The sequence below is a fragment of the Penicillium expansum genome (genome assembly GCF_000769745.1).
Source record: "Penicillium expansum strain MD-8 chromosome Unknown contig268, whole genome shotgun sequence".
Classification (NCBI taxonomy): Eukaryota; Fungi; Ascomycota; class Eurotiomycetes; order Eurotiales; family Aspergillaceae; genus Penicillium; species Penicillium expansum.
This window is the reverse complement of record NW_015971324.1, coordinates 1,268-540,608: the sequence shown is the minus strand read 5'-3', so window position 1 is coordinate 540,608 and position 539,341 is coordinate 1,268. Positions and strand designations below refer to the sequence as shown.

Here is a 539,341-nt window from a genome sequence, read left to right as displayed (position 1 = left end):
AAGGTCGACGAAAGAGACCCCACAAAACGAAGACACTTCGAAATCTCCATAGACTCGCCATTCCACATCCTCTCCTGCAAGGCCACCCAGGCCAATATCTACCTACCAGCCTACACAACCCCAACCGAAGAGCTAGTCCCCCCAACCCAAGAATTCGAGTGCGGATGTCCCGGTGCACCCCTCGCACCCCGAGAGCAAGTCATCGCCCCAGCGACGTCTGATCGTGAAGACAGCAACCCTACACTAGGACCCATCGCCCGCCGCGGCTCAACAGGCCACACCTTCTCCCGCAGCTTCACAAACGACTCTGGCGGCCTCGCCCGGCCCCCACAAGCACACCTCGCAACACCACCAAACGACCGCGACACACCCATTCCACCTCGCCCAATGCATCTGCTCCGTGCGCCGTCCTACGCGCCCCCCGCTTTCGAGGACGTCCCTCCCGCGCCACCGCTTGTCACCCCACCTCCAGAATATAATACCATCGTTGGGGACGACCGAGAGGCCGTTCTCGAGGATTACTTCTCCCGTTTATCGTTTTACGAAGAAAACGAGGACGATGACCGCGGTCGTGGCCGCGTCGATGTACCCCTCACTCCGGGTGGACGCGTCAACCGCAGCATGGACGTGCCCCGCGAATGGGTGCGACTAGAAGACTATTTCCAATAATACCGCCTATCCTTATTTTTTTTTTTTTTTAAAAAAAAAACACGAAAATACAGCTGCTACGAGCTCCGAATCATGAATTTACGCTATTTTTCATATTGGATGGAATTGGTGTCGGGCATGTTTTCCAGCGACGCTATCTATCCTTTAGATCCGGGTCTGAATCTGAGTCCGGCTTTTCTTCCTCTTCTTCTTCTTCTTCTTCTTCTTCTTCTTCTTTTCTGGGATTATATTTGGAATTACTTTCTTTGCGTTCAACAGCACTTTGTGATTAATGCACCGGCTATACTTTTTTGGTTGTTGATACTGGACCTTGTTTTTTCTACGTTGGGGGACAAAAGGCGAAATGGGTAATTTAGTCAGATATCTTATATGGATACATGTAGCACACTGAACTATGATCAATTATGAGAACCTGAACAGTATCATAAACACCTACAACATACCATGTAGTTACCTAGGTACATATAACTACATGTATGGTTGGAAGGTTAGGAGATAAGAACTGATGTGTCAACGATAAGGCAACCTCGGAACCTTCTTCAGGTTCGAACGCATCCAACTGCCTTCCCCGGTTTAGCTCTCTCCACACTCAAGTCGTCTGGATATCGAACTGTCAAGGCTTTTTCTTTTTCTTTTTCTTTCTCCCCTTCACCTCTCCCATCAAAGTACTTGTGGCCTTGCCCAAATTGTCACCCGAAGAACCATCGAGCTAGGTCATACAGGGTCCCTTGGTGTACTTCGGGACTTTTGAGACGGACTACGCCGATTGGCTCAACATAGGTGAGTTCGCATATGTAATATACTTGGACTAAACCAAGCAAAGAACAATTCTGACTACTCTCAGTAAACAAAAAGCGGCTCTGCTACATCCTCAACAACCACATTCTTCAATTCTCCGACATAGATTTATCCAACATACAGACTCCTCAAGCTGCCAATATGGCTGTTGAGGTCGTACCCCTTACTGAGGCAGATATCCCCGGTGCTATTGAAGTAATTCAGCAGGCATTTGCAGACGATCCATATTTCAAGTGGGCCTTCGATTCATCCAAGGTACGTTGCATGTTGAGATACAGCTACCAGAAAGAAAGAAACAAAGCACCCATCTACTCTAAATCACCAGACTAACATACATCTCTCTCGTGACGCGGTCAATTTGGCCGGCAGTTACGTTTTCTGAGAGATAACTCCACTTACAGTTCAACAAGCAAAGAAATTATGATTCCCTCGCAGCACGTTGCCATTGGGGAATTAATAATGCACTATTCCACGTCGCAAAAGAAACGCAAGACACCGACTCCAAATCTCACAGCACCCCACTAACCCCAACCCCAATCCTCGGCGTCTCCTGCTGGCTAGCACCCCACTCGCCCACACAACCAGAGAGCTGGTACTCCTGGTTCCAATCATGGACCCTATCCTTCAACCAGATGCTCAACAATATCCGGTACTTTGGCCGCGGCGGGTTACGTACAAATAGGTACTGGATTTGGAAACAGCGACAGGCCGAGGCACAGGCTGCTATCTGGGACGATCCGCGCGGGTACTATTTCTGTAATATCGTTGCTGTTAGCCCTGAGGCGCAGGGGAAGGGTATTGGGAGGTTGTTGTTTGAGGCTGTTACGAAAAGGGCGGATGATGAGGGGGTCAAGTGTTATCTTGAGAGCTCGAAGAGTGTGCCCAACGTGGCGATCTATGAGCGCATGGGCTTTCACATGAGTAAGGAGATGGAGTGTCGGGATGGGGTGGATGCTTGCATGGTATGTACATTGTACTTGTTTTGGAGTGTTTAGTCCTGTCCTGGGGCTGGAATTCGTTTGGGCTGTTGCTGACTCTGATTGTTGGTAGTTGTACTGCATGGTCCGGGATCCGAGGAAGCAATGATCCTGTTGCTTCTGCTTCTGATTTTGCTTTTATGACTTGGAAGTTTGGGTCATATTATGATTTTAGCTCGTAGCCGAATTAGCAGTATGTTTATGGATCCGTCTGCAACGAGATTCGACGAAATATGAACCAATGTCCTTTAATTTAAGGGTTTCACCTATCTGGAAACGAACTAAATCTTTCCTAGTAATCCTCAATCCAGCCCCGTTGTAAACCAGCCCCAACAATCCGAACCACCCATGTCCCAATCCACAAACGGGGCAAGATAGCTCGAAACTGATCGAATATAATGTTTACGACAATGCAGTGCCATAATGATCTCCGCGGGATACACTTCCACACTAGTCCATCCGTTTGCAACGATTCAACCCGGGGAATGATCCATCAACCCTTGAATTAGATCTTCTTCTACGCTAGGATACTTGCATGTGGATCTGTTTACATTGCTGCACCTAGATGAGAGGGGCAGTAGCCTCTGAATCCACTTTTTAAGCTTATCCAGTCATATTTATGCTCATATGTCGAAGTCCCAACGGTCTGGTTTTCCGGGAAATATCTGATCATCCCCGATTCTGGATGATGTTTCAGATCCAGTCTAGTTTCAACATTGCACAGACTGGTCGGACTCTCACTCGTCGGAGATCCCCTCGTTGTATCAAGGCTCGTGCGCTGATCGAGGACATATATATCTGAGATTTGGAAGGGACCCCTAGATTCGATGAACATTGATCTCCAGCTAAAGATTCGGGGACGACGCCTTTGAAAAATTCGGATAAAGTCATTATCGTGACTATCTATTTCAGCTGTGCGTACTCCTCGTAGTGCATACCAAGACACTGGACAAACTGCCTTTCTTTCTTTAGCGTGCATTGTTTTAATCGTTACCATGTTTCTCCTTCTGCTACGAAAGCTATGGACCCGAAGACGAAGATCAGACATGGAGAAAGCTTCTAATTTTTCAATGGCGTCGCAAGAGCTCAAATCCCAAGAGGGTGAACCGCGTACACCTGATATAATCATGACTATCACACCGCATCACGATGAAACAGACCAGATCGTCAATCAATTAGCCGTCCTTGCAGCTACCATGAGCCGCACATCAAGCGACAACGCCCCATCATCTCTTGCTCCCCCCGTATCAGAGCCCCAATCAGCGGCATCCAACCCTCAACCAGAGCAAACAGAAGAAGAAGAATCATTCCACCATCTCTGCAGTTTGATAACGGTATCTTGCTTGCCACAGCATACATCAAGCCATACATCAACCCCCTCAGCCTCAACAATAGGATCTAAACCAGGGAAACGCAAAAGTCAAATCTTTGATCGGAAGAGAGCCTCATCGATTCTGAGTTTACATCTTGGTGATCTACCGAGTTTGCCGTTTTCATCGAAAGGAAAAGTCTCGTGCAAGCCTTGCCCAAGGTATAGTCCTCTTCCTCCGCCATTCGTGCAGAAGAAGCTTGCTATCCGGCCTGAAGTACGTTTCTAGAAGCTTGGAATTGGTTAGAGGGTGGATGATTGAGCTGTTTCGCATCCGGGTTGGGATTTTGTTTGATTTGTGCTCTTGTTCTATATTGAGGTGGGGATGTTGTCTATTGTCTATATCATGTTCATGTACTACTATTGACTTGTTTAGTTTCATGTTGTTATCAGTCCCTGGTTATAGGGGGAAAGTCGTCTCTGTGTGTGTTTTATGCTTCCCATTTCTAGCCGTACTACTATGGCTCATTACTATCCTCATAGCTATAACAACGAGAAGAACATGTCCTAAAAAGTATGTAAAAGAACATCTAAAATATCCGCACGTATTCTAGATTTGATAAGTATTTTTAATTGTATCTATTCTTCTACGAAGAAGCTAAAATGCTAAGAATAGGAGGAAACATCTAAAAAGAACATCCAAAGACACCACTTTGCTCTCTTCAATATAATATGACATTTTTAATATCATCTTGAGCCAAATATATCATGCGATTGAACCACGTTGTTAAGGACAGAGACCGGACAAGTGGCTGGCTATTCTTGTTACTATAAACCTCGATATCGATGATGATCTATAGCCCACAGTAGGAGTATTTATGCGACTTATGATGTATAGTTCAGCGACATATATTCTTCGCAGTGCAGCTCTAGTCTCTATTTACTCACCGAGGTTTACCAAAGAAGCGGTAACATCATCTCTAAGTGGGTCATCAGGTCATCCCGGCAGCCGCTAACCTTGGAAACTTGTTCATCCACGCTAACACATAACACACAACACACTTGACATGATGTCCACGCACACCTTAAATCCCTGCATGAAGATAAAGTGAACCCCACTCTCACGGAACTACATAACTCGCGAAAAGGAAGCAGATCGTCGGGCTGTAAAGGCTAACGGCTCGGTGTTCATATCCAAGCAATGGTGTCCCGGATTTTTATATTGGGTCATGGGATCTTTTTATGTTAAATTTGACGTAGTAGTGGACGAGCGTAGAAAATGATATAGGTAGTTGTATCCTTGGTCGTTTAGGAAGCTTATCGTATAGGAACCAGCCGTGGCCTTTTTTTAAAAAAGTATCCCCTGGGACTTGGGTGCCTACATATGTACTAGACTTGTGTAAATCGTTCACATTGCATCGGAAAGGATAGATGCGAACGTGAGATGTGGCGGGGGAAAATGACCTCAAGGTTCACACCATGGATGGATGTACAATATGCGTAATGTCGATCGGTTTTTGATATAAGAGACTAATCTACAGATTTCACGTTCCCTGTCGGTTTATGTATGTGACGTACGGAGTACTCCAGATGTAGGAGTGGATAACGTTTAGACGGGCTCATGGTTCTAGATGAGACAATAATTGATGTTCATTGATATTCCGGCCCGGCAGCGGCAAAACCTGAAACGAGATGTTTCAGCTAGTTCAGATTGGTAGAAATGCCGGGATTTGTCTCCACTACCAACAAATCCATTTGTTCTATTATTTATTAACGATCTCGAGGTTACGTATCTCGAGCACGACCCTCCTGGGATGAGTGGGTATGCAACCGGTTGTGGCTTCGGAACTCCACTCTAAAACTCGATTAATGCACAAACTGTTATCAATGCCGCTAAAGATTTTTTGGGGGTATATTTTATCTGTTGTTAGTAAGCTATGTTTCCTGTATTGAAGTTGATTTTATATCTAACAAGGTTTATATCGGTAGGTCTCTTGTCCATGGTGTCAAACGTGGAGTCGCGGATGACCGAAAACCCGTGGCGCGTGGATTAGGGCTGGTGGCATAGGCTGGAGATGTTGGGTTTCTAGAAACCAACCACAAATTGTTAGCTACTTGACCCTTTTTGAGGATCCCCTCGTTAAATTTCGCTTGCCAAGACACTATCTACCTTTAATATATGCACTAGACCTAGTCTCATTGAAGAGAACAATACGATTCTACAAGGTAAAAATATCAGATCAACAGCCCCCACCGGAGGAAATTAGATTGATGCTTTGTTGTAAAGAAACGTTCCAATTAAAACTATTCAGAGATAACGTATGACCTGACATATCAACGAATCGCATGGTTTCCGACCAAACTGAGTTCGTCGCTATTTCCGGCAAACCGAGAACAAATGAAATAAGAACAAGTGTCACAGCCTGTTATGATATTTTAATTGGATACTAATGCTCGGGTATACCAAATTGACGGGTTTTCTAGAGGCCACTGAGCCATATAGGTCTAGATGCGCGGTTTTTCTCCCAAAGGATGAGACCCCTGTCGGTGGCTCAATCGTGGAAATGATAGATATGTCGCCAGCGTCACAATCATGGGTATCAAGTTCCCTGTCCGTTATCATCCGCGTGGCTGTCATTGAACTATTAGGCTATGGCAATCAGTTGATGTTTAGTATTTATTAACATGTGAAAACACATTGAAACAAGCCACGTTAGCTCAGCAAAAAGTCTTTGAGCATGAGAGTTTGGACATCAGTCTATACATGGACCGTGTGCCACATACCTTTAATTTGTAATTTGAGACAGAGCCAGAATATGAAAACAAATAGGAAATATATTGTGTACTGGCCTAGCTTCCATATATCATTATCCGTGTCAATTACCCGATTCAGCCGTCGGCATGGTTTCCATAATCTTCAGGATTGGTATAAAAGATTTGGCTTTCGGTAATTGTATGAAGGATTTTGTACTTCGTACTCGTCCTGATATGTACAGTGGTATTAATATCACAGCCTATTATTGCACGGATTCTTCGATACAGTTTCCAATAAGCGCCCGACACGGCACACAAGCTCTTTTACAACCAACGCCTAAGCTATTATTCGTGATAATTGACGAAAGCCAAGCAAACAATTAATATGCACAGAGCAACGCAGTGGCCTAGCATTATATTGAATACAGTCCAAATGGAGAAACCCGCAGTCTTGGCGTTGAAGAAGAGAGAAAAAAAAAAAGGGAAACGGAAACTCTAATAGTCGGTTCATTTCCGGAAAATCCTCGAACTAGCGCAAATAAAAAAGAGAAACTGGGAATTATGCATGTGTGAAACGGACTGAGCACACTTCCACCTCATACTCCCGGGGGTTGTCGATGACCCCAATTGTACTCCGTACTATTGTAATATCCATGGATTGTGTTATTGTAAATTGTACTAATCCGCTACTCCGAACTTGCATAGTTCGACCAGGAATTAGTCTTCCAAATAATTGTAGCAGGCGTGCCATGGAACCATACATCCTAGTGAGGGAGCCCTTTAGGGCTACTCTGCTGATTCAACTCGGACGCGTGGGCCGCCGGTCCCCTCCAACGCTGTTTCGGAAGGCCATCTATCAGCCGTGGATCCACTACCTCGGGTTCCTCGGGTACCAAAGCCCCAAGTTCTTATGTATCAATGGATATATTTTCCAGGAAAAGGAGCCAATAACTTCCTCCAAGGTATATTTGACCATTGCCATTCCAAGGTCCCTCACAAAAGTTATACGTGGCATCGTGCATGTACTTGTAGTATAATTCCAAGGGGAAATAGAACAGGGAAGTTGCAACGTAAAGAGGTAGGGTGAAATTGACACATAGATAAAACAGAGTGAGCTAATTTGGGTAAAGGACTCAAATAGCTAGAACGAGACTGTGTGGCATCCCTGTAGGGGAAGGGTGTAAACTACAACATATATCCAATCTCTACTTCTTCAATCGGCGACCCCGGAGATTGCGTTGTCTTCGCTTTGTGTTGGGAATTCGTGGTTCCATGAATTATACCCTGTATTTCGCCCAACAGACGGCACAACTTGATTCCAATCCTTCATATTTCCGTGTGCCCTATCATGAAAAAGCACGGACTCGATCGGGGAGAACATCCAACCGTTGTGGGCGGACCTGCCGAAGCTGCACGAGGGGACATTCCGTAGGTAGTCTGCTGCGGGAACTACATGAGTCCTGCATTCAATACTCATAATAGGACATTGGTTCCTAAATATCTCTCAATCTACTTGGTTGAGTCATAGGGTTTTTGTATTTTCATTTTGGGGCGGTTTCTTTCCGCATTGTGTTGGGGCAACCCCCCTTTTCCCCCTGGCCTAGGCATGGCGGGATGTGATGGCAGAGTGGGTAACCACGTTGCGCATGTGGCCCCTGGAGAGTTAAAGTGAATGGATTGGATTGCCTATCTGTAAGAAGTTGGGTCTAAACATTATTGGGAACCAGTCAGAGAAGTCGAAGAAAATATACCCGTTCTGTTTGCATGAGCCTTTTAACACGCATGTGATTCAGGGACTATATTGAGAATTGGGTGAGAAGTACTTGTACAATGTATTTTTTTTACCTTATCCTTGGAAAGTAAAGAGCTCGCAGGTCATCTCCAAATGAACCAAAACAAATAGATCCAAGGCTTTGAAGTGAACCCTAGGGAAAAACCTCCGAATTGAGGCCAACAAGTGAGAAGGTTCACTCGTCTAAGTCTCATATATGAAAACCACCGGACGCCCAAACAAGGTACCAGACGCTAGAAAAGACAATAGAATAATAATTATAAAAAATACAATGAGACTGGAAAACATAAAACATAAACGCTTTCAAAGCCAATAGACAAAGCAGCCAATAATCCGAAGTATTGGAAAACGCGTCCACCGCGAAGCAAAGTTTAAACCAGCACGGTTTGCCCCACAAATTCAAATAAAAGAGGTGGGATTTTAGAAATTTGTCGATCATGGTCACGTAAAAATGGGTTGAAATGGGGGGGTTTTTTTTCTTCTTTTTTCAGAGAGCCGCGTTTCTCGGTGGAGGGTCGGCTCTCCCCGAATAGTTCCTGGAATGTTCCTGGCGGATGGAGTCTTCCACGCCAAGAAGTACCCGACGGATAGGAGAAAGCGGGATGGAAAACTTTCGAAAATGTCGTTGATCGAGTTTCAGATTTGAAAATTTTATTTTGAGTACCCGGGAGGCCCGAATTATCGAAAACGGTAGGCAATCATCGAGCAGATGAGCAAAGTACACATTTGCCAACTACCACAATGAAGCGGTCGTGTGGGCTGTCGTTGCAAGAGCTATTGTCTTTTGTCCCCTCCATTTCGGTGCGGAGAAAATGAGCAGCGGGATTGGAGCAGGTGGAATATATGTAAAAGTTCTTGAAAAAGTTGCACATTTCGATCCCATCGGGGGGTGAATTGGGGAGAGTTGTGAAATTGGCTGCGATGGCGAGAGGGAAGTATAACAGGGGAATGATAGTCAAATAGAGTCGAACCCGTATGATAGATTGGATTATGACGGATAAGGTATCGATATTTATGAAGGTGTACGGAGTAAAGAATAGAAAAATATAGATGGAGGCTTGACTAGATATAAGAGCGGTTTGCTTTGGAGAGTGGATGTCATGACGCCTAATGGCATGGGAATAGATAAAACAAAATAAAATAAAATAAAAAGATAAAACACCAAAAAATAATTAAATTAAAGGAAATCCCAGAAAATTTAAGAAAATTCAAGACATTCAGAAGAAATTTACTTATCCTTTAAGGATGGGTAAAGATGCAGTATACAGTACTGCACGGCATCCTCCCCCACCATCTCCACCCCCCCTAAAAACCCTTGTCAAGAAAGCGGATCCTGCATAAAGAATGGCTTTAATTTGTATGACCGTTGAGAGGGATTTCTTTTAGGTTTATTTTAGTTTTTTATTCCATTTTTATGCCATTTTTATATTAATTTTTAAGGGAAAGCTTTGTCGGGAAATGAGGAGACTACCTCGGGAGCATCACAAAACATCGGGTAGATGGGAGATCGACACGGTTCCTCGCAGCCGTTGATGCTTCTAAATTCACACGTGGCGCTAGTCGGGATCTTCATGCATGAGACAAATACCTTCGGCAGTCTCTTAAATCTCGTGTGAGAACTTAAGCCAAATAGTCACAACCTTGGCACTGCTTGTTCCTTCTTCTTTTTCTTTTTTTTTTCCTTGTCCAAGAGTCAAGCGAATACGGAGGATTTCTCTCGTTGGTAGAGAGTCTGGTGACGATAGTTGTAACATTGTGCAAGATTGGGCCTGGTGAAAAACCGGAGAAAGGATGAGTTGGGCAGTCGGAGCCGGTGAAAGGGTCTAGTAATTAAGCCGAAGGGGTTTTCTTTATTTTTTAATTTATTTTTGTAGATTAAAAAAAAACATGGAGCTTCGTGTCTGAGCCTCTGTGCTACATAGCAATCGACCTTGATGGATAAATCCTACTAAGTCAACTCCGTAGACCTATCCTGATTTGACAAATTAGGGTCGTTCAAGGTAGTAGCGTTGATGGCATGAGACTAAACATCGGAGAGCTTGTCTCCAATCTGTTGTATACGGGAGACGGAAAATTCAATAGAAAAGGGGGGATGTATACTCCGTAATCCGTACGGTGTGAGAGCTTTTTGTTTTTACTTTAGGATCAAAGACCTCAGAAGTCATGCTCCATAGATGAAACCTGATATAATGGACACCTTCCACTTTTTCCCCTTTGGTTGACTCCGTACTTGGAAGCCGACTATCAGGCAATCTGGATTACACATACTCAATATCTGTCCATGCCAAGTTGGGCCATTCACTAGGGAAACGGTTCCATTAAGATCAAGCCATCCCTTCTGCAGGGTTGCGTCGTTGTATCCGTTAGTAGAGACAATTTGCCTAACTGGGCAGCTGGTCTGGCGAACAGATGGTTGAGAGGACCAGATCTACGGGCAGTAGATTGTGTGTCACGAGGTTCTAAGTTGGCAAAACCCCAGTCGTAAAACAGGCAATGGTGCGACAATGCCCCAGTTGCAGGGTCTTGTGGGGACAAGAGGTCAGTCCACATACTCCGTACAGAAGTCTAATTCAATGGACGATACATCCCTGGTACAATATACAACTGTGATGATACATACTTGGGGTAGTCGGGATTACGGAAGCAAAGGAAACAAGGAAAAAACAAAAAGACAGAAACAAAGATAAATTGCAGCCTAAAATAGCTAACCTCACCTAACCCCCCAAATCTTTAGACCATAGTCCAATAATAATCGCCAGCACGGCACCATATGGGGCGTTACCCTAGTCTTTATCGCAACTCCATCTGGTTGTGGAGACCGAAAAAGTAGACATAATAGCTTGCCGCAGCATCCGGTATAGCCTCAATGGTGTCGAGTAATATTTCTAAATTGGGGTTGAACAGGCTGAATGGTATGTTATTGTGCCTTGACCCCTTAATGTACTCCGTACCATTGACGTAGCGTGTTCTGATAGTTCGGCTTGGACCGAGTTCGGACCCGAGTCACATGAGATCTTTTGAGCCATTCCCTTTTTGATCTAGCGTTTCCGATCGATATCCGAATGACTAATAGCGGGCCCATCCCCAGCCAGGGCTGGACCTCGGGAGGTACCTAGCAACAACGCTAAACCTACAAAGGCGATTCCAATCCCGTGATCTTGAAAACGAAAACTGAGACACTTCCCCCTCGCATCAACGACTCACACAGGAGTGATCCGACCTTCGATATTCGCTATCAAGGGCTATCAGCCAATTGAAACAGTGTAGCCGGGGTGCAGAAAGAGCCACGCTGTCATCGGGGATCGAAATACATACCGTCATCTCCTCCACCATCCTACTCCGTCGTTGTGGAGACCAGCCGTCCACTCTCGACATTTGCGACCCGCCACCGCGACTGGAACTCCAACTGTTTGTTGTCACACTTCTCAATATCCTAGTGACCAGACATCATGGGGTTCGGTCAATTTGACACGATATGCGAGAAGGTGCCTGTGCCTTTGTGCTCCTTGGTGGGCCCGGCGTCGACGATCTCCGGGTCAACGGGCATCATATCCAACTGCTATGCGCGGAATATTGAGGTTGCGAATACCATCATCTTCGAGGGTGCCGCGTCCTTCATGCATATCATGGCGCTTAGCATGACAGTGATCATGATCTTGCACGTTCGGTCCAAGTTTACTGCCGTCGGTTCGTCTGACTCCCTATTTACACACTCGGCGCAAACTAGCTAACTTTTTCACTACCAATAGGCCGTAAAGAGATCATCACCTTCTTTTATATCTACCTAGCTCTGACCCTTTTCTCTCTTCTCATTGATGCAGGTGTCGTTCCCCCAGGGAGTGACCCGTTCCCGTACTTCGTGGCTGTTCAGAACGGCTTGATATCCGCACTATGCACCTGTCTTCTCGTCAACGGGTTCGTCGGCTTCCAATTGTACGAAGATGGCACAGCCCTCTCAGTGTGGTTGGTACGAGTCCCCTCCGCAGCGATGTTCGCTCTTTCGTTTGTGATATCGCTTGCGACTTTCAAGTCGTGGGGTTCGATGGGTCCCCAGAATACCACGGGCCTGTTCGTGGTGCTGTACCTTCTGAACGCCATCTCTATCGCTGTGTACTTGGCCATGCAATTGCTTCTAGTTGCGAACACATTGGATGACCGCTGGCCGCTGGGCCATATCTCCTTTGGTGTGATCGTCTTCATCATTGGCCAGGTTCTCTTGTATCAATTCAGCGATGTTATCTGCAACAACGTGCAGCATTACTTGGACGGCCTTTTCTTCGCTACATTCTGCAATCTCCTCGCTGTCATGATGGTATACAAGGCAAGTTCATGTTTCAAGCCTATGGCGTTGATCTTGCTAACTTTCTTTAGTTTTGGGATTCGATCACCAAGGAGGATCTGGAATTCTCCGTCGGTGTCAAGCCAAACACTTGGGAGGTTAAGGAACACCTATCTGAGGAAGAGCGCCGAACTACTGTCTACCCTGACAATAACTCCGAGTATGCAGGCAGCCTGTACCACCATCGCTCTTCCACTTATGGTCATCATAATTATTGACCCGTCTTATCTCTTTATTTTTCTTGCTTATATTTTATTTAATTCCAGCGCTGTATATGTGGCTATTGACTTCATGATATCTCATTTATCTCTTTTTCCGTAGATATTCAAATGCTTTCACCATACTGGGGCGCCAAAGCATCCTCGAGGGCATGGATATAAGTTGCATCATCATATCAAAGGTTATATATTGAAAAGCTGTCTGCACATTTTAAACCTTTTCCGGCTTTTTCCTGCCATCTGCCCAGAGAAGTTGAGAGGGGAGAGCAAAATACCTTTAAAAAAGTACGGAGTATATCTAAAAAGACTACTCCGTACTTCCCAAAAGGATATGTCAAGGCCGCATAAGCGGCCAACTATTCTTGTGATAATTACATGGATCATCAATTATCCATACATAGGAATACAATACCTGGGAGATATTTTCGCTTTTTGCTCTTCCGAACCCTCCCGGTCAAGGTTTGGCGTATTTTATAGAGAGGCTACATGAGTGGTGACATTTATCACGAAGGTTTTTATGCATTATACAAGATTCGAAAGGATTCCATTTTGAACTCAATTTGCATTGTTAATATTTCGACCACACATAAGAGGTTCTCTCTGTTGTATGTCTCGGACTTCGCCTGCTCCGTTCCGACCCAGCGCTAACTTCCTCTGGGGAGAAGTTGGCGTCCATCATCCCTCTGCAAACCGTTCGTCGATCCGCTAGACCCTCAGAGATAGACTACGCAACAAGAAACTGCACCCATAATGTAAAAGAAACGCAAGAAAACCTATAAGTGTTACTATGCATTATAATGCATCCTTCCGTGGCATTTGGCGGCAGTGCAAAACGGCTGAATCAAATCCCGAACATCTCAGGGCCGCGTCACACCAGTTCAAGGGTGTGATCAATAGGCAGACGATCGTTGATTGAGTGAAACAAGTGCTAGACATCGGCACTGCCATGTTCCACAATGAAGAAAAAGCCCACTGGGGCAACCTCGGGCACCACTGCTGAGAAAGGCAAAGTGGAGCGAATACGGCGGCGACGCCTCGTTCTGGACGTTGCGGGACGATCAAGACCCTTTGGAATTTTCTTGCCTGCGGAGAGTAAATATTGATACCGTAGTAATCAGGATTTTTGTGTATACTATTCGCTGTGCTCTATGGTGTAGTGCACACGACCGAAGTCTAATAAGTGGTCTGCCGATCAGGGGAGGGGTCCCATGGGTAGAGTTCTTGTAAAACGTTCTAAAGCGGCAATGAAAACAAGGAGGAATTGTGGAACTGCATGTTCGCATCGGGGGTTATGATTCAGTCAACGACAACAACGTCATCACCATCCATAAAGTCCCCGTCTGGTTTTGTTTTTGTGTCTCGTGTTCCACGTGGTTGCTTGATATCATCTTTCTTGGCCAGATCGGTGGACGAATCATACCAGCCCTTGTCTATCGACTTGACCAAGGCCGCGCACGCTTCAGTAAGCATTTCGAAAAATGCAGGATTCTCTTTGGACAAAAACATAGTAACATGTGCGTTGGTTTCGTCAGTAGCCTGGTCGTTGACTGCCCTGGTCCACATAAGTCCAGGACTTTGAGATTCCTCCCCTCGTTCCACCTCTGCTGGCAATGCACAGAACGTCCTGTTCCTCGACCTGATAATTTTTTGACTAAAGGACGTTTTGTTTGCTGATGTGTTTTCTACCAGACTCGTCGCACCTTTTCCGAGACATGTGTAGAAGTTCACACACCCGATTCCACGTTCCTCTTTAACATTCGACAATTGCACGAGACGCTGGTGCAGTTCCTCCGTGCGCGCGAGACAACCGACAAACTCAAGGTGTGATGATACCCATCCAAGCCCATCAGTGAGCTTCTGGCGCTGCGTATACATGGCTGCACCGCCGGCGGCAACAGCACCAGCTGCGCCAGCGAACATAGCATACTTACCCCATCGTTGCCAGGAAGGTGTTGCAGCGGCATCGGGTGTGGAAGGCAACACTTTGGGTGGCTCTTGCAGGGGCGCATGGGTGGTGCCCTGGTTTGATACATTGCCCTTCCCGCCGTAACCGAATAATCCTGCAACTTCGGAGAAGGCGTTGTAGGCGGTTGCAGCATTGCGGTAGTGTCCTTCTGCACCATATGAGACGACTCCTGGTGCTATTCCCAAAAATGGGGTATCAAATGCAAGCACTCCTTGTATATGAGGGAACATGAAAGTACCCGGCTCCACGATAGATTCGGTGCCATCTGTAAACCCGGGTTGTGTATTTGAAGTCGGATTTCGAGGGATCGGTTGTTCCGCCGCCAATAGAAGGAGAGCCTCTGCTCCTACTATTCCTCCCATTGAGTGACCGATGAGAACGACATGGACCGAGGGATCGACAGTGGGCGATGCGGTATGGTTGGCGACTTCAAGATCAATCACGGTATCTTGTAACCTGCAAAGAAGAAGTGCCATCAGTCAGCAAAGATTATGTCTGTTTGCATGAGAGAATGGGCCAATTCTTACCAATTTCGCAATCTCGCCACGCATTCTTTCAAATCACCTTTAGTCTCATACTTAGGGTAGACAGCGGTGGCGACCTCAACCGCAGGAAGTGCTCTGCTCGCGAGGACACGCAAATGCTCAGGGAACGTGCCAAAAGTATCATCGCCGCCCTTGAATTGGAGTTAGTCAATCAATGTAGGTTCGAGGCTAAAAACAAATATCCTTGAGCTGAAATCTGTAATCTTTTGCGGGGGTCCACGTCTTCAGCAAACAGGCATTTAGCATACCTTAAAGCCGTGAATAAAGACGAGTAGCAGGGTCTTCCGCATTTTGAAATTCTCAGAAATTCATGTTCATAAGATAAACATAGGGAGTGATTTGACCAAGCGGAGAATAAGAGGAAGCTAAGACCAGACTCTCCTCCGGGCTGTTGATGGAATTACGTCATGATATATAACCACGTGACTGCTAATACAGTACACAAATGTTTGAAACCATTCGAGGATTCCGATTCTATGAACATTTTTGTGGATTTTATGTAGCTGAAGAGTATTTGAGTATTTCCTATACAGGCTAAATTTGTATTCATTGGATTTTTGTATGCTGCAAACTATAAATCCCGAAAGACCACACGGACCCAAACGCTTCCATTCCAACTCATAAACTCCAATTTGACAGATATCCGGCATATCTCATTCCCAACGCCATATTAAGACAAGGCTTTCAAGTTCGTGGCTGAACCTTAGATTTGACCCCAAGAATGACCGGCTCGATGTCGAATTTAGTGTGACACGGCACATGCGGTGACATGACCAGACCGCAAGCTTTCTATACCACTGTTTGGTTTTCCAATGGCATTGCTAGTTGCTGAAGAGGCGCAAGGTTCCTTTGTATTCGGTGGTGGGATAGTTGTCCCCGGAGCGGTGCTAACAAGTCCCTTGGATACAGCAAAGCAGGAAGAGCGGTCGTGATTGAGATTCTCGCCGTAGAATTCATCAAGAATTGGGTGAAGCATAACAGTCTGCTTGTGAATGGTGACAACTGAGTTAGTTGGGACTGACACCCAATTGTCTGTGTATAAAATTAGCATATTTCCATAGGTATGGAGAGGGGGAAAGGTTCTCACGTCGTTCAAAGGTGATGGGCTCACTAGCCACGAGGACAATGTCGGCACCTTTATCGTGTCGCTCCATCTTGAAGTGTCCTTTCGTTTCACCTTCCTTCCACTTAGTACCAGAAGAGAAATACAAGCTAGCAGGCTCATCTGTTTTGCTGCTGATGTACCGAGTGCAAACAACAGTATGGCCATCTGTCACAGCAAAGTTCAACAAACTCCGAGTCTCAACTCCGGTGACATTATATCTCTCTGGAATTTCCTTGACCATTTCATTGATTCTAGCAATGGTCTTCATCAAAACACGACGTAGAAGAGCCTGTCCGAATCCCTCAGGACCGGGGTCAGAGCTTGGATCAACCCCTTCTTTTTCTAGCAAGTCAAGGAACAGGGCGAATGCCCACTCACTGTCGGTGCCACCTTTCACACCTAGGTACCACTTGTCGGCGAGTGAGCTTCCCAGCGTACGCTTGATGTAGTTCCACCCGCCGATACCTCCATTGTGCATCCACATCAGGGACTGGTGCTGAAATGGGTGGCAATTGTTCTCGGCAAGAGCGCCCTCAGTTGTTGCGCGCACATGCGCAAAAATCAGGTCTGAGCATGTCTTTGCAGCGAGTCGCTCTAGATTTTCACAATTCCAGGCAGGCAGTGTTGAAGTAAAGATGCAAGGTTCTGGTCCAAGTTTGGGATCTGTGTAGAAGCCCACGCCAAAGCCGTCACCGTTGACAGGACGGCGATTATCCTTGATTTTACATGTCAGTGGGTTGCGATATGATAGCCACGTGGGTCTGACCCAGCGAGATGGGATTACTCACCAGTCTCAGACGCGAGTCATATGATTGAGTGAGAATTGAATGACTTGGCTCAGTTATCAGCTTACTGAGACGGATCTCATTTCGCCCTTTGTATATCTGATCGAGACATTAGCTTTGAACCCAATGCTTGGAGGGATGAACCTTACCAGGAATCGACACATGTTTGGTCTGGATCAAATGTAATTGGAATGATGCTGTATCAAATCCCACCTTCGACTTTACTAACAACTTCAAGATGTACACCAAACTTGTAGTTCGAACAAAGCGGTCAAAGGATATATGGGGGTCGGGGCGGATGAAGAGTCACCGACTGTTGGGAACCGGTGAGATGCCCAAATGTCAACCGCGATCTTACAGCCCAACAATAGTATATTCGAGCTGTAATTATGTGACGGATCACAAGGAGAGAAGATTGTTTTAAACGAAATCAACACAAAAGAATAGTCACTTCCCTTGCACAGCACGTCATGTTTCACGTGACTGTGCTATTACGGGAGGCTACGCGGCTACTTGCGCAAGTCACGGGGACTGTTAGTTGTGGTTGATGTCACATGTGCAGTGATCCGTAATCTACAAGGTCATCACTCTTATTTCCATTGTCTATTGAATGCTATCACAACAATAATGAGTGGGAGGATACTCTCCCATCGACTAGGACCGCTATTGCGGAACGGTCACCTAGCTCGCCATATCCATAATGCAGGCTCAAGGACCGGCGGCCTGCTACGCGCAGATGGTGGCGCTGCTCTCAGAGGACGCGCATGGCCAGTGGGCGCAAATGCCATCCACAACGTCCCTGCTGTTCGATCAATCTCATTTGCTCGAATGCTTCCGAAGCTGGCACTGAAGCTTGTCAGGGTTCCGGCCATGTTCGGCGGTGCAACAATCGCGGGTCTAGCTTATTTCCAATACCAAGCAACTCGTATGTCTCTCGTGGATGAAGCTCGCTACAAGTGGAATCTCAAGCTGATTTAATCTCACAGAGGCCGGTAACTATGCGATGGATGTCTTCAGACAAGCCTCGGAGACTGCGGGGAACACAGCTTCGACCTTGTTCCAGGGACTACAGGACATGGCGGATCAGACACAACGCGGGTGGAATAAGACAACGGAAGATATTGACATACCCGATTGGCTGCAGAAGATCATACGTCCCGACGAGGAGTCTGAGTCTGGAAAGGGCGATTCATCTGGTGGAGGCAAGAAGCCGAAACAATCCCGGGCTGGTACTGCTGCTGCCGCTGCCGCTACTACTACGGCGTTTGGATACAATAAATCCGGAGAGGAAGATTTACGGCCGGGTAGAGATGCTGCGGAAGATGATCAAATGATGCTGCTCACACGCAAAATGATCGAAATCCGAAATATTCTTCAGACCATCGGCCAGTCCGGCACACTCAGTCTTCCGTCGATCGTTGTGATTGGATCCCAGTCGTCGGGCAAAAGCTCAGTTCTTGAGGCTATCGTCGGCCATGAGTTCTTGCCCAAGGGCTCGAACATGGTCACTCGGCGCCCAATCGAGCTTACATTAGTCAACACCCCCAACGCTCAGGCAGAATACGGTGAATTCCCGGCGCTAGGTCTCGGGAAGATCACAGATTTTTCTCAGGTTCAGCGCACTCTCACAGATCTGAACCTTGCCGTTCCTGAGAAGGATTGTGTCACAGACGATCCCATTCAGCTTACGATATATTCTCCCAACGTTCCGGATCTATCTTTGATCGACCTGCCAGGATATATCCAGGTTGCGGGCCGGGATCAGCCCCCGGAGCTCAAACAAAAGATTGCTGATCTTTGCGATAAATATATTCAGCCACCAAATGTCATTTTAGCGATCTCGGCCGCCGATGTTGACTTGGCAAACTCGACAGCACTTCGAGCCAGTCGCCGAGTAGACCCGCGGGGTGAACGGACTATCGGTGTGATTACAAAGATGGACCTTGTCAGCCCCGAACGTGGCCACGACGTCCTTTCCGATAAAAAATACCCTCTTCGGCTAGGTTATGTGGGTGTTGTTACCCGTATTCCTCAGACAACAGCTCTCTTTTCTAGAGGCTCGGGAAATATTACCAGCGCCATTCTCAAGAACGAACATGCCTACTTCACTGCGCATCAAAATGAATTCGGTCCCCACTCTGACGTCTCAGTTGGTGTTTCGACGCTGCGGAAAACGCTGATGCAAGTTCTTGAGCAGACCATGTCATCTAGCCTGTCTGGGACCAGAGATGCTATCAGCCAGGAGCTTGAAGAGGCAACCTATGAGTTCAAGGTTCAATATAATGACCGACCTTTGAGCGCGGAGTCCCACTTGGCTGAGAGTCTCGATGCATTCAAGCACTCCTTCAAGGCATTCGCGGAAAGCTTTGGGCGGCCGCAGGTTCGGGAGATGCTCAAAGCAGAATTGGACCAGCGGGTCATGGACATTCTGGCGCAGCGCTATTGGAACAAGCCAGTCGAGGACTTAGATCCTCCACCGCTGGAATTAGATCCCCTCAAGGATCTTCCCAAGGCCGATGCTGAGTCGCTATATTGGCACCGGAAGCTTGATGCTTCTACCTCGTCATTAACGAAGCTTGGAATTGGTCGGTTGGCTACGACGGTTGTCGCCAATTCTCTCAACAACCATGTGGACTCGCTCCTAGCCTCATCTACGTTCGCCTCCCACCCTGGTGCCCGCAAACAGATCACCGATGCATGCACCAGTATCCTGAATGACAAGTTCTTCAGCACCAGCGATCAAGTCGAAAATTGCATCAAGCCATATAAGTTTGAGATCGAGATCGAAGATCCTGAATGGGCTAAAGGCAGAGACAACGTGGGCAAAGTTCTAAAGGAAGAGCTTAGGTCGTGCGAGTCCGCCATGAAGCATGTGGAAGACAGTGTTGGAAAGCGAAAACTCAAAGACGTTGTCTCGTTTATCGACAGAGTGCGAAAGGGCGAAGTAGTACTAGAGGGCAATGGCGAGGGCGGCGCGGGTGGCTTCAGTGCCGCCTTGTTGGAGAGAGGTTGGTATTTCGTTCTTTCTTCTAGTGACATACACTGACATATTATCTAGGACGAGAAGGCCTCTTCCTTCGGGACCGAGCGGATCTTATCAAGATGAGACTTCTCGCCGTCCGGTCCAAGCAATGCGCAACGCAAAAGAACAAGTACTACTGTCCAGAGGTCTTCTTGGATGTTGTCGCCGATAAACTCACCTCCACCGCCGTCCTATTCCTCAACGTCGAGCTCTTATCTGAGTTCTACTATAATTTCCCACGTGAGCTTGATTCAAGACTTGGACGACACCTTTCAGACGCCGAGGTCGAAATGTTTGCCCGCGAAGATCCCCGCATCCGCCGTCATTTGGACGTCATCCGCAAGAAGGAGCTGCTGGAGCTTGCTCTGCAGAAGATCGAAGGCATTCGACAGCTTGACGGCCGCACCCGGAAATCAGAGCGTGCGCCTCCTGGAAAAGAAACGCGGAGCCGTTGGAACCTTTTCTAGAAGATACGATGTTTAGGCTTTCTGACTCTTCCCCCTTACTGCCTGCGCGATGCACTCGTTTTCTCTTCTCAGTCTGGAGTTTTGATACCTCTGCTGGTGTTCTGATCACCCTCTTTATCCTGTTTAGCCAGCTTCTCCTCTTACACCCCCCTCCTGAGATAGCATGTATCTCTAAATGTTTAGAAGTCAATGTACATAGCTCTAGGTCGTTCATCACAAACTCGATAATCTATTCCTCTAATTATCCTTTCTCCGTCCTTGATCTATAGAAACCCTAGGTACCCCGGAGTTTGGCCAGCAAGTCAAGGCCAACATAATGAACGTGTGAGGCTTCCTATCAAAGGGCCAACTTACACAGGCCCCATGTATTCCATGGACAGTGCTCCTGGTCCCCAATCGTTGATTATTTGCTTGATCTCCTCCAGATCATGAAGGATGCGCACCATGGTGTTACCATAGCGACACTAAAGATAGTATCTGCCATTTGATTCAAAGAAGGTGTCAGTCCAATCTTGAGACATAAACACCGGCACGCAATTGGTGAGGCCATAAGTATCAGTCATGACCTTCTGAGCACCGTATTCTCCCTTCCATTCATCGTAGTTAAGTAGCGCTGGATCACTCGAGAATCCAAGAGGGTCAGTTGGGGCCCACTGTTGGTCATCAGCCAGAATTTTGATCGAAATGGAACAATATATATTACTTACCCGCGTCGGTTTCGTGAGATTCAAAGGCTCTACCCGCCAACGTGGACTACCTGGTGGAGGCTCGGCTTTGTCGAGGAATATAGTCTGAGGCTGTAGACCAGCAAGTCTCCTGGACCGGCGAGTAGGCTTCCTATTAGGTTAGCTTCGTTCATATCAATATATTCGGGTCAGCTCACCGGATAATTGACTCTTTTGGGGTTGGGTAGTTTTGATTTTTTTGAAGCCATTTCCCTAGACTGCCGAGAATGGAGAATATACCTAGGCAGACTTCTTATGGCGGAAGCACAACCGTAGATGGAGATATTTTGGGCCATATAAGAAAGGCTCATGATACTTCTGAAACAAAGAAATCATACAAGTTTATTAAATGACATGGAAAGTGACATGGAATGATTTGTGCTTTGTTTATTCTTTTCTTTCATAGTGCCGCTGCCATTGTTTGACTATTTATATTTACGGTAGTTAGGGAGTTCTATAATTATATGCCTTGTATCTTCACGTTTCCAAGATATTCGAAGATTTTGGTCTTTGGTGATCTACGTTATTTTGGTGCACAATTGACAGGTCTTTCATGACAACTAATAGCATGTCCTCGACAAAGGAACGAATCTCCAATGTGGATGATCATTTAAACAGTTACTTGCCCACAAGGCAAGGCTACCTAGGACAATATAACAATCACAATGTCAACAGCCCCGATGACCCCTTCCGCCGAGGCATATTTGCCGGCTTGCAATGGCCGAGTGAACTTGAAAAATGCATATAATTGGAGCCTAATACGAGTAAGCTCCTACAACTATAGAATGTTTCATATCCTCGAAGATAACCAAGACTAACTATGCGCAGATTAAAATTTTCATGATCGAAATTATAGACAACCCTTCTACTTATGGGGTGGAGACGAGGGCCGTATCAGAATTGAAAAGATTGCGCACCGATATTCTCGATCTTATGTGAGCTGGATGTCCTCTAACTAAACCTTGTGTTTCTGTCAACTAATCGGATTCTTGCAGCGAAAACGGGAGCAGATATCAGTCTGAAGCCTCCTGCCCCCAAGCGGTTTCGAGGATGATTAACCCAGCAGCAGCTAGCGAGGAGGAATCATACTTCTTGCTAGATATAATGAAATATGGAGGTATTCCATATTGGAGCCCCTTTGATCTTCTAGGTAGGTTCTTTTCTCTTACTGGGCCAGCACCCCTAGGTGCCACACACGACAATTTCTACTTACCTCTAACCATGATGTACGCCAATTGGTCTCGCAAGATAGCTCCGATGGCCCCATGGGTGTATTCGTGCGTCTGGGCAGAGGAAAATGACAAGCAGAGCCGCTTTCACCTGGGAGCATCGCTCGGGGGTTATCGAAATCCAGAGGGGCAGGGCAGTCGCTGGGTCAAAATTCTGCAGCGAGCCCGTTTCGATGTCCTTCGCGATGAGAGAATTGACACGGCAGGGATAACATTTGAGTCTACAACTTTAATGGGTCGAGGAGGCCGTCCTATTCCTTTTGGAAACTGCGCAGAAACCTATCCTCTTGTGATCATTCTACAGTGAGTCCATACCTTTGAGATCCTATACGTTTCATGCTAACGAACTAGGAACCGTGCCCCTAGTGAGGAGGTGTATGGTCTTGCAGTGATGCTTACTAGACTACCTGAAGATACATACGACCACCAACAGGCATTGAGTACATTGACTATACCTTGCGCTAATTGTCAAAGTGTGATAACCACCTGGGGCGGAAATGTAGATAACTTCATCTCAGACAGTACTCCGAACACTGCATTACCAATTCTTGAGAGAGCATCTGGATTGAATATCAATTTGCCGACCGGTGCTAAACGGCCTTCTCCAGCGGACAACATCGCTGAACCTGCGGCGAAAAGGGCTAAAGGCTGGAAACCCGAGATTCCTCAAAAGCCATCTCATTCGGCAAAAGGAAAAGGTGAACAGCAATGAAGATGTAAATCTGTAAGGTTTGAAAAGCACCCTTGTATTATATATACACAAGAATAGTTGGCCGCATTCGCGGCCTTGTGATGTATTTCTAGCTAGTCTTTTAGGTGTCTTTTCTGTGTATAACTACGGATATATATATATATATATATAAGTTATATAAATATGTATTTATATAGCCCTATGAAACTCTCATAGTAGAGCGAAACAAATGTAATAGTTCGAATGACTCTGGAATGCTCTTGATACTCTTAGTAGAGTTTAATTATCGAGCTCTCATAGTACTATATCACCTCTTTTTCTCTTCACTATCTACAACGCCCTCCAAAGGAACAATAGTTCCCCCAGAGATAGCTCCACATACAGTTCTATGGAGTTAGATTGTTTCACCTACACGAGATTACCCTGCTGAGTTAGAAATCACTAATTGACCTAACTTATTGTCTTTCCTCCAAGACACTACACGCACTTGGTGCCCGGAAATGGGGCTAGACAACTTTCCCGAAGAACTCAGAGATCATTCTGATATCGGTAAATGACGAACAGATACTCCTACTCGCCCAACGAGTCTGTCGACGCTGGTCTCGTTGTATCTGAGACTCTCAAATACTCCAGCAAGCCGTGTTCTTCTAGCCTATACAACTTACCCTCCCAAAGACAACCATACCGCGACAAACCCCCTTACTAGCAGTAAAGTTTCCATATTGGTTTTCCGGAGTTTATCAATCATCCCGCAATTTTGCATCTGGGGCTGGGGACATGCAAAAATTTCTAGACAAACACACCGCATGGCTCCATCCAAGCGTAAGTTGGCGCCAAATGCTAGCCCAACAGCCCCCGGCAATGTCGTTAGGTTGGGTAGAGCGCCAAAAGACCTCGCCCTACCAGATGCCTTTGCGCCGGTGGGAAATCTCACTGGAAGGGTACGGTGGGCTTCGTATGAACATGATTTACGACCTGGTTGTCAACTCCTCGGATGAGGCTGCAGCGTTCTCTGATTGGAGGGTGTATTGGAGCCATTCTAGCCCGAAAAGGTACTCTATCAGGTGTCATCCGGATATCCAGATGAACCGGGGATCCTACTACGTCGAGGCGATGATGTCAGTCAGCCAATCCACAGACGGATGTCGTGCTTGATACGTGGAATTCGCCGTATCTTGAAGATCGTCTTTGGCCTCAATTCAGTGAGGACACTTGGACGTGGGACTTGGTACGAGGACTTCAATCGTCGATGGGAGATGTGGATCATGATGTGGTTTATAGAACGAGAAAAGATAGGGCGGCACAAAGCTGGGATGTGCGCGTGCAGAGCGTGAGACCACCGGACGGACATGAATACGCTGCTTTCCATGACTCTGACTCAGATCTGTGATATTCAGCCACAAAATAAAGTAAGGAATATCATTTAGAGAGCAAGAGGCACGCAGTGTGATGATCACACTGCCCAAAGAAGAAAGATGATTCACAGATTGAAATGGCAAATTCAATACAACAATCCCAAACCCAGTCTATAAATTCCTGTTGCGTACAGTACAGTCTTAAAAGAAGCCGAAAGCGAAACAAAGAAGACGCGAATTAATGCTTTTGTCTCTTGGAGGAACCAATCGCCGCACCAACAGTGTGTCATGAGAAAAAGACGGAAAATGGATATGTCTATCACGGTCACAGGTGCAAAAAGAAATAAAGACAAGGATAGTGGGGGTGGCATAAGGGGGGCATAGCGGGACACATCCATTTACACAGTCAATGTGTCAGGAAAGGCATTTAATAACCAAAAGGAAAATGTAGTGCAGCTGGCAATATTACAGAAGATCATCGAGGCCGGGTGGAGATGTTTACTCCCGGGAGACATCACGACCGAAGAGACGAGCCTTGACCCAGTCAACGCAGACAAGGACACGGTTGCGAGCTGGATTATATGTTAATGATGAATCTCAATCAATGTAGGGGATAGAACTTGGAACTTACTGCTGAAGCACATGCTCAGGTAGGCGCTGCGCCAGAACAGGTAGGTCATAGTACCACCGCTGGCGATGTTGCCGCTCAGCCAGCTGATATCGGCCACGGCACGCTCCTTGCCGATGTAGGCCAAGGAGCCCTGGTGCGAGTACTGGAAGGGACCGATCTGCTTGTTGCGGCGGAGCTGCTTCTGGCGCTCACGGATCTCATCGAAAATCTGGTTACGCTCCTCGTCGCCCTTGGCCTGGGCCTGACGCTCTGAGAGGGTCTCTAGCTCCTGCTCGAGAGCCTCGGTCTTGGCCATGGTGTTGAAGAGGCGGCCCAAGAAGGCACCCTCCTGGCCAGCAACCTGGGCGGTCGGGGCGTAGTTGGCAATGGCGCAGTCGCCGACGGCCCAGACGTTCTCGGTACCGTTCACGACGAGGTATTCATTGACAGCGAGACCGCGGCGGGACTCGGCCTGAGCGGGGATCTGGGACATGAGGTCGCGGACGACGCCGCGGATGGCGTTACCGGTGGCCCAGACAAGAAGACCGTAGGGGATAGTCTCCAGCTCCTTGGATCCATCGGGCTTGGTCACCTCGGCCTGAATGTACTTGTCGGTAACCTTCTTGACCATGGTCTTGGTGCGGATGGAGATCTCCTCCTCCTTGAAGGTCGATTCGGTGTATTCAATCAGTTGCTTGGAGAACATGGGCAGAACGTTGGGCAGAGCCTCGACGAGAGTAACGTGGAAATTGTCCTTGATTTCAGGAATCCATTTCTTCAAGTCATCGTTGAAGAAGTCCTTCAGTTCACCGGCGAATTCGACACCAGTGGGGCCACCACCCACCACAACCATGTGCAGCAGACGCTTGACCTCATCCTCGGTCTGATCCTTGAAACAGGCGGTCTCGATACAGTCCATAATACGCTTACGGATGTTCTGGGCGTCACCGACTTCCTTCAGGAAGCAGGAGTTCTCACGAACACCGGGAATACCTATACGTCACAAAATTAGTCCAAAATGCATAGTTTCAGATGCGAGAGAGTATCTCACCAAAAGTCGCGTTCTCGGCACCAACACCGATCACAAGCATGTCAAAGGGAACCTCGGTGTGCGAGATATCACCCTTGATTTCGGAATCATCACTGATATACACAACCCGCTTCTCGTAGTCAATCTTGGTGGCCTCGGCTTCGTAGAACTGGACGCTAGCCTTCTTGTGGCGCAGGATATTTCGGATAGGCTCCATGATCGAGCGGTGCTCGATCAAACCGGTGGTACATGAGGGCAGCAAGGGAGTGAAAAGGAAGTAGTTACGGGGGGAGACGACGATAACGTTGTAGTTCTCGGTGTCAAGCTTCTTGAGGAGGGAAACGGAGCCCCAGCCAGTTCCTGAACGAACATGGTCGCGTTAGCGACACTTCGGCCGTAAGGGATCAACCATTGCGACACATACCGAGGATAACCAGAGTCTTCTTTGATGGGTCAGGCGGGGCCTGGTCCGGGGGTTGACGGAGATCGAAGATGCTGTATGCGACAGTACCGGTCAGACCGATGGCAGAGAGCCAGGTCAACCGCCAGGCCCAACGCAGAGCTCTGAAGCGCTTCTTAGGCTTCGGAGCGGGCGAAGGAGCAGCATCAGCGTAGCCGCGACGAGCGATACGCGACACAGACTGGGAAGACCGCATCGGCTTTGCGCGAAGGGCCTGCGAGGTCGACATCGATCTACGCGTCATCGACGACAGCTGCATGATGGACGGAGCCATCTTGCGAATTGCTAGCGTGCTGCCAGCCATTGTGAAAGGGCGCACCAAAGGTAGCTAAGGGAATGCAAATGGGATGAATTATCAAGGGTGACTCAATAAATTTATGAAGGAAAAAAAAGGATTTGATAAGCTCCATCATTACGTTGCTGCTTTGGGCGAATCGGTGTACCCGGACCAAAGGGGGTAGCCGTGTATCTAGTACTTGGCTGATTGCGTGCTAATTGCAGTAAATCCAAGTACTGTCTACATTGTCCTCTTTTTCTGCCAATTTTCTTACATGTGTGTATTCAAAATACTATTTGCAAGTATACAACATTCTGAGCTCATAACATAATATCATAGTGAAAATGGTAATTATTTCTTAGCGAGGCTATATAATAACCGTCTACGGAGTAATTTGCTCAATATCACAAGCTAAAAAAAAACAGGAAAAAAAAAGGAAAAAAAGGGAAAATAAAATTGGAGAACTGAGGGGACAAGCAATCTACCGGTGAGGAGAAAATTAACCGGGGAACTTCAAACTCGGTCTATCGGTCAATGTTTTGGGGTAAAACTATGCAATATCTTTCACATTCAATCATCTTTGAATTGGAGTTCAAATATCTGACATAGAACACCCCCCATCGCTACTCTGTGCCAATATTCCCCCTTTCCTCCCCGCCCCCAATCCCCAACCCCTACGACATTCTCCGACCCGAAACCGGTATTACCCGCATATCTATTCCGCATAATTTTGCGCTCTATATAGGCACTCCCAGACATATCTGGTACATCTCTGACGTTACCCGTTAGAGCTATCTACTGGCAAAATCCGGGGAAGTTCGAAGCTCCACTTTCATTGTCCGGTTTCTTCCATCTAACCTTAGAAATCCCGACGGGCCTGACTACACATAGCAAACGTCGGCAAAAATCGGCCTGTCATCGCCTGTTGGAGATTAATTGTACTCGTGATGTGCTCAATGGGCAGGACTCCCGGTCTTTCTCGTGTCAATTATGACTTTTACTCTGTGACCGACATTTGCTCGCCGTCTATGACCCGCTGATCCTTGTTTCTTGTGGAGATTTGATACCAGCTTCGATATGACGCATCACAGAAAGGAAATCTGCTAGAGGAGTAGCTAGCAGTCTCGACGCTTCAGATATAAGTATAAGTGAGACCAAGGAAGGTATAAGGTGATATCAACATCAAATGTCCTTTTCATAGTGCAAGCCAATATGAGAAGTTAATACATTTACACGTGAGCTCCCGTTTCATTGGTCAATCCAATGTTTCCAGCAATCAATATGCTTTGTTTCTGCTCACATCATATAGAGACAAACGAGGGCCGTCCCTACATTTCGAGGCAAACCAAAGGCTGCCATATGACCTCAGATCTCCAGAGCGTCGGCGAAACATGTACTATGTGTAAGGCAGGATGTCAACCGAGACATCATGTTTAGATATAACAGACACTCGAACATCAAGAGCAATGCTAGCTTTGTGATCCGTGAGATCTGATGTCAGCACGAACACAAAGCCAACAATCATAATGACCAAAGTCTGACTGGGTATGATATGATATGGATAGCACAATATATAATTCAACGGGGATCCCAAGCTCTCTGATAGGCGGCAAAGATGGACAGTCCACGGCCCTCGATCCCAAACCGGGAGCAGAACATACCCAACCCCAAGAACTACGCTAGAGGCCCTGGCAGCAACAGTAGAGCCTAGATACGACAGATTCCACACGTATCTACGAGAGACAGCCTGGACGGATTTCGAACACGACGGCGCTAGTGAATGCCTATCCGCTCACAGAGTATGCAAGTAAGCAGTGCTGGGAGCCTGTAACTGGTGAGTCTTGTCTATTGAGTAGGCTGAAACCCTGCTTGATGAGTGTACAAGTGTGATTATATGCGGGTACGAGCATAATATCGCCCTTCTGCTCATTCATTGCCCTGCCTTTGCTTGTCTACGCGTCCATCTGGATTGCACCTGGGTTAGTTGGTTATATCGGAGTCTCCGTGTCGGACAAGGTATCATATCTGCATTAGAGAGTGTTGAAGGCATGGGTATGCAGGATGCAGCTTGGATTGGTGTAATATGGAATGTCTTGAGTTGTACTTCCTTTTTCTTCCATCGGCCCTGTCTGGTCGGATTCGACATCGCTTATGCTTCGGGTCTTCATGGGGCCCGTTTGCCTGTGTTACGGGGGAAATATACATATAGCCGCACTGCGAGATGAGAATGTGGCCAGTCGGTTCATGGGATATTTCGGATCCGGGAAATGTGTGGTTCCATTATGGCTATGGCGAGGCCGAATTATGATATTGGAGGTGCTTCTGTGGCTTCGTGTCTGTATCTCTGAGTAACATCTGGATGTAAAACCCGGTGGTATTCCATTGGGATTTCACCTTGTCTGTCAAATTATTTGGTTGATTCAGTGGACGTATTAGATGCATTGGATGCATTTGTTCGACAGGGAAATATTGTTGACTTGAGTCTATCGACAGGGAGCCGTCATTGGCTCGAAGTAACAAGACATCAGATTAGGATGTCAATTGAGATCAGAATTGATGTCAACGGGGATGGTCAATTATTCCATTCCACAGACCAGTGACCTGCAATGTCTGACAAGAGGATTGCTTGAGTTATCAAAAGCGACAAGGCAGGCTTACTTCGCCAGGCTTTCCGAGCCAATAATGGTCATATCAACCGCATAGCCAAACTAGCCGAAAATTCTCACCCATGAAGCCCTAATTAGTCTCTTGCTTGATTCTTCTTGAGTCAACTGGAAGACCCAATTTGTGTTGTGGCGTTGTGAGTCAAACAATAATCTAGAACATAAGTCCCAGGCCAGAATTGCGTGTCTTAGTTAAGGCGCCTCGAAGAAATCGGTCTCCACGTGCTGTCAATGGAGAGACACGCATATTCAAGGACGAATGCATCGGCTAGGCCGGCGTTCATCAGACTCGCATTTTCGAAGCAAGGCCAGACCGATATGCAACTTGCATGAGAATAGTCGGCTTGTATTAGTTAGTCGTTGGTGTCTTGTGGTTGAAAACTTAAAATCGAGGAATCAATCGACGGTATACAATGGTGTGCACCCCAGCCAGATCAGTCGACTCCGATCTAGGCAAACGAAAATAACCCCCAAGCAAAGCTGTGAGTCGCCTGTCACCAGCAGCCAACAACCCCGCTAAAGTCCAAGGAATGATCGAACCAACAAAACCCTGGTCGGTTTCAGAAATAACACGACTGAATAAACCCTCGACGGCCAACAAAGAAACCTTGAAGGTTTGATCGGATTTGTGCCCCAACCCGTGATTACTGAAGAGAAGAGTTGAAAAGAATACGAAGGGTGAGAGGGCGGTTACGCTAAAAGCACAAACCCGCCACTGGTCTGTGTTCCCTGGGTATGGCCATGACCATGTCTCAATAATGGCATCTGCCTCGAGGACCTTGAAAGGACAAAGGCGTCGTCAGCCACCAACTCCGGGAGGTCAAAGATCTAGTTGCGACTGGTATACATTTGGAAACGCAATGAATGATCATGAAGGAGGGAATTCAAATGTGATTGGGTCTAGGTCTTTGGATCTTCACGGCTAATTCTCGTCGTTTACCTCGGAATGTGAATCTGCAAAGGATATTCGAACGATGATTCGATCTGTAAGATGTCGATGACTGTGACATATGTGCTGTTCACCCACGGTGCTGTGCAGGCGAGGGTAGTCCGCTGATCCACATAAAATCAAAAAGTGACATTCTGAAGTTTCCCAAGGTTTCTTTTGCCGCATATCCTTCTTTTTTTTTTAATCTTTTGAATTTCATCCTGGCATCAGTATTATTGGATATTTCCATTTCACATCTACAACATACAAGAGAGTAAAGTGCTACTGGCTGGAGATTAAGAACATGGCCAGCTCGCCTCGGGACTGTACCTGGCATTGCAACACGTCTTAGACCGGGGAAGAGGAGCCATTTCCCATAGGACGGCTCACCGAGTTGAAACACTTCTGCTATTTATTTTGGTTAAAGTCAAATAATCCTTAAAAAAAAGGTGAAAACAAGAAGTGGCCCCCGGATGTAGACGGAATATGTGATCTTGTGTACACTTTGTGGTATACTCCGTAGTAAGAAATGGTGTAGTCGAATTTTTTTGTACGCGTTGACTGCTCCACCATTCACAGCAACAAAGCCAAGTAAAATGTTTCTAAGGCAGAATAATTTATTCCCTGTTGGCACCGGATACCGGGAGTGCAGCGCGGTCTAGGATCGTCGAGTCGTGACCACTACGCATATTTTATTATTTATTATCGGAGCTCTAGACTCTCGAGACCGATGCCCCCTCCATGTACGGAGTACTCCGTACCTGGTATTATTAAGCCTCAAAAAAACTAATCTTGGACGTTCAAAACCCCCGAGACAAAGGCTACGTAATAGATCCTATGCTCCCCCACAATTTATATTGGCCGTGTGTCCCGAGTACATTGTATGGATTCTAGAATCCGACTACACTATATACAACATATGTTGCAGTCTACATTGTAGACAATAGCAGAGCATATGCAAGTACCCTCAGCTGGAATAGACAACAGATTTCAGTTTCTACACCGTCAAAACCTCATTGATCGTTGATCACTCATAAGCCACCGAGCGGGGGGCAAAAAGAGTATCGATTACCCCGAGCAAGGCTCCATTGAGTCAACGCGCGGTAGATTATCGAATTTGCCGAAGTCAAATGATGGGAGCAAACAGTCTTTGATGTACTTCCAAAAAGTCAAGATTCAAGACCCTGTTAGTCTCAGCGCCAGCGCTAGAGCCTGAAACCACCGCTTTGCGCTTTGCTTTGTGATGTGCTCGGGGCGCTTTACACAATCCAGACAAATTCCGAGATAAGTCCTTGTTAAGCAAAAAGTCAAAAAGCTAAAAAATAATAATACATAATGCTAGCTGATTATTGCCCCTCGCCCTGCTCTGTCTTTGAAACCTTTCGAGCATGTGGGTTGTGTGGGCTCATCCACCCCCTCTACGGAGTACCTCTGCCTTTTGACCCCTCTACGCTGGGGGCTGAAGCACAAAGTCTGGAACCAGAGATCAGCCTCAAAGACGTCAACTGATGGCTTGAGATGACCCCGTTCTGTCACACGGTCCTGTGTGCCCGAGCCCATTTGCATTTGCCCTTGATGAAGTATGCACCTCCGAGGGTCGAGGTAAAGGTCAGGTTGCTGCAATCTGTCGATGACTGCTTGGGAGAGACTAAAGAGAGACTAAAGAGAGAGGGCCACCCTATACGGAGTAGGTGGCGTGCAGTTGGATAAAATGGATCTGATCATTGTGAGACTGCAGCACTAGAAATATCCATGGATCTGGGTGCCAAGCAGTCTCACCCAACAACTTCAGGGTATGTTGTATATCACATACAATATACTCCGTATAGAACGTTGTACTCCGGACTCCGACGTCATAGAGAAACTATCTACTCCGTAAGTAAAATTAACATTTACTGACAATCTATACGATGTAATTGACACTGTAATTGACACCCAAAGGACCGGATCTGCAATTTCGAGTCTCCAATTTAATTTCACTAACTTCCTGGGTGTTGGGGTCGAATGAAAATTACTCTCAGGCTTAAAGAAAGTATCCCTCTTCGACCAAAGCGGCTATCCCCCTTTAGGTATGTTTGCATGCCGTCTCCTTCATCCCGGGAGTGGATCGAATGACGCCAGGAAGAGAAGATTAATTGCAGCAGCCTTATGCTATTGAAATTGAAAACAGAATATATAGCCTCGGGCGCATCAAATCACAGATAATCCGCAATGATAGACTCCGTACGGAGTAGATAATTGTAACCTGTGTATTACAAGGTTGCGCGGAGAAAATCCCAGATAGTGCATGCCCCGATAGCGAAACCACAATACTACGTGTGATGTTATGTGATATCGAGGAAATGACTAGGGTTTCTACAATGTTCATAATATTTACGTTGCCCTTAGTACTTTGTAGAGACCCGCAAGGATGAGAACATGCAAGGAGCCGTGCTGGGTAAGAGGCACAGCAAGGTGGTTGAACACGGCATTGAGATCCTGAGTGTGTTCGCAAGTGTAGACTGCTCTTTTTTTTGGGCCTTGCAACTGACGCATAATATATGTTACCTGAAAGGAATCAAAACGAAGGGGAAAAAATACCGAAATTCAAATGTCACAATATTCCAAGCAATTTAAAATTCCAGAGGAAGTAGATGCCGGGCGCAGAGGGCTAGTACCGGAACCCAAGCCCCGCCGTGTAATGAATGAAGGTGTTAGTATAACGTGTAATTAATATTGAGAGCCACAAAAAATATATGGTAGTTGAGACTGAGTACGGAGTAAGCGGGACATCTGTTAGTTTTACCATTATACTATAGAAGAAGCTACTCTATATAGGGTAGAGAATGTACTCCGTACAATCCCTAGGTATAGGAGCAAATACAACATCAGTCAGTGATTGACTTCAGCTTTGCTAACTTAGATCAGCCACCTGGGTACCCCAACCATTATTAACCAGGGTTAGATTCCAGATTTCGTGGGTTTCTCGTACGGAGCATACTACCCGCAACCCAAGGTGTGTAGCGGAAACTTTGGATATTTAGTCCCAATCAAGAGGCAAAATTGAAGTGTGGTTCTACGCAAAGTGCGTACAGTGCTGCGGAGGTGTTCCCAAGTGCCCCGTGACTGTGCATAGTAGGGTTGGTACATGATGGAGGTACTTCAGATACAAGGTCAAAGATGTGAGCTCTGATAATTTCTTTCCATGATAGGATGAGGTTCCGCGTGCATCGAGTCGACACACATATGTCAGTAGACGATGCACCTTCGAATTTATGACTTTGCGGGAATATCACGATCATAGCGGTCGCAGTCAACTGCATGCGCCAATGGTCGAAGGTACAACCTATCTGAGCGTGACCATCGGTGGGATCCTGGCTATAACACAAGGGATGATAGCTTCCAGACCTGATCCTTTCCAAGCGAGGTCTTTTTTTTTTCATAAAAAAAAAGCAAATTAATATATATCTTTTTTTGTTTCCACTCTTCCTGTACTCCATACAATAATTAGAGACAAAAATGGTCAGGAATAGCCTGATTGTGCCCAGGTGAACTTTGCAGGTAGTACTGTGCCGAGGAATCTCACCCGCCAAAGGCGATAGGTAAGTTGTGGAGCTGTCGGGAATTGTGCACAGTGCCGCAACCGGGATGGCAATGTAAAGACTATCCATTTCAGAAGACTCCTTTTTTTTCTATTTCCGACCCACCAAAGAGAAGAGAAGACGAAGCGAATGTAGATCAAGGGGGAAACAAAAGGGCAAAGCTCCGAGTCAAACACCTCCCAACCTTTGAAGGTGACTCCCAAGGCTTCTCTTTTTGTCTTTGTATGACTGTGACGAGTGAACACACCCTTGGCCCAAAATAGTAAAAGACGGGGGTCACTCTAGTAAGTCACCAATCATGAGTCTCTTTTAGCCCAAAGCGACTTTGAAAAAAAAAAAGAAAAAAAGAAAATTGAAAAAAGAATAAAAATTGAAACCATCGACAACAGCATGGATCGTCTAACAAGATGGAGCACTATGACACAGTGGACTTTTCCTTGTTCAAATCCACCTTCTCTGTCTGGGGTTCTAGAAACGAAACATCTTCCGTGGCGGTGGCTCAGAAACCAAAGAAAGTGGAGAGAGAGAGAGAGAGCAATTTCTTTTATTAAATTTCGCCCGATCGTTAATGAAGGTCCACGATTTGCTAACCCAACACCTGGTTCTCAGCTTGACCGTGGGTTTGCCACCAAAATAGCACACTTGGATCGTCCCTAGGGAAGTTTGGAGGTTACCCAAGTTGCCTGGTTTCGGATGTGAACTGGTGGTGTGATAAACCCAAGTGTCTTTGGTGTCCACCCGATGATCTTTCGGGGATGAAGGTTTCTTGAGATTCAAGTGGTTCAATACTTCGTATGTTGTATGCCTTTTGCATGCGTCTAGGGGGAGACATCTGGAGTCTACTAAATGGATGTGTGCTCCGTGCGTGCTTACTGTGAAAGAGACCACACCCACTTTGTACCTAAGTAGACAGACTAGACTACTTCCATGTCATGGTACCAGGATGTCAATACTCCGTAATAATTTGCGAGTGAGCACATTTCACATTTCACATTTCTGGGCACAATCATCTCGGCTTTTTCTCGAAGGGATGACCGTTGGGACGCCACGAGTGGCCGATGGATTCCAATTCCACCAGCCGATCTGGGCCCGTTGCACCCTTTCGGCTTTTCTAGCCTACTGCACTAGATCACAAGTTCATAGGTGCAACTACATGCCACCTTACGTGAGGGTTGTCACGTCTACAAAGTATAGATAGGTCAAACAGTGTTTTGAGTGAAACAGCCAATTGTTCCCACTGGGGGCAACAGTCCCGGTATATGCCACTCCAGGCTCGGCTTAACGCAGGGTTTAGACGGCACATAAATACCGACAGAGGTACCATTAGTACTTCGTAGTTTGTAGTAAAGTACAGAGTACCAAGTACTTCGTAGGTATGTGGTGACCAACCTGTGGGAGGTACGGAGTACGGAGTAGTAAAAAATACCTTGGGGAAGTCCAGTGCATAAGAGCCGGACGAATCAGACAACGGGATTCCGGCCCTCCCCCGAGGCTCCTGAACTATCAAATTGGTCCATCACTGGGATAGTATCCTGTAATTATGATGAATTCCCCCTGAATCATAAACAGGAAAGTCGTCCGGAACAGTGGGCTGCAGGGGAGACGCGGGATGAGCCCAAGACTTTAGAACACGAAAAGACACGAACATGTCCAAATAATTAGTTATTAGTTATCTCCGAACCCGTCCATAAACCCATAATATGGGAATGAACCAATGGCTGATAGTAAGAAGTCGGGGAGTACGCGAGCACAGGTGTGATAGAACTGGAAGCAAGCAGATGAAAGTATGAAAGCCCATGGACCGTGGTCCGGTCGTACACGGGATAAATTAGCAAAAAAAAGAAAAAGAAAAGAAAAAGAAAAGAGAAATGAGAAAAGGGAAATTTGGTCTGAGACTTTTTAGTGGACCATTCTTGGTACTGTGGTATACTGTATTATACGTGTATTTTATAAAATTGTCCTATTTGATTGGTCAGATTATTAGTAATTTTTGCCTTCTTACATAAGAATGCACCATTCTTACCGAGACTCCCGATCTTCTCTCTCTTTGGTCTCTTGGTCTCTGTCCTCAACCAAGTAATTGATCTTCCATTCTCTTATTATTGGTTTCTTTTTTTTTGGTTCATTCCTTTGCCTTCCCACAGTACTCCGTACTCCGTACTATGTACATCCAACTACCCAGCCACCGTGCTCAAACCTCCCTAGGCCCCGCGCTTCCCGGCAACCCCCCCCCTTTAGCCCTTTTCTCTTTGCAGGACGGAGGCGTACCTACATGCTTGCGCACCCTCACAGCCCTTCACCTCGCATAACACGGTTTGGTAATTTATTAACGCTAAACCCGACTTATTATTGGATCTGATATGGGTCTCAGGATTGAACCTCCCTTCTCTCTTTTGATTTCAACTTGATTCCCAACTTGATTTGGGNTTTTTTTTTTTTTTTTTTTTTGCTTTCACTAGTCCCACGCTCAGTCAACTTTGGTCATTTTACTGCAAATGTGAGGCCGGGACCAGGTAAACATTCTGTGACCTACCCTTTTTAGTTACATCCACTTGTTGACCACCCCGTGGCTCTGACATCAACCGGTATTTTCACTTGATTATTTTGTTACCTTCGTTACCTTGTTACTTTTATTGCCTTGTTACCCTGTTACCCTATTGGATATAATTTGGATTATTATTTTCCAAATCTAGATTGACCAAACCCGGAACCCAAACGAGCCCAGAAAGGAGGATCAACCTGGACCTGCGTCCGGGTCAAACTCTGTGTATGGCCACTATCGCTTTCTCCGGATGGGGTCTGTGGACTTGGTTAATGGAGATGATGCCTTGACTACAAATTTATTATTTTATTTTTGTGATTATTTTCGATTATTTTTTGCATTTTCCTGTATTTTTTTTTCTTTCCTCATCTCTGAGTGGAGCAGCCGGATCTCTCTGGTTTATCACTACTTTCCTTATATGGGCCTATCGTGGCTACTCTATATACATCATTCAAACTCCCTGTCAAAGGTCTATATTCACTTTTCCCTCACTTTGAAGTATCTCTGTTCGCCCTGTTCTCCTTGATTGCATTCCAATTGAGCAATTCATCATTTATTGTCTATTGCTTGGCTCTATTCTCACCTTTTAAGAACTAAGAACATGGGTCACTGAAACTCCTCGGTTCTCTCCGCCGACGCCTTTATTTGCTTTGATCAAAAAAAAAAAAAGAAATAAAACTCCATGTGTCGACCTCTCTGTTCATCACTCACTCTTTCCCTATGTCTTCCACTGTGGACTTCCATTCCTCCTTTTCGACACTGGGAGTTCCAACCATCGACCTGACTGAGGATCACCCGTTGAAGGCCCTTGAGAGCCAAACCTCGGGATCCTCTCGGACTGTTCCCATTCGGAACGGTCTACCCACCCCTCCGCACGATATGACAGGCCTCACATACAATGCCATGCCGCCGATCGCATATGGGGGGAAACCAAACGGGGTGCCATCTCACCTCTATAGCCATTCGCGCCCCCAGTTCGATTCCATTTCCTCATCCATGATGGCCATGAAACCACAAAGCCACGCCGCGGCTAAAGAAGACTGCGCAACGGAACCAACTGCTCAGAAGAAGTCAACTGGTGGCACTGGGTCGCAGCTCCGCATTCCTTCATCTATCAACAACAGCAAGGGCAGTCTGGCTGAGTTTGCAGCTCAGGTGAGAATTCCCGGGTCTACAGAAGTGATTTCATGACTTGAACTAACGTTTCTGTTCCGTTTTAGATGACTTGTCTGTTCTGGTTCGAAAAGACCTCGAAACTGCAAGCCATCGAAGACCGCCAACATCCCGTTCCTTCCCTGGTCGCTGAGGCCGTACCCACCGTCGGATTTCAGAAATGGGTTGCCACGATTCTCTCCACTACCCAAGTCAGCCAAAACGTCATTCTACTTGCCCTTCTATTTATCTACCGCTTGAAGAAGTTCAATTCTGGGGTCAAGGGTAAGAAAGGCAGCGAGTTCCGGTTGATGACGGTTGCGTTGATGCTCGGCAATAAATGTGAGTATTCTTATCGGGCTCACCGCCTTGACTTTAATTGGAAAAAATAGCTGACTCATCCACAGACCTCGACGATAACACTTACACCAATAAGACGTGGGCTGAGGTATCGGGTATTGCGGTGCACGAGATTCACATCATGGAGGTCGAGTTTTTGAGCAACATTCGCTATGATCTGTTCTCCTCTGAGACCGAATGGTCCCGGTGGCACACCAAGCTAGGACTCTTCGGGGACTACTTTAACCAGGCCTCGATGCTACCCGTCGAATCAGCCGCCATGCTCCGTGTCTCGCCTCCCCGCGTGCAGTCGCAGTCGCCATCGGCCAAGTTGCCGTCGCCTAGCACCGATGCTTTCCGATCCCAGCCGCCGCCCAATTGGTATATGCCACCTAATGGATTGCCATACTCACTGCCACCACAACACCTAGGCGGCGAGGCTGCGCTGGGGGGCTCTCGGAAACGAAGCCGCGATGAGAATGATGAGCTTCATCCGACCAAACGGCTTGCGCTTTCTTCCGCCACATCTGCTCCTTCGATGACGGTCCCGGTGACTGCCATGAATGCGATGCCCACCCTGCCACCCGTCTTGACTCCCACCCCTGCCCCAGTGGCACCGATGAACGTTTCTCGTCTTCCGCCTCCACTTCCGACTTCTTATCCCGCGCCCCAGACGCTTCCTCCCACAGCACCTTCCCACCTTCCCGCTATTATGCCTCCTATCTACAATCGACCGGCGAATTGGCAACAGATGCCTCCTCTCTCCGTGCCCCCGATGCCATCTAGCATGTACACCACCCCTTCATTGCCAGAACTAGGCCGGCACCACCAAAGCCCGTTTGGTGTGTCTTCTGCTACCGTCTCGCCGGCTGGTTCAGCCTATTCCGTCCACACTCCGCAGACTCACCTCTCTCCTTCCTTCTTCCTCGCCAACCGCAATTCACCTTACCGGCCAGTGCGTTCCGTCAACACCCTGTTGATTCCACCCCCGTCAAGCTCTCTGCAGCAGCAGCGCAATGTTCCGTTTGATCATATGCACTACCAGTCGCTTGGAAAGGGTAATACGTCTCGCAAGACCGGCCTGCTGCCCTACATCCAACCTGATGCCTGGAATCAAGCCCCTTACCTGCACCCTATCTACCCACCTACCGGTTACTCTAGTTGACGCATTCTGTACCCCTGTTCTTACCACTCTCATCTCCTGAGTTTATGACTTCACCGCGCCACGACCCGTCACACGAGAGAAAAAAATCATCTCATTCATTGTACACCTTACTATCCCCTTCTCTTGCTTGTCTTCCTATTTCGACTGCACAGACTTCTTTTTTTTTTTTTTCACGATTTTATCTGGCATATCTTCGGCGCTCCATTTTAGAAGGAAATCGGGTTTCGCCTCCCTGCAGACGAGATTAACCTCGGGGATGGCATCTACGGCGTTCTTATTGACTTTAATTTCGCCCATCTCCGTCGAGTGTGCTTCAAAGCACATCGGCATTGTACTGCCCCTATCGCATTTTGCATACATACGGCGTTTTACTTCAGCAGACTTAGCTTTAGCTCAGCAGCATATGAATCTAGATTTACCAAATGGTAATTTTTTTATTCTCTCGAAACGTCCGATGTTTTCAATGTATAATATTACTTGATGTTGTAGTGGAGGTAGCTACATACATACATAGTAAAGGGCTCGAGTTGAAGATATACAGTGACCCAGTTACCTGACTGCTTGAATCCACACCGATAAATGTATTAGAAATGGGATATAACAAACACATGTTTGAGTCATCCATCAAAATGGCTTATATCGTTAAAGAAATAATTCGAATGAGCAACACAGTCCCCAGTGTCTAGGTCAACCTCTGTACGAAGTACTGTGTAGCATGCTGTACGGAGTACGGAGTAGTTAGGGCCATTCCGGAGTCGGATCAAACATAATCCGTCCCGACAGAGATCTCGAAACTCACTACCAAACCAGCGAATCCAACACCAGACAGTCCATAACCACAATCACACACCATGTCTCCCCGGCTGATGGGGCTGCCTACGCAGCTGGCACAATTTTCTGCCCGGTCCTTCCAACAGGCTTCCCCACTCGCCTTCCTCCTCCCACAATCCCAGCAAACCCGCAACACTTCCATCCTAGCCTCCCTCTCCGACAACCCGACTGCCTACAACAAGCGCATCCGTCGAGGCCGTGGTCCCGCCTCAGGCAAGGGTAAGACCTCGGGTCGTGGCCACAAGGGTCAAGGCCAGCACGGCAAAGTCCCAGCAGGCTTCAATGGCGGTCAGACAAAGGATATCATCGTGCACGGCGAGCGCGGCGGCGTCAACATGTAAGTGGACCTCGTGAAAACCCCCCTAATTCCCAAAATCACCTCTCTAATCAATCCTTTTCTTCGGATCCAGCTTCTCTGTCGACATGGCAACCGTCAACCTCGACCGACTCCAATACTGGATCGACCAAGGCCGCATCAACCCCAAACTCCCGATCACAATGAAAGAGCTCTACAAGAGCGGGTGCATCAGCCGACCCATCGACGGCCTCAAGATCCTCGGCGACGGCGCCGAAACCCTGAAACAGCCAATTCACGTCGTTGCCTCGCGCGTCTCCGCCTCCGCCATCACCGCCATCGAAGGCGCCGGCGGCTCAGTGACTACCCGCTACTACACGCGGCCATCGATCCGTCGTATCCTGGATGGCGAGACACATAGCTTCCTGTCCACTGCGTGGGCGCGCGAAAGTGGATCCGAGCAGCTCTACAAACTCGCTGGCGTTCGACCTACGGCGGCATGGATGAAGTGGAGTACTGTGGTCAACAACCGGCAATTGAAGTTCCGGCTGCCGGATCCCACGAAACGTAAGGATATTGAGTACTACCGTGATCCTGCGCACCGGGGATACCTTGCACATCTGCTTAAGCCCCTTGAGGGACCTAGTTTGTTCTTCCGCTCTTCCGAGGAGAGGAAGTCTACTGCTGGTGTTAAGAAGGAGAAGGTTCTGCCCGAGAACAGGCTTTGGTAGGCTTGAGAGGGTTTGGGGAGCATCTCATACTTGATCTCCTGTTGTTCGTCTGTTTGGCACTGTTCTTTTAGGGCTGGTTTAGACTGGTCTGCTGTATATGTATAAATATGTTCTGTTGGATATGTTAGGCTTTTCAATTAGATGCTTCTCGGCCTTTTTCTTCTGTTCTATGACCCTAAAGATCTTTCATTCTACCAAATGACCTATAACCACCTCGAAGTTTACGTATTCATTGAATATATCCCTGGTTTGACATGGAGAAGTTGTTAGGAATTCTATATATCAACCAGGATTCTTCTACAGGGTAACTAAAACACTAAGAATGAAAGAAACTTATGAAAAGTACATTCAAAGACAATATCAGAATGTTGTCTTGAATAAGATGTCGCTAGTATCACATTGAGCTAGATGATATATCAGATTACCAAAGTCCCAGGTCGTCAAGGATAAGAGGCCGCATGAGCGGGCGATTATTCTTGCGAATTGCAATGGAATACACATGGGCATAGCTTAATTTGTACTAAAAAAGAGGCCAGCTACCTGGACAGATATCTCATCAAATTGAGTAGAGAAGACAAAGCGAGATCAGAGTAGAGGAATCAAAGATCCGTAGATATAAAAGTACACTAGTAGAAGCAAATGACCAAGCTAAGTTGACACACAAAGCAAAAAACTGAAGCGATGAATGCTCATGCAACGCGACCAAATGGCAATAAAAAGATGAAACGCCACGTCTGCTATAAGAGTAAGTCATAATCGTCCGTCTCGTGATACCAAAGCCTAAGCCAGAACCAAACCAAACCCAAAATGAAAAAGCAAGAATCAGGAATGCGCTGCGAGGGGAATATCGAGAATAGATTGTGGTAAAACACAAAAAGAAAAGGCACATGCTGGCAGTCTTGAGCCACAGCAGAGCAAAAAATCAATAAGGTAAAGTAAAGCAAAACGGAGGGGTATCATAGTGATTTTAAAGGCTCCCCAAAGCATCGGCGCTTGTTGATTTTTCAGCGCCGGGAAAGAGAGCCATCACATCGTAGGACGTTAAAATGTTGAAACAATCTCATCTGCCTTGGAGTCCAAGTGTAAAGGCAGGATATGTGATTCCTAATCATTGAATGGAAGAAGAAAAGACGAGCAAAGCTCATAGTCTCCATACAGCGTCGGGCGAAGGTTCATCTGTCTCATGAACCTCTCGTAGCCAGGACGAAGCTAGGATACCACGGATAGTCAAACGCCTGTTGGGGTCCATCTCGAGGCACCCGCGGATCAGGTCGAGAGCACACTGGCGATCTTGGCGAAGGTGGCCGTCCATAGTATCACCAAATACGGCATTGGAATTCCAGGTGCCGCTGAGAATATTTGCTTGGATGCGAGGAGCGAAAGAGTCTTGGAAAGGCCGTGAGCCGACGATGATGGTATAAACGATAACGCCAAAGGCCCAGATGTCAACGGAAGGGTGAACGACACCGGCTACTGATTGAAGCAGTTCAGGCGATGCGTATTCTAGGCTACCCGCAACGCTGGTACTGGATCCTGCAGGGCCCATTTGCTGAGGCGGGGGCCGGTCAGCAGCATCCTCGTAGGGATCGGGAGAGTCGCCACCGTTGTCAATGGACATCCATTCTGCCATTCCGAAATCACACAGTACCAAGTTCGAAGACGTCGTGCCGTCAGCAGACTCAATAGGATCAAGCAAGCAGTTCTCTAGCTTGATGTCTCGGTGAACCACGCGGGCATCTTCGTGCAGGTAACGGATCGCACAGGCTAATTGGTATACATATTTCTTTGCTGATTGCGTATCTAGACCGGACCGATTTTGCCGGACTAGGTCGAAGAGAGTGCCACCAATAGCAAGCTTGGTGAAGCAAAACGTGGCGTACTCTGTTTCGTACACGGCATCGAGCGTTAATACATGCGGGTGGCTGAGGTACCGCCAGACTCGCACTTCGTGGTCAAACTCGGCTTGCACTTCGTCGTTTTCATGTTCGCTTCGCCCTGTAATCTGCTTTTTTACGATCTTCACGGCAAGTCTTTTGGTTTCACCGTGTCTTTCGGCCTTGTACGCCTCTTTAACCACACTGAAACCCCCAAAGCCAATTTGCTTTCCGAGAACATAGTCATCTCCAACCATCTGGCCTTCGTCATCAGGCTGGGGAGCAGGCTCTTCAACGTTGTTCCACATGGAAAGAAACATACTGGCGGGCGACTTGCCACTCGAGTTGGTCGATCGTCGAGAACTGTGTCGGGTGGGGTTCCGAAGACTGCTGCTGCGATCGAGGGTAGAGCTGCGTTTGCTTCCAAAAGGTGTTGCGATCCCTCCAGACCAAGAGCTGCTGCGGTCTTCAGGTGATGCAAAGGATTGAGTTGGGGATGGTACGCAAAATGGCGACAGCAAAGTGTGACTGGAATAATCAGGAGGGGTTCGTACCTCGTCCGTGACCGGAGATACCGTCGACTGCGATGTCAGGGATGTCGGACGATCGAGCTCTGAGCCCGCGGTCGAGCCATTCTCAAATCTCGTAAAGGGCCGGGCTCGGGATTCCCCGGTCGGGAGACTCCGATCCAGAGATCGTTTGGGACTCCAGCTCGGGGACTCGTTCCGTTCGACATGCTCATCATCTTGTGAAAGAGCATTTCGGAGTCCAGAGCTACGAGACTCAAATCTTTGCGGTGGACGGTTCTTCACATCTCCCATCGACAGTGGCTCTTCCAGTGAGATTTGGTTACCTGAGTCCACAGAGACCTTCGGGTTGAAAGAGATCGAAGGTCGACGGGTGTGTAGATAGCTGTCGTAGTTGTCGAGAGGGGACCCCTGCACGTCATCGGGCTTGTGCGGGAAGTTGTCGGCATCGTCTGGGTGATGCTGCTCATCGTGTCGAGGGACGGAGATAGGAGGGGTCGCTGAGTGTAGATCACTTATCAAACTGCGGTCTTCATCAGTATCGTGGCGACGCGCATAATCATGAGATTGATTGGTGTGATCGCTCTCGATACCATCGCCCACTGTTGTCGCTTTCCTCCCAGAATTTTCATTCGCCCATTTATGCTTATTCCGCTCATGAAACTTCGTTTCAATCCTTAAACCTGCCAACCCACTTGCCAATCCGGCCCTCTCGCTATGTGCCATGCCCTAACGAGGAACACGTGGTGGAAATTGTTGTATTGTCAGCCCGTGATAGGCTTGCAGTAGGGTTATATAACCCTCTGCTTGGCTTTGTTCGATATGCTTCCCGATGGCTGTTGAAGATGTTATAATTGTGGGGGTGATAGCGTCAAAAGTGGGGACAGAACGTTTGATATGGTGAAAGTAAAGGAACTCGTAATTGAGAAGGGGTTGAACTTGAAGATTGAAAGGGACAGTCGAGATGAAACACGGTGGGTACCAACAAAGGTAGTCAGAGATGAATAGAAAGTGAGGTATTGGTCAAGTAGTTCGGTACTGAGAGGGGAAGAAAAACCGGGGAAACCCGGATGATGACGAGAATACCGAATCACATGACTAAAGGGCAGCCCTGGCCCTAATTTCCCCATATGGTCATACAGTGAGAAATAGGGGCCCATTGGGTAATTAATACATTACATATGTATGTATCACTTTGATTGTTTCTCCACAGTATCGTGTAGTCTGTATAGAGTGCCAAAAGAGATATTATTTATAACTTAGCTGCCTAGAAAAATCCCAATACATTTATAATAACATAGTAGACATACAAAGGCCACTACAAACACAGAAGCTCTAGCTAGTCGGCCATTATTGCGTGCCCGCATATGGGTTCAGGGGTCAAGCCATAGTTTTAACCGCGCGCAAGGGGCGCTTGTTTGGGAATACCTCCTTTTGGCTTTTGGAGATGTGAAAGGAGTTACTAACTATTCAGACTCGACGTCGCCTCGGCAGACATCTCCTTATTCCTTTTTTTTTTTTCTAATTCTTGTTCTCTTTTTCTCATTGTCGCTCTGGCAGTAATTTCTTTCTCCTTGTGTCGACCTCCGTGCTGGACCGAAGTGCAGACCAGCCCCCACCATTCTCATTCAAGGCGCTGTCTCTCATTCAAATCAATTCACCAAGTGCCCGTGACTCTCAGTCGAGTTTGTTTTACTGTCTAGTATTCGTGTTTCTATCTTGATACAGGAAATTTGGAGGCTCGCGCATTGCTTTCGTCCTGCGCTTGTCTTCTAACTTCCATATTCCTGAATCGCTAGTCACTCCTTGCGCTCACGAATTGTTTCAATCCCATTGCTCTCGATAACACACTCATTTACCCTGCAACATGACTAGGCCTCAGATGATCCGAGCTGGTAAGTCAAATGCTTCTGGGGCGCGAGGGCAATTGGCTTGAAGTTGAAGGTGTTGACCGCCACCTCTAGACACCTTGGACCTCCAAGATCACGATACCCCTTCCGCCAAAGATCACACAAAACAACCCGAACATCCAGATCCTCTTGGGAGCGGCCGGCCTGCTCCCCATCAAGAACTCTCTATTCGCCATGCTGAACAAGATTCGCAGGCGGAGACAAAGGGCGGACCAGACAAAAATAACGATTACCGCGGCGACAAGGAGGTGTATCGAGAACCAGATGATGAGGAAGACGATGAGGATGAAAATCACTACGACCATGAAGATGGCGACCTGGCAGACGGTGAAAGCGACGATATGATGGACGATGACATGATGGACAAAATCTCCAGTTCGCCCTCTATCGATGACGGTACGGACTCTCGGGAATTATAGGCATTACCCGGGCATTGGCTGATGTTATACAGAGGATATCGATTTTGAGTTTGTATATGCGCTTCATAACTTTGTCGCAACGGTCGATGGGCAAGCAAATGCCGCAAAGGGTGATACTATGGTTCTTCTTGATGACAGCAACAGCTACTGGTGGCTTGTGCGCGTGGTGAAGGATGGCAGCATTGGTTACCTCCCTGCAGAACACATCGAAACGCCAACCGAAAGGCTTGCCAGATTGAATAAACACAGAAACGTGGATCTGTCTGCGACCATGTTGGGTGACAATAACGAAAAGTCGAAGAATCCCCTGAAGAAGGCCATGCGCCGTCGGAATGCGAAGACCGTCAACTTCGGGCCGCCAACGTACATCGACGCCTCCGACGTCGACTACTCAACGGACGAGGATTCCGAACACGGCGACTTTTTCAACGATGACGAGGACGGAGAAGAGGAAGATGTGCAAGAGCAAGCTGAAGATATTGTTGTGGAACCTCTTAGGCCCAAATCCCAGAAAGAAGGCTCCACAGAGCATGCCGATGGCAACGGTTCAGAGAAACAAGATTTGCAGCGTTCAAGTTCTGATCGACGCCCGTCTAGTGAAGAGTTCTTTGAGGCCGAAGGTAAACACACTCAATTCAACTGCTCTCGGGTCGTATTTGGAACTCACTTTTACGAAGCAGAACCCACCGTCAGTAGATCCAGAAATGGCACTGTACGGAACACCGATTCCTTCTTCAAAGACGACACAGCCGAGCCTAAGAAGATTTCCCTCACACCAAATCTCCTGCGCGATATTCGCGATGAAAACAGCACAAACACCTTGGCTGAGTGGAAAGAGGTATGTTTCCCACCGTGTGTTTATCCAAAGATTAGTTAGCTGACGTTTTGGTAAAGCCTCGTGGAAGCTTTGAGTCCATTGAAAAGGGCTCTAACTCACAGGACAAAATCAAAGAGAAAGAGGAGAAGAAGCGAAAAGAAAAGAAACCTGGGATGCTCAGCGGGCTATTCAAGCGCAAGAAGAGTAAAGATGACATTGACGACCCAGAGAGGTCTTCTGCAGATTCAGGATTCCGCACATCACCCCAGCCCAAGACCTCGATGGACTCAATCTCGTCAAAGTCTGTGTCCCCCGAACAACAGCGGCCATCCAAGCCCCAGAAAGCCTCGAACAACAAGCTACACAAGCAGCCCCCAGGAATCATGAAGGTTGATCCAGTCCTTGACCCTACGATGGCCGAGTTTGCTAGGGCCAACGAGGCCATAAACCAGAGTCAGGGCAACAAGAGCATTCGACAGGTGCCACTGCAAGAAGAACGAGAAAGCAGCTACGAAGACTGCGAAATTGTGTTACAATCGCCTATTAGCCAATCGAGTGCTTCCAAGGACCCCTTTGCTAATCCGCTCGAATCTATCGACTCCCTGGAGTCGCCTGTTGATCGACCATCCAGTGAAGCTCAATGGAGAGAACCCAATGATACAGGCCGCACGACAACTAGATCCACGTCCGTTACATCTCCACCCCAGAAATTCGTTCCTCCGCTGGTAGCTAGAGATGAGTCGGAGTCCCCTGTCAATATTTCTCCCGTGGAGGCTTACTCCCCCGTGAGCGCGCGCGGCTCAACAAATAATGTCTCTCATCGAGAAGTACGCTCTCTCTCGCCACCGTCTCCACCATCGTCCCCCGGACAGGACGTCAATAACCTCAAGGGTAGCACGACTGCTCCCGCCTCGTTCGACACCCTTTCTGTGGATACCCCGACGTGGAGCGACTCCAGTCTACGATCATACATGGACGAAGAAAACGACATTCGCGACTTGTTTATAATTGTCCACGACAAATCAAATGTACCTCCCGCTGGCCCTGACCATCCCATCACCGGTCGTCTCTTCAAGGAAGAAAGCAAGAGACTCAAGGAGATGAACAATCAGCTTGACGATATGCTTGTGAACTGGATGTCACAGCGAGCTAACAGCTCGACCTCGACTCGTGGCATTCGAAGTCCACCAGTGTAACCGAGTGTGTATGAATCTTTTGAAACCAAACCCATGTGTTGATAGGCGGTTCGCCTTGCATGGTGATGAAGGCCAGGATGCTTTTGGATGTGCTGGGCGCATCACTTTTGGCCCTTATTCTTTCCTTTCACCTTTGATTTTTTTTTTCCCTTTCCGTATTGTGTCTTGATGCCACTGCTTGGCGCAAATTCTTGTTCTGCATTTTTCCATCGCTCTAGGGAGCGATGTGACCCTGAACGTCTAACGGCCAGCTCTATTTACACCATGCTTTCCATCTTTTTCTTCGATTTTCACCGGAATACCCCGACTCATCCATATTCAGTTTTGTTTCTTTCACATCTTGTCATCCAAGGTTAAACTGGCGTATCTCAATCCAATATCAGTTGCCGAACATATTTTTCTAGAAAAATAAACAAACCATTAGAAGGCACACCCCTCCACTGTATGCAGAGAAGCAAGTGATCAGTGTCTGATTGGAGAGCAGGTGCATCCCGGAAGCGTGCGGGCAGGTCAGCCGCACAAGTCATCTGTCTTAAGACATACATAGGTACATAAAACCCTTTTCGTGTTCCCCAGGAGTTCTTGATATGACAGGTTTTCTTTGACTTATTTGTCGCATCACCATGGCAGATCCATACAACACTTACTCACACTCAACGCCTGCGCCGAGCGGGGTTGGCTACTACCCACCAGAGGATCAGCCGCAGTACCCGGAATATGGCCACCAGCAGCCATATGGGAACCAAGAGACATATCATAACTCTGGATCAGAGCAATACAACCCCGGATCAGAGCCTTATGAGCCCACTCCAAACCCAAACCAAACCTATGCTCCACAGCAAAGTTCATATCACCTCGCGCCCGAGCCATATGGATCCTCCATGGAGAGAAGCTATACGCCGACAGGGCAGCCAGACTACCTTGGGCCAGTGACTCCGACAGGATACGAACATGTGCAAGACAAAATCCCCGAGAACGCAGGATACTAGTGAGTGGACAATACATACCCAGCTGTGAGAATGGGCACTAACACAGAGCCCTAGCAATGACCATCCAGCAGACCAACCACGGTACACACCCTCAGGTAGTCCCCACCCTCCCGCCGTTCATGTATCGGAGCCAGAGGATTCCCAACGCAATGGCGAACAGCGCTCCGATACTGACACCGATACTGACCGGGGTATGGACCGTGGGATTGGGGGTTCGCTCGCTGGCGGCGTGGCGGGCTATTACCTCGGTCATAAGAAGGAACATGGCTTGCTGGGTGCGATTGGTGGTGCTCTACTCGGGAACTTTCTGGAGGACAAAGTGAAGGATCACAAGAAAAATGACGATGATAGCGAACATGAGCATGATCACGATGATCATCATCGCCGTCGTCGTCATCACCATCACCACCACCACCATGGCCATGGCCATGGCCATCGCAGCCATTCGAGGGACAGTAGTCATAGCGGTCATAGCGGGCACTCTCATAGTTCTCGTCACACCAGCTACTCAAGGCACCGCCATGAGGATGAATACTGAGCAGATCTCGACATCAGACAGTGTTCTTTTGCCTAGGGTTTCTTTTCTTCCACTCTTTCCTTTATGGTGTTTCAATTTTAGCCTTATGCCATGTAATATGGGTTATTTGATTTCCTTTGCTCGGGACTTGGTATCTATCTAGAGACAGTATTCTTGTCTTGATACTTTTCTTTTCTTTTCTTTTTTTCTTCTTGGCTCGAGAAGTCTCTGGTTGATCAGCACCTTCTGTACTCTCCCACGAAGACTCCATTTCAGCATGTGCAACATGAATTCAAACCTTCCTGAAAACCGAATCGATGATTATGCATAATGAGAGAATAATTCTTTGATCATATTGGCTTGCAAACGAAATACCCATGTGATCAACCCATGTACCAGTCCTCCTGGTCACGAACTCGTAAGCTCACTGGTCAGCGGGAAGCGACAAGAGCTTTGATTTGCAGTCACCTGGTTCATTATGTAGGAGATTTCCTGAAATTGACATAATAACCTGTACATGCTCCTTGCTCTCTTATGAGTACGGCTAAGGTCTTCCATCTAGTATCGTGATCAAGGTCTGTACAATCACGTGTGATGATTAATTCCCTGTATGCTTGGAAGCTTTCCATGGAAGGTTCTAAGGTTCCAAGGTTCAGCCCTGGAGGCTCTGCCCAGGGCTTAGTGTGTATGTTGTACCTATGTTGTACGGAGTACCCCCGAGAGCTTTGCCAGAACTCACAGGGTCTGATCTCTCAGTAGGATGCGTTGGACAATGCTCAGGGGCGTGCCCCTAGTTTGCCCTTATAGCAACACTTTTTGTTTTTAAAATGTAGCTGCCTAAGTAAATATGAGAAATCCTTGCTTCATTCTAGTGCAAGCACTATCTTTCTCAAAATGCCAAGTCCGCTACTCTGTACGGAGTACGAAGTACTCAGGTATGTAATCTATCAGTCTTACTCCACATACTCCACATACAGAGGTTGTTGATGGATATAAATTATTAATAGATTAACGTAGCCCTGGAGTCATTAAGCGTATTTTCTATACAGCATACAATAAATGTATACCTTGGAAGAGTTGAAGATGTATAGACTTTATAGGACTCTTGTCCTTTCAGTTTCACTAGTACGGGCGACTAAGTATGCCACCGGTTCATAACTCTCCTATTGGATACTACCTCACCACCTCTTTCATCGCCGCCTTCTTGAAGCATACCCTTCTTTGTAATTAATTTCAATCTGTATACTAAAGTCAACTTCTCTTTTATTTTTTACAAGAATAGTCGGCCTGGTTAACGGCCTTAAGATATCTTTTAGCTGATCTTTTTAGCTGGTCTTTTTAGATATATGTAAAGGCGGTACAAAAGCATACTCTTATAAAGTATCAATTAAATGCTCTTATAAAGTATAAATTAAATACTCCTCGAGAGTATATATACAGCAGGTAGGTCAGTGCAATTAGAGAGATAAAAAGAGTGTATACTATACTTTGAAATTAGTACCTTCTTAAGGTTGAGTGGATCTACCTAGTATCAAGAAATATTATCTTAAGCAAACATTGAGTATTTAGTTATTTTAGATCAATGATCTGCGATTCTATAGTAGGCCTGGCGGTATATACCTAGGCACAATACTACAACATATATTTTTAGTAATTTACGAAGAATTAGTCCGTGGATTCTCCGGAGGAATTAGCCAAATATTCGTATGCGCCAAGAATATAGAGCGGACCTTGAAATTCTTCTGCCTTGATGCAAAAAAAGGGCACGCTAGTCTATATTAGGCGCTATATCTTGCGGGTAATTCCGAAGCGTGAATTTTTCCTTGAATGTCTCTACTGTCTTTATTAAGTGACTTGTACTCCATAAACGTCTCTATTAATGAAACGCCACTATACTCATGTGATAGCATGTGATGTATGCAGATCATGACAAAAAGGATTAGTCTGAAAATCGACTTTAATCATGTTGTAGCTTCGCTGGTACGGAGCACACGGGACGTAAATTGGTTCGTTTCCTAGCTAAGGTTTGGCTACATGTTGCAACGATGTAATTAGGATCTTGCCGTTAAAGAAGCTGGACTTTTTCGTAGGAGATTGTCTATGGAATTATCAAGCTACCACAATACCGGCCCTCGCCCGTGAAACATGATCATTCTAAGATGCTCAATCTTGTCGTTTATACCGTGGAAACGCTGCAATTCTAGTATCCGGAATCTCTCTTAAAGAAAATACTACCATGAAGGGTCTCGTATCCAGTCTCAGTGTTCTTTTAAGCTTCACCTCGTTGAAAAGATCATCGATATAGAGGAAAATGAAGGAAATTCCACTTCTTTCTGCCTTTTGCAAAGGTTCTTGGTACCTTAAATCCTATGTAAAATGCGCGAAAGAGCTTATTGTACATAACAAATCTTCTCACAATATCAAGAGTCCAATATGTGCTGCATTTTGCCCCCTCGAATCCATGAATGCGGACTTCGTTCATACGGACTTCCCAAACAGGGTTCCGGCGCTCCCGTTACTCCTAAGTGGATTGGATACAGAGAACTCTAGCTTTATGCATGTGCTATTACCCAGATTTGTCCAAGAAGCTGTAGAAGAGAGACCCTACGGCAAAGCCAAAACATGGCGTGATGGATAAGACGATACTACATGACATGGCTATCCTCGCAAGGGGACTTGGTTTTGAATCTCACTAATTGAGAAGCTCATATAACAGTCGCCAGATCGCCAAATCGCGTGAGTTGTACTGTTGAGTGCCTATCTATTGGACTGATATAAGTATAATGAACCAGAGGTTGAGTCTGTTATTGAATTAGTCACTGAATGCTCCTCGAGAGCCACCCCTCTTGACCACCAACCTCCAGCGCAATGCGGTAGTGGAAGGGAAACTAGGAAAGAGTCTCGGTGCGGATATCTGCAAATTAAGACCCAATCATAAGATCGTCCGTTTTTTCTTGTCGATCAAATTCATGGCGACCCTTTTTCAAATGCCCCATGGGTCTCGACTTCCTTTGTGAGACACAATAATATCTAGGCCCCCTTTTCAACAAGCATTATTATGTGCAACAAATTGTGTTACGTACAAGCCTCTGTATTAAGGCTTTCTAATGTCTCTGATTGTTCCCAGCGAGCTCTGATAGTCTTGTGGTGGAAATGCTGACTCTTAAGGTACATTACTGACTATCCCATCTCGATTTGATCACAAACATGACTCTCAACAATCTCTACAATCGTACTGTACGAAAACAACTGACTGAAGCTTCATAATAAAAACGTTGCTCTTTTCTTGAGGCTTGATATTCCTATAGGTTTCCTTTTACGGCTCGGGAAGGTTCCGGTGAAATCCTATGAAACAGCCGGATAACATTTGACCATGGCATCTTGTGCTGCATTTTCTATCCAACCAATAGAGATATAGTGTTAGCGAAAATTAGTGTCTTTTGTCTTAGATATGCTTTTTCTAAACTAATACGTCCAAATATAGAAATGATCAACTTCGCAGAGCAATATAAAACCTATGTTTCTTCACTCGGAGGAATTCTAAAGATCGGATAAAAATTCCATCGGCGATCTTCCAAAATGTTTATGAAAGAGATTTTGTCTTTCGCACTAGCGATAAGCAGTGCGCTTGCTACAGCTGTCGTACCGTGTCGGGAACCAGCCCTTCGCAAAGAGTGGCGACAACTCTCTGTCCAGGAGCGGAACGGTTATGTGAAAGCTGTCCAATGTCTAGCTACCACGCCTTCACGTTTGGGTCTGAACACAACACTTTACGATGACTTTGCCTATGTTCACAACAAGCTGAATAGTCGAAGTATGTACATCTACCGTTCTTATCTTTCTCCTGATTACTGACGTCTGAATTTAGTTCATTTCGTCGCATCTTTTCTCCCATGGCATCGTTACTATGTACACGTATACGAAGAAGCCCTCAAGCAATGCGGTTATGAGGGTAGCATGGCGTGAGTGGTGCATTTCTCCCTTTATACCATATTTGTCATTGACCATTCTCATCTGCAGGTATTGGGACTGGACACTGGATGCCCGTGACCCTGCGCATTCTACCATATGGGATGCCAAAGTGGGCGTGGGAGGTAATGGCGACCCAAAATATACGAACCCGGTAGGAAAGGACGAATATGAGTGTGTGTCAGATGGTCCTTTCCGAAACTTGCGCCCGGCATATCTTCAGGACGATCGCATCCCTCATTGTCTATCTCGCAACTTTAACAATGGCACTGAATATATCGGCAACATGTTGGCCTCTGAATATACCCCCAACGTTATCAACAAGATCTCCAAGCTGCGGGACTACAATTCATACCGAATCTCTCTTGAATCAGGTCCTCATGGTGCAGTCCATTCTGCCATTGGGGGAGACATGTCCCCCGCGACATCACCGAATGGTAAGACTCAAACTTCACAATTTTCCAGCAATTGCTCCCCGCTGACCTGACTTTTTCCTTGCTTGTTTAGACCCGATTTTCTTTCTGCATCATACACAAATAGATCGTCTTTGGTGGCTTTGGCAGCAAGAAATGCCATCTAACCGCACCTACGACTATAGCGGTATCAGAACTCAGGACAATTTCGACGGCAAAACCCCGCCTGCCGCCACTTTGAATGATCTTCTTCCGATGCTTGGGATGGCAAAGGACCTCCCTGTCAAACAGGTTATGAAGACGCAGACTTCACTTCTCTGTTATCGGTATTGAAAGCAGACGGCGCGCGATAAGTCTTAGCAGATCTATCTCTGATAGATCCGAGTGTATTGACTACCAAAGAGATACCGGGGAAAAGAAGAGAGAGGGAGATGGAGAACGAGTAAACTACCTGTGGACCTCCGGGATTTAGGGCTAGTAAATATGGTCACATGATCACGGTCTCACTGGATAAACTATTAATAGATTGTCGTGGGGTCTGAACATCTCCACTGTAAATGCGGGGACCGTATATGTACTAGCGCGTTTTAGGCCTAGAGGGGAAACACTCGAACAATCCTTAATCCATTTTACAACCTTCACCTCAAAAAAAGTCATACAACATGGCCGCACAAATAAACGACCTGGATGAAACGCGGGATAAAATTTCGCAGCAACTTTCTCCCACTCCATTTGCATGCACCTCGCTCACACGCCTCTCTGGAGGCACAGCAAACTTTGTCTATCGAGGCACTCTTTCCTCAACTGGACAATCCATCATCATCAAACACACCAAAGATCACTCGGCCTCTAACCCAGATTTTAAAATCGATGTTACAAGATGCGTCAGTTACACTCCATTGAATGACCATGCTTCGAACTATACTGATCTCAATTTAGCATTTTGAGGAAGCCATTCTTCAAGCTCTCGATGGCTTGACAAGGTATACAAATGGTAAAATAAGTGTCAAAACACCGCGCTTATTGGACTTCAATCGGGAGACAAATACCCAAGTGTTCGAAGATCTTCCAGATTCAATCGACTTGAAGAACTTTCTGCTCTCAAAGGTTTCTCATGACTTGTCCGAATCCTCAGGGCGAGCCTTGGGTAGTGCCCTTGGATCCTGGCTGAAATCTTTCCACCATTGGACGACCGAGGAACAGCAAACAGAAATTACAAAGCTTCTTGGGGAGAACAAAATCATGAAAGATTTGAAATTCTGGGTGAACTACACTATGCTGCTTGATACTATCGAAAATTTCCCCAGTATTCTAGAGGGGGATCGTGATATCTTTGAGAAGATTCGTGACCTGGCTGCGGCAGAGCTTGAGCGACAGAGCCATGATGATGGATATGGGGTTATTCACGGTGACTTCTGGACTGGAAAGTATGCTCTTTTCGATCTAGACTCCATGAACTGAGCCAGGTTACTGACATGATTTCTAGTGTTCTTCTTCCAAACGTTCCTCTCACCCATCAATCCGACACAAAGGTGTTCATTGTCGATTGGGAACTGTCACAGATTGGAAGCCGCGCATTAGACTTGGGTCAAATGATTGCTGAGCTGTACGAAACAAAGCTGTTCAAGAATCTGGACGGTGGAGTGTGGATTATTCAAGGGTTCTTGGAGGGATACGGGGCCCTTAACGATGAAATGGCATTCCGAACTGCGATCCACGTTGGTGTGCATCTAATTTGCTGGGGAAGTAGGGTCCCTGGATGGGGCACTCAAAAGCAAATTGAGGATGTGGTGAAGTCTGGAAGAGATTTGATCGTCCACGCCTGGAGAAAAGATAAGGCCTGGTTTGCGCAAGGCACTCTTAGTTGCCTTTTCAAGGGTTGATTCTTTATATTCGATGTTGCAAAATCCAGCCATACAACTGGTTCCTCGGCTATCAGTTGCTCGTGTTCAGCATCAATAAATTCTTCTTCCCAGAAAACGCCGTGTGGCTCGAAAGGCAGCTCTTTCAAATTGCTTCGCTGCATCATAAAATAAAGTGCTTGAGTATTGATATGAGAATAGGGATGACTGGTTTTCAAAGTTTTGCATTGTTTTTGGTATTTTTGGGTTTGTTTACGGTATTGATGATACATCCAACTTTCCCCGCCAAATATTGCCACTTGTGCTCCACGGACCGCAACGCTGTTCGCTCTCCAACACCCAAGTAGGGAGTTGGTGCAGCCTGTGGAGCGTAACTATTTCTTCTTCTCCATAACATCGACAAAGACATGTCCCAGGGGACCGTCCTCGGCACTCCATCCTCCATGCTGGATGGTGTACTTGTCACTCTTGTCCAACACCTCGACCAAGTTGGGATACTCTCCACCCCGGTTCTCCCAGTGGAGCTCGCAAATCTTGTCATTGTCATGAAACAAGTCCAGGCGGCCCTCGCTACCGCGACGGCTGCTAGCTCCGATCTCGCCAACGCCATCGGGGGAGATCTTGATCTCGTCGATCTCCTCTTCAGTGAGCGACTTGCGGCGGTTGGTGGGGTCGGCGAATTCGCCGCTGCCGGGTGTTAGTAGAAATCTAGTAAATCCCTGGAAGCATAGATACCCTTCAATGACAGTGTTCTGCACTAGGATCTCGCCATCCTTGATGTGGTCCCGAATGTGAAACGAGACCCACTTAGAATTGTACTTGTCCATATTGTCCATGTTGAAAATCTTTGAAGTAATTGTGATTGATGAATTGTAGAAGTGAAACTCCCGGAGATCAATTCAAAATGTTCTGCATGTATATATATTACCCCGGAATGCGGGGAACGCTTGTGGTGATGTAATTCATTTTACGTACGTCGACGGGTCATCCACGAATGGTACGACCGCGCCGACACCATTGTCCAATGACCTATCCAAACCAGAGACCTTCTTGGTCTTTGCGGGGTTTGCGCGCCTATCAACTCGTCTTATTGCATCACTCGAGGCCGCGTGATCTGAATAGTGTGGAGTGGCATGATAATTGGACAATGGAACGCATGACATTGTTGGTTCGAACTTACATGACTGACCCGAGTGGTCGTACCACCTGGACATGTTAGGGTAGCTCGTTGGCAATAATAACAGCAAAACAACAAGACTGTAACAAAATAAGAGAGATCGGACCACGGACTCTGTCAGGTGTACAAAATCAACTGGAATGAAACACGATACTTGGAGGTAAATTAAACCCAAAGCGCGAGCTAATCTGTGCTATGAGAACCGCCTTTGTCTATTTTCTCAAATAGACTAACCCAAATAGGCCAAGAAAGCACTCACAGAACAATGGCCGCCGATGGGGTCAAACCCCCAATACAACATAATTGCCTTAACATCACTTGGTCATATAGACTTGTGGCTCGAGGGTGTTTGTTATTTCATCGTGGTACCACAAGCATACGCAGACATCTGGGCTGACACTTTATGCCCGTCTTACTCTTGACGGGTCGTTCTGGGAATAAGACTATAAGGCATTTCATATAAGCATTGAAGCTCCATAGATGTGATATTTGATGAAAATACCTAGCTTTAATATGTTGCCGGCTATGTCTAAGCACCCGGGAGCTAAATCATCAATCCCCGTGCCAATGGTCAGCAGGAAGATCAACGTGTGATATTTAGGGACTCTATAGTATATAGTGACTTCACTCAACGGCTAGAGTTTATAGCCATATCCTAGTGAATCTTAGTGAATCTAGTATTGGTTCCGCTTGTGCGCGACATTCTTCGTCTACGAATCGGAATACATTCCTATTATCTTTGTCATTTTGTTCTCTAAAAGCACCATATTGCTAATCCCTCTATGAGGTGAAAGGCCATCTCATTAAGTGATTGGGGTACCATCAGTCCGTTAAGACTGAAGCGCTCTCTAGCATGCACGGTATTATATGTCTATGCATGTCCTGCAACCATCGAGCCATGTATCATCACCCTAGTCGTGTTTGGTGGGATGTAAGCGCAGTTCAGACACGTAGACTTGTCATTAACCCATCATATATGCGATGAAATACACAATTAGTCCGGTGAATCGCTGCACTAGTAAATTGATGGACGCCAAGTATAAATCCGGGGTCGGTCGGGCCGTGGATAGTGTGAACGGCGAGCCTTTTTTTTTGGGCAATTACCGATGAGCACATTACCATTCATCATCAAACGTTATACATGGAGAAATAAATTTCACTCATAAAGCCTTTCCTCTACCTTATTCTGTGGTCTATCTATGAAACTGGGAAGAAAGCCAAAACATCTGTGGGAAAAAGACATTTAAGAAGAACAGCTAAAAAGACCGCATAAGCGGGCAACTATCCTTGTTTCCCTTAGATAGTAAAACTATTGATTAATTTTTTTTCTATTACTGTGAAAGATGCCAGAAGGCGAAGAGGGGCATTGGGTGAAACAATATGGGGGCTATGAGAACTATGGGGGCCATGGGGGGCCATAGGGGCCAGGGGCAGTGTTGAGTGCTATAGGAAGGTTATAGGAACACACCTCTGCCAAATTATAATACCCAGATTCGCTCTTCCAGACTCATTCAGTTTCCAACCAAATCTTCTGTCTATTTCCTTCATTCTTGGTCTTTCCACAATGCCTATCCATTTTCCTACGCAATTTGACGACGAATATTGGACAATATCAAAATGGCTGCGAGTGGCGTGTATAGCCGCCAGCTCCCCCTCACCCCTCTACTTGGTGAGTGTGGGAGCATCGTGGGGGCTATTCATGATTGTGGTAATGACCTCTTTTCGAGCTGGGTGGAATTCTGAGCAGCTAACATTATCTAGAATTTCCTGCCATTAGTTTGGGCCTCAATTCATCTTGTCCTGCTGTGCAGAGAAGTCATTTTTCACCCGCTATTTAACGCCTCTCTTGATCTTCTTTCAATCACAATCTATTTGCATAATCTTACCTCTTTGGGTCCCGGATTGGGCGAATATGTCTACAAGATCATCACGGGTCCTTTTATGCTGGCAGCTATGTACAGTCGCAACACACACTTCTGATTTAATTACCTCTCTGCTCACTCATTATATGCAGATACTGTTTTGGCGTATCATGCCTCCGCGAAGTAATGCGATTCCGGCGATCTGTGCGCCGGTATGTCCAGGGTGGTGTTGTTCTTGCCTAGTCAAGCGGGGTGACAGATGGTTGAGTGGGAATTACTATCATGAAATGATTGTTGTTGAAGTCGATCCTCGGATTGATTCTTGAAATGCTTTGTTAATTATGGTACATATATCATGCTACTATGGTTGCTAAAACCAGTCTTGTATAAATCATTAAAAGAAATGTAAAATTTAAGATGGAGTCAGCTGTCTAGCACCAAGAGAAATATAATTGTCAACGGTAGCCCAAAACCACTAGGAAATTTACAAATAGCCACTAACAAGTTTTGCTATCACGGGTATCTTGATAAGCTGAAAGTGTCGCTTAGATCTGTAGAGCAGCAACAACGATGGCGCCAAGAATAACTGTAACCCCGGAGACGGTGGAACGTCCAGCAGCGTTGAAGGGAACAGAGCTGGGAGTAGCAGTGGTCCAAGCACCGGTGGGGGAAGGACCAGCGGCAGTGATAGGTGTGACACGGCGCAGGGAAGAAGCTTTAGCACCAACGGAGGTAGCAGCGGCACAGGCCGAGGTAGCGGCACAGACAGTTTGGGTGTGAGTGACAGTCACGGTGGTAGCAGAGGAAGCTCTAGCGGAGGAGGAGCGTCCAACAGCGATACCGGAAGGACGAGGGCTGCCAGAAGCAGAAGAGATAGGGGACACAGGGGAGGCACCAACAGCAGAGGACGAAGGAGCGCTGATGACAGAAGGGGCGGCCCAGGAAGGAGTGGTGACAGCCACCAAGGTGGGAATGGAAAGTCCAGTCACAGAGGTGACGGGGGTAGCAGAAGAGGAAGACGAGGTGGATCCATCCTTGCAATCAGCCTCACCTAGAACAGCCAAGCACAGTTTGATAGGAATGTTGATCAGGCCGCCGTTAGAGTCAGAACTCTGCTTGCAGTGGACCTCGCCCAGGACAGCTAGGCAGACGTTGATCGGCACGTTGATTAAGGACTCGCTGTCGCTGCTGGAGGAAGTGGCCTGGTCACACTTCGCCTGGCCAAGAGCAGCCACACAGGCATTAACCGGGACGTTGATGAGGCCGTTGGTGGTGCTCTGCTGCTTGCACTCAGCATCTCCAAGGATTCCAGCACAGAGGCCGACGGGAAGGCTGATCAAGCTCTCAGTGGCCTGGACACCCTATGCATAGACATAGATCATTAGTTTCATATCCAATTGCAATCCGAAATAGTGGATGTTCCACTTACGGAGCAAGAAGCGGCAAGGGCCACAAGGGACGTGATAATAGATTGTTTCATATTGTCGAAATAAATGTAGAAATTATACGTTAAGTATTAAGAGAGAGTGGTGTGATTGATATTGATGAAAGTGATAAAAGAATGGACGCTGATAACAGCAAAAAAGAGTGGACGTGAGACGACTCACGAAAAGGATAGCAGCTTGAGTAGATGAAGGTATGAGAAAAAGAAGATCATCCGGAGGTGGGCAAGGGGCCTTATACATGCTGAACTCCCAGCCAGAGCACCCTCATCCCGGTCAGGGGGAAAAGTGTCGATCTGCACAGCAAAGCATTGGCAACAAAGAAAATGGTCCTCAACCAAGACTAGGTGCGGCCATTAGTTTTCTCGTAGGTCTCTCATTGGCGTGCCCCTATTTTATGAGCCGTTGTATAAAGCTAACCTGTTACTAACCTTATAACAACTTGCCCTAGCCTGATACTACCCCGATGATCAAACTTTACATGTACTAGCTCCACTATAGTTCCTTTTTCGAGCCGCTACCTGTTGGCATTCCCTCTGTTCTTTCGTTTGCACCAGACTCGACTAGTATCATGTTAGGCATTGACTGTACCTAGTTAGGGGGTTGAAAAGAGATAGAGCTAGAATACGGATGGGAGCTAGCCTTATAAGCAGCCTTCATGAGATCTTGGGACGAAATGTTTGAGCTTTACATATCTCGCTCTAGGAGTATAGATTAATGTATCTTTTATATATATTGACTCCTAGCATTGGTAGTCACAGTTCTTGCGGATAGCCCTGCAGGTACTAGCGCTCGAGCGCCTAATATCTATTTTCGTCTTATCAATCACTCCACGGTAGCAATAGAGGTCCGAAGGCTTTTAAGAAGACCTATCAGGCTTCATTGGTTAATATAAGGCATTTTCTAAGTGCTAGCTAGAATATCTTAGGGTACTAATATAGGGCCACAGGATTCGCTAATAGGTGGATCAACTGACAGCAGCACTAGTCCCTACGTCATGCCCACACTTGCCCTTCTTTACAACATTGTATACTCCGTACTCCGTATGGATTTCTTTGTTGAACTCATGGCTTCTTAGTCTTCTTCTATTACTACTTCTTTTTTTATTTTTTTCTTCTGATGCTCATTTTGGCTTATAGATAGGTCATTGAGATGTGTCATTTTGACTTCCAAACTATTTATGGGTGATGTAAAATCCTGGAAGTGTCTGGGGTGGTACCAACATAGATATAAAAGATTTGACTAATTAATCCTTATGATAACCATCATGGTCTACTTTATACATCGTACAGCATAATGCTTGTGTCAGATAAATGCAGAACCCTGCATTTCTAAGCCCCGAAAAGCCCTGATACGCCCATTTATGCTTATCGCATGAGTCATCCGATCTGCCCCGATGAACTCGATAAGGCGATTCAGCTCTCGTGACACTTCAGAATGACCCCCAGGGCTGTTCTCTCAAGTTCTTGCTTTTGTTCACTTACTTATTACTTTCTCTTTCCAAATCTACTCTTCTACTCTCTCTATTAGCTCTATTAGACTTAGAGTATACATCCTCTCTTATCCATCTCGTTCACCTCGAATTCGCTTATCGCCCTTACCCCATACTTTGATGCCCACGGCCCTACACGCACTACTCGAGGCTGTACCAAGCCACTATATCTATTAAAGACACCCTCATCGAAAGGCCATGTCTCCTCCGTTACTACAGTACCTTATTTCTGGGACCCTTCCTGATCATTGTGAACCGACCTCGCCCTTCCTGACCGCCGTCTCCTCGCATCTCCACATCTGCATCCCCACTCCTCTTGCCGCGGTCTCTTCCGTTCTTGGGACCCTCAGCATAGTCTCATGGCTCTTCGCACAACTACCCCAGATTTATAAGAACTTCCAAGTGCAATCGACGTCAGGGTTATCGATATTTTTCTTGGTAATCTGGTGTCTTGGTGATGCGAGCAACCTCGTTGGAGCGCTATACACCCGGCAGGCAGGGTGGCAGGTCGTGATTGCCAGTTATTACGTCTTCGTTGACATCGCTCTGGTATTCCAGTTCTTCTGGTATACCCACTACAAAGCTCGTCAAGACGATTCGTATAACAGCCTATCACACTCGCATGGCTCGGCCCCCCAAGACATTATTCAAGGCGTGCCTCCCCCAGGCGATGATTTAGACCATCAGACCCCAACTCCCGTCAACATGGACAACAAGCACTCCGATGCCAAAGATGTGGGCTTCCATGCCGGGTCAGTACTCAACTCGACCCTTGGGCAAGCAGCCTCATACTCAAATGAGAAACTGAGTTCATCGCGTCGATCTGTGAGGATGGGCAGCAGCGCGCAGAGCCCCCCATTTGCCCTGCCCCGGACGATGCTCATGGCATCGCTCCTCTGTGCCGTCATGGCCAATGCTGCCCCCACCGATAAGCCTCATCCGCCCATTTCTGAGGTACCGCGAGAGGCCATCTTCGAAATCATCGGCCGCGTCTTCTCCTGGATGTCAACAATCCTGTATCTCGGCTCGCGCCCTCCACAGTTATACAAGAACTACCAGCGCAAGAGCACCGAAGGTCTCTCCCCACTGCTCTTCATGGCTGCCTTCTGTGGGAACCTGTTCTACTCCAGCTCGCTGCTCACCAACCCCAATGCTTGGTCCGATTTCTCCCCATACGGTGGTGGCGGCTGGGCCGATAGCCACGGTAATGACCGATTGGAATGGATCGGACGCGCTACCCCGTTCTTCCTAGGTGCCTTCGGTGTATTGGGACTAGACGGGTTCATGGGAATTCAATTTCTCATGTATGGCGATGGTCCAGAGCACGAGGATGACGAAAGTTTCATCAGTGGCGATGGGGATGACCCAAAGCGCGGTCGCGGTCGCTGGAGGCATGTTCACGGCTGGATGCGCGGCTGGATCCCCTCTTCTTCGCCTCGGAGGGAGTCAAGGGAGTCTTCGGTCCCGCAAGAGGGACAAGCTCTGTTGGGCGCAGAACGTGGCCGATACGGCACTGTTTGATTGTGGCCTTTCATGTGCGTCTCTGTTATTCTGTTATTCTTTTTTTGTTTCTTGCCCACATCTCTTGCGTAGGGTAGGTATGATATATATGATGTGATGACTTCGGACCTTTATTTTCCTCTAGCATTTCTTTTCTCTTCCTTTGTCATTCGGGTGCATTGTGTGTCATTAAGCACATCAAGCGTTGTTGTCTTTCGCTCTCTATCCGACCTGTTTTTTTACCTAGGCGTTTTAGAACTGGGTAGCATATATAGGGACAATCAGGCTGTCATCGAGCCTCTAACTCCGAGATGTCGCATTTCCCTTTTTTCTTCCGCATTGTATTGTCTATGAAAATTCTTGGCATGTCTTGGATTTCTCGGTTACCGATGGGCCATAGCGCACATTTACAAGAATAGACCAGGCTATTGAAAGACCCATCCCAGTTTACAACATAGGAAACACAAAGTATGGCGCCGATCAGAAGGGACATCAAAACGTGGCCGGACAGCCCCAGTGGCCCCCTGATCGCTTCATTCAATTTCCTGTGATTTGAGGAATGTGAATTGAGCAATGAGGGCACCCCAAGCCCTAAATGGAAGAACAACACGAACCTCCAATCTCCCCATTCTAGGCGATCATTTGATGTGTACTCCGTACCTGATCCATCAATGCAGGAACCAATTGCCTTGTCTTAAACGAGACAATCCTCGCTTCAAATTGCCAGCTCTTTTCCCCTGAGTGGAGTGCTAACGCCACATGTCATAGCAACAAAGGTTTCAACCACATCGCATCTTATTTTCCAACACTAGGAGTCTTGGGAGTCTTGGGGTAGACTGCCATGTACAACATAGAAAGACCCAGGCTAAAAGCCTGCGATATTCTCGTTTTTGGTTAATTCACTTGCTCATTCAAAATTACGTTTTTTCTTTGACCCTTCGTGGTGTTTACTCACCCGTCCATTCGTTTAAATTCGCTAGATTCTATATAGCAATGATGGTCCAAAGCCATTTGATGTGGCTTGCCCACGTTCTTCCGGCCGTTGCACTCACTTTCGCCACGCCTTCTCAGGCGACTCCCTCTTCGGCTCCGCTCTCGGGCTGTGGCTCTGAGAACTTGATTGAGGATGTGGCTTTTGAGACTATTGATCTCGATGACAGTGTGTGGACTGTATTGCCGCCCAATGGCGGTGCCGCTGTTGATGGATACTTGTTCGTGTTTACCTAACTAAAGGTCCCTTGCAGAGTATGAACTGACTCGAGTTTCGTGATAGGCATCTGAGTGCCGAAGCTATCCAATCGCAGACCCTGTTGGCCCAAACAGTTACCGGCGCTGTTGCAGAAGAGAGTTATACTGTCTCTTTGGATTTCCGCCAGACAGCTGGGTCAGGCGTTGGTAGTACAACTTGTGCCATAAATCTCCTGGTCAATGGTGCAGATATCGGTACTAGCACTCTCACAGCCGGCTCCTGGAAGACCATCACCAAGCAATGGACAGCTGCCAGCTCGGAAGTCGACATATTCATCCTAATTGATTGCCCTGATGCAGCGATATCGGGTGCAACAGTGGATGTGAACAGCATCTCGTTCAAGAAGAGCTGTGGTTCATCCACCTTGACCAGCGTTTCGATCCCTATCAAGACGCCATCAGATTCACCTGTGACTACCAGCGCTCCGCTCACTTCTTCTGTTTCCCCATCTGGCAATTCCAGCTCCGAGGGATCAGGATCTTCATCGCACGTCTCCTCAGCCTCACCAAGTAGCACTGTAGGACCTATCACCTTGACTACCACTATCACCGGACCCGTAAACCCCGCCTCCAGCAGTGCCATCGCGCCCTCAGCCTCAATCCCTAGAGCACCAACATCTTCTGAGCCCACCGCGCTGACAACCCCTGCCTCTGTGGACCCCGTGAGTTCCTCCATGGGGGGAACTGCTACGCCGGATATGACAACATCTACTGTTTTCACCACCCGCACTGCGACTATCACAGCCTGTCCCTCGACTGTCACCAACTGCCCAGCCACTGACAAGACAACTCACATTACAACCGAAACTATCGTTGTCTCGACTACCGTCTGCCCTGTTGAAGACGCAATCACCACTGCCGAGGGATCTACCCATACCAGCCTGTCTGGCACTGGCAACGACTACACAATCTCAACAATCCTCTCAACCAGAACTGTAACCCTAACTCAGTGCCCAGCAACAGTGACTGACTGCCCAGCCCGCGACCAGACAACACACGTCACGACTGAGACCCTCGTTGCCGGTATCACTTCGATTCCCATTAGCCCTACCGTGACCACCACGGCACCTGCCGCAGTGCACACATCGCCTGTTCCTGGGCAGACCACGACTATTGTTGTTGGCAATGAGACGAACACCTCGACTGCGTACTCTGTGAGCACCGTCACAGGCACCGCTACTACCGAGGGAGGTGTTGTTAATGAGACTGGTGTTTCTCACATTGGTGGAAATGGGTCAGAATCCGGAGTGTCGGCGGGCGAGGGCGAAGGTGAAGGTTCGACCAGCTCTGGCTCTAGCGTCTCCATTGGTAACAATGCCGGTTACCTCTCTAACCTGCCCAGCATCACACGCACACGTGTCGGCTCAGCTACACCTTCAAGCTTCACCGACATTCACTCAGCTACGGCTAAGGTTTCCCCCGTCGCAGCCTCCACTCCTACTGCCGCGGGTGCAGATGCAGTCGCGGGCACAAGTTCGGGATCTACTACCGAAATCAGTAGCTCAGCAAGTGCATCACCTGTGTTCAATAGTGCTTCGCCCTTGACTGTTTCCAACGTTCTGTCTGCGCTTGGTGCTATCGCCGCTCTCGCGCTTTTCCTTTGAGTACATATCTCTTCTCTGTATAATCTTTCTCTGAATTATAATGAATTTTGGCATTTTCTCAAGGCTCAAGTCTCAAGCCGTGTTATACATTCAGTCAATCTTATATGTTTGCTTTCACGAAGGCTTGATTGAACTCTCAAAGTCCCAAACAAAGGCATGAAAAATCCTTCAAGCCGGTTCATATAGTCCCATACAATAGAAGTACAATAGTTTTTTTTTTGCAACATGTTCATAATCTTTCAAGATAAGTTATATTCCTCTGCTCTTGCTAAAAGCTCAAAGGCCTTTGTGTGCGCCTATCTAATTGGTTGCCTCTCAATATTCTCTTCATTGGCGGGCTTGTCATAGCCCATTTAGAGGCAGTGTATTGAATCCTCCAACTTGTGACTCCTAATTATTGATCCAGGTATGACCCGGACACCTGATGTAAAAGCACAAACGCTCAGCTGGGGGTGGAATACCAATCACATTGGCAGACCGGTCACCTATATTTGAGCTATATACAATATCGGCATATGTAAGAACAACCTAAAACAGAAATAGTGAAAAACAATAAATTATAGACTACGCTCATGACGAATGTTGTAGCGCTCCCGAGGTCATTAACCTATCAATCTTGTACAACATACAACATGTGTACTTGTGATGTCTTATTCGCCGCCTCCCCCGCCCCCAGAGAGAAAGAGGGGTGTTTTGCCGCCCGGGTTTTCCGTTTTTTTTCCCTTAGCTTATGGGGGTAGGAGGGAATTACAGTTTGGGGGTTTCCCTATGTTGTACTCGAATCATATAGTGCAGCTAGGAAATATGGAGATGTGTGTTTCAGGGAATAAGCTGCCGAATGTAGCCGGTCGGGCATCGTTGGTCATGTTATCCGGTTTTTTTTTTGTTTTTTATTTTCCCTTTCCCTTTTTGTTTCTGTAGGTTGAGTTTTTGGTGCATTTATTATCTACGTATGTATATTGGTTGTAAACATCCCATCAATAGTGTGAGTAATGTAGGCAGGTACTATATGTACATTTAGGTCGTGGTACCTTGAAAGAGTCGGATGAACTGCACCGAAGATAGAGCATGGCAAGGCACGAGGTCCGAGTGACTTTATCTTTTCTAGAATTTATGAGTACGCACGGTCTTCGGTGCTTGTTGTATTTAAGTATTTTAAGTATTTAAAGATTAATAATGTAGTTCTATACCCCTCTTAGAGAAACAAGTTCAATATAAATGTGGGACTTTTTTTTTCGGCACGTAAAAAATGTATGCGCCTTTTAAGCAGATAGGCACATGAATATAGAAGGGCTGTTAGCGGCTCAGATAAATACTTGTCAAGGCACTTGCCTTTGCCTCCAGGAGTAAGTACATGTATGGAGTACCTACACCTAGCCATGCATCATGACGCTACTCCGTATTAGGATGCAGACTGCAGGGATCAACATCGAAGTCCTTCGTTGAGGGCGGAGTTGTTTACGGTGAGTCAGAGCCCCCTCCCCCTCCCTAGGTGGCCAGTTAAACTGTGTCTGACATGTCAGAGAGACCAGATAGAAGAGGCAGGGAGAGTGGTAGATGGAGTGCTTGTCAGATGCATGGTCTCGGCTGCCCTTGCTTGGTTGTACGGGGTAATGGGCGCGTGTGATTGCATATCGAGGGATAGTAGAGAGTAAATGACCCGACGACAGCTGTAAGGATGTTAGTTTGTTAGTTTGTTGACTATATTGCCTACTTTGTATGTACTCCATACTCCATAGTGGTACATATTTGGAGGGAAGTGGGTATGGAAGAGTCCGGATGAACACTGCCGCAGGTAGCACTACGTAGGGGGGTGTTTTGTAGACTGAGCAACGGAGGAATGCGACATTTGATGTTTACGGGTATTTTTTTCATAGATATATTTCATTTCATGTTCACCATTTTCTATTTACTTTTCCCTATTTACTTTTCAATTTTCAATGTTCAATGTTCAATATTTTCAAATAGAATTGAAATTATAACTGAGCTTACTAAGAGTCCCCGAAGAGTATTCGAAGTGGAGCAGCCTTTTTTTAGTTTTTTAGTTTTTTTTAGTTTTTTTTTTCTGCCAACTCATTACAGTACCAAGTGAGTACCAAGTGGGAACCAGTGAGAATCAGTGAGAACCAGTGACACGGGCGTTGCATCACCGGATTTGCCTTAAGGGTCTAGGGCCCTTTTTCTTTACTATGAGAGACCTACCTTACAATACAATTACACTATATCTGGTCCACGTTCCAATCTCTTGTGGGAAACACCGGATGATTTTTATAGTATTTAAAAAAAGAAAAAAGAAAAAAGAAAGAAAAAGGTGAGAATCAAGAAAGCCCAGTAAGAACTAGATATAATCCCAGATAAGTATCCAATCATTAATACTATATTGTACATAGTTAGCCTAATTTATTTGATACTTAGTAGAGACACAATGTGCGAAACACTGTCCTTTAAATTTAGAATTTCCATATGTGGGCCAAGTGACTCCTTCCCTGTATCTTAAATACATGTAAAATTACGGGGCAACCCAACGGCCTTTTCCCACACAACGCCCCTATACACTTTTCTTCTCTTCATCCTTCTTCTCAACCTCTTTTCTGTATCAACCTTCTCCCGTGTCAACGAGCTTTTCACTAAGTGTCGTTGATCACCTCATTCTGTGAGGTTTGCTCTACGCGTGGGGAATTTTTTTTTCTTCCACCGGTGCTCTTCGTTCTCCCAGCGCGTTCAGTTCACTCTACGTGGGCTCTTCCGCTTCGCTTCGACCTGGTTATTCGCCTCTCAAAGCACTTTGAATTGACTGGATTGTGATCTACCACCTTCCCTCCCAGGCTGCGTCATTTCGACACTCCAACCGAGGACTGTGTCTCGTTCACCCGTTCACCACGCTCTTTCCAATTCTCATTTACCCATTTGTCCGTTGGATCATTGAACGCACCTCAATGTCATTCAACTAGAGACTGCCTCCTAGGAAAACGACAGAGCGATCCGCTCGCCGAGCACCGCTCTTCTCCTCTTCCTCTCCCCCCAGGATCAGGATCTGGTGGAGTAGACGGTTCGTCCCCTTGTTTCTTTAACTCTTGTCTCTCGGTCCATCTGGCTTTTGCCTACCCCGGAGGCCTTTTGTGCTGATTCCTCGCCTTCCCTGGCAACAGAATACGTCTAGCTCCCCGTCCTGAACTGGTTACCGCCCCTCCCCTTCTCAAGATGCCGTCCTTCTTCGTCCCAGGCCACCATGGCCTGCCTACGCCTCCCCATGTCAACGGTGGTGGTCGTATGGAAGACCCGTCATTCTACCCGGTTGGTCATGCAGGATTTCCTCCTCGCTACCACCAAAGCGGTAATGAGTTCATCGAACAGTACTCGCAATCTCTGTGCTACGCCAAACCCAATTCGATGAATCTTCACCCCCAGTCCGCCCATCCGATGAACACTGCTCGCGATCATCATATGATGAACCAGCAGCCCATGTTCAACCCCATGGTTGGCGCTGGATTGCCCTCGATCCGCAGCAACGTCCAACTTCCGCCCATGGACGCTTCGATGCCGCCTCAATACCGTCGACAGGAAGTTGCCCCGATGCAACAGCAGCCCGAACAACCCCGCAAGGAGGAAAAGGCAACTGGAGGTGTTGCGGCTCACCTGGATTATGAGATGGATCGCATGTCCGACTTTGTGGCAGAGATGGCTCAGGGAATGTATGATTTGTTCGAGACCAACATCACCATTGCAGATATTGACCTCGTCCGAAGCATCTACCCAGGATCTTCGGTTCCCCCCCAGTTTCGGAAATACGTCTTCCAGATTTTGTCCTCGACACGCCTCCCAAGTTCTACCATTCTACTCGGTCTCTTCTATTTGGCCAGCCGTGTGCGCCTGTTATCAGCCCAACGCGCCTTCACCAAGACAGACAGTAGCCAGGTCTATCGCATGTTGACTGTGGCTCTTCTGTTGGGCAGCAAGTTCCTTGATGACAACACCTTCCAGAACAAATCCTGGGCTGAGGTTAGCAACATCCCCGTTGCCGAGTTGAATCACATGGAATTGGAATGGCTTTTCGCTTTCGACTGGAAGATTCACGACCGCATCTACGACAAGCAGGATGGTTTCGCCTCGTGGCGCGCGCACTGGGATACCTGGCGGACCAAGGCTACGGCTCGGGCTCAGGAGTCTCGCCAAACTCTAGCGCCTCTCGAGACCAAGGTTATCCGTGGTCAGGCTGTCACCAAGCCCCTTATGTCCCCCGAAGGCCCCATCCCGCCGCAGTACCAGCGCAGCTCGCAAATCGAGAACTCTTGGCTCAACCCGACCGCGTCCGAATACTCGCCTCCCTCTGCCCTTTCCAGCGGCCCCACTACCCCCGACTACTACTCGGTTGGCCCTTGGGGTTACGCTAACCCGCCTCCGCCTCCGCCTTACTCGCGAGGCTGGAACGCACCCTCACAGTACATGGCTCACCCCGCACCTCGATCCCAGCCCCCATCCTACCACCACACTCCGGCGTACGGCTTGCCATTCGCACAGAGTCTTTGGACGGGCCACGGTTCATCGTGCGGCTGCACCTACTGTGCTAAGCATCTCGAGCACTACATGTGCAACAATGCATTTACCTCCATGCAGCAGCCGATGATCGCAACCTAGTTGACGATACTTGACATATTCTGTCCATGGCCCCGGGGGGAACAGACGGTGTCAACGGCTCGAGACCACCCGTTTTGCTGCCCCTTTGAATTTCTTCTTACTGCAACTCTAGACTTCTTTCAACGTTTGTTTGGGCGATTCGCGTGGGATTTATTTCAATACCGTTTCTCCTTCTGCCTGAATTGTTTCAGCCTTGCGCCTTTCGACCTTTTTTGCCTCCTATAGCTTTCACCTGCTTCTGAGCAATTGGCCTACCGCGTCTCCAAAAAGTACTTCTGTTCTGCGTCCGCTGGTTCTCGTTTGGCAAAGCGAAAAAATCTCAAAAAATGGAAAAAAAAAGAGGAAAAAACGCTCCCACAGCGGACATTGGCATGCTCCCGGCAAGCCCACGATGCAAAATCTCGACTCAAATTGCTATATTGATATCGCTTTGATTTCATCGAGTCTTACTTTCGATCTCATTGTGAGGTCTTTATATCTTTTGACTCCAAAGGTTGCCGGGGCCGCAGTCACGACTATCACGAATCCCCAAAATCTGACTTCTTTGTTTATTACCCACGACTTCGGTTTATATCCTTGGTCCTTTTGTTTTATGCTTGGCATTTGTGTCTCGCGGTGATTACCCATAGAGTGCTTCCTTTTTTCTTTTCACTTCCATCTCATCTCGGTACATTATTCCCATTCGCCACGCTACGTGCAGTGCCCGACGTTAATTTTTTTTTTCGCTTCTCATCTCAAATCTTCAATTGTTCATTCACTTTTTTTTTTTTTTCTTCTCTCAATTCCTTCAATTTTTTATTATCTTCCTCTGATGAGACTTTCTTCTCCAATCAATGAGATCAACAATCCAAGGATCCTTTCCAACCCTTCTAAGCTGCATGATGTATTCCATCACCCCCATCTCTCTTTCTCCTCACTCGTGAAACGGATGACAAACGATTGATCTTGGGATCTCTTCTCTCTGCGACATCTTCGCATGTATCCGGGTTTATCAGTACCCTCGGTGCATCTTCCGTCTGATCTGTTGAGTTCAGTCAGTCCTCGCGACTGACCCCCTATGTAGTCTACTTGAATTTGTCTTCTCTTTTGACTTGCTTCCATCTACTGGCCATTTGCCATTCGGCGCTGCTGGCGAGCCAGGGACGTCACATTTCCCGTCTCCATTGGTCATGTCTTGGCTCGGCTACTGGCATCCGGCTATGGCTGTTGACGGTCAGTTCTTTGAAGATATCTCATTTAATTAGCGGCAAACTATTGTCTTTGTCGGGACTGCAAACTTTTGGTGTTTGTCCCAGGACTTGTATCAATATCTCCCTCGTATCTTCCGTATGAGTAGTGTCTTCTGTTTTAATAGTGAGCCTCTACTCTCTATCTACTGCTAGTTTTAGCAACGTCTTGGGTTATATGGCAGTTTCCTTTTGGGTATTTAAATACAAGCCGGGTCTCGTTATCAATTTTGTAATAGACTTCGATTCTAGCCTAACTCCAAAAATGGCCATCAGGCTGAAATAAGATATAGGTAAAAATGCAGTTATACTAGTGGGTAATCACAATTCATCCAGACAGTCGTCGCGGGTCGTAAGAGTAGGTGCAGATAAGAAAGAAACAAGAACCAGTAAGAAATAAGGATAATTATGCAGACGTATAAAGCAGTCAAGGCATCAACGAAGGCAACCGGAATAGTATTAGTAGACGCTCCCTTGGATGCTCTGATCTTGCTTTTGTTGCTCTTCTAAGGATAATTCCTCGATGTGGAGATGAGATGGAGAATCTGTTGACGAACTTTCTTGTCCTCGCGTCTGTGATTCTGAGTGGTTGGATGACTCGTCTCCGTCGCCTAGGATATTGGCCATGCGGTGCTCGGATTGGTCAGTAGAAGAAGAAACATGGTGATGATGATGGTGGTGGTGATGATGGGGATGATGCAGGCGAGCCTTCTTCATTTTCTCGGTGCGATTGCCACTCATCTCGTCATCGCCGTCATCTTCGAGCTCCTGAGAGGGACCTGAATGTTGGGTTTGCTCGCTGGACGGGAATTCGAAGTGTTGCTGGTTCGCATGGGACAAATTGCTAGGGGTGAGGCTGGGAGAGGTTGGTGCAAGATGACGGTGATGAGCGTGATCGTCTCCCTCGTCGTCGGATGGGGCGAGGCTATTTGCTCCGCTCATGGAGCCTCCACCGTCACGGCCACCAAGGTGGAGGAGGGCGTACTTTAGGTGCGCTGATGATGAAGATGTAGCTGTTGGCAGGTGGGGCAGATGGTCTTCGCTATTTCGGTTCAGTCCATGGAAGTTCGGGCGTTTTGGATGCAATGGATTCACGTTTGGCCGGGCTTCTGAGCTAGAATCGTATTGCTTGGTGTCTCCGTTGTCATCGTCGCGAAGTGTGTGCTGCGGGTTGGAGACGTGACGAGCGCTGGGTTTGCGGCTGGTCTCATTCTGGGCCGAACTGTCTTCCGAGGACGATACTACCTCATCGATGGATATAGACTTGTGAAGCTTGGAGCCAAAACTGCCTGCATAGTCATCGGTATGCTTTGGTTGAGCGTAGCTATGCTCGTGACGCATAGAATTCAAAAGATTCGCTCGCACCGATTGTTTTCCCTCTGCAGTCATACCATGAGTGCAGCCGTCGGGGCAACCGCCCCACTTGCGCCGAATTGGGATGTGATCAGTGAGGCCGACATGACCAGCAGGCGGAACGGGCGCAGGGACCTGCTCTTTGGATGCATTTTCACGCTCTCGATCTTTTCGTAGATCTGACCAGGTGCGAAGCTTGTTCTGTAGTGTGTACTTGCCGTTTTCTGGGTTGTGGGTCAAGACCAGGAACTCGCAATGGTTGATGTTACGAAGGTCCTCAAAGTATTCCACGCTCCAGTGATACCACTTCATGAGAAATACGCGTGCCATGAGGCCGTGTGTAACAAGCACACAGACATTTGCAAAGTCGTCCTCACCAAACTGGCGCCAGAGGGACTCGTTAAACCCACTCACTCGATCATAGGCATCCGCTGCGGATTCACCATTGGGAATCCGGTAGAAGAAATGACCATAGTCTGCTCGCTCCATCCACATGCGCTCCATCTCCGTTGAACATGGCTGGAAATTACCAAAATCTTGTTCTCGCAGCCGGGGTTCTTCATAAACTTTGATTGTGTGTCTCTGGAAAGGCGAAGGAGCGGGTGTATCGGCTGTTAGGGATTCAATAATTCCCTCGGTAGTCTCTCTTGTCCGCCGATAAGGGGAGGTAAAGAAGTGAAGTTTATCGTCGGGTTGCAGGAGGTCACGTAGTCGTCGGCCTGCATCCTGGGCTTGTCGATGTCCTTCAGCAGTGAGTTTCACACGGTGGTCTGGAATAGTCTGATGAATGTCTCGGTTTTTGTTGCCTTCTGACTGTGCATGGCGCACTAGAATGATCATCTATAAGTAGGAAAGAGGTCATTTTAAGACAAAATACATCTCAATCACTCAGAAATGGAGACTTACCCGTGGCTTCCCCATGGTGGAAGGATCATGGGGAATGTAATGGATTGCGAATGCGGGGGAGGGGCTAGCAGAAGTATCTAATTTGCTGCAAGAAGGACGCCGATAGGGGGAAACGAAAATAAAAGAACAACGATCACCGAGATATTCGTCTATATCAAGCGGATAACAGTTTGGAAGAGAGAGGAGTCAAAAAAGCAAAGAAAAAGTTCATTCCAGTCGGAGATACAACTGACCCGCACGGGCCAACGGGCGGGTGGTCCATTCAGCGCGCCTCTTTTACGCAACTTCCGAACAGCATCAACCCGCCATGGCCGACTTGCTGGAGCTACTCGCTCCACATCTAGATCCAACTCAATCGCATGATGTAACTACCGACAAATATCTCACTCGCCTCTCAACCTTGTCGCTCGAAGCTCTCCAGACCACAGAACCCCCATCGCTTGCCCAATCCTCCCACTCGACCCTTCTCTCCCTTCAAGCCCTATCGAACCGTTCGCACCGGGCATTTGTGACCTCTGCCGATAATTTGTCTACACTATGTACATCTGTCCCACAGTTGACCCGTGAGGCGCAACAGCTACGCGATGCTATCCCCAAACTCGACGAGGAGGCCGTTGGGTTCTCCACCAAATACAGTAAAATCACAGACAATGCCGCCCTAGAACGACGGAAGAAAGCGATGCAACTATCTCGAAATGTCGATAGATTGTCAGATATCTTGGAACTACCAAGTCTGCTGTCCAAAGCCGTCTCCGCGGCCTCAGTAAACTCCGGTACAGGTGTCTCCTCTACAACCTACTCCTCTGCCCTCGACCTGCATGCACATATCAAGCGACTACAAACATTATACCCCGAATCACCATTGATTCTAGATGTTGCATCTCAGGCGGAGGATGCTATGAAGGACATGACAAGCAATCTGATCACGGGGCTCCGAACCCAGAACCTGCGGCTAGCAGCTGGTATCCGAACTGTGGGTTGGCTGCGGCGAGTAGCCCCGGATCTAGACATGATACAAAGTGATGGGGTCGTTGGGACAGGAGAAGGCGCTCTTGGGGCCATCTTCCTGGTCTGCAGACTAGCGCATTTGGTGTCGACCCTTGAAGCTCTGGATCCCCTCCGCGAGCTTGCGGACCAAGAAACCCAACGGAGACTCGGTGGCAGGGACAAATCAGACACAGCCTCGTGGTCTGGCGGTCAGCAGACTGACCGCTACTTGAAAAGATACATTGAGATCTTCCGTGAGCAGAGCTTTGCAATTGTCTCGCTATACAAGAATATTTTTAACTCTGAGCAATCCGAATCCGAGTTTGCCATCTCAGGTTTACGAGGTGCAGACGCCCACTCCAAGGCCAAGTCAAAGCCAGCACACTCAGATGACCCCTTGCAACGTCTCCCCCCGGCTTTGGCTACTTTCCCCATGCATCTCGTTCAATTGCTCACGGATACAATGCGCTCCTATCTTCCCAACGTCCGAGATCGGAGTTCGAGGGAAAGTCTTCTCACCCAGCTTTTGTACTGTGCCGCAAGTCTTGGTCGTCTTGGTGGTGACTTTGGCATGATTTTAACCGAGCTGGGCGAGGAGGAAGATACCGACGATATGGCCTACGAATGGGAGGAGGTCATGCGCAAACATCGAGCCTTGGCAGGGCGTCTAGAACAATTGACCAGTCGGGTGCCAGTAAATTAACATTCATATACCCAAGCGAAAGTACAATTTCATTTCTAGATGGCGGTGGCACCTGGCAGGGTCTGTGTATAATAAAACATAATGAAACGCTCTCATTTTCTCAGTCTTTTCAGCGGACTGTCTAATTAACTAGAACTACCCACATACAAATGCATCCTGATAATTTATACCTCGTTTGCCCTAAAGGCTCTAGCTATGCTAGCAATACTTCATCGCCCACTTACCTACACATGCTACGGTGCTTCAGTCTAATGCATACGCAGAGATTAGAGTGATAGATCGATGAGCCCCCTTTTCTTCGAACGATTGGTTCTGATATTTCACAGCATACCCATAAAAATCCAAGAAGTAGTGATTCGAGCACCATTGAAACATTCGACAATGGACGGCAATTAACCATAGCAAAGAATTGTATGCCGGAACCCACAGCGATCTGTGACGTTCTGTGCTTTGCTATTTGGATGATAGCGCATTCCTATGCTCTGCTGCTTGTATTTGCCTTCCTGATAGCTACTTCCCGTGGGATGTTGCCGGTCATTATCACGTCTGTGATGGTAGAGGTGGCCTTAACTGGCTACCTTCAAACCTTGTGCCGATTTGTCTTGCTCTGGATATACCCACCACTGTTGCCGAAACTATCGCTCAGTCTAGCTGCCACCTCCAGATAGGTAAGCACACAGGTGTATGTGGCATGCTCATTCATCTGTAGCGGGCTTATTTTGCTGTTGGAACGTGAGCACGGCAGTGTTTCTAGTCATGCTTTGCATGCCGTTCTGAGTCACATCGTGTGGGTTCGGGCAAGATATCTTTGCACGGACCAGTGAAACACTAGAGGGACAGTAACTAGCAAGAGGCTGAGGGAACCAAAATATCTACTCCGTCCAGGGTATCATCGGGCTAACTGTAGTCTTCCCCACAATTGGTTAGCCTTCATTTACCGAGTGACTCACAAAGATATTAAGGAGCCTTGCGCAGCTATAATCCAAGGCTATATAAAGTGAACCTTTGGAATTACTATAGACATCCCACTTGAGACTCTTACAAATTTGTGTGGCTTTTGTCAAAATGGTCGTCCACTATAACCCGCTCACCAAAGAGCCCTATCTCCAACTCCCAGCACCATGTGCAAACATCATCATGACCCCACACCGTGAACACCAGATCGAGGAGGTATCTGCTGCAATGACCGAATTTCTCAATGATTCACGGGTGTACTCCTGGCTGCAAGGGCCACCCTACCCGTTTCTGCCGGAGCACGGTGTGGAATGGGTCAAAATGAAAATAGCAGAGCAGGAGGAAGTCGTGTCTACTCTGCAAAAAGAATTCGAAACACCGAAAAGTCAGCAGGGCGACAGTCTAAATATCCAAGAGGAACCAGTGTTCTTTGATAAATTCCCCTTCCTTTGCATACGCGAAGTAACAGAAAGAGATCCTGCGACCGGCGCTCCGCTTCAAGATGTCTGGATTGGAGATTTTAATCTCACGCGGTATGCTTTCTATGAGTTGCAACCCAATAGCCCGGAGCTTGCGCTGGCACAGAAGCAAAATAAAGATTTGCCTGCAGGGCACAAGGATATCGTCTGGGGTATAGGATGTATGAGCACCCCAATGAGACTCGAGCTCAATTGCTAACAACTTTGACAGATTATCTTTCTCCTACTCAACAAAGCCGAGGAGTTATGAGTGCTGCTGTTCGAACTGTCGTTCAAGATTGGGCTATCCCTCGGATGAACCTTCATCATCTTAAAAGCAGCTATTTTGTTGGGAATACAGGGAGCTCGAGGGTACTTGAGAAGAACAACTTTGAGGAGATTGGTACATTCAAAGACTGGGCTCCAGCAAGCCCAGCGAAGGGACTAGGCCCGATGTCGATTGTTGTGATGGAGTGGAAAGGACTTTTATAGGCTATCAAGCAATGTCAGGGCCTAGAAAACGTTCAAAACTCGCTTGGGCAATTGTTCCATGTTGTAATTACTAGATTGTACTTCGTACTCTATAAAGTTACCACTTGGTACATATATATTATAGGTACGGAGTACGGCGAGTATTATTGAAGTCTCGGTCGATTTGTACAACAGATAACATAGTTGGATGATCTTGCTTGTCTTAATACCACGTAGTCAGTCTACCGATCTCAGTGGAGAAAATACTTTGTGAGGGGTACAAGTCAGGGACAGAACGGGGCCATAATCGCCGGGGGAGAAGGGGCATTCATCGCAATCAATCTGAGATAGTGAAATTGATATATCAAGTTGGTGCATGAGCGATCACATTGTTTAGCGTTGAGCTGAGAGCAAAGTGACCAAACCTGTAAAAGCCGAATCTATTCCACTCCGTAGATATTTGGAATTGATCATGCGATTACTGCCGGATCCACTCTACAATCATTGCCGAAGTTCCTATGGGGTACTTCGTACTTTGTAGTCGATCTCAGGTTTCAGCCTTTCAGCATTTGTAAAGGAAATCGGGTGGGTCTCAGATCTCAACCAGATTCATGCTCATGCCCGATCTATCACCTATGTTGTAGATGTGTGATGCACCTACAATGCATCTACGGGCTCACAAAATATTGATTGCTTTATATTACTCTTTTAGCTCCTTACTCGGTTCAAATCCAAATGCAAATAAAGACAAGTGAATCACAAGTCGGGTTGGAAGAAATGGAATAAGCAAATTAACCAAAATCCAATAACGCGACCAGGGAGACTTTTTAGGCGTCGGGAAGATCATTGAGCGAATCAATGCCATCAATGCCGGATGTGAAGTATGGGGTCGTTTCTCTTTTTCCTAAATAGGAATGCGCATCTTGCATTTATGTGGCCGATACGAGCTCAGCTAACACAGCTGACTTCTTCCGACGCCCCATATTTCTCGTATTCTGTTCAATGGATATCTTGTACACGAAGAAATTACTCCTAGAATTAATTGAAATTTCCTCTCAAAAAAGCAATTATTAGAGACCGTGTCTAGAGCATTTCCAGCTCAAATAGTCAATAAATTCGACGTTTCATCACACATCAGTTATTTCCATCTTACTCGGTACGTGCGAATACTCCGTCAGGGTGACAGAAAAAGAATAGCTGTGATCCTTTCGGCGACGGATGAGTTGCGCGAGGGATGAAGAGGAATTGCGAAACATTCAACATATTGTAGGCCATTCCATTCGACCCTGTATGTGCTACCCTGTACGGAGTACTACTCTGTGAGTCTGATATGCTGGAGTTTTCAGAAATGTCAGCCTACAAATCGGGTAATGATACCTGGGTTGAGTACGGAGTAGCAAGGGGAGAAATGCCGGATGCCGATTGGAATGAAGCGAGCTCAAAAAAGCGGGTGATTAACCCTGGAGGGAGACCAGACCCATCAGCTTGCATAGCTTATTAGGTGCATGATTTGAATAGCGCTGTAGATCGCGAGATCGAAAATTTAGTTCACCTTGGCACTTTCAGGTATATTATTGACTCCGTCTCCTTTCCTCGGCCAACACATAGACAAAGAGTATCAGGATCCATTTTCTTCATCATGCATCTTTCAACTATAAGTGTGCTTCTTTCAGTTGCTCTAGCAGAAGCCGCATCCTTCGTCACTCCTATCAGGCACAAGACAAAGAAGGTTAGCCCTAATATCCATTTTGCGATGCCCCAGGTCATTCAAGTTTCGATACTAATCCATGGATACTTCTTAGGAGCCAGATTACCCGAAAAGATGCTACCCCGACCCCTGTAAAGGAGTGACCTACGTGAACTCTACTGCTGTTTGCGGTGACCCACGACTTGGTCCGAAGCACCTCCCTAAATTTTTCCCTCTCTCCAATGAGCTCGAGACATACTCGCGCTTCGGCGAGCTCTGCCCAATCGAGTTCTTGGAGAAATGGACCGTGAATGCTTCCGACCCCAAGGGTTACTGGATCTATCCAGACAGCGACGGATTTGCTGCAACATCCAAGAATGAGTCTATTCTAGGGAATTTCACACTCCGCGTGGGCCAGAAGCTTGATAGATTCGGGTCTGAATATGGAAAGTTCCTGGCACCTCTTGGAGCTCCATATATCGAGCGGTCCCTGCCACCATCCAATCTTTTCGCGCCACCCAACAGCAGCTTCCCGTACAACTACCATGTCTACGAGGTGACCAAATCATTTGATATTATCTTGGGACCCATTGCGGCTTGGTTTGAGCAGCCCGGGTTTGGATCGCAGCTTTTGGCTCAATCCAGTGTCGCGGATTTGGTGGAAGGGGGTTTCTTGAAGAGACTGGAATTGAAGGATTATGATGAAGCTGAAGAATACTCTGCCGGTTATCTGGCGGCTCCCGAGAAACCTTCCACCTAAGTATGTCTTGGGTACGGAGATACATGTCACTAAGCAAGATGGGGATATTATTTTCGGGACATTGAGTTCTCTTTCTTGCAGTTAATGCTGATTATATTTTAATGACCAAATCAAATGTCACTAATAGCTTTTAAATATTCATACCCTGCGATTCTACCAAGAAACCTTGTACGAAAAAGCCAAAAAAAAAAAAAAAAGAACTTGGCTTTATTAAGGGCAAATTAACGAAACAATATTATGAGAGCATGATTAGATACAACCTTGGAATGAAAAGTCTTTCAAATATATTATATTCCAAGCGTCTACCTCCCAATCTCAAATCGGAATGGCATTACTGACTTTCCGATTTAGTTTGACAGGGTACCCCAGCATGCTATTATTTGTTAGTCTGGAAATCAAGGAGTACAAGTACAGCAGGACATACTCCTTTCCGGTTTGAGTGCAGCCGCAACCACAGAAGATCGATAGGGGGTAGCAGACGACCTAAAGAATAGTTTGTCATGAGCCTGGAGTCAATCAAGAGTGTCTTCAAGCTGCCCCCCCGAGAAGATACTATATTTACTTACCGCTGCTACAATGGTAGTGAAAAACCCTGTTCGTTTCATCAGGCATGGGCTCAATTTCCAGCAATTTACACCGCAGAAGAACCGAACTTACCGAGTGTCGGGCCAACCACCTTGCAATTACATGGGTTCTGATCAGTGCCACATTGGAAGCAGATAGGGAAGATCGGAAAGAAAGGGACGTCACACATCGCGTCGGATTTGGCTGAGTTGCTAGGTCTTCAACTAAAATATGTAGAGAGATGTCCCGGCCTTCATCCAGACAGAAGAAAGGAGCTTCCCCGGACGGAAGATTCACCGCCCAGTTACGTTGTAGTCGTGAGTTCGGGATTCTATCATGATGACGCAGATGAGATCAAGATCCATCGATCATCCTGTTTAGGTAGTAGTGGGGAGCTTTAGTTCATGTTGGGGTATTAGAGATGATATTGATAGCGATAACAGGCAAATATACCAGCGTGTATTATATATCAAACCGACCAGATCAAAGTAGATTAATTTGGATTATACATATCTTCAGATATCTTCGGGGCTAAATTTAACCTCAAAAATGCCCCCCGGGACGGGGCCGGGGCCTCCCGATAAAAACTCAGCAAGTGGCTATGTACCATGGAAGCCACAACACAGCCACGATCCGCGCCATTTCCCCTCGAATCAAACGTCACTCTTGACTCTAAAGCGGGATCGTTAAAATACAAAGGGTCTCAAAGCCCCTGCGTCTTAGGTTCTTATATTCAGCCTTTCCCGTTGGAATTTAAACAGCATTCCAGTTGTGCAAGAAACATCCAGATCCACTCCAGGCAGCAACCGTGCCTAGAAAAGACCCAAGGCTACAACAATTTACAACAAGACACCTATTCTTGGCATATAGTCCTTTGTTTTTTTGTCCGCCCCGTTTTCCTCCCCTGATTCCACCCGCACGAATCTTCAGATCTTCGCCTCGTTTTCCCCAAATTCAAAAATCCCGACTCACTAGACTACCCTCCGGTACCCCGATAAACAAACCCCCCCACTATGGGCGCCCGCACTCTCCTTCCCCTCATCCTGCTCCTCGTCTTCGTTGGCATTGTTGCCGCGGTCGGGTTCGTCGTCTACAGCATCGTGCAGGATGTAGGCAAAAACACGCGCGCAAAGATGGAGCGCAAGAATATTGCTCTCACCAGGGATGGCATGAAAGTGCAAGTAAGGGAGGTCAAAGATGAGGCCTACAAGGACCGGACCCAGAGGTGCGTTGTCTTGCTGTTTAGTTTTCCCGCCCTTGCTTGTTCGTATCGACTGACCCGATATTTCCCCCATAGTGTCCTCTTCAACATGTGGAACCACACTTCCTTCCCCGCTTACAAGAGCCGACTTTGGGATATGACTGGCTCATCTTCGACGGAGCAGACGAAGGATGCTGAGAAACGCAAGTAGTATGTCGGACCCACATTAATTTTGATTATTTTCCTAGTTCGATAGGACTGACTCGTTCTGCACCAGGTTTCGCAGTAACACCACTTCTCTGCTCGCGATTTACCCTGGACATATTTTCTGCCTCTATTTCCATTTCATCTACAAGTTTCATCGCATGCTCTAGTCCCTGGGAAAGGGCTGGTTCCCGAAAATTGCGGGCACTCCTGCTTCGAGGGGTGAACTTCTTCGACATTTTCACATTCTTGTTCATACCCATTTCTTTATGGCCCAAGTTAAAGCCTCATGAATGATGGCCGACCCTGATACATGATTATACTTTCCATCCCACTTCTCTTTCCTAAATTAATATTCCAAACTCGACTTTGCTTTGAGATCGCGTCTAGTTCAAGTTGTTCAGTATACTACATACCGACAGATGAAGTTTTGAGGTGATGTCAATTGATAGGATAGGGTTGGATTCTCATGGCCCGGTAAATAACTATGCTAGGCATAGTTCCAATCCATTGAACTGATATTGATACCATAAAACGGGAGATCAGCATTTCTAGCCGGAAATATCAAGGATCATACCTCAGTATTCCACCATAGTTGCATCATCAATATGAATATGGCGATTCCCCATTTCCATCCCTTATGCCTTAGCCTTAGCCTTAGCCTCGGCCTGGCGACGTGCATAGTAACTCTCATCCTGGTTCAAAAGGAAGAACGGTTCCGGTTCCGGCTGCCCACTACCACCATACCAGGTCGGCTGAACCAACGCCTTGGGTGTATCGTCTCGTCGCTTGTTCGTGAAAGCCGTTTCGAAGGTCTTGGCCCACTGGACCCTGTTGTTCAAGCCCTCAAGCCCCCACAGCTCCTGCAAGAAATGCAGAATTGAGCTATGGGTGTAGGCCGAATTGTCGGCATACATGGTGCCTTGATCGTGGATGAGGAGGTTGGCGGGTACCCAGGGCGAGATTATGAAGGCAGGGACACTATGATAAAAAGATTAGCCGATTACTCATGGAGCCAAACCTAAACTGATATTGAGATGCATACCGGACTCCCAGGCGAGTAAAGTCATACGTAAAATTGTGGTTTGATGACTTGCCCTTGAAGATGATACCGTCTTCGGGCTGAGGCACGTTGACTGGAGTAGGGACATGGTCCGCAAACCCACCATGCTCATCAAAGTTGATGATCAAAACACTGTATCCGTATATTAGTATTTCCGCACCCAGCATGAGGATAACGGAACTGACGCATTGTCCCAGTACTTGGAGCGACGCAGGGCGTCGTACAAGTGCTTGACCATCTGCTCCCCTGCTGCCATACTGCTGGTAGGATGCATCGAGTCAACTGTACAGCACTCCGGGTTCAGGTACGAGAATGAAGGCAGTGTGCCGACTTCCAGGTCATGGTAGAGCTCCGTTGCATGGACGAGACGGTCCATTGCATTGTCTTGTACCCACTTGATATTATCGTTAGTCAACGAGCTGGCATTTGAATAGGTATAAGGAGTGACTGACTTTATACATGAATCCATCGATTATGTCGGTCTCGTAGTACTATGTAGAAACGTTTAGCTAGTGGTCAGTATAAAGAAGAGAGACCTATCTCACATTCTTCCAGCTGATATTTTTCTTGCTGAGCGATTCAAAGATCGAGACCGCACAAGTAGTTCCAGTCACATTGTTCCAGAACCCAGCGGACTGATCAGTGTTATCGACAAAACCACAGGATGAGCCCGAGGTTGCGAATTGGCGGTTGGGATTAGTGGGACCCGGGTGCTCGGCGAACTACAAAGTAGGGTCAACAGTCAGTCATCTGAAACAATATGTTGTACTCCGTAGTAAAGTACAAATCAAAGGATGACCCACATATGAATCAAAGAAGGCGAAATTGCTTGCCAGCTCCACCAGAGTGCTAGTCTTCCTCTGGTTCAAGGCCTTGATCACGAATGCTGAATCTCCAGGGGTAGCATTGTACTTCTCCGATTGGCGCTCGACGAAACCTCCCATATTGGGGGCATCCTCTTTTGTCGGGTTCCACCCGCGGAAGATTTCGTAGGTGACTCCGCCAAAGTTGTGATCCGGGTCTTTTAGTGGCACCTCGGTCGCATACGGCTCAGCGCAGATTGCTAGCGGCTCCCCATAAACTGTCCAATTAGGGTTGGTGTAGTCATTGCAAAAGGTGAGATTGCGCAAATTGTCAATTTCTGGATGAAAGTCCCAATAGCCAGCGATGTTGTCAAACGAGTGGTTCTCAAGAGTCAGATAGATGACATGCTTAATCTGGGAGTGCTCTTATCAGCCATCTGGTCCTTCGAGGTCCTAGTACGGTCCACTCACATTTTCTCGCAGCTGGCCCCACACCTGAGCACCCCCAGTTGGGTAAGTGGATGCAAGTCCGGCTAGGGCCGTCAGAACGACGAAGCCCCAGTAGATAATCATAGTTACTTTCGTTCAACGCAAGACTGTGGGCTCTTTCGTGAACAAGTGCGAAGAAACAAAGAGGAAGGAAAATGGGAAAAGTGAAAAAGTTAAGAATAGAAAGAAAGCATGTTTGCAACTACCTTCATGCCATATAATCTTCTACATATACCTATACCGTGGGTACCTGCCGCAGAGGGTCCTAGAGATGAAGGTCATGCTCAGCAGCTTTTGATATCAATGTGCTCGTGTATCCAACATCCACACAGCTAGAAAATTCATCGTCATACTGGGTAATCTCAATACCTGTTTGTTGAGCATAGTCAGTCGCGTTTGCGGCCTTGTGACGCCTTATTAAACGTCTTTTTAGCTGGTCCTTTGAGATTTATGGTAAGGCGGTAAAATTAGATTGCTTTGTGCAAGAGACTTTTCAATGTATAATCAGGGATGATCTTTAAGAGGGGTTGTGATCTGATATATCTTTAGGTCATTAGATTATTAGAGGGAAAGAAATACCCCCATAGCCCACGTGGTAACGGTTAGAAAATTCCTTCCAGACGGATGTGAACAACCTTGAAGCCTTGGGAGTCTACGAAATAAGCGATATTGCAATTAAAATGTCTAGGAATATCGAGATTAACCCCCTCTTAGGGCAATGGGTATAGTTGATATTGGCACGTGAGCTGTGCGGAGTCCGTGGGCAAAAGAGTCTGGATTGGAAATAACAATTTTTGATTGGTCCCAGACCCCAAGTTAAGCAGCGGGAGTCCCTCTCAAGGACCCACACAAACCCACACCGAAGCTGGTCCTTCTCCAATCAGCGTTGCACGTGCCCTGTCGCCAAGCACGTTGTCTTCTTGGGTCACTCGATAGGCTGTGGTCAGCAGGAGCTGATTACTTCTTTATCAAATATGCAAGGTTGTAAACATGGGAAGAGCTCATGACTGCACCGCGTGCTTTAACTGGCTAAGTTTCGTATCCCTCGTTTTCACTTAAACATTCCCAAGTCCCATTCAAGGGATACTGCAAGCCCTCCTTTCAATTCTCAATCCCTCCGATCTCACCTTATGTCAATCAGTTCCCTAACTGGCCTGATGTCGAGTTATATGCCCCTCTCCGATCGCAGTCCTTCTTCGGATGATGAAAAGGACCCTCGTTCTCAACTTCGACCGGATGTCGAGACGGGGAACAACACAAACCGTCGCGATGACTCGGACCGAAAGTCTTCCCGCTTCATTGACGGGCGCACCGTGTCCGATGCCATTATCGGTCTTTCCGACGGCATGACTGTGCCTTTCGCCCTAACTGCTGGACTGTCTGCATTGGGCGATACCAAAATCGTTGTTTTCGGTGGACTCGCAGAACTCATCGCAGGAGCTATATCGATGGGACTCGGTGGGTATCTGGGTGCCAAAAGCGAGGAGTATGTCTACTCAGATCATGAAACCTATCTCTTATGAAAATATGCTAGAAGAGGTTCTGGAGATTCGACAGCTGACATGTTTGTAGGGAGTCATACAAAGCTACACTAAAAGAGACTAAAACGCAGACTATGACGGATCCCGCCTCAGTGTCTGACACCATCTCCGACATTTTTGAGCCTTACGAGTTGCCCTTTGAACTGGTCGCACAACTCAAGAATCATCTGTCTGACTCTCCTATGCTTCCATCCTTTCTCATGAACTTCCACCACACTATGCCCGAACCCTCCGGCTCGAGAGCTATCATTTGTGCTTTTACAATTGCTCTGGGATACTTTATCGGTGGATTCATTCCTCTCATACCATACTTTTTCGTCGGACCCCATGAAGCCTTCATCGCCCTGCGGTGGTCCATTGCTACCATGGTCATTGCGCTGTTTATCTTCGGATATGTAAAAACATGCTTTGTCAGTGGCTGGCGTGGTCGTCGAAATATCCGCAAGGGTGTCATTGGCGGTATACAGATGGTACTGGTGGGTGGTATCGCCGCTGGTTCTGCAATGGGGCTGGTGAAGGGCTTCCAGATGCTGGCGGATGCTCACGAGAAGCATCAGCATGACTGAATGGCCACCAAAATCTCTTTACTGTTTCACGGCGTCGGCGCTGAGCGGCTTTTCACTTTTCTCGGTTTCCGGTGATAGATTGGATGGCGTTATGGTTTACTTCCTCTCGATTTGCAAACTGCCGAACTATGATCAAATGAGGACTTTGATTTGCTCACTTAATGGCTGTTTTCCTCTCAGTCAATGTTTCTATCAACAATCTAGCAGTCATTAATACTGAAATCTTGTTTCACCATGATATTCTTAGTTCTGACATCATCAAGAGCGTTGAACAAGGATGATCAACCACCAGAAGAGAGAGAATGAGCTTCATATGTGTCGCTGCTATGGTAAGGTGCCGAAAAGGTCAACTTGCCAAGCTCTTTTGCTGTGGTCATGCCTTTTGACAAGGCGTATTCATCAACGTGATACTCTTTGGCATCTTCTCCACAGACTTCTCCGAGCGCTTTGGCATTATCGGCCAACAGAGGAATAACAAGGCAGAATATATACTGCCACAGTGCCTATCAAGGTTTGATATTTTCTATGACTTGCGGACAAGTGCACTCAGACACCTAGCGTAATAACCTAAAACGATTCATTGTTTCAAATTAGAAAGCACGAGACCTCAATAAGCAACTTTGTAGCCCCTAGATATTTATGTAAATGACTATGTCACACATAAGAAAGAAAAACACTCTATGCCAGCCCTTCCTGCTTCCCATGAAGCAAATCCTTCTGCCTCTTATACCTCGCGTCTTTGCTGTTCACTATCGATTCTTTTTCTAGTACCTCCAGAAGATCAAGCACGTAGTCTTGGCAGTTCCAACCCCGAACTTCATTGTGAATGGTGACTTGGCTAGCGACAGTCTTAATGGAGTCGATCTCCGCGACGTTCACATCATATAGGGGAAGCAACTCCACCAATCTTTCTGATTGTCGAACATCTCTTGTTTCCAACTCATAGCGGAATCGACCATCCGAGCCCGCCACCTGGAGGAAAATTTTGTCTTTTTCTCGGGGTCCATCGATGAAAACACCCCAGTGTTTGTAAACACCCTCGCTGGCGCTAATGGCGACATAAATTGACACCGCCAACGACATTGGACGTAAAAGATGGGAAGTAGGTCTGTGAGCTTTTAGGAATTTGCATGAAAGCAGTATTCTCTGATAGTGCTTACTCTGATGCGTGGGTGGTTAGTCGCTATGAGGCTTTGAACTGAAGTGAAAAAAAGAGACAATGATTGCAGTCACAATGTATATATCAAATCTTTCCTTGGTCAGCAGACGCTCAAAATAAGCGCCAAACATGATGTATAAGCCTCTACGAAGTTTTTGGTGGTCGCAGCATATCCAGCATATCCAATGAATGACGAGAGGGGCGCTTAAAGTGCCAGCGCATGTAGCGAGCCTATACTTCGCATAGCACACGACTACGAGAATGTAGACTCTCTAGACCTTTGCAACTTCTTTTTATCTTGAGGAATGGTGTAAAATGCAAAATGTACTCCGTGCCATGTAATCATATTCCCCACTGACCGCATTGGGTTTGCGGGGATGTGGTATGATAGCCTGGTAGGATCGACGACGCAGAAACGTCGATCATGGTATTGCGTATCAAATGAGCACGGGCATGTCCAATGAAAAGCAACTATGAAAGGGCATTATAATATGTGTGAAATGTAAGCCTGAGCAATGCCAAGGGCTACGCAGTATGAGTTGCTGGCATCCGCATATTTTGACAACGAAGCAATAAGTTAGTGACCTCACCGAGTATTCATCTAGAATTAGCATGATAGGGATATTGTGCATTCTTGGCCTGCACCTAAATCGACAAGGCTCAGTAGCAAGGCGAGCAAAACTTGAAACTTCCAAGGTAACAATATTACAGCTTGACTTCATATCTGTGGCGCAGCTCTACACATCAGCCTTGCATCACTTCTAAGCTTAAGAACCCACTCTAGGCAGCCGCCCCCAAATACGAATACGAACGTGCGCAGTTGGAAAGATGAATACATATGTTGTACGGAGTAGTCAACAATAATATTGTAATAACAAGCCTCAGGATACCTACAATTTACAGAGTAACAAATGCCTATATTAAAATGTCTAGGGAGCTTTGACGCTGAATTGGAGATGAAGTCAAGGTGTGATTGGCTGCGGTCGCGCGACACTTGGATCCTGAAACGCATGTGTACCGGATTCGAGGGGAAAGTATATTCAACCATAGCTGTGCCGTCTTTGGATGAGCAATTTCTTTTTATGGCAGAGATGTTGTACACTGGTTGTTGTCTAAATCAGGAGGCTGGTATCCCCTCGAGGGGTTATCCATTATCCCCTGAGAGTAGGGCATTATTATGTGATAGGCCCATCCTCATATACGCGCTGGGCCCATGTCAAATTGCCCTACGGAGTAATAGTGTCAGACTTGGTCAAACATGGACTCTCGAGTGTTGATCTTGTATGTGGCTCAGCCGCGTAACTGAGGCTGAGTCTCCTTGATGCCAATGCATACTACTACAACATACAGAGTACGGAGTACGGATCACGGAGTATAGCATCGACGGAGTAGACGTTGGGCCGTTGCCGATAGCTTTTAATATGAGGTAGCTAGTGCTGTTTTGAATCACCAGGACGACAGTTGAGCTGATGTTACAAGCCGTGCATAAGCGAAATTAAATAGTTCTGATGGGGTTTAATACCGGAACTGAACGATGGGGGCAAAGGGAAAGCAGCCAATCAGACTCCGACGATGGATCTTATATGGAAATTTTGCGAAAATTTGCGTCCCAGCGGTAATTTTGAAACCCCGGGACCATATTAAGCATATGTACGGAGTACTAAGTACTACATATTTAATTTAATTGAAGATGGCAAAGTCGATAGGTCATAGCGGTCGATATTGCTATATTAATATACAATATATATATATGGAGTATACGGAGTATATAATATTAGTTATACGAACTGTGGACAAAGATGTTCTCGGGAGTCCCGGAGGCATCTGCATAAAAAGGCTAACATGTCGGAGCATTGGCATAACAAAGTCCGAGATATGCCCAGAAATGTGTGATCTCCGTTGCTTCCGTGCCTTCCGAGTCAAATTCGCAGACCGGATATCCAGGTATTGTTTAATACTGCCGAGGGCTCCGGTCAGAATTGCAATAGAAATGAGATGGATAGGTAGAAATAGTTATATCAAATAATATGTACTCTGTACTCCGTATCTGAAAAAGGAAAAAGACAAAAAGACAAAAAGACAAAACGTGCTACTAAACCAAAACCGACCAGTGACGCCATAGACACATAAAGCAGCTCCAAATAATTAACGGGGTACTACTCCGTACAGATGTAATCATACCGGGAAAAATTACAGCTAAAACTTAGATATTGGTAAATACGAATACGCCAATTTTCAAGTTCCCATGGGTGAATTCCAGCTCTTTTCTTCCCCTTCCTCCGTCTCTCTTCTTTAATTCCTTAATATCTCCGTTTCAGGGCTTTAAGTGGTCTCCTTGGTTTTCTCGAGTTCTGTTTATCTTGGGTTTCATCGGTTGCGCCCTTTTCTCCTTGCATCCCGACCCTTGTCAACGTGACCTCCTGAGTTCCCTGGGACTCACGCCCCTCGGCCTTATCCTTCGCCTTCCTATCGGCCCAACTCAACCTTTCATGAGCCTCTCTTCTGGCCAACGATAAACCTCTTTTCCGTTACGCGACCTCCTTCCGTCTCGTCCCGCGGAATTCCTTGAAGTCTCCACCCCTATTCCCAAGTGATCCGGAATCTCCTGGAGGAGAGCCGCTGCGAATATGAGCGCCTCTTATTCGTCATGGAAAGATCGCACGCAGAATCAGCTCGGAAAGCTTCAGATCCAAGTGCCATGGCGCTCATTCCAGCTCCTGGTGCCACATCGCATGCGTCGCAAGCTTCGGTCCAAACTCCGCAGCCGCCTCTCGCCCACCTCATCCATATCGAGGTTGCAAACTTCCTTCTCGCCTGTGGACACCCTCAGATCCTTACAGTCCCACCGATGGACGTTGTATGACTTCCAATACTTGTTGCTCCTCATCATCGGCATTTTCTCCTTGACAATTATCCAGTCTCCTGGTCCACTGGGGAAGACAGCGATCGCCACTGGGCTTTTGTGCTCCCTCCTCATGCCAATCACCCGGCAATTCTTCTTACCTTTCCTCCCAGTTGCTGGATGGCTTATCTTCTTCTATGGATGCCAGTAAGTTTTGATTTCTGTTGGGTTTCTTGCAGATGCGCCTGCCATGGCCTTGTGTGGCATGATCAGGATGTGCGGGGATCTGGACATTGCTAACATGTGTTTCTCTAGGTTTGTTCCAAGCGATTGGCGACCTGCAATTTGGGTCCGAGTGTTGCCAGCCATGGAAAATATCTTGTACGGTGCCAACATCAGCAACATTCTATCCGCCCACCAAAATGTGGTGCTTGACATTCTGGCATGGATCCCTTACGGACTCTGCCATTACGGAGCGCCATTCGTCGTTTCCCTGATCCTTTTCTTCTTCGGTCCCCCGGGAACCACTCCTCTGTACGCCCGGACTCTCGGATACATCAGCATGATCGCCGTCTTCATCCAGTTGGCTTTCCCCTGCTCGCCACCCTGGTATGAAAATCTGTATGGTTTAGCACCAGCCGACTACTCTATGCAGGGAAACCCAGCTGGTCTTGCTCGCATTGACAAGCTGCTGGGCATTGATCTCTACACGTCGGGCTTCAAGCAGTCCCCTGTTGTTTTCGGTGCATTCCCCTCGCTCCATGCTGCCGACTCCACCCTGGCAGCATTGTTCATGAGCCATGTCTTCCCGCGGTTGAAGCCCCTCTGGGTTACCTACACTCTGTGGATGTGGTGGGCTACCATGTATCTTTCTCACCACTACGCTGTTGATCTGGTCTGCGGTGGTCTACTAGCCACAGTTGCCTTCTATTTTGCCAAGACCCGGTTCCTGCCCCGAGTGCAGGCCGAAAAGATGTTCCGCTGGGATTACGACTACGTCGAGATCGGTGACTCTTCTCACGACCACGGGTATGATCTTGCTAGCTTAGATGGAGATCTCAACTTGGATAGCGACGAGTGGACCGTGGGATCTTCTTCGTCCGTTTCATCGGGCTCTCTGAGCCCGGTGGACGATCATTACACCTGGGAAAGCGAAACTCTCACCTCGAATCACGACATCGAGGCGGGACGGTAATCCTCGAGCCTCACTTGCACATGTCGCTCGGCGAAATCCATTCTTGCATCTTCTACTTTTGAATCGGCGTTATGTTTGACGACAATGTTTGGGAACATTATCCGCATCGAGCAATCTTCAACACCCTAAGGTTTTTAATAAAACCTCCAGTTCGCGCGGTACTCCCGCCTTGAGCTGAAGGTACTCTTCACCTTCTGGCTGTACATGCCTCGTCACCTCACTTTGGGCTGGCAACTCCGTCTATAATATTAATACCGGCGGCGGAAGGGATCGGGCCTTGTTCACCTGCCTGCATTTGCCAATCCCCCGCACCGCCACCGTTGGCAACCTTCGCTTGTACACATTCTCGGACGCCTTCGGGCGATCCTCTTTATTTTTCTGACCCATGTCATTCGCTACGACTTTATGAACTGGGCGAGCCACATTTGTTTTTTTTGCTTTCGGCTCGTCCAGATGAACAAATATTTTTACCATTCGTGTCGCTCGCTCATCATAGGCGCCTGGGAACTTCAACCTGGTTTTTTTGGGAGAGATGAAAAGTTTCGGCGCTTTTTGCTGCACTACCACTCGCTGTGCACTAGAAGGATTTTTGAATATTGGCTGTTTTACGACATTTTGCATCGGCACATGAAAGGGGGGTTTTCAAAAAGATCGTCTCGGTCTACCCTCTGTTTGTGTCTACTTCGCCTGGCAGGTGCTTGACGGCGTCGATATCGTGTGGATTCTTTCCGTGTGGATTCAACACGCAAAGGTCCGAGGAAACGAAAGGGGGACACTGAACGCTGGGGCTCTTGTTTCCAGAGCTCGAGTGACCATGGCAGCTAGGGTGAACGGGGTTTTGGTACTTTTGACGGAGGCCATTTCCCCACCCTCGAGCTTCGCCCATTCTCTTCGCTTCTAGCTATCAAAGTTGAAGCTGATCCGATAACCTAATGTATCTACGACTCCCGTGACACCCTCTCGATTACCCGAGTTGGGTCATGTGCATGCCTCTTATCATTACTTTTGGGGGTGGGATCCTGTTGGGTATTGCTAGCATTATTTTTAATCACTAGCGTATGAATGAATCATTGTACATTATTTACATTTCTGGGTTTTGTCATTGTACATAATAAACGAGTTTTCCAGTATACAGCATTCAACTTAGCACATGGCAGCTATTCGAATCTTCAACCCCCCGCCTCTCCCATCGGTTCAGCGTGAAGAGAAATGGCAACCCCGCCAGTGTGATAAGGACTATCCACACAGCGGACGGGACATGTTATGGTCCTTGCTTCTCACATGTGCCAAGAGTTCAGCTCCGTCGATCACACGGGATCAGTTGCTAGTAGCTTGCATAAGTCACTAGTCTCCTATAGTATGTAGCACTATGTAATTTTAGGGGTAAGAACCTGTATCCGCGCCTATCCGTGATACAAGAGGTGGCTGGAATTCATGTACGGACTTGGTGGCATGTTTTGTTTTAAGTATTCCAGTATTATAAGCCATGATTGAATAATACGTGCTGCACACTCCGTAAAAAAGGAGTATAATGAGTTCATATAAGGGTCTGTCATAACGAAATGTACAAAAATTTTAGGTCATAAGCAAAAAACCCCATCTGTCTAGAAAAAACCCCAGATATCTAAAAAGACGTATGTGTGTGTGTGTGTATCAAAACGCGAGCCAAGTAAAAGAACCAAATATTCAGAACAGTCATAAGGGACCTCATTCGATCTATTCTTCGTCAAAGATTTGTACACGATCCGCATACTCGCGGATTTTGGAAACAAAGGTCTCTTCGATTAAATCGCCTTTGCCGCCAGCGACACGAAGAAGAAGGTCATTGAGTGAGGCACGGCCTAGTATATCCACATGGTCACCTATGTGAAGTTAGTCGCCTGTCATGTATCGTAGGAAAGAGTAGGTAAGGGAGCAAAGAACATACCAGTGTTGGGACCACCACGGGGCGAGAAGCGATCAGGCTCATGGGGCATCTCAAAGACCTTGATCTTTGTGCCAGCTGGGTTATAACGCTTCATGCGCCAGCCTTTGGCGCACATGTAGCCCGTGCTGAGCAGGTTCACGGTGCCGTCGCCCTCGCCCATTAAAACGCCGTGGTCGACGCCCTCGTTGTTCGTGATGGTGGTGTCCATGCTGACCTTGAGGTTGACCAGTGGGTCGGGCTCTTCCTGGTAGAAGTAGCTGCGCTCTGTGGGTTTGCCCACGCCATAGAAGCAATATATCTTCATGTCTGGGGCGAGGGGCAGGCGCGACTCCAGAGGGTTGAGCCAGGTGCGCGGGTCCTTCTCGTTGGCTTCGACCTCGCGTTTTGTGTGCGCGACACCGTGAGAGTAGCTATTCAGAACCTGGTTCCGGTACCAATCCTCGCTCTGGTCCATGAGGTACTGAAGACTCTCTGGCGTAGTGAGATTGTGTTGGGTCAAGGATGAGTTGGTCTCGTGGAAGCGGAGCAGGTTGCCAAAGGTCAATTGCTGACCTGGTTGGTCATCCGGTGCCCAGGTCGAGTTTCCCCATACGGCCTCTCCACCCTTTGGTAGCATGCTGGAGATACCGGGCATCGCGCGAAAGATCTCCGCGCGCTCCCCTTTCGATAGGAATTTCTCCAATCCATACACGGCAAAAGCGTTCAGTTGCGCTGTATCCCGCATTTCTCCGGACAGAACGGCAGTCAATCCCTTGACGGCGCCCAGCATGCAACCGCTGATGTTGACCCACGAGTCGATATGTTTGTTAACCCAGTCTTTGCCGCCATTTCCGTGTTCCTCGCTCTCCACCCACTTGAAGAAATACAACACCACCTGAGATCCCATGCTGTGCGATGCCAATGTGATCTTCTCACCCTGTACCTGCACCGCGGTCTCGATATAGGATTTGAGTCGAGTAAAATATTTATCACGAACTTCGAGGTTCAGATATGAGAGTCGCCAGTCGTACGCAGCCGTGAACGCATTGGTCGGGTCATAGCCAATGGTAGCCAGATTCTCCAGGATCTTATTCCATATCCAATACCCTGTGATAAAGAAATCCGTGGCATCGAATCCTTGCGCCGCACGGAGCTTAATGCCAGGCGGGTCGAGGCCGGTATCCCGATCGAGCATGACATGGTTCTTCCACTCAGCCTTATCCATGACTAAAGCTCTCATCATGCTCCAGCTGCCCCATAATCGTCGACGGAAGTATTGTCGCGAACTTTCCCCCGTGCCCCAGCTCTCTAAGCCAGTCGAGATGACTCCGGGGATCATCACGACGGGATGTTTAGCTTCTATACCCATGGCGCGAAGTTGTAGCCCAACGGCAAACGAATCATAACTGACGGTATCGCGTTCGTGTTGCTATATCCCCGTTGGAAGTTAGTTAAATGGTAACCAGTAGTACAGATAAGAGCACTCCCTTAAAAAGCACATACCGAGAATTCTTTCACGTCACTCACAATTCCTTGTGGAATAGCCTCAATCCATGAGTCGAGATTCAGGTCCATGAGCGAATCCAGGCTTATGACCTCCTGCTGGTTTGCGAAGAACAAGGCGATAAAGATGCCGAAGATCCCGCCCAGCATGAAGATGAACCCATTGCGACGTTTACTCCGGGGCTTGATAACAAGCTGCGTGACTTTTGTATCAACGAACTCCGCATGAAGCTGTTCTTTCTCGGGTTTTGTACCGCTAGCTGTCTTAGAGGGCGGGACCTCGTCCTTGCCCGTTCGGCGGCGGAGCATAGCGACCAACCGCGAGGGAGGTAGAAGAAGGAGAGGACCTGATCGATCTCCCTAAAATATTGATACAAAGAACAAAACCAACAATTTTGAAGAAAAAGAAAGAAACAAGAAAGTGAAGGGGATAAGAAAACACGGAAGTGCATAAAGTCCGCGAACGGGCGGATCGGAATCACATGGCAGAGAGTAACTTTCCCTCCGCGACACATCCCCTGCCCCTCCGTCACCTCCAATTCATCAGCCCACTTCAATGACATCGCTGTGATGAGCAATGCTCCAGATCTTCGCTACGTGCGATATGAAAACTCGCGCGAAAATGAGTATGTCGCCGCAATGCGCCAGCTGATCTCCAAAGATCTGTCTGAACCTTACAGCATCTACGTCTACCGCTACTTCCTATACCAATGGGGTGACCTGTGCTTCCTCGCGATGGACGATAAGGACGAGATGGTTGGGGTCGTGGTATCGAAGCTAGAGCCACACCGTGGAGGCCCACTAAGAGGATATATCGCCATGCTGGCCGTGCGCGAAGAGTACCGCGGGCGGGGAATTGCAACCAAGCTAGTGCGCATGGCCATCGATGCTATGATTGAGCGAGATGCAGATGAGGTATGTCTATACGGCGGAGCTAGCTGTTGGACCCCAAATTGGGAGGTCTCGAGGGTATAGTGGCTGACTTGTACGTGTTTGGGCAGATCGTCCTCGAAACCGAAATCACCAATACCGGCGCAATGAAACTGTACGAGCGGCTGGGCTTCCTTCGTAGCAAACAGCTCCACCGATACTATTTGAATGGCAACTCGGCCTACCGACTTGTGCTCTATCTCAAAGAAGGTGTGGGTGCGATTCGGACGGCACTTGTTGATCCCTATGGTCTTCCACCACCAGTACCTGGTCTACCTGACGCGTGTGGGGGACATTCCCATGCGAACATGGGGTCATTGATTTGATTTTTTTTGGTTGTTAGCAGCATTTTGAAGTTTCCTCGCTACTCTGTCAAGCTGTGCTGACATGACATGTCATGATAATTTATGGGAACTGACCAGAATAGTTATACTTCACAGGAGCTGGCGTCCTTGTGGAACTGTATTGTATAGAAAGAATTTCCTGAGAAGTTTGCCAAATAACTAATCTGCTCTGATCGAGGATATGTCATGGCCTTGTAGCGCATCTTATAGTTGTCTTTGTAGATGTCTTTTTGGATATCCATGGAGGCTCTCCCCTTATTAGCGTTATAGCTAGACGAAGGCACTAAATAATGTGTCCATTCTATAAATATCATGCCATATCATATTGTAAACAAATATTATTTAGCCTGATTCTAACTCAGATATAAAAGATTTGCTTTGCTAGCTTAAGCCATACCGCTGCCTTAGTATTGTGACCATTTTGTGATCTCTCTCCGAATATCTTCATCGGCGCATTGTAAAGCAGTTCGGTTCCTGACATCTTTGACATTAAGTTCCGCTCCTTCCCCAAGAAGATAGTGAATGACATCGACTTTGCGAAGGAACACTGCCTTGTGAAGAGGAGTTTCTCCCATAAAGAGATACATGTCCCAAGAAGGCTGGTGATCTCGATACATGATACCGTTAATCGGAGCGCCCTGGGCAATGAGAAGCTTCAGGACCTCTACTGCGTCCGACTCGCGAGCAACTGCGTGGTGCAAAACCTGTCCTTTTGTAACATCGCCCCCACGATTGAGCAGAAGATTGACGATTGGCAAAGAGGCATGTTCAATAGCGTAGGAGAGTGGTGTAAAATCAATATTACATCGACGGTTAGGATCGGCTCCGTGATCAAGAAGCCAGGTCGTCATCTCAAGATCGTCTAACGCATCACTATAAACATCAGGCGTCACAAGGAGGTAACTTTGGAAATTGACAGCTTGACTCACCTAAGAATCGGGGGATGCATTGCGCCCATCGGCTGGTTGATATCCCACCCATTTTCTAGAAGGCTTTCCAGAATATCTTTTGCATTTTCTTTCGCGTTAATGGCCTCAGAGATATATATTGGAAATAAAGGCACTTCATGGCGGAGCAACTCTTTCACAAAACAGGTTCTTCCCAGCTTGATGGCTTGGGTCATAACCCCTGACAGATCGACTATGTTGTTATCATGTAAGATACTGGCAATAGAGCTGCTATTTAGAGTCCTTGTAAAACTTTCAATGTCGCCTTGGATACAAAACTGCCCCAACTCTTGCAGTGCTTGGATAGGCGCATGTGATGGGACTGGTGGAGGTGTGATACTGGCTTGAGGGTAGGTTTCACTGGCAGAATATGCGATCATGATAGTCTTGGTGTATTATTCACAATGGGTAAAAGCTATTAGAACAATCAATTGGGGGGAAAGAAAGTCGATGTCGACTATATATGCACACTACACCGCTATAATGACTATACGGAGCAGCACAAGCTAAAATCAAAACATCATTCGAAAGAGAAATAAGTCTCAAGTCACATTTCCACTTGCATTTGCATCATAAACCTCGGATCTACATGTAGCCACATCTTTCGAGTCGGGAATCCCGGTGGAGTTACGGAGATCTGATTGTGGAAATGTGGATCCCGTGTCTTTCTTATATATAGTTAAGATGCCGAGGTCCCCCGTGCATTTTTATATTTCGAAATTTCTCACTCCCCATGGATCCAACAGCACTCAGACACCTCCAAGGCCCATCTGGTATAATAAAGGCAAACAAACAAGGTCGCCGACCCGGGAAAATAGCCTGTACGGCCTGCCACGCCCGAAAAAAGCGATGTGACATCTCTCCGCCATACCACCAGTGCACGCACTGTCGCAAAGAAGACCAATGCTGCATTCCGCGAGACTCAATTGACAGGTATGCAAAACGAAGAAAGACAGATACTAGCAAGACTTACAAAACTGTTGGAAGACCTACCCGGCGACGAATGCCTAGTCGCAATCACAACGGCCAGAAAGCTAGTCATAACCACGAAAACCGATTCCATGTCAACGGCTTTCTGCCAAAGGGAATCGATCACGAAATACCTCGTTGGAGTGCAGTGTATTCTTCTTACACGGAAATGTGCCGCCTACTACCTCCTCTCACTTCTACCTCCCCGTCTCCTTCGCTTGAGATGGAAGAGGACATTGCACATGTGCAAACTACACCAATTGAGAGAAATCAGGATGTGTCTTCGTCAGGGTTGGGGTCTAAGTCTGGTGTCTTATATAGGGATTGTGCGGAGCCGACTTCTTCTTCTATAAAGGGGATCAGCATACCTGCTTCTCGGTCTCTGTCTCGGTCTTTGTCCCCGGCGCCTGTAAATGAAAGGGTTGGGTTGGAGAAGGCGTTAGCTCGCGAAGTTGAGATGCATGGGAACCTCGCCTCGGCGAGGGAAGAGAGAGTTCCAAGTGGTGGACACTCCGGTTCTGCCTATGATGTGTTTATGAATGATCTCGATGCGTTGCTTAGATTTTGATGGTGCTGATATACAAAGAGGAAATGTATTCGCTCACGATTAGATGAAGTATATATTTAGAAAATGTTATTCTAGACATTGCAGCTCTATGATTTTATATTCTGAGATAATGTACAAGTATAAGATACAAGGTGACGGGCAAGTAGGCAGACTAGAGTACATAAAACAAACACCAGCCAAAACAAGCCCGCCAGATGGGATATTCATGCAACACGCTAGCGTCAAAAAGGAAGTAGAAGGATCGAAGAATGTGCGAATGATGCAAAAGGGGGGAAGGGGGAGAGATTATTGGGCTTTGTCTTGGACTCGGTCTTTGTCTTTGCGGACAATGGGGACTTGAATGGCGTTTTGCATCTTCCAAGTGAGAGGCCGCGGTACACCGCGCCATTCATTATCCACGATAGACGCTGCATCCAGCATGATCGGTGAAGGATGCCGGGGAACATAGCGGGTTGCACCAAGGATAAGGTCACGCTTGATGAGGGCATTGGCAAGGCGGATTTGGAGATTACGTTGTTCCCCCCTGGGCTTCCATCCGATGAGGTAGAGAATAGGATTGTGACGGAACTCGGAGGGGATATCATCCAGAATTGAGTCTGGAAGCCTGTAGCTTTCATGGTGTAGGTCGATACCGATAATGACCTTGCCAGCATCAGAACTCCACAAATCTTTGTTGAGTTTCGTGGGTTTACCAAAAGATGCGTTGCGACATAAGGAAGTCAAGACAGCCTGTTTCATCTTGTAGGTCACGCTTCTTTTCATGCAAGAATACCGCCATATAACCAGGCAGATATTGTACTGGCGGTGCCTGAATGCGGCCAAAAACAGATCCTCCCAATTTTGCGAGGTTACCTCGAACAAAGGATGCTCGAAAAATCGGAGGGTATACTGCAAAGCGACGTGGATATTCGCGCCCAGCGCTTGCACAATATGGCTGAGCGGATAACTGTCAACAGTGAGGTTGTTATCGATGCAGATTTCCATGAGCCGGTCTATGGAATCAAAATTCTTTAATCGAGCGAGCACACTGAACATCTGGCCAACCACCGAAGGGCTGAACCAATTGGCGCCCCATGTATTGGTCATGAGGCCAATGAAGGAGTCTATATCTTTTCCACTGTCCAAATGCACTAAAAGCGAATCTTGAATTGTCTCCTGGAGCGCGCTGTGGATGGTGGAAAGGTTGGACATTTGACCACGCTGGACCATATGTTCAATGAGTTGGGCTTTTTCGCTGGGGTCAACCAGGGCGCTGAGCAATGCAAGCCATGTTTCTGGGTTTGGACGCATGTGTAATCGAGGCATCGTCCGCAGGAAGTGACGGAAGACACTGACATCCTGACGTCGCGCAGCAGCCCGCAACAGGATATTATATGTATCAGTGGTAGCCACATGCTCTGTGCATGAACACAAGGCTCGGGCAGTATCAAGGAACTCATGTCGACAAAGGAATTCCAGTGCGTTATTTAAGGCCGCAGTCGAGATGTAATTGGAGTATGTTTCTTCCATGAATAGCGCCTTCAGATGTAGTTTAATCCTGATCACATGCGGAAGCTTTGATAGAGACATGGCCTTCTCATCGAGCGTCGGTTGCCTCGAAGATGTGACATCCTCGACGTGCTCGTTGAACTCCTTCACGGTGGCGATAACCGGACGAGGTAGCAGGATCTCGTCCAAATTCGAGCTGCTATCCGACGTTTCACCGAAATGCCAATTTCCACGAATCAACGGTACAGGGAGGTTCGAACGCTGCATCGCGCCCCGAGAAACGCACATTGGAACCGGTGGTTTGTGGATATCAACAAGGGGATCTCCCATAGCTTGCAGGTTCTGTGCGCGGGTAAAATGCCCTTCCACCAGCGCCATGATATGGTCCGTGGCACTCAGAACGACTCGACGGAGTAGTCCCTTGCTCTGACTTGCAGGAAGGATGTGCACACGACATCCATTATGGAGCGGGACGTACCAAATATTCTCCTTCAAGGTATAACGAGTCACACCAGAAAATAGGGCGAGGGTCTCCTCTGGTACAAGTATCTCCTTCTTGTTCCAACTCTTCTTTGGGTTCTTCCGGATATCGCGGTGCACTTGGTCCAGAATATCCTTAGTGTCAAACCAAGCATTGTCGAAGAGCTTTGCTGAACGAGATTGGTATTTTTTCTTCATATGTTCGCGAAACCGCAACTTCTTCCGATCTCGAATCGATGTATTTCGTAAGAAAAGTTGTCTTTGCGTAGGAGACGAAGGTTTGGCGTTCAGGGGTTTGTTGTGCAGCCGACCTTTCTGTATTCTTTTCGCTCTCGTCAATGCGAAGCCACGTAGTGGTTGCGAAGAAGTGGCGTCTTCGGCATCTGCAAGTGAATTGACAGATTGCTTCTGACCTGTGGAGAGCCGACTTCCGCCACTTTCTTTCATACCATCGGGACCAGTTTCCTCGCCCTCCCCTAGTTTAGAATTCTCTCCAACTACCACAGGGGACGATTGCAGATTTGAATCATCGGAAGGCCGGGAGAAAGACGCAGAGGAGATCCATTGGCGCGAGCGTCGGGAAAGCGAAGGAGAGGGGCGGACTGCTGCGCGAAGTTGGGCACCGGAAGTATGACCTACCCCAGCTGGAGCATCAATCGGCTTCAGGGAAGATATCCGTCGACGTTGCAAAGCAGGCGCAGCCCAGCGGGGATAGAGAAACAGAAGAGGCTCATCGGGGCCAGTCGCGACAGTGTCCAAGACGGCAGATAGACGCCTCCTTAGACACGGGCAGCCACGCAAGAGCATAAGGGACGATGCTCTAATGGCACCGGAGACATGAATGGAAAAGAGACAAGAATTGGGCGCGTTGCTGTTTGAGGTGTTTTTCGATGGGCCTTTTTGCCCCGAAAATTGCTGGCCGCCGAACGGGTAGGCGGTGGCCGGAGCTTGGCTCTGCCGGATGAGCTGCTATACTTCGCTATATTCTCCCATATTCTCCCAATAATAATATCTATTTCACCTACATAGGGTAGTTTTAATACATTAATAAATGTGACCTTCATGGTCAATCTCAGCAGCCTTGGGAATACCCCTGAAAATCCGTCTCATCGACCTCGCACGCTCCTCCAAGACCGGTCGCTTAGCCATTAATGTGTCATGCTTGGCCACCGGAGTCAAGTCTAATAATTCCGTTCCCGACTCTCCATGATCACCTTTAAAGACATCCGGTCCGGTAACATGATTCTTGCAAGATTCTGCGGCACGAGTGAGGTTGTCTTTCTTGCGTTGGACTGCATCGGCGTCTTTATCAGAATCCGTGGGAGTTTTCGACAGCTCACGAATGACACCGGAAAGATATGTCACAAACTGCCAGCGGGAGGTTTGGAATAGGAACATGGGCATTATGTCTGGTATCTGGTATCCGCCAAAATAGAGTTAGCCCGGTCTTATCATATAGATTAGGGGGAAACGTGAGCTCACCTTGTCGTTCAGATAATAGAGCTCCTCGCCTCCTTCCTCAATAAATTTCTTTAGTGCATCAATCTTCTCTCGATCAATGGAAGCTAATTTCAAAGCATGCATCAAACTGGGTATATCCCCGATCTCATCGACATGTGGCTCCTCATCAACCGTCATGCTCGCATGATTCAAGAACCCAGATTCCACCCGGGACAGCCCCGCAGTGCTCTGCTCCCGACTTCTGGGCTTGGAAGAATGAATGGTAAAATAGTCCTCAGTAAGCATATGGGACTTCTCAAAGTTGGAGCGACCAAAGTTCCGCCGCGCATGGGCCTTGGTCCGTAGTCTCACCCACCGTCTCCTGCGAACGAAAGAATGAAACCACGGCTGGGTACCATGCCACGCAGACGAGGAAAATGAAAAAGAGTACTGCCAGCCTTGCTCGTCGGTATCACCAGACATGTCAACATACCAAGTCTTCCACGTCCATTCCCAGCTCGGATCAGGTAGCTGGGCATTCGTGATATCAACAGGACTGGCTCTGCGGTCCTGGGTCATCCAGGGACTGGGATCAAAGTTCAACAGCGAGCTGTGCGAGTAACGTGGGACACCAAAAACGAACCAGCCCCGCTGGTTCTCATAGAGAATGTCCATTTCCGAGCGCGATTTACTGTCCTCGCGGTTGTTGATTTGCTCCCCTGTTCCGTTCACCTGGCCGCTGCTGCTGCCATTAATAGTTGAGACTCGCGATGGCGCAAACTCAGCTGTCTCGACATCTCTGCCTCCGCTGCCTTCTCCGGCGGAGCTTGCTGAGATTGAGCCTCCTCGCACCTGAGACGATTCTCGGCTGAGCGAGTCGTTTGTGTCGGGCGCGATACCGAGTCTTTCGGGTTGCCACTTTGCGTATTTCCGCTTTGTGAGCTGGCTTTGGACGGATGCACGGCTCAGGTGCTTCGTTAGGTTGCCTTGCTGATTGAGGGTGGATGTGCGCCGTGTAGCTCCTTCGCCGGTAGATTGTTGTGGGACGGTATTATCCACGAGGGAAATGGATGGTGAGTTCTCCATGGCTTGTATTTGGGTATATAAAGGAATGTTTCAGATAGTGTTGAAGAATCTTAATGGGCTCCTCGAGCCCTGTAGAATATTACTGAGTATGCTTCACTCGCATTGTCTCAAGGGGTCGTATCGCAGTAGAAGGAGGGACAGAGGGATATAAGATAGAAATGTAGAGCTGTAGAATACCCTAACAAAAGAAATAGACATAAGAAATCAAGAAACAATAGAGAGCGAAAAGAGTTAAAAAAAACAACCTTTTGGAAATCAAGTCGATGCAACATCGATGACATCGTTTGCGGGGATCAACGCCAAGGCCATTTCTCCTGCAAATCGCGGGAAAAGGAAAAAACATCAACAACCACAATAGCCCGCCATGGCAGCACCACACTATCGAAAAGTCGAGCTTCAATCTCCAGCAGACTTCACCTACCTCTATGCCAACACAGTCGCGCTATCGCGCCGAAAACTCGACCTCTACTTCCCCCCTTCCGCAACAGACAATGACACCCCCGATCCGATGCGCGAACGCGTCCGGGAGCTAATCGACGAGGTGAGACTAGCACAACATGCACATCTACATACCTCCAGAGTCTAACCTCAAACAGTACATTAATAAAACCTTCGAATCAGCCTCAAGCTCAATCAGCATCAACGGCATAGACTCCACCTCACCACAATTCCCATTCCCGGCAGCATTCACCGCGCCAACAGAACAAGTCGAGTACGAAGCATTCGATACAGATCTTGCGTCGCGTGTGACGTCGCTGTACGCGCAGCTGGAATCGCTCAATACGACTGTTGCACAGCAGAGACGGGATGCGCCGAGGCGTGCGGCGAAGGAATATGCCGCGCAGTTGAGAAAGATGATTGAAGAGGAGGAAGAGGAGTATGAAAATGAGGATGAGATTGAAAATGGAGGGAAAGACGCCGATAATGATACGGAAATGGGCGAATCTGCGGATATGCAACCCCGATCCAATAATGAAAACAAGAACACAATACCCGGCCAAGAGACGGATGGTATGGATGTTGATTCTACTCCGAATGGAACTGGTTCGGCGCGCTCACGGCGCCCCCGTGGAAATCACGACCCAGCGTGGACATTGCAGGTTGCGCTTGGGACAGAGGAGGAGCAGGAGCGGTGGAAGAGTGGAGATATTGCGAGTGTCTATGAGGATGCTTTACGGATGCTGCAGCGGCTGCAGGGCGAGGCCAATACCAATACGGAGGCTGGTGTGGAGGGCAATGCGTTGGCAACAACGGTGGGCAAGGCTGAAAGAGCAGGCCGTGCTGCTGAAGTGGTGGAGAATATGAACAAGTGAAGGGTTTGAGGACTTGGGGGTTGATTGACTAGCGTTATCTTCTCTGCTGTGTTATATTTTTTTTTGTTTGGGTGCTATTGTAATGTTGGGGGCGTTTCGGGGCCCTGGGCTTGTCCTGGGGATCATGATACCATGTCTTGTTTATTCTTGATGGCTCTATTGAGTCAAGATCCTATCATCTTTCATTTCTTTAGACTGAACTATGTCTGCTATCTCTATAGCAAAGGCAAATATTGTTACTTTTCTACTCTTGCTCCTTCTCTTACTGCTACTCACACATAGTGCAATATAAGCAACATAGACCCAACTTATATCCTAGACATGACAGCTACTATTTCAATATGTGCTTCTTCGTGTATACACATTACCAACAAACAACCAAGCTAAACACCAACTTCACACCAACACGCTTTTAAATTTCATCACGTCCTGTCCCTTCTATACTGAGAGCAGTGGCAGCACACGCTGCTTATCTTGATAGGCAAAAGCAAAAACAGAAGCAAGCTCTCCATGATATCTAGATCGGAACAAAAAAGCAAAACCGCAAATAGCGAATGTAGAGTAAGGAATCCACAGGTTGTGGATGGATCGGCGAAGAGGTGTTGAAACTACCGGAGGAGGAAGATTCCGGTATGCCTGGGCGGATTGGGACTATGTTGGGAGTTATCGGACCCCCAGGTAATATTTTTTGAAGTTTTCGGGTTGATCGGGGTTGAAAAGAGTCCTCCAACATCCCTATCTGGGTGTCTGTTTTTCAGTCGCCATATAACAGGAGATCGTCGATCAGCTTGTTGGAGCCCCAACACAAAAGACAAGGAAAAGTTCTCAGCAAGCTTAAGCGCTAGTCTGAGCAACCTCCTGACCCTCAACATCCTTCTTCTCCTCATTCTGAACAACAGGCTCAGCAGCCGCCTTAGGGGCCTCCTCCTTGGGGGTAGCCCACTTAGCGGGACGAGCCCACTCAGACTCCTGCCAAGGGCCCATATCGGAGAGCTCACAGCCACCGGCACATTTGCAAGAGCCGCCGAATTCAACGGGCAAGTTCTCAGCGGGGACCTGGGCCAGAAGCTCCTTCTGGTATCCGCTACCGAGGACATGGATCTTGCTGACGGTAACGGGGTCAAGGAAGCCCTTGATGGCACCGAAGACGGTGCTGAAGCCCCACGGCGCGTTGATCAGGTAAAGCTTGCCCAGACGCTCGGGGTAGTGGTTCTGCGAGATTTCTGAGGCCCGGCTGACGTATCCGTAGACGGATGGCACACTGGTGATGCCGACGCCCTTCAGGTCCATGACAGTGCAGCAGGTCTCGAGCAGCTTGCCGGCCTTGCGCGAGCAAGCGGGCAGACGGGGGTCGGACAGCTTCTCGTACTCGCACACCAGGTTCTGAAGCATGCGGTCGGCAGTAGTGATCTTGTACATCTGGTTCAGGTCGATCTTGCCCAGCTTCTCGATGTAGACGGGGCGGCCATCCTGTTTGTTGCGGGATCATATCAGTATTGCATCTTGAGAGAAAGAGAGGCGTAGAAGCCACGGGAAAACAAACCTTGTCGGTCTTGTGGTAGTACTGAGGGTAGAACTTGAAGACCTCCTCCTTCTCGGGGTAGTCGAAGGTGCGAGCTAGATCATCGGTGCCGAACTCCTTGCGCCACTTCTCGCTGGCAGTGAACCTGGGATATCAAATTAGATCATTAGGCCTCAAAAAAGCAAAAAGCAAAAAGCCCGGAGTAGAAAGCTTTCTGCCAGCTTTCAAAAAAGAACATCCATGCACTCTGGAGAATCGAGGGACATACATAGTCTTGGCAGCCTCGACATCAAACTTGCGGGCACGCAGGAATCGCAGGAGGGTCAGCGTATCCAAACGCTCAGTGTAGCCGAGCTTCTCAAGCTCAGCGCGGAGCTGGTGCACCTTGGCATCCTGTTCGGGGGTGGTGTGGCCGGGGTGGCCAGGCTGCGCTTCCGGAGCGGTGGTGGGGAAGTCGTACTGGTCGTACTTGGGGTCGGTAGGCAACTGGGATTCTGTGGCCGCCATTGTGATGGATGGGAGGTATATGGTCGAGGGGGAAGAGGAGAGTTGTTGTTCTGGAAAAAGGGCGGGAGACGGAGGGGGAGACTGGCGTAAGTGGCCACTTTAAGATAAAAAACCAGCCTGGAGCATCCTTGGGGATCGTCCAATGATATTGCTTATTATCGAACAACCACAATTAAGCCATTCTATCAAAATGAAATTTTAAGATTTACAGGGGTTAGGCTACCGTCATTTTGCGTTGACTGCTTGACTGGTTTGGTGTGTTACTGGGTTTTGTTACTTGGGCCCGAAGGATCGACTATATTGTATGTGGCATATATGTTGTATACAACATAGAATAGCACTTCCTGTCTGAGTTCCCGACTCCAGATCGGTACTATGCTTTTACTGTATTATTCCAACTACACCAGGCATACTCAGAAAGAAGATTTTACTCGAGAAAAAGGGGCAAGCGAGGGGCAAACGTGGCGGTGTCGAGGTGTCAGTGACGAATCCACTCTGCATGTCAGTGGACACCAGCATTTGACATATTTGACCTACGAGAGAAGACAACAGAGATATCAGAGTAGCTCACAAGTCCCGAAATGAATTGTAATATGCCTAGGCACTCTGTAGAGGAAAAAAAAAATCATTCACAACATAACATACGGGTATTCAATTGAAAACAGTTCAACATTCAGCACACATCGCAAACAGGCATTATTATACACAGCGCACGAAGACCGGAGAGGTCTGGGCGGTGATGGAAACACAAAGCAGAAAGACATGCCGGGGGATTATAGGACTCGGGGCCCCAATGAAACCGGGGGGGAAAAACAAATGGCAACAACTATGCGCTGGGTATAGACATTGAAAGGACGGGGAAAAACGTAGGAAAAGACAAAGCATAATAAGAAAGACGGGGTAAACGACACAAAGGGATATACCAAAAATCACAGGATCATCGACATCCCCCCGTACCAGCGGGGAGACGGTCTTGATCATTCTCCATTAAGAGTATGTTCGTGTGTCAACAACATTCACAAAGGCCATGTGCCCGAACTGCATGGGCAGATTGCAGTCCTTGTATAGAGCAGTCATCTAATCCATTAGGTGGGATGGAAAGGCATGACATATATTGGCGTCCATCATCATCGCAAGATTAAGCGCCCAGGGCACTGTCGATGGTCCGGTAGAAAAGAAGACCTTAACCGGGCAGAGTAATTGGGGAGGCTATTCGACCTCTGCTCGAGCTCATCATTCATCAAAGGGTGGCAGACTTTAGGAAGCCTGGGGCATATAGCACCTTTACCACCCCTTCTTTCGTGCAAATCGTTTGTTTAGAAGTGTAAGCACCTTGGTGACATTGAACTGGACATACTCCAGATCGAGGTCCTCAAGATTGTCCTTTTGCATCTCTAGGAGATCGTCCAGCTTGAGATCAAGCTCCAGTAATCCACGGGCTCGTCCTAAATAATGGGTTAGTAATAATATTCCTTTTTTTTCCCACGTGATTAAATCCGAGAGCTCTCACCTTTATAGTGCAGACTAATGACGAAGGTTCCTGGCAAGGGACTCTTGAACATAAAGTAGATGTTCGCCCGTCGGTTTTCTGGCACATTGCTGCGCCGGATGACACCCTCCTTCTCCAGCTGCTGATGGGTGAACTTGTACGGGCCAAGTTCCTGATTCTTGGGCGTCTTGCCGCCGCGGATTTTACCCTCGGACTGACTACGCACGTTGTGGAGGTAAGACTTGTACGTCTCGAGCTGGCCGACCAAGTAAGCATTGTGATCGCGGATAGTCGCGAAAACTTCCTCGAGCTTCCGCGTCTCTTCCAGGACCTTCTCTTTGAGGGAGCCTAGATGCACTAGCTCCTGCTCCACTTCGTCACGAAGGAGACTGAACTCATCGGAGCGGTCAATCACGCCCATGTCTTGCAGTTGGCTGAGTAGTTCCATGGTTCGGATGCCCTTGCGCACCATCACGGCATCATTTTTCAAGGTTGCCGCGGCCTCGGCAATGCGGTCGAGGCGTAAAGGTCGGCGCGCAACTGAGGTGTTCTGAGGCAGGGATCGCAGGATTTGGACAAAGGTTGACTTGGCCTCCATGAAGAATACTTCTTCCTGGGTGATATCGAGAGCGGCTGTCAAATCATCAAGTGCAGTCTCCCATTTGCTGAACAAAGGTACGGTGATGGTTCGATTTTCCTTGCGAGGAACCTGAGGGGGAGCACCACCCAATTCTTGGAGCAGCACAGACAGGTGCGAGTATTGGTCTTGAGCAAGCGCTGAACTGTGTTTCTCTAGAAGACCGTGCATGACATACATTTCATTGAGAGTGATCTGGAGCTCAAGATCGCGTTTCGACAAGGCCACATAGTTGTCCATTTCAAGACTCTCATAGAAATCCTGGACTTCACACAGATCCAGCAGGAACTTGTTGACACGCTCTTTGTTTTGCTGAATGAAGGGCTGCAGGCTGGCCATGTAAGGTTCCTTGGCGTAAGAAGGTTTGTTTGCGAGGTTCTGAATCATCTTGGCGATCAGCGTTAGGGTACGGCGAGGCTTATCCGTTGGCGTAGCATCGATCAGCATGTAAGAGCGAGGTGTAACGATTGCCGGGTTTATGAAGCGCAGGAAGAAGAAACCACCAATAAGAGTGCAGATGGTTTGGTCCTGGGCATCGGGATACTTTCTGCGTGACAGACTGCGAATCTGCTTACAGATCCATCTAATGCCATACGGAGCCTCGTCTACCGACTCAATGATGGTTGTGATGAATCCGTTCGCGATCTCCGTCAACATTGTCAAACGTGGGGCAATGATGGCTTGCACCTGCGCATTTTCGGCAGCAGCTTCAGCAGTCACAGATCGAGCCAAGTAATCCGGAAGAGAGCCGGTTTCTTCTTCGATCTGTTTAATCATGCTTTCATAAACCTTCAAGGGGTTGATCTCCAGATCCACGTCCCGCAACTCGATCAGAGCGTTGATCTGGTCTGCTAGTACCTGCTTCAAATAACTCTGGCCGGGACCACGGCGCGTGTAGGTCGTCATCATGCGAGAAACTGGGGTGTTTTGACGCAACAGGGACGAGTACTCCGGTGTGTTATCGAACTGGTAGGTGAGGACGGACTGGAACATAGTAAGTAGAAGATGCTCTTCGCGACTCTCGTACTGGTTTCCGTAGATAGTGAACATGACGGTCTGGAGGAGGGAATCGATCTCGGCCATGGAAACGAGTCGGCAGAGGTGGGCGATGTGGCGGGGTTCTGATTGTAGGAGGAAAAGGAGATTTCCGTATTTCTGGGTTCGTTCATCGTTGGGGAAGAACCCTTCCTGCGGGTCTGCGGTATCGTCGAGATGGCTAGCGACTTCATTTTGCTGGACAGAAAAATAACAGGTTAGCGAATGTGTCGTTTTCCGCGGTGATAGAATCCTTACTTCTTCCAACGCCATCCGATTCTGGATTAGCAATGCGATTCGTGAGTCCAGGTATCGCACATCCTTTTCCAACACGAAGTTCTTTTTCGATTGTGATGAAATCCTCGACTTCAGATCCCGCAGGTGCTTTTGTGCTGTCGGAGGATTAGCGCGACCATTGGGGGGGATCAACCAGAATTAAACATACCTCGTGCCAAGTCATCGGAAATCTCTAAGTCTCGATCTTTGGCGGACATGGACAGGTACAGGGCCGTGACCGACATCCGCTTGGATTGGCGGAGCGACCGAGTATCGTGCGACGACATTGTGTTCTGTCGTGCCACGGGCTGAAACGAGGAGGAAGAGGAGGAGGATGCCCGCGACTGTCTGGATGCAGGTTGTAGCATCGTCGCAACGGACATTGTGAAATTCGGGGGGGTCGTCAAGGGTTGGCTACGGATGCCAATGGCGTAGGGACCAGGAAACGGGAGGACCCTAAGGGGGAAAACACCCGTACCAAGGATTGGAGGGGTTTTCGAGAGTGACGGTACTCCGTACTCCGAATCAGTAAAAGTAAAAAGGAAGATTCAAATGAAAGAGGGGGAGGTTAAGGGTAAAATAAAGTCAAGCAGAGTCAAGTAAAGTAAAGAGGGGAGAGATTATTTATTTCGTTAGTTCGCTGTTAGGGCGGTTCTGGGGAACAATGATGTTGGAAGTGGATTTTCGATTTTGTTTTTTTTTTGTTTTTTTTTTTTTCTCTTTTCTTTTCTCTTTCTTTTCTCTTTTTATATATTATTATTTTATTATATTCTTTTTCACTAAACAAGTACAATATTCTCTCTTTCTCTGTTATATAAAAAAAGAAAAATGGGAATGATACGTATCTTGTTATGCAAGGGGACAGCCTTTTTTTTACCCCTGGCCCAATGCACTTCGCCACTATTAGGAACCACCCTCCTTTCTACGGAGTACTCGGTAAAAATTATGGATTATGGACTGGTAGGAAGATCTCGATCAACATCCTTGTCTTCCAAAGGATTTGGTCAATGCGTACTAGCTCCAAATCCTCGGACTGTGCACTATATTATACTCGTACATCGTACATATATAAGAGAACTTCTTGACGTCAGATCTCTCTTCTTGTTTTTTTTTTTTCCATCTAACGGTTTTCATGTGAGAAAAAGCAAAAAGAAAACCAAAAACACAAACACAAACAAGTAAAAACGTATTACAGGAAGGTGACACGGTTTCATGTCTGCAGGGGGCTAATCGGTACCTGCGTCTATATACCTACGGAGTAGTAGGTAAAAGACTTGGACCCGTTCAGGCTAAGCCCACGAGACCTCCATGTGGATGTCTCGGGAATGTTATTTTGTATATTAGGTGCTGTATACGGAGTATAATATAGTATTTTATATATTATATCAATTGGAATGGGAATCATATATATGAACACGGATACAATCTTCGTGTTGAACTACTCGGCACAGTACCCTGGTTTCAGGTTGATTCGGATTTGGGGACTCCGTACGCAGAAGGTTAATCAAAAGGTGATTTCCCATACCAAGTATGTTGCCTTATCAATTAATTACGCGTATTCAATCTTCTACCGTTGGTATATTTAGTATATTTAATAAGTACTTATGTACATATTAGTACTTCTGGTCCGATGCTTCCAAGAGTCATACCACTCGAGTACAGATGTACAATATAGTCCCCGTGCAGGAATCGGCACGGATTGTCTCAGACTATAGCGGAGTCTCCCTCGGCTCCATCCGACATGCTTGGAAGTGCTCCGTTATGTTGTATATATATTTATATATTTATGTATATATATAATTTTTTTATAGTTTTCTATTATTAAAGGTCTATTTCATATTCTCCTATCTCTCTCCATAGACGTGTCCCGAATTGAACCAGTGGGTTAGTCTTACAGTACCAGTGGACTGGGACATCCCCTGGGACCAAACTTTGAATCCATTTTCCAACTCTCATGATTATGATATTAAATGATTATAATTAATATGTTGGATGTAATTTTAATACTAGAACCCTGAAAGCAAACTATGCGGGGGTGCACTGAATCCACCTCTTTGCTTTTTTTTTTTCCCACCTCGACACAGACGTTAAAAGTTCAAGAGACAGTGCATTCTTGGTCTATGCTTTTTTTCGCTCAGGGGTAATTGNGGGGGGGGGGGGGGGGGGGGGAGAGAGTTTGATTCTCTCCGCGAACTTCCCCTTATCAATACATTACAGCATGTATGTACATGTAGTTTGCACAGTACGCATATGCAGATGTAGACATGCATTTTAAGATTACAGAAACATGGCTACATGGCTACATGGCTACATAGCTACTCGACTCCCTCGAATTATCATTTCCATTCGATCATTCACACGGGCCAGTATGCATCTCATCCCGTCCGTTCTGAAACACGCCAAAGCTCCGTAGATCACTTGCCAACCCCTGATATGGAGTCCGTACCACGACCCATACCCCCATGGTTACTTGCATATAAATCAAAGCGTAATGTACGGAGTACGGAGTACTTATAAGTACTAGACACCCGTGGCCCGCTTGGGCGATCCGGGCTTCCGCTAATTCGCGCTTGGGAATCCTTCCGCTTATGTTGGAACCTTGGAATCCTTGTTCATCACCTGCTATCATTGCGATATAGTAAGGATCGGCAATGGGTGTACTCCGTACAAAATATGTGTTCGTACTATAACTATGTTGTAGTGTACGGGGTGCATACTATGATGTTGTATGTAATTAATTTATGAACCTCCATACTCCATACATACGTAATTACTCCGTATTCAATTCACAACTATCTTATGTTGTACTCTCCGATCAGAAAATCGGATATGATAGTCGCACCATCATACCTCTTTGGGACCCGTTGAAGAAGATCCCACTAAAGTGTACAAAGTACTCCGTACATGACGTACCCATGTTGCGATCCGTTGAACTTTGCTTTTATTGATGTTTCTTTTCTTTTTATAGCGGGGAATGGTCAATGCGGAGGGGGCGATGATGTCGTTGACTCTTACCCCATACGGAGTACAACATGCCTATCTACATACTTTGTATGTTGTACCTACATATGTAGGCCATTTGTCATTAGATCATGAGGACACTACAATTATTGATGCATCTCAACATCCTTGACCATTAATATTATGCTTATTGTTTATATGAAGATCTGTGGATTTGGCTCAGCGAACTCGTGGGCTCAGTGAAACATTGTCTTATTTTTATTTTTACTATCGCAGCTGAGGTCCTCGATGAGATCAAAGACACTGGCCGCACGAAATTTTCTTTTGATCACTAAGTAGAAAGAGAGTTGAAAAAAGAAGAATACAAAGAATGAACATTAATCTAGTCTACGAGAATATGCACACTTCATATCTCATTGCCGAGAAGAACCTGATATTCTATACATGTACATACAAGAAGTAGAATCCCAGAGCCCCAACTGACGCACGGGTATCGCTATGCTAACTAGACAGATAAACTAAACAATAACAGGAAAGAAGAAAACCAACCAGAACCCCATTCGTAAATGCTTTTTTGACTCCGGACCAGCCGTCTATTGGCGGAACGTAAGAGACTTGCCGGGGGTTTCCCGCTTGGTCTTCCGTGCGCCTGAAGGGGCTTCCATCGCTTTGGTGTACGGGTTGAAAGCCTTCTTGCGAGGGTGCGCGGCTGTGGCAGCGGACGGTGCGTTGAGGACGGCGTCGGCGGTGCCATAGTCGAAGGGTGCCTCGCTCTCGGGCTTAGAGTCGGATTTCGCTTTCTTGGCTTTCTTCTCCTTGCGGGACTTTTTGCTTTTCTTTTGCGTGGCGTCGGCGTCGTTGCTTGTGTCGTCGAGGTCGGCTGTGATGGAGAGAGCTTGCTCTGGGTTGTTGATTGGGGTGACCTTTCGTTTGCGGGGACCGCCGAGGTCTTTGACGGTGAAGTACTTCTTCTCCTCTGGCTCCTGGGGAGCTGGAGTAGGTGTGGGCTTGGGGGCAGGAGCGGGTTGGTTCGCGGTGCCAAGTTGGTCACGGGTTTCGGAGACGGTCATCGGCATCTGTGGCAGGGGAAGAGAAAGGCGTAGAGCTTCAGCGCCGGCGGCAACCGCATACGCTAGAGGAGGGGGTGATTCCCTGGCTTCCAAGACGTTGCCCCAAAACTGAGACGTTTCGTAGCGTTCAGCAATGGGAAAATTGACAGATTCCATGATGGCAGCCTCTAGAACCTTTGCGAGGTGTTTCGGGGGTGCCACATCGCGCCATTCTGGGCCATCAATACCGGCAAGCTTGGCTTGCTTGATAACCTCCAAAAGATCGTGTGACCGTTCCTTCGTTATGGGAGTCATGGGTGATAGGGTTCGGAATAGAGACCCCATATCAAGCGGCATAATCGTGGCAAGCTTGAAGAGCATGTGCTTGGGGAAAACGCACTGCCAACCCTCGTCCTCAGCGCGAGCTACTTCATCGCGCCATTGGTGAACAGCCTTGAAGACGGCGAATTGCTCCTTGGGAAGATTGCCCGAGTTACGCCACAACAGATCGTACCAGCCTCCAGGGCCGTGTCCATTGACGACATCGTAAACAGGACGTTCATAGCGTTGCAGGGCTTCGTGTTTAGACCTCTCGTTAACGTAATCAATGTGGCTCGCTTCTTCAGTGGAGCTGTCGATCAGATCGTTTCGTAGGCGGTCGTAGATGTAAAGAAGGTAGTGCGTATCGGATCGTGCATAGTCGAACATGGCCGGTGGAAGTGGGCGAGCCCGCCAATCGGCCGTCTGATACCGCTTATCAGCTTCGAAGTTGACGAACTTGCTTAGCAGGAACTTCAAGCTTCGCTTTGGGAAGCCCAGTGCAGATGCAGCGTGGAAAGTGTCGAACATCCCAACCACATACAGGCCTAAGTCACGTTGCAGCCAGATGATATCCATGGTGGAACCGTGCAGGACCTTCAAGATCTTTGGATCCGTAAAAACCTCGTTCAGCATCTGCAAATCTTCTCTCCAGGGTTGCAAGGTATCGATAACCCAATCCTTATCCCGGGTGCTGATTTGCATCAAAGAAACAAGACCGTGGTAGGAGTGCACGTCGTGGTGCTCCAAATCGATGGCGATTTCCTTCGCTTTCTTGAGCTCCTTCAGCATTTCCTTCACTCCATCCAAAGTGTCGACAAAAGTAGCCGTGGTGCTCTCGAAAGGCAGATACTCAACCGGAGGGGAGATCTGGTAGACCGGCTTTGGGTACTCTGAAGCAAGAATCTCCGCCTCGTAGGGGTGAGGATAACCAATTGCACCTTCCATCTTTTTCGTCTTCAAGCACTTCTCCAGCGGCACAATCGCATGAGGCTTAGACTTGAGGAGAGGCTTGAACGGGCCCATATCAGTGTTATCCGGTTTGCGATCGAACGCCAATTGCGGCTTGGGGATCTTGGAGGGGCCGTAGTCGTAGATAGTCGGAAAGTTGGGCGCTTTTTTGATTGGTGCCTGTTCTTCCTGCGAAGGGGTGAGCTTCTTGATCACGCCAGTGAATTCATCCAAGCAAGCATCGGCCTTTTCCAGAAGCGAGTCAATCACATCCACCACACCACGCCAATTGTCCTCGACGGATTCCTCATCGTGGAGGGTTGGTCCCGTCACATCGGTGCCGGCGGTGGCAGCTTTGATAACGGCGGAGGTCAGCGCAATGATGCGCGCGCTTTGTTCATCTAGCGACTCGGAAAACTCGGCGCTGGAAGTGCGATGGAAGTTTAGGTCTTCCGATGAGAGCTGTCCGACAGTTCGAGTCACTTGCACCAGAGCGGAGGTTAACTTGTCCTGGAACGGGGCAAATTCTGCAGAGTCCATGGTGACTAGCAGAGCTCCAGTTCACTGGATCTGGCGAAAGGAGGAATGAGGAAAAGAAACGCGGAATAGCAGTGACATGAAGATTCAAGGTCCCGAAAAAAAAGTCGCGGCGAGAAAATGACAATGGAGAAATGGTAGGCCCGCTCTGACCGCCTTCCCAGAGTGGCGATATTTGTATGAACTTCCGCCGATCTTCGAGTCGTCACCGCATTCTTTCCTCTCATTTCTCTAAAATACCCAAGTTTCGACTAGCAAGAAGAGTACAAGATCTGTGGGATATTATCTGATAAATAATCCCTCATCACGCACAATATGGCAGCTTCTATCGCCCCCGAATGTAACGATATCAAAGAGTGAGTTCTAGTGAACATACCTAGCTTCTACGTGTTGACCAAAAGCTAATATATCTACCAGAAAATATGATACTTGCTTCCTCAAGTGGTATAGCGAGAGTACGCATTTATGCCCTTCGATCATAGGCCTCAACAACAGCAACTAATCTCAGAACAGAATATCTGCGTGGCAACACTTCATCCAATGACTGCGAAGCATTATTTAAGAACTATAAGGGGTGTTTGAATGTGAGTCCTGCCTTGTACTATGTCCTCTATAATCTCCATATATCTCGAGTCGTTCAATATGTCTGACAAAGGTATCGTAATGCTTGCAGAAAGTTCTCAAGGAACGGGGCATTGACGCCATGGTGGATGATGCCCGAAAAAGCGGCAGCAGTGAAACAGACGCAGAGTTCCTCAAGAAATCTTGAAGAGGGACACCTTTGAATCCTTCTTCCTCGCGGAGGATTGTAGGAGCAGCCTGGCTCTGGCGCCATTTGTTCTTTTCAGCGATACCATGCATTTTCCATGTATACTATGTAATTTCCTGGACAGGAGTTCAACGGTGTGGCCTTTTGGAAATCGTTCTGTGTAAATAGCATATCTCATCTCTTAACTAAATATACTGATATTTCTATTCTACCCCAAGAGTGTTTTTATCCATCCTACTTTATTCTGGTAAGGCAATATTAAGAAATGATATTTTAGGATAAAAACATTATCGGCATTATATACAAGAGGAGGTGGTGGATTCATATCAGCGATGACCCCGTCTCCGAAGATCACCTTGACCGTAATTCGCCGGGACTTTGGCTACCGGGTGACTCAAGGATCCAATGCCTCCACCCATAGAGCTAGAGCCACTGCTTCCACTATTTCCTTTCTTGGGTTGGGTGAGCAATGTCCACACCTCTACCATACCAGCTCGACGGGCAGGTAGCATACTGTACTGCATGCTATAGAGGTTGCGGCGGTGGATGGGTGGCACAAAGCGGCCAGTCATAAGGCAGAAGATAACGCGAGGCGCGAGGTAATGTTTCCGGAGTCGGTGACCCAGCTGGAAGTACTGGTCGAACATTGCACGCAGAGGGAGGGGAATAGACTAGATTCTGTGTCAGCTTTTCTGAGGCGAGCTTTTGGTTAAATATGGAGACAAACCTCGAGGTGGATGTAAGAAACCAGAGCGGACGAGTCCGTTTCCGCTGGGTTCTTGTCTGGTTCATTCCGAAGCTCGAATCGAATACCTCCTGGTAGACGTCGCGAGTCTTTCACGCGGAGCATCAATGCGAAAAGCGGGAAATGATTCAAGAATGCGAGGCAGGTGTCAAGCGCTGCCTTCATTGAAATAATTAACATTCGGGCCGAGGCAAAGGTCAGGTAGAATACCACAACTGTAGGTAGTAGGAAGAATAGGACTGTGAAGAGAATAGTGCCAAGGAGGAGTTGGTCGAGGTCGTAGTCACATGAATCGATTCGGTTGCGGAGGACGTTGCGTTTCTTTCCACGGAAAAGATGGAAAAGGGAAATGATAATGGTGAGTTGCCAGTTGAAGATACGAGCGGAGGCAATGTAGAAGGAGTAAATGTGGACCGTTAGGATCGAAAGAAGGTCAGAGAAGAGAGCGATGGGCATGCTAGCTCCCGCAAAGCTTGAACATCCAACAATATAGATAACAGCAGGAAGGTAAGGCTGAAGGTTGGCAATACAAGCTGCCCAGTTTTCAATGACCCATAGGAACAAGTCACCGAGGAATGCCGCAAGCTCATTGTTGAGTTTCAAGCCGGCTGGCCAATCCATCAGCCACGAAATGGTACGCTGTAACCCCTCCACTGTCCAGCCGGTCAAGACAGTGTTGATTTGCGAAGCGACCCAGTTTGCGTTGTCTATAATGTAGGAACCCAACGCAATCCCAATGATCACATCATTGGCAACAAGCCACAGACTGTTATAGAACCGAATGTAGTCTGGATGACTGGTCGTAACACTCTCCCAGTTATCCTTTCTTTGCCGAAGCTTGACATATTGAATCGGCCAATAACAAAATTGCTGTAACCTTATATCAACCTGTTGGGCTGTTGCCGATATATCCTTGAGAGCAGCAGCATCAGGCCGAGCACGCCACTCAAGAACCCGCAAGACAATTTCCGCAACAGACCGGTGGCATACAAGCCCAACAACAAAGATGCGGGTGACGACGGGCCAAAGCCATTGCCAGAAAACGTGAGCAATGCAGAGGACAATGAACCCCCACAAGGTTGTCGCTGATTCCACGACACGTTCTCCGACGCTCATACTTCTCTTAGCACGAATTCCAATCAAATGACTGTTTTTGTGCATGAGCTGGCCCATCTCATAGGCACAGTTGACTTGGTTGATAATGAGCGGGAGAGCTTGCTCCTTCTGTGATGGGATGTGCTTGACGACGGTGTGAAGCTTGAGCTTCTCGACCAACAACTTGGGCCCGGCCTTGTCCCCATCTTCCTCCAATTCGATCTTATCTGATGATGGACCCCATCCTTCTGTCTTTGTCGCTTTATCACCCAAGGCTAGCGAAATCGGGTCGAGTGACATATATTCCATGCGTGTTGGGTGCGGGCGGTGGTACATGATAACCTGGACAGACAAATTTGCCTCCGGTGGACAGAAGATACGAGGAGCTTTCGGGGATGAGATTGTAGTCACATCAAGGTGGGAAGGGTTGAAACACGTGGGAGACTCGCGAGAGTTGGTCGAGCCGAGGACATGCATCTGAGAGCGTCCACATAGAGTGAAGATGCGCACAATCGGGTGAGGGCTATTTCGAAAGAGAATGCCCGCCCGAAGAGCATTGTCAACATTTTTAGACTATTCAACCACAGACACGGTCAGCTTATATCGAACGAGAAGACAAGGCAATTGCAGCCACCTACCTCGACATCTTCCAGCACCGTGAGCACAAACAAATCAAGCTCTGAGTTTCGCCATCCGACAATCACACCCGGGGACGAGGATCGTGGGAGGTCATATGGCCAAAATACCCGCAATAGTCCATCGCTCATGAGCATATTGTCATCCTCCACCTGAGTCTCAGAACGAACCTCGACGGCGCAATTGTTCGCGCGCGGAGACGCCGAGATTCACGTGGCGCGGATGCTATACCCCCCCCCAAAGCCGTCAGTAATTACTCTTATCCCAGCATCGAGCGCTTTATCTTTCGATCGCTGCCCAAAGCTTTGGTTGTATCGGTGTTGCTCACCAATTGGCCCTCCTTAGACGCGAGGTGATTAATCGGTAGGACGAGGAGGAAAAAGAAGACGGAAAGAAACAAAAATCCCTTTGCAGTTCGTGTCTAAATAGAACAAATTAGCAACGTTGCAAATAGAATGTGCGCTGGCATTAAGCTGATAAAGTCGCAAGCGGAGGGGGAAGCCAAGAACCGATGGCCGATGGCCGATGGAAGACATACCACGACACCGTGATCCCAGGCGAAGATGGCCAATTCGTATAGACGGGTAACAAGGTCCCACCTGGCGGTAATATAGCCCGCGACGAAGATCCCAAGAGTGAGGACGGAAAAGGGGTGCATGAATCGAGGTGGTTCAGGCCGTCCGCTTTTAGCTTGCGCGCATAGTTGGATGAGGTAGTTGAGGGTGGTTTAGAGGCACAGCGATAGCATAGGTCTAGGATTAGAAGTTTTGCTGTAAGTGTAATCTTCAAAGGAATGAATTGAGAAATAAAAAGAACGATCACTCGGATTTTGGAATAAAGTTGCGTCGTCACAATCCCGCGTTGATCATCTAGACCGACCTACACGTGACTGGCATATATATTAACGGAGTATACCGTCGACAACCTGTTGGTCACTTTATTAAAGAGAAAACTATAAGGAAAATCCAGAAGAGATTATGATAGGAAATATAATTCTAGTTCATCTTTACATGTGAAAAGATGAGTACACAACAATGCCAGTTCAAACCCATGCCTTCCATGAACGCCAATCCCATGAACAGCCCACATCCTTAGAGAGCCTTGATACCCTGGAACACCTTATTTGCTTGTAATTTTTCATCAGCCTGTGCCAGATCACGCATGACCTGTCGCTTCTGCTCCGCCGTCATCTCTTTGCCCTCAGTAGCCGCCTTCCATTTCAGCAGCATTCCCTTGAGGAGTGCACTGCCCTCTTCCACCTCTTCCTGGGAGTATTTGTCAAGCGAGGGCGCAGGAAGCTGTGCCTGCCCATCTTCGGTTGTCGCCGAGGTGAAATCTTCAAGCTCCTCAGCCTTCTGACGGGCCATGTTGACAACCTTATCCGGGAAGCGCACGAGCTCGGCGACATGAATACCGAAAGATTGATCACAGATTCCTGGCTCCACACGGTAGAGAAGAGTGACTTGGCGCTTTTTCTTTTCCTCGGTCTCAGCTTCACTCTCGCCCTCATTGCCATTTCCAATGAATGCCACGACGTGCAGGTTCTTGACGGCCTTTTGATACCGGTCTGCCAAAGCAGTGAGCTCGTGGAAGTGAGTTGCGAACAGACCAAAGCAGCGGATCTCGGTGACAATGTGTTCTGAAATAGCCCAGGCCAGGCCAAAACCGTCGTACGTGCTAGTTCCGCGGCCGAGTTCGTCGATGATAATCAGGGACTCCGAGGTGGCGGACTTGAGGATGTTGGATGTTTCAAGCATTTCCGCCATGAAGGTCGATACACCCTTGAGCTGCGAGTCGCTGGCGCCTACTCGAGCAAGAATACAGTCGAAAATGGTCAGCTCGGCCTCGGTACAAGGGACGAAGCAGCCAGTCTGTGCCATGAGTGCAATCACACCAATCTGTCGGATGTATGTGGATTTACCGCCCATGTTGGGACCGGTGATGATGAGGAAGGATGATTCATCGCGAATTAAGGAAACATCATTCGTAATAAAGGAGATGTCGTCCTGCATCTCCATGCAAGGATGCCGAGCTTCCTTCAGAACGGTGTTTCCAGTTCCCCGGGGGTGCATCTTTGGGCGAACATACCCGGAAGGTGCATGCATCGAAGCATGGGCAAAGCTCACAATGACATCGAGGTGTGCCAGTACACCAGCGAGTTGCTCCAACACCGGGCAATACGAAGCGGCAACGTTGACGACCTCGTTGACCAGACCGGTTTGGGTTCGGTTGTAGTTGGAGGACAGTTGGTCATGCTCTCGGCGAAGGGACTGCATGTTGGATGTGGTGAAGTATACGCCGTTCTTTTGCGTCGAACACTCCTGGTACTCTTTCTTATTGCGAATACAGCCCGCCTCATTTCGAGTGAGACGGAAGCACCAGCCGTGCACACGGTGATTCTCCATAAAGAGCTTTTTCTCCATGTCTTGATTCAAATCCTTCGAAACTCGGCGGTGTTCCATATCCATGTCGTATCGTAGCTTGTCCAGCTTCTTTCTGATGACGCGCAAGCCGTCATCGAACTCGGGCTTGATAATGAATTCGTGATTCTCCAGAGCAGCAAGATCCACGGTTGTTTCAACCATCTCCTCAAGCATGGCCAGGCTATCAGAATAACCACGCAGCTTGGACGTGTATTCTGTCTCCAGGGGGGTCTGATACTGCTCGTCCATTACATCACCCAGCGCGCTCACAAATCCAGGCAGACGAATGGCAACCTGGTATGCTCGGACAACATCTTCCAAGTTGGCCTGCTTCCGCTGGAAACGCTTAGCCAATCGGTAAAGATCAGGAATAGAACGCAAATGCTCCTCTTGCATAGTCTGACGCAGCTCAGTGTTAACAACAAACGCCTCGACCAGCTGCTGCCGTTGCTCAATCGCAGCCAGATCCATCAAAGGCTGCTTCAACCATTGGGCCAACAGGCGACTCCCCACAGGCGTCTTGCAGTGATTCAACAAACCGAACAAGCTCATACTCTTAGCCCCGTCCCGTGGACCAGGCATAAGATTCAGTGCCCGAAGCGCCGAGGCATCAAGCTTCATGTACTGCGACAGATCATGCTGGTAGAGCTGGTACTGGCCGAAGTTTGTAGGATCAGTCAAGACATTGAGATACTTGATCAGCGCCGACGCAGACCCCATAGCCAGTTTCAGCTCCGTCTGAGGCAGCGTACCGGCAGACCGCTCATCCCTCAACAATCTCGTAAGATCTTGCTCGATATCCTTAACACCAAAGTCGGCAACGGGTCTCTCGGAGATGGCAATCCCACAGCTATCGGCGATAGCCCGGATCTTCGCCAGTTCGACATCCTTGCGAGCCACATCCATGGTCACAAGACACTCTTTCACACCTAGTTGAATAACCAACGACTCGAGATTGGAGTAGATGTCGTTGTCGAGGAATTCACTCACGCCCAGCTCGCGCACGCTTGCATCAGCGAAACAAACGCCAACATTCCGGGCCTCGGCTGCACGAGCGGAGATCTTCACGGCAAGGATAATAGGTGCAGAATCCATTGACAGCGCGCCCACGTTACCGAGCTCTTCTTCCACGTCTTGTAGGTTACCGGGACTGGCTTGTTTTGCTAGTTTCCAGTTGCTCTTGCCCGAGCCGGCCGAGGCGAAAATCTCGATGCGCTTGTTCAATCGGAAGAGGGCTTCGCGGAGGAAGTTTCGGAAGACTGTGACGCTCATTGTGACCGAGGGGAGGCCCCCCGTCTCGCTGCGGCCTAGGTTGCGTAGCACGGAGGTTGTTTTGTAGACGGTGCGTGCGATAAATTCGGCATCGGCGCCGTGCGAGGAGTACCAGTCACCTCGGTCAAATACGCGGATTGTCTCATTATTGTCGGGGGTAGGGAGGCCACGGTAGAAGCCAATGAAGCCGACTTCGTCGTCGACCTGTGTCGATTCAGTGTCTGAGTTAGTGGATGCTGTGTTGGTAGGGTTAGGGAGAATTCGATAGCTCAATTCATACCTTTAAGTCAGGTCGGGAAGACATGGTGTCGGTTGATGTGAAAAGAAACGCAGCAAAGGATAGTGCAAATACTGGTATGAAGGTGGTTTGGACGAGTCCAATTCGACGCGCTGCTTGAACTCGCGTGGTCCGTGCACGCGTCGCGCGTTAAGTGGGTGGGATCTGCCAGGGGATTATTTAGAGACCTCAGGTTTCTTGAGGAATCAATTACAGTGGTTAATCTTTGGTTATACATAGAGAATTAAGCTGTGCGTTTCCTGCTTTTTACCACATTTTTATCGTTCTAGCTATAATATTAATAAGGGAGAAAACATATCGAAAAGTGCCAAAATATTAGACATGACGAGGTCATCTAAGTGTTTGAGTTTTCTTGTGGTAATGGTATTATGATTGGGTGTCCGAGGACCTAATTGCTAAGTACTACCTAAGGTAGTTTTAATGCTAAAAGACACATGGTAAATAAAGTACAGGGTATCGAGCGCTGATGCAAGACCGCGAGCAGACCAGCTCTCCGGATGCGAGGTATCCAACAATGAAAAACAAATGAACAAACCAAAAAAAAAAACGTAAATCACAAGAAAGTAGTCTGCACACAAGAAGCAGACTTCTCCCAGTCAACCTCAAGCTGGGCGGCTCTCGCCCCGATATCTTTGGCAGAGACATCTTTGCAAGACTTCAACACAACAGACTTCATCTGTCCAACAGTAACCATACTGATCCAGTCACCAGCCACCTTTGTATTCGACAGAATCTCAAGACACATCTCCACCTCCTCACGGGGAATCTCGCTGCGGACCGAGTCCCGGACATGCTCGACCATCACATCGAGCTTGAAGGGCTTGCGTTGGGCTGCAAGCATGGCTTTGATGCCATTACCCACATACCCAGCGGGGCGCAACAGGGCCAGGATCCCAGCTACCTCCTCCACTCGATCGGCGGCTGCACGTCGCACGAGTTCTTTCTTGGCAGGTGGAGGAGGGAGCTTGGACTGACGTAGCTCCTTATTCTTAATGCGATCCAGCAGGCCCTGGCGGCGGCTGACTGTTGCCGTCCGCTCCAGGGGAGTCGTCTCTGCTGACTCTGAGCGCATTCTCTCGGCCTTCAAGCGGAGTAGACCGCCCTTCAGATCCTGGAGTCGTTGTTGGCCTTTCTGGAAAACCGTGAAAGGGGTGAGTGACTCGTGGATTGTGGAGAGACCGAGAGACTCGATGAACAGAGTTGCTTGGTCTTCCTCACTGGCATTCCGAAGGGCCTCTGGGGCCTTTTCCCACAGCAAGTCCAAGGTTTCTTCGAAAGAGTCTTGCAAAGCTGGACCCTGAACGTTGACTTGCACGGTGCGCTCCATGCAAATTTTGCCGAGTCCATAATTTGCCAAGCGATATGAGATGTGTCTCGCTTTCGAACTCTGTTCCCAGACCCACACAAGACGCTGCAAGTCCTTCATCTGCACCTTGCGCTTATTCCAGAGACGGGTCACGCTGCCAAGGAATTCTCGGAGGTCCGCGGGGGTATTTGCGCCATTGTGTGCCATGTGAATGGAGAAAGCCTGTACAAAGGAGGAGTGAAGGTTCAGAATATCATTGAAGAACGCAGGCCGCTCGATAGCTGGGGCTTCCTCGTGGACTGGAATAACCTTCTCAAAGTTCAAGGTTCGTTGCTTCGAAGGGGTCGCGGGTGTCGAGGGCGCTTTCTTGACAGGGGCAACCCGTCGACTCGGTGTACGACTCGGGGTCTTTGTGGGCGAAGCTTTCTTGGGAGAGACATAGTGGCCACTGCGTGGTGAGGAAACGGACAATTCATCAAGTCGCAAAGTTTTCGAAGGCGTGCCTTCCTCCTCAATTGGCGCCTGTCTGCTACCGTTGTCGAAGTTTTCGAGTTCCTGCAGTTTGCGTTTCTTGGAAGGAGAGACCGGAAGAGATGTAATCTTCTTTGCAGGTAGTTGCGGAGTAATGCCGGCTTTGGTTGCCCGAGTGAATGCTTGAATGGCTGGCTGGGCAACGCAGCTTGATCGGGAGGTGCGCGGCATCGCGACTTGAAAATTTTTTGCGGTCGAGGGATAAATAAATGAAGAAAGGGCGATGGATACAACTGTATTATAATAGCCAAGGTAAGAGATACCGAAATATTAGAGCAAACAAGAAGCGGGAAAGTGCAGAAAGTGGAAAGTGGGAAGTGGGAGGAGATGTCTGAGAAGGTGCAAAGGAGAGACGCGTTCGAGAGCGCGTGGAAAAAACCACACTAGCCTTTTCGGGTTAAATGGAAACGCGTGAGCCAGAACGATATGAACTTCAATTTAAGTATAGAACATAAGTAGACTCGTTTGAAAAGAGAGAGAGAGGAGACTTAATATAATAAATCCCAGAAAAAAAGGTTGAGTATAAAATATCAGAGAGCTCCAAGTCCAGGCATTCTCGTCACTACGGTAATACTCCGGCATTGGAATGTCAGTGTGTCCAAGCTCAGCGCCTAGACATTTCTGCACTCCGACGCATGGCAGAAAATCAATTCCAAATTGGTCTTTACTATCGAAAAAGGACTGGATGACAGTACTACTCTGTTTCATGACGCGCCCTAGGCAGACCAGTACCAGGCACATTGAATACTGAATACTCAGCATACATGAACTCCTACTACGACATTTACAACAGGAAACACGTGAAAGTTTCATAGACATGGAATTATTCGTGATATTCTCGAACCGACCAGGGCCGTAATAAAATAATAACATTAAATCGTCGAGGCTCAATGGCGAAAAGAGCTTATTTCTTGCCACTCAACCAGCCAGAGACAGCCCCCTTGGCTTCGGCAGCTTTTTTCTCGACGTCGCGATCGATCTCGTCAACACGGCTGTTGATCTTATCCCGGTTGGCGTTGAACTTGTTCTTTGCTTCGTCGCGGAGCTCATCAAGCTTTTCCTTGCCCTCCTGAGCTAACTCGGGGACGCGCTTGCCCTCAGCGCGAGCTCTGGCGATCTAGAATTGGATGGTTAGTATGATGTATCACATTATCTCCAGTTGTGGATGGTGGGGCGAGGATCGAGCATTAAGGACGGATGCTGGGGTGACACCATGCATAGAATAGGACTTACAGCATCATCAATATTGGCACCGGCTTCCTTGCCGACGTCCGTGCCAAACTTCTCAGCGTTCTTTGTACCTGGGAGCTTCTCGCGTGCCTTTTCAGCGTCGACTGGAGTTGAGGAGGAGAGTCAGCCCAACGTCCCGAGGCAGTTCAATGGTATTGGAGGAATTCGTCAGACGGAGCACGTACTTTTCATTTGATGCTTTGCTGCTGAGGGATTGCCGCCGGCAGAGTACAAGTAGTAACCGCCTGCACCCGCCGCAGCGAGACCCAGATACAATGGAACCCGGCTCTTCGACATGATGTGTAGTGTGGCGTAGTGTTGGGAGGGGAAGATGTAGAGGGTAAAATTGAAGTAAATGCCGGGGTTGACAGGTCGAAGTATCCCTGGTTTTATAGGTAGTTCTCAAGACCGGGGAAACGAGTCGACTATGACGTCTTGTTCCCAGTCCTTGTCCGCATGTACTAGAACTTGCCTCTGCCCTGTATTTTCTTTCTTGTCTTTTACCCTCCTCTCGGGTGCTGTTTCACTTTTTACATATTCATTGGCCACTGGATTCTGTTCAATTATTATTCCAATCCCCCAATTCCTCTTGAATGTCGACAATATTTTCAACACCGTTCATAAAAGCGTGCAGGGTTACAAGTGGAGACGAACCAAGACCCAGTCCCGGAGAGCTAAACTTCCCGTCGACGTCACCTGCAAGTCATTGATGCCTCATTCCTATCCGGTTCTGGGGCTTTCTTACCAGCCACATCTAATGTTGTGGAGCAGAACTTCTACAGTACTACCTAGGTATGCATCCATACAATACAGGGTTTACTGTAGAATGGTTCCAGTCGATCTTATACCCCGCATCCTTACTCGAGCTCACCGCCCCAATGCTCTATTCCCAAGCCTCTTAGTCTATGCTTGCGTGGATCTTTTACGTTTTCCCATGAAGAGATTTTTACTGGGCTTGTGAGTAGGAGAAGGCAGCATGAAGGCATTCCAGTCATATTCAGATCATAAAAGATATCCAAAGCCCTCATAGTTGTAGTCCGTTAAAGCATCATATACGATCCACCCCAAAAAGAATATAGTAAGACACAAAACGAAACGAGAAGGCGAGATGAGGGGGTAGAGAGAGCGAAGTGACTCAAGATGGGAGAGATGAAGAGGTCACGGAGTAGGAGAGCGAAATGCAACACTCGGTCACACCGTGGACCACGACCAAAAATGAAAAGAGGTATCAAATGATCGATAGACAGGAGGAACCAAGATCGATAGACAGGGTATCGTCATGCAAACGACTCCATCCACACAGAACTTCCCATGCGAACACCAGGACATGCAGCTCAGGACTAAGAACTCATCTGGAAAAGATTGCCATCCGGAACCGTCCGAAAAAAAGAATCATAAAACACAAAGATAAGACTCCCGAACACAAGTAAAAGAAAGATGGGCTATGTTCCCTGGCCGTGTATCAGTCGTCGTCAAAGTCGTCAGTTCATCAAGGGTCTCGCTATCATAAAATGGCAAGTATGAGAAGAGAATCCCCGAAATATATAGAGAGAAATAAGAAAGAATTGGAAAATCCGAGTAAAGGTCAATGGGTTTCAGTTAGAAGTAGGGTGGGCGGAAAGAGTGGCTGATATGGTTCATGTGTTTGGGGTGTGAGATAGACGGGACGGTGGGATGCCAAGTATATGATGATCACTCTCCAGCTAGTTGCAGGAAGCGAAGATGATTTTTCATATGTAGAACGATGTGGAATGGTATAGAATAGGAGGGCTTTGTCCAGACAATTTACAGAAATAGCTTGGCTGCTCCTTTGTTCTCGCTTGTAGCGACGGCGACAAGAGCCTCCAGGCGACCCATGCCCGAATTTCGGGCAGGAGAGTCCGAGAAGACATCAGGCCTGGGCTCCCGGTCGTTGTGGGCTTCGTAGCCGCGCGCGTGGGAGGACTCACGGCCACAGATCTATCACCGCGTTAGTAACCCGGGCGATAGCCGTCCGCTCGAACAGGAGTTCCTACCGGTGGAGGGTGATCGGAAGGCAGTGAGGAATCATGAGATTCGATATATCCGCTGCTGTGCACAATCGCGGGATGATACTCGAGTGATGCAGTGGATGGGGTATGTACACCCTCGCTGCTACTGGAATCCTCGGGGGAAGTTCGCGTGCGGCTGCCCGTGGAAAGGCTTGGGCGATGTCCCCGATACTCTTCAGGGCTTCTTTCGGCAGTTGGGCCAAATGCAGGCTGGTAAGAGGTCGATGGGCGGGAGGAGACGTTTTGGAGGTCCGCAAGTGTTTGTTGACTCCATTGAGAAGCGGATGCAGTGGATGGACGTCGGTCTCGGATATCCAGTCCGGTCAAGTTATGATGCAAAGACATATCCCAGGATACATGGCCTCGTCGGTGACCAGGGCCGGAGATGGGAGGTGGTGGACGGTGGGCTGGCTGTGTGTAATTGAACCCAGATCCAAAGCCTGGGTTGGGTGGTGGACGATGGTGGCCATCAAGCTGCATTGGGCTGGCTTTCCTGGTGGGTGGGGTCATCGGCCGTTGGACTACTTTGTCGAAACTCTCAATCCCGGGGAGTCGGGGCGGATGCTCGGCCGTACCGTTCGCGCCGAATGAGGCCGGGACATTGTCGGGTGTATGATATTGATTCAAGCCACTAGTCCCAGGACGTGGAAACCCTGTGTACGACGAAGGGTGCCATGTTCTCCTTCGCATCTCCGCCTCAGCCGCGCTTAAGGTGCCCTCATCACGGGATACAGAGTAATGTGTGCTAGTGGGGCTTGCAAACACGCCAGCGGCATTTGGATAAGGTGCGCCGGCGGGAGTGTGATATGCCGGAGGATATGTGTTGCCGTGCTGTGCGAGGAAAGGGTTGCTGCTGGTGGGCACTGAAAGACGACGGGCGGCTGTCTTTCCTTCCCAGAACCCATGTGTTGTGCCAGACATCGGCGAAGCATATTGGGGACTTCCACCAGTAGCAGCAAACATATTGGAGGGGGTGTATGGTGATCCAGCTGTCGAGGGACCAGGGGCGCCACGGATCTGGGCTGGGGGTGTACTCGGAGGCTCTCCCATGGAATCCATTGCCAGTCGGGATCGAGCTGCGGGGTCATTGGCCATGATCAAAGGCGGAGGGCGCCGCCGAAGCTCCGGAGGTTGGCTGAATGTCGAAGTGGTGGACGCAATACTCGAAGTTGACAAGTTCCTGCTGTGACCTCGGCTATGGCCGCCAATACTGCCTGCGGTGCCTGCCCGCGCCCGGCCTGGTGGCCGCACTCGATCTGTACGGACCTGACGCTGGAACCGTGTGCCCGTGGCCGCCAGCGAATCCCCGGGAATTTCCTCGTTGACATGGACCGTTTGAGCATGCTGGCGGAGGTTGTCGAGTCGGGAAAACCGCCGAGAGCAGTGGCACTGGAAGGGACGTTCACCGGTGTGTTTCCGAATATGGCGAGCCAGATGTTCACTCCGGGTAAAGCTCAAATTGCAAGGAGGGAAGGAAGTGCAGAAGAATCGTTGGCCTTTCTTCTTTTTCGAGGGGGGTCCGTTACTCCCTATGTTCTGATCGTGATCGTGATCGTGATCGGAATCGTCTTGTTCTCCCTCGGAATCGTGCATCTGTTCGTCAGACGTTGACGGGGTTCGAGCGTGGGTCAAGGTTGTGCGGGATGAAGCGTCGCTACCGCGGCTGTGGTGTGAAACTCCGTCTGGAAACTGCTCCGTCGAAGATACGTCCTGTGTGACCGGCACGCCATTTGGGATCGCACGGGGTGTAGCTTCTCCATCCATCGCGTGGTCTTCAGGGGCCGAGTTGTTGACAGGGAGAAAGGAAGCCATAGCGACGTAAGAGGGTGGGAGGCGGGAGTGATGTCAGGTCTTCGGAGAACCAAATGCGAATGTTCCTGACCACCAGTCGCAAAGCCGACAATCCGATCGGAATAATCACCCCAGCGCCAGTTGGAGTTCTATGTGTCTCTATGTCAAGTCGTAAAAACCGCAGCGCTACGGATAAATCGGAGGGGATCAAGACGCGGAGTCTGGTCGGATTGACTGTAAACATTTGCGCAAATTCAGTAACCTGGACACTACTAGAGTGGGCCAAAAAAAAAGAGAGAGAGAGAAAAGACCAAAAGAGATTCGGAGAAGTTTCCACACGTACGATTTGAAAGTGCGCTTACTCTGGAAGAGAAAGAAGAGAAAGAGGGGCGGAAATAGAATGTGTACTAGGATCTCAAACGCAAGGGCGGGGAGAAGTCAAGAATGTAAGAAATAAGAGAAAAGGGAAGGTCGTTAGCTGATCGCGATCATCTCTGAAATATTTCCAGAAAAGAAAAATAGAGCGACCAGCCGGGTAAGAAACAAAAAAGAACCAAAAGGGAAAAAAAAGGGTGAGTATATATGCAGGGTATATACTAATAGAGAAGGTTATAAAAAAGAAACAGAGAAAATGGTGACGATGAGAAGAAGAAGAGGCTTATCGGGGAAGCGAGGGGCAAAAGAAAAGAGTAAAAGAGCAAAAGAGCATAAGAGTAAAAAGAGTAAAAAAGAGTAAAGAGGACAGGAACTCAAGAACTCAAAAGACCTTCCGGGGCTACCGATGCGAATCATTAAGTGTTTCACCAGATATCCGCGTGTCTCCATTTTATTCAAAAGGCACCAGGCACCTCCATGATTCATTAGTGACTTGAACTACTTGAACTTTTAGCTACTTTGGAGCTACTTGGAACTTGGGTGACTTGAACATCTAAGTCTAGACCTTGTTTCTCTCGAACTATATAGGAATCTATTATACAAAAGTAAGTTAAACCCTCGAAACTGGGGTTCTTGACGTTAACCATCTTTCCCAGACCCTGGAAATAGGCACTGCCAAGCCTCGATAAGTTTGGTCCTTGGGAGAAAAAAAAGGTCGAGACTCTTTGGTGGATTTGGTGGAGATCTTAGGGTTAACCTCGAATATACTCCGTACAATCCCCTCAACCATCCCCCCTTGCATCGCGTGGATGTATCGCACCTCGTCATACTCTTAGAAAGAATGGTTACGCGGTAGGGGGGAAAGAGTTCCGAATGGTCCGCCCCGATACGAAGTCTTCATATAATATTATCCTATGCTCGAGCCCTCTTTTGGAGGATCTCACATTGGTCCGAGCCCATGATAATTTTAGATTATACCATGTTAAGACTGCGGGGGTGTTGATAAGAGATAGATCTCATTTTCATCTTTGTATACATTCTACAATATACATGTGTACACATTCTAGACATTCTAGACATTCTAAACCATTCTAGAACATACCTCTTTCGATACTTATTCCTCCGAACTCAAAAGAAGCCAGAACTAATATTCAAAAAGAACTCGTCACCTAGATGATCCGGCAGCTCCGTTGAAACCGCATTCAGGCAACTCATCTGAAACTTTCACCCCCTGGGACTAAGCCCGTTGGCCCATCGTGCCTGCGTCGCTGCTAAACTTTCCCCCCACTTCCCTCGACTCTGCAAACGGCAACTCCCAACCTTGGGAGTCAATGCTGTACAACATCCTCAGATCCTTGGTTCTCATGTACTTTAATGTACTCTATTCCTTTGACTTGGACCTGGGGGTCAAATACCACATCGGAAACAGATCGAGATGTGACGCCACGGCCGATGTGGATGATGTGCTTATTCCCCCTTGGATTTGACCTCCATTGTAGCAAATCAAAAATTACTGACCATGTACTGTACCGCATTGGCCCCAGATCGGCCCCATGGAGGTTTGGTTATGATCCAGCAAACACGATTGGCGGGGACAAAAGAGGCGATATACATTACTCTTCCATGGAAGACATGGTTCCCCTCATTGACCAAGAGTGGCATATTAATCTACATTACGTATATATAGTTTGCGAAATATGATTCGAGGATGTGAACAGGTGCTATAGGTGAAATGGATGAAGATGGGGCTCCTGCCGTTAGTCCGAATGATCGACATTTTAGTTGACTGACATTGTCTCCCACAGGAAATGTCCTGGACGGAATACAACGGAGAAATAAATTATACAAGCCGTGTACTCCGTATATTGTACAATTATGGCGTACAGAAATACTCCGTACTCCGAAAGAGCAGAGATAGATCGTCGCTACAAAGATCAGAAGAGGGGAAAATCCCCGGGTACCTGTAGGTACATCTGCAGGGCGACACTAAGGCTGGCCAGAAGGCGCACGGCCAAGTAGAAACAGGTACCAAGCTGCAGGGCTTATCGATAAACCTGAACCATAGGAGCCCCGGGGGCCTGTCTGGATCGGTGAATATGCTGACGTCTTTGACTTGAGAGAGATCTCCAGGCTAAAACTGCCACATCTTCCACGCCTTCCAGGGATCATCGATATTTTCTTTGTGTATTATGCCGTCCGCACATTTCCACCCGTTTTTTTCGCCCCTGGGGAGGCGATCCGTTTGCCTTTCCAGCGGTCTGCTTATCTGACTGGTCATTGACCATTTACTGATCAGTCCAATCATAGGCCATGCTCTGCCTCTCATACCAGGTCCATCCATGTAAAGTGTACCTGATTATGTGTCGGGATGCGTACCTGGGTGGCCACGTAGGAGCCGCCTTATGTTGTATATTGTGACCATATGAATTAAAGGAATAAAATAATATCACTATATTAATAGATTATATTAATCTTTATCTCATATTATTTAGCAGTCCTCCGCACGGAGTACTCCGTACCTAGTGAGATAGATAGTAATGCATCGACAACACATCCAAAGCATCAATAAACCTTATCGCCCTCGACATCAATCGATACATACAAATAGTACATACAAATAGTACATACAATAAGTACTAGGAGGCTGAGAGTCCAATTCACATGTGAATTCCAGACCGGACGAAACGGACAAAGCGCACTACCTCTGTATTCTCTAATCCATACCTATGCAATTACCCCAATCTTATTGGACCCCAACCCCCCTCCTCAGCAACTGAGATGCATCTGTCCACCTCTGCATCCAGGGCATTGAGTCAACATGCAGTGCACACACCAGCTCCCAGCCACTTTCAGAACTGCCTGGAGATCCCCACCACCGTGGTGCACTGTATGGGAGTCATCTGACTCCTCTGGAACATCCACTGTGTTCAGGTACTCGTACAACGTACTTGCAGATGTAGATCTACCTGCTTATCTGCGGCACATCCTAAGGTGTATGTATATGCATTTACAAGAAAGGTATGCATGGGGACTATTTTCCGATGTTCGGAGGTTTTCGCTTTGGATTTTGTGCAAGCTGACGGATTGGGTTCCGATAACCTGGTGTTAAGATAGCCGTGCCAAGGTACATACGGGGCTCTTTGTTCCTGGTCAGGTACGCTAGTTGTTCGCACCTTGGCTTTGGGCATGGCTGGTTGTTGGTACCTGGGACTTGCGTGCCTAGGTGTTGGGTGCTTGTTGCTTCCAAGGATCTGTTGCCCATGGTGCGACAGCAAGGTTTAGAAATTCATAGTGGTAAAATTTAACAGCGGAGTGAATATCAAATAACTGGCATTATTTGAAGGTTGAATATTAAATGCGTAATGTCATTCAGTACGGAAAGCAAATCAAATCCTCAAAAGGTTTCCTAGGTTGGTGTATAGGAATGATCACAAATTCCATTCGTAGCAACTATTATCAGTGGGAAAGCGAAGTCCGAAAATATGATATTAACCGTTTGTTTACGTAGAGTAGAGCTTGTACCGAGAGAGTTTCTATTAGTTCATTTCCCACAGATAACCCGTCCACATTCAAACGTTGGAGGCTCAAATAAGCATATCCATCTGGATGCAAGGACAAGTGAGGGACTAGAAGCTTGCACCTTTTCCCTTGCCCTGTTCCTTCCTCTCCATTTTCTGCTCTCCAACTCTCTTTCATTCCCCCGCTATCTCTACTCTACTTCCTCTCCCCTCTTCTCCCTCTTCTCCCTCTTCTCCCCATCCTCCCCCTCATCTCCCCTGTCTTGCTTTGTTCTTGCCTAACACTTTCCCTCTCCCAAAAGCTTACCACATCCTATACCCATTTATAATGTGTACACATAAATTTCTAGCACATCCTGAGTGTGGCTCTAAGCAACAAAACACTCTAAGGCACGGGGCACCTACTATGCTGAACACCTTATTTATGGCAATCACAACGTGGGGATCGACATGAAGGCCAGTATCCTGAAGTCAATGTCGAATGTCGAATGTCCAAACAGAAATTCCTTTAGCAGCTTCGTCACGGGTGTTCAATCCATAGGGGAGACGAGCCAAGACACAGGCGGATAGGCACATGGACAGTGAGTTGTATCCTTTTTTCAATCGCGATTGCAGTCATTTTAACCTTCTAACCCCCAATTAGATCCACCGTTTGTAGATCACAACATCAACAAAAAATCCTTCGACCTTGGTTGCCTCAACCATGAACCACACTGGCTATTCACCTTCTCCTGTCTCATATTCTGTTCTGTTACCTTCACACTCCTTTGTCCAGACTTTCGACAGGACCTTTGAACCACGAGGAAAACCAGTGGTTGAGGTGGATAAAAGATTTTGCATTTCAGCAAGTCCAGCAGCTCATGTCGATCTTCTGTGCAAGGTTGGCAATTGGCAACCATTCCTCGAGTAACCTGAAGGCTCTGACACCTGCCCAACGAGACTATGTCTCCGATATGAGCTTTGTCACTATCCACCGCGGCATACATTGAGTTTCGCTGGATAAAGCCGTTCTCGACCTTCGAATTTTCGTCTATCCGAATAGTTCCATCATTTCAAACCCGAAAGTCTTCAGTACGCAGTACAGGATCGAGCCTAGACTAGGTCTGGCATGTCGAAAAACCATCTCCTGCTTCGAGGAGCCGAATGATATTCAAAAAGACAATCCACAATCGCGGCAGTATCGAGCCTACAAAACAATCATTACTTGGCAGGAAGACGACAATATAGATGCCGAGCATACGTTGGAACCCCAGAACAGAGAAGCATACCGCGGCTGATTGCACAATTCTTATCCATCGCCACATGTACGGCTCTATGACACACCATGGTTCCTCGGGGGAGAATGGTGATCAACTGGACTAGGTTCTGCGGACTCGTGGTGTGCGGAGTATAAGCATCGGATTGCAGCTTTCAAAATCTGTCTACCAACTGTCATCATCGTCACCATGGAGTTCATCGACGACTTTCACATCATGACCAACGCCAGCAAGGCAATTCTTCAATGCCCACTGACACCATGTACAACGCCTTCGACCAACCATCCGCGAGAGCTCGAATTAGAGACACTGCTGTTAATCTTGCCTCGTGTCAGTAAGTGCATAGCAGAGAAGGCTCATGGATACACAAAGAGCCATGGGCATTTGTGCTAGTCTCAATATCTCAAGCACTGGTTCGGTGGCAGTATCCTGGACAGCGATGCTGTTATTCAAGTTCGCCATGCAACCCGTGATCCCTTCAATTGATACGACGTATTATACAGACCCGAGACTGTGACATAATAGAGCTTTGCGATAACCGACGTCGAAATCGAATCTCAAACTGTCTGATTTTGTTTCCCCCGCAGCCGAATCTGGAGATGTGAGATCATCTCTTGTACGAAGCTCCAGCCTGTCACTCAATCACCCAACACAGAATTGGAGTTATATTCTTCGACACCATTCTATTAAGTGCTTTGCCGCCTGGAATGGAAATTCTCAGATGCATTATGAATGGTTGCAGGACGTGTCCATTTGCGGAAATCACCGCTGGCCCTGACACTGTTATTAAAGTGCAGCGAGTGGGAAAAAGAAAACCGAAAGCCAAAGATAGCCACAAACCTACAAGTACCAAAATAAGCCGAACCAAGCTGGAAGGACTTCCACAAGAAGCAAAAAGCCGGAAAGGGGTTTCTGATAAAGCCCCCAAGAGCTGGGAAGGGCTGAAAAGAAAAACCAAGAGCTGGAGAAGCTTAAAAAAGAAGCCTAGAGCCAGAAGAGCTCGAAAACAAAACCAAGAGCCGGCCAGATTCAAAGACGCCCCAAAAAGCCAAAAGGGTCTTAGCTGGCGAGGATTTACGATACTGAGATTCAACTGCGGGTCATGCCATGTTTAGTTACAGCTTTAGTCCCAGTGAAACTGTTTATGGGGAGTATGTGCAATGAAGTATGGCAAAGTGGATTCTCGGAGTACACTACTGCAACCGGACGAGTAAGCTTCATCTGTATCACTTTGGAAGACTTTTCTAACATAAAGTTCTACAGATTACCTGCTTTGAACCCACTGCCTTGTGTGATTTGAACCGATCATCAAAAACTCCTAGGTGGTCTATGTAGTCACTCAGGTGTTGATATATATTATTATCAAACGCTGCACTCCCCCCTCCCCCCCCCCAAATTTCTCTTGCTGGTGTCAGAGGGCTCCATTCAGGGATATGCAAATTCAAAGGCATCCTGACACGGCCAAAGATGAGGAACTATTTGGATGCCTGATGTCTGGTTATTCAGTTCCCCTGGCTGATACTATACCTCATTTGATATGCCAAAGAAAGCATGTTCCTTTGTTTTCTCTTCCTAATTCTTTGGTAGCAGCCCAAAAAAGGTTGCTCTCGAAGATTGGCACTGTGGCCTGCAGTACACAGGCTCACCTTCCCATGACTTGTTGTCCCCAAGCGGCAAAGACCACTGGAAGAACGCCTGTCGTACCATCGCTGCAACCGTGGGTGTCTCGGAGCCTCAGCTCTGCCGGTCTATGCTGTGGGACAATAGAATCCGACTCCCACACGAGCGTCACACTGCAATCCACATTGAATAATTGTGCCGTCTCCAGATACGTGTTCAAGCTAGGTGCCCTATGTTGCCGCAGGAAACATGATTCATACGCATTGACAACCGCCGAGCCGCACCTCGCCTTGAACTTGCGGGCCTCTTGCATAATCGTTTCCAAATTGAATTTCACCCCCATATCTCACATGCAGGGCTGCGTTGGGCCAGAGATATCATAGAGTCTGTTGGTTTTCGCGGCACTGCTAAAGACCCCCAAAAGTCGGGGGATAATGAAATCCATTTTCAAATCCGATGATGCAAATCGTCTCATGGGTGCTTCCACAAACCAAAGCGGGAAACTCTGCTTGCTGGGAAATCATCGAAAAAGAAGGGTTTCTGTCGGTATATATAAGGTGAGGTGTATACCTGAATCGACTGTCGAAAACCGTTAGTCGGTCTCTATAGTCACCAAAATCCCTATTTTGCCCCACCTGAGATCATATTGATCAAAAACGTGAATTATTGCATCGCGTGGGCAAAGTTGACATTGCCGGGGTGGGGGTGATGTTCCTATCGTTTCACCTCATCCCCGATATACCTATGATTGGGCAGCGCTATCTCATATTCTTTCTGCTGGGACAGCGTTGGCCAAACATGCATGATTTGGTTTGGGAGCTACTATTTCAGAAAGCCTGCTGACATCCGAAGACATTTTCGAACCCGATGATTTGGAACTGCCTTGTTATAGAGGACCTCTTTGAGCGATGAAATTCACAGAGATCAATCAACATGTCTGCCAAGCACGGGTCTTCGTTCATCGAAAACTGGGATGTGCTGGCCTACTCCGTGGTGATTAGGTCGATAAACTTTGTGAAACCACGAGTGGATGCTGATGGGATTCTCATCTTATCTACTTCTGCAACTGAGATGAATCGTTGGAAGATGGACAATACTCAAGCCCATCATGCCTTAAGGGGAACCGATAGTCCTCACTGGATGACAGCAGTATCTCTTAGCCAACAGGGAATATTGCTTGGGCATGACATATTCTATGGAATGAAGAAAGTCAACAAATGGTAAAAATGACTCGCCTGCGTTGATTCTCTGCTGCATTTGCTGCTTGGAATGTTGCGCCTTTTGGCATTCAGTGCTCTTGGTTTGCTGTTAGCTAGTGATAGCTTGTCGAACTCCTCGAGTTCCTCAAATATCTTCTCCTCATATAACCTCTTCCATTCTCGGGAGCAGCAGTGGAATTAGGAAGAGGTACCTGATTACACCGAGAAGAGCGGGGTGACCACGAGGGATCTGACTTTGAACGAGTGCCATTCGTTGCATGGTACTCCCATGCTGGATTTGGTGCAGCAAACAGAAATCAGCGAGTGCTTAAGCATTGCAATCAGTATGTTATGTTTCAACGAAATTCGTCCATATCGATGGAAACATGAAATTGTGGAAGTCCAGGTAAGAATAACACAGAAACCCAGGTGCAGGGAAGGCCATCCGACTGACATGAAGAGCCTATAACAAGAGGAAGAACAAACGTACAGGCAGTTCAGATCTTTGGTACCCATTTTGAGTGAGTTGTTTGGTGATGAGACGCAGCATGTCAAGACTATCTCTTTGCATCAATACAGATATGCCTATTAGGGCTGAAAATATTATGACATGGCTTGGACTGGCCCTCCAAATAACTAGAGATGATCCAACCATTACTCTACGTGATATATCTAGCTTGCGAGGAGGGATATACAAGTATCTATTTCTATGAGATAGTGTCATAACCCAAATCAGAGGTGGGAAGTGAGGTTCCCTCAAGTGATTATTTCATCGGTTGGCTGGCTACATGTATATATATATCATCTAATTTCATCACATATACGGAGTACCTTGCATTTGATTATTCTAAAAGATGGAAAAAAGACAATACAGTAGTATTTGATGTCTCTAATATCAGCTTGAATTAACTAGATATCTAGACCATACGTCCTACATCACTAAGATATAGAAGCCGTACAAACGGCCGACTGTTCTTAGTATATATATGAACTGGAAGAACTGACTCCAGATCTCTATTTACCATCTGCAGACTAGAGCAGATCAAGTTATGGTATTGTATCCCACTCTAGATAGATGATGCCATACAATTATATTTCTCATTAGAGCTGTAGCAAGTCCTTGTGACCGACCTCATCTATCTCGTACCGAATCTCGACCCCCCTTGTAAAGACTCGGTAGAATGTACACCATGATTGCAGTAGCCAGAGGATCACCGCCCCAGAGGACCAACAACTGAGCTCACCATCACGGCAGCTTCTCGCTCCCAGTTTCCAACCACCACTGTGTCGGTTCCTGGTCGACCCTTCTCAGCCAGCAGGCTAGTAGCAGACACCTGCGATGCACGGAGCACACACTCCTTAATCTCGATTCTGAGTCGATCACGGTTTGATCGCAATGTACGGGAAGAAACACCGCCTCGGCTGACGATTTCCTGGACACGCGGGGCGAGAGAAGAGGCGAGGGAGCGCCAGTAGTAGGAAGGAAGTGATGAGGTGTCTAGAGCCTGGAGAAGAGGCTGCAGGAGATTAGATTTGTTTGAAGCCGCTGTTTGGGGTTCGTTGGCGGGTTCGTCGGTTGTAGTGGTGGAGGCCAAGAGAGGGTGTGGTGGTGGGCGGAGGTTTTTGAGAATGTTCTCCAAGGCGACTATATCTTGGCATCGTGCGGAGGTGTCGATGAGGGTTCGGTCCATGGTTGGGAGTTGGGTAAGAGCTCGGGCGAGAGAATTTACAGACGTCATGATCGCTGTGTGCATGAACCCTTGTAACGTTGACAATAGGAGTTCGGGCTTGTAGTTGGCTGCAGCGGTTTCGCCCTTTGGCGGAGGCGAAAGAAGATATAAAGTTGTGGCGGCGGTTGCTAGTCGTGCTCGCGCATCGCGGGCTTGCTTATAGCCAGATGGCATAGATGACTGGCCATTGGCGCTTGCCGAGTTCGAGGATAAAGAGAATCTGTTGATGGTCTGTTGCGCTCTCGACTTGACCATATTCTCTGCGGGGATGACGAATTCTCCGCGTAGAGTGCGGATGACCTTCACCCGATCCAAACCATAGCCTTCCTCGCCCTGTGTCGTGGCTGAGAACATTTCTCGCAGATTCAAAATTGTGTACGCTACTCGTTCCAGTGCGCGGAAGCCATCCTTTCCAGTTGACGGCGATGCTGCTCCATCTGGTCCTGATGAGGGTGTTGGCCCTGTTGCGCCTCGGCCTGTAATTTCAGAAACCTGGCTCTCCAGCTGTCTGCCCAGGGTTAAGCAGCGCGCGACGGCCCTTGCTAGGCGGACAGTTGCAAGTGAGTTTTCAGCAGCAACACGAGCTTCGTCGGCTACTTCCCATTTTTGTATAACCTCCTTTTGGAGGCGCTCGTACCCTTGAGTCACAGAGGCAATCTGCGTCCCTGCTTCTTGCAAGATATTATCGGCAGCAGCAGTTTGGCTTTGGGTGTGTGAAAGCAATGGCAGTGCTGATTTAGTTGTCAATGCATGGATGTGTGTGTCGATCTCCTGAAGATCAAAGAGCACCCGTGACAATGGCGTTGACAAATCCAATGGGGTATCTGTTGCATTGTTTGTGCTCGTCACCAATGTATTGGCGAATGAAGATGGCGAGAAGTCTGGGTCTAAGAAGGCCTCATAGTCTATGTATGACGGATCTCCTTCCGCCATGATGGGTCTAGACGCGTCCAATATCTATCTCAATGGGGCCACATAGAAGAAAGGAGCAATGAAGTAACTAGAGAACACCTTTTGAGCCAGCCAATCAGGGGCATGTGGAGTTCTGAAATAATATGTCTTCAATGCGGCTCTCAATGTTTTGACATCAGACGACTTGGTCATTGGAGGAGAGAGGGATATTGGCCTTGAGATAGGAAGCCCACATGGCTGATAACAGGTCACGTGTGATTGCTTAGTCACTCTATAGATTCGCCGGAGATATAGGCGATGACACCCTTAGTGACTCGTGGATGATAATATAAATCGCAAAGTACGAGTGACCAAAGATAATTCGTTATATCCAGCTCATATTACAGCACATACAATGGGATGATGTGGGCAAATTTAGGGATTTGGACGGAGAGAACCAACCCGTGGGCTTCGGAAAGCTTGACCAATCTTATAGTCTTTATAATCTTATCACAATGGCATGATATACACATGGATCTCTGGAGCCAATAGATATTCAGTTTCAAATCCAAATCTAAATCCATTCAAACTTTGAATGCATTGGCATTCTCTGTCCTTTGCTCCCAGCGCCTTCCAGCGACAGAGCGGGGTTCCACCCATAGATAAGAGTTCGGAGTTAACTCCGAACACGGAGTACGGAGTACCAGACCTCATGAACATCAACTCTCAATATATAAAGGCCCAATTCCTGATATAGTGCTATAAATCAACCTTGAAAGGCAATTCTCCGTTATGTCGACCTCTACAATAACACAGCAAGAGCACTCCGTTCGTGTGATCAACGAAGATCAACTACCTCCACTGCCACCAGCGGCAAACGATGCATCGTTCCAGGGTCTGGCTCGTGGAGGCCGAAATGGCACCCTGAAACTCCGTGGCATCCCCACATTCTCGGATCTGACTGAGAAGCGCAAGTGGATGAAGGAGCACATGGCTGCTGCATTCCGGTACTTTGGCAAGCTAGGGTATGGAGAAGGTGTCTCCGGACACATTTCGATGCGAGGTAAGTGTGCAGCTCTCTTTTCAATGATATATGTGCTATGGGTAAGCAAGAGTATTCTGACGGCTTGCAGACCCGATCCTCAAAGACCATTTCTGGATGAACCCGTTCGCCAAGCATTTCTCGACTATCAAGGCTTCGGATCTCGTTCTTCTGGATGCTGATGGATTCGTCGTTGACGGTGGAGCCCAGCTGCCTGTTAATGAAGCTGGGTTCTTGATTCATTCAGAGATCCATAAGGCACGCCCAGATGTTGTGGCTGCGGCGCACACCCATGGTATTCATGGAAAGACGTGGAGTTCATTTGGAAAGCCAATTGAGATGCTTACACAAGGTTAGTACCTTTTTAGTCTTTCTTGGAGTGGAATTATGGTTTAAAATTGTGCTAACGAGCTATATAAAGATGCATGCAACTTCTTCGGCAGAGTGGGTGTTTACGAAGACCATGGCGGCATCGTTTTGTCGGCAGAGGAAGGAAAGGCGATTGCAAAGGCATTGGGCAAGGAGAACATTGCATGTATCTTGCAAAACCATGGGTGAGTCGGGTTTTTGCCCTTGCGTTTTCTATATGCGTTTAGTTCTATCTGGCTAATTTAACCTCACTCATGCACAGCCTCCTGACTGTCGGCCGTACCGTCGATGAAGCAGCGATTCTCTACTCCATGCTGGAGAACGCTTGCCAGTCACAGCTTCTTGCTGAGGCAGCAGCAGCCAATGGTCTTCCAAAGAAGATCATCAAGGATGATGCGGCCAAGTTCACCGCTGAAGCTGCCCAGAATCCTGTAAGTTGATTGAACGCATGCCCAAGTGCTTGAGAATATGTATGCTGACAATTTATAGCACAACTTCTATACTGAGTTCCAGCCTGAATTTGATTTGCTCGTTGAAGAGACAAACGGAAGGTTCCTCCAGTAAAGCATGAACAATATATATGAAAATTTCCGATTTGATCCAAAGCCCTCTTTAATATGTAGCCTATTCAGGCTCTAAGGATCAAGACAATAAGGACTTAAAATGAAAGATGATATTCAAAATTCCTTTTCACTTTGCGAGGCTGCCCGCAAACGAGACGATCATAAAGGCAGTAGTGCAGTGCAAGCTGGCCATTATCCGATAATCATATAGATGCACACCGCGGCGGCTGAATGCGTTTCAGGCGCCTTCCAGGCGTGTATCTAAACAATCCCCGAGCCGGCCAGAGAGATGGCAAGGCAGAAAGGCCGTATAGGAAGTCGAGAGAGCAAATCATCAACCACAATGTTTGTCTAGGGAAGCTTTGAAGGAAGGGCCCTGGAGAATTATTCTAGATAGCACGTAAATACTTCCTTCATGATAGGTAGCACAAGTTCTCACTCAGTTGCATTTGAGCTTCGTTGGGATAGATGCCAGTATTGGGTACAATGAGAGACAATGTATCTTTTCAAGAAGTAAAGATTGTACACGAACTTTTTCCATATAGCTCATCAGAGTTTCTGACTGAGAAGAATAGTACAAAACCAGCAAATATTAATGTAAACAGGTATCGAACAAATGAATATGGAAATCAATTCCTTCAGAACAAACGCCATCTATACAGATGCAACTGCCGCAAGGGTATACAAAATGGAAAAGATACATCAAACAGTCCATGGCAGGCCGAAGCGTGAGAAGGGGAGGGGAAAAAAGGATATAACATTGCAGCAAAAAGACGTTCATAGCCCCAACGGGGAACATCAACGATGGGGCGGGGAGCGAGCAGGCGCGGATTCATACAGCATGCTCGCCCGTGTGCTTCATATCATCCAATTCATATTCTTGCACGCTGCGTTCTCGACCACGGCCGCGGCCAAAGCTCGACTCCTGCTGCTCATCACCTGCAGATGCCTGTGACGACGAGGCGACTTGGGTGCGGACACCATGCCCACCAAATTTGATAGGCTCCAGTTCCCGTCTTTGGCATGCCCACATGCCAAGGAAGGTCATCATAGCTGCACTGGCGAATTGAAGTCCCCACCAAAGTAGGTTTGAAGGGAGAGAGTGCGAGTACAAAGTAGTGGCGATAAGGTGGAGGAAGTGGATCGTTAGAGCGAAATCCGGGACCAGCTTTGAGCGGGATACGAAAACAAGTAGGAATATGACACTGATTATCCCCGAGGGGGAATCATAGTTAGCCAGCTGATCATAATACTGCTCACAATGTCGAGCCAATGGACAACTCACCTAATAAAGCAATTCAACAACCACACCAACCCCAACATCCATCCAATGGTCGTATCACCGCGTAGGGAGTCCCAGCCGAAGACCAGGTCTAGCGAGAACGGTGCACCATAGACAACTGTTGTGAACAAGATGAGCACCGTGGCGCAGGCATAGTATGCGAGCTGCAGCAAGAGGATCTTGCGGACGATCTTCAGCGGAGGGAGTTCGGTGCGCGACCCCGCTGGCGGACGCCGGCGCGCGGACATCAACTAATAGACAATGGGGGGTATTGTCACCCTCGTGAATTTCGTTTAGGGTCGAGGTGTCAAGGTGGTCGGATTGAGCTCGGTATTCGGAGTGAGGGTAAGATGGTGGAGGTGAAGGGAAGGGAGCATGCAATGCTATTCGGGAAGGCGTTCCAAGTGAAATTCACGGACGAGAAGTATCCGATGCCAAAGGCTTCAAAATTATATGTAATTCCAGAACGTGGCGTGCGAAAGAGAAAAAGGGTCTGGAGATGAAGATCGCCTGCCTGGGATCAACAGTCTTGGCGGTCACAGGCCCGACCCGCCAACAACTGGGTATCTGCCGTCACTGACACCTTTTGGCTGCACAACTCGCTGCAAACCGCAAGATTCCCTACTGATTTGTACTTGACAAGTCAATTCCTCACCCGCCTCCTCTCCGACATAATCATCTATTCAAAATGGGCTGGCTACCTTGGTCTTCCGGCGATTCAAACAAGAACGCAGCCTCCGACGGCGGCCGCATTGCCCCGGACCGAACGAGTCGCGCGCGCTGCTGGGAGGGCCGTGATCTATTTTTCGCTTGCCTTGACAAGAATGATATCCTGGATGGCATTAAAGACGATAAGAAGGCGCGACAGAAGTGCGCGAACGAGGTCGCGGAGTTTGAGGCGGCATGTTCACAAAGCTGGGTACGTACGGTTGGATCTCTGACATGCTGCTCGGAATTGCCAGCTTTTGGTGTTTTATGGCTTGCTATACGTTACATCTATTCACTCGCAGCTTGCTGACTCGAGGTTCTTGGCGTTTACTAGGTGAAATACTTCAAGGAGAAGCGTGTGATGGAGTTCAACCGGGACAAGACGATTGAGCGCATTCAAAAGGAGGATGCGGCCAAGGTGAAAGAATTGAAGGAGAAAGGTTGGAATTCGAAATAAGAAGCCAGGGTGACTTTGTCGGCGGCTTTTGTACAATATGTAGCATATCCTCTCTTATCATGTACCTTGATGACCACTCCATTTCAAAGGTACATTGCTGGAAGCTGCAGGTCTGGGATGGCTTGCTTGCTCATCTTACTAGATATGCCCTGTATAACCTAAGCTCTAAGATCGAGAGCTCGTCACTGTCTACAGCACTGCAATGGGTTGCGTAAGACTATGTGCACCTCGTATGACTTCCGGACACATTCTGCCATACCTTGCAGTGATCTACTAGGATATATGAAACAAGACTTGGAAATCAATAAACGCCGTCTTGAGATTATCACCGATAACATCCACGGTGGAAAACATCGCTGTTCGGCCCTAGAAAGCCCGTGGCAGAGGGAAAATGTGGTGGGGTGACTTAAGTACACACTTTGAAGCCAAAAGAAAAGATGTCCAGCAATATTATAACCCAAAATATGTATCTAGGGAACACCCGTATTATGTCCAAAAGGGGAAATCAGTAATCACAATGAGCAATAGTCCAATGGTTGAAAAGACATGTCAACTCCATCCTAGACACCGCCTTGCCCCGATATCTTCCTAATAATCTTACTGCATTTGTGACACATGAGAAGCAAAGAGCAAAAAGAAAAGAGAATGAAACGCCTAGTGTTGCGAGAACTGGTTTTTGGCCAGCCAGAAAAAAGGAACCGAAGCAGAGCACTGAAATCCACCAAGTAGGGATGCAAGAACGCCAAGCTCCGAAAATGAACAATGACAAGATGAACCTTAAGTTCGAATGAAAAAAATGATAGGTAGTAAGAGAGTCGTGAAATCATTGCTTCCATTTAGCCAGGTGCTGCATCAGGTTCTGTACCTGGGGACCGACGGGTCCCTGGCTCTGCTGCTGTTGTCCACCTAGTCCTTTGGCCAGGAGCGATAGCAGGGTTGGATCCGTGATGACGGGGGCATTTACAGGCTGTAGATTGAAGGGTGGGTGGGGGAGGGGTTGCTGTGCGGTGGTTTGCATAGGTGGCGCCCTATGCGCGTTGGTCAGGAGACTGGCGAGGTCGGCGGGAGGTGGGTTTGGTGAGGAAAAGGGCGACTGAGTAGCAGAAACAGGCTGCGAATGGGGAGGTCGCTGGAGCGCCGACAAGAGAGTTGAAAGGCTAGGACCGTCAAGTGAACCAATGAGGTTCGCAATGTTGGGTGGGTTTGAAAGCGCAGGCAAGCCAGGCGGAGGGACCGCCATAGGCTGTGCAGGAGGAAGGATGAAACCAGGATTGGGTGCAAATGCGGCTGGCGCTGCTCCTCGCTGCATCGCTTGGGACTGGTGGCTCAGGAGCTCAGCAGACATATTAGGTTCGAGCTCGGGGTAATCTGTAAGTGGAAAAAAAAGAGTAATTAGCAAGTGGTCCACCAAAAAGCGGACACAGAATGCGCTTACCAAGGAAGCGAACATTATCCAATCCAGCGGTTCGATCAAATAGCTGCAGAGGAATCTTCCGAGAGACTTGGTTCGGACGGGCGAGGCGAACAACCGCAAGAACACCTTCAATAAACTGACGATGCACGGCCGCGCCAAGAGGGATCCGCGGACCAAGCACCAGGACATCTACTCGCAGCCCACGGTTGCGGAACGCGTTCTCTACATGAAGCACGAAGTTTCTTCGAAATGTTAGTGATTTTTTCCAAAAAGACATCGAGGTATTCAACCCACCTGTCGAGTTCCTCCAGCACAAGGATCTGCACATCTGGTACATCTCGCTGAGCTCGTCGAGGCACAGGTAAATCTGCTTCGCCTTCATAGATACCACGGGGTCTTGGGCTGTGGCTGCGGTAACGTCGGTCTCTGGAATAAGGAGAGCGAGGAGAACGTGGAGAACGGGAGCGCCTTCGCTCGCGGCGATCAAATCTTTCCGGGCTTCTGTCGCGCGACCGATACCCATCTCTAGATCCCCGAAAAGGTCGTGGGGAAGGCGATCGTGGCGGGCGATAATCGTCGCGTCTGCTGCGATGAGAAGGTTCATCCCGGAAATCGCTGAATGGAAGCCGACTTGCTTCATAGGGCTTAGACCGGTCGTATCGGTCGACTGGGGCTCGGACGTTAGTTCGGCCAGGACCGGCACGGCTGAACTCCGGTGACCGGGAACGACGTGGCGGCGGTGCACGGGAAGCTTCGGGTGCTTGAGTGGGTCGGGTAGATCGTTGAGGCTTTGAAATTTCAAGATCTGATGACGGTTAGGTCTTTCTTTGAGAGAAATATTGCTCTATGGCTTCAGGCACTCACGTATCTTCCTGCCTCGCACGACGGCTCCCTGTTCGACGCCGAGAGCCGCATGGCAGGAACTCGCCTCCAGAAACTGGATGAAGCCGTATGCCTGCTTGATCGATATCTGAGCCAATTTACCGTACTTGTGGAAGATATGGAACATGTCTCGCTTGGTGACTCTTTCAGTGGGAAGGTTGCCTGCAGATAATAAAATTGTTAGATCAACGAAGAGTAGATGTAACCGGGAACAAAACTGACCAACAAACAACCTGGAGCCCATCGGGAACCGATCCCAAAGACCTTCTGTCACATAGATCCGCTCATCGTGCAGAAACTCGTCATATTTCTTTTGAACCTCTGGGCCCCAGGGCATATCATCGTCAGAAAGCTTGATAGGCCGACCCTGCTTATCAACACGGCCTTTCTTGGAGGCTAAAAGCGGCTCTTGCAAGGAGCCCTGAGATTCGGCACCGGTAGATGGGGGTTTCGGGTAAGTGGAAATAGGAGGAAGTAGATTGTTGACGGCCGAGACCTCTCCCGAAGCAATGTTAAATGGCTGAGACTGGGTTTGGGGTTGGATATTACTAGGTTGGGCTGAGTAGGCAGGCGATGCAGTAGCAGCAGCATCATGGGCAGACGGAAGTTGGTGATATGCCACCTCGACATTTGGAGTATAATGGGCCTGGATAGAATCGTGGCTTTGGGCTTGAAGGTGGGCAGGGATGCCCTGGGATTTGAGCGACTCGCCAGCGGGTGCTTGGTGGAGAGACGAGTTCTCAGCGGAAGAGACGGCGGGAATGGTTGCACCGGGGTTGGGGTGAGAAAGATTGTCGAGGAGTTGCTGGAAATTGACACCTCCTGTGGTATGTCCCCCGCGCTCCTCAGCAATTAGGCGGTCCGGCATCCTTGACTGCTCCGGGTTGTGGGCATGATCTACTTCGCTCCCAGTGGCAAAGGCTTGGGATACCGGAGCGTCCGGAGCAGCGAGGGAATAAGTGGAATCGGGGTGAGAGAAACCCGAGCTCTGATGGCTGGGATTTTCGGACCCCGACGCTGGGTTAGGAGGGTAGTATGCAGAAGCAATCATTTCATTCTGCATCCCACGATTTGGTTGCGAGCCATGAAAACTACCAGCATCTTGGGTCTGACTCTGTCCCCCCCCATCCTTCAACCCTCCGTGCAACCATCCATCGTGTATTTGCGGGACCTGCTTATACACCGAGCGTTCATAGGTGGAGGTATCGTTGAAGACGGGGTCCATTTGGTTCTCTAAGACTGGGATATTGGATGGCTCTGGGATATGTAGGGGCCGAGGGCTTTCCGGAGTCAGAGTCTTTCCACGAAAGTGAAGCGCTTCATCGGGGGGACTGGGCGTCATGTAGACTTCGAGGAGGAGGTGGTTTCATCTACGGAGAAAAAGTCTCGGGGTGAAGAGAAGGGTCACCCTAGGAATTTTCGCAATCGCAAGCTAAGGTGGGGCGGGAAAAGATGGGTCGGATTTCTCAAACCTCGCCCAAGAGGGAAAGGGGACGAGTAGAAAGAAGAAAAATAGGCGATGAAGATGGAAATAGGGAATTAGGTGGGGGGTTCTAGTGAGAAGTGGGAATAAGGAAAAAAAAAGTTTGTCAGGTGAGCAGTTGGAGGCGTTGAGATGGATTTGGGGATGTCCACTGCATCACGAGGATAAGGTATTGGCTTGTATTATTATTTTTATTATTTTTTTTTTTTTTTTTTAGATCAATTTACAGAGAAGAAAGAGTATACTTCAAGTTGGTATATAATAGTGTACAAAGTAGAGCAATGATTGATGATTATAGTGGTTACTATAATCACTATAAAATCACTACTCCGTACAGAGTACATCACTACATCATTCTAACCACTCTAAACCACTCCAATTTACTCTAATCACTCTAAATCACCCTAGATCCCTATCCCAGTCCAAATAAAAGCTTCTGTTACGTACGCTAAGCGGGGCTAGACCACGCGAGGAACGGCCTTACTTTTTTAGAAGTTTTAATTAGTCACACTCCACCTCTCCAGGGTTTCTTCTCGTATACAAAGTACTGCTCTCATGTATTGCCAATGGCGTATACAATGCCTTCGGGTACTACCTTTGAGAAGATTTACATCTCAAGCTGATCAAGATGTACAAATAGCCAGGGATTGGCTCAAAACCCTCAATTCCAAGACCATCCCCCGCAACATCTGCGAGGTCTCCTTCAGTCGATCTAGCGGTCCGGGCGGGCAAAATGTGAACAAGTCAGTGTCCCCACTTGAAGATCAATACTGAATGTTGCAATGTTAATCCGGAGATGAGGGAAATAGGGTCAACTCCAAGGCCACCTTGAAAGTCCCATTGGATGCCTTGCTCCCCTTGGTGCCTCGTCTGATACACCATCCACTACGCGCTTCCCGATATGCCGCTGAAAGAACCCAATGTCTAGTTATCCAGTCGGATGAGGAGCGGAAACAGTCTAACAATGTGGAATCCTGCTATGACAAGCTCTATCAGCTATTGCAGAGCTCAGCCAAGGAAGCGATCCCTGGGGAAACATCCCAAGCGCAAAGGAATCGCGTGCAAAAATTGTATGTTTACCCCTTTCCGTGTGAAGCAATCGAGCAAATCTAACGAGGAAAAAAAAAACACAGACAAAGGGCTCAAAATGAGGGCCGGATTAAAGACAAGAAACAGCACAGCGACAAGAAAAGTAGTCGCCGGGGAAGCAAATATGATGATTGATAATAAACATGCAAACCACCTGATGATAGCATAGGGACAAGTTCGCCAGTGGACCCTGAATTTTGATAATATCCGATCAACGCCTAAGTGCTAAGTACAAATACTTGGGTATGCTATATGTATGCTACTCCTGTGCCGCGCGCTCCGCATTGCGGACGGTTGCCGCAATAACCTTCTGCAATGAAGGATCGAGGTCCTCTGTTGCCTGAACAGGTTGAAGCCAGTTGATCACTTGGCGTGCGAGATCCTTGCCCATGGGATACTCTCTGAGGCGGGCAAGCGAGCTACCAAGCGCCCGCGGGAAGTCGGCCGAAGTGACAGGGATTCCAGCGGTTGGGAACTTGATGTAGCAAATCTGCGTCCGTGGGCTGGAAGGCTTGTTGGCGCGCATCGTCTCAATCACATGTTCCAAAATCTTGCGAAGACAAGGCGCATCCTGGAATTCCCAAGCCATATCGAAGTACTCCTGACCGAACCGATCATCATTGTTGAAGTGCTTTGTGGCGGTATCAAAGATAGCGAGCGGGATAGCACCGCTCAGAGCAGGCGTGGAGTTCAGGTTTTGCAGCGCAACCTGGTCTACTTCTCCGTCCGCTCCTGTGCTCGGGTTGATATCTTCCGCTGTGAGTGATGGAAGCGCAATCATGTCGGCATCGGTGTCGTCGAGTGTGGCTTCTTGAATCGGCTTGGGCTTCTGGCTCTCCTCATCCAGACCAAGAATCCGTTGACGAGCGACCAGCTTTGCGATGTAAATCAATTCCAGCTTTGCGTATTGAATCCAAATTGTCCTCGCGCTCTTGCAGAACCGTAGACCGCGCTGCATGTAACTCCGAGCCTGTGTCATATCTCCGTGGTCATCGAGGACGTGCTTAGCGGCATAAACCCATAAGTCGGCGCTGGTAGGGTGTAGTCGCAGAGCATCGGTGAAAATCATGAGGAGTTTTTTGTGTGCCTTCTGTTTGCGAGCGTATTCGATGTACTGAACCCAGAGATTTATATCGCCGTGGAACTTGCGTGTAGCTCGGTCGAGAACGAAGAAAATGCGTCGCTGGCCATTGAATCCTGCCGACCGAATCCCAAGTCGCTTCACCCGCTTCTTTCGCAGCACATCGAGGTTCATTTCGTATTCAGCATAGCGCACAAAATCCACCGGTTGCGCACCACGCGCGTTGAGCTTGTGCTCGAAATCAGATCGCTTTTTGACGATGGAGGAAATTTCATCCTAGTTATCTTGATCAGCTGTGATTCTGATGGAATAACTCTGCTTGGCGGCTTACCTTTGTGAAAATCTTCTTGCGCTCATATTCCTTGAGCTCAGGCACTGACTTCTCGAGGAAGAATCGAGCCTTATCTGTTGCGGCGGACATGATTGCTGTTCACTGAAGAGGTTAAAAAAAAAGTCGGCATCCCGCATTGAAAAAACACCGATCAGCCCCAGGGTACGCTTAGCCGCATCGGGTTAGCGTACAGGGTACTCAGAATCACCGAGGGATCCGGACGTTGTTTTCATTTCCCTCAGGGGCCGTTTGCTCGTGACATCTTGTTTAAGTCGTATTTCTTTTCGTTCTTTTTCTTGACGCTCTTTTCATCCTCAATTTTTGCTTTTTTTTATCATATAGGTGCAGAGATTGCCTTTACCTCTGCGCCGCCATGGCTCCCCGATACAAGGACGGAGATGCCGTGGTTGCCGTAAGTTCTAAAGCGCAATGCGATGCGGATCTCGAAACGCCACTGACTTGACATCTTTTGCAGATCAACGGCAAATGGGTCGCATGGACTCACACGGCTTTCGCATACGCAGCGTTCATCAGTGCGTTGATTGTCGGCGTTGCTTTGCACTACCACAAGATCGTTCAAAATGAACATTACGGCTACCCCATTGAATGGTTCCCCTCCGTCTCAGCGACCATCGGTGACCGATATCCCGAACGATCCTTCTTCCAGGTCTTCATTGCTATTACTTCCGGTCCTCGTTTTGCCCTCGTTTTCCTGTGGTATATCCTCACTTCGCGTCCGAACTCGACCCTACCCAAGTTGGTTGCCGGCGTGGGTATTTTCCGGACATTGACATGTGGTGGTTGGACCTATGTCACATCTACCGATGACCACGACTGGCATGATATCTTCATGATCTCGTACTTGGTGGCCACCTTGCCGTGGACCCTGGGTTGCCTTGCGCTCAGCCCGAACAACCACCGTGCCGTCAAGTACCGCAAAATCATGGCCAGCTTGTTCTTCGGAACTTTGGTTCCGTTGATCTACTATTTCATTCAGCACAAGGTCCACAAGGTTCCTGGTGGTGAGTACTTGCCCTTGTGAGCATCCAATTGGGGGTTACCGCATGCTAATCTGTCAAACCTTTAGCCTACACCAAATATGCCTTCTTTGAATGGTCCCTAATCCTGTTCGATGTCGGCTTTGATGCTATCACGGCTCTTGACTTTGAGAGCTTCGAATTGGTGGTGAGGGATGTTAAGGGTGTTAGCAGAGGGTATGTACCGTGGCTTCCAAAATGACACTGCCCGCATCAAATGTATAGTGCCAAAGGCTATATTGGTTTTGAACAAAGAAAACATTTTCTAAGTTCGTGCTCATTAGGCAATTGAAAACGACTGCAGATGCTGTCTTGGAGAAAGAGTGTGTACAATCCCATAACCAACTACAACCATCCCGGAAATTAACCACATGCGTAGGAAGGGCAAGCCAGTTGGCAACACCTTTGGCGAGGGCTTCTTCTGGGCTGAGATCATTGATGCCGCTTCGGATGTCTACAATGGGGTAAATTATACCAGTCGATCATTGGTCTCCTGCGTTACTGACAATGGACTGTAGTTTGTTTTCTGGACCATTGTGACTGCTCTGCCTGTCCTTGTTTGGTGTAAGTGATATATATTCCCTAGTACGGATGGACCTGTCTAATATTGATAGACTTCCCTCTCTGGCACATGGGTATCTCCGGTTACGAGGTTGCCATTGTTTGTTGCACATCCCCGTTGCTCTACATTATCCCATCACTGCGATCTGCAGCGGTGAAGAATCTTCGCCTTCTTCACCTGCTTTCACTCGTTGGTCTTCTCGGATATAAGTTCCAGGATCCTGCCAACCGTCTCTTTGTGACTGGGTTCGCTCTTTCTACTACTTGTGCAGCATGGACCGCTAGCTTCTTTGCCGAAAGGGCCAACACTCCTCGTCTTGAAGCCCGTATCATGGCTTGGGGCATCGGACTGATCATGTCCGTAGTTGCCAAGTTCGCATGCAAGACCAACAACCCCCTTTGGCCAATTGTTCACGCTGAGAATGGTGGCTGGAACAAACTCGGGATCTTCCTTGCTCTGTTTGCTGTTTTGAGGTCCCAGAGAGGTTCAAACACGAGCGGCGGTGATTACTTGCCAGCAGGTGGCAAGAAGGGCTCGTCAATTCTTGCTGGTGTTGGATTTGGTGCTCTGATGTTCGCCATCGTATCGCTTTTGACTGACTCCAGTACCATGATTTCGTGGGTCTGGGATGGATACCCAGTGCGTGGACCGCTCGCAGCTCCTCACGGTGCTCTGACGATCTTCGCAATGGGAGCCGGCCTTGTGTACGGCATCTTCCACCCTAGAATCGCTGGAAGCTGGACTGCCTTCGGTGTCGGTTCCATTGGTGCTGCTCTCCTTACTTGCTACCACCACTGGACTGGATTCTACGGAGCCCTCATTCTTGCATTCTATATCATGGCCGTTGCTCCCGTTCTGATCCTGTCCAGCGTTCGTCACTCCCCCGCGAGTACGTTCGGAATCGGCTTCATCGTTTATGTTGCACTTTTGCTCTTCCACGTTTGGGTTGTCGCCTATGCCTTCGTGCCAGGTGGTCCGTTCCTTCGTGAGCACACTGACTGGCTCATGACCACTACGATGCTGTCCATTGGTGCGGGTGTCTTCTCTGCGGCGACCTCGAACTCGACTCGCTCCCGCAAGGCTCACAAGCCCGTCAATCCCAATAGCAGGAAACAGCGATCGTACTATATCTACGTTCTTGCTGTGCTGCAATTGCTTTCCGTGTCCATCGCCTACCTCCGCTTCCCGACCAATGACTACACCCCTCATCACAAGGAGGACAAGGTTGTGACTGCTGGTATCTGGACTGTCCACTTTGGCCTCGATAACAACATGTGGTCATCTGAGCGCCGCATGCGCGACGTTATTAGTGAGCTTGAGCTGGATGTCATTGGTTTCCTTGAATCCGACAACCAGCGTATCATCATGGGCAACAGGGACGTCACCCAGTACATTGCCGAGGACCTTGGTTACTACACCGACTTCGGTCCTGGTCCTAACAAGCATACCTGGGGCTCCGCCTTACTTTCCAAGTTCCCCATCGTCAACTCTACGCACCACCTCCTCCCCTCGCCTGTGGGTGAGCTGGCACCTGCAATCCACGCCACACTCGACATGTATGGCGAGATGATTGATGTTGTTGTGTTCCACTCCGGACAGGAAGAGGACCCCGAGGACCGCCGCTTGCAGAGCGAGTATCTGTCAAAGCTGATGGGCGACTCCCCGCGTCCTCTGATCCTGTTGAGTTACCTCGTCACCAAGCCGCTCGAGGGTAACTACAACACCTACGTGAGCGAGCGTAGCCAAATGAAGGATATTGATCCTACCGATTGGGATAGATGGTGCGAGTACCTTCTCTTCAAGAAGCTGCACCGCACTGGCTACGCCAGAATCAGTCGTGATACTATCACGGATACGGAGATCCAGGTACGTAATAATGTTTCTTTATTTCTTCTCCCACGCGGGCTTAGTTTCTGACTGTTTCGTGATCTAGGTTGGAAAGTTCGTCATTGGCGAGCCCGAACCCGAAAATGAGATGCGTATCCCAGAGGAGATGGTCCCCGTTGGTCGCCGCTTCCCTGCCCTATTCCGTGGCCAGGGAGTTCGTGGACACCGCTACCATGTCTTCGACGAGCCCAGGTACTGGCAATAGACAGTCTTCCTGAGCGAGAAGCGTGAATCCGCTTCATTGCGCAAAACTTTGCATGATGAAGATTGCAATTGATGGGTCTGGAATATCATGACATAATTAAGGACCGAACAAGGCAGACATCCCACTACCTTTGGGATTGCCAATATACCTAGCGTAACTGAATTATGAGAGTATTTTCTGTATTTTCTGTTGATCGTCTTCCTATCCTACTAGTGTTCACTTCTGACTTCGTGCACCCCGTCCTCCTTCTACATACTCGTACATTGCATGACCCGAGAGACGGAAAGTCAACGAATTCCATCTCACTTGGTATACAGGACAGGAGATCCTCTGAATGCGTAGTCCTGTATCATCGTAAAGGCTAGCCGGACATCTGTACATTATCCCCAATCCTTTTTCGGGAGTGGCGGGGCATTTTCTTTTAGTTTTCTTGGATCATTTTATCAGACTTGGAAACCAAGAATTAGGTGAGAACAAAATATGAACTCTTGACAGCGGTTTCAACTCCCATGTGGGAGTCCTAGCAGCAACCATATCGACAGGTTCATGAGACATAATCTCCCCCAACGCCAGCATGATCCTCTTTGTGTCATGGTGCTTTCCAAACTGAAAGGATCCTAAGACGGCTCTTTCGTATCGTTCTGGATGTAAACTTCGAGGTATTCTTTGTCCTGTGCTGACAGGCATCCGCTAATAATAGCCCTAACCACGATCAAAGACGATTTGAATTTCACCTGGTCGACCACATGGATCCTACCTGATAGAAGTTACCACCGCTATTTTCCCTCTCCGGGTCTATATTGCCCTTCCGGATTTAACATAGAGCCATCGAGTATTCAGCACAGGGCAATGACAGCAGAGTAGCATGTCTGTCCAGGTGCATTCCAGTGGCCATGCTGATTCCTCGATATGAACAACAGGCTCTTCATGGACGCACGGACTCATCAAATCTCAAAGGTCTTTGTCTCGTTCGAGTCAAATTCTGGTACCAGATCCAGATAACGGGAAAATGCACTTCGCTTTGTTTTAGTGAAACTATCGTAATAGGAAATGAGGGGGACCATTGCCAAATCTGGATACGAACCAGGTTTATCCCACCTGGTCAGCTTTTGCCTCTCGGTGCAAATGGCTGGTTGATATCCCTCCCCACTTGGAAGCAAGCCCTAACCCGCCCCTTTGCAATTCCCCATTTCCCAGTTTGTCCGGGAAATCATATCGAACTTCCTAGGATGCGATAAGCTTGATTAGATTTGAAAATTAAAAATTTGGACCTCTCATCTAGGGTAAGGAAGGTGGGTGCGAATTTCTTCAGATGGTCAAGAATACCGGCTCAAACTTCGTCGTGTAGGCTCGAAAACGAGGTATTATCTTCTTCCGACTGATATCCTAGAAATTATTATAATTTCCTTTGATGCGGTTATGCTCAAATTCAACATCAATTTTGGGCACTGCTTTTCTTCCTGTGGTTCCTGTCCTTGTTCATTGCTTTTCATGCGCTTTTCGAAGTCTGATGATACTCTTGTTTCTTTTCTTTCAGCTGCCTGGGTTCAGTAGTTTGGATTAATTGGTCTATCCTATTGGCTTCCTTTCGGTATATGCTCATGAGCCAGAGTTGATATTTTGCGGTCCCTCAAGACTTTGGATCAAAGTCAACAAATGTCCACAGCGTACAAAGGGCCGATAATATTATAAACCTGCTGCATTACAGCTGTTAGAAACTCTGATTGGTTTAAGCCAGAGCTACCTCCGGTTGCACGAAGTGGAACTTTGTATCAAGATTGACCTGAAACGCTCTTTGTCAAGGCCTTCGATATATCTGCAATAAGCTGGGCGCGGTCAACAAAGAAGAGGGCTCGAAAAGATATTTTTAACTCTCTTTGTGTCGGTAAGTATCCGCATGGTTCTTCGTCGGTCTCTGCTTGTGCTTTGTATACTGTCACGAATAGGTGACCCGTCTCTGTCATCTATTAATATGGAGCTAACATGTCCTAATTTATCCTCAACCACGAACACCACTCCGACTTTCTTGACTTGAATCTCCTGTCACTAGATCAATCATCATCATTGTAATAGTACCAGCTGATAGTAGGTATGGCCCTCGTCTTATAATTTTACTTAATCTCTATTTAACAAATCAAAACAGACCGGAAAACCATCGATCAATTCGAAAAGATGGTTATAACACGAGCAATGGCCGCGGGAACTCGCCCAAAGGCCCAGCCTCTTCCACCTAAGCCTTCCAAGGCCGAAAAAGCCGCTAAAGCCGCTAGACTTAAAAGGGACAAGGAGGAAAAGAAGGCCGAGAGGGAGGCAGCGAAGCGGCTAAAAGATGCGAACAAGGCCGCAGCGAAGCGGGTAAAAGATGCAGAGAAGGCCGCAGCGAAGGCCGAAAAGGACGAAATTAAGGCTGCAGCAAATGCTGCAGCAAAGGCCGCGAAGGTTACCAATACCAAAAACAGCAAGGGCACAAAGTGCGCAACCGCTGCGAAGGCCAAAGTCATCAAAGTCACCAAAACCATCAAAACTACTAAGAAGGCGAAGGCCACAAAAGGCAGGGTTATCGCAGCTACCGTGAAAGCTTCAGCAAATCAATATGATGAAGACGAGGACGAAGAGGACGAAGATGAAGAAAGCGAGGAAGATCACTATGAAACACAACCCAAAAGGCGCAAGCTCGAGACTGTGACTCCTCCCAATCTTTATGTGGAAATGGGCCCCCCCAAAGAAAAGCGTCCAGCTTTACGAATTGGGGAATGGGAGTACATGAGGAAAGCTGATGTCCCAGCAGGCGTGGAGAACGAAGACAACAGACCTCTACCTCACATCTATATTGGAGGCACTGCACCGCAGCCTCGTTGGGTGATCACCCAGAGCGAAAGCATAAAGGCCCCCAGGAGGATTGGTAGCACAAGTAACTTTGGAGACTTACAATGGACCTTCGAAGAAGGCGACTTCAAGAAATGGACCGGGCTGGAATACCCAGCTCTTTACGAACTTGCGTACTTGTGCCTCGAACATACGCTCACTGATACGGAGATTCGAGAGCAGATCTACGAATCCCTAGCTGAGGGCCCCTTGCCAACGACTGTGACTGTCGGGGGCCAATGGCACCCAGCTCTGCCGCCAATCCCCATCACAAGGCACTTTGCGACAGGATCATCCCAGCAAACTAGTCGAAAGTCAAGTGATGCGGCCTTCTACTTCCGGGACTATGAACGTCCAAACATGGCAGTCCGAGCACGCGGTGATCACATGGCGCAGCCCTATCCGCACGCCTTGGATAGCAACATCTCTAATCGACCGAGATTGGAGGAATGGCCGACTGCCTCGCGCTCTGCAAGTCCGGACCCGGAGAGCGAACGGGGCAGCGAGCAGGGCAGCGAAGAAAGCCAGTCAGACGAGTCCACAAAGTCCTCTGTGTCAGAAGAGGCTCACCTGGAACAAAATACAGAGGCCACCTTGGAATCTACAGTCACCATATCTCTTGGGAACGAGCGGAACAGCAAGAAAGACAGCGAGCAGGACAGCGAGCATGACAGCGAAGAAAGTCAGTCAGTCGATTCCAGGAGGTCGTCGGTGACCGGGGGGTCTGACCTGGAACTAAATCCAGAGGGCACGTATTCGGAACCGACAACCCCTCCGCCTCTTGGGAACGATGGGAAAACTGCACAGATTGGTAAGTACAGATGTGCTTAGTTTGACGTGATTTTCTGCATGTTCCTATGTCTTTTATTGTATATATCCAAGGTGATCATATGGTTCAATTATGGGTATGCCAAAGGACCCTTCGAATGGTGTGCGAGTGTGCCAATTACACAGTGAGATAAATATAGAAGCAGTCCGAACCAAAGCGTCCAGGATGACTCTTTGGATTTGGTTGTCACTTGGGCAAAAGAGGACGAAATCACTTTGACATTACATGTTGCATACTGGAGACCTATTCGAGCAATACGCTGACTAGTGGGCTCTAGACTCGATCTCGGAAGAAGGTTCAATCTTTGGCGATGCCGATGACGTTCATGTTGAGCCCAACTTAGCTCGAGACTCTCGAGAACAATCACCTAATAGCCTTTTCTCTGGCTCTGGCTCTGGCTCTGGCAGCGAGGTCAGCGCTTCTTCCAAGACCAGTGAGCCTAGCAAGTTCAACGCCGCTGACGATAATAGCGCCCAATCGACGGATAGCCTGTCCCCAGTATCCCACGATGGGCTCTTTAGCCCTGAGCAGATCGAGAGGTATTATAAAAAGAAGCAAAAGGATTGTGAGTGAATCCGTTTATATGTCGCCCCAGTCAATGATGCTAATGTTTGGTTCAAGTTGAAAGATTAGGCGGGGTCGAACATCACGAAGTGTCAGAACGAACGCGCCAAGCACAGCCATCACCAAGTCCCTTTCGGGAGGCGCTAGAGGCATTGGAAGACGGACAGAAAGAGTTGGAGATAGAAGAACTCGAAACGAGAGGGGTTACAGAGCCAAGTAAACGAATGCGGATGGAGTCTCCATCAACACCATCACCACCTGCGGCTAGAAGGAAGACAGCGGCTGAGATCATGGTGGAAAAAGTCATGTCATTCGCACGAGCAGGACGAGAAAAACGGGACGAAATGCGAGCAGCTGCAGCGGAGAAAATATCAGACAAACCGCCGGTGGCACTGTTGAAAAAGACTACAGGAAACCGGCCGGGTGCAAGATCACAGGCGGATGCACCCAGTCCTGAGATTCCGCCTAATCTGCAAGATGCGTTCTTGGAACAGATCAAGGCATATCTCAAGGATCCATTTCAGAGGGCGAGACATTTCCCTGACCCTCTTGCTGTTCGCCGAACCAGAGTGTGGGCAGGGGAGGAATTGGTGGACCATAAGATCAAATCCACAGTCGACGCTGCGCTACCACCTTCGGCTGAAAGGCATCGGCCTTTTAGCCAATGGCAGGATCCAGTAAGTGCCTCATTTATTGAGCTTTTTGATAATCATGCTGATCATGCTCGATTAGACTGGAATAACACCTGCACCTGCACCGTGCACCAAGGTCTCGAGATCGAAAAGACGGAGCAAGGGGCAAGGCAAGAGAAGGCCAAGACCAGCATCTGCAAAAGAGCAGTCAGTCAGTTCAGCCCGGTGGTCATCATTCAGATAAGCCTGTTGTATCTTTATAGCTTCGTGGTGGAGTTTGGGTTGTTTTTGTTCCCATGGTTGGTTTAATCGGAGTTATATAGATTCGGAGTTTGAGATTTCTATGCTTTTTGATTTGAATTTATTGGGTGTTTTTTTCTTATATTTTCATTTGACCGTCATCGTCCTTCTGATGAGCATTGCATTCTTACAACACTGGGTTGGAGCGAAACATGTGTGTTGTCCGACGTAGTTGTATCTCCCGTTGTAGAATATGGTATTATCGTAAGGCAATGATTGCCGGCACAATGCCCCAGGAGAAAATATAGAAGACAAAATATATCTACTCCGTATAGCTAGGTGTAATGGTCAGTAAAAAAATACCTTGAAGGTGTTGAGTGGAGGACTTGATCTACACAATAGGCTCCACAGCATTTATATTGCTAGACGTCACGTGCAAACCGAACAAACAGCTCACCCGCCGCCTGGTATCTCTCGTCTTTGTTCGCGAAAGTCGGATCAATTTGACACGCTAGGATAATGGATCAATCTTGGAATTGACCAAATATCTCGAGGCATACAGCTGCATTGACCGTGACCGATCTGTCGCCGCATCGCTGGTCCAGAACAATCGCGGCTGCTAGGTTTGCCGTGAGTAACGGTAGACTCTCAAGATGTTCACTTTCACTCCCCTCCTTGGCGCTCAGTCGTCATCTTCGAGGGCATCGCAGTCTATCCTGGAACTTGATGGAGGCATCAAGATCCTAGTGGATGTTGGCTGGGATGATACGTTTAATACCCTTGATTTAGCGGAACTTGAGAAGTGAGCATGCGATCACCGCGTTTCCTTGTTTGAATTCAGATGAGCTAATATTACTATCAGGCATATTCCTACACTTTCTCTCATTCTCTTGACACACGCGACGCCTGCCCATATTGGCGCTCTAGTCCATTGCTGCCGAACATTCCCCCTCTTCACGCAAATCCCAATCTATGCAACGAATCCCGTCATCGCTTTCGGCCGTACGCTCCTACAAGACCTCTACGCCTCCGCTCCGCTTGCTGCCACATTTCTACCGAAGGCTTCTGTTTCAGAGCCGGGAGCATCGTCAGCAGGATCTGCGACTGTGTCAGGCGGAGATGCCGAAGCCGCTGGCAGCACAAGCCGAATCCTGCTTCAATCGCCAACAGCGGAGGAAATTTCTCGATACTTCTCTCTCATTCAACCACTCAAATATTCCCAACCGCACCAACCTCTCCCATCGCCTTTCTCCCCGCCATTGAACGGGCTTACTCTCACGGCCTACAATGCCGGTCACACCGTCGGTGGAACGATATGGCATATTCAGCATGGGTTGGAATCTATTGTCTATGCAATGGATTGGAACCAAGCTCGTGAGAGCGTAGTCGCGGGCGCTGCCTGGTTCGGTGGCTCTGGTGCCAGTGGAACCGAAGTTATTGAACAGTTGCGGAAACCCACAGCCTTGATTTGCAGTACAACAGGAGGCGATAAGCTGGCACCTTCGGGGGGTCGGAAAAAGCGAGATGATCTCCTTCTCGACATGATCCGAAGTAGCCTTGCAAAAGGTGGAACAGTTCTCATCCCAACAGACACAAGTGCGCGAGTTCTTGAGCTAGCCTACTCACTAGAACATTCTTGGCGCGATGCCGCGAATGGCGACAAAGAGGATGTTCTTCAAGGAGCCGGATTGTATCTGGCTGGCAAGAAGGTTACCAACACTATCCGACTCGCCCGAAGCATGCTGGAGTGGATGGACGAGAACATTGTCCGTGAATTTGAAGCGGCGGAAAGCACGGATGTCACAAACGGGCAAAGGACAGGTGCACAGGAAAAGAGTTCTAACAAGGGTGGGGGCCCATTCACCTTCAAACATCTCAAGATTATTGAGCGCAAGAAGCGACTCGAGAAGCTCCTAGCAGAACCCGGACCTAAAGTAATTCTCGCCTCTGATACATCAATGGACTGGGGCTTCTCAAAGGATGCGCTTCGACAAGTGGCCGAAGGACCGAACAATCTGCTGTTGCTCACAGAGTCCTTCCACAAGGACATGAAGGCCCAAGAATCGAAACCATCACAAAATTCGGCCACAATTGGAAGCATGATTTGGCAGTGGTACGAGGAAAGAAGAGATGGTGTGGCTCTAGAGAAAGGATCGGATGGCGAACACATCGAACAAGTCCACAGCGGTGGACGAGAATTGTCTTGGACAGATGTGCAGCGAGCCCCTCTTGATACCGGGGAGCAGTTAATATACCAGCAGTATCTCGCGACCAAGCGCCAACTTCAGGACACCTCTCAAACACTTGGCCAAGAAGCTCTTGAAACCGCCGCGGATGCACTCGATGACGGATCGAGCTCTACCTCTTCCGAAGACTCGGATCCTGAACAGCAGGGTCGCGCGCTGAACTTTTCAGCGTCACTTGCACATGCTACTCGAAGCAAACTTGCCGTCAGCGACGAAGACCTGGGCATCAACATTCTTCTTCGTCGAAAGAACGTTTTTGATTACGACGTGCGTGGCAAGAAGGGCCGCGAGCGCATGTTCCCTTACGTGGCACCAAGAAAGAAGGGAGATGAATATGGAGAATTTATTCGCCCAGAGGAGTATCTTCGAGCCGAAGAACGCGAAGAGATTGATATGCAACAACGGCGCACCGATGCCGAGACTAAACTGGGACAAAAGCGACGATGGGATGAGACCGCCGGCCCTAATGGACGCAAGCTGTCTGGCGGCGCAGCAGGACGGAAGCGTCCTCACATTGATGGCAAGAAGATTGAAGATGATGATCTCAGCCTTGCCTCCGATGGTGAAGACGCCGATATAGCTGCGGAGTCCGAAGACGAAGCAGAAGGCCAGTCATTCGAAGGTCCTGCGAAGGTTGTTTACCATACTCAGACCATTACTATCAACGCCAGGATTGCGTTTATCGACTTCATGGGCTTGCACGACAAGCGCAGTTTGGAGATGTTAATCCCACTGATCCAACCTCAAAAATTGATCCTGGTTGGTGGCATGAAGGAAGAAACCTCAGCATTAGCAGCCGAATGCCAGAAACTGCTGACAGTCAAGGTCGGCGCTACGGTTTCTGACCCTGCGTTTGACTCGGCTGCCATTATCTTCACTCCGACAAACGGCGAAGTCATCGATGCAAGTGTCGATACAAATGCCTGGATGGTCAAGCTGAGCAACACGCTCGTTCGACGCTTGAATTGGCAGCACGTCCGCAGCCTCGGCGTCGTTGCTCTCACGGCACAGTTGCGAGGACCAGAGCCTGCCGACATCGGGGAAATAGAAACATCGGGCAAGAAGGTCAAGCAGTTGAAAGACGAGGCAGCATCTTCCGCTGTTGCCCCGACATTAGAACAACCTGACACCAAAATAATCGACAAGGTGGAGGTATATCCTTTACTCGACACTCTCCCAGCTAGCATGGCTGCAGGAACCAGGTCTATGGCGCGCCCTCTTCATGTCGGTGACTTGCGATTAGCTGATCTTCGCAAGCTGATGCAATCCGCTGGTCACTCTGCCGAATTCCGAGGCGAGGGAACACTTCTCATTGACAAGTCCGTAGCTGTGCGCAAATCTGGAACGGGCAAGATCGAGGTTGAAGCAACGGCGCAGTCTTCACTGGCTCGGCCAGGTGGCCGTGGAATAGGGAGCTTCCTTGCTGTTAAAAGGAAAATTTACGAGGGCCTGGCTGTTGTTGCAGGCAGCTAATGCTATACACGTGACATGTATTTCTATCTTTTCCCGGTGTATAACTTCATGATCAACAAAGCATTCATAGCCACTTATTTCTCCCAAACACCAAGAGATTTATAATCAAACAAGTTTTCTTCTAATCATTTGTCTCGGTTAATGCCACAGATACTATTCTATCAAAAACTGCATTATCTATCATTAACACACAATTTTAACCCGAAACTAATATGACCCATTTCTTTAAATGCTCAAAACTTCAACAAGCATGAGTAAAGTCTATATCTAATGCATAACCTAGAGAATCAAACCACGAGCCGTCGTGGTGTAAGAGACAATCTACCATCTAAACAGTGATCTCGCCTGACTCTTCGGATTCGTTGCCATCGTTGCCATCGTCCTCAGTGGGAACTTCTCGTATGATATCGTTGGTTCGAGGGCCGGTGTACTTTCTGCAGAAAGAAATTAGGACATGTCAGTATCCACTTGAAAGGGGTTAGAAGTATAGGTTAATCGTAGACGTCTCTTACCCTCGAGCTGCAACCCACCACCATATCAAAGCAAAAGCGGCAATGAAGCCGCCAACACAGACGGCGTAGTTCCTGGGTAGGGCATGTTAGTATGCTTTTTTCATATCATAGCATAAACCGGGCTCAAGCGCCTTACATATTCGCGGGCGTCACAGGAAGTTGTGGCGGGAAGAAAAGAATGGTACTGATGAACAAGACCCAAACAACAGCAATGTAGTTAATAGAAGTACCCCATTTTCCGAGCGTAAAGGGGCCCTCGATGAATTTGACTTTCGATTTGTAGATTTGATGGGCGATAATGACAGACACGTAAGACAGGTCTAGTGCCGGAGCAGTGATATTGAAGATTGCGGTTGCTGTTTGCGTGGAGCCAATAGCGATGCAGTTCAACCCTACGCTAAAGATAACCACAAACCACACTGCATTGACAGGGGTATGGGTGCGAGGATTGACCTTGGAAAGGAACCTATAATGTATCAGTGCAGAACTTGAAGCGGGTGCAAAGGTCAGAAGCATCCTACTTTGAGAATGGAAGCGCATCGTCTCGGGCAAAGGCATAGGCCATTCTTGTATCTGCCAGCATGGCTGAACAGCCTGTGAAGAATTGGACCAAAATGGCAAATGCCCACATAACTGTGCCACCTCGCTTGCCACCGGCATTGAGGAAAATTTGGGCTGCAGGGAGACCGGTAGGGGAGGCTAGAATTCCCTCAAAATCGGTTAGACAGAAGCACATTGAGACGGTTAGAAGCCATCCAAGTGCCCCAGATACTAGGACGGCTGTTTGGATAGCAACTGGTCCTCGCACTGCGGCATCATGTGTTTCTTCAGACATACTACAATAAAGGTGGAAGGTTAGAATAGAACTTGGTAGCAATTTATTTCAGGGTCACGTACTGTGTTGTCCCATCGTAGTCGGTCATTGTCCAGGCAACAGATAAAAAGCCCAGGAAAAACGAAAAGACTTTTGAGCCCCATCCTGAGCCATCAGTGAAATGGCCAAAGACCCAGGACGCTGGCTGTAGGTTAGGGGTAAGGGTAATCAACACAATGCAGATGCAGATAGTCGCCCCAACTGTAAACTCATTAGTACAAGTTCAACAACTAAGTTCTCTTGATACACACTGTTTATGGGAGCAAACCAAAGGATGATTCGATGCAAGGATTTCGTGGTCAATGAACAAATCACGCCAAGAATGCATAGAATTGCGATTGATACTAGAACGGTCTCCAGCGCCGTCCTTGAATAATATTAGCTTGGACCATTGCAATTGGGACTGGCTAACGTACGGTGCATACGAATACTTGCCATCGACAAGCTCTGAATTCATACTAACACAGGCCAGCAACATCTGACTGACCGTGTATGCCACACTGGAGACTCCCGCTGTCTGCCCAAGGAGGTTACACCAACCTTGGATCCAAGAGAAAATAGGGACCTGATCAGGAGGTACGACGTGCTTTGTAACAAAGTACATCCCTCCGGCCGTAGGATATGCCGATACTAGCTCTGCCACGGAGCTTCCAATGCACATAGCCATGCATGAGCCGATGAACCAGCACCATACCGCCGTTGCTGGGCCGCCAGCCGATAAAGGCGAACCAAATGTCGCCGGCACGGAGCCGAGGACTCCCAGGATAGAGATGGCATATGAGACGGTTGACCATTTGGAGAACTCTCGTCGTAACTCCTAATCCGAGTAGATCGTTATCAGATTGTGCCCCGCTATAATCGTCCCAAAGCATTGGGCATCAATACCTGCTTATAGCCGATGCGAGCAAGCAACAGCTCATCATCATCGTGAATAGTCGCCATTGTAGGTTGAAGTGGAGCTGGGGTATCTACTCTTTCTCTCCCGAGCTTGCGATCCGGGTCTGGTTTTACGGTCAGGCCCATGATAAGGAGTATGTGACCAATGTATATGCAAGGAGCTTTAGGGGTGGGGGGGAAGATAAGGGGGAAAAAGAAAAGAGAAATCTCCGAACTTACAGAATTCCTGTATTATATCTACGTTGTACGGAGTAGGGGAGTCGGCTCAGGAAACCGGGTTATACGGGAGCCATCAAAGCCGAAAAAGAGACGGTGAGGGTAAACACGCCAGAAAAAAAAGATATACCCTAAGGAGCATGAGCCGGAGCTAGGGTTGGAAATCTGACGTGATTGGAGAGAATATGATAAGTGTAAAATTGGACTTGGAAATTGGTGGCCGAAGGCCATGCAAAGACGAATTGCTTTGCCTAAGGTGCTGACATGCTGACACGGGGACAAAGCCCTGGAGGGAAGGGAATGTTGACATGTGTGCCAACCATGCATGGCTTCGGAGCCATCAAAGAGTGGGATGGTCTTCGGCTAGTCTGTCTCTAACACGGAGTTATGCAGAGTGATTGACGAATAGCGAGCCGTACTACATTTTATTAAGAAAGGACAGGTCGGTAATTTTGGAAATTTCAAACTCATTTGAGGATGCTGTCTGCTTTAATAGTAACATTCAAGGATGAGGAAGAGAAAAAGGAAGAGAAACAGGAAGAGCAAGTACAAAGTGTAAGCGCAACGAAGACAACAGGCCCACGTGAAGAACCTCGGAAGTACGTAAATCCGAGTGAGTTTAGGTGGTCAATCCGGTATATCATCAACATAAGGGTCTCTTGTTATTCATTATTCCCTAATTCGGCTCCGTGATGATTTGTTGAGACTTTGTATACTTTCTCTCCATTTCTCAATCCCACCCTTGTGTGAACTCTCTCGCATTTTCACACCCCGCGGCATGATCCACCATGGCCGACCCTTCAATGTATAACACAATGGGCCAGGGATCCGGCGAAGACCCCTCCAATCCACAATACATGGCTCAGGCTCCCTCTCAGCAATACCCAGCTGGGTATCCTCCCAGCGCCGCCCCTCCACAGCCAGGAGCGCCTTACGCCAACCCCGCGCCGAATCAGTGGCCTGCCTATGGCTCACCACAACAACCGGGTTTGGCGAGTCCCGGCATCGCATACAATGCCCCACAACAACCAATGGGTGCAGCAGGAGCTCCTGGTATGGCAGGCCTAGCCTCTCAGATGAGCGGGTTGGGGATTGCAGCAGATGCGGGGGCCAGGACACACCGGAAGAAGCACCGACATGCTCACCACGATATCGGGGGTGGTGCAGCAGCCCCCGCACCAGGATTCAACGCCGGCATGGACCAGGCAGGCTTGCAACAACCGCAGCAGCAACAGCAACAATCGCAGTTCTTGAACACGGGCTTGAACCAACATGCTGACCGACCAGTTTCCCCGGCGGTAGGGTTGGTGTCTGGGCAGTCTGTCGCCGACATACCTGGAATGCCGAGTGGTGCAGGTTCTGTCCCTACTTCAGGCCGAATTGACCCAGAGCATATTCCCAGCATCCCGCGATCGCGCGACCTGCCCGCTCAGTACTACTTCAACCATGTCTACCCGACAATGGACCAACACCTCCCCCCACCAGCGGCAATCCCGTTCGTGGCCCAGGACCAAGGCAACTCCTCTCCTAAATACGCTCGTTTAACGCTCAACAATATCCCCTCCGCCTCTGACTTCCTTACCTCGACCGGCTTGCCATTGGGCATGATCCTGCAGCCCCTCGCGCCTCTAGATCCCGGCGAACAACCGATCCCCGTGCTGGACTTCGGGGATGTCGGTCCCCCGCGATGCCGACGATGCCGAACATATATCAACCCATTTATGTCCTTCCGATCTGGCGGCAGCAAGTTCGTCTGTAATATGTGCACGTTCCCGAACGATACACCTCCCGAATACTTTGCGCCGCTGGACCCATCCGGTGCGCGTGTGGATCGCATGCAGCGTCCTGAATTGCTTATGGGAACTGTGGAGTTTACGGTCCCGAAGGAATACTGGAACAAGGAGCCGGTGGGCCTTCAAACTCTCTTTTTGATCGATGTTAGCCGGGAGTCGGTTCATCGGGGTTTCCTCAAGGGCGTTTGTGCAGGTATCAAGGATGCTCTGTATGGCGATGATCAACCATCAGAGGGCGCAGAAGGCGATGAACCATCACGGAAATTGCCCGTTGGGGCGAAGGTCGGCATTATTACATATGATAAGGAGGTGCACTTTTACAACCTAAGCGTATGTGTTCCCCACTATGTGATGCTTTCGTATATTAACACGTTCACAGGCGGCATTGGATCAAGCACAAATGATGGTTATGACCGATTTGGATGAGCCATTTGTGCCGTTGAGCGAAGGTCTCTTTGTGGACCCGTATGAATCGAAGTATGAGACCCCCTATTCCTAGTCTCATACGGATCACTAACTATATTTAGGTCTGTAATCACTTCTCTTCTAAGCCGGATACCCAAAATCTTCTCTTCTATCAAAAACCCCGAGTCGGCTTTGCTACCGACATTGAACTCGGCGCTTTCTGCTCTACAGGCTACAGGTGGCAAGATCGTCTGCGCGGTGGCTAGCTTACCTACCTGCGGTCCGGGACACTTGGCTGTCAGAGAAGATCCTAAAGTTCATGGAACGGATGCGGAACGGAAACTTTTCACCACTGAAAACCCAGCTTGGAAGAAGACGGCAAGCAAGTTGGCTGAAGCTGGTGTGGGCTTGGATCTGTTCATGGCAGCCCCTGGTGGCACATACCTCGATGTGGCAACAATTGGTATGTTGAAAGCGTCATTGTGCCTCATACAAAGTACCAGCTAACTTGGTTCATAGGACATGTCTCTAGTCTCACCGGAGGCGAAACCTTCTTTTACCCTAATTTCCATGCCCCGCGCGATCTCCTCAAGCTGCGGCATGAAATCACTCATGCCGTCACTCGTGAGACAGGATACCAGACCTTAATGAAAGTCCGATGCTCCAATGGACTCCAAGTGTCCGCCTACCATGGAAACTTTGTCCAGCACACACTCGGCGCTGATCTGGAGATTGCCGGTGTCGATGCCGACAAGGCTATCGGCGTGCTCTTCAGCTACGACGGTAAACTCGATCCCAAGCTGGATGCGCACTTCCAGGCCGCTTTGCTTTACACCTCCGCAGACGGTCAACGCCGTGTCCGATGTATCAACGTTGTGGCAGCGGTGAATGAAGGAGGCATGGAGACGATGAAGTTTGTCGACCAGGATGCTGTGGTCTCGGTCATTGCCAAAGAGGGTAAGTTAAATAATCTATCAAACGACGTTGACTATGTGTACTGATATCATTATAGCCGCCTCGAAAACTCTGGATAAGAACCTCAAGGACATCCGAGCCAGCATCTCAGAGAAAACAGTCGACATCTTCAGCGGATACCGCAAAATCTTCTCCGGCTCACACCCACCCGGCCAGTTGGTTCTACCCGAAAACCTGAAGGAGTTCTCGATGTACATGCTCAGTTTGGTTAAATCGAGAGCATTCAAGGCTGGCCCCGAGTCATCGGACCGACGGGCGCATGACATGCGCATGATCCGGTCAATGGGCTGCACGGAAATGGCCTTGTACCTCTACCCTCGCATTATCCCCGTGCACAACATGCAGCCGCAAGATGGATTTGCGAACGAGCACGGACAGCTCCAAATCCCGCCTTCCCAGCGAGCCAGCTTTTCCCGTACTGAAGATGGTGGTGTCTACATCGTGGATAACGGCCAGGCAGTTCTACTCTGGCTGCACGCACAGGTCTCGCCCAATTTACTGGAAGACCTATTCGGGCCGGGCCACGACTCCCTCCAGGCCCTGAACCCCAACATTTCGTCCCTGCCTGTGCTCGAGACGCATCTGAACGCACAGGTGCGTAATCTGCTGCAGTACTTGTCGACGGTGCGCGGGTCCAAGTCCGTAACGATCCAACTGGCCCGGCAAGGCATGGATGGGGCAGAATACGAGTTCGCCCGACTCCTGCTGGAGGACCGGAATAACGAGGCCCAGAGCTACGTGGACTGGTTGGTGCACATCCACCGTCAGATTAACTTGGAACTGGCTGGCCACCGCAAGAAAGAGGAGAGCAGCGAGGGCGCATTGGCTAGTTTGTCGGCCATGCGCGCTCCGTATTGGTAGATGCCCGATCCGGGATCCTCCGTCCAACCCCTCCCTTTCAGGCACCGTTTCCTACCGGTTGGTTCCCCTGGCGATCTAGACTGCAAGTAAGCTGCAAAGAATGAAAGCGGAGGGGGGCTAATTGGTGGGGGGTTTGATGGGGGGTCGGGGTCCAGCCTGTCCCAGACTGAGAAGGTCCACCGGTGACTATGACGCTGACTTCAGTGGCTTACAGAGGCAGTGGGAGTGGAGCAGCATCCCAACCTCAACGGAGTGTGAAGTTAAGAAAAACCACCGAATAATTGTGAGACACAGGAGAAATCATTTGTGTATACCAGGGGTAGTTTCTTTTATTATTGAGTGTTCTTAGTGTCACAATCTCCGTGCACATGGTAAATGCATGGTCATACATTCCACAGCTACTTGCCCAGAAGCTATCTAAGGACCGCGGGTGGTTTTAGTTGGGCTTTGTTAGTTCAAACCCGATGATCTCGAATACTGTTTACTGTATGGACGATCGGAGCCCTAATTTAGGACCACTTAGGATAAAATGATTTCGCTGTGTATGTATAATGTAGAACGTGCTTTTCGTCAGAAAGAATCCAGACTCGATCGCCAGGTACAGTCAGTTGTGCAGGGTGCAGATCAACGTCAGAGGCGTCTAGTGGGGTGTTGCTAAATATGTTATTGGCTCAGGGCCTTTTGACACCTAGTCCAGGACTATTCTAGGTAATATTGTACGCCGTACTCCGTACATGTTGTACATAGTATTTTTTTTCTTGTAAGAGGGTCTGAGCTGTGGAGTGTCAGCTCCCACCTACTACCTAGTAAGGATAAGCTTGTATAAGAATTATCGACATACATGGAGCCAGACCGGTCGGATTGGTAATTTGCAGTTATTGACATTCTTTTAGAATACTGCGTATATTGTATAATATAATTGTCGCTTGGTAATGCCCTACTTGCCTCATTATGATGTTAAAGTACAGCATGTACCTTGATTTCTTTTCGACATCCATTAGTCGCTCATATTATTTGCCTCAACCCTGAACAGACTTTAATTCTAGATTCTGTGTTTTTTTCTATTCTGCGATAATTTCCCCGAATGTAATCCGAGGAATGGGATAGAAAGGTTGTGGTGGCTAACATATCAACATAATAGAACGATATCCAAACCCCCAGTGGTTCCTGGCGAAAATGCAAAATAAGTGGCTGTGTAGCCATGCTTCCGAGCTTCTTCCATGTTCTTTGCCATGGAGATTTTTTGGTTCAGAGTTTTTTTCAACCAATTCCTTCCATCTGTTTGGAGAACCGCGGAGGCGGCCGGATGGCCATGACATGGGGTTCCAGGGGTTGTGGGCACTATTGCCACGCTGTCAGCTGGGGCGTCTTGGCGATCAGTGGGGAACTTTGATTGGTGGTCAGTTGTATAAACACGCAAAGGTCTCTATATCGACACGGCTATATTGTATAAAGTTTAAGAGTATCACATATACGATGTGCAGGTAGCGGTGATGCCCTAACTGGTAGCAATGCAGATTCTGCAGTTGACAAGTAGAATAAGATAGTTTATGTAGTATAGGTACATCTTACATATCTCATATATACTATTATAGTCCGGTTCTACGCGCCCAATCTCTCACCGGTCTGGGCTCTCTCCAGGGCTCGACAGGAACTCGAATAGGCCCTGGGGGCGAGACGCTCTGATTTGGTTCCACTATTTTGTTTTTTTCTCTCGAATTTCTTCCTTTTCTTCTTTTCTTCTTTTTTTCGCCTTTTCGCCTTTTCGCCTTTTGCCTTTGAGTTGACCCACATTTCCCTGACCCGATCCATGGCTCGAAGTATGGGTGGCTTTGCACGTTTTCTTTCAGGGTCCGTTTGTATCTCTTAGTGTCTATATACTCTCTCAATTCAAAATCTATATAAACCCTCTCGTTCACCCCGGGATTTCTGTTCTTCATCACATTCACTTCAAAGTACAACCAGTACATTCCTTCTTTATATTCATTCTCTTCAATCTCGAGATTCACTCTCGTTGCATTCATTACGTCTATCGACTAGACTCAAATCACAATCCCACTATATCATTCTCTTATATAACATCTTCCCACTCTTCAACATGATGTTCACCAAGACTCTCGGCTTTGCTGCCCTCTTCTCCGCCATGGCCTCGGCTCTTCCCCAGGACATGATGGTCCGCCGCCAAGGCATGGTCCGCCGTGACGGCGGCGGTGTCACAATCACCAACAACCTCGCCCAGGACGTCTACGCCTGGTCCGTTGCCGGCGACGTCGGCCCCATGCAGACTATCACTAGCGGCGGTGGCACCTACTCCGAGACATGGCGCACCAACCCCAACGGCGGTGGCATCTCTATCAAGCTGGCCCTCGATCCCAATCAGAACGATGTTCTCCAGTTCGAGTACACCGAGGCCGGTGACACCATCTTCTGGGACATGTCTTGCATTGACATGCAGGCAGGCAACAACAAGTTCACAGAGTTCGGCTTCTCTGTCATCCCTTCTGGCGAGTCTTCCACTTGCCCCACGGCCATCTGCAAGGCTGGCGACACTGCTTGTTCTGCCGCTTACCTCACGCCCACTGATGACCACGCTACCCACGGCTGCCCCATCGACACTGCTCTGAACCTGTCCCTGGGCCAGTCCTAGATTTGTCCACTGCCTTTTTTGTTTGGCCGGTTGAACCGTGCATCCTTTCGCTTTTTATACCTTTTTCACGACTCCATCTAGTCCTAGTCGGCAGATGATTTTTTCTTTCTTTTCACGTGTTACCCTAGATGGTGATGCTTTTTTGAGATGAGATTGGTGATTTTTTTGTTATACAACATGTTCGGTTGATTCGACATGTCTTCTCCCCATCTATAGCAGGTTGATTCCCGCTGGGGCAGGATGTCTCGTCACGAGCTATGATTNAAAACCCCCCCCCCCCCCAACACTTGGATTGAATATAGAAAAATGGGAGTTATATATGGTGGGGGAGAGAGATAGACTTGCGAATAGACATATGATCATCAGATCTTGAAGATTTACACGAAATATACGATCTTTACTTCTAAATTTTTCATTGCTAGCACTATAGTGACTTCCTCAACTTTTAGACCATTTGACTTTAGGCAAAAGGAAAAAAAAGAGACCTAAACCATGAAAAATTCCTGGGAGGCAAAAACGCTCCGAAAAAAGACCGTGGAGCAAAGTACACGAGCAAAGGCACAAACAGGTAAAATCCCCGAGTCCACAGACGATCACATACTTTACACATAAACATATGGAGCGAATAGTGGAACCACGAAGACTCTGCCCAACACACCGAGACCAAGTATAAGCACGCTCTAGAACAAGTGATAGACAGGGACCCTTAAAAAACCCCAACACACAAATCTCCCATTCGCAGATCTGACTCCACCCCTCAGGTCCATTGCACAGGATGTCGATCCTCCGCCAGTCGGATGGGGGGGATGGCGTCTAAGGTGTCCACTGAGGGGTTGCCTGGCTTCGAGATTTTCGATTCGAGATTTCCGCCACTTTAGCCTCGATCTGATTTGCTGGATCTTTCTCGTTGAAAGGACCGAGGCGGATGAATTTGCCTCTGATCTGCGCTTTTCGCTCGTGAATAATGCTTTACGGTGTTGCTGGTCATTATTCAAGTTTTAGTGTGGGTGCTTTTTGTTATATTACTTTCGTCATAGGGTTATATATTGCTCCATAGTATGCTGTACAACGCAAGTACACGTGGTGTGGACCCACGACAGACAGGTACATAATCCACAGGTTAAACACACAGACAGGCACATAACTCAAAGTGCCGAGTTACCCATTCACGTCTAGCAGAATGTGTCTGTCAGGACTGTTCCTATTGAGAGGCGACTTTGAATATATGGGTGAACCACTCGTCATCAACCGTGGAAATATTCGGTTAAATGTCTGGAAAGAACAAATGGGGATGAACCGGAAGTTCAAAGAAGCTGATTATTAAGGTTATTCCATCCAATGGACTGTGTTATGCTTAAACTTTTTCCCCAACTCTTTTGCCGTTTAGTCGACCCTTCTCCATCACATGCCAAGACAGCCGGTTTTTCACTCGGGGCTTAATTTTTGGTTGCGCAGTCTAGAACCATCGTTACAAAGTGGAGAGTAACCCCTGCCAACTCTTTTCTCATTGAACAGTACAGCACAATGGATTTACTGTAGCATTCGGGGTGAATTTAATATGTTGCCTGTTACAACCTGCCCTGTTAGGTAGACCGGGTGCTCTCGGGTAAAACTGTGAGTCACAGACTTCACCGTCGACTCCTAATTTGTTAGATCATATTTGACACTGCGTCAAACTTCCATATTAGTCAACAATGTGCTTCTCTTTACGTTGTGCAATGCACATGTCGCATGATCTTGATGCCCAATGGTTCATACATATGATCACGTGATCGGATGCTGGTAGCCTCATATTTGAATAATCAGTATTTTATCACCGATCTGGGTGTCTTGGCGTCCAAAGTAGTGAATGGCATAGAGTTTCTTTATCGCCGTTCTTTCTGGCGTAAGGGCTGGAAGCCAAGGCGTCTAGGCCTCGAAATTTGGAGGTATGAAGTAAATCGGGATTTAAGTTTCATTGTTGCCGATATTGAGGTAGAATACGGTCTGAGATCCAAAGTCGACTAGAATAGGATCAGAATAGTGTCCTTGATTTATATCCATGGCATGTCTAAGTGTCTGAGTACAGTCAGAAGCAGCCGAGGTGTTGACCTTCAGATGGAATAGTTCGTTGAGCTGGGCGTTGGCGTACGGACTAGCAAAAGACATAGTAGCCTTTTCTTGTAAATTTTGGACTGCCCTCACGGTAGTATAATGCGTGGAAATGGCAGGAAACAAAACAAAGGAAAGAGAGACAGGAGGAAAGAGCTATCAATACTGGTTGATGTTGAGTGCCTCAGGCATCGAATGCGGCCTGAGGCCTTAGACCTAACTGCTCTTCTATAAAGGAGAATAACAAAGGAAGACATGGAAAAAAAAAAAGAGGGGGATATACGCGAGAACGACCGGAGTCGAACCGGAACAGTCTAGGTAGTGGAAGATCTTCGGCACTTCCCTCGTGGTACACATTGTCATGTTACCACTAGGCCACCTGCTGTTGGGGATACTAGTACTAGGTTGCTCTTACTTTTATCCTACGCTTTTTTACGGTTTTTGCTTATACACAGAGACACAGTACCCGCTATGTGTATATCAAACATGTATGCATATCCAAGTGAATACAATGGTTTGGTACTCACTGTCTTGATTCTTTTCTTAAGACTTCCATTATCAAAATGATTGAATCTAGCACAGAGATCTGAAAAAGAAAGCAAACCGCATGTGAAGGGGTATCTCAACTAAGGAACAGCCAAAATTCACAAAAAGAAAAGGGGAATAGATCTATCTAGCCTTCCTCCGAGCCCGCCACTCCCTCAACTGTTCCATGAACCTATGAGATCTCATAGCCTTGATAAATGCATAAGCAACAACCCGATAGATGATTGTGCAAACACCCAACGCCATGATATTCATCGGTCCACTCTTATCCAAATTGTAAAGCTTAAGCACCTGCTCACCGGAATCAACAGGACAACTCCCGTTAGCAAGCCTCTGAGCATCAGAGCAATGGAACACCTGACCATGCATTGAATACGACGCCAGATTAGCAATGGCATATTTGATCGGCGAGAGATGGTTCAGCGCCTGCAGCACATTGTTGACATTGAGACTCATGACGCCGCCGAGGATGGTCGAGATGGAGAGCAGGGTAGACGTCACATTGACGGCGAAGCCAACGTGCGAGAACAACGTGCAGAACATTATGCCCACAGACTCGCCGCAGCTGATTATGCAGAAACAGTTGAACGCGCTGATGAGGAACATCGTTACGGTGCGTTGCAGGTTGTCTGCAAAGGCCGCTAATGCGCCGAAGATTAGTGATGAGATTATTTCGAAGGGGATTTCGATTGCGGTGTAGCTGAGGATGAATGTCGATGCTGTGTAGCAATTGTCTGCTTCTTCACGGTAGAAGACATCGCGCTCACTGGGGTAGATTGCGATGTTTTGGAGCATACCTGTTTGGAAGATTAGTATGTTTATATAAAAGAGGACGTCAAACGAAGGGAATTGGGGTAAAATAGAGTAAACTTACCAACAAAGTACAACGCTGCAAACTCCTGAATAAACCCCATACGAGATTGCACAGCTGCATAATCATTCTTCAGCGGCGCAAAGAAAAGCACCATGATAATCGCTATCCCTGGGATCTGCATCGACCGCGCCATAACTAGCGGCGGCTGGCGCCAGAAGTTGACCACGGAGCGGTGCAATACCAGCGGGAACGTCATCCGGAATGGTAGCATCTGACGCTTAAGACTTCCCAGCTCCGCAGGCGTAGCAATCTGTGACGTCTGCCGGTTTAGCCCAAGCTCGAGAGGTGTATCCTTCCAGCAGGAAATGAGACCCTGCACACGCTTGCGTGTGACGAGTTCACGGTCCGCTTGCTGGAGATCGACCGTGATGAGATCCAGGACGAAGTCTGCTGGGTTGGTTGTGCGTGGGCACTCGTGACCCTGCTTGGCGAAGTGCGCGAGCATTTGCGTTCCGGGGCCTGCGTAGACGGGGTAGCCGCCGCGGGCTAGGAGGAGGACTTGAGAGAAGTGGGCGAAGAGGTCTGAGCGGGATTGGTGGAGGGTTAGGATTAGAGTGCGGCCTTCGGCGGCGAGGCTATGAAGGAGCTCGATTATGGACATTGCTGTGAAAGCATCGAGGCCGGAGGTTGGTTCGTCAAGGAGGAGGACTTTGGGGTCTGTGAGAATTTGGATTGCGATTGTTACGCGCCGCTTCTCGCCGCCACTGATGCCTTTGATGAGCTCACTGCCGATGAGATTGTCGGCGCATTCTTTTAGTCCCATTTTAAAGAGGATCTCTTCTGCACGCCTATTTTTCTCTTCGCGTGTCATCCAGGTCGGGAGACGTAGACCTGCGGCGAATCGTAGGCTCTCTCGGACGGTCAGTGAGGGCATCAGTGCATCGTCGTCTTGCGTTACGAAGGATGTCACTGAGCGGATTACACTCTCTGATGGTATGGCGCCATTGTATAGCATGTTACCCTGGACACGGTATTGTGTCCCCATGGACCCGTGCAGCCTGTGGGCTATGGAGTTGAGAAGTGATGTTTTACCACTTCCAGATGGGCCCATGATAATGTTCAGCTCTCCCGACTGAAACTCAGCGGTGATAGGTCTCAGGATCTGTAGGATGCCCGCAGTTTCCCAGGGGTTTTGTCTCTTTCGAATATCCAACGCGTACTTGTCAAGCGATATTGCCACTTTGCGGGTCTCCTCTGTTGGGCGGATAGCAAGCTTAGACTTCCTACTAGTTGGGTCTCCTTCAGTTCTTCGTGCTTGAGCAACATCTATGGCGAAGCGGTTGTATTGGAGCAACAAAGCGGCGAAGAGATAGTGGCCAATGGCAAACGCGACTAACACCACAATAGGCCGCCAGATCCAGCGGGACGGCATTCCTAGGCTTTCCATGATATAGCGCCCGGTGTATTGCTTGCAGGCCGGGTCTAGAGGATCATCGGAATATGGACAAGCGTAGAACTGCCCCAATTCTGAACCATTGACTCCGATAAACTCGTTTGCACATAGAGCCCCAAAGATGTAGAAGGTATAGGCACACCACTTCAACCACCTCACGTAGACCGGGATCTGGTTAGATTGAACGAAGTATCCACACGCAAATGATTGCAGCGTGAAGGATAGGTTTGCCACCAGGCTAGCTCCAGGGAAACTCCGCGCTACACCAATGGACACCGCAGCAAATGTTACGGCAATGTAGTGCGTAAGCAGGGAGAGGACGAAGAAGATAAAAAACTGTCCCGCATCCAGACGGTAACCCACCATGAAGTAGAAGATGAGAGAGAAAATCAACGGCACGGGAAGGTCCTCCAATGGTAACCGAGCTGCTCGTCGGCTGAGAAGAAAAGCCGGCACACTAACCACACCCTCGTTGCGTTCACGGTCAAACAGGCGAATATCAATTGTCAGCCGATAGGTCTCGTACAGCAGAATGAGATAGCCGTTTAGGCTGCTAGCAGTGTATAGACTGCCCTCCCGCGAGCGAATACCTGCCTGACTTTCGTCAAGTCGCAGGAAGATCCAACCATTGATGACAGCCATTCCAACGGCTTCAAGCAGACTACCAGCAACACCCATCGGGTCACGAATGGTAGTCTTGAAAGTTCGAGACGTCAGAACGCGGAACTGTCGACGAAATGAGACCTGCTTCACAGCTCTAGTCTCAAAGCTCCCGACCTCAGGTTTCGGTCTCTCCTCTTCTCCTTTGTCCTCTGCCTCCGTGTCTGTAGCTACAGTCTGCTTCGACCGCCACACGTCCCTCAGCCTCTCAACACGAAGATTCGAAGCAGCCTCAAGTGCCTCCGTCCGATTATCAATAGCAGCAAGGTCAATCAAAAACTCCGCCGGGTTAACGAATGGCGGGAGAACATGTCCGCACTCCTCAAAGTGCGCCAAGGACCTTTCCACCGAGCCACTGTAAACCGCCGCTCCCCTTGCCAATAGAACAACGTTATCAAAAAGACTCCAGATCTCAGAGCGCGGCGCATGAATCGAGACTACAACCGTCCTCCCATCCAGGGCGAGACGTTTCAAAGTCCGGATAATCTGAAACGCACTAGTAGCATCCAAACCGGTCGTGGGCTCGTCGCAGAAAAGCACAGATGGATTCGCCAGGAGCTGCACGCCAATACTAGTACGTCTTTTCTCGCCACCACTGCAGCCCTTGTGGGCTGTCGTGCCGATGCGGGTGTCAGCACACTCTTTGAGGCCTAGTTCGAGGATGACCTGTTCCACGATTGCATGCCGCTCTGCTGGGGTTGTTGGTGGTGGAAGGCGGAGGTCTGCCGAGTAGCGCAGGGTCTCGCGGACTGTTAGTGTCGGAATGAGGACATCTTCTTGCATGACGTAGGCGCTGCGGATGTGCGCAATATCGGGGTTGTCGTTAAAGGTTGTCGTTCCGCATGTATCTGCTCGGGAGAGACTCATTCGGTTGGCCATTAGGTTGAGTAGGGAGGTCTTGCCTGACCCACTACTTCCGATTATAGCGGTTAGGCTTCCGCTTGGCATGGAGGCGGATACATTGTCCAGAACTGTCTTGCTGGTTCTTGAGGGCCTTTGGCCCCGCAAGCGCTGCCAGATCTGTGATGGCGAGGTCTCCCATATTGGTGGGGTGGTGTTGACTTCGAGTGATAAATTGCGGACTTTGATGCACACTGGGTTCACTGCGCGAAGAGAGAGGTTGTATGCAGTGTCTTGCACATCTGCAGGGAGAACCAGTTGCTTTGCGCTCAATTCGGTAATGATCTCGTCTTTTTCCATGGTGGGGTTTTGCCGGTGCAGCGAGGTTGGGCGCGAGCCATGTAGCAGGTCATCTCCCCCGTACAAGCAAGACTCCCCTGTACAAGTAAGACTCCCTTGTTCGGATATGCTATGCAGGTGGACTCGAGTTTACCAGGATGGGGTAGATAGGATAGGATGACCGCAGGATGACGATCCCCGGATTCTGCCAAAAAGAAAAAACCGAATTCCAGGACGGCTCGATCCTGGAAAGGCTAATTGGACATCAAATCCTTGCAACTTACCTCGTGGACAAACATTTCCTCGAAAAATTAATTCTCCTTGCCTCGGACCTACCCCGGACTCTACTTAGCCTCCGAATTTTTAATGCGATTGGTCTGTCACCCCGCAGCAACGTGGTCCTTGCATAGGCGAGGAGCTGTCGGACTCGGGACCACCTATTATAGGTGCATCACAAGAGTAACGTATATTGTAATATTTCAAAATGGAACATGCTGACGGTATTCAAATAATATGTACAAAAGAGATCTAAGAACACAAACACGTTTGAGGCCAGATCCTCCCAGAACTCGTAACTTTTCGGGTTTATACTCTCGGATATACATGTATTGGTAAGAGAATAAATCTGACTGCATTAGAGTCAAGGATGTCCCTAGAACACCCAGTTAAAGAACAAAGAAATAAAGTGAGGAGATGCGAGATCCAAGTCTAGACTCAGTGACCTCCCCAATACGCCAGAAAGAAATAGACAAATCCAATACTGTACAAGGATGAAGACCCGATTCCTATTCTGCCACGCAGTGAACCCAAGGGAAATCTGAATATATACAATCACCTAAATCAAATAATAAGACCAGACCAGGCCCCATTCCTCCAGACACAAGAACGCCTCCATCAACTCATGAGATCATCCAGTCGACCACCCAACATCACTCATTCACAGAAATAACACCAACTCGGTCTTTTTTTTTTTTGAATCGGGGGGCTTTTTGGAAGGACCGACTTGGCACCTATATTGGACCATGCAATGCAGCCAGAGAATAATACGCCTTTGACATTGTGGGTTTGCGGCGCACCGATGCTCGCAAACCAAAAAAGAAAAGAAAAACAACGCAAACGTAATAGTAATACCCCGGCCTCCAAGATGCAAATACATATGCATCATCATCACAGTCACAGTAAGAATAAACTCAAAACGCCACATGGTACAGCCTCGTCTGAGGGGTGATCATCATGTCTCCACGGTATGGGACAAAGGGAGGATCCCCTTTCTAAGACGGTAATAATCAACAAGGAGAGAACAAGAAAATCAAAAAGGTAGAGTAAATAAGAAATAACAGGGTATCAGAAGTGTAAGGGGAGAGAAGAGAAAGAGAGCAGGATATGGGAGAAAAGGACTGTTCAAGTAATCAAGAAATCCATATTCATATCACGTATGATCTTTTCCCAGTCCCAACTATCCTGCATCCGGGTATCCATGATCTCCCAAACCCGCGTAACGACCTTGAAAGCAGGGTCAATATTGCGCAGGTTAGAGTAGGACTTGAGATTCTCGAAGCCCTGCTTAATGCGTTGGCGCTGTTCAACCAAGAACGCAGAACAACCAAGCAGGAACAGCGGCATCAACACAATACTGAAAGCGGATGCATCGTGTGGCAGCTGGTCCAAATAGTCGAGCCCATCGTCGACGACCTGCGCGATTTTATCGCTCGGTCGCGAAGGCCGGATCGTCCGGTACAGGTATACCCAGGTTGACTGGCGATAGAGCTGGGCCAGGCACCAGTTCGGGGTGTCGGGCTCGTGCGAGGTCTCCCAAGCTCGGATGGCCATATCAACAGAAACTGCCTCGCTTAGCGTCTGGTAGTCCACTGCTGGCTCATAACCCTCGTTGAAACGTTCGCGGATACGGTCGCGGAGCTGGGTTATCTGCGAGATGTAGTTGAAGAGACCGTCGAATACACCAAGGAACATCCCCGCTGACACGCCGGGTACGCAATCGGGCATGTGCAGGTCGTTGTGCAAGAGGTTGGGACGGCGGTCAAGCGAGGTAAGGGAGTTTGAGACATCATGGTACTGGAAGAACTCCACGATGAACTGGCGGAATTTTTCGTTCCGGGGCTGCTGTGACAACAGCAGATACCGGGCGGCATCCATATGCGGTCGGTATTCACCGTTGGTTTCACCTTCGCAGATGGTGTTCAAGCTGAGGGCGATGGTGGATGCGATGATCGGGTCCTCGACTAGCAGTCGATCCTCTTCGTCGGGGCTCTTAGCTGATGATGACGCATTGATATTATCTTTCAGATCTTGAATAGCGTGGTGAAAATGGAAGTACTTTCGCTCCCTCAACTTTGGTTCGGGATCCAGACCTGAGAGATGCGATCCGGACAAACACATTAGTGAATGCATCAGCCCCCTGTGTTGTGTCGCCATCGGGAGAAGAATCTCCTTGAAGGGATTCGAATCATCGTTGATGAGTGTCAGCACGCGGCTGAAACCGTACACAAAATGGTCCAAAAAGCGACGGTCGACATCCGTTTCGATGCCGTCGATGAGGAGGGGTAAACTGCGCGGCACGGCTGTAAGAGATTGGGATCGAGCTACCGAAAAGAAAAAAAAACGAAGTTAGCGCATCAAAAACAGTCAAAATCAAAACGTAAAATGCGCCTACCATCAGCCTGTCTCTGTCTTCCACTCTTCCAAATCTCCTTGAGTGGGTAGCCTTCGCAGACGACCGCATTCTTCTGGCAGTTTTGACAACTATCCCCTGTTAGACAAAACACGCCCACTGGTGGCGAACACAACTCACGAAGGTTTTGTCTCGTCACACTTCTTCTTTCTCCTCCGGCAGGTTATACAACCAGTCTTGGAGCGACCTTTAGTGACCTTGGCCTGACCTCCGGGAGCAGGAAGTGGATGTTTGCGTGGGCGACCACGTTTCCGTGGAACAGCAGCGGGAGCGCCCGACTCCACATCCGCCTGTTTAATACTCAACAAGTCATCATCGAGTTCATCCAGTTCTTCCACCTTAGGCATCTCCATAATATCATCCAATTGCGCTGTGTCGAAATGCGAATAGCCCTTCATCTGCTCATAGTCTTGGTCGACCGACGGCGATTTGTCGCCATTCCAGTCCAGTGAATCGACCGAAGCATCATCGGTGCTAACACCAGTGCTGGCGCTGGATGTGCTGCCTCGGATGACGGAGCCCCGGATCCCTAATGAAGGTATGGGAATATCCGATCGACTGTCGTGACTATCCTTCTCCCGAATTTCAGATTCATTCAAATCCGGATGGGTAAAGAATGAGGTATGCATGGACAACATTGAAGAAAGGGCATCCGATAAGAGCTCAGATGCACTCTGCTGACGAGAGGGGGGATGCGGGCTGTCGGGTATAAATGGAGGGGGAGGAACTAAGTACGGGAAAATGTGCTTGGTCCGCCACAGTGCGTGTGATCAGAGAATACACTTTTCCGTAGGGAAATCCAACAAAAAAGTAGCTGAGCAAAGAGGGGGAAAACTAGTCCGATCTGAAGGATATTAACGACACTAATATATACAATGAGAGCCTAGTAGGTACCTAGGGTAGGGTATAAGGCTTGGGTGAATTTAATGTGTAATGAATACCCAGGTTCCCTTAGTTTCTAGCTCTGAATGCATTAGCCTATAATTTTTAATTCATTAAGTCATTAATATTTGAGCCATTAAAAATGTTAATAAATTTATATTTTTTAAATATTCTACAAAGTCTACGCACTCCCGTACTTCTTCCTTTTCCTTATAAACTTTCTATGCGGGGGAGGCTGCCAAGCATGTTGGATCTGATGCCCTGATTTGCAGTGAAGAAGCCCCCCAAAAAAAAGCAAATTGACCAGGGCATCGTTATGGGGTTTTGCGTTTTATTTGCTTTTTGAGACTTTTTTTTAATTTGAAATTATTATTTTTTGCCCCCCCATCAGCAAGTGATCCGTTGCCTTGGGATCGGCCTCTGATCCATATCTATCAAGTCCTGCCTCAATATGATTGTGGACCGGTGCCTAGTGTCTTGCGTAGTCTATGTAGTCTACGGAATACATCCATGCTACTTTGTTATGGGACATGTTACTCCGTACGGAGTACTCCGTACATGTGTTCTTACTAAAATAACGTGGATGATTCGTCACGAGTCCCATATGTACTCCAGATGTAAAAGCTGTAAGACATTCCCCCTTGATTCCGTTAAGAGGCTTGGGGCCAAGACAAATAACCCCGGATGTGATGATGTATGATCCGCGGGAGCATTAGGTAAAATGATGTGTACTAATAGGAATTAGTGGGCGATATTACTTCTCACGAACCATTCAGCTGGTGTACAAGCCACTCCCCGCACTATCGAAGCTTTCTTCCTTTTTTTTCTCTTTTCTTTTTTTTTTAAAGAAGCGCGCTGACCCGGGCGAAACTGATGAGAAATTCTTCTATTCTCTTCGAGGACAATTCCCATCGTTCGGGTCTAAGCGCCCCCCCCCCCCCCCCCCCCCCCCCCCCCCCCNCCCCCCCCCCCCCCATCCCCGACCGTGTTGAAATTTTCACCTATTTTCGTTTATTATTCCCCCTTCGTGTAACGCCAACAAATCTGGGGTAAAGAGTGGGCCAGATCTTCTGAGTGCGACCAGCACGGACATCCGCTGCAGGGAATTGACAAGGATCGGAATCCGTAGCCATCATTCCCGCCTATGGAATATAGGCAATGTTCTGTGGAGGATCCATCAGTATTCTTCATTCGCTCCTTTGTTACTATTTGTGTCTATTGCTCTTTGCATCGTGTCCTGCTCACTTTCTGTGACCTGTGACTGCCCAAAGGGGTGGAATGTGGCGAGGTCACCAAAAGTACAGACTACGCAAAGCCCCCGTGGATCTGCCGGGAGACTAACAAGGAAACACACTCGTCTGGAATTAATAACGGGCTAATGTTGGGGCCCTCTTTTTTACCCTTTTAACCATTTTGACCCATCAGCTGAGACGCGGCAGAGAGTTAGATGATTTTCATACCCCCTGCTAGTTTCTTGGTACATACGAGCTTCTTCACTCCCAATGTGTGGGAGTTTCATAAATCGATGCACTAGGGTCGGGCTAGTTATGTGAGTATCGTCTAAAAAAAATAAAATCATTCAATAAGATCGACTATGCAAGTCCATTGATCTGACGGGGTGGGACCAACAAAATGGGCCAATGGCTCCATGACGGTATGTGGCACTAACGAGTCAGGCAATGTACACAGATTATCCGTAAAAATATGGGGAACTCGCTGAAGTTTCCCTTTTCTTATTGAAGTCGCATCACTGATCCCTGCCCTTGCTCCGTCTTCCGTTCCGTACTCCGTAGGGAACATTGTGTTTCTCTTTCTTTCTACTCCCTACCATCTACTCCATCTACTCCGTATAATTTATACAATCCAACAATGAAGTATCCGCTTCCAAGGTTCAAGGCGGGTCAACGGTTGTTCCCGCCCCCGGAGCCAGTGGGGCCGACAATTTAAACAAAAAAGGAGGTATCAATGGATGTTTGCTTAAATTTGTACTGATCTTGTTCCTGATGAGGAGCAAGGGGTGTGAGGCAATGAGCTATATGTACGGAGTACGGAGTACCTACGGAATACCTTAGGGAGTACGAAGTACGCAGCCCAAAAGCTTCCAGGGTCGGATAAAAAAGACGCGGCCGTATGACCAGGGCGTAGACCAATATGGCAACTAAGCCGAGGCTCAGGTCTGGACCATCTTCTTTCCCGTACTTTTCTCTGACGCTCAATCTTTCTCTCTGGTTCTCTTGATCTTTGACCTCCTCCCCGTACAGATGTGGAGTGAGGCTATTGCCTAATCAAGTTACCCCCATTCGTTCTCGGGCGTTCTCCGAGAAAAGCCTTGCACGCCAACAGTGGATGTGGACACGAGGAGGAATCGTTTAACCGGTGTTCGCCGCATGAGGGAAATCCCGCCAGGCACCACCGGAACTGCTGCACGACCATTACTGGGCCTAATGATGCTGAATCGAATGAATTGCCGCAGTCTCGCGCAGGACACTAGTCAGATCATCGAGAAAAAAAATTCGGCCTTCACTTTCCTATTGGATGCACCCAGGCTCCATCCAACTCATCAAACCGATCTCTCAAATTAGACTATCCAGAATAAGCAGTTGATGGCCTTCCAACATACTTTGTATGACCTACGAGGGAAAAAAAATTGACATTGTTTTCGCTCCACTTGTTTAGCGTCGGTTCTGTCTCGTTTAGCCCCAGCTTCCCCCAGTAGGAACAACCGAAATTTTGTTGGTGTTGGTCACGAGCTCTAATTACTCTCTGGGCGTTTAGGATTTAGTGAGAAACTATCGAGATCTGAAACATGTCTCTTCGAGATAACATGACGCACGGTGTGCGAAATAGGAAAGACATAGCTACTACGGAGTACATCCGGTACTGTTGCTGGTCGAGAGAATAAAGCTTGCACTGCTCGGATGCAGGCCTGACAAAACAGGCCGCTACTACTACATCGCAATCCTTCCCTCTATGATTGATTGATCTTCTCATGGCCACTGAATCAAGGAGATTATCTAGATAGCCGCTTTCAAAATTAAGTAAAAGATAGTAAAGGTATCCCATATACCGAGACGAGCGATGTGTGGTTTTTGCTTTTCGCGACACGGGCTAACTCATAGTTTGATCGACATACAAACCAAGGCTTGTGGATTGTGGACAGGGCAATCTCGACCTTCATGAGGTTCCTCTTTCTTTCTTCTCAGGTCTGCCCGAACCTTCGAAAAGAGGACCAATGAAGGACCACCATATTTTGCTTACTTCTATCTTGAGAGTCGATAACTTCACATCTCAATGTTTTCGGATATGGAATCCTTGACATGAGGTCTGATGAATTCCTTTGGTTTGAATGGTTACACCCACTTTGTGTTCGCCAATCCTTGAAACAATGCTAGATCTTAGACATATTGTCATGGTCTGTGAGAGATATATCTATCCCGTACGCAAGAATGAATAGCGGGGAGTTTTGTTACTTAACGTTGATGAGAAACATGGGCATATTCTCTGGATTGGTCCCGAAACATTAGGTTGTCCATGTATCGACCCAACTTAGTATCCCAAATAGCGGCATTACGGTTCTTTTCAAGCCGTCCAGAATCTCCTCATTAGTAGCTTTCATTATATGTACGTGGCTATCTTGTATAGTCTCAAGATACATGGTATCATACCAGGTGGGAGGACTAGGCTTGTATTGAGCTTAAATTGTGCAGAAATGACATTGGTAGCACCCAGAAAACTGTCCTATCAGCCATGGCACATGAAGTCCGGTCACAGTCAGAACATGCTCTCTCAGTGTAATCACGACAGCACTGCATAAAGCTGGCATTCTGACAGATGGCAGTATATCTTGAGACTTCTAGAACTAGGCGCATCGTGGGTGCTGATTCGACGCACATTGGTTTATAGCGCATGAGTAATGCTACAAGAGAATCAACATTGGAAACAAAAGGAACACAGAAGGGATCTGCTGAGTAAACCTTCCAAATTATTCCAGTTCGAGGGTGAGTGATAGACTAATAGGTCCTGCAGACACTTCACTAGTTTATCAACCGAGAACGTAGTGTAGATACATCATTCAAGGTCCAACTCAGTCCAAATTGGGCAAGTGTATACTCAACGTTCACTAGTGAGCCCTTTCCTGCGTTTATCTGTGTTCAGGGCTCTTTCGGTGTGTTGTGAACATATGCTTTCCCTAGTTTGATGAGCTTAATACAACCCTAGAATAGGAAATTCTGTGAGACTAAGTTTCAAGCAAATGCAAGTCCTGCACAATTGAGTTTTGCAGTTCTGCAGACTCTTTCGAAGGATTGGGACCATCGAATCGACAGGTCAGAACTTCCTATTTTTCAGCGCTAATGGATTCATGAGGGAGATAGTCGTTCAGCAAAGCTGACTTTGCATGAACAATATGCACATACCCGGCCCGGTAAAAACTCTGGCGGCCCGGGGCAGGCTCTGGGGAAAGTTTGTAACGATTCCATTTCGGGTGGTTTTGAGGGCAATGTTATAGCTCGCACCGGATGAACTCCCCACAACATACTAGTTTCTTCCGGCATACGATATTGGAGATCTGTAAGAATAGCTAAATCTCAATAGAATCTCTCAAAGAGCCTATGAGAAGGTTGGATTCCGACTCTTTCATGGGGTTGTCTAATGATTTGAAACCAGGAACTATATGATCCACGAAGCAAGACAGCCATTCGTAAGATTACCAAAGGGTCAAAAATCTCGGAAGACTTTTAAAAGGGAATCGTCATCAAAATCTCGCTTCTCTTCATTTTGGGAAAGACACTTTGATCAACAAAGTAAGATATCCCATATCCATTGGCGATAATATCACCATTACTAGTTTTGAATATCACGTTCTCATTCTTATTGCATAGATACACCTTGGGAAGGTGGAATCCAAGGTAATAGCTCCGGGGAGTGGAAATTTGAGGATTCAATGCCAAAGCGACATGGGTTGAGTTCGAGGTTGTCAAAGTTGATAATCCATACCTACCCGCAAGAAAAGCCAGCATGCAAAGCTCTATTGCCTACACACGTAAGATCATATGACGCGAAAGCAATGAGAGTGCCGACGACGGGTTTCCAAGCCATTCTAAGGTCCCTGTGACATTTGTTTTTACAAAGCGATGGATCTAAGTATACGAAAAGGATAATGCAAGTCTCATAGGAGGATAGAAGCAGGTCAATTGACAATACACAAGTAGCCCATTTAGAAATAAAAGCCATATCCCAACCGTGTAGACCGATCCCAATGCATAATATGGAAGGGTTCCATTGAACCCATAGCCATGACCCGATCACATATGAAAGACAAGAATTTGAATTGCCCCGACCCATGCAAGATGCTAAAAATGAGAAATACAAAAGACAAAACAAAAAGGATATCACTGGAACAGCAAGACTCCCCTCTTGAGGGGGCCACAGCAAGTAAAGAAACATAGACATGAAGATAAAGCGTGAGGTTAAGCTAGGCGTCAACCATGCGAAGCGGGTTCAGGTTTAAGATTGAATTTTTTTCTTTTGTTCTTATCGGTTGAGTGGAAGCATCAGATACCGTCTCATCAGGCGCTTCATGCAATGAAGGCGCGATCCAGCTGACGTAGCGCTCTTGTATCCTCGCCTCCAAATCCGATCTTCTCATTGGGAATATCCCGTGGCCCCTCGGCGAAAGAGCTCTGTGCGGAGGTTCCGTTCGAACTCTGTGCGGGGCCACCGGGAGAGGCAGTCGCGGAAAGAGGGGCCAGCGCTGCACCGTTCATTAATGAGCTGATTCCGGGAACTGCATTTGCGGAACTCGCGGGATCGGAAGACTTGGGTGACACGGCGATAGGGTTGATAGAGGGCAACGCGGCGGAGTGCTCCTGCTTCACCGGGTGAGGGCTGTGCGCGTGTCCATTTGACTGCGCCAGAGGCTGGACTGGCACGCGCGGCGATGCCATACGAGGATCAACTAGGGTATGTCCGTAGACCGGTGGGGTGCGTTGCTCGTGGGCGTGAGCATGAGCCTGAGCCTGAGCTTGAGCATGAGCTTGGGCGTGGGCTTGGGCTTGAGCCTGGGCGTGAGCCTGGGCGTGAGCGTGAGCATGGTCGTGTATTGAGCGCGGCGATCGGTTCATGTAGCTTGGTTGTTGCGGCGGCGGTCCAGCTGGAGGTAATGATGATTCCATATGAGGTTGTCGATCATATGGGCCTGCCATCCCGTGTTGAGGTGGTGGGAGTCCACCGCCATGCTGATGGGGTGGAGGCTGGTGGTGTGGCGGGCCATAATGAGAGTGTCCATTGGCACCTACTGGGGGGAGATAAGAAGGACCAGGGCCGTATTGGACCGAGACCGTAGGTGGTGTGGCTAGAGGGGTGGGTGGCCAAGCATAGGCAGGCGGGTATGGTTGTGTATGAGTGACGCGCGGGTATGCGCCGAGGGGATGAGGAGTTATGGGGTAAGCAGCGCCCGGCATGGGCCCACGGGTAACCACAGGGAGATTTTGTTGGTCATTAACTGTAGACTCGGGGTAGAGACCTTTCTGGGGTCGAACATGACGCAGCGCAGGATCCGAAGTTGGTTGTTGTAAGTTGGCGGCAGAAGGGTGGGACCGTGAATAATAGCTAATGAGATGCAAGTGTTGACCGTTGGATGTCGTGATACTGAAAGACTGCTTCATCAAACCATCTGGTTTGTAACGGTACCCATCTGGTCCCTCGTCCGTCCCATCGGCGCGGTCATCATCACTGCCCCGACTCTCAGGTGTCTTGCCACCTCGGGACGCAGAGCCCTGAGAGACACTGCCACCTCCGCGCTTGCCTTCCATTTCGCGATAAGTCAAAAAGCTACCAGATACACGACTAGCGCTCCATGACTTTCCGTCGGTCCATCGCCGCATACCCGCTTCCCGTTCATCCCATACAAAGACTGAACCGGAACGGATGGACTGTCGCTCTTTTTCTGATAATCGTCTTTGCACGCGAGGTAAAAGGCCGATGCGACAAGCCTCGAAAAGAATAATAGCGTCCGCAGGTGTGCGAACGTGCCCGTAATACGTCTCCATCCAAGCTCTCGAGTCAACCGACGAACCCGGTTGATTTGGTCTGATTGCCAGGTTGAAGGATAGAAGGGTTTTTTTTAATGGGTAGGAGTACGAAAAATCTCTGGGAGGGATGAGTTAGATCTAAGGGAGAAGAAAAGAGGCACAAGTGGAGAGGAAGAAAATAGGGTTCAGGTCCAAATATAAAAGGAACCAGGATCCCAATCAGTATGGGGTAGCCTGTAGACCGGCGTAGGTGGGTAAAGGCCGAGCTTTTACGTCACCCAAGGCGGTTAGACCGGGTATTCTTTTTTTTTTCTTTTTTTGGTTTCTCTTTTCCCTTTTTTATCTGATTCAAGACTTTGTCCCAAAAAGGTAGAGAAAAAGAGAACTGCAGAGATTGATGTGGGCCAAGTGGGCTTGAAGGCGTAAGAATGCCGAACAGACAAGGGAGAGAGAGCCAAGGCTGAAAAGACACAAAGAGACAGAGAGATAGTGGGGGACCTACTTTTTATGACTCCACAAGGTTTCTGAAGGAATGGCTTAACTGTTCTTGTCTCGGGAACTTTTTTTAAAATAAAAAAAGAGGGAGAGGAGAAAGAGAGAAAGCTGGAAGAAGAAGAAGGGGAAAAAAAAGAGGAAAGAAAAAGAGGGATCTTTCAGGTAAATGTCCCCAAAGCTTTATAAGAAACAATGAAGAAATCATAAAAAAGAAGGTTAAATAAGAGAAGCGGAGAGAAGAAGAGCGGGCCAAGCGATCCAAGCGAAAAGATCGAACGGAAGTTGTTAAACGCCGAGGTTCCAAGAATGGAGAGAATTATTAATTTATTTACTCTAATTACTTTATTTTTTTTAATTTATTTGGTTTATTTACTTTGTCTTAATGGATTCGGTAATACTCCGTACATCCGTATGGAACAGAGGAAGAGAATAATGATTATCTTTGAAATCCACTCGAGCTTTATGCATGGGAACCTTGGAAAAGGAGACGAGTCTCGACATGGGGCTGAAGTGGCACAGCTATACGGAGTACAAAGGCTTTAATATTGTGTAGCCTACGTAATTTATGTGTATACTGAATGTGAAAAAGTATAACCATATCGTAATCACGTCATTGATCTTTAATCTAAGCCTACAAAATACAGACCCAAATTCTATAGAATGGAATTTAAATTTCAATTCTCCTCCAGGGCGGGCTATTACGGGGAGTGAAACAATTTTCCGGATTGGTTAAGTAGTTAATTCCATGTTGGCAATTCTTGGCTCGGCTTTACGGGGGATGAAAAACCTTGGAAGGCAGTAAGGTTAATTTGGCCCCTTCATACCCATTCCTGGTGATAGATTAAACTAAAATGAATAAAGGATGGAAATAAAGGGTCAGCATTAATAATAGATAGAGTACGGAGTACAATATACTCCGTATGGTAACATAATGCATAAACAAAAATCAATACAAAAAAAAAAAAAGGTTTATACATAAAATGGTCTGTGTCAGAAAAGTGGCGCTCTGGTCGCAAAAAAAGGTTAGTGCGGAACTCTTAAGCTTAATCCAACACGAGGAGGCCGGCGCTGAACTTTATGCTCGCTTACAGCGAGACCTCCACTTTGGTTTATTTCCATTCTTGGCAAAAGGGGGCCTTCATCAATTTTATATTGTAGTGGGACCTTGAGTTATCCTCCAGATGCACCTAAATCGTACACAGGATTCAAGCATAGTATTTTGGACATCCGATCGGACTTCGTACGGAAAAGCTCAACTTTAACAGGAGTGTCCCATATATTATGGTTTTTTTTTTTTTTTTTTTTTTTTTTTTTTTTTTTTTTTTTTTTTTTTTTTTTTTTTTTTTTTTTTTTTTTTTTTTTTTTTTTTTTTTTTTTTTTTTTTTTTTTTTTTTTTTTTTTTTTTTTTTTTTTTTTTTTTTTTTTTTTTTTTTTTTTTTTTTTTTTTTTTTTTTTTTTTTTTTTTTTTTTTTTTTTTTTTTTTTTTTTTTTTTTTTTTTTTTTTTTTTTTTTTTTTTTTTTTTTTTTTTTTTTTTTTTTTTTTTTTTTTTTTTTTTTTTTTTTTTTTTTTTTTTTTTTTTTTTTTTTTTTTTTTTTTTTTTTTTTTTTTTTTTTTTTTTTTTTTTTTTTTTTTTTTTTTTTTTTTTTTTTTTTTTTTTTTTTTTTTTTTTTTTTTTTTTTTTTTTTTTTTTTTTTTTTTTTTTTTTTTTTTTTTTTTTTTTTTTTTTTTTTTTTTTTTTTTTTTTTTTTTTTTTTTTTTTTTTTTTTTTTTTTTTTTTTTTTTTTTTTTTTTTTTTTTTTTTTTTTTGCCTATCAGGGAAAAGAGACAAGCCCACTTGACTATCGGGATTTAGCACCTAATGCGACCGGGGATCCCCCATTGATTAATAATAGCCCAAACAGGGTTTGAGCGGTTCTGTCCGATGTGGCCTTATCCGGCACCTATCCCTTGGCGGCAAGTCCCATACGAGTCACATCCAAACAAGGTTGATCTTAGCGAATCTAGGCCGGAAATTTTTAATTTATATCCGATATCCGATATTTCATAGGCTAAAAATGATAAAAAAGAACCATAAAAATAAGCCACTGTGGCCATACCCTCGTGACTCGTATTCGTATTCCGTCCAGTGACGCGGTGTTTTAATTTTAACTGCGCTGACCACAAAGCTTGACAAGGTTCTAGTCCAGATCAAAGCAATGATGTGATGAAAAGAAAACATTAAAAAAGATACAGTGTACTCCATACGGAGTATTGTGGATTGAAGAAGAAATCTCTAAGTTTCAAGCCTGTTGATCCCACGTACATTATTTGCGCACGCAAAATGATGCACGGCGAGAACTAACAAGAAAGCCACGTAACAGGATCCCTACACTAACTACTCCTTATAGGCTATTTATTCATAGAAAGCTTACTGCTTTGTATCTAACTTATATCGCTTGTTTTGGATCAAGATAATAATAAACAATCGCTTGAAACTAACATCATTCGCCAAATACCATATCTGCTGACACCTTGACTCAGTGATAAGGTTAGTTTGTCCGAGTCTGCGCTCCGTACGGTTCATGTTCGCCGCGCAGTTAGCCTCGTATCTGATTAGCCCTACAGGTGGGTAGGGCCTTTCACTCTAGATCCAATATCGGACCCCTGTACATTGCATGAGGCGTGAAAGATACCAGGTAAATTCGGAAACGGCCGCCACATTCTTACACATTCTTTTTAGCCATCCATGAACATTTGAACTTGTGGCATAACTTTATTCTGATTCAATATGTCACGCACGGGGTGAATAAAACAAGCCAGTGAAAGTGTATCGCCAACAAAGTCCTCCGTTGCACAAGGATCACTCTATTAGTGTTCGGGGAAGCTGGGTAAACTTGGCAGCTGATTTTCTCCTTGGCTTCAGCCCTGATTTAGATTTGGAGTTTAGCAGGCTGGGGGTCCATGTGTCTCTATTCAAATGAAAGAGCATGGCACGAGCCGATTATGGTCGTACTCACTTTGTATCGCCTGCATTACATGTCTCACATGGCGCCCTCCTGTGTGACTAGAGCATCACCATCGTGACCCGGTCTTCCATCTACCAGGTCTACGGAGTGTGCAGGGTCGCACCGCTTCCTTGCTCTAGGTTCAATGGAATAAGAAATAAGGCTTGGGTGACCAAGGTATGGAAGATATACAACATATTGTATTCCGTAGTGCGTATGATTTAATATGCAAGCTAACTATAATGATTAGCGGACTAGTTAGTACTCCGTACAATTTATGTCGTGTTCTTGTGTTGCCACAGTCAAAATTGGTTAACGGTTAATGATAGGCTCTAGGTAATAATCGAGGTTTAATAACAAGGCCGAGTTTCAATCAGACCGGTGCAGCTGATTATTATAATGTCGAAAAAGGAAGCTGAAATCATTACTTTTTCGCTTTAGCATTGGCTCTATCTTGATTATCTTCCAATCAACATGATAAAACAAGCATAATCAACAGCACGAATTACCACATGTATTCCCTAACCTGAAGCATGCAATCATGTACAAAATACAAATTCACTTCAATGTTCATGTAGAAGCTCAGGCCCCGACCGATTTTTTTTTTATAATTCTAAAGATCGCCTGAATCCACTCTTAGAAGCCGTGATCCCGCAAGTCTTGCTACATTAGGATAGTCTGGTGTCTCTCATTTTCCCCAGGCGGAAAATCATCTCCAGTTTATCGGATATACATCGCCCCCTGACTTATCCACACCTGTAGCATAGTAACACCTATGTCTGGATACGGGGGTTTCTAACCAAAGAAACCTACATACTTTACTACAAAAAAGAAAAACAAATATCGCGGATTGCGTATTCGTTCAAGGCCTAGCCGATTATCCGAAGACTCCTTTTTCGAAGTGGATCCAGCTCCACATCTCGCTAACTATATCTCACCTGCTGACAGAGTGCCCTTGCGGGATAAACCGACTGTTTCGCCGACCGAGGTTCGTGTGGGCCTTCTGCAACTGCATTCGTTAGCTGCTAATAATCTATTGCTCGGTTTACCCTCGGCTTGTTGGATATACGTCGTAGCTGAGGTGTAACTTTGGTACACTGCATTTGCTTTCATGAATAATCTCCGAATGATGATCCAACACGGGCGACCTAACGTTATAACCGAGAGCCCCAAGTTAGCCAAAGGTATTTTAGGCGTTTAGGCTTTTTTGATTCCTCCAGTCAGAAACCAGACAATCGGATATAAGGCAACTGACACAAAAAAAACACATCACAGAATGGAAAATGACGTGCGATTAACTGTTTCTTGTATTGTCATGCATTCGTTGCAACCCTGGAATTAAAGATTGCCAAGATTTAATTTTGTGAAACGTCACACGAGCTTATCTCCACTAGCATAATTAAGGTATCCATTGTCCAGATGAATAGGGAATGTGCTGGAGTGACTAAGGCTTACAACATAATGTAGAATTACTTTTCGTTTTTATTTAATTTTAATTTTATTTTCGTTAACTCCGTATAGTAGTAGGTATTATGATTATGTTTCATTACATGGGGTCAAAGGGTTTCATTTTATTCTCGTCCAATGTTTGTATGTAATATTGACTTTTTTTTTTACTAATCTATTCAACCCATCATATCCCAAGCAGTCCAAGAAAAGGCAGTGCACGAGCAAATGCTGGTGCCTACCCAAAAATGGCAAAAAAAACATTCAGATAAATCTTGGAGCCAAGATTTGTGGATGCCAAGAGGATGCCAACCTTGAGTGGGCTAGACCCATGGTTGGCACTCTGGAGGGGGGCAATGTCATCAAAGCCTAAAATCCAGTTTCCCCCTTACGAACCATGGAATCTGTGGCTGTGGATTTATGGTTAACGTTATTCCGTACCTTTATTTTACTTAACTTTACTTTACTTTACCTAGGCATTTCCAAGGTTCAAACTTGCTTTGACCCATCTTACATGAGTACCTATAACCCATGTGGCGGAATGCATTATCTCCCTCGGGGAGTTTTTAAAGCCGAATACGAAGATTGGCTACTTGAACCATGTAATGTTAATATTGTCTTAGCCTTGGAGTGTAACCTTGACCTACTAGGTAGTAATCATCATCCTGGATTATCAATTACGGATCAATTACCCTACCGGTGCATACTAAAATAATTGGATATTACTGCGTGATTATTACGACCGCAAATCACATATTCATCTGTAGGCTATCTGCAATGTGATACGTCAGGCAGGGATGTCCTACTGCATGACTCGTACAAGGCGCCCACTGCCCGAACTTCTTTTTGCTTATGCTTAACCCTGGTAAGGTTGGGGCCCCTTGGCCTGCTGATCCTGGCCCCCTTATTGGCATGAAGCAGTGCTCGTTTTGTCAAACTCAAATAGATTGATTCAAGGCTGTGCGCTTTATTTTTGTGAGACTGTGAGGCTGTAATCCGTCATCTTTCCCATATAATTCTATGTTGTAATCCGATGTTGATATTTTTTGGATTAACCATACAATCATGACCTCCCGGCAAAATAATAATCCATAAGGACAAGTGGCAATCCAAGTCTATAAATCTAAATTGAAAGTGGAATGCTCGGCATTAATAAGCGAAGTCCGAGACAAAGTAACTCATGAGCCAAAATACTCCAAAATCCACTCGGGGGACCACGTTTTCTCCTAATGGAGTACGCCGGAAGCCGAGATTTAACCGTCCTTGAAATCCGTTACTGTTGACCACATCGGCCTCGCTATCTTGTTTCCCAATTAGGATACTGATGTGTATCTACTTTTCCAGCAATCATCATCGGCCGATGTACTGGGCTAGTGCGACCGACGCCCCATTTTTTTACATTCGGTCTGTGGGACGCCTCGTTTCCAGACTACAGTGCTTGGCTTTGCTTGGGGTCCGGACCTCCGGTGCATAAATCAGGGATAAAATGTGCCATACATGTGCTCTGTATACGAATACTAGGTGCTCCGTATGTATGCGCCAATATACTACCCCAGCTAGGTATGCATGTACAAAAACGTCCGGTCTCCGTAGAGCTACTCTTATCGTGAAACGATCGTCTACGCCTGGCGCTCTACTAATGCAACAAGATCTGTGCCTTAATTTTAATCCTTCGCCCACTACGGAGTAAGTTAAACTGGAGCACCATTCCTTTCGTCCGTGCGGTGCTTAGTGCTTGTTAACGTTGTTTATTTTGCTCTCTAGTTCCTCTAGTGCCTAAATCCTAGTTCCTTTGATGTTCAGCCCTGTCCGCGAATATCCGTTCGAAGTATGGAGTAAGCGTACGTACCCTGTGTTCAGACTGGTGTCATCTTGTTTCGATATCACATAATAATGTCCTGTCTCATACTTGGTATGAGGGCACTGGACTTGGAATTAATGATTTTTCCAGCTCCTAGCATTCCTTCGGATTCTTAGCGTTACGCTTTGTTCTGGATTCTTCGGCTGGTTGTCTAGGATGATCACATGGCTGAGTCGTAGGACAAGGGTCGGCAATATGTAAAAAAGAATAAATCACTATAATCCAATCACCATCTTCTTTCTCGGCCGATTATCCGATAATTTGTCTTGAGCTCTGGTCACAATTTAAAATTAGAATCTCGGGCTAGCAAACAAGATAGGCAAAATCGGCATAGAAAGGTGGGTTAAATCAATAAGCTCCACGGAATATATACTCCGTATAGCTTCTAGTTCTTATGATCCGACGGTTTACGGAGTATTTAAATCAAACTTAATTGCTAGTTTTCCCCCCTTTCTTTCCCTTGTTTTGTGAGTCACAGAGGAACCACGGCCGTAAATATAGTATATATTCTTCTCGGGGTAACTTTGGGGGCCCAAAAATTGTGCAATAGTTAAAGGAGAATTGACATACAAAGTAAGCTGAGCCGGGCACTACCGGTTAGTACCTGCAAGCTCATTTTTTTAGCTTCAGGTGGTAAGAGACTTGTATTCTCGCTAGTCAGATTTGGATCTATAGTGCGACGGAGGCTCCGTAATGCGGATGTCTGCGGATAAGTGCCCCCCTTCTTTATCTTATTCGGGAATGAATCGGCGACTTTATTCCTGGCGCCGTTTGTCGATATACTCGTTGATTCCCCGTTTATATCTCGTATGTTGTATATTTAATCTTAATATACGAAGTAGCAAATCCAGGCCCAGTTATGGGTTACACGGTGGATCAACTCATGTCGCTTTAGGTTGGGAGTTTTCAAAATTCTCTCTTATCTATTTAGTTTTCATGCATACCTACATATACATATATATTACAGATCTATCATACACTAGCCAAATGATACCTCTGATAAGTCTCAGCAATCAGCACGACCGAAGTATCGCGGAAAAGATACAATATCCCGAACGCTGGAGACACCAGTCAAATATCCTAGGAATCGATCGAATCCGAGCCCAAAGCCTCCATGAGGAGCAGAGCCCCAACGTCGGAGGTCAGCATACCATTGGAGGTGGCCCAGGTCTTCGTCGGGGGTGAGATGAGGATATAGCGACTCGCCTGAAGCTGGATCACCAGACTCGGGAATCTGTCGGGGCTTGATGAGACCATGCTCACGCATGTTCTGGATGAGATCGGGCAGGCGATGCTCGCGCAGGGAGCCCCCAGCGACTTCGCTGACTTCAGGTAGGAGCAGATCGAAACATGCCACTGTCTCTCCGGGTGTGTTGCTGCCATCGGGGACCTGTGAAGGGGCCATGTAGAATGGCTTGACGGATTTAGGGTAGTCCGTCACGAAGACAGGACGCCCTTGATGGAGCACCTCGACGATATACTTTTCATGCTCAAGTTGTAGACCTCCATCCCATGTCGGGGGGTGCTCAAATGATGCTCCGTCTTCGGCAACAGCACGCTGGAGCATCTCCACTGCTTGGGTGTATGTGACGCGATGCCATTTTGGCCCATCCATTAGATCGATCCATCTTTGCCGTAGAGATCCCGTCTCCTCGGCGCTGGATTCCTGGCCTGGCTCGCCAGACCGCTTTGCCGACAAGATCTCTTGGCCCACAGTCGTATTATATAGACGACGCGTCAGATCGCGTAGCAGATGTTCCACTAAGCCAGTAAGCGAGTCAAGATCGGACATGAAATTGACCTCGGCTTCGAGCATGTAGAATTCACTGAGGTGGCGCGGTGTATCACTCTTCTCCGCTCGGAACACGGGTGTCAATGTCCAGACATTGCCCAGCTCCGCCGCATAAGCTTCAAGGTGAAGTTGCGAAGAAACGGTGAGGTATTTTGGCGCTCGGAAGAAATGCTCGTTCTCGGTGCTAGGTGTAGCGGCACCGCGTGGTGCCAATGTGAACGTCTCACCCGCGCCTTCACAATCCGAGGATGTTATAAGGGGAGGCTGAACTTGTGTAAAAGCTCCGTCCGGATGAGAGTGGAAGACATTGCCAAGTTGGAACATGCACTCGGATCGAAAGCGCGAAAGGAGAGAATTGAATGGTGTTCGAATGCGGAGGTGTGGGATCTGGCGCAGGAAGTCGGGGCTGTGGTACTTCTTCTGGATTGGAAACGTCTGCAATCATAAAAATCTTGGTTAGTATGAGGTCTGACGACAGCTGGGGGAAAGCTCTTAGGCTCACCTCTGGGTCCGATGCGCCCACAACCTTGACATCGGTTGTTTGGAGCTCATGACTTTGCTCTTTACCCGGTGGGCAAGCCTTCCATATGCCCGATATTTCGATCGCAGTTCCGGTTGAAAGACTATAGAAAAAGGCGCTCGAGTTAGTCTTGATTGACAAACAGGTCGAAGATCACAGCTCGCTCGCGGTCGAACGTACTCTGCTGCCTGCGCGGGTTTCAGAATTGCCTGTAGCGGCTCCACGGTAGAGCCATCAGATATTTCTGCGAACGCAAAGCGTTTCTGTTTCCGTACAGACCGAATGAAACCATTCACTTTGATTTCTTGGTCCTCGAAGCTGCTGACTCCACCATTCTTGCTGGCTTGGAGGATCTGCGCGCATCGCACAATAGAGGGACGGGAATTAATTGAGCTATGAGTAAGTCTTCCCACGGACGTGGCGAAGCTTCGCCGCCATATCTGCATTGCTGAAGGTGCTGTGAGTTGGATGATCGGGGAGTTCGGAGATTGCGGCCAGAAAACTTATCGGCGTTGATGTCGGTCCGATTAGCATTCTCCCGAGGTCAATGTTACCGTTCAGGTAAACATTGTTGGCACAGCAAAAATCACTACTAACACAGTTGATTAGCTGGCTTAGGGGTAGTAGGTCAGGGATTTAGAACGATTACTGTAGTTTTCTAGGAAAATACTGTACCCATTTTCAATTGAAAAGAAAAGGGGGGGAATATATATACATCACTATCCATTGCGCTTTGCATATAGATTGGAAAGTGTTGCTATCCTTGAACGTATAACTGACCTTTAAGCTATGATAGTATAAGACAGATGACTGAAATACGGTTGGAGCATCGTGGTCTTCTACACCGACGTTGACTGCCCTTGTCGAGGAGCATCTCGATCATAGCGCTATATCCGTTGTTGGCAGCCATGCTTATCTTTCGAGCCGACATCGGACATCCCCTGTTGGGGAACATCATCAGTATAGCCTCGTTATTTCCACTGAAGACCCCGATGCTACTGGCGGGACTATATCGCCTAAAACTGCCTGCACACAAGCCTGCGGCAACGGGGCTGGATCTAGGTCATACTTGTAAGCATCAAGGGAAGAAGGAAAACATCCGAAATAAAACAGAAGGCACTCTCATGTCATTGGCCGTGTGCTTGATACATTTAATCACCGATGCACCTGCGACAAGAAAAGCATACGTATTGCTCACACTAAATATCCGCGTTAAAACCCACCTCCGTAGACAAGAAGGCCAAATTTTGGGGAAGTTTCGGATACTAAGCTCCACAAGAATAGAAAACGCCATATCTGGGTCCTCCTAGTCGCCATCAGCTGCCCCTCATTTCCTCCTTACTATTCTGTTCTTGTTGCTGCCGGAGTTGCTGAAGCTGCTCCTCAAGGTCCGCAGCTTGGGCCGGAGGGGGACGAGCTGGCCAATCCGGTTGGAAATTCTATATTATTACTAGCAAGTGCCCATTTATAATGCGTAAGCCTATCATACCTATATGGTGGCATCTGCGATTTAGGTTTGATGAAGAAATATTGAAGACACGGGAATGTTTCTGAGATAATCAATAATTGTTTTAATCCTAATAAAATTTTAAGTTTAGGAATACCAGTTATTGATAAATATATACGTTTTCTTCGATGAGAATTAGAACAATAATTATTGCTTTACTATGTTTGCCTCATATTCGATGGTAACACACCCCCAATTCGTCTGTTCTAGGAATATACAAAACTTCCAACTATAGACAAATGAAGTATGATCTAAGCATCAGAGCCGGCGTTTTGATAAGTGTCCCTCAGTTCTTCCAGCTTGTGAGACTGAAGGAAGTTCTTGAACGTGGTGGGGGTAGCCTCAGGATATTTGGTGTTGTCCAAATCCTTCTTCAAGTAGGTCTGGCCATTTATGCAATAGTATTGGTAAAACCTGGCTACAATTAGTAAACGATACATACCGAGACCAAGATAAGCAGATGAACTTACATGGCGAGGTAGGCAAATATGTTTGAGGGATCCTGTTTGAAGGTTGCCTGCATCGTGCTGTATAGGTCGTCTAGAGATCCCAGGCACTCAAGTTGAGGTTTCTTCCCATATACCTCGCCAAAGTCGTCTGCAATCTCCCGGATGGTTCTCCGATCGCCAAGGACTATATTAGAGCGATCCTCAGTTAGCACAATCTTCTAATTTCTGCGTAAAATTTATTCGTTCACTCACAGTGCTGCAGGCCGATGGCACTTGGATCTTTCGCCACCGCGGCCACATACTTGGCAGCGGTGTCATATGTTGTGGATTCCCAGACCTCATCTCCACTCCCATAGAATGAAAATTTGTACTCATCCGGATTCCAGATACCAAAGTATCCACTCCAGAAAGTTTCCATGAATGCCCCGATCAGGACATGAACGCCTCGAACGTTCTTCTTACCGTCCAAGTGTGCCTTAACGTACTTCATAGGATCCTTTGCAGGATGCTGACCGTATTCCAGCTTCGTGAAATCTAGACAGTAGCCGCTAGCGATGTAGCGGTCGACCGTTTCTAGGTCACAGGCATCGACGAGCAATTTCTGACCGTTGATCATGAAATCATTGTCTCCGAGGTAACAGCAGATTACAACATCGCAACCGCGCGCGAAAGTACGCAGGATTTCAATGTTGTTCGAGTCGCCTTGGACAATAGTCAGGCGAGGCGAGTCACGGAAACGCTCGGGAAGTTTGGATGCATTGCGGCAGAGTCCGCGGATTTGGACATCGGGTGAATTCAATAGATACTTCACAACCAAACGAGCAAATTTGCCCGTGATCCCAGCAATGCCGACTGTAGTTGCCATGTTGTCTTGGGATCTTTAGGAACACAAATTTCAGATTGAATCTCAATGATATTTGGGTGTATTGAGAGTGAGTTTGAAGGGGAATGAGAAAAGGAAGATTAACTTGGGCGAGATCAAGAATTAAATAAGTTTGCATACTGGCTATGTTTCTACAATGTGTTGTCGTTGGATGATAGCATAACCCTCCAGGGCTATCAACCCCGACGAATCATAGATCTGACAAGTGGGGCTCTGACTGGTCTTGGCAGTTTTATAGCCAATAGGAGATACGGTACACTCTACTCCGTACCCACTGTACCCCACACGTATACAACATACTAAACTGCCTATACATTCATGGGTTTCGATCTTAGCCCTGGAATGCCGATTCTTCCGACCCATCACCCTGAAGATAGTCAGCATACGAATATATCGGGAAGCAATTTGTCCCGGTGAGACAATTCAATGGTTGCAGCTTCTAGGGATCCCACGGAATGACATAAGTGCGACTGGGGAGCGATAAGTATAAATTGCGAGGACCATAGGATACAATTCACTATTCTCTCAACCATTCTACTACTCTCACAATCATTCTACCATTCTCTCAATCATTTTACTATCCTTTCAACCACTTTGTCATTCTTCAACATGGTCGCCACATTTATCGATATCAATCCCCGGACGCCACTATTGAAGCAACTGGAGGAGGCACCGGAAGCGGGCTACTGTGTGCTTGTCAACACGTTCCATATTCCAGCTGGCAAGATGGATGAAGCGTTTGCTGCGTGGAAGATTGATGCCGAAATGGCAAAGCGGCAGCCGGGATTTATTTCCACCCAACTTCATCGCGGTGTCAATGGAAGCGACATGATGCTGAACTATACGATCTGGGAGTCTACCGCCGCGTTGAAGGCCTACTACGATCTACCCGAGTTCAAAGAGTCTCTCAAGAACTACCCAGATGGAACTGAGAGTCGAATTGTCCTCTACCGCAAACAACACATTGGCGGTATTTGTCTTTCCTAGGCAGACATCTGGGCAAGATCACAAACGCTGAGCGAGTCATCAGTTGGTCCTTCTGTAAACCAAGCACTACACATAGTTGCAACTGGTTGGGATGTTTGTCTAGTCAAGGGATACCTTTTTTTTGTCGTCACCTTCATCTGAGATTTGGCGCCGAAATGACATGGAGGATTCTTGCGGCAAAGGAAATAAATCTCGTTTTTTTCTTTCTGTGTTTGTATTTACTGTTGAGACAGTCGGCTGCTTTGGTACCTGGTTTGTCAGGCTTCACCTAGCTATTCAACTATAGACCTAGCTTCCTGTTGTAGAGAATCAATCCTTCTTCTCTCCTCCCTTTGCTCCTTAGTGGTCAGATCAGTTGCTTTATGATTTCCGATTAGCATTGCGTATAGTTAGATTTAGGAAACCGGTTTTTTTGTCGTTTGAATTCTACAATGAAAGATAGACAAGAGTGCTTCGAATTCCTATGTATGTTGTATGTTGAAGAATGGTGCCACTCAAGGGAGCTTACCTAAAATTATGCCTCAGGCACCTAAGTCGTTTATTAAGGTGAATCCGCACTTCCGATCATTACCCAGAGGCCGTCTTTAACCTTCCAATTAAGCCTACAAGCTAGCGTAATTGATCTAATATTTCCGGGCTTATATTGATCATGCAATACGATGAATCGAGATCGGGACGTAACTCCCACATTCCAGCAGTATGTGAAAAGCCATTGTTACCCAAATGAGACCTAATGTTCGTGTAGTGTCTTGAATGTCGAACTCGTAAAGCCAAGGTTGTGGAGGTGGACCCTTGGAGAAAGGTTGAGGCTTATTAACGTCATCCTAGTGTTCAAAAACACAACCGTGTGGGCCATGTGCACGTAATGATTGAGAACGTATATACCCATCAAAAGTTCATCGGACCCTCTTGACACGCGAGTCAGTTCAACTTGAGATTGATATCCGGATCGTCCCGAGAAATAATCACTAATATCTATATATAGGCATCTCACCGCGGTCGAAACCCGGCTTCAGTTGCTTGAATCTACACTCGGAAAGCTGTTTCCAAGTGGAGAGATGGAAGCCATCACTCGCGCCTTGCTTGTTGATGATGTTCTAAAAGATCAAACTTCTTACCCCAACACTGCTATCCAAGTTCCTGTAGATTCATCGCTGGAATCGGACCCTATGATCTGGGACGATGCATTTCTTGTCAATCAGTCCCCGCCTCGAGATACAAGCCCTGATATTCAAACGGGTTCTGTAACTCGAGAACAAACCGTGGCATTTGACTCGTTCTGGGCAGATATTTCCCTCCCTTCTGATTTGGTGGCCACTGCCAATGAAGAAGTTGAGTTTCTTGACAATTACTTTCTCCATTATCATACCCTTTACCCAATCCTGCACGAGTGGCAATTTAGGTCGGAGTTCAAGAATCAGATTTAAACGTCACGTCACTGGCAGATTTTGTCAAATATAGTATTAGCAATTGGGGCATGGCTTACTCCTGATGCTCGGGATGGTTTGGACAAGAATTATTTTACCAGGGCGCGAGATAGTCTCCAACAGGTGCCTTTCACAGAAAGAGGCAACATAACTCTTGTTCAGAGTGCAGTCCTCCTCAGTGAATTTTCTCAGAAACAGGCGAGCCCCGAAGAAAGTGGGAATTATATAGGGATTGCTGTCCGGATGGCCGTTTTTCTTAACCTACACACGAAGCTCGCGGGTCCCCAATTTACGGAGCTTGAGAAAGAGATTCGACGAAGAGTGTGGTGGAGTGTTTACTGTGCCGAGAGCTGCTCTGCAAAAATATATGGACGGCCACTTTTGCTACCAGAAGAGATGCTTATTACTGTTGAGCTGGTATCAAACATTCATGAAAGCGTTGGTTCCCCCAAATCTCGCCCTTTGTCACTAGCTAAAAGAGAACCTCATAGGCCCTTACATCCTCTAGTACAAAGTTCCCTGAAAAGACCGACGGCCCGACTGTATACTCTGGTTTGATCATACAGTCCAGTTATCATACCATGGCAAACAAAATTTACCGACGTCTCCTGTCAACACCTTCGATTACACCACAAGATGTGCTTGAAGTCGATCAAATGATCAATGCATGGCATAGCGATTCATCCTTCTGTACACAGTTGATCGACCCTTTATCAGCACCTGAATGGCATCTGACGGCCCGGCGCCGTCAAATATTATGCGATCAAAGTCTTCGACAACTCATACATAGACCATTACTTTTGAAATGGTTCAAAAAAAAGTCCAAGGAAACCGAACAGCCACCTGAAGCGCACTCGGCAGAATCTCGCTGTCGTGCACAGGGCCTGAACGTTGCTCGAAACACAATCGGACTGATATCAGAATCTATTACCAATGGTTGTTACTCCAGGTTGACCCTTTCGTTCACATTGTGAGAATCTACCAACTGTTACTTCTTTCTATTTGTACATTTCGCTAATATGTCACCACTACATAGGTATGCCTTCTTCCACGCTCTTATTACCCCTCTTATCCACTTAAAAGCAGACCCTTCCTCCCCAGAATCAATATCCTGCATCGAAGATATCAAAAAAGCTGAATTGACTCTAAAACAAATTTCCGTTGAACGAGACGACCTATCACAATACTTTCTGCTTGTCTTACGACGCCTATTCATGGTGGCATCTCAGGCGAATGGCGGGGAGAGCCAAACAAATTCCGGTGATATCAAAAAGATGGTCAAGCCTCTTGATGTGCAGTCGGTTCCGAATAGCATTTTCGGCAATGAGGATTTGACTTTGTTGGACGACGAAGCCCTCGAGCCCTCTTCCGGGCTCAATTTTTCTGAATGGGTCAACTCATAAATGAAACTCGCCGATGGAAGGGTGAAAAGGATCTCATACATCGCTATTATGAAAGTAATAAGAGTTTTCATACATAACCAAAGTTAATAATGAAAATGGAAATGAAAATGAAAATGAAAACACTATGATCACGTGGATATTAAACAAAACTAATACAGGAAAGGCCACATAAAGATATGGATATATTATCACTGTATGGTGGTATGGTTATATTGTTTGGGGATTCGAAACATCCATCGATAATTGGTTCAGCAAGGAAGTCATTAAAATAAAGAGTGGGATTTCGACACTACCGAAAGAATATGACGCCACAACAGTTCCAGTCAAGCTAAACTGCAGCTAAAGGAATGACTGGGTCATTGAATGACCCTGAAACAAAAAAGCAAGCAAATATTCCATGCCTCACTGCGAAGGCCGTCGTTCATAGATCGATCTTTCCTCTTCAATCATATCAATCGCATCCATGAGGTCACCATTTGCCATAGCCGCATACACAGCCATCCTCGACCGTCCGCCCTCCTGTCCAGCGCCGTAGCCCATGTCGACAAGGGCAGAGACACATCGTTCGACTGCCGCATCATCAGACTCAGAAACACTGGTATCAAGAGCACTAGGAAGCTCGGCCCTCGTTGCATCTTCCACCGGGAAGCTTCCGGGAATCTGCTCGTGGGAAGAAGCACCATTCCGTTCTCTCCTAGACAGACGCGCCCATGTGTCTGTTTCTGTAGAACCATGCGATCTATCACCAAGATGACGCATACTTGCAGAATGCTTGAGGGAATTTTGACGGTCAGTCTCAGTAGCGTGTCGATGATTTGGTTTATGATTTTTGTGCTCAGTGGCTCGACGCTTCAATTTGGCCGCATTCTGGGGGCTACTGAGATTCACCATTGGTCGCGCAGGTTCTTTGGCATGTCCAGCATCGATGACCGATGATGGATTGGCGACTGCATCTAGACGAGAAGCTGGTTGAGATCGACCAAGCGCCTTCGGTGCAGGATGCAAGGGTAAACTGTGAGTGGAAGGTCCTTTAGGGTACTTTGGGTCGCCAGCTGTAGGTTCTGTTCCACGGCGTTCCTGCCGATTTGCAAGAAGTTGGGCCTCCCATTGAGACACAGGTGGGAAACGAGACTCCGTGTGCGAATACAAGGAAACACCCCGACCGCTCAATGGTGCCTTATGCTGTGCGCTCGTCTCGGGTAAAAGCGACGGAAAACGTGCGCTGAATGCAGGATCATCGCTGGGAGAGTCAAGTAGTGCGGAAGATTCCGTCTGAGCTTGAACATGATCAACATCTTGCGTGAGGTCTACGAAACTGACAGACTTTCTCCGATTATCTGTTTTGCTAGGCTGGGATGGACTCTTTTGAGACTTGACAGCAAGCGGGGACGCAAAGGGTCCCGATGTGGTACTGTTTAGTTCAGAGGGAGCATTGTTTACAACGCTCATCTCAGCCTGAGAAAGATCTGCCTGAGTATCGTGGGTGGTTGTACTGGTATTGGGTGAAAACTGCGCCGGACGCACACTTTCGATGGGGGGATGATACATAGGCTCAAGGTTTATCGAGTGGCCGTCAATGACAGCACCTTGCAATGCTTCCATTGCAGCAAAAGCCGGATAGTCCGAGGGGAAATGAACGTAGCCAAAGCCTGCATGTCTTCCCGATGCGGCCTCTAGCGGGAGATCCACCTTGACTAGGAATCCCTTGGCAGCAAACACGTCCTGTATCATCTTGTCGGTGACCTTGAAACCAACATTCCCAATGAACAAGGATTTAGTTGCTGGATTGTTTTTCGACTCTCCAGACTTGATTTGTGATGCGTGTGTAGCATTCAACGGGGCATTGAACGCAGGAGGAGGCCGAGGTGCAGGCGCAGGCGGTCCTTGCGGCCAGTAAGTGAAATTCGACATCGATGTCGGTGGCAGAGGAGGACAGGGAGGCGGGGGAGCATGATATGTTTGGAATGGATTCCAGAATGGAGCAGGCCACGAAGGAGGTGCCCAATGATTTGATTGAAGTGGTATGGGTTGACCATGGTGACTTTGGATGGGGGGTACCCCTGCTTGTGCAGTATGAGATGGGTTGAATTGGCCTGGGGCTGCTGTTGATTTCTCGTTTGTGGCTGTGCTTGAAGTATTTGCGCTTGATTTCGGGGGATACATATTGCCCGGAGCCGTAGATCCATTGTTTGTAGCAGTGTTAAAGAATGGCCCGGATGGTCCAGGGTTTGGCACCTCGGAAGTCGAGGTCGACGTAGAGGCCGTTGATGCAGCGCGCCCAAACTCGCTTTCAAATGCGGCAAATAATGTTCTTCCGACCTCGTTGAGTTCGGAGGCCATCATACGAAAACCATCAGCGGCATTCTCAGCGACAGGCCTTCCTGCTTGGAAGGCATCCTCTGCCATTTGTCTTCCTCCATCTGGGAGATTATTAAACGCCGTTCTTAGGTGAGCTTCAACGGTGGCGAGTAGTGTCCGCAATGACGCTTCCACGTTCTCAGGTAGGGATCTCTGTGCGGTCTCAAATTGTCTCTGAGCGTTCTGTAGTTGTCGCTGTAGCTCAGGAATTTTTGATCTCCATTCAGATTGTACCATAGTAGCCCCATGAATCAACTGGTCTAGGACCTGTGTCGCTAGAATCTCAACGGGATGAGGAGATCGCCCTGAGTTTGTGTTGGCTGATGGCTCAGTAGTCGGTGGTGAGTTAGGTTCAGGTACTCGACTCTCCGAGGGCTCAGCAGTATTGAGCATCTCTGCTAGCTCGGCCTCAAATGCCTCCATAAGAGGCCGAGGCTGGTCCGCAGAGACCGATGGCGAGGTAGTGATGTGAGGAACCGGGACTTCATGTTGCTCTTCGAGGACAATAGCCTTAGAAGTAGCTTGTGTGCCGTTCTGCTTACCGGCCGAGTCTTGTTTCGGAACGTTGTGTTCAAATCGCTTCCACAACTCGGTCACGGAGTTTGATCGGCGAATATCAAATATGTGCATCGGACTGATGTCACCGAGAGAATGTTCGACAGGGTCAAGCTGTGTATTAGTGTCTAGGGGCTCCTCAAGGCGCTGGGAGAGCTCAAGAGCGGATCCAACCTAAAAGAAGGGTGAGATTTTGATGATAGAGAGCCGGCAGACTGTTATGAACTTACGGTGATTGTTTCGTCATCATCATCATCGTCATCCATATAAGTCAACCTAGCCCGGGGATGGTTTGAGGCTAAATCATCGTAATCTGTGGCAGAGATCTGGACCACTCCTGCAGGTGCACGAGAATCCGCAACCTGCTCGGGTTCTTGCTGAGTGGATACCTGAAGGTTTCTGATTTGGAAGGGCTTCAACATCGTGGAGATGCCGTGTGAGGCCTGCGGATCAGGAACACGAACAGGTGGGGCGGTGTTACAGAATCGAAAACAACAAAACGATAAACTAGAGTTGATAGAGTCGATAAAGATATGAAATGGTTTGAAATTATGATGCCTTTGGGGCTTAGGAGACGGGGGTTGTATAAACGGGGGGAAAAATCACGAGTTTCATATGTTGCTGCCTGTGGCAACACTTTCAAATTTTCAAGTTCGAATCTTCCAAATGCAAGGATATGGGGGCAATAAATTCAGAAAATTTAGATGATTCAAGAAATTCAAGAAATTCAAGAAAAGTACATGGAGGTTTCAGGCAACAGGATAAAGACAGAGAGTGAGACCGCATGAGAGCATGAGAGCATGATGAAGCTCTCCGCTCCGATCACGTGCCACTGACTTTTCGCCTGGGATTCAAGGCGTCGACTCTGTTAGTTAACTGACACTTGAATGGATTCAATGGACAATGAATAATACTAATTGAGAATTATGTCCACATAACATCTCTCAATGCCTGCACGACCGTGTCCACTCTTTTCATCTACCTACAGCTCTCCTTTCTACGATAATACCAATGGCTGGTCCATTGGAGACAGTACATCGCATGAACGCCCCCGAAACCTAGCATTCCGACAACTTCGATATCACGTCGCGCCACTCCAATCTCCATAGAAATCAATGGCGACCCCGAAATCTGCACCATTGCAGACTCCAGCCAATCGCAACGTGAACAATGTCGTATTAGGCGATCTCTCGTTCAAGCCATGGAACCAATCCATCTATCCTGAAGACCTCGTCGCCAAGGACGCCGATCGACTCTACGTCTGTCGCTGGTGCTTTCGATACTCATGTGATGTGGATATCTTTGAGGAACACAAACGCGCCTGCGAGCATCGTATAACCCCACCAGGCACGAAAGTCTACGACCATGGCGGGTATGCAGTGTGGGAGGTTGATGGGCAAAACCACAAACTTTTCGGACAGAATCTGTCCCTTTTCGCGAAACTCTTCCTCAACCACAAGACAGTCTTTTTTGATGTCGCAACTTTCCTGTACTACATCCTCACTTTCACCGACCCGGACGACTCCGACAGTTACTACGTGCTCGGTTTCTTTTCAAAGGAGAAACTCTCATGGGACGCGAACAATCTTGCCTGTATTCTGATCTTCCCGCCTTATCAACACAAGCAACTTGGAAAGCTGTTGATGGGGGTCAGCTACAAGCTCAGCGGATGGGACTCCAATGGTGGGTGCATTGGTGGACCAGAGAAACCACTAAGTGAGCTGGGCCAGAAAAGCTATGTCCGTTTTTGGGCCGAACGGGTTGCCCGATTCCTACTCCGCGGCAAACCCAGCGACAGCTCCATTGAAACCGACCAGCAGAAGCCTAGCTCAACCCCGAAAGGCTCCCGCAAGAGACCCTTGCGCGAGACCATTACCGTTGAAGAACTCGGCCTGGGAACTGGTATGTTGACTGAGGACGTGATCACTGCACTCAAAAGCATGGGGCTTTTTGAACCCCAGGCGACCCCGAAAAAACGTAAATCTACCCGTACAGCTGCGGAGGACATTACTACACCACCAGGTCAAATGGCCACCATTTGCAAATCTGATGTGTGGGAGTGGGCTCAAGCACATCATCTCTCCCTGGACGACCCAGTCAGGGAAGAAGGCTTTGATGGACTTTGGCCCCCCGAGATTGTACCTGATGGGGATGGCCACAGCGTCACCTCAGAAGAAGACTGATTCTCCCAACGAGACAGATTCCAAGTTTATGTACGATAGCGCTGATTACTGTATTTCCCTTTAATGACGACAATGAGAAGCAACGTGAAGTTTGTGCATTTTTGAATAGATTGGCTCTTGGCCCCTAACTTTGTGAGGGAATCAAGTCTTTAACCCTTTTAAACTTTACATGAACCGCCTGACTTCGTAAATGAGAAAGTGCATTACTCTTCCTGACCACCGGGGCCACCGGCACCGGCTTTGCTCATCTGCCGAGCCTTCAGTAGCTCATCGCACAGAAGCAGGTTAGACGCGATGCCCGTGCTGGAAGCGATGCAGTTGCGCAGAACTCGGAAGGAATCGAAGACACCCTCTTGGATGGGATCCATGGGTTCGCCAGTGACCAGATCCAAGCCGACAGTGTTACCATCAGTTGCCTCATCGTGAAGAGCGGCCAGCGAATCCTGAATGTCGTGGCCAGAGTTGGCAGCAAGAGTTTTAGGGATGATCAGAAGGGCATCAGCGAACGCACCAACACCCCACTTGGCCTTACCCTTGACGGTCTTGGTGAAGGCCTGGGACTGCAGGTGTACGGCACATGCAACTTGGAATGCACCAGCTCCGGGAATGACACAGCCGTCGACAATAGTGTTGTAAACAGAGCGCAAACCATCACGAACGGCATCCTTAACCTGGGTGATGGTGTGTCCATTAGGACCCTTAATGAGGATAGTCACAGACTTAGGATCCTTGACCTCTTCAACAAAAGTGAACTTCTCCTCGCCAAGCTGGTGCTCGTAGACCAGACCAGCCCACCCAAGAACCTCCGGAGACAAATCCTCAACACTGTTCTGGGCAGTTCCACCACAGACTAGCTGCAGACGCTCCATGTTTCTGCGCTTAGCTCTGCGCAGAGCGAAAATGCCGTTCTTGACAAGAACATCCAAGCTGAGGGGATCGATACCCTTCTGGTTGATGACAACGAATCCCTTGTTGGGGTCGTTTCCACAAACCTCCTTCTTGAGGTCCACAATCTTCTGCAGCTTCGCATCCACAAACTTGCGCTCACTCTCAACCAGCTTATCTCTCTGCTCTGCGTTGGAGTAGTAGAATCCGGAGTTAATTTCAGACTTCTCGTACTCCAGACTGACGTTCAATGTCAGAATGAAAGCGTTTTCCACCCGCTTGGGCATGTCAGGGTGTCTGGCACCGTGGTCCAAGGCAAGACCACGAATAAGCTGGGTATCCGATGATGACCGGTGCTGCATCGTCATAATCTCAACCATGTGCAAATCGGGCTTCTCAGGGGCTCTGTGGATGGCGAGCACGGCATCGACGATGTCGGGGGTAAGCTTCTCAGCGAGGGCACCGTTAAGCTTGGTGGAGAGGGAGGTACGGGCGACGGAAAGCAGCAGCTCTCGGTCAATGGGGCGCTCGAGCTTGAAGTTTTCAAGGAACTGGGGGTAATGTGTTAGATCCATCTCGAGATATGACTTTCAATCTCCATTACATACCTTCAAGGCCTCGGTCTTGGCAATCTCGTAGCCATCAGTGATGACACGGGGGTGCAGACCCTCTGAGATGTGACGTTCCGCCTGCTTCAAAAGCTCTCCCACCAGCAAAACGACAGATGTTGTTCCATCACCGGTAATATCATCTTGTGCGGTCGCAGCGCGAGCGATCATAACCTTTCAATTTCGTCAGCAACATGTAGGAGACTCTCGAGGCAATTTCGTCTTACAGCCGTGGGGTTTTGAATTTGCTGTTGAATGTTAGCTTAGAAGCTCCAAGTGCTGTGATTCTGGGGGCAGAACGAACCATTTCCCGCAACAAAACGTTTCCATCCTTGGTCAATTTGATCTATCATAGCAAGCCTGTATCAGAAAAGTGATGTTTTGTGCCGTTCAGGAGGAATCGGGGATTGCATACTGCGCCTGCACCATCAACCAGCCTAAGTTTGTCAGCTCCATTGCCTTTGTATGTGAGGTGTGTTCGTAAAAAAACTTACATCTTCAGAGTTCCCGAAGGACCCAGGTTGGACTTGAGAACATCTTGAAGGCCTTCACCGGCACCGATGTTCACCTTCAAGGCCTCTCCTCTCCGCTGCGTGAAATGTTAGTGTGCGGGCATATCATTGAGGGGCCATCTGGGAATATTTTCCATACCCTCGACTCCGCCTTGGGGTTAAGTAGTTGAGTTGCAGACATCTCCCAGGTAATGAATGACAGGGTATCACGTCCAATAACTCAAAAATATTAAATTAAGGGATGGTAGAGCGCTTGTTCCACGATAGGTCCGCGGCCAAAAAGCCCACATTCGAGCATCCATACGATCACGTGATTATATCAGCGGGACGGGTAAACGTCCACTCCGATACCTACCGTCATACCTCCGGTTCGGTGCCTTAGGATTCGCACTAGCGGCGAGAAAAAAAAATTGTCCATTTCCAGCCGTCGCCAACCTCACCAGCAACCCATCGAATTGCACTTTGCGAGGTTTTCTGGCCGGTGTTACAAGTTTTTATCATTATCTTGTGATTGACCTTGTATTGGCCCTAACACGATGGCCGATTTCCTACTTTTCGAGGGCCCTATGGGTTACTCGCTTTTCAAGGTCGCTCACCAAGGTGACTCTGTCGGCAATGCATTGAAGGAAGTCCAGGAGGGCGTCAATGACCTTGCTAAGTTCGGCAAGATGGTCGAGCTTTCCAGTTTCCTTCCCTTCGAGTACGCTTTATCTGTCTAAATGAAAAGGTTTTCATTTTTCATCGCCCACTAACAATTTATAGGAACAACAAGCAGGCTCTTGGAGAAATCAATGACATCTCCGAAGGTGTCGCATCCGAGACTCTTGTTTCTTTCCTTGAATTGAACCTCCCCAAGCCGAACAAGAAGAAGAAGGTGATTCTGGGTCTTGCCGACAAGGCTTTGGCAGGAAGCATCAAGTCCGCTTTCTCATTCGTGGACTGTGAGACTGGTGATACCAGCGAGGTCGTTCAGGATCTTCTCCGTGGTATCCGTCTCCACGCTGGCAAGCTTCTCAAGCAGCTGCGCGATGGTGACATGGACACTGCCCAGCTCGGTCTCGGTCACGCTTACTCCCGTGCTAAGGTAAAGTTCTCCGTCCAGCGTGACGACAACCACATCATCCAGGCCATCGCCATTCTGGATCAGCTCGACAAGGCCATCAACACCTTCTCCATGCGCGTTCGCGAATGGTACTCGTGGCACTTCCCCGAGCTCGTTAAGATTGTCTCCGACAACCAGCGCTACGCCGAGCTCGCCCTTTTCATTAAGGACAAGCAACTCCTGACCAACGATCGTCTCCACGACATTGCTGCCCTCGTTGAGGATGACGAGGCTGTTGCCCAGAGCATTATTGATGCTGCTAAGACTAGTATGGGTCAAGAGATCTCCGAGTCTGACATGGAGAACGTTGTCGCTTTTGCCGAGCGCGTTGTCAAGCTCGCCAAGTACCGCAAGTCTCTCTACGCTTACCTTGTTGCCAAGATGAGCATTGTCGCGCCTAACCTTGCCACCCTGATCGGTGAGGTCGTCGGAGCCCGTCTGATCTCCCACGCCGGTAGCTTGACCAACCTCTCCAAGTACCCCGCCTCTACCGTTCAGATTCTTGGTGCTGAGAAGGCCCTTTTCCGTGCCTTGAAGACCAAGGGAAACACCCCCAAGTACGGTCTGCTGTACCACTCTTCCTTCATCGGCCGCGCTGGCCCCAAGAACAAGGGCAGAATTTCCCGTTTCCTTGCCAACAAGTGTTCCATTGCTTCCCGCATTGACAACTTCTCCGAGTCGCCTAACACCAAGTTCGGTGAGGCCCTGAAGAGCCAGGTTGAGGAGCGCTTGGAATTCTACTCCTCCGGCGCTGCCCCTACCAAGAACGAGGTCGCCATGGTATGTTGAGCTCTAGTTACCTTACTAAATGAACCACAGATACTAATAATTTACAGAAAAACGCTATGGATGCTGTGCTGGCTGACCTTGATGTCGATGCCGACCAGAGCGATGCGGATATGGAGGATGCCGGAGTCGCTGAGGCTAAGGAGGAGAAGAAGGAGAAGAAGGAGAAGAAAGAAAAGAAGGAGAAGAAGGAAAAGAAAGAGAAGAGAAAGTCAGTGGGTGGTGAGGGCGAGTCCGAGAAGAAGAAGAAGCGCAAGCACGACACGGATGCCGAGCCCTCCAAGAAGAAGCAAAAGGCCTAGATGCGCAAAATGTTTGGACTTGGGAGTCTTTGTCATGGCGTTAGGTTTTGCTTTTGTCTTCATGACTCGATTGGTACGGCTTGCAGGTATTTGTAAATTATTACCAGGCCTTTTGCCTCAGCAGCTCTGACTATCGCTGCTCTGATATTTTTCAATTAAGTGTTTTAAGTTGTTTACCATGTGGTCAGGCACTAACTATGTATACGGAGAGTAAAAAGGGTTTCAGGTTCAAAGAAACGTATTTTTAATTCCTTGCAGAATATAAAAAGACAAAAGAGACTAAAAATACTCCCTTGATGTAGATTGTATGCGCGGCCAATTTAGTGGCGATCATTGTACCCCACAGTCTGATTCAATGCCGAATGTGCAAGAACAAAACCCCTCTCAGCCCTGACCTCCACCCCTTCGTGGGCTCTGCAGAATGAAGAGCTTCGTTTCCTGAGAACAACTTGGTGGTGGATACCCTATTTATTTACAAATGAGATCCATCGGGTTGCTCGGTGACGTCCCCACTACGTCCGTTTTCAGTATGATGCCGGCAGGCTTACCCTCATCTTTCTCTCCCAAGCGCAAACGAGAGCCCTCTGAATCAGACTGCTATAGCCGCTCAGCTTCACCCACATCGACAGCCTCTAACGACAGTTTTCAGGAGGTTCCACTTCAGGACGAGGACGAGCTGGAAAGCTATAGTCCTCGCACTGCAGTGACTGGACGATTCGGAGAGTTAGCCATCCGCAGCGACCTTGTACTGGACTCTGGAACCTTGACTGGCAACCCACGGCGAGGATCTTTGGCTCTACCGGCACAGAAAGCATGCGAGCCTGACAGCCACGAGCTCAAGAATATGCCTGAAGCCCTACCGGCCACTAGCAGTGAATCCAATGACCGCCAAGCACTGCGATTCGAGCCGCCCGCAACACAAGATCCAACTCCCTTGCCCAATTCCCCGTCAAAGAAGAAATCTGCAACCTTCTCTCGCAAGAATTTGAATCCCTCATCGCCGTCTAAGCGCAAGCAACGACTATCCCCTCCTCTTGCGGACACTCCGTCTGAAGAAGACCCGCTTGTATGGCATGATTCAGAAATAACAGGCCACAACCCATCCGACCCAACGGATGATGGATACGGGATCAACGGCATAGGCTTCAAGCCCACCGCCTCAATTGCGTGGGAAAGATCACAAAAGCGACAAAAGCAAGTGGCAGAATGGAAGAATCGCGAAGCCAGGGAGGCTCGTGAAAGACGACGCGAAAGGAGGAGGGATGGTGTTGAGCTAGACAACTTGCACGGCATGAACGAAGGTGCAATTCAGAAGCGAGTGAAATTCAATTTCTAGCGGAGGAAGCATGGCTGCGCAACATGCAGCCAAATTTTGGATGTCTTTACTTCGGCGTTTCACTTTTGAAGGGCAGGCTTATGGGCGGGGGTTTTTTTTGCTTCTTTTTTGCTTTCGGACAAATGGGACAATCCAACGATGATTGGTTGGACAATATGAACTTTGCAGAGAGCTATGATACACAGAGATGACTTATGACATGACGTCGATCACCACTTGATCCATCGATCGGAATATACAGTTTTCGGAACACCTCATGAACTCCATGACTCCTTTTCATGAATCAACAGCACTACCAGAATTTGTAGTTGGAGGGATTGGTCCAACTCTTGCTCTTCCTTTCCTCCTCAGCAAGACGCGCGCGCAATGCTGCTTCCTCCTCTGCCACATCCTTCTCACGTTGTTTCTTGGCCTTCAATTGGTTCATCAGATCGAGCGCTTCTGCCATGCCACTCAATTCGTTATTCCGTCGCCAGCGGCAGTATTCATATGAGGCTAATGAAGTGATAGCAAACATGCCAACAGCCCAGTTTCCAGCAGACCATAGATAGTAGCGTCCTGCATGCACATATTAGCCCCATGATTCTAGTGCACCAATACCGAAAGAGCACAGCTATACCTTTAAGCACACCTCGCAGACCGCCAACACCAAATCCAACACCAATGCCTGTTAACAAGGATTCCCGAGCACACGGTCTTTTGTGAAGGGTGGTCATTTCGGAGACCGGGAACGATCCAATAATCTCGGAGTAAGGTACATCCTTAGGATTCTTGCCCCGGGGCTTATAGGTTGCTTTGGCGAGCGCGTTTGCGGGTTCTTCGGGGTTTCCGAAGGCATCCCATAGCTTTCCAGTTTGTGACTGAGACGGATTGTATTTCGGTTTCTGCGAATCGGCTAGGTCATTGGGAGTTTGTGTGTTGCTACCAGCCTCCGGAAGAGAGCTGGGGTCTCGTGAGTCTTCCGCCATAGTTGTGTAGAGTAAATTGCTTCTAGATTTCCACTTGCTGTCTTCCGCTATTGAAGAAGATCATCAATATCGGAAGGATAGATAATCCAGGCTGTCCTAAAGTGGACGGTTATTCCGGAAGGCTGACTAACACTTTTAACGCGTATGGGCGGTACGCGAACGCGTCGGGGCCATCGAAATCGATTTGATTAGAGCAGATCGCAGGCCATTGCTGGACCCTCCTAGAGGCACAATTAGCTTCAGAACCAGATCTCATTCTATTTGCGCCTATCTAAATTTTCTTCTTTTTCTTGTTTGATCTGAAATTCACCAAGTGCGCAATTCATGTTCTACTCAGGTTCCGCCCTTTGAAAGAGGTACTTTAACAAGCCCAGCCGGGCGAAGCGTCGCAATGCCTTCACGAAAGCCCAGCAAGTATGGAAACAAGTTCCGATCCAGTGCTGCATCCTCGAATCCTCGACGCTCTAAAACGGTCCAATTCAACTCGTTGCGCTCGACCGAGGCAACCTCCCAAGATGAGAAATTTGAGGCCATTCGGTTGGCCAACAGCATCGATGAGACTCTCGGCTTCCCACGATTTGAGTCTGGCGAGACAAGGGCCGGATGGTTGGTCAATATGCATAGCACATCGATTGAGGACTCGGACGTGCCTGGAGGTCGTGCCGGCGTGGATTATTACTTCCTGCAGGACGACGGAGGAAGTTTCAAAGCTACCGTGGAATACGATCCTTATTTCTTGATTGCAGTCAAAAAGGGCTACGAAATGGAGGTAGAAGAGTGGTGTCGCCGAACGTTTGAGGGCATCATCAAAAAATTCAAGCGACTTCAGAAGGAAGATCTCGATCTCCCAAATCACCTTCTCGGCTACCGGAAAACCTACATCAAGCTCAGCTTCGCCAATGTGAGCAATCTTTTAGAGGTTAGGAGGACCCTGCTTCCTCTTGCGGAGAAGAACAAGAAAAATGAGAGTGCGATGGACGCATACGTTGAGATGACCAGGTTTGTTCTGCATTCCATGATTCGATCTGGACATTGGGCTAATGTATGGTGTTCATAGTGCGACTGCTGGTATCGACCTTTTTGACGACGAAATAATTAATGAGCAACGACCTAATGGCAACCTACAAGCGAGTGATTTTATTGTTGATATTCGAGAATACGACGTGCCATACCATGTCCGGGTCTGCATTGACAAAGGTCGGTGTTTTCTGTTTCTCCTGGTGAGGCATTACAGCTAACACATCGCAGACATTCGGATTGGAAAGTGGTATAATGTCGAGGCAGATCATGGCGTGATATCGCTGACCTGCCTGGAAGACCGGCTTCAGCGTGCCGATCCTGTTGTCCTCGCTTTTGATATCGAGTGTACGAAGTTACCGCTGAAATTTCCCGACGCCACGACGGATCAGATTATGATGATTTCGTACATGATTGATGGGCAAGGGTTCCTAATTACCAACCGAGAGATCGTGTCCGAGGACATTCACGACTTCGAGTACACTCCCAAACCAGAGTACAATGGACCTTTCATTATTTTCAATGAACCCAATGAAAGAGGAGTCCTTGAGCGATTTTTTGAGCATGTCAAGATTTCCAAGCCTACTGTGATCGCGACATACAACGGAGACTTCTTCGATTGGCCGTTTGTGGAAACAAGAGCCAGTATTCTGGGACTCGACATGTATATGGAGATCGGCTTCCGGAAAAACAGCGAGGATATCTACCTAGCCGACAACTGTGTGCATATGGATTGTTTCGCCTGGGTCAACCGTGACAGTTACCTTCCCCAAGGAAGTCGAGGTTTGAAAGCCGTGACTGTTGCAAAGCTTGGTTACGACCCGGATGAACTTGACCCAGAGCTAATGACACCGTATGCGAGTGAAAGGCCGCAGACCCTAGCTGAATACTCGGTTTCCGATGCTGTTGCAACCTATTACCTGTACATGAAATATGTCCACCCTTTCATCTTCTCGCTCTGCACAATCATTCCCCTAAACGCCGACGAAACGTTGCGGAAGGGAACTGGTACTTTGTGTGAGATGCTTCTCATGGTTCAAGCCTACCAGCATGAGATTGTCTTACCAAACAAACACAAGAATCCCCCGGAAGCTTTCTATGAAGGTCATCTCCTTGAGTCAGAGACCTACGTCGGCGGCCACGTTGAAAGTATCGAAGCTGGTGTCTTCCGAAGTGATATCCCTACCCATTTTACCGTTGATCCTACTGCGATTGATGAGCTTCTCAAGGATCTCGATCACGCCCTCAAGTTCAGTATCGAGGTTGAAGAGAAGAAATCCATGGATGATGTCGTGAACTATGATGAGGTCAGGGCACAAATTGTGGAGCGTTTGCTTGATCTCAAAAGCAATCCAGTTCGGAACGAGGTGCCTTTCATCTACCATTTGGACGTCGCCTCCATGTATCCCAACATCATGATCACCAACCGATTGCAACCAGACTCGTTGATTGATGAGTCAGATTGTGCCGCCTGCGACTTCAACCGACCCGGAAAAACATGTGATAGACGCATGCCTTGGGCATGGCGAGGTGAATTCTTGCCTGCCAAACGTGATGAATACAACATGATTCGACGTGCCACAGCAAATGAACGTTTCCCAGGCCGGTACCCAAATTCCCCAATGAGGTCCTTTGGCGAATTAAGCATTGAAGAGCAAGCTGGACTGGTCAAGAAACGGTTGCAGGATTACAGTAAGAAGATTTATCACAAAATTCACGACAGCAAAACGATGGAGCGCGAGGCTATCATTTGCCAAAGAGAAAATCCGTTCTATGTCGATACTGTCAGAGACTTCCGTGACCGACGATACGATTTCAAGGGCAAGCAAAAGTCCTGGAAGAACAAGGCCGATGGTTTACAGTCGTCAGGCGGTTCAGCCGCTGAAATCGAGGAGGCAAAGAAGATGATTATTCTGTACGATTCTCTTCAGCTTGCACACAAGGTCATTCTCAACAGTTTTTACGGATATGTGATGCGAAAGGGCTCTCGGTGGTATTCCATGGAAATGGCCGGTGTCACTTGTCTGACAGGTGCTCACATTATTCAGATGGCGAGAGAGCTTGTCGAACGCATCGGTCGTCCTCTGGAATTGGATACTGATGGTATCTGGTGTATGCTTCCGGGAGGATTCCCCGATACCTTCTCCTTCACTCTGAAGAATGGGAAGAAATTGAGTATCTCATACCCTTGTGTCATGCTCAACCACCTCGTCCATGCAAAATACACCAACCATCAGTACCAGGCCCTTGTCGATCCGAAAACCTTCAAGTACGAGACTCACAGCGAAAATTCTATCTTCTTCGAAGTGGATGGACCGTATCGGGCAATGATTTTGCCAACGTCGAAGGAGGAAGACAAGAACCTGAAGAAACGATATGCAGTCTTCAATCACGATGGTTCTTTAGCTGAACTCAAAGGATTCGAAGTTAAGCGAAGAGGAGAGCTGAAGTTGATCAAGATCTTCCAGACGCAGCTCTTCAAATTCTTCTTAGAGGGCTCTAATCTTGCCGAGACCTACGCCGCTGTGGCCCGTGTTGCTGACCGGTGGTTGGACGTTCTATACGAACACGGAACGACATTGGCCGATGAAGAGCTGATTGATCTCATTTCCGAAAATCGAAGCATGTCAAAAACCCTGGAAGAGTACGGCTCCCAAAAGTCGACATCCATCACGACGGCAAAACGCCTGGCAGAGTTCTTGGGTGAACAGATGATCAAGGACAAAGGCCTCAACTGCAAATACATTATCTCGTCACGCCCACGAAATACACCTGTCACCGAAAGAGCCATTCCTGTGGCTATATTTTCAGCCGAGGAGAACATTAAGCGGTTCTTCTTGCGCAAATGGCTAAAAGAAGACCCTGGCGATATGGATCCCCGAACCGTGATCGATTGGGACTACTACCTCGAGCGTTTGGGATCAGTGATCCAGAAGTTGATTACCATTCCAGCCGCGCTTCAGAAGCTTCGAAACCCAGTGCCCCGAGTCGCCCACCCCGATTGGTTGCAACGCCGGATCAACACGAAGGATGATAGGTTCAAGCAGAAGAAGATGACTGATCTATTCACCAAGTCTGAGAAGACGCCACTTTCGTCGACAAACGCCAATATCCTAGATCATCGGGTTCAGCATGCTGGCGATCTAGATGAAGCAATCTCGGGCTCGACTCAAAAATCGAAATCGCCCAACAACAAGGTTTCCCAGAAGAGAAAGCATCCCGAAAATGCTTCGAAGACAGCTCTTGACCCCTTCGCTAGCCTGCCAGCAGTTATGCCATCGATGTCGGAGAACTACGAAGGATTCCTTAAGTATCAGAAGCAAAAATGGAAGATCCAAAAACAAGCACGAATTCGCCGTCGTCAGCTGTTTGGTGAACGGACAAACGTTGCCTCAGATTCCCTGAGTAGCTTCTTCCGCAATCAAGCTCAGATGCTGTACATCAGCACATGGCAGGTCCTGCAGCTTTGCGATACGGGCGTTCCGGGAGTTGTGCGAGCTTTTGTACTGATTGACCAAAAGATCCACGCTCTCAGTGTCAGAGTTCCACGGCAATTCTTCTTGAACTTGAAACGGGACTCTTTGCCGGACATTGACGTGCCAGACTGTGAAGTCGAGAAAGTCAACCATACACTACCAAACGGGCATCCCTCGGTCTACTTATTCAAGCTGTCTTTGTCAGAGGAGAAATATCTAGAAGAAGCCGACAAGATGGACATTCTCTTCCAACACCCTAGCGTTGAAGGGGTTTACGAGGGAAACATCCCATTAAGCACTCGAGCGGTACTCAAACTAGGGAGCCATTGTACCTTTGATGAACAGCAACGCGGTGTCCTAGGTGACGGCTTGGACAAGGGCTTTGACCTTTCAACATTACTTCACGCATCTTCTGAGCAGCCCTATCTGATGGACTCGTCATTGGTGTACCACTACCTATATCACATTGTCTCTGGAGATAGACAAATCTTCGCCATATTCTCGACATCCAAGAATGAGGCGCACATTATCGTTCTCAACCGCACAAGAGATGTCCAAGGTCTTCCCAACGTCGATAAAATCTACACCGAGCTTCTCACGCGTAAGATGCAAGCCGCATCTGGTGATGAGTCGCAGCATGCGTTCGACTACCAGGACAATATCCATTTCAAAACTACCCAGGTGATGACGCGAAGGAAGGCTCACCTTGAGGTTGGTGATCTGATCAGAAAGATTCGAAATGATGAGGCTCATCCTGCCGTCCTTGTCATTCAATCCCAACAAAAAGACCGCTTATGTCACGACATTCCGATCTTGAAGGAGTGTCCAGTATTATCAGTGAAGCCCGAGGCATCGGACATGGAATTTCCCCCACTGGGCTGGCAGGCATTCGTTGCAAGACGTCTAGTCACACGCTATCTATACTTGTCTTCTTGGATTCAGCACTTGACTATGCTCGCTCGGTTCGGCGATGTTCCGCTTTGCAACCTGGAAAGTGAGGATCCTCGATACCTCATCGATATCTCGTACGCCAGACGGCTTCAGCAAAACAACGTTGTGCTCTGGTGGTCATCTGGCCCGCGCCCTGACCACGCAGGCTACGAAAGGGATGACATCCTAGGCGCCTTGGACAAGGTCAACATGCCATCTGTCAATGTACCGGGTGCTTACTCCACAGTGTGCATCGAGCTCGAGGTTCGCAATCTGTCAATCAATACAATTCTGACATCTTCCATCATCAGCGAAATGGATGGCAGTGATACGCTGCTAGCTCCTTCTGGGGACGGTGAAGATACTGGTGTTTTCTATTCAGAGAAAGCATTTGCCTCTGCCGGTGTCGTCGTTCTCCGAGAGATGGTAAAACACTGGTGGACAGAGGCCTGTGCGGGGAACAACATGGCCGATATCATGGTCCAGCATCTGATCCGATGGGTGGAAAGCCCTGTGTCCTGTCTCTATGACCGATCTTTGCACAACTACGTGCGTTTACTGTCACGAAAGTCATTCCAGAGGTTGATGGCAGAGTTCAGACGAGTTGGCTCGCATGTCATCTTTGCCAGCCCTACACGCCTCCTTCTCCAAACGACCAAGACCGAGGTTGGCAACGCCTACGCCTACAGCCAGTATGTTCTCAAGTCAATTCGCGCCAACCCTTCATTCCACTTCATCGATCTAGAGATCAAAGAATACTGGGACTATCTCGTTTGGTATGATGAATACAACTACGGAGGCAAGGGCTGTCGAGAGGTCACCGAGGCCGACGAACAGGATCTCGAGACAGCGATGCACTGGCAGCTCAGCCGGTTCCTGCCAATGCCCATGCAGACTATATTCCATGACTGGATTGTCGAGTATATCGAGCTGATGCATGGCTTGAAGCGGCCAGAACTCCAAGACGGGGATCTGTCTTCAACGCCTCGGCCAACGCAGATTCCCATTGGACGGACAAACGAAGGAGACGATGATGAGATCACTGCTATTCTCTCCGAACGATTCTCGAAGCCATTGAAGAAACAAATCTCGGGATTGATCCGCAGACAACGCGACGAGATGCTTCATCCCGAGCTTGCATCCGACTATGCCTTCCCCGTTTTGCCAGGAGTGCTAGTCGGCCCCAAAGATAAACGTAACCCATCTTTGGAGTTGACTAAACTGCTGATGCAGGTTCTGAGTTTGTCCAAGACGACAACCCTGGAATCCCGGTTGCTGCGACGTGAGCTTCTTGCCCTTTTCGAGGTCCGAGAATTCAGCAAGGAGGGCCGATTCGAGAACCCTAGTGCTAGCTTGAAGCTCCCGGAAATGTCTTGCAACTCCTGCTGTCTTATTCGAGACCTCGATCTCTGCCGCGACGAAGATGTGCTCCCTGGTGCCAGCTCAGAAGCCAGCAAGTCTACCCAGCCCTGGCGATGCCCCTTCTGTCACGCCGAGTACGACCGATTGGCTACTGAAGAATTCCTCATTGGTCAAGTCCATGGCTTCGTTGTGGAATGGCAGACACAGGATATCAAGTGCTCGAAATGCAGCAGTCTTAAGATCAGTGATTTCATGGAGCATTGTTCTTGCAGTGGTACATGGACTGCGACAGTTGATCGGAAGGAGATCGAGAAGAAACTACAAGTGTTGGAGAGCGTGGCGAAATTCCACAAGCTACAACTGTTGGAGCATATTGTCGAGGAAGTGCTGGAGCGATTTTGAATGTACTATTTCTGTTTTATTTGTGTCTTGATTTCCCCCTGTTTTTTTTTTTTTTTTTTGGTTTTTGCATTGGGTTGGCGTTGAGTCGGGCAAATGTAAATAGCCAACTGGGCAGAAATGCTTCTCCAATAATCGCGCCATTGTCTTTTTAAACATCGGCCTTTATAATTCAACTTCTTATTTTCTAAACATTTTCTATTTCAACTAACAACGTCTTGGAGTTGGAGTGTTTAATAGTTTCATCTGACGTTTCAGCCCTTCCCAATTAGCCCCGCCAACGACATTCCCCACGATCTTCGACTTCAAACCCCCGCAGTCCCTCGGAAAATATCACGATAGAACCGCTAGGGACACCATAAGCCCAGGTGTCATCGGCACTTGTCGCTCAGCTGTGAGTATTTTCTGCGCAGTCTCACCTCGGGTCTTCGCGCTGGACTCCTGTGCCACTTGACCGCAGGGCTGACTTTGGATCTTGCAGGTACATAAGGACAGGCGTATACATATATAGCGCACCCTCAAGTCGAACCCCTCTAGCTTGCGCTCAGTCCTTCACTCGCATTTTGCGTCGCACAACTTCCCCATCCCCCCACAATTCGCGTCGCGCGTCCCCCACTTGGTTTTATTCGCAATGGCGGCACAACCCCCGAGCCAGAAGCCGAAGGTCCAGCCGTGCCGATACAAGACCGGAAAGACACTGGGCGCTGGTTCGTACTCTGTTGTAAAGGAATGTGTGCACATCGATACCGGTCGCTATTATGCGGCGAAGGTCATTAACAAGCGTCTCATGTCCGGGCGCGAGCATATGGTGTGTGCCGGGATAACCACAACCACGGAGACAAGAGCATGACTGACGTCTTCCGAAAATATACAGGTCCGGAATGAGATCGCAGTATTGAAGAAGGTGTCACTGGGCCACCAGAACATTCTCACGCTGGTCGACTACTTTGAGACTATGAACAACTGTGTGTTTTGCTCCATGATAACGCCAATCGCGTCCCCACTAACCAGTGATGCGTTTTAGTATATCTTGTCACTGATCTCGCGCTGGGCGGGGAACTCTTTGACCGCATCTGTCGCAAAGGTAGCTACTACGAGTCGGACGCTGCAGACCTTATCCGCGCAGTACTCTCCGCCGTGGCCTATCTGCATGACCATGGGATCGTGCACCGTGATCTGAAGCCTGAGAACCTGCTTTTCCGCACGCCAGAAGACAACGCCGATCTATTGATTGCCGATTTCGGATTGTCGAGGATCATGGACGAGGAGCAGTTCCACGTCCTGACGACAACCTGCGGAACGCCAGGATACATGGCACCAGAGATCTTCAAAAAGAGCGGTCACGGCAAGCCAGTGTAAGTCCATCTCATTACGATTGTTTAATCTTTCACTAACAGCCATCCCCTTCCAGTGACATCTGGGCTATCGGCGTGATCACCTACTTCCTGCTATGCGGATACACACCCTTCGATCGGGACTCCAATCTCGAAGAGATGCAAGCAATCCTAGCAGCAGACTACTCCTTCACGCCGCTCGAGTACTGGCGCGGTGTATCACAGGAAGCCCGCAACTTCATCAACAGATGTCTGACTGTCAACCCGCAATCACGAATGACAGCCCACGAAGCTCTCCAGCACCCATGGGTCAATCTGGCCTATGACAGCGGCAAGGTCGGCTCAGGTGAAGATCTGCTGCCGACGGTCAAGAAGAATTTCAACGCGCGCCGCACGCTGCACCGTGCTATCGACACTGTGCGGGCTATCAACAAGCTCCGCGAAGGCGGCGGCTTCATGATGGACGGCGTTATGAGCGTCGATCCTAAGCCTGAGCGTGTCAATGGTGATGAGATTATTGAGGAGAACCAGCATGCTCCTCCACCTGCGCCGGTTAATGCTGGTGGCCCGACTCAGATGCAGATTGATAGTCGTGGTAATGCGCGTGGGCAGACTGAGGAGCAGATCCGGGCTCAGGAGCGGAGGGTCAAGGAGATGGTTGCTGGTTTGTGGAGTCGGACTCCTCGTTAGGATGCATGGATATGTATTCTTTGCTTTTTGTATATGCTGTGTTTCGTCCGTGGGGATGTTCGTCTTCGGATTTGGAGAATCACTGGCTGCTCTTCTCTGGTCTGGGACGTTTACTTTAGTTGGCTCCTTTTCGATGTCTCTACGTATTACACAATTATCAATTACAATAAATGATGGCGGTGTTTATAATCAATAATTCTTGGATGAGTCTCGGTTTAAAATACTTATTCACTATCTTTATGAAGCTGAGATGCCAGACCATTGCCATTCCTTATTAATGCCCATTCGGAAAAGCTGTTAACTGAAAACTCACACAAGAAAATAAAGAAGCAGCATCATCATAGTCATTATAATCATCAGTCCCACTTGAAGCGTTGAGATGTGGGACGAAAAGCAAAGCGATCTAAAAGTAAATGCTAATCAATCTGCGCCTTCCAGGATCTCCTCACCGTCATCTAGAGAGAGAACCCACTCTCGCCATTCCTGCCACTCCGCATAACTAGCGCTTGCCTTAAGCCCCTGATATCTGACAGTACGGAAATCCGAGACCTGGTCCCAGGGCTTAGTAGCGCCGGAGTTCCCACCAGCTGCACCGCGCAGCAGTCTCCGTGCAGTACTGCCGCCAGCACCATCCCAGCCTGCCTTTCGCATCAAGCTCTCCACGGTCTCTTCTTTGGTCCAGCCCTGCTCGACAGCGACGTCAGGAAGATAAGTGGCACCATAGCGACGGCCGCGGTGGATGAAGGAGATCCGCAGCCCGTGAGTACCCAGAGACCAGTCCATGGCATCCTTACACGGCTCGAAGGACCCAAGGAGTGTGAGAGAGCATGATAGTGAGGGGATAAGGGATTTAGGGATGGTCTCAAAACGGGTATCATCGAAGGCCCTAAAGCAAGATAATATGTGAGTTAGTTTGATATATAGATAGGGATGTACCTTTGTTTGTGCATTGTAGCGAGAGAGGGGTATTCAATGGGAACCACGTACGAGGTCAAAGCGTAGGACTTCAACCCCGCTGCAAGTTCCTGTCCCTCGAATGTCCCTATGCACCCGCGTAGAGACTTGTGTCCGCTTCGTGACAGGGTGTTCCATGTCACGAACAGGGGATATCGCTGATCAGGCGATCTCAGCTGGGGGGTGTTGGAAACCGCACTTGGCTCGGTGATATTGGTTGAACTGGACTGTAGCGAGTTGGAAGAAGTATTGGATGCAGACGATGAAGATGTGGCTGCGCTGGAAGAGGCGGAGAATTGGCTCTGAAGACGGCTGATGCTGCGGAGTTGCAGCTTCTTCGGCTGACTACTCGACTGGGACGATTGGTTGCTATCGTCATCTTCGACTTGTTCATTTACGGACTGCTGTTGGTCTGTTTCTTCTTCAACTTGCTCTTCAAGACTCGACAACTTCTTAGTTTGCTCGTGTTGTTCCCATAAGGCCTCTACGGCTGCCAGAGTGGGGGGTTCGCGATCCTCGAATGAAGCAAGGAGAGACTCAAAGCAATAGTAGCATTGAGCGGTATTCGCCATGTTGGGAAGGTTCCGTTTTCTCTTGGTTCCCCAGTGACGTCTTTTAGAAGAAATGCACTGCTTTGGGTTCTTCAACCAAAGTCAAGTTGGTGAAGTATGTGGTCTCCGCAATGGCCCGGGGCGATAAGAAACTGCGTCCTTATCGACTGGAACTCCAATGAGAGCCAAGGCTATAGGCCGTAGGAGAGTATAAAGCAGTGCAGTAACGAAGAGTCAAGGGCAAGAGAGAGAAAATCAGAAAGCAGGAACAAATCAAGAGAGAAAGAGAAAGAGAAAGAGAACCGGGAGTCTACCAAAGTTGGGAAGTGTTATCCGTCGCTCACGTGAACGGCAGTCTATTGGCGCCAGTTGGGATACCTACAGTACTACATAGCACAATATAAATAGTATATATAACAGTATCTTCCTGCTTTGCCTGAACACACGCAATCGAAAAAAGTGGAACATGGTAAGGCTGAGATAGTTGAAGAAAGAGGAAGAAAAGATGAAGTATATATATATTCTAAGCTGCTTTCGCCGCCTATATTCTAGCTACAACATCAAAACAGGGGACGGGAACATCTATAAAAAGAGACAACTAGAAAGACTTTCAAAAAAGACTACCAACAAGGGCATCGGAAGGCCGGATAAGCTATATCACCAGGTATAGGGCCAAGCCCAGGCAAAACCGACCAGGAATCTACACATGGCACTGTCTTAAAAGGATAAAGATGAGAAGAAAATAGTCCTTGGATTCTATAGATCCTTGTGTTGAGAACAGATTGTAGAATGTACATAGGACGCCCAATTAAATGTTGAACTTTTCCCCTTAGAAATTCATATGAGCCCGCTGTTGAATAAGTGCGAGGCCCAACCGCCAAAAATAACATTGCTCGTTTCACATGCAAAAAAGCATTCCCATATCCCAATGACCCGCGTCAGGTTGAAAAAGCAGTCCGGTAATTAACCCCTAAAAACGCACCCATGTATTTTTCTTTTGTTATACGAAATGATGTTGAACTCGTGGGATCCATAATATAGATCCCGCTTTGATTTTCCGTAACTCATACTCAGACCTCAATATCCCATTTAAACGGGGAGAGGGAAGGTGCTGGCCCACTGAGCAATCTCCTTGCGGAGAGCAAGGATCTCAGGAACGCTGTCACTGGCGACCTTGGCCTTGAAGTCCTTGAGCTTGTTGGCCTCCTTGGGAAGCTCACTCTGGATCTTCTTGCAGAGGGAAATGGACTGGTCAATGTAGCGGGCAATGCGCTTGAAGTCCTCCTCGCCCATACCACGGGAAGACATGGCGGGGGCACCAATGCGGACACCGCAAGGAGTGAGGGCCGACTTGTCACCGGGGATGGAGTTCTTGTTGCAGGCAATGTTGATCTGCTCCAGAACGGCCTCAACACGAGCACCGTCGAGGCTGTTGGCGCGGAGGTCAACGAGGACCATGTGGCTGTCAGTGCCGTCGGAGACGAGCTTGTGACCGAGAACCTTGAACTCCTCCTCGAGAGCCTTGGCGTTCTTGATGACCTGCTCCTGGTACTGCTTGAACTCAGGGGTGTCAACCTGCTTGAGGGCAACAGCCAGAGCAGTGATGGTGTGGTTGTGGGGACCACCCTGGTGGCCAGGGAAGACGGAGAAGTTGATAGGGTTCTCGAGGTCGTAGAGAACATCCTTGCCGGTCTTATCGGTGCTGCGGACACCCTTGCGGAAGAAGATCATGGCACCACGGGGGCCACGGAGAGACTTGTGAGTGGTGGTGGTCACAACATCGGCGTACTCGAAGGGAGAGGGAATGACACCAGCGGCGATCAGACCAGAAATGTGAGCCATGTCGACGATGAGGTAGGCGCCAACCTTATCGGCAATCTCGCGCATGCGCTTGTAGTCAATCAGACGGCAGTAGGCGGAGGTACCGGCGACCAGACACTTGGGGCGGTACATCTCGGCGTTACGCTCAAGAGTGTCGTAGTCGATGATACCGGTCTCAAGGTTGACACGGTAAGGGAAGGTCTCGAAGTAGGTGGAAACGGCAGAGATCTTCCTGGAGGGGGTCTGGTAGCCGTGGCTCAAGTGACCACCGTGGGGGAGATCCAAGCCCATCAAGCGGTCGTGGGGACGCATGAGAGCCTGGTAGACCTGGAGGTTGGCGGGGCTACCAGAAAGGCACTGGACGTTGACGCCCCACTTGGCGGGGTCGAGGTTGAATGCCTTGAGAGCACGCTGCTGGCAGGTGATCTCAATGGCGTCGATGTGCTGGTTGCCACCGTAGTAACGAGCACCGGGGTAACCCTCGGAGTACTTGTTGCACATGGGCGAACCAAGGGCATCGAAGACAGCACGAGAAGTGAAGTTCTCGGAGGCAATCAGGACGATTGACTCACGCTGACGCTGGATTTCCTTCTCCTGTACAAATAGGACAATTAGCACAGCTCGTTTTTCTGGTGGGGACAATACGGGACAATGCATTCAACTGCAGGTCCTAAATGGATTATTTCGACGTACCATGATGGAGGCAATCTCCGGGTCGCTAGACACGAGGGAGTTGTGCATTTGCTATAATCGATGAGTCAATGACTTAAATGCTAGAAATGAGGGTAGATGTGATACTCACGTCCCGGTGGGACTCGGAAAGAGCGTAAGTCATGATGAAGTATGGTAATCTGTCTTCTGAGAATAAACAGAGAAAATTGCTATGGAGGAGGGGAGGTGAAGAGAAGGCGAAAAATTAAATGGAAGTGGTGGGGGAGGGGATCTTCCGTTGCCTCAGGCGCTGAACTTTAACACACCGAACGATATCGGAGAAAGCTGGCCGGATTCGGGTTTTAGGTTATAAAATTTGTAACTAGGGGGAAAATGGTACTTTGGTTGAAGGTTCAAAACAATGAAAATTGCTTATTTCCTTTGAACGTTCTTCGAGAAAAGAGAGAAAAGAGAGAAAAGAGGAAATAGAGTATGAATTGCTGGTTTGCCACAGCTAATGAAATGATGGCACCTTTTGCTGTCTTGAAATGATCGCTAAAAAAACACCAGGGTATTTCCTTTTAAACGCCAAATAAATTGATCTGAAAATCCTGCAACACTTGGCTGACTTGAGAATTCCCATTGTAAACCGAAAGTTTCAAGTTCAAGCTTCATGCTTCCACGGTCCTCATGCCTCGAGGGTCCTCATGCCTCCACGGTCCTCGTATTGTTCTCCTGTAGCATTCCTGCTCGATTCCCAAAGTCAGAGATGACAGAGCGCAGCCGTCTCACACGATCCTCCAGCTCTGCAATCTCTTCTTGTTGGTCATCAACAGACCGATGTACATCTGGCAACCCTTCGACGACTGTACGAGCTTTCTGAATTCGAATCCTGACAGAGCTGGTTTCGGTAGGGAGGTTTTTCACATCGAGTGGCGGGCGGGCACTTGAACCGAGGACTGATACTTCTGTTACAGCATGCGAAGAGGTAGTGTTCCCATTGTGTCCACCATTAGGGATGTTTGAAGGTGTTTGTTGGGTCTGCGCTTGGGAAGCTCCTGGGACCCCTGTTGTATCCCCGGTTGCGTCTGATGAACCTGTTTGTTGACCTTTGGCGGATAGCAAGCGAGAAAGAATCCCATGCAATGGTGGGATTATCTCAAAGGTCTGTGGTGAAGGGAAGGGTACTGTTTGCGGTGCTGGTGTTGGCGCGTCTTTAAAGGACGTCTCGGGAACCGGGGATTTCAGCAGCGGGGTGCCCACTGGCGGGGATCGAGAAGCCATTGTCGGGAATGTTGACTCAAAAGATCCCGAGGGAAGATGTCTGAAGGACGAGTAGATCCCGGCTGGGGTAAGTCTTTAGGGAAGAGTCGGAAGACACCCTGTAGATTCGGTCGCAACACATGCTTATCTCAGCAAATACGCTCCTGGCACCCGGTGACGGTGACGTCGGGGCCCATGCCCCTCCTTCACCGGCGGCCTTTTTTCTGCGTTCGTGGTCTGATTCTCCCTCGTTCGATCTCTTCTCCTCTAAACATCTGTATAAAGGTAAGCAGATTTGTCGGTTTATTGTTAAAATTTATCTTGGTTCAGCAATTGATCAGTGTTCGTATAATTCTAGGTGTAATTCAATCACCATAACAAACCCCACTATGGCTGACCAAAAAGTTGCCTTGAGTATGATTAACTGCCACCCAGGTCCTCAAAAGATATGCCCGCTAATGTAAGGCTTATAGTTGTGATTGATGGCTGGGGTATTGCAGGCCCCAACTCCCCACCCCAGGGAGATGCCATCGCCGCGGCCGATACCCCACACATGTCCGGCTTCGCCGAGCCCAACTCCAAGACCGCCCAGGGCTTCTCCGAGTTGGATGCCTCCTCGCTCGCTGTCGGTCTCCCTGAGGGTCTGATGGGCAACAGTGAGGTCGGTCACCTGAATATTGGTGCTGGTCGTGTTGTCTGGCAGGACAGTGTTCGCATTGACCAGACCCTTAAGAAGGGCGAGATGGGCAAGGTGCCCAGCGTTGTCAAGTCCTTCACCCGTGCAAAGGAGGGCAATGGACGTCTGCACCTTCTGGGCTTGGTTTCAGATGGTGGTGTTCACTCCAACATCACTCACTTGTTCGCCTTGCTCCAGGTTGCCAAGGACATGCAGATTCCCGAGGTCTTCATCCACTTCTTCGCCGATGGACGTGATACCGACCCCAAGAGCGCCGACAAGTTCATGCAGCAGGTGCTTGAGAAGACCCAGGAAATCGGTATCGGTGCGATTGCCACTGTCGTGGGCCGCTACTACATTATGGACCGCGACAAGCGCTGGGAGCGTGTTGAGGTTGGCCTCAAGGGTCTGGTCACTGGCGAGGGTGAGGACAGCTCGGACCCGCTACAGACCATCAAGGAGCGCTACGAGAAGAAGGAGAATGATGAGTTCCTGAAGCCCATCATTGTTGGCGGCAAGGAGCGCCGTGTCCAGGGTACGTGTAGTCCGAGCCTAAAAGGCAATGTCACGAGAACTAATTGAGCCTGTATAGATGACGATACTCTCTTCTTCTTCAACTACCGTTCGGATCGTGTCCGTGAAATCACCCAACTGCTGGGCGACCATGACCGCTCCCCGCGCCCCGACTTCCCCTACCCCAAGAACATCTCCCTCACCACCATGACCCAGTACAAGACTGACTACACCTTCGATGTTGCTTTCCCCCCGCAACACATGGGTAACGTGCTGGCCGAATGGCTCGCCAAGAAGAACCTCCAGCAATGCCACATTGCTGAGACTGAGAAGTACGCTCACGTCACTTTCTTCTTCAACGGTGGCATCGAGAAGGATTTCCCCGGTGAAGTGCGCGATATGATCCCTTCGCCCCGAGTTGCTACCTACGATCTTGACCCAAAGATGAGTGCAGCTGCTGTCGGTACCAAGATGGCTGAGCGCCTTGGCGAGCAGAAGTTCGACTTTGTCATGAACAACTTCGCTCCTCCCGACATGGTTGGCCACACTGGCGTGTACGAGGCTGCCATCCAGGGTGTTGCTGCCACTGACAAGGCCATTGGCGAGATCTACGAGGCTTGCAAGAAGAACAACTACGTTCTGTTCATCACTGCCGATCACGGGTAAGTTAATTATGCGAGACACGAACAGCTCCCATCAAGAGAACTGCTAGCTAACTCACATTCGCAGAAACGCCGAGGAGATGCTCAACGAGAAGGGTACCCCCAAGACCTCCCACACCCTTAACAAGGTTCCCTTCGTTATGGCTAACGCCCCTGAAGGCTGGAGCCTCAAGAAGGGCGGTGTCTTGGGTGATGTTGCGCCTACCGTTCTCGCTGCCATGGGCGTCGAGCAGCCCGAGGAGATGACCGGTGAGAACCTGCTGATCAAGTCCTAGATAATGTTTTTCGTACATAAATGTTTGATTATGAATCAATGAATAGAATTTTGTCAATATACACATGATCTTCCTTCTTCTTTTATAGTATCAGAAGTCATCTATCCTCTCGCTTCTTGGAGTGTCCACTCAAGTAGCTTTTTTGGGTACATACATGTGTCCTTTGTGATACACTTTTTTAAACAGAGTTCTCACCGGAGCGCATTAATAAAAGATCAAAGGCATGAAGCGTAAGCTACATAACTATGTCATTATGTAGACTTCATCATGTAAGTATATTGATTAATTCCGGGTCAGAATGATTGACACTATCAGATAACTTCCACATTCAAAGACCAATTGATCGCTTTTGGGAGTATTGCATTAAAAATCCGAGGGTATATCTTTAATCTGATCTATGCGCTGTTATGGTGTCAGGCACCTGCACAAATCATACGTTTCCAGGCTATCCCAACTCAATTGGGATTTGGTCCTCAACGCTCAAGCATTCCTTGAGATATCGTGCCTCCAAAATAGGGTTCACACTTACAGAGCCCTTGCACTGAATCACTGTGAACTAGTTGAGGGTTGGCCCCATCCGACGGTAGCTTCGTGGCTCGCACGCCACCTATTGCATCTCCGGGTGATATATCCTTCTTCGCCTGCGGGTTCTGGGGGGGTTTTGACCTTATGCGGAGGCCGAAGCAGCAGCCTGCTGTTGAGCCTGGCTTTGGAGTTGGATGAGCTGGGTGAGGGGTTAGAATATGAACATAGTGGGGGTGGATTGCAGTTGAATGAGGGTGGTTTACCTCTGAGCGCATCTTCTCACTCTTCTCTTGTGTCGCATCAATCTCGCCTTCAATTCGCTTGCTGTAGATTCTCAGTCAGCACATTTTCGTTGATTCACAGTGGTCAAGGTAGTAGCACTCACATCTCCTTCTCAATGAACTCCAACCGACCGTTGACGGCCATGGTGGCTTCAGTCTTATCCTGCTTCAGCAACACCGGGCCGACGAGCTTGTAAATGTTGGAGTCATCGTCCAGCTGAGCGAACTCAGTCTGCACGCCTTCGTTCTCTTGCTGCTGCGATTCGAGTTTCTGGCGGGCGTCGACCAGAACCTCAAGCTCTGGATGTGCGAGAAAGATCAGTAGCTATTGCTGTGATCAATTAGATATTTAGACATACCGGTCTGCAGTCCCTGGAACTCTTCCGAAAGTGCTTGAATCTGTTTCTGGGCGTCCATGGTGAACTTGGAGGTGAAGTGGGAGGAGGGAAAATCAATGGCTCCCGCCCGTAAACAACTTCCACTCTCACTTTCCCCTCCAATTCCCATCAACCCTCGGTTCTAGGGCTGTTTTGTACTTCCTCTTTTCTTCTACCCCAAAGAATCTTCAAGTTTTCTCTTCTAGTAACTCGCTGCCTATCCCTCCAGCCTTGGCCCATTGCCCCAACCCTTGCTCCCCTCTCCCCGCTTTATCACATCTGCCTCCGCGGTCGACTTGCTACCTCTACCCCAGACAGTACAAGCATTGCCTATCATGAGCAATACGGATTTCCTGGGGCGGGCGATCGATACGGTCAAGAAGGCGATCGAGAATGACAACGATGGGGAGTACGAAAAGGCTTATCAGATGTACTACTCCGCACTGGAGTTGTTCATGCTGGCCTTGAAATGGGAGAAGAACCCGAAATCGAAGGAGATGATTCGCTCAAAGGCCGGCGAGTATATGGATCGCGCGGAGAAGCTTAAGAATCACCTGGCCGAGGACCGGAAAAAACCAAGTGCGGTTGGCGCAAATGGAAAGGTGGCGCAAGGCAGTGGGAAGGGAGGGTATGTACTCGACTTCTTTTCACAAGGGTTCCTCGCTCTAGCACCCCCATATGTGGGATAAACAGTATTAGCGAGTGAGCTATTGTCCTACGTTACCCCCGCTAACAACACTGGGTCGTATAGAAAGGAAGATGACGATAACGGCGAAGATGCGGAAGCGAAAAAGCTTCGATCAGCGCTTCAAGGAGCTATTCTGTCGGACAAGCCGAACGTGAAGTGGGAGGATGTTGCTGGCCTGGAGAATGCAAAGGAAGCATTGAAGGAAGCTGTCATTCTTCCCATCAAGTTCCCCCACTTGTTCACTGGCAAGCGCCAACCCTGGAAGGGTATTCTGCTTTACGGTCCTCCAGGAACAGGAAAATCTTATCTTGCCAAAGCCGTGGCAACGGAGGCAAACAGCACATTCTTCAGTGTCAGCAGTAGTGACCTGGTCTCGAAGTGGATGGGTGAGAGTGAAAGGTAGGGCACATCTCTTTATCTACGGGAGCTTCGAGAGTTGCGTACTAATTCGCATCTAGACTCGTGAAGCAATTGTTTAACATGGCTCGTGAGAACAAGCCCGCGATTATCTTCATCGACGAGGTCGATGCGTTGTGCGGACCCCGTGGCGAAGGAGAATCTGAGGCCTCACGGCGTATCAAAACCGAATTACTTGTACAGATGGACGGTGTCGGCAAAGACTCGAAGGGCGTTTTGATTCTGGGTGCAACCAATATCCCCTGGCAACTGGATGCTGCTATTCGGCGACGATTCCAGCGAAGAGTACACATCAGTCTTCCCGACTACAATGCACGAATGAAGATGTTCATGCTAGCCGTGGGCTCGACGCCGTGTCAAATGACGCAGACTGACTATCGCCAATTGGCCGATCTAAGCGATGGCTATTCTGGTAGCGATATTAGTATTTGCGTGCAGGATGCACTGATGCAGCCAATCCGCAAGATTCAAGGAGCAACACATTATAAGAAGGTATGTATACTCAGTTCTCACTGTTCCAATTCACAGCAACTAACCCGGCTCTGTTATAGGTACTCGATGAGGGCGTAGAGAAAGTCACGCCCTGCTCACCAGGGGATGCGGGCGCAGAGGAAATGACCTGGCTCGACATCGATGCAGATAAGCTTCTGGAGCCACCTCTCACCCTCAAGGATTTCATCAAAGCAGTTAAGAACTCTCGACCAACCGTTAGCGGAGAGGATCTCACGAGAAACGCTGAATGGACCCAAGAATTCGGCAGTGAAGGCGCCTGATCGTATCCTTCGAATTGGTCGATGTTCCACCGATCACGGCCACCGAAATCTGAATCTTTCTACCTCAGTTGATCAACAGCATAAAATCCTGGCTTCCTGGCTTTGTCCAGGGAGGACGAAAGCTGAATATCTCATGTCCTTGCTCATAGTCTCCATTTTCTCATCCCCTTTATCTGTGTCCATGTCAATGTTTGCTTCATTTCGGATTCCTGTGTTTTTTTGGTGGCTGTCTCCGAAGAGCTTGGTGTTTAGAAGCGTTTCTCAATTACTTTTGGCAATGGCGAGGCGTTGGCTAAGCAAATATTTCATGTGTCTCCAGGGCTATCCCCGCGAGTGTCTCCGTCATAGGAAAGCGTGCGAGTAGTATACATACTGCTTTGAAGACTACAAACTTGTATGGTTCATTCGCCATTGCTTGTAGGTGTAATTAATGCCCACCAGAGCTCAATTTTTGCACTGACAGACACTACCTAAATGAATAACTGTTCTCAACTCATCAAATTCCTCCCTGGGATGACACTATGCACAAATGATTCGAACAAACCGGCACAAAGCCAGCCCTAAAACGCCTCAATAAAAAAGTGAAGGGAGACACAGAAAGACAAAACAAGTTGAAAAAAAACTTAGTATACTTGCAAGACATGTCGGGGGAATCTCTCATGACAGAAGGTCGACGCTGGAAGAACAAGAGATAAAATCACAACGAATGACATAAACACAGAACCGATCCATCTACTGGCCGAGCAAGCTCTTGTTCGAGCTCTCACGACGCTTGAGCATTTCAGTCTTAGCACGCTTCAAGCCCTCGCCCAGTTTCTTAGTCCGCTTCCAATCACTGCTCATCTTTTTCATGCGGACAGCCGCCCTCACAAGAGATATGGCGGATTTTAATTTATGGCGTGGAGTGCGGACAGGAGCTCTGTCACGGGCCTGCACGCCCATCTCTGAAATCATGCGGAGGTCGGCATCGTTGCTGTTAGTAACCTGTTAGCTATATTGCAAATAGTATTCGATAGAACTGGGGACACGAACCATGCAACTCGGACGCGTTCACCAAGTTCCATCAAGCCCTTGCTCCAGGCAAGATCACGGCGGAACTTTTCTTCACGCTGCAGGCGAGCACGAAGCCAGATGATTTCCTTGCCTAGGCCTCGGATCTCTTTTTCATGTTTGGTCTTGTTGGTTGACTTGGAAAGGGAGGTTTTCTCGAGGATTTCGTCGTGGCGTCGTTGTAAAGCATCGAGATTTTTGGTTACTGTTTCAGCCTCGCGCTTGTGAGCATCTCGTTCTTCGCGAATCCGGCGCACATGTGTCTTCAATTCGTTCAGGCGCGCTTCCCGTTCGGAAAGTTTTAGGGCTAGTGATTCGGCCTCGAGGGTGGAGGACCTAAGGAGCTCATGGAAGTCCTTTTGGTCCTCTTCTTTCATTGCAGCACGTTCTAGCTCTCGGTTTTTTGCGTTCACCTTCTGGAGGGATCGGTGCGCTTCAGCCACTTGTTTTCGTAGACTGCGTAGCTCTTCATGAAGCTTGTTTGATGGAGAATTATGTGGGGAGTGTGACTCGAATTTGTTCATCATCGCATCATGAAGATCCTTTTCCAATTCATCAACTCGGGACTTATAGCTTTGCGCAGAAGATTTCTGCTTAGATTCACGCTGGAGGAGGATTTTTTCGCGTTTCCTAGCCTCCTCTAGGCTGTGTCGAAGTAAAGAGAGGTCCCCATGTGTACCGGATTGTTCACTCTCCATCACAGGCTGCTGGTGCTGCTCAAGAAGAGCTTCCAGTTCTTGGGCGCGACGCTCCAGGCGCTGTACCTTCGTCTTGGCCGAAGTAAGTTCTCGATCTCGGTTACCAGAGCCAGCAAGCAATTTGTCCTGAAGGCGATCGATTTCAGCCGAAAGGCGACCCTCCTCTGCTGCAAATCGTTCACTTTCCGAGACAAGCTGGTCCTCAAGGGACGCTTTGGCATCTCGCAGCACTTTGAGTTCGTTGTCAAGTCTTGTTATAGTCTTGCGCAGTTCAAGCTTGTCGCGGTCAAATCGGGTGGTGTCATCTGCGTTCTGGACTCGGTCGAGTTGGGCTTGAAGCTCGATGCGTTCGGCTTCAATCTCCTGCACCGAAGCCTTCAGGTCAAATATCTCGACATGAGCATTTGCAAGTTGATCACGGAGCTTCTGTCTCTCGGCAATAGACTTTTCCAGGTTTTTGTCCAGGTCCGATGTCCCGTTTTGTCGACCCTTGGCAATTTCTTGCTCATCCGCCAGACTAGATTGTAAAACGATCACCTCGTCTTCCAAAGCTCGCACCTTGTCTGCAAGTGCTTGCTCTTCGCGTTTAGATACTCGAGCATCTTGCTTCGCCGTAAGAAGCTCGTCTCGTTTTTCATCAAGGTCGCGTCTTGTCTTATCAAGGTCATCTTTAAGATCTTGGATTTGGCGATTCAGCATAGCCTTTTCTTGCGTGTAGCGCTTTTTCTCGCTATCAATGGCCTCTTGTAGCCTAGACTCCTTCCCAGAGTATGTGCTACCGGCTTCCTGAAGAGTGTCGATAGTTCGCTTCAAGTCTGCCGCTTGGCCTTCTGCCCATGCTTTCTCTGATTGTAGAGTGCGCTTGCTGCTTTCCCAGCGACTTTGATCGACTGCAAATCGGCCCTCCTTCTCCTCAATCTCATGGTGAAGGTTTTCGATCTCCTCTTGCAGCCGTTCAAGTTCCGCCTTGTGCTGCCAGCGAATGTTGTGCCCTTCATCCTGAGCGCGAGATGTGGCGTCCTGAACCGCTTTTTGAAGTTCGCGGATTCGGGATTGTGCACGGTCGAGTTCGATTTGTAGGCCTCCTGATTCATCGGTCAGCGCATGATGGCGAGTTTGAAGCAGTTCCTTTTCGTCCGTTCCACGCTGAAGTTCGTCCAAGGCCTCCTGTAGTCGAGCAGAAGTGGTTTTTAGGTCCTGTCGGGCTTGATCACGATCACGCCTGGCCACATCAAGGTCCTCAACCAGTTGGTTGGCATTATCTTCTAGACCATGTTGGATAGTTTGATAGCGCTCTTCGAGGACAGTCACATGGTTGGTTTTACTCTCCAGCTCTACCCTCAGAGCATCGTTCTCTCGTTGCAGCTCGCGTATCTCTTCTTCGAGCTTTTCGGTCTTATCCTCCATTTGCCGGCTTAACCCTTTGGTGGTAAAGGATTTGTTCGACATTTCGTCCTGCAATTCTCTCAAGTCCTCCTCGGCGCGATTCTTCTGTTCAATAGCCTGCCTTGCAGTATCCATCGACTCTCTGGATTCGAGCTTGGCCTGGGCAAGACTATCATGGAGCTCTTGCATCTGCTCCTTGGCACGGTCCAGCTCAAGCTGAAGCTCTGAAGCTGCGCCATTATCTTCGGCGTTACGTTTCAGATCCTCAAGCTCTTCTTCCCGTTCCTCGAGGAGCCGATCTTTCTCTCTCGAGCTTGCTTCTAGGTCCTCAATATCGTCACGAAGTTTATCGGTCTCTTGCGATTGGGCATCTTTGATTTGCCTCAATTCGTCACGAGCTTCTCGGAGTTCGACGTCACGCGATTCAAGCTCTTCACGCATCATATCCATTTCACGCTGTACCGTCTGATCCGCTTGCTCCCTCCATGATTTTTCCTTTAATTCCACCAGTTGTAGCTGGTAGTCCTCAAGGTCTTTCTCTGCCTGCTGGAGGCTCTTCCGGTATCGAGAAATATCGCGTTGCATCGTTAGCCGCAAGACCTTGAGCTCCCTGTTTTCTTTGAGGGCTTCGTTATTGTATTCCGGGCCAGCTTTTTGGAGTTGTTCTTCCATGAAGTGAATCCTCAGCTTCAAACTGAAATTGACTTTGCTCAGTTGATCAATTGCCTGTGAACGTCAGCATTAGCCTGCAGGGAGTTGCGTATAGGCCTCGCGGTTGGGATGTGTATCATACCATAGCTTGGTCCTTGAGCGACAAATTGTTCCCTCCATCACCGAGAACTCCTCCGTTGCGTCCTGAATACCCGGGCAGTGGTGTGCTTTGCGCACTACTGCTTGCAGCATGCGGAACTGGGGTTGCCTCTTCCATCGTCCGATCCTCCTCGTATATATCAGACATGTCCATAGCAGGCAAGCCGGGTGTGTGGACATTGCTCCGATGGGTCTCTCGCTGATATCCCGGAGTTTTCGGACCGTCTGTTCCTCGGGCCGCAGACATATTCCTCAAAAGGTTGTTCTTCGTCGCGCTCTTCATTAACGGAGTAAACTCTCCCTTCTCGGGGGCTGTTGCTGGAAGATGTCGTAACGCGCTTCTTGTAGACTTGGAAGCGGCACCGGCGCGCGGAGTGACGCGTTTATCGAAACCCTTGATCACATCATTGTCCTTCGATGGTGTTTGGAAAGAATTTTCAAGAGAATCGAGTGCAGACAAATGATGCCGCCCCGCGCTGCGAAATCCGGTTGTAAGGTAAGTCGCGTTGCCGTCGTATTCGGTGCGCGGTGTGTCGATGTAGGGGAAGGCCATGTTTGAACAGGGGGAGGTGGGCCAAAACCTTTCAGCGCGTGACCATCACTGTTAATAAGGGCAGGAGCAAAATTTAGGCCGAAAGTTCACGCTTGACAATCACAGACGTGTTTTGGGCGAGTTATCCCCGGCTGTGTTAGGTCTAGCGCGGACACCTCTGTTGATTTCTAACTCAATTGGGCTTAGCGTGTAAATCACGGGATGTGAATCTCGCCGCCTTTACTTTTTTTTTATCAGAAGAATGCATGAGGTCATTCATGGTCTTTGAAAGTACAAGATCAGCCATGACTTCTGAAGAGGATCTCGCATGGTTCCAATCAACCTTCCGTCCCATCCCAAAACCAGAGCTCCCAGACGACGCTGTCGAGTACTCAATTTATCATATCCCCNCCCCCCCCCCCCACCCCCGCCGTTATCGATGAAGCTGCCGAGACCCGGGCACGATTGCTTGAGGTGCAACGTACAGCAGCGGATTTAACCAAAGATTTGCTCAAGGATTACATTTGGCAGCGTGAGGCCTTTCGATTGGAAATTACAAAAGAAGATGGTACAGAACACTTATTCTTGAATCCTATATTTAAATAAAGTTAAAAGCTAATTGTCGCGGGGTTTAGGAATCACCTCATTACAGGGTCGCACCACCTTTGGCGACTCTATTGAAGATGAATGGGTCATTGTGTACTTCCTCCGCGAACTGACCAAGCGGCACAAAGATATCTGGGTCAAAGTGGTGGACGGCGATGGCGAGTTCCTTCTCATTGAGGCTGCGGGAACACTCCCGGCATGGATAGAGCCAGATGTCGCAGACAATAGGGTGAGTTATGGCTAGTCACTTCACTTCAGCTTTTTAGAGACATCATACTAATCAACCAATTTATGGATAAGGTGTGGATCAACCAAGGAGAGCTCCGAATCATCAAGCCCAAGCAAGAGGCAAAGAGACAGGTCACCGAGAAAATTTCACTTCCAGAGGCACGAAAGATTATCAGGGACGAACCCGGTCGCCTTCTCCGCTCGACAATAATTCAAGAAGAGGCCTTTTACCGTCTACGAAAATACCCTCAGCAAATCAGCGAAAATCTTCACTCCGCCATCATCACAATTCCTCGCAAGGCTGCATTCCTCCTACACCAAAAGCCAGCCTATATCTCACCTGCTGTGGAGGCATTCTATGTTCGTGATCCGATCGCCTTGCGACCACTACGAGCGAAGGATGCATCCGATCTTGTTTTCAAGCCGGACGACTTGGTCGACGTTAGTGTTAGGTTTACCCGTGTCGGATATGCGCAACTCAAGAGCCAGGAATTTCCTGTGCCAAATACCTGGGCGGGCAAGCTGCCTTCAACTGAGGATCACAAAGCATATGAACGGGCGGAAGCGGGGATGAAACTTGCATGTGGATTCGAGATGCTGCTGTACGACCCCCAAAATCAAGATAAACCTGCAGTCAGGGAAATGAAGTTCTTGCTCGAGGATGTGGAGACAGGGGATGAACCCCTTCCTACTGATCAAGAGATCCAAGAAACCTGGGACAAACGAGAAGATGATGAAAAATGGCTCGATATCAACTATGAAGACCTGGAGACAGAGCTCAAAGGAAGAGGCGAAGGAAAGGGAGAAGATGCTGGAAAATTCGGTGACTCTGGTGCCCAGGAAAATCTTCAACGAATTGTGGCTCGCTTTGAAGAGTTCCTAAATGACAACTCAGCGGGCTTCGATGGTGCTGATTTCATTGATGACTTTGAGTCGGATTCTGACGTCGAGGGCGATGATGAAGACGAGGAAGTCGACAGCGAAGGCGAGGATAAGGACGCGTCATTCAACGAAGAGGAATTCTCCAGAATGATGAAAGAGATGATGGGCATGCCCTCTGGATCCGATTCCATCCGCAAACGAGTGCAAGACCTCGACTCGGACGGGGAAGATGACACAGAGCAGATCAAGGAGCTCTCCCGGCGAATGGAGGCGGAACTGCAAGGGACGGGTATACTTGATCTCAACCGACGTCCGCAAGAATTGTCCTCTGACGAAGCAAGTGCATCTAAAGGAAAGGCTGCTAAGATCTCCAGTGAAGATGACGAGGATGAGAACATCAACATCAACCTCGCTAAGAATTTGCTAGAAAGTCTTCAGGGCCAAGCCGGAGCCTCTGGTCCAGCAGGCAATATGCTGTCAATGATGAACATGCGCATGCCCAAATATGATCGCCCTTGAAGGTGACAGTACATGTTTGAGCTATGTGTCCGAGTAATCATTCGACATGTCTGAAATGGATTTAACGCCAGCCCCATGCGATTGACTGAAAAAATGGCTTGTTTCGCTAGTCAAGGCGATCCATCGACCAAAGACAAGGGGTTATTCCTATTGTGGTTGCTGGTCAATATCTGTGATATGGCCTTACACATCCGCCCCTGGGGATAGCGGGGCTGATAACGCGCTCGAACCCACATCTTACGAGTTCCATGATGGCTATTAATGGAAAAACAAGAGATAAAAAGGCACATCTGATTCCATCTTTCGGGTGTGTTCAACTTGTACCCATGCCCAACTTCCGATGATTGTGGGTCGGGCTTAACAACACGGCCCAGGGCGGATAAATGAGGCTTTGCTGCCTCCCAATCTTGATATGTCTTCTCAGAGTTAAGTAACCATATACCCTTTTAAAAATGTAGCTTGTGGAAATAAATCAAATGTCTGCTCGACCCGTCACATCTTCTGGTCAAATGTCATGAGACAGTTTAAGCTCGCGCTAGAGATTCACACACCTTCCATAGACCTCCACCAGCAAAGTACTAGTCATAAAACTTGTTTAGTTTCACTAAACCTGTTCCACTCTACTAAGGTATATGGTTCAACGGGACGATCCCTAGCTGCTTGAGTCGGCTTGCTAGTGGTAGTGGGGCTAACTAGTACGCGATAACATCTCAGTGGACTAGGGCGTGAAAGCTCAACCTTCAAGCTCAACCTTCAGAAAACAACCTATGTTGTAGGGCAATCCATCATCATCAAGGCATACAGCTGCACAACACGCATGATACATAATCAACCCGATACGCCACGTAGACCAGCATACCCGCAGGGTGGCGACAGCAAGAGGCGAGTACCCATATATATTTGCGGGTATGTGTCCGCGATGGAACAACCGTCCTATCGAGGCGAGTTCCCGACTGACCAGATCTTGTGACCTGCCTTTACCAAGGCTGTGCGGCCATAGACTCCAATGGCATTGAAAATTGTACAATGTGGTAGTACCGACGCTGTACGTTGTAGGTTGCATATAAGACGCTGATCAGCAATCTAGTACTTTGGAAATTCCACGTGGCGAGATTGGCTAGATCGTCCATGTCTTGGATCGACCGGGGGCCAAGTGTTTAGCCTACCGATTGTTCCTGACCTCGGGACAAATATAAAGATGTCTCATAATTGGTCCACTTCTGCATGAGAGACATATTGGCATTTTACGTACATATACCACCTTCCTGAAATAATCGGATTATTTGGTTCATGGTGGGTAACAATAAACTTAATTACACTATAATACTACACGGAGTATACGGAGTATACGGAGACAAGGCAGTATAATATACATTTTGTCTCACGTGTAGAATACTGTGGAGCACGAACCAGTGTTTTAAGGTGAGTCCAGTACACTCTATTATGTAAAATGCAGATGCAAAAGCAAATTCAAATGGGAAGGGAAATGGAATGGGGAAATTAACTCGAACACTATGGAAACCTTGAAACCGGCAATCCAAAGAGCCGACCTCGGGAACCGTTAAAGTGTCGTGTGCCTATTTGACGAAAATAATAAGGGATCCGCTCGTGTTCAGTGGATTATCCAGTGGATTATCCAGTGGGTTTGCCGGTCTTTTTTTTTCCTTTCTTTTTACTTTTTTCTTACAAATAATTGTTATTTTAAATCCCTCACCATGAATTAAGATCGGAAATCAACAATATCCTCTGCGTGATAGGATGAGAATCCATAGAAGGAACGAGACGGGATATACACTATACTAAGTACGGAGTAGATGACAGGACTTGGCTGCTACACATTGTACACTAGTGTAGTTACTTAGTGTACTTAGGGTACTTAGTGTGCGACTAGGTACTCCGTACTCCGTAGAAGGCTGCCTGATTGTAAGGTACTTTGTATACCTCCGTACGGAGGTCACCTGGCTCCGTATGTCGGCAAGGATCTAGGATTTAGGATCCCGGCCCAATGCCGGGGCAACTGCTATTTCGGAGTGGTCAAAGTTAGTTTCATCTTTTGGGAATAGCCTACGGAGTATACAATATATCCTCGGAGTAGGATCGGAGATCCATATACATTAGCCGCCCTCCGCTTGTCATCTACTCCGTAGACGGGACGGATAAAAGCCATAACTCTCATTCAAATGAAGGGGACGTATTAGAGATCCTTAGACCTGGAATATAGTTATATATTATATCATGATCCAAAGCTAAATGATAATAAAGCTAAACGATAATGTACCGGCAAAAAGAATATCAACAACAACATATGTATGACCCTACGACTCCCGGAGGCTTGTCGGGAAATCCCAACACAAAGTTTAGATCCTGCTGACCACGCTAACCTTGGAATATTCCCCCCGATTCCCACTTTTCCACGGAACTGTTTTGTGTCCCACTTGGGGAAAGATGAGCATCTTAAGATCGTCTATCTACAACTGATACGAGTACAACAAAGCGAGGGAGTATTAACCGAACTGCTGGGAATAGAAAATAAAGGAAATATATTGTACACATCCAAGATGACGTCCATCAGCAAATCGGAGGACAGGGAATTCTTCCCTTCAACTCCTTACCGTCCCCCTAACACGGAGTTATCTCCAGATTACTCCCCGAGGAAATCCACCGGGCTGATGGCTGGAATAGAGACGGCTGTCGACTGATCTGACACATGCTGATTTTCGAGTGACATGAAATGTAAGAAAAGAAAAAAAAAAGAAAGAAAGAAAGCAAAAAGCAAAGAGTCTTACAAAATACCCCAAAGAGGAAGCGGTGAAACCCTGACGATTTATCGAATTTGATAGATCATAATAATACTCCATACTTCGTACTATCAAATGGAATTCATATGTTGTATTGATATGTATCTTAAGATCAAGCTTATAGATGGAATAATATTCCACCTGGATTATCTGCACGATCATTGGTACCACACATATTCCCACAATGGAGCCCCTGTTTGCAGCCACTATATCCACTTGTACGCAACGGTCCAAGGGCAGACAAGAACGGCCCCTCGGGTCGACACGCTAGGCAAAGCACGGAAACGCATGAATATTAATGGTCGGCCCGATTTTAGAATGACTTTCACATGCAGCAATCCAGGAGAAGAGTATGAAAGAATGTGACCGGAAGGCATCCGGAAGGGTGGTGTAACTATAGTGAAAGGGTAGAAAGTACGATAGATTACATTCAATGTACGACGTATATTTGGTATAAAGTAAAGTAGATAAAGCATATAAAAGAGCTATAAAAGAGTAAGAAAGTAAAAAAAGAAAAGAAAAAAAGAAAAAAGAAAGTAAAAAATAGCCAAAGAAGTCAAGTAAAAGAAGTGGATTATCCCAGTGGAGAAGTTCTATTCTTCCATCGACCTTCCACCTTCCATTTGAGCCCGTAAAAGTGCAACTCCCGGCCTCCCACCGAAAACTACCCAGGGCCTTAGCCCCTTCGATTATTATTGCTTGTCTTATTTATCACTCCACTACTCTCTGCCTCTCTCTCTCTTCTTTTAATATCTCCAACTCTTGACCCCTTCTCTTCCTTTTACTACCTGTTTTCTTTTTTTCTTTTTCCTTTTAAGCCTTCTTTTCCCTGGAACCTGGTCACTGTGTGGACCCGCATACCAGTCTTTCGTCATTATCCAGTCACAGCATGCCTTGGGACAATGGACTAAAGATGCTGGTTATTGCTTGATCAGGTCCACCATGGATTTCATTGTGAGTAAAAACCAAATAGTACAATATATTATGAGCTTGGACTGACCGTCTCAGCTCTCTTTGACGCACTTCTGCGAGGTGCATGGTCCTACCTCTATCATTTGCTCGCAGGTCCTACCTTTTTCATGCCCGCAATGTCACCCCGAACCCGATCACTCTCCCCAGGGTACCCCAGCTTCACACGAATCTCGTTTCGACCATGAGTCTCGATCTCAGAAATCTGCCGAGTCCAAGTCGCCCAGAATTGAAGATCACCCGTACTTCCTTAAGGGACATCCGGCCACCCCCGAAGAAAAAGCCAACCGAGGTGGCGCAAATGGAGATACCTGCGCCAGTTGTAGCTTGTCTCTGCCAGAAAATGTCAGCAAACAGCTACCTCCCGGTGCGCCTGGAAGTCGCGACGCCAAAGGCAATACCACTAGCCCGGTACTCCGCTCCCGCGAGCTAGTTTACTCATGCGGCAACAACCATTCAGAGTTGGACGACGAGACCGACTATCACACCCATGCTTCTCCTCCCGACTCACTTCACTCTGCCTCAGTTGCCTCCGATGCTTCATGTCACACACACATCCACACCTATCTCTCTCAGCGCGGCCCGCCCAACCCCGCTGACTATGCACTCCTCCGACGCTCCTCCATTCGCACCCTAAGCTGTGAGCTCTTGCCCCGGGGACTTTCATCCGGCCCCATCTGCTTCGGCGACGGAGTGGCTGGTTACACAATCGCCTACATTTTCCGCCTTCCAGACCCCATGGCCCGCGGCAAGCGACGCAGTTATGCACTGGTCGCATTGGCGGGGCGCGATGCCGGAAGAGCATTCCGCGCATGCCCCATCATCTGGCGCGCATTCGGTCGCATCGCAACTAGCATTGTTCACGCTGCTGAGCGCTTCCAGGAAGACGAGAAGACCCGCGATGAGCAGAACAACCCGGGAAGACAGCCCGGCCGCCAGTACCCTCCCGTTTCATCCTTCCTCACCGGCCGGGGTATGGACCCGGCAGGTCGGCGTGCAGCCGGCCAGATTCGTGCCCGTAATTTGGCCGAAATAGTCGGCAATGAATACATCTTCACCGAATTACATGCTCATTTCGTCGCACTTCTACAACAGCTGGGCTCAATGTTTGGCGGAATCCCTCTCAACGAGGAACGCTTTGTTTGCAGCACGGTGGGCGACGAAGAAAGCGCCAGCCCTTCTCAGCCAGTCCTCGTCTCCAAGGCAAGACAGCGAAAGGACGACCAGAAGTATGATGGCAATGACATCGACATGTCGAACCTTGAAATTTCCGCGGGACCCAAGGCGATTCCCATTGCGCCTCGCCGGCCCGTCATGGCTTGAAATATTCTTTTCATCATTTGCATGAACCTCTTATTGAGATACCCGCCTGCTTTGTTACTTTTGTTTTTCAGGCAACTTCAACTTTGACTTGTATTTTTTTTGCGTTTTTTGCGTTTTTATCTCGGTTGGCAAGGTGTTTCGACTGATTTCTGCATTGCTCAACTTGCATACGGATTCGGTCTTATTTTTTTTGCGATATGGGCATGGGCATAAACAATGGCGTCTGACAAATACGGAACGGAGTTTCTTGTTTACCAGCCTTGATTTCAGTTTTTTTTTTTTTTCACTTGAAGTGATATGCTTCTTCTCTTGGGGACCTCGTTCGATCATGGAGTTCAACGATTCAAGCACGTCTGTTTAGCGGGTTCCATTCTTGGGACTGGTGCTAGGTTATGATTGAGATGTCATCGCACGAGGCATTCAAGAGATATGTATTCTATGTATTATTTGAACACGAATCAATCAATGGCCATTGGCCACTTTTTCGGAGACTCGAGTTTTACTGTATGTGCATGTGTTATAGTCCGGAAAAATTCCGGGTAAAGGTACCCTTTTAGGTTAATCCGGCCACGGCCACAATCAAACCTTGGAAAATCCCACCAAAAAGAACAGCAGAGACAAAAGACCCGCATCACCTCCCACCTCCCTTCAGCAATATCAAAATGGTCGCCTTCGACAAGTGTGAGACCCGGCCAGCCCATATTGAGGCCATCCTCAATGGCCTTGACCGGTACAACCCCGAGACCACCACTGTCTTCCAGGACTATGTCTCCCAGCAGTGCGAGGACCGGTCATTTGACTGCTACGCCAACTTGGCCCTGCTCAAGCTGTGAGTTGGACCCTTTTTTTTTTTGAAAGCATTGCATGGCGAAAATTCTATTTGAGAGGCTCTACTACGATGAGTAACTTTCGAGCGTTTCCTATTACCTGACATGCCCATAATATACTTGGGCATGTCGAGAAATTCTGTGAAGATACTGAACGAGAAGAACCCATGCATTGGTTGAAACCATCAGCATGGCATACTCCTCGCAAACACCTCGAATCATCGTGAAATTCTCGAATTCAAACTGACAACAACCTTTTTCAAAAAATCCAGCTTCCAATTCAACCCCCACCTTATCCAGCCCGATACCGTGACCAACATTCTGGCCAAGGCCCTGACCGTGTTCCCCTCGCCCGCCTTCTCGCTCTGCCTCGCCCTGCTCCCAACAAACACCCAGCCCTTCCCCACCACCACCGAAGCCCAATCCGCCTCGCAGACCTCCGACTTCGTCGAGTCCGTGCAGAAGCTCACACGTCTGTCCACTCTCCTCGAGTCCGCCCAGTACGCCCAGTTCTGGTCCACCCTGAACTCGGACGACCTGTACGCAGACCTGACCGCCGATGTGGCCGGCTTCGAGGAGCTCGTTCGCATCCGAATCGCCGTCGAGGTCGGCAACACCTTCCGCTCCATCACTGCCGAGAACCTGGAGTCCTGGCTCGATGTCCGCAGCCGTGACGCGCTTGACAAGTTCGTTGTTGACGTCTGCGGCTGGAAGGTTGATGGCGCCGTCATCCGTGTGCCTACCAACAAGGAGAACGAGGCCCGCTCCGAGGTTAAGAGCGAGCACGTCGGCATCGAGCAGTTCGGTCGTGTCATTCGTCGTGGCTTCGAGTTGCCCGCATAAGCGCTTACTGCGGAAGCTCTCTTTATTCTTGAATCTTTTCTCGCGTCGATTCGAAATGTTTCACTTCTTTCCTCTTTTCGTATCACCTTTTTTTTAAAAATCTTCAAAAAGCTGTGCGAGGGAAAATTTGATTTCCATCCATGACATGAGTTCATGAATCCCACCCCCGATCAAGTGACGAACAGACGATAGATTTCGCATGGAGGAGGGGCTCGGAGATGAGTCGGGACCTGGCGCATCTGGCGTTTTTTTTTTTTTTTTTTTCCATTTCTCTTGTCTGTATTGGATTCTTTTTTTTACTTGTCCGTGCAAATATTTGTACTGGATAATATGAGGAAGAGAGAAAGATGTCATGTCCATACCATAACATAACTTCAGTCGTGCCTCCATGTAGGGCCGGCTTTGCTGCCAATATCAAAAATCATACAGAGCCAGTTCCAGATGTAGTGTCATTACGGAGGATCCAAGTTCAACTGACATCAACATCCAAACATCCAGCTTCCACAAAATTTCTCCGACTGCATCACAATATAAATGGATTCACAGCAGGAACCGGCCCAATGAAAGTCTCAGATTCCGCAACCGACTTCCCACTATCAGCAACAATAACCTGACCATTCATCGCCATTGGCAAATCCGAAGCCAAAGAAACAGCAAAATTAGCAATTTCCTCCGGCGCAGCACTGCGGTTATAATAGTATGTCTAGCCTTCACCTACTCCAGAGCGCTGATAAATTGTAGCCGACTCGTTCTGAATTTCCTCGGCGGTCTTTTCGAGCTTATATTCCGCGCCTTCTTCAGCAAGTTCAGAAGTAGCAAAGATGCTTGTAGTGGTAGGACCCGGCGCAACAGCATTTACACAGATGTTGCTAGAGGATAGCTGAACAGCACCGCTTTTCACGAGACCATTGCAGCCGTTCTTCGCTGTTGTGTATGCCATGCCTGCGAATGCCCCGCCTAGTGTTGCGCATGATGAGGTGACTACTATGTTTCCCTTTGGTGTGGGTTTGCCAGAGGATGCCATGCTCATGGCTTGCGAGCCGTATTTCAGTGCTAGGAATGTTCCGGTTATGCATGACTGCTACTGCGCGTTGGAAATGGGATATGAGAGGTCATTTAGACCACTCGAGTATCTGTCAGTCACTTGTTGTCAAGAAATGTATAAGGAAAACTAGAAAATGACGGACCGATATATTGCAATCCCTGCATTGGCGAAGTAGAAGTCTATTTGACCACAAGACTTCAAAATCTGTTGTATTAGGCTGAGTGTTTGTTCCTTGGATGAGACATCGAGTATACGACATTCCACTGTAGTGTCGTTTCCAGTGGCTTTCACTGTATTTTGGAGGTCTGCGAAATATCTCGAGTTGATATCGCAGGCGTAGATGGCTTTTGCGTCTGATTTCGCTGCTGTAATTACTATAGAACGACTAATACCGTAGGCTGACCCTGCGCTGGTAACGACACCGACTTGACCCATGCTTGGACCATTGTGTGTTAGTGGGTTGCTCTTGAGGCGTTTTCAGATACTAAAAATTACCCAGTTAGTTCAAATATATAACAGGAAGATCGGCCCATGCTGTAGCACAATCAATACGCCTGCAGTGGTTGAATGACGGGAATGAGTTTGGCCGTGTTGGACAAAGGTCAGACTGGGCATCGTCCAACCATCCTTCTTCGAAGATGGTACATCACTTGTGTGACTGTAGGGTCACCAGTCACCAGCCATCTCACGGTATTTGGAATGATACAAATTTTTGCGCGCTTTTACTAGTAAGAGATAGAATGGATAAACATCTAGACGTGTATATATGGACTAGATGAGACTACCTACAAGTACATACCGAAATGACAACAAGAACAATCTATAGCAGCGATATCATTTTTTTAAAGATCAGAGAATGTGATATATTACTACATGGGGATCAAAGCTTCCGTTTCCCTTTATTTGAGCCGATGACATAGTATCTGCCACAGTTTGTCAGTCAAAATCCGACCCGATGGATCACCTGTGGAGAATTCATACAGTCAGCTCATGATTCCAATGCAGACCTTTTCGGTTAACTCGTTTTCAGATGCAAGCGCAAGAACATCCGACACAAGGCTCTCGAAGCCAGCATAGATATATATTACTTGATCATATACACAGCGATATCATGATGTTGATGTGTACATAGGAAGAAGTTAGGTTTATTATTACACATGAAATGAGGGTGTAAACAACAGAGAGGGCTTAAAGCAAGAAAAGAACTTTCCATGCATAACGCTTGATTGGTTTGACAAAAGAAGGCTAGCAAGCTAAGGCAAGACATAAGCAGGCTCAGAGCTCCCTGTCCCTAGATGAGGTGTCACTGTCTGTCCAATCTCCTTGCTTCTGCCACGACTGGAACATAAGAGTTGCCACGTTCCGGCCCATCAGCGCGCTAGTCTCCATTGTCGAGATGAAGCTCTCGATGCCACCTGTGTACCACACTCCCGGAGCCAGAAGAGTCTCCTCAAATGTCACTCGGGGATATAAGAGAGGGTATGGGTTCCATAGCTTCTCATGGAACCAGCTGATATCATCTGTCAAAAGATCTCCAATGGTTGTATTGCTCCCCACAGTCTCACTCTCCAGCCCTAGAATCTGGGCAATGAATTTAGCCGTGGGCCGCTCTGGCGAGAAGATTTTGTAAACGTAATGTTGCTGTGTATCTTCTTTCGAATCCACGACAGAATGATCCACTGTTCGAAGCGTACTAATACTCCAGAAGCTGCTGGGTCCAACTCCATTTGGGTTCGAACCCAGATCAAGGCCCTCGGGCAGAGTGGTCAGAATGGTCTCAGGCGCTCGAGCATCCGAACCCTGTAGGCCAAAATACTTTGGTGAGATGCGGTGTGGGGATGCAAATAGTGTAACGTGAAGATTGACATATGGAATCTCATCCGGGGTGTACTCCAAGGGAGGGGAGACGGAAATACCCGAGTACTGCAAAGGACCGGCAATGACAACTTCATCAAATACTTCATGCTCTGAGTCGATAGCGGTGTTTAGCTTTGAGGAGACCCGCACAGTCCCATCATCATTGCGGGAAATCTCAGTGGCAGTGGTATTCACTTTGATATTCGCCCCCGAGGCTCTTAGCGCGCCATCGAAAATGCGCCAGTTTCCGCCCTCGATGGAAACCGCTCCATCCGTGGCCATACAGACAATAGATTCCAAGCCATGAATCAGCTGTAGGTTCTGCCCATAATTCACTCGAGTACTTGCTTGGATGATCTCCCTCGCAAATAGGGAGTCGATGCTATTTGCCTGGAGAAATATATCGCCAGAAGATACAGTAGCATTGATCAAGTCAACCGCAACAGCCGCCTCGGTAAGAGAACTGAAAGGGAAAAAGGGTTCCTCATAAAGACGGAGAAACTTGCCAACAACGCTCTTCACCAGATTCTGGGTATGTAGTGGTGCTAGTCCATACCGCCAGAAGAGCCGGCCGATATTCCACCAGCTATACGAATTCTTCAGAGTGAAAACAAACTGGCTCCCATCCCAGATCCCGATACTCTCATCGGCCTCTCTAGGCCGTGCATGGTCAGCACTACTAACCGTCAGACCGAGGTCACGGGAAGCATTGACCAGGTTGTAATTGATCTGAACAAAGATGGAAGCGCCCAGTTCAATGGGGTACGCGGGGTCGTCGAATACATTGACTGTTGTTGAGCGGCCGCCGACATATGATTCACGCTCATAAACTGTAATGTTGACAGGGATGTCGGCTTCATCTGCGAGCTTGCGCAGTTGATACGCAGCAAACGAGCCACCGGCTCCGGCGCCTATAAGGGAGGGATATCAGCCTCATATAGAACTGGGCTCTTTAGAGAGAGGCATACCGATTATTGCCACCCGCTTGGGAGCTGCACTAACGGCTCCTCGCAGTTGCTCTTGTTCTGCTGCATTGCCAAACGAGACGAGTAAGATAGCTAGGACGGAATACAGGAAGAAAGGGACATGTCGTGGCATAGACGCCCGCATGATTATGGTACTAGAAGGTAGCAGAGCTAATTGGTAGTTGAATAGCAAGTTCTCATTAAGTAGAGATTAAATATAGATCAGATATCATCAGACGTTGAAGTATGAAGGAAGGTGCCCGGTGATGCCATAAAGTCTAACTTGGGTCGTCGGTATCCATAGTACGCTAGTCTATTTTAGGACTGGTGCCATTTTCATATCGCTTATCTTTTTGAGGGGCATCACAGATTTGATTTACTTAACTCCGAATCAATTCAAAATGGATCCCTATGACAGTGACTCCAGTGTCGATGAAGACTTCACTGATACCGGTGTGCTTCTAGGCTATGCCGCTGAGGATGTCATCGAGGATGTAATCAGCCATCTTGGAGGCTGGCCGGTATGTTTTATCACTGCGAGGGTACACTCTATAATTGACTCCAACTGATAATTTTCTTCTTCAGAAATGGCTCGATGAAGCCTCCCCAGCACCTGGCGATTTCGCCAATTGCAAAGTCTGCAATAGCCCAATGCTCCTCCTCCTCGAATTGCACGGTGACCTCCCCGATCACTTCCCGACCGACGAACGACGCCTATACCTATTTGGCTGCCCCAGAAAACCCTGCAACCGCAAGCCAGGCAGTATCAGAGCATTCCGTGCAGCGCGCAAGGTCACCGTCGGCGGACAAAACAAACAGGTTGAAGCGAAAGCAGAGGAAACTCAACCTGTCGCCCCAGAACAACCCAAGCAGGACCTGGGAGCGAGCCTGTTCGGCGCAACAAACTTGACAAGCAACATCTCCTCGAACCAGAACCCCTTCTCATCCGCTTCAGGCCCAACCCCCGCAGGAAGCAACCCCTTCGCAACACCGGTCCAGGCAACAGCACCTACAGCTGAGAAGCCCGCCGTGTCCGCAAATACCCTGGCCTCATCTTTCGCCGACAAAGTGCGCATTTCCTCGCCGTCTTCTTCAGCTGTGACAAAGAAAACACCGGAATCAAGCACACCGGTGCCGTGGCCTGCGCAATCCGCGTTCCCCGCGCCATACAAAAATTTCTACCTAGATGCAGAATACGAGACTCTGTCGCGGCCGTCTTCGCCCACAGTGCCAGATAATGTGCAGATCGAGCCAATGGAGGAAGAAGGTGCTGGAGGCGCTGAGCTCAAGGATACCTTCGAGTCCGAGCTCGACAAGGACTTTATGAAGTTCTCGATGCGTCTCGAGCATAACCCGGAGCAGGTGCTGCGGTATGAGTTCCGCGGTACGCCGCTGCTGTACTCAACTGGTGATGAGGTCGGTACCCGGCTGCATGCTCACAATGCCCCTGGCGCCAAGGTCACCACACTCGGTGCGGGGAGTATCCCGGCTTGTGAGTACTGTGGAAGTCAGCGCGTGTTCGAGTTCCAGATTGTGCCGCATGCTATTACCATGCTTGAGGAGGGACGTCCTGGTGTTGGGCTTGGGAAGGATGATGCGGGCATGGAGTGGGGCACTATCATCATGGGGGTGTGCGGTAATAACTGTACGCCGCAAGAGTTAGGTGTTACTGGGTGGCGGGAGGAATGGGCTGGTGTGCAGTGGGAGGAGTTGAGATAGGTAGACATCTTGCATTGGATGAGGGTATTTTGCTAACCCTATGTTGTACATAGCAATGTTACCGGGAAGATCGAGTATTTTCTAGCTATATACACGGTCTGGTCTGCATCAGCATTATATATATGGCCAAGAGATCGCCTTGTGCCTTTTCTGTTACATATAATCTTCGAAATGGCTTCCATACATCGAATGTCCAAGACTACCAACGGGGATAGGGCTCAGTGCTGTATTAATACCAAACTTGTACAACAATGATTCCCCAGCCTAAAATGCATCTTCATGCGACAATATTTTCAGATAATAGTCATGTTTTGCTCTGCTTAAGTAGCCCTGGGGGGAATTTTGTAAATTCTGTATGGCTACTCTAAGTCAAAACATTTTAAGTCAGTCAACACCTGTGCCTGTGCCCTCCAGAGCTACATGTAGAAAACCAATAATGTTGCGTGCAACCCGCTGCATTTGACTTATCTGAATATGTATATTTGATAGGTGGGAGTTAGTAGTCCGCCTCGCTATCGCTCCCGGGATATGCCTTCTTCCTTAACTTCCATAGTGACTTTTCTCGTCGCGCAGCAACTTCACGCTGGTGACGACTGTTATCTTCTACCACAGTCATCCAAGGCACATTGCTCGCCCGGCGAACCCTTTCTCGGAGCAAAGCAAGCGTTCGATTATGTTCAGCCGGATCGAGCTCGTGTGCCTGGTCACTGCCAGAGTCTCCAGCTTTCTTCAGCCCAGATGTCGATTGCTGGTAGCGCCGCTCTGCCGCACGAGCGGCGTAGTATTCTTCACTGATAGCCCAATTCGGGTTATCAAGTTGGCCGCGGACCAGCACAATGCCATGACCTTGCTCGATGGCCTTTTCTAGGTGAGATGAGGGAATAGGAGTGGATAGCTCAAGCTTTCGCGAAGAGGTATCTATCGAGCGGACCAAAGCCAGACCAAGACAGTTTGACGCTTTTGGATCCAATGGGGTGCAACTGCCGGAACCAACAAAGAGGTAAGGAAGGTCTTCGGATGTTCGTACAATGCTGTTGGCGATGGAAAGATCAGCTGGACTACCCGGGCCTGGGTTTGCGGAATCCATATCAATGTCCTCATGGCTTTCGTCATTCGGTGGCTCTGATGTTGCCATCCCACTCATAATAGCTTTCGGCGATTCCACTGCCACGACTCCTACGATAGCGCCTTCAAGCGTTTCGTGCAACAAATCGGGGTTGATCTGGGATCCCATGACCATGACGCCCAGAATACCTTGTCGTGGACCCGCATAGTCCACAGTAATAGGCCTCGTGCGAGATAATGGTACATCTGACCAAAGGGAAGTGCTGAGATCACTTGGATAAGACATATGGAAGTATGACTGGATTTGCATCGCTCGCAATTGAGCGCTTGATCGGCTCACGAAATCAGTGGGCTGAGAGGGGAGGATTGTCAAGGGGACTCGGGCTTCACGGGCAGCCAGACCTAACGGATCCACGACTTCTGATGGGCCCTTTTCACTCATATATACCACATCAGAGAGACCAAGAGATCTGACCAGCCAAGTGGCAACCTCTAACCCTTGTCCAAAGATCCAACCGGGGTAGTTGATAATCAGAGGGCATTGGGGATGTTTCTCTAGCAACGAGCGGTATTGATCCATGAGATCCATAACGGCTAGTGCATAGTGATCAGGATCTTCTTTTGGCGATGCTGCACCGATGTGATGTGCTCGCATTATTTCACCGTGATGGGAATCGTCCACTGATGGGTGGGTGAAAGGCGGACCGAAGAATGGAGAGCGTAAGCGCGCAAGATAAACTTGACCCATAGGGGCAAACTCAGGCTGGCCTGGGTCTAGATCCAGGAAAGCAACTCCATCGGTATTAGTATATCCATTTTCGGTCTCGGGTGTCGGACTGAGAACGTGGTTCAACAAGTAGCGACTGAAGGTAGACTTTCCAGATGCCTTAGGGCCACAAATTAGCACCCGAAGTTGTCCTTCACGTTGTGAGAGAGCTTTCATTGATGCACTCCATTTCTTATCAAGGTGAAGTGGTCGGATATGTCTATTTAAGGAATCATCTGCCGATGTATACAACTGCCAAGTCAATTAGCTTTGAACACATCTCGAGCTGGAGTAGGGTGTGATAGCATACCACTGAAAAAGTCCGCTTTGAGTCTTTTGCAGCTCCTTTCAGGGTGATTTTATCTGCAGCGGTGTTTTCGCCAGCCCAGATCCTTTGATACAGAGGCGAGAGGTCACGGAGGCGGGAAATGCCGCTGGTGCAGGACTTGATCTCCACTTCTGCGTCGCCGTCAACACCAGCAACACATTTGATGACTGGCAAAGAGTGGGTCGAAGGAGCATAAACTCTATGCAGTTGTGAGGACGGATGTAATTTTGCGCCCATCAGACTGACAACACCTCTTTTTACCCAGAGATCATAATGGCCCAGCAACGCCAGGTTCTAGGTCAAGTCAGTATTCACCCTGAATGGCCGGAGAGGGTTGTCCATACCGTCCGTTCCTTAATGCGAATGCAAAGTGTACTCTCATCACTGTATACTATGCTGCTTTTGTTCAACCGAGCCTTGGATAGAGGGAAATTTTGAAGCTCTGCAGGTGTTTCTGCGGGTGATTCATAGCCATCGGCATCACCCACAACAGACGCAATATCATCCTCATCCATCTCTCCTCCATCCTCGACTTGGTCTTTTTCAGACTGCTCGTCCTCGGGGTGCTTAAGAGTATTTTCCGCCTCAGGCTTCACTTCTGATTTCTGAGGCCGGGTAACTCTTACTGAGCGTTCCGGTGTTGTCTCTGCGGGTAATGGCTCATCTTGTTTCTTTGCTGCCTTTGTCCGTATACCACGATGCTCTTCGTTTGTCTCAGTCGCCCCAGGTCCCTCGAGAGACTGCCGTGACTTTTTCGATGGCGGCTCACTCTCAACAATAGCTTGTGGCGCATCCTTTGGTACATTCGCGCTCTGTGCTTGCTGTTGTCGAGCTCTGCGGGCTGCCAAAGCAGCAACAGCGCTAACAGGGCCTAAAGAAACGACATGTGAGCTTCAAATTGGTGTCTTCAGTATGGATAGAGGGCTTACCAGCTGCTTGCTGTTTTTCGGCCTTTCGCTTCACCATGATATTATACAATTCACACGAGCTTTGAGCCTGCGTTCGGAAAGAAAATGACCTTGATAATGCGATCCAAAGCCGATAAGCAAAAAAAAAGTTGGCGGTGGTCCGTGCTCCCGCGGAGGAGAAAAAAAAGATCGTTGCACTTGAGCATCCTCACTCAACGTCGATCCAATTCATTTTGTGAAATCGGCTTCGCTGGAATTTCGCATACATATCCTGTGCATTACTCTAATATCCGGTCCCATTTATTTTGTGGGCTCCTAGTGCGCCAACCGCCGCGCATCCTTGCAAAAGCATTTTAGTCTCGACCTCGAGTTTGCCCAACACATTGAACAGCCGCCATGGCATCATCCGACAGCGATAGCAGCTCGAGCAGATCGACCTCGCCCGAGCTTACAACTGAAAAAGAGAAAAAAATGACAAAACACTTGAAGGCGCAGGAATCAAGCGAAGATGAAACCTCGGACTCAGGTTCAGACTCGGATAGCGACTCCGACGATTCCAACGAAATGAAGCCCAGCTCCAGCTCAGGCAAGAAGTAAGAAATTGTCGCTCTACTAGCTTTAATAGTAACTAATCCACGCGTCCATAGGGTCGTAGTCTCTGGTCCTCAGCCATACAAACCACCAGCGGGTTTCAAATCTGCGAAGAAGCAGGCCCCGCCATCCTCCAAAGCCTCCTCCCTTCTCTCCAACCTCAACGGCAAACAAGTCCTCCACCTCACAGCACCAGCATCTCTGCCTTTGTCCAAGGTCAAAGAGGTGTGCATGGCCAAGATCATGCAGGGTGAACCGATCATCTCTCACGACGGTGTGAACTATGGTATCCCAGTCGAGGCTCTTTCCGAGGCCGATCCCGCGACAAAGTCGCTACTTCTTTTCGACGAGAAGACACAAACATATTGTACAGCAGCCCACGGTGTCCCAAGTTACCACGTCCAAGAAATGATCGATCTCCCAAGCACATCGAAAAACACCGATGCTGTAGTGGCAGAAATGCGCAAATATGTCAAGCCAGCCCGGCTACAGCCGAAGAACTTGAAGATGCGCTTCCGGCCTGTCGGCACAACTATTCCGCCTCCAGAGACCCTCGGATGTAGCTCGGAATCCGAGGCTGAGGTACCTTCGTTCAAGGTTCCCAAGGGAGAGGAACGGAAGAGGAAGCTTGATCACGATGAAGCTGAGGATGAAGCTCCCCAAGCCGCAGCGCTTCCTCGGAAGAAGTCAAAGAAGCACTCACAAGAAAAGGAGGAGGATGATAGTTTGAGCCGGAAGAAGTCTAAGAAGTCCCACAAGGAGAAGGAGGAAAAGAAGCGGAAGAAGTCCGAAAAAGCATGATTTGACGTTGGTATTCTTTTGAAAATAGCTTTGTTCTAACGACGTCCCCAATACTATGTACAATTCACAATCTTATCTTTCACCTTGGATCTGGTAGCCCTTATAGCTTGCCCAGGTGTGTTACATTGCCTGTTCTTTTGGATAGGTCATAAGTAGTCAAATGAGCTCCTCCTTAATGGGGCTCTAAGATATGGTTCCTTTTAACACACAGTGACGGGTTTCCATTTCAATTTGGTATCCAAAAATGAATGGCTAAGAACAATAATTGCTGGCAATCCCAACGCATAAATGCTGGGTAGAAATGATCTACATTAGCTGCCTCAGGCACCAAGCTGACATAAGGGGTGACGGAGTCATAGATCACATGCATGCGGAGAGAGCCCAGGTGATATTTCTCCCTTGGTGCATTCTAAAATTTCTATAAACACTTGGGTAGATTTGGGCTTCCTTTCCCATTATTTCAATTTTCATAATCTTTGCAAATAGACCATGGCGCTTGGATGATTTGAAGTGTGGTTTGACAGCTTCATCCATATCAGGTGTCCAAGCTTCAAAGCGCTTATCGGCTTAGATCCCTGGAATCCCGTGCGTTGTTCACCATTCACTCTGCTTATCACGATCTGGCGCCTGACCTAAGTTTTAATGTGACAAAGTCACTTAGCGTTCAGGTTGATGTGTCTTTCCATTTGACTGGTGCATACCTGACCGTCATAGTCCTATCAGTGCCGAGCTGTCACCTGGCTCGAGCTTCTGACTGCCCGACCGGTTTTAGTGATTCACCACGCCCTAGCATCGTTTACTCCCGTCCTTGACCTACATTTTGCTTCGATCGTATCGTATCGGTATACCAGGGATAATAATGAGACCATTAAGAGATGATGCCAAACGCCGGGCAGACCGGCAGTTGAGCGCAAGTATGAAACCTACTTCGTCCAACCGTCCATTTTCAGATCGAGTACCAGACAGATTTAAGGATGGTGATGATGCCCAGTTCGATTTCACAGCTCCGCCGCGAGGTATGGGTTCACGGGACGGCAACGTGCATTATATGCAGCAATCCCTCTTCTCCATGATTGCTGCTGTCGGATCCAAGTCGGACTTCCATGCCCGATTTGATGAATCTAGTGATAGTGATGGAGAGACGGAAGAACGTCCGCAGATTGAACAAACTAGTGAGAAATTATCATCTCGGACGCCTATACCATCCTTGGGCTCCCTCCAGCCAAGCAAGAGATCGGAATCAAACACACTCGTTCTGGAAGAAAGAGGACGTCGCCATCAAAGAACAAGATCAGACAATAAGCTTCTGCAGAGATTACCCAGGTTAGATTCAGAAGGTGGGGTTAACGAGTCATCAAACCAACCCGACTCGATCCTCAAGATGCCTCCTCTAAGGCGAACCCGCAGTGCGACACCGCGAGCAGCCCCAGTTCTAAGTCGCATGGTTGAAGCGCAATCTCACTTTGACTTGACATCGGCTACACCATACTTGCCACCCAATCCAAACAAACCCATGGAAGACCAGTCACAATCATCTGCATCCGCTCTTTCTACGCGATTGATGAAGATGTTTGGGTTTGCGAGGCCTGAAAAGGTTCTGGTGGAGTATGCTTGCTCATTGCTTCAAAGCATGCTTCTTCAAGGCTACATGTATGTAACGGAAGGTCACATCTGCTTCTACGCCTACCTTCCAAAGAAGTCCAACGTGGCGCTAAAGTCGGGGTACCTATCCAAACGGGGCCGCAAGAATCCCGCTTATCATCGCTATTGGTTTGCTCTGAAGGGTGATGTCCTCTCATACTACGCCGATCCCTCCAATCTCTATTTTCCTAGCGGACATGTCGATCTTCGATATGGGATCTCTGCGTCTCTCGCAGAACGCAAAGACGGCGATTCGAAAGATTTTCAGGTCACCACCGATCAGCGGACTTATTTGTTCAGAGCAGACAGTGCTACTAGTGCAAAGGAATGGGTGAAAGCTCTCCAAAAAGTCATCTTTCGCACACATAATGAAGGTGACAGTGTTAAAGTATCATTCCCAATAGCGAATGTTATTGACCTGGAGGAGAGCCCAATGGCCGATTTTGCGGAGACATTCAAGGTTCGAGTTCTCGACAGCGGCGAAACATATGCAATTGACGAGGTAGGTCGTGGGACGAAATGTTACCATGTTCATTGCTGACCACTTCACAGTACTTCTTCTCATTTTTTGATTCGGGCCAAGATGCGTTCAACTACATCAAAGGTCTGGTGAATGCTGCATCGGCTACTACCGCAATGAAGGAGCCGCAGGGTGAGCATAGCATCCGACATCAACCCGAATCAAATCGTACTGCCCATAAAAGACAGTCGGTCAGTAGCGTTCGAGTATCCGATCAGAGGCAGGGAGATTCACCACGCAAGCGAAGCTCCAGTGTAGGGAACGAAAATCAAGGCTCGGCGGACTCATTTGCGGAGCAAGGGACCGGATCATCGCCGATTATACAGTCGATGACCGAGACCACTGAATCGGCCAGTCAGATACTACACAGAAGCGACGTCTTTCAATCGCCCACCATGCATACACTGCAAAGACGTACATTGGATGTGGGAGAAAACATTCGAGGGCATTCTGATGATACAACTCCCTCTGCGTCTGCGCGGCTGGACCTAGATGCAGCGGCAGGCTCTCCGTCTGGGACACTAGGTGGCAATGAAACCACAGACGACACGCGACATGCCACCGGCCAATCTAACACAATGCAATCTTCAAGACCGAGCTCGGTTACTCATCTGAACGAGCTTGTCAAAGCAGGCGCATATCCCCTTCAACGCGCCGCTGGTTTCGCAGAATACTTAAAGAGCCGCTCGAAGCAGATGAGTACGCTGTTAGCAACAGAGTCAATGGGCTATATAGAAAAGGTCTCTGGCATGTGGATTGGTGGGCAGAAGCATTATGGAGAGCGGGAAGGGCCATTACTCGAAGACCAGAACGTTGATCCCGAGGACAACGAAGGTGCATTCAATTATGGGGATCGCTTTCGTGCACACTTTGCTCTCCCGTCTAGCGAAAAACTGCAGGCGACATATTACGCCTACTTGCATCGCGTGCTCCCGCTCTACGGTAAGATCTATATAAGTCAGAAGAAACTTTGTTTCCGGAGCCTGATCCCTGGCACTCGGACCAAAATGATTTTACCGTTCAAGGACATTGAGAATGTTGAAAAAGAGAAAGGCTTCCGTTTTGGATACCATGGACTTGTTGTCATTATCCGTGGTCATGAAGAGCTTTTCTTTGAGTTCAACGCCGCGGATTCACGAGATGACTGTGCAGTCACATTGCATCAAAATTTAGAGTCCGTGAAATTCCTAGTGGAATCTGGCTTGCTAGCAGATGAAGAGCAAGACGAGGTTGAAGCAGCCAAGGCTGAGCACCGCATGCTTCAGGAAGCAAGACTGGACAGCCCCGAGGAACACGATGCACGTCCGAGTTTCACTGAGGATTCATCGGAGATACATCCGTTCTTTGACGATCCTCGTGCTTCCATTATCAACTTCAAACCTCCCGAGCCTCTAAGGATTACCTGTCTGACCATCGGCTCCCGAGGCGATGTACAGCCGTATATTGCACTTTGCAAAGGACTACTTGCGGAGGGCCACAAACCGAAGATTGCAACCCATGCCGAGTTCGAACCCTGGATTAGACAACACGGAATTGACTTTGCTCCTGTTGACGGTGATCCCGCGGAGCTAATGCGAATTTGCGTGGAGAACGGGATGTTCACATATTCCTTCCTCAGGGAAGCTTCATTGAAGTTCAGAGGATGGATCGATGATCTTTTGTCGTCGGCTTGGATTGGTTGTCAGGGTAGTGACCTTCTAATCGAGTCACCGAGCGCCATGGCTGGCGTCCACATTGCAGAGGCTCTAAGAATTCCGTACTTCCGCGGGTTCACCATGCCATGGACAAGAACACGGGCCTATCCTCATGCTTTCGCAGTACCAGAGAATCGCATGGGTGGTGCATACAACTACATCACATACGTCATGTTCGACAACATCTTTTGGAAGGCGATCGCGGGGCAAGTGAACCGCTGGCGAAACAACGAGTTGGGATTGAAAGCCACAACCTTGGACAAGATGCAGCAAAACAAAGTCCCGTTCCTTTATAATTACTCGCCCTCCGTGGTGGCCCCGCCTCTCGATTACCCGGATTGGATTCGCATTACCGGCTACTGGTTTTTGAATGAGGGCACAAATTGGACTCCTCCAATTGAACTATCAAACTTCATTGCGCAGGCCAGAGCGGATGGCAAGAAGCTCGTGTACATTGGGTTCGGATCCATTGTAGTCTCAGATCCTGCTGCCCTGACACGGACTGTCATCGAATCAGTCCAGAAAGCAGGTGTCCGATGCATCCTCTCGAAGGGCTGGTCCGATAGACTTGGTGACCCAGCTAGCATGAAGACTGAGATACCTCTACCACCAGAGATTCATCAGATCCAATCTGCACCCCACGACTGGCTTTTCTCTCAGATCGATGCTGCAGCCCACCACGGCGGAGCAGGAACCACCGGCGCAAGTCTTCGAGCCGGCGTCCCCACCATCGTCAAGCCATTCTTCGGAGACCAGTTCTTCTTCGGCTCCCGGGTGGAGGATCTAGGCGTTGGCATCTGCATGAAGAAACTGAACGTCAGTGTCTTCTCGCGGGCTCTGTGGGAGACAACGCACAGCGAACGTATGATTGTAAAGGCACGGAATTTGGGCATTCAGATTCGCAATGTGAGTTATTCAAAGCCTGCCTAGGCTAATTGGATGGAATGCTAATTTGAGATCCTCTGTTTAGGAAGACGGTGTGGCCACTGCAATCCAGGCTCTTTATCGCGATCTTGAATACGCGAAGACCTTGGCCCGACAGAAGTCACTTGCGTCGTCGACCCCATTCTCTCCTACACCTACAGCTAAGACCTCCCCAGATGGAGGCGATGACGACCTTGATGATATTGAAGAGTGGACCTTTGTCGGTGATGAAACTGGCTTCGACATCTCGAAGCGGATGCGTGAGCGAGCTGCTTCAGATGCTGACAGGCTAGGTTCCAACATGTTCCAATGATTTGTTTTCCCAGGTTGAATGATGAGCTTTTTGTTTTCGTTGCGAGACTCCAGCGCTCTGTCGAGATCTTCCACCATCTTCAAATCCCTGCCTCGTCACTGGCCAACTATATGATGCTGTTAGGCGCGCGGAGTGGGAAATGTTCATGGTGAAGGTCGCGTCCTCGAGCCATGAATATTGAAGGTTTTTGAATGTGCTTTTTCTTTCTTTTTAATTTTCTTTGGCGATTTTTCTTGCCTTCAGATGTTGTTCACGAATCATGACATGCGTCTTTTTTTCGTTTTATATGCATAGGGCATTTGGTTTAGAGCGTATTCTTCTAATATCCACTACTTCATTTCAATGTTTTCTCTCTATGCGTTATGATTTCCTTGGTTTTTTTCCCCTTGACGTTTAACTTGGAAGATATTAGACCATTCATAATCGATGACATTGGCAACATTTTTATAATATCCCATAAATCCCTTCAAAAACATTCAGCCACCAGGGCGCTTCTTTATTTTTTCGTTTCCTCTTCACCCTTGCCATCAGCCTTATCTTTACGCCTTTCTACAACATCCCAGTTATACACACGCGCCGTGGCAACCTCCAATGTCTGCAAAGAGACAATATCGTTAGCAAAAGCGTCAATATCCCAACCTCACACCTATGCCTCTCTCAATCAGAATGAACTAACCGTAATCTGCTCGCGCAAGAATTCCAGATCCTCCTCGCAATTCTGCAAGCTCGACTCCGCAGCACTAAGCTTCTCATCCAGCATAGTCTCCGCCTCGCCGAGCGGGTACGCCAACATGACATTCGCTCCGAGCCAGAGGTAGACCTCCTCGGCATCAGCAGGCGAGATCGCAGCCCGGGCGTAGAGGGTATCATTGAGTTCGAAGTTGGTCTCGAGGTCTGAGTCAGGGTTGGACTAAACAAGTACATTGTGTCAGTTGGATTGGTATTCCAGATTTCGGGTTCAGTTCCGTCTCTTTTTTTTTCGATAGACGCTTCACGGATCACTTTTTCTCCGAGTTGCATATTATAAATAGAGCCACAGGCGCAGGGGGGCAGTATTTACCTCCTTGCGCAGCTGCAAGAACCGCACCATCTCCAGCGTCTTCTTGATATCGGGGATCTTCTCCCGCAGGCCCTGGCCGCGGCGCTGGGTGTTCACTTCCATGAACTGGTACTTGGAGATCATCTCCTGGAAGGAGCGGAGGGTCGGCTCGACTTCCTCGCGGGAGGAGACGTAGTCGCTGACATTGTCGATGAAGGGTGCGACGGGGATCCCGCGCGGGTTGGTTTGTGTTGTTACCGTGCTGGGTGGAGGGGTTAGTTTCTGTGTTTCTGTGGATGCGGGCATGGGATTGGAGTTGGGGGATTGAAGCTAGAAGGGGATTTCTGTAAAGGGATAGAGTAGGAATTGGAATTTACCTCTTCTTTGAGTCCGCCATGGTCGCGAAGATGTGTGAGAGAGAGAATGAGAGGAAGATATGACGATGTGGGGAGGAGCTTAACTGCCACTTTTTTGGGGTTCCGCTTTATCTCCCCTGCGATAAACTAAACCTCAATGCATTCGATTTGATTTGCCCTACATTCGTGGAATTTGTGTCAGAATGGTCCTACTTCTTACGACGGATCGCATCCTCGCCGCGTTCGAGGCTATTCCGGCTTCGCGCCACGAGGAGCTGGACTTGCCTACCACGTTGGAAGCACGAGGCCCAATAGCCCATGAGCAGCTGATCCGGCTCGCCAGATACCTTCAAACAGACCCGGAATACAAAGAACGTGCCTCCCACACCCCAACTGTTCTCAGCTCCCTCCTCCGAGGCACCAAAGTCTACGTTCCTCCGCCGCCAAAGAAGCCAGAGCCCGTACGTGGTCTAAACACAACCTCTTCCCTTCATTTCCTCGAACACATAGAAACCATACCAACCCATTTCCTAACATTCTTTACAATACAGAGCGCCGAATATCTCGCATCAAAAGCGCGCCTTCTTGCCGCAACAGAACAAGAATCCTACAACCGCCTCTTAAACCCAAACTACCAACCAAACGCCGACCACGCGGATCCCTACACATCGCCCTACACGAGCGACGGCCGAATAGAAGAAGACACGCTGACAATCTCACTTGTTTCTAGCATCTTCATCTCGGTACTAGTGACCGGGTTCAGCGTGTACGCGGCGCTTACTCGGTTCCCGACGCCGCAGATCCTGTCGAGCGAGGCGATTAAGGTTCTTTTTGGGCTGTTTGCGGCGCTGAGTGTTGCTGTTGCGGAGTCGTTCTTGTATTGGACATATCTTGGGAAGGTGGATCGGGCGAGAGTTAAGGAGAAGAGGGTTAGGGAGAAGAAGGTTGTTATTGGGGCTGTTGGGGAGGAGGATCAGGGTGTGGATGAGGGTGTTGAGATTGGGGCGGAGAAGGAGGAGATTTGGGGGAAGGGGGTTAATGGGGGTGTTAGGAGGAGGGTTAGGGAGAAGTGGGAGAAGGGGAGGGATGGGGAGGATGTTAAGAGTCTTTGATATGGATTTGTATGGTATTCGACAATAATGACATGTATTTTACTAATATGATAACTTGTTTATAAGTCTTGAATGGATCCAATTGATTGCTTTGGGTATTCTACCCCTAAAGCTACAATGCGCTGTCATTAATCTAACGGGTATGGATGCTGTGTGATCATTAGTGCTCATCAGAGGGTTCGATCTCACAGGTCGAGATCGAGATGTAAAGTGCCAGAAATATATAGAAAAGAGCAAGACGAACTGCCGAGATTTCAACTTGTCCCAAGCGTGGACAAAATTAAGAAAGAAGAAGAAGAAGAAGAAGAAGAAGAAGAAGAAGAAGAGAGCGGGGAATATCTCAGACCCGTTTCTCAAGAAGCAGCTTGCCGTGCGGCGATTGGCTATTGAAGCCATGTTCACGGCTGAAAATACGCTCACCATGCAACCAGGTTTCGCGGACCATGCCACGCAGAGTACGGCCCTGGTAGGGGGAACACTTGTTGCGGAAGAGCATGGTGCTCGGCTCGACGGTCCATTCGGCAGAGTCATCGAAAACACAAATATCAGCATCAAAGCCGACAACCAGGTCGCCCTTGTGCGACTGCAAGCCAACCTGGGCAGCGGTGTTGGCACAGCAGAGACGAACGACGTCCTGGAGAGCGTTCTTGGTGTTCTCATCTTCTGGAGAGGAGGTCAGGCCCTTACGGCGGCTGAGGTCTGTCCAGAGGATGGGCAGACCCAGTCCGACGGAAGAAATTCCGCCCCAGGCAGAGAAGAAGTTTCCACTCTCTTCTTCCTTGCTGCTGGTGCAGTGTCCGGGGATATGGGTTGGGAGCATCTTCAGATCTGGTGTGCAGGGAGAGTGGTCGGAGACGACAGTCTTGATGACACCTTCGTCGGCGTGCTTCTCCAGCTCTTCCCACAAACTATCTTGGTTCAGTTTGGAGCGGATAGGCGGGCAGCACTTGTGGCGGGTGTCGCCGTCGCGTACTTCCTCCGCTGCCAGGGACAGATAGTGGAAGCAGGTCTCGGCTGTGATCTTGACGCCATTAGCGCGGGCTTCCCGCAACAAGGGGATAGCTTCCATTGCAGAGAGGTGAACGATGTGCAGGGGGAGGTTGGGAGCAAGATAGGCCAAAGACAGAATGCTTTCGATGGCGCAGGTCTCGAATGAGGAGGGTCTTGAGGCCAGGAAAGTGGCATACGCCTCAAGGGGACCAGCAGGTTCGGCAGGTGCGTCAGATGTCTGCACCTCGTCGCCCACAGATGCGGTAATAGGAGGCACCATCTCAGCGTGGAACATGAGAGTCGTTGGCTCGTCAGCCAACTCAGCCATGACCTTCTTAATATCCTCTCTGCCGACAGCAGGGAACTCGTCAACCTATGATGAAAGTTAATACTGATTAGAGAACCCACGATGCTAATATCATTCACTTACACCACTGTCAATAAGGAAACCTTTGAAGCCACGGACACCCTCCTGGACAAGAGCCTTGAGCTCGCCCGCGTTGCCGGGGATGATACCGCCATAGAAGCCGACATCAACCCAGCACTTGCCCTGGGCAGCCTTGATCTTCTCTTTCAACCCGTTCACGGTGGTGGTAGGCGGGATAGCATTGAGAGGCATATCAATAACGGTGGTCACACCACCGAAGGCAGCGGCTTGAGTGCCTGTATAGAAGCCCTCCCATTCCGTGCGGCCGGGCTCGTTCAGATGAACGTGAGCATCAACCAAGCCGGGGAGCAAAACATGGGGCGAATAGTCGGTATAGGGAGTATCGACAGGGAACTCCGATGCTGGAATCACGGAATCAAAGACAGCGGTGATTTTACCAGTTGTCTGTGAAATCACCACAGTGGCAGAGGTCAAACGGCCGGAGATAACGGCGCGAGATGAAGCCACCACGGTAATGGATGGGAGGTTAGTTGCCATGACTCTTGTATATTCTATACTTCAAACTCGAATACAACCCAAAGGACGGAATATAAGAAAGATGCTCAGATAAGAAGAAGAAGATAAGAGGGGACATAAAAGATAAGGGGATCGGGGGAGATATAAATACGCCACTCTACCTCCGAAGGTAAAAAAAAAAAAAAGGTCCGGGTCCACCTTGGGGTAAATGAGATTTCATTTTCAAAGGGATTGTCCAGGAATATCCAACGAATATCCACAGGCCCACTGCCGAGCCATTATTCCAGAACCGACGTTGCGATAACTCGGCCAACCAGCCGGTCCAGACAGTCATAGTGCAGATGCAGAATGACCTTCACCCTTTGTCGTATTGGGGAAGAATTGGGGAAGAATGCCCCTCTGCTTTCTCTGTCTCCGATATACTAGCATCTTGAGACGAGTATAACCAACATATTGATCATTCAAGACAGAGGGAAAGTGTCGGGCACCTCCGATGCGAAATCTGCGGGCAGGTCCCGCTTATCGGCCGCTTTATCAGCTTACTCGATGGAAACTGTCGTCTCCCGAGGTCTGGGTAGCTTCGGGCATCTTCATATTCTTTTTACTCGATCAAAACTGGTTTTCGGTGGGGGGAAATCTTCATCTCGGAAACGGTTGAGAATGTTGGCTCGTGACTTATCTTGGCCCTGATTTTGCCGAGGGGTTTTCATTGATCAATTTTACCTTTGTTTCATACCCCAATGGCGAGAAAGAAATGTTGAAAGGAATATCGAAGATGATGGGTAAGAGAATGGGCAAGTGAACAGGTTTGATCTTGTGGGAAACCCCTTTCCCCCTTGACTTATTTGTCCCCCCAAACCTCCAGGGATTCTTCCAAGACTTATGCCTGCTTGACTTTCGCCGTTGTATCACTGGCCCGTGGTTAGCAGTATAATCCACCTAGCAGATGCTTAATGTGACGTTCCAATGTTTGTTCAATCGGAATTCATATATGCAAAAGTAGATATTTAATCTGATGTACGTATGCCGGCCAAGACTGTGATCTTAGTGCCTTTGTGATGCACTGAATGTACCTACATATACATAAGTACCTACGTCACATACGGTGAAATTTATAGAAATTAGTACACGAGGTTTCATTCATTCATTCGTTATCTTAGCCGGTGGTAGTAATTTCCTCCTTTTTTTTTTGGTGAATTTTGTGTGATCTAGTTAAAATTGATCTCAAGTAGGGAGGAAATAGCAGGCAGCTGCTCGCGAGAAACCTCAAAAAAAGCAAGCAAAAGCAAATCAACCGGTAGAAACACCAGGAAACATAAACCCCAGAGATAACCCACCGACGGGCAACCCCAACCCACGGTGCCGCTTCATAAGGAAGCGGGGCGCTCTTCTCACGGGGTTTACTCTTCTTCGTCGTCCTCTCGGATATCTTGCAGATCTTTGAGGTCAAACGGGTCAGTCTTGCTGACGATTACGTCGTCGTAGTGAGTTGAAGTTTCCGGAACAGAAAGAGCATTGGCAAAAGCGTCGGAAAGAACATTGGGACCATCAGGAGCAACGTTAGAAACGGCAGGAGATGCATTAGGAAGGATGTTAGAAGAAGAATCAAGAGGAGCGTCTGGAAGCACGCCAGGGACGGAAAGAGCATCACGAGAACCGTCAAGAGAAGCGTCCGGAAGAACCTTAGGAACGTCAGGAAGAGCATCAATCTCATCCTCGTTCTCAACTCTGTCAAAGGACGAACAGTCGCTGCTGTCGTCACTTTCGTTGTCTTTTTCATCACTAGGGTGCAAGTTGTCATTGAAAAAGGTAACCATTTCCTTGGTGAACGTGATACCGGCCAGGAAGCCCTTCATCTGGTTCATAACATCTAGGCTATGCACTTCAATCTTGCCGCCAGGGACTTCCGGAATGTCGTTGATCGATGATGTGAGAATATCATTGTTGCCAGAATCGGTCTTGCCAGGGACCACATCAAAGTTCTCCATCGCCATTGGAGAGTAATGCATGATCTTCATCCAGGTTAAGATGTGTGCCACACCACGAGTGATCATGCATGCTGACTTCGTGCCTTCACCGGAGGAGTACGTGTTGTAGCCATGAGGGAGGTTAAGATCGGGCACACGTGTGCCAATCGGCTTATCACAGATGATCCAACCACGGCAACGGTATTTCATGAACCAGGCAAATGACTCCGGATCCTTCAGGTCATCAGTCTTGGTGCTTGTGTCAAGAATTGTCTCAGGGTTGATCAGGGAGAGGGAGGAGATGTGGGGCGACCAGAAACTCCCTAATGGCCAAGTCAGTAAGCACTCCCCAACGATGTTATCCAGTCAGATACTCACATTGATTCTTCAGGTATGTCATGGCAGCATGGCCGCCCTCAGACAGGCCGATGACGTCGATTCTGGCACCGACTCGGAAGTTGCCACGCATCAACACTTGTTCGAAGATATTCTGGACATGCTCACCGATGGAGCCAACCGTGTTTCGAACACTCAGTGGACGCTTGCGCTCCACAGCAGAAGTGCGGTGTTGACCTTGAACACTGTCTGGGGTCATCGCGAACCAACCTGCATTGTACCAGACGGTGTGGCCAGGGTTCGCGAGGATGAGAGCATTGGGCGAACCTTGAGCATTCTCACCGAGCAGGCCCTTTGCAAAGCCCAGGATCGAACCGAAAGAAATGCCGTCGTCGCAAGCGTCACGGTATGAGAAGATGCCCAGGTCTTCGACAACCTCGCCGCAGAAAACAACAACTCGAGGTGCAGTGGTCATGTTGCTCGACACCATGATGGGGACCTGCTGCTTGCTGCCCTTTGGGATCTTCATGAACTGCATGCCCATTCCCAGGAGTCGGTCGGTGATGCTGGTGCGGATCGCCTCTATGAAGTTGTTAGCACCAAATGATTCATTAAGACCATAGCCTAATATGGAAATGGATCTGAGGGTTAACTGACTATGGAGGGCCTCAATGTGGACCTTGTTGATGCGGTCACTTCGGTTGACCTTGTAACGAGGGCCCTGGTCCGGGGCGACGATGTAACGGATCTTGTCATCTTTGGTGATGACGAATCTGTGTTATTCAATAGACCGTTAGACTCCAAGGCTGAGATGTCACGCTGAAAACTACGGAAGAACTTACCCAAGCCCCTGCAGGTCTTCTGCGAAGACGATGTCATCGGGGAGGAGGTCTCTCGGAACACCATTCATGATGGCAAAGCTTCAAATCAACGTGTGATATTGATTTGAGAAGAAAGTCAAAGAGACAAGAGGGGAAGATGAGTGATGGGTAAATGGAAGAAGAAGAAGAAAACGAAAGGAGGAGGAGGGGAGTATCACACGAGCAGAATCAGAAGGCACCGCGCTTTTTGAACGCGATTTTGGTCGGGGCAATAGTCAGCGACGATGTGATTATGGCAGGCATCGATGATCTTCCCATCTGCTTAATGACCGGCGATGATTCAACTATGAGCAGGCTACGCCGAAGAATCTTGCCACGGATATTGAGGATCTATGACTGGAATCTTCTTGATGTACACCACTGATTTGGTATGATGAGTTGCCGGTCAAGTATCAATCAAATCAGCAGGCTGATCTGCAACTGATCATCACGATGGAAGCAAACAACCCAATTGGATAATCTCAACACCAAACAAAGAAAGCCTGATCTCACGACATCAGCAAACGAGGATCAGGCCCAAAGCGATGTCTGGACTGTCAATACGAACAATCCAAGAGCAGCGGAGTCTGATCGGAGGAACCAAAACGACAAAGAAAGATTTGATTTCTCTGCAAATTAGAATTGCATACTGTACATGCTTCCACCCAATGGAAGCAAAGAAGAAAACGCCATCGTGCAAACAATTGAACCAAATGCCTCCATATACTACAGAGCACCAGCAAAAATCTCATACAATTACCAACTGGCCTTCCTCACGCCGGGAAGCTCACCAGCGAGAGCCTGCATACGGAATTGGTACTATAGAAGATAGTGTGTTAGCGATATGAAATCAAAAACCCCGGACAAGATGCGGCCATTGGCCGGAGTTTTCCACTAACTCTGTTGATTCTGAAATCGCGGAAGACACTGCGGGCAGTGCCTGATGCCACACAACGGTTCTTGATCTGGGTGGGGCGAGTGTAGGCGTGCATCTGCGACAATTGGAGCTGAGCCTGCGCGCGGACACGGCCAGAGAGAGAGGTGTTGCGGATCATGTAGCGGAGAGCTTGTCTGCAAAGGAAGACAGAGTCAGCATTGGTGTCTCAATTCCTAGCATGTCTTCCAAGCTTCGAGTCCTGGGAGAAGGACGGGATTCGTACCGTTCGGGTTCAGTCTGCTCGAAGGCCATGCGCTTGTTGTTGTCCCGAATCAAGCGGGTGTTGACAAATCCGGAGAGATCAAGCTTCTTGGGCCGGAAAAGGCCTGCCATTTTGGTCATTTTGGCGTGTTTAATTGGGGGTAATTGCGGAGTTGAGGTCGGAAAATGATTGTCCTTCGGCCAGGCGGAGTTGGTGAAAACTGGATGCCCGATCGGGTTTAGCGTGTTTAATGCAATATTTCACGCTGAGAGGCATCAAAGCCCTACGTTACTACTAGTATTTTGATAGATAGCGGTTACCGTCAGAATTCAATGAGGTAGTATCAAAAATAAGGGCTATTTTTGACTTATTGCACGGTCGCAAAGACATAGAAAAGTTAGCCCTAGGTGAAATGGCGCAGCGATGCCCCGGTGTGAAGTATAGAGTCCACAAATCCTATAGCTTTACCCATAACATAACAGGGTCCGGAATGCTCGGCTTAAGTTACTTTCCTTGCTCTGACTGATATGATATCATCCAGTAGAAGGGTTACTACGAAAGGAAAAGGTGCCTTGCTCAGAATGGTACTGGTACAGCTTGTGAATTGATCCAAGTCACCCCATCGAGGTGATTATACTCTATATGCTTGGACAGGGGCAAATTGCCCGCAGAGTAATCACAAAAAATGCAAGGCGGTCATTGATGACCTGGGCCATCCCCGTCCACCCACACATCGCGATGGTTCGTCCCGCTCCTCTTCACCGAACAAATCGGATCTCAAAATGCATTCATTGTCGACCCAATTTAGTGGTCAGCCTTGCCAGCGGGCTTAGCGTTGGGGTTGCGGGGGTCGTTCTTGTACTGAGCGGCTGTGCGGATATGAAGATTAGTTGTTTATGCTCGAAGATGCTCATCGGAGTATCGTTTTGTGGAGATTGTCGCATATGACCCCGAAACTCGTCGATGATTCATGTGTAGTGGCGCGGAGTGGACTCACTGTTGGACAGAGCGTTCTGGAGAGAGTTGACACCGTAGAGCACAAGGAGGCCTGAGAAGAGAATCGTTAGAGTTATGTTACATCAACAACCGCTCCGAGGGCGCAATGTTCGGAATTGACAATTCATGCGTTCTGGATCGTCAGGGCATTTCGGGATTTAAAGGGTATGCGTACCGGCAGCGAAGAAGGGAGCCATAGGCTGGGCTATAGGTGAACATATGCGTCAGTCGGTAGTCCTCAAATCGTTCTCCCACAAGTCGTAATTAGGGTCTAAAAAACACGTACCCAGAGCGCCGGGGAACTTCTTTCCGAGGAGAGACATTGTGACAGGTGAATCGAATGCGGAGAGAATTCGGCGTTCGGGAAGATGGTGAGGCAGGAGGACGGAAGAGGAGAAGTGAGGTTTGGGAGGTTTGCCCGGTCCCGAGGCCACGCCGCCTTAAAGGCGGTGTCATGCCGCTTTTACAGCCCGATCTATCCCGACCATTGTAAACAATCATCTCCAAATCAAGCTTCAAGTCACACAGTATGGCAGCTTCATTGTCTTCTTCAGTTACCTCACTACAGTCCTCTCTCCAGATTCTGGACAACTCTATATCCACCCTTGATGCGGGCGTGAAAGATTTCCCTCGTCTATGTAAAGTCCTCCAGACGACGCGAGTATGTTCTTCCAAAGTTTCATTCCTGAAAAGAAACCAGAAGCTATGGGTCTGACTATTTATCTTCAAATAGCACTTTGAGCTCCTACCTGAGCCTACATTGCGCGAAGCGCAGCAATCCCTCCTTGACGAAATCACCCCCAGCATCGCTCATCTTCTCACACTATCATCGAATCACGTTGAAAAGCTCGCGCGCCGTGAACAAGGCCTCAAGGCGAAATGCGACCTACAAGAAGGTCGACTCTCGTCCACCCCGGAGAGCCGGTCATCAGCTACTCGGAGCCAACCTCAAGGCAGCTCACTGCGGGGTCGCATGGCGGGGTCCGGCGCTACCTCGTCAAGTAATGCAGCAGCATCCAAAGCAGCGGAGCTGAGGAGACTGGTGCAGAAGAAGGAACGGCTCAAGTTCGCAGTCGACCGATTGGAGTTGCAGAGTACGCAGAAGCAGAGGCAGCTGCGAAAGAGTATGGCTGCGCAGTGATTGTGACCGTGTCACTTTGCAAGATAAGAATATCTGCCATTACGAAAAGCGACTGACCTGTCAGGAGCATTTGGCTCCAACGTGACTTTCGAAACTTATTTCTATCCACATGTTTCTTGACTGTGCATGCTCCACCAACTCTGGCTAGAAAAACACCAAGCCTGGAGACAGCGACTATCTTCCCCCGAAAACCGATGCCTCTCACGCCCAGTGCATTTTAAAGAACCTCGTGTTCATTGCAGGGCTCCACTCAGGAAAGGCTTCCGACCGCAGGCGCTTCTTGGGCCTGTCCCAATTCTCCCAGGTCGTGATAAGACCATGCTTCATAAGCACTTAGTGGGATCCCCAACGGCCTCCGCCAGGGCCATCTGATTAGAGAAAAGGAGGATTTACTCAGGCTAAATGACGTCTCAGATACTGTATCAAACAATCAAATACATATCATACATTGATTAGAGTGAAGATGCTATATTTACATCTGTAGAAGTGCGAGAATAATATCCTAGTGTACAAGATCCAGTTCCCAGTCCCTATGCCAAATGCTGCCGGTTAGTATTATAGTACATGTTTTCGAACCTCCAAATTCACAAAAGAATTGCGCCAAATCAAAGCCACTTATTCGTCGACAGAACGCTTGTTGTAAGCTTGACGAAGCTTCTTTTTATCATTATGCTTCTTCCAACTGGGGATATGCTGGCCCCTCTTCTTAACGGGGACATCAGGAATATCCGAATCATGGACATAGTCTTCATCCTCTTCTCCTTCGTTCTCAAAGTCACCCTCTTCCTCGGGGTCACGCATAGAATCCCTGGTCGCCGCACGACGAGCCAGACGCTCCTTCTTACCCTCACCATGCTTATCGCCAAGGTTGAGGTTGCGCGGGATGCGGGTCTTGGCTCCAAGAGCCCACAGATCTCCCCAATGAGACTTGCGGGCGTCGCGGTAGGCCTGGCGGCTGTAAGAGCGCGGGACGGTCCAGCGCTCGATTTTGCCGGCGGGTGTGCAGAGATCGAAGATGACATGGCCACGGCGTTTCATGGGTGGGTAGATGGCGCGGGGAAGAGATAGAGCGTGGAAGGCTGGTTTGTTGGGGATATCAGACTCCTCGTCCTCGAATCCTTCGAACGCGGCATCTGTAGCCTCGGGACCTTGGCGAATTGCTTGCTCTTGTCGCAGGTCTACACCACGCTGTACGGCGAGGTAGCTGAATTTGAGATCTTCGTGGTTGCGGTCTTTCGCTCCCATGATGCGCTGCAGGAATGGAGGGCGAATGTATCGCTGTTCGAAATGGCAGTAGTCCCTGCGGCCCTTGGTAGCGCCTGAGGAATTGTGCATTGGGCAGGTTGAGTGGTTGGTGCAGGGAGCGACGATCATTCCACGCTCCTTCTTAATGACCTCGCGTTGATCGGGGTCTTCGAGGAAGTTGTCGTATTCGGTAGAGCCAGGGCTTGCGATATGGCGCTTCAAGAGCATTTCACGAGCTCCAGAGATAGCCTCAAAGCCCTTCTGGCGGCCCTTCTCGAGCAGAATGAGAATGCCGCCGTTGGGGTTCAGAAGAGACCATAGGTTTTCAACGTGTTGTTTACGCTCATATTCTTCTTCAAGGCCAAGAAGAGAGTGCGGTGCGATGATGATATCGTACTGCTTGCGTTTAGGGGCATCCCGCGAGTCATCAATGGTAGGCTTCTCGCGCACATGGACGTAATCGGGTAGCCGTGGGAGGAAGGTAGTGTTTTCCAGCATGACAGCAGCGCGCACCCTAAGGGCATCGGAGCCTGTCAGCACGGTTGATCTCCCAAAGGGAATGGGGGCTCCTGCGGGATGATCGGGCACCATGAGCTCCCATTCTGCGCGGATGATGTCTCTCCAGGCCAGGATGCCGGCACCACCACCGCTGGCATCAAGAACGTTTGGCCCACCCTCTTGTGAGAGGAGACGGCGGATCCAATCGACGCCCAATCGCTTGCGAATCTCAACCATAACACTAAGTGTTGATGCGTAGATTCCAGGGTACAAGGCTGCCAGGTATGCGTTGGCCTCCATTTCTCCCATTTGACGCTGCGAAGCCTGAAGAGCGATAGGAAGCTGTGGTAATTGGGCACGCGGAGGCGCCGTTGTACTCGAATGGGGCAGACCTGGTCCTCCAAACAGGCGCCGGGCAGTCTCAGAAATGTGCTTGTTGGAGAATTCTGATAGAATGACCGATATGGGGCCAGTGACAGTATCCTTAGGCAGATGGATAGTTGTAGGATCAGTTCCGAATTTGCCCTCGAGGGTGAGCGGGTGCATTCTTGGAGCAGAGTCAGGAACTGCCTCGTTCTCAAATTCCTCGAGCATGACCTCGCCGCCCAACTGCTCTGCCACTTCTCTGGTCCGTTGCATGGCAATTGTTTCCCGCTCTTCCGAAGAAACATCCATATCATAGACGAGTGGAACATCGTCTTCGGCAACAGCGCTTTCTTCTAGATCGACCTCCTCCCATCCTCCTTGTCCATCTTCGCGGAGCAAGCTCAGATCTTCCTCTTCCTCCTCAACCATCAAATCGACCTCCTGCCGAATGATTGGTTCTCCATAGAGACGGGCGTAGATTTGAAGCTCGGCATCATCCAGCAACCCCTCTGGCACTTCATCTCCAAACCGCTGTTTAATCTTGTGTACCCATGACTCTGCGGTGTGTTCGTCTCGCTGGCTGATCAGGTCGATGATCTCGTCTGCTTCGCCCTCTTCGCTCATAATTTCCAGCTCTTCAAGTATTTTTACCATTTCTGCTTCATTCTCACCGATTCGGTCGATCAGGGTATTGATGTCATTCGATTCGATGGATTGGCTGGGTTGAGACGGCGAGTCGGCGGATGCTGGGCCTGACACAAACCTCCGCTGAGGCTGACATTGTGATGCCGTATAGTCGGAAGTGTTTCTTCGGTGTGCAAGACCGCTGGGCGCGACTAAAGGCGAGGTTTTTTGTACAAGAGTGCGTAGCTGTGTAGGCGTCAAACGATTGGCAGGTCCGCGGAGCTGTCGCGATCCAGAAGGGTAGGCAAAGGTGCGAAATAGTTCGCACGATTGTGACCGCGTCGCACCCGATGCAGAAGACCTGGACAACATTTTCCAGCTCTTGTCGACAGTCCCTTTGAGAGAGGTTGAGAGAGAAAGAAAAATGGCCGAGCCCAGAAAATTGATGCCAAGACAATCATGCGCCCGCGCCCATCACAAACTACAGGCCTCTCATTGGCTGGTCCGCGGTTGTTTCCTTGGGTCGGTTTTAGCTCGGTGTCAAAGATCTATAACATCCAAGGATGTTTTTTGTTGGTAGGAATATGTGTATATTGTAGATTATATGCTAGTTGCTTTTGTTATATCATATATTATGAGCCCCGTTGACAAAGTCCTGACCATGTATAGGTAGCTTCAAGGTGGCCGATCAATACATATCTCAAATGACAACTCATTCAATACTTCTGAAGGCCCTGTCTCGAGTACCAAATGACATCAAGTATTGTAACGAGCAGTTTTTCATAATTCAAATGCAATAGGGTATCAATCGAATCGTTAAGTCTCACTCTCCGTATCTTCATCACCCATGAGCACACGCAGCGCAGCAACGCAACGCATCACCTCATGCTCAAGTGCCGATAGTTTCGCCATGACTGCCATCAGACTGGGATCCTGGCTCTCCACCCGGACCTTCTCCTTGACTCGAACTTCTTCCCCCTGCCATTGAAAAACGCAACCAGCCTCATCATGGGTTGGCGCTCGCGAGCCGAATATCCGATCTCGTAGAGAAAATCCGGTCAGGGAGATCTCCGAGGAAAAAGCAGTTGGCGCATGATTGAGGGCAGTAGACTCTAGAGTTCGAAGAAGAAGAACTAGGGCGGAGTCTGTGATGGAGAGATGGAATGAAAGATGCGACGGAAGCGGAGGGTCAAACATCTGTGCAGCATACATATCAGCAAAACATTGCAGAATTTCTATTAGAGAAGACGAACATACGTTTTCGGTAGCACTAGTATCCCACCACTTGCCCCGCGTCTCATCGCCTTCTCCCTTCAACATTTGTCGCGCCTCACTAATCGTCTCGAGCAAGAGGTGTAGTTGACTGAAAATGAAGCCCGCATTGAGAGGATCACCTGTCCACGTGCTCACATCCACGATATCCAGGCTCTGAGCCACGAGATCTCGAACCGACACCAGCTGTCGAAGCACCAGATCCGGAGCTTCGGGGGACTGAGATAGGTTCAATCGGGTGCTGGGGGCTCCCCGAGGAGGCGGGAGCGATGCAAGACGAAGTTGAACATCCTAGAGAGGAATCGGGTTAGTTACATATCCATTGCATTTCGGGAAATACTCGGGATACCATACGCCCTTCACGACTTTGGTGCCGACTCTAGTCACGAAGCCCTTCACACTTTCCGACCGCAGAGAGGACAGCACTAAGGTTGATCCCGGTTCTTTGGGAGCTAGGAGGGCAGCGCATTCTTGGAGGCCTTCCTTCAATGAGGCAAGTGAATCTTGCAGCGAATGCAAGAGCCACTCTAGCTCTCGGGCCTAAGATAAAAATGTTGGCATTATACTAGAGAAGCTCCACACCTTCACAAATCAAAGCTACAGCCAACCAGGCCTCCATGTAGAGATCGCCTGTTGTAAGGGTCCATATATGTTTTTACATACCAGCGCAGTGTCCGCCTCACGGTTGATCTGGTCTGCGGGCAGTGGGGGGTATGCCCAGGTCGCCATTACAACGTTGTACGGGGTGATAGGTTCGCAGTGTAATCTCGAGTCTGGGGATCGGGCTGGGCAGACAAGGTTTTTTCAGTAAGGCACAAAACTGGATAAGGTAGAAACGTTAATATGTGATGGTCCACGTCACTTTTCTTCCATGAAACCAATGTTGTTGCGAGGGGTGCAACGTCGTTTCGGTTGGACGTGCTCGTTGACTTCGTCATGGACCGCTTTAGACTAACCCGATATGGTCTAACGCCTAAAGTAGAGTGCAGACTAACTATAAACGGCTAGCCGATTAGGTGCAACCATGACGTTATGATCGTCGATACTCTTAATTTTGTAGCAAAGTAAAAGAAGAGGATGATGCTCACTCGTCATTATATCACACTGGCCAATGGCCCCGGATACCCCGGCTGCTTTTACTTCCTTATACCAGCTAGCGTTTTCCACTTGAAATTCTGTCACCTTCTCTCTCATCTTTCGACGCTCTCCTTGTGCAACCTATTCCCTTTGAAAATACGAGATAACAACCTCGAGGAAGCCCCCCCCCATCAACCAAATCCTAGTGTGACCTACAATAAGCACCAAACAAAATGGGTCTCAGCAGTAAGTCGATCGACCCCTGGCTAACAGCGATTCAACAATATAATCTGACTATCATCTATAGGAGCAACATTAGGCTTCACGGGCCTGTTTTTCATGGCAGCGTCGATTTTGTTGATCTTCCTTACTTTGTTGGGAGGTACACGCAACAGTAATCCCCTGAACCAAATCTACTTCCTCGAGGCGGACACAGGAAATATCCCAAACGCGCCGTCAACCTCGCGTTGGACATTCTGGAACCTCTGCGGAGTGACGGACGGCAGGAATGACTGTGGAAGTACCCATGTGGATTTCCCATTTGACCCCCCAAGCCACCGTAACTTCGACACGACCGATAATGTTCCTCAACAGTTCATCGGGTAGGTTACCAACGGATATATCATCATTTACCAGGTCGCGCTAACCATACCTACGTTGTAGAACAAATCACTACTTCTTGATGTCACGGTTCATGTTCCCCTTTATCATCATTGGTCTGTTCTTCGCCGTGCTCTCTTTCTTCACTGGTATGCTGGCCATCTGCACCCGCGTTGCCAGCTACCTCTCCGGTTTCCTGGCTTGGATCGCTCTGACTTTCCAGATCATCACGACCTGCCTCATGACGTATGTACCTCTATCATTGGAAATAGAGCTGTCTCAGGAATAAACTGCTAACTGTATTTCATAGTGCTGTCTTTGTCCAGGGCCGCCACGCGTTCCAGAGTAACGGCCAGAGCTCACACCTGGGTGTCAAGGCATTCGCCTTCATGTGGACCGCATCTGTCTGTTTGTTCCTTTCATGCTTGTTGTACTGCCTTGGCGGTGCTGTCGGCCGGAAAGATACTAGCAGTGGGTACAGTGGACGCAAGGAACGCCGCCGTGGTTTCTTCTCCTCGCAGCGCTCAAACAGCGTGAAAAGCCAGAAGCAGGAGGCCACGAACTACGCTTAAGTTGGCTGTACCCCAGCCACGAGAAGCCTGCTTCCTTATTTCGACAAGAACAAGCCGGAGCATCTGAAAATGTCGACTTGAAATGTCAATCTCCGGACCATCCCACACACGACCTTGTCTTCCTGCGTTGATATCCCCTTTGAGAGTTTATTCTTTCTTCAGGATGCCGCTTGTTTCACTTTGATCTTTGACAAGCTGCATCTGAATAAACGGATGCAGCTTGAAACATCGAACTACCCACACTCGCTTGATGCTATTACGAAAGCGCCACGATCTTTACTGACCTAATAAATCTACGGCCTTGCTGCATAAGGTGGCAATTGAGCATTCTTCGCGCAACACTCTCCATGCCTTGGGTCCGGTTATGTTTAGAAGGCACGCGAGTCTTTGATGATTTGTTGATGAAGCGCATGGTTCAATGATTCTCCGATTTGAAGATCATGCAGAGATTTGTGCTTTTAGTTGCGAACCTATCTAATCTAGTTGTAATATAACTTCTACTACCGTCACTTGATCCTTGGAATGTAAACTGTATACAGTCATATCTCGGATTCACGAGTAGCCATGCTTTGGAGCAAAACCAGGATTCTTAGTGAATAGTCCTCTCGGAGCGTAGGAGAACCGTGGTTTAATACGCCATCAAATTTAAGGGGCTTAGTAGGGTGAAGTTGCTGGAAAAGAGAACCAGTATCGATTGGTTGCATATAACTGAGTCTATTTAAGAACTAATAAAGGGAAAGACTCCATGACGATAACTGCAGTATAAATCGTGGACAAAAAGAAAAATCACAACCTCTATCAGTCATGCATGCATCATCACACCATAAACGAAATCCAAGTTTTTTTATTTTTATTTCACAAAGGAAAGAAAAACTTAAGCGGAGCCGTTGACGGCACCACGGACAGCGTTCTGGGAGCCGACCTCGCGGACGGCGATCTGCAGACCAAGATCGGGGTTGACGTGGACCATGACCTCGATCTTGCTGCCAGCCTTGACGCCCTTGACGGCGAGCTCAGCAACAACCTTCTCGGTCTTCCAGACAATCTCGCGGGTCTCCTCTTCCTCCTCATCCTCGGAATCGAAGTCAGAGTCATCCTCATCCTGGGCAGGCTTGTCCTCCTTGGCCTTGGGCTCGGGCTTGGTGACCTTGATCTCGCGGGAACCCTCGCACACGCGGACCAGGACATCACCACCCTCCTTGGGGGAGAAGTACTGAGCGATGCGGCGTGCGGGGAGGGCAGTCTCAGCGCTGAGGAGGGGCTGGAAGGTGGTCTCGGTCTCGGAGGTGAACTCAACGCCAATGGCCTTGGTCAGGTGAGGGGCGACGGTGACCATAGGGTGGATGGACTGCTCGATGTCCTCGTGCTCGAACTCCTGGACCAGGGAAGCCTGGAAGGCGGCACCACGGGCAGACAGCTCGGAGGGGTTAACGGCGGTGATAGAGGTGGCGGGAGCCAGGATCTTGGTCTTCTCGGGGAAGATGTTGCTGGTCAGGCTGGCGAGCTTGGGGGTGTGGGAAACACCACCAGAGAAGATAACCTCATCGATATCAAGGACATCAAGCTCGGCCTTCTTAACAACCTGCTGGATCAGAGCAGTGAACTGGCTGAAGACCTTGCCGGCGAGAAGCTCGAAACGGGTGCGGTTAACGGTGGAACCGTAGTCAACACCGTCGACGAGGGACTCGATGCTCAGCTGAGCGTTGCTGCTCAGGCTGAGGGCCTTGCGGGTGGCCTCACACTCGAGCTTCAACTTGGCCAGACCACGAGCGTTCTCGCGGGGGTCGGTCTTGTGCTTCTTCATGAACTCCTTGGCGAAGTGATCAATGATGATCTGATCCAGGGAGGCACCACCAAGGTCGTAGTCGTGGGCAGTGGCCAAGATAGTGTACATGCCACCGCGGGAGGCAACAACGGCAACATCGGAGCGGGTACCACCGAAGTCGGCAACGACAACCAGCTTGTCGGTAACAGTCGCCTCGGGGCGGGCATCGTAAGCCATGACAGCGGCAACGGGCTCGTGGATCAGCTGGAGAACGTCGAGACCAGCAGCCTTGGCAGAGGCAACAAGGGCCTCGCGCTGGGCATCGGTGAAATCGGTGGGGATGGTGATAACGGCAGCGTTGACATCCTTACCGAGATAGTCAGAGGCAGAGCGTCTCAGACGCTGGAAGTGACGGGTGGTGATCTCAGAAACAGTGACGGTGTTGGGGGTCTCGCTCTCGGTGTCGCGGATGGTGAAAGCGACAGTCGAGTCCTGCTGCTGGGGGTGGGCGGATTGGTGGCAGGGAGTAGGGTCGATCGACTTGAATTCCTTGCCGAGGAAATCGCGGAAGTATGCGACAGTGTTGGCCGAGTTGCGAACAAGCTGAGCCTTGGCTTGTGTGCCGTGGTACTCCTCGCCGTCGATGTAAGAAAGGATGGAAGGAATTTGACGATCTGAGTAGGTTAATTCAAGTTCTCAAATCGTTGGGTTTCATTGTCCTCACCTCCTTCCTCGTTGGCAATAACCTCAGCCTTGCCCTCCTATAAATTTGTCAGTCATTGTTGTTTGACCCAGAGAATCAATATCAAGACATACAGGCGAGATGCGGGCAATTGAACTGCATGAGTTACCAAACGAGATACCGATAGCAAAGCGCTCCGCCTCAGCGGGGGCACTGTTGGCAGCGTCACCCATGTCGAAGTTGTAAATATGTACTTTTTTTGGATTAAAAGAATAAGGATCTCACGTTACGGCGTGAAAGTAGATTCGGGGGTATCGGAGGTAACTGGTGGAAATCTCGATTGAGGGGGAACGACCGAAAAAGATTTTGAAGATTTTCGTCTGCCGCAAATGTGGCTAGTGCTTATCGATAGTGGTTGTGGCGATGTCGATAAGGCACCACCACTCTTGACATCTTCATATGAGGACAGCCCTTTTTCCTTGACGAATATAGCGCTTTAACTTTCAAAAAGGCTAGGCATAAGTGATCAACCTATATTGGCAGCTCTGGGAACTCAAGTTATTCATATTTCCAAGGTCGGTCCCAAGTGTTAAGTGTTAGGATGGAGCTCAGTCAAGTACATTCAATGAGATCACGTGGCGATAAGAATTATCGTTTTCTTTTGCAGAATCAATGCGCAAAAGCAGACAGCATTGAACCTCTTCCTTCAGAGTCTTCTACACTTGGACTATCCTCAGAATAAAGTCTATCCCCTCTGGCATCATGGGTGCCCCGCTTGTTCTATTACCTAGCGACGAGGTACCTCAAGATCATCTTCCTACCAACAACTCCAACCCTCTACGACTAGGCCCCGGCCTCCGCATCCTATCACAGCCCTCTTCAAAGGGGTCCAATCATGTGTTAACAGCAACACAAGCTGGTCTGTTGACGACCGATGCGAAACGCAACACCGTCTCGCTTCTTTCTTTCCCGAACCGCCGATACATTCCTACAGTCAACGACTTCGTCATTGCTCAGATCCACCATTCCAGTGTTGATTTCTTCCACTGCATGGTAACCCCACACACGGCCCACGCGCTTCTGGGTCAGCTGTCCTTTGAGGGCGCATCCAAGAAGACAAGGCCAATGTTGAAGCAAGGCGAGCTGGTGTATGCCCGAGTACAGTCTGTGGGAGTCGGCGCCGGCGCTGAAGTTGAACTCACCTGTGTCAACCCAGCAACTGGCAAGGCCGACGGAGGATTGGGACCCTTGGCAGGTGGAATGGTATTTGATGTTTCTACGGGTATGGCGGCCCGGTTGATTCGGGCAAGCTCTTCTTCTGCTGAGAACACAGATGCAATTGAAGGGTTGGTTGTTCTTTCTGAACTTGGCAAGAAGCTGGAGAGCTTGGGAGGATTTGAGATTGCAGTTGGCCGCAATGGAAAGGTGTGGGTGGACTGCTCTAATGCCGCAGAAAGTGCTGTCAAGGTTACCATCGCAATTGGGCGCTGTCTACAGGAGACAGATCAGCAAAATCTTCACACTCATGACCAAAAGAAACTAGTGACGAAAATCCTCAGGGATATGAAGCTTGTGTCGTGACTGTGTAAGACCTGGAGTATGGGTTTACAACTTGCGGTTATTTTTTTATGTTCTTTATGCCAGCATGTACACTATTAATGCAATCATGAGCATGATACCTGCCAGCACTGTGTTTAGTAAATGCCAAACGCCTGAATACGCAATACATTTGTTATGCAGTATCTATTTATTGTATGGAATGCATGCGTTCCCCTGTAGTAAACTCGTACAATGGACATTGTGTTGGAAGTCTACAATAATCCTGCTTTTCATTTTTAGAATATGTTTGGTTTATTGGTGTCTTGAATCCTTTTCATCATCTTCTTTTTTGGATCTTATTGATTGTATTACCATCTTTCCTACAACAAAATAGATCATCGATAAAAGCCCATTGATATAGACTCGATTGGCCCCGCATAGGCGGTCAGTGCGGGCGGTGAACCCCAATTGCCGGATTGCACGCTTCGGAGCCGTAAATTTTGAGGAGCCTCGGCCTCTCCTTTTCTTCCCCATTGTCTACTTTTCCCCTCCCTACTCATTGTCGCATCTCATTGCCATGGGGAATACATCGTCTCAACCTGAACCATTCCCCGAAATCCCTGAGGAATTTGGAGATATTGGTAGGTGGAAACACTTGATTTTCGCACGATTTGATACTAACATTTGCACTCTGTCAGTTCCCGAAACTCCGAATTCTTCTATGGCTGATGGGACGAAAAAAAAGAAGAAGAAACATGTCTCCTCAGAAACTAAGTCTTCATCGCCAGCAATTGCGGAAACCAATGGTACAAAGCGCTCCACGGAATTAGACTCCAACATGTCGAAACCTTCAAAGCGAAAGCGCGAGTCGGAACCCGAGCGCAAGCAAAAGTCCAAGAAGCATCGCAAATCAGAAAAACCCGTTGCCGAGTCAGTTTCGCCAGAAAACAACGCATCGCCCTCTGCAATTGCCAGTCAAATCCCCCCCACTCTCAGCCAACCCACTCCGTCAAAGCCAAAGCCCAAGTCCTCGGCGAAGAAGGCCCGCAAGCAGAATGGCGAAGATTTCAAAACTCCCGCTTCGTCCATTCCTCAACTTACTCCCGACTTGACAGCAGAAGAACTACCCGCTGTAGAGCAGCTAGCTGCCACAACGCAAACCCCAGCCCTCGACTCACCAAACCCCGAGGGTAGCACCACGCCAGGAGGCAGGGCCAAGGGAGTTAGAGGCTCACGCACTAGGGAGAAGGACAATTTAAAAATCGGATTCTACACGCCGGAAGAAGTGCGAAAAATCGAAGCGTACAAACTACATTTTTGCACCGCGCATGGCATTGCTAGCACCAAATTTGACGAGATGGTGCAGCATTCTGAGCGTGGCGCAAATGGTGAATTTCCAGTCTCCTCGGACGTCATCGTGAAAAGCGACTTTTGGAACGAGATCTACGCTCTTGTTCCAGACCGTGATCGACGATCTGTGTACCGATTCATGCGCCGGCACTTCCAAGCTTCCGCTCAAAGGGCGCACGATTGGTCGAAGGAGCAAGAAGATGAGCTTATTGAGCTCCACGCCAAACACGGTCCGAAATGGGCTTATATTGGTAAGCTCATTGGACGCAGTGATGACGATGTCACCCAGCGCTGGAAGAACAAGCTTGAGCACCAAGGAACCATGAACCAAGGTGCGTGGTCTGAGGAGGAATCCAGGATGTTCATTGCTGCTGTGGAATCAACGTGGCTCACTATGAAGCCAATGCTCGGCGACAAGTCAGGCAAGGATATGTACGAGCTCGATGAGCGCCTCATTGTATGGGGTAACATCAGCAAGGAGATGGGTCACATGCGGTCTCGACAACAATGCGCAGACAAGTGGCGCAAGATCGTGAGGCAGGTCATGATCATGCGGGCCAATGGCCACCCAGGCGCGGTGTTCGATCCCAAACTCGCTGCCAAAAGAAATGCCCACTGGAACCTGAGACTGGAGGCGCAAAGGAAGAGCTCTCAATTTGTGAATGAGGATTCTGATAACGACGAAACTATAAAAACTACCAACCCTAACCTAAATCTCAATGGTGAGGCAGCACCGCCTCCCACTGCCAATGTCAATGTCGAGTCCGACCACGCGGCGCATTCCGAGGAGGGTGAACCCGACTTGCCCGAGCCTCCCAAAAAGGCTAAGAAGTCCAAGCGCAAGCACAACGAAGAGCCCGCTTCTGGCCCCATCAAGGAAGCCCCGTCGTCTCCCGCCACTCCTAAGAAGAGCAAGGAGGAGAGGAAGCGCGAGAAGAAGGAGCGACGAGAGAAAGAGAGACAAGAAAAGGAGAAGCAAGAGCAGATTGAACAAGAAGCTCAGGAAGACAAGGCCGCACGCAAGGAGCGCAAGCGGAAGAGGAAGGAGGAGAAGAAGCAAAAGAGACTAGAAGAAGAGGAACGCTTTGCTGCCGAAGAGGCTAACAAGGCACCTAGCAGCGACGCCGAGGCCCCTGAGCCTTTTAAAAAGAAGAAGTCCAAGAAGCAGAAGCAAGCTTCCAGTGACAGCCCTGTCCCTTTGGCTGAACCCTCTCGTCCTATTGTCGAAGCATCCCCATCACCCGCACCACCCAATTCTCACCAATCTGGCACTGAACAGGATGCTGTGGTTGATGAAACTGACTCGGACGGCGGAGATGACGACAGCAGCGAAGTCAACGTTAAATACGAGACTGACTCGGATGAGCTGTGAAACTTAATGAAATGATGTGTTTGCCTATGCTATTGCTTGCTTTCTATCTTTCATTATACCCTTGTTTGCTAAGATTTCAATTCTTATGAGAGCGAGCAGAAGAAGAAAATTACCATGAAAATACAAAGGAGATTCACTATTTAAATGTTCAATTCAATAAATGCAACAAGTGTAATCATAAATGCAATCCCTTTATCTAATGAAACCCAGCGGGTCAACTATAATTCATCTTTGCGCTCTTCGCCAGTCTGCACAAACTCAGCCCCAGCAGCAGCCTGCTCGCCAGCAATGCGACTCGCCAAAGCCGCAATCTCATCATCATAGACAGTCCACTCAGGAACCTGCCTCCTAGCCCTATCTAACTTAGGCTCCTTGGTAAGGGGATTATTACAAAGATCAATAGTCTTCGCCACATCCAAATCCTCATCGGAACACCAAGTCTCACACCAAAGCCACTCCTGCGGCAGACTATGAATGGGAATATGATGCTGCATGTGGTTGGGCAGATCCTGGTCAAGGTTGCTGAGACTGTTCGGATCCGACGAGAGCATCTGGTATTGGCCGCGCAGACGGTCACCGGCAGCAAGTGCGCGGAAGCGGTTCAAATCGACGACGTACAGCGCCGAGATGTGGTAGGGCTTGCCGCGGAGGAAGGTGGACCAGTAGCCCTGTTTCCAGAAGCGGAAGCCTTCCATTTCGGTTCGGGAGTCGCCCATGGGCGTGAAGCCGTAGGGCGCCTCTTGGAGGTCGTGGGTGACTAGCTCGTACATGTCTGTGCGCACGATTTGATCCGCGTCGACGAAGATTACTTTGTCCAGGGAGAGGGGGAAGAGCACGTCTAGGAAGAGCATCTTGTACCCCCAGATCTCGCGTTGCTTTTCTTTTTGGGCGCGCAGCCAGTGCGGCCATTTGTATGTCACCATCTCGTAGGAGAAGCCGTATTCGCGGGCGAGGGAAGGGAGGAAGGCGCGGAAGGAGGGGGAGAGGAATTGTTCGATGAACCAGAATTTGACGGTGTGTTTGGTGTGTCGCATCACCGAGACCATCATTATGTTCAGCATGCGCTCGTAAAGGTGTCCACTTGCTACTGAGAAGATGTTGATATCGGCGTGTTGTTCGCCTCCGCTCTTGGACCCGACACCGACACTGGAGAGGACGCCGGATGCAAAGTTGAGTCCTTTGGAGAAATAGTCCATCTTTGGGCCCGGCTGGACTGCTGTCTCGAGGACATCTTCCTCCTCGTGGCCTGGCTTGCGCGATAGGCGAGGGAATAGCGTCCGACCATGGAAGGACAGCAGGGCAACCTCGTTGTTCTCGTCACCGGTCTGCGGGCGGTAACCTAGACCACCGACACTATCGATCTTGAAGATCTTTTCGCTGCGGCCGGGCTTCAAGTTGATTTGCCACAAGCCTGGCTGTGCCTTGAACTGGAAGTATCCCAGATTAGCCATGATGATAGTATCGGCGAAATCATGGTTGTTCTCGGTGCCCAAGATGAGCTGGACACCTCTTGGGGGAGATTTCGTTGTAAGATCACGAGAGTGACCCTCGATCAGAATGTGCTCGAGAGCATAGATAGCGTCAACGTCAGTACCAGACTTGACCGAGCTCAACTTAATGTTATCCAGATCATAGACTGATTCACTGGGTGCTACGAGCCAAGACGACGGCACGTCCATGCTCAGGGTCAGTAGTGGCTCGACAGGCACGCCAGTGAAGGACGCTTGCGGCCGAGCGAGAGCTCCCTCGTCCGTGAAAGATGGCTCTGATTCCAAGACATAGCGGTAGAACCGCTTGACCGGCAGCTCTGTGAGCTCTTCCTTCGGATTCAAGAAGATCTTCAGCTGAACGCCGGAGAGTTCAGATAGAACCTTCAGAATCGGCAACCATCGCTGAGCAACCTCAGATGCCGGGTCAAGGCTAACACCAACGTGGATCGTGGGATCATCGGAGTTAGAAACCGTGATAACAGAATAATCCGCCCTCCATTTGCCGGACACGTCCATTCTGAAATCGGGAGTGCTTTCGAAGATACCTTCAGGGACATCTGAGATGGTGGAAAGAGCCACAAGTGAGGTCAATTTGGCAAAATCGAGCGAGTTTGAGATCTTATCGGCAAGTCCGAGTTCGCCAACAGCGGCCGCAACGGAATCGAGGCGTTTCACCCGTTCGTAGGCAATCAGTTGGCTCATCTCTGCCACACTTAACGGGTTTGCTTTCTCAATAGGGCTGACTGCCCTCCCATTGACAACGAGTCCCTCGGTACCAGGGTTGAATCCAAGTTCTTTCGCCAGAGTTTGGTGCAAAGCTTGAATGGTAGAGATCTCCTGGGCTTCAGCCTCAAGATCACCAGATTTAATCTTAGCCAGTACTTGGTCGATGGTCTCTCCCTTCGCAAGCGAGAGATGGAGAGTCACGAGATGCTTGGGGACGTCATCCTCGGCGTCCGATGCCGCATTGTGCAGCATCAGAATCTCCACGTCACCGTTCTCCTTTCGAAGATTGAGGGCTTCGGTAAGTAGTTTTATACCTGCCTCTGACTCGAAATCGCCTACAACTATCACATGAACGCTCTCCAGAGCTCCCTTGTCCGACAGAACGTGAGGAATATTGCTCAATACATCTTTGTCCGATGGAAGGATGTTAGCGATGTCCACAATCTGTACACTCTTAGGATCTTCGGGCATGAGGAAAGTATTGCGTCCCTCGAATGCGCCAGCTAGGAAGAACTCTGGAAGCCATGCATCCTCCTCAAAAATTCCCTGTACAATACCTTGCTGGACCAACTTCAAGTCCCTGCTGATCTGCATGCTCATTCCCTGCATCCAGTTGCCTTCTCGGGAGACAGGGATACCGTTTACTAGGAATTGAGGTGCGTCGCCGGTAAGACTCAACCGACGCTGGTAAGCGGCTGTTTGGGACACCAGAGCATCATATTTCTCGTTCTTCAAGATCTGGTCAAGAGACAGAACTTCATGTTTATCAACGAGGTCGCGATCTTTGGACGCAGACTGGAAGCACGATTTATCTGGGAATCCAGTTTTGCCTTTCGAGGCAAACTCTTCGAAATATTGCACAAGAGACTCTATGCCATAGGCATCGGAAAGGTAATGCGCTACCTTCAGTTGCGCAATGGACTCTGGCGACGAGCTGGTAGGTACGAAGCCGAATCTCACAGGAATTCCTCGCTTGATGAAGGCATTCAGGTTCCCAGCAACAAGCATCATGTGCTCCGGGTTAGACGCGTCCATAGACACGACGACATTGTGCAGATCTCGGCTCACTGGAGGCAATTGTCCCGGATAAGAACCGGCGACGTACTAAGATTGTGTTAATATGTATCCAGTCCAATAGCCATGTGATAAAGTACGAACCGCTCCAAGATCACCGGGCCAGGACTCGTATCTAGAGTCCTTCTCTAGATTGTTCATCCAAATAATAACCCGGTTCCCTTCTAAATCATCCCGATAGTCATACCGTTGCTCCTCGCCTCCAGCTTGGGCTTCAGTGAGGATTGGGTGTGACAGCAACTTCACAGCATCATCCGCAGAGAGACCCAGACCGCGGAATTTCTCAATCAATTTCCTCTCTCGGCGCAGATGTTCTAGAAGGGAGAATGCGTCAATCTGCTGTGTGTCCATTTGCACACCGTTGATCCACATGGCATTGGAACCACCAGGGAGAATTTTTAACCGGTTATGGCGGATCTCTTGCGCCATTTCCCCAGTGGAGTTGTGGGCAGCTACTATCGATGAATACTTGGGGAAATTTTGGGACATCTTGATCAATGTCGCCAAAGGATCAGAGCTGTCCATAACGTAGCTCGCAGAGTTCAGGCCTAGACGGGTCACTTCAGAGGAAGACAGAGGCCGGAGGTCATCGGGAGCATCTTCCTTGGTCTCATCTGGGTCAGTTGGAAGACTTTCGGTGACCTTTGCTTCGAGCTGCTCTGCGTCACGGTCATCAATAACAATGTAGTCCGTTCGCTTCAAAGCAAGCTCCACGCCATATCCAGACACAAACAAGGGACGGGAAATCCAGTGCTGGGGAGGTCGATAGCGTATACGGTACGAGATCTGTCCCTGTTTCGCCATATCGCTCAGGGTTTCATGGAAATCTCTGAACATTGGAGAGGCAACATCTGCGTACAGAACAGCCGGAGGTAGCGATGCATCTCCCAGGACTCGATCAAATGGTAGTTCTCTGGGGTCCCTGGAGCACAGATTCAATGTCAGCAATGGAGTCCATGCCCCACGAACAAAGAGCTACCCACAATTCTCCCACGACATCCTGCTGTGCGCGTTCCATGGCAGAAGAACAATACTGCTTTCCCTCCGAGTGGACCCATACCGGACATACCGCATCTTGGGCCACCATCAAGGACTGCTCAACCGAGGTGTTATAGAACTGGAAGTGCGCCTCAATACGAGGCGCCGATGATCGGACCGAAAGCGATAATTTGAATGAGGCAAGACTCTCTGGAGTCTGTATGTGACCATCATCCTTCACAACTGTCAAGAAGCGGTCGTAGAGCTCCTTCTCGGTTGTAAGGTCCTCAAATGTCCCGTCGGCGATGCGATCCAGCAAAGGAAAATAAGAAGTGGAGTTTTCTTCGGCGGCAGATTCCCTGCATTGAATTAATTAGCCATTCTCGAATTGGCAGACCTATTCCAGGCGAGAGATCACTCAATGTGCAACGTACAGGAGCTCGACGAGGTATGGGGCCGAGTCAAAGGAGGCTTGGAGTGCCACGTTGACAGCTGGGCTAGCATTGGCTATCCAGCCTGGTAGCAGAGCTCCGACGGCGGCATACCACCGCCAGGAAATGTGAGATCCCATAGAGGCCCTCATTGTCGCGAAATGCAGTGTGAAAGGGCAGTTGTGTATATTCGTTGTATGGTATAGGGGATAGCCTCGTGTTAGACGAGTCGTATGTGATATGGTGTGGGCTTCCTAATTAGCAAACATGCAGGCCAATCCATTTACAAGCATCACGGGCCAAATGAGCTAGAGCTCTCAACAAAGACGGTAGTGAGATTGAAGATGATACGGCTGATCTGGTCTGGACACTTGGAGGGTTTCGCTATCTTATCGCAGTTTCTACGGCAGACTGAGCGGCAACTGGCGCAATCTCCGAGGTATAAATGTCGACTGCTCTATTCCGTACTCCGAGCGTTGTATTGCAATTGGCTACAGTTGTGAGATCCTACATATACGAATTTATATCTATTGGATGGGAGGTGATTAATAATAACGATAAAAGATAATAATAATTTTGGTTTTAAATCCAGTGAGCTGGACGCTATCGTGAAGACATAAAGTCGTAAATCAACACCCCCCCATATGCTTCCCCCGAACGCCTTTTTTTTGTTCCGAAACAACTAAGGTAAGTCACATATGCAGCGGCTGGCTCTGCACAACAGAGGCCTGAGATTGGCAAAGTTGGAAGCAAGTGCTCCCTCTAGATTTTGTGCTCGCAGGGGGGACGGCTGCAGCGAGAATGAGAGAAGAAAGAGTAAGGGATGATCGAGTCGAGTGTAAAGAAATCAAGGGGAATGTGAGGAGCATGTTCAGTCCGCTCTCTTGAGGGGTTTTTTTGTTTTTTTTTTCGTTTGCTGGTTTGCTTTTATGCTTTTGTAGGAGAAGTTGCAGAGAGGTTGGGATTAAATGGCCTGGCCAATGCTTTGGGCCGCCTCAGCCGCGTCGACTGCCTTGCGAGCTTTGGCTTCATCAATCAAACGCCGGCGCTTATCGTCAGTCAAGTCAAAAGATATAGTTGCGTTGAACTTGGCTGATGTCTTGGTGCTTTTGGTGCTCTTAGCGCTGCTAGCCCGACTGTGGAAATCTTTGCAGGACTGCATCTTCTTCAGGCTGCGCTCAAACTCTCTCTGCTGCTCTCTCTGCTGCTCCCTCTTAGGGTCCTTCTTCTTGCCCCATCCTGACAAGGAGGCAAATCGTTCCAGGAATGAACCATGCTTGCTAGTGCCTGTGTTCGGTTCTGGAAACTGGGGAAGAGGCTTTTCGGCATCCGAAGAGTGGGAGCTAGCAGGGCAGGGGCCAAAATCGGGCCCGAAGCTGATACCCGAGTCGGTGCGGCGCTGCACGCCGGACTTGCTAATCTGACTAGGGTGGTTGATCAAAGTACACTCGTCGATCATCTCGAGAGCTGCGTTTAAGTATCGGTCAACGACGTCATACAATGCAGGCCATCCATTCTCGTCACCGGGTCGAGCGCCTTGCTTTATGATAGGCTCCAGGATGGAACGATCAGACTCAAAGGTGGTAATGAATTTGAAGAAGGTGTCACGGTGATTTCCAAGGATGGCTGTCGACAACTGCTGTGTTGGGGTAGAGCTGTCCCGGTGAAGAGGTGGCAGTAAAGTGTTAAGAAGAGCAAGGCAGTTGGCTTTGTCGAATGGCTCGAGCATCATCTGATTGACAAGAACCTGAGAGATAAATGTTAGATACGGAACTCGCTGTTTCAAACTCGGGATAAACCTTACCCAGCGGCGGAGGCCGACATAGACCTGAGTGTAGAGAAAATCGATCATGCGTGCCTTGTCGCTAATTTCTTTGTACCAGACCAACACGTTAGGGAAGTGACAAGCCACTTCCGAGTGCTGAGGGTCACTCATATCCTGGGAAGTAACGTTGAGTCGGTTAAAGGCAGCATCAATCTCCTTTTTCCAGCGAGCTTGGAGGTCTCTTATGTAATCAAGAGCAGTTAAAGCCTGGGCAAAGTCGACTTCGGACAGTTCCAGACAAAAACAGCGGCGCACAAAGGAGATAATGAAGCTCGGAGGGAGCGAGCAAGGTTGAGAAGCCAATTCGGCGACAGTCTTAGACAGACAGGCACGGAATTCGGCATTGGTGTCGTAAGAAGGAGCATCGAAAGAAGACTTGGAGTTACGAGAGTTTTTGGACACAACGGAATTGCGGGAGAAGATGGAGGGTGATCGAGGAATGAATGACGGCGCCATTGTGCTCTTTGACGGGTGGCAATTGAGTTCGTATGCAGCACGAAGAGAGATTTCGTAGTTGTCGGCGTAACGCAAGCAGTGATCAAAGATCCACGTCAATGCTGACCCATCGGGTGCATCCAATGGCTCATAATGGGGGTCTGGAGACATGCTATGAATATTTGAAGGATTGAAGTGTTGGGACTGTTGCCGAGACAAGAGTGTGTGTTAAGAATCGGTTGTAAAGAGAATTGTAAAGAGAGTTGTAAAGAGAGTTGTGATGAGAAGGAAATAATGCAAGTGCAGTGGCTAAAGAGCAGTAGTTATGGTCGACCCGAAGAACCGTAGCGGCTGGGATAGCTCAAAACCCGTCAAGGGGGGTAGATAGAGACCTGATAGGCCCAAAGAGGAATAGAAGACTGGTGGAGAGACCCGGTTGGTCGGATCAGCCCTGGAGTACCGAAGACTTGAGTCACCCAGGGAGGCCAACAAAGAAAAAAAGCTTTCGCGGCTGGCGACTACTCTTTTTTTCAGGATATCCCTTGAGAAGCAAAACCAATCACGATGCGGGATCTCTCGGATCTCCTGCACGCCAGATCTGATGTATGCAAAAAAACGCAAAAGGCGGCTTCAATGGCTAGCTTCCGAGCACTGAAACGTGAGACACGTCTTAACCCCCTTCAAGGATCGAGTAGAGAATGTAAGACGGATAAAGGGCCAAAGTGGTTGGGGGATATGAGACCAAGCGAATGTGGAGAGAAATCAAGGAGAGTTGAGGAGAGTTGAGGAGGAAGAGATCGAAATGCTTCTGCGGAGGGGAAGGGTCCCATACAAAAAGGCGCGAGGTGTTGCCCTTGGCTGGACCATTCTACGCGGTGGAGACGGACTCAACCGCAAAAAAACCGCAAAACAAAATCACAAAATTCGAAAATGTTTTTTAAATTACTCAAATTGGGGTTTTTTTAATTGTTTAAATTAATAAATTCAATATTTAATTAATTTAATTTAAGTCAAACCCCTCTCTATCCGAGTCCAGATCCATGGATTCTGTTTTTTAAGGCTACTCCACCTGCACCGACCCGCTGGAATATGCCATTAGCCCCGATTTGTGTGAAGCACAATTGGCTTGGAATGCTTCAGAGACAGCCGTTGGCGCTATTCTGGATCCACTAGCCTACGTTTAGCACCTTTCCTCTTCAGGTAGGTTCTAAGCCAAAGAGACTAGCTCACATTTATGATTGGATGATCATCCTTTCCGGCTTACAGTATGTAAGACGACTAGAGCTGTCTTGCATTCAAGGCTCCATCCAGTGCACGCGGAACCCTAACATCGTGACCGGGAACTGGGGGAGCCGTTACACCTAACAAATTTTTCGGCTCTGTCAGATTCATCAGCGCAGCGTAGTGGTTTTTATGCAGAAAAGGACTGGTCAATTTACAGAACAAACTTCTCGGATGTTCGCCTCCGCTTCAGCTATGCATTACGCTGCTCAGCTTATGTCTACGATGCACATCGTACTCTGTACAAGCAGATCTTCTCATATTGTGGCTCATCTTGTGGCCACGTACTTTTGTCTTCGCCCCCGGATAAAAATCTCAAACAACGTACGCAGTACTCCGTAGGTACATCCAACTGTGTATCTATTATTGTACCATATGAACCATTCTCCCGTACTTTTTTGTCTATTTCAAGAAACGAACCCTCCATTAATAATTCTTCGATCCGATTACGATTGTGTTAGCTTCAATGTTTGATCGCCTGTGGGGCTTTGAACGTAGCACATACGCAATACGTATGGTACAACTTGTATAATATGTTCATACATATGCCTGGGGATGAAACCACCTTTGACCGTTGCCTTGGGTCCACTCCAAAAAGGAGCCGTTGGAGCAGTCACATGGAAATAAATCAAATTTGATGTGCAAAGTACGATATAGGCAAAGAGCCGTGATACTCTTCAGGGCTTCGCAAAGCTCAATCATTCATTTGCAGATCAATAAACAGCTGTACATAATTCTCGACATCATCCACGGCTCAACATGTATTTTCCATGGTAACTCGACTACTAAACCGCGGCTGACTGTCCAGTCGGACGGGCCGCGTTCTACGCCCTAGGTGCCTGAGGCGTTCTTGGTTTCCCGATGATGACAGGTCTACTTTCCAACCTCCGTCCGCACCCTGGGAACTACTTCTACTTCGTACTTAATTTAATACCTGGGATACTTAAAATTGGGGATCAAAGATCAAACACATGTGCATATCCGGAACTTCCGCGATCGATACAACGAAACAAAACAACATACGGAGTACATAACACTGCCTAGGTGATCCACAAGTCCGTCAATTTCGGGACCTTCCCAAACTAGTTTAGCAGAATCACATGACCAGCTTTCAGCTTGAGGCGTATGTGTCGATCTATCAAGCCCAGAAACGATGATCGTCGTCAACGCCTTTGTTTGCTTCCGATATTGTATACTCCGTACTCCGTATGAAAGTCAATTAGCTCAAGGGGCCAATCTACCAGATCATTGGGCGACTTTCATGATGATCACTTCATTATCGCTTTTATTGTACGGAGTACTCCGAACTCCGTAAGAGTACCCTGTGCTCTACCCCTTGTACTTTATTGGATGTTGGTAGCTACCAGCTACCAGCAGCTCGGGTCAACAGACACTTGGACCCTTTTCGCCTCGGTACCGGATGATGACAATGGTGTTTTAGAAGCTTGATAACTGAAAAGGCCCCTTTTAGTCCGTACGATGTATGGAGGACAATCATGACCCTTTTTTCTCCTGCAAATCTCTTAATTAAAGTTAAAAAAAATAGATATGATAGACATTTCTTAGACAAGATACCCAAGGGGCCCCTTGGGTATCTACAATATAGAAGGAACTGCCTAGTCATATCGATATTCTCCACTTTAAATTATATTGTACAAAGGAACCCCTTTACACACTAACCGCCTTCTAGATTCGAATAGGTCTCCAACTAAGCAATCTCAATGCATATACTCCGTATTCCGAGCTCGGATTCCGCAGGGATTCCGTACTCCGTCGGGATAGTCGCACAAGTCGGAAACCCACCGGTGTCACCTAGTCCAAAGCCTCATTCAGGATCACAACAAAGATCACACTGCTCATCGCCGTTCGTGATCTGCAGTCCGCAGCTTAGTGGTCTCTTTATGAGCGATCATCTTCTCTCCAAAACGCAACAAGCCGATGCAGATGTTATTAGGCAGCAGGGCGTGTTTCTGAATCTGAAACCCCCATCTGATCAAAAGGAATCTTGGCTAACTCAGGTTGATGACCATGACTGTACTCTGTATGTTGTACCTAGGCCCACCTTACCAGGCACAAAAGATTGATTAATAATTCCATGCCTGTCCCCTATCCATTGCTTGATGACAGACGTATTGTGATCAGTGTCATCGGCAGCTAGTTCATTGAAGAGACAACTCGACAGAGAGATAGGGGCGCATCTGTGCATCCAGCGAATTCTACTAAGGCAGTCTATAGTAGTGGCATGTGAAGCGATTAGTACCAGACTCTAACTTGCCATTTCCACACTGTGAGATTGTGATTGCCTGGTAATCACCATAACTATGCAGTCAGTACACATGTCCCACGCCGTACTCATTGCGACTCTTGCCGCTCATGATAATAGCTGAGTAAGCTCTGTCAACGGCTTTGATATAGCTCAGTAATGTGGAGAAGACCTTTAAGTTGAACTTGTTTTTTTCCAATAGAAGATAGACAGGGCATCCCCGGTCTGCAGCACGGCGCCGGCCTTCCTTAGTTTTGCCTGAGGGAATCGCTTGATGTTCTCTTTTACTTCCAGAGACCCCCACAAGTGCATTAGCCTAGTTGATTAGACGAGACAAGCGGTTGGTGTCGCATTGGTGAGGGGGGTTGCTAGGTATCATGTAGTTTGCCGATCCAGTGTAGATAGGTAGGTATAGCTTCCCGATTAGGCAGGTCCTCACCTGCACGGGTTAAACGAGTGATGACATAAGCAAACCATATCAGCCCCTCCCGCCCGGCAGAAAAAGGCGGACGATAAGATGCGTAGCTTCCATACTTCAACTTGGTTCTGCAGCTTTTCATTTGTCCAAGGCACTTAGCAGCCATGACAAAGGGGCCACTGGAGACCAAGCTCCAATTTGAGAAAAAGAACAAAGACCTTATCAGACTTCCAAAATGTGAGCCCTCCCATCCGAACGCCTGGCCAAGCTGGGAATCAAAGATCATAAACGCTGACTTTTGGATTACAGATGCCAAGGTGGAGAAGCGGCCTATACCTCATGCGCCAGTCGCCTCCCCGTATGCTGGCGCATCGGTACCCAAGATTGTCTATGTCTCTAAGACCACGCCGTTCATGAGCGCCGTCAAGCGCGTCCAGAAACTCCTCCTGCAGGCCGAGAAGCGCGCCACCGCAAACATCAACCTTGAGGACACGCGCAAGAACGAAAAACAGATCCTCGAAGAGCTGTCGAAGGTGTCAGAGAAGCGAGAGGAAGTTTTTGTGAAGGCGACAGGACGGGCTATCGAGAAGGCGCTGAACGTAGCCAAATGGTTCGAGGAAAAGGGAACCGAGTACACCGTCCGCGTCAATACTGGGAGTGTGGTTGTCGTGGATGATATCGTCGAGGACGAAGAAATGAAAGCAAAGGAGGAACAGAAACGACAACGGCAGGAAGAGCAAACCCCAACTAACCAGGGAGATGCGGGTTCTAAGCCGGAATCCAAGTCGGCCGCAAAGAAGAGGAAACGCCAGGCCGCAGCAGCAGAAAATGACACTGAGCTCCCCGAGAGCCGGACGAGGTGGATCAAAATGGTGGAGGTCGCCGTCAGCCTCAAGTGAATTCGCCTACGATCAATTCCGATAAATACTCATACGATAGTCGACATTCGACTGCCCGACCATCGTCTGCTGATCTGAGGATGTTCAACTGCAAAACTCCACATCCATTGCTGGGAAATAACCATTTTGTCGCGAGCCTGTGGCCAAGCCCAGAATTACCAGCTAGGGCATTGAGTGCACACAATCCTGCTGAGTGACCATGATCCGAACGGAACGCTCATGGTGACTATACACCACCCAGTAACCCAGCTCAGAAGTCTTCTTATCCTGGATTCCTGTTCTGGGATATTGCTGATGAAAGCAGTCAAACCCTCAAGCACCAATTCGAGGCCGTCCTCTTACCACTCTTCATCACTTGCATATACCCAGTACCAAATACTCTCTACAGGTGCAATATCAACATTGCACAGGCGCGGAAGGCGCTTGAGCAGGATCAGGAAAAGAACAATTCGTTTGTCCTTAGGTTATTAGCCTAGCACAAAATCATGTACATCGAGATTGTCCTTAAGAAATAAACTCTGATTTACCCAGAATACATGCTCCACCCGACCTCGAAATCAACCCAACGCGCTGTAGATGCCGGACAGACTTTATGAAAAACGAAAGAGGGAGAGACTGGACTATAGGGTAACAGTGCTACTCGAATAAAAAAAAAGGTTTAAAAGATGGAGCCTGGATCATCGAATCCGCCAGCGAGAAACAAATGGCATGAATAAAAAAAAACGAAATAGTACGAATAAAAACTCCTTGATACGCTCACAAAGTCCTGTGCTGACATGACATGATGAATGATAATGCCTGAAAACCCTTCATCGAACGAAACGTTTCAAAGAGAGGCTGCAAGTCATGAACGTATCCCGATTTTCCCCATCATGTACAGACAAAAGAGAAAGAGAGATGTCGATACCTCAAGAGGGCGACAGGCTAATAGTAACATAGTAGGAGGTAGAAGAAGAAAGAAGAAAAAGGAGATGGCGAGAGGGGGAGGAACGGACGTCGAAAAAGACGACGAAGAAGGAGATCTCTGAGAGGGATCTCGAGAAAGTCATCAAAAAATTCGTGAGATAAAAGAGACAGTGGGGGCTAAACGGAAGAGGCTCCGAATATGAAGACAAGAAAATGGTCCTCAGCCGAGAGGAGAAGCAGGACATTCATTGCCAGAAAATCGTGACTGGCGAAAACTGAAATCTGATGAGAAAGATAGGAGACAAAAGTCAAATAATGCAAAGGGCCTATGCAATAGAAATAGCCGTCCAAAGAACAGGGAGTCCCAGAAGTAGCACGCGAGGCCAAGGTGGTTTATTTGTCCATCTTTTGCCAACCGTTGAGATAGGCCATCAGGCCTACTCCTAACAAGACGACACCAAACATGGAGGCATAAGGACTTGCTTCTTCCACATAGTTATATCGACGGCGTTGTGTTGCCAAGGCTGTAGCTGCAGCATCCAGATCCTTGTTCTGGGAGGTAACTGGATCGAAGCCCTGCATCGATGGAGTCTTCGTCTTAGAATCCGTTAAAGTAGCATCGCTCGTAAGCGACTTTTCAGATAAGCCATTGCTTGGCTCGCGGTCATGCGTATCGGTTTTCTTGTCAAGTGCCGTGGCGGATGCCTTCTCAGCGCGTTCCTGGCGCAAGGTTTCAATCATTTCGTTCAACGACTTGCGAGACTCATTAGTCTCATCTTCAGCCTGCTCGGCGCGATCTTTGAAGGATGCCATTTGCTTTCTCATCTCTTCCATCTCCTCCATCATGCTTTCCAAGCGAGTCTGAAGTTCAGCACTCTTGTCTTCTACAGGAGCATCTGCCGGGCTGTCGTTGGGGGTGGAAGTCTCCGAAGGATGGATGCCGTTGACCTGCACGGTGGGTTCTGTACCACCCTGCTCCTTCTTTCCGTCTACACCATTCTCTGAAGGTGGAACAATAGCGTTCTCGACTTTGACTTCTTCAACTTCCAATGAGCGCATCTCCAATTCATTGACTTTGTCTTCTGCCAATTTGCGAGCAGCCTGTTCTTGGAACAGCATATTTTCTAGTTCCTTGACACGTGTTCCATGGCTTTCAATCTCTCGCTTGGCAGACGATAGCGCCTCAATGAGATTCAAGATCTGACTGGAATCCCGGGAGACAGGAGAAGCTGTACCACTCTTCGGCTTTTCTGTATCGCTACGCTTGAGCGGTGAGAACGATTCCGAGGCACTTCGTGACAACGCATCTGGTTTCTCCGGCAGAGGTTGTTGAGGAGGAGGGGCAGGAGGGTCCGAAAATCTTGAAAAGGAGTCGACCCGAGGCATTTTAGGGCGACCATTCATCTGGCGATGAGCATTATTCTCCAAAGGAGACGGCTTAACGATCTTTTCTTTCTCTGCATAGCCCGGTTTCATGATAGTCGTCAAAAATTCATCTGCTTGAGAAAGATCTGTTGTTTGTTGCTTTGCGGATTTCAATTCGCTCTAGAAGAAGTTAGCGATATGTAGTATTTTAAGACAAATAGTGATTCGCACCGTAAGCCGCTTGACGACCTGTTCAATGGAGATTGGGGAGTTCCAGTAGTTCATTTGCCGTTGTTGATGTAAAGCATTGAGCTGATTGTTGGTAACACTCTGAGCACTTCTGCTACTCGCGTTGCTACCAGCTCGACCACGCATGTGAGAAAGCGGTTGACTCAACGGGGAAGGGAGAAGGCCACCCCCGGAAGCAGGATCCAAGTCCCCGAAGTTCAGATCAAGGATACTAGGGGTAGTGCCATAGGTTCCGGCATGCTCAACCTTGGATGAGACTTTGTGGTGGACGATGGTGGATTGATCCTCGCTGACAATATCGATACCCAACTCAAGGGTGTCGCTTTCTCGCAGTTCGTGTGGCTCTGACTCCCGGTTTTCAGGAGACAGTCGGTGGCCGTTCACAAATGTGCCATTTGAGGATTTGACATCTCGAATCCATATTTTGCCAGACTTATCAGCCCAAACCTCAGCGTGTTGTCGAGAGAGAACTTTAGAGTCAAAGTATCCATTGAGAGGAGTGGGGACCGTTTTGGCATTTGTTTGTCGCCCAATTCGCAGGACCTCGGGATAGTATGGTACATTGATCTGTTTCCTATCAAAGGTGCCGTTCATTGGCAACAGGATCAAGATTGCTGGGTTCTCCGAGGGCGGGCCAGTTGGCGCACGGACGCCATTCTGCTGCGATGACTGAGGCATCTGTTGCGATGGGACGATGTTCGATGGCTGATGCATTGCGGACATTGTCGACGACGCACTTGGACCCGACGAGAAAGCAGGCACTGCCTGGGATCTTGCGTTCGTTACCCCTGACACCGGCTCGGATTTTGAGCTAGGCCAGATATTCTTCGAATGTTTCTTTTTTGATGACGACCAATTCTCTGATTCGCTGGCGGAATTCTGCGCGGCATGAGTATCTTGGGAAGGGGCGGTCACAGTAGATGTGGAGATCGAGGAGTTCGACCCCAGAGAGGAAGAGGAGTTTGAGCGTTGAACGTGTTTCCGTGGCATGAACATCCGTGACACGTCGTCGGCATTCACTGAAGACAGAGCTCCTTCTCCTCCGTTACTAGAGCTGTACCATCCCAAGCGAGACCCCGATTCGACACTAGGTGGAGATGCAACAGCAGTCATGGAGAAGGATGCGAATGGTTCAAGGGAATGGGATATCTAGACGGAGCACGGAGCGCGTCTACGGTTGCGAATTGTAAAAGGGGCCGTATTCTGAGGTATTCTTGAAAGGTGAAAAGAAGACGTCTAGTAATGTTGATTTATGTCCGAGAGTTGGGGATATTGAATGCGCGCAAGGGTGATTGGAGCTTTAGTAGCCCGACTAAAATGAAGACGGTCGCGTTAGTGCTGTTTGGGGGAGAGACAAATAAAATGGCTCCTAGGTCGAGGTCATGCCTCGACCCCACAAAAAACCAGTTGTATATTTGGAGTAGAGAGTGAACTCACTTCTGAATTGTGAACTGAGAGATATTTAGGAGTAAAATAGGTGCTTCAAGACCAAGGGAGTTGTGTGGAGGTCGGAAATCGTGAGCGACCGGTCTCACGCCAGGGCAATGATAGAAGCACAAGACGGGACTGCCGCCTCGGCGCAGGCTTCAGGCAGCCCTTTAAAAGATGTAACGGAAAAGAAATCAAAGATCCAGGATAGTTGCCATGAGGGAACCCAGGCAAGAGCGCAAGATGGCCAGTTTCCCTACTCCCTTGACGCTGGCCGGCAAAATAGGTCACGTGCTATATCGGCACGTGTGCAATTTAAAGCCCGTTGGGGTTTCACGTGACCAAGGCGGAGAAGCATCAAGCCGGGGAGGAAAAAGAGCTCGTTCCTTGACTCTCACAACGGGATCTCTCATTCAGCTCAGAGCTGTTGCCTGCTGTTTTTATTCAATTTACAAGCTTCTTTTTAGCTTTTCATAATGCCTGTGGTTGCTGGACCTCCCGCTCAAGCGGGCCCAGGGGGTGCTCCCTCAACTTTTGACAAGAGTATGTCATCTACAGCCTAGTGATATAGATCACACTTCGCTCGGTGTTCTTATTGGGGCACCATATATATGTGTACCAAATGTGCTGACAGATTATTAGTGAAAATGGGCTGCATGATGGGTTCCAGTATGTGATGGCAAAACAACCGAGCCTTGTTCACTGAGAGCTTTTAGCTAACATAGCTCCCCTCTTAGCTGTTGGTGGCATCATGGGTTTCATTATTGGTTTGTCCCACTCTGTCCTCAAATAAACAAGTGCCGGGTTAGCTAACTGGGAGCAGGAACTGTGACAATCTTCCAGTATGGCGCTGGCCCCAACGGTGTCATGCGGACTCTGGGCAAGTACATGCTGGGTTCAGGTGCCACTTTTGGGTATGGTTGACTCCTTGAGCCTGGAAGCTATACTAGATTGATTGAAAATCACTGGCTAATCAACCTTTATTCAAATAGACTCTTCATGTCCATCGGTAGTGTCATTCGCTCCGAGGGACCTCAAAACGATGCCTGGCTCCGTGCCCGAGGACCCCCGATGATGCTCCCCCGACAGAGCCCCCTCCGGCCTATGCGCCAGTGAACAAAACTTTTCTCGCAGTCTCAAGACTATATTCGGGAAACATGCGACATGACCACTCCCTGGCGACGTCCCTTGTACGATATAATCTCTATGGTTGAGAGATACTTTTTTTCTGGTGGTTTCAAGAGATAGGACAACTACCCAAATATGGCTGTGATGGACAGGTTCATGGGTACTTGCTACTTCAGCACGCGATGTACATAATCTAGCAGTACCCGCAACATGGATGTTAAAGTTCAATTGTCTCAGTTGTTCCAACCATGTTAGGCGTTAACGTGACAATATATAACTTTTTTTTTTACTTCCACGATCCAGTCCTATCATGGGCGAGGAAACTTCCCTCCAGAGCTGTCTGGGAACGAGGCCAACGATATAACTCTTATAGGAAAGTGCATCCGCTTTAAAAGGTATATCAATCTACCAGGCCAAATATCCCTAGGTATGGCCTAGTTTGACTACGACCCTTAATAGGGTTCAAAGTCAGGGCAAGAAATCTAGTTAGTTCTGAATCTGACCACGTTGATCACCGATCTTCTAATAAACCTGCACTGAACTGGCATCTATTTTGTTTCAGACCTGGTTTAGAACTTACGGGGCCCCTCGAATATAAACCTGGGGTTAACCCCAATGCCCAGGCTAAACATCGTTTCAAGGCTTATAGCATTGAATTGCCGAAGATGCTTGTCTTTAGTGACTTATCATTGTTTTCTACCTTGCCTTGATCATCGCCACCAAGCTATGAAAAGATCCATCCTCAATCCGTTTTCAGAGGAGCCATATCCGGTTGCAACTAGCTAGCTAATAGGCAGTTGCACTAGTGATTCATTTCTGTTTGTTTCCGTTTGTCCGGTGAACCCCGAGACCAGATGCAGAGATCAATGTCGGGATTGCTGTTCCAGCCGAACTTGGGGACTTGAAAGATCTAATCCCAGGCTATTCGAGTTAGGGGCCATGCTCTTTGACTTGACATATGCAGGTATGCGGCTAAAATAGCCAAGTAGATCTTTGTATGTAGAGGTAGGCTGTGAAGATCAGTATCAGAGTACGGACAATGGAGGCGACTAGACCGACTGGATGTCACAAATACGGTCGCAGCATAAGAATACCATAAGAATACATATCAGTGTTATAATCGGGATCAAGTTTACTAGTTTCTTACTTATCCTCAAATGAGACACCGAAAACATAGTCACCCCCTTGTATGCCTACTGCACGGAGTACAAAGTAAGTAGCAAGGCATATCCAGGTGTCAGCTCACCAATAAAAGCGCTAAAGAACATCAAACCTGCGGTGAACACAAAGTAAGCAGGTGGATTCTAGTTCGATCTGCAGATTTTCCAGATTGCCCAATAATGAAACCATTTTTGCCCCCCAGGCCTATGATCACAGCCTAGTTTTGTTTCGATAGGCGGTAGGACACCCTCCTCCCCAGCCCCCCCCCTGGCGTAGAATGGCAATTGCACATGACGAACAACCTTGTAATTAGATCTATCCAATGAGAAGTTGCTTAGGCTGACAGCTGAGTTCTTGATATAACCTTGAGTATGCGGCTCAAATTTGGGGAATATATAAGCCATCACCTCTGCTGAGACCTCAGCTAGGAGGTTTCCCAACAGAGCCTCCGTCCCACCTTCCATCATGACTACTCAGTTAGCATCTCCGGCCCTTCATTATAGCTGTACTTTGATAGCAAGTCTCTACATTGTGATCTGCATTTTCTTTAATCGCGCTCCGGTAAAGAAAAGAAAGACTCGCTCCAAGCGTCGCAGGCGACCCCGAGTTATCTTGACTGCCTTGATCGTTTTCACATATGTCAGTCAAACGGTTTTGAAAATCGCCACCGATGACTTAGACCGTTCTCAGCCGTTCCTGGTGCATATGACCTCTCAGGCAGTTGTATGGATTGCACTGGGGCTGCGACGAAATCCTTCCACGTACGAAGTGGCTGGAGCCTCGTTGGTCACCGCTGGTTTTGAAGTTCCACTCCTTGCGCTCTCCTTGTCTCCCAAACCGAGACAATGGGTACCAATCACGCAGGTCACTACATCAGCGGTCCGACTTGCCCTGCTTGTCTTTGTGACAACTGCGATTCTATTTGAGACTAGACAGAGGAAGAAAAAGATCTCGGAAGAGTCGCGCCCTTTCCTAAATGGTAATCACACAAGATATGGCGCAGCGAATGGCAACGACTCGGACAATAGCAGTGTGGACTCCAAGAGCGAGAGCGACTCGGACACCGGCAAAAATAAGAATGATGCAGCTGCACGGAGGAAAAGGCTCCGCGATGAGAAGTTGCAGTCACTTGGGGGCTGGTGGGATTATCTGAAAGGGTTTTCGATCTTTCTGCCCTATTTGGTCCCAAAAAACAATCTCAAAGTACAGCTTTGTATTGCTACCAGCATCTTCTGTCTAGTATGCCACCGAGCCTTGAATATTCTCATTCCTCAGCAACTAGCAGATGTAACTGATAGCATCTTTGCCAACAAAACCCCGTATGCTTCACTAGGAACATGGGCGCTGCTGCAGCTCATTCGTGGCGGAGCGGGGCTAGGATTGATTGAGTCACTCGTCAAGATTCCGATCAGGCAGTTCTCTTACCGTCAGATTACCAATGCTGCCTTCAGCCATGTCATGAATCTATCAATGGATTTCCATATCGAGAATGACTCGGCGGAAGTTATGAAGTCTATCGACCAAGGTGGAGCCCTGAACAATCTGTTAGAAGTTGCCCTTCTAGATATTGTCCCAACAGTGGCTGATTTGGCTATTGCATGCGTTGTTTTCTATTTAAAGTTCAACGTCTACGCCTCCCTTTTGGTGGTGATAGTATCTATTGCTTACGTCGCTGCAGAGGTCTTCACCTCTAACTGGAACATGGATGCCAGACGTGAAGTCACACAGACACAGCGAAACGAAACTCGCATTATGCACCAGGCCGTGCAAGGCTGGCAGACTGTCACATACTTCAACCAGTTCTCGTACGAGAGGTCTCGCTTTGGAGAAGCAGTCGACCTATGCTTGGATGCCAGCGCCCGTTTCGGTCGACGCCGAGCAGTCGGCAAGTCACTCCTAGATTTACTGAAGCCAATTTGCTTCGTTGGTCTCTCCTCGCTTATTGTACACGAGATCTCTGTGGGACGTTCCTCTACGGGAGACTTTGTCTTCTTCATTCAGTATTGGTCTTCACTTATCTCTCCGTTGGCCTATCTTTCCGCGCAATATCGCTGGTTAGTCTCTGATCTAGTTGATGCCGAGCGTCTACTCTTCCTATTCCAATCTAAGCCCAGCGTCAATGACAAGGAGTATGCTATGCCACTGAAACCTGGAAATGGTCGTGTTTCATTCCACCATGTTGATTTTGCCTATGATTCTCGATTAAAGACCCTTAAGGATGTGGATATTTCTATCGAACCCGGGACCACAGTTGCACTAGTCGGTATGACTGGTTCAGGAAAGACAACAATTCTTAGACTTCTTCTCCGACTTTACGACGTCACTTCGGGCCAAATCGAGATTGACGGCCAAGACATCCGTGACATAACCCTCAGCTCGCTACGCCAGACCATCGGCGTCGTTCCACAAGATCCTGTCCTATTTAACGCGTCTATCATCGAGAATCTGCGATATGCCCGGCCCTCGGCCTCAGATGAAGAGGTCCGCGAAGCATGTCGCGCGGCAGCTATTCACGACAAAATTCTCACTTTCGTGGACGGATACAACACCACAGTCGGAGAACAGGGTGTCAAGTTGTCTGGTGGCGAACTACAACGCATAGCCATTGCTCGGGTTTTCCTAAAGAAGTCTCCGATTCTCCTGCTGGATGAAGCAACGAGCGCCGTAGATTCGAACACGGAATCAGATATCCAGGTTGCGTTGGATCGATTGAGAGCCAAGCGAACTACGTTTGTCATTGCGCATCGACTTTCAACTATTTCCAGCGCTGATCGAATCCTTGTTGTGCATGAGGGACGGGTTGTTGAGAGCGGGTCACATCAAGAGCTGCTGAAGAAGGAGGGTGGAAGATATCAGAACCTGTGGCAGAATCAGTTTGGGGGTATCAAAGGTGGAAAGCCTGCGCTGTAAGCGAGAAAACTGGAATGATTATGACGAGGCTGGGAAGATAATTTAAAAAGCAACTAATGAAATTGACAGTTCTAATATGCTTGAGTTTTAATCTTACATACAGTCTGTACCCGGAGATCTACGACGTATAGAACCATATCCGATCAAAGACTGAGTCGGACGTGTCACCCCCATTGTGATAGAGGCGCGAGTTCACCCTCGTCATCTAATACCTATATAAGCTGCACTTTGGAGAGATGTCGTGTAATCAACTGTGTTATATGAGTCTAATATAGCTAGAAACTAATGGATGGATCCAAACACAACTATGATATATATCGGCCTTTGTTGTAGCTAAGAGGATGGCATTTCAAGTACTAATGAGATAATGTTAGACACCGATATATATCTCATCTAGCCCTCATACTACTGGTATGAAAAACAGCCATCTTTGAAGCGCGGGTTTATAACCAAAGCCGAGGGTCACTTGAACTTTATGACGGAAATCATGTGTGGGATTTGGGTGCGCATTCGCCTCTTTGGTCATGTCATACGTTATACACAAGTTAGGTATATACAAGTACCCAGGTAGGTACTACTAGTACCTCTGACATCATCTTAGCAATTGAGAATAAATACAACTACGCAATTTAGTGGACTGAATTTGAGTATTCTATGACAAAACTTTCATCTTCAAGTTCATTGCCTCATGTGTCAGGCATTAAACACAGTAGATATCTGTTGACCAACCAATCGCCGTCTATTTGCCCTTGTTTTGGGATACTTCGGACAACGCAATCTCATTGAACAAAAAGTAAATTTGAGCACCAAGCGGGAAAAGAAAAAGAGTGAGCCACCCCTTTCTACTTGGTTTCCATTGCCCCCTTCTTTTTTTTTTTCTGTCCAAGTGACCTTGGACGGATGAGTACGGACAATGGAGTGGATAATGATCATCTTAATTTTCATGTCGATCGACACAACAGCGTATAGCTTGTTGGACTCTTATGAGGTCGTGTTTGAAGTGGGTACGAACATAGGGCTTTGCGAGCCCAACGAGTCCAGAGCCCCTTAAAAAGACCCCTCTTACAACGTCGTGACATGTTCGCCTTATGCCAACACATAGATAACAGAATGTGTCCACTCTGATGCGCTATAAGGCTGGTAATATACTGCGTACAAATGTGAACAACATGGAATGACTCACCGTTCCTCACCGTTCCTCCCCGGACTCTATTCCCAACACAGTAGGCCCGAGCGGTGATCGTTCGTTCCTGAATGGAACTACGGAAGCCGATCCATAGAGCCTTAATGGAGTATATTTTGTACGGAGTAAGAAGAAAAAGTCTTTTCTCAATAGTGTGGGAACCGGGCAAATTGAGGCAAATTTCAATATCGGCTAACGGGGGGAACCATCGGAATCACCTTTTAAGGCAAGTAAGACGTAAGATCAAGATCCAAACTATGTTGTAAATTCTTCATGAACGGTTATTGTGTTCAAGATCAAGCGAATCACCGATCGTTGTTCCTGCGCATGATGCCAGGGGGTCCGGAATAGACGGAAGTCCCCGCGAGGGAGTGAGCACTTGCAGTAGTGTCTGATGCCCAGCGAGAATCGTCATTCTCTCACTCTAGGGGTAATAAGACCAAACCGCAAAACAGCAAAGTAGGTAAAATTAGCCAGTTCAAGCCAAGTACGGAGTCAGCAAAGGCGCGTTTGGAAACACCCCGAGACTAAAACGGTTTCGCAATTGTTGAATGAGGCAATTCCCTAAACTAGGATTGGGAAATGCCGAAATTACACCATATGGAGTATAGGTAGGCGAAGACTTCTCGTATTAACTGGACACGGGGCTACGGGGCCAAGTGAAGGCAAATCCTCGGGTTTTTACGAGATCAACGAGCGGAGTGGCAATAAGTACGAATTACTCCGTACTCCGTATGTCTCATGTTGTATGAATTGCCATTAAACACATATGAATAAATCAACTTAACCCCCTGGCGTCAAGAGTCTGTGCGGAAGACCCTTTGGTTTTTAGGGCTGCGATTGTCATAGTTCGGTCTGAGATGGAGCCCAATCTTGGATAGCGCCAGGGTCCGCGTGTTCAAGGGGCCAATAGGAGCATCATATTTCCACTTGAAAATCAATAATAATATAAGAAACCAAGGAAAAACAACAACATAGCGCCACGAGATTTCTTTGATGGACGAATGGTTCTTTTTCCCCAGGATCGAGGCGTGCTCGTGCCTTATTAAGCCTGGGCATGCCACAACCCTGGTAAAATTTCCTTTTCTCTTAGGCGCATTAGAGATTTCTCGCATACACACTCGTTTCACCAGCCACTCATTTTATACTGTTTGAGCAGTGCTCCATACACTCTTTCTATTCAATTTTCTTTGACGCTCACTCTTTTTGCGATCAAATCTGAAACATATCTGTGCCATCCCAAGTACTCATACTTCGAGTCGCATCAACGTTTCACCTTGAATCTTGAATCTTGAATTCAATTCAATCACCTTGCTCCCTCTTCCATATTGATATTCAATTCACTCGCAAAATGAAGTTCACTACTGTCATCGCCTCCCTCTGCCTGGTCGCGGCTCCATTCGTCGCCGCAGAGGATATCACTACTTCAACTGCAACTATGACCATCACCAAGACTCTGGTTCGTGTCAATTCGGTGACCCCAACTCCCAGCTCCAGCGCAAGCTCCATCGCGAGTTCTAGCGCGAGTGCCAGCTCGAGCAACCTGATCACCTCTGTTTCGACGTCGATTCCTTTGTCTCGCGCGTCCTCCACTACTTCTGCTGCCGCAGCCGCTACTTCCACCGGCGCAGCCGCCAACATTGGCGCTGGCATGCCAGCTGCCTTGGCCGCCGCTGGCTATATTGTTGTGATGGTGGGCCAGGCCCTGTAATCACATTCGCGATGTCGCGACTCCTTCGACAAGAAACCGTCACGCAGGCAACGATCATGAATTGGCGCCATCGGCCAATACTGCGCCCAATTCATACTGCATGACTGCTGCCCTTGTTGATTACCGTTCATCTCCAGCAGAGCCGGGATCTTTCTTTCTTTTTTTTCCCCCTTATACTTTTAACATTTTTATTCCTCTCGGTTTGGCTGAAGAACCCATCTTTGGAGAGGAAACGGTTTAACGCTTTTTCAAATACCCCCATTTCTTTTTTTTATTTCTTTCATGATCTTTTGGACCGATATGAGTTGATGCTGTTATTATTCTCTTCTTAACACCCTTTTTATTCAATTCGTTTGTCCATATACCTTGTCGTGGGTGACTTACTAGTCGGACTGGTCTAGTTGATATCTAGGACTTCGATGAGTCTGCTTTGAGTCATCTACAGAATATAGACACTTTATTTCTTCTCTCCTTTGATACCAATTCCAGCTCTAAACACCAGTAATAGCAATGTACCTTAAAAGATAGAGAAGATCATGTCGATCCAACATTCCAGTGGGGAAGCCGTGAGCTCCGGGGTCAACTGATATGCCCGTGCACGTGTGATCTGATCTTATCTTTTGATCTGATCTTTTTCCATTCCAACCGGGCATGCAGTTGGTTTTCTGTTCTAAAATATAAGAGACCTCTCAATTGATTCCAAATCCTAAACCCTTATCTCCCCCAATCGCGCCATTAGCGCGTTTGTTGACACCCGCAGCTCTCCATCGCGGGTCTCCACAACGCGTCGCGCAACCCCCCAAACATCAGATAAAACCCCGTGTTTGAATAGAAACCCAATGGTCCAGGCCGACAATCACAAGAGCCTCGTCTGAACCCGCGAACCGAAATCGCAAATGGACAGCGAGATCCCCCTCCCACCGCCGCGGCGAATCCGGCACCGCTCGCCCGCGACCGCGAACCCCTCAGCGACAGGAATAGCGGTATCCTCGTTCCAGCGCGCACAGCGACTGTCGCGCTTTGATGACCGCTCTAGTCAGCCATCCAGTGATCCGGCGCTCTTCTCCAGTGACGATATCCCGGCTTCCGGGCTGGAGAACTACCATGCGACGGTGTCGGGCGCAGGCCGGAAACGGCGGTATAGGGGGACATGGTGGGGGGAGCAGGTATTAGATCCGAAGCGGAAAAGGGCGGACTTCAAGAATAAGAGGAATGTTGATAGTGGTGTGTGGATGGGGAGTGATGAGTCTGGTGCTGAGTCGCTTTTGCCGTCGGAGGATGGCTCGGCGTGGGGGGAAGACTTGCGCAAGTCTGTGCTTGATCCTAGAAAACCTGGAAGCTCTACACCTTTCTTTACTGAGACGGAGAACATGCCTGCACAAACTCGTGTTGCGTTTAGTAGCCCCGAGGAGTCCGATGCTCACCGGTTCGCGCGGGAGGTTGTCAGTGATTGTCTTGATAAGGGACATGAGAGTATTGATCTGGGGTATGTGCTAATTGCCTTTTCATCTGATGTTTTGGTTTCATCTGATATCCGATTTGCCTGAGCCAATGATCCTAATTGCTCTTTTCTACACAGCGACTTCCATCTGGGAACTATACCAGCCGGTCTCCTACGACCTCTACAACACCTAACGAAGCTTCCATCAGTCAGAGAAGCCCCAGTTTCAGAGAACGTCTTCACATCCCTGCAGCCATTCCTCAGCATATACCTCCCCAACAACTCCCTCTCGGCCCTACACAACGATATTTTCGAGCTCACCAACCTCAAAGTCCTCAGCCTGCGAAACAATAAGCTGACCGAAGTCCCATCTACAATCCGCAGACTGACGGGACTGGAAGTCTTAAACCTCTCCGTCAACCAGCTAGCCTGCCTTCCCTGGGAACTCCTCAAACTCATGCAACAAGGCGAACTGAAACACCTAACCGTCCGCCCTAACCCATTCCTCCCAATCGAAGAAGCGCAGATCGCAGAATGGCACTACAAACCAACCAATAAAAAGGAAACAGAAAACGACGAGGATGCGTCTCCTCCACTCCAATTCCAAGATCAGGAATCTTCACTTGACGAGGGCTGGATCCCTCTCCACGTCGCAACAGGCCCAATCACCTACATGGACATGGAGGGCAATCCCATGGGAGACAGTCCATCCCGCAACAGACTCGCTCTCACACTACCAGGACCGCCATCTCCTGTAAACTACGCCCCGTCCCTGCGCGAAGTCGCGCTCCGCGCTGTGAGCAAGCTCCCCTACCTGGAGCAAACCACCGATGAAGAGCTAGCTGAGTATCCGGCGCTGATTGTGCCCTTGCTGCAACGGGCGAGGGAAGTGCGCGCCGCGGGTGGACAGCCCTGCTCTGTATGCCAGCGAGAATACGTGATTCCCCGCGCTGAATGGATGGAGTGGTGGGACTTTACACCATGTGAGAATGGGATGAAGATGCCTCGTTGTCCCGGTGAGAAGCTAAGGCCATTGCCGTTCCGGCGATTTGGTTGTAGCTTGTCGTGTGTGCCGAGGACGTGTTGAATACTGCATTGACTTTTTGCTTTTTTGGGTGATGGGTTGCTTTCTTTTCTTTCCTTTTTTTTTCGGGATTCACTTTGTATGTATTTGGTTTGTATGTTCATACGGATTGTGGTGCTGGGACCTTGTATTTTAGTTACTTGTAGAAATTATGACATCTTCGGTATATTTCCAAGGTTGCTACTTTGTCCTCCAAGTTCCTCGTACTCTGTAAATAGGCTGAGATGACTTGGATATGATGTTTGTCCACTATGTATCGGAGGAAAGCATAAGTCCTTTTATCTACCGGGGTTAGACCATAAATCCTTCGTGAAATGAACCATATCCCCCGGAGCTAGTAATAAGCATGAGAGCTGGGCCGCACAGACTGTATTAACTCCGTTACCGCTGCCCTAAGTCCGAGGCATGCAATAGCAAGAACCAATATAAAAGAGCCATGTTACTCTGAGATTATATCACTTAATTTCTTGCAAATAAACATTACGACACAAATTCAAATATTTACCACCATAATCCATAATCCAACACCCGCCACAAACCACAAACCACAAACCACAAACCACAAACCACAAACCACAAACCACAAACCACAAACCACAAACCACAAACCACAAACCACAAACCACAAACCACAAACCACAAACCACAAACCACAAACCACAAACCACAAACCACAAACCACAAACCACAAACCACAAACCACAAACCACAAACCACAAACCACAAACCACAAACCACAAACCACAAACCACAAACCACAAACCACAAACCACAAACCACAAACCACAAACCACAAACCACAAACCACAAACCACAAACCACAAACCACAAACCACAAACCACAAACCACAAACCACAAACCACAAACCACAAACCACAAACCACAAACCACAAACCACAAACCACAAACCACAAACCACAAACCACAAACCACAAACCACAAACCACAAACCACAAACCACAAACCACAAACCACAAACCACAAACCACAAACCACAAACCACAAACCACAAACCACAAACCACAAACCACAAACCACAAACCACAAACCACAAACCACAAACCACAAACCACAAACCACAAACCACAAACCACAAACCACAAACCACAAACCACAAACCACCAACCACCATGGCTACCCAAGCACCAGCCATGACTACACAAACCGCAACCTTCACTAAACCCAACCGCCCCCTAACCTGGCTAATAACAGGCTGTTCCTCAGGCCTGGGTCTCTCACTAGCACGCACTGCGCAATCAAACGGCCACAAAGTAATCGCCACATCCCGACAACCCTCTCGCACCCCAGAGCTAGTCTCAGAGATAACCCAAAACGGCGGCGAATGGCACACACTAGACGTCGACAGTCCAACCGCAGCATCTGAGCTAGTATCCAAGCTCGAGTCTGCAGGGCACTATATTGATGTACTTGTCAATAATGCCGGATACGCGATCCTCGGGGCAGTAGAGCAGTTCTCGGACGAGGAGCTGCGGTCCCAGATGGAGACTGTGTATTTTGGACCGAGTCGACTGCTTAGAGCGGTTGTGCCTAGGATGAGGGAGAGGCGGTTTGGAGTTATTGTTAATGTTAGTTCGGGGGCTGGGTTGGAGGGGAGGGAGAGTATGGGTGCTTATGCGGCGGCGAAGGCTGCTATGGATGGTATGTTTTTGTTTTGCTCTTCTTCTGAGGGATGTCTTGTTTATGTACTCGGTATTAATGTGTATATCATGCAGGTCTATGCAAAGTGCTCGCTAAAGAAGTCGCGCCCTTCAACGTTCGCCTCCTGACGGTGTGGTTGGGAGTGTTCAACACGCAGTTCGGGACTGGCTGTCGGTCTCCTGCTAACCCTTTGCCGGTGGACTATTCTGGCTCTGTGGCTGCGAAGACGCTGGATGTTCTATTGACTGGTAAGCTTGTTGCTGATGGCGACAAGGATAAGGCTGCCAAGGCGATGTATGAAGTTGTCGTTGGTGAGGGCGTTGGTGTTGGGCATGAGAGCGAGGGATTCTTGCCTTTGGGTCGGGATATGATTCCTCGCGTTGAATTGGTGCGTGATCGGTTGGTTCATGCGCTTGATGTGTTTGGGGATACTGCTGGGAATGTCTATGTTGACAAGGAATGAGGCTTTGCGCCTGGACATTTTGAATCGAGATGTAGTTTGAACAGCTTCGAGTACTATCTACTATGAGTACAGCTACAGAGAACCGTGTTTATATGCGGTTATTTGGTGTCAATGGATCAAAGGGTCATCGCATAGCAATAGTGTTAATGACAACTAAGTGTCAATGGAATCCATTCAGATATCCATTCTACCAAAATAACATAAGAACACACAAGATTTGAACGATTGGCCCGCGGTATATCCTAGCAGCTTCGACAACGCTTGCAGGCACGTTGCAACCGCCCAGCACGCCGAACTGTTCGCACCCAACGCCAAGCAGATTCAAACCATAAGAAACTCCAAACGCTAATACATCATGCTTCAATACAAGGAGAGCAAATCCCAAAAGACGGAGGGGGGAATGGTTAAAAAAAAAGGAAAATCAAAAAGAGTGATAGAGTATAAACGTTAGCGATTACGGTCTGCTCGGGCCTGGTGCCATATGGTATCACCACTTAAAGCAGAAAAGCTAAGGGTGGCTAGGTTTCGCCAACTTGACTGCGGAGCAGAATTTGCATGGTCGCCAAGTAGACCTGCATTCTGTTCTGTATCTGAATCATCGTCATTGGCGCCTTCAATTAGTACTGGAGCGGAAGATGCGCTGCCTCGGGAGACCGAGTGGGCGGAGTGAACGTCATCATCGGACTGCTCACGGTGACTCCGAGAATCGCTGGACTGACAATGAGCCAACGAACGGACAACATCGCCTTTGCAGATTGGACACGTTCGTCGACGAGTAGTCAACCAGGGGGTACTAAGAAAAGAGGTTAGTAAACCATCCAAACAAAGGGCAGATTCTTTTCATGTCACTTACATGCATTCCACGTGGAACTCATGGCCACATGGCAAGCTCATAACCCGGCTCTGACCATCGATATATTCTTCTAGACAAACAACGCACTCCACCTGCCTTCCTGTGTACTTGCGTCGCCACAAGGTAGATCCGCTTTGCGGGTTGCACTTCTCTTCCTTGGGCATGGCAGATGAATCTAGCATAGTGCCCGAGAATGTTTGTGAACGTGATCTGTTTGATCGGGATGCACTTGGCCGGCTTTCATTGCCAAGGAGTGGGGAACTCGGGGAGAGAGGACCAGGACTAGGGGGGCGTGTTGAGTTGGAAGACGAGGAAGAAGTAGTAGTAATTGTGTGGTAGGTTCGGACAGGAAGTCGCTCGATAACCGACTTCGGGGCACGCCATCGACGACGACGGATTCGAGATCGGAGCAACAAAAGGGCATAAACCACCGTCAGTGTGAGCAAGGGACTGACGACAAGGACCAATAGAGTATCGAAAAAGGGGCTGGTGGACATGCTGGTAGGTGTCATGGTAACCCAAAGACCTTCATGCTCGGAAGGCTCCGCGCCTAGACCGCTCGATGTGTGAGGGTTATTTTTCATTTGCTGGCTTGGTGCAGTGCTTTTCTGAAGGGAAGGCGACGAAGAAGGCTGAGGGTCTTTCTGAGTATCATCTCCCCATCCAAAGTGACTTGAGAACCAGCCCTTCGTAGAAGATCCAGACTTCCCATGAGTTCCGACGGATTCTTTCTCAGACCCCTTAAGGCGTGTGTCATGAGAACCAGCACTGGATTTGTCGACACTCTGGTATTCTCCACTTCCTGGTGTGATACTGCCACCCTGGAGGCCATTGGGCGAGGAAGCAGCGTCTTTATCCGCGCTGGTAGTCTTAGCGGTATCCTTGCCAGGTACAGAGGTGCTAGCTGCCGGGGGTGTGCTACTCTTAGGAGGCATCAAATCGGGATCTCTCCAGTCTTGCACACCGATGACAAAGTCATCATCCTCAAAACTTTCTGGGGACATGTCGGCCTTGTGGCTGTCGAATGCGTCGTCTACCTTCGCCCGACTACGATGATTGAGATCAGTTGGTTTCCTCCAAGCGCTCGACGGAGCTTCTTTTTCATCCCGTGAGCCTAGGTCGATCCAGTCAATGTTGCCGCTGCTGGGCGGACGTCGGCTGTCTTCTAGATGCCGCGAACCTCCGTTCTTATCGCATAATCCCAGGAATGCACCGATTGCACGGAAGAAGCCGCCTCTCGAGTGAGATGAGGGTGCAGGTCTTTCCTTGGCAGTCAAATGGCTGCTAGCAGTTGGACTTGGAATAGTTGTTGCTGTAGTAGTTGCCACCCGTTCTTTGTTGGCATCAGCCTGTCCTGCCAGTTTCCCTTGTGACGATTTTAACACATCTCCCAAAATGGCAGTTCCACCGGCATGTCCGGGAACCAATGAGGATAAAAGATGAGCAGTAGTGTGGGATGTGAACAATGCCGGGATCGTGACGTTCGATGTATCGCCTCGTGCGTACATAGTGACCAAGTTGCCACCTCGAGTATCGTCGCCGACAATCAAAGCGACCCCTCCTCGTCGTTGCGCCCATTTAGCCTTTTCCAAAAACCCACAGCCACCCCGACTCAACAGTACCACCTTACCCTGGATTTCGGCAGTTTCCTGTAAAGATTGGATGTCGGCATGGGCAGGCGGCTTGGTTGGGACGTAATCTCCATACTTCTGACTCATCCCGGGGTGGGAAGCACCAGAGTCAGGGAATGGATGATGTAGATGATCGTCGGTGCCATCGTTCGTCAAGGGCGGAGTGGTTGAATCATCCCTATCGTTCTGAGGTGTAGTATCGGCCTGCGACACTGACCGCGGGCGGTTTGATGATTGATCATTCACTGTACTAACTCCGGAGATGCCAATAGTCTGGTCCACGCTCCTGGGGGGTTTGTCTTGTTTCTTATGATTGGTGCCCTCACCCCAGCCGGGAATATCGGAGCAGCCTAGTTCCCCTTCCACACCACCAGCTAATCCACCCTCACCAAAGCCACTTCCCACCCATAACTGACCGCTGAGCCCTTTGGTTGGCAGCAGCGGACCAAATGCCGCCGGCCGGGCGAGGAAGAAGGTTGAGTTGTCGTCGGTGAGACTGATAATGGCCGACGGAGGGAAAAGGGACGACGGTATGTTGAAAGAAAACAAAGCGCGCAGCCCAGTTGTCTGACTAGCGAGGGTATTGGGAGTTGCTACATCGGGCGATGTAAGCGCGGAAAAGAAGGTGAGGAGAATCGGGAAGAAGATAAGGCAGAAGAGGACGACGAGCAGACGTGGTGGTCGCATGTCTCTGATGGATGGTTTTAACCACTTTAATCAAAGGGTGGCTTGACCAGAGATATCTAATCACAGAAAAATGGGGTGGATCGAGTGAATAATTGACGATGCCAGCGGCTCCGCTGTACCACAATACTTCGGGTGGACTCTTTATGACCAATCCAATAGTTGGCGGCAAGCTTGCAGGCGGCCACTCATCGAGCGCAATGAGCAGCACTACGGCTGGTTGAAGAAAGTCGACAGATTACAGCCAACGCGAGTGCAAGGGAAGTCAAAGCAATAAGCAACAAGACAAGATAGAAAGCCAGAGGGGAGTTCGAGTGAAGTCAGTCAGGTGGAGAAGGGGAAGTGAACTCATGATGTGGATTAGCTAACCCCGGGTCGGTGACGGCATGCCCGCCGTGTCATGTGCTGTACGCCTGAGGCATAACACTGGCCTTGCTCCTCAAATCACATGATCTTCATAAGTATATCATACAATATTGAGGAAACAACCTTGGAATGACAGAAATAGTAGAGATTGATGCTATAGTGGCTTGTTTAATCACTTGTATCCTTTTCATTTATAGCACCGGGTACTTTCAAGGTTGAAAGATGTAACATATGTTGAAAAAAAAATAAAATAAAATAAAAACTTCAAGTATTGTGAGAGAATTTGACAAGAAACTAAAAATCTGTACATTGATATCACAGCATATTGACAAGATGGCATAATGCATATTTTTCTTGGCCCTCTTCTGGATCTCGCAATACTTCGTAGCTGTGATATAGATCAAAATTTGATACCTGTTCCAAGGTTCTCGAGCTGCCACCGCTGATCATGCCATCACTGCTAGGCAACTACGTAATCCACCGCCTTTTCGAATCATTTTTTTGTCAATGTACACATACCTAAGTTTTAGACTGTACCTTGTAGTACAGATAGAACCCTCTAGTCCATTCTCCATTGCACAATATTTGATATTATATCAAGGCACACCCGTGGAGATATTTTTGGACTTGACGATCGATAAAGCTTGCCCCACCTACCGTACATGGATTAGCGTGAGGATTTATCCCCGGAGCATCTATGACGTAGATGGACTAAAACGGGACTAGCGCATATTGGAGGAATCATTCTAGAATCTCTTTGTCTACCTTATAGATGTCTACTACGGCTTCGATGAATAAAGAATACACAAATAACACCACTGACCCTTCTTATGAGGTCATTAAATCAATCGATAGCTAAGCTTCCATTACCCATGGCATAACAATGCCAAACTCGGAGAATTATTGGCACGAAATTGTGAAAACCCACTTAATATGAAATCCCAGTCGGCGTGTGGCCGTGCGGATCTACAATGTATCCTTGCAAGATTTGATTAAGTGGCGTGCTTGGTCTTGTAGATCCGGGACATGACGATGGATGACATTGATAGGTCTCCTCATTTTCAGCCAAGAACATCTGTCTGTATGTGTAAACCCGTTTGGGACGTCATGACAGCTGTAAACGGGAGAGTCAAAGAGCTCTGATCCATGTTTCACTAAGAATTGTACTCGTCTAACCCCCGCGTTATGGCGTCACTTAGTCTCCGCAAGTAGAGATCTACTCATGATCTAAGCAAGACAAGCAAAGACAGTAAAGCATATAAACTCGCTACTGGAAGCACTTTTAAATCTACTTTTTAATAACAAAACAATCTTCTGACTCAAACAATCTATTCAACCATCAAAATAAAATATTTCCAAATCTTTTACTTTACCACCACAGCATATTACCACCCATCATGTCGAACATTATTCACAAAGTCAAGGATGCTGTGACCGGTCATCATCACGATGAGTCCAAGACAACCAGCAGCAAGGTTGATGGTTCGTTGTTCCTAAAAATGCATTGCTTTTAATGCGATACTAACAATTCATTCATGTAGATGCCCGCGATACTTACGGATCCTCGCACAACACCACGGACAACGCTCCTAGCAAACACACTTCTACCAACACAGGCTCCAACGCTTATGGTGCTGGCTCTGGAGCCGGTTATAATACCTCTTCCACTACCGGTGCTGGAGGCTACGGCAGTGGCACTGGCACTGGCACAGGTGGCCTAAACTCTGGCTCCGGCTACGAGACAGGTACCTCGACTGGAGCTGGAGGCTACGGCACTGGGACTGTCCATGACTCCCGCAAGGGTCCAATTGATGTCGGCTCAGGAACAGCTGGGAACTACGGATCCAACACCGCTGGCGGATATGGCTCATCCAACACTGGCTCCAGCACCACCAATGCTGGCCCCCATGACTCTAAGCTAGCCAACAAGCTTGATCCCCGCGTCGACAGTGATCTCGGTAAGTTAAGCTTGTTCTTAACTACCCATCCAAAAAACTATATCACTAGTCAGACATCTAACATGATATTCTAATGCAGACAACCGAGGAAAGCACTCTGGAACTACTGGCTCCAGCAACACCTACGGCAGCAATACCGGCCGCTCTACCGGAGAGACTGGTTATGGCTCCAATGACACATACGGCAGCACAACTGGCCACTCTTCTGGACAGACCGGCTACGGTTCCAGCAACCCCGTATCTGGAAGCACCGGTCACTCCACCGGACAGTCTGGCTATGGCTCGAGCAAGCCCCTCTCCGGTAGTGACACTTATGGTAGCTCCACCGGGCAGACCGGTTATGGCTCGAGCAAGCCCCTCTCCGGTAGTGACACTTATGGTAGCTCCACCGGGCAGACCGGTTATGGCTCCAGCAACCCCCTGACTGGTGGCACCTCCGGTCACTCTGCTGGACAAACCGGCTATGGCTCGAGTGACACATACGGCAGCACCACTGGACAAACTGGTTATAGCTCCAGCAACCCGCTGACTGGCGGTACTTCGGGTCACTCTTCTGGGCAGACTGGCTACGGCTCCAGCAAGCCTCTGTCCGGTAGCGACAACTATGGTAGCTCTACCGGCCACTCCACTGGACAGTCAGGCTATGGTTCTGGCAACCCTGTGTCTGCAGGCGACAACTACGGCAGCAACACTGGCCGCTCCACTGGACAGTCGGGTTATAGCGCCAACGACTCCTACGGAGCCAGTGGTGGCAGCAGCTACAACGACCAAACCTCAAAGGCTGGAAAGACTTCTGGTCCCCACAGCTCTGACCTATTGAACAAGCTTGACCCCAGAGTTGATGAGAAGCAGTCGTTCGGCAGCCAGCGCAACTACTAGGCGATTTACGAGTGTGATGTTTTGAATTTTTTCTAGGCTGTATTCCTAGCTATTTTTAGTATCTTACGAGAATGACCCAACAATATCAATATCCTCTTTTTCTGTTTCATCTCTCTGCCTTGCATAAATGTCAATCCAAGTTAGCCAGGATAAATATCTGGAAGAGATTTTTCCAAAAACACTCTGCTCATCCTTCGTATTTATAACTTTCTTTTTGATGTGTATAAACAAAGAACTTGTAATTCGACAAGTGTTTTTTTTTAGCATCTCTTGTGCCCATATGTTTCTTTTGGTTGGCAATGTTAGGCATTACTTCCTGCAGAGGTACGCACGTGACCACCTTTGCCCTCAATTGTCTCTTCCCAACATAGTCTCAAGGCCATACATCAAATGATATAAATGAAAAGTTCTTTCTGAGTATGTGATATCCACTTATCCTCCTCCGTTCTCCTCTGGACTATGGTGTATTGTGTTGTATACCAATGGACAAGGAGAAAAGATATATTACGGGAGACATCAGGCAACAACATATTGTAGATATAAATTATAATAGCTTCAATATCATTTCTGACCCAGTTGAGTTTTTAGATTGTTCGAGTCTTCCAGTCAGTCCGTTATGGCTAAGGATATAGGCTACATACTCCACTAATACTCTAACGCTGCCCAGGTGGAGTGATCAACTGCATTAAGTACAAGATTCTTTATGGATTCACACGAAAATTGTCGGTAGTCACCACCAAGCATAGGAAGAAGAATGAAACCAAGTCCTGCTATCATTCAAAGCAGGACAGCTTCTATTGCTCTGTACCCACTTCGCTAAAGTGAGCCAAGCACGAGCATTCCAAACATTATGCTACGTTCTTCCCTTTGACAATAAAAACTAGCACCAATTACCACAAAAATTCGTGCTTAATATCGAAGGTAGAGAAGATAAGAAGGGCAAAAAGAGGTTCATAGACCCGAAGATGGGTACACTGTCTCACATGAAGTAGAAGAATAGAGGAATCGTCACGAATATCAAAGGGTAGTGAAGCATCCCTCAGGGAACAAAGTCCGACAACGCAGAGCCATCAATGTATGGTTGATCAAGTCAATCGCCAAGACGCCGTGCAGATTTGTTCGTCGGGTATGCGGATGCATATTACAGAAGGGGTAATATTAGGACAAGAGAAAGAAATAATGCCATGAAGGTCACCACACGAAGGTATCATGAATTTCGGAGCTGAGTTGCAATTAGCAGGACACGAGGTTTACATGATGGTCATTCAATGCGGCGCAGGCAAGCACAGTCCGGTGGGGATGGAAGGCAGTGCTGGCAATGGGCGAGGATCGGTTGTGATGAAGGAAGCTCGAGTATGGCTCGAACGTAGAAAGATAGGTGCCGTCCACATTAAAAGTCTTGACTTCGTGGCGATTTGTACCCCTGTGTCATGTTAGCATGAACAAACAAAATATTAAGTAATGCGGCGGAGGAAACGTACATGCTGAAGACAGGAGCGTGCTCGTGAACACTCAAAGTCCGCAGGGTATCTTTGGTAGCATAGATGGTGGAGATAGGGCTATCCATGCGAAGATCCCAAAGTCGGACTTCACCATTGCGGCCACCCGATATCAGTTCTCGTAGACCACCACGCTGCATATGGACATTTGTGATCCATTGCTTGTGCTCACGCCAGACTTTGACCATGGATGTGGTTGGCTTTAACCGTTGATCAAAGACCCGGACAGCACCGTCACCGAAACCGGCGACGAAGATGTTGCCCGCTACTTGGTCAGATGTCAAGGATGTGATGCAGGAACCCGATCGTGCCGGAATGTCCTATTATTCGACTTTTGTGAGTAACAGGATATATCTGTGAGACTAGACATTGAAGACTTACGTTTGTGCACACCTCGGTAGCAGCGTTCCAGACACGGATAACCTTGACATCACCTGCAACCAGAGCTTTGCCCTGACCTTGCTGCCAATCAAGCACGAGGCCTGCATTGCGATTGCTTGGAATTAGTTCGGGGAGGGCCCTGAAGGCTGTGACCACTTCGATGTTCTTATTATTTTCGTAGTGGCGGAAAAGTTTGATCACACCGTCAGAAGATCCAGTCATAAGTAGTGCCTGGTCGTCCTCATTGATGTATCGAACTTCGTTGATCTTTGACCCGACCGGGTTACCATTTGAGAATTGATTGAGGCGTTTATGGCTCTGCCAGTCCCAAATTCTATAAGAAACCAATGGTTAGAAGAGCATGAAGAACAGGCGACTTGTTGGTACCCACGAAATTGTATCCCGGTCATCTGCGACAGCAAGGTGATCCTCGAATTGATGGAAGCACATCTTGTGGGGCTGGCTCCCATTCGATAGCAAAGCAACCGAATTATCCCACCGGCTCGCTCCAGCTTTTCCTTTTAGAGGTTGGGTCTCGGCGATGATCTTTTCGTTGCGGCCGCGTCTCCAGAGGCGCTGGTTGTAGTCGGAGCTACCCGGCTCATCTGGCTCGTTGGGTTTCATCTGGGGCTCCCGGAAATACTTAGAAATGGTGAGTAAATGTAGGTAATAATAAGTGTGGGACTCGAGGGATTCAAAATCCGGGATTACCTCAGTGGACCAGTCTAGGAATCTACTCTTCAGGGGGATAATCGGCACGACATCAAGGCCTTTGGCTTCGAACCCTCGGGATGTGGGAATCGGAGCCTGGTGGTATGCCGTTGCGGGAGCAACATGATCATTTACTTCCGGGGGTCGGGTCCACTCAGGAGGGGCCCGGCCGCGTGGGGTAATTGTCATACGGCTAGTTGAAGGCGAAGGCGGGTTTGAATTATCTGACGATAGGTCTCCTGTTGTTAAATTGCCAAAAGCAAGGTTCTTCAGGGAAGCAGCGACGCTAGCAGTTCGTCTAAAACCCAAGGAAAGGTAGCCTTCTTGTTTCGAGGCTACTGCTCCAGACATGGGAGGCGTTGAAGGTGGCGCAGTTTTCTTTGCCTCTATTCGCTCGCGAGGTTGGAGTTTCGTCAAGCCTGTTATTTCCAGAATCTCGTTCTGAAGCTTGTTAGTGAGTGGGGCCATTGGAGATTCCAACAAGGCAAGGTGGATGTAATCAACGATGACGGCGGCATCCTGGGCGATGTCAGGATGAGGGTCAACCGAGAGAGCCAACAGCTGCTTCCAGATAGTCCCGAAAGTCGTATTGCGAGACAGCTGGGGCATTTTCGCATGAGAAACTAGTACCCCATTTTGTCCCTCGGAGCGGCTAGTCTGAGAGTTTTCACTCTCCCAGCGATGAACGACGGACCGCTTTTCTTCCTCAAGCTCCTCAAATGCTGCGACCAAAAATTTGTTTTGGTGGCGTCTGACGAATGTCGAGAAGAATACTAAAAGCTCCTTTCTAACAACCACACTTCCATCGGCAGACATGGGCAAGACTGCCAGTGCTAATGTCTCCTCGATTTGTGCAACTTGGTCTGTCAGATCTGGAATTCCCAAGAACGTAGTCACAGCATGAAGCATGGCAGCGCGAACTTCGGGTACAGGGTCGAAATTCAACTCGCAGAGCCTAGCGGGGGCTGCACATCGAATGCCCATCCACTTCGCTTCGGGGAAATCGCACCATAGCATACTGAGACAGAGACAAGACCATTGCCGTAGCAGGGGATTTTCCACATCACCGAGATGTCTGAGGCATGAGTCAAACAACTCGCCAGAGAGGCAGACGTTCTGTCCCTGGGGGTAGTTTTTGCAGAAGATCGAGACTATGAAAGCACACATGGCCCTGTGTTCGCTGGCATTTCCCACAGGAATGGGCGAAGAAGGGTTCAGAATTGAGATAAAGTAGTGGATGCCGTTGTCTTTGAGTAGATCATTTTGTACAGTGTGGTCGACGGCCATGATTCTCGCCCAAATGAAAACCATAACGGGTTTCAATTCTTGCGCTGCTGATTGCAGCAACTTGACAACATAGGGGAAGATGCCAATGCTGAGTGCAAGGTGGACAGCCCATGGGCCGAGGTCCAGGAATTTGCTCAAGAGAATCAAGGCCCGCAAGCGGTGTGCCTGACTTAGGAGGACTTGAAGGACAATAGGGAGCTGATCTGGCGGATTCTTCTCCGTAGGACCGGACGAGAGATATACCTCAAAGGCAGTGAGTTGCTCAGCGAAGAAAGTTGAGTGTTGGTACTCGTACTGCCGGCGCCCTTCTTCTTGATCAATGAGAGCAGGTAGCTGAGATAACACCATTTCCACAGCAAGGTCCCAGCTTTTCCATAGAGGGTGATGGTGTGTGTCTGGCAATTCAGGCGAAGAGATCGGATGGCATTTGTATGTGCGCATGATGCGTTCGCTGAGCAAAAAATTGCGGAAAAGAGCGGCAACCATTAAATCCTGTCGGAAGAGCTTTTTGAACAAAGCCCGAGGTAAGGTGTTCCACGCAATCGTATCAGTAATTGCAGTGAATATCCAATTCAGTTCTCCCAGAGGGCTTCGACGATCTTGAAGTCGACCGGGAACTCGGAAGTCGTCGATTGAGATGTTTGTGCGTAAAGGGTTCTGCAAGATGAAAAAGCGCAAAGCGATTTCAATGGGTGTTGTCAAGCAACAGGTGAATAGGTCTGCAGGGAGGTCGGGATTGGTTGGAAGGGACTCCGTCTTCTGGCACGCGGCTAGAAGGATGCAGTCACCATAATTCTGAATGACGGCATTGGGATCTCGTTTCTTAGTTTCAATATTCTCTTTCTCATGCTTCTCCACAAAAGTATGGAAATTTTGGACAATGTTGCCAGCATGTGAAACATCAAAGACAAAAAGACTTGGCCCAGCTAGCCAAGACTGCAGATCATACAGTGGGACAGGAATATACTGGGTATAATTCTTGTTGAACACCCAGATTTCACCTGACTGAGTTGGCAACGGCACTCCGTGTCCATTGTAATGTAGAAGCACTCGCTCGTCCTTGGCATTTCGGCGAAGTGAGATGCAGAATTTCTTGGTCTCGTCAACTGATGGATCCAGATACTGTTTGTATCTTGTCCGAAGACTCAACGTCTCATATTGCTCCTGTAGTTTCTTGCCGATCTGCTCCATGATCTTGTTTTGACCACCGCCCGTGGTAGAAGTCGGGTCTACCCAGCATTCAAGCTTTGATGTTGGGTTGGTCTTGACCACGTCGGGAGGATCGACTCCGATGTTCAGACAGATGGCCAAAGCCGCAGACACAGTTTTTAGGCGATCTTTCATGCGCCAGTCCTGACTTGGCCAACTACCAACTGGATCCCTGGGAATACCATTGGTCTCATGGCGTTTCTCGGTGAAATACATGTAGAAATTCTATATTTAGCGGGTATTGTATTAGCTTCCGGAAATTCACTTTCAGAGTGGTCATGCTCACCGAATGCAAGATCTTGAGATATTCGCTGGAAGTATATTCCTCCTGCCATCCATGTCGCATGGCGAAATCTTCATCGTCATCGCCTGCCACTTTGTCGAAGGTTATGCGACTTGGTCCATAGTCACTTTTGGCTCTCTTCAGCGTAGCCGGTCGGCTACTCTCCGATCTCCGAGGCGATGGGCGGCGGGGTGGGATCTCTCCGATGGCCCCGTTGTCTCCCGATGAGCTGGTTGGGCGCCCGTGTGGTGTCAGTGCAGGTTGCTTGTGTTCAACTGCTGTGAGCGAACGATGATGGCCACTCAACGGAGCCGGAGATCTTTCGCGGGTGGGAATTGTGGTCTCTAAATCGGGACCAAACGCGACGCGGACCGATTTATTCGGGTTGCGACGCGAGGCGGTCGACCCGTTGGGTGTTTCCTGTGAGTTTTGTTCCATATCGGTAGTGGGATCCCTCATGTTGTATGATCGTTCATTGTGTTACACGAGTATGGGGGAAGAGATATGGCAGAAACGGATGTCAAGGCAAGCTGCGAGTATCCCCGCTCGGTCACCGGTCACAACTGGTGAGTATCCTCCTTCGATTCGCTCGCGAGGGTCTGGATGTTGTCGACTGAAGCCGGGGAAGAGGCCGATGATGAAATGGCCCGGGTGACCTTGGAGTTGGCCGATTTTGTAGTGAGCCAGACTAATCTCAAATTGCGACTGCCCTGGATAGATTCCAGGAGCGCAGAGAGAGCTCGGCGCACAGTCTATGGATTCTGGTCCAAAGAGAGCTTATCTGCCTGGTCTAGAGCGGATGTGGTTCGGAAAGGCGAGATGGATGCGGAAACACAGATATTCCGGGGATTACTCAGAATGATGTCTTGGCATCCGGGAAGTATAGACTAAAACATGTAAGTTGTAGACTTCAAACGCATCGTTCTACAACACCACTAAGATAATCATGACTTGAATAGGGCCAATGACTCTTTATTTCCATGTGATCAGCTCCAAACAACTTTAAGTGCCTGTCTATAGAGTATATGTATCTACATCACACAATCTAGTTATATGGAGCTGGTCAATGCGGGAAAAGGAATTGGTTACATCACGGAGGATGACATAAATGAAGTCCATCTGGGATGAAACCCTAGTTACTCAGCTATGTATCTTCCAAGCAACAAAATTTGTAATCTTCTCTCTAGTCTAAGAGAGACATTGTATGGTTGGAAATGTCTAAGACAGCAACCGTAGGGGACATAAAGGTTTCACTCAAGGAAGGATGAACCTTCAAAATCTGACACGTCGATTCTCATACAACATAGCAAACAAAAAAAACTCAGACATATGGCATGTAGCCAATGACGATAGATTATTGCAAAAGTACATCGGTGTCAAGAGGTTCATCCCTAGAACAACCCGAGAGCCGAGAGATCGCCCAGATAATTTTGATAGGTGGGAACCCCCTTTTCTCTCGTATTCATCAGTTTCAAAGCTCTTTCTTTTTTGAGTAAGGTATTCCAGAGTGGACATTCATCAGTTCACATGCCTAGTCACAATGTTATACAGCCTTAATCTGTGAGCAATCGGTATTTTTTGGTACCATGTGGGGTATGGATCGCCGAATGAAATTGGGGAATGCAGTGCTAGGATGAATTGTTATTGGACCTGCAGTTGCTCACACCGTGACCGAGTCCTCGGACCTGCGGCATATAGCCATTGGAGTGTGATAGTGTAATAGTTAGGGTTAACAAGCCTGTGGTGGTATTTCAACTAACCCTTGAATATAATAATGTAGACATTGTGACATTGTTGTGAAACCTTTTTTTCTTTTCTTTCTTGCTTTGAAATACTGATATAAAACAAACATAAGCTAAATAAAGACGTGTGGATATGCCATACGAAGTAGTGGAATGTGAAATCCCCCTTCGGTTCCTGGAGGCTGGAAAAAAAAGAGACTGGGAAAAGGAATGAGGTACACATAGCAACTACTCCGTACTTCGTATTGTTAATGATAGAAGACAAGCATTGAATTAAATCTAGTGAATTGATCTATGTTTAAATATTCGAGTAATAGTATGCCCCTGAGTTATGCACGTCCAATGAAACTAAGACTAGTTTGACTTAGAGCATCTCCGGGAAATTGAAACGGCCATCTCTTACCATCTTCGCTTTTCCTCTTTCACATTTCCTGCCTTCGACCTCCCCCTTTCTTGCCTTGGCTTTAAGCCGCTTTAATTTGTTTTTCAAGTCCCTAGTGCGAATGCTTCTGTTTAGAAGCCTCCCCCTGCCCACTTTTATTTTTTGGGGGGACGCTCAGCGGCTTGTGCATGGAACGTTTTATGGTTCCTAGTGGTTCCTGGTTCCCACTTCACCTCTTGAAATAGACAATCCCCCCCTTTCTCTCCGGCATTTCCAATTTATCTCTCGGGACGACGCCATTCTTTTAGATTTCGGGTGTCGGATCGAGTCCACACTACGGCGCAGCTTGACTTTGCGCCAGATCCCCTAATACGACCGACTACGACCACATAAATTACGATGGCCTTTTTGTTTAAATCGAAGAAGAATCAGCAGAGTCAGCAGAGTCAGCAGGCGGCTGCACTCCCCTCGGCAACTAGAAATGTTCACACCTCCGAGGGGGCTCCATCCACTGGATCGCCTAATATGGCGAATGGGGTCAAAGGAGATGGCACGACTTCCCAGACGCCAACCCCAAGTGGGAGCTTCAGCAACTCTCTACACTCAGCCACAAGCCCGACGAGTCCAGATGCAGTACGACCGCGGCAGAGAGCGGAATCGGAATCCCAGGTGGGTATCTGTTTCGTGATCCATTCGTTGCTCTTTGACGAGGACAGAGCTCTAATATCTACAACAGATGCAAAGACCTCAACAACTACCCAATGGGATCCCCCCTCCAAGCCCCAGTTCATCCCTTTACCCATGGTCGCAACGCCGGTTGAACTTCTCTTCTCCTCAAACGAACCCATTTCCTCGCTATGGAGCAGCAATCAATTCAGTGGCATCCAAGGAAGGAGACATATACATGATGGGAGGCCTGATCGATGGATCGACAGTCAAGGGTGATCTATGGATGATTGAAAGCAGTGGTGGTGGCTTGAACTGCCTGCAGGTTGCGACAGTATCCGAAGGTCCCGGCCCGCGAGTCGGTCATGCCAGTTTGCTCGTCGGGAATGCGTTCATTGTGTTTGGCGGTGATACCAAAATCGACGAGAATGACTCTCTGGACGACACTCTGTATCTCTTGAACACATGTAAGCGTGTGATCGATCTATTTACGTTGACCATGACTCTGACTCTGCCTCTCTTTTTTTCTCAGCTTCCCGCCAATGGTCCCGCGCTATCCCTCCCGGCTCTCGACCCTCCGGGCGTTACGGTCACACTTTGAACATTCTAGGCTCCAAACTCTACGTCTTCGGAGGGCAAGTGGAGGGCTTCTTCTTCAATGATTTGATTGCATTCGACTTGAACCAGCTTCAAAACCCAGCCAATAAATGGGAGGTTCTGATCCCAAACAGTCACGAAGGTGGACCTCCACCAGGCCAGATTCCTCCAGCAAGAACAAACCACACCATTGTCAGTTTCAACGAAAAACTATTCCTGTTTGGAGGTACGAACGGAGTACAGTGGTTCAATGATGTCTGGTCGTATGACTATATTGCCAACAGCTGGACCGAAATTGATTGCGTTGGATTTATCCCGGCTCCTAGGGAGGGCCATGCCTCTGCTTTAGTCAACGACGTGATGTATGTGTTCGGAGGTCGCACGGATGAGGGTGTGGACCTGGGTGACCTGTCAGCCTTCCGCATCTCAACCCGACGTTGGTACTCATTCCAAAATATGGGCCCTGCGCCGTCCCCTCGATCTGGCCATAGCATGACCGCTTTTGGCAAGCAGATCATTGTTATGGCGGGTGAACCGAGCTCGGCTCCTAGGGACCCCGCGGAGCTTAGCATGTCCTACATCCTCGATACGAGTAAGATCCGGTACCCCAATGATTCGCAAGCCGGAGGTCGCGTTCCTGAGCCAGCGACCAGAAAGACAAGTGTTGATAAACCGGGTATCTCGTCCGGGCGCTCATCTCGGGAGGCACAAAACGCAGGCCCGGATCAGCAAATGCGCCGTGGACCGACGCCATCGCGTGAGAGCATGATACAGGGTACGGCTGCTAATAGGCCAGGGGAGTTCGGCTCTAATCCAAATTTGGGACCTGGATCTAGACTCCCACGGGCATCAATTGCCCAGGCCCCTGCCGGTCCACCGCCTCCTGGTCAAGCACCTTCTCCTGGCCCTCGTGGAAACGGCCCTCCAGCTGGTGCGAACCCTCGTAGTAAGACTCCAACTAAGAATGATCGCGGGTACACACCAACAGTTGATATTCGTGTATCAAGTGAGGGGCGTGGCGAAGAATCACCAATTATGAAGGAAGTCCCACAGGATTCCCAGGGACCTCCATCAGCAGGTCGCCGAACTCCAACGCAACACCAAAAGCCCTCAGCCAAGGCCATGGAAGCCGGTGAGGCAGCTCCGTTGATCAGTGCCCCAGGCCGACAACGGTCGCTCCGTTCTCACCGACAGCGTGGGTCCGTTGATAGTGGAGAGGAGTCAATCCTCGGCCGGCAGAACAGTATCGAGGGCTCAATGGAAGCTCGAAGCCTCCGCAACTCCAAGTCTCTTGCCGACGAGCCACGGTCTCCTCGACTTACACCCCATCAAGAGGCATTGATAAAGGAGCTGGAGGTTACCAAAGCCCGAAATGCATGGTATGCCTCAGAACTCGCGCTCGCAAGGAAATGTGGCTATGTCCCCAATGCAACCAGTAGCCCCGCGCTAGATGACCGAGCCAATGAGGCCCTGAGCGATGAGGATCGCCCGCTGGTTGAGGCATTCTTGGCTATGAGAGCAGACCTCAGTAAGATGCAGGCTACCGTGGATCGACAGGCCGCCATCGCATCTAAACGGGTCGCTGAAGTGGAACATCAACGCGATATGGCTATCAACGAAGCTGCTTATTCTCGGGCCAAGCTTGCTGCCCATGGTGGTAGTCAGCGGGGAACCCCTCAGCCTGATGCTTCTCGGGATGGAGATGACGAGCGACCCACTGACATGGGACGGCGTCTTGCTCTCGCTTTGGCCTCAATGTCTGAATTGAAGGCTAAGTTAGATGTTCAAAACACTGAGCTTTTGCAGGAACGCCAAGCGAAGGAACTTGCTGAAGAGACTAATGAGGCAACTCGGAAACACCTTGCAGAGCTTGAGATGCAAAGCAATACTCTGGAAGCTGAAAACTTGCGCGCTGAGCTTCACCAAGCAGAGGCTCTCTGCAGAGAAGAGGCCTTCTTGCGTGCAGAAGCCGAAGCCTCGCTTCAACAGCTCATCCTGGACAAAGAAGAGTTGTTGGCACAGATTGAGGATTCCTCGACCCGCCTGAAGGGCTTTGATTCCAGCTTTGATGGTCTCCGAGAAGCTGTTTCTGCCTCCGCTTCGAAGACAGCGCTCGTTGAGAAGCAATTCCAAGAAGAACGAGAACGTCGCGAGGGTCTGGAGAGAAAGCTTCTACAGCTCCGATCGGAGCACGAAGAACGTACTACTGAGGTAGAAAACCTTACTCGTCGCCTTCGAGATGCAGAGGAGTTAGCAGAAATCCACGCCAAGGAAGCCGAAACTCACAAGATCGCCTTCGTATCTGGTCTGGAACGCGCATCTTCTACAGACTTGGATCATTCGTTCCGATCTCGTGCTGACCAGCGAGTCGCTGCTTTGGAGGCCCAGATCGAGCGATCCACCACTCTGGCTAAGGCAAACCAGGCCGCCGCCAACGCAGCCTCAGACAAGCTCCGGCGTGCGGAGGAACGGATTGCTGGCCTCGAAGCATACCAGGAGCAGGCCAGCCGCGAAGGCTTGCAATTGCGTAGACAGCTTCAGACTGCCATGAAAGAAAGCCAATCGGCCGCCACGACCCATCGTGACTTGAAGACACAGCTTGAGACTCACCAGCGAGAGGCTGGGGCTTTGGCGGTTCAGCACGCCGCTTTGAAGGATCTTCTTGGTGAGCGCGGAATCAACAGCGACACCGGACGGTCCCCACGGCTTGACTCCCCCGGATCACGATTCGGCACTCCGGAGCAAAGCCGACTACGCGAGCTTGAACAACAACTGTCCGCCAGTATCAAGGCTCATGACGACCTGAAGAACGGCTTCGAAAATCGTGAGCAGGAAGCCGACCGAGCTTTCCGAGAAAAACTCGAGCAGCTTGAGAATGATTATCAGTCAGCTGTTCATTACGTGAAAGGAACGGAGAAGATGTTGAAGCGCATGAAGGATGAGCTAAGTCGGTACAAGGCTCAAAATGCTAAAATGCAATCTGAATTAGATGTGGCCCAGAAGAGCCTCGAGAATTCAGACAGCCAGACATCTGGATCTTCCGCTGAGTGGGACGCTGAACGGTCCCGCCTCGAGCTGTCGATGTCCGATCTTCAGGAGCGAACTTCGTCTTCTATCAGTAGCCTTGAAAGCCAGATCACGCAACTCAAGCAAGATCTCGATCAGGCTACGGCCGAAAAACAGCTGTCACGAAATGAACAGGAGCGTCTTAAGCAAGATCTCCTTAATGTTGTTGAGAAAAGTCGCACCGAGCTGGATCAGCTCAAGCAAGAAAATACCCACCTTGAAACTCGTGCTTCGGATGCAGAGCGTAAAGTCAACATGCTTCTGGAGCAGGTTCAAACATCAGTTGGTCATTACCGCCGTCAATCTCACCATGGGCAAGGTCCCAATGGAATCTCGCGCACACACAGCAACGCCTCTAGCATTAACACCATCAACGGAGGCAATGGACGGGCACGAGCTGATAGCAATGTCTCACAGGACTCTACGTTCCCTGACAACCGTGGTTCGATGGCTCTGGACTCACTTGCCAACGAGTTGGACGCCTTGCGCAGTCACTGGGAAAGCACCAACCGCAATTACCGTCTAAGCAGCCAGCTGGATCTGGAGCGGACTCCCACCAAGGATAATAGTGATGGACCCGCACTGATGAGTGATAGCTTGGCAGAATGGAGGAGGAGACTGGACGAGGATGACCGGGCTGGGTTCGATGTGCAAACTAAGCCATTGAACACTGGAGCTGCACACCCCGAACACTCTAATGTGATCTAAAGATCTTGCCCTTCATTGTTGTTCTACGACCATGTGCCCTAAGATATGTCAATTTGCACCGTCTGAGCGTTCTGCACGTGTATTTGCAACCCTTGTTCCATTCTTTCTCGCGTTTTCCACACTCTTTTTTTCCATGTATGATGTCTGCTTTCTCCTCTGTGTTCCTCTGCGCCGACGCACGGTGTTATTTTCTGATTCTGTTTCGCCATTGCGCTCCTTTGTTTCCCTCTTTCCCGTCTTGATTTTGTTTTTTACCCCCCGACTGCCTTTTTTATACCCCGGTTTTCTGATGTTCATTGGACTCTGGCTGTACCACTAGCATATTCCACGCGGATTCCTTGTTCATCCATAGTCAAAAAAATCGTTCTAGTAGCCCTGTAGAGGCTCTTATCTTTCATCAAGACCATGCACGCCAAGGGTATCCTGAAGTTAGGTAAATTTGACACCCGGGTGAAAATGATGACCTGTCATCAGCCCAATTCGATAGGTACACGTTTACTCCGCGGTGATGATATTACATTATGTAGAGCTACGTATGTACATACTATATAGTCACTCTGTAGTATAAAATTAAGTTTATATCATAGCAACCGGTTGCAAATGTGATACTGCACGTTTGCCCCTAGTAGACTGAGACGAATTTCCCATTGAATAAAATCGCGCATACTATAGTATCTGGTATTGTTGATTCAGAATCGTGTATACGCAACACATTTATGGATATCATGTCTCGCAAGGGGCAATGTGATTGTACATGATTCAAATGAGAATCGTATACATCTTAGATTGGGTATCAGTCCAATATTGAGAGCATGATTATAAGCTTGATGCCTGTCGTTTGCGTAGCTTTCATTGATCACCTACCGGTCAGCTGAGGGAATGCATCGCCACCAAGATTCAGAAGTAGTTCCCAGATTTTAGGTACACCTGGGCACGTTTAATAAGAAAGATATAGTCTCTATCTTTATCTTTGTATCCATTTATATCAATTTATATCAATTGACATCCGTACTACTCCGTATAGTATTGTAAATTGTAAAATTGTAAAAGTCTATAGATGCCCAATACCAATCTTACCATACCACGCCCAATGACATGGTAACAAAAAGGAAACCTCCCGAGGTCAGGCGTGACTGCCGTCCCCTGCGTTAAACCAAAGAAAAAATACCCTTCTCACCGACTCAACTCTTTTCCCCCCTCCTCTTTCTCCCCCTTCTTCTCAGCATCATATATCTTTTCCTTTAAATCAAGGCTTGTTGCCCTTGATCTTTATTTCCTCATTGAAAATTTCCGGACCTTCCCGGCTCATCTTTTGTTCTTGAGCCATTCCAGCCATTCCAGCCATTCCAGCTCTTTCAGCCATTTCAGTACGGTCGGCAACACGTCTTTGATCCGTTATCTCCAGGTATGCCTAGATCGATTCGTTCTGCTTTTTACTTCTGACTTTCGGGTTTTTTTTTTTTTTACTTTCCCTGCTTCTTCATTGCATCATATATGAAGTGTGTTGGGTGTCTATTTCTGTTTCTTGTGTTAGCTGATCTGGCCCAGCCTTCTCGAGTTGCCTGAGGCTCAGTTGTCAACCCCTCTCACTGATTTCCTGTTTCTTTCCCTCACACCTCTCTCTTCTTCTCTATCTCTTTTGCATTTTATACTCTATCGATCTCAGCTTTGCATACCGTTTCGGCTTCGTCAACAGGATTCGAACATAATCTAATATTCTCAATCTTCTAGCCTCAAGTCCTTTCTCACGGCTAAGCGCTGTGCCCCCATCGGTTCAAGATGACGACCATGGTCAGTGTTAGCCACCCCCGATTTCTTTCTTTCTCTCTTCTTGACTAGGAGTCATACCTCGAGTGGCTTGGGTATCACACTCGGATTATACCATGACTTTCTGATTGCCAATAAGACGCCTGAACCATGCGTTTTTACTGACATTGCCCCCAGGATTTGCGAGTCGGTAACAAGTACCGCATTGGCCGTAAGATCGGCAGTGGCAGTTTCGGTGACATCTATCTCGGTATGGATCCAACAAATCCGGCTTTAGCTTGCACAGCAACTCATGACGTCTAGGAACGAACATCATCTCCGGTGAGGAGATTGCCATCAAGCTCGAGAGTGTCAAAGCCAAGCACCCCCAGTTAGAGTATGAAGCCCGTGTCTACAAGTCACTCGCTGGTGGTGTCGGTATTCCCTTCGTCCGTTGGTTCGGTACTGAATGCGACTACAATGCTATGGTCATCGATCTGCTCGGACCCAGTCTGGAGGACCTTTTCAATTTCTGCAACCGCAAGTTCTCGCTGAAGACCGTTCTACTCCTCGCCGATCAACTCATTTCCCGCATCGAATACATCCACGCCAAGTCTTTCATCCACCGTGATATTAAGCCCGATAACTTCCTAATGGGCATTGGCAAGCGTGGCAACCAGGTCAACGTGATTGATTTCGGTCTTGCGAAGAAATACCGTGACCCCAAGACCCACTTCCACATCCCTTACCGCGAGAACAAGAACCTCACTGGAACTGCCCGTTACGCCAGTATCAACACCCATCTTGGTGTCGAGCAGTCTAGACGTGATGACATGGAATCTCTGGGTTATGTCATGCTCTACTTCTGCCGTGGCTCCCTCCCCTGGCAGGGCCTGAAGGCTGCTACCAAGAAGCAGAAGTACGACCGCATTATGGAGAAGAAGATGACCACCCCCACCGAGGTGCTGTGCCGTGGTTTCCCCAACGAATTCGCCATCTACCTGAACTACACTCGTTCACTGCGCTTCGACGACAAGCCCGATTACTCCTATCTGCGCAAGATTTTCCGCGATCTCTTCGTCCGCGAATCCTTCCAGTACGACTACGTCTTCGACTGGACCGTTTACAAGTACCAGAAGAACGCCGCTATGATCGTGGACGCTTCCAAGAAGGATAAGGATGCTGAGGACCAGCAGCGCCGCCAGGCTCTGCCTGCTGCTGGCCAGATGGGAGCCAGTGGCGCCGCCAAGCCCGGTGCCATCTCCAGCCAGCGTCGTAAGGTCGTCGAACGCGGCACCCTCGACACTCCGGACACCAACCGTGCCGCGGGAGGTAGTGATAGGATGTGAGTACATGAAACCTGGTTCCGAGTAGGGACCCCTTCTTTCTTATCTCCTACGTTGAGTGATTTGCATTTCGTGACGCTGGCGTGGAGGACCCTTATGTTCTGAATCTGACTAATCGCATAGTCTTCGGCGATAGGCTACGTTCTGCCTCGAAAGGTGCTGCTTTGGGTTATGGACCTTCCGGTGGCCGTTCGAAGCGGGACGAAGGAGCGGAGGCCCAGTGGTACTAATCGTGTGTATAAGATGGTGAGGCTAATGCTTTGCATGTGCCTCCTGTCTGTTCACATTATTTTCTACTAAGAAACCGGGGACCCGTTCATGTCGCCTCAGAGCGGACCATGTCACATTCAGCCTTCTCGGATATTTCTTTGTTTTTTTCTTCTTGGATCTCTATTCATTCTGCACTCCCCGACAGCCCTCCTATCCCGTTTTCGATCAGATTTCGATCTCAGCCGTTTCGATTCGCCTCTGTTTATCGCATGCTCGCCTTCAGCCCCATGGAACCTTTGCCGATTGGGTGGTCAATCTTATGCTGAGCCTGCGAAAACTTTGTCGACTATTTTCTGTCTTTCGGATTCTTGTACCCGTTCTGCGGGACAACCGATTACACGTCTCGAAACGCTTCTGATATTGTGGCTTATTCTTACGTCTTCGCCCTTTGGTTCCCTCTTTACAACCTGGCGTCTTTGGTCAGAATGACCAGAGGGCAAGACTAAGGGAGATGCAAATGACGGTGTCAGCCCGCAATTTTTTTTCGTCGGATTGTTTAATCGCTGGTACTAGAGATCCTTGAATGTATCCTCGGATGCGCTGCCTATCATTGCTTGCCCCTTTTCTTTACTCATGATGCTTATTCTCTGCCCTTAACCTTCCCCTGATTTTTTGATTTTTTTTTTGCGTTTGCTTGACGATGATTAATTTGTGAACTATCGACGCTCAACGGGGACGAGGTGTGGCATTCAATATGGCCAAAGGAAGTCTGAGACGGGGACGGCTTTCGGGGATATTACTTTACAGGCTTTCTGTATTTCTGCTCAAGCTACATTGCAGAAATTACTGTTACAGAAGGACTCTAATGCAATCCCGCTTTGCAGGAAGCTGGTGTGGTTGGCGACGGACATTGGTTAGGGTCGCTTCCGGGGTGGTATGCGTCGATTTGTGTCAAGTTATTTCTTTTAGCTCTCTCTACACTGCACTTCCAATTTGCTTACTCTCATCTCAACTGGGTTCCTGCTATTCAACTGTGGCCCTTCGAATATCCGTAATTCCCGGTCCCAAAATAGTAGAAAAACGGTGAGGTCATCGAAACTTTAGCCCACGCACCGAGCACTTCTGGAATTGATGGAGATTTGAGAGGATATGTAAACCTTCAGAGTATATTTTGAATTTGGAATGGTATCCAAATGTCATGACAACATTGAATTCTGTACATTGTGCAACGGAACGCCCCCCTGGTACATGAAACTTCATCAGATAATTGATTTTCCCTCAAAAAGTTTTCCCACCTTCACCTCCTAACTTTCCGACGAGCCCTGCAGACCTTGGGAACTGTCTAAGATTCCGTAATGGATTACTCTTTCTATGATCCCCGATCACAGCCCTCGGGATTCTCGCTGTACGGGCTGCCTACCCCCGACCAACCCCATGCCCAACCAGATACATTCGCCCCTTTGGTATGTTCATTGCCCCCCCCCCTCCAAGAACTTGTCGCTAATAGATTAGAATGATTACCAGAACTTCCCTGGCTTTGACCCCTCGTTCCCCGTCGACCCCTCCTTTGTTCCGCCACCGCATTCACCGCCAGAATCGGTCAAGCACTCTGCTTCCAGTGATGCTGCCAACAGTCAGCATACACGCCTCACATCATTCGACGGGGATGAAACCCAATTCGCCGACCAAATTTTAGGGAGGAGTAGTAGCGAAGAAAAAGAGTCAGCGCCCGCGCAAAGCAAGCGCAAGGCACAGAACCGAGCAGCGTATGTGATATATTAAAACCAACGTGGCCAGAGACATCCCTCCCCATAAGCAAACACTAACAAGTCCCACTGGGTGCACAGTCAACGAGCATTTCGAGAGCGCAAGGAACAGCATGTCCGCGACCTCGAAGACAAAGTAAACAACCTCGAACAAGCATCCGACACCTTACAAGCCGACAACGAGCGCCTGAAGCGCGAGCTAGCCCGGTTCACAACCGAGAATGAAATCCTGCGCGCCACATCACAGCACGCCAACCGCGGAAATGCCAGCACAAACGAAACCCCCGAGCCGACAGTCACAGGGCCGATGAAGTTCTCCCCCACAGACTTCCATGCCACGTTCATGGCCGACGAGCCACAAAGCCCGCACCACCGTCTCACCGTGTGTCCGATCACCGGCGAGAAGCTGCTAGATGCGGGTGCTACGTGGGACCTTATTCAGAAACATGAGTTGTTTGAGCGTGGCCAGCTTGATATTGGTGATGTCACGGATCGTTTGAAGGGTATGTCGCAGTGTAATGGACAAGGTCCTGCTTTTAAGGAGAGTCAGATTCTCAAGGCTATTGAGGAGAGTGCGGCTGCTGATCGTGATGAGTTGATCTGATGATCTCTCTCTGGTATTCTTTTTACCCTTCCGGTACTGCTGATACGGTTACGATTTGATGTTGGCGTTGGGATTGATGGGATCAATAAGATGAACAGCGATTATATTATCTGATTCATTATTAGTTCGGTATATATGTGATTTGGTTGATTACGAGCGTTTGAGCTATTCATACATGAAATTTTGACTTTACTTAAATGCATTGTGATGAGTGACTTGAGTTGGATCTATTGACTGAGAATCGATATTCACTGGGGACTCGGTCATTATGAACCCCAGACTAGCCATGTGTCAAGAAACTCTCTACATATGTGGATAGCCAAGTCCACCAGGTGCAGTTATAGATATAGTAGATATAGGCAACTCAATTCAAATCGAGGCCGCCTTAATGTCTTACAGCATCATCTCTTGGCTCCAGCCGACATGGAAAGGGCGTCATCATCTTTTGGATATGTTCGTAATATACACACAAGCCAGATCATAAAATATTTGCAGTAATTTTCAATCGCGAGGAAATCAATCCCAGTCATCATCATAATCTTCAACGTTCAGGTCATCGTCCTTCTTGTAGTCATCCTCGTCATCACGCTTCTTCAGACGAACATCACCCTCCTTCAAAGCACCAATCTCCACGAGCAGACCCTCAAGGTCTATGCGTTTGATTAGCTGACTGTACTTATTCTATTCATGCATTGAACGGAACTTACCTTCAATCTTGGTCCGGGGACCCTTCAACTGCTGGAGTGTAATAAGCTGCTTCCTGATCTCGGTATCCTTGTATGCCAAGATAGTGGGCGTGTTCTTCTCGGGATACCCTTCAATACACATGTCGGCACGGATCTCACAGAACTTGATATCGCCAAACTTGGCAGCAAGCTGGCGCCAGAGCTCTGTCAACACGCGCGATTCAACATTCCCACCCATCGACGTGAGATTGACTAGTACAAAAGCACTGTTCGATGCCTCTGTCACCTCACGAGCATAATCAACTTTCTGAAGTGGGAAGACCTGGTTGAAGAGGCTGGTTTGTTGGAGGGTAGAGAGCTCGGCGAGTCGTTTTTGTCTGTTTGGTTGGTATCGTGAGAAAAAGGAAACCCTTTTAGATATATCAACTATTAGATGACAGGCTTACCTGTAGATCTCGAGGAACTCTTCATCTTCGTCATCTTCCAGTGCGTCTAGCTCGTCAAGGTCTTTGTCCTCAAGTCGGTTCTCGTGCGCCCTGTGTTGTGCAGCAATCAGAGCCTCTTGGATCAAAGGTTCAGGGTCTTTGGGCTTTTCGGGAATAATGCCATGTTGGCGGAGGATATCATTCCTATATAATATAGTTAGCACACTGCATTAGCTTATACCTTGCCGGCGGCGGGGGTGTATGCAAGTAATAGGCTTACCACTCGGTATCCTCATTGGGATCAACTTCAACCTGCATGGTGGATTGAATCGATCAAAGATGTATAGATCAATTTCAATTCAAAGGAAATATGGAGAGAATGAGGGGAGTTGGAGGGATAAATGCGCTGCCTTCAATCGTGATGCCACCTGTTTGCAGTGTTTGGTTCGGGCCAAACACACGGAAGGCCACCTTCAACTTGTCCATAGTTGGCAGTTCTGAGCTTTGAGGGTTCGAGATTCATTACCACCTCATTTACGTCAATTATATTCTCCTTGTTTTCTCCGATTTACCCTCGTTAAACCTTCAATTCCTGCGTGGTTATGCAAATGCTGTAGTCGCCTACACCGCCCTACCCTGCTTCTGTGTACTCGACCCGTGTCCCAACTGCACCAACTCCACCTTTCTAATACGACAGCAACCACTCATTGCTGGTGCAATCCAGCTGCTGGGCAAGATGAGTTACATGAAGAAAAATGAAGATGAGGACCAGGTCATGATCAAGCTTGATCGGACCTCCGTTTTCCAAGATGGTGTGCAATCAACAATACCCCCTGGCGCCTCCATGCGCTGCACATATTCAATTCTGACGAGATAATTCTCCTAGCACGCCTATTCAATTCCTCTCCTATCTCGCCCCGAACATGCCGAACGTTACTCACCAAGATTGCTGTCCTCATGTTCACCGGGGAGCAGTTCCCTACGAATGAAGCGACCACCCTCTTCTTCGGAATCTCTAAGCTCTTCCAGAACAAAGACCCGTCATTGCGGCAGATGGTGTATCTGATCTTGAAGGAGTTGGCTGGCACCGCCGAAGATGTGATCATGTCGACCAGTATCATTATGAAGGACACTGCGGTGGGAAGCGATGTTCTGTACCGGGCCAATGCCATCAGAGCGCTCTGCCGCATTATCGATGTAGGTCGTCGGATCGGTCGCGAGGACTTGAATGGTTGAGGGGATTTGCTGACAATTGCAAAAGGGTTCCACAGTACAGGGTATCGAGCGACTTATCAAGACCGCCATTGTTGACAAAACCCCCTCGGTGTCCTCCGCGGCGTTGGTCTCCTCCTACCACCTCCTTCCTATTGCGCGCGACGTCGTCCGGAGATGGCAGAGCGAAACACAGGAAGCGGCCTCGTCATCGAAATCATCAACCGGATTCCTTGGTTTCTCCTCGAGCTCACAGAGCCACGCCATCTCCAACTCTAATTTCATGACACAGTACCATGCCATCGGTCTTTTGTACCAGATGCGCTCGCACGATCGTATGTCGTTGGTCAAGATGGTACAGCAGTACGGTGTTGCAGGTGTGGTGAAGAGCCCGGCTGCTCTGGTTTTGTTGGTACGTCTCGCGGCCAAGCTGGCCGAGGAGGACCAAGGTCTCCGGAAACCCATGATGCAGATGTTGGATGGCTGGCTCCGTCACAAGCATGAGATGGTCAACTTCGAGGCAGCCAAGGCTATTTGCGATATGCGCGATGTCACCGATGCCGAGGCCACGCAGGCAGTTCACGTTCTCCAGCTCTTCCTGTCCTCTCCCCGGTCGATCACAAAGTTCGCTGCCATCCGTATCCTACACAACTTCGCCTCTTTCAAGCCACACGTCGTCAATGTCTGCAATCCCGATATTGAGTCCCTCATATCCAACTCGAACCGCTCCATTGCCACGTTCGCCATTACGACACTGCTCAAGACCGGTAACGAAGCCAGCGTCGACCGCCTGATGAAGCAAATCTCGGGCTTTATGGCCGATATCACCGACGAGTTCAAGGTCACTATTGTCGAAGCTATTCGCACTTTGTGTCTGAAGTTCCCCAGCAAGCAGGCCGGTATGCTCGTTTTCCTGAGTGGTATCCTGCGGGACGAGGGTGGATTCGAGTTCAAGCGCACTGTTGTTGAGAGCATGTTCGATTTGATCAAGTTTGTTCCGGAAAGCAAGGAAGATGCGCTTGCCCACCTTTGCGAGTTCATTGAGGACTGCGAGTTCACCAAGCTCTCGGTCAGAATCCTGCACCTCCTTGGTTCCGAGGGCCCTAAGACTACTTCTCCCACTAAGTATATCCGCTACATCTACAACCGCGTCGTATTGGAAAACGCCATCGTACGCGCCGCTGCGGTCACCGCATTGGCCAAGTTTGGTGTTGGCCAAAAGGACCCCGAAGTCAAGTCTAGTGTTCATGTTCTCCTCACTCGTTGTCTTGATGATACCGATGACGAGGTGCGAGACCGTGCCGCGCTTAACCTGCGTCTGATGGGCGAAGAGGATGAGTCCGCGAGCGCTTTCATTAAGAACGGTAAGACCTTGCCCATGACTGGCAATAGTAAATTTACTAATGGCTCTAGACTCAATGTATTCCCTTTCCACTTTTGAACACCAGCTCGTCATGTACGTGACATCTGGTGACAAGGAGACCTTCGCTACTGCCTTCGATGTTGCCACCATTCCGGTTGTCTCACACGAGCAGGCCCTGGCTGAAGAGAGGACCAAGAAGCTTACTTCGGCCACTCCCACTCTCAAGGCCCCTTCAGCCGGTCCTCCGAAGGGCAAGGCAGCCGGCGGTATGGCCGAAGCGGCCAGCGCCTCTGCTACCCAGAAATATGCAGAGCAACTTCTGCAGTACCCCGATATCAAGGCCTACGGTATCTTGCTCAAGTCCTCTGCGCCTGTCGAGCTTTCCGAGAGCGAAACCGAATATGTTGTTACAGCCGTCAAGCACATTTTCAAGGAACACATCGTTGTGCAATATGATATTAAGAACACACTTCCGGATACCGTTCTCGAGAATGTCACCGTGGCTGCCACGCCAGAGGAGGAGGACGTATTGGAGGACGACTTTATCATCCCTGCCCCCAAGCTGCCCACAGACCAGCCTGGTGTTGTATACGTTGCTTTCAAGAAGCTCACCGGCGAGAACAGCGTCCCCATCACCTCCTTCACAAACATCCTCAAGTTTACCAGCAAAGAAATCGACCCAACAAGCGGCGAGCCCGAGGACAGTGGCTACGACGACGAGTACCAGGTAGAGGACCTCGAGCTGACAGGCAGCGACTATGTCATCCCGACATTCGCCGGCAGCTTCGACCACGTCTGGGAACAGACTGGTGCCAACGGCGAGGAGGAAAGCGAAACCCTGCAGCTCAGCAACATGAAGGGTATCAACGGTACGTACAAGTCTTCTTCATCTTTCTTTTCTATACATACTCATACTGACTCTCCCAACAGATGCCACGGAACAACTAATCTCGGCGCTATCTCTGCAGCCCCTCGAGGGCACCGACGTCGCCCTCAACAGCAGCACACACACACTCAAGCTGTTCGGCAAGACCGTCTCCGGCGGCCGTGTCGCTTCTCTCATCAAGATGGCCTACTCCAGCAAGGCCGGTGTTACTACCAAGATCACCGTCCGGGCAGAAGAGGAAGGCGTTGCCGCCGCTGTCATTGCTTCTGTGTCTTAATCTCTCCCTCTGCTTTTCTATTTGTTACGTGCTTAATCCTGGTTGGGGGGACAAGAGCGTGTGTCTTTTTTCATGTGTCTTGGTTCGTTGGATTGCGTCGTCCACCCCTCAAAACTTGTCAATGCAACTTTTCATCCAAATATCACATCATATTCATGCCTACTCTTGGTGTTTCTCGTATTTCTTCAGGGTGTAGCAATTATTGGTGTATGGAGCTAACTTCTAAGCTTGATTCTTAACGCTGCCTGGCCGTTGTATAAGTAGATAGACAAGAAGCTGCCGACTCACAAGGTTGTGTGCTTTATATTAGTCCCAGTATGTGGGGGAAAAAAGTAATGTATATATGGTTTGAAGAAAAGTAAAATATTTTGTTTTTATATGCTTGTAATGTTATGAGATAGTCCTACACAGCGCAAAATCAAGGACGCAGACGCTGAGGGTCACGAGGGAACAGCGAAGCCAAACGGACGTTAGGCAAGCCAAGGAAGAACATAACAATACGGTTGAGACCGAGACCACCACCAGCGTGAGGGGGGCAACCCTGGCGGAAGGCATTGAGGTAATCCTCGAAGCCCTCCTGGTTAGGCTCAAGACCCTTAGCACGCATAGACTCCTCCAACTCCTTGATATCGTTGATACGCTGGGCGCCGGACATGATCTCCTCGCCACGCATGAAGAAATCGTACGAGTTGGAGAAGCGCTTGTCGTTGGGATCGGCCTTGGTGTAGAAGGGACGGACGGCCATGGGGAACTTGTCGAGGACGTAGAAGTCGGTGTCGTACTTCTCGCGGATGATCTGGCCAAGCTGCTTCTCCATCGCGGTGGAGAAGTCGTTCTCGAAGCGCTCTTGCTCGGAGACGTCGACGCCGGCTTCCTTCAGAAGGGCGACTCCGTCCATGTAGTTCATGCGCAGGGCCTTGCCGTCCTTGGGGAGCTTGAAGTCGCCGGCCTTGGGGTAGGACTTCTGGATGATGGCGATCTGAGATGCGTAGCGCTCCTTGAGCTGGGTGAGGATGAAGACGAGGAGGTCTTCGGCGAAGTCGAGAACCTCGTGGTAGTGGCCGCGGAAGGTCTTCTCGAAATCGAGACCGGAGAACTATAAGTCATGTTAGAATAATATGTTTTCTTTTTTTCTGGTTGAGCATATATATCAGTAGATCATACCTCGGTCAAGTGGCGGTGGGTGTTGCTGTCCTCCGCACGGAAAACAGGGGCGATCTCGAAGACGTTCTCCATATCACCGGCGATACACATCTGCTTGTAGAGCTGGGGACTCTGGGCCAAGTAGGCGTTGCGCTTGAAGTACTTCACCTCGAAGACACCGCTACCACCTTCTGTGGCGGCACCGACCAGCTTGGGTGTGAAGATCCAGCGAGAGCCACTCTTAATCATGTACTCAGCGAAGAGCTGGGAAACACCGCTGGAAATCCAGGTGATGGCCTGGCTGGTCTCGGTCTGCAGATCGAGGACCCGGTTGTCGAGGCGGGTCTTGAGGGTGACGATGGGAGCACCCTCGGCGTCAACCTGGGCACCTTCCTCGGTGTTCTCGGGGGGAGGGCGCTCAGCATCCTTGACTTGCATGGGAAGCATCTGCGCAGCCTCGGAGATCATGTAGACCTTGCGAATGTGGATCTCGAGGTGGCTAATGGATGCGGAAGAGATGGGGATCTCGGGCTTCTTCACGATACCGGTGACCTGCACAATCGAGTTGACGTTCAAACCGCCGGTGTACTTGATCATCTGTCGCGAGATGGGCTCCGCGGCCGCAATGACGGCCTGCACCTTTTGTCCCTGCTGGCGCAGCATCAAGAATGCAAGCTTAGCACTCTGCACACGCGCATTGTCCACACGCGCCACAACTGTCACTTCCTTCTCGTAGTGTTCCTCGGAGAGTTCGCTGAATCGTGTAGCGGGGAGGACGTCCTCGGTTTCTGGGAGGGCACCGTATAGATCCTTGGCCGTGTCGTTGGCCTCCTGGGCGGCGGCCTGGGCCTTTTCCTGGGCCGCACGCGCAGCAGCCTTCTCTGCCTTGGCCTTATCCTTTGCGGCCTTCTTCAGAGCGTTCTTGCTTGCGCTCTTGGTCTCGCCTTCCGCGGCGGGAGCGGAGGCATCCTGGGCCTCGGGCTTGGGACGGTGGGGCAATTCGGAGTCGGCCATTGTGCTGCGTGGACAATTAGAGGGGGCAAAGTGTTGGGTTGGAGGCGGGGGATCCTACCTCAATAATTTTGTATCCTGGGGAATTTGCAGGACTTAATGCAACAGGCTGATTGTAAGTAAAGCTGCAGAGAAAAGTGTTCCGTTGACTCACCCCGCCGAATAATCAAGCCCTAAGAGGGGTAGGCGGTGTGGGGACTGAGCGCAGATCTAAACTCTACCAGCTTGAATGTATACACATACATGCATCTAAATCAGTCATTCGAGTATTTGTCATTACTTTATAACTTGAATGAAATGCATTCTACGTGCTTGTGTGGGTTGATGCTGGTAGCTATCTAGAATAAACACATAAATATACAATTGACGCCATATTCATGCTGATCTTCAATCAATATAGTGTCTAGCGTCTCTTGATAATCACGCAGCAGGCCAGTTCGAGCTCTTCAGTGCCCATTGAACACCTTTGTGCACATTGTCAGCAATTGTCCGAGGAATCCAAGCGGGCTCCCCGCCACTGTATACTCCAGTGCGGACAAGGATCGAGTGCCAGCTACTGCCAATTTCACTACGATAGGAGTTGGCTCCTCGAATATCCGACTCCGGATTATCACCAACCATGTATACTCTTTCCAGGGGTGTGCGCTCTGCAGAGCTTCCAAATGTTCTGAGTCGGTTCCGAAGCAATTGACGCTCTGCAAACTCGTAGGTGGGTTGATAAGGTTTGCCGATCACGGTCTTCTTCAACTCAATACCTTTGCTGGGGCCACCTGTAGTCGCAGCCCAAACACCCTCCAGCGCTTCGCGGAATCCGCCCTGACCAAGACGGGGCAAGGGGTAGGCGGCGGCCCACCACAGATCTGGGTTAGAGAAGTACAGATGGGGTTGGCCGTCCTGCTGGTATCCATGGTTGGGAAGATCAATTCGGCCGTTCTTTTCAGACAATGTGCCTATACGACCTTGCGACGAGAGGAGGAGGTCCATAATAACTTGAGTGTCCAATGCCCAATCACGAGGGTCATTGAACACAAAGACAGCGTCGATCTTTAGACTCTTCAATGGATCATTGAAGTCAATGGGAGTCGGAAGCGGTCGAGCAAATGTTTTATAATAGTCGCTGAAGTGATTCGAAAACGGCCAGACAGCAGGGTTGGCCATGAAAATGTCCGCAGGGGTGACAACATTCTTAAAACCGTACCTATGACCATTGCTTAGCCTATACTATTCAGCAACAGAAAGGGGTCCTTGACATACTGTTCTGCCACGCGCCGACAGTTATCCCCATCGCCTCCGGCCACTAACACACACTTGTGTTCCAAAGCGCTCGACTCGTCCGATCCCTTGACTAGCTCAGCAAAGGGCGAGTGACTCTGCACAATGTCCGTAGCATCCAGTGGAATCCCTAGTTTCTCGCTAATTTCTGCGACACGCTCTGTCTCGTGTTTGCCGCCGCCGTTGGTGAGTAGAAGAAAGGGGATGCCTTGCTCCTTCAGGAGAGCCAGCGAGTCGGCGGCACCGGGTATAGGTTTCGAGGCCCGGAGGAGGACGCCATCGATGCTGTAGTATGTGAGAAGAAGATCGAGTGGATTGCGTTCGGTTAAGACTCACTCGAATGCAAATGCGAAGTTGGGGACCGGTCGAGAACTAGCTGTTTGGATAGCTCGGCGGGTTATGGTTTTATGAGAAGAGAGAGTTTGGCGCTGCAATAGGCCAAATGACCGCCATAGGGTTTGCGACCTCATTGTGGTAGTGCCCAGGAAGTAGGGAATGTGTACAAAAAGGAAATGTACGTCATTGCTAGGTTCCCGTGCCAGGTCTTTCCCGTGGAAATTCCATTTCCCCACTCTCCACATCTGCAACTCTCAACCTTACACTTCCCTTTCATTTGAAGCTTTAAAAATACATAGGGGTGGGGATTTTGAATCAAATACGGAATAAACCCAAGTTAATCACGGCTCAGCCGAGGTTGTCGCTATTGGTGCATCATTATACTCTTGAAATAAGTATCTTCTCCAGTTTAACTACTACTGCTATCGCTTCATCAAGTCTGTTTTGCAGGTTGTGATATTGTGTAACGCTCAGAAAATCGCTGTAGGGGCAGTCACATGATTCATAAAAGGCTAATGTAAACAGATGGACGTCCACGGGTGTATAAAAGAATGCATAAGAATGCATGAACACTTAAATCGGCTCCTTATCCATGACAACAAGACCCAAGTCAAGTAGAGAATCAAGTTCCTCCTCAGGACACTTATCAATATTCTTCCACACCCACTTGTCAATTTTGGCATGCGTTGTTTCCGGTATTACCCCAAGACAGCCAGGGCTGATACCAAGATAGCACACTCGAGAAAGATTCATTTTCAAGGCCTTGCAAATCTCATCGGGATCAATCTCCGTAGCGAAATTTTCATCATATGGTGCTGTGAGCTCGAGCTGACGGATCGACATTGGAGACCCCATTGGATCAAACGCAGGAAGAATGAGTAAGTCGTAAAGCAAATCGACGGGTATCCGAAGAGATTTCAAAGCAACAAGTGCTGATAAGATCTCAGATGGTCCCTCTTTAAACATCTCGCGGTTCAAACGGTGAATAGTCAATTCAGTAAGCGAGGTGCAGAGCTGCTCGTTGATAAGAATCTCTTCCAGAACGGAAGTGTCCAGATCTTCGCAACCACAAAATGTCAACCCTATCAAGTTGGGGGGCCACCTGAAAAAAGACATTTTCTCGAGATCAAATTGCCCGCCAACCTGGAGGTATCCCAGATTGGGTGGCCAATTTTCACTGAAACCGTCATCCGTGATGAACATTGAAGATGAAAGCTGGAGGAATCTCAGTTTGTCAAGACTGCTAATGGCTTTCTTGATAGCAGAAAGCGGGATTGGCTCAGCCACCAAGCTAAGACAAAGATAGGAAAGCTCTTTGCACTTTGCTAAGGGCGCAAGGCTGTTGATTCTACAGAGAGAGGTTAGCTTAAGACTGTATGTTATGCCGTGATACGCAGTATTTACTCACGAAAACGAGACCCTCGGAGCAACAAAAGTCTTTAGGCTCTTTTTCACTTGACCTAGGAGCCGTGCCGTCAGGCTATTGGAGCTGTGATGCACCAATGCTCCGAGGTTCAGGACCTTAACGAGCGAGCCCAGGTGCACTTTTCGTTCTCGGGAGCGAATCGGTGGACACACAGTTTTGGTAAAAAGTAAGAAGCTGTTCCCTTCATCAAGTTGAGGCCGCGAGTAGAGAGATTCAATGCCAGCAGAGTACCACTGGCGAGAGACGGAGCAGAACCTTTGAAGTGTGCATTGGGAGATGTGAGGATCGGAATTGTACCAATTTTCATGAATATACTCGGCGATCAGTACTAAGACCTCTGTAGGGAGATGAACATATCGGCCAGAAGTCATGACTTCGGAGGAATCGACCAGCTTTGACATTTTCCAAGTCAAACAAGAAGTTTTCAAATAGACATCGTAAAGAAAGGCAACAGCGTGTCCGAAATATTGTGTGTAATTTTGCGTAACAATCAGGGATGAAGATGGCGACGAAGAGGCAACAGAGAGACTGAACCGCTTCCGAGAGAGGCAAAGACACAGGTCATCTCAAGTAAAGCGGGATTTTTAGGTCAATTTTCCTTCACTTAATTGAGAAGTAGAGTAGGACAGATTGTCAATTGAGACTAGTAGAAACAGGTCCAAGGAGAGGATATGGAGAGCAAATGATAAAAAAAGACATGAGGGGTGAATTGAGAGTCAATAATTGAGCATGTACGATGACGATCCTTATCTTTTTTTCCGGCAGATGCAGGTCCCCGCCTTCGATAAACAATTTATTGTACACCGCCTTTGGTTTGCTTGTATACATGTCCAATTTCGAGTTAGATTTACGATTATAATAGCCAAAAAAAATCGGAAATATCAGTCTCAAATTAGCAAATAACCCCTTTTAATGTTTTGAGTCTCTTATCACATTAAGGAAATAGGTGGTCAAGTCCATATTTGTTGCAAGGACTCTAAGCCGGTCTGCAGATTGGCCCAAGCTCCTTCAATTCTACAGGGCTACCTACCACCTTCACCTCACTATGCCCAACAAGAGAAAAGCCATCATGTCACCCCCCTCCTTGAAACGTCCTCGGATATCTTACGACGATTATGACGATGACGAATCTTCGACGACGTCTTATGAGCGTCCCCGCCATAATCCCCTCTATGGCCAGAAGAGCGCATTCCCGGGGTTGGATGATGGAGGCGATGAATTGCCATATGATGACCCGGAGGATGGATTGGAATATCTACGCATGGTTCGGTATGTCTGACTTTGAATCTAAAAAGATTCTGTTTAACCCCCTAGACGATGCCGAGACTTTCCAAGTTCTGCGCATATCTTGATTCAAGTTTGAACTAATTTTTGCTCGATAGATCCGAAGCAAACTCACTACCGGTCCTTTTTTCTGCGCCTACTCAAACTACAGACTCTTCAAATCTAGCATCGGACACGAAACGCGATCTGAAGCCACTTGAACCAAATAACCTTCCTCTGCCAGCAGGCTTTTACGAGGACGAAGCCTATATTGCTCCTGCGGAGGATGTGGACGAAAACAAGGCCGTACATTCCCCCTCAAAGCTCGATGAACTCTATCCCGATACGCAAAAATCCTACAACAATCTTCTCCGACATCGATTCCTCCTCTTGCGATCGACCCTGCGATGCAGTCCACCCGCTGGTGCTATCAACACCCTTGACAATGACCACCCTATCAGTCTCCCCCGAAAGGCCGGATCTGCGCATAAAATATGGCGCCGGCTTTTGGTCACAGTCGAACCACGCATGGTTCAACTGGCAAGCATGGACATGGACAGCGTATTAGAAGTGCTGGAAATACTAGCACGGATGATGTCTGATGTTGTGCGGGGCGACGACACCCAGCGCGTACGGCGCATTGGAGCCTGGGCTTGGGGCTTGTTAGGGAAGTGCCGTGAGGTTGGGCAGCTTTCTACCCGAGAGGTGGGAGTTGTTCGAAATCTGGGCAAACGAGCCGCGACAATTTTGCGCAAGGTGCAAGAGCTAGAGATGGACGAGTATGAGGAGGAGGTCGATTCCTCTGTGGTCGATCCACCAAAGGAGGAAACACAGCAGGGTAATCTCATCGAGGATAAGAAAGATACCAAGGAAGAAGTTCAGCAGGGATCTACAGTCCAGGATAAGGAAGCGACCAAGCAGGAAACTCAGCCCGAACCTACAGCCCAAGGCGAAGAAGAGACCAAGGAAGAAGCTCGACTGGAGCCTATAGTTCAGAGTGAGGAGAAAAGCAACCAAGAAGAATTGGCGGAGCCTGCAGAAGCACAAGACTCTAGCATGCCTGATGCATCACTTGAAGAATCCGACTTGGAGGCAGCCAAGGCGCGATTGCAAGCTCGGCTGCAGAACAATTCAGACTCTGCCGAGATGCCTGCTAGCTGCGACGAGGAAGAAGAAGAAGACGATTGGTCGATACAGACCCATGCCCTGCTCGACATGATCATCACGGTTGTTGGTGAGTTCTTTGGCCAGCGGGATCTGTTGCAGGAACGAGAGGTCTGGGATTAAATGGATTTGATTTGCATGTATGAGATACCCATTGTTACTTAATATTAATTCCGTGTTACAACGTGCCAATGTCTTGTGTTCTATACGTATGTAGTGGCTAGTCATAGATCATAGGGCATATCGGGTGCCTACCAGGCTGGTCTAAGCTTTCCAAGGTTTGCGTCATGCGCCCCCAGGGACCTCTCCTGGGCAGCTCGTCATCTCTTTGTTTTCCTCAACTTTTGCGAATAATGTCATTTTCCTTCCAATTCTAATCAAAATGGCGCCAACCGTTGAGATATCGATACCGAATGCCACCCTCTCACATACCTCCCCGCCATACACTGTCTACCACATCACCCTCCGCCTCCCGCTCCGCTCCTTCACGGTTCCCAAACGCTACTCGGACTTCGCAACCTTCCACAGTGCCCTCATCTCCCAAACGAATGCCCCTCCACCAGCTCCCCTACCTTCAAAAACATGGTTCTCAAAAACCGTCTCGAATGATCGATTGCGCGAAGACCGCCGCCGCGGCCTAGAGGAGTACCTTCGCGCGATTAACGAGGCCGAAGATGGGCGCTGGCGCACCTCGCCCGCGTGGCGTGCATTCCTCAACCTCCCCACCGCAGTCGCATCGACGGGCACTGGATCAACAACCACCTCCAGCCGACTCCACGCCGCAATCACAGACCCAGCCGCTACGAACGCACCCATCACAGACCCGACGCTATGGCTCGACTACTACCGCGACATGAAAAACCACCTCCATGATGCACGACTACAACTATCTCGCAGAGACCAGGAGACAACTCCACAGAAGCAACATGAGAGCTCTGCACAGGCGAAGGGCAGTCTTGTCCGTGCGGGGACAATGATCACCACTCTGGACGATGGACTGAAGAACCTAGGACGCGGAGATAAGGGCTCCCAATCACAGTCGTCCAGTCTCGGTGGAGGCGAGATCCGCCGACGAAAGGACCTGCTCATTAATGCGCGCAAGGAGAAAGACGGCCTGGAGGATCTCTTGCATGCTATGGCAACTAAGAGCCGGCTTGATCATACTGTCGCATCCATCCAAGATAAAGGAGCTTTAATCAATGCTGGGAATGTCGCTGGAGATGCGTTCAGTGGGCGTAGGACGCCGACACGGACGGGCAGGGTCCTTGGCAAAGAGACCGAGCGGACTCGAGAACTTGACAACGAGGGTGTGCTACAGTTGCAGAGGCAGATGATGCAGAGCCAGGATGATAATGTGGACGAGTTGAGGAAGATCATTATTCGACAGAGGGAACTCGGCACGCAGATTAATGAGGAGCTCGAGGTGCAGAATGATCTGCTGAGGTTGGCGGATGAGGAGGCTGATATGTTCGTCCACGCCCTTTTCTCACTTCTTGCACTTGTTTTGGCCCACTTTACTAACGATATATCTAGATTGAAATCCAAGATGGATATTGGTAGGAAGAGGATTGATAAGATCTCTTGATTTTGATTGCGTGTTTTCCATTTTGCGTAGAGTACTTCTTCCATCTATACCTTTGAGCGGATCCTTTCAGCATTATTCAAGCCACTTTATTTGCAGATAACATATTGATATTGTGAATGAATCTTCTCCTACTTGCATGGATATCTTTTTGACCAGTAATAATCTTCTAGAATGGGTAGAAAGTGCAGACTCCCATTCTCAATTGCCTCGAGCATAAGCTTGAGCACTGCTTTATCGCCCAGTCTCATACAGGCTAGAAATGGGTCGTCGTAATGTCGCTCTTGGCATGTCGCAGCTCTGTACTGCGTTTCTAGTTTCCAGGGATAATAGCCAATTGGTGTTAATGCTGATGCCGATGCCCTGGTATCGGGACTGTGAGTTGACTGTCTACTCCTGTATAGTGAGCCGGAATTCGCGTAGGCATCGCATGTCTCTGACACGAAGGCACTCCAGTAATCACCATGCTTAGCGGAGGGATCTGCATCTCTCTCCAGCAAGAGTCGTACCTTTGCTTGATCGCAATCCAATTCTCTCCCCCAATCGATATGCACCATGACCTGGTACAAGGGAGTTGTGGCAAGATAACCCCACTCCTCGATAACAGCACCATGGGCTATCAACAGATCAAGGATGATGGCTACAGCTTCGATTACCTCGTCGGTGGAAAAGCCATAGGTTGCAGCTGCCAGCAAGGATGGGTGATTTTCGAGCAAGGGTACTTTGGGATCGACTCCTCGCTCAAGGGGCCGCTTCACCACCCCAGTCATCCCCATATGGACAGCGTGTGATAGTCCTTCTTGCGCTTCGATGCTCTCAGGGTCAATCGTCAACAACCCCCGATCCAAGACCAGGTTCGCCATTTTTTCTCCTCCCAAGAATGACTCTTCTCTGCAGCATATAGTGGTGTCTCGTGCGAGTGTCTGCTTCGATTGTCGTTGCAGGCGTAGCCGGCCTCGATGAGACATTGCACAGCGGCTAGGTGTCCGTTTTTTACAGCTGTAAATACAATATAGGGACATACTATTCTGCAGTATAGGTGGCAATCTTTGAAATGGATATTATAGGCAAGCAAGAGCTTGACAATGGTCACGTTGCCACTCACTGCCGTCAAATATAGTGGATGTGTAGTTTCTGAGGCCACCTCAGGTCTCCGATCTTCACACAGCTCACAACTCTGGTTTTGTATGAATATATTAGAATCCTTGTTTTGTTCCAGTATCAGGCGCACGATAGTCTCGTGACTGTTTTTCACTGCCGCGACAAGCGACCTTCTAAGGTTGTAATGGCAAAAGTGTGTGGAAGCTCCAGCATCAAATGCTCGGCGGATAGTCACTTCAGAGCAATGCTTCGCGGCCTATACAAGGGGGAAACCATGTAATGAGCTACTGTTGTTGTCGTAGAGGGTTGTGTTCGGCAGCAGGTGTATCCGCCGACATTTTTGCACTAAAGATTTGAGGTGACGTGATCCCTTGAGAAACTTGGCAATTATGTAGATGATCTCGGCTGGGAGATGTGTGAGAAACATGGAGGATACCATGTTGTGTATAGGAATCTATGTTGTACGGGAGTGGTACCCCTCCGTAAGAAACCCACCCACATGTGCAGTTTACGCTAGTAAGATGATGGTTCTAAAACAACCCAGTACGATATTATTATCTATCAATACAACCCGACTTGATAATATTTGACATATCACTGCAGTATCTTTGTGAATGAATATATTCGTAGTACCGTAAGGCCTGCCCTGGACTGAACTTTGGATTAATATGTAGATTTTCAGGGTATCAAGTATTCATAGTAAATGAATTATAGAGCATAATTGCACACTAGATCAGGCTTGGTAGAGCCGCATTGGAATAATACCAACGGGGGTAAGGAAAATAAACGCAAAAGAAATATATATTCAAAGAGAAACAAGATGAAGTGAAGGGTGCCACGAGAAAGTAGACTAGAGGAAGCAGACGGTCTCTGCATACATGGATGCTATAGATGGGATGCCAGAAGACCAGAAACAGGGAGCAAACAAGGGAAATTGCATCTGACATTGTACGGTGGCCTGCATATCCAGGCCAGGCTGGAGCAGGCAGCAGTTGATTCTGGGCCGTTTGCATTAGTCCTGACGGTATAAGGCATAATGTAGGACTCAGCTTCTTCTCAACAAGATATGATACGTAAATATATCACAAAGAAGAAGAGGCATATTGTTATATATATGAGACATATTGATCTATCTCTATAGTTGATGTTTCTAGGTTGTTTTATAATTAGATCAAAATTGGCATCGTTCTTTGTGTCATTGAGGCCCCACGGAAGTCGATACATCAACAGAACGAGTCACTCCTATGCCATCGAATGCCAATTTTGGCGGACCTCCTTGCTCACTATTACCGCGGATGATTGTCTCAACTTTCGGATTTCCCTGTGCATTGTACATGAGCCCGTCCTCATCTGAGTCTGCTGTCACCCTAGCACTCATTTGATTATTGCTTCGGCTCACTGTGCCCTGGTTTTGCATCGAGCTCATTTTATAGTCGGACTCGCGAGTTGCTTTATTACTGGAATATTCGTGGTACATGCGGATGATGAGAGCCGAAAGGGAAGGGAGACAGGTGCAGATAATGCCGATGGAGACTTCTGCGTTACTAGAAAGAATGTCTCCGTTAGAATGTATAGTCAAAAGAATAGGCTGAGAGGAACATACCCCAGCATATTGATTCTCATAAAAGCACGAGAAACATCCTTCGACTGTCCGGTAATGACAATAAGCGCCAAGCGGACGATACTGGCCGTAACAGCCACGCCGCCCGCCCCCAAGATAACCATAACCCGCATCTTCTTCTTCGTAGAAATTTGCAGAGTCCAAGTCAAAGGCAATGGCAAGATGAGAATGATCATATCACTGACCACACTAACGACGGCATCAGCCAAGATGATCGATGTCTGGTCTAAACATGTACCGTCAATCCTCTGGTCCCAGAATTTGGCGATGGGGCTGCAGATTCGTATTTTGACAATGACAGCAGGGATGTAGTAGGCCAGCATGATGCCCATAAAAATCCTAATGAAGATGACGCATTTTCGGAAGGGGCTGAATACACGAGTCATGATCCAGAGGAGGCACACTTTGGTGAGATAGGCTGTTGGTCCGTACATGACCATTGTTACGTAGATAGTCTAGAGAGTCAGAAGTTGGGATGGTCGAGCATGGAAGTGCCTTGCATACCTTTTGGTAAGGAATCTTGTTCTCATCGGGTACATCCCACCAGTGTAAACCTCCTCCATAATGACCCACTGTCTTTGCGTTAGATATAGCTTGTCGCCTGTGGCATTAGAGACATACTGAGGAGAGCAATGATTGAGTAACAGAGACCGAGAAACTGTTTGAGATATTTCGTTAGCCCATGTTGCCTTCTTTCCATATGGTGGTCCTACCCAAGCAACTGTACATGTCCCTAAAGGCTGTCAGCATTTATGCTCTGTACAGTTCTATGAAAATATTTCACTCACAATCCTCTTTCCCAAATCCGTTGAGGATGAACAATCGAGTATAAACACGAAGAGCGAAGAAGGCTGTCATGCCGATGATACATAATGACTGGCAAGCGTAGTTCCATTGTTGCACACTCCGATCAATGGACGCATCCCCAGAGTCTCGTTCTAACAATGACATAGAATGCATCATGTATTCTTGTAAGTTTAGAATCAGCAACGGGGGCCAGGTGTTTCAAGATGGCCCCGACTTTAAGCAATAATATAATGACCTCTGCAGCTAAGAACCTCGAAATTCAAAATCCCCGAAAATTTGCTTCAAGGATCCTTGTTTAAAATTTCAAACGGACATGCTTTTACGAGCTGCATAATCGAAATCGGGCTACTGATCACCCACGATCGGCTCTCCTGAAATAGAAGAACCAACAGAAATTTGTTATTTGCTCACAAACAGAAACATATATCCGAGGCTATTTCTTGACGCAGGAGGTCCGTGGAGAGTAAAATGATAGAAAACGATTCGTTCCTCGGCAATTCGGTTTGCTAACTTTGTTTTCTGTTGCCTTGCTTTGGCACTATAATGTAAGAAGCTCAGACAACGTATGAGAAAATTGCACAATGTGTACCTAGGTAACTCCTAGTGCAAGCTGGAGACTTTGCACACAAAATACATGGTGGTGTGTATTTGAGCTTTCATGCTGTCATTTAAATGAACCATTGTACATAGAGGACCTGTCTCCCTAGCAAGAAAATATTTAAACTCACTGGGATAAAGTCAATCGAATGTCTATATCAAGAACTCAGCCTAGGCATACATACATATGCATAAAAAGGCTCGCATATTCCCTGATGATATCGATGTTCGGAGTGGAATCTAGACTTGAAATTGAGTTAGTCTGTACGGGAAGTGGACCCAAACGGCTCCATCATCCATGGTGGCGCAGAGCATGTTTTCTTAAGGACCCACGACGGCATGATTTGATGATGCAGGTTCGTCAATTATAGTGGAACTTGCACAGATGGTGGAGAGTTGGCTAAGTTCTGGCAGCCTGGCCCCGAAGGAAAAGCGAAGTCAAAAATACGAGGCAAAATCCACAGTGTACTCTCTATTTTATCTCTGCTAGGTAATTGCACTGCATATTATTATTCATACTGTGTGCTAAGCGGGTATTGAAGCAGGACCTGTTGTCATGCCGATGTGTAAATAGTAGTTCCTTTCCCACTACGGAGTAGTACGTTCGCCCCGAGCCTTCGGCCCACAATCTATATAATTTACAACGTATTCAAGGCAATTGATCGCACCCGAGTTGCCCTCGTTGTTCCCCGGAAGCGCTTCTTTCGTACAATCTAGGTACTTTGTAGTTGGGCTAGCATGGCATTTACACACCTGGAGCGGGGCGGCACCACCCGAGTCAATAGCCGGGCAATAAGGTTCACACACTAGGAAATTTTGCCTAGTGCCGGCAATTATCGGATGCTTGATTGACTAGTTATGTGGCAAACCACTCCATACAACATACATTGTACAGATATGTTGTACTCCATAGAAAGTTTAGACCTAGAAGATAGCCATCACGTTCGGAGGCGAGGAAACCCCACCGGGCATGTTCAAAGGCACGGATGCCACGAAAAAGCTCCACCGCTGGAGCTCTTGGCAGGTGCGTGCCAGCGCCTCAAGATCGAACAGTTCCCCTGTTTTTTATCGGTCAGTATAATGGTTCTCGTGAAACTCGGAGAAAAGCCCTCCGGCAACTTACCGATCGGCATTCCCCATCCAGCAAGCACATATTCATGGAGGAAGATATCAGGAGATTGTGGTGGGTAGACCTGTGGGTCTGTTAGTTGCTTTCCTTGATCGACTTGCAAGAACTTTGGGGTCTATTTCTCATATTGCTCACCTCCCAACTGATTGCGTCACTGGCGATGGCGGCGAACCCGGTGTCCCACAGCCAGCGGAGGACTTCTGTGGTTGCCTCAACTCCAGCATGCTCTGGGCTGGGGTTATCCGAATAAGCTTGTTTTTGGGCGTTTGTCATGGACGTGTCCCACTCCTTGGTGACTCCTATACGAACAAAAAGAATATCACCCTTTTGGAACGTGATATTGTTCTCCTCGGAAATTTCGAGGATGTCGGCAAAACGCACTTGGTGGGTCGAGAATGTGGTATATTTAATCCCCTTTTTCTCAGCCCATGTAGCGTAGTCAATCAAGACTCCACGTCCTATTATAATGGTGTGAGATAGTATCAGTGGTTTCATGAAGGGGATGAGTACCTGCAATTCCCTCTCGGGCCCAATGCTGGAGACCAATTCGATCATTTTGGCGATCCTTGATTTCTTCACTGGTTGTTCCGCCATAAAACATACGTTCAGATTGACCAGGCACTGCCTGAGAAAAATGGCGCAGACCGTCCCACTGGCTACTTTGCTCTGACAAATAGTTAATATATTGCAAAAAAGAAACGGAGGGGAGAAAAGCGAATTTCTCTCAACTCACGTGGGTTCATAGTATAGATATCATCGAATGCTACCCCTCCCAGAAGAGACACAATCTGATGATGACATGGCTGGCGGTTGAGATTGGGAAAATCCAATTTCGTCATTTCCCATCCCATCGTCACGCGTCGACCACATCTGATCTCGCTGGCAGAAGCTGCGGCAACGACTTCAGGGGTAAGAATAGCTAGTTTCCCCAGACCCTCTTCATGGCTACCTGGCTTTCCTAGCCAAACCTGTTTTGGATTCGGGAGCTGATCAAATGGGGTGTCAAAGGGAGACTGGGCCATCATTCCGCTATTCTATTGTCGTTTCTGCTAGTTGGGGTTGTGAGCAAATGGTATAAAAAGTAGGGCCCAGGATGCGGTAGTCTCCTGAATAAAACTTTATGCAATGAACTACATACTTTGCACTAGCATCAACCGCAAGGACCTTTTTTCTGACATTGTAGTGGATATGTAATTTGTGGACTCAATGCCTAGCTTTGGAATGGATCCCCACTATAATGTGACTCCGCAACTGCACCCTCACGGAGAACATATTATACACCGAATTTCAGACCGCGCAACATGGCTTTTCTCTTTCCGCTTTAGTACTCACCTTCTTGCCGCTTTTTGCTCACAGGGGAAAACTAGGCACTTGCCCAGGTGTCCCCTGAGAATTATATAAGCGTCAGACTCAGTCAAACTCCGTAGGTAGACCCGTAGACCCATAGACCCTGTGGACGGGTGCCCCCGGGGCCGCCCCCGGGCCGAATAGGCCCCAGGTTCCAGCGACCACCGATTTCTAATCTGAACAAGGACGTACAATTGAGAACCGGCTACTTTCATCTTTCCAAGTCATCCAGGGTCTCGGGGTCGGCATGGCCCAGCAGATGCCCTCTCTCATAGTCCAGCTAGCAGTACGAGATTAAGCCGGATCTCATGCCCGTTGCCGTTACTCTCAATTTATTCTCCAGTACCTCGGGGCCACAGTCACACAGGTTCTCGGAAGTATCGCGTTCCATTCAATTCTGGACCAAGAACTGGCCCACTATGCTGGTCTAAATGCCACTCAGATAGCTTTATTATCTGCCGCTGGAACTGCTCATATACATGAAACTACTGAGCATAACTTTCCCTGACTGTTACGTCTTGTTATAGACTCTTACAACACAGCCATTCCTTCAACATTTGCAAGTGACCCTTCCCTGAGGCGACCCTACAGCAGACTTGTAACTAACCAGATGGACACTGACAGTTTGCTACAGTTGTTACAATAGCCACAAAATCTTTCCTGTTCTATAGGGTTGCGGGTATTGAGAGTAAGAGTGAGTGGTGATGAGTCTATAAAATAGAGGAACGGAATATATAAATGCATAATTGTCCTGTGCTGTAAAATACTCCCGAGGTCAGTGAGGAAGTAGTAGTATGACCCTGAGCGCTTAAAGCGGCGGCACCCCCAATCGGGCAAGTTGCAGCCGCAGCCTCAGCCTAAAATTTGGGTACATGCACCCACATACAGGGGTATAGGTACATACACAGCATGGGAATAGAATTTCACTCGGCAAATGAACATTGATTAACTTCCAACGTATTCACTATAGGCAATTTCAGAGTCGGGACTCAAGGTTTATGTGCCGTGATCGGCAGTCGTGTTTTCATGAGCTTTATGCAGCTCAGTGGGCCATAACTCCACAAAGTAACACCCCTACGAGGCCCCCCTTCTTGTTGTCGGCTACAGACATGTGCTGAAATTTTTCCCTCATTCATACCTGATGCTGGTCTGTTCTATTGTATACCCTTGATTATTTTTTTTTTGCGAGTCGTAAGAACTACAACAGATCATCATGGGTAGGTTCGGGTCTCAGACCAGTTCCTATAACAGGCTAGTTATTGTTTTTGTTGCTATTGGGTCAATGGTGAGCTCGCAAATAACTTCACTTGGCAGCAATTTACTAAGCTTACACAAATAGACATATGGATATTGCTCTTCGATTATCTCCAGTACAATCGGCCAACCAGGATGGTATGCCTACTTCGGCCTGCCCGTTGAGGGCGAACCGGGATACGCGACCATCACTACCCCCGCGATATCGACAGCAAACGGTGTATTCAGTGCAGGCGGCGCTGTTGGTGCGCTTTTTATAATGTGGTCGTGTGATTTCTTTGGCCGAAAGGCAAACATCCAGTTCGGTGCCTTCTTTTCATTATTTGGGGGAGCACTTCAGGCCGGCTCTAATTCACTGGCGTATGTCACTTCTCCTGCTTTGAAATAGGACTGGCACTGACAGATTTCAGTATGTTTCAGGCTGGCCGCTTTATCTGCGGCCTTGGAATCGGTATCCTTGTAACCGTCTGCCCTATGTATCTTTCCGAGATGTCGAGTGCTCTGCGCCGTGGTTGGCTTGTTGGTCACCACGCCATATTCCTGGTCTTTGGATATATGCTTTCAGGATGGGTGGGTTATGCTTGCTACTATGCAACAGGCCCTCTGTCTGGGTTTGGCTGGAGATTCCCTCTCGCCTTGCAATGTCTGCCTGCGTTGGTGCTCCTTCTGGGATCTCCTTGGCTCCCACGTTCACCTCGTTGGTTGATTTCGAAGGGTAAATTCGATGAGGCGCAGCATGTTCTCGAACGGCTCCGTGAATCTCCAGATGACCCGAACAACTTGGCTGCCAAGGAAGAGTTCTTCCAGACGAAAGAGCAAATTCAACTTGAGGCTGAGAGATTGGCTACTTATGGCAGCGTGTGGAAGGCTGTCTTTACAAGGAAAACATACCGAAAGCGAATGGCTATCGGCTTCCTTACCCAGTGGGGTGCTGAATTTGGCGGACCCTTGATCATCGTGAGTGATCTAAACTAATTGAAATGTGTATGTATCTTACTGACAACAGATAGAACAATTACGCCGTTCTTTTGTACACAAACTTGGGCATGGAGGGCGGTATGCCTCTGCTCTTAAGTGCCGTCTGGCTGACAACAGCTGGTGAGGATAAACACCCAGGATCTACTTTGTACCCCGTTTACTAACCTGGCTCAGGGCTGATCTACAATCCTCTAGGAGCCTGGCTCCATGATAAAGTCAATTCCCGGCGCGGCATGTACATGATCGGCTTTGTTGGCATTATCATCTCTACATCCTGTCTAGCTGCTATGACTGCCCAGTATGCTGGTACAGCCAACAAAGTCGGAAATGGATTCGGTATCTTCTTCATGTACCTTTATCTGGCCTTCCAGGGGTGAGTCAAGGTTCAACGTATCAAGATGGCTGAATGCATTGAGCTAACATTCCTACAGTACTTTCTGCGACACCACTATGTACCTCTACGTTTCAGAGATTTTCCCGACTGAAATCCGCCCAATTGGCATGGGCTTCTCTCTCTTCGGTCAATTTGCTTGTAAGTTGCTCATTATCATCTCGCCTTCAAATTCCATCTGACACGCCTAGCCATCCTCATCCTCCTGCAAACTGCCCCCATGGGCTTCGGCAATGTGGGCTGGAAATACTACCTTGTCATTATTTGCTGGTCAGCATTCTTCATTCCGAGTACGTTTTCTTCCCGACCACATCAAGATCGACCCATCAACCAAAATCCGCTAACAAAATTGTAGTCATCTACTTCTTTTTCCCCGAGACTGCTGGTCTCACCCTAGAGGAAATCGCCAAAAACTTCGGCGAGGAGGTTGCTGTTAACCTTACTGGCGCCACGGACGAGGAAAAGGCTCGGCTCGATCACCAGCTAGTCACAGGTGAAAATGTTCAATCATCTGTGAGGCCGGAGCTAGAGAAGGAGACCAAACCGTCGTCAACCGACGAGGTTGAGCAAAATGTTTCGAAAGCAGAATCAACACATACTAAGTATGTTTAGCTCTTGGGTAACTAGGGCCTGCCGACAATGAATACGATATTAAAACAGGAGAAAGCACCTTACGCTCTATAAGTTGTTGACAGTCAATTAGGATTGGTTAGATTTTAGCTTCGTTACCTAGGTAGTTATACGTTCTTGAGGGGTTTCATACTCCGTTTCCACCCCCAATCCCGGCCCGCTTAAAAAACGCGATGGAGTTAGATGTAGGCCTTGCCAACTCTCATAGGACTGTAAATAGTCTAAATATATAGAAAGACATGATCTGTGTAAGTGTTATAGCCAATCATTTATATAATCTGAATTTTATTTGATTATCCGGCATTATCATACGGCTAAAACAGGAAATGCCTGACAGAGTTATACTAGCCTGGGATTATATGGGAGTCCCACTACTCCGAGTGACGGGGTAATGGGACTAAAAGAATTTTGGTCTAGTGGAAGTTGGCAAGGTCTAGTGATAATGCTTTATACGTACCTGTTTCAAGATAATATAAGAGCTTATCACGCGATATATCATCGGATCACCGACTTGCCTCTTCTCCAAAATGTACCTACCCGAATAAGCTCTTACGTCACATTACAGGCTCGTACCTTCCCTACAAGTCATTGCTTCCCCTGTAGTCTACAAAACTGTTTTGTAGCCCACGGAAGAAATTCACCTCCACATCATTTTGCAAGTATAACGTACCATCATCAAGATGTCTTTCTTATGCATTTTTTATTGTCTTTTGTGTTGCCCGCCCTAGCCGGTAAGTCTGGATCTTTTCAGGCCTCCTTGTTGACCTCTTTCTAACACTTTCTTTTAGCCCCAGTTCCCCTCCACCAAGGACTCCGTGAGTGTTGAGCTACTTCGCCTGAAAACTGAGAAGGGCTCAATAATTGCCCTCCAAGTCGGCGGAGCGGAGTGACCCCGTTGGCACTCCTTTTTAGAGAGGCAACACGCCTGTTCTTTTGGTGGACTCGGCTCAATATTCAACGGTATGTGACAGCTTGCTACATTAGATTTATAGCAACAACGTGCTGACCGTTGATTCTGTAGTGTAGTCAGTCTGGGTCTGAGAGCGCCGTAACCACCGGCAACAATGCTGGTTGCCAGGGTTGAGTCGGGGTGCTGTCACGGGTGGTATGGGAGGAGAAAGGGGCCGGTCCCCTGTATAATTATATATGCATATGGGTTGGGAAGGAGGGCTGGCTCCATTTGTAAATAACCAGCCCGGCCATTTGTAAATATAAAAAGCGGCCCAAAACTCCCATCATTATACAAGCGTCCACACCCGTAGATATATCGCCGATGTAGTCATGTAAACTCAATAATAAAGATAACTGCATAGCAACCCAAGGGGTGCTTGATCTTGTATACCTACCAATTGACTTCTCTGGATGTGGCAGGTAGAGAGAAGAGGCCTGGATGCCACCTTACAGATAGTGAGAGGGAAGTGAGAGCGTAAAGCGAAAGCATGATGAATGAATCACCCCTTGTCTCCTCCCCACTTGTATGCTCCACTTCCCTCACCGGCTATGAAGTAAAAACCTAGTTGCTGGAGGGGACGGGGTTGTGGAGAAGAGCTATGTCTAAGTGTATGGTGTGATGTGAGATTGATTGAAGAGTTGTTGTAGAAGCTTACTTCTACGAGCTAATAAATCCGACAAGAATCTCAAGAGACTATAACAAAGCTGGTTGGTGTGGGCACTATTAGACGCTTGTTCTTGCTGTGTGAGGGAACCAAACACGCTTCAAGTTAGGGATGCACTTGTGTTGTCGACGAGTGACGGAAATCACAAGGTTTGTGAGTCGAGATGATAAGCGAGAGGTGTGATAAAAGAGAGATGTTCAATGGTGCCTGTCGTCAGATATGCAATTGCCGAGGGTATTCGTCAAACGAAAGGCACGAAGAATCAGTGATGGTGTACGACATGAAGTCAAGCGGAGCGGAATGAGCCGGAAATCAAGGCAGTTTGAGAGGTTCTCTGTGAAACTCAATATGAGACTGGCTGTGATATAAAGCGGCTGCAAGCCGAAGTAGTTCAGTAGAGTAGAGGTGAATAAACGAAGGGTTCTAGATCTTCAAGGAAATCCATTCAACCGCTCGCCCCAGTAGTAGTCCAAACCCGATTAGGGCATCGCCGGGCCTATGAGCGAAGTATTCCGAGATGTATGCCTAAGAGCATAGACTGAAATAAGAAAATAGTAGGTCAATTAAATAGCCCCACCTTGGATAGGATCAAGACCGTTAGATCGAACGGTCACGTTAACTACGCCAGCCCATTTGTGATAGGCGATCTAACTAAGAAGAGTTACACATGTTATGATTAGCATGTCGCATTTTATTAATATAGCTTACTTAGGCCGTTCGTCCCTATACTCAGTGCCCTATACTCAGTGAGCACTCAGTGAGCAAATCAGAGTGCTCAGATGATGACGAGTGAGTGAGTGGATCACGCTGATGTGATGGCCCGTGATCAAGTTAGGATGCTCAGGGACGTCCTCAGTCTTAGTGAGCAAAAAGCGACAAGGACCGAGTACTAAAACGGAAAGGGAAAGCCAAGAAGTGGTAGGGGAACTCAAGTACTCCGTACGGAGTACCTAGGTAGCTATACAACATAAGTACCATATTTCCTCTGTCGGGTGGGGCTTTCTTGTCTTAGCTGCTGATTCTATGAGGGCGCTCAGAGTCAGGCTCACTGTGTATATTTTGGCCCGGACTCAGACTTGGTGAATGTAATCCAGAGCTAAAGTCAAGCCACTACACCTGGGTGATTATTATAGAAGAACATTTCACCACTAGGCCAAAAGATCATAACACCAATCAGAACCTCCGGCTGTAGCGGTATATATATTCGGTCCTAATATACGTTTGGGACCATACCTGGGTATTAGAAACTGCGCGGGGGTTTGGATGGAGAGTGTCGTTCAGCAATATCAAGTCTATGGTGTCAAAATTGCATGACGAGGACTGGTCTATTGTGCTGCGATACTAGCTATAGGGTGCCCCTATATACTTCTTGTACCTCTTAGTTGAAGGAGTAATATTAATTCAGGGGGAGGTGTGTTTTCCACCGCTTGGCAGGTCCTTTTAGGATTGTAGTGTCAATCTAGAATTATGCACTTGTGTAATTTCGATGTATGTAAGATACAATACTGTGGTAAATGATGGTAAATATCGTATATCACCGTAACAGCCCCCGTAATGTATTATTTCGGCGGCCCCAAAATCGAAGTTCTCTACTACTCCGTTGTAACGCTAGCAAGGTAGCCTAATGCTAGTCCTATTCTCGTTCAGCCCCAACGTTTCAAGGTCCAATGGGTGGAACGTGAGAAATTGGCTCAGGCTCTAGCACATTTTACTAGTACGTACCCTCTTAGTCTACACTAACCTAGCTCAGGCGTCCACAGTTGCCGGATAAGCGAAGGCTCACAGTAGCTTGGTTTGTTTTTTATTTAAAGGGAAGCGTTTGCCCCGACGTCTTGAACTTTTAGTCGACTTGCCTCTCTGCTGCACTTTCCCCTGAAATTTCCGAAAAATCACCATCAGTATGCGTTCCTCTATCCTTGCCGCTGCGTTCCTCGCATCACTCGGTGCTCAGGCCAAGGATTCCACCAGCACCACCGTTGCAATCTTCTCCCCCACGTGGGACAATAACCTCCCTGGTATTACCAGCTTTGCTGCCAGCGTTGCTGGTATTAATGCCAAAGCCACCACATACCATGTCGGTTGTGCGGATGGCGTTGCCAAATCAGACTGCGACATTGCTACTTCGTGGACGATCACTCAAGGTCCCGAGACCGTTAACTTTGCCGCACAATATATCGCCACCAGTTCAGGCTCAGACGGTTACGATGTTACCATCACCGAAACGTATGACTGCTCTTTCAAATCCTGGTCCGAATCTGCCAGCTGCACCATGAGCGCTAGCATGGGTGGGACCGTAAGAGGAGGTAGTACCGCCTCTTCATCCTCTTCCAAGGCGACAACTTCGGTGGCAACCAGCAGCTACTACGAGTTGGACGTCACTGGAGGAGTGAAGTCGTTCACGGCCCCCGCAGCAACTGAAACACCCGGTGCTGCGGCCGCTGGACCTGCCGGTGCATTTATCACAGCTGCTCCTGTGGTTGCTGCCGCAATCGCAGCTTTGCTCTGATGCTTTTCCATATTCAACAGTTTGACCATGGCGAATGTTCATTCAAGCATGATGTTCAGCCTGGATTCTCTTGCTAAAATACCCTGATATAATAAATGATGTATATCTCATTTGACAATTACCCACGGATAGACTGCGAGATCCAGTATCCCTCATAGGATATGTAGTTGTAGCGCATGATATAGATTATAGAGGCCCATCGAATTTAGGTATGTGGTGGGTTTATGCATGTCAAGCCATCGGGGAAACGTGGCTTGTCGCTGTGCTTGTATCAAAGCAAGATCAAAAATGTTTTTGGGATGGTGGCAATCAGGAAAATATCATGGACGAGGAATATCATGGACGAGGTTTAGTCCTTGATAGTCGGTTGGTTGTACCAACCAGCTCAGCTCATGCTCAGTGAATGGATCAGGGCACTCGGGGCCGTGATTAGGTCTTCTCAGGAGCAAAAGGCGACCAGGCGTGAGCACTAGAACGAAAAGGGAACGCCAAGAAGTGGCAGAGGAAATCAATGATAACCCCAGCTTATAAATCATCACGAAGAGCCTCCCGAGGTCGCTTTTCTCTTTAATTGTTATACTTACAACGTTCAAGTGTATATTTTAAACCACAATGAGTTCAAGTTCGAAAGTAACTTTGTTCCCCTGGGATCCCAATTCGGATGTTCACCTGAAATGCCTCGTTTCGCAGCGAGTCGAATGCAATTGGGACCAGGGAAAGGTTGAGACAAAATGGAAGAAGCAACAGCTCAAAGGCGAGAAGTGCATTTATTGGATTGTGAGTTTCACCAAATATTAATCTTGTTGTATTCAACAAAAACATGAGTCTAGGACGCTGACATTTTGGGGGAAAGGTTTTGCCATCAGATGAGTCACAAGCGATATCGCCAAAAGTAAAGACAATAGTGCAAACCCAAGGAAATAGCTAACATGTGACTACTAGGAGAATGAAATGCTTCAAGACACAGCGACAACAATCAATGCTGTCCCACGCCAGCCAACAAAAGAAAGCTTCATCCCCATTGGCCACATTTCACTGGATTCCAAGAACCCTGATGTGGAGCACATTGAGCTTGATCTGCCGGCCGTGAACATCTTCTGGATAAAGACATTCTACATCAGACGGTCCATCCAGGGTCGGGGAATCGGGCGAGCTGCAATGGATGAGGTCGAGGCCATGGCAGTCCGAGAGCCACTACTAGCCAAGATATTGATGCTAGACACAGTACAGAAAGATGATCAGAAGAGAGAAGAATTCGCAAATGTCACATATGGTGGCATTCCAAAGGTAAGTCTATTTGTACAATTTGATGTCCTCGGTCAAGTAACTTATGGTCTGTAGACTATAAACCAGGAATGGTATGCTCGTCGAGGTTACCGATTGATCAAGACTGCGCAGGATTATTATCAGGACCCAGATAAGAATGGGAAGGTTTGGGATACAAGGACGGTTTTTATGAGAAAGGATATTGCAGGGGATCAGTAAAGGTAGCATATATCATGTCAAAAGCAGTTCTAGAGCTTGATATAACTTTCAGTTGTGCCTCTTCTAACACGGAACATGCAGCCTCAGTAAAATATACAGACAATAATAGAGATAAACGTATATTCCTAAGCTTCAATATTAAATACCTGTCAAATACGGTAGTGTAAAGAGACTTGATTGTGACTATAAGCGGATCAATACGCTTAGTGGGGTGTATTAGTAATTTTTTCCTGATGCTTCAAAAAGCGAGTTTCTTGAGACTAATTGTCTATAGAATTGTGAATGACTTCGGATAAAAATACAACACCGTGCTCAACAACTCCTAGATGGTCACATTCAAAGTTGCAGGAAAAGTCACCAATGTATTGGAGACCAAGGCCTGGACTCGGACTTTAAAGCGGATAGAGAGTCAAATCCGCCCGCCTAGAAGCACACAGGGTTTCGGAGATAATATCTAAAGCCCGAGGGCGATGGTGAGTTACATCATTTCCCCTATAAATGGTAAATTGTCCTCAGACTATTCATCAACATTTGCCTTATACATTTATCTGATATATCATAAACCGTTTCACTTGACCATCTCCTCCCAATGTCATCTGTGATCGTCTTTGGCCCCACCGGCGGGGTCGCCTCTGTCGCGGCACTCACTGCCCGAGAGAATGGAGCCAAGGTTTTCCTGGCCATGCGAGACACCCAGAAACAAATTCCTGGTTTGAGCACAGAGCAAGAACAAGAAGGTGGATTTGAACGAATCCAAGCGGACTTGACCAATCCCGACTCCGTCGCTGCAGCTGTCAAAGCATCGGGGGCAAAGCGTGCATTCACATATGTCGCTTTCGGAACCTCTGATCACATGAGAGCCACCTTTACAGCAATGAAGTCAGCCGGCATTGAATTTGTCGTCTTCCTCAGCAGTTACACCATCGCAGGAGAGCCAAAAGACGTTGCTCCTGCTGACATCATCCCTTACATCCATGCGCAGGTTGAGGTCAGTCTCGACGAGATATTTGGACTTGAAAACTACGTTGCCTTGAGACCCGGTGGCTTTATCACGAACTTACTGCGCTTCAAAAAGGGGATTGAAGCTGGTGAGGTGAGGATTTGGGCACCTGGTTTCCAATTTGATTGTATCACACCCGGCGATATAGGCCGTGTGGGCGGCACGATCTTGGTACAGGGCCCAAAGAATGGCCAGAAGAAGGTGTATTTGTATGGCCCACGGGTCATCGCCCAGGGAGACGCTATTGTGGCCATTGGAAAGATCATCGGCAAAGACGTTAAGCTTACTCTCATCGATGAGGAGGAGGCCTTGGGCCAGTTTATTGCGGGTGGAATTCCTAAACCATTTGGGGAATATATGATCCGAAAGTCTGCAAGCACATCGAACGAGCTTACGGACCGCGCATACTACCAAACTGGTGTGGAGAATGTGGAGCTATACACGGGGAAGGCTTCCACAAAGTTCGAAGACTGGGTGGAAGCAAACAAGGGGCTTTTTAGCACTTAACTCCCAGAGTCGCTTTCAGATTTTTGCTTGGGTGGGCAATACAATTTGACATATATTGAGGGGATGTATGTGTATTAATTGTTGTTAAGCTTTGTGATGTTTGTAATATTCTGGTATTCTGGAGGACTCACAACGAATGTACCACATGACAGTGCACAAGACTCCACGCAGTCCGAGTTCAAGGGAAATGTGGTTAAATCTCAAATAAAATATACCTTATTCCAGGTATTAGCATAAAGAAGAGAATCTAGCAACTTTCTCATACTTCAGACTTCCTAGATGTGGCACGCTAAGCCTAATTCGGACGAGGCAAACTGCCAACCATCGCGGGTATCATTTTTCCCGGCGTCCCTTTCTTGCATTAATCATATACCTCTATGCATTGGCTCTCGAGCCATGAGAAACGACGACCGGCGTTCTGCATCGCCAGCAACGCGCAAAAATGGCACTTTGCAGTCGTGTGAACCCTGTCGGAGATCCAAACAACGATGTGACCATGACCGGCCGATCTGTCGCCGATGTACCGCAAAAAGAATCAGCGATAAATGTTTTTATCATCCAGCTCCGATGACTAGGCGGAGACCTTCCGATCCAGTCAACCCTGCGATAGTTTCTAGTCGACTGACTAGTCAACCAAAGTCAAAGTAAGTATCTCCTGTGACAGATGATAGGCACATACTAATATGTAGAAATAGTGCTTCCAGCCCGGGCTCAGGGTCACTGGGGAATGGGCGCTTCTTCGCACCATTGGAACCACCCTCAGCTCTTCCTGGATATCTTGGCTCGACAAGTTACTCTGCAGTTTTAACTGAGCATCGCAGTGAGATTTCGTTCGAGGCTGAAGAAAGCACAGATTCCTCTGCAGGGTTGGTAGTGGAACCTGATCGACTTCAATCCGGGGTTGATGTACTGCGGTTTTTGTATAATCTCACTGTGTGTGATATGCTGGTTGCACGATTCTTTGTTCGGACATGGAGCAACATCGTACCCAAAAGGGTAATGGACGAACTCCTGCGCTCGGTGCGCGATATCTTTGACGGGTTCTCCAGCGATCCGACGGCACAACTACAAGAGTTGGCGAATCAAATATTTCAAAATACCTCCCGCCCGATGCGGACGCACAAGTCTATGTCGGTTGAGGAGTACTGTTCCTCTTTCACCGGTCGCAACCTCCGATGGGAGGCCCTCGGGTCTATCTTCGCTATTTGCGGAATGCAATTGGTCATTACGCTAGAAAACGACCCTGACATTATGCAGGGCTCGGATGATCCTCGAGCAAAAGACCAGTTACTAGAGCAGATGACTGTGATAAGTACAATATGCCTTGGTTTCTGTGACCAGACATCGTCGGCAAATGAATTACTGGCAATGTTGCAATACAATGATGCTATGTTGCGAACACAACAATACGGTGATTCCAGTAAGGCTTTCCCTTTCTATATAATTTGTTCTCCTATCGATTTACTGACCATATGTTAGGCTATCAAGCATGGCGTCGTTTGGGTGACTTGGTATCTACGATTTATGCAGCTGGAATACACTTAGAGACTAATGGCATCGAAAATTGTCCATTCTTTCTTCGCCAATGGCGGAGGCGCTGCTTTATTGCTGCCTTCTACATGGACAAAATGATAGCAACATTCGTTGGACGACCGCCATTGATGAATGGTCGATTCTGCACACTCGCTGCTCCATTGGATCTGAGCGATGAAGTCCTGACTGCAGGTGGGGATGTCCTTAGCAAGGCTATTTCCGAGCTAGACAGCGCCGGATGGAATACTGAAGGGAAGTTACACCCAGTAACCCCAACTCGTGTACGCTATCAGCTGGCTATCATTCGGGAAGAAACTCTTGAAGTTGTACTGGGGACTCGCGAGCAACACAATCTAATTCAGAAGTCTGAGTAAGTATATCTTCTCGTCCAATTCACATGTTTCCTTGGTGCTGACATGATCTTTGTATAACAGAGAGATTCAAGCAAAATCGCGCGCCATATGGCGATCCACTCCGGATCAACTTCGATATGACCGGCGATCGAACGACCATTACCATGATGGGTGGCTTACGATTGTCTATTTCTATCTGGATTATCTATACACTTGCTTTTTGCTTTATCGAGCAGTCGTCAAGCACACAAACACCGGGCAAGCGGATCTTTGCGACGTATCTCGTCGGGTGCTAGCCATTGTCATTCAGATTAATTCTTTCCGAACCCCAATGGTCGATCTAGATCGGCACTTTTCTTGGATCGTATGTTAGCCGCGGTTGCCATTCATGGAAGAGAAACATTTGCTAATAAATACAGGTCCTCACGTACGGCGTTCCTTCCGCCAGTGTCCTTCTCCTTGAACTCCTGCAGCAATCCCATGAGCCCGGCCCACATGCTGTTCCGCTCCCGCGCGCTGAGCTTATCCGAAACCTCAGCGTGTTTATTTCTTTCCTATCGTGGGTCGCAGGTCCCGGTCACGGCAATTACCACACCTGCAAAGAAGCCGAGAAAAAGCTGTCTCGCATCCTTGATCAACTACTCGATCCACAGCCTGTGCAGCAGCATGTGGTGGACGATGTCACAACAGGCCTCGACAACTTCCTCAATTGGTCGAACTACAATACGATCTGGGACTTCAACACCGATTATATGCCTCTTACTGAGGGCTTTGCGCCTTAAAACATTGGTCATTATATTATCGTGAAGATCATTCACAGCCAAAAATATTTATTCATCACGTCGTTGATTGCGTTATCCCGTCCCCTCAGATCGCTGGCTGGTATAGGGTCATACCATCCACAGATAATCGTTGCGGGGAGGTGTGTCGGCCACAAAATAGGCCCGATGACACAGCGGGCAATTGAAATGGTCTCCCAAGAACCACTTCTCCAAGCATTCCCGGTGGAAAACGTGCAAGCATCGCAGTTCACGGATTTCCTGTGTGCGGTCTACTTGCTCCAAACAAACGGCGCTGAAGAGAACGTCAGCCACTACTCTACCGGCAAAGCAGAGTAAACATACCAAACGAATTGTCCATCCACGGCCTCAGACAGTCCGAGATTCCCCTTCGTGGTCGTCCACCACTTCTCGAGCGTGCAAGTTGGCGAGACCTTGTCCAACTTGCGCAACCGCTCACTGGGATTTTTCCTTGAGCTCAGGAATGACTGTCTGTCCCGGCGGTTGATGATTATTGTCAGACTGGACGACACAGTTAGAATGAGATGGACTGGCATGGCTTATGTAGCATGTAACACCAACGGAGGGAATGTATCGGTGAGAATGGGGAGGGATCGGGGAGACACAAGAGATAAAACATGCAATAGGATGCAAATTATCGAATCTCACTCACATCAAACTAAGGACGATGAGTAGCACCACCCCAAGCCCGATGCCCAAGACAATCGCCATATGGTTCTTCTTCAGTTTCGTGTCTTCGGCCATCTCTCGGAGTCCAGGATTCTTTGTTGCACGAACTGGTAGTCAAAGTCGCGTCGATGAGATAGGTGTGATGGTGACCAAGGTCGAAAGCGAAATAAGAGACCGGACTCAAAGGACTTTGATGCCGTATCTGCTAGTGATCGCAAGTTAAATATGGGTGTCACAGCCCGGTCGCCGCCCCGGTTCAGGGAGTGTGATCGTAGTATAACACTAGACTAGATCTTTCCAAAAAGAAGAGAAAAAAATAAAATGAAAAGGAGCCGAAATACCAGTCAGCATCCGAGGAAGTGAGTACAGAGGTAGAGGTCCGAGAATCTGAGAATCTGAGAATCCGAGAGTCCAAGGGAGATGATAATTGTAAATGTTATGAGCAATGGGCAGGGAATATCAATTGATCTGGGGATGATCTCCATGTCCAAGCGTCAAAGCGGGGAAGAGACGTGCATCATCATACGATGCATACGATGAGCTATTATCTTTCCTCTTATTTCCTCTTTTTTGGCTTATTTGGCTCAGTTGGGTATCGAGCATCTCCCTGTCTTGGACCAATCAACAGTGTGAGATGGAAGGGATAGGCCCGGGGGCGGAATGTTGATCGGCTGGATTGTCCTTTTTACTTTCTGTTGCACGGTGATCATGGGATTCGAGATACTTGAAACATAGGTAGATGCCTTCTCATTAGTTGCCCATTACTGATCTACAATATATTAAACCTTCGTATTTCTCTTGAGATTAATCTAGGGATTCCATACATGTTCGGATTCTGCACAGATGACACTGTTTTAAACTCGGCCAAGATTAACTTCCACTGCTCCACTCCCCTACTTTATCATTGCAAGGGTTGTATTGCACTTTTGATGGACGCATTCTTCGAAGATTCTAACCGGCTGTATTTACTCTTTTCTGGTATTCTAGACTCCTACTTTATTTCACCCCAGGGCTATTAGGATCTAGACCCAAACCCAACTAGAATCTTGCTTAGGTCCCAGCTACTCCATACTGGCCCAGGAATACTATGAATAGGGGGATTAAAATGCTAGTAAATTCCAGAGAGTTACCCCGGCTCGGACCGCAGGTGCTATATGCTGCACATTGATCGTCAAGTCAGCGAAATTAAAGCTTTGGCCAACGACTAAATAATAATTAGCGAAAGGGATATACTGATCTACTACATATGTAGCTACTGATGCACAGGAGTAGTAAGCGTCGCTCAGCCGTAGATCTCTTCGAAGATAGCCACAACGTTCATGAGCACAAGATCCATATCCACGTATGAGATGGCACGAAGAGCGTTTTCATGACGATGCTGGGGTAAGAAGAGCACCTTGCATCGTCAGATGCCAGCCGTGTAACATCTACTTGCACGGTAGGCGTCGGTCGAATCAATGGAATTTCCCCAGAGTCGCATTCGGTTGGCTCTAATGTAAGTATGTATGCATGTATGCATGTATGCACTTGTTAGCAGACCTGCATCCTCTATATTCGTTGCAGGCATACTTTTCTCTTTCTTGTCTAGCAGTTGCATTTCTGGTTGGTGTCATGCATATGCATCGTCGTCACTTCTTCCTTGGTTTGCTCGGCGTGCGTCTAACGAAGAGCAAATTAATACACTCGACTTGGTACACTAGGAAGAACATGAACATCAGACCGATGACGTAGCTAGTAAAAATGCAGCGCACTTGATCATTTAGGGGCTCTGAGCAAGTTTGCATAGTGTCGCGCCGATCAAACATTGGAATGCTCCTGGTTGGATGGCAAATTTGCGGTCGAAGCGGTCTATAGTTGGTCAATCTTGTACAACATAGGAAGTCGATTACTGCTGTCGAAAGGGTCAGCATTTTTACTTATTTCTTCTGAAAGGCTGTACAAAACTAGTTCATAATATATGTGAGGTTGAATGTAGCTAACTATGTAGGCACATAAGAAAAACACGACCAATGGAACTGTGCCGCTGGCCCATGGATGAGGTGATTTTCCCCAAACTTGACCCGAAGTTTTGATTCCCCAGGGGGCGAAATAGGTACCTTCAGATCCGATCATTCCGATTTGCGACTTTTATTAAGTAGGCTGTTGACTACATTTGATGTTCTTTGCTTTTCTGAGTTAGGGTACTACTTCACCGGTGACCCACTGCGCACTAGAGGTCTTACACTTGGGCTTTACACTTGGGAGTCAAGCCATAAATGCCCTCTCATCTCCCATCTGAGAACACAAGAGAGACGGTATCTCCTTTTAATTTTAACAGATTCACATCCCTTGCCAAAAAAAATCTTCCGAGAGATCACATTCCACCACGTGCAAGTCTTCCTCGTGGGGTCACGTGAGGGCGCGTCACCACGCGTTGGACGCTCATATGGAGATCAGGTGAAATAAGGCAAAGAAGGCAAATGGCATAGAGCAATCTTCTGTGTGTTGAATCCGAGGGGGATTTCAAATATGACTGTATTGAACGCGAGGACACGCTTCACGCTTCACGCAGGTAACTGTATAGACTACTGCAACCTCATACCAAGTGTGGGCCCAAACCAATCTACCAGCCCAACGCGTCAATATAGACAAATACAAAAGTAGCATTCAGAGGACTCAAATCGATGTACGGAGTAGGTAATTTAGACTTAAAAAGGATATCAAATCAAATTAAAGAAATAAATCGTATGTGCAAGTACCAAGTACCTCGGAGGAGCACTTTGTTACTAGCGCGGGCCACGTTCTTTCTACTCCGCGTCCACACCGCGACGCGATTTGATACCGTTTTCTGCATGCCAGCCTCACGGCTTTTTTCATCTTCTGTCTCTGGTCTTTTTTTTATTGATCTGGTGATTTGGTGTTCGTGTTTATTCCTCTCTACCCTCCCAACCCCTCCATGCTCTCTTAGGTATCATGTCTGATCCGGAGCCTTCGGTGGCGATCTCATCCTCGCCCTCTCTCCCGGCCACCGACTCCAATCCTCTTAACTACGCTTTCCTCGTCCATTCACAAAAAACCCTCACACAGAACCTTCCTCCTCGTGTCGACAATAAACTATTAGCCCGCCAGAAGCGACGTCGAACTAGGTATGCTATTATGGTTGCGGTCCATACTATGAACGCGTCAATTAACCCGATATGAACTATTTTACAGTCCGGAGGATCACGCAATCCTCGAATCCGAGTACCAGCAAAACCCCAAACCAGACAAAGCAGCCCGCACGAGTATCGTGAATCGCGTCTCACTCGGCGAGAAAGAGGTCCAAGTATGCGATGCCAAGAGTTCACGCACAAAAACCACTTCTAACTGGCTCAACAGATTTGGTTCCAAAATCGCCGCCAGAACGATCGTCGGAAATCCAAACCCCTCCAGCCTCACGAATTACTCGCCCCGCGGTCGGGCATGGTCGATTCATCGGGTCAGCCTTTCAGTGATGATAACGCGTCGACGGAGCCGGGGTCTTCGAGTGGGGCAGAGCAGTTTGACATCAACGATCACCGCGAGGAAATGGCACCAAAACCATGGCACGGGGGACTGTTACATTTTTCAGATGACTCGGACCCGGTAACTGAAGATAAAGATGAACATGAGCTTCCACAGAGCACTCAAACAAGCGTCGCGACAGAGGCTGCTGGGGAAACTCCGCCCACCACACAGGAAGAGTTTTCCCAACTGGTGAATGACCACTCCGAAGACTCTCTACTGCAGGTACCAAAAAGAAAACGTTCGGTGTCGGATATCCGGGGCGAGGGAGAATATGAGCAGCAGGCAGCGATCACACAAAACATACAAACCACACCTACCAAGTCACCCCCATCGCTGCGCTTGTCGATGTCCTTTGATGGAGAGGCTTTGCTGCGCAAAGAGGGCGAGCTAACGCCGTCTCCGCCCAAGGGCCGCAATGCCTTGCGCATCGCGATGTCATCGGATGGAAAGGCAGTAATCCGCGGAGAGAACGAACCATCACCGTCCAAGAACCGCGTGGCGATGTTCTCAGTTCGCCGAACAAAGATGTCAAGCCTGCGACGTAGCAGCAGCGCCGTCTTCCCAGCCACGCCGCGGGCAGGTGTGGCCGAGAAAGATCGTGCTTTCGGTCGCTCTCGTGATCCACGAAACTGGGAATCATTCTGTGACACGGACGCAAGAAGTGCCTTATCAACACCAACCAGCGGGCCGAACGGCTCTCCGGGTCTCTTCCAGTCTCGCAGCCAGCGCTCATTACCTCGGAGTGCCTCAGGGCGACACGGTCTCGCTGTCCACGGCGACCCAAACACGCCAATCTCTCAGTCCATGGGAGAGAAGAGGCGGAAGCTCGCCCGCACTGTTTCATCTTTAGGGCGACTGGAGACGGGCCGAAATAAGGCGAATATGAACCCATCCAAGCTGTCTAAGCCTCTATTTTCCAAATCTGGCAAGCTGGATCTGGAGCAAGACCCCGGTGACTCTGATAAGGAGAACTGGGCTCCAGGCACACGATCGACAAATATTCGTCGTCGCAACACTTCACACATCCCACGACCGGTCCTCCGCGACGCTAACCGTAATCGCGGTCTCGGCATCTCGACCAACGGCAAACGCAATCGACCACTCCAGACCGGCTCACAGGGTAAAGCCCCGCCAGAACTCAGTGCAGAAGTCTCAGCTTTCATGGCCGGTGGGTCGGGGGATAGTCAAGAAGATGACCTGGACTGCGTGCAGGGTCTCCTGTCGTTGAGCCAGGGGGCCTGGCGATAAGGAAGGGATGTATGATACCTCAACATTCCGAAGCGCCATTGCATGTCATCTTTGCATCTGTTTATTTTTCATTTCCTTTGTGATACTGATTTTCCTATGTTCGGAGCCCTGATGTATTTTTTCTTCTATTTTTATTGTCGTCTTCATGATGTGTGCTTGCAAGCGGTCATTGCCACTGTCACGTGAACCCTGTCCATGATATACTTTTTATTCGGGCCTGTTCTTTTTTTTCTTCTTCTGTGCATCTCTTATGCATATGGATCTATATGGTTCTTTATCTTTCGTCTATGATGCTTTACTCGGTGGACGTGTCTGGTCCTCCTGGCCTGCCGTTTGATGGGGGGTTTGAGTGAACAAATGTGGAAAAAGCTCCCAAGAAAGATACTAATCCTTGAATGAATCCAACGACCTTAAATACCTTACTTAAGTATGAATGAAAATGTTCGACTTGCTGGGTCCATTGTATAATCGACACACCTCGTTAGTTTTACACACGTAGAGTAACTATCTTTCTACTACCTACCTGGGTTTCCAAGGTATAGTTCTTCAAGCAAGAACCACCTAAACCCACAACACCAATAGCCAAATATTTGCCAATTCCTCATCTAATAAGTATAAATACAATCCTGCTCCTCTTCTAATTCAAGCCCCATCCCCAGCTGAAGGCAAAGAATCATCCTTGATCCCCATCCCCCCAATCCCAGCCTCACGACAAACCAACCTCGCAACCCTCTCCCCACTCCAAAATGCACCAGTAGTAGTCCCAAGCGCCACAAACGGCGCTGTATGTTCACCAGCAAACCAAAGTCCCCTAACCGGCCCAATCCCATCCCCAGACCTCAGAACCTCAACATCCACATCCGCCTCCTGGATCCCAACCTGGAAATTACAATACGACCCATTCCCAGCAAACACATCCTTCTGCCACTGCGTAGCAAGCAGCGCCACTGGCACGCAATCCGGATGCTCCGCGCTGTACCCGGGGAGTCGAGAGTAGAAGGGGCGCATTGTTTCGATTAGGGTATCTCTGTATTCAGATGATGAGGGATCTAGCTTCGAAATGCGGTTGATTATCTCTGCACCGCCGTCGCCGTATGTGTAGAAGAGAAGGGTCGGGTGGGCGTGTGGTTCTGGGAGGGAGGCGAGCGAGACGAATTCTTGGTTCCATTCTAGGTGTGCTGGGTGGGGTGTGTAGGATGGGTCGAGAAATTGGGCGAAGACGGTGTTGGTTGTTGAGGTATTGGTTTTGTCGGTGTGCCAGAAGGCGCGCGGGAACGTCACGTAGACTTTTTCCAATCGGCCGTATGAGATGTTTTTGATTGCTTGTTCGAAACGGGGTGGGAGTGCCGGCGTGAACGCCGAGGTGTTTTGCTTCAACCAGCCCAATGGGCAGGTTACGACTACTTGGTCGAAGTCGTATGTTGTTCCTGTCGCTGTTGTTACGGTTACTTGGTGCTTTGTTTGCGATTGGTTGTTGCGAGGTGGCGCTTTGATGCTTGTGATGGGTTCGTTGAGGCGGATGTCAGCTTTTGCGACGGCGGTTTTGGCGACGTGCTCTAATATGCGCTTGTATGTAGATGCCACAATGAAGTTGCCTTGATGGATGTTAGAAAGTCTGATATGTAACCGGGATGATTTGAAGACACATACTCCCATCAACGCATTCTTCCAGACGGAAGAATCTCAAGCTCTGCTTGTCGGCTTGATCGCCGACATATGCACCCCAGAGCCTACAGGCATCGAGACACAGCTGTTTCTCTTCATCTGAGAAATTGGTTTGCTGGACTCGTTCGCAGAAGAAATCGAAAAGACTTGTCTCGGCGGGAATGCTTTCTCCATGCTGATTGCTGTATTTGAAAGCTTCTGATATGGTATTCCATACAAAGTCCTGGACTTGAGCCGCCACTTCGTCGTTGATTGGGTGGCCGTCTCGCGAGTAGGAGACATGCCTTCCACCCTCGGGGTCATACATCACAGTCCCCGTTTCTTCCGCTATGGTCATGATAGGGTTCTCCCCCGCACCATGAATCCAATTAGGGCCTCTGAATTGAGCATTAGTTGAGATATACTTTCCAAGTCATAGTCATGCGGGCGTACATACAGATCCACTGCATGACCTCCAACTGTTGATTGGTGCACCTAATCGACGAAAAAGTTAAACCCGACTTGACTCTCGCGGTTCTACTCCCGGGTAGAAGGAAGACATACTCTCCCACCAATGCGATCTCTTGCTTCTAGGATTGTTACTCGGGCCCCGTTTTGGATGAGGATGTCGGCGCAGCGGAGGCCTGAAATGCCTGCGCCGATGACGCCGATATGGGGACTTGAAGCCATGCCGTGATTTCAAAAATCAATTTAAGATATGCGATTGATATAGTGGCAAAATGAGATAAGATGGGTATGGAAGGTTTGACGATGAAGTGAAGATTTTGGATTCATCGGATGATTGGTTACCGTTATCCACACCTGCCTCGGGATGTCCTTATCAATTGCCAGTCTACATCGTGGGTTACAATAGATCTACTCACTTTACAATAGATTATTTTGGGGCTGAAGGCCCAATTGCATTGATAAAGCGATTCTGAAAGACATCGCATTGAAGATGCCGGGTCAAATAAACGGCAAAATCAGAAAGGGAAAAAAAACAGAGCTCAGTTATGACCAGCATAATAGATACAAAAAGAAACCATGCGCCTGCTTGAACCTGCTAAGCCGCTAGAAGCGGGTACAGGTTTAAGACCACTGTCACTACCGTACAACTCCACGAAAGCGCTTTTTGAAACGAAAAACCGGACTGCGAAGAATATGTACGAGCCGGAGGTAATGGAAGGGTATCAAGGAAAGTCAGAGAAAGGAACAAAGCGCCACTGAGAGTAAAAAAAAGCCGATAACAAGTAGTGGAGATCAACTCCACCACGAGACAAATGTGGGAGCACAAGGGGTGCTTGGTTGTGGTAGACGAGGCGGGGAGATCCGGTGGACTCGTATTCGACTGGGAAACACTCTTCAGTCTTCCCAAATGGTCTCCAGGTCGAGATCCTGCCGTCGCTCGGCACCACAGACACTCCATCGCTTGCGCTTATCGCTCCGAGCTACATATCCGCCCGATCCCCCGCGCATCGTAGTGAATGAGTTGGGCGCATCGGATGCGCCGCGCCGTCGGTTGGCAGAAGTTGCCTCGTCAGCTGCATCAGCCGCGGCTTTCAACTGCGCGATCCGCTCCTCTTCAAGGGCCTCATTCTCAGCGTCAGGGATGTCGGGGATTGTTTCCAGTGAGGAAATGCTGGGGCTTCGGGAGCGAAGGCTGGTCGGGGTTGAGGGGACGGAAATGGAGGAAACGGAGCCCGAAGGGTTGGGGTAAGATTCGTTGTATTTGGAGCCCAGAATGGGCGAGGAATGCAAGGAGGGGCTGATAGGGGTCTGGAAAGGAAGGGGTGAAGTCGGACGTAGGCGACCGATGCGGGGGAAAGTCTGCGGCATCAGGATAGGAGATGAGGCTGGCTGTGACGGCAATTTGGGAATGGTTTCTAATTCAGCATGTTCGGAGATGGTTTCTGAGATGTTGAGGGACCCCATGCGGTCGATGTAATCGTCAGGGCGCATTTGCAGGGGATATCGTTTCGTGTCGACTGGTGCCCCGCGGCCATTGACGAAAATATAACGACCCTGGGAGTCCAGCCCTGGGGAGGAATAAGCGCGCGTCATAGACGGCATGCCCGGGATTCCAGCCAGTGATCGAGATCGGAGATGCGATCGGGCCAAAGGGGATCGTGTCCGGGGTGGTGCCTGTGAAAAACCGATCATGACGTCCTCCTTACCCTCGGGAACAACCCCGGAGTTGGTCCCACGGCGCATCTCTTCAGGTCGTGACTCCATGATGTGTAAAGAAATAACAGAGGGAAAAAAGGGGGTATGCGAGATTTACCCTCGCATCATGGCATAGAGTAAATGAGGAGACTCTTGGACCTGCCAAGTGAAAGGAAAACAGATGTTCCTGGGAGAAAATGGTGAGGTTAAGGATGTGGAAAAGGAAAAAAAAAAAAGGTTGACAGGAGAAGCCAAGGCCCAGAATGTCAACGTTCAACGTGAGGATCGTCGATCTCTTTGAGCCTCTTGGCCTTTTTTTTTTTTTTCTCTTCAACTCCTTTTTCCATTCATTTTGTCTACTCTGTAGATAATGTAGTATTTAGTATGGATCTCAACCCACTCTTGTTTTTGGTCCTATCGGATAGTAACTATTCTTGGCTCTCTCTTATCATCTATTAACATCTATTCACATCCATCTACATCCATGGATATTGGTCAGAAGTATGTCATTTAGCCTATATATATACTTTGAGCCGAGATATATATGACTTTCTATCGGGATAAAAGATCCGATTATAAACTGGTGACTTCATGAATGACATTCTCATGTCTTTTTGCACGTCTTTTTAGCTATCTTTCTATATTTCTCTCTATGATGTCTTTTTACAATGTTTTTTTTCTTGATATTATAATCATTAGCTATGAAGGTACCACCCGATTATGTAGCTGTGGCGGGCTTATATCTACGATTTAGATATAGGCCAATGATAATGTATAACTAGGGACCAGGCTGAGTGAGTAGGATATTGATGGCCACGTTCTGTCAAATCGTTTAAGGCTAAGACATACCTGCCTCCACGTGGTAATCCATGGGAAAGGGTTTATGTTGAATGTCGTAGATATGATGAATGATGGTATAGGATCGATTTAACCAGCTCCGAACATTCATCTATCACTTAATTTTTTAATGGTATCCCTAAACAGTGAAAACAAAATGCCCAGGCTTAATTCTTCTCAAAATGTTGTCCCTAATGGGGATCTGGATGATCTATGTACGAATATATTGTTTTTTACATCGACGGTGCAACTTTCGAGCAGGACTACCTCAACCCTGACGAAATTCCAATCTCGTTCATTCATATATCATTCTAACCGGAGAAACACGCCCTGATTGTCAATATGAAAACGATCGCCCACAACGTGGGGACTTCTGCCCTCACTAGCGCTTTTACGTATGCTTTACAAACTATGAAATTAGACCACGCCCTTCTCCATTACTCTGGCTCAACAATTGCTCTCCCCAATGAAACAACGGAGCCGGATAGCGTTTGGGACCCGACGAGAGCGCCCCCAGGCCACCCCAAGAGGCCTACGGTGATCTTAGAAATTACTCTGTCAGGATCCTATGCGAGACTCAGCCGCGATGTCGAGATGTGGGTTGATCCAGCTAGAGGCAATGTGAGAGTTGCTTTGGCCATGAAAATTAATCGAAGAGAGCCTCTCGTCAAACTCGAACGGTATGAATGGAACGCAGCGAGCCAGGAATCTCGACGGACACAGGCAATAGTCATGAAGAAAAGTAAGGGGCAAGTTACAATTTTTGGGGCTCCCCTTATCATCCACTTCGATATTCTTTTCGAGAGAACGCCTAAACCGACCAATAGAGATATCGGAATCAATCAGGCAGCTCTGCGACAAATCGCAGGTGATATTTGGTGTGCTCAGAATTTTGAGTAAGGCTCCAATTGGCCTTTGATCCTGTGTGGTCTGCATCTTTTTCCCTTAGATTAGATACAAGTAAGGTGTAAACAAGACTGAAGTGAGACTAGAGTGAGAGTAGCACAGGATAGCGGCGGCTGCGGCGCTATATGAATTTCTCTTGCATTGGAATCCTTGCTCGACTTAGCTAGTCGGTGGGGAAGGTATATTCGATTCGAACAGCTCCAAATATTCCGTTTTTTTTTGCTAGGTGTAGATGGACAAGATACCAAGAACTAAGTAATTCAAGGCAATTTTAGTGTCAACCCCAGGATTTCTGGCAGCTCCAGATGGCGCCAACCAGATACATCGAATGTAATATAATTCCTCCAAATTACCTATTAGACAGTATAAAAAAGGCCAAGTCAATGGCATATAAACAAAAGAAAGAAAAAAGAGCGACAGGGATATCTCTAGAGTTCGTCTATTCCTCGCCCTCCTTGCACTTGGATATGTTCTTGCGGACATAGGTCTCCCGCACCAAATCACCTTCATGCTTGAACACCACCCACTCACCCATACCATACTGCTCCGGTGCAACACGTATACCACGACCACCACCACCAACAATCACATTACCAGGACGGTATTTGGGATCCGCCTGCATACGCCGGATAGCAGAAACGTGGATCTCAGCATCAAGCGGAACATCCCGTACCTCGCCACGAGGCAACGGCCAGCTAATCGGCTTCCACGACCCATCCGGCTGCAGATCCATACGACGGAACGGCAACCATTCCATAATGCGCCACGTAATAACCGACATACTAGGAATACCTTGGTTGAACATCAGACAATCATGCAGCAGGCCCTTTGTACTGGAGGTATGCAGCGCATGCCAGAAGTCACGACTGGCAGCAGTGCGCTCCTTCTCATCAGGCATAGACCGGAAAGCATTATCGTTTTCAGCATGAGGCTCAACGCACCGATTCGGCCGCCGGGTATTAATCTCTTCCCGGATGGGACTATAATCACCGTCGTACTCCTCCAGACATTGGAACTGCTTCATCTTTCGCTCATCCAACTCAAGTCCAGCCTTTTGCGCCTCCTGTGTCATCCACACGAGCGGCGCGTGGCTGAGCGCCCATGACTCGCCTTCCGAGAGCGTCCACCCGCCGCCGATGTCTGCGTGGCAGCCTGGGAACCAGACTTCGTGGATGTCTTGGTCGTCTTCGTCGTCGCTTGAATCGATCTCTACGATGGGAATTTGCACGGAAAGCGTGTTGGAGTGCACGCTGTGGAAGGACTCTCTGCTTCGCACTGAGTGGAGATCATCCATTGATGCTTTGGGAACAGCAAGTCTGCGTCTGGGAGAGGGTGCGCGGTATTTGTTATGCTGCATTGTCCCGCGTTCGCTACCGGCGCGGGAAGGCGGTTGTGAGGATGTGTGTGAAGCTTGGTTATGCGAGCCGCGGCGCCCGGCATGGTAGTATGTCTCTCCAGTACTGGGCTCATATCTAGGAGTAGTGAATTCAGGCCTGGCCTTCTCTTCATCCTGCTCTTCCTCCTCAGGGTTGTCATTGACCCGAATGGCAGGAACGTTGTCTGGGGTTTCCTCCTCAGACTTCTCCTTGTGATCCTGGTGGAAGAGGTGCAGATGGTTTGTGGGCAAATGGGGGCGACGGCGGTGTTTCTTCTTTTCCTTTGGACGCGCCCCAGAGATCAGATCTTGGCGGAACTTCGCGCGGCGCTCGTCAATACCCACGGCATGACGAATCACCTTGGCCGAGCTGCGTGCCGTGTAGGGGAACTTGGTGCGCTGCATCCATGCTGACTCGAAGCGCGGCACACTGTTGACGGTGTCGAATAGACCCATGAAACGGATACGCGAGATAGGACGACTGAACGTCTCACGGAAGGCCTTCATGTATGCGAAGAGCTTCTTCTTTTCTTCGCGCTCTTCTTCCGAATCATCAGACCGCTGCTGCCACTTGGCGAATGTCTTCCATGCAAAGCGGACTAGCTCCTCGTTTCCTGCTTCGAGGAGACCGATATAGTCCAGCATCTCTGCTAGAAATCGCGCGATGTATGAACCACGACTAAACCCGATGAAGAAGATCTCATCTCCAGGGGAATAGTATCGCATGAGGAACTTGTATCCACCCATCACATGCTCGTCAAAGGAAGACCCGACCGCCGAGTCCTTGGCCTTTTGATAGGCGGACTTGATACGTTGAATTCGGCCATGGCTAGTCAGCGACTTTGAGGTCACATATGTGCCAATGCCTGGCTGATAGTAATGGTACTGGTGACTTTTGCTGCGGTCAAGCATCTGCGACTTCTTAGCACGGGCTCAAACGCTTGGCTCGCAGTCCTACTTACGCGAAAGATCTTGAGCACATTGCTATCCGACTCGTCACCAGCGAATTTGTTTCCGGTACCATCAAAGCAAAGCACAAACTGCTTCGGCATGCCGGACAGGCCTTGGTGTTCATAAGCCATGATGCTAGCAAATGACAATATGGTCGGTCAGCAAAAAAAATAAGGTCGCAAGTTCAGGCACACCTGATAAGACCTGAAGGGGGCTATATACGAGAGAGGGGAAAAGCTCAAGCTTGGAATGACGATTTTATGCAGCTGGGTACAGCCAGCATTACACGAATCAGCGTTCTACATCGGCCCCAGCAGAGAAGGGGGTTGGCAGGATAAGAATCTCCAATCCACTAGCCGATCGCTGCAGGTTTGTGAAAATAATACGGAGTACGGAGCACATAGTACGTCAAACCGAAGCGGGCTGACGGGCGGGCCCCCCAGACTTGGCACATTCCTATCACAACATAGGCCTTTTGTTTTGACTTTTGGGGTCCGTTTCTGTTTCTGTAAATGACCGGTGACTTGCGTGCAGGTGCAGGTTACACGAAACGCTACTTAGGTCTAACGGAAGTGCATTTCACCCAATGGCTACGCATCGGTAATCATTGCTGGATATGCGAGATTGTTGTGAACCAGGCTGAACCTGACTCGAGAAATTCTGCACGAGGGATACGGGCTGCACGGACTGGACCTGGATAGCGTGTGAATTTGGAATTTCTGTGAGAGCTGAACAGAGACCAAAAGAGAGACGAGCAGATTCTACTCTTTGCCACTCCATTCGCGAGTAGTCATTGGCCCTATGAGTTTTTGGGAGGAAGTGATGCTAGGTGGTGTTCGGGACATTATTGTCGATCGTTCTCCACATAGGCTGGGAGAGCTTTCAATGATTCAGGAGGTGTAAGGGGTGAGAGGGGGCGTTCATTGAGAGTGTTCCGCGGCATTGGCTCGGTCTTGAGCGATCGGGTCTAACTAAGGCGCTAGTTTGCTATAGCGCTGGTATCGATCGATACGCATTGGTCGTTCATGGTCCTTCACGGCCCAGGGCCGCGACCCACTGGTGGACCTATCTTTGCTGCCATTTCAAAGTCAGGCTTGAGAAAGTTTCTGAAGGTGTCACTGTTATCACAATGATTATATATAATACGACCTTGGAAGTCTGATCACATCTGGGATGGTTGGCTATATGGAGATCCACGAGTTATCCCATGTGGAACTGTTCCAAGCTGAAAAGGATTGTCAATACCCGAAGGGGAAGAAGAGTGGGACTTCTAGCCTGCTCTTCATATCCCGAAAAAAAAAGGAAGCCAACGGACTATCCGGATATACGGCTGAACAAGGGACCTTTATGAATTGGCAGCTGATCTGAGATCCAGGCGATATTATGCATAGATTATCCTATCCACGGGTTATGCGGGAGTGGCCATGTCCCCGGACAATGGTTGATCCGTGGTTCGTCATAACCGAAAACCGAACTATGAGGAAACATCATCTCTAACAGGAAACACTCATATCTTGAGGATCTTTATTCTTTCAAAGAAAAGGGGGGATTTCCCAATTTCGCGTGGAAACTCCCGTTCTACCGAGAAAAACGCCACGAGGCTAGTGAAATAGACAAAAAATAAGACCCTGAAAGTGGATGAGCCGAGATGAATTAGATTTTGAATAATTGACAATGACTGGCAGATTCAGCTACCAATGACAGACGATACAATGTGGTTCGTGCAAGTTAAAGCGGCCCGTTCGCCACTTAAAATCCATAGTAAGCGGGTGACCAGGTGGGTCTGCGACGATCAACACCAAACGAAAAAATTTGCATGGACAGGTCTGTTTCTCTATCACATTTAGGACCTTCCTTGCATCCCAAGTCCTACCAAGTACGGAGTATGGAGGAGCACCAGCACATATTCTACACAACATCACCCTGATTGGAGCAAATTTTGGAACAAAAGTATGACAGCACTCCAGCCAGCCACCGACTAAATTGGGATTTCTTTTTCGTAAATGCAGGACAAAAGTCCAAACATCTTTCCCCACTTGATGTCGATTTAGTTCGATCTTTAGATCCTTTTGCATTTCTGTAGGATATCAGCTCGTACACATACATCTTAGTGTACACCGCCGATTATAGTCCGGTATTACAGCATTCAGCATTTTCACGGCCATTGGTCTGTTATCCGATTTCTCTTCTGAAGCTGGTGATGTACTCCGTATAGATCTAGATTTGTTTGCTTCTCAGCTCAACTCCGGGATGTGCCATGCATGCCACTCAGCCTTGGCCATATTATATTATTTTGGATCGTATGATTCCCACCTGGCGAGTACATTCGGGTATTCTGTACGGAGTACACAAACCAGAACAGACATCCCCCTTTCTTAGGTATCCAAAGCCATAAATGACGATCAGTTACTATATTCAGACACTTCATCATCGAGAGTCCACTATAGAGTCCCCACTTGGGAATTGAGCTTGTACCATGCGGGGCTGGGATATTTGTTACAGAGACTAGGTTCAGGCGAGAGAAAAGAGATCGACCAATTGCTCTCCATCGAATCAAATGCTGTCACAGTCAATCAACTATTGGCGATAACAAATCCGCTACTTCTGGGACGCTCCACAGTCCTGCAGCTGACTTGCGTCGCCCGCGCAGCTCGTTTTAAAGAGCACCGTCGAGCTTTTGATTTATTTCCCCCTGATCTGGCACCTGGTAGCCACTTTATTTTCCTTCTTTTAATTTCATTCCTCCTCTTGAATTGTTTGTGTCATTATTCTGCACAATGTTGAGGAGAATCTCTACCCAATTCAAGCGGTCTAAGGACCCCAAGGATTCTAAGGATACCAAGGACTCCAATGGTGACACCGAGCCTAAGACCACAGACAAGAGCAGCAAGCGCGCCTCTAAGGTATCACCTACTCGCAAGTCCACATCTACTAAGGAGGAAAACCATGTCGTGAAGCGTGCCGAGGTCGTTGCTGTATTCGAGAAGTATGCACAAGCAATTCACGCTTCGAATGAGCCATTGCCCAACCAAACCAGTGATGGCGCCTACTTGAAGCATGACAAGTCGTCCGGTCTCATCAATGACATCAAGTCTTTGGGATTCCGCGATATCAACACAGTCAAAGACTTGATTGCGAGCAAAACCTCCGGTGAACTTGTTGATGACAAGACCTATTTGATGGAGCGCATAATCCAGATGGTTGCAGATTTGCCCGGTAACTCCAAGAACCGTACCGAGCTCACTAGTGTATTCTTGGATGAGCTATGGAACTCAATTCCTCACCCTCCTCTCTCGTGAGAAATCCCCAATTGGAGACTTCTGTTTTGCAATTTCGCGCTAACGATGTGAATAGTTACATGGGAGACGAGTACAAGTACCGCTCCGCCGATGGCTCTAACAACAACCCTACTCTCCCGTGGCTGGGAGCTGCTAATACCCCATACTGCCGCACCATTGCTCCCCTGACCATCCAGCCCAGTGGATTGCCCGACGCTGGTCTGATTTTTGATACCCTCTTCGCTCGTCAGGAATTCACCCCACACCCGAACAAGGTCTCCAGTGTTTTCTTTGACTGGGCCTCTCTTATTATTCACGGTAGGCCAATTCCATTAAAAGTTACAATTCAGGCGCTAATAAACTATTTCCGTACATAGATATCTTCCAGACCGACTACCGCCAACAGCACTTGAACAAGACCTCAGCCTACCTTGACTTGTCCATCTTGTATGGTGATATCCAGGAGCAACAGGATCTGATCCGTTCCCACCAGGACGGAAGACTGAAGCCCGATTGCTTCTCTGAAGGTCGTCTGCAGGCCCTTCCTGCTGCCTGTGGTGTTCTGCTGGTTATGCTGAACCGTTTCCACAACCACATTGTTACCCAGTTGGCTGAGATCAACGAGAATGGTCGCTTCAGCAAGCCCCGCCCTGGTCTGTCCGAGGAGGACACCAAGAAAGCCTGGGCTAAGCGTGATGAAGACCTGTTCCAGACTGGTCGTCTTATTACTTGCGGTCTGTACATCAACATCACTCTGTATGATTACCTGCGCACCATTGTCAACTTGAACCGCACCAACTCCACCTGGTGCTTGGATCCCCGTGCCCAGGTTGAGAAGGCCGGTGCCACTCCTTCCGGTCTCGGCAACCAGTGCTCTGTCGAGTTCAACTTGGCCTACCGTTGGCACTCGGCCATCAGTCAGGGTGACGAGAAGTGGATTGAGCAGATCTACTATGACCTTATGGGCAAGCCTGCCGAGGAAGTCACAATGCCTGAGCTACTGATGGGTATGAAGAAGGTTGAGGGTTTGCTCGAGGCTGACCCCTCCAAGCGTACCTTCGCCCGCCTGAAGCGTAACGAAGAAGGATACTTCGATGATGGAGAGCTTGTAAACATTTTGACTCATGCCACCGAAGACGTGGCCAGCTCTTTCGGTCCCCGAAACGTCCCCAAGGCCATGCGCTCTATCGAGATTCTCGGTATCGAGGCTTCGCGTAGATGGAATGTCGGTTCTCTCAACGAATTCCGTAAGCACTTCGGTCTGAAGGCTTACGAGACTTTCGAGGAGGTCAACTCCAACCCCGAGATTGCTAATACTCTCCGTCACCTCTACGATCATCCCGATTATATTGAGCTGTACCCCGGTATCGTCACCGAGGAGGCCAAGGAGCCCATGATCCCTGGTGTCGGTATCGCCCCGACTTACACCATTTCCCGTGCTGTACTGTCTGATGCCGTTGCTCTTGTCCGTGGTGACCGTCACTATACCATTGACTACAACCCCCGTAACCTGACCAACTGGGGTTACAACGAGTGCCGCTACGATCTCAACGTCAACCAGGGTTGTATCTTCTATAAGCTGGCCACACGCGCCTTCCCTAACCACTACAAGCCTGACTCTATCTACGCCCACTACCCCATGACCATCCCCAGCGAGAACCGCAACATCATGAAGGACCTGGGCCGTGAGCAGGATTACTCCTGGGACAGGCCTGCCTTCATTGAGCCTCGTGTCAACCTGGCCTCTCACCAGAATGCCAAGCTTCTCCTCGAGAACCAGAGGGACTTCCGTCCCAGCTGGGCCCGCTCCATGTCTGAGCTTTTCGGTAAGGGCGAGTTCGATACCAAGCAGCGCGAGGCTATCGGCAAGGCTCTCAACACCGAGGAGTTCCCCAAGCTCGTCAAAACCTTCTACGAAGACATCACTGAGCGTTTGATTGCCGAGAAGGGTGGCCAGCTGGGCAAGATCAACCAGGTCGATATCACTCGCGATGTCGGCAACCTAGCCCACGTCCACTTCGCCTCTACTATCTTCGGCGTTCCCCTGAAGACCGAGCAGAACCCGCATGGTCTCTTCACTGAGCATGAGATGTACATGATCCTTTCCACCATCTTCTCCGCGCTCTTCTTCGATGTCGACGCTCCTCGCTCGTACGCCCTGAACCGCGCCGCCTCCGCCGTCTCCACCCAGCTCGGACAGGTCGTTGAGGCCACCGTCAAGGCTGACACCAACAGCGGTCTCTTCTCCGGCATCAGGGACAGCTTCCGCCCGCACGACAATGCCCTCCGCGAGTTTGGAACAGAAGCTATCCGCCGCATGAAGGAGGCCGGCTCCAGTGCCTCCGACATCACCTGGTCCGCAATCGTCCCGACGATCGTCGGCCTGGTCCCCAGCCAGGGCCAGGTCTTCACCCAGATCATCGAGTTCTACACCGCGCCCGAGAACAAGGCCCACCTGGCTGAGATCAACAGCCTCGCCAAGACAGACTCCGCCGAATCGGACGAGAAGCTGTACCGCTACTGTCTGGAGGCTATTCGTCTGAACGGCACCTTCGGTGCCCTCCGTGAGGCCAAGGAAGCTGTCACCGTCGAGGAAGATGGCAAGACCTACACTATCCAGCCCGGTCAGCAGGTCTTTGCCTCCTTCAACCAGGCCAACCACGACCCTAGCGTCTTCCCCGAGCCCACCCGTGTTAATCTTAACCGTCCTCTCGACTCATATATTAACCACGGCCAGGGTCCCACCACCGGCTTCGGTGAGCAGATCACTAAGATCGCTCTCGTTGCTATGCTGCGTGTTGTCGGTCGTCTGCAGGGTCTCCGTCGTGCTCCCGGTGCCCAGGGCCAGCTTCAGAAGATCCCCCAGGAGGGTGGTTACCACGTTTACCTCCGCGGTGACGGAACCGCTTACTTCCCCTTCCCTATGTCGCTTAAGCTGCACTGGGATGGTCCATTTGAGCAGAAGAAGGCTCCATCTTCCTAAGAGTGTCTCTTTTGGAATTTGTTAGGTGAAGCTGCCTATATCAAAATGTGGACATGCCATGTTATGTGGAGGTAACTAACTTTGGGTCGGCTATGATTATATGCCTTGTTTTTTTTGACTGTTTTGTTTTCGACGAACTGGTTGTTGCCAGGATATCCAGAAATTGTTGAAGCTTTGTTTATAGCAGTGTAATGTATAGTCCATGAATAATTTACTGGTTTTATTTTGCCTTTTGAGTGCAACTTGGTAGAGTAGCACAGAGAACATCTCGAAAAATCCAATCAACTTTGGAAAGATCATTGCAATCGATCTATCAAAATCGTCATAGTTGTTTACATCCACCGCCTTAGGACTATACTGCCACATCTATTATCCCGGGGTCAAGCTATATTTGTGTCAACTCCAACTCCACAATTGCAGCATCACACGACAGGAAACCCCCTTATCTTCCTCGAAATGCCTCCACCAAAAGCAGCAAAGGGTGAATACATCGAGACCGTAAGATAACTCCCTATATTACCCTCCCAATTCACACCAATTCACACCAACTCTACCGACCCACCCCAAAACAAAAAGAACCCCAACCTAACCATCCCAAAACAGGACACAGGAAACAAAATCTCCCGCCGATCTCAAATCCACGGCACACAACACATCATCCTTGGTGGCAAAACGGTAATCCAAGCCGAAGCTGTAATCCGCGGCGACCTGTTCCGCACCGCAACACTCCCCCCATCCACCACCGATGCAAACAACCCTGCTGCACCAGCAGCCCCAAACCCCAGCACGCCTAGCGTTGCGATAACAGTCGGACGATACAGCTACATCTCCAAAAGTGCGATCCTGCGTCCTCCGAGCCGACTACACCGTGGCATTCACTCGTTCTACCCGCTCAAGATTGGCGACCATGTTTTTGTCGGCGAGGGCGCTGTTGTTGAGGCGGCGTCGCTGGGGAATCATGTTCATGTTGGGAAGGGCGCTGCGATAGGCAGTATGGCTATTATTAAGGACTATGCCTATGTGCTTGATGGCGCGGTTGTCCCGCCTGGTATGGTGGTGCCGAGTTGGTGTATTGTTGGTGGGAGGCCGGCGAGGATTGTCGGGGAGGTTGGGGAGGGTTACGGTGTTGAGGGGGCCGAGGGGGGTATGGCTAGGGAGAGGTATCGGGTTGTTGGAAGGCCCTGAGAGTTTGGTGAGTTTGTTCTTTGGTGTTTATTTTCTGGTTTTGTGATACCCCCACTACTACTTTTAATGTTGTTGTGTTTTTGTGAGATCGATTTGTATGTCAATTAATTTTCTCCTATGACAGACAGTCCGGATTTTGTCTGTACATACATACTGCCAAGGATTGAGAGTCAAACAACAAGTACAACTAGCCCATATTCTCCACCTCGACTGCTCGTTTGAGCCGCAGCTTATCATGTTTGTTAGGGATACCAAGCTCTTCAAACGCCATATCATCGATCCAACGTCCATTAGGCTTAACAGACTCACCACGCGACAACTTAGTAGAGAGATACATCCAGTCAAGTGCATTACCCACGGTACTCACTTCATCACTTACATTATGGATGCCGTACTCTGACATACGGAGGTATAGATCGTGATCTGTCCACAGCTCAAACAACCGCTGCGCCACAGCATCGGTATCACCAACATCAACCAGGAATCCATTCTTCCCGTGCGTAACCTGCAACGGGATGCCGCCGGCACGCGTAGCGATGACTGGTTTGCCTTTGTGGATTGCCTCAGAGACTTTTACCTCAAACCCTTCGGATGTAGATAGTTGCAGTGCGACGGTGGCCTTGGAGAGAATGGCATTCAGGACTTGGTCGCATGGCCTCAATCGCACCGCGCAGATCAGGTGGCGGATATCTGGAACTTTTGTGTTCAGGTAGTCGATTATCTCGTCGTAGATTTGTCCTCCGTCGGGATCATCCACTGATCCATGGCCGCAAATTAATAGTTTGGGAGGGACCATATTTGGCGCTTCGAGCACTAGTTTGTTGTAAAATTTCTCGTAGGAGACTAACACATCCAGGATACCCTTTGACGGGTCGAAGCGTGCGATTTGGACGATATATGAATCTGTTTTGTGTTAGTTTTCACCCGAGGACTCCGATGATCGCTGGTGCTGGTTCAGCTACTAACCCTCGGGCCATTGGATAGTTGGCATATCCGCGTTGCGACAGGCTGAGTTGAATATGCGGCCATAGTGCGCGATGTCCCAGTCCCGCATAGTTTTGTTTAGTCCATCCAACCTGTGTCCCCGTCAGCAAGGTGAAAGATGAAAGCATAGTATCAGATCTCTCAGCCCTTACCAGTCAGTTGCTGCAGGCATATAGCCTACCATTTCTTGGGGCACATTCCGTGGCACGAAGGGGCCCACAGGGTGACTGATGAAACAGTCGGCATGTTTAATGTTATCCCACAAAAACTCCCAGGCCTCTGCCTGTGGGGAGCCAGGTTGCGCAACCAGATCACTTCGGATATGGATATGGCTTCGAAAAATGATTGGCCGATCTGGAGCTAGTTTCCTTGAGATGGGGATGAGGCCTGGCATCTGGGGATCGTCGACGATTATGACATCTGCACCGCCCTCTGATGGTGCAAGTAAAGGTCCACCTGATCGGGTCCAGTATCGCCTGGCATTCTCCTCAATCCACTCTTGCAGGAGTTTTTTGTTCTCTGGTGTTAATCGCTCATCACTACGGGCGACACCTTGTAGAATGTTGTGATTCGTTTTGGTTACCCGGAAAACCCCCGGCCGCGGTTTCGGGACGTACCTGCAAGCGTTTAGTTAGTGGTTATTCTTACAATCACACAGATATCTCGGTACAGGCACGGACACACCATTTGATGTCAGTGCCTAGACAATGTGAGAATCGCAAGAGAGCGTGCCGCATTAAAGCCACGCCACCACCCTGAGGTGTGGAACTAAAAAATGCCACTTTGACATTACGTTCTTTCAATTCAGTGGCGTAGCGTTGCACTGCGCTCCAAGTTCTATCCGAGACTGTTTTCTGGAAATCACTCAGGTCCGCAAGTCGCACATGGTAAGCTGTGTCCACTTCCACAAGCCCGAGGAAGCCCACTTGCAACAGAGGCGTGTTTTCCGGTCCAAATAGTCTGTATTTAATCAGACTCAATGACTCCTTTATGATATTGAACGGGACCAACCAACCTAACACCTTTTCGTGCCATGGATTCAGCCTGTTCATCGATCGTCTTTTCATCCCATCCATTGGATTTTGGGTTTCGGCTCTCACTAGCCTGTTCGATGCTGACTCTGTCGATTAGGGTTGCATTTGACATGACCAATGGCACGATGTCGAGCTCCGCCCAAAGGCGAGGACACAGTCGAGGGCAGTGCTTTGCAACCTGTTCAGGCATTGATATTCCTACAATTTTCTCCAGATGGTGCATAGAGTAATCCTTCAGCTCAGAAATGATGAAGTCGGTAGCTTGCTCTGCGGATGCTTGACCATTTGAAAACTGTTTCTCAATGAAGTCTAGTAAATATGTAGTGTCCCGAATTGCAATTGCTATAGTCGATGTATAGTGATCTTCAAAGTTGCTGGAGACACCAGCGTAGATAGTCTAGTATACTGTTAGTATTCTCATGGAGTGGCTCCTACTGCTACTTCAGAAATGTTCATACATCTGACGGCGGCCCTAACCAAGCGTTGCGCTCGTACTGTAGCGCCAGTCGACGCTGCTGCGTGACTGAGGCATGGCGTTCGAACTTGTGTCCTTCACCAGGCATGATTTTTAGGAGTCTCAAACAATTAAAATTATTCCAAGACAGAAATAAAAAAGAGAGCTATCAGCTATATATGTCAACCACCTGTGTGACTTCATTTGGCCATGACGTAACGACATTCCACAAGCTGAAGATGGACGGGGATCTAAAGTGGCACGACAACCCATGCTTCAAAGCTATTGGTATTGCCTTATGAAATATTTTGGTAATATACTGACTACATCTGGATATGTATGTAGTAGAAGTGCAAGTGTCATTGAGTATGTTATACGAATCACATGCTACACTATATACTATCGGAGTAATAATTCCTCCGATGCCGATCATCAGCAGGGAAAGGCCACAACCACGGGTCTTGGCCATTTTTATAACATCGAAGTGTTTTGATAGATGGACTTCCATTCTCATTGGCATCGATTGAGCAATGGACAAATCAAGGTTGAGAGAGTGATATATATGAAACTAATACGAGGATGAAATTGCCTAGTGTACCTCGTGGCCGCGGGCTATGATGAGTAAGCCCAGTCCAAGCCCCTTTTCTAGGTTCCCCCGCCCTCAGGGAAATTGGATTGAAGATCCTCACGCACCAACGCACCTTCTTTTTCTTTTTTCAATCCTTTTGTTGGCGGAGCTGTCTGAATTGAACTCACTTTGTACGGAGACATCTGGTGTCTTTCATCCTCTTTAACAAACCCGCAATTCATACGCGGGTCGCAATTGTTGATATTCCGCCAAACAGCTCCTGAGCACGTCCGACACCGCGTCAACTCCCGCAAAAATGGGTGGACAAGTATCTAAGATGATGGGCAAGATCTTCGGGACCAAGGAAATGCGTATCCTCATGTTGGGTTTGGATGCTGCTGGAAAGACGAGTATGTTTCCTGAGCCTTTATTGGAGACCTCGGTCAAGATTGGCTAACATTCCTTCCAGCAATTCTCTACAAACTTAAACTCAGCAACCAGGATGTGACCACCATTCCCACCGTCGGATTCAACGTCGAGAGCGTGACCTACAAGAATGTCAAGTTCAATGTCTGGGATGTCGGTGGTCAGGACAAGATCCGACCGCTTTGGAGACACTATTACTCTGGTACACAAGGATTGATCTTCGTGGTTGATTCCAGCGATACGGCGCGTGTGGAGGAGGCTCGCTCGGAATTGCACAAGATCATCAACGATCGTGAAATGAAGGATGCTCTGCTTTTGGTGTTCGCCAACAAGCAAGACATTCCCGGCCGTGCGTATCTCCCGTTCCTGAAATTTAATGAACCTCCCCACTGACCCACTTCTAGACTTGAGCCCAGAGGAAGTTACTCAGCAGCTTCAATTGACTAAGCTCAAGGACAAGCTGTGGTACGTTGCGCCTAGTGTTGCAACAGATGGAACAGGTATTTTCGAGGGTCTTGTAAGTCGTGTCCCGGATCTATCTACTTGGGAATCTCAATCTAACCGTGCTATCTCTTGCTAGGCTTGGCTCTCAAACAATGTCAAGACCCAGCCCCAGAAATAAGATACACCGCTGTGATTTCGAGAGGCTCTCCTAGAGCAGCTTCGTTGTACAACATCTCGCATTATCAAGTGTTTTTCTCTTTTCTCTTCATGTCCGTGTTCTGATGACAAGACGACGCAGCATTTGGGCTTTTATTTTCGTGGTCTTTTATTTGTTGGCCTTAGTTATCTCGTTGCTTTTTCCATTGTTTATCTTCACTTCTATGATATCCCCTCTGTTCTTATATGGGCTTGTTGGGTCCAATTTAATACTTTAATTTGAATATGCTCTTTACCTATCGTTGTTATTGTTTGTATACCCTCTGTCAATTGTGGATGCGCTTCCTTATATACATAGTTGCTACAACGGAGACAGACAAGTTCTGGCATTGGTTATAGAAAATAGAAACAAATGACATACTTCTGATTCAAATGTGTGATCAAATTCCCATCTCGTTTCCACGGAGCCGACCTCCGCATTAGATCTAGATGTTCATATAGCCGTGGATCAATTCCAACCCAGTCACCTTGTTTCTCCTCCTACCTCAACATGACGATGGCGGAAGTTGTTCCCCCGTCCTGGAGAAATATAAATAGAATGACAGTTTAGAGTCGACTCTTGCAAGAGCCTCTTTCTATCTACAATCATCGAAAGACTGTCTTACTCTATTTGTTCACTCAAATCTGCACAAGTCAGTACATCTTCTCGAGATATTCAAGTTCACAACTCCCACGCCAGTCACTACCACTATCACTATCACCATTAGCCCAAAAGTAACAATGCCAATGCCTCGCTACAAAGAAGGAGACAAGGTTAGTTACAAACCGGTCGGCGGTATGATGCACCTTTTTCTATAAGATACATATTTGTCTTGGAGAGATGAACCACCTTCTAACAAAATATAATAGGGGCGCAATCTAGGACCAGTAAAAGCGTCGGACTTATTCTTGAAAACTTGGGGGGCCGTAGCTCGTCAGACGACGAGCCACGCTATAAAATCGAGAACATGCACACCCACAAGAGCTCCAATATCAAGGAGGGCAACATTGAGGGACCGGCAGAGTAAGCCGTTGTCTTTTGGGTGGAGGAGATGTATATAGACTTAGCATACTAAATTGAGCTAAACTGCTTTGTCTAATGGTTTTGAAAGATATAGCTAAATTTGGCTTATTGTCATAGTATTGATGTTTTGCGCTATATGAAAAAGGTAGCAGGATGGTTGGAAGCGCCAACAAGAGCATTATTTATATTGAGGTCTTCAGGTTTCCATGTTGTAACTGGTAGACATTTAGAGATTCAGTCAGTTGTGTATGTATTCTTCAACAGCCTGAATGACGTAAAAATGTGATCAAAAGCCCAAGAGAGATCCCTGCACATTTGATACGTTTGATTGGTTTCGTCACCACAACTTCAAACGAAATGCAAGTTCGTTCAAATGAATTTCAACCAATTTGACTATCTGCAGCAGGTTACAAAGCAGGTATCAGTGAAACTGTTCACACTCAAAGGGAAAGAGTATACTGATGCCTAATTCTCCTAGACGATGACCGACTTTCCACCGCCGGGAACCACCATCAAGACAAGGGGTTTCAGAGAAGTGTGCGAGGTTGATGGCCGTACATACTTCAGGAAGAGGGGTGCCCGGGAGTGGACTGAGGACACTTCTAATCCAGAGGAGTTGAAACCACCTGTGGAAAATCCCCATCTCTATCTCTATCTCGTCCAAGAAGAACAGGCCCCCGGAGAGCCCAACTACTGGGCACTATTTCTTGCCGACGAGAACGAGCCTGACTATGGCTATGTTTACCAAGTCACGGGTGATGCAGAGGACATGAAATACGATCCGTCGGCTGAAAAGATCAATGTCGTTGACGCTGGCCTCACTTCCAACGTCTATACGCTGGCTGTTGTGTCTCAAGAACAGGCCAGGGCAGCGAGGCTGGTGAAACAAGCTGCCGAGGAGGTACTTCCTCCACAAGCGGAAAATCGCAAGTCTGTTACGGAGAATTGCCAGGGGTGGACAGTGCGTGTTATTAAGAGGCTGGTTAAAGAGAAGATTGTTATGCCTCAAAAGCTTGAGTTGGCAAGGTCCTTGATGCAGGGTGTTTGATCAAAAGGCTACTGCTGCGCCTCGCGTTTCATACAATCAGACAGGAACTGTTATTGATTCTTGCATTACAACGGGAGGAGAAGAAAGAATTTGAACTGAACAGAAACTCGTTGACTATGTTCAAAAATATCAAGTGCTTACTCAGACAAATATCATAACCTTCATCCAAGGTATCTAGTAAACAAGCGCCTGAAAACCAAAAATCCCAAACACCTGCTATGTTTGTTGAAAAGTAACGAGGGGAATGGCATTCTCAATGAAAATTTTAACAGAAAGGGGTCTTAATTTTTTACGCTCAAACACTTTAAGCCTGGTTGGGCCAGATATCATTGGCAATATCACGAACCAGCTGCAGTTTGTTGATCATGCCGTCCCAATCAATAGCATTACCCTCACGATGAGAAGCAAAACCACACTGCGGGCTAACACCGACCTGGTTAAGTGCAGCATCGAGGGAGATGTTGTTACCCTCAGCGATGAACTTAGCAGCATCAATGACACGCTTCTTCATCTCCTCCTTATCCTCAAGCTTGGCGAACTTGCTAGTGACAACACCCAGAATGACGTTCTTGTGGGTGGGCAGGAACTTGAGAGGCTCGAAGCCACCGGCGCGGGGGGTGTCATACTCGAGGTAGTAGGTGTGGACGTTCAGCTCCTGGAAGAGCTTGATGGCGATACGATCGTAGCCGCCTTCGGAGAAGTGACGGCTGCCGACAAAGTTACCGCGGCAAAGGTGAACACCCACGTGCATATCGGCGGGCAGGTTCGTGAAACAGTCATTGTATTGCTTGATATACTTCTCGAACATGGTATCGGCGGAGTACACGTTCAGAGGGTCCTCCTTGAAGCCATTGAGGAACTTATCAGAGCAGAAGTCTGAGTAGAAGGTTAGTTTAGTCAATCGATATTTGCTGCATGGGTACATCTTACAAGCCAGGTTAGGGTCGTCGAATTGAACGTTACGGCAGCCAGCGTCATACAAAATCTGAAGCTCGGCCTGGTAGGCCTTGGCGATGTCGCCGAAATAATCCTCGTCGTTGGTGTATACAGACTTGGGGTAAGCCTTGCCCTCACGGTAGCGCAGGTGGTACCAGTTAGGTGCGGCAAGAGTGATCTTCAGGTTTCCGACCTCGTTGGCAGGGACCTGGCTGGCGAGATACTTGAACTGGTCAATGTAGGTGCTACCAACGTGCTTGATCTTGCCGGTACAGATGACACTCTCGCCGGGCTTGTGTCCGGCCTCTAAAAATGCGGCGATATCGGGGGCATAGGGACGGAAGTCATCCACATCAACATCGTTGACCTCCTCGAAGCCGTCCAACCCGGGGAAGAAAGTACCCCAGAACACTATATCTGTCAACGCGACTCGTCCAATGGCTCTTCGGATCTCTTACTGTGACGGCGGTACTCGCCGTCGGACATGGCAGCATAGCCAAGCTTCTGCTGGGTCTCAACGATGGCCTTGATTTCCTTGTCCTCGGAAGCGGTCAGTTGCGACTCAGGGATCTTCCCAGCCTCGAAAGCGAGCTTGGTGTCAAGAAGCTGGTCCGGACGTAAGAGAGAGCCCAAGTGCTCTGCGCGGAAAGGGGGACGCTGGTGAAGTTGAGGAGCCATTGTGAATGGAGTATGTAGATTGACTGCAAGAGATGATGAGCGTTGTTTCCATAAGATGGTTTCCATAAGATGCGACAGTATCTTACCTTAAAGATCTACCCGAATAAATGAATATGAGAAGAAAGAAAGGAAGTTTGGGGAACATATGAATTAAAAGAGGGGCATGGCATTGCCATTGCTATCTCATTCGGGGCGCTCTACAACGAATCCAGCCGTGATAGGCATTGCCCCACAGGAAAACGCTGAGGCTCTCCACATTTTTGGCTGGTTTTCCCTGTGATTTTCCTAGTGTCCTCCTATTTGTAGCTTGCATGCCGATATCCCCATTGTTTTGGGCGGTTAGGGCAGTAATCCCATTTTAAGAAGCAATTGTTCATATCACAGACTTAACGATGAGCCTATACAGACATAGGTATATGATAATATGATAATATGACAATGCGGGGGTGAAATTGTTCCACATTATCTCCGACAAAGGCCTTGACTTGCCCAGGAGGTCTCGGATCTATTAGAGTGCACGGACCACGAGGTTGCCCGCCTCTATACATTTTCTGTAGTCCCCTGAACATTTGTATCTATTTGTCCTATCCCCCGATTCCTCTTCCAATCTACTCTTTTCAACAGAGCTCCCACAACTACAATAACTCTCATTTGGCAAAAGCCATTGGAAAGACCATCCGCTGAGTCACCGATTACAAAAAGTTCAGTGGAGCCAGCCCATCGATTGGAGTGGGGAAGCCCGGCACTTCACTTCCATTCTCTCAGCCGACAACTACTCCCATCCAGTCTACTAGTGCACTTTAGTATACTGTCATACCGGGCAGTACGGAATACTGAATATCCAATTGCTAGTAATGTGGGGCGAGACCCTCGACATGAGCAATTTGCCATGTCTGTGCTAGCCTCTCCTTTGGAACTCCTCCCCAATGAGCTTCTAGACCAAATTATCTGCTATGTATCCACGAAGCCACCATCATTTGAACAACTACATCATACACCGAATTTGAAGCTCACCGAATCTCCTACAAAAGACCTCAAGCATCTCGAGCTGTGCTCACGGCGCCTATTTCAACTTGTGCGGCCTCAACTATTTACTCATGTCCGACTCAACCTCCATGATGAACCCGACTTCCACTCATTTATTATCAAGTCGGATCTCTGTCAACATGTGACATCTCTCGTCGCAATCGTGGATGAAAACCCAGATCGTCAGGTCGACCCATTTTGGTGGCGCCGAGTCTTCCGCTATCTAGACCCTCGCCGTGTTCTAGTAATAGGGCCTCCAGTCTTCATTGGCAACACTCTAGCTAGCCCGATCAATGATGGACACCACTGGGCATTTGATATGCCCCTCCAGATCCTGCTTTTGGAACGGGAGTGCAAACCCCGTGATTCATCCCAGCTACCTGACCTGGAGAACTGTACTAGTCTTCTAGCATCCCGACCATGGACATCGATGACTTTTAACGAGTCATCTTCTCTGAAAGCATACAACCACTACGAGTACTTCCTTTCATGTGTCCCATCTGTTCTTGCAGAGTGGGGTACAAGTGGCATACGCGGATCAACCCGTACGCTTCAACGCCCAATTGACCTGCCAATTCTCTTACGCGGCCTCACATACTTTTCCTACACAGCCGTCTTTCCATTTTACAATCACTCGCAAATTGTACTGGATGCTGTCGTGAAGATGCGTTGTCTGCAACGCCTTGATGTACGGCTGGCTCCCCCTCAGGATAATCATATTACTGAGCTTGAACAACGAGGGTCCATGGATCCTAACGATCCGTGGATGGAACTTGTTACCTCATACTCTCTGATTGGGTATACTGTGAATAATCTGCCCTGTTTGAAAGAGTTCAGGTGCGGCGACCTGCATGTGGAGGCCATGCGGCAGGATCTGCTAGCCGTTTTGGACGATGTCATCGGGGACGGGGGTTGGGTGCATGATGGGCGTGGAGTGTGGAGGCGAGCTTGACCATTTTTCCATAGCAATGTATCGTTAGCATTTTATTAACTATCCATTTCTACCATAATACATGAAATCTTTACTCCATGGCCAAAATCAATTTCAAGAGATTATTCTGTATTGAATGTTCAAGTACAACTTAGACAAACGGAGGGAAGCTCATAGGTGAGGCTAGACCAAATCGGGGGATGTTGTATCCACTTTTGCTTTTGTCTCCACCACTCGCTCTTCGCTTCTTCTACTCCGTGCATACTTGTATCCTGATATCGGATCCATGACAACCTGACGAGGCTTTATATGCAGTGAGCCATGTCGAGCGCACCAAATGTCTACTCAGCAGAGCCTGCATTCCCGGTCCTTGCTGATTCTCTACTCCGACAATCAGAGCCAATGGAAAATACAGCTCCTCCTTCAAATAAGACAACGGCAAAAACCGACTGGAACCTCAAGAATGATTGGAAGCACGGTATCCAATCCTCCGAGGCTGCAGTCTTTCGGTGCGGGGTTGTCCTCGGCTTGTCCAGGCTGCGAATGAGAAGCAACGAAAGCAACGAGTATATCGGACAGGTATGACTGGCCCAATACATCTCGCTGTACATTCTCAATTAGACTAAAATTACTCTAGGTTCCTCGATGCATTCTCACAAACCAACTACGGAGTATCCATCCATCATCTGAACCGAGCGCATTCATTATTCACCCACGAAGTTTCGAGGCTTTTGCCCCACGGACTCTACTTAATGAGCTGCAGTCTTCTTTCCATGACCAACCTGGTCTACCAACAGATGATGCAATCCGTAGACTTGACTCTGTGCAGTTACTTCCCGTGCACAACTTCACCAATGCTGCACAGGCCATCGTTAAGGTCTCGGAAGCGTTGCATGAGATCCAAAAAAACCGAGAAAAGCAGAGAACCCCGACAGACACAAGCCCGTCCACCAACAATCCCATTATCCTTATTGTCGTGGGTCTCGATACCCTGACCGAAGGAGTAATTCGAGCATCCAACCCGGCTCGAGGTGCGGCCATTCTGACAGCTACACTCCGCACCTTGACGCGTTTGTCTCGTGTGCACGCCTCTCATCTCTCAATCATTCTTGTCAATACTAATGGACTGGGAACTATGAATCCAGAGTGGGATAAAAATCAGCCGTCGACTGGAAACGCTACTACCTATGGAAATAGTGCTGCGAGGCAGCCGCTGGAAGATGGAATCCACTCCATCTTCCATTCGGACATCCCCTCCCTGTTTCCCACCTTGCTCATGAAGACGTTAGACCAAGGCATCGATACCTATCTATTGCTCTCTGATTTGAGAGGAGCCCAGATAGTCGAAGTGATCAAAGATCGAGTTGGTACGAGTCTAGGCAAGTGGGGAATATGGAATGAGCAATGAATGATAAAATTTGCCATGATGTCGCTGTCAGAAAAAGATGGCCTTGATCGATCTCGATGCAATTGTTCATACTCTTACAAAAAATTACCTTCAAACATGTCAGATCCGCCCCTCGCAAAGCGCCGCTTTGTATGCAATTGGCCCAAAACCCTGGCCACTATCATCCTGCTATATTAAAATCTGCAAAATTCCAACTCCAGTCCATGAGTATTTCTTGCCTCTCCGCAATCAAGGGGTATCAAGCTTTTGTTTTGTGGAATCTGGCTGGCCATGGAATACTCTTGAGAAAATCAGTTCGACGTTCAAGCCTGATTATCCTTCTCGGCCCATCGTCTCATCACACCCCGCTCCACCACAGACCGACCTTCCTCCTCACACTTGGCGAGGTCCTGCTCTGCCGTTTCCTCCTCGAAGAGTATATCCTGCTGCTGCACTTTGACCCACTGCTTGTGTCTCTCGCAGCGTTTCTTAGTGCAAACACCACGTGTCCAGAATGTGATATCGTCGTCACCGTCACCGTTCATCGCCGTGTCCCCGTCGGCATCGGTGCCAGCCGAAGAACTCACAGCCAAAGCTTCAGCCGTTCCCTCCGCAAGAGCTTTCTTTCCAGCGTCGGAGAGGCGCCATTCATCGAATTCTTCGTCGGACCACGAGAGTCGCGAGTCAAAGCCACAGATATCCTTCCATCCGCCCTTCGGCTCGTGCTGCTTCAGTTTCTCTACTACACCCTTGGCACGTGGCTTGAGAAGTGTGAGGAAAGTTGTGCGTGCAGCAAGCATGTCCTTGCGATGAAGGAGCTCGTCACGCTGCGTGCGCAGCTTTTCTATCTTCGCAATCTCATCGTGCGAGTATTCCAAGCCGGCGGCATGGACGTCGACTCCCAACCACCTGCCACTCTGCGGCTTTGATTCGGTTTTGACTCCAGCCACAGCAAGTTCTTTTTGGTCTACCCGTGGTGGCGGGGAGATGATGCGATCTCCGAGCTTTCGGAATTCCTGTGTAGATGCTACACCCATAATGGCTGCTTTTAGGTCTCCGGCTGTAAGAATGCCACCCATGCTACCCAGGTCTTCGAACAGACCATTCGTCTGACCGGCACGATGTTTAAGCTGTTGAGTCTGTTGACGCATGAATTCCCGGCCGTGGTCATCGCAGCAGTATTTGCTCGGGGGCTTCGTCTTGGCGCGCGCTGGTTTTCGGCATTCGACTAGACGGCACATTGGTTTCCATATTGTGCATCCCTTTCCTTCGCTTACGCATTTCGGGCCTAGTGTTTGAAGTTAGTTTTGAATAGAATAGAGCCGTTGCTCATTGACACTTACAGATATACCGCTCAATCAGATCTGCATCTCTAGGATCGATATTGACGCATTTTCCATGGTACCAGTCATCACAGTCGCCGTCACACCCGATCATCCACGTATGGTTATCAGGTCGGCGGCAAATACAGAAGATGGCGTTTTCGTCAAAGCTGTCGGAGTCGTCATCTTCCTGGGCAGCAGCTGGTTTGGGCCCTTTCTTCTTTTTCTTCTGTGGCTTTTTCTTCTCCTCGGGAGGTGGTGACCCTGCTATCGAGACAGAGCTCTGCTTCTTGGCGGGTGTTTTGCTGGCCCGGGAAACTGGTGTGTTGGAACGCCGCCCATCAACGCTGTCTGCGTCCGGGTCATTCACCTTGCGCTTCTTAGCGGCAGGTTTTTTTGCAGTTCCCTTTTTGCTAGTGCTTGTCGGGGGCCTTTTGTTTCCTGCTTTGATGGAATTTGCTGGGGAGGAGCGGTCGGATGATGACGCTCTTGATGTCAGCCCGTGCTTGAGGTTCGCCACTGTTTTGGACGTTGCGTAGTCGGCTGTGCCATCAAAACCCAGTGAATGTGTGTCCAAGTCGTCGCTCGCTGGGAATTTGTCGAGGGTAGAGTTTGTAGGTTCGGTTTTGACTGACGGCAGGGGTGTGTCTTGGTTTGCCACTAGCGGGATGCCCTTGCTGGGGTCGTAGGCATCATCGTAGAGGTCGGTCCAAGTCGCGCTCTTCTCAGAACTGGTCACGCCATTTTGAGATGCAGGCCCTAGATCCCTGAAGAGTCGGTGGACCTTCTTGGCTCTGACGGTGCCAAAATATCCGCATTGTCGCCAGCCAGCAATCCCCACCACCCGGTTGTCCTGGATAATGATATTGCTCGGAACGAAGTTGTTGTGTGTCAAAGATAGTTCCTCTTCCTTGCCTTTTTCTGTGAATAGGATATCTCGTTCGCGAGTCTCGACGGAGGGTGGAATTTGGGAATTGAGTTCACGGCATATATAGGACGGTTCGTCTTGGGGGGAATCGATTGTTCCGAGTCGTTGGAGGATCTGGCGACACTGGTTTTTGAAAATATCGATCTGCTCTGCGTCAAGATATCTCCACGCAACTTCTAGCGAGACGCCCGCAATGCGGGACTCGATTGTCACATTCCTCCCCTCAATCGTCCCGCAAAAATATACCACTGGCACTGTAACTCCAATCTCTCTGAGCGAGTCTTCTGCCTTCTGGGCAGCTGACAGTTCATTCGTATTCACGGATGAGTAACTCTCAGCCGCCGCTCCATCGGCGAGTTGGCGGTCAACCCAAATAATTATACTTCCAGCCGCGAATGCCTCCCTCGGCCCTGATATATTGAGTGAGTGTTCCGGGGTACAGTATTGCTGCGCGACCTTCTCCCAAAACGAGTTCACGGCCGGGTCAGACCGATACCAGTTCATGAAGCGAGGGGTGAAATCGTCGGCGCGGGGTGTGTAGCGGCCATACTGCGCACTTTGGGAAATAAACGGGTCATTGCTGGGAATGTGATCAGGGTTCGTTTCGTAGGGGTTGGTTGTAGACTTTTTGGCCGCGGAGCCGTTCGCGTGGTTTGCGCCGGCGGCCGCCTCCATCTCCGCCATGGCTGCCACGAGTGGAGCGGAGAGGTCTATTTTGCGCAGGTTCGAGAAAGTAGCTCTAGACTAATTGCCGTTCGTATTTGTGAGAAATGAAGCTTGGGTGGACTCCAGGAGGTTCAAATATGCGAGCGAAGATCGCGCGGGCAAAACTAAACCGATATAAGTTCCACCGAGACTGCTGGAGACATTATGCGGATTGCATCGAGGGTGTAGAGTATTGCAGATGACTTTTCGGGATTTTTCTTGTCTGTGCGATCCCACTTATGCGATTGGGAGAGTGCTCTCGGTGGTCTTGTGTTGACTGTTGAATTCTCGCGGGTTGAAGGGTTGGCGCGATCCCACCGCCGATCGAAGAAATGGGGTCTGGTCCAATCTCTTCCCTGGGATTGCTTGGTTGATAGTTATAAGGAGGAAACAATCTGAAACCCTCCCTTAAACTTACAGATTGTTTGATTCCAGCTTGATTCAATGTCCAGTGCCTTGAGGTCTGGGTTGAACATTGTCGGAGTTGCGGACTGGGCGCGAAGGCGGTGAGCAGATCCCGGACACGCGACAGCGACTTCCTCAACTTCACTTTCTACTTCACTTCTTCCACTTCACTTCTACTCCTCCACAGATAAGTCCTGAAGAGAGCAAACTACTTGTGTCAAATATACTGGACGTGCGAATGTCCCTAGCTCAACTAGAGATCTCTACGGTAAAAACAGAGAATATTAGTGTCAGACCGGGACCCAGTACTGATATAGAAGAGCACGAGATCTGACAACGGTCACCCTCTTTGTCTGCAAATTGGCACTAGAAATGTAGCAATTTTGGTACTAATGCTGCAATTCTTTCACTGCCTTTCGGTTGCCTTTCGGTCCTAAATGGTCGATAATCATTTGAATATTAACAACTTGCATCATGTACCCTATCACTCTTCAAGCCTTCCAATGTGTCATTATAAATATAACTTCATCCATGGAACGCGTATGTGTTGAAATGCGCTCTTGTTGTACCTTGGATTCCACATTAATGCCATCCACTCTTGTAGGGCTTGCAGATAAATAGCTACATAGCCATCCATCAGACTAGGTAAGTAGCTATCGCGTTGTTACGCTCGATGATGCTACCACTGCCCATTATAGTAAATTTCCAGCTTTCCAGCCAATTCCAATTGCCTTCATCACCTTGCTGAGGAAAGACACAATGATTGGTTTCAAGATACAGAGGCCGATGGCGCACGGTGGGATTTGTCAAACGGTGTAACTATTGCCTATTTTTCACATGCTAAATTAGAGATTGCGGCTGGTTTTCAAAGGGTTTATTAAGAGAACTAATTAGATACTTGCACTGAAGTGTAGATGCATCCAAATTCCAGCAATGAATTCAAGCATGAGTGAGATGGCAATGTGCTTTCACCTTGGTTATATAGACGTTCACGCATATATAAAACGGGAGACATCTACAGGTGTAAATACTCAGCCAAATGCAAAGATTCGGCAGATAATAATAACCACCAGCCTTAACGTAATGAACAATCGAGCCCTCTCGAGGGGGGTTGTGTTTAGGTCATTTCTAATTGCTTTCTTTGTGCTCAGGCCAAAAGTATGGCTGGCATCTCACCGGCCTCTCTTCAAAGGGCAATTTTATTCCAAATGCAGATATAGGCACAGGTCTGCCAAATGTAGGGGAAGGGTGATCGACCTCCCACTGTTTCAGATGATATACTCCCACAAACAGGTTAGCAAGCGAGGTATGATTTTCATCCATACGACATACAGAAACCCAATGGCAACAATGTTACAACAGAACACCATAATCGATTTACGTAATGGTTTAGGCATTTGCAATGGGCTCGCCGTTGATCCCAGATCAGCTTTCTTCCAGCGACATCATTTGCGGATCACCAAGTGAAGATCCTTCGGTGACGGGATAGTGCCATCAACCACCATGTGGCGAGACGTTTCAAGTAAAAGGAATAGCCGGATAGCTCCCGGATGTAAGGCACAGTAGTTAAATGATCAGCCGGTGATATGCATAGTAATTTAGAGTGCCCTGGAGGATCGGGCCAATAGTTGTGGTGAAACTTATCCACGGGCACATGAAAGAGGGTGTCAAAGCTACAAAAGCTTGCTGAGCTAGGCAGGTGTGACTAAAAAAGCAAATGATCTTCTTCTAGCAGGAGTTGCCCTGTCTGTAATAGCTTCATTGGCGATTGAGAATGTGCTCGTTTGCTAAACGGACCCATGCAAAGCGCAGGTACCTATGGACCTAGGAACTACACTAACTGACGTGCTAAGAAGTGGGAAGCACTATTCTTGATGTCCCGTATAGGTACTCCGTACAGAGTATATACATGTACGGAGTAGGTATAGCTTAAATTAGAGATTATGGCAAATCAGTCTCTACTTCGTAGATGCCAAGCTTTATATGTGTTTGAGGTTTACTTTCCTAAGCAGGTTAGACTTCTATTTTTCAGAGATTTTCAAGATACAGAAGGAATATTGTATTACACTCGAGTGGAAATTTACAGCCAACAGGAGCCAGCCCTGAAGGGGGAGACGCCAGACCGTTGGGAAAAAGCCACTTCCAGGGTCCTCCCAATATCTCTTTGATTAATCCCGTTTGATTACCTCAATTGAAATTGAACTTGTTCAACTAAGTGTTCAACTAAACCAGATGAAATATAATTTTGCGCCGATAGTGGAATAAACGGGCTAAACCTCGGCTCCGAATCTCCTTGTACTTCCTCTACCCCAGTCCTTTTTCCTCTTCGATCTATTCTAATTTCTTGAAATGCTCTCCAATATGTATGCTGTGTATCTGCGTGGAGACTGTTTACTTGTGCTTGGACCTCGCTAGGATATCCTGTCCTGGCTTGCACATGGACCTCACACACTAGTTTGCCCGACAATTAGCTGTTTTGGCCCCCATGCGCAGAACATTCGACCGGCTATTTTGACCAATATGAAGCGGGACGAAGTAAATTGAGCTAGCTGACCTGCAGATGCTGGTTTGTTGTTTTTCTTTGGACGTTATAGTAGCTCTACCGTTTGTACTCCGTACGGAGTATTTCATAGAGCACAACTCCACAATGGCATCGCACTCCACCAAGGCGATCATGGTCAAAAGGAGTATATGCTTCACTTCTCATACAATGTTACATAGATATGTACCATATACCTTGTTTCAATTGCTGTTTTCTAATTTTGAAACCGGTAGATCTAGTTTCAGAGTGATGGGGCCGGCTTTCTTTGCTTTATGGTCAGATGAAGGGCGCATTGCATCAAGATTTTCAGTAACGATTAGTGGGGGTTCATCTTACTACCAGATATTCGGTACATTGGTGCCTACTCCAACACCGGAAGATAATCACATCCCGCCCCAGCAATTTGCACACATGCCCAAGGAACTTTTTCGATCGGGAGTAGCCGATAAGAAAATAGGAGAGACATCGGCTCTACCCGAAGTCATTAGTTGAGCAAATTTACCCACTAAAATTGCAAATGACACTGTGGATATCAAATTGATCAAATTATGGGACCTTAGTGGCAACAATGCACGGGCAATAGATAAAATCCATAGCCGATGTACTAATCTAACTAGACTAGTATCATAGGTCTTCCGGTACGGAGTACAGAGTAAATAGTAATGAAATATACATCACCTATATTGATGAGATGAACGAAATGAAATAAATTAGAACTCTCAAAAGTGTCAGATTCAACGTTTGTAAAGTAATAAAGAATAAGGAAGGCCTTTGTTAACAGATAAGGAAAAATGGGGTTGTATATACTCCGTAGACTCGATCCACAAGGCTCTCAAAGACCCGATTGTTGCGGAGCCACGTCAAAGACTAGAAAAAAGTCATTGTAATTTGTCTCCGTATTCAACGTATAGAAGGTCTCAGGTCCCTCACGTTTCTCTCATAATCCACAGAGAGCAGTTTTTTTTACCACCAATCAACTAGTTGAAGAAAAAAGAAAACCAGAAAACCAGAAAAAGAAAAAACAACAGTCGCACTTCTCTACTTCGTACTAATTTACAGAATGACGTCCGGTTCTAGACTTCAAGCCAGTGTTTTCATGAACGGTAGGGGCCGAATTGCAGATCCGCACGACGACGTACCCGGTTTTTGCTGGGTTACAGTGCATTTGCCCGATAGTATGTCGTGTGATGATGGGCAAAGCGACGCAGAGATCATGAACCTTGTGCTTTGCAAGATTCAGATGGGGAATGTAATCATTGGTGATTGTGCCCTGCATAGTTTAGGGTTCCATTGCCTTTCATTGCCAGTCAAGGGTACTTCCGGAGAAAACACCGGCGAAGTTTTGTCTTACGCTGAAACTCTCGTGGAATGGTGGCTCAAGCAAATTCGCTTGGGTAGAGTCTGTCTTGACCAGTACAGTATTTTTGAAGCCACAAGGCGCTCCCTAGAGCACACTAACAGCCTAGAGGACGTACCTTGTGAGTGGGGCCAGCCTTGATAACCCAGCAATGCGTCTGTAGATTACCTCTCAATAGAATGGGATTGGCGCATGTTCGGCACAAACACCGAATAATTTATTTTTCTGGAGAACGGATATCCCGGAAATATGGCGAGTAATTGCCGGTGATCGACCAAAAGGGTGCCCAAGAGGGCATGTCGCAAGCGTAAAAGCTAGCGTGGGGGCGGAGAATTGGGGATAGTCTCATAGTTTAAATTTCCAAAACTTCAGTCTGTATGTTGTACTACATAATGATATATCTAGAGCTTAGAGTTTGCAGTTTGATAGTCCCTGTAGTCTACGGAGTAGTCCGTAACCCTAACGTTTATACCCCACTGAAGTAGTCGGTCAATAGAAGAGCTTTGCGTGTGTATATAGAGACTTTTTTGGAGGATGCTAGGATATTTTGGTTGCTATTGCATCATTATAACAGCACAGCTAGATTTCGTCAGTCTCTAGCGCAGTTAAGCGACGTATAACGCAATATAGACGAGATGATCAGCAAATTTAGATAATAATAGTACAAGTAGCTCACGTTGAAGTTATGAAACAGCCCGGATATCCCCCCTGCAGAGATCTCCATTTCAGCCCCCACTAAAAAAAAACAATTTAAATATTGGTCTAGACACTCCGTACTCTGTATCCATTGATGTGCATGGCCCCTTGCAGGGTTTCCCTGCAACAAATCAAAACCAGCTGGGAAAATCATGCAATGCTTCGATTTGGCTGCCAAGGCACTAACGTACGGAGTTCTCCCGAGGCCCTAAGAAACGTATTGACACGTGTGGTTCACTCCACACATCTGGTTCTATTCAGTGTTCATCACACTGCATAAGATAAAAGAAGCTGCAAGGTATGAGAAAAGCTATAGTTTCTCTATGTTGTAAGCGAGGGAACTATATGACGATCCTCCTCAATCTGTAACCCACGGGCAACGGGCATTCAACCGTCAGACCGGATAGAATGCCGGCTGTACACCCGGGCACACGGAATTGATGACTCGATGTAACATAGTGGAGACAGTTTACTTGCTCTAAAATGTGGATTGGATAGATCAAGCCTAGCCTATTATGGAGGACAACATGAGAAGTTGATTTTGTCAAGGCCCGCTCAGGGGATGATCTTATCGACCCTGATGCCCAGGTTGGAGTCTTAAATCTAGTACATAGTATATACCGGTGCATTTGGCCCCCAAGCTATCAAGAGGTTGCATAGCTCATACGCATCTACTCCATGATCGGTCTGTGACTCGCTGCACCGCTGATCTCCACACGTGTCGACCAGCATGTTGAAAGACCGCTATTCCAGTCTGGTCTAGTTCGTCAAAAGACGATGAGTGGAGAATCATATCCCGGCTAATGTTCTGTCTCGAGTTATCTCCATCGTGCAGTTACTATAATCCTTTTTACGTTAGATCATGGGTTAAGAAAAGTTGCCCCATTGTAACTTTGCGGTTCTATTCTTGGATCCTTTTCCTTTTAAGGGACGTTGGATTCGCCCCGTCGATTATATTCATCGAAAATTTCTCCATACTGTCTTTCCTTTACCCCACAAGGAGACGAACGGCTCCTGTGTTTTGATTACACATATCTGTTTCTCCTGTCTTTACCTAGGCAATTTCAGAAAGATGTCAACCTCCCTTGATCAGGCCGGCAGCAATGCGCCGGACGCATCCAACGTGCGGTGGCAATTCATCGACTCTTCGAACAATAGTCGAACCAACTTAACCCAAGTGAAGCGCCATGTTATGCAAGAATATATGCGCCAAAAGAAAGGTAGCGCTCGTCAAAGTGAAAGTGAAGAGGAGGCACCACGACCAAAACGTGGGAGACCCAAGAAGACTCGGGGTGCGCAACGAAAAACAGAGAAGAAAGCGAAATCAGACGGTGAAAACAACAGTCAACCCCACGCAAGGAGATCGACCAGAAAGCAATCTACTCGCAAAGAAGAGCTCAATGTCGAGGTTAACTGCGATGTGCTTGTCTCCCCTATCTCATCGGAACCTGCGTTGATCGAATCCAATGATATGCCCTCGTTTCCCCCTTTTCGGCCATCTTCTGCCCACTCTCAAGATGTTCCTCTCCTGCTGGATGGCTTTGTCGATGTACATTCACAAAGTTCTCCAACTAGTGACCTATACTTTAACAATTTCCCATGGCCATCACCCTCCACGATGCCCTATCAGTTCATGCCATCACCAACTACTATGATCAGCGATGCCCGAATTGACACATTCAACACTCTACCTATAGAAGTGGATCAAAATGGACACAGGATATTTGACTCTTATGTGAACGATATGCCAGCCTCCTATGGATCCCATTACCGGTCTTCCATGGCCCACAGTGGTTATACATCGGCCTTTGTGCCTGAGACAATGAAAGGTACCGTCGCATTCCAAAACACCATTACGGTACATGCAGCTAATACTTTGCAATGAAGGCGAAGCGCAAACCCCTATTTTTCACAAAGATCGTGCTGTCTCCGTGCTCCAGGAGCATCGCGCTGACAACCCCCATGACATCTCCGACGTTGCAATCGTTTCCTGTCTAAGCGCCGCGGCCTTAGAGGACTGCGATCCCCGACCAGGCCACAAGGAAATAAGCCGGGTGCACATGCGAGCTGCACGCGAGATGATACGAGCGCGTGGTGGCCCCGCTGCATTTTCAAACACTCGCATCGGCATGATGATCAACTGGCAGAACTACATCTTGCCGGGATATGAGACCCACGGGCCCAGCTTCTTCTATGAATACAATCAACACGCCCCGATCTCATCTGAGTCTCTAGCAACACTACCCCATCCAATCCCAACCCCCCGCTCAATGCCATCCCCACCCTATTCCACCTCCTCAGCCCTCTCAGAAGTCTCACCCAGTCCCGAACCTCGAACAATGCTCCCACCACACCCAGAAGCAAACCCGGTAGACGAGATTAAATTCCAATGCGAAGAATTCTTCGACTTCCTCCGACGCTGTGAACAACTCGCCCTATACCAACGCGACAACCCGCAATCGTCATACATAACCCGCCACACAGCAGTCCAAGAAACATCCATACTCCACCAAATTCTCGCGGCGCCCCCGAGCGCCCGATTCACCCGCCCAGACGACCGAAAACAAATGGTCGCCCGCTTAACAGCGTTGATGACACTCAACGCCGCGATGTGGGATTACCGCAACACCCCAGCGCGTGCAGCAATCTTCCTCGACACAATCGAGAAATCCATGGTCGACAGCGAAGTCGGCATGAATGGCTCCGTCGATGCCATGCTCCAGACTCTGCTTGAATGCAGCGACGGCACTCTTGATGGCTGGCCCACCAGTGCCGACAGCTTTGCTTCCACTGCTCCGGTAGAGGAGCTCCCAGACTTCTCCCAGTACTTCCCGACTGCTACTTCGCCCTCTGCGCGCCCGTGGTTCGCGGGCCGCATGTTGAAGGTTGCTAATCGGTTGAGTTCTTTGTCTTGGTACAGAGTTAATGAGTTTTTGTTCTCGTGTTTGACCCTCCGGGTGCAGGAGTCGTCTACGGCTCTCTGGGAAGCGGATCTTCGTAGGGAGATTCTCGATGCGCCGACTACTTATGTTATGCGCTCATTGACTGAGTAATGTATAGCACTGGCTTGGACCAGATGACCTGTATTTGTTTTTATGTTCTTATGTTTTCATGCTTTCTATGTTTTCTGCCTTCTTGCACCACTTTTGAGAGTTTCTTGTATATACCCTCCTTATCACTTATAAAATATTGTGGATTGTTAATGAACTTGGTGGATTATGAAGATATTAGGCTTAAATCTATGTGCTAGCTATAAATTTATATCGTTATATGATCATGGAGCACCATTTACTTCATGGTGTCGTAGCATCATGCATCTTCCTTTTTTTATAAGACTACTTCCTTGGTAGTAGGTTCAGAAATAATCTGTCAGTGTGCTGTGGTAACTCCCCTTGTCTATGTTGAAGACTATCATTGAGAGTGGACTACAAAAGACAATTTTATTAACATCAAAGCTGAATAGCTAATTTATACGTTTATCCTACCTAGCATTCCACCGCAGAAAGTATAATTGTGCATCTAATTGAAAAAAAGTAAAACAACCTTGGATGGAATTGCAAGTCTATACCGACACGGGCTATTTATTCAGAGGACCCAGCAGAGGCAAATTGAGCAGCACCTGACATTATGTACATGTAGGTATAGAATCAGGAAACCCACGTCATAAATGTAAGGATCTTTTAATTCAAACTCAACCAGAATATATATGTAATAATAAAATATTAATGTGAAGACAAAATACCAGAACAACATAAACTTTGCATCTACATCTTCCCACAAACTCTCTAAATATAGATCGCCAGCAGAATCACCATCATAGTACCAACAACCTGCATCATCGAAGATTGAGTGCCGACAGATGCAGCCCCAGTGTACACCGGAGTCACTGCACTTGTCGCAGTCGAAACAGTAGCCGTGGCCAGTCCACTGGGGTGGCTGCTAGGGAACCACGAATGAGTCGAGGAGGCAGAGACAGCACCACTAGCTCCAGCCCCAGAGGCCCGGTATGGGGTGTGCAGAGCGGGAGCCGCGGTGGACTCGGCGGTGTTTATCTGGGTCACCACAATAGTGTTTGTGTACCCGGTACAGGTATCATCATCGGAGCAAGATTCGACGACGATGGTCGTAGTGTGGGCTGTGCCTGAGTCTGAGCCTGATCCTACACCCCCAGAGCCAGATTGAGATCCAGGAGTAACACCAGTAGCTTGAGGGCTTGCAACAGTCACAGGGACAGTGGTTGTGTCAACATCTTCAGCTGGGACAGATGTGTAGACTGGGTAGACTGGGTAGACTGGGTAGACAGTAGTTGCGACAGCGAATGTCTGGGTGGTTGCGTGAGAGGTCTTTGATCTCAGGGGACAATCGGTCACAGATTCAGGGCAGGCAAAGACGGTGGCCGTGCGAGTAGCAAAGATAGTAGATGTGGTCAGCTTGGGAGCGCCATTATCGCCACCTCCAATTGCTCCAGTGACAGAAGGAGGTGCAGTATGCTTGGTAGCGACAGCGACATTGGTACCTGTAGCATCTGCCACGGGACAGACCGTCGTGGAGACAACCAAGGTCTCAGTGGTCAAGTATGTGGTCTTTGATCTCAAGGGACAATTGGTCACTGAAGATGGGCATGCGGTGATGGTAGCAGTACGAGTGCTATAGACGGTGGAAGTTGTGAGGTCTGAGCCACCATTTCCATTCCCATTATCACCAGCACCTCCAGTGACAGATAGCGAAGCAGATGCTGTCTGGGTAGGACCGGCAGTCTCGGTGACAGGGCAGATTGTGGTGGATACCAGAATTGTCTCTGTAGTCACAAATGTTGTCTTTGAACTGGCAGGGCAGTTGGGGACGGTAGTAGGGCAGGCAGTGATGGTAGCCGTGCGAGTAGAAAAGACCGTTGATGTGGTCAACTCCAATGTAGAAGAACCAGAGGCCACACTCGACTGAAGTGCCCCAGATGGGGTGGATGTGGGAATAGAAGCGACAATTGTAGTGCTATCATCAGAGCCAGACGTTGAGATGCTGATCTGTGACGATGATGATCCGACTCCAGTTGGAAGAGATCCTGATACAGACACGATGATAGATGGACTAGGAACAGGAGTAGAAACAGGGGCTGAAGGGGTCTGAATAGCCACAGACGATGACTGAGGTCGAGGAGTATGGCTCCAATACGGCTGAGACGAGGGACTAGGAACTCCACTCAGATAAGGAGTTGAAGTAGGGGCGATGCTGGAGGCGAGCACTGCGGATGAAGAACGAGCAGGGCAAGGTTTGCGACTAGGCAGAGGCCTATGGACATAAGACCAATGGTGATGGTGATGGTGGTTATGGTTATGGTTATGATGCGTCGCCACAGCAGTAGGGGTGGGTGTCACAGTTGGCTCAGCAATCAGTGTCGTGGCAAGACTGGTTTGCAGAAATAATGCGGCCACAATCCATCCTCGAACAAGAAAAGAACCCATCTTGACTGTAACCGAAAGATTGAACGATTGACAGTAAGATGATTAGAAAGCAGCAAAAAAGAATGACTAATCCAACAAACAGAAAAGAATGACTGATAGTTGGACTGGGAATGTAAAAAGAGTGTAAGAATTCAAAGTCCAAAATGAGGCTATTGGGAGAAAATGTGCCCCGTATATACATTGTCGCTTAGGGTTTCCGTACTCGCAATACGGAGACGCCGACAACAACAAAGCTAAAAATAAGCTAACGTGGGCAAACTGATCCATTTCCTTGGTTTTTCCCCTGGATGTGAAATAAACTATTGACACTATCGACGCCTCCGCTCGCTTGTTTGCGCTTTGTCTTGGAGTTGTAAATCGTGGTGGTGAAAATAGCCGGCCGAAACTCCCACCCAACAAAAAAGGGTGAACTATTTAGTGCGAGGATATTCCAACCAAGCTAAACTCTCTAGATCAATCTAAGAGCACATTGTGAAATATGAAAATGTCCGTTCGTCGCTTTGCCCTCGCCGCAGCCCTTCTGCTCAGCCAGGCTTCAGCCAACACGCCTGTGGCGAGCTCTCCACCAGCCAGTAGTCAGGCCCATGTGGCCACGGAAGCCTGCCAAACGCAGCTAGGCTTTAGCTCAGTGAAGTCGGTACCTACCACGACCATCACTCGTACGATTCATCAGCGTACCCCCGTGGTTGTCCTCACAACAACTCTGGAAACCGTCACGGTCACTCCTGCTGTGTCGACCGAGATAGTGACGGACTATGAAACCACTATTGTCACCTCCACAGCCGATGCAATCACTGATATTTTCTCAACAACCTCAACTGAGTTTGACACTGCCACATTGACTCTAACTCCTGCTCCTATCACCACAACCGTCGCCGAAGTCCTCTCGACTATCGCGACCAGCACCTCCACCATTGCTACCTCTGCAGGCTTCACTCCCATTGCAGACACCCTGCCTCCCACTGTTACTGCCAAGCGCTCATTGGAAGAGGATGATGATTGCTCTCCTTGGGTGGATGATTACAAGTATCCCCAAGCGGTCGTGTGCCATGAGAAGAACATTATCAAGACCACAACTGTCTCCACTGTCACTGGATCACCCATTACTGTCACGGTTGCGATTCCTACCACCACAGTGACAATCACCAACACCATCACCAGCAGCTCAGTGGTTCTTCCCTCGGATGTCTCCACCACACTGAGCTTCAGCACCACCTCAACCACCACCGAGACAACAGTTGCTGCCGGCGAAACGAGCACAGTTACTTCCACTAGCACTGTTCTAGCGGGTACCACCACCACATCCTTCTACGCAGCCTGTGCCACAAACAACATCGCTGGAAATCCTCTCTCTTCGGACTTCGGCTCGGCCGCGGGCAAATACATCTATTCGCTCGAGTTCACCAACGTCCCCGGCCTATTACTCACAGTTGGAAACACCAATTCCGCATACGATTGTTGTGCCAGCTGCATTGCAAGTTCCACTTGTGCTATGTCATACTACTACGCGGGTCCGTCCATCAAATACTGCTACATGGCTACAACAAACACATGCTCACCTGCTTCTAACTATGGCAAGGCTTCTCTCCAGACCGGTGTGACCGGTGTGCAAGTCTCCAATGGAAACTGCGGACATGTGATAGGTATAAATATATAAGTATAGTTTGGGGTGGGTTACTCTATAGAAGATGTGGCATCAGAACTTATATAATGTTTATGTTGTATTCAAATTGCAGTGCTTTTATTGTGCGACGGCTAGACATCTCTATGCATAAGTGTGCTCAGGTGGGCCAAAAAAAAATCATCGCTTATGTATGAATATCGCAGGATTGGTTCCAGGTGAGCCCTGGAGATCTCGGGAAGTTCCGTGCGACTATTCCTAGGTAGGCATGTGGGCACGTGCCCAGGTGGGTATGGTATGTGGTTGATATATATCAGACTTGATGTTTTTGACAATGAATGTGAACTATTCTTACAAATGGTTCTAGGTGGCTTTTTAGCGAACGAGTCTGCTGATGGATTTTGTCCAGAGCTGCATAAGTATGCGTCCGACAACAGTGGTCATCCTGGGGGTTTTCCTTTGTGTCTGCAGAAGAGGCCTATGAGATATTTTGCCGGGTTTGACGCCTATCCCAGTGGTTGATCAGGGCAAAACTGTGCATTAGTACATCGAAAGTGGACGGAGAAGGACTAGCCTTCGATCTGCTTGAAAGAGGTCCGTGCACTTTGATGCCTAAATCTGCCGGTCAATTCCACCTACCTATATCGGCGCCAGACCATGGAATTGGTTTGGGGGCCAAAGTTAATTTCCAAATTGCCGCAAATTCCGCATTATGACGCCTCCAGGGGAGGAACCAAAGTGTTGGGAAAAGGGCCCTTTCACATGCAAATCTTAAAAGTGGGCCCAAGTCGAATTTCATGTGATTTATCAGTATTTGTTGAGGGTAGGAGAAGATGATCTAGCTTAGATGAATGGGTATAGAGAGACAAACAAAATAGAATAAATACGATATTTCAATCTAGTCAAATAATAATGAAACATCATAAATAAATACACGTGTAGTCAATGGCCACGATAAACAAAATCCGGAGACACGATAAGAAGCCCGTTCCCGGAGAACCCCACGCGAACACGGTGGCCCTGGAACATCAAATGGGTTCCATTGGCACCTCGAAGTTCTTGGAACTTTAGAATCTCAACAAAATTTCCTATTTCCTTGTTCTTCTCTCTCCCATTATACATCGACATTAATGACCACAACTTTACAATCACATCTGTTTTTTCCACCTTATTGAGTGAACTTTCGCAGCGTTTGACCTGTATAGCGTGATTCTCTTACCCTCCTTACCGAAACAATGGCCATCCTCGACATCACCAAGGATTTGCCCACACTCTTTAAGCGACAGGTGCAGGCAAGCCCAGATGCCATCGCCCTGGAAGATGAGACCACGACATATACATATACCCAGCTGGATCAAGAAGTTGAGGCTCTTGCCAGTCGCCTACGGACCTATGGAGTGAGCCGTGACACCCTCGTGGGTGTGCTCCTACCTCGCAGCGCACATTACGTGATTGCCTGTCTGGCAGCGCTCCGTGCGGGTGGTGCCTTCCTTGTTCTCGAATTGGCTTACCCCGCGGACCTCTTGGCGGATGTCATCGAGGACGCTAGTCCCGCCGTGATTATCACCCACAAGTCTGAGGCCGACAAAATCAAAGCGCCTGTCCCGGTAATTGCCTTGGATGGACCCGTTACCGAAATCAATGGAGACGCCAAGGAACCGTCTCCGTTGCCGGCAGATGACGATTTGGATCGCTTGGCGTTTGTGTCTTATTCGTCAGGAACAACGGGCAAGCCCAAGGGAATCGCCAATCCACACCGCGCCCCGGTACTATCATACGATCTGAGATTTGCAGTGCAGGATGTACAACCAGGTGATCGGGTGGCTTGCAATGTCTTCTTCATCTGGGAGATGTTGCGGCCGCTGCTGCGCGGAGCCACGGTGGTTATCGTGCCCGACGAAACGAGCTATGACCCCGCGGCTCTGGTTGACCTGCTCTCGGCTAAGAAGGTCACTGAAACCCTCATGACACCCACTCTCCTAGCTACCGTTCTTTCACGCTATCCCCGGTTCGGTACTCGTGTGCCTGATTTGCGCATCGTTTGGCTGAACGGTGAGGTTGTGACAACTGATCTTGCCCGCAAGGCTATCAAAATTCTTCCCAACGCCCGCCTGCTCAACTGCTACAGTGCGTGTGAAACGCATGAGATTGCCTGCGGAGATATCCGTGATATGGTTGATAGCGACTCTATTTACTGTCCAGTCGGCCCATCGATTGTCCCTACACACACTTACGTTCTAAACGAGGACGGGCAGGAGGTAGAGACGGGGACATCGGGAGAACTCTTCATTGGAGGTCCTTTGTTGGCGCGGGAGTACATCAACCTTCCCGAGACCACCGCCAAGGCTTTCGCTCCAGACACCTTTGATTCCACGCCTGGTGCTCGTATGTACAGGACGGGCGATCTGGCCCGCAAGCTCCCCTCTGGGTTCCTCGAAATCACCGGCCGTGTCGGCGCAATGATCAAGCTACGCGGGTATTCGGTTGTGCCGGCAAAGGTCGAAAGTGACATCTGCCAGTACTTGGCTGTCAGCCAATGTGTTGTCACTGCCTACGGCGATGGACTGGACCGACAACTGGTCGCATATGTTGTTCCCGACAAAGAGGCTTCCGCTGATCGCCCTTTGGTCGTGATCAACGAGTCTGGCCACTCCCCCAGCGCGCGTCGTGCCCTCGAGAACCGTCTTGCCCAATACATGATCCCCGCTCTCTGGGTTGCACTGGACCAATTGCCTACTAACGAGGTCTCCGGCAAGGTTGATATGAAAAACCTCCCTTCACCTCGTAGCTCCAGTCCTAGTGGCAGTGAGCAAAGCGCAGGGAAGGACCCGATTGGTCTCAATGACATTGCGGCAATCTGGGAGGCTGTTCTGAAGGTTTCAAAGAGCCTGATTAAGGCTGAAGATAATTTCTTTGATCTTGGCGGACATTCCTTGTCTCTAGCAGATCTGTCATCCAAGCTTTCCAGACGTTTCGGCTTCCGCGTTCCTATTCCTCGTCTCGCAGAGAACACTACTCTTTCCGGCCACTTGGACACTGTGCGTGCTGTCAGAGATGGCCACGCCGAAGAAGTACAAGCAAATCTGCCGGCGGTCTTGCTTTCTGATGCTACACTGGACGAGGACATTAAACCCACAAATACCGCGATCACCTCAATCGCCTCGGCCGACACGGTGCTTTTGACTGGTGTGACTGGTTTCTTGGGCGCTTTCCTACTGAATGACTTGATTGAGAACACCTCAGCTAAAATCATCTGTCTTGTGCGTTTTAGCGACCCCGAGCAAGACGATCAGGCTGGAGGTGTGGCTCGAATCCGCAGGAACCTTCTAGACATGGGACTCTGGCGCGATTCTATTCTGGAACGTCTCGAAATCCTACCAGGAAACCTTTCTCGGCCTCGACTGGGTCTGGGTCCGGATGAATTTGAGAACATTGCGGCTCGTGTCCAAGTGATTGTGCATGCTGCAGCCACCGTCAACCTTGTTTACCCCTACGCTGCACTTCGGGGAGCAAACGTGGGTGGAACCAGAGAGATTCTTCGTCTGGCCGCCAAGGGTGGCGCGACCGTGCAGTATATCTCTACCAATGGTGTTCTGCCACCATCAGGTGAGAAAGGCTGGCCCGAAAGTACCATACTAGATGTAGAAGATGTCCCCAAAAAGCTACTCGATGGCTATGGTCAGACAAAGTGGGTTGCAGAGCAGCTCGTTCTCAAGGCTGGTGAGCGTGGATTGCCAGTCAAGATTCACCGATGTGGTACCATCAGTGGTCACAGTGAGACAGGCTCCGCCAATGCGTGGGATTTGCTCACTGCATTAATTGTGGAATCCATCCAGCTTGGATATGCCCCTGACGTGGAAGGATGGCGTGCCGAGATGACCCCTGTGAACTTTGTCAGCAAATCAATTGTCCATCTTGCCACTCAGACCCAGACAGACCAAACTGTGTTCCATCTCGGAGATCCCACGCCGGTCGATACTCGATCAGTCTTTGATGACCTCAAGGAGCTTGGTTATGAGACACAACCTCTTCCATGGGATGAGTGGGTGGCCCTGTGGTTCGAGAAGAGAGGCTCAGCCAAGGGTGGCGATGGTTCGTTTACCGTCGACATTCTTCGCAGTGGTATGCCGACTGTCGAGTTCCTCCGAGACATCGTCGTCCTTGATAACGCTTTGACCAGACCTTTCCGGGCCGTCATTGAGCGTCCCAAGGTGGATAGCCTGTTACTAGAGACCTACACTCGGCATTGGTTTGCTCGAGGATGGCTACCCCGGCCCCCATCTCGTCAGAATGCCCTCAACCGATCCAGCGCGGTTCCAGTGAAGGGGCCACTCAGCGGCCAAGTCGCTGTAGTAACTGGTGCTTCTTCAGGCATTGGTGCGGCGGTAGCAGCCGCCCTAGCCAAGAAGGGCTGTGCTGTAGCACTTGGTGCCCGACGCCTTGATGCTCTTGAGAGCACCAAGCGCAAGGTCGAAGCTCATGGCGTGAAGTGTATCCTCCGGTCAACCGACGTCACAAGCAAGACTCAGGTGGAAGCTCTTGTGCAAGCAGCAAGTGAGGAGCTCGGTCCGGTCGATATCCTGGTTGCATGCGCTGGTGTCATGTACTTCACCATGATGGCAAACACACAGATGGACGAGTGGGAGCGCACAGTCGACGTCAACTGCAAGGGTCTCTTGCACGCTCTCTCTTCCACGGTTCCCGGCATGCTCTCGCGCGGCCGTGGTCATGTCGTCGCCATCTCCTCCGACGCCGGACGTAAGGTCTTCCCTGGTCTGGGTGTGTACTCAGCCAGTAAGTTCTTCGTCGAGGCCACCCTCCAAGCCCTCCGCCTCGAGACTGCAGGCGCTGGCTTGCGCGTGACAAGTATTCAGCCCGGCAACACTTCCACAGACCTGCTGGGCATGTCGACGGATGCTGAAGCCGTCAAGAAATACGGAGAGCCATCTGGAGCGAAGATCCTCGATCCTTCAGATGTTGCCAACTCCATTGTTTACGCCCTGACCCAACCTGAACATGTCTCTGTCAATGAGATCCTTGTTGAGCCTCGTGATGAGCCGATCTAAGCGATGTCAGCCATTTAGCACATGTTTTATTGGAGTTTTGTATGGCTTGCTGTGAAATACTTGCTGCTCTCTAGTTGTGATCTAGGGGTTTTGATTTGGTTCACACAAAAATAGACAGCCATAGAGGTAGAAGGGATATATTGTATAAAGTACTGAATACCTGGTTTCCACACGCGCATCTAAACGATTTTGTATGGTTATTTGAGGATAGTCGAAAACAACGCTCGTTCAGCCATTTTCTAGAACCATATTCCCTAATGTATGAGGCTTAAGCGGTTAGCCTGGCGGTGAAAAACATGTGGTTACAAGAAAAGGACATGTTATTGAATCAAAGGGGGCAGTTGCGCCGATGGCCGCCATCGTCCTTCCCTTCCAGAAGCTCGACTTCTTTTCCTCACATTCGGCTCACACCCTCAATTCTAGCATCTTTCCAAACTTTGCCTAGCCTGCGGGTTTTGCTAAGATTCACAATGAACTCGAAACATCCCGACCACTCCTCGGCATCGGCCCAACAAACACGGCTAGCCGAAGATCATGAAATTCCTTCCGCGTCTAACTACTCGAATATTGTCTTATTTTTTTATTTTGTCCGCATCCGTTACCTAAGTTAGTCTTGGAAAAGGTAACAAGCAATCGAAAACGCAAGTGCTGCGCCCAGCTAGAGAGGATTCAGGATCCAGCAAAAGGAACCGAATGAGGTTGATATCAATCCAGGGGCCATGGGTTTCTGGAGTACCACGTAATTATGTTTTCTTTTTCACTTATTTTTTATCTTTTTCTCTCTTCTTTGAACTTATTTCAACAATCTTGCATTGCCACAATACTATATGAATCTTTTATGAACTCTTTACCGATTAATCTGTGAAGTATTTTATATTCAGGCCGTAGTAGATAATCTGATGAGAAATTGAGTTTCAATGCCCTGATAAGTTTTAACAAGATATGGACCCTGACTCTCCAGGGCTGGATTGCGCAAAAGATAACAGTAACCCTATCTGCATGCTTTCTTTCCCATTTAAGCATTTTCGAGCTGCCAACTATGCTGGTGGCTCTAGTTGCCTATTTGGGATGTGGGCCCTGGTATACCCCAAAAGGAAACTAGAACCACCAGCATAGGCTCAACTTGAGGTGGAACCGGAACCTTGCAATATTGTTTGAAAGTGTCTAGAATTGCACTCAAATATACTTTGGGGCGCAAAATAGATTTAAACAAAGTGACATCGCGGAGGAACGATGCCGTGACCTTCGTCCAAATGTTTTACGCCAAAAGCAAAAATGAGCTGGAGTCCACGATGTACTACCGTCGACTCGAGCTCATTACCTATTACACTTTAGTGTGGATCGTAGAGCAGATTTGTGTGGCTAATGCGCGGCTGATATGTGAAATCCATACGTCTTGTTTGATCTATAGCCAGAGGTATTTGTGGTCCAATGGGCAATCGCGTTGGGAATACGTGATGTCCTCCTTGTAAATGCTCCTTCATCTCATTACTTCATAAATATTATATCGTACAATCTAAACCTCCTTAGTTCCAATCTCATCCCCAGACCCACTGTGACTGCTACCGATACTAACAGTGTCATAAGTAGGATGCATCGACAGCGGATGCAGCCCCTTGTGTCGAATATGCGAGCGCGGTGTAATAGCCACTGGGGTGCTCTCGTTAACAAAAGAGCGCTCCGACTGGCCATCATCAAGCTGCGGTGAGAAAATCTCCTCAACCCCTTCAAGAGAACGACCCGCAGTCTCAGGATAAAAGGCCCAAACAACAATCATTGCTGCCCAATTGAACCCGGCAAAGCAATAAAAATAATCGGAACCAATCTTCGTCAATGCGATAGGCGAGCACTGCGTGAAAACAAGGCTCACGCTCCAGTTTGTGGCAGTCGCCATGGCCGAACCACGCGCTCGAATGGGTGTAGGGAAGATCTCAGTCTGGTAAATCCAGGAGATCATACCAACAGCCGTGAAGAAGAATGAAAAGACAAAGAACATGGCGATGGCAGCTCGCAGAGCATGTGGGCTGGCATTGGGGTCGCTGAAATCAATGTACCGTGCGAGTGTGGCTTCAACGCACAGCGCTGCTCCCATGCCGAGCAGTGATGGAATGAGTAATTTCCGGCGTTTGACTTTGTCGATGAAAAGCATGAAGACCGTGTACCAGAACTGCGCTAGAGCGCCCCAGAGTCCGATTACCATAAGGGATGTTGATGTTGTAAGGCCTAGCGCTGTGAAGAGTCTTGGGCCGTAGTTTGCGACTAAGTTTGTGCCTGAGCATTGGGTGAATACTTGCAAACCGCAGGCTAGAAGGATCCTATGTCGCCAGCGCGGTGAGAGAATAAGTTGACGCCAGGATCGTACGACTGATTGCTTTTCGGATGCTAAGCTCCGTTGGATTTGGAAGAGCTCGTGTTCGACTAGCGGGATGTTGGTTGCCATTTGGTTGAGATGGAGTCGGGCGAGGACTGAGCGGCCTTCTACCTCTCTGCCCTTTTCGATGAGCCATCTTGGCGATTCAGGAAGGAGCCAGACACCACAGATAAGAATTATTGCTGGCGCGCCTTGAAAGGAGAGGGGAAAGCGCCAGGAGAAGGCTCCACCTCGAAGGGAACACCCGTATCCCACCCATTGCTTGAATCCCGTTAGTTGGAAGACAGCAAAATCTCAGTGACGACTACACTCACAGCAACCACAAACCCCAAGCCAATCATCCATTGTTGCATACTAGCTAGCATCCCCCGAATATGTGGTGGGGCGACCTCGCTCTGGGCTCACGTCAGATAAAGCTTAGCAGCTGGACCGTGTGTCGACCTACACAATAAACGGGAATAGTAGCCGACATCTGCCCAATTGCCAGACCCGCGATGCATCGACCAGCGATGAGCATCGGAATATTGACCGCACCTCCCTGGAGACCAGCACCCAGAGTGGCAAGCAGACCGCCGATGAGAAGGACCATTCTGCGGCCATAGTAATCCGAAATGTATGGGGCGAGGACCGAGCCCACGATTGCGCCTCCTGGTCACCAATATTAGATCCCAATCGCGGCAAGATCCGACAAAAGATAAGAGTCTCACCGATATACGAGGAAATAATGCTGCCGGCGATAGCATCAGACAGGGTTGGAGATCCGAATTGGCGCACAAAGGCCTCCTGCTCGATACTGGAAGAGATCACGCCGGAATCATAGCCGAACAAGAATGATCCCAGAGCGGCAAAGGCGCAGCAGAAGGTGACGAGGTAGAAAGTCATAGTATGTGTCGCGTGGCTCCATAGCCTATGAGAATTGGAATTGGAGGACGAGGCTATCCATATAAATCCCAGCTAGAGAAAGTCGCGTTGGCGTTGTTATACATGCCGATTCACCTTGGGGAAAGTGGGACGTGCCGTAGGGGCTAATTGCGAATGGAATGCCATGCGGGATGCGAGGGATCTTCAGAATCGTTTCAAGGCTTAGATGACTAGAGGGGAATAGTCAACAGCCTAATTAATAGTTTAATAGTTTAATAGTTATGAACAATTATGATGCAGTTAACTTGGCATCTAATGTTATGTACATAAAAGACAATTAATGAGGTCGATCAAAATGGATTGTCGAGCATAAGGCGATAGATCAATTCAATGTTTGCATTCCTCGTATCTCGCGTCACAGGGCTGTCAGAGCATTTTAACGCATATTGCCTTGTTTCAAACCCCCTCTACATGGCCGACCCCTTCGTGATGACAGTGCAAGGGCGTTCTAGGGTCCAGGACTTCTATGTTGTGCTCTGTACCTCGGACTTTGTACGGACTACTTCGTATCGCAATATTGTTATTCCATCCTATTATAGTAATGTGATGTCATAATATTAGAAATGCAATTGAGGAAGATATTACTATTTCTGTCCAGGTGATCACCCTTTTTTCTGTGCCGGGATACTCCGTACATGATGGTAGTACTCCATATGCAAGAAGAACCCGTGGACTAATATAGATTAATACTCCGTACACTTAGGGAGTACTCCGTATGCAAGAAGAACCCGTGGACTAATATAGATTAATACTCCGTACACTTAGGGAGTACTCCGCATAAGTTCCACCTGGGCAAGGAACCCATTAAATATCACGACGCTGCAGTTCAATTTCAAACCCAAAGAATATACCTCACATGCGGAGTAGTACATATTGTACATATGCTTGAATTTCCCACTCATTATTTCCAAGAGAGACTCAAAAAATTGGTAGTTCCATACGGCGTATAAGTCGGCGAATTGACCGGGTCTAGACAAATCGGGCAGTGGAGACGGGGCTAAAGCCTTAACAGTGCTCTATTCTACTTCTTATTGGATATGAAAATGTCAATATCCCTGGAAATCTCCAAAAATGCCTCAGTCAAAAGGGAAAATTCTGGAAAAAGCCGCACCAACACGGAACTTTATGTGTCGGCGTCGCGCATGTTGAAGCCCCGATATCCACCTGGGCACCAGTCATAAGCCGTATGACTCTCCATGACTAAACCTGAACTCGTTTGATGATGAAATTGATCGTTCTTTTTCTCCAAAGCTACTAAAGTATTGTACCTTGATACCCGAGACTTTTAAAGCCTTGAAGGCTTTTGATATTCCTCACACCGCCCTCGGGAATAATCATTTCATCATCGTCGATCTCCATTTCCCCTCAAGACCCTCGAGATCCTCAAAGATCCTCAAGATCCTCAAGACTCTAAGATCCTAAGATTCTAAGATTTTCCTCAGACCCTTCAACTAGTACTCCAAATTCTACTTTCCCCCCAAACGTGGGAATTCCAATCGAACACTACCAGACTTTGCAGTCTCCACTACCTTTTTTGCCTTTCGATTCTGCTTATCTTGCAACTGTCAAAATAGGGCGATCCATAACATTTGGTGGGATAGTGATATTCACTTCGGATCGCCCGCCAAGACCACCATTTGTCTTTACATGACTCCGTGCATTTTACGAACCTCAGATATCCAGTCATGGCGACTACGACGAGCCCGGTTTCTGGCGAGAATGAGGAGGATCCCGCGCCCATGAACGACTTCAAGTATTCGCCTGATGACGATCATCACAGTCCTACCCATGACCCCTCCACCACAGATCCCAAATCACTGCCTGCGCAGAAGAGGCGACGGGTCGGCCGCGCTTGCGATGAATGTCGCAGAAAAAAGATCAAGTGCGATGGCAAACAGCCATGCACTCATTGCACAGTCTATAGTTATGGTACGCAGGGCCCTACACATTTAATTTCGGGAAAAATAAGTTCAATGTGCCCTAACAGTCGTTTTGTAGAGTGTTCGTACGACCAACCTTCTAACCGTCGTCGAAATCCCGCCCCGCAATATGTTGAGGCGCTTGAAAACCGACTCCAAAAAGCCGAAGCGCTCCTTCGAATCGTTCTTCCGAATGTCGACCTCGATGATCCGCAACTAGACGTGCATGCGACAGAACAAAAATTCGCAGCCGCTCAGAAATCGAGACAAGCGACCGAGGATGTCAAACCGTCGGTTGTACAAGAGACAGCGCAAGAAGGAGCAGACGAGGGACTACTTGAAACCATGGTCGATAATTCGGGCTGCTTAGATCGGGATGACCAGGGCCATTGGGATTATCATGGGCACACCTCGGGTGTTCTCTTTGTTCGCCGATTGCGCAAACAGTTAGGCGCCGCAGATATCTCCGGCCCCATGTCACGATCGCGCCCCTCGATAACCGCGCACATGCTGGATAGTCCGAAGTCTATGTCCGAGTCGCCCCAAGACACAACATTACCTCCCACTCATGATTTACCTCCGCGGGAGGTCGCTCGCCGCTTGTGTCACAATGCGATCGACCATGCCTGCTCCTTGATGAAATTTGTGCACATACCCTCTTTTTTCGCAAGTCTGGATCGCATTTACGATACTCCCCCAGAACAATTCACGAACCAAGAAAACGCCTTCTTGCCGCTTTTATACATCGTTATTGCCGTTGGCTGCTTGTTCTCGGACGATGAATCGGGACAGGGTACGCTAGATGTGTCTGGCTACGAAGGCGCAATAGGCCAAGGGTAAGTAGTAGTAAATCTGTATTGGTCTCTGGCACCGACTAATTTCCTTGGCAGGTTCCAATATTTCAAGGCCGGTCGGCAACTTCTAGAGATAACCGACTGCCGTGACTTGGTTTCTCTTCAGGCAATCTGTTTTATGGTCCTCTTCCTCCAATCCTCCGCGAAGCTGAGCACATGCTACTCATATGTGGGAATTGCACTTCGTTCAGCACTGCGATTAGGTCTCCATCGCTCCGTTGCGGCAGACTTCAACCCCCTTGAACGAGAACTTCGAAAGCGCATCTTCTGGGTCGTCCGCAAGATGGACATCTACGTGAGCACACTCCTGGGTCTTCCCCAGATGCTGAGTGACGATGATATCGATCAAGAGTACCCAATGGAGGTTGATGGTGATTACATTACTACGGAAGGAATCACTCAACCCCCGTCTAACTATACCCCGCTGATGGCTGGATGCAACGCACACACTCGTCTTTCCAACATCATTCTGAAGGTAGTGAAATATATCTACCCTGTCAAGAATGCTCGCTATCGCTCCAAGTCAGACCAGCGATACATGGTCAGCCACTCAAAAATTCGGGAAATCGAGCGAGATCTGCAAAATTGGATGGAGGAATTGCCTCCTGCACTACGACCGGGCACAGAAGTGTCGCCACAGTTAGAACGGTAAGTCTCATATCTACAGCGATGATGTATTGAATCGATTTGACTAACAATTTTAACTAGTGTCCGCCAATTGCTGCGTATAAGCTACGCTCATGTGCAGATGGTCATGTACCGCCCGTTCCTCCACTACGTTTCTGGTGGTTCTCAAGCGCGTGGTGTGGACAAGCGTTCATATGCCTGTGCAGCTGCCTGCGTCAGCGTTTCCCGAAATATTGTTCACATCACGACCGGAATGCAAAAGAGAGGACTGCTCAATGGATCCTTCTGGTTTACCATGTATACGACCTATTTTGCCATCCTCTCCTTGATCTTCTTCGTGCTTGAGAATCCGGATTCACCTACAGCCAAAGATGGCGTGCTGAAGGATGCCATGGAGGGCAAAAATACTCTAGCCGGATTGGCCAAGAAGAGTCTTGCTGCCGACCGTTGTTCTCAGAGCTTGAACGTAAGTTCTCATATCTTCGATATGGAATTGCCTTGACTAATTGTATTGCAGTGCCTTTTCAAGACGTTGCCCGAGATGTTGAAGAATCGCCAGAGCTCAAAGACTCCTGTCAACCTCAAGCGGCCCGCGCCATCCAACATTGCCGAGCCTGAACAGAAATCTTCCTTCGAGAAAACGCTGCCACATCGGTCAAGCACTTTCCCAGTGCAGATGATGTCCCAGCCGGCTGTTAACGATGACCAGAATCGCAGACAACGAAGCCTGGACAATGTTCAGCCTGTCAGCAATCGCTCTACTGATATTAATCACCAGTCCACATGGATTTCAAACACACCCGATCTGCTGACAGAAACCATGACCACCCCAGAACATATTTCCTCATCAGGCATGACACCCTCTATACCCACTCAAGAGCCATCAAGTCTAGCATGGGCTCAGCAATTCACCAATCCGTCCAATCTCCCAGATCTCATGCCAATGATGTTCCCATCAGACGATCCATTCGCATACCCAACACAGCCTATGTCCACCTTGGAAGATGATCACTTCCGGCACGACCCTACAGGCATGCCATCGCAGTATCCCTTCGATTCAGCATCAGGCATGGGGCCAGCCACACCAGGCGAACCCTCCAGCGCAGGGGTCTCCACTCCAACCTTTGACTTCACAAACATGCCCAACTACCCCATAGCAAATACCCCAGGGATAAAGTCATCAGTGCCAAGCCACCTCCGCCCCTCCCACTCCCGAACCTCGTCCCGCGTCCACTCCCCAATCTCGCAGAGCCAGACTCCATCAGAGGTGATCAGCAGTCCAGACTTGGTCTCAATCCCGAACCAGAATTTCGTCTGGCAGGGCTACAATTTCCAGCCCAGCAATCCAAACGACATGGGAACTGAGTCCGCACCACAACAGCCAGAGATGCCCGGTCCAAATGGAATACCTGATTTCGTCATGGGCATGGATGAGAATATGGGCATGAATATGGATCTGGGAATCTCCTTTGATGATCTGTTTGGCAATAATGCCGCCTATCGACCTAGCAACGGGGCGTCTGCTGAAGATTGGGCTCAGTGGATGAATGCTAATAGCATTTGACCTTGGCCTGGTTTCCCATATTTGTTTTCTGTGCTTTTTACGAGGATATGCTATCATGAAAGCCAAAATCTTGGTGTAAAATCTGTTGATACCTGGTTGGGGTTAGGAGTTTCGCTTTTCTTTTGCACTTACCTATATATATAAATGTATACCGTATTTTATATCACTTGATTCGACTTTGAGAGTGAGGTACATGCACCATTTTAGGCCGAGGTATTGGATGTGCTTGGTACTGGATCAACCCTTTTCCGATAGCCTCTGGAGATGTCTAAACACCTTCCTCATCCCTCCCCAGCCCCATGGTCTAGAATCACAATCCATTTTGACCTGTCCCTTTTCGCATTTCTTCACAGATTGCAGCTTGTCCCTGTTCAAATTTCCCTTTGTGTCTGCAATCGTGCTCTATAATTTTGTAGATCTCCACTTAGTTCTACGGAGAATATTGCCATTACAGGCAATAAAAAGTGTAGTGGGCACATTGTTGGCAAGGATTGATTCTTGTCAGGGCGTCATGTTTGGTGTCTGATAGTACGCACTATATTTGAGATATCACATGGCCTATGCGTGCCATGATGGATCTGACTGTATATATACATTATCCACAGACAACGGTTTTGAGACTCTTCCAGCATATATTGACTATCCAGATATACACATCTCGACATCCCAGACCCGCTGAAATCGTCAGCAGGGCAGTGGCAATGATGCAGGCGTCAAAGGCACCCTGGGTGGCCGTACGTATGGACATAAGACTTGGGCATGGTAGTGGCTTCTCCGTTCTTCTCCAATCCCACCATGGTGAGTGATGGTGATGATGGATGGAGCATACACTAGAAGACCAAGAGTAAGAACAGGACCAGGATAAGAGTCCAAAACAGACAGCGAGAATACTAAGGCCACTCGAATAGTATCTCTACCTCATGTCATCCTTTTCGGCGCTTTGTCCTTCTACATCCCTGTAAGCATGGAATAGAGAGAAAGTCGCCGAAATGTAGCTTCACCTTTGCTTCATCCCCCACTACACAATTAATCTATCTGTGATTTTTCTCGCGATTTGTTCTCTACTCCGACAATTATGGCCTCCGGGCTCATCTTTGACTACCGTACTCTCCTGCGTACCGCGCCACTTATCACCTCAACCTGCACGCTCTGGTACTCGCTCGACCAGGACTTTTTCCTGAACGTCTTCCTCCACCCTGACCACCGCACCCGTAGTAATGAATTTCTACCATCTTATTTCCGTGCCTTTTTCGGCTTCGGTACCCTGCGTGTGGTGGCCCTTCTCACGCTAACCTTGACTGGAGGGGGATATAATATCTTGACGGAGCGACGGTCGGGATTGGGAAGCTCAGCATCCCTCCCTTGGTATACTGCTGGCACGTTGTTAGCTGCTAGTCACCTTCTCTTTGTACCGGCCATTGCGCCCAAGGTCCAGGCTGTGATCGAGGATACTTCGCGGGGCTCATCGACAAAAGACCTCGAGGGATGGATGACCATCCACCGTGTGCGCACGTTCACAGTTGACCTGGCTTTGTGGGTCTGTTTTGGGGTTGGAATGGCAATTGTTGAATGAAGCGTTTAAAAGACAAAAGAAATTAAACATAAGTCTACATACTATATACATATCAACAAATCGAATCAGTACACACCGAATACCTTACTCCAGCATCCGTCTCACCCACCCCGACTCCCCAAACACGTCCCTATATATATGAAGCTATAGATGTAGCTATTTTGCCAAATGACACGGTTTATACGGTGTAAACTCTGCTAATAGGGATGCTAAATGTCATGTTAATAAAGAGTCATACTCATCTTAGCTCCGGGTGAGCCCATAATCTGTTAGACCCACATACTGGAACATTTCCATCTCCACGTCCAGAACCTCTCCTTTGCAAGATGGCCCTGCACTACAACACCCTTTCTTGATCATATCCCTCTTCCAATGCCTATGGGCCTTCATCTATACCCAGAGACGGATCAATTATAGCATCCGCAAACCTCCGCCCGGTCGCATGGAGAGCTAACAGTCCGAATCTCTTGTACATTTACTTGGCCTACATATCGCCGTGACTAGTTATAGCCAACCCAATGGCATCATTTCCAAAGTTTTCCACCGTCTTCACCTGGACCATCTACTTGATCCCACTGTATATCTTCATCCTCGACCCGCTAGTGCGCGGGTACTTCCCGAGCCTGCCGATACCAAGCGAGCAAACCGACGATCTCTTCGACGAATTCAGCGCACACGGACCAGGCATCAACCTCACTGACGACAGCTTCATCAGCCCCGAAGATGGCGTACCATTTAGCTGCCCCAGCGCAGAGGGATACCGCGTTCATCTTCTCTCGCGCGAACCGCTGATCATATATATCGAGAACTTCATCTCAGAAACCGAAGCGAACCACATCCTGGACATGAGGTAAACCACCGATCTCAACCACAACCCCTGAGACACCCGGATATACATCACACACACCAGATAACCACAGACCAAGCTGACCGGACAAACCTCCCCCGAATCCTAGCGTGAACAAATACACCCCTTCAATCGTCTACGACGGCCAAACCGAACGAGTAGACCCAACCAAACGCCTCTCCGACCGTGCCCTTCTCGACCGCGACGACACAATCCGCTGCTTGGAAGACCGCGCCCGCGCCTTCCAGGGCTGGCGTCCGGACCTGTACATCGAGCGTATGTGGGCGCAGCGCTACAATGCCTCCGGCCACTATCGCCACCACTATGACTGGGCCGGGTCGCTGGCGCGGGGCGGGGATCGTTTTAGCACGTTCATGGTGTATCTCGATGCCGACTGTGAGGGTGGGGGGACGAATTTTCCGCGGTTGAGGATGCCGGATGGGGAGGGATGGTGCCGGTTCCTAGAGTGTGAGCAGCGGGATGGGAAGGGAAAGGAGAAGGGGAAGGAGAAAATGGGTATCACATTCAAGCCTATTAAGGGTAATGCTGTGTTTTGGGAGAATCTTCGGCCAGATGGGACGGGGTATCGGGAGACTTGGCACGCTGCGTTCCCTGTTACAAAGGGGACGAAGGTCGGGTTGAATGTTTGGAGTTGGTACCAGCCAAAGCGGAGGAACCGCTCGGGAAGGTGAGGGGGCACTCGCACAGAGAGGAGAACATGTGCACGTGGGTGATTTGGGTTCGGCTGGCTAAGCCACTGGCCAAGCCATGCTCCAAGGAGTATCTGGAATGCTTGGGCCAGGCCCATGTGAAGATGATGACAAGCTTGGTAAGTGTATTTTTGTATATCAGGGGTAGTTTGATATGTCCCGAGGTTAGACCGAATTGTTCCAGATAGAATAGAATTAGACACAAACTCTAGATTATACTCTATAGAAGGATGACATATAGAACAAGATTGGTTACATGTACTCCGTAAATACCTCTAGATGTCTCCAGTGACCCCGGAATCCGAAACCAACCGACTTATGCATGCCGGCCGTAACAAGGGCACTAGGCAACCGGATTAATCAGAGCACCTGTCACACCTATGGCCAAATTTCAATACGAAAGGGATATGACATTGGTCATACCAAGACTCCAAGACTCCAAGAGTTGACTCTTGGTCGCCGGAGCGGGAATTATTGGCAAGAGGAATCACTTGGCTGCCAAGAAGAATTGTCCATGGGATATTTCTTGGAAGGTTGGCTTGGCGAAATTAACACGCCACTGAGTGTTTCATTCTCAGCTTGATTTTACTTTCCTAATATTGGATCATTGAAAGGCCATAATTTGTACGCTGTCCATATTAAACTTGTTTTGAACTTACGGTGTGTTTGCCACTAAACTTATTTAGGATAAACCGAACTACATAAATCGCTTATAAGGCCAGCTATATACGGAGTTCAGTCGTATATAAAAACCTTGCAATAATATTAAAAATAAAAAATACAGACGTAAGCCGTACCGTACTGTACCCTACTGTGCTACGTGTTAGCTCTGGAATGCTCACACACAGCCCCTCGTTCCCCCCTCGGTCCACCAGTGAAAAGTCATGGCGCCAACGCCTCTTGGTACTTGGGGCCCGCACCGACTCTTGGCCCGGTCTTGGTCTTCTGCTTTCTCTCCTTGTCCTTCCGCTAGGCTTAGCAAAGCGGTATTTTCTGGGCAAAGGCTCGGCTCCTTTTCCTCTTCTTGCGGAGAAGCCCCCATTTTCTCTCACACACTTCTCCCCCCCCTTTCCTTCCTCGAATTGTATACATATAGGGTATATCTTCTCTATAGTTTGATTTTCTTAGTTTGTTTTCTTTTGTTCTCTTCTGTCCTCTAGGCTTTCCGCCAACTTCAGATCAAGTTTCTTGGCATCATGACGGAGAACCATACCCCTTCTACGACGCAAGCGACCTTGCCTACGCCGGTCGCTGAAGCGGCGCCCATCCAGGCAACCCCGACTCCTTCCGCCTCAGTTACGGCGACTGCTGCCGCCGCCACTGCGGCGGTGAACAGCCCCTCCATGAACGGCGCCGGCGAGCAATTGCCTTGCCAGTGGGTTGGATGCACTGAGAAGTCTCCTACTGCTGAGTCTCTATATGTAAGCTTGATTGATCAATTACAACAATCTGATAAACATGCTAATGCTAATAATCATTATATAGGAGCATGTTTGTGAGCGCCACGTTGGACGTAAAAGTACCAACAACCTCAACCTGACCTGCCAGTGGGGCACTTGCAACACCACAACAGTCAAGCGTGATCACATTACCTCCCATATTCGTGTTCATGTGCCACTTAAGCCTCACAAATGCGACTTCTGCGGCAAGGCTTTCAAGCGCCCGCAGGATCTGAAGAAGCATGTCAAGACCCATGCGGACGACTCCGAGATCCGCTCCCCCGAACCGGGCATGAAACACCCTGATATGATGTTCCCTCAAAACCCTAAGGGCTATGCAGCTGCAACGCATTACTTCGAAACCCCTATCAATGGCATCAATGGTCAATACTCCCACGCGCCACCTCCTCAGTACTACCAGCCACACCCCCCACCTCAGGCCGCTAACCCGCACTCCTACGGAAATGTATACTATGCCCTGAGCCAAGGACAAGAGGGAGGTCACCCCTATGACCGCAAGCGCGGATATGACGCGTTGAACGAATTCTTTGGCGACTTGAAGCGCCGCCAATTCGACCCTAATTCCTATGCCGCGGTCGGCCAGCGTCTGCTTGGTTTGCAGGCCCTTCAGCTTCCCTTCCTCAATGGTCCTGTGCCCGAATATCAGCAAATGCCTGCATCTGTTGCGGTCGGCGGCGGTGGTGGTTACAGCCCTGGTGGTTCGCAGCCTCCTGGTTATCACCTTCCCCCCATGTCAAATGTTCGGACTAAGAACGATTTGATCAACATTGATCAGTTCCTCGAGCAAATGCAGAACACAATTTACGAAAGCGATGAGAATGTGGCGGCTGCCGGCGTTGCCCAGCCTGGCGCGCATTACGTGCATGGTGGCATGAACTATCGCGCCACCCACTCCCCGCCAACCCAGCTCCCGCCAAGCCACGTTACCGCAACTGCCTCAACCCCCATGGGAGCAGCTTCGGCCCACTCCCCATCGGTCGGCACCCCAGCTCTGACCCCGCCTTCTAGCGCACAGTCATACACCTCCAACCGCTCTCCTATCGCCATGCACCATGCTCACCGCGTGTCGCCCCCTCACGAGAGCGGCCCGGGTATGTACCCTCGCTTGCCGTCGGCCACTGTTGCCGACAGCATGTCTGCAGGCTACCCGACCGCCTCAGGCGCCGCACCCCCCTCTACTCTGAGCGGTGCGTATGACCACGACGACCGTCGCCGCTACACCGGTGGTACCTTGCAACGCGCCCGGCCGGAGGAGCGTGCTGCCAGCGAGGACCGCATGGACATTTCCCAGGATAGCAAGCATGACGGCGAGCGCACTCCCACCAAGTCTGCTATGCACATCTCCGAGAGCCTGATTGACCCCGCTCTATCGGGTACCTCGTCTGATCCCGATCAGGAGGCAGCCAAGCGTACTGCGCAAGCGGCCACTGAAGTCGCCGAGCGGGATGTCAACGTTGCATGGGTTGAAAAGGTTCGTCTCCTTGAGAACCTGCGCCGCTTGGTTTCTGAATTGCTTGAGGCTGGTACTGCCGAATACGGAGCGCAGACCTCCTCGGCTTCTCCTACTCCAGGACTTGATGCCATGGAAGGAGTTGAGACTGGCAGTGTACGTGCTACTTCTGAGCAGCCCAGGGAAGAGCCCAAGTCTGCAAGTGAGGGAGTCTTTTATCCCACGTTACGTGGTGTGGATGAGGATGAGGATGGGGACTCCAAAATGCCCGAGTAAATTCTTCATCTCTTTCTGCCTTTTTTGGCCATAGTTTGATTCACGCCGTGACGACATTTGTTTATTGCCTCTTTTTCGCTCTACACCCCCTTTTCCACAAGGTCTTCTTTGTTCGTTTAAGGATGTTTTTATTTTCTATTTTCTTTTTCCAATGGAGAAATTTTCCATTTCTCTGACACTTTTCAGGTGCTTTCATCTTAAGTTTGTTTCCTATTTGTATGACTATTAGGGCTCCATGGAACTATTTGAACTTGTTTATTTACCTAAAGTGTTGTTTGCGTCTTTGATTCCTTTGTATCTGTAGAATGGAAGATCGAAAGCGATGTTACCTCCGACTGTTGTATGTCCTTTAGATCGACATGTCAAACCCAAAGAGGCAAAGCAACATTCCAGGCTAAACCAGATCCGGGGAGTGACGCAAACGGGCAGATCTCATTTTTGTCAAATCTGGGGATTTGTGTATGCACCTGTGTGTAGTAGGTAAATCAGAATTAGTTATTACAACAGGTGTTATACATGGCTATGTGCATAGTAGGAACAATGATGGCAAAAGAAATAGGATATTACATTACCTACATATGTACATACATGTAAGGATTATCGAACATCACGAACATCTGCATCTGCATCTGGACATACGAAGTTCCACTCTCTGCACTCGGAAGCATCCCCAATCCCACGCTGAGCACGTGCTGGTATTGGTATTTCAGTCCTATCTCCGCCTATCGGGCAACTTTCCCTGTATGAATACACTGTAATGACCAACTCCACCACTCTGTTTACGGTCACATCCCAATCGCACTTCATTTTCTTTTTTTTTTCTTACTTGTACACTTTGTTTTCTTCTTCTATTTGTCTTTCCTATATTCTCTCTCTTCTCTCATTCTCTTTCTTCTATCTTGTCCTTTCCGTTGTTGTTCTACACGTTCTCCACGCGACAAGGCGGTCACCCCCCCAAACAGACGCCATTGCGCGTGTCGATCGGCCTAGGGATTATCGATAATAACATCCAGCCACACAATATCAACCTTTCGATTGGGGGAGTTCTGTGTTTAAAAAAAAAAGATATCCAGCCTCTTAGTATTGTTTACAGTCTGACTGGCTTCTCTTTTTTTTTCTTTTTCCATTTTCCTTTCTTCCGTGGTGGCAAACCCATGCTCTGACGTTCTTCGTTCTCTGGTTCTACCTCTGAACGGTCTTCCGATTCTGGGGGCGCTGAAATCCGAATCCAACCTTGGAAGAGTTCTCTTTGTTTTTTTTTTTACTAAACTCTGTGTTTTTGCCTTTTTTTGCCTTCGGCTTGCCATCATATTTCCTCTCTAGTGCCCCGCGCTTGTTTGTGGAGTACTACGACTCGGACTTCATTGCCTACGCAACCGGAGGAAAAAAATAATCATCTGTGAACCGACTTCGCTAATATCACATACCGGAGAGAAGGAAGAGCGAATTATATAAAAATATGCCGCTCACAAACCGCCGTCGCGCGCGGCGCAAGGAAATTCAACTGCAAGAAACCTCCGATGCAGAGGCCCCGGACTCATCGCCTAGCCGGCCATCCGCAAAGAAGCGCAAGGTGAGTTTAAAAAAAACATGTGTTTAGTCTGAGACAAAATATATCCCCGCACAAACAGGAACTAAGACCCGTTTTCTTCTGATCCGCAGGTCGAGCGCCGCACCTCCCCTCCCCGAAACGTCAAACACGAGTCCGGCGACGAAGCCGAGGACTCAGCGGGCGAACACGAACCCGCCACCAATCAAGACCTAGTCGATCTGGTTATTTCGTACTTGAACACACCCCGCGAGGAATTGCGCGTCTCGCGCGACCACTCCAACACCAAGACCGAGAATACCCAGCGCATCCAGGCTTATGCTAAGATCGCCGGCCGCAACTGGACCTATTACGTCAAAACCCTGCATGTTAATATCGGCCGCGAACCGGACCGCGAGCAGCGGGCTGTCGAACAGTCCAGCCCCGTCACAATTGCGGCTCGTGCGCTGCCAGATGTTCATGTCGACTTGGGCCCCAGCAAATTCGTGTCGAGACTGCATGCCGAGATCTTTTATGATGGCGAGGAGACGCCTGCCTGGCACATCCGTGTTAATGGCCGGAACGGTGTGCGATTGAACAATGTCATTGTGAAGCGCGGAACAGATGCGATTCTTTCATGTGGCGACATCATCGAGGTGGCCAATACACAAATGATGTTTGTGACGCCCGGCGACGAGGCCAATATTCAGCCCAGCTTTATCGAGCGCGCCCAGCGCATTGCTAGTGGACAAGAGCCCGATCCGGCTTCGGCTTCCTGGGATGCCTCGCAACATGCCCATCCTCAGCAATCCCAGAACGACGAGGCTGTGCCACCATCTTCGTCTGGCGGGCCTTCGTTGGCGCCTGCTCCGAAGTTCCTCAAGCGCCAGGTGACGCCCCCGCCGCGGTCGCCGGATACCGCTGGCCAGCGCACGGCTAAACAGTCTCCGCTTTATAATCGAGGCATGATGATGGAGAGCACGGAGGAGATCGATTACAGCAAGGATTCGTCTAAGGACCTGAAGCCGCCGTATAGCTATGCGACGCTGATTGCCCAGGCCATTTTCTCGAGCGAGGAGGAGAAGCTCACGTTGAACAGCATCTATAATTGGATCATGGATAAATATGCTTTCTATCGACACTCCCAAAGCGGCTGGCAGAATTCGATCCGCCACAATCTCTCGCTGAACAAGGCGTTCCAGAAGGTCCCCCGCCGGACCGATGAGCCGGGCAAGGGTATGAAGTGGCAGATCGCAGTGGAATATCGGGAGGAGTACCGGAAGAAGCAAACACGCAAGGGCGGCACGCAGTCATCTGCCCCGTCCTCGCCGGCAACAAAAGAGCCACCGTCATCAGCGCGTGGAACTAATGTTAGCAAACTCGACACCTCGTTCTCAGCAACAGCGAGAAAGTCACCACCCGTTTCCTCCCCGGGCTTCAGCTCATTTCCCGTAGCCCCGGTGGAAGCATACACACCAGAGCGTGGATCCCGGCTCGGTCGAGGCCTCGGCTCCGACCACCCACTGCGACACATGAATCCACGCGACTACGACGAACCCTCGCCGCTTCCATCCCGCTCGCACAACCACAACTCCAGCATCTCCACCCAGGTGCAAAACAGCAGCAACAACCTGGCCCGCGCGTACGGCATGTCTGATAACGTCGCTGGGTCCCCGCCAGTCCTCTCCTCGTCCTATTACAACGAAGAACCCTCTTCAATGATCACCCCCGCCCCACAACGCCAACAGCCCCGTCTCCCGCCCCCAAGCACAGCGCAGATCCCGTCCAAGTTCATGCCCATGAGCTCGCCCGCGCAGTTCTGGAAATTCGCTGATATCGGGAGTACCCCCGCCCGCCCACCGCCGGACATGAGTCCCCTGAAGGGTGAGGTCGAGGACCGCATTATCGGCGGGTTCCCGAGTAGCTCTCCCCCGCCGCCGAATCTTGTTAGTCCCAGCAAACCCGGGACGTCGAATGGGCTTGGCTCCAGTCGGACTCTGCCTCCGCTCCAGTCGGATTCAGGGGATATGGGATCTAATGGGCATTCTCATGTGAGGAATGAAGAGCGGGAAGAGGAGGAAGATGATAATGGATCGGGGTTTGATCTTGCTAGGTATGTTTCCTCTTGCTACATCGATTTCTTGCAAGCGCAGAAACTAATACTATTTCCAGGGGTTTCGAACCTATTGGATCATACCATCGACAACTAGGCAATGCTGCCCGTGCGGCTGCTACTTGATGTTGACTGCGATGGTTGGTGCAGACTGTCTACCTTGTGATGTACAACATGTCCATTTTACAGACTGTGTCCATATGTTTTACTACTTGCTTCATGCTTCATGCTTCCGCATTACGAATGGTGTTGGGTGGGTTTGATCATTTTTATACTTGTGTTTTTGAAGGTCTGCTCGATGACATTGTCATTGTTTTGGGAGCAGAGATTGGGAATCGGAGTTTGGTTTAATATTCTCTCGAGGGGGTTATGGACGGCGTTGTTGTTTTGGTCTGCTTTGTTGTTTTTCCTTGTCTTCCCGTTCTAGATGGCCTTGTATGTATGGGCTTCGGGTCAGATGTATGATATCTTATATACAATATTTTTCCAACTTCAAAAGAATATGCACAGCCCTAGAAATTGTAGTAACATTTGAATTTGATCTAAAGTTGATCTAAAGTTGATCAGATAACTCTATTTAAATCATTCAGCGACACTGGGCCAAAACTTCTCCTCCAACCAAACAATCTGCCTCCACCACTCCAAACACCTTCCCCGCGTAATCTCCAACTCCTCCGCACCCTTGATCTGCCCCGCCATCTCATCAACAACATCCCCAATCCGATCAACGAACCCCTCAAATTCAACACTCGCCCAATTCTCAATAAATTTCTCCCTCAATGCACCCCCATCTGCATCCTTCGTATAATCCCTCTTCCCATCCTCCCGCATACAACCCGCCGCAAACCTCCAAGATTTCAAATAACAAACCTCCGTAGCCCACAACACCGCTAACCCCTCCAAAATAGAAACCCCACTACTCCCAGCAGACATAAACATATCAATATAAGCCCTGGTCGTGCGACTAGCACAGAAGAAAATAGTTCCACACCGCTCACCACCATCCTGCACACCCACCTTCCCCCCAACATCCCCACCAACAGCAGAAGGCTCCACGCCCCGTCCAGACTCATTGAACTGCGGTCCAGGCGCACAAATTCCCCCATCGGAAGGCATCTGGCACTCCCCCTGACTCGCACATAGACCGTGGCCGGGTGCGCTGCTCGGGTCGTTGTCGTTGGAGGATGGAATACACCCGTCCTCGCCGCCTGTGATGCCGGGACAGCTTCCGGAGCCGGTGGTCGAGATACCACCGGAAGTAGTGATGTCCGAGCCCCGGCCGCAGGATGTGAGTGTGCAGCCGCCTTCTTCGGCGGAGATTGCTGTTAGATCTAGGCCGTAGTCGTTTGCGGTCTTTTCGAAGAATTCGAGTTCTGTGCGGATGTTGACGAGGGCATCAATGAGGACGGTTATGGCATTGTGTTCTGGGGTTGGGAGGTGTGGGCCTGGTGATGTTGGGTTTTGGGTTGGGAGACGGATTTTTGAGAGGAGGAGGCCTATGAACCGGATGTAGGATTGTGCGTAGAGTCGGTCTTGCGAGAGCCATTGGCTTAGTTGGGATTTTGGGAGGGTGCCGCGGCCGGCGGAGGCGAGGAAAGGGTGGGTTGTTGCGCGCTTCAGCGCATTGGGAGTGCTTGCTAGCAGGTACGCGGTTAGGGGGCCTCGACTTGTCATTTTGTCATTGGTTTTTGAAGTGATTGTTTGAGGAGGTTGGTGTTGGAGGGGGAGATCGGAGATTAAAATTGTGGGATGGGGGCGATAGTGGGATGAACATGTTATGTCGTCAGGGGGACATAACATCCGGGGTATATCAATTCCATGGCCACTTTTAACAGTCGCTTCTTAACGTGTATACATTACTTGGAACGAGAAAATATTTCATATCAAATCAGCGGAGATTTCATTCAGCTCAGATCATAGAAAGCTAGAACTAGCCATACATCCCCTTGGTTTTTTTTTTTTTTAATTTTCACACATTTTAATCTCACGCATTTTGTTCAAATTGAAACCTCGCTGGGTCCATTCATCCTTTCAAGGGCATCAAACGAGGCATGTTCAAACGATTCTCAAACTGACTTCAAAGGTTCCAGTCACTCTGTCACTCCCACTTTCAGGAATTATCAATCGTTGCAGTTGGACGTCAGTCTTAGTGACTCCAAACGGGGACTTCGTCAGTGTTGTTGTCGGTTTCTTCATACATTGCAGCCGCGGGTTCAAACGTGGGTCCATCGCGCTCATCCTGGTGTTGATTCTTGGTATTGGCCGTGACAGGGGGCTCACCCTTGCGCTCATCACTCCGCTTAACGTTGGGCTCGTCGTTACCGACTTTGGCGCTTTCATAGCCCCACGGCTTCTCCCCAGCTGCTCTCAACATCAATCGCAGAAGAGCGTGCAAGGTGTAGTATGCATCATTTCCGGCATTGTGCAGGTCAGGACTCAAAATATTCAGCAATCCCAGCAGTGCTCGAAGACCCCGGTTCTGGTTCTCCCCGGCATTAACACGGTACAGCTCTGCCACTTCGACAGTCTCACGAATGACCGAAGATGTTTCGTTCAGATTGATAAAAACCTGGCTTCCCGCTCTCTGGAGATGGGTAATGTCACCATGGAGGTCGAGACCGACCAAGATCACGGTGCGCTTCTGGTACTTGTGTGCGGCGATCTTTTCTTCCTCCAAGGGAACCATGTATGGGGGGTGGAATGCAGCGTCCACAACGTTCGCAATTTCGGCGTATGGAATCATCTCACTCTCGCCGAATCGGAAGCGACCAGGACATCCGGGAGTGTAAGTATCGTTAACCCAGTTTCGGTACTCCTTCACACGTAGGTGGCGGGATCGAATTCGTTTCACCCACATCTCTCCATAATCACCAGGGAACACATCTTCCAAATCCAACATATCCAGAGTCGAAATTCCGACCTCAGTCAGAGATCCCAGAGAGCCGTGACAGTCCATCCACTCAAGATCAATGCTGATGAAAATGGGGGCATCTTGAAAGGCCCATTTGACAGGTTTCAGAACATCAATCGCTTCAATCTGACCATTGGCAAACGACGGCTGTGTAACATTCGGCTGCAACACAGGACGCAGCCCAAAGTAGGCCTGCACACGGCATAGGCACTCCTGCCACTTCTTCAATCGAGCATCTTGGGCTGCCTGCTTTTGGGTATTCTTCTTGGTCTTGATTGTGGCGATAGACTGCTTGATTTTTCTTTCAAAGTCCTCGAAAACATGCGGCTCAACCAGCTGTGCCCAGGGTCCCCAATTTTCTGGAGGCGAGGGAACCTTGCCCTCCAATTTAGCCTTTCGATCACGGCTGCTGCTTCGTCCAAGGTACACAGGCTGCGGCAGCTTTTCATCGTCAATTTCAATCACGAGGCCTTCCTTACCAACGCCCGTGAGAGTCAAATTGAGGTTCAGAGCCGAATTGATTTCCTCGAGCAGTGCTTGAGCTTGGGAAGTGCGAATCAAAAGAAACGGGGTTTGAGAAACAACCCTTGGGACAGACAGATAATACCTGGGTGAGTATTAGCGATGATGTACTTTGCTGATGAATTTCACATTTCACAAACAGGTCCCAGGTTCGACTCCAGAACTTATCCCTCTTATAGAACTGCTCATTAACTCTCTTGGAATTCTCTCCTTGGAGGTATTTGAAAGGGAAACGAGCCATTGTGACGGCCGAAGTGAACGACTGGGAAACTGGGATCGCAGTGACCTGCTCCTCGTCGGAATCCCTGTCAGAAACACCGCCGCCGCCCCAGTCATCTTTGGGCAAGCCAGAGAGATCAAGGCGCATCTTCGAGGTACGACCGTGGGGGCGACCATCCTGCTCGATGGTCAAAAGCTTGTCTTCCGACCCAGCTAGCTCTCCAACCACATGGGTACGAATGTACGACAAAGGAAACTGGCCACGGTACTCCATGCCATTCTCCGGGTCAAAATCAACTGGGAGAGCATGTCCACTTACGCCTTGCTTAGCTTTGTTGGACTCGACAGGGTCAGCTTTATCCGCACCTGGGGCAGGTTGGACGGCTCGAGCCTGGTTCAAGTGGGTATCCAAGTCTTTGAGACCCTCATCTCCTTCAAGGAGCATCTTCAGACGCTCACGGACATTCATTTTGAAGGGCTGAGATAAAGCTTCAGCAAAATTGAGAAGGATGAAGAGGAGAAGAGGAGGCAAAACAAGTAAGATAAATTTAAAAATATAAACAAACGCGACCGGACGCGCACGCTATGTCTTTGAGATTAAAATTGTTCAATTTGGAAAGAGCGATCAATTAGGAAGGGGCCATGTAAACGTTTGAACTGGGGAAAGAACGATGGATAGTACTTTACATTGTAGCATGGAGTATGTACATATGTATATGTAGCTTGTAGTGAACTACATTAAAGAGATCAACGTATCTCTCTTATTGTTCTCGTAGTTCTCTTTCTTCTCTATAATTGGTTGTCACAATGGCATACATCCAGGTGATACCGTCCGATAGCCGACAAGATATTTGGGGGGAATAGCTTCGTAGCTCAATTTTTTGTCTAGATATATCTTGGAGAGACATAAATACTCAGCACTTTACTTTGACTTTTCAAAGTCAAATGAAATTGAATCAACCCTTGAATAAAAAGACCAGGGTTGAGTCTAGATATAAATCAACTTTCAAAGGTAGACCCCCAGGTACGGCGAGCCATATATAACCATTTAAGACAGGGCAAAATACTCGTTACACCGGGGTTCTCGCAATTTCAAAGTGCTCATACATTATACTACACGGCGATTTATGAGATGGACGGGCATATCCTTTAAATTTACATATAAATTCATAGCCTGAAATGGCCGTATCATCGCTTTACTCCTGTGGCTCTATTTGTTCGCCTATAGCAAACTCTTATGTTTCTATACAAGCTTCATAATTGACTGATTTTCACACCGAGAGGAAGGGCTGGACTTGCTACTCTTGGAGATCTTCTGAGAGGTGGAGCTTCTAAGAGGTGCCTATGGAGATCGATCAGCAAGCCATTTTAATTGGTCGAATCCAACTGACTCAGTTTTTGATGTAGGAAATCTTGTATGGGAGAGGGTAACTGAACGAAGTTCGTCGTAAGGGGAATACTTCGTGAGTACTAAAGTGGACAAAACGAAGCACCGGTACCCGATATAAGAACCTAGTACATACTACATGTAGGTACATGTAACTACGTAGTATTCCAGTCGTGATGACTCGGTTTACTGGATGGAGATATCCACGTGACTTGGAGCTCCCCAGACGGCATCGGAATAACTATCATCCGCTGTTTTAGGACCTCGTGCAGCAAGGCAACCAGCTCCATCTGTTATCTGATGCCTAGACCCCTCGATGTCCTCATTTAACATTGCAGAATCGCAGTGAATTTGCTACCTCTCAACATTGATTGAAATTTCAAGTCGCAAATCCCCCTTCCATAATCTATCAACATCCACCACCATCGTGCTAGAACATGCCCATGACCGACGACACAGACGACAGCGGAGGGGTTATCCTAGATGGCCCCTTCGATCCTGACGCGCAGGCTACGGTCACAGACTTTATCGACTACACCGAATACCTCCCCGCAGACTTAATCCGCTCCCTGACCCTCATCCGCGGCCTCGATGACCGATACCTCGACTCGGCGCAAGCGGTACACCAGCTCACTCAGATCTACGGTCAGCTCCCAGACCTTTCTTCGGATAACCGACCCAACCCAATCGCTCTGCGCAAAGATATATCGTCTCAGGTCGATCGTGCCATCAATGCGCGTGAATCGGCATATGCCGAGGCCTGTCGTCTCTACGATGTTGTAGATCGCCACTTCGATCGATTAGGTTGCATCCGCCAGAAACTCGAAGCACTACCCAAACCTGCCTCTGAGGAACCATCACCCCCACCCGAGCCTACACCGAAGCGTGCGCGCGGAGGCAAGAAAACCAAGGATGCCACAACGCGTATCACCCTTCGGTTGGATAACAATCGAAATCGGAGAGATAAAAATAGGAGGCGTGTGCTAGGTGGTGATGGGGCCTTTGATCCAGATTCTCCGCTTGCCAGTACTGAGCAATCGGACCTGGAGAATGAACTCATTAAATCTGCCCCCAAGCCCGCTCGACCCCCAAAGAAGGAGAAAGCACGTCGCATGAGCTTGGGTAACGGACCGTCGACAGCTCAGGCCCTTGCGCAGTTGAAACCTCCGCCAGCCGATGCGAAATTGGGCAGCGAGGACCTGCCATGGCTGCGATTGACGGAATGGGAGATGACCAGGCTGCGGAAGAAGATGAAAAAGAATGCTGTGTGGCAGCCGAGTGAAGTAATGATCCACCGTGAGCTGGCCCTGGCAAACCGGGGCTGGGAAGCATACCGCGCAGCGAAGGCCCTGGCAGAAGAGACGGGTGGGGAGTTCATTGACTGTGACAATATTGAAGAAACCAGGCGCGGGGAGGCTGCCAAAGATCTGGAGGAGACAAAGCTGAGCAATCGCGGAATGAAACTCAACGAAGCAAAGAAGTTGAAACGCGAACAGTTGGCCCGTGAGCAAGCATTGATGGAAGGCGAAGGTGGTGTCTTGCTCAAGCCTCTGCCAAGCCCCGCCCAAGCACCTCCAGCCGCGAATCGATCATCACGGAAGAGGAAACGGGAAGAGGCTATCCCCGAAGCAACAGAACTTGTAGCTCCCGAGCTTCCAAAACCTACTCCAGTTGCTGCCCCGGTCGCAACGCCAGTCCCTCTCGCTGTGCCCACTTCCAGCGCTGGCGCGTCTCGGCGCAGATCCAGCCGAGGAGCCGTTCCAGTCGCAGAAACTAACGATCTTATCCCCCCAATCAAAACCCACATGTCCCCCGCAGTTGAAGCCAAAATATCCCCTCCTCTCCCTAGCCCCACAGGCTCTGGACCCTCCAACCCACCCCTTGCCCAACCAGTCGTCACTACACCCACACCGCCTGTCACTCGGCCCTCATCACGGCGCTCTGTAGCCGCCGCCTCGATCGAAGGAGGGAACCTCATTACCATCCCGACCGTAATAGCAGCCAGCGGACGCGATCGCCGTATCAAAAGCGCAACACCCGCGCACAAAACACCCATCCGCGAGCCTTCACATGCGCCAAGTGTTCCTGGCCCGGCCCGCCGGCGCAAGCGTCCGGCACCGGGTCCCATTTCTACCGGTCAAGATGGCGGCGCAGCAGTAAGCTACGGACGCCGCAAAGCCAAGCCAGGAAAGAAGCGGCTCAGCATCCGCGACTCCCAGGATGTCCGTGTAGACGAAGACGGCGTCCTCGAGCAGATCGACGCAAATGAGCCCCGATACTGTCTCTGTGGAGATGTTAGTTTTGGAACGATGATCTGCTGCGAGAACCAGGATGTAAGATATCCCTATTATGACACATTCTAACAGAATACTAACATTTTGGGGTTTTTTTGTAGTGTGACCGTGAATGGTTCCATCTCAACTGCGTGGGTCTGACTGAAGTCCCCTCTCGCACGGCCAAGTGGTACTGCCCCCAGTGCCGTGTCAAGCTGCACAAGGGTGAAGATGGGATCATCAAGGGGAGTTCGCGACGTTAATTGGATTTGAATGATGTTTCTTGCATGATACCACGAGATGCGTTTGCTGCTATTTTTTTTTCTTTCCCCTTTTCGTGTACGGAGTACTGTCATATGGCTTTTGGGTTTCCGGCCTTTTCTTTCTTTCTATTAAATAATCATATGTTTATCAACCCTGGACCCTTGGAAGCACTATTGCGAGGCCCCGGGACCGCGTACCAATGTCGGAGTGCTGTAGCCAAATTCGGGAACTGCACTCGTCGATATAACTTGATTGAACTGACCCTTTTCCGTGTTTTCACCTATTTCGTGATATAAATCCGCTGTTATGAATCAACATTTGAGGTATACTTCCAGCATATCTACTATTGACATGATGCACCAAGCACGGGCCAAAATCTCCTTGGATGAACGATACAAGAAGCCAAGTAACGAACTAATAGTCGTCAGAAGACGACATCGAGCTCGCGGCCCATTTTACGATCCGCTCTGGAGCCGAGACTTCGAAATCGAACGCATCGAACTAAAAAATTTAAAGCTCAAATAACTAATATCTCTCCGGAATTTTCCTGGAGAAAAATCCGAATGGGAGAAGACCACCAAGGCGTAGATCTTGCTTGAAAAAACCAAGGCACAAGGGGCGCACTATAAGTGCCTTAAGCAGCTTGTCTGAAACTTTATGGATGCAATATCTAGATTTGAATCAAAAGACTACCTGAAAATGTGCTCCACTCATATCGCTTGCATAAAGAGGTCATTATTGATGGCATTCATAAAGAAATAAAAACTCGAATGTGAAAGAAACGCCCAAAGGAGGATAGGAGAAATACGCAATACATGGCAATTCCGTGCCTGCTTCTGATACAAAAACTAACCCTTTGGCCTGTACGCGTTATAAGGTACCACCCCTTCACTACGCTCCTCCAAAGTCTCTTCCATAGCAGACAGCTCAGCATGCCCCTTATTCAGCCGCGGTGACTTCGAGTATCGACTGGTATCCGGCAACTCTTGATATTTCTCAGATCCAGATTGCGGATGATAGAAATCCGCCGGCAATTCCACAGCAAAGTTCTTACTGTGCTCCTGTCCATATTGCACCGGAGAGGAATACCCAGAAGCGATCGATCCGAAGTGCACCGAATCCGTCGGCGATCTGGGCGCACGAGATGACGAAGATCTCGACATTTGATCCGACCTTGACATTTGATCTGACTGTCTCCGCGACGAATACAACGGCTCCATGATAATCCTGCTCGATCGATCGGCCGGGTTATACGTCGTCAATTTCCCATCCTCCATCATAGCCTGCAAGACACCCGCATCAAGAAGCTCAGCTTTCTTAATCAGACGAGCTACCAGCACCTTCGAAGCAGCCTTCAACTGACCCTTGACGAAAGAAATTAGCGTGCGGTTGCATTCGATCTCGATGTCTTCGCGCAGATAGAGTCCCGTTTGCGGGGCGTCGTTTGCGCGCCCGTCTCGTGACTCCGGTGCTTCGTCGTCCTGGTTGCCTGCAATGCGCCATTTGCTTTTGAGGTCGATTCCCATCGGCGCGTACATATGTGTTTCTAGACCCCATGCGACGTTGTGGAAACAGCCTTTGAAGCTGATCTTGCCAGACCCTATCTTGCCAAGCCCAGGGACGTATTGTACTCGTTCGGTGATCTTGTACCACGTCGAGTAGTACTCGTCGGCGACGGCATCCCGTGGGGCACTCACTGGGTGATGTGAGAGGACGAGTGGGTTTAGTGTGATTATTTCGCTGTGGCTGTGCAGGATGTCCAGGGCAAGTTGGCGGGGGACAGATGCGGGGATGGGTGTAATATTGGTATAAATCTCTTTTCGGCGCATCATCTTGAAGGATTTAATTTGATAGATATAAACAATAAACAACTGTGGAGGGGAGAAGATAAAATAATGGGGCTAAATTGATGTTGCGCTCGTATTTCATCTGCTTACTATTTTTAAATTGCGGCCTTGCGAGACTAGACTTTGCACATGACAGAGTGGCTTTGGGCCTAGATAAATTATACACGAGGGCCATTTGAAAACAATACACTTGTGATTGGTATAACATAAATCCATTTACATAGTTTTTACTCTTTACTTCAGCTCCCACTTATCGCCCTCGGAGACAATCTCCACAGGCCGCCTCTCATCTAGCGACTTGCGTCCTGCATCTAGGATTGCCGTTGTGCCGATGGTATTGCGCAGAGTGGGCAGCGGACGGGCGTCCAGCTGGTCGAGGGTAACACGGCCCTCATTCACAGCTGTGACGGCATCGATGAACTTCTCGAAGCTGATGTAGCCATATCCAGTCTGCCCGCTGAAGTTTCCTTCTTCATCAGGAGCGTAGCGCATATAGAATCTAGTAAATTAGAGTTAGCATGGAACTATGGTGCAATATTATTCTGGGAATAGGGTTCTTACGGGTTGAAATGAATCAGACCCTGGTCGTCGCCAGTCACTTCATAGCCACGCTTGGCCTGGTTAACGCGGATCTCGCCGTTGGCAGCCATATCTGTTAGAATGTGTTAGAAAAGCCCTGTTCACAAAGTATTACCGGAGAATGGAAAAACATACAGTGGAAGTACTGGTTGGAGTGAACACCTGCATTTTGAGGTGCCGTCCAGCTAGCAGTATAAACACCAGTGGCAATCTTCGCGGGGTTATCACGGCGACGCCACTCCACGAGGAGAGTGATGGTGTCCTCGGTCTCGGGGACACATCCAAGTGCAGCAGCGGTACCCTGAGATGCAGTTGCTGTGACCCGCACAGGCTTGTATTCTGGGACCATGCTCTCGCAGATATCAATGTGGTGAGAGTTCAGGTAGTAAGAAATATCGGAATCACGACCAGCCCACGCCTTGAAGGTCTCGAGTTGGCTCTTAGGCTGACTCATGTAACTATAGAAGTAGTTGAAGTCACCGAGAGTCTTGGCCTTAGCACGCGCATCAGAGTATGCAGGGTCAAAGCGCTTGTGGTGCTCGATGAAGACGAAGACGCCATGCTTGCGCGAGGCCTCGACTAGAGCGAGGTGGTCTCCTAGACGCTGGGTTGCTGGCTTAGTGATGAGGACATGGTGGCCGCGCTCAATTGCGTACAGGGCAATGGGATAGTGGGTGGAGTCGGGGGTGAAAATAGTGATGGCGGATCCCTTAGGGAGGGCATCAATGGCGGTTTTGTATGCGTCGGGGTCGGTCTGGTCGTCCGCGGGGAACGAGGCGAATGAGGTATCGAGGTTGTTGTAGACTTGGGAGATGTTGCGGTGCAAGTGGTCACCTATTCTCGTTATTAGCTTCCTGTTCGGTTGCTTGTTCTATCGTTTGACTTACGGATACCAGGGAACTTCTTGCCCGACACGCCCACCATGCTCAGGTCGGCCACCTTGCCCCGTCGGCGCAGGTCAAATAGACTGAGGCCTACCACTCCGACCTTCTTGTCTGAGCCAGATGCACCACCGCCGACGAAGCCGGTGGTGTATTCACCAGTGCCAACCTAGTTTAGTTAGCTTGGGATCTATACTGCGGGGAATCATTGTCCATACCATCAAAACGTTAGGAGGAGCCATTGTGTCTGTTAATTTCGAGAGGGTGATTGAATTCCGGGGAATTTCTGGGGGAGAAAAGGAAATTTAAGACAATTAACTGAAATGCCGGGGTGTTGAATCGCTGGATATAATTCTTCCGGCATTTGAAATGCTAACTCAATAGCCGTATCTTATCGGCTTTGGGGTTGTTGACGCTATTTGATTTCTTTTTCATCAACTTCATTCTTCTTTTCCAAGGTAGATAGATTCATATACGTATACACCATTGCGCTTGTTATTCATGATCTCAATTGTCAATTTCTTAGATGCCAGACGCATGTATGGCCTTTTCGACGCCATCGCCGGCTGAAATGCGCGTTTACCCGTCAATTTTACCCCTCATGTCCCCCACATTCTTTGTTCTTAAGCTGATTGGTGGAATGTAATTCTCCGCCATACAAAGTGCCTCGGACCATTCGCCGACGTGGGGGAGGGGAGAAGGACGCCTCGAAGAAGTTCATAAGAATGTCAAGTGCCAATGATGTTTTATTGCTGTATACCCATAAAATTCCAAGTAGGTCATTATACTTCAACATCCGTGAACATCCGTGAACATCAGCTCACCGAAACCCTAGAATCATGTCTCTCACCCCACTCCGCCCCGGCGTTTATGCGCCGACGATGACCTTCTTCGATGCACAGACCGAAGAGCTCGACATTGCCTCCATTCGCCGTCACGCCGTGCGTCTAGCCAAGGCCGGCCTTGTCGGCCTGGTGACCATGGGCTCCAACGGCGAGGCTGTGCATCTCAGCCGCGAAGAGCGCATGACTGTCAACCGTGAGACCCGCTCCGCTCTCGATGAGGCTGGCTTCTCCAACGTGCCCGTCATCTCTGGTGCCAGCGAGAACAGCATCCGCGGAACCATCGACCTGTGCAAGGAGGTCGCCGCTTCTGGTGGCGAGTACGTTCTGATCGTGCCCCCCAGCTACTACCGCACTGCAGTCGGCAATGACGAAACCCTGTACGAGTACTTCACAGCCGTTGCCGACGGCTCCCCTGTTCCTATTATCCTGTACAACTACCCCGGTGCTGTCGCTGGAATTGACATGGACTCCGACCTCATCATCCGTATCTCTGAACACCCTAACATCGTCGGCACTAAGTTCACTTGTGCCAATACTGGCAAGCTGACCCGTGTCGCTACCGCTCTCGGCGCCATCACCCCCACCTCCCCCTTGGCCCCGGCTCAGCGCACCGCAGCAGTCTCTAAGCCCAACGCCAAGCACCAATACATTGCCTTCGGCGGTATCGCCGACTTCGCTCTGCAGACCCTCGTTTCCGGAGGCTCTGCCATTCTTGCCGGTGGTGCCAACGTTCTCCCCCGTCTGTGTGTCCGAATATTCACTCTCTGGTCCGAGGGCCGTCTCACAGAGGCTATCGAGGCTCAGCAGCAACTCAGTGCTGCCGACTGGGTTCTCACAAAGGCCTCCATTCCTGGCACCAAGGGTGCTATCCAGTCATACTACGGTTACGGCGGGTTCCCTCGCCGACCTCTCAGCCGTCTTACTGAGGCCCAGTACCAGACCGTTGCTGATAAGATCAAGTCTGCTATGGATGTGGAATTGAGCTTGCCAGATGTAGCATAATGGCTTGGAAATATGGCAAGGAACTAAACCCAAAGTCTAGTAATATAATTCCAATGCATATACCAAGTTTCATGACCTCACCTTTTTTTTCGTAATTTACACCGTTTGTTGACATATTATGCACCGTCATGTAGCAGCTTCAAAAATTGCAAAACCCTCGGACCAATATCATAACATTATTCTGCTTAGGGTAGCTCGTTCACGGGTATCATGTGTGATTACATGAGGCAATCATCGTGACCTAGGGCATCATACAAGGCAACAGGTTAACATTACGAAGACTTGCATCATTCAAGTTGCTCGCTTTTAAACCCTATATAAGTCCACCTGCCAGGGAGTTCATATACGTAGACTGTACTACTTATTATTACTAACCACAATATACTCCAACTTCTCATGTGTGATACTACCAAAATGGAAAATACCACCATAGATACAATCCCCAAAACTTGGTGTTTTATACTAAGATGTGAGAGACTTGAACAAATGCTTGCCTCCATGAAGAAAGTAACAACCTCCTTCATCCCAAAGTGGCATCTGCAGATCCTCAGGATTGACCTTAATCATCTGGACATTGCTTGCGGTATGACCTCGCCTTCTGTGACACGCTATTTTATGCCGCGAACAGACACTCCTAGGATAGAGAAGATACGTGCAGATCCAAGCTGGGATTGGTTTCTATCTCAAAAAGGAAACTTCGGAAAAGGAACTCACAGTGCAAACTCTCTACTTCGGCGTGTGTTCATATACTACCAGGACTGGAGTATTCCGGAATTCTGGCCCAACGAGCTGGATGGAGCGAAAAGCGAAGAAATTAAGAATAACGAGAGCCCTACTGTCCAGGGGTCAGATCACCCTGTTAACACTAAAGACGATAAGGTGAGCGATGGAGAGGGCAAATCGGATGATAAAGAAGTCAGCGAAAGTGAGAAAATAGACAGTGAGGCAAAAGAAGGGGAAATTCTGGGCTCTGAAAAACATGGTGATAGTGATGAAGATTGCGGCAAGAGCGAAGAGAGCGATGACGAGAATCGAAAACCAAGGGGTGAAATCCACGAGAAAAGCAAGCAAAGCGAAAAGACCGACAAGGAAGCCGATAATGACCGTGAGATGGTGATTGCGAACGCTTTGGACCTGGATATTCGCAATTACATGACAAATGACTGGTTAGTCTACTGGTAAGTTATACATTGCTATTCTGAAATCTGTATTAATTAAACTAATAAATTCTACCTAGGGCTCAAAGACTATACGATCTCGATCTCCCAGACAAAATACACGGAATCAGTTTTGCCAGATCAATGGAGCTAGATCACCCGCACAAATGCCATGCATGGGCTCTAGTCGATGTGATTTCATGTGGGCACGATCGCCCCTCAACTGCTGAGCTCATAGCCTTGGTTAGCTGGGGGTTAAGAGGCATGTTTGGTCAAATGGAATCGCTCGCCAACGGAATTGAGCCAGAGGATGTTCATATTCTTAGTGAAGTTTTCCCAGTACGTTCGGTTCCCTTCTACCTCCATCCCTTGTATAAAAAAAAGTCACTGACATTATGTGAGCTCTATAGAATATGATCATAGTGTTTGACCAAAGATGTTGTGCCCGTGTACTATACGGTTACTTTGATGGTAGATTCCAAGTTCAATTTACACCGGTCTTGAACTTTAAAGAATTTACCGAGGTCAGCTCGTTAACCTTGGATAGTTACATGGATCAAATTGATAAGAAGAAGTACTACGATATGATGCACTCACTGCTTTGTTGGGCGTGGTCTCTTGCCCACCATCTAACTACTATCGCTCAGCCCTAGGACCACAACAATTATGGCTATATGGGGAACCTTCATTTAGCTTCACTGGGCTAGTATAGCTTTGAATGGCTCATTTATATGGCTAAGCTTTCCCTTGGCGTCTCTGAGGGGCGTTCGATCTTGAATTGTGGGGCGGTTCTTTGTCTACATCGACTTTACTAGGGCTTTTGTGAGTGTCATACCCTCGTACAAACTAGTATATAGGATTTACTAGATGATCAATTCCATGGTAGTTCCTGAAGTTGCATATCTACTTGCTTGTCCTTGATAATAGATTCGATTCGTAGTAGTAAAGATCATGTGTATTCGCCCTCCAATCGCGACTACACACATCTGCTGCTCGCGCTCTCAATGATGGTACATAGCTTTTGGTTTCAGGGTGCTCTGGGGTTTCCTTCCCCCAAGACGAAAAAGCTGCAAGGCGTGAAAGTATTTCAAGAGGCCAGTAATGATTCGTGTCTCAGTAATGTGGAGCCTCGTGGACCGCCGGTGGCCGGGGGTTGGGGGTTGGGGGCCAGAGGCCAGTGGGTAGTTTATCTGTTCTTCCTACGCCATCTCATCGGATTTTCAAAAAGAAGCAACCAAATATGGCTATTCCAAACAAGAAGCTTATGCATCTGACACTGAGCTCGCCTTTGGGTGGATATTTACGGGGTTGGAGCAAACACTCACCGATCTCATCTCGCTGTACATTGAGCTCAAGTGATGGGTGTTTTGTTCTGTCCTCCTCAACTGCCACTACACCCATGTAAATCCCAAGCCCTAAACCCAAGCCCTACATCATCCCACTTCTTATCATCGATAAAGCCAACCCGGGATATAATTTCTCCTCGCACGCTCATAGGTGGAAAAACCTCTAAATCGGAGTTGCTACGAGAACCCGTCCACTGGACGACCTCTGGACCTAGTGTTACTAGCTACGTAGTATGGGTCTTATTAGAATCCTACCCCACTAAATAGAACAACCACCCCACGCTGCCCAGACTTCATTCTTTTCATCGTATTGATTCGCTTCTCGGGCGATATCGAACCCCGAGTCTTGCGCTCTGATTCCTCTCAGTTACCAAATTACCCGGCGGAGCGGGTCCACGGCACAATGTCCGACTGGAGGGAAACAGGTGTATACCGTCGTAGTACGTAGTGTCACAATGGATTTGGAGATTATATCCCGCGTAGGAAGAGTATGGAATGTTTTGCGCTCCCCGCTAGGGTCTGAAAATTAGTGGCGTTGATATACACCCTCCTCCCCGCTTGTTTCCTGGTTTCTACTTTTCTTTTCTTATTTTTTTGGTCTCCCTCGTATATACTGCTTTGCTGTATTCCAAAGAATACATAGTCATTGACAAAGACTTCTTCAGACCAATTGCTTTATCCTTATCACAATGCCTTACCCCGAAGAAGCTGAGGGCTTCCAAGTCGATGGACCTAACAGCTTCACTCAGTTCCACAAGCGCCACGTATGTGCTTTTTTCCGTGTGCTGGTTAGGATATGCGCTTACTTAGATTGATTGTGATGAATAGTTCAAACTGAAGCCTTTCGGCGACTATGGTGAGTTAGACTGTCGGTGGCACTATGCTTCTCTCTGATTCTAACCGAGTATAGATGTCGACATTAAGATTGAGGCCTGTGGTATTTGCGGCAGTGATGTGCACACCATCAGCGGTATGGTAATTCTGTTGAAATGCCAAGCTGAAGCACCGGCTAATGTATTCTTATAGGAGGATGGGGTGAACAAAAGTTCCCTCTGTGCGTGGGTCACGGTACGTATCTAGAATGAGAAGAAAAAAGCCTGCTGTTCCATGCTAATAACCATCCTAGAAATCGTCGGTCGGGCAATCCGTGTTGGACCTAAGGTCACTCTGATTAAGGAAGGCGAGCGCGTTGGCGTCGGCGCGCAGTCCTACTCTTGCGGCAAGTGCAAGCAGTGCCGCAACGACAACGAGACATACTGCCAGGTCGAGCCTATGGACACCTACGGCTCGAAGTGGGCCGACAGTGGCATCGTCAGCCAGGGTGGATACTCATCGCACGTGCGAACACACGAGCACTGGGTGTTCCCTATCCCGGACGCACTGGAGACCAACTCTGTTGCTCCGATGCTGTGCGCCGGACTGACGGCGTACTCACCCTTGGTGCGCAATGGCGCTGGTCCTGGCAAGAAGGTTGGAATTGTTGGACTGGGTGGCATTGGTCACTTTGGAATCATGTTTGCCAAGGCGCTGGGTGCGGAGACCTGGGCTATTTCGCGCTCTCGTGCCAAGGAGGCGGATGCTCTCAAGCTCGGTGCTGATGGTTATATTGCTACTGCTGAAGAGGGGTGGGAGAAGGAGCATTTGTGCTCATTTGATTTGATTATCAACTGCGCTAACTCTTCCGAGGGTTTCGATCTTGCGCGCTATCTGTCCATGATGGATGTTCATGGGCGCTGGATCAGTGTTGGTCTTCCTGAGGAGGAAGGTCAGGTCATTAAGGCTCAGAATCTGATCTCTAACGGTGTTCTCATTGGTGCCAGCCACCTGGGTAGCCGTCGGGAGATGCTTGATATGTTGCAGCTGGCTGCGGATCAGGGTCTTAAGGGTTGGGTAGAAGAGATTGCCATTGGAGAGGAGGGACTCAAGGAGGCTATGCTGCGCATGAAGAAGGGTGATGTTCACTATCGGTTCACTCTGACCGGATATGAGAAGATCTTTGGATGAAGGGGAGAGGTGATCAATATTTGAGAATTATGTATATAGTCGGTGTCAACATAGAAAACCAGGGGGTTAGAGGACTGGGGGGGTTAGGGGTGTTTATTCGAGGAAGTTTTCTGAAGAGATTGAAATCCAATATTTTCTCCAATAATACCAAAGAAGCCCAATTCAGGTTGGATACTAATATTAGCTATGTCTCAACAGAAAAACTCAGAAAGCCCTAAACGCCACCGAAGATGTGTGTGTAGTCGGTACTTGGATCCGCAGTACGTTTTGTCTTGACGATCCATGTCACAGTTACTCCGCACTTTCCAGGTTTGCCCCCCCCGACGCCTAAAAATCTGACGCAGGGGTGAGTACCCAGAAAGTATTAGATACTTTACTTTTATAGTATATTAACTACAAGATTTTAGTACCAGTGACCCCCCGGTAACTTGACATCCGAACCAATCACTCCCCCCCAATTCACCGCCCGATAACCCAGAGTCGTTCTGCTTTCTGAAATTCTTCCGCCCTTTTTTATCTCCTCCTTGCGCCTTCAAGTTTTTTTTTTCTTTTGTTGTTCTCTCTCTATAGTTCATTCATTAATCTCCTATTCCATCTTTTTTTTTCATTCTCTTGGGTCCTTGGAGTTCGCGAACGGTCGTTGATCTATACACTTTGTTAGACTTATCTCACAGAACTCCCGAGACCAACCGCCACATCGGTCGACAAACAATAAATAGACCAGATTCACCAAAAGCCTTGCCATTCTTTGTCCCAACAACCGCCGTCACATATTAGCCATCAGATTCATCCAATTATTGTTTAATTTGCCCTCGATATACCAACAACTTCAGTCATGTCGCCACGAGAGACTAACGCCACCTCCGCAAGGCGACGCCCCTCGTTGTCATTTCGTCCGCGCCCACGCACTGCAAGTCATGCCGCCCCCATGTCAAAAGAGCTGGCCTTAGATACATTGGAGCAGCCATACTTGATGGAAATATGCCAGGATGACCACGCACCAGCCGTGGAAGAGATAGACCCGTTCCCGAACGCGGCTCCGCGGCGCCGTGGTGCCAAAAGCTTTTCGAGTTTGAAGCATCCCGTGGATGGTTTGGTAGCTCTCGGCCGCCGATTGTCCGTTAGTCTTCGCCACAAGCCTTCCAAGCAAGCAATTCCTCTCGCCGAGGACATCAAATTGGTTGATGACGATGAAGACCGTTACTATCATCATTCGAGCCATGCAAACCATAAGCGGGTGGCCTCCGGTAGCTGGGATGTCCGGTCAACAAAACCACATTGGCACCAGGGCTACAGCGTCAATCGGCGCCCCTCTTTGAATAGTGTGTCTGCTCTGCACAGTTTCTATGCCCCTACCGCCTCGATCCCTGCCCCCATCCCGGGTCGTGGGCAGGCACCTCCAGTTCTGCCGAACCACAAGTCCGCAGGTGCAGCGGCCCGCGCTGCAGCTGCGGCGCAGAATGAGCAAATGGAGGCTGCGCGGGTAGCTAAGGCGGAACTAGAGAACAAGTTACTTGATCTGAGGGTTCCTCAGGACTCGGAGAGCGGTATTTGTATTGACATGCGCGATCGGTCGGATGTGTCAGACCCTGATTTGATGGCCATGATGCGACTCGGTAAGGATGAACCCCTTCCTAGACAGCGCGCGTGTTTTGCTAAACCTCTCTTTTTTTCAGATCCCGTGGCCCTGCTTCCGGCTGAGATTACATCACACATTTTTTCATATTTGGACCCTGATTCCCTCATGGACGCGGAGCTTGTGTCTCACACCTGGCTTTGTGCATCCTCTTCTCATGTTTGGAGGCACGTATTCCGCAATGCATATGGCCGACGGCCAGCAAGCGACACAGCCTCCAAGCTGAAGCTGTCATCTGGCTTAGGGAGGTCAATCCCGAATCAGGACTGGAAGAAAAAGTTCCTTGTTCGGCGCGCTCTTGATCAGCGCTGGAAGGATGGCAAAGCTGCGGCCATTTATCTCCAAGGTCACGAGGACAGCGTTTATTGCTCTCAATTTGACGAGTAAGTTAACATCAATCTGTTGATCCCGTGCACTACTAACAAGTTTGTAGGAACAAAATCATCACTGGCTCTCGTGATCGGACGGTTCGTGTGTGGGACGCACACTATCCGTGGTCATGCAAGAAAATTATTGGGCCACCTGCGGCCCGGACTTTCCGCCGTGGTCCAGTGAACAATCCAACTTCCCAGGCCACGGGGACCGCTCCCTTCATGACTATTACCCCGCCGTGGCCCACGCTGGATGAGACGACGGAAATTACGGCACCATTGGAGGAAGAATCGATATACCACAGCGCATCGATCCTGTGCCTGCAATTTGACGAGGAGATCATGGTCACAGGTTCTTCGGACTTTACCTGCATCGTGTATGACATCAAGGACGACTACCGACCAATTCGTCGTCTTTCCGGTCACCAAGCCGGTGTGCTTGATGTGTGTTTTGATGACAGGTACATCGTCTCATGCTCCAAAGATACCACCATCTGTGTGTGGGACCGAAACACCGGTGAGCTTTTGAGGCAGCTCAACGGTCACCAAGGGCCAGTGAATGCTGTGCAGCTACGCGGTGACCTTATAGTGTCAGCCAGTGGTGACGGTGTTGCCAAGATGTGGAATGTGATCTCAGGCCAGTGTGTCAAGGAGTTCACCAGCAAGGACCGTGGCCTCGCATGTGTCGAATTCAGTGACGATGGCCGGACCATTCTCACTGGTGGCAATGATCGCATAATCTATCAATTTGACGCAAATACGGGCGAGCTTGTCAATGAGCTCCACGGACATACGGGCCTCATCCGATCTCTGCATCTCGACAGCGCAAATAAGCGCATCATTAGCGGTAGCTATGACATGAGCGTCAAGGTGTTCGACCGTGATACGGGTGACCTGTCCATCAACTTCCCTGGCTGGACCACAAGCTGGATGTTGAGCGTGCAGTCCGATTATAGACGCATTGTTGCCACGAGCCAGGACTCTCGGGCTGTCATTATAGACTTTGGATATGGTCTAGACGGGATCGACTTGTTAGAGGAGTGATCTATTTGCATTTTTTTATATACCGCTTGCTCTTCTTCTCAGCGCTGCTTCTTTCCCTTGGGTTTGTTTGGTCATTATTATTATACATTGCTAGTGGGAGTTGGATATGAGGTTTTTATTATCTTGGGTACAAATTGGACCAGGCTGGAATATTGGCAGAATAAATTCTTGCTTTTCTTCGTTATGTCTACACACATCGCATCAGTGCAAAATTATATACCTAGCATATAGCATCGTATATCTTATGTCGTGACAATAACCTCAATTTCCAATCTCTTCAGAGTTAAGTCGTCGCCTGAGGCCATAAGGCAGCTACAATATCAATAGATCGACCATTTCTGCTGGTCAAATGTGTCAAATTCGGCAGCGGGGAAGGCGGTAGAGCCGGCGGTCAATCGGTTAAGTAGCGACGTATGAAGCGACAACTTGATATCTTAGGCGACCGTATGATGGTAGATATGATATATGAGATTTGACCTGTTGTGATGGAATTGTACCTCACCTGACCATGTAATAGTTTCATGCACCGAGGTAATATCTCAAGCTACGATATGATACCTCAGGTACACTACGACACCTCAGGCACCAAGACACTGATTAACTAATCTACTTGTGATTCGCCAGAAAAAGTGGGCTAGCGCCAGTGTGATCCGTGGGATTTAGCATCAAAACAATCCCTCTGCTGTTCCCCATCAACCACACAAGCAGAGACTGACAAGAAGTCCTGGTCTTGCGGTGTAATATCTTCATCCAGCTCTTTTTCCACTTAGCGCCTATTCCAGTCTCATCTTTCGCTTTAGCGTTTCGATTGATAACTATTCTACCCCACCATCATGGGTGAATCCAGGTTCGGCTTTTCTCCTATTCCCCGCCATCTCGCGACCAATATGGCCTTGCTGACGCCGATCGATGTATGCTTATAGACAGGAACTGCTGGCATGGCTTAACAACCTGCTCCAGCTGAACCTTACCAAGATTGAGCAGTGTGGAACTGGGTATGGTTGATCAATATTCTTTCCCCGACTTTGAACGGCCCGCGGGGCGACCTTTTTTTTTTGTATAGATCAGACGGGCTAACCTCTTATCTTGTCTCTCTATAGTGCTGCCCTCTGCCAGGTATTCGATTCGATTTTCAGTATGTAATCACCACGACTTGCGGAAATAATTGAGAGACAAATGGTCCCGTATTGGGTTATGGAACATATACTGACTGGTCTCTTTGTTCAGTGGATGTTCCCATGTCCCGGGTGAAGTTCAATGTGAACACTGAATATGCCTACCTCCAGAACTTCAAGGTTCTTCAGAGTATGTGAAGGCGGATTCCAAATCGACCAACGATCCCCTTTTTAACATATCCAATCACCCAGATGTCTTCGCCCGCCACCAGGTCAACAAGCCCATCCCCGTCCAGTCCCTTACAAAGTGCCGCATGCAGGACAACCTTGAGTTCCTCCAGTGGGTTAAAAAATACTGGGACCAGCACTATCCCGGTGGTGAATACGACTCCGTCGGCCGGCGCAAGGCCTCCGGCGCTCCTGGTTCCGTTGGTGGAGCCCCTTCTTCGCGCGCCCCGTCTGCTGGCAGCGCACGCCGTGGAGTGACCCCGACAACCGGCGGTGTCCGTCCCCGGGTTGCCACTGCGGCCAGTGGAGCGGCCACCGCTGCCCTGCAACAGGAGATCTCGACACAGAAGGAAGCGATCGCAGGACTGGAGAAGGAACGCGACTTCTACTTTGCCAAGTTGCGCGATATTGAGCTGCTGGTCCAGAGTGCCATTGAAGCCGACCCCGAGCTTGAAAAGGAGGAGGACACGCTTGTTAAGCACATTCAGGGCATTCTATACTCGACCGAGGTCCGTTCCCTTGACCTATTCGCTGAGGATCCCCCCAACTGACGCTTATGCGCCCCCCACTAGGAAGGCTTCGAGATCCCCGCCGAAGGAGAGGAGGTTGCGGCCGATGAGCTCGAGACTTTCTAAGCGAAATTGAGTTCCGGTCCGGAGAGGAGGAAAGACCCGTTACTAATACCCCCGCGTCTTTAATTCTTTCTTGTCTTCCTTCCATTAGTGTCAAATAAGACAAGCGCGTAGATATGGAGTCAAATGCATACATCCTATTTTTCCAGGGAGATAATGGGTGATAATGGTCTGACACTTAGGCTTAAAATAGGTTTATGGAGAATGGGATCGGCAAATGATTCGCCGTTAGTACAACATACTCCGTAGAGTGGAATCGGGTGGAGTGACATGGAGTGACGCACAATTATTTTCAGGAGAGAAATTGAATTCATACCTATAGACTCCAGACACCAAACATCTAAAGCTATCCTTTTATTTACATATATAACATATATAGTTATGCATGTAACCATCTGTCCCTTGCCTATGTAAATAGCCATTTGACGCTAAGCCGATGATAATTAAACCTGCATGGTACACTAACCCTAAAATGGACTAGTAAGCTTGGCTAGAACCTCATCTGGGTCCTGTCACTTTCTATTCGTTGATCTCACTGTACCTGGCGGTACCTGCGTTGACAGAGAACTGGCTTTTGTTTTCTTTTCTGAGGGTTCGTTGCCTCCTCTTTATGCAAGAAAGAGAATTAGAATTCAATTTTAGGACATCTTTCTCCCTGAAATCAGGCAGAAGGAAAAAAAAAAGAAAGGATCTGTCGGGCCCCGAGCCTAGTTCGTCACTAACACGGGTCGCATAGACTAGGCCTCGATAGGGGATTGTTTGGTCCAGTCTGGGTCTTTTTCCATCAATTTCCCGTTCCGCTTCTTCTCTTTCGTGTGTGTCTCGCTTTTTCATCGCTTTTGGGTCTTTTTTTGGGTCTCTTTCTGTGGTCTCCTTTTTGCTTTGCATTTTGTGTACATTCATCCTCTTGAGACTGAGAATTGCGACAGTGTGACCATACTCCCCTCAGTGCCCCCAACTGACCTGCTTACGGTTTCGACATATTAAACATTCTATATTCCTCTTTGTGGTTACATATATCCAAACACAATGGATTAGGACTTGAGACTGGACTCTCTTTCTTTCATACCACTCTTTTCGTCACTCTTTTACGCCAGGTATGTGTTGGTATCAGTTCGTTGGAAGCCCTCGATCTGTTTGCTTACATGGCGTGGGGCTACCCCCAATTGAATTCATCCATACTAACTCCGCTTAGTCGTTTGTACGATTGTCATTCCAAGGCTCCCTCCACTTAACTGTGCGCCAGATATCACGATATTCTTGAAGCTGCTATTCATGCTACACTTTTTTTGTTGATCACAACGTTTGGCCACCCTTTTGCCAACATCCATTCATTCATACTATCAACCGGGTCATTCTTTTTTCAGACGATCTATCAACCTTTCCACCCCAACGGGGGCGCACGCTAGACCGTGTTTTTCTTTCGTTTACTCAACTTTATCGGCCCCATTCTTCGCAATTCTTCGAAGCTCACCCTCTGTGAGGATCGTACATATTTTGTTTTGCTACTTTGTCTCGATATTACATTGTATGTGATTGGCAATTGACGTGGAAGTGTATGGAAAAATTGTCAATATGGCTCATGGTCATCACCGTCACTCGCGCATCGGCAATCTAATTAGCGCCAGGCGCCACCGGGAAGCCGAGCTTGATGAACAAAATGCGGGACCTGATCTATCCGATCAAACCCCCATCCTCCCGGCTACTGATATACTTCCGGATGAAAATTGCGACTCGAAGAACTCTATGTGTCTTGAACATGGCACAAACGAATCCGATTCACTCCTCGAAAAGCGGGCAGAAACAACCTCCGCCGAACCGACTAGTATCGAGACTGTATTGCAGATAGTCGATGCTAGCTCACAAACCCCCTTTCAATCGACTGCTACCGACTTTCCGATAACGATATCGGATTCTGCGTATGCCATCGGCACTCTACCGGGCTCAGACGGCTTGACTGCGACTGCGAGTGCAAGTGCGAGTGTCACCGCGGCTGCTAGTGTCTCTATAGATCTAGAGCTATTGACCTCACCGACAGCGTTGCCACTATCCGAGACGTCGGTTTCAAGCTCCGCGAACTCCACTCAAATTACTTTGACCACATCCACGAATTCCACAAGTCGACTTCCATCGGCATCAAGGTCTGCCTCATCCATAGTCATCAATTCGCCTGGGTGGACCTCGACTCGCCTCATCGCCCCCTCTAGCTCCACGCCCTCTGTTACGACAACATCATCCCAGGCGTACAATTACTGGTCATATTCGGGTCATACCTCCAGCTCCTCCTCCGCCTCCTCCTCCTCCGCCTCCAGCTCCAGCTCCAGCTCCAGCTCCTCGACGAGCTCGACCTCTAGCACAGACTACACAACCTCTTCATCAAATGTATATGTAGGCTCTGAGTCAACTAGCTCAGCGACTGGTACCGGATCCGCGCCGACTACAAGTCAAACGCAGGCCTCGGGGCAGGAGTCGACAAGCAATCCCGACACACCCAAAATCGTGGGCGGTGTAGTAGGATCAGTTGCGGGTCTGGCTCTCATCATCCTTCTTCTATTTTACTACCTCCGCCGCCGAGGATACTTTATGGGGAAAACTGGGAATCCGGCTATGTTAGGTGACGCGGCAGCTGGGGCTGGAGCAGGGGCTGGGTCTAGAGAAATTGTCGAGCGACGTGAAAGCAACGATCCCCTTTTCACCGCCTCGTACCTCGCCCCTGCATTCATGAAGCGCTGGCGTCAGTCAACGGCAACAGTCCGCTCTGGAAGCACCATCGACTCTGTCCCCAGCGAACGCGGGTTCCAAAAGATTTCGGGCAGAAAGCTTCCTCCCGTCTTCACCCACGGTGGAGACGGATATGGTGGCGGACTGGACGGCGATTCTCCCACCGGAGCAGGTCTATCTGCTACCTCACCAGCAATGGGACCAATGGGATCACCCTCCTTCTATGCTCCGCCCCCAAGCTCGCAATATGGCAGTCCCCTGGACTCAAATTTTACCCGTGAGGTTGAGGAGCCCACCCCACCGACACGGCCCAACCTTGTCCACCTTCCTATCTCTAACACGGTCAACGTTGGCACTCCCATCACTGTCACACCGGCCCACCCCGTTGCGCAACCCCAGAGTGCAGTGCCCTTCGCACCGTCGCGGCCGGATGGGCTCGGCCGCAGTCTGCATAGTCTCGACGGGAGTCGAAGCAGCCGCTTCACTGAGGTTATGGATCAGTAATTGCCAATGTTGCGACATGGGACATGTGAAATGATGGAAATGAAGTGATGGGTGGGGGGGCTCAGACCCTGACATCGGACTCCGGGGCTTGTCCCCGATCGTGCCTTTTTTTTTTTATTGTTATTATTTTTCTCTTCGATTCTTCCTCTTTGTGCTGCTGTAAAAGCACATTTCCTGTCTTTTGATTGTCATTTTGTCGTTATATTCTTTTTCTTCACTATTGATACCCCCCTCTTTCTATGTTCTCTCTTCTGCTTCTATTTTCTCTTACTTCTTGTTCATATTTCTCTTCACTATCTTCCCATTTAACCTTAATGTTTGCATCATTGTGGATATATTACTTTGTTCTCTTAGTGCGCCTACGTGTACACGTCAAGGCCCGAACAGTATCAGCTCGGGTAATGAATGTAATGTAAAGTCGTTGAGCTTCATGCACGAAACCTTGTGCATTTCCCATGCGTGTAGATGGCTCCTGACAGAAATAGTTCAAATCTTGGACCGCTTACTATATGTAGATGACACATGCCTGTCGCGGAATTTCCAAGGTTGCCCAGGCGCTCATCAGCTGTGTAACAAACCTTGCCTCGCGCACGAATCTCACCATATAGCCCGCCCTGCATGCTGACCACGTGCCAAGGCCGGTCAGACTAATATCTTTGCAGACCAATGTCATCTCTTCTAGGACTACTTCATCTGACATGATACTACCGTTGTGTTGCCGTCTGAGACCAGCTAGCTACTCCTGCTGCAGTTGAATTAGATATTCCTTTCCATGGGCCTAGCAAGTCGGGAGACATGACTTTCCTCGAGCTTTGCAAAACTAGCCTCACTTCTAAAGAACATGCTTTTCAAGCACCCGATGACCGAAGTGGAGGCGGAGCTTTCATGGCATACACCTAGAAGCAGGCGCAAACCCTGTTCAGGATTCGCATCAAATGAGGCTCATCATATTGGCCTCTTCTCAACCTTATCTGCACTTGCGCGTCCTGAGACCATGTTTGGGCTGTATTTCCTGTTATAGCCACTGTCGGTTCCCTAGATGTTCTGTACGAGTACGAGTGCTTCTGCCTAGCCCTTCAAAGGCCTTGGAATAGCCTTTTCTTGGAGTGAGTTCACCCTGTATCACTGTCACCTATTGCACTGCCCTTCTATTGCCAATCTGGTTATGTTTCTTGCCTCCTAGGTCATACTAGAGCTCATGAGTCTCCAGCCATAGTGTTAGCCGCATCGCCACATTTTTAACGCACCGCCACAAATACGCCACTAGGCGATCTTCCACCCCTGTCCTCCACGCTCCTTTCACCCTGATACCCCATCATTAAGGTACTACGCAGTACGGAGTACGAATTACGGAGTACTCCGTATAGCTTAGTGGCTTGCGAACTCAAATCATTTCTGGTGTGTGCCTTGATAGGTGCTGTTAGTAGTGCCGCGTGCTCATGATGCGTGCAGTCTAGCCGCCCATCAAGTGGACACCTACCCCATCATCAGCAACCTAGAACACACCCGATCAAGACCCATGATGCAAAGAGTCTCCTCTTTGCCTCCTTACTTGCGCTCATTGTCAAACAATAATGCCAATGCACACACACAATTGTCGAGGTGAGGTATCCCGAATGATTGGGTCGCCCGCGAGGCGCAGCAATAGCCTATCCACAATGACAAAGCCAAAATTGATCGTAACGCCCTCACATTGGATACCTGAGTTTGGCGTAACGCTATTCGACAGTCGCTGGATCCCAGAATTTAGCTATGCATGTCGCATGGACATGAAGAAACGGGGCTAAATTTGTTTGAGAAAAAGAAGGGCGCTTACATTCCTCAGCTTTGGAGGGGAATGGGTGCCTATGAACTTCGCCTTCTTCTATAACCTGATACTAGTCCTTCATCAGACACGGACTCCGTAGGTCCCCTGTTCTAACTAACCATAGATTGCCGCTTGCAAATTCGGAAAAGGGGGCTGTGTCTATATCCGCACGGGGTAATAAGTGGCACTTCCTGGCACCACTTCAAGACTATATATTATATTTTACTTTTTGATCGCTCAGATTCTCTCGAGTGGATATTAAATATCCCTCTTATACTTGGCATTACTTGCAAAAAAAACCCTCGTCGCGAATTGCCAGAAGAAAATCGACTAAATCCTCGGCATCCTGGGCATCGTACACAGCCCCGTTGGAGAAGAGGGGGGAAAAGATAAACAAGGGCTCGCAACCCCGGCGGCAACACGAGACAATCTCTTGAGATCAGAGCATATTACATGGGCCTCTGCATGAGCTGCTTTTAAAATTTGATTCGCATAATCTTATGGCAGAGCTCCGTGCGATCCGCACTCTATGTCTTCTTCAAACAATGACTCCTCCTATCAGGGCTCACTATTGAGTCCTGTTATAGTGACAGACTTTTCAGGCAGAGAGGTTGGTCACCCAAACCATCCTATAACCGCCTGAACTCTTTCGCTAATCATCCCATTTCATTTTTCTCTTCCAGCGATCTACATCTACAGTCTCTTCCGCATGGTCAGGTCCTACAGATCTAAACCACAGCCCGACTTCGCCTGTCTCACCAGATATGGCCTGGACCCCACCAGATCCAGCCCGGCTGATGGTTCAAAATGCCTCGCATCGACCTTCACAGTCGATCGATGGCGATACATTGCGTCCGCGGGCGGACTCATTCGCTTCTTCTGCTGATACTATGGTTCGCTCGCGGGCGAACTCCGAGGTAGACCCGGCCCATACTTCCAAAGATGCGTATGACGATGTATCGCTGTCGGATGCTTTGAAACCGGATCCGCGGAATGAATCTGATTTCGAAGTGGAGGATAATCGGTTTGCATTTTCCCCGGGTCAACTAAACAAAATGCAGAATCCGAAGTCCTTGGCTGCATTCCATGCTCTTGGCGGATTGCAGGGTCTGGAGCGCGGTCTGCGAACAGATCTGAATGCCGGTTTGTCAATGGATGAAGGGTGTCTGGAGGGAAAAGTCGAGTTCCAGGATGTGGCGCCTGCGGCGCAAAAGACATCTACAGAGAAATCTTCATCAAACCTTGTCACTTCAGCGCCGGCGCCATCTGGTAATGGCTCGCCCTTTGAAGACCGTATTCGTGTCTTCAGTCTGAATAAGCTACCCGCTCGGAAATCGACTGGGTTCCTGAAATTATTCTGGGCTGCATATAATGACAAAATTATTATATTATTGACCATCGCCGCCGTGGTGTCACTATCACTGGGGATATACGAGACCGTGTCAGAAGGCTCGGGTGTCGACTGGGTGGAGGGAGTTGCCATCTGCGTGGCAATTTTGATTGTCACAGTAGTCACAGCTGCCAACGATTGGCAAAAAGAGAGACAATTTGCTAAACTAAACAAACGGGCAAGTCCTCCCCCTACCAATCCAGCAAGTAAGCACTGCTAACATCCCTAACAGAACGATGATCGTGAAGTCAAAGTCACCCGCTCAGGCAAAACTGACATGGTTTCGATCTACGATATCATGGTTGGCGACATCCTACATCTCGAGGCAGGCGACTCCATCCCCGCGGATGGTATTCTAGTTTCAGGCTACGGCGTAAAGTGCGATGAGTCTTCTGCCACTGGCGAGTCGGATCAAATGAAAAAGACCCCCGGCCAAGAAGTCTGGCAGCAAATTGTCGGCGGCAAGGCCACCAAGAAACTTGACCCGTTCCTGATCTCCGGTAGTAAGGTCCTCGAAGGTGTGGGGACTTATGTTGTCACCAGTGTTGGGCCGTATTCTACCTACGGACGGATCTTGCTGTCGCTGCAGACTCCTAATGATCCAACGCCGCTTCAGGTCAAACTGGGTAAGTTGGCGGATTGGATTGGATATTTGGGTACAGCGTGAGTTCAGCCTCCTTACTTCCTTTTCCTTGTAATAGGTTACTGATGATGATTGACAGGGCTGCTGGTATTCTATTCTTCGTTCTGCTCTTCCGATTTGTAGCCGATCTCCCTAATCACCCGGAAAAGAATGGTGCTATGAAAGGCAAAGAGTTTGTGGATATTCTTATTGTTGCTGTCACGGTTATTGTTGTCGCTATTCCAGGTAAGCGCCGATGTTTCGGAACTATTTGGACTCTACTGACATCTGTCTTCTCTACCAGAGGGTCTTCCATTGGCAGTAACGCTGGCTTTGGCCTTTGCTACTACACGAATGGTCAAGGAGAACAACCTCGTCCGTGTCCTTCGCGCATGCGAGACTATGGGCAATGCCACAGTCATCTGCTCTGATAAAACAGGTACATTGACACAGAACAAAATGACTGTTGTGGCCGGAACTTGGGGCTCGAATCAGGACTTCAGCCAGAGAACCGAAGATGAAGATGTGGAGAGTTCGATGACTATTTCGGCGGTTTCCCAGAAATTATCGGCTCCCATCAAGGATTTGATCATCAAGAGCATCGCTTTGAACTCGACTGCCTTTGAACAGGAAAAAGACGGCTCCATAGATTTTGTCGGTAGTAAGACTGAGGTAGCGATGCTTCAGTTGGCCCGGGATTATATGGGCATGGATCTTGTCTCGGAGCGTGGCTCCGCTGAGATCACCCAATTGATTCCTTTCGACTCCGCTAGGAAGTGCATGGGTGTTGTTTACCGTGTCCCTGGTGCTGGCTACCGACTGCTTGTTAAGGGAGCGTCCGAGTTGATGGTCGGTGTCTGTACCACAGAAATTGTCAACATTGATATCTCCAAAGAGAGACCCGATGTGGAGCAGCTTTCTGAGGCACAGAAGAAGAACCTTCTCGAGATTATTGACAATTATGCTCACAAGTCTCTTCGGACGATTGGCATGGTCTACAAGGACTTCGCAACCTGGCCTCCGACAGAAGCCAAACATTCTGAAGATGCTTCGGCGAAGTTTGAGGATTTCTTCCATGGTATGACTTGGGTTGGAGTTGTGGGTATCCAAGACCCTCTTCGCCCCGAAGTCCCGTCAGCCATTCGCAAATGTCACTCGGCAGGCGTCCAGGTCAAGATGGTGACTGGTGATAACGTTGCCACTGCCACTGCCATTGCATCTTCTTGTGGAATTAAGACGGAGGATGGATTGGTCATGGAAGGTCCCAAGTTCCGCCAACTTACAAACGCGGAGATGGATGAAGTAATCCCGCGCCTGCAAGTTCTAGCGCGATCATCCCCCGATGACAAGCGAATCTTGGTCGAACGGCTCAAGATCCTCGGTGAAACTGTCGCTGTGACAGGTGATGGTACTAATGACGGACCAGCTTTGCGGACTGCAGATGTCGGCTTCTCCATGGGTATTGCCGGTACTGAGGTTGCGAAGGAGGCCAGTTCGATTATTCTTCTGGATGATAATTTCAAGTCCATTATCACAGCAATCTCTTGGGGACGAGCTGTCAATGACGCCGTTGCCAAGTTTTTGCAGTTCCAGGTCACAGTCAATATCACAGCTGTGGTACTCACCTTCGTGTCATCTGTATACAGCAGTGATAACACTAGTGTTTTGACCGCTGTGCAGCTGCTCTGGGTGAACCTGATTATGGACACCTTCGCCGCTCTCGCTTTGTAAGTTGCCTTGCCATGTTCTTTTATATTTCGCTTGGACTTTTTGCTAACGTTTTGGGAATACAGAGCCACGGACGCCCCGACTGAACAAATTCTCGACCGCAAGCCTGTCCCCAAACACGCCTCCCTCTTCACATTGACCATGTGGAAAATGATCCTCGGTCAAGCGGTATACCAGCTAGCCATCACATTCATGCTTTACTTCGCAGGCGACAAGCTCCTCAGTGCTCATCTCAGCTCCGAACCCGAGTTGCGCGCTAAGCAGCTCGCCACCGTGGTATTCAATACGTTCGTGTGGATGCAGATCTTCAATGAATTCAACAACCGCCGTCTCGACAACAAGTTCAATATCTTCGAAGGCATGTTCCGCAACTACTGGTTCCTAGGAATCAATGCCATCATGATCGGTGGTCAGATCATGATCGTCTACGTTGGCGGCCAGGCATTCAACGTGACTCGCTTGAGCGGCACCCTCTGGGGTGTTTGTATTATATGTTCTATTGCCTGCTTGCCCTGGGCTATCGCTCTCCGACTCATCCCAGACTACCATTTCGGGCTTGTTTTCAATGCTGTTGTTGGCGGCATGGCTGTTGTTTTGCGCCCGCTTTCTAAGGGCTGCAAGGCAATTGGTCATGGTATCAAGTCCTTCTTTAGGCCTGTAAAGCGTTTCTATCGCCGTATTGTCACCAAGCGGAAGTCAGAAGACGCAGTTGAGTTGAATACGCCACCCACAGAGTCTGTTGATCCCGAACAAGCTCCGGAGAGTCTTGACCTCAGCAAGCAAAAGCTCTCTCCTGAGCGTCCTGCCACGCCTCCTCATGTCGTGGTGCCCCCTATCACAATTACGACCTCTCCTTAGTTTTTATTTTAGCGTTGGTGTTTTTAGCATTTGGTGGGTTGTTTGATATTTTATTGTTGTGCTAATTGTATATAAAGCACTGGATTCGATATAGATGATGTGTATATATACCACCAAAAAAACCGCACTCTTGGATTTATTTAGTAATTATGAAATTTACTTCTCTCTACATGGACATTATTCAGAAACTCAGCAGCTGGTTTACTCACTAGAATACTCAATACTATACGGAGTACAACATAGAAAACAAGAGCCTCTAGGCAACTGGGTTTGAGTACTATGTTTCTGCCTCAGGCCACAACACCCCGTCCACCAAGTGTCCAGCTCCATCTCCCGTGGACTCCCCAATTGACTCCGCATTGCCCTGTCGACTCACCTACTTACTTATCTGCGACCAGTTAATCTGATCTCTGTCTGTCAAACAGCCTTTGATCTGTTATTCTATCCCCATTGGATCTCATACCGCTCGGAGACTCCCACGTCACTAGTAATCTCCCCGCTTCCGCCCACCGCACCGATATACCGTACCAAACAGACTAACAGGCAGCTCCCCACAAAGCTTCCTTTATACCAAATCAACTCGACTAGCTTGGCCAAAAACTTGATCGAGACTTATTTCTACTCTATTTCCACCCTCACCGAAACCCCAACCGCCACCATGTCGCAAATCAACTACCGCACCATCAACATTGATGCCCTGGACCCCGAGTCCTCGGCCAACTTCCCCATGGAATCCCTCCTCCCAGCCACACTCCCCCAAGCCGCAAGCGCCAGTGACGCCGCCAATGCCGCGACACAGGTGCGCCAGATGCTGCGCGGCGGTGACCCGGAGGGCGCTCTGCGAACTGTCCTCGATACGGCGCCACTGGGCGGCGACGACCGCGCCAAGGAGGTGCATCTTGCTACCGTCATCGATGTGCTGCAGGGTATCCGGCAGGGCGAGATGACCCGCATCCTGGAGGGTGTGTGCAGCGGGGATGGCGGGGCTGAGCGGGCGGATTGCTTGATGAAATACCTGTACGTGGAATTACTGTTTCGATTGCTAGAAGAGGAAACGTCGGGTGGAAAGTCGTGGGTTTGATTGCTGATTTATTGATCATAGGTACAAGGGAATGTCCTCGTCTGCTCCCGGTACCGGTACCCAGTCGCCGAAGAAGTCGGTTTCGCCTCAGGACACGGGCTTCTCGCAGATTCAGGCTCGCAACTTGGGCGAAGGTGGTGGTGGTCAGCAGATGAGCGTTTTGCTGAGCTGGCACGAGAGGCTTGTGGAGATTGCTGGTACTGGGTCGATTGTGCGGGTCATGACTGATCGCAGGACGGTTTGAGCGGAGAAAACAGCATCGGATGGAGGTTCGTTTCTTATGATTTACATTCTGACTGTTTTTTTTTTTGTTCTCGTCTTGGTAGAGGCTTGCATTCCATACATCTCTGTGGATGGTATCTCTCCAGTGTCGCTTTAAGCGTAGTTTTACATATTATATTGTGACAAAATATTGGGCTCTTTCTCTTTGCCCTTTTGTTTCCATTCTTCATGGTTTATCCAAGTCACCTCCCTCAAGGATGTCCTTGAGGTTAATATCACCGCTGCCACGCTGCAACGGCTGTGACTGGCCCTCGCCTTCCTTCCACCCAATCATAAAGATCAACCGGAACGTCGCTGGGATACCACGCGCACCTTCCTCCATATGCAGAGAACGGTATATAGCTTCATTAGCCAGCAAGACATCCCGCGAAAGTGGTGCTGAGTCACGGTTCATGATTGCGTTACCCTCGCCCATCGCCTGCAGATCCTGCATCAGCGCAAAGGTATCCGGGAACTCGACCACAATATCCTCGACATCAACAGTAAGCATCTTGAACCCGGTACGGCCCAGCAAGCTCCCGACATCCTTGACATCCGCCAGAGGTGACACATGCGGACTCACACCACCACGGCGCTCCATATCAGCCAGCTGCAGTGACCCGCGCAGCTCGTACAACGTATCGCCACCAAACATGGCCGCGATGAACGGCGCATCAGGCTTCAGTATTGTGTTCACTTGCTCCAGGAGCGCAGGCAGGTCGTTGATCCAGTGGATCGAGAGCGACGAGAGAACAGCGTCGAAGCTGTTCGGTGCGTACGGCAACGTCTCCAGGTCCGGAATCACATCCCGCTGGATGTCGATCTCCTTGTTAAACAGCTCGTTCTCGTCGCGGTGGAGCAGCGCGTGCGATGTATCCACACATGTCAGCTTCGAGATCTTTTTTGATAGTGGTGGTGTGATGATTCCTTCCGGCATGACCGAGTCGACATTAGGGGATGTGAGAGCCCGGGCAATGTTGCAGCTGTTTGCGCCTAGATCTAGGACGTTTGGGAAGTCACGTTTAATGTCCTATTCATGGCGAGAGAAGCTCTTGTCAGTTGATGTGTCTTTTTTAGGCTTCTGCGCTTTTCTTCTGCGCTTGATTCGTTCAATGGCTTACCAGTAAGCGCTCACATAACCGCATTGCTACTTCATCTTTCAGGTAGTCGACTTTCCGACTCTCTTCCACATTCCGGGCTGCCCGATCTTTTTGGAGGTGCTTGACTTTGCGGTTGAAGACCTCAAGCATTGGGTTACCGGGTGTCTGGCTGGCATATCTTCGGATAGTAGTCGTTGGTGTAAAGCATCGCCTTGAGAGGCTGGCACGGAATGTCTGTAGAGGTATCATTGTGGCTGTATAATGGATATAGAGGATTCTAAACCCTCAAGCATGCAAATCCATGGGTTTGCGGCGATAGCGGGCAGAAAATGGCGGGATCTGACGTCGATTGTTGATGCGGAAGAGCTCCCTCTCCGCAGACCGTGGACTTCTTGCAATTGGTGCTTTCGAGACACTTGGCCTGGAATTGCTCTTGATTCCTAAATTGTGCATATTGTGCATAGTACATCAGGCGTGACAGAGCCATTGCGACCCCTGCTCGAATAAGACCCCACGCGCCAACACGTTCCTCTCAGGGTCTCTGATTCGGCGCAACAAGGCTGGGATCCTGAAAATTAAGATATTTCTACCCAAAAATAGAAGCCACCTCATAGCTACGACTTTTTTATCAGACAACCTGTTTACACCACCCCGATATTCACCTCTCGACCCATAGAGACGAAGCATGATTTGATCCAAGTGCACACCTCGAAAGCTACCACACACTATCTCGCTCGCCCCTCCACGTTGATAAAATGTCGCGTCCTTTCCCATATACCTACATATCATGCCCCTGCGCCGACACACCGGTTCCTGACCCAGCCAGGAAGCGGAGGTCGAGAGAGTCCCCGCAGAAATCGCCGCAGAAACCACCACCCGAGCGGGTGGACACAGACCAAGACAAGAAGCTATCAGCAAAAGAGGAGGATCAAGAAGAGGATGAGGATGAAGAGCAAACCTTTGATCCCCGCTCTCCGCGGTCTAACTTCTCGCTGTATCCGCCTGAACAACTTCTCTATTGCGAGGAGTGTCACCAGATCAAATGCCCTCGATGTATTACGGAGGAGATTGTGAGCTGGTATTGCCCTAGCTGCTTGTTTGAAACGCCGAGTAGTATGGTGAGAAGTGATGGCAACCGGTACGTACTAGAGGGTGCAGAGGGTTGTGTTTAAGCATCCGCTAACATGTGTATATCTATAGGTGTGGTCGGAATTGCTTCAATTGTCCTATTTGTACAGCTCCGCTGGCTGTGAGTACTATTGAGAATGCCACAGGGAACGGGCCTCAGCAGGGTCCGTGGGTGTTGTCTTGCGGATACTGTCTTTGGACGACGCTAGACATCGGCATCAAATTCGACAAGCCGACAAATATCCGCAGTCAGCTGCAAAAGATGACAGACTCCACTGCCCCGACTGGTCTCGATCGCTCGAGGCAAGCTTCTCGTACCTTTGGAGATCTGAAACATCCATTGTCCAGCTTCGCCTCGGCTGACGAGCAAGCAAATGCGCGCGAGCGTGATGAAGAGCAAGCTACACCAAAAGAAGACCCGGCTGCACCTCCAATGGGCACAGATGCCCGGTTTGCAGCCCTGAAAAGCTTCTACCGTACACAGATCGCTGAGACATCAAACTCGCCAAATGACCGTCTTAGCTCTGAATTTGGGTTCTCTTCGCCCGGCGCCCTAAACCGGCTCATGTCTCTCTACACATCTTCTTCGCGCCTAAGCGGGCTGTATGGTGGCGGCAAGAAGCCCAAATCCAAGCCACCTGTTATGCGCGAAGCCCTGTCTGCAAGCGAGGGTCTTCAGGTCGCTCCAGAGAACGAGACGGACATGATTACACGACTTCAGTCACCAGAATGTGGCTGGGATGGTATGGCCTCAATAGACCAGCGCGCAACCCAATCACCTGACGCCCGCTTCGTCGACGATCTCCTCCCACTCCCAGTCCTCCTCCGCACCAAGCGAGCCAAGCGCTGCAAGTCTTGCAAGCACATCCTCGTGAAGCCCGAGAGCAAGCCGCAATCTACTCGCTTCCGCATCCGCCTCATTGCCCTCAGCTACATCCCCCTCCCAACCCTCCGCCCTCTAGCCCCCTCTTCCTCCTCCGTCCTCCCAGCCATGGCCCTAACTACTGACCTCAACTCCCTCCCACCCCTGCGCCCAATCCACATCCTTCTTACCCTAAAAAACCACATGTTCGACCCCGTCCGCATCACCCTCGCCACGCCCCCCGTAACCCCAGGCCACGTTGCGACGAAAGTCACAGTTCTCTCTCCGCAGTTCGAGATTGGCGCGAACAGCGATGTCTGGGACGAGGCGTTGCAGGGTGCCTCGGCACCCCTAACGAGTGACTCTCGCTCCGCCGTTCTACGCGGAGTACCCGAGGCAGGCAAGGTATGGGATAAGGGCCGGAACTGGACGACCGTTGTGTTGGAGGTTGTCCCTGGTACGTTGCCTGGGAGTAGTGCTGAAGGCGGCGATGGCAATCCCAATACCGAGACTAATGATGAGGATGTCTTGGCTGTTGCGGCTTCCAGGCAGGATGAGGATGTGCTTGAGATTCCGGTCTTCGTGCATATGGATTGGGATGCGGATGCGCAGCTTGACCAGCAGAATGTTGGCAAGGGATCTAAACCTGATGATAAGATTACCAGGGAGTTGGCTTATTGGATGGTGCTTGGTGTGGGGAGGATTCAGGCTTCGTTGTAGATAAATAGGGATGTTATCGTCTTGTTCATATTCGCGTCGACTGGTTTGCGTTTTATGCCTTTCATACCCCGAGTGTACTTGTTTTTTTCCCCGTTCATAGAAGCATCCACATACTATTGTCCAGTGAGCTTTCGATTTGATACTGCCAATAGAACATAACAGCAGAATATAATCTACTTCACTTAACCATGGGAGATACATCCAACAATTATATCTGGATACCCACGGGTTATCAATCTTATAATCTACAAGCAGGCTAGATCCCAATCCCAGCCAGACAGAATCATTTAAAGAAGCAATGAAAAGTCGGAATTGTTGAATTGGAATACTATCAGATATTCCATCCCACCTTCATTAGATCGGGAGACAGAGAGAGAACTCAACTCCATCGCCTCACCCAGAGCTCACACCGGATACAAAAACCAATGCAACCAGTGACTGGGGGCAAAAAAAGAAAAGAGAAAAAACCGTCAATGCATTTTTATGGAGATCATCTCTTTGGAACCCATCAATGGCGTTGAATCTAGCAACAATTCAAAACTAGAAACAATGCCATTCTCCCACGCATCAACCGAGCACATTCCAAGCCCCTAGCCCCAAAAAAAGTCAAAGTGAACACAGAATTCTAAATATGCATTTAGAACTCAGCGCCGCTCTGGGGGAACTCGAAGGCAACGGAGCGGCCGGTGAGGCGGCGGTAGACCTCGCCGTAGGCATCGAGGCGGTGGTCGACACCACCACGCTCCTTCTCGTCGAGGATGACCTTGAGGGTCTTGGAGCCGTCCTCCTTGGTGCGGGTGCGCTTACCGACAATCTCGACGGGGTAGACGAGGTCGGAGAGGATGGAGTCGTGGACAGCGGTCAGAGTGCGCGAGCGGGGGCGCTTCTGGGTCTGGGTGGTGCGCGAGTTGGCGGAGCGCTTGGGGCGGGGCAGGATGCGGCGCTGGGCCACGAAGAGAACGTGGCGGTCGGAGAACTTCTTCTCGAGCTCGCGGGTAAGACTGAGTTGGTGTTAGTTTCGGGTTGTTCCTTATTTTCGAAGGGGGGGTGTTTTGGTTGGCCCTGGGTGTTGGAAGGGCAGGTGGTTGCTTACCGCTGCTGGATCTTGTGGAAGCTGGTCAGGAGGGGGACGGGGACGAAGACAATGATGGCCTTCTTGCCGTGGCCGACCTCAACCTAGATAGCGAGAATAATGTCAGAGCGTTGTCCGGCTGAAAATGTCGTGCACACAGAAATAGAATTCCCCCCTGGAACGGCGTCTTGCTCTGCGAATTTTCATATCCATTTGTGTGTTGCCTCCTTTGCTGATGATTCCTCTCCATGTTGATGATTTTTTTGGCGTTGGTGGATATGAATTGAAATCAATCCACAAATCCGACCAATATACCCCGGAGCATCGAAAATCCCTCGAAAATTCACAGACGCCATTCCAGAACGATTCAATTCGCATGTCGGGAGCCTCGGACACCAATTCTTACCTCGCGGGCAGAGACGAACTGCAGGGGACGAAGGCTGGCCTTCAGGTCCTGTGTGTTGCTCTCGAGGTCGAAGAGAGCGCCGGCGATCGCGGTCTCCAGCTCGGAGGGGTTCTGCCGGGACGGCGAGTTGGGGGCGATCTTGTTGATGGCAGCCATTATTGCGAGCGACGGGGTGCTGCGGGAAGTGCTGGTGGTGATGTCGACGGAGGGGAGGTTCGCAGATTGAATCGAATGGGAATTTGCTGTGGGATCGGCGCATTCGCTTAGGGTGCGCTATTTCCTATTTGAGTTTAGTGTGGCCGTCTTAGGGCTCGTTGCTGATTGGCCGATTGCCGCTGAAAGGGATCCACTATTCGACTCGCCTTTGGTTGGTAACTACCCCAGGACCTCTTTTTGGCCATATTGTTCTACTCTTCACTGTTATGTAGGTATGGAGGTTATTTCTGATTGCTAATGCCAATTTAAAAAAACATTTACACTCTAATCACACTGTTGAAATGAGGCGTTTCTCGGGGAATAGCACACTGTGGACTATAAGAGCACACGGAGTCTCCATTGGAGCCGGAACAAGCAAGAAATGAGAAAAAAAAAAGCAAGAGGGACGCCTGTATCCATGGAAATAATTGCAAGAACATCTGCCCAAAAAGACCCAAATCAGCAAGCACAGCCTTCCTTAGCCGTAGCAGTGTTTCGATCACCCAGGTTAACCCGTGCGTCTTCTGCTGACCGACTACCCAACGAAGTCTGGCCGGTTCCTGCACCGGTACCGCGGCCAGTCTTCAGACTGCTTTCGGGGATGGCGTTGGCAATTGCCGTGAAGACATCCACAACATTGGTACCGGTCTTGGCGCTAGTCTCGAAGAACAAAAGGCCCTCCTCCTCCGCATAGCCGGTAGCCTCCCGTGTCGATACCTTGCGAGCATCGCCGGACACGGCGTCCTGCACATCATCTTGCTCATCAGAGCCTTCCTCGCCATCCTGGGCCGACTCAGACTCGCTCTGTGCAGCGCCAGCGGCCTCGGAAACTTCACCCCCATCATTAGTCAAGTCCAGCTTGTTACCGACGAGGGCAATGACAATTCCAGGGCTCGCTTGGCGTTGTAGCTCGGCGACCCAGTGCTTGGCTTTTGTCAGCGAAGAGGGTTTCGTAACGTCGTAGACGACAAGCGCTGCTTGCGCGTTGCGGTAGTACATCGGGGCGAGCGAAGCGAATCGCTCCTGGCCGGCGGTATCCCAGATCTCGAACTTGATCGTGCGTGTAGGAAGGGAACATTTTTGCGTCAGAAATGCGGCTAGAAAGATGACGTTAGTTGATCATCCTAGTGCAAAGTCCCATTTGAGGGGTTGCGGTAGCCCGTTTGCGGGGGGCACAACTAAATTTTGGATACTATACACTGCCCCTGTGTTCTCCAGAAAGTATCTCATCTGCCAGGGACAGTACCTCGTATCTTGTGGGGGCTAAATCCATAGAGAGATCTTACCGCCAATGGTTGGTTCCTTGTTCTCCTGGAAATCATTGTTGACGAAGCGGAGGACAAGCGATGACTATGAGCGAATAATACTAGGTGGTTAGCTGTTGATAATCGTGTAACATGGTGAATGGAGGAGTAGTACCTTGCCCACTGCGGCCTCTCCGAGCAGTACAAGCTTGACACTGCTACTCGGCTTCGGGGTATTTGCGCTCGCTGATTCGGACATGGCTGAGACAAGGAAATAACAGTGAGATCAAAGTAATCACAGTCAGGCCTTCTATGGATTATTCACCTTCGATCGATCAGCGATCAGGCGACCGGATGAGGTGGCAGGTTGATTCAGCTGGTGACCACAGTTCGGAGAATGGGGCTGCCTAGAAGTGAGACAGGAGCTGGGAAAAGAGTCGCTGCTCTTGCGCTCGTATTGGTAGAGTAATTCAATCCTTGTCGAGGATTGGAAATGCAAAGTGTAGTATAGACGTCACTGAGACAAGAATGATTGATCCTGAAGTTGGAGAGAGGCGGAGGTGGATGATGACGGGTGCCTCGATTGGGATTAGCGTGGTCGTCAGTCACCAGTCACGGGCCCGTCCAAGGTTGAAGTATACAACTGACATACTTATCTTGTTTGCATCTGCATTGCTCATACTTCCTCTATTCAGGCCTCATTTAATTCTCGTATCTATTTAAAGAGACTGACAGAAGAGCTAAATTGGATGTTCCAGGATCATCTCCCGCATTGTTGACATCTCACATCATTGGATACACAGCACCGATGGCATGCAGATAACATGGACATGGTTGTCGGGGTATGAAGACTTGCAAAGGGTGAAACCGAAGACACGTACTATATCTTGATAAGAGGTCGGCTGCCGCGGGATAAACATGTTCCTGGCACCTTGACAACTGTCACAGATTGGGCTAGTGCCCAACTGGCCTGCAAGATGATGTCGGGCTCCAGTTAGGAAGGACCCTGGTCAGGCTCGGGAGATATCTACCGATGCACCCGCCAGGCCCGCATCAACAATCGGGCTGTTGTTCCTGTCTCGGCATTAGTCGGCAAGCAAATCTGCCCGATGCTAGCGCAACCGCGGTCGGTCAGGTACAAGCGGAGTACGACCTGAGATAGGTACGAGTTTGCAAACTCGAGGTTACAGAATGCATCTGTAAGTGTACATGAAGCCGGTGATGGCGGTCTTGACTAGCTGGATGGAGAATGTAGAGGAAAATAAATAAATAATTCATTGGCACTAACAATTATGGCTTTTGTGCGCAGAATATTATACACAGGCATCAACGTCAAAATAAAAAGTACAGATACTCATACAGAAAAACCCGGGAGCAGTGCCCATCCAATAGTAAAACAAGAAAAGCAATCAAAGCGTGCTATTGACCCTGAGGTCGAGGCTCTAGATTTTGGTATCAGCCCATCCCAATCAATATTCCGTCCCGTCTATACCAAAACGCCAGTAGATAACGAAAAACAAAGACAAAAGAAATAAACACAAAGAAACACAAAGGCACTTTTTGAGATGGGGACCGTGGTATCGAGTCGTATCAGAGATGAAGTAGAACGTGAGGTGAGGCGGAATAAGGTTTTGAGGCCCGAAAAAATAAGGATAAGGCGCATGTGCGAAGACGAATGATGAAAGATCGAGAAAGGGAAAAAAATGTGTCAACGCTTGGTATCCGAAAAGAAAATGCTGAAGGCAGAATGTCGAGCCAAATTAAAAAGGGTATAATGTCGCGCGATGCCTGTAGCGAATAGGCAAGAAAAACGTATGGCCCGTAATGAGGACAAAGGGAACAAAAAAAAATAGTGTTACAGATATCTAAGAATTCGGTTAATTTTGATGCCCAAAGGTGTGCTCGGAGTTGGCAAATCTTACCAAAATCAGGTAAAACTCCAAAACGCATATGCGTGAAAACTCCAGCCACTGTTGGGCGCCAGACCATACGAAACATGGCCGAGTGGTGTAGAAAGCAATGTTGAGTATGACGAGGTTGTTTCCGAATGAATTTATTTCGGTGGTGGTGGAGGAACACCGGGCTTCTTCACCCCAGTTGTGTCGTAAGCTCCTCTTCCCATGTTGAAAGCAGATAGGTCCCGAAGGATCATATTAAGGTCTGCGGAGGAAGTCATGGTTAGATACTGAAAGTAGGATTTGTGTGATAGAAATAGGCGAGTGCTTTGTGAATGCGCCAATGGTAAGGTGAGGAATGAGATGATGAGAGACTTACCAAGTAAACACGACGTCGACGCCAGGATCTTATATAGACTTGGGAAACAAGCAGATAAACGAATCCCAATCCAACCACCCGTGAAAATCAAATNTAAAAAAAAAAAAAAAAAAAAAAAAAACCGGCGGTGCAGGCGATAGATGCAAATGCAGTCGGGATCGGAAAAGTTGGTCCTTTTGTATAATCACCACTGGGAGACAATGCGGGATCCAACAGAATCGTAGGGCAGGAATGTGACGAAATGGGCCCAACAAATGAGAATGGAGTCACTTGGAGAAAAAGCAAGATGGTGGACAGGTCGCAGCTCGTTGCTTTTTATGAGTGGTAGAGATCAAGAATAAATCAATAATAAATCGAATTCTCAAAATGATATGCGCGAGGGTGGCTGCAGCGAATCCATAAAAAATCGCGATCCGAACCAAGAAAACGGGCAGAAGGGATATGAGGTTTAAGACGGCAAGGGAGCAAAGGAGGAAGTGCTCCGGAACTAGCCCCGGTCGATCCGGACAAAGTTCAAATCGACGTATCGCAAGGGAGAAGGGAGAGTAAAGGAGGGCGGTAGGGGGGTGGATGTGTAGAAAGATGGTTATCAAGTATGTTGTATGTTTAAAAGAAAATAGGAAGGGGGGATTTGCGTTGATATAGACGGTTTTTTCTTAGCAATGGATTTTTAATTTTTAAATTTATCCTTTTAGAAAATCAATAAAGGATTGGAAAATCAAATCGAAATCCAAATATACAACGTACAATATACAATATACAATACCATAAAAAATGAATAAAAAATAAAATCTCAAAACTGAAATCTGAAATCTGACCTTTTTTGTTTTTTTTTCTTATATTTTTGCTTATATTTTTTGGGGATTTTCTTTGTTTAGCACAGCGGCTCTCCCGTCCCCTGGTCCCGGGGAACAGGAACGCGAAATGTTCCCCCCTTTCTTCTCCAACGTTTCTAATCTATAGGCTTACCTATTTAGTCGGTTTTAGCTAAATATGCATTTAAATAATGACAAAATAATACCCCCCCCTCCTCCTCAAAAAAAGGTACCCTTTGATTCATCACAAGTACATCTGAGATACATCCAACCTATGTCTTCACTACTGTCAGGTTCAGAAGTCCAAAAGTCTCCGCTGTTATGTATCAACTAGCCGTAGAAGCTCTCCACCTTGAAGCTAGGAACCAAATCTCCGGGCAGCCTTTGTGCATAAGTGGAGCAAAAAGAAAAAGGGAAAAACAGCCGCAGGAACGAGAAACAGATCCCTCCGAACATTGTATTTTCTTTTTATTCTTTATTCTTTTTTTATTTTCTCGCGTGGTCGGTCTCCATCGGGGTTACTAGTTTAGTTTTCCTACAATAGTATTAGACCCAAGAAAGAAGCAAGATACTCACAACCCTAATAACCAAAGGAGATTATGACATATGATGCCTAGGTAAATAATCCCCTAGCTAACCTAACTAGATACTCCAAATTATTTCGGCTATTAATTAAGACCATCCGGTTCTTTCACGCGGTCTCCCGTGCAATACTCACCTATTAAGACCAGTCGCAAAACTTCGAACCTGGTCTCGGAAGTCTTTGGATCAATCCCCGTCAATTCCCCCTACAATTTACAATTCATAAGACACGAGACACATCAGAACCGAATTTAATGTATCGCAATTTTCAACTTCATTCCCGTCGGCTTTGTCTGATGATTCTCTACACGCAGATCAAGAAGGAAAAAAAAAAAAAAAAAAAAAGAGGATTATGATTATCTTTACGATGGGCTCCATCATAGGGGGTGGAGATACGCTAAACAAAAGGGAATATTACGGAGCCCAAAAGTGAAATCCCGTTCCGGTTACGTATGAACATTCTTTTCACCTTCTAGCCTTTCCTTCCTTTCCCGGGAAGCTGGGTAAAGACAATAAGAACCTTGGTGCCCGCATGTACTCCGTACAGTACAGAACATAACATCTAGAAACATTCCAAGGTTCCATTCTAAAAGGAAGCTCCACCCCCATAATCCGGACTGTCTACAAGGTAATTAAGGGTATCTGCGTCAGCTCTCCTATTTGCCACACTGGAGCACATGTACGGAGTAACAAAATGGCCATTACTATACCCCCATTTGTGACAGGGTTCACATTACGAGCTTTCAAGCTTGTGAAAGGGATTCGTAGGCGTGTTTCAGCCCCGTGTCCACCCCATGCCAAAAGGAGTAAATTCCTCTCCCGTCGGCACTCAATCTGGGTCTCCCTCGTGGAAATCGGGGGCTGGATGATCTACCGTACGGTAGATTGCAGTCTACCATTCAGAGATTCAAGGTTCCCAACGGGAGTACTCCGTAGTATACGGAGTAGATCGATCTCACCTCTACATCCTAACACCGTGGCTTACTCTATCACACTATTCTCATTATTAAAACAAGACATTCTCTCACGCCTTCCTTTCCGACTCCGCCTTCCTAGACATCCATTTTCACATGTTCAAGATAGGGGAAAGACTACTATACTTCTCCTATGCTGATCACCCTCTGTTGATCAAGTCCCTTTTTTTCATTCAAAAAAAAAGACGTCACAGGCAGAACCTAAAATGTAACAATATTTACGTATTGCGACCTTAATTAAAGAAATAATGTGAGAGGGGAAAAAAAAAAGAAGCCTAGGGAACCGACAATGGAAACGAGCTTCCTATACGGAGTAGTGGAACTGGACTGTTATCGTACAGGACCCGTTTCAATTACAGCTAGAATGGCGCTAGAAACGGGAGAAAACCAAGAGTCTCCATTTCAGTCTCCATCGGCCCCATCAACTCCATCCAGTGCTCCATTCTATCACATAGTCAACCTTAATGGCCCCAGTTGTCTTTTTTTCCCTCCCCCCTTTTCCTTGTTGGGAATACCATCTAAGCCCAACGGATTCAGGATCTTGCATGGCCCAATATGGTGGTTCATACGGAGCACGGAGTACAGAGTAGATGTTCTAGATACTCCGTAGCCTGAGATAAAGCCCAGAGAGCCTGCATTAGTTCGAAAAACAAGGTTAGCGGTTGCATGAACCGGCTTCCATCGTTTCCGGAATGTCTTAGTCTTCCCGAGACTGGAACCATGGATGTAGCTCGCCATATTTTGTATTCCTAGGGTTTTTCTTGAATTTTTGATATCTCAGTGTATTTCTGTGTTTGAAATCGCAACTACCCGCTTGATTGTGGCGTCAAGATATCGAAAAAAACGGTCGCGGATCACCTCCCGCATTAACTTTGGGATTTGCCTTGCAGCGCATCGAATGGAAGCAGGGGATTCCCGGTCCGGATGCATCGAGCCCCAGCCGGCCTCTTTGTTCATCTGACAGGCGATGTGGATGTGTCAACGCTCCTAAAATTGGGATACCAGCGACTCGGTTTTCATTTTTGAAACTTGCTTTTTTTTTTTCTCTGCTGGGGGGTACCCTGTGGCGGAGTTGGACTTGTCTCTTAGCAATCTATATGTCACTAGGAACAGGGGAATGGCGCACTAAGACTCCGCGGATGTAAAGCCGGGCGATCTTAGTTCACTTTTCCGATTCTTCGAAAAGAAGGCTCCATATATGGAAAATTCTGGAAGCACTATGTACTCCATAGTCGATGGTTAACTACAACTGGCTATGGTTAGGTGGTGTCCACACTCGGTATTCCGCCTGTACTCCGCCAGTTAAAGTCAATTCAGGGCCAAATGGGGGTTCACTAGAAGGAAAGAGAAGAAATAGAAAACAAATTAGAGTCAACTCAATTGGAATTGGAACCGCTTTCCCCGTCCCGAGACAAACGCTTTTTCAGCCGCCTCACTTCTTAACTTCTCCTTTTTAATTTGGAAAATCATTTTATGTGCACTCCACCAACAGGTTCCGGACTTCCTAATTGACTCCCGAGACATGGTGGCAGCTCACAGCCGAACAAAGAAGGTGGAAAAAAAGTGGACTGGACTTTTAGACCTCTCTGGACTCTCATGGACTCATAGATTATGTATCTGGATCCTGAGTGACAGGCCCAAATCCACATCGTGGCCCAGTTCCCTGATTAACTCGCAGAAAAGAACAAAATTGACGATCGCCGACAGCTCCACGGCTCCAGCACCAGTCTGCCGGGTTCGATCGTCCCCTTTCTTTTTTTTCTGCCGGGTCAACCCCTGACTTCGGGTACCTATTTTAGTTGTCACGACATGATGCATGAAGGGGGAGATTATGACTGATCGAACCATACAAATACAAAATCAACCATGACCCACGTCGATATGGGTCGGCATAATGTCGGGGGATCCGCGGCCACTTAATGCGTGAACGGATAATGTTCCCCGAGATACTCCTGCACGGTAATCACGTCCCTGAGGGGAGCCAAGTACATCGTACATACCTAGTGCGTCACACTTTCTGCACTTTGTACATGCGGATATGCAGACATGTACCAGAATAACATTATGTATGCAGCTGTATGACACACTGCTGATCCAAAAAAAAAAAATTAAGGAAGCAAAAGTACATTTCTCATTCTGCAGTGTCGATCGCTGCAATGCAACCTTGGCCCTTGGACGCCATCACTGATAATCTGATGTGATGATGTCTGATCCGCCAGATAACAATGCAAAGATTGATACTAGTTGCACTTGGGACGCCTCCTAATTCGCTAGTACCATTGACTTCACTAATTTGCAATGCAATTGTTATCTGAGCCCGCTAGCCCGCAGATCATCAGAGCCACCAGGACCACAATTGAGACTTCGATCCTCCCCGAGGCGATCATCTTCGATCGCGTCAATCACCCATAACTCCGTGTCTTGCATACAATCAGACTAACCTTGGGGACCGGGGAAGAGTCTTCCCCCCGAAGCTATCAAATCCGACAACCTGGATATGTCACATTCACCTTGATCCAGGTTACATTTCACCTGTATGTTTATTTTTTATTTACTTTTGTTCAATTGTACGGAGTATGGGGTACACGATCCACAACAAAGTAACCTAAGCTGGTGCTGGTATGCAGGGACGGTGTCCTCAGGCCTCTATTTTCCCCCTACCTACTGCTGTTGCAGAACTCACGTACCAGGAATGATAAACGATGCATTGCATTGAAATGAGGCGCAAAATATGACCAAGTCCCTGGGACCACAGTGTTACCGATTCCCAATCGCCGGGTTCTGCAATCCAGGGCTGAGAACTGACCCATCGGAGACTACCTGTCAACCCAGCCACATAGGATCCCCTTCCCCAGTGGCAAGTGTCAAAAGGACGGTCACATGCTTTTTAAATTTGGATTTGGATTTGGATTTGGATTTGGATTTGGATTTGGGCTATTTGGAATATTTAGATTGAGTATGTACGCGGTGAACTCCGTACAATGTAGAGAACCTTAGAAGACATTCATCAATATTATATGTCGCAATTCAACCATGTTCAGCTCCCCAACCTCCTCCATTGACCCCCAAGGTAGGTACTAATGTCACTACCCAAAAAAAAGGAGGGAAAAAAACTAAACAAGACTCGACGCCGCGCCTGGGAAATCAGCTCCGCGAACATGCACAGTGATATGCCATTTCAAACTGCAAGTGAATCCCAAGTCAGTAAATCAAAGTATACAAAAATAACAACCTATAACCAAAACCTACACCTCCACGAGAGGTCAAGGATACGGTTACAGTCAATAATCCTCAACATTTGAGACCACATACCTGTTCATTGGTCTGACAAACGAAAACCCGGGGCCCCTTGCCGGTACCCATGGAGATGTCCTTGACCGTCTCCTCATCCCCAGGCCCCTTGTCATTAGCCGCATCATCTATTGCCAAACCTAGACACTGGCATTTATCGACCAGTGTTCGTCTCAGTAAGGCGCTCTTCTCACCGATCCCGCCGGCGAAGACTACACCGTCTAATTCACCGTTTAGTTTAACGTAGTAGCTACCAATGTAGCCCTGAATGCGGTCGACGAAGATGTCAAAAGCAAGTTTATGTGCTTTGCTTGGTGGGTTCGCCACCGCGATCTGGGAGAAGTCGGTTGTTCCTGTGAGGGCTTTCCAACCTGATTGTTTGTTGAGGATATCTTCCGCCTAGGATTTGATTTTGTTAGGATATTCTGCAATTTTTTTTTTGGCATTGGTAACTCTGCGTTGAGCATTCATACCGTGCTGATGTGCATTTCTGACGTGCTGGCTGGGCTTAGTTTGCCTGCTTCGTTGGTATAGTGGAAGACCAGTCTAGATCACCAGATATCAGTTCGCCATAGTTGCATTGTCAGGGAAGTCCAGTGGAGTTCAACTCACGATGGATCAATACTTCCACTACGTGTTGCACCGGGTAATCCTGCCAAAGGAGTGAGGCCCATTCTAGTCACCGCATTAGCACGACTCCCAACTCGAGATAGATTGAGATGTAGTATAAAATGCAATGCGTGGAACTCACGATGTATCCACCGACTTCCCGTCCTTGATCGCACAGATCGAAGCACCGCTCCCGATATGCATAACGATGAGATTCGTTTTTTCTACTGGTTTGTTCAAAAATTGTGCTACCGACCGCAGAATGAACGAGTAGCTGATCCCGTGGAATCCATACTTGCGCAGACCATTCGCCTTGGCAATTTCCTGGTTGATTGGGTATGTGCGTACGGCTTCGGGGATTGTCTGGTGGAAAGCGGAGTCGAAGAAGGTGATGCTTGTAACTTTGGGGAGCTCTACTTTGCACAGGCGGACTATCTCCAGCGCAGAGAAGTTGTGACTTTTGATTGAGTGACGTTAGCGAGATATATATAATCGACCCAGGTATGTAATCCCGGAAATGTAAAGAGTCGGGATAGATGAGCTTACAGAGGTGCAAGATCTTCCAATCCTTTCAAGCGGTCAAGTGTCTCGTCGTTGATTTCGACTGCGTCGCGGTAGTCTCCTCCATGGACGATTCGGTGGCAGATGTATTCTAGATCGTCGACGCTGGCGACTTCGGAAAGATCGGGATCGCTGAAACAGCGCTGCAAGAGGTATTTGAATGCATCTTGTGGGGTGCTGAGTTTTTCTTTGATTTCCTCTTTGTGCTTTTTGTCTCCTTGTTGGTACTTGAGTGTAGGTGGGGGTGCGGTAATTCCAGAGATCGACGCGTCTGCGATGGTTCTTGGTGGGTTCTCAAAGGTATAGAAGGTTATTTTGACGGAAGACGAACCCGCGTTAACAGCGAGGATTGATTTGGGCATTTTAAGGCTGTAACAACGAAATCGAATGCCTTTGAATTCAGAATGAATTTTTAAATGCTGAACTAAACTGAACTTACGGAGTATCTATTCCAAGACTAGTCGTGGTGATGTCAGGATGTGGAGTGACGTCGCCAACACGGAGAACAAGGCGAACTTGTTTGATGACATCCATTTATTTACTTGTTGTCTCTTTCAATTTCGCTGTTATTTTCGACATTCACTCCATTTCTATTTGTTTTCCCTTGAACTTGTCTTTAATGTTCTTTTGCTCCCGCCAAGCCACCGAAGAACTTACAATATCGATTTCACCATGCCTCCGGAAGTCATCAGCGAGCCAAATCCACAAGCGCTGCCGTCGCATCTGCCAGACTATCTTGAGAAATTGAGCGTGAAACTAGATCATGAGAACCTAGATGAAAAGACCTGTGATGCCTTACTCAAATTTCGCCGAGCGGCTTGTTACATTGCGGCAGGTAAGCACGATTACACGCTGTATATATTCCAACGGCACGACTAACTTAATGTTAGCTATGATATTTCTGCAAGAAAATACTCTTTTGAAGTCAGAACTCACATTTAACCACATTAAGCCTCGACTACTTGGTAAGTAGCGTTCTCGAATTACTTAACTCGGCCATTATGACTGATGCTACACCTTAGGTCACTGGGGGACATGTCCGGGCCTAGTTTTGGTCTACTCTCATCTGAACTACGTGATCCGGACAATGAACCTGGACATGCTGTACGTTGTCGGCCCTGGGCATGGTGCACCGGCAATACTAGCCGCGCTATGGCTGGAAGGCTCGCTGGAGAGATTTTATCCTCAGTATTCACGAGACAGCACAGGCCTGCACAATTTGGTCTCGACTTTTAGCACAACAGCTGGATTTCCCAGGTTAGTGCCGCGCTCTACTATTTTGTTCCTTTGCTAACAGTTATGCGCAGCCACATTAATGCTGAGACCCCAGGTGCTATCCATGAAGGTGGAGAACTGGGATACGCTCTAGCAGTGTCCTTTGGCGCTGTCATGGACAACCCTGACCTGATAGTGCCTTGTATCGTGGGTGACGGAGAAGCCGAAAGTGGCCCAACTGCTACGTTCGTCAATTATTTCCCCCCTTTGCACTGTACAACGCTAATCGCGCACAGGTCCTGGCATGCAATCAAGTATCTTGATCCGAAGGAATCCGGTGCAGTTTTGCCAATTCTACATTTGAATGGATTCAAGATCAGCGAGCGCACTATCTTTGGGTGCATGGACCACAAAGAGCTTCTAGCTCTCTTCAGTGGGTACGGGTACCAGGTTCGCTTTGTGGAGGATATCAACGATATTGACGCTGATTTGCACTTCTCCATGGTCTGGGCCATCAAGGAGATTCATAAGATCCAGAAGGCTGCCCGTTCTGGGAAGCCAATTATGAAGCCTAGGTGGCCACTGTTGATTCTGCGCACTTCCAAGGGTTGGTCGGGGCCCAAGGAGCTTCATGGCAAGTTTATTGAGGGCTCGTACCATTCGCACCAGGTGCCATTGCCAAAAGCAAAGACCGACAAGGAAGAGCTGGCTCTGTTGCAGGAGTGGCTCTCTAGTTACAAGCCAGAAGAGCTGTTCACTTCGAACGGTGATGTAATTGACGATATCAAGTCTGTGATTCCCACGGAAGACAAAAAGAAACTTGGCCAGCGGGTTGAAGTCTACAACAGCTATATTCCACCGAAATTGCCCGGTTGGATGCCCTTCTGCGCGGAGAAAGGCTCCAACGCAAGCGCCATGAAAGTGATTGGCGGCTTCATCAACCAGGCTTTCAAGGACAACCCGAGTAGCATCCGACTGTTCTCACCGGACGAGCTGGAAAGCAACAAACTCGATGCCGTCTTTGAAGGCACGAACCGCAATTTCCAATGGGACGAGTTCGCCAACGCCCGCGGTGGTCGTGTAATTGAAGTCCTTAGCGAACACATGTGTCAAGGATTCATGCAGGGTTATACCTTGACCGGTCGCATCGGTATTTTCCCATCCTATGAGAGTTTCCTCGGCATCATTCACACGATGATGGTACAGTATGCCAAGTTCATCAAGATGGTCAGCTTCCTTTTTCCTTTGCCAATATCAATCCCATGCTCACCAAATACCCTATAGGCCCTGGAGACAAATTGGCACTCCGGCGTCAGTAGCATGAACTACATCGAATCGAGCACCTGGGCGCGCCAGGAACACAACGGCTTCTCTCACCAGAACCCATCCTTCATCAGCTCTGTGCTAAAACTGAAGCCCACTGCAGCTCGCGTGTACTTGCCACCGGATGCGAATACTTTTTTGACAACCATTCACCACTGTTTAAAATCGAAGAACTACATCAACCTAATGGTGGGCTCAAAACAACCGACTCCAGTGTACCTGACTCCCAAAGAGGCCGAGAGCCACTGTCGCGCAGGGGCATCGATTTGGAAGTTCTGCAGCACAGACGATGGAGTCAATCCGGATGTCGTACTAGCTGGTATTGGTGTTGAGGTGATGTTCGAAGTAATTGCGGCAGCGGCACTTCTGCGTAAGCTCATACCAGAGCTGCGTGTTTGCGTCATTAACGTAACGGACTTGATGATTCTTGAGAACGAGGGTGTGCATCCGCATGCTCTGTCCACTGAGGCATTTGATGCGCTCTTCACTCCTGACAAGCCCATTCACTTCAATTACCACGGCTACCCAACTGAGCTGCAGGGCTTGCTTTTTGGACGCCCGCGTATTGATCGCGTCACTGTTGGGGGCTATATTGAGGAAGGTAGCACTACCACGCCTTTCGATATGATGCTTGTCAACCGTGTCTCGCGTTTCCATGTCGCTCAGCAGGCTATTAGTAGTGCTGCCAAAGGGAATGAGAAGGTCCGGGTTTATCAGCAGGAGCTGAATGCTCAGCTTGAGGGGAGTATCGTCAACACGAGGAAGTACATTGTGGAAAATCGCGACGGTGAGAACCCTATCCTATTTTCAATTTGCCATGCAATCAATACTGACTTTAGCTCTTAGATCCTGAAGGCATCTATGACACACCGCAATTCCACAACTTCCACAAACCGGCCGAGTCATTCTGGAATATTGAGTAATTCTACTTCAAGCAATCCTAGTCATTCTACATTAATCATTTATGAAATGTTACAACTAAATCCCGCCGTTCCTTCTTTTTGCTCTTCTAGGCATCCAGGTCGAGCATGGTTACCTATAGGTTGTGTTTTGGAAAAAGCTTCATATGTAGGACATATAGCTTATCAAACTTGGGGTCCGCTCCAGTCATAAACTCACTCCATCAACCAATAAAAAACCGCACGGGGCGATACTCGTCAACATTTGGCGGTTGGTTTATCGTATTCAAATCAGCCATTGTCTCTCATACGCCGAGTTAATTATTGCAGCCTAGATACATCTAGGGCCAAGAGTATTCACATGTATCAACAGGTGTTCAGGCCGGCGACCCCGAAGCAAGTAGGGCCGAGACCAAGAACTGCAGCCTTCAAGGATTCATAGTCGGCGAGATTCTACTCGTGCGCCGTCGTCGTAGTCTATCACTGCACTGCCCCCGATTATGTGGATCACCACACCACGCGGCGGATACCTCCGAGGCTTAATCTGGGCATGACATAACCGAACGTAGCTTCAAGATTGGAAGCTGCCCAGCATCTGTGACATTTGCCCTTTGTTCTGTCAATCTTGGGGGCATGGCTGTCGGCAAGGGTTCTAGAGAGTATCTAGGTATGAAGTAGGTGTGGACATTACTGCATGTGTGTAAGGTGATGTGTATATGCTGTATATCAATTCAGGCAGCAGTATATTCTCTTGGACTTGACTAAGACGAGAGCCTCATCAATATCATTCTTACATACCCCACGAGGACCCTTAGTCCCGCATGTCCATACAGAGGACATGGTCCCCACTTTCTAAGATACTGTCGTCGCATGGCCCCCAGCTCCACAAATAACTTTTTTTGTCGGGCGTCTAAACAGATGGGTGATGTGTGTATGAGTTGTCTTGTTATGGGTGGTCTCACTCAGCACGCATTTGTCCGGTCGGAATACCTCCGCAGTGTTGATATCCCGCCCGCCGAGACGAGGCTTATTCTCCTTTTGGCCGTGGCAGCTGGAAGATACCTTTGTTTTCTTGAACAGTTGACTAGACCTTTGAGACTCAGTCTTGGTGGAATTATTATTTGGCCGTATTGAGTGTGAATGGACTACTTTTGTAAGATTTTTGAGGGATTCGCCTGGTGGAACTCAACTGTTTTTGCGATCTGCGAGAAGGAAGATCGGCGATCCTATTTCCTTTCGCAGCTTGGGCTGTGTATACGAAGTATGAGCTCCTTTGACCGTTTTATCGTTGTTGGACTTTTAGCCATGACTGTTGCCAGCAAAGGATTGCATTTAAGCTATGTTGTATAGAGAAGATAACTAAAGTATCAAATCAATTATGAATAAGCAGCAGGACCCTAACATGTGGATCCTTTTACTTTTTCCTCTCGTATTTTTTTCTCCATCACATACGTACTTCCGCTGCCATCCGAAACCGTGGACCTAGATTGTTTTCATCCGAAATTCCGACAAAACCAGGGCCAGGGCTAGAATCCATTGATTTTTTTGAATGAGATTGTCTCTCATCGTCTTGAAGCGGTGTGCCGACTGACTCTTGTTTCCACGGACACATCGAACCTACAAGATATGTCTATCGCAGTGTGGAGTAAATCCATGCTTTCATGGTGGAAGCCGGAGACATGTTTTCTATGGGAACCGGAATCCATTGGACTGCCTAGTGCCTGATTTCCGATTGTCGTGCTTCGCTCACCATGACTCATTTGATCTTTTATATATTGTAAAGCCCCCGTTTGGTCTGCCGACGGTTTTACCGGAGATAAATGGAACCCTTTCAGGGCTGAGGTAAACTTGGCGATACCCCCGCTAAACCCAAAAGGTATGATCTTGCGAGGTAAGTTGTAGTTCGGGCCGATTCTCTATCAGATCTCGTCGTATTTTTTGTTTTCTGACTTGGCTTTGATGTCATGGTCCATCTAAGTGATCCATAGCGCATATAAAGTACAATCCTCATGTAATCTAACAGGCTAGGGATACCCCCACCGTGGCGGTGGTCCGCCCAATTGTCCGGCAGGTTGTTACCATATGGACACTCCGTACGGAGTATGCATTTTCCCTTTGTATAGCAACCGGGACCGGCCCGTTTACCAACCCGTTCTGAATGCTGAAATCGCACACTGGACATTGACAAGCTTGAATGTCGGGATTTGTTGCTCCGATGCGGGTCTGATACTCCCCGGTAGATTATTTGAATGGTAGACGTGCATTCAGAGACCGTGGCTTTGGCCTTGAAAGGTCTTTTACGATGGTGGGGGCTAGTGGGCTCAGCCATGCTTACTCTTATTTATACTCAACTTGTTCGCGTAAATATTAAAGCCTGATACTTGGTCCATCATTGGTATCTTCTCGACTTTAGACAAACGCAGTGGTCGTCTATAAATATCCTCTATAGTCGCTTGGAGAATCTCTGTCCATCATCCAGTCTATCCAAATACTAGGGATTTACTACTAGCATAACTTTTCTCGTCAATCTCCCCAGAACTGGTTTCTTGAAATCATTCATCTTCCTTCGCCATGGCCGACAGGATAAAACTACAATACGGCTGCCCTGCCTATATTGAAGGCGTTGATACCTCATATGGATATATCCCATCGCTAGGAGCAGGCATTGCCTACTGCGCACTTTTCGGTCTCTCGTTAATCCTCCACACCGTCCAATTCGCCTGGAAGCGCCAATGGTGGGCAAGCGTGTTTAGTGTCGGATGTTTGGGTAAGGCCTGTGACACTTGAAACCCTAACTCCCCGCAAGACTAACAACATCAACAGTCGAAGTAATCGGCTGGGCCGGTCGTACCTGGTCATCCAAATGTCCATACAGCGGAACTGCCTTCCTAATGCAAATCTCCACCCTCATCATCGGTAAGCTACCTTTTTACCCCGAAAATATCCATGCCCAACCTAACAATTCGCAGCCCCAACCTTCTTCACAGCAGGAATCTACATCCTCCTAGGCCGCTTCATCCAACTCCTCGGCCCCAAATCCTCCTTCATCAAGCCAAACCTATACCTCTGGATCTTCTGCACCTGCGACATAATTTCGCTCGTCGTCCAAGCCGTCGGCGGCGGCATGGCTTCCGGAGAAGCCGACAAGATCGGCGGTGACACCGCAACTGGCACGCACATTATGGTTGCTGGCATCGTCTTCCAGCTCTTCTCGATTACAATCTTCGTCGTCTGTGCGGTTGACTTTATCCGCCGCACTATGCGCAACCGTCTGTTGCAGTCGGTGAACGGCTCGGTCATGCCCCTGTTCGCTGCGATGATACTTTCCATCGTCTGTATCTATATTCGGAGTATCTATCGTACAATCGAGTTGGTGCAGGGATGGGATGGTTATCTCATTACTCACGAAACGTACTTTATTGCGCTTGATGGGGCTATGATGGTTGTTTCGGTGGGTATATTCAATGTGCTGCATCCTGGATGGATGTTGCCCAGTGGGAAGTCGGATTCGTTCAAAATGGAACCCGCTTCGGTTGATCGATCGGATAAGTATGGGGGTCCGCCTACTCACTGGTGATTGCTTTGAGCATTGTGCTTGGTACTTGATCTATCTGTTTCATGTTTCATGTTCTGGGATTGGTCTTGCTTCTCTGTGCTTCTTTGTCCCTGTCACGTTTTACTTATGATTGCCCCAGCAAATACTAGATACTTAATCGGGGTGTGTTGGATGTTATGCAGCGATTCACGTCGATATAAACATATGATTAATTGTCAATTTCAAATTATGTTGAAGATATCAAGTTATAAGAAGACCAGAGGAATAATCAATGAATATTTCAAGAAAAAGCAATGTTGGAAAACAAGGTAAAGAACAGAAATTTTAATTAACGAAGAAAGTGATTGACACCAATGACTCCACGGGCGATCAGCAGAAACTTTATATCGTACTGCAAGGAAGAAGCAGGGACATTACAATCAAGCGCGCCATAAGAGATAGGATACTAGATATGAGGGTATCACTGAATCTACTTCTCATGCACCCGGCGCAGCTAAAACGAAAGCCAACCTGGGAACACACATCCCTCATGCTGTCGTTATCGCGTATAATATCATACACCATCAACGGCTTCGATCCAGCCGAATGTTGCTCCTGCGGTCAGCGTCGCAAATGCCCAGACAGCTCCCCAAGTGGCGGCACCTTCGACAGAGACATCGCTGATTGTGCCAGCCACTTGAACAATTGTGTTGATCAGGACTACAAGCGCAAGAATAATGGACCGAGAAACCAAAACTCGCGTCTTTGTGGTTAGTTTACCCCAAGTGTTGCGACAAATGGACGCAGCCAAATATTCACCCTCGCAGCAGCTTGCAGACCCAGTGGGAGTGGTTGAATAGCCAGTGGAGCTGACAAATAAAAAGTCGCGCGCGGCCCAGCCAGCAGGAATCAGCGTCAGGAAGAGGACAGGCAAGCCGGCGGGACCAGCATGCGCCGCGCTGATATCCGGGAGACCCTCGAAGTGAATGACCAGCTGTGTAGGAAGCCAAGTCGCATAGCTGACGTACAACACAACGCTAAAAATCGAGGTTGCCAGAAGCGTTGTGAAGACAGTGGTAGTTTTGTCCTGTAGAATGTTTCGATTGGCAACTGCATCAGCAGACGTATGCGAAAGATTGTGGACGGACGAGGGCCGGCGCAGGAGGGCGAATGGAAGCGCCGTTGAGACAATCGTGACTCCATATGCTATCAATGCAGAAGTCGGGCGGATGCCGTAGAAGAATGACAAGAGAGAATATGTTGGCAGATGGGTCAGAAATAAGAACGATGCCACATCACGACCTAATCGTAACAACAACAAGGTTAGTATCTGTAGCCTGTAGGATCCTCGTGTCCGGACGCAAGGGGCCATGTGTATGCTAATTGATACTTACCATCAAATCCTAGAACCCAGGCTAATCCGACTTCCACAGCCCTCCAGGCTATCAAGCCCCCCACCTCCCACCATTCTTCGAGGTGTTTGCTGATAGGCCCGAGATCGCCCACGGTGAAGGTGGATGTGAGTGTGAACAGAACAGAGCTCACAATGAGACTGCTTAGAACGACAAGGAGGAAGCGGGCTAGAGATGGGATGCACGCCAATCGAGAAGTCTGTGCAGTGGCCGTCGTCGCAAGCTCGCGCGCGGGTCGCGTGCTCTCGCTCCACGACACAGTTCGCTTCTTGGGAGTTTTAGTCGGCATTTTGGGGTTGCCAAATTTGGAGAGCGAGATGACTGAAATTCAGAGTTTAGAGGGAAAATCTCTGGCAATTTTTTTTCACTCAGTTGAAGCTTAGAAGAGAAAAAGAGAAGGCGGGTGGAATGTTTGGTTAGCGGTGAGCATACGATGATGTCACTATTGCTATTTCTCAAATTCAAGGACTCGGCGACTTGATGTCTCCCACATAGTATATGTACAAATTACAGTGGGGCCTCTCGTCCGTGAACTTAGGTATGACATACTATACAAAATAACGCTAACTAATCTTGATCTTGATCTTCACCTTCGCGTTCTGCCACAGCAAATTCAACTGTCCCACTCTCCCGTCCGCGGTTGTCTCGTACAACAACGCGATACTTGCCGCTGTCCCAGAGATCTTTGATAGTCAATTCGCGAGTACGGCCAAGACTTTCAATGTCTCCAATGCGCTGCAATGTGCCGTCCAGGTGCTTGTCAAAGTTCTCGATAGCGCATATTTCTTGGAAGGCACGCTGCATGGGTACTGAGTCGGCACGCACCATGGCTCGCGAATCAATGGTGAAGATATTTTCGTGATCATAAGATTGGATAAAGTCGGCACGGGTCATGATCTCACGCGCTTCATGGAGCGGGATTTCTGGCAGGATGTGACCTTGTTCTTCATGGTAGTTTGACTCCATCGCTTTCTCTTTGTCTACCAGCGCTTTCGCCAGAACCATAGCGGCAGACTATGTTGTGGTTTGAATTAGCTTGAGTTGCATCAAAGGAACAAGAACCAGGGGGTTATATAGCGTGTACTTACGGCGTACTTCTGCTGGTCCATCACATCATCATCCATCTCCATTCCAAGGATCCAGCACTTGTTTAGGAACCATGTTTTCTCGGCTTGACAGATCTCATCGCAAGTCCTTGTGATGTCCTGAGACTTGGCCACGCGGTTCAAGAAGGATAGTCGACCGCCGACTTTGTCATAGACTTGCTCGAGGACCTCAGATGGAAGTGTCTCATTGTGGAATTGCTGGCGATATTTCTTCAAAGCACTCATCGCCTTGTCCTTGGGTAGATCTGTCACGGGAATGACTTCCATGCGGGTTGCATAACGCTTTAAGCGCTCGTATACCCAATAGTCATCGCTGTTAAGGACTTGAAAGTAACAGAGTTAGCTAAGACAAGAGGAACAGATGTTTGCCGAATTCTTACTTGTTGTGACGAGACCACTAGCAGCCCATTGCTCGGCACGCTGTTGAATCATCTCAAGCAAATCCTGTCCATCGTGGTCGTCTCGAACTAAATGGGTACTGTTGATGATCAGAATAAGAGGAGTTGATCCATCCCGCCTTCTGGTGAGAGCCACTTTCTCTAGCTTGTTGAAGGCGCGTTCAATGTCCAAGAGAGCCGTGGTGTCTCTTGGTCCACGGATGCTGAAAAGACTGCCGATATAGCTAGGTATTCCTATTAGCGTTATGTTTTTATGGCGGTGACAGTATAAGCTTACTCCTCGTGGAACTCGTAGTCCAAAGCTTTGCCCAGTCGAATTCGGAAGATTTCGAGATCAGCATGCGCTTCGAACAACGCACAGCTGTTGCCGTTGATCTTGCGCATAGCCTCCAAAAGCATCGAAGTCTTGCCCGTGCCCTTTTCACCAATCATTAGATAGTAGTGGCCACTTTGTTTCCCAGCTACAATATCGTCAATTCTGGGTTGCTCGTTGCGAACGACCCAATGTTCCTCATGGCGGTACTTGTGCTTTCCAGAGACAACACCCGCGACCTCGAGGGCAGGATCACCTGGGTTGAACGCATTGTCCATCTTGTCCAAGATCAAGTACTTGTAGTACTGGTGATACCAGTATCCGGCCGCGCTTGGGAGCAGATTAGCCACAGAAAAGCATGTCTTGAATAATATAGATAAACCTTACCCTAGAATGGCAATTGATGCCGCCGTGGTTGCCGCAGTTTCAAGCATCTTGAGAATCGTAGATTTGAAGTTGGGATCTGAATCGCTGTTACGGCCCTGGCCCTTGCCCTTGCCCTCATCCGAATCATTCTGATCGGTAGGATCCGGGGTCATTTGACCAGTGTTCTGGGGGTTTGAGTTGAACCGCTTGGGTGTATGTATCACAACGCGGCTGTTAATCCTGAGAGGCCTCAGCAGGCCCTGTCGGGCATAGGACCTCGCAGGCTGTATAAGTCGGCTCCATAGCATCCTGATTTGGCTTCTTGGCGTTTGTATGCCGGGGTGCCAAGTCCTTAAGTAAAATGTGGGTAGTGAAGAGTGGGAATGTATATCTTCGTCAAAGGTAATCAGAGCCCCAAACGGTTTGTGTAGGGGATGTATCAATATAAAACACAAAGGTTTAAGGAGAGTACTGCTAGGATTCTAGACTTGTAGATGTTTCACGCAAAGCCACGCCTCCAGGGAATGACGCGTCACTGTTGAAAGAGAGACTCTAGGAAATTGATGAGATGAAAGAGATTGGATATCAGAAGAGAAACAAGGAAACAAAGAGACAAAAAGAAGTTAAAGAAAGACTAGAAGAAACAAGGGAGTTCAAAAAAAAAGAAGATTGTGGCTAAAGTTGTGGAGTTGGCCTCAGCCTCGATGAACCAGGGATGCAGAAGGCTTGGCGATCTAATTAGGAACATCCATGGATCTTCAATCGTCATATTCACGGGGCGCGAGCACAATATTATAGATTCAATTCATCACTCTAGGTCAAGTATTTTATTAAATATATGGTGATTTCTTTTTTTATTGGTTTCTTTTTTTTTTCTTTCTTAAAGTATGTGTAGAAGACGGTGGATCCATAGAAAAACTAACTAGTTAGTTATCTCTAGGAGGTAAACAAACAAGCCATCTATACCATACATATATTGTAGTAGCCTTTGCGGTATATAGCAAAACTAAGTAGACTCCAACTGACATATAAGAGATTCAACCCCTGGGCTCATCCAATTAGTATTTCTATCTATCAGTAGAGGTGAATAATTAGTTACATTTACCTGGGTAGTTTACTGCCAAGCAAAAACACCCAAGCACTATTTCTCTACGGTCGCTACACTCTCAATTTCGTACGTCAATATGAGTTTCACTTTGATATGCAGCTCTCTTTTCTTTTTTTTACAATTCATGTATTCGAACTTGGCATTGCTATGGTGAAAGGCTACCACTTAACTCCATCAAAGCCGATGGGGACACAGCATACAGATATTGCAAGGCTTTCAAGCATTTAAATTTTATAAAGTAGATCTTTGAGGTAGATACGAAGCGTAATAGTTAATTATCTCAACATAACATAGGTTTTAGCTTCTTTTTCCTGCGATCTGGTATCCTTGGTCTAACTACTCCGTATAGTTTGTCACATATATATCCGAACCACAAGGTCACTAACTAATATACGTCATTGAGAAAGGAAGTTTCTTGTGGACATGAAGATATAGATGTTACTATCTATACATTTAATGTTGAACTGTCTACATCTCTAAATTTGGAGATGAACCCTTCTCCGCAGTCAAGTCCATAGTATAAATAACTAGACAACTACATAGTTGGTGTTCGCCCTGTTAGCTTCTATGTAAAAATTCAACCGTCTTTACAATGTACATTTTTATATTCTTCTACCCATTAATATGGACCAATTAAAGATAAAGCTTTCCAATATAAATGGTTTATCACCAATGAAATAACATGCCACGGTGTACACAATCGCTAATGCACGTTGACGCACAGTCGAAAAACATTGGTACCCCAGCACCATACTTGTAGATCTATGAAACTGGTATTAACAATCGATGAAAATTACATAACTATATAGCCCTACTTAGGAGATACTATATTTCTATTCTATATACAGCCACTCCGAACTAATTACACCATCTTTCTCACAGTTAAATTGCAGAGACTGTGGAGAAAAATGTCCCTCTCCGCGGCGCCCTTCCCCGAACCCACCGCCCGAGCACTTCCGAGGGTATGCCGCATCCGAGAAATTTTCTCTCCGGTTTCCCAATTTCACCGTCCTATCCATTCATCCTTGCCTTTTTTCAACTTCCTGGGGTACGGGGTTTTTTGTTTCTTGCTCAATTGCCCTTGTTCTCTTTGTACACTATACTAAAATTTCTACCTGTCGAATCCCCCGCAGGTCCTCAATCTTTTCTTTTCCCGTTCCATTTCCCCGAACTTTGTCTCTCACTCGCGTGACGGTGGTGAGATAAGGGTTTACTGTTATTACTTCGTCGAAGCTCTTTTTTTATAACCGGCTCGACATAATGGCACAGACCAATGAGGAGTTGGAGCACTCGAAAGGTGTGTGTTGGCCCTGGAACCTCCATGCTGGGCAAGGTCCATTGGAATACAGCATGGGTTCCGGATAGAACAAGATGCAAGGCATAAGAGCTAACGGAGGAACAGAGGCTCCTCAAGCTTCTCAAGAGATTGCCAATGGCAACGCTCCCGAGGGCGCAGAGGAGGACAACGCGGGTGGTATGTTTGGTAAACAGGCGCAGAACTGTTCAGCAGCGTTCTAACTTGACTATAGGTCTTTTCCAGATCTCCGTGAAGCTCCCTCATGCACCGCATAAGATTCAAGTGATGGTGGGTTTGATGTTTTGAAAGGCCACGAAGTGAAAAAATTTATCTGACCCGTTTGTTTCTCTAGGTCTCCAGCCAAGAACAGGTCCAGGATGTCCGCCAATCCATCGTCGAGTTACCGGGAACCTTCCAATACACGTGCTTCCACCTCGAGTTCAACGGAAAGCGCATTAACGACTTCGTCGAGCTGTCTGAGGTCCCAGACCTCGAGGCCGACTCCGAGATCGTCCTGGTCGAGGATCCCTACACCGAAAAGGAGGCCCGTATGCATGTTGTGCGCATTAGGGAGCTAATTGGTGCTTCTGGTGACCGTGTTGATAACCTCCATGGTATCTCCGCTGGCCTGTCCCTGCATGATGCTATTACGGCAGACGCTATCAAGGCTAGCGAGTCCGAGAAGGAACACTCGCTCTCCAAATATGACCTGACTGGAGTTTCACCGCTGCAGACTATCCTGCCCACCGCACAGGCTCCTCTGCCCAAAACAGTGAAGTCCATCTCGCTGTCTGCATGGAACCCTGTTCCGTACAACCTCCGCCAGAAGGGTCACTTGCTCTACCTTGTGGTTGCCACTAACGAAGGTGAACAATTCCAGATCACTGCCCATGTGTCTGGGTTCTTCGTGAACAAGAACTCGAGCATCAGATTCGATCCATTCCCGAAGCCAACACACCCCAAGAAGGGCAGCGCCCACTCCTTGCTCACTCTCATCTCCCAACTCTCGCCCTCGTTCAATGAATCCTTCGAGGCTCTGCAGGAGTACAACAATGAGAAGGATCTTTTGACCACTTTCCCCTTCCAGAACGCCATCCCCAACAGCCCATGGCTCATCGCCCCCAGCACTTCGAGCTTGAATGCCCACCAGCCCGATATCACCCGTTCGCAGGAGAACTACCTGATCTCTGGTGTTGATAACGCCGAGACTTTGCGTGACTGGAACGAGGAATTCCAGACCACCCGCGAGCTGCCCCGCGAGACCGTTCAGGACCGCGTGTTCCGGGAACGGTTGACCTCCAAGCTGTTCGCCGATTATAACGAGGCCGCAGCTCGCGGTGCAGTCCTGGTTGCCCGGGGTGAGGTTGCTCCTCTAAACCCCACTGAGGCGCGGGACGCCCAGATCTTTGTCTACAACAACATCTTCTACTCCTTCGGTGCCGATGGTGTTGGAACTTTCACCTCCGAGGGTGGCGACGAAGCCGCACGTGTGGCTGTGGGTAAGGACGTTCTCGGTATCAAGGCTGTTAACCAGCTTGATATCGAGGGTCTGTTCACCCCGGGAACCGTGGTGGTCGACTACCTGGGTAAGCGCATTGTTGGCCAGAGTATTGTTCCTGGTATCTTCAAGCAGCGCGAGCCCGGTGAGCACCAGATTGACTACGGCGGTGTTGAGGGCAAGGAGGTTGTGGCCACCCACGCCGACTTTGTCCCGGTCTTCGAGAAGCTCTCGAAGGCTCTCCGTGTCAAGCAGCACCCTGTTTGGGACAAGGAGAACCAGCGTCACGACCTCGAAGGTAGCGTCGAGACCAAGGGACTTTTGGGTACTGACGGTAGGAAGTACGTCCTGGATCTCTACCGCGTGGCTCCTCTGGATGCCGAGTGGCAGGAAGAGGATGGCAGCGATGTTTACCCGCACCGCATGTCTGTTCTCAGACTTGAGTTGGTCGAGTCTTACTGGCGCCACAAGATGAGCCAGTACGTGAAGGCCGAGGTGGAAAACCGCAAGGCTGCTAGCGCCGAGGCTGCCAAGGAGGGCAAGACCGAGGAGGAGACCGCGGAACAGGAGCGTGTTGACATCTCTGGATTCAACCTTGCTCTCAACCCCGATGTTTTCAGCGGTCAGGTGCCCCAGACTGCCGAGGAGAAGGAGCAATGGGCAAAGGATGAGCAGGAAGTCCGCGATGCCTGTGATCACCTGCGGTCCAAGGTCATCCCCGACCTGCTTAAGGACCTGCACGACGGTGACGTCGGCTTCCCCATGGACGGTCAATCCTTGACCCAACTGTTGCACAAGCGTGGTATTAACCTCCGTTATCTCGGAAAGTTGGCCCAGCAGTCCGCCGAGAAGGGACCTCGCCTGCAGGCCCTGTCCATCCTCCTGGTTCAGGAGATGATTACTCGTGCCTTCAAACACGTTGCCAACCGCTACCTGAACAACGTTCCCGCCCCCTTCGTTGCCCCTTGCCTTTCTCACTTGCTGAACTGTCTTCTTGGTTCGGACGTTAACGCTACTCCTAAGGCTGAGATTGACGAATCTCTGCGTGCGATTTTCCCAGAGGGCGATTTCTCCTTTGAGAATGTCACTCCCGAGTCCCTCCGGGCCGAGCTTGAGAAGCAGGTCACCATCCGCTTCCGCTTCTCCCTTGAGAAGGACTGGACCAACTCTCTGAGACACTTGCAGCTTCTGCGTGACATCTCCATCAAGTTGGGTCTCCAGCTCGGTGCCCGCGATTTCGCCTTCACCAAGGCTCAGGTCAAGGAGCAGGTTGTTGTTCCTGTCACTAACGGATCTACTCAAGAGGAGCCTAAGAAGAAGGGCAAGAAGAAGGGTGGCGACAACAAGTCCCCTACTCGCGCCGCCCCGGCGCCGGCTAAGCCCGCTGTCACTTTCACTGCTGATGACATTCTGAATGTTGTTCCTTTGGTCCGTGATGCCGCTCCCCGCAGCGCATTGGCAGAGGAGGCCCTGGAGGCCGGTCGTATCTCTCTCATGCAGAACCAGAAGCAGTTGGGCCAGGAGCTCATCCTTGAGTCTTTGTCTCTGCACGAGCAGATCTATGGTATTCTGCACCCCGAGGTCGCCAAGCTGTACCACCAGCTTTCCATGCTGTACTACCAGACCGATGAGAAGGAGGCTGCCGTGGAATTGGCCCGCAAGGCTGTCATCGTCACTGAGCGCACTATGGGTGTGGATTCGGCCGACACTATTCTGAGCTACCTCAACCTGAGTCTGTTCGAGCATGCCTCTGGCAACACCAAGACCGCTTTGGTTTACATCAAGCACGCCATGGATGTCTGGAAGATTATTTACGGTCCTAACCACCCCGACTCCATCACCACGATGAACAACGCTGCCGTGATGCTGCAACACCTCAAGCAGTACAATGACTCCCGCCAGTGGTTCGAGGCCTCTCTCTCCATCTGCGAAGACCTGTTTGGCAAGGACTCCATCAACACCGCCACCATTCTCTTCCAGCTTGCCCAGGCTCTCGCTTTGGACCAGGACTCCAAGGCTGCTGTTGGCAAGATGCGCGAGGCATACAACATCTTCCTCGCCCAGCTTGGACCCGAAGACCGCAACACCAAGGAGGCCGAGAACTGGCTCGAGCAGCTCACTCAGAACGCTGTCTCTATCGCTAAGCACGCCAAGGACATCCAGGCTCGTCGCCTGCGCCGCAACCCTCTGAACCCTCGCGTGTCCTCCATGGGCACCCGTGTCCAACCCCAGGTTGGCCAGTCTGCGCCCGAAATCACTGCCCCTGCCGATCCCTCAGGTCTTGACTCTCGCAGCATCGACGAGCTCCTGAAGTTCATCGAAGGTAGCGACGCCAGCTCTTCGCGCTCTAAGCAGAAGAAGCGTGCCGCTACTAGCAACCCCAAGCTTCGCGGCTCCAAGCAGTCTAACAAGGCATAAATGATTTTCGATCCGGCCAATTTCAGCCGATTGACTTAGACTGCATTGATTGGTTCCCGTTCTTATTTTCTTGGTTATCACATGTGTTAATATCTATATACATTGTCATTTTGGGGATCGGTGGGCGGGCTTGATGAGCGAAAAGAACTGTTGTATTTTAAATCTCTCTCCTCTCTCCTCTTTTTTTTTTTACATTTTTGGTTTCATCTACTAGGTTGGGTTGTCTCTCGGGTCGTGCATGGAAAGGACTCAGTTGTCTTATATGGGCTCATATCTGGTGCATTATGCGGATCTGCCATTTTGATCATTTTCTCTTTATGAGTAGAATCCGTTACGTGAATATGCAAATACTTGAAATCGAATAGATGAGTATCTTTAAGAATATTTGAACTTGAGAGTAGTATATTAATGTACTGGGGAGACTAAGATTGCCATAATAGGCAATATGTGTTGGCCCACTTTACCGCATTAGTCAATGTTTGTTTTCTTTGTTTGTCTCGCATGTCCAATGCTGTCATTCATTTTTCACTTAACGCGCCCTTTAATTCTTCAACATACCTTATTTACATTGGATTATTGTTGCATTATCGGTAATACCTGGCTAAGTGCCATCATTGTTCCTATCATGCATCGTTGAGGGGCTTGTTAGTAGGGCGAAGTTGGTACAGTGCGACCCCAATGGCCCAGAGAAGAACCTGTGACAGTGCTGATTCTTCTGACAGTTGTATACCATTAGCAGATATTATTATCCCTTTTGTTCTCAATGGATGACGCCCAAGCCACTGCAAAATGGGCGAACCGTGTCCTGCGCCCCTTGACCTCCATCTGCCGTCGAATCGCAAAGCACAAAGAAACACTGTCGATGATCGTGACCGAGTCTAAACTACAGGAAACTACAGAGGGCAGTGATTTGCCTACTTTGGAAGCCGAACAAAAACCAGAAAGCCGGCAAAAATTCTCAGGCTCAGATGCGGATCTGGATGAAAATGACCCAGCTTGGATTCCAGGGAAAAAGCCCGAGAGACGTCGACCCAGACACAAGTATTCGTCCAAAGCAGAGGAGACTGGAGGCAAAAAGCGCAATAGACTATCCATCCATAGCCCGGAAGCCCTATGTACCCTGCCCGGCGCTATTGAGGTCGCGACACCACTCATCACTGGGAGGAGATGGGAGATGCCCTCGAGTGCACAATCAGAACGCCCGACAGGCCAAGTCAACCCCAATATCCAAACATCACAGCCGCAAGTTTTTCGCGATCGATATTCGCTCCACAAGAGCCCTTGGCAAGAACTTCTCGACCAGTCTGGTGATCCGGGCTTCGCCGACATAGCGCACAACCTTGATCGCGTCTTCCAAAATTTCCTTTGCAACACTATGATATCAAAGCAAGAAGTGACACCCGTATCTGAAAGCAGCAGGCGTGGCGCACGATCCTTGCTGTCCATGGTGGCGCGAAGCCTGCCTGAATTTATTGCGAGCGAGCAAGAAGCACAGGACGAGTTGGATAAGGACGGGGACGAAGATATGTGCGATGCATATTTTACAGAATTGGAAGCATTTTATGCGCCTCAAGGAACAGGCTGGAAGCCACTCCGCGAGGCTGTCCGCGCACAGGGTATCTACTTGGTTTCTACATTGATACAGAATCATTGGATAACAGATTCGATTGCATGCGCCTTGATTGAGAAATGTCGTTCCTTTTCGCCTGAAGAAAGTGACTCATTGCTCTCTACATTGCTTTCAACACGTAAAAATTACCCATACCCACAGGCTTTAAGGCCAGTGGTTGGCTATGACCCTTCGGATCCGATCCGATTGTTACGCAAATATGCTCATCATGGTGTTGCCAGTCGCTCTTATGTCTTCGATGAACTTGCAAAGCTTCTCTTGCGAGGAGTGCTACCCCCAGAATGGATGGGAACCAAGTTATGGACTAGCTGGATGACACGAGCAACAATATCCCTTTCAAAAGAGGATGAAGACTGCCCTGCAGCTACGCGGTTGATTGAGGCTGTGATTCTCTCAGCTAGTGATGTCCGCCCTGTCACCGCTGCTCAGAGTTCTACACCAAAATATCCCGCGAAGGGAAAGACTGCTCGTGCTCGTGCGACTAGGGTTGCCTCCACCACAGCATGGGAAATCTCAAATATTGCGCGGCCTTGTCCCTTGCAGGTGGAGGATGCATTGAGCAATCACGTCATAAGCCTCATGGCAGCGGTCTGCGGCATGCACATTTCACGGTCTCGTGCGTCCGATGACATTGATTGTGCGGATGGAACGAAGGCGAGCTATATTACAAACTATCTCCAAATCGCTCTGCAGCGAGAACTGGGCTCAAATTACGCCGCGCAGCGGTCTCACAATACCCCTCATCAATTGTTACGGCGTGGCTGCATCTTGCTGGCCACCAGCCTTGTAAAGTGCAACAACAAGATTTTATTAAACAATAATCACTATGTGATGACTTCAACAGCCAGTGTTGATGAATGTGCGGAGATTATAGCATCTCATTCAGACATGGTTAGAGAGTTGGCATTGTTTGTGCACCAAGCGTTTCGCTGCCTCAAAAAAAGAGCAGAAGATGAGATTGAACATACTAGCGGCGAAATACGTGACATGATTTCGCAACTTGGCCGCGTAGCCGATGCACCGGCTTTGTCTACCTTACTTGGGCGAGTCGCGGCGGAAGCTGCTATGGAGTTTGCAGAAGCTACAGGAGATCCCGATGATCACATGTGGGCCATGGACGTCCAAGAGGTGGCCGCGACAAAACAGCTCCAGGAAGAGACTGCCCAAATGTCTGTAGAAGAACCTGAGCAATCTAGCCAGGGTACCGGCCTGTTTCGCTGGGAAGATAGCATAGGCGAGTGGGTGGCATCTACCCCGGCGACCAAGGGAAAGCCCATCCTAGTGCGAAAGGCCAAAACACCTATGCGCATGCTATCAAGCCCAGTGCCCTGCATCGCTTCTTCTACGGACACAGACACCAGCTCACCTGGGTCTGCTCGCTTCCAAGACAATGCCTCAAGTCGGACTTCATCTCCCCCGCCGATGGCGACCAAGCGAACCTTCGAGGACACGGAGATTTCATCGATACGGCCTAGAAAACGCCAACGACCCACCCCCGTGGTTGTAGTTGACAGAGGTGGATACAATCCCGAAATACATTTTCCTACCCCGACTGAATCCAATTCTACCATGGAATCAGACGCTCGCCGAGGCATCCTGCGAGAGCGCAGCACCAATTTGACTAGACCGAGGACCCCCGCAACACAACAGGCACGGAAGGTTGAAGTCGTGATCATCAATCACAAAGAAAGCAGCCCACGTCAGCCTATCGTTCGGCCGACTTTGGAGCGTGCTGTGAAGCAGGTCCATCGTACGGTAGAAAGGCGAAGGTCTACGCGCCCTTCGGTTTCATCTACGCGTCGTATTGTTGAGCCGCCGACACCTCGACAAACGGTCATTCCGTGTTATCAGGACGACGACAGTGACGATGAGCTCAGCTTCTTCTGAGCGGGGCCTGGCCCGGGGGCTTTCTTGGCTGGTCCTAGTTGAGACCCGTGACAGTTTGCCTGCGCGAGCAGAGTGTCAGAGATTCCCCAGAGTCTCCTGGTTAATTTATGTTTACGAGATTTTGATTCTTCTATTTGAAGGGAACGGTGGATATGGACGGGTTGATCGGTCTTTTTTTTTTGGAAAATCGGTGTCTAGTGCTTTTTGATTTGATACCCATGGCCTTAGATTGGTGTTTTTTGCTGTTGATACGTCTGTTCAGGACTTCTATAATTGGTTTTACTTGTTTTCTTCACTTTGGACTAGCCTTTGGACCTCACGATGCCAATGGAAAAACCTCACAATTGGAGATCGACCTGAAACAAGCTATCTACGCACTTTACCTGGCACGTAAGATAAAACAAATGGCAGACAGACGAAACTCCGGCGCCAACGCGGGATGGCCTTGAATGATATAGACCTGCAGCAAGGAGTACGCAATCGGGGTGTAAGACATCGGATGGTACATATTTTCCCGTCTCAACCCCCCAAACCACTAGTGAAGAAGTAGGGAGTACGGAGGAGTGTAGGACCAATGGTAAGAATAATTATTCCAAGTCCATCAAAGAACGTTTGGCCAAGCATGCTAGTAGTTTCTCGGAGGGTAATTCCCCGTAAGAGGAAATTAGAGTCTGATATAAATGAAATGCCAAGAAAATCAAAGACGGAGATAACCTGATATGGCGATGCCTGGAGTAATAGCCTACCGGACTTGTTTCACAGCCCCTAATGTGGGTTACTCCGTTCACCTCAGTGTGGTGTTGAGGTTGACAAGGGCGCTAAAGGAGACCGGTCAAATATGGAAAACGTGACTCCACCAATTCTCCCTTTTCCCCACTCCCGACTGCAGATTGGCTCATCGATGAAGGAAAGGCCCCTTTCTCAAACAACCCAGTCGTAGGCCAAGCATTGACGCGGATCTATGTCAGCCTGTGTGGCGGTTGTTGATCCTTGTCAAACTCTGCTTGTCCACTGGCTGTTTCACTGTTGTGCAGTGTTGGCCAGTCACAACCCTTGATCGATATTCCCGCCACGTTATGACAACCCGGGCTTGACCTGTCGCATGTTCTAGGTCCATATTCTGTCAAAGTCTGCTGAGGCTATCTGTAAATATGAGCCCCTGATTCGTTGCAATGGATCTGCAGGATCGTCTGCCTTTATACTCCATACGCACAGGAGAATTCCCTTGCACCGATCTGTGGCCTCAGCGCCAAACCCCCCTCTTTCGAGAAAATTGAGACAAGACCCAGAAATCAAAATGGAAACCGAATTACACATGATACGGGCCGTGCTGGAGGTGGAGAGTCTTGGTTGAATTCTACATATTGGTCCGCTTGGCCCTAACTCTGTCTTACTCTCTTTCCACTGGACTGGACACAAGGGGAAACAGTCCTTTCTTTTCTATTTTCGATCTTTCATTGTTCTTTCATTCATTTGTTTTTACTACAATCAACATTGTCTCATTTATTTTGCCTTTGTTTTCGAGACAATATTCATTGTGTCCGACAATTTTCCATCTTTAGCCCATTTTTTCCCGCTGTGACTGGATCACTAGCATTCCTTTCGTTGCCCGTCGACAACAGCCTTTAACAAACATCGCCCGCTGTTATATGAGCATTTTCGCTTCTCACCAAGCCCAATTGGACCGACAAAATATCGACAAACGGCTTTTATTCCACGCTTTCCCTCTGATTTCTATACATTAGATATAGGCAGGTCCTTTACTTGATACCAGCCACCCAACAGAAAACCCTAAACGCCTGAACCCCTTCAATCCTTGCTTCTACCGTTTGACCAAGCAACCTGGGGTTGATTTGTTTCGTGTGCTAGTATTCTACTCCTCGACAATATCTTCCGAGCCTTCTGTAGGGTCGGTTCAGATATCAACGTTCCCCCTTTCAATCCACTCTTTTCCAGCGAGCTGGCCTCGCTAAACCACAGACCAAGCTTAACCCTAAGCACTCGACGTGCATCGTCTTTGGTGGGCCGTCATGCACTCCTTTCTTCTGGCTATGTCCCTCGCCGGATTGACCGGTGCAACGGATATTGAATATATCGAAAAACGCGGTGGTTACTCTCCCTACTACGAAGCCATCAATGATGATCTGGCACGCTATACACTCCTTGCCCTTGGCTGTGCTGCCGCCGCCTATTACATCTGGCAGCTCGTCTTCCGCTTCTCTCGCCATCTTCGACGCCTGGCAAGCTTCACCGATGACCGTCAACGGTATTTCGTCTCTACACACGATACCTTTGCCTGGATCAAGGAGCATATCATCTATGCTGCGTTATTCCGAAACCGACACAACCGTGAGCTCCAGCTCTCATCAGCTATTAACATGGGTACCTTGCCCAGCCGCTTCCATGCTTTCCTTGTCACCGGTGTTATCGCTATGAACGTCACGCTCTGCTGTGTGACAACTCCTTATGGAGCCGATAAAGACACGCTTGCTGGTATTATTCGTAACCGCACTGGTGTTATGGCAACCGTGAACTTGATCCCATTGGTCTTGATGGCAGGCCGTAGCAACCCTCTGATTGCTATGCTCCATGTGCCTTTCGATACATGGAATCTGCTCCATCGATGGCTCGGCCGCATCGTGGTGCTGGAGAGTCTTGCACATGTTTTTGCATGGGCTATTCCCAAAGCCCAAGAGAAAGGCTGGAGCGTTGTCGGAATGGCTCTGGGCAAAAGCAATTTTTTGCTGACCGGCTTGGTGGCTGCTTGTGCACTCACTGCGCTCCTGCTGCACTCACCCTCGCCTATTCGCCATGCATTCTATGAGACATTCCTCCACCTGCACATTGCCATTGCAGCCGTTTCTATGGGTTTCCTCTGGGTCCATCTCAACGGGATGCCAGCACAAGCTTTTCTGCTTGCGTCCATTATCCTCTGGGCCCTCGAGCGAGCCACCCGCTTCTTAATTATTGTGTACCGCAACTGCGGCCGTGAATCCACTACCGCAACCATCGAGGCCCTGCACGGTGACGCAATGCGCATTACCATACGCATGGCCCGTCCCTGGACCTTCCGTCCAGGCCAGCACATCTACCTCTACATCCCAGCAGTGGCCTTGTGGACGTCGCACCCTTTCTCCGTTGGCTGGAGCGAAACCGAAGACAGCAATTCCGATGAGAAGTCCCTCCCACTCTCAAGCAAAGACATCCTCAGCGCACCCCAAAAAGAAACAATCTCTCTCCTCGTCCGCCGCCGCACCGGAATGACCGACAAGCTCTTCCAGCGTGCCGCGAACTCCCCAAGCTCACAGATCACCCTTCGCGCCTTTGCCGAGGGCCCATATGGTAACATCCACACCATGGATTCATACGGTACTGTGATGCTCTTCGCCGGCGGAGTCGGTATCACCCACCACGTCCCCTTCGTCCGTCATCTGGTCGCCGGGTTCGCGAACGGCACCGTCGCTGCCCGTCGCGTCACACTCGTCTGGATCATCCAGTCGCCCGAACACCTGGAGTGGATTCGGCCCTGGATGACCAGTATCTTGGCGATGGATCGCCGCCGTGAAGTCTTGCGCATCATGCTCTTTATTACGCGGCCGCGCAATACCAAGGAGATCCAGAGTCCCTCTGCAACCGTGCAGATGTTCCCTGGTCGTCCTAATATTGATACACTGGTCGGCATGGAGGTCGAGAATCAAGTTGGCGCCATGGGCGTTCTTGTCTGCGGCAATGGCGGTCTGAGTGATGACGTTCGCCGTGTTTGTCGGAAGAGACAGACTCATTCCAATGTTGATTATGTGGAAGAGAGTTTCACTTGGTAGACATCGGTGATATACATGATAGATATAAGTTGCTGTCTTTTTGGGCGTATGAGCGTGTTTGTTGTGATGGTCGTTATCGTCTTTTTATGTAGGGTTATACTGTTGTATAATCCTTCACTTGTCTGTTCGGTTTGCTTTGCAGCTGACTTTTCTTGTATACTTTGATCTTTTTGTTCTTTTGTGGCAGCGATCTTCCTGTCATTGTGGATCTATAGAGTTGTACATATCTTTCCTGCAAAATGCACGATTTGATTAAGGATTGTTCTTAAGCATCGATATCTCTTATGGTTTTAAGTATAGTATTTAGAAACTATAACAAGTCAAAAGCATCTGTTGTCTTTGTATTCACGGCATTCGACATAAGAAGCATAGCCCTTAGAGCCTGATTAAGCGAAGGCGTAATCCCGATGCGTAGAGACAAGCGGCCCGCGCCGGCTCTTGATCGACAAGTGGTTTTTCCCAATTTTTCTGGGGAAGACACGAAACAAAAATAGGAATTAGAGAAAATATTGAGGGACTCAAAGATTTTGCAATCCAAATCAATATCTGGATCGTTTTTATATTCCATGCTTTTGTCGTTTAGAAAGATATTCAATTCCTTCCTCTCTCATCTCCCTTGAGGTGAAAATACCCCTACGGATCAAATTTCCAGTCCAATCCCGAGATGATCCGATGGATCTCGATATAGCAGGTCTGGATTTCACAAGTTATTTGGAATGGCCATTTACAGACATCGAAGCGAAAGGGCCAATATTGGAGGTTGATCTAGGTAACCCCATCAGCGCCAACTTTCTGAATTACCACATTTCTCCGAATTTAGCAAACCTACGATTCAAATTTTGGTCTCAAGGGCTTCTTCATTGGGCGACCCAAAGTTCCTGCGAGACATAGCGCCTTTTTGCAACAGGGATTAAAATCCAAGCGCGTACGCCAACTGACGGGGGCCGAACGAAATTCCAAAATCGCAATAGATTTGACGCTCCCAAAAATCAGTCAAGATAACACATACTATGCACAACATGCACAAAATATAGGCTCAGCAGTACAAATCTTACGAGCTAAGACAGTAACCAGATCGTCAGCCGAAGAAACAGTTCAGCACAAGAGCCACGAGTGTGGAGATGAAATGCAGCGCTACCATGCGGCGCAGCAACTTGCAGCAAAATAGGGCTACGGCCCCCACGCACCAGTGTTCCAAGATAAGGTCCTTATTCCGCAATGCTCGATTCTCGTTGCTTTATATTCAGTTTCATGCACTCTTCTTTGCAAACCGGGGGACTCTAAACATATGCTTCGACACCACCCACAGGTAACACGCCACGATGAGCGTGCCATCTTCTGAATTCACCTTTTCAGCAAGCCCACGGTCAACGGTGATCTTTACCCCTCCATCGTCATCCCGAGACAGCAGTAACGAAGGAAATATACCGTCAACCCCACAATCCACGAGACAAACGCTTCTGCTCTTTCAGGATTTGAGCCTCAACGATTCTGCAGGCTCGATCAATACCCCTCGAGCTAGGTCACCGACTGCATGGCTGAGCCCAGGTAGCTCACCTTCTACATATGCACAGCAGCATAATGCTACTCCGCGTGCCAGGCGGAACCTCGTGCCTTACTCCCGCAGCAGCCAAAACTCCGGGGGAAGTCGATCGATATTTTCCAGCACAACCAGTTCATATGTTGACGCTAGGGAGGAGAGAACCGAGTCCATGATTTCAGATGGTGGTACGGATAGAATACACATCCCTGGGGCTTTTCCCGCTCAAAGTAGCCGTGGCGAAAGTCATGTCTCGGACGACGCCAATGAGAGTGAGGATGGATCGGAAAGCGATCAATATAGTGACACTGCGGAGGGTACTGAAGATTTACCCAGTGATATTCATGATGAGCCACTTCCTGGCGCGCCGGTCTATAATCATCGGCTTCAGACTGGTCTAAAAGAAGTCAAAGGGGAACTGGCCAGTCTCGCCAGCATGATGGGACTCTCTGAGCTAAAGCAAGATCAGTCTACTGATTTGCATTCGTTATATGAGCGGACCAAGAAAATGAGCATGTTTGAGTGTCCTGAAACTCGGATTGTGGGGTTCATCGGAGACTCCGGGGTTGGTATGGTTTTTCACTGGTGAATCTGTGATTGCAGTTCCTAACTTTTAGGCAGGCAAAAGCTCTTTGATAAACTCCTTACTTGACCAAAATAGTCTATCACGTTCAGTATGTCTCATTGTTCTCTTTGATTCTTTCGCTGGTGCATGTTTGTTGACATTCAACCGCAGAGCAGCGAGGGCGCGGCTTGCACCTGCGTTGTGACTGAATTCCGACATGTTGATAGCAATCATACCGGGCCTTTCACTATTGAAGCGCAGTTCATGACTGCACAAGAAATGAAAGAGCTACTGGATGAGCTCCTCTCGAGCTTCCGTAGATTCCATGTCACTTCTTCCTTTCAGGAGCTGAAATCGCAGGAGGAACAGCACAGCTGTCGGGATGCCGCTGATAGAGCCTGGGAAACATTTCGATCTTTGTTCAGCACCCAACCGAGATTGACGATGGAGTTTCTTTCTGCTGACTTTGATGGGGCTTACCCGGAGCTTCTTGAGCAGTTAGAGCGATGGGCTTATGCTGGTTTGACACTGCGACCTGGTGGGCCCGATGCGCTTGAGCACTCTGTGATTGCTGGTGATCTCACGGAATGCAAAGAGTCTCTCGACCTGCTGACTGCCAATAATATGAATGATGGTAGACCTGCACTGTGGCCATTCATCAAATTGATCAGGTTTGTGGGAATTTCTTCAAAGAAGGGCTCCTCTTTAATGCTTTTTCAGGGTATATCTCAAGTCACCCATTTTGAATACCGGTCTAATATTGGCCGATCTACCTGGTATGCGCTAAGGATTCCATTCCAACCCTGGGGTCAAATTTAAACTCACCAATGTTAGGCTTCAGCGATCTTAACTTTGCGAGGGTTCGAGCCACAGAACGGTACCTTGCTCATAGCTGTGACGAAGTCTTTGTCGTGGCGGACATTTCTCGCGCTTGTACAAATCCGTCGATACAGGATGTCATGCGAAGATGTAGAGATGACCAGCCACGACGAGTGATTTTATCAAAGTCGGAGGTATTAAAAGCGACTTTCAAGCGAAAAGGGGCTTACTGACCTGTCTTCTTAGGTCATATCGCCTGAAGAGTCTGGTCGTGGAACTACTCCAGATGCTCTTCAAATAAGGCGAATGAACAAAGAGATCCAGGCTATCCAGAAACAAATTAAATTGACGGAGGTTCGTTTACGAAAAGTGAGCGGGGCAAAACAAGCAGAACTGGCAGTCAAAGGGTATGAACTACGGTAGGTTCTTGATTTCACAATGTGCAATGATTCCATTCGCTGAATATATAGCAGCGACAAGGAGAACGAGTTGACTTTCCAGTGAGTAACGTGTGAGATCACGGTATATGTTTGTATACTGATTCATCCAGGATAAAACAGTTTCTCATCACGCGACGAAACAATCTGGTAGCGCAAGAACTTACCAGAAAGCACACAGACATCAGGGTCTTCTGCATCAGTAATACTTTCTACTCCGAGTACCGCCGTAATGGAAACAGCCAGGCAGAGGCATACGTTGATCTTTCGGGGATTCGCGAGCTGCGCCGCTACTGCCAATTGGTCCCCGCAGAGAGTCAGTTGCGTTTGGCATCGGCATTCCTGGAACACCAAGTGCCAGCTTTGCTGCGATCTATACGTCAGTGGGCATTATCTGGAACAGATTCGGTTACGGCTGAAAAATCTGCTATCCTCCGACGGGTTTTGGAAAATACAAGAGAGGCTCTTCGCCGGGTATGTTTGACGAAAGAGGATACCTCAGGTCCCTAACCAACCTTTTGAAAGACGCAAAGTTTCCTGATAGTCAATAGGAATTTATCTCTTCTCAATCATATATTCATCTTGCGCGCCAGAGCTTGGATGATGTATTCACTGAACGCATTACCGAGGTTATTCGTGAGTACTTTAAGCAAATTATATTGGTCTTGGCCCTAATGAACTCCCCCTAGGAAATTCAAGAGCTCGCTGGACAACTCAGAGTATTGAAATCAGCCTAGAATGGGCAGGAGTGAGTTTCCCTTAAGTAGCCCCTAGCTACACAATATAATTCTGATTATATCCACAGTGGGCGCCTAACACGTATGCTGCATTCTGTCGCAAATCTGGAGACTACAAGACCGGAGCCCAGTCCTATCGCTGCTGGAATAATGAATTAGTCCAGCCAGCACGTGAAGCGCTAAATGCTGAATGGGAGGATATACTGGATTGGCTGCAAGCCCAAACGGGGAGATTGGTGGGAGATACTCGCACTACTTTTGAAGAATTGCGAGAAGAGATTGAGGGTAAGTCGTCCTTAGGTTGGACAAACGCTCATTTGTTACATACCTTTCTGTAGAAAGATGACCTTCTGACAGCTTTTTGTAGCGCATATTGAGCTTGCACCCCACGCCCTCCAAAACCTCCAACAGGGCATGAAATCCAGGCAAGAATGCATTGAGGATGATATACAGGACTCTATCCAGAAGATGATTCACAACTTTGAGTATGATGTCCAGGATATTGATAATCTCAAACTCGATTCTAACTGGCTTCCTAGACTCATAAAACGAGACATGCTTTATGGCCATGCCAGCTCGTTTATATCAGGCCTGATGCAGCCTGCTTATGCTGCCATGAACCGAGAGGAAGGTTTGTTAAACCATCCTAATAAAATTGCTTTTGTGCCTCGTTATATTAACCATATCTTCTAGGAGGTGGCAGTGACAGCCGCCGGAAAAAAATCATGAATGACCATCTGACGCATTCGAGGCTGTTTGCCGAATTTTCTAACCTGGCCCGCAGCGAGTACACAAACGTTGTTACTGGCTGTTTCAATGCTCTACAAGAAAGCGTAACTGAGCAGATAGAGAGTTTGGTGAGAGACTTCCATGCGGTTGTCACAGTCGAAGGTCAAGCCTCAGAGGCGGAACAGGCCCCCGCATTGGCGGAGGCTCTTAGATCCCGATTTGGTAGGATAGAGGAGATCCTGCAGAGTACCATGAGTGTTTTACAAGAGCGTAGAAGGGGTTAAAGATATTTAATCGAAATCGATTCAATAGGCGGTATTTTAACCGTGATAAAAGCAACCAAATCATGAATCCCAAGATCAAAATTGATACGTTAAAATCGAATGGGTATAGAATCTTTTTGCGTATTGCTTCTCTGCTTGTTGTTTTCCTTCTCTAGTTTTGATATATGAGTTAAAGAAATTCGATTTTTACCTAGAATCTATAATCATAATTTAATACCGAAATTATTTTTCATTCTTCTACACCTTGAAATATACACTCTGTATATTCAAGGATGAACGGTACTTCATATTGATGCATCGGCGCTGTGATCATCAAATTTGACCCACGCCTATTGGCTTTTCTCGCAATTTACATACAGATCGCCCATCGTTTGAAGCGGCATATAGATATAATTGACTTCGAACATATCCTTCGGCGGACTAAGATTGCTAGAGCTGGGCAGATCAGCATCTGAAATAGTGGGGAGATGGGACAATTATGCCTACTTAATGGGTACCCTTCAAGTCGTTTTCTGAAACTGGATCTTGCCATTCCATGCCCCCAAATGAGATTGCACGATGGATCATCGAATTGCTTTCATCCGCACCATGCCAGTGGACCGTACCAGGGGGGCACCAAACAGTATCGCCAGCCTGGACTCTGCGGGGCTCCTGTCCTTTATCACATACCCACCCAGATCCAGTGGTTATTTCAAGGAGCTGGCCTTTCTCGTGACTATGCCAATGTGTCCGAGCACATGGGGAAAATTTGACATCGAGTATTGATACATGCTCGTCTTTGTGCAGATGACTGAAATACACATCGCCGCTGAAAGTCCCCAGGGTTTCTTTTGTGAATGAAGGTTCACGCGACTTGGCTGCGGTAATGATAGTCATGATGGACTCTGAACAGCTGGGTGTTATAGTAAACGAGTGGACGAGAGGAGGAGGGTGAAGATGATTTGAGTCGGATACTTCGAGGAATCTACATTATTGTGTCTTCTTATGTTTTGTAATGGGTTGCCAAAGGCCTAACCCCGCGTATCGCTCGGTCCTCGATAATAAAACTTTGGGGTAATAACAATAGCGCCAACATTGATGACAGGTCGATTCATTCCGCATGTACTTCGTACATTAATTAGCGTATGACGTGGTGACGGGTTTCGTGCATCCATCTTCTCACTGAGGTTTATGGACTGTTGTACTCCGTACTAGCTCCAAAATAACATATGCGCGCCGATTGCCACAGAGCCATTCAGGAGACGAATCAGTATTGAAATGACTTCGCCTACAACATACCTGGACCACAATTTCAAACCTCGGGGTTACCGTGGCTATGTTGTTCACTGGGGGATCATAGTCGAGGCCCAACCTCACACCTTGAAGGTCGTGAATGTTTTCTGAGAGTCCAGAAACGAACTGAACGTCGGTTGGATGGACTCGAGCCAGACTTATTCGATTTCCGATTTATCACAGATATTTGGTCCATGAAGCATGTGAAGCATGTGAAGTATGTGGGTAAACTTCCCCAATGAAGATCAACATCTTAAGGCACAGTAGCTTGATTGGCCCACGACACCACTGGTAATAAATATGGTATGATTTCAAATACGAATTAATTACAGAAGAAGCTATGTTTAAACTACATACGGAGTACTAATTATTGGTATTGGTATTACCATTTGGCTACTTTGTAGCAGTTTGATGGACCTATATTTGCCTTTTTGTCACTATAGAGCTTCATGGCAGTAACTAGATCATCATTGTTATCTGTTCTATTTTGATCCCCTCCTCCTTCTTGCTTCCTTGCCACGTAGATAGCTATATGTATCACATTATCTGCACTTCAGGCCACATGTACTTTGCCGATCTTTTTTTCCTGCATAAGGTATCTGGCTTTTGGCAATGATCACATACTTTCCCTCGTGGCTGGCTGAATTATACATCGTAAGCCCTACCCGAGCATGCATACTCCTCGTGGCTAGCTGAATCAGAGATCGTAAGCCCTACCCCACAGCAACTCCTACGGGCCCGCAATTGCGTTATTATCCTGGTGGGATATACAACATAGATTTTAGGTCAGCTAAATACGAATTCTGCACTGTGGGGTGTCTGCTTCCGTGATGTCAATATAAACAGAACATTAGTGATTTTTGTGGCTGTAGAGAAGAGAACAAACATAACTGACCACTTAAGTAACCGTCAATAGATGGATGAGCTGTGAGGGACGATTGGAAGATTCCCTCAATTTACGTCAATTGTTTGAGATTGAAGAGGCATTGATCACATTTATTTTGATTGTGCGTTGCATGATGTATGCACCTCGCCTCGGTGTTGCAGCACTAATCGGTATTTCCTTCGTTCCATATGTTATATCTAGTTACTATATTGTAGATATAGTTTACTATCGTACGGAGTATAGCTGTTCTACTTCCTATCAGCCCTTCCAGTCAGAACCATCCAATTCCAAGAATATGGCTACGCAAACGACCCAGACTCAACTCGATTCCCTCCAGCCATATGCCCATCCACCAGAGACCGAAGAGCCCTGTAAGTACTGATCTAAATGCATATTTCCTTTTTTTTGGGCTCATATATGATGGTGAAATAGTGAACTATGCAGACTTGACCATCATCGATCTGGGCGAATTCGATAAACCCGGAGGTAAAGAAAAATTAGCAGCTCAGTTGAAAGATGCGGCGCACAACACGGGTAGGGAGGCCCTTTCCAACCAGCAAAGTTCTATTGATACTGACACGAAAAGGTTTCTTCTATGTCACCAACTTCGGCTTAAGTCAAGACGAAATCAATCGTCAATACGCCATCGGACGCGAATTCTTCGCCCTCCCGGAGGACGTGCGTAAGTCCTACCGAGCACCTCTCGAAGAGGGAATCTACAATGGCTACCGGCCACTGGGATCTATCCAGGTTCTCCCGGGGCTATGGGACAATATTGAATTCTACAACATCATGAAATTCTTGCCGCAGTATGAGCGCGAGCACCCAGAAGTATTCCATCAGCACTGGGACGAGATTGAACGCTTCCATCGCCACGTCCACGAGCATGTCGGGTACAAGTTGCTGCAGCTTCTCGCCATAATCCTGGAGCTCCCTGAAGACCAGATCTCAAACGGTCATCTTTACGAGTCGAATTGTGATAGCGGCCTCCGCTACATGATGTACCGTGCCCGTTCGGCAGAGGTGAACGAGCAGTTCAAGGACCTCTATTCCCGCGGTCACACTGACAATGGCACAATTACGTTCCTTTTTCAGCAGCCTGTTGCAGCCCTCCAGGTCAAGAAGTACGAGGATTCCCCTTGGGAGTGGATTCGGATTCCCGAAGGCACCTTGTCTGTCAACATCGCTGACATGCTGTCCATCCTCTCCAACGGGTACTTGAAAAGTGGCGTGCATCGCGTCACGGTCCCTCCCAAAGACCAACAAGCGCAGGACCGCTTAGGACTTCTATACTTTATACGGCCTAGCGATCGACTAACTCTGAAAAGCTTTGATAGTCCCCTCCTACGTCGCTTGGGGTACTATGAGGAGGGCAAGAATAATGAAATTGACATCCCTGCTCCGGAGTGGACTCGAGCGCGGATTAAGAAGAACTGGTCACGATCGCCCACAGATCCCAATGCGGGGACACAGATGGCTGGGTTTTCGGTGAAGCATTTCCATGATTAGCTGTGAGGATTCGTCTTGTTCGATGGGACTTTCTGGACCTTCCTGTGTCTCGGAAATACATAGTTTAAGTGGGGTGTACATCTCAATTTCTCAGTCTCAGAACTTGGCTTTTCAATTGTTCAATCGATATCTCACATTCATCATGCACCATGCACCATGCACCTTGACGTAGTCCTTTCCTGACTGTACCTAATAATACGAACACGTATATAAATGCCAAGGAAAGAATCGGAGAGTTTTTGATCTTCAGTTACTTGGAGCTGCATGCGCTGAAGTTGGTTTGATGGATCCATTTCATGAGGAAGCCACGTCACTCAAGGCGTATTTACGAGTGCTTTACTCCGTGCATATGGTGTACTAGTATGTACCAAAGGATTATTGGTTTTTAAAAAGTGTAGACTCTTATGACCATCATCCATTCGTGAAATATTTTCTTATCTGCGAGAGAAACTGCAGTCATTGAAGGTCCCTACACTGCTCTTATCAAAATGTCAAATCTTTTCCAGAAGATCACCGCTCCGAATGGCGTCGCCTATGAGCAGCCCCTCGGGTTGTTCATCAACAACAAATGGGTGACATCAAGCAATGGCCAGAAGATTGTCTCTATCAACCCGACGTAAGCTTCCAAAAACGCCAGAGCCTACATCACTACTGAATATTTTGAGGGTAGAACCGAGTCTGAGATTGTTTCAGTCTATGCCGCGACAGAAGAAGATGTTGATTCAGCCGTCCGTGCAGCCCGTGCAGCATTTGAGAGCGAGGCCTGGCATGGCATAGACGGCACTGGGCGCGGCCAGCTTGTGATGAAACTTGCCGACATTGTCCAGCGTAACCAGACAGTTCTTGCAACCATCGAATCCTTGGATAATGGAAAACCCTACAACAAAGCCCTGGGGGATATAGACGAAGTGTGCAGTGTCTTGCGCTACTATGCAGGTTGGGCCGACAAGCACTATGGTCAGACCATCGAGACCTCCCGCACAAACTTCACATACACAGTCCGTGAGCCTATCGGTGTCTGTGGCCAGATTATTCCGTATGTGGTCCCCTCACTCCCATTACGATGGACATCCATTTGATTAATCTATGCAACGTAGATGGAACTATCCCATCGGAATGGCTTCATGGAAGCTTGGACCAGCCCTTGCCTGCGGCAACACGATTGTCATCAAAGCTTCGGAGCAAACACCGCTGTCAATTTTGTATTTCGCCAACCTGGTCGCAGAAGCCGGATTCCCGCCAGGTGTTGTTAACATTATCAATGGTCACGGATCCGAAGCCGGCGCTGCACTCGTCCAGCACCCTGAAGTCGATAAGGTTGCCTTCACCGGAAGCACGGCTACTGGCAAGCAGATTATGAAGCTAGCTAGTAAAACCTTGAAGAACATCACGCTGGAAACTGGCGGCAAAAGCCCACTAGTTATCTTCGACGACGCCCCGCTGGAAAATGCCGTCAAAGCGGCTCACTTTGGCGTGATGGGAAACATGGGCCAGATATGCACAGCCACATCTCGGGTTTTTGTGCATGAGAATATCTACGATTCGTTCATGGATGCATTTGTCGCTTATGCCACTAGTGCCAACGTCATCGGTGACCCGTTCGACAATAAGACGTCCCAGGGAGCTCAGGTTTCGAAACAGCAGTTCGACAAGATCCTCGCGTACGTCCAGGCTGCAAAGGAAGAAGGCGCTACTATTGTCTCAGGCGGTACAGTAGCAGAGAACAGGCCGAATAATAAGGGGTACTTCATCTCGCCAACTGTTGTGGGGAATGTTAATTCCAACATGCGCGTGTACCGAGAAGAAATTTTCGGGCCATTCGGTGTCTTCATCAAATTCAATGATGAGAATGAGGTTGTCAAAATGGCCAACGATACGGATTACGGCCTGGCTGCTGCTATCTATACTCGCGATAATTCCAGGATCCACCGCATTGTGCCGAAACTCAAGGTTGGTATGGTGTCTGTCAACGCTACCAATAATAGTGACTTCCGGGTGCCGTTTGGGGGTGTAAAGCAGAGCGGAATTGGGAGGGAGCTTGGACAAGCGGGATTGGAAGCATATTCTAACATCAAGGCTGTTTTGATGAACATCACCTAGACAGGAAACCCCTTTTATCTTATTGTCCAAATTAAACGTATAATTCGTCCTCGTGAATTGTTACAGCGCTAGCTCAAAGCGATAATTTAATTGGGTTAAATAAGCAACGTGAATATCAATACATAGTTATGTTCCAAACAACACATTGAAAAGTACCAACTCATTCTGCGCAATAGAATGCATCGGCAGATGTTACATCCCCAGTACCTTTGTACTTCGCTCGTTGGGGGTATGGGCACAGAATTCTGTCATATGTCTTCCCATCTTTTGGGGAGTATTTCACTGGAAGACTCGTAGGAGCATTGCCAGACTCGACCCAAGCAACAAGGCTATCGAACATGGTAGAAGGATATCCTCCTTTAGTGCCATAGCAGTGCCCCATCATTGGTGCTTCGAACAACTTATAGTACTCATGAACATTCGAGTCGCCGGCAGTCACCGCCTCGTAGTATGACCTCGTTCCATTGGAAGGGATTACCTCGTCCATCTGCATCAGAAATCAGTATGAGAATATTTCTTGAACAAACTATGAAACATACCAGGCCATGATATGTAAGCATCTTACCCCCAGCGTCACGGAATTTCGACAAATCTGGGTTATTCGTTCCAAATACCGAATTCCATTGCTGGACAGACTTTCGGAAAAGGTGGTCATATGTTTGGTGGGTGATGTTCGTTAAGGTGAAGTTCAGATTGTGCTCGATAAACACCTGAGCCCATCGATCATACAGCTGGTTGGATACCATAGTGCATGTCTCGTTGTTACATTTTGTATTTGCCGGTGTATTTACTCCTGTCAGGGCAGTCCCGGGATTGAAGCCATACCACAAGAAGTTGCCCTGTGAGTCTCGCGCTCCTGTCCAGGTAGCATTAACAATCTTCGCAGTGGCAGTCGAGATTCTCAACTGCGATCCGGTGTCACTGCAGCCAATTTGAGTTCCCACTAAAGCAAACGGATCAAAGGCACATGAATCCGGGTCCGAGATTATACCATCCACGACACCGTCAGCGCTGTCGCAGGCGGAGAGTGCAGCATTTGTCACAGCGTTGAGCTCGCAAGAAAATGGATATTCATCAAGCTGGTTCATAACAAATTGAGCCCAGTATCCTCCCAACGAAAGTTGTGGCCAATTTATTGCCGGAGCAGAAGCAACGATACCATCATATGCTTCGGGATATTGCTGGGCAAGCGCCAGACCTTGTCGGCCGCCTTGTGAGCACCCAGTCCAATAAGAGTATTTGGGTTTCGATCCATATGCGCTCTCTGCTAAGCTCTTTCCGATGATTGCGGCATCGCCGAGAGAAGCAATGGCAAAGTCGTAAATGGTATCGTAGTCCGGCATTCCGTTTTCCAGAAGGCCCCAGTCCGCAGGGTCGTCGGTTGTGTGCCCGCCATCGGTTGAAATGGCGACGTATCCTTCGGCAGCTGCTGCGATCATTCCATATGCGGTTATGGATGTGAGCCCAGCCGTGTAGCCGTTTCCTCCGATTCCTTGTAGTCGCTCGTTCCAGGAATCACTGGGTAGAAGGACGCCAACGTTGATAGTGTCATTTTTAGCGGTGTGTTTGTATGTCACTGTGATATTGCAGAAGTTGAGATTTTGAGCTTTCACGCCGCCATGATTGTAGTAGTACCACTCAGGGATGTACTTGGATACATTTGAAACTTGTGAAGCTTGCAGTGATAACACTTTGGCGCCTGGTATATGAGGATATGAAAAGGCCTTAGCCGAGCATAACGATGGGGAGAGGCCCATTATGTTGGGACTAGCACTTTGGACACTAGACTCGGAGGAAAGAATTCGCTGCATATTTTGACTCTGAAAGGACCTAAGTTTCATAGTTATATCGCTTGATTGTTACTTGTTGGTTTATACGCGTATTTGGTAACCAAGGGACTAGAATACTGCTGCCTCGGAAACCATTCACTCAGTCCGTGTTTATTTCGGCATTTCAAGGCAAAGAGATTTAGACTAGTGGATGTAAACTATAATAATAATAAAACTCCACTCTGTTGATAGCGAGGCAAAAAGCTATACGCGTATTCGAACCCGAGGCTAAAGTGGGGCAAGTGGGCCCTCCTAAATTGGATGGCCCTACGGAGTCGATTGAGGAGAGTCCTCAATCAGGAGACATTGGATGGTATAATATTGAAGAAACTTTGGCTGATTATGCCATAGTATACGGAGTAAAGATAAGAATAGTTGTTGCATGCGCTAAATGTAGAAAAATGCAATTGTTCTATAACAAACAAGAGAAACAGTCTATAAACAAAAGGAAACCAAAACTCCAAGTAAAAAACCGTATAACATATATAGAGCCTCGCTTCATGTAAAAGAAATTTAAACTCCAGAGTAACTGTGTGTAAGGGGGATGTTTCCGTCGGAATCAGCATCCAGGCTCATCTGGTCAGGATACCAAATAAAGAAGATAGTCATGACAGCCACCATCGGCAAACTATCAAAAACATACAATGTCCACTCATGCTTAAGAGGATAACCATCATTGTCCATGACATACTCAATGATCCGGAAAATAGAGCGGAGCAAAATGAGAGCACTAACACCATATAGCATATGCATTGCTCGTTGCCAGGGAACACCAGGCTTGAGACACTCGGGGGTGGGTGAGTGACGAAGGCGCTTTGCAAACTTGATGGCTGTCACCCAGAAGAGGGAAAACGAGATGAGTTGAATTACCAAACCGGCAATAACGCATACTTTTCCCCACTGGGGGTATCCCAAAACTGAGAGGGATGAGGAATTTCCCTGGACAACGAAGGACAACACATCGAACCAGACAAATGTTTTTGTGAGACGTGAGACCCGAATGGGAGAAAGGTGTTCTCCTCGAACCCGACGAATGACTCGACCAAGGGTCATGTAGATAGTTGCGGCGAAGAGCGTAGGACTGAGCAGAATGAACATGTTGGCGACAATGTACGGTCCCATTGTAGTTGTGTTACTGTGTGCCATGCAGCGGCCGATGTAACCAATGATCTGGACTTGATTGAAATGCGGGTCAGCGTCTAGTCTTCGGGGCATGGAAAGATAAGAATGCAAGGGAAGGGAGTCCACATACAAAGTCCGCCCAAGGTAAATGCTATACAAAACCATGTCCTGGCTCTAAACATTTTCCAACAATGAAGGCCCGTTAGGACCATGAATAGCAGCATGAAAATGACAGCCGCTGGTATCGAAGGTGCATAGTTCCAAAATTTGTAGGCACGAGACACGAGTTGAGACATGTTTGGCAATTGTATCGACCCGTGGTGAAAGGAGGAGGTATTGTGAGTTGAGAGAGCTCAAGCCAAAGGATTTAGCGCCTTTATAAGTCGAAAATTTTCGACATCCTCAACATAGAAGAATCTTTTTTTACTTTTTAGATGATCGGATTGCGGATACGCGTATAGAGAAGACCCACATACAACCTTGGAACGAAGTAAAGTTAGCCAATCACAAGATGTTAAGCATTTAAGCTAATCTAAAAACAGAATTATTCCCTAGATACAAATCCAAAGCTTATATGAAATGTTTTTTTCGCGCGCAACCAGCCACGCTCACATCAATCTCTTTTTGCCCCTGCTAAACTTCGGGTGATTTTTGATGCATGTTATATGACTGCCTGGTAATCCAGATCACAATCGGCTGGCACTAGAGTATGTTAATCTTGGCACAATTATTTACCACATCTTGTGAAATGAAAAATGCATGTACTTCAATAGACACCATGTATGGTGCTGAGTCCTTGGAATGTTGTATACGTACCCCACTACCCCAATTTGGGTATCCCTCCCTATGTCTGGCGCAGCATTGGCCCATCTATCAATGCTACTCCAGCCATTTTCTCTCTTCGCCATCGCTGTTCGTTTCTAACACGTAGCAGTGTTCTTTTTTTTTCACTATTATTTCTTCTTGGCAAACTTCACAGTTCTTAATTTGGTTTCCTCATAGGCCACAATCCGGCAGTAGAAGGGCACTAGCATTTAACGTACTTTTATCAAAGCTGTTAGCAAGATCTATTGAAACGTTTATGTGCAAAATTCAATGTCAGATGACAGTGAAAAGTTGAAGAGACTAAGTTAAGAACTAGAAGTGTGACAGCCCCCCACAAGACCCCCACGAACCCCCCACGAACATGAAACTATAGAGCTAAAGCGTTCGAATTAAAAATCTAGTTTTTAGAATCTAGTTGGTGAAAATGTTGTTGTGTCGTATAACGGGATCGCCAGTGAAAACGGCGCTAGTCTTTAGGGCTAGGGCCGGAGCGAAGGTAGTTGAAGAAGGCATTTTACCACGTATAAAGCGGGGCAGCTACTCAAAAACGCGGGGAAGAAAGTCAATCGACAGTATAAAGAAGTAGACTATTAAAGGGCTAGGGTTTGTTGAGTGAGAGGCACTAACCGCGTCGAGAAGCGGATCATTAAGGTGAGGTGCGCCTCAAAGAGAATTACTAACCGTGTATGTGCGGATTATTAGAGTGCATCGAATAGTGAGGCACGTATAGAGGTATACGTCGAATAGAGAGGTGCTAACCGCGTAGGCGGGTACTTCAACCTCGTTTTTGGGAGAATCAGGGATTGAGAGTTTCTAGAGATGAGCAGAAGCCCATGAAGTCTAAAGCCGAAATATGGATCTTTCGGCGCAAGATCTACGGAACTGTCTTCGTGTTGTGAAATGGAGGGGTCAATGTTAAAACCCAGGCACATATTGGGACAGCAGGCCAGTCATCACGAAGGCTGTGAGGAGTAGGAAAAACAGTGCAGGCGCCAACTTTAATACGTCACGCCTTTGTTCTGATTAGCCTAGCTGTAGACTCTAGAATAGTTTGTGATCTCTACAGAGACATCTCCTAACATCAGGTTTCATGGATATTCGTAACACCCGTCATTCTAATCCTGGAGATCCACTCTTCCCCAGGCTTTGTCAGCAGTCCAGTGCATCTGTTAAATAAAAATAATAAAGATAACAGGGAGTCTGCTCCACCTGAGAGGTACTACAATTGCTAGCAAGTCTAACATCCATTGATACTACAGAGCAAGACCATAAAACGGAACTATATCCCAGTAAGTACAACCTAGCCGGGTTCGTGGGTTGGCACCTGGGCAATGCGATATGATTATTCAACGACTCCGGCTCGGGAAGACCTCGGGAGAACATTCCGCGAGTTGCATGAGCTTATAAATCTACAAAGTGGGGTGGAGCCGAAGACTAAATATGACCTCAGCCATCGCATACTTAAACCCATCGATATATCTTCGAGTTAGAGCAATAATTCAACTTCCTCTTCAATCATCTTAGGTTTACCCTTCAGTCCAATTTCTTGTTCTATCAATATGACGCAGCCAAATATCACCCTCTACACGACCCAGACCCCTAATGGGATCAAAATCTCTATTGCGCTAGAGGAGCTTGGGTATAGTAGCTTCCTTGACCTCCTGAAGCTTTGTCCTAACAGATTATAGCCTACCATACAAGGTCGAGAAGATTGACATCTCGAAGAACACTCAAAAGGAAGAGTATGTGCTTGCATCTCTACAATACCTACACAAACAGATCTAACTGTCGCACAGCTGGTTCCTAAAGATCAACCCCAATGGCCGCATCCCTGCCTTGACAGACACCTTCAGTGATGGTCAGGAGATCCGGCTATTTGAGTCTGGTAGCATTTTGGAATACCTCACAGAACAGTACGACACGGATTACAAGATCTCATTCCCTAAGGGCACGCGGGAATACTATGAGATGAAGAGCTGGCTGTTCTTCCAGAATGCAGGCCTAGGACCCATGCAAGGCCAAGCCAACCACTTCTCGCGGTACGCGCCTGAGCGCATTGAGTACGGTGTGAACCGATACGTCAATGAGTCACGCCGACTGTATGGTGTTTTGGACAAGCACCTCGCTGAGTCCAAATCTGGTTATATTGTCGGTGACCATGTTTCTATTGCCGACATCTCACACTGGGGATGGATAGCTGCTGCCGGATGGGCCGGTATCGATATTGACGAGTTCCCAAATGTTAAGGCTTGGGAGGAGCTCATGGCACAGCGACCGGGTACTGAGAAGGGTCGTCATGTTCCTGCCCCTCATACCATTAAAGAACTCATCAAGGATAAGGCGGCTGTTGATAAGCAGGCCGCTGAAGCCAGGGCTTGGATTCAACAGGGGATGCAGGCCGATGCCAAAGCCAAAGCTTAAAGAAGAATTGCTAAGGCATTGATAACAGTCGAATAGCACAGCAAATAAGTTGAATCGAAATTTGAATTAAGAGACCATAAGATTCAAAAATTTTTATCAGTTCGTTGGTGTTGTGGTACACTTCACATAGGACATACGTATACGCCGGATTGCAGGCCGTTAGATTGACGGGAAGATCTTGTTGATAGGATCACCTAGACTTCCAAGGTTCCACGCGGATGTGATAGCTCCCATGTATTCCCATATTCCCTATTCCCTCTCCATAGCACTAAACTATGGAGATAGCAGAATGTACAGTGTTACCACCCGTTTTTTAACTTGAACTCTGGCCTGTTGAGGCCAGCATCTGCATACCCATTCCTTGAATACAATGGCGTGGGGTATGAAATCTTCTCACAGACACAACTTAACCGACTCGTGGCCTCAAATAGCAGCTAAGACCTTGCTTGATTACCCAGGGTTCTGAATGATGAGGAGTACATACAGTGACTGGACATAAGTTTCTACACCCCCTATAGCCCCACCCCGCCCACCGCAAGGACAAACACATACCGCCTACCTAAAGCAGTGAGACGTGCCATACTATATTTGAATTTATGGAGGTTTCTGACTGGCAGTATGTTATATAATCATAGGGGTGTGCCCAGGGCCAAGGGATGAAAAACATAGCTGTATGTCCACTGACTGTACAGTACAATCCAGTGCGCGGACCAATGATCATCCGGATCATCCGGGCTGCAACCTTGAAATTTAGGGTTCAGGCCGGATATATATAAATCCGGGAATAGCATCGCCACCGCCTACTAGATGAGATTTTGCAGAAATCACGTGCCAATAATTGCCTCTTGAACTCCCGTAGCTGTTTCTTTAATCTGTATCACTTACTTCTCACCTTTTTCTTATCCAAAGCAGTCATGGCTTGGCGCAACCAGGGAATAACTGGCTCCAATAACATTCCGCTTGGCCGGCGACGCATGGGCGGCGAGGATGGAGAGGAAGAAAGTCGCACTGCGACCCCTTCTTCTATTCCCTCTTCGTCTATGGGTCCCGATGGCCCAAAGCGTGGACGTAGCCCTGTTCGGGGTATGTTTCATCCCAAGTGAAAATTTGAAAACAAATCAAGACTGACTTTAAATTCAAAGCCGATCCAGGTCCCCTGAACACCGATGGCGATGGCAAGAGACGCAAGAAGCGCAACCGCTGGGGTGACCAGCAAGAGAACAAGGCGGCTGGTCTTATGGGCCTGCCGACTATGATCATGGCGAACTTCACTAGCGAGCAGCTCGAAGCTTACACACTTCACCTTCGTATTGAGGAAATTAGCCAGAAGCTTCGGATCAACGATGTGGTCCCTGCCGATGGTGACAGGTACGCGGTTGCATCCTTTGTAATTTAAGCTTACTTGTATACTGACTTTAACAACAGATCTCCCTCGCCACCTCCCCAGTACGACAACTTCGGAAGACGTGTGAACACTCGCGAGTACCGTTATCGCAAACGTCTCGAGGATGAACGTCATAAACTGGTCGAGAAGGCCATCAAGACTATCCCTAACTACAACCCGCCTTCTGACTACAGACGCCCCACCAAGACCCAGGAGAAGGTCTACGTCCCCGTGAATGACTATCCAGAAATTAACTTCAGTATGATAACTAACCCTCTAACTCCTAACCATTCTTCCATTGCGTCTATCACGAGTCCCTACTCGACTCGAGCTGACCAGGCATACCTCCTTGGATGTCCTCAGCTTGTTTCTTGCTAAACCGTGGTGCCTGATGCTGCACATATTTTAAAAAATTACAGGATCACTAACACCTAGCTCTTGCTATTTTTACAGTTGGCTTACTCATAGGACCTCGTGGAAACACCTTGAAAAAGATGGAGACCGAGTCCGGTGCTAAGATTGCC

At 48.5% G+C, this 539,341-nt stretch overlaps 183 protein-coding genes across 183 annotated transcripts in view; 104 read left to right on the top strand and 79 right to left on the bottom strand.

The window, feature by feature from the left end:
* The window catches only part of PEX2_078920 (Immunoglobulin E-set), a gene marked incomplete at both ends in the record, with an annotated part of 4,409 nt that extends 1,856 nt beyond the window's left edge, over positions 1–2,553 (top strand). The window contains 5 exons of the mRNA XM_016745162.1: positions 1–642; positions 1,392–1,449; positions 1,514–1,722; positions 1,869–2,429; positions 2,518–2,553. The exon at positions 1–642 is cut by the window's left edge and continues 18 nt beyond it. Coding sequence (XP_016598080.1) covers positions 1–642; positions 1,392–1,449; positions 1,514–1,722; positions 1,869–2,429; positions 2,518–2,553 — 1,506 coding nt within the window. The remainder of the gene's footprint in view (positions 643–1,391; positions 1,450–1,513; positions 1,723–1,868; positions 2,430–2,517) is intronic.
* A 4,864-nt stretch (positions 2,554–7,417) lies between these two features.
* On the top strand, positions 7,418–7,594 carry PEX2_078910 (uncharacterized protein; the record flags this gene model as incomplete). Its single annotated transcript, XM_016745161.1, has 1 exon — positions 7,418–7,594. One exon carries the CDS (start codon positions 7,418–7,420, stop codon positions 7,592–7,594), a length of 177 nt encoding a protein of 58 aa, XP_016598079.1.
* Positions 7,595–11,748: 4,154 nt separating this feature from the next.
* PEX2_078900 (chitin synthase export chaperone) lies at positions 11,749–12,856 on the top strand (the record flags this gene model as incomplete). Its single annotated transcript, XM_016745160.1, has 3 exons — positions 11,749–11,986; positions 12,049–12,611; positions 12,671–12,856. The coding sequence occupies 3 exons, from the start codon at positions 11,749–11,751 to the stop codon at positions 12,854–12,856; spliced, it is 987 nt and encodes a 328-aa protein (XP_016598078.1).
* Positions 12,857–14,152: 1,296 nt separating this feature from the next.
* On the bottom strand, positions 14,153–15,657 carry PEX2_078890 (esterase/lipase family protein; the record flags this gene model as incomplete). Its single annotated transcript, XM_016745159.1, has 3 exons — positions 14,153–15,278; positions 15,350–15,498; positions 15,616–15,657. 3 exons carry the CDS (start codon positions 15,655–15,657, stop codon positions 14,153–14,155), a joined length of 1,317 nt encoding a protein of 438 aa, XP_016598077.1.
* A 452-nt stretch (positions 15,658–16,109) lies between these two features.
* On the bottom strand, positions 16,110–17,421 carry PEX2_078880 (glutamine amidotransferase subunit DUG3; the record flags this gene model as incomplete). The annotated part of the gene is made up of 4 exons (XM_016745158.1): positions 16,110–16,399; positions 16,455–17,187; positions 17,261–17,356; positions 17,407–17,421. The coding sequence occupies 4 exons, from the start codon at positions 17,419–17,421 to the stop codon at positions 16,110–16,112; spliced, it is 1,134 nt and encodes a 377-aa protein (XP_016598076.1).
* Positions 17,422–17,884: 463 nt separating this feature from the next.
* On the top strand, positions 17,885–20,746 carry PEX2_078870 (dynamin-related GTPase MGM1; the record flags this gene model as incomplete). The annotated part of the gene is made up of 3 exons (XM_016745157.1): positions 17,885–18,182; positions 18,244–20,265; positions 20,316–20,746. The coding sequence occupies 3 exons, from the start codon at positions 17,885–17,887 to the stop codon at positions 20,744–20,746; spliced, it is 2,751 nt and encodes a 916-aa protein (XP_016598075.1).
* A 464-nt stretch (positions 20,747–21,210) lies between these two features.
* PEX2_078860 (uncharacterized protein) lies at positions 21,211–21,680 on the bottom strand (the record flags this gene model as incomplete). The annotated part of the gene is made up of 2 exons (XM_016745156.1): positions 21,211–21,543; positions 21,630–21,680. The coding sequence occupies 2 exons, from the start codon at positions 21,678–21,680 to the stop codon at positions 21,211–21,213; spliced, it is 384 nt and encodes a 127-aa protein (XP_016598074.1).
* A 1,048-nt stretch (positions 21,681–22,728) lies between these two features.
* Positions 22,729–23,412, top strand: PEX2_078850 (uncharacterized protein; the record flags this gene model as incomplete). The annotated part of the gene is made up of 3 exons (XM_016745155.1): positions 22,729–23,003; positions 23,052–23,075; positions 23,175–23,412. The coding sequence occupies 3 exons, from the start codon at positions 22,729–22,731 to the stop codon at positions 23,410–23,412; spliced, it is 537 nt and encodes a 178-aa protein (XP_016598073.1).
* A 1,832-nt stretch (positions 23,413–25,244) lies between these two features.
* PEX2_078840 (uncharacterized protein) lies at positions 25,245–27,150 on the bottom strand (the record flags this gene model as incomplete). The annotated part of the gene is made up of 4 exons (XM_016745154.1): positions 25,245–25,318; positions 25,378–26,349; positions 26,408–26,746; positions 26,811–27,150. The coding sequence occupies 4 exons, from the start codon at positions 27,148–27,150 to the stop codon at positions 25,245–25,247; spliced, it is 1,725 nt and encodes a 574-aa protein (XP_016598072.1).
* Positions 27,151–32,049: 4,899 nt separating this feature from the next.
* On the top strand, positions 32,050–32,223 carry PEX2_078830 (uncharacterized protein; the record flags this gene model as incomplete). The annotated part of the gene is made up of 1 exon (XM_016745153.1): positions 32,050–32,223. The coding sequence occupies one exon, from the start codon at positions 32,050–32,052 to the stop codon at positions 32,221–32,223; it is 174 nt and encodes a 57-aa protein (XP_016598071.1).
* A 5,334-nt stretch (positions 32,224–37,557) lies between these two features.
* PEX2_078820 (uncharacterized protein) lies at positions 37,558–39,493 on the top strand (the record flags this gene model as incomplete). Its single annotated transcript, XM_016745152.1, has 3 exons — positions 37,558–37,992; positions 38,058–38,331; positions 38,397–39,493. 3 exons carry the CDS (start codon positions 37,558–37,560, stop codon positions 39,491–39,493), a joined length of 1,806 nt encoding a protein of 601 aa, XP_016598070.1.
* An 851-nt stretch (positions 39,494–40,344) lies between these two features.
* PEX2_078810 (mitochondrial 54S ribosomal protein uL15m) lies at positions 40,345–41,350 on the top strand (the record flags this gene model as incomplete). The annotated part of the gene is made up of 2 exons (XM_016745151.1): positions 40,345–40,661; positions 40,735–41,350. The coding sequence occupies 2 exons, from the start codon at positions 40,345–40,347 to the stop codon at positions 41,348–41,350; spliced, it is 933 nt and encodes a 310-aa protein (XP_016598069.1).
* A 1,141-nt stretch (positions 41,351–42,491) lies between these two features.
* PEX2_078800 (serine/threonine-protein kinase) lies at positions 42,492–44,477 on the bottom strand (the record flags this gene model as incomplete). Its single annotated transcript, XM_016745150.1, has 1 exon — positions 42,492–44,477. The coding sequence occupies one exon, from the start codon at positions 44,475–44,477 to the stop codon at positions 42,492–42,494; it is 1,986 nt and encodes a 661-aa protein (XP_016598068.1).
* A 1,141-nt stretch (positions 44,478–45,618) lies between these two features.
* PEX2_078790 (SH3 domain-containing protein) lies at positions 45,619–48,093 on the top strand (the record flags this gene model as incomplete). The annotated part of the gene is made up of 4 exons (XM_016745149.1): positions 45,619–45,646; positions 45,716–46,057; positions 46,113–46,918; positions 46,975–48,093. The coding sequence occupies 4 exons, from the start codon at positions 45,619–45,621 to the stop codon at positions 48,091–48,093; spliced, it is 2,295 nt and encodes a 764-aa protein (XP_016598067.1).
* A 623-nt stretch (positions 48,094–48,716) lies between these two features.
* On the top strand, positions 48,717–49,620 carry PEX2_078780 (uncharacterized protein; the record flags this gene model as incomplete). The annotated part of the gene is made up of 2 exons (XM_016745148.1): positions 48,717–49,081; positions 49,137–49,620. 2 exons carry the CDS (start codon positions 48,717–48,719, stop codon positions 49,618–49,620), a joined length of 849 nt encoding a protein of 282 aa, XP_016598066.1.
* A 3,558-nt stretch (positions 49,621–53,178) lies between these two features.
* On the top strand, positions 53,179–54,314 carry PEX2_078770 (tyrosinase family protein; the record flags this gene model as incomplete). The annotated part of the gene is made up of 4 exons (XM_016745147.1): positions 53,179–53,413; positions 53,468–53,561; positions 53,620–54,005; positions 54,076–54,314. The coding sequence occupies 4 exons, from the start codon at positions 53,179–53,181 to the stop codon at positions 54,312–54,314; spliced, it is 954 nt and encodes a 317-aa protein (XP_016598065.1).
* Positions 54,315–54,643: 329 nt separating this feature from the next.
* PEX2_078760 (uncharacterized protein) lies at positions 54,644–55,864 on the top strand (the record flags this gene model as incomplete). The annotated part of the gene is made up of 3 exons (XM_016745146.1): positions 54,644–54,865; positions 54,921–55,408; positions 55,468–55,864. The coding sequence occupies 3 exons, from the start codon at positions 54,644–54,646 to the stop codon at positions 55,862–55,864; spliced, it is 1,107 nt and encodes a 368-aa protein (XP_016598064.1).
* A 353-nt stretch (positions 55,865–56,217) lies between these two features.
* Positions 56,218–56,679, bottom strand: PEX2_078750 (aegerolysin family protein; the record flags this gene model as incomplete). Its single annotated transcript, XM_016745145.1, has 2 exons — positions 56,218–56,530; positions 56,579–56,679. The coding sequence occupies 2 exons, from the start codon at positions 56,677–56,679 to the stop codon at positions 56,218–56,220; spliced, it is 414 nt and encodes a 137-aa protein (XP_016598063.1).
* Positions 56,680–59,427: 2,748 nt separating this feature from the next.
* On the bottom strand, positions 59,428–60,362 carry PEX2_078740 (uncharacterized protein; the record flags this gene model as incomplete). Its single annotated transcript, XM_016745144.1, has 2 exons — positions 59,428–60,243; positions 60,312–60,362. The coding sequence occupies 2 exons, from the start codon at positions 60,360–60,362 to the stop codon at positions 59,428–59,430; spliced, it is 867 nt and encodes a 288-aa protein (XP_016598062.1).
* A 1,652-nt stretch (positions 60,363–62,014) lies between these two features.
* PEX2_078730 (PQ-loop repeat-containing protein) lies at positions 62,015–63,337 on the top strand (the record flags this gene model as incomplete). The annotated part of the gene is made up of 1 exon (XM_016745143.1): positions 62,015–63,337. One exon carries the CDS (start codon positions 62,015–62,017, stop codon positions 63,335–63,337), a length of 1,323 nt encoding a protein of 440 aa, XP_016598061.1.
* A 972-nt stretch (positions 63,338–64,309) lies between these two features.
* PEX2_078720 (uncharacterized protein) lies at positions 64,310–66,168 on the top strand (the record flags this gene model as incomplete). The annotated part of the gene is made up of 2 exons (XM_016745142.1): positions 64,310–64,527; positions 64,590–66,168. 2 exons carry the CDS (start codon positions 64,310–64,312, stop codon positions 66,166–66,168), a joined length of 1,797 nt encoding a protein of 598 aa, XP_016598060.1.
* A 3,201-nt stretch (positions 66,169–69,369) lies between these two features.
* Positions 69,370–70,803, top strand: PEX2_078710 (uncharacterized protein; the record flags this gene model as incomplete). The annotated part of the gene is made up of 1 exon (XM_016745141.1): positions 69,370–70,803. The coding sequence occupies one exon, from the start codon at positions 69,370–69,372 to the stop codon at positions 70,801–70,803; it is 1,434 nt and encodes a 477-aa protein (XP_016598059.1).
* A 1,685-nt stretch (positions 70,804–72,488) lies between these two features.
* PEX2_078700 (acid phosphatase DET1) lies at positions 72,489–74,303 on the bottom strand (the record flags this gene model as incomplete). Its single annotated transcript, XM_016745140.1, has 2 exons — positions 72,489–74,222; positions 74,289–74,303. The coding sequence occupies 2 exons, from the start codon at positions 74,301–74,303 to the stop codon at positions 72,489–72,491; spliced, it is 1,749 nt and encodes a 582-aa protein (XP_016598058.1).
* A 292-nt stretch (positions 74,304–74,595) lies between these two features.
* Positions 74,596–75,978, top strand: PEX2_078690 (Dor1-like family protein; the record flags this gene model as incomplete). The annotated part of the gene is made up of 1 exon (XM_016745139.1): positions 74,596–75,978. The coding sequence occupies one exon, from the start codon at positions 74,596–74,598 to the stop codon at positions 75,976–75,978; it is 1,383 nt and encodes a 460-aa protein (XP_016598057.1).
* A 1,065-nt stretch (positions 75,979–77,043) lies between these two features.
* On the top strand, positions 77,044–77,882 carry PEX2_078680 (GNAT family N-acetyltransferase; the record flags this gene model as incomplete). Its single annotated transcript, XM_016745138.1, has 2 exons — positions 77,044–77,563; positions 77,623–77,882. The coding sequence occupies 2 exons, from the start codon at positions 77,044–77,046 to the stop codon at positions 77,880–77,882; spliced, it is 780 nt and encodes a 259-aa protein (XP_016598056.1).
* Positions 77,883–79,500: 1,618 nt separating this feature from the next.
* Positions 79,501–80,308, top strand: PEX2_078670 (TNT domain-containing protein; the record flags this gene model as incomplete). Its single annotated transcript, XM_016745137.1, has 2 exons — positions 79,501–79,590; positions 79,664–80,308. The coding sequence occupies 2 exons, from the start codon at positions 79,501–79,503 to the stop codon at positions 80,306–80,308; spliced, it is 735 nt and encodes a 244-aa protein (XP_016598055.1).
* A 1,577-nt stretch (positions 80,309–81,885) lies between these two features.
* Positions 81,886–82,447, top strand: PEX2_078660 (uncharacterized protein; the record flags this gene model as incomplete). The annotated part of the gene is made up of 3 exons (XM_016745136.1): positions 81,886–82,097; positions 82,170–82,282; positions 82,353–82,447. 3 exons carry the CDS (start codon positions 81,886–81,888, stop codon positions 82,445–82,447), a joined length of 420 nt encoding a protein of 139 aa, XP_016598054.1.
* Positions 82,448–82,915: 468 nt separating this feature from the next.
* Positions 82,916–84,716, bottom strand: PEX2_078650 (Phosphoesterase; the record flags this gene model as incomplete). The annotated part of the gene is made up of 7 exons (XM_016745135.1): positions 82,916–83,258; positions 83,323–83,472; positions 83,526–83,734; positions 83,793–83,831; positions 83,886–84,062; positions 84,144–84,557; positions 84,615–84,716. 7 exons carry the CDS (start codon positions 84,714–84,716, stop codon positions 82,916–82,918), a joined length of 1,434 nt encoding a protein of 477 aa, XP_016598053.1.
* A 1,046-nt stretch (positions 84,717–85,762) lies between these two features.
* On the top strand, positions 85,763–86,739 carry PEX2_078640 (VIT1/CCC1 transporter family protein; the record flags this gene model as incomplete). The annotated part of the gene is made up of 2 exons (XM_016745134.1): positions 85,763–86,118; positions 86,205–86,739. The coding sequence occupies 2 exons, from the start codon at positions 85,763–85,765 to the stop codon at positions 86,737–86,739; spliced, it is 891 nt and encodes a 296-aa protein (XP_016598052.1).
* Positions 86,740–90,596: 3,857 nt separating this feature from the next.
* PEX2_078630 (phosphatase PAP2 family protein) lies at positions 90,597–91,935 on the top strand (the record flags this gene model as incomplete). The annotated part of the gene is made up of 3 exons (XM_016745133.1): positions 90,597–90,755; positions 90,817–90,947; positions 91,056–91,935. 3 exons carry the CDS (start codon positions 90,597–90,599, stop codon positions 91,933–91,935), a joined length of 1,170 nt encoding a protein of 389 aa, XP_016598051.1.
* Positions 91,936–93,651: 1,716 nt separating this feature from the next.
* Positions 93,652–95,653, bottom strand: PEX2_078620 (phospholipid:diacylglycerol acyltransferase; the record flags this gene model as incomplete). Its single annotated transcript, XM_016745132.1, has 3 exons — positions 93,652–93,797; positions 93,863–95,270; positions 95,345–95,653. The coding sequence occupies 3 exons, from the start codon at positions 95,651–95,653 to the stop codon at positions 93,652–93,654; spliced, it is 1,863 nt and encodes a 620-aa protein (XP_016598050.1).
* Positions 95,654–95,914: 261 nt separating this feature from the next.
* Positions 95,915–96,600, top strand: PEX2_078610 (peptide alpha-N-acetyltransferase MAK3; the record flags this gene model as incomplete). Its single annotated transcript, XM_016745131.1, has 2 exons — positions 95,915–96,259; positions 96,346–96,600. The coding sequence occupies 2 exons, from the start codon at positions 95,915–95,917 to the stop codon at positions 96,598–96,600; spliced, it is 600 nt and encodes a 199-aa protein (XP_016598049.1).
* Positions 96,601–97,022: 422 nt separating this feature from the next.
* PEX2_078600 (ankyrin repeat domain-containing protein) lies at positions 97,023–97,945 on the bottom strand (the record flags this gene model as incomplete). The annotated part of the gene is made up of 2 exons (XM_016745130.1): positions 97,023–97,491; positions 97,548–97,945. 2 exons carry the CDS (start codon positions 97,943–97,945, stop codon positions 97,023–97,025), a joined length of 867 nt encoding a protein of 288 aa, XP_016598048.1.
* A 1,442-nt stretch (positions 97,946–99,387) lies between these two features.
* On the bottom strand, positions 99,388–101,877 carry PEX2_078590 (uncharacterized protein; the record flags this gene model as incomplete). Its single annotated transcript, XM_016745129.1, has 1 exon — positions 99,388–101,877. One exon carries the CDS (start codon positions 101,875–101,877, stop codon positions 99,388–99,390), a length of 2,490 nt encoding a protein of 829 aa, XP_016598047.1.
* Positions 101,878–102,114: 237 nt separating this feature from the next.
* On the bottom strand, positions 102,115–103,596 carry PEX2_078580 (uncharacterized protein; the record flags this gene model as incomplete). The annotated part of the gene is made up of 2 exons (XM_016745128.1): positions 102,115–102,486; positions 102,553–103,596. 2 exons carry the CDS (start codon positions 103,594–103,596, stop codon positions 102,115–102,117), a joined length of 1,416 nt encoding a protein of 471 aa, XP_016598046.1.
* A 364-nt stretch (positions 103,597–103,960) lies between these two features.
* PEX2_078570 (uncharacterized protein) lies at positions 103,961–104,909 on the top strand (the record flags this gene model as incomplete). Its single annotated transcript, XM_016745127.1, has 2 exons — positions 103,961–104,137; positions 104,193–104,909. 2 exons carry the CDS (start codon positions 103,961–103,963, stop codon positions 104,907–104,909), a joined length of 894 nt encoding a protein of 297 aa, XP_016598045.1.
* An 834-nt stretch (positions 104,910–105,743) lies between these two features.
* On the bottom strand, positions 105,744–106,938 carry PEX2_078560 (SEC14 family lipid-binding protein; the record flags this gene model as incomplete). The annotated part of the gene is made up of 3 exons (XM_016745126.1): positions 105,744–106,379; positions 106,453–106,576; positions 106,700–106,938. 3 exons carry the CDS (start codon positions 106,936–106,938, stop codon positions 105,744–105,746), a joined length of 999 nt encoding a protein of 332 aa, XP_016598044.1.
* A 1,284-nt stretch (positions 106,939–108,222) lies between these two features.
* On the bottom strand, positions 108,223–110,758 carry PEX2_078550 (Ras GTPase activating protein IRA2; the record flags this gene model as incomplete). The annotated part of the gene is made up of 4 exons (XM_016745125.1): positions 108,223–108,383; positions 108,449–110,297; positions 110,358–110,491; positions 110,545–110,758. The coding sequence occupies 4 exons, from the start codon at positions 110,756–110,758 to the stop codon at positions 108,223–108,225; spliced, it is 2,358 nt and encodes a 785-aa protein (XP_016598043.1).
* Positions 110,759–113,929: 3,171 nt separating this feature from the next.
* Positions 113,930–116,194, bottom strand: PEX2_078540 (exosome nuclease subunit RRP6; the record flags this gene model as incomplete). The annotated part of the gene is made up of 1 exon (XM_016745124.1): positions 113,930–116,194. One exon carries the CDS (start codon positions 116,192–116,194, stop codon positions 113,930–113,932), a length of 2,265 nt encoding a protein of 754 aa, XP_016598042.1.
* Positions 116,195–116,506: 312 nt separating this feature from the next.
* Positions 116,507–116,960, top strand: PEX2_078530 (uncharacterized protein; the record flags this gene model as incomplete). The annotated part of the gene is made up of 4 exons (XM_016745123.1): positions 116,507–116,547; positions 116,609–116,646; positions 116,705–116,775; positions 116,865–116,960. 4 exons carry the CDS (start codon positions 116,507–116,509, stop codon positions 116,958–116,960), a joined length of 246 nt encoding a protein of 81 aa, XP_016598041.1.
* Positions 116,961–117,286: 326 nt separating this feature from the next.
* On the bottom strand, positions 117,287–120,094 carry PEX2_078520 (phosphatidylinositol N-acetylglucosaminyltransferase; the record flags this gene model as incomplete). Its single annotated transcript, XM_016745122.1, has 5 exons — positions 117,287–117,631; positions 117,688–119,373; positions 119,439–119,588; positions 119,765–119,857; positions 119,975–120,094. 5 exons carry the CDS (start codon positions 120,092–120,094, stop codon positions 117,287–117,289), a joined length of 2,394 nt encoding a protein of 797 aa, XP_016598040.1.
* Positions 120,095–120,527: 433 nt separating this feature from the next.
* PEX2_078510 (mismatch repair ATPase MSH2) lies at positions 120,528–123,435 on the bottom strand (the record flags this gene model as incomplete). Its single annotated transcript, XM_016745121.1, has 2 exons — positions 120,528–123,335; positions 123,412–123,435. 2 exons carry the CDS (start codon positions 123,433–123,435, stop codon positions 120,528–120,530), a joined length of 2,832 nt encoding a protein of 943 aa, XP_016598039.1.
* A 547-nt stretch (positions 123,436–123,982) lies between these two features.
* On the bottom strand, positions 123,983–125,437 carry PEX2_078500 (DNA replication factor Cdt1 C-terminal domain-containing protein; the record flags this gene model as incomplete). The annotated part of the gene is made up of 1 exon (XM_016745120.1): positions 123,983–125,437. The coding sequence occupies one exon, from the start codon at positions 125,435–125,437 to the stop codon at positions 123,983–123,985; it is 1,455 nt and encodes a 484-aa protein (XP_016598038.1).
* A 733-nt stretch (positions 125,438–126,170) lies between these two features.
* Positions 126,171–126,793, bottom strand: PEX2_078490 (uncharacterized protein; the record flags this gene model as incomplete). Its single annotated transcript, XM_016745119.1, has 3 exons — positions 126,171–126,383; positions 126,500–126,600; positions 126,682–126,793. The coding sequence occupies 3 exons, from the start codon at positions 126,791–126,793 to the stop codon at positions 126,171–126,173; spliced, it is 426 nt and encodes a 141-aa protein (XP_016598037.1).
* A 1,488-nt stretch (positions 126,794–128,281) lies between these two features.
* On the bottom strand, positions 128,282–130,338 carry PEX2_078480 (C2H2-type zinc finger protein; the record flags this gene model as incomplete). Its single annotated transcript, XM_016745118.1, has 2 exons — positions 128,282–128,455; positions 128,512–130,338. 2 exons carry the CDS (start codon positions 130,336–130,338, stop codon positions 128,282–128,284), a joined length of 2,001 nt encoding a protein of 666 aa, XP_016598036.1.
* Positions 130,339–133,424: 3,086 nt separating this feature from the next.
* PEX2_078470 (uncharacterized protein) lies at positions 133,425–133,954 on the bottom strand (the record flags this gene model as incomplete). Its single annotated transcript, XM_016745117.1, has 3 exons — positions 133,425–133,486; positions 133,566–133,658; positions 133,774–133,954. The coding sequence occupies 3 exons, from the start codon at positions 133,952–133,954 to the stop codon at positions 133,425–133,427; spliced, it is 336 nt and encodes a 111-aa protein (XP_016598035.1).
* A 5,542-nt stretch (positions 133,955–139,496) lies between these two features.
* Positions 139,497–140,948, bottom strand: PEX2_078460 (putative Golgi transport complex component Cog5; the record flags this gene model as incomplete). The annotated part of the gene is made up of 1 exon (XM_016745116.1): positions 139,497–140,948. The coding sequence occupies one exon, from the start codon at positions 140,946–140,948 to the stop codon at positions 139,497–139,499; it is 1,452 nt and encodes a 483-aa protein (XP_016598034.1).
* A 750-nt stretch (positions 140,949–141,698) lies between these two features.
* On the top strand, positions 141,699–142,881 carry PEX2_078450 (class II aldolase/adducin domain protein; the record flags this gene model as incomplete). Its single annotated transcript, XM_016745115.1, has 5 exons — positions 141,699–141,969; positions 142,040–142,300; positions 142,370–142,502; positions 142,580–142,748; positions 142,807–142,881. The coding sequence occupies 5 exons, from the start codon at positions 141,699–141,701 to the stop codon at positions 142,879–142,881; spliced, it is 909 nt and encodes a 302-aa protein (XP_016598033.1).
* An 831-nt stretch (positions 142,882–143,712) lies between these two features.
* PEX2_078440 (protein SYS1) lies at positions 143,713–144,410 on the bottom strand (the record flags this gene model as incomplete). Its single annotated transcript, XM_016745114.1, has 2 exons — positions 143,713–144,132; positions 144,192–144,410. 2 exons carry the CDS (start codon positions 144,408–144,410, stop codon positions 143,713–143,715), a joined length of 639 nt encoding a protein of 212 aa, XP_016598032.1.
* A 440-nt stretch (positions 144,411–144,850) lies between these two features.
* PEX2_078430 (cytochrome c oxidase subunit 6B family protein) lies at positions 144,851–145,327 on the top strand (the record flags this gene model as incomplete). The annotated part of the gene is made up of 2 exons (XM_016745113.1): positions 144,851–145,081; positions 145,205–145,327. The coding sequence occupies 2 exons, from the start codon at positions 144,851–144,853 to the stop codon at positions 145,325–145,327; spliced, it is 354 nt and encodes a 117-aa protein (XP_016598031.1).
* Positions 145,328–146,150: 823 nt separating this feature from the next.
* PEX2_078420 (putative RNA-binding protein (Nab3)) lies at positions 146,151–148,965 on the bottom strand (the record flags this gene model as incomplete). Its single annotated transcript, XM_016745112.1, has 6 exons — positions 146,151–146,695; positions 146,763–146,983; positions 147,036–147,082; positions 147,130–147,546; positions 147,625–147,785; positions 147,846–148,965. The coding sequence occupies 6 exons, from the start codon at positions 148,963–148,965 to the stop codon at positions 146,151–146,153; spliced, it is 2,511 nt and encodes an 836-aa protein (XP_016598030.1).
* Positions 148,966–150,454: 1,489 nt separating this feature from the next.
* PEX2_078410 (snoRNA-binding rRNA-processing protein UTP6) lies at positions 150,455–151,697 on the bottom strand (the record flags this gene model as incomplete). Its single annotated transcript, XM_016745111.1, has 2 exons — positions 150,455–151,552; positions 151,608–151,697. The coding sequence occupies 2 exons, from the start codon at positions 151,695–151,697 to the stop codon at positions 150,455–150,457; spliced, it is 1,188 nt and encodes a 395-aa protein (XP_016598029.1).
* Positions 151,698–151,980: 283 nt separating this feature from the next.
* Positions 151,981–155,298, top strand: PEX2_078400 (uncharacterized protein; the record flags this gene model as incomplete). Its single annotated transcript, XM_016745110.1, has 8 exons — positions 151,981–152,019; positions 152,083–152,629; positions 152,695–152,821; positions 152,929–152,967; positions 153,024–153,108; positions 153,163–153,208; positions 153,259–155,072; positions 155,140–155,298. The coding sequence occupies 8 exons, from the start codon at positions 151,981–151,983 to the stop codon at positions 155,296–155,298; spliced, it is 2,856 nt and encodes a 951-aa protein (XP_016598028.1).
* Positions 155,299–157,470: 2,172 nt separating this feature from the next.
* On the top strand, positions 157,471–164,147 carry PEX2_078390 (cleavage polyadenylation factor subunit CFT2; the record flags this gene model as incomplete). The annotated part of the gene is made up of 5 exons (XM_016745109.1): positions 157,471–158,974; positions 159,270–159,557; positions 159,614–160,395; positions 161,073–161,230; positions 161,291–164,147. The coding sequence occupies 5 exons, from the start codon at positions 157,471–157,473 to the stop codon at positions 164,145–164,147; spliced, it is 5,589 nt and encodes a 1,862-aa protein (XP_016598027.1).
* Positions 164,148–164,475: 328 nt separating this feature from the next.
* Positions 164,476–166,475, bottom strand: PEX2_078380 (uncharacterized protein; the record flags this gene model as incomplete). Its single annotated transcript, XM_016745108.1, has 8 exons — positions 164,476–164,581; positions 164,660–164,731; positions 164,796–165,125; positions 165,181–165,495; positions 165,557–165,734; positions 165,785–165,900; positions 165,950–166,350; positions 166,419–166,475. 8 exons carry the CDS (start codon positions 166,473–166,475, stop codon positions 164,476–164,478), a joined length of 1,575 nt encoding a protein of 524 aa, XP_016598026.1.
* Positions 166,476–167,434: 959 nt separating this feature from the next.
* PEX2_078370 (Sec23/Sec24 family protein) lies at positions 167,435–170,680 on the top strand (the record flags this gene model as incomplete). The annotated part of the gene is made up of 5 exons (XM_016745107.1): positions 167,435–168,769; positions 168,819–168,916; positions 168,967–169,307; positions 169,364–169,801; positions 169,857–170,680. The coding sequence occupies 5 exons, from the start codon at positions 167,435–167,437 to the stop codon at positions 170,678–170,680; spliced, it is 3,036 nt and encodes a 1,011-aa protein (XP_016598025.1).
* A 1,602-nt stretch (positions 170,681–172,282) lies between these two features.
* Positions 172,283–172,474, bottom strand: PEX2_078360 (uncharacterized protein; the record flags this gene model as incomplete). The annotated part of the gene is made up of 1 exon (XM_016745106.1): positions 172,283–172,474. One exon carries the CDS (start codon positions 172,472–172,474, stop codon positions 172,283–172,285), a length of 192 nt encoding a protein of 63 aa, XP_016598024.1.
* A 304-nt stretch (positions 172,475–172,778) lies between these two features.
* On the top strand, positions 172,779–173,327 carry PEX2_078350 (putative extracellular thaumatin domain protein; the record flags this gene model as incomplete). The annotated part of the gene is made up of 1 exon (XM_016745105.1): positions 172,779–173,327. The coding sequence occupies one exon, from the start codon at positions 172,779–172,781 to the stop codon at positions 173,325–173,327; it is 549 nt and encodes a 182-aa protein (XP_016598023.1).
* Positions 173,328–176,087: 2,760 nt separating this feature from the next.
* On the bottom strand, positions 176,088–180,091 carry PEX2_078340 (putative ABC efflux transporter; the record flags this gene model as incomplete). Its single annotated transcript, XM_016745104.1, has 2 exons — positions 176,088–176,761; positions 176,839–180,091. 2 exons carry the CDS (start codon positions 180,089–180,091, stop codon positions 176,088–176,090), a joined length of 3,927 nt encoding a protein of 1,308 aa, XP_016598022.1.
* A 1,380-nt stretch (positions 180,092–181,471) lies between these two features.
* On the bottom strand, positions 181,472–183,397 carry PEX2_078330 (Zn(II)2Cys6 transcription factor; the record flags this gene model as incomplete). Its single annotated transcript, XM_016745103.1, has 3 exons — positions 181,472–182,649; positions 182,742–182,830; positions 182,880–183,397. 3 exons carry the CDS (start codon positions 183,395–183,397, stop codon positions 181,472–181,474), a joined length of 1,785 nt encoding a protein of 594 aa, XP_016598021.1.
* A 5,820-nt stretch (positions 183,398–189,217) lies between these two features.
* On the bottom strand, positions 189,218–190,690 carry PEX2_078320 (camp independent regulatory protein; the record flags this gene model as incomplete). Its single annotated transcript, XM_016745102.1, has 1 exon — positions 189,218–190,690. The coding sequence occupies one exon, from the start codon at positions 190,688–190,690 to the stop codon at positions 189,218–189,220; it is 1,473 nt and encodes a 490-aa protein (XP_016598020.1).
* Positions 190,691–198,465: 7,775 nt separating this feature from the next.
* Positions 198,466–200,217, bottom strand: PEX2_078310 (asparagine--tRNA ligase SLM5; the record flags this gene model as incomplete). Its single annotated transcript, XM_016745101.1, has 3 exons — positions 198,466–199,686; positions 199,754–199,874; positions 199,952–200,217. The coding sequence occupies 3 exons, from the start codon at positions 200,215–200,217 to the stop codon at positions 198,466–198,468; spliced, it is 1,608 nt and encodes a 535-aa protein (XP_016598019.1).
* A 1,312-nt stretch (positions 200,218–201,529) lies between these two features.
* On the bottom strand, positions 201,530–202,592 carry PEX2_078300 (NmrA-like family protein; the record flags this gene model as incomplete). Its single annotated transcript, XM_016745100.1, has 3 exons — positions 201,530–201,692; positions 201,749–201,911; positions 201,980–202,592. The coding sequence occupies 3 exons, from the start codon at positions 202,590–202,592 to the stop codon at positions 201,530–201,532; spliced, it is 939 nt and encodes a 312-aa protein (XP_016598018.1).
* A 627-nt stretch (positions 202,593–203,219) lies between these two features.
* PEX2_078290 (antibiotic biosynthesis monooxygenase family protein) lies at positions 203,220–203,597 on the top strand (the record flags this gene model as incomplete). The annotated part of the gene is made up of 1 exon (XM_016745099.1): positions 203,220–203,597. One exon carries the CDS (start codon positions 203,220–203,222, stop codon positions 203,595–203,597), a length of 378 nt encoding a protein of 125 aa, XP_016598017.1.
* Positions 203,598–205,680: 2,083 nt separating this feature from the next.
* Positions 205,681–205,998, top strand: PEX2_078280 (uncharacterized protein; the record flags this gene model as incomplete). The annotated part of the gene is made up of 1 exon (XM_016745098.1): positions 205,681–205,998. One exon carries the CDS (start codon positions 205,681–205,683, stop codon positions 205,996–205,998), a length of 318 nt encoding a protein of 105 aa, XP_016598016.1.
* Positions 205,999–206,829: 831 nt separating this feature from the next.
* PEX2_078270 (RNA recognition motif domain-containing protein) lies at positions 206,830–209,762 on the bottom strand (the record flags this gene model as incomplete). Its single annotated transcript, XM_016745097.1, has 2 exons — positions 206,830–209,514; positions 209,571–209,762. The coding sequence occupies 2 exons, from the start codon at positions 209,760–209,762 to the stop codon at positions 206,830–206,832; spliced, it is 2,877 nt and encodes a 958-aa protein (XP_016598015.1).
* A 693-nt stretch (positions 209,763–210,455) lies between these two features.
* PEX2_078260 (putative histone acetyltransferase (MysT1)) lies at positions 210,456–211,523 on the top strand (the record flags this gene model as incomplete). Its single annotated transcript, XM_016745096.1, has 1 exon — positions 210,456–211,523. The coding sequence occupies one exon, from the start codon at positions 210,456–210,458 to the stop codon at positions 211,521–211,523; it is 1,068 nt and encodes a 355-aa protein (XP_016598014.1).
* Positions 211,524–211,726: 203 nt separating this feature from the next.
* On the bottom strand, positions 211,727–213,709 carry PEX2_078250 (chaperonin-containing T-complex subunit CCT6; the record flags this gene model as incomplete). Its single annotated transcript, XM_016745095.1, has 7 exons — positions 211,727–212,959; positions 213,017–213,190; positions 213,244–213,264; positions 213,321–213,362; positions 213,432–213,453; positions 213,511–213,605; positions 213,668–213,709. The coding sequence occupies 7 exons, from the start codon at positions 213,707–213,709 to the stop codon at positions 211,727–211,729; spliced, it is 1,629 nt and encodes a 542-aa protein (XP_016598013.1).
* Positions 213,710–214,064: 355 nt separating this feature from the next.
* Positions 214,065–215,718, top strand: sik1 (snoRNP complex protein NOP56; the record flags this gene model as incomplete). The annotated part of the gene is made up of 3 exons (XM_016745094.1): positions 214,065–214,228; positions 214,291–215,410; positions 215,467–215,718. 3 exons carry the CDS (start codon positions 214,065–214,067, stop codon positions 215,716–215,718), a joined length of 1,536 nt encoding a protein of 511 aa, XP_016598012.1.
* Positions 215,719–216,196: 478 nt separating this feature from the next.
* Positions 216,197–217,054, top strand: PEX2_078230 (uncharacterized protein; the record flags this gene model as incomplete). Its single annotated transcript, XM_016745093.1, has 1 exon — positions 216,197–217,054. One exon carries the CDS (start codon positions 216,197–216,199, stop codon positions 217,052–217,054), a length of 858 nt encoding a protein of 285 aa, XP_016598011.1.
* A 292-nt stretch (positions 217,055–217,346) lies between these two features.
* Positions 217,347–218,022, bottom strand: PEX2_078220 (Cytochrome oxidase biogenesis protein, Cox20 subunit; the record flags this gene model as incomplete). Its single annotated transcript, XM_016745092.1, has 2 exons — positions 217,347–217,612; positions 217,674–218,022. 2 exons carry the CDS (start codon positions 218,020–218,022, stop codon positions 217,347–217,349), a joined length of 615 nt encoding a protein of 204 aa, XP_016598010.1.
* Positions 218,023–218,413: 391 nt separating this feature from the next.
* Positions 218,414–225,209, top strand: PEX2_078210 (DNA polymerase epsilon catalytic subunit POL2; the record flags this gene model as incomplete). Its single annotated transcript, XM_016745091.1, has 3 exons — positions 218,414–219,021; positions 219,080–219,219; positions 219,271–225,209. 3 exons carry the CDS (start codon positions 218,414–218,416, stop codon positions 225,207–225,209), a joined length of 6,687 nt encoding a protein of 2,228 aa, XP_016598009.1.
* Positions 225,210–225,837: 628 nt separating this feature from the next.
* Positions 225,838–227,230, top strand: PEX2_078200 (serine/threonine-protein kinase; the record flags this gene model as incomplete). Its single annotated transcript, XM_016745090.1, has 4 exons — positions 225,838–226,014; positions 226,081–226,171; positions 226,231–226,561; positions 226,618–227,230. 4 exons carry the CDS (start codon positions 225,838–225,840, stop codon positions 227,228–227,230), a joined length of 1,212 nt encoding a protein of 403 aa, XP_016598008.1.
* Positions 227,231–227,650: 420 nt separating this feature from the next.
* Positions 227,651–228,756, bottom strand: PEX2_078190 (AMMECR1 domain-containing protein; the record flags this gene model as incomplete). The annotated part of the gene is made up of 2 exons (XM_016745089.1): positions 227,651–228,116; positions 228,167–228,756. The coding sequence occupies 2 exons, from the start codon at positions 228,754–228,756 to the stop codon at positions 227,651–227,653; spliced, it is 1,056 nt and encodes a 351-aa protein (XP_016598007.1).
* Positions 228,757–229,824: 1,068 nt separating this feature from the next.
* Positions 229,825–231,391, bottom strand: PEX2_078180 (glycine hydroxymethyltransferase SHM2; the record flags this gene model as incomplete). Its single annotated transcript, XM_016745088.1, has 3 exons — positions 229,825–231,150; positions 231,250–231,300; positions 231,359–231,391. The coding sequence occupies 3 exons, from the start codon at positions 231,389–231,391 to the stop codon at positions 229,825–229,827; spliced, it is 1,410 nt and encodes a 469-aa protein (XP_016598006.1).
* Positions 231,392–231,912: 521 nt separating this feature from the next.
* On the bottom strand, positions 231,913–232,491 carry PEX2_078170 (mediator of RNA polymerase II transcription subunit 9; the record flags this gene model as incomplete). The annotated part of the gene is made up of 1 exon (XM_016745087.1): positions 231,913–232,491. The coding sequence occupies one exon, from the start codon at positions 232,489–232,491 to the stop codon at positions 231,913–231,915; it is 579 nt and encodes a 192-aa protein (XP_016598005.1).
* A 119-nt stretch (positions 232,492–232,610) lies between these two features.
* PEX2_078160 (phosphoglycerate mutase, 2,3-bisphosphoglycerate-independent) lies at positions 232,611–234,596 on the top strand (the record flags this gene model as incomplete). Its single annotated transcript, XM_016745086.1, has 4 exons — positions 232,611–232,755; positions 232,944–233,681; positions 233,739–234,321; positions 234,389–234,596. The coding sequence occupies 4 exons, from the start codon at positions 232,611–232,613 to the stop codon at positions 234,594–234,596; spliced, it is 1,674 nt and encodes a 557-aa protein (XP_016598004.1).
* Positions 234,597–235,263: 667 nt separating this feature from the next.
* PEX2_078150 (tubulin-binding prefolding complex subunit YKE2) lies at positions 235,264–235,819 on the bottom strand (the record flags this gene model as incomplete). The annotated part of the gene is made up of 4 exons (XM_016745085.1): positions 235,264–235,320; positions 235,385–235,445; positions 235,507–235,702; positions 235,762–235,819. 4 exons carry the CDS (start codon positions 235,817–235,819, stop codon positions 235,264–235,266), a joined length of 372 nt encoding a protein of 123 aa, XP_016598003.1.
* Positions 235,820–236,114: 295 nt separating this feature from the next.
* Positions 236,115–237,657, top strand: PEX2_078140 (AAA family ATPase VPS4; the record flags this gene model as incomplete). The annotated part of the gene is made up of 4 exons (XM_016745084.1): positions 236,115–236,407; positions 236,531–236,866; positions 236,926–237,376; positions 237,436–237,657. 4 exons carry the CDS (start codon positions 236,115–236,117, stop codon positions 237,655–237,657), a joined length of 1,302 nt encoding a protein of 433 aa, XP_016598002.1.
* Positions 237,658–238,389: 732 nt separating this feature from the next.
* On the bottom strand, positions 238,390–242,154 carry PEX2_078130 (putative spindle-pole body protein (Pcp1); the record flags this gene model as incomplete). Its single annotated transcript, XM_016745083.1, has 3 exons — positions 238,390–238,630; positions 238,690–241,517; positions 241,585–242,154. 3 exons carry the CDS (start codon positions 242,152–242,154, stop codon positions 238,390–238,392), a joined length of 3,639 nt encoding a protein of 1,212 aa, XP_016598001.1.
* Positions 242,155–242,438: 284 nt separating this feature from the next.
* PEX2_078120 (putative regulatory factor Sgt1) lies at positions 242,439–244,368 on the top strand (the record flags this gene model as incomplete). The annotated part of the gene is made up of 4 exons (XM_016745082.1): positions 242,439–242,464; positions 242,523–242,701; positions 242,769–242,968; positions 243,040–244,368. 4 exons carry the CDS (start codon positions 242,439–242,441, stop codon positions 244,366–244,368), a joined length of 1,734 nt encoding a protein of 577 aa, XP_016598000.1.
* Positions 244,369–248,108: 3,740 nt separating this feature from the next.
* On the top strand, positions 248,109–249,458 carry PEX2_078110 (folliculin domain-containing protein; the record flags this gene model as incomplete). The annotated part of the gene is made up of 2 exons (XM_016745081.1): positions 248,109–248,120; positions 248,175–249,458. The coding sequence occupies 2 exons, from the start codon at positions 248,109–248,111 to the stop codon at positions 249,456–249,458; spliced, it is 1,296 nt and encodes a 431-aa protein (XP_016597999.1).
* Positions 249,459–250,120: 662 nt separating this feature from the next.
* PEX2_078100 (CSN8/PSMD8/EIF3K family protein) lies at positions 250,121–251,128 on the top strand (the record flags this gene model as incomplete). Its single annotated transcript, XM_016745080.1, has 2 exons — positions 250,121–250,287; positions 250,558–251,128. The coding sequence occupies 2 exons, from the start codon at positions 250,121–250,123 to the stop codon at positions 251,126–251,128; spliced, it is 738 nt and encodes a 245-aa protein (XP_016597998.1).
* A 703-nt stretch (positions 251,129–251,831) lies between these two features.
* Positions 251,832–252,158, bottom strand: PEX2_078090 (Short-chain dehydrogenase/reductase SDR; the record flags this gene model as incomplete). The annotated part of the gene is made up of 1 exon (XM_016745079.1): positions 251,832–252,158. One exon carries the CDS (start codon positions 252,156–252,158, stop codon positions 251,832–251,834), a length of 327 nt encoding a protein of 108 aa, XP_016597997.1.
* A 1,290-nt stretch (positions 252,159–253,448) lies between these two features.
* On the bottom strand, positions 253,449–255,140 carry PEX2_078080 (putative prenylcysteine lyase; the record flags this gene model as incomplete). The annotated part of the gene is made up of 2 exons (XM_016745078.1): positions 253,449–254,941; positions 254,999–255,140. The coding sequence occupies 2 exons, from the start codon at positions 255,138–255,140 to the stop codon at positions 253,449–253,451; spliced, it is 1,635 nt and encodes a 544-aa protein (XP_016597996.1).
* A 256-nt stretch (positions 255,141–255,396) lies between these two features.
* PEX2_078070 (small subunit rRNA maturation protein TSR4) lies at positions 255,397–256,714 on the top strand (the record flags this gene model as incomplete). Its single annotated transcript, XM_016745077.1, has 2 exons — positions 255,397–255,516; positions 255,581–256,714. 2 exons carry the CDS (start codon positions 255,397–255,399, stop codon positions 256,712–256,714), a joined length of 1,254 nt encoding a protein of 417 aa, XP_016597995.1.
* A 496-nt stretch (positions 256,715–257,210) lies between these two features.
* grc3 (uncharacterized protein) lies at positions 257,211–259,839 on the bottom strand (the record flags this gene model as incomplete). The annotated part of the gene is made up of 4 exons (XM_016745076.1): positions 257,211–258,797; positions 258,856–259,167; positions 259,218–259,744; positions 259,803–259,839. The coding sequence occupies 4 exons, from the start codon at positions 259,837–259,839 to the stop codon at positions 257,211–257,213; spliced, it is 2,463 nt and encodes an 820-aa protein (XP_016597994.1).
* Positions 259,840–260,177: 338 nt separating this feature from the next.
* PEX2_078050 (DNA-directed RNA polymerase I subunit RPA34) lies at positions 260,178–261,173 on the top strand (the record flags this gene model as incomplete). The annotated part of the gene is made up of 2 exons (XM_016745075.1): positions 260,178–260,374; positions 260,429–261,173. The coding sequence occupies 2 exons, from the start codon at positions 260,178–260,180 to the stop codon at positions 261,171–261,173; spliced, it is 942 nt and encodes a 313-aa protein (XP_016597993.1).
* Positions 261,174–262,089: 916 nt separating this feature from the next.
* Positions 262,090–266,265, top strand: atg26 (uncharacterized protein; the record flags this gene model as incomplete). Its single annotated transcript, XM_016745074.1, has 3 exons — positions 262,090–263,316; positions 263,367–265,934; positions 265,999–266,265. 3 exons carry the CDS (start codon positions 262,090–262,092, stop codon positions 266,263–266,265), a joined length of 4,062 nt encoding a protein of 1,353 aa, XP_016597992.1.
* Positions 266,266–266,761: 496 nt separating this feature from the next.
* PEX2_078030 (tubulin-binding prefolding complex subunit PAC10) lies at positions 266,762–267,610 on the bottom strand (the record flags this gene model as incomplete). The annotated part of the gene is made up of 3 exons (XM_016745073.1): positions 266,762–266,860; positions 266,942–267,175; positions 267,326–267,610. The coding sequence occupies 3 exons, from the start codon at positions 267,608–267,610 to the stop codon at positions 266,762–266,764; spliced, it is 618 nt and encodes a 205-aa protein (XP_016597991.1).
* Positions 267,611–267,863: 253 nt separating this feature from the next.
* Positions 267,864–268,772, top strand: PEX2_078020 (TMEM199/VMA12 family protein; the record flags this gene model as incomplete). The annotated part of the gene is made up of 1 exon (XM_016745072.1): positions 267,864–268,772. The coding sequence occupies one exon, from the start codon at positions 267,864–267,866 to the stop codon at positions 268,770–268,772; it is 909 nt and encodes a 302-aa protein (XP_016597990.1).
* Positions 268,773–269,112: 340 nt separating this feature from the next.
* PEX2_078010 (allantoinase alX) lies at positions 269,113–270,687 on the bottom strand (the record flags this gene model as incomplete). Its single annotated transcript, XM_016745071.1, has 2 exons — positions 269,113–270,135; positions 270,193–270,687. 2 exons carry the CDS (start codon positions 270,685–270,687, stop codon positions 269,113–269,115), a joined length of 1,518 nt encoding a protein of 505 aa, XP_016597989.1.
* A 1,379-nt stretch (positions 270,688–272,066) lies between these two features.
* PEX2_078000 (mitochondrial 37S ribosomal protein uS14m) lies at positions 272,067–275,108 on the bottom strand (the record flags this gene model as incomplete). Its single annotated transcript, XM_016745070.1, has 7 exons — positions 272,067–272,956; positions 273,012–273,551; positions 273,627–273,742; positions 273,812–273,889; positions 274,590–274,648; positions 274,729–274,900; positions 274,990–275,108. The coding sequence occupies 7 exons, from the start codon at positions 275,106–275,108 to the stop codon at positions 272,067–272,069; spliced, it is 1,974 nt and encodes a 657-aa protein (XP_016597988.1).
* Positions 275,109–276,493: 1,385 nt separating this feature from the next.
* PEX2_077990 (DASH complex subunit SPC19) lies at positions 276,494–277,105 on the top strand (the record flags this gene model as incomplete). The annotated part of the gene is made up of 2 exons (XM_016745069.1): positions 276,494–276,625; positions 276,698–277,105. 2 exons carry the CDS (start codon positions 276,494–276,496, stop codon positions 277,103–277,105), a joined length of 540 nt encoding a protein of 179 aa, XP_016597987.1.
* A 615-nt stretch (positions 277,106–277,720) lies between these two features.
* Positions 277,721–280,210, bottom strand: PEX2_077980 (tRNA methyltransferase RSM22; the record flags this gene model as incomplete). The annotated part of the gene is made up of 1 exon (XM_016745068.1): positions 277,721–280,210. The coding sequence occupies one exon, from the start codon at positions 280,208–280,210 to the stop codon at positions 277,721–277,723; it is 2,490 nt and encodes an 829-aa protein (XP_016597986.1).
* A 444-nt stretch (positions 280,211–280,654) lies between these two features.
* Positions 280,655–281,839, bottom strand: PEX2_077970 (uncharacterized protein; the record flags this gene model as incomplete). Its single annotated transcript, XM_016745067.1, has 4 exons — positions 280,655–281,035; positions 281,096–281,401; positions 281,465–281,650; positions 281,774–281,839. 4 exons carry the CDS (start codon positions 281,837–281,839, stop codon positions 280,655–280,657), a joined length of 939 nt encoding a protein of 312 aa, XP_016597985.1.
* Positions 281,840–282,420: 581 nt separating this feature from the next.
* On the top strand, positions 282,421–283,359 carry PEX2_077960 (SUR7/PalI family protein; the record flags this gene model as incomplete). Its single annotated transcript, XM_016745066.1, has 4 exons — positions 282,421–282,433; positions 282,495–282,789; positions 282,851–283,033; positions 283,098–283,359. The coding sequence occupies 4 exons, from the start codon at positions 282,421–282,423 to the stop codon at positions 283,357–283,359; spliced, it is 753 nt and encodes a 250-aa protein (XP_016597984.1).
* An 874-nt stretch (positions 283,360–284,233) lies between these two features.
* Positions 284,234–286,039, bottom strand: PEX2_077950 (ribosome-associated complex protein SSZ1; the record flags this gene model as incomplete). The annotated part of the gene is made up of 3 exons (XM_016745065.1): positions 284,234–285,798; positions 285,849–285,885; positions 285,941–286,039. The coding sequence occupies 3 exons, from the start codon at positions 286,037–286,039 to the stop codon at positions 284,234–284,236; spliced, it is 1,701 nt and encodes a 566-aa protein (XP_016597983.1).
* A 529-nt stretch (positions 286,040–286,568) lies between these two features.
* Positions 286,569–287,387, top strand: PEX2_077940 (exosome non-catalytic core subunit RRP40; the record flags this gene model as incomplete). Its single annotated transcript, XM_016745064.1, has 1 exon — positions 286,569–287,387. One exon carries the CDS (start codon positions 286,569–286,571, stop codon positions 287,385–287,387), a length of 819 nt encoding a protein of 272 aa, XP_016597982.1.
* A 535-nt stretch (positions 287,388–287,922) lies between these two features.
* On the top strand, positions 287,923–290,067 carry PEX2_077930 (MYB DNA-binding domain protein; the record flags this gene model as incomplete). The annotated part of the gene is made up of 2 exons (XM_016745063.1): positions 287,923–287,986; positions 288,044–290,067. 2 exons carry the CDS (start codon positions 287,923–287,925, stop codon positions 290,065–290,067), a joined length of 2,088 nt encoding a protein of 695 aa, XP_016597981.1.
* Positions 290,068–290,285: 218 nt separating this feature from the next.
* PEX2_077920 (putative UDP-glucose:glycoprotein glucosyltransferase) lies at positions 290,286–294,918 on the bottom strand (the record flags this gene model as incomplete). Its single annotated transcript, XM_016745062.1, has 4 exons — positions 290,286–293,387; positions 293,442–294,279; positions 294,341–294,694; positions 294,770–294,918. 4 exons carry the CDS (start codon positions 294,916–294,918, stop codon positions 290,286–290,288), a joined length of 4,443 nt encoding a protein of 1,480 aa, XP_016597980.1.
* Positions 294,919–295,730: 812 nt separating this feature from the next.
* PEX2_077910 (uncharacterized protein) lies at positions 295,731–297,197 on the bottom strand (the record flags this gene model as incomplete). Its single annotated transcript, XM_016745061.1, has 1 exon — positions 295,731–297,197. One exon carries the CDS (start codon positions 297,195–297,197, stop codon positions 295,731–295,733), a length of 1,467 nt encoding a protein of 488 aa, XP_016597979.1.
* Positions 297,198–301,152: 3,955 nt separating this feature from the next.
* PEX2_077900 (ribonuclease P subunit p20 family protein) lies at positions 301,153–301,887 on the top strand (the record flags this gene model as incomplete). Its single annotated transcript, XM_016745060.1, has 2 exons — positions 301,153–301,225; positions 301,298–301,887. 2 exons carry the CDS (start codon positions 301,153–301,155, stop codon positions 301,885–301,887), a joined length of 663 nt encoding a protein of 220 aa, XP_016597978.1.
* Positions 301,888–303,186: 1,299 nt separating this feature from the next.
* Positions 303,187–305,520, bottom strand: PEX2_077890 (uncharacterized protein; the record flags this gene model as incomplete). Its single annotated transcript, XM_016745059.1, has 2 exons — positions 303,187–304,338; positions 304,390–305,520. The coding sequence occupies 2 exons, from the start codon at positions 305,518–305,520 to the stop codon at positions 303,187–303,189; spliced, it is 2,283 nt and encodes a 760-aa protein (XP_016597977.1).
* A 791-nt stretch (positions 305,521–306,311) lies between these two features.
* PEX2_077880 (MGR2/ROMO1 family protein) lies at positions 306,312–306,951 on the top strand (the record flags this gene model as incomplete). The annotated part of the gene is made up of 5 exons (XM_016745058.1): positions 306,312–306,378; positions 306,478–306,504; positions 306,573–306,602; positions 306,659–306,749; positions 306,828–306,951. The coding sequence occupies 5 exons, from the start codon at positions 306,312–306,314 to the stop codon at positions 306,949–306,951; spliced, it is 339 nt and encodes a 112-aa protein (XP_016597976.1).
* Positions 306,952–308,829: 1,878 nt separating this feature from the next.
* PEX2_077870 (ABC transporter ATP-binding protein) lies at positions 308,830–311,034 on the top strand (the record flags this gene model as incomplete). Its single annotated transcript, XM_016745057.1, has 1 exon — positions 308,830–311,034. The coding sequence occupies one exon, from the start codon at positions 308,830–308,832 to the stop codon at positions 311,032–311,034; it is 2,205 nt and encodes a 734-aa protein (XP_016597975.1).
* Positions 311,035–313,568: 2,534 nt separating this feature from the next.
* On the top strand, positions 313,569–313,928 carry PEX2_077860 (uncharacterized protein; the record flags this gene model as incomplete). Its single annotated transcript, XM_016745056.1, has 1 exon — positions 313,569–313,928. The coding sequence occupies one exon, from the start codon at positions 313,569–313,571 to the stop codon at positions 313,926–313,928; it is 360 nt and encodes a 119-aa protein (XP_016597974.1).
* An 896-nt stretch (positions 313,929–314,824) lies between these two features.
* Positions 314,825–316,456, top strand: PEX2_077850 (Leucine-rich repeat, typical subtype; the record flags this gene model as incomplete). The annotated part of the gene is made up of 2 exons (XM_016745055.1): positions 314,825–315,414; positions 315,508–316,456. 2 exons carry the CDS (start codon positions 314,825–314,827, stop codon positions 316,454–316,456), a joined length of 1,539 nt encoding a protein of 512 aa, XP_016597973.1.
* Positions 316,457–317,584: 1,128 nt separating this feature from the next.
* Positions 317,585–318,576, top strand: PEX2_077840 (Short-chain dehydrogenase/reductase SDR; the record flags this gene model as incomplete). Its single annotated transcript, XM_016745054.1, has 2 exons — positions 317,585–318,113; positions 318,188–318,576. 2 exons carry the CDS (start codon positions 317,585–317,587, stop codon positions 318,574–318,576), a joined length of 918 nt encoding a protein of 305 aa, XP_016597972.1.
* An 849-nt stretch (positions 318,577–319,425) lies between these two features.
* On the bottom strand, positions 319,426–321,747 carry PEX2_077830 (PA and RING finger domain protein; the record flags this gene model as incomplete). The annotated part of the gene is made up of 1 exon (XM_016745053.1): positions 319,426–321,747. One exon carries the CDS (start codon positions 321,745–321,747, stop codon positions 319,426–319,428), a length of 2,322 nt encoding a protein of 773 aa, XP_016597971.1.
* Positions 321,748–323,507: 1,760 nt separating this feature from the next.
* On the top strand, positions 323,508–324,947 carry PEX2_077820 (uncharacterized protein; the record flags this gene model as incomplete). The annotated part of the gene is made up of 3 exons (XM_016745052.1): positions 323,508–323,592; positions 323,652–324,068; positions 324,148–324,947. The coding sequence occupies 3 exons, from the start codon at positions 323,508–323,510 to the stop codon at positions 324,945–324,947; spliced, it is 1,302 nt and encodes a 433-aa protein (XP_016597970.1).
* Positions 324,948–326,180: 1,233 nt separating this feature from the next.
* PEX2_077810 (ubiquitin-binding TORC1 subunit KOG1) lies at positions 326,181–330,776 on the bottom strand (the record flags this gene model as incomplete). Its single annotated transcript, XM_016745051.1, has 5 exons — positions 326,181–326,370; positions 326,429–326,766; positions 326,828–327,161; positions 327,219–330,259; positions 330,321–330,776. The coding sequence occupies 5 exons, from the start codon at positions 330,774–330,776 to the stop codon at positions 326,181–326,183; spliced, it is 4,359 nt and encodes a 1,452-aa protein (XP_016597969.1).
* Positions 330,777–332,840: 2,064 nt separating this feature from the next.
* Positions 332,841–337,478, top strand: PEX2_077800 (putative cell polarity protein (Tea1); the record flags this gene model as incomplete). The annotated part of the gene is made up of 3 exons (XM_016745050.1): positions 332,841–333,110; positions 333,178–333,574; positions 333,640–337,478. 3 exons carry the CDS (start codon positions 332,841–332,843, stop codon positions 337,476–337,478), a joined length of 4,506 nt encoding a protein of 1,501 aa, XP_016597968.1.
* Positions 337,479–339,257: 1,779 nt separating this feature from the next.
* On the top strand, positions 339,258–340,800 carry PEX2_077790 (casein kinase 1 family protein; the record flags this gene model as incomplete). The annotated part of the gene is made up of 4 exons (XM_016745049.1): positions 339,258–339,269; positions 339,423–339,495; positions 339,549–340,556; positions 340,694–340,800. The coding sequence occupies 4 exons, from the start codon at positions 339,258–339,260 to the stop codon at positions 340,798–340,800; spliced, it is 1,200 nt and encodes a 399-aa protein (XP_016597967.1).
* Positions 340,801–342,135: 1,335 nt separating this feature from the next.
* rsmA (putative bZIP transcription factor (Fcr3)) lies at positions 342,136–343,150 on the top strand (the record flags this gene model as incomplete). Its single annotated transcript, XM_016745048.1, has 3 exons — positions 342,136–342,243; positions 342,293–342,546; positions 342,628–343,150. The coding sequence occupies 3 exons, from the start codon at positions 342,136–342,138 to the stop codon at positions 343,148–343,150; spliced, it is 885 nt and encodes a 294-aa protein (XP_016597966.1).
* Positions 343,151–343,666: 516 nt separating this feature from the next.
* PEX2_077770 (uncharacterized protein) lies at positions 343,667–344,579 on the bottom strand (the record flags this gene model as incomplete). Its single annotated transcript, XM_016745047.1, has 4 exons — positions 343,667–343,800; positions 343,858–344,213; positions 344,283–344,465; positions 344,542–344,579. The coding sequence occupies 4 exons, from the start codon at positions 344,577–344,579 to the stop codon at positions 343,667–343,669; spliced, it is 711 nt and encodes a 236-aa protein (XP_016597965.1).
* Positions 344,580–344,997: 418 nt separating this feature from the next.
* Positions 344,998–347,999, top strand: PEX2_077760 (coatomer subunit gamma; the record flags this gene model as incomplete). The annotated part of the gene is made up of 5 exons (XM_016745046.1): positions 344,998–345,073; positions 345,148–345,458; positions 345,523–346,837; positions 346,887–347,705; positions 347,767–347,999. The coding sequence occupies 5 exons, from the start codon at positions 344,998–345,000 to the stop codon at positions 347,997–347,999; spliced, it is 2,754 nt and encodes a 917-aa protein (XP_016597964.1).
* Positions 348,000–348,417: 418 nt separating this feature from the next.
* On the bottom strand, positions 348,418–350,156 carry dps1 (putative aspartyl-tRNA synthetase Dps1; the record flags this gene model as incomplete). The annotated part of the gene is made up of 2 exons (XM_016745045.1): positions 348,418–349,095; positions 349,164–350,156. 2 exons carry the CDS (start codon positions 350,154–350,156, stop codon positions 348,418–348,420), a joined length of 1,671 nt encoding a protein of 556 aa, XP_016597963.1.
* A 417-nt stretch (positions 350,157–350,573) lies between these two features.
* Positions 350,574–351,895, bottom strand: PEX2_077740 (putative HAD superfamily hydrolase; the record flags this gene model as incomplete). The annotated part of the gene is made up of 3 exons (XM_016745044.1): positions 350,574–351,351; positions 351,408–351,710; positions 351,762–351,895. The coding sequence occupies 3 exons, from the start codon at positions 351,893–351,895 to the stop codon at positions 350,574–350,576; spliced, it is 1,215 nt and encodes a 404-aa protein (XP_016597962.1).
* A 439-nt stretch (positions 351,896–352,334) lies between these two features.
* Positions 352,335–353,588, bottom strand: PEX2_077730 (F-box domain protein; the record flags this gene model as incomplete). Its single annotated transcript, XM_016745043.1, has 2 exons — positions 352,335–353,109; positions 353,170–353,588. The coding sequence occupies 2 exons, from the start codon at positions 353,586–353,588 to the stop codon at positions 352,335–352,337; spliced, it is 1,194 nt and encodes a 397-aa protein (XP_016597961.1).
* A 644-nt stretch (positions 353,589–354,232) lies between these two features.
* On the top strand, positions 354,233–355,737 carry PEX2_077720 (SIP1 domain-containing protein; the record flags this gene model as incomplete). The annotated part of the gene is made up of 2 exons (XM_016745042.1): positions 354,233–354,456; positions 354,570–355,737. 2 exons carry the CDS (start codon positions 354,233–354,235, stop codon positions 355,735–355,737), a joined length of 1,392 nt encoding a protein of 463 aa, XP_016597960.1.
* Positions 355,738–355,996: 259 nt separating this feature from the next.
* PEX2_077710 (Qc-SNARE protein) lies at positions 355,997–357,199 on the top strand (the record flags this gene model as incomplete). Its single annotated transcript, XM_016745041.1, has 1 exon — positions 355,997–357,199. The coding sequence occupies one exon, from the start codon at positions 355,997–355,999 to the stop codon at positions 357,197–357,199; it is 1,203 nt and encodes a 400-aa protein (XP_016597959.1).
* A 2,293-nt stretch (positions 357,200–359,492) lies between these two features.
* On the bottom strand, positions 359,493–360,881 carry PEX2_077700 (putative integral membrane protein; the record flags this gene model as incomplete). Its single annotated transcript, XM_016745040.1, has 6 exons — positions 359,493–359,841; positions 359,901–360,373; positions 360,423–360,490; positions 360,540–360,576; positions 360,632–360,651; positions 360,707–360,881. 6 exons carry the CDS (start codon positions 360,879–360,881, stop codon positions 359,493–359,495), a joined length of 1,122 nt encoding a protein of 373 aa, XP_016597958.1.
* Positions 360,882–362,246: 1,365 nt separating this feature from the next.
* PEX2_077690 (uncharacterized protein) lies at positions 362,247–363,476 on the bottom strand (the record flags this gene model as incomplete). The annotated part of the gene is made up of 5 exons (XM_016745039.1): positions 362,247–362,380; positions 362,446–362,515; positions 362,587–362,909; positions 362,962–363,117; positions 363,185–363,476. 5 exons carry the CDS (start codon positions 363,474–363,476, stop codon positions 362,247–362,249), a joined length of 975 nt encoding a protein of 324 aa, XP_016597957.1.
* A 1,535-nt stretch (positions 363,477–365,011) lies between these two features.
* On the top strand, positions 365,012–367,033 carry PEX2_077680 (putative MFS sugar transporter; the record flags this gene model as incomplete). Its single annotated transcript, XM_016745038.1, has 8 exons — positions 365,012–365,083; positions 365,138–365,412; positions 365,463–366,009; positions 366,063–366,150; positions 366,205–366,403; positions 366,462–366,562; positions 366,613–366,711; positions 366,777–367,033. 8 exons carry the CDS (start codon positions 365,012–365,014, stop codon positions 367,031–367,033), a joined length of 1,638 nt encoding a protein of 545 aa, XP_016597956.1.
* A 3,534-nt stretch (positions 367,034–370,567) lies between these two features.
* On the top strand, positions 370,568–371,173 carry PEX2_077670 (uncharacterized protein; the record flags this gene model as incomplete). Its single annotated transcript, XM_016745037.1, has 1 exon — positions 370,568–371,173. The coding sequence occupies one exon, from the start codon at positions 370,568–370,570 to the stop codon at positions 371,171–371,173; it is 606 nt and encodes a 201-aa protein (XP_016597955.1).
* Positions 371,174–371,785: 612 nt separating this feature from the next.
* Positions 371,786–372,658, top strand: PEX2_077660 (GNAT family N-acetyltransferase; the record flags this gene model as incomplete). Its single annotated transcript, XM_016745036.1, has 3 exons — positions 371,786–371,950; positions 372,116–372,460; positions 372,515–372,658. 3 exons carry the CDS (start codon positions 371,786–371,788, stop codon positions 372,656–372,658), a joined length of 654 nt encoding a protein of 217 aa, XP_016597954.1.
* A 589-nt stretch (positions 372,659–373,247) lies between these two features.
* Positions 373,248–374,165, top strand: PEX2_077650 (NmrA-like family protein; the record flags this gene model as incomplete). Its single annotated transcript, XM_016745035.1, has 1 exon — positions 373,248–374,165. The coding sequence occupies one exon, from the start codon at positions 373,248–373,250 to the stop codon at positions 374,163–374,165; it is 918 nt and encodes a 305-aa protein (XP_016597953.1).
* Positions 374,166–375,164: 999 nt separating this feature from the next.
* On the top strand, positions 375,165–376,833 carry PEX2_077640 (putative C6 transcription factor; the record flags this gene model as incomplete). The annotated part of the gene is made up of 4 exons (XM_016745034.1): positions 375,165–375,585; positions 375,645–376,068; positions 376,133–376,415; positions 376,471–376,833. 4 exons carry the CDS (start codon positions 375,165–375,167, stop codon positions 376,831–376,833), a joined length of 1,491 nt encoding a protein of 496 aa, XP_016597952.1.
* A 108-nt stretch (positions 376,834–376,941) lies between these two features.
* PEX2_077630 (putative RING finger domain protein) lies at positions 376,942–377,595 on the bottom strand (the record flags this gene model as incomplete). The annotated part of the gene is made up of 3 exons (XM_016745033.1): positions 376,942–377,125; positions 377,176–377,352; positions 377,504–377,595. The coding sequence occupies 3 exons, from the start codon at positions 377,593–377,595 to the stop codon at positions 376,942–376,944; spliced, it is 453 nt and encodes a 150-aa protein (XP_016597951.1).
* Positions 377,596–380,472: 2,877 nt separating this feature from the next.
* PEX2_077620 (homeobox domain-containing protein) lies at positions 380,473–382,293 on the top strand (the record flags this gene model as incomplete). The annotated part of the gene is made up of 3 exons (XM_016745032.1): positions 380,473–380,645; positions 380,713–380,824; positions 380,878–382,293. The coding sequence occupies 3 exons, from the start codon at positions 380,473–380,475 to the stop codon at positions 382,291–382,293; spliced, it is 1,701 nt and encodes a 566-aa protein (XP_016597950.1).
* A 642-nt stretch (positions 382,294–382,935) lies between these two features.
* Positions 382,936–384,627, bottom strand: PEX2_077610 (flavin monoamine oxidase family protein; the record flags this gene model as incomplete). Its single annotated transcript, XM_016745031.1, has 4 exons — positions 382,936–383,888; positions 383,944–384,335; positions 384,395–384,432; positions 384,502–384,627. 4 exons carry the CDS (start codon positions 384,625–384,627, stop codon positions 382,936–382,938), a joined length of 1,509 nt encoding a protein of 502 aa, XP_016597949.1.
* A 672-nt stretch (positions 384,628–385,299) lies between these two features.
* On the bottom strand, positions 385,300–386,169 carry PEX2_077600 (uncharacterized protein; the record flags this gene model as incomplete). Its single annotated transcript, XM_016745030.1, has 1 exon — positions 385,300–386,169. The coding sequence occupies one exon, from the start codon at positions 386,167–386,169 to the stop codon at positions 385,300–385,302; it is 870 nt and encodes a 289-aa protein (XP_016597948.1).
* A 2,113-nt stretch (positions 386,170–388,282) lies between these two features.
* Positions 388,283–390,300, bottom strand: PEX2_077590 (T6SS phospholipase effector Tle1-like catalytic domain-containing protein; the record flags this gene model as incomplete). The annotated part of the gene is made up of 2 exons (XM_016745029.1): positions 388,283–390,130; positions 390,181–390,300. 2 exons carry the CDS (start codon positions 390,298–390,300, stop codon positions 388,283–388,285), a joined length of 1,968 nt encoding a protein of 655 aa, XP_016597947.1.
* A 118-nt stretch (positions 390,301–390,418) lies between these two features.
* Positions 390,419–390,685, top strand: PEX2_077580 (uncharacterized protein; the record flags this gene model as incomplete). Its single annotated transcript, XM_016745028.1, has 1 exon — positions 390,419–390,685. One exon carries the CDS (start codon positions 390,419–390,421, stop codon positions 390,683–390,685), a length of 267 nt encoding a protein of 88 aa, XP_016597946.1.
* A 2,261-nt stretch (positions 390,686–392,946) lies between these two features.
* Positions 392,947–396,430, top strand: PEX2_077570 (peroxidase/cytochrome P450 family protein; the record flags this gene model as incomplete). Its single annotated transcript, XM_016745027.1, has 3 exons — positions 392,947–393,464; positions 393,524–393,765; positions 393,825–396,430. 3 exons carry the CDS (start codon positions 392,947–392,949, stop codon positions 396,428–396,430), a joined length of 3,366 nt encoding a protein of 1,121 aa, XP_016597945.1.
* A 456-nt stretch (positions 396,431–396,886) lies between these two features.
* On the top strand, positions 396,887–397,615 carry PEX2_077560 (dynactin subunit 5; the record flags this gene model as incomplete). The annotated part of the gene is made up of 2 exons (XM_016745026.1): positions 396,887–396,928; positions 397,034–397,615. 2 exons carry the CDS (start codon positions 396,887–396,889, stop codon positions 397,613–397,615), a joined length of 624 nt encoding a protein of 207 aa, XP_016597944.1.
* Positions 397,616–397,802: 187 nt separating this feature from the next.
* Positions 397,803–400,196, bottom strand: ccg9 (putative trehalose synthase (Ccg-9); the record flags this gene model as incomplete). Its single annotated transcript, XM_016745025.1, has 6 exons — positions 397,803–398,518; positions 398,582–398,691; positions 398,752–399,216; positions 399,284–399,559; positions 399,615–400,030; positions 400,092–400,196. 6 exons carry the CDS (start codon positions 400,194–400,196, stop codon positions 397,803–397,805), a joined length of 2,088 nt encoding a protein of 695 aa, XP_016597943.1.
* A 775-nt stretch (positions 400,197–400,971) lies between these two features.
* On the top strand, positions 400,972–401,703 carry PEX2_077540 (ADP-ribosylation factor family protein; the record flags this gene model as incomplete). The annotated part of the gene is made up of 4 exons (XM_016745024.1): positions 400,972–401,065; positions 401,125–401,430; positions 401,486–401,598; positions 401,662–401,703. The coding sequence occupies 4 exons, from the start codon at positions 400,972–400,974 to the stop codon at positions 401,701–401,703; spliced, it is 555 nt and encodes a 184-aa protein (XP_016597942.1).
* Positions 401,704–402,467: 764 nt separating this feature from the next.
* On the top strand, positions 402,468–402,748 carry PEX2_077530 (uncharacterized protein; the record flags this gene model as incomplete). The annotated part of the gene is made up of 2 exons (XM_016745023.1): positions 402,468–402,516; positions 402,591–402,748. 2 exons carry the CDS (start codon positions 402,468–402,470, stop codon positions 402,746–402,748), a joined length of 207 nt encoding a protein of 68 aa, XP_016597941.1.
* A 369-nt stretch (positions 402,749–403,117) lies between these two features.
* PEX2_077520 (uncharacterized protein) lies at positions 403,118–403,792 on the top strand (the record flags this gene model as incomplete). The annotated part of the gene is made up of 2 exons (XM_016745022.1): positions 403,118–403,162; positions 403,223–403,792. 2 exons carry the CDS (start codon positions 403,118–403,120, stop codon positions 403,790–403,792), a joined length of 615 nt encoding a protein of 204 aa, XP_016597940.1.
* Positions 403,793–404,096: 304 nt separating this feature from the next.
* On the bottom strand, positions 404,097–405,406 carry PEX2_077510 (cobalamin-independent methionine synthase II family protein; the record flags this gene model as incomplete). Its single annotated transcript, XM_016745021.1, has 3 exons — positions 404,097–404,668; positions 404,723–405,139; positions 405,187–405,406. 3 exons carry the CDS (start codon positions 405,404–405,406, stop codon positions 404,097–404,099), a joined length of 1,209 nt encoding a protein of 402 aa, XP_016597939.1.
* Positions 405,407–406,295: 889 nt separating this feature from the next.
* On the top strand, positions 406,296–407,384 carry PEX2_077500 (F-box domain protein; the record flags this gene model as incomplete). Its single annotated transcript, XM_016745020.1, has 1 exon — positions 406,296–407,384. One exon carries the CDS (start codon positions 406,296–406,298, stop codon positions 407,382–407,384), a length of 1,089 nt encoding a protein of 362 aa, XP_016597938.1.
* A 381-nt stretch (positions 407,385–407,765) lies between these two features.
* On the top strand, positions 407,766–408,771 carry PEX2_077490 (uncharacterized protein; the record flags this gene model as incomplete). Its single annotated transcript, XM_016745019.1, has 2 exons — positions 407,766–407,942; positions 408,001–408,771. 2 exons carry the CDS (start codon positions 407,766–407,768, stop codon positions 408,769–408,771), a joined length of 948 nt encoding a protein of 315 aa, XP_016597937.1.
* Positions 408,772–409,073: 302 nt separating this feature from the next.
* Positions 409,074–412,181, bottom strand: PEX2_077480 (putative PHD transcription factor; the record flags this gene model as incomplete). The annotated part of the gene is made up of 3 exons (XM_016745018.1): positions 409,074–410,038; positions 410,094–411,710; positions 412,124–412,181. The coding sequence occupies 3 exons, from the start codon at positions 412,179–412,181 to the stop codon at positions 409,074–409,076; spliced, it is 2,640 nt and encodes an 879-aa protein (XP_016597936.1).
* A 5,596-nt stretch (positions 412,182–417,777) lies between these two features.
* Positions 417,778–419,758, top strand: PEX2_077470 (sigma-70 region 2 family protein; the record flags this gene model as incomplete). Its single annotated transcript, XM_016745017.1, has 2 exons — positions 417,778–418,534; positions 418,593–419,758. The coding sequence occupies 2 exons, from the start codon at positions 417,778–417,780 to the stop codon at positions 419,756–419,758; spliced, it is 1,923 nt and encodes a 640-aa protein (XP_016597935.1).
* A 732-nt stretch (positions 419,759–420,490) lies between these two features.
* PEX2_077460 (uncharacterized protein) lies at positions 420,491–422,164 on the bottom strand (the record flags this gene model as incomplete). Its single annotated transcript, XM_016745016.1, has 1 exon — positions 420,491–422,164. One exon carries the CDS (start codon positions 422,162–422,164, stop codon positions 420,491–420,493), a length of 1,674 nt encoding a protein of 557 aa, XP_016597934.1.
* A 478-nt stretch (positions 422,165–422,642) lies between these two features.
* PEX2_077450 (uncharacterized protein) lies at positions 422,643–423,821 on the top strand (the record flags this gene model as incomplete). The annotated part of the gene is made up of 1 exon (XM_016745015.1): positions 422,643–423,821. The coding sequence occupies one exon, from the start codon at positions 422,643–422,645 to the stop codon at positions 423,819–423,821; it is 1,179 nt and encodes a 392-aa protein (XP_016597933.1).
* Positions 423,822–425,020: 1,199 nt separating this feature from the next.
* On the top strand, positions 425,021–428,851 carry PEX2_077440 (non-ribosomal peptide synthetase; the record flags this gene model as incomplete). Its single annotated transcript, XM_016745014.1, has 1 exon — positions 425,021–428,851. The coding sequence occupies one exon, from the start codon at positions 425,021–425,023 to the stop codon at positions 428,849–428,851; it is 3,831 nt and encodes a 1,276-aa protein (XP_016597932.1).
* A 1,516-nt stretch (positions 428,852–430,367) lies between these two features.
* PEX2_077430 (sugar porter family MFS transporter) lies at positions 430,368–432,104 on the bottom strand (the record flags this gene model as incomplete). Its single annotated transcript, XM_016745013.1, has 4 exons — positions 430,368–431,483; positions 431,537–431,617; positions 431,668–431,870; positions 431,930–432,104. 4 exons carry the CDS (start codon positions 432,102–432,104, stop codon positions 430,368–430,370), a joined length of 1,575 nt encoding a protein of 524 aa, XP_016597931.1.
* Positions 432,105–433,828: 1,724 nt separating this feature from the next.
* On the top strand, positions 433,829–437,107 carry PEX2_077420 (putative C6 transcription factor (Mut3); the record flags this gene model as incomplete). Its single annotated transcript, XM_016745012.1, has 5 exons — positions 433,829–434,072; positions 434,142–434,898; positions 434,953–435,564; positions 435,625–436,009; positions 436,061–437,107. The coding sequence occupies 5 exons, from the start codon at positions 433,829–433,831 to the stop codon at positions 437,105–437,107; spliced, it is 3,045 nt and encodes a 1,014-aa protein (XP_016597930.1).
* A 1,075-nt stretch (positions 437,108–438,182) lies between these two features.
* Positions 438,183–438,680, top strand: PEX2_077410 (uncharacterized protein; the record flags this gene model as incomplete). Its single annotated transcript, XM_016745011.1, has 1 exon — positions 438,183–438,680. One exon carries the CDS (start codon positions 438,183–438,185, stop codon positions 438,678–438,680), a length of 498 nt encoding a protein of 165 aa, XP_016597929.1.
* A 518-nt stretch (positions 438,681–439,198) lies between these two features.
* Positions 439,199–440,219, top strand: PEX2_077400 (oxidoreductase, 2OG-Fe(II) oxygenase family; the record flags this gene model as incomplete). Its single annotated transcript, XM_016745010.1, has 2 exons — positions 439,199–439,530; positions 439,637–440,219. The coding sequence occupies 2 exons, from the start codon at positions 439,199–439,201 to the stop codon at positions 440,217–440,219; spliced, it is 915 nt and encodes a 304-aa protein (XP_016597928.1).
* A 1,214-nt stretch (positions 440,220–441,433) lies between these two features.
* pacC (putative C2H2 transcription factor PacC) lies at positions 441,434–443,423 on the top strand (the record flags this gene model as incomplete). The annotated part of the gene is made up of 2 exons (XM_016745009.1): positions 441,434–441,658; positions 441,723–443,423. 2 exons carry the CDS (start codon positions 441,434–441,436, stop codon positions 443,421–443,423), a joined length of 1,926 nt encoding a protein of 641 aa, XP_016597927.1.
* A 1,459-nt stretch (positions 443,424–444,882) lies between these two features.
* Positions 444,883–447,190, top strand: PEX2_077380 (putative forkhead transcription factor Fkh1/2; the record flags this gene model as incomplete). Its single annotated transcript, XM_016745008.1, has 3 exons — positions 444,883–444,996; positions 445,086–447,064; positions 447,124–447,190. The coding sequence occupies 3 exons, from the start codon at positions 444,883–444,885 to the stop codon at positions 447,188–447,190; spliced, it is 2,160 nt and encodes a 719-aa protein (XP_016597926.1).
* A 456-nt stretch (positions 447,191–447,646) lies between these two features.
* On the bottom strand, positions 447,647–448,738 carry PEX2_077370 (putative transcription regulator PAB1642; the record flags this gene model as incomplete). The annotated part of the gene is made up of 1 exon (XM_016745007.1): positions 447,647–448,738. One exon carries the CDS (start codon positions 448,736–448,738, stop codon positions 447,647–447,649), a length of 1,092 nt encoding a protein of 363 aa, XP_016597925.1.
* A 472-nt stretch (positions 448,739–449,210) lies between these two features.
* On the bottom strand, positions 449,211–451,185 carry PEX2_077360 (uncharacterized protein; the record flags this gene model as incomplete). Its single annotated transcript, XM_016745006.1, has 2 exons — positions 449,211–450,582; positions 450,638–451,185. The coding sequence occupies 2 exons, from the start codon at positions 451,183–451,185 to the stop codon at positions 449,211–449,213; spliced, it is 1,920 nt and encodes a 639-aa protein (XP_016597924.1).
* Positions 451,186–452,540: 1,355 nt separating this feature from the next.
* Positions 452,541–454,639, top strand: PEX2_077350 (putative PHD finger domain protein; the record flags this gene model as incomplete). Its single annotated transcript, XM_016745005.1, has 2 exons — positions 452,541–454,436; positions 454,499–454,639. 2 exons carry the CDS (start codon positions 452,541–452,543, stop codon positions 454,637–454,639), a joined length of 2,037 nt encoding a protein of 678 aa, XP_016597923.1.
* Positions 454,640–455,488: 849 nt separating this feature from the next.
* Positions 455,489–456,472, bottom strand: PEX2_077340 (uncharacterized protein; the record flags this gene model as incomplete). The annotated part of the gene is made up of 1 exon (XM_016745004.1): positions 455,489–456,472. One exon carries the CDS (start codon positions 456,470–456,472, stop codon positions 455,489–455,491), a length of 984 nt encoding a protein of 327 aa, XP_016597922.1.
* A 249-nt stretch (positions 456,473–456,721) lies between these two features.
* Positions 456,722–458,189, bottom strand: PEX2_077330 (Gfo/Idh/MocA family protein; the record flags this gene model as incomplete). Its single annotated transcript, XM_016745003.1, has 5 exons — positions 456,722–456,986; positions 457,049–457,139; positions 457,202–457,900; positions 457,954–458,116; positions 458,166–458,189. 5 exons carry the CDS (start codon positions 458,187–458,189, stop codon positions 456,722–456,724), a joined length of 1,242 nt encoding a protein of 413 aa, XP_016597921.1.
* Positions 458,190–458,786: 597 nt separating this feature from the next.
* Positions 458,787–459,794, top strand: PEX2_077320 (dihydrodipicolinate synthase family protein; the record flags this gene model as incomplete). The annotated part of the gene is made up of 1 exon (XM_016745002.1): positions 458,787–459,794. The coding sequence occupies one exon, from the start codon at positions 458,787–458,789 to the stop codon at positions 459,792–459,794; it is 1,008 nt and encodes a 335-aa protein (XP_016597920.1).
* A 486-nt stretch (positions 459,795–460,280) lies between these two features.
* On the top strand, positions 460,281–461,455 carry PEX2_077310 (uncharacterized protein; the record flags this gene model as incomplete). The annotated part of the gene is made up of 3 exons (XM_016745001.1): positions 460,281–460,972; positions 461,032–461,290; positions 461,375–461,455. 3 exons carry the CDS (start codon positions 460,281–460,283, stop codon positions 461,453–461,455), a joined length of 1,032 nt encoding a protein of 343 aa, XP_016597919.1.
* Positions 461,456–462,986: 1,531 nt separating this feature from the next.
* On the top strand, positions 462,987–464,301 carry PEX2_077300 (NAD(P)-dependent alcohol dehydrogenase; the record flags this gene model as incomplete). Its single annotated transcript, XM_016745000.1, has 5 exons — positions 462,987–463,061; positions 463,126–463,153; positions 463,208–463,267; positions 463,324–463,365; positions 463,424–464,301. The coding sequence occupies 5 exons, from the start codon at positions 462,987–462,989 to the stop codon at positions 464,299–464,301; spliced, it is 1,083 nt and encodes a 360-aa protein (XP_016597918.1).
* Positions 464,302–465,136: 835 nt separating this feature from the next.
* On the top strand, positions 465,137–467,352 carry PEX2_077290 (F-box/WD repeat-containing protein; the record flags this gene model as incomplete). Its single annotated transcript, XM_016744999.1, has 3 exons — positions 465,137–465,917; positions 465,978–466,320; positions 466,371–467,352. The coding sequence occupies 3 exons, from the start codon at positions 465,137–465,139 to the stop codon at positions 467,350–467,352; spliced, it is 2,106 nt and encodes a 701-aa protein (XP_016597917.1).
* Positions 467,353–468,185: 833 nt separating this feature from the next.
* eb1 (microtubule-binding protein BIM1) lies at positions 468,186–469,330 on the top strand (the record flags this gene model as incomplete). Its single annotated transcript, XM_016744998.1, has 6 exons — positions 468,186–468,263; positions 468,313–468,347; positions 468,453–468,487; positions 468,580–468,657; positions 468,720–469,204; positions 469,268–469,330. 6 exons carry the CDS (start codon positions 468,186–468,188, stop codon positions 469,328–469,330), a joined length of 774 nt encoding a protein of 257 aa, XP_016597916.1.
* A 1,572-nt stretch (positions 469,331–470,902) lies between these two features.
* On the top strand, positions 470,903–472,552 carry PEX2_077270 (uncharacterized protein; the record flags this gene model as incomplete). The annotated part of the gene is made up of 1 exon (XM_016744997.1): positions 470,903–472,552. One exon carries the CDS (start codon positions 470,903–470,905, stop codon positions 472,550–472,552), a length of 1,650 nt encoding a protein of 549 aa, XP_016597915.1.
* A 2,571-nt stretch (positions 472,553–475,123) lies between these two features.
* On the top strand, positions 475,124–478,957 carry pmcB (putative calcium-translocating P-type ATPase(PMCA-type); the record flags this gene model as incomplete). The annotated part of the gene is made up of 5 exons (XM_016744996.1): positions 475,124–475,867; positions 475,982–476,412; positions 476,472–476,617; positions 476,676–478,098; positions 478,165–478,957. The coding sequence occupies 5 exons, from the start codon at positions 475,124–475,126 to the stop codon at positions 478,955–478,957; spliced, it is 3,537 nt and encodes a 1,178-aa protein (XP_016597914.1).
* A 658-nt stretch (positions 478,958–479,615) lies between these two features.
* PEX2_077250 (actin-related protein 2/3 complex subunit 5 family protein) lies at positions 479,616–480,282 on the top strand (the record flags this gene model as incomplete). Its single annotated transcript, XM_016744995.1, has 2 exons — positions 479,616–479,974; positions 480,060–480,282. The coding sequence occupies 2 exons, from the start codon at positions 479,616–479,618 to the stop codon at positions 480,280–480,282; spliced, it is 582 nt and encodes a 193-aa protein (XP_016597913.1).
* Positions 480,283–480,486: 204 nt separating this feature from the next.
* Positions 480,487–481,648, bottom strand: PEX2_077240 (uncharacterized protein; the record flags this gene model as incomplete). The annotated part of the gene is made up of 2 exons (XM_016744994.1): positions 480,487–481,329; positions 481,421–481,648. 2 exons carry the CDS (start codon positions 481,646–481,648, stop codon positions 480,487–480,489), a joined length of 1,071 nt encoding a protein of 356 aa, XP_016597912.1.
* Positions 481,649–482,154: 506 nt separating this feature from the next.
* PEX2_077230 (putative dynactin Arp1 p62 subunit RO2) lies at positions 482,155–484,109 on the top strand (the record flags this gene model as incomplete). Its single annotated transcript, XM_016744993.1, has 2 exons — positions 482,155–482,537; positions 482,600–484,109. 2 exons carry the CDS (start codon positions 482,155–482,157, stop codon positions 484,107–484,109), a joined length of 1,893 nt encoding a protein of 630 aa, XP_016597911.1.
* Positions 484,110–484,746: 637 nt separating this feature from the next.
* Positions 484,747–487,285, bottom strand: PEX2_077220 (40S ribosomal eS7 domain-containing protein; the record flags this gene model as incomplete). The annotated part of the gene is made up of 6 exons (XM_016744992.1): positions 484,747–485,110; positions 485,203–485,285; positions 485,588–485,860; positions 486,296–486,879; positions 487,069–487,132; positions 487,202–487,285. 6 exons carry the CDS (start codon positions 487,283–487,285, stop codon positions 484,747–484,749), a joined length of 1,452 nt encoding a protein of 483 aa, XP_016597910.1.
* A 7,499-nt stretch (positions 487,286–494,784) lies between these two features.
* On the bottom strand, positions 494,785–496,666 carry PEX2_077210 (uncharacterized protein; the record flags this gene model as incomplete). Its single annotated transcript, XM_016744991.1, has 8 exons — positions 494,785–494,854; positions 494,921–494,922; positions 494,984–495,361; positions 495,436–495,508; positions 495,575–495,637; positions 495,714–496,028; positions 496,118–496,501; positions 496,572–496,666. The coding sequence occupies 8 exons, from the start codon at positions 496,664–496,666 to the stop codon at positions 494,785–494,787; spliced, it is 1,380 nt and encodes a 459-aa protein (XP_016597909.1).
* A 138-nt stretch (positions 496,667–496,804) lies between these two features.
* PEX2_077200 (putative phosphoketolase) lies at positions 496,805–499,593 on the top strand (the record flags this gene model as incomplete). The annotated part of the gene is made up of 7 exons (XM_016744990.1): positions 496,805–496,967; positions 497,023–497,097; positions 497,155–497,389; positions 497,440–497,592; positions 497,644–498,574; positions 498,632–499,457; positions 499,517–499,593. The coding sequence occupies 7 exons, from the start codon at positions 496,805–496,807 to the stop codon at positions 499,591–499,593; spliced, it is 2,460 nt and encodes an 819-aa protein (XP_016597908.1).
* A 2,547-nt stretch (positions 499,594–502,140) lies between these two features.
* On the top strand, positions 502,141–503,146 carry PEX2_077190 (RTA1 domain-containing protein; the record flags this gene model as incomplete). The annotated part of the gene is made up of 3 exons (XM_016744989.1): positions 502,141–502,336; positions 502,393–502,485; positions 502,539–503,146. The coding sequence occupies 3 exons, from the start codon at positions 502,141–502,143 to the stop codon at positions 503,144–503,146; spliced, it is 897 nt and encodes a 298-aa protein (XP_016597907.1).
* Positions 503,147–503,678: 532 nt separating this feature from the next.
* Positions 503,679–506,872, bottom strand: PEX2_077180 (ATP-binding protein; the record flags this gene model as incomplete). Its single annotated transcript, XM_016744988.1, has 7 exons — positions 503,679–504,406; positions 504,499–504,837; positions 505,107–505,530; positions 505,605–505,945; positions 506,003–506,244; positions 506,298–506,663; positions 506,721–506,872. 7 exons carry the CDS (start codon positions 506,870–506,872, stop codon positions 503,679–503,681), a joined length of 2,592 nt encoding a protein of 863 aa, XP_016597906.1.
* A 2,195-nt stretch (positions 506,873–509,067) lies between these two features.
* PEX2_077170 (translation initiation factor 3 subunit CLU1) lies at positions 509,068–513,020 on the top strand (the record flags this gene model as incomplete). The annotated part of the gene is made up of 4 exons (XM_016744987.1): positions 509,068–509,104; positions 509,210–509,281; positions 509,337–509,392; positions 509,457–513,020. 4 exons carry the CDS (start codon positions 509,068–509,070, stop codon positions 513,018–513,020), a joined length of 3,729 nt encoding a protein of 1,242 aa, XP_016597905.1.
* A 763-nt stretch (positions 513,021–513,783) lies between these two features.
* On the top strand, positions 513,784–516,537 carry PEX2_077160 (uncharacterized protein; the record flags this gene model as incomplete). Its single annotated transcript, XM_016744986.1, has 1 exon — positions 513,784–516,537. The coding sequence occupies one exon, from the start codon at positions 513,784–513,786 to the stop codon at positions 516,535–516,537; it is 2,754 nt and encodes a 917-aa protein (XP_016597904.1).
* A 2,051-nt stretch (positions 516,538–518,588) lies between these two features.
* Positions 518,589–520,358, top strand: PEX2_077150 (ferric reductase family protein; the record flags this gene model as incomplete). Its single annotated transcript, XM_016744985.1, has 1 exon — positions 518,589–520,358. The coding sequence occupies one exon, from the start codon at positions 518,589–518,591 to the stop codon at positions 520,356–520,358; it is 1,770 nt and encodes a 589-aa protein (XP_016597903.1).
* Positions 520,359–521,680: 1,322 nt separating this feature from the next.
* Positions 521,681–525,469, top strand: PEX2_077140 (uncharacterized protein; the record flags this gene model as incomplete). The annotated part of the gene is made up of 13 exons (XM_016744984.1): positions 521,681–522,467; positions 522,520–522,572; positions 522,635–523,134; positions 523,184–523,239; positions 523,298–523,476; positions 523,529–523,701; positions 523,756–523,782; positions 523,833–524,193; positions 524,271–524,355; positions 524,409–524,467; positions 524,525–524,741; positions 524,824–525,087; positions 525,150–525,469. 13 exons carry the CDS (start codon positions 521,681–521,683, stop codon positions 525,467–525,469), a joined length of 3,081 nt encoding a protein of 1,026 aa, XP_016597902.1.
* A 2,453-nt stretch (positions 525,470–527,922) lies between these two features.
* On the top strand, positions 527,923–529,136 carry PEX2_077130 (uncharacterized protein; the record flags this gene model as incomplete). The annotated part of the gene is made up of 3 exons (XM_016744983.1): positions 527,923–527,998; positions 528,060–528,161; positions 528,214–529,136. The coding sequence occupies 3 exons, from the start codon at positions 527,923–527,925 to the stop codon at positions 529,134–529,136; spliced, it is 1,101 nt and encodes a 366-aa protein (XP_016597901.1).
* Positions 529,137–529,624: 488 nt separating this feature from the next.
* On the top strand, positions 529,625–531,236 carry PEX2_077120 (Aldehyde dehydrogenase, N-terminal; the record flags this gene model as incomplete). Its single annotated transcript, XM_016744982.1, has 3 exons — positions 529,625–529,752; positions 529,807–530,172; positions 530,234–531,236. The coding sequence occupies 3 exons, from the start codon at positions 529,625–529,627 to the stop codon at positions 531,234–531,236; spliced, it is 1,497 nt and encodes a 498-aa protein (XP_016597900.1).
* Positions 531,237–531,396: 160 nt separating this feature from the next.
* PEX2_077110 (Tannase/feruloyl esterase) lies at positions 531,397–534,280 on the bottom strand (the record flags this gene model as incomplete). The annotated part of the gene is made up of 3 exons (XM_016744981.1): positions 531,397–531,723; positions 531,776–533,066; positions 533,709–534,280. The coding sequence occupies 3 exons, from the start codon at positions 534,278–534,280 to the stop codon at positions 531,397–531,399; spliced, it is 2,190 nt and encodes a 729-aa protein (XP_016597899.1).
* Positions 534,281–536,571: 2,291 nt separating this feature from the next.
* PEX2_077100 (glutathione S-transferase family protein) lies at positions 536,572–537,433 on the top strand (the record flags this gene model as incomplete). The annotated part of the gene is made up of 3 exons (XM_016744980.1): positions 536,572–536,651; positions 536,701–536,754; positions 536,809–537,433. 3 exons carry the CDS (start codon positions 536,572–536,574, stop codon positions 537,431–537,433), a joined length of 759 nt encoding a protein of 252 aa, XP_016597898.1.
* Between the last annotated feature and the right edge of the window lie 1,908 nt (positions 537,434–539,341).